Source organism: Suncus etruscus, chromosome 14, assembly GCF_024139225.1.
Source record: "Suncus etruscus isolate mSunEtr1 chromosome 14, mSunEtr1.pri.cur, whole genome shotgun sequence".
NCBI classification, from domain to species: Eukaryota; Metazoa; Chordata; class Mammalia; order Eulipotyphla; family Soricidae; genus Suncus; species Suncus etruscus.
The window spans coordinates 47,104,691-47,603,811 of NC_064861.1; the positions used below are offsets into that span (position 1 = coordinate 47,104,691).

Genomic DNA, 499,121 nt, shown 5'->3' on the forward strand with positions numbered 1-499,121 from the left:
AGGACACAGAAATAGTAGAACCTTGACACTAACACCTGCAAACATCTGGATTTCACTTTTAGTCTATTATGAATCTATTATGAAAGTGTCATTCAAGATTTTTCCTCTGTATTTTTGATACTATGACTGGGTATGCTAAGGAGGAAGCATAGTCTTGGACCCAAAAGCTTGACACAAGACCCAAATCTACTCCTCTTTCATGGATTAATAGGGTCAACTTTACCAAACCTTTCTGAAACTGATAACCCTCTATATACTTTGGTTTTGGTGCTGCTCAGGGATTATTCCTGGCTCTGTGCTAAGAGATCACACACCTGGTGGGACACAGGTGACAATATGTGGTGCTGGAGATAGAATCTAATATGGCAGTGTCAAGGAAAGTGCCCTGCCCACTGTACTCTTAGCCCCAACCCTTATCAATATCAACAAATAATCAGCTGTGGGAGTGGGGGCATAAGGGATAAATAAAGTCACTGTACTGGACACAGAACTGGCATTCAATAAATTTGATTCCAGTTTTCCCCTCTACTTCTTGAGATACTATAGTGTTGGTCCCCAGGTGACTTTGTAAGGTAAAGAGAAAAGAGACAGGTTTAAGAAGGAAATCTGTCATCTCTCTGTTCAACTCCGTCAACCCAGAAAGTGGCTGGGAAATCTTGAGACTACAAGTCTACAATAAGTGCCAACGTGGCACAGCACAAACTTCACATCTCACCAGCCCCACAAGGCAGCTGTCAAGCTGCACCTGATATCCACTTCTCATGCATGGTGTTGAAATGACCCCTCCAACCTGATTTCTCAGAGAGCCATGGACTCTGGCTGGAGTGAGGAATTGCTCTTTTTTAGGAAAGTAAATCAGTCATAGACCTTACCCAGGCCAATTGGGCCTTGCAAAGAAATAATTTCAATAGGAGACAAAGAGTTAAGTGCAACAAATTGGTGAAGTAAAGAGAGAGGTAAGGTTAGATACATGGTCGAGAAAGAATACAATTTCTTCGAAGTGGTGATAGCCCAAAGTACACATATTAAGAGGCAAGATGCCGGGCCGGTGAGATAGCACAGCGGTGTTTGCCTTGCAAGCAGCCAATCCAGGACCTAAGGTGGTTGGTTCGAATCTCGGTGTCCCATATGGTGGCCCGTGCCTGTCAAGAGCTATTTCTGAGCAGATAGCCAGGAGTAACCCCTGAGCGCTGCTGGGAATATTGGAGCCTCTACTTTCAGATCTAGCCACCACTTCTTCAGGAAGCAGAAAGTATAGAATTCTGCATCTCAATGGCTTTACAGGTGATGAGTCATTTGAGTCAAAGACTTTCATGCCTTAGGGCTTATTCAGGTTTAACATGCTGTTTTGGGGGGCCAGAGAGATGGCATGGATGCAGGGCATTTGCCTTGCATGCAGAAGGACAGTGGTTAGAATTCCGGCATCCCATATGGTCCCCAGAGCCTGCCAGGAGCGATTTCTGAGCATAGAGCCAGGTGTAATCCAAAAACAAACAAACAAAAAAAAATGCTGGTTTCTCCAAAACGCACATTCTAGGGACCTCTATCTTTCTATTTGCAACAGGTGCTTATTTCATTAAAATTCAATATTTAGATCATTCTGAAGAAAATTGCTTAAAACTAACAACAGAGATTAAATTGTTCTGTACCAGGAATGGATCTCCTTATTCTTTTCACAACTGCTCAGGATTGTTCACACCCAGAATAATAAAATTAATAATAACAACCTATTATTGAGGACACTGCACAACAAGCACTCAAGAATTCTTTTAGACATTTTGGTTTTATATTTATCAAAAATGTAAATGTGCCTATTTAGTCAAAAGAGTTATAAAGGTTTGTGCAAAACTCAGCAATTCCACTTTTTTTCCATTTTTGTCTTCCTAGAAGTTACACTCTGAAGAGATGATTTGGGTATTTAAGTCCCAGTCACTAAACACACTTATGAATTTTGTTTTGTTTTGTTTTTTGATTTTTGTTGGGTTTTTTGTTTGTTTTGGTTTTTGGGTCACACCCAGCAGTGCTCAGGAATAACTCCTGGCTCTATGCTCAGAAATTGCTCCTGGCAGGCTCAGGGGACCATATGGGATGCTGGGATTCAAACCACCGACCTTCTGCATGAAAGGCAAACGCACTACCTCCATGCTATCTCTCCAGCCCCTATGATGTATTTTTTTAATCTTGACCTCCTTCTATGAATACTGAAGGACTCCTATTCCTCACCACACTTTCCTATGTAACTGTCCAGTCCATCAACTTCCCGATATAACTATTTTGTAATTTTTCCAAATGAATATTCAGTGTTGACATTATCACTATATAAATGCTACTCAAAGATGATTCATGAACACATTAATGGTTATTTTGTTTCCTGTACAAATTTTAGTTTTCCTAGAGATAATTGTCCGGTTTTCTTATGTATTTTTAAATGTGGTTTGTTTTCATGAGCTTACTATTAATCAACTCTAAACTCTGTCTTTTTTTGTTTTGGGGCCACACCCAGAAGTGCTCAAGGATTACTCCTAGCTCTGCACTCAGGAATTACTGCTGGGGTTTCTGGGGGACCATCTGGGGTTCCAAGAATTGAACCCATGTCAGCCTCAGGCAAGGTAAAAGTCTTACAGCTGTACTATCTCTCTAGCCCTAACTCTGTCTTTTTTTTTTTTTTTTTTTTTTGGTTTTTGGGCCAAACCTGGTAATACTCAGGGGTTACTCCTGGCTATTCACTCAGAAATTGCTCCTGGCTTGAGGGACCATATGGGATGCTGGGATATCAAGCCTCGGTCCATCCTAGGCTAGCGCCACTGCTCCGGCCCCATAAACTCTGTCTTTTATCTAAATGTCTTTTGACAATATTTAAGTGGTTGCTATTCTATCCATTTTGGGAAATATTTTTCCTGGAACCCTCTGATACATTCCAATTTAAATTTGTTTTCCTCTCAATTTGCTGCATAGCTGTTATCCCAAGATTTCCCTTCAACATCTTTCCATGAATTTCTTTGCCTCTCTTTGGTTGAATCTCCTCTTTCCAGAATCATATGTCTTCCTCTGTAGTGATTTATCCCTTCTTTTGAGTGAAATATATCGTTCAGCAGATTCTTAAGAAAAAAATATATGGAAAGTGAAAAATGACTGAGCATTGCTTATCAAAAACCATCTTTATGCCAGTATCAAGTGATAGTTTGACTAGATAGATACAGGGAAATCCAGATGAGAATAATTTGCCTCCAATTAACAAAAGCATTTCTCTATTGACTCACTTCAGAGGTCAATTCAGAGTAAAAGAAAATTAAACCTCTTCAATGAACATTTTGATCAAAGAGACAATGCCAGCGATTAAATGCATATGTGCTGAGTGTAAGGCAAGCCTTGTACCTGCTGTACTATCATTTTAGCCCTTCCATTTGTTTATCTATTTCTCTTCTTAAAAACAAGCATCCTGTTCTTGATTTATAGGGGCATTAACATGTTTTTTCTTAACTTCTTTTCCCCACATGATCCATTGTTGGTTTGTTTACCTTATTATCTTTTTGCTAGTTGTCATTCTACTTCTATTTCTCAATGTTTAAACTGTCTCTGAATCCAATAGTCCAGTTACCTATGATAATTAAGAATCAAGAGTAAGAGGAGAAATAAAAATGTAAGAATTAATTAGTGTCCCATATTGCAGAAAAGTGTACTAGGTGATATGACTGGACTGTTCTTTTATTAAATGTACATAACCCAGATCGTATTCCTCAGAAAAGACATTTATTTATCTCCTAGGAAAGAGGAAAGTCTGAATGTGCTTCCAGAAGCTGAGTGAAGAGACAATTGAGGGTCACAACAGAGTTCACTCCTTTAAAATACTTAAACCCTATGTGTTCAGTAGAGGAGTCCCACCTTCAGGAATGAGTTAGGTACCCCCTGTAAAAAGATCTCCTGTTATACATCTTCAAAGAATATACTTCTGGTCCTGGGTTGAAGGAGGGCCGGTTGTCTAGTTGGATGTCATGAGAGGAGATTTGAGGTTTGAACTATTCTTAAACAGGATTTCAATCAATCTTCCTGGACTATGAGTCCCTGCTTTACCCCCATCTTGTATTAATGATTCCTAAGCCTCTGAGTCTGTGGTTTAAATCAGGTTGAATTTGACTTCCATATTGCATATTTACGAGTCCATTTTCACCAGTGTGCTAAATCACTTACCATTCTATTTATCTGTTAATGGCCTCCAAAGTTACCTTGTCTTTTTCTCCTTTTCCATACATTCATTCAAAACAAAACAAAGAACATTAAAAAATTCTTTTTAACAATCATTTCAGTTACATTTCAGGGGAGAATGAGAATATGTAAAATACAGTTTCCAAATGTTTCTTTACTCAAGTATCTCACAAAGCACTTCACATTTATTTGTTCACTTACTCCTCACAGCCTCCCTTGAAACAACATACAATCATCATCCCCATTTCACAGATGTGAGAATCACAGCTCAGAGATACATTGACCCAAGGACACATAACTAATAGCAATCTTGAATAGGATTTAAAAGCAGCTCCATCTGACTCCACAGCCTTGTTTTTTAATCACCATACTGATGTCCAACGCACAGAAATAATAGAGACCTAAAGAGCAAAACATATGGATGTGACTGGAGACCCTGTAATCTGCAGTTTCCTATAGTCAACAGATGTTCTATGAAAACTAGACAGGATTTGAATTAAAATGCATTGCACAAGGATTTGTAGCATGCTGTTTCGGGTTTAGTTAAATAATTGCTTGAAAGTTTGGATTACAGTTGGCATCTTACTAGACTGTAATATAATGGGTAACATTCTAACTCAAATAGTTCAGAGTGAAGGAAGAAGACTTTGAAATTTGAATCTCTTCAATGAGCATTTTGATCAAAGGCAATAATGTCTTCAGGGCTACAGGCAGCTGATAAAATAAGGCAGATCACATTCAAATTTTTTATCATTTGAGTATGTGAAACTAAGTTTTATCTCATTGTTCTGATCACTTTGTTTTTTACACAGATGTTTGAGGAAGTGAGAAAAGACTCATAATGTTTCTTTTAAAAGGAAATGACCTACTTTTAGCAGAATATTCCTGACCTCTCCTTGGTCCTCTGTCACCCAGCTGGGGGAGGGGGAGTGGATAGTTAGTAAATAAAAGTTCATAGGTCTCATTCTTCCTCTCCCTTTTATTTTCTCCTGGTTGTCAGTAAAAATTTTTTCTTATTGCTCAGATTCCAGGATTGCCTGTGCAACCTCAGGGTTCCACAAGAATGACATTGATACGGGTGAAGGGTGGTCTACATTGCAAACTGAAATTCAATCGTGAACAACTTTTTAATCATGGTGTTTAAATAAACATGGAAAAAAAGAAAATGACATTGATGATAAAGAATTGGCTTATGCAATATTTAGGGTGCTGGCTAGGCAGGCCCAAAATTTGTAGGACAAGCCATATCTAGACCTGATGGACACTTGGGCAGGAGCTGATTCAAGAGTCTATAAGCTTATTCCTTCTTCGAGAATCCTGAGTTTTGTTCTTAGGGCCTTTCAACTGATTGAATGATATATATCCAGGATAATCTCTAAATAAATCCAATTGATTAAAGATGTTAATCATATCTGCAAGGTACCTTCATAGCAATACCTCACTCAGAAGTCAATTGATAAACTTATATAATAACCAAGTCAGTAGACACATAAAACTGATCACCCACAGTATGTAGGTTCATGTTGACTCAGACTTAAGTCATATTTTCAGTGCTGAAGAAGTATTTATTTGAATGAATACATGAATATTTTTCATCTGCGTCCTTTCTTCAATTTATTTGCAATTTAGGAAGCAAGAAATGGCCTGATTTATTGTAGGCCTTCAAAATCATCCTTATCTTCCCCTTTTCAAGTGGAATCCAGAAGTCTCAAGGAATGGCAAATCTCAAAATGGACACTCAACAAATAAAAATATGTGCATGGGACAAATAAAGCTCCCAAAAGGGTTTCTCATAGTCCAAACTATGTACAATAAAAGTAGTGTTTAACTTCTACGAGACCTTTGACAAATCTATCAAGTTGTCCTTGAGTTTAGAGTAGAACCAGAGAATAATCAAATGATATTCATAATATCAAATGGGGCACAGAAATAGCTAAGACATAGCAAAGCTAGAGAAGTTGTATTTCTCACAGCCTAAAATAATGACCACTAAATGAACTATTTTAGCAAATACTAAGAGTTAACTTTGAGAGACCAGGACTTGACACAGCACCTCTTAAAACTGTAACCTCAGATGACTTATAGGTAACAGTGCCTAGATTTCATTCCAGATGATCTTGTGTTCATGCTCTAATATTCTCACAATGTGTATGCATTCGTGTATATTTGTATGTATAAAATATGTGATATACTTGTGCATGCTCACATCAAATAAATCAACTGTAAAATATTGTAACTTAAGTCAGGAACCCAGAAACCTGATACCCCCCCCCCAGGAACAGCTTGCAGTGCCAAGCAAAACAGACCCTGAATGGATTCAGAGTTTATCTCATTTAATACCATTCCTAGAGGAATAGAAGTTCAACAAGAAAATTAAGTTTGATAGTGGATTAATGGCTTTACATTTCCTTAAGCATGAGTTTGTAGACAATTCTTGATGTTTGGCTAAATGTTTGATTAACAGTTCTTCATCCTAATCAAAGATGAACTCTTCTTTACATATATTTATCCCACTTGGGCAGGAAGAACCTTTGGATGGGCAATCTGTCCCAAACTGTTCTACAGCAATGGGGATGGTCCTACTCTTCCCAATAAAGACTGCGGTGGCTCTGACTGATCTCCACTCCTCATAGTGGAAGGATCTCCAGACCTATTTCATCTCTCCAAACATAATATATATATACATATATGTATGCATGTATGTATGTATATAATTTGGGTCCAGAAACAAGATCACTGGAGGAAATAATCCAAATCAAAATGGAGAGATGAAATGGTGTGGGGGAGTGATAGGAAACGGTCATACCCAGTGGTGCTCAGGATTTACTTCTGGCTCTGTGATCAGGGTCATTTCTGGCAGTGCTTAGAGGACCATATGGCAGATATTAAATCAGTTTCTACTGCATACAAGGCAATCAGTCTCTACTGCATGCAATGTACTCTTTCTCCAATCCTCCATTTCCTTTCTTTTTAAAACAATTAAAACTTTTCTGTTTTTCATAGACTGTACCTAGGCTTTTTTTTTTTTTTTTTTTTTTTGGTTTTTGGTTTTTGGTCATACCTGGCAGTGTTCAGATGTTAACCTTCTCTGTGTACTTTCCATTCTGCACTCAGGAATCACTCCAGGGAACCATATGAAGCACCAGGTATCAAACCTAAGTCAGTCACATACAAGGCAAACATCCTACCTACTGTACTATCTAGCCAGCACACTTAACTTAGGCTAAATGAATAGCCTACAGTGTCTTTTAGAGAGGTTAAAAGATAATAATGCTTATTAATAAAATAAATAAATGTGAAAATGTGTCCAAATTAGAAGAGAAGTATAAACATTTTAAAAATAAAGTTTAAATATGTATAGAGGGTGGAACCATAGTACAGTGGATAGAGTGCTTACCTTGCATGTAGTGAACTGAATTCAATCCAAAGCACCACATATGACCCCTCAAGCCCAGGAGTGATCTCTACATGAAGTCAAGAGTAACCATTGAGTAGATATCCTAGGGAGGTTGTATAAATATGAGGCAAACTAAAACATTATAATTTGTCATCTTCCTATCTTTTTTTTATTTTAAACTTTATTGATTGATTGATTGTCTGTTGGGCCACACCAGTGACGCTTAGGGGTTACTTCTAGCTCTGCACTCAGAAATCACCCCTGGCAGGCTAGGGGACCATATGGAATGCCAGGAATCAATCCCAGGTAGGCCACATGAAAGGCAAACATCCTACTGCTGTCCTGCTGTGCTATCTCTCTGGCCCCTATCTTCCTATCCTTGAATGAGCTCTATGATAAATATCTATGCTAAGAATTCAAATTATCCAATCACCACTCATTAGGTAACTATTAGGACCTGAATTGGATGCAAATCAGTGACTGATAGATCTCCTCATGAAACAGATGAACTCTTAAGCTGTTCTCAGTGAACTTACAATCTAATAGAGTGTACTTCAATTTCTTCCAAAACAGGGAGTTCATTATTTCACAAGAAAGCCTATGTCATTCCCAGGAATATTGTTAGAATTAGTTTCCTTCTTTCAAGCCAACCTCTCTCATTCTGTGGCTTTCAGTCTCTGAAGTAATGAAACAAGCTTCCAATGGTCTCTTGAGCCCCTTTTCTCTGGATTCAACAGCCTTGGATCCTTTCACTGTGTCTTGTTTGATAATGTTTCAAATATTCCTCCCACTTACTGATCATCCTTCTGGACAAATTCCAGATTGGCAAGATTTCTAATAAAGCACTAAACTCAGAACCAGATACAATATTCCAGGTGAGACTTGAGCTAGAGCAGGGCTTTTCAACAGCCACAGCAATGACATTCAGAGGATAAGTTTTTGTTGTGAGAGTCTGTTCTGAATGATCGAATTGGTTACAGCACCCCTGGCATCTATCCCCACCTCCTCTGTAAAAAGGGTGCAAGTAGCAAATTCATCATGGTCATGACAATCAAACATGTCTCAGGCAGTACTAAAAGTGCCATGAGGACCAAAATTGTCTTCTGCTCCAAATTTCATAGTTGGAAATCTCTGACCTTCAAAACTCAATGGCCAGATTTTAGTCTAAATGAAAATTCTAAATCCTTTATTCACTAATCTGGCACTAACTACAAGTTTGTTCTTGCTTTCTTTTAACTATATTACCCAACATAAATGCATGCATAAAGCATAATGTAGTGAAAAGGCTCTTGTACAAAGAAGGTTACTTCATATATCCACCAACCCAAAGTAGAAACGCTTTCTACTTTCCATAAAATACATAAAGCTATTAACTTTATTTTACATGCATGTTCCTTTTAGAAGAATTGTCAGAGCAGAATTAAACAGATAAAATTTCCAGATAAAAAGAACTGTGTTTAGAAACAAAGTATGTCTGTATACATTTAATTCCTATCAGCTCCCTTTCCCAACTCATTATAGTAGGGCAAGGGGGAAAAAAGCAGTTGAAAGAAAGGAGAGCAATCCAATAGGCCATCAGGTTCTTATACGCTCTGAGAGTAATAATACAAGTCAAAATTAAAAACCTGGTCTCTGTCCTATGCTCAATAAGCAGATCTCACAATAGCCTAGTGTGTAGAAAGTAGACACTGAGGAATTAGGCAAGAGGTGTGGTTTTTCCCGCTTGATGACTTTGTAAACTATAGAAATCCAAGTTTGTTGCTGTTGTCAGCTTCTCAGGAGGTACATACTAGAATTCTTTTTATAGCACGAGATCAACCAAATTATACTTCTGGGGTATAACGGTGCCTGCTCTTGACACAAGAAGATAAACAAAGTGGTTTGCAACCCCCTACTTTTTTTTCTATGCTAAATGCACTTTGACTTTTCCTACTTACTTAAGGAGCAAGGGACATACTATTTTTGATGCATAACTAGAGGTATTTCTTGAAGCTTGTGGTGGGAATCAGACCCTGAAAGAATGATGGTTGATTCTTTTGTTTGATTTTTATTGTGCATGACTAAATGTATTAGACATGTTGGATCACAGAGAATATGCATCTGTGAATCACAGCGCTGTTGAATTTGTATGTGTTTTGCCTACTAATATTAGTTGCCCTCTTCAGCTACAAAAAGCCTCCATGCTAACATGATAGCTGAATTACTTTAATAAAATTAGAGACAGAAACAAGAAAGCCTTCCTGAAGCCTTTCTAGAGACTGATTTTCTGTGGTTTGTGTTTTTTACAGAAACAAAAGAGTAAAAGGCCAGGGATGAGACATAGTAAGAATAGCCCAGGGATGGGAGTGAAGACTATAATAGCTGTTAACAGCTACGCTTTATAGTCTACAACAAACTAGAAGAAAAAAACACATTTCTTAAATTTAATCTTTTCAGCACAAATGCATTGAACCCCTACTAGGTGAAGGAGTTTAGCTTGTCAAGGTCATGCTCTAAGGATCTTTGGAAGCTGATTTAAAGAACAAACTCTTCATTAAATACATGGATTGGTTTTGATTCCTTTATGGGTGGAATAGTGATAGAATATTGCTCTAAGGGAGAAATCAGAGTATCATAATGTTTATTGTCAGCTTTATAACATTTCTTGGGAAGAGGAAAATGATATTTGCTTAAATTGTGAAAGTATGACAAGTTTCTTCAAATTTCAAAATGTTTATTATTGAAAATTTTTGTTTGTTTTGGGGCCACACCTAACAATACTCAGTGGTTACTCCTAACTCTGCACTCAGGAATCACTCCAGGCAAGCTCAGGGGACTGTATAGGATGCCAGGGAAATAACCCAATCAGCCATGTGCAAAGCAAGTGATTTACCCACTATACTATCTTTCTGGGTGGGGCCTAAATTCTTGAAAACATTTTTGCTCCATATTTGACAAATCTCTCTTCAGAAGGATTACCTCTAGCTTTATTGCATTAACAACAAGCCAGGTGCTTTATATTTAAAACAAAGGTTATGAATGATGTCTATTAACTAATAAGACCAGCAAGCCAAGAGTAAGGCCTGATAGTGACTCAGGCTTCCTTTACTCTGTGACCTTGAATAAGTCATTTCATCCCTGCCTTGGTTTCCCCCAAGAGGAAGGCATTGGGATAGATTTTCTTTAAGTTCCTTACAGCTCAAAGAAATCTTAAAATTAAATTTGTTCCTGCATACCCATCAGACTGCATCCTCAGCAAATATATTTGTTCCGCTGAATGACTGTTTCCCCACATATATAATTGAAGATATTTTATACCTGAAGTTACAATTTCATCACTTACCTACCCCACATCATTTAAGGTCCCCTCATTTTGCTTTGAAGTTCAAAGAAAGAGAAGACTCTGTATAATGAGAATGGCCCCTTTGAAAGGCTCCCTTCGCAGCTGCAAGCTTGGCTGCAGATCCTGCACTGTACAAGGGAGGAGGCTATTGTGATGCAGATGTGCTCTGAAGTGCGTCTGCAGCAAGAACATTTCCATGGGTCTTTACTGTATTTCTTCTATTATTCATAGAACACAATGTAAATGAAGCCATAAATTTTACCCCCCCCACTAGATGTAGAAAGAAGATAATGGAAATTGTGAATTATGAATGAATCACTGTTATTGTAATTCCTTAAGGATTCTGATGGAGATGATTAAACTCATGCAAAGGCACAGATTCTAAACTTTTGTGCCTGAGTCCTTAGTAAAGCAGTTCGGAATTTCACAAGGAATGGAATAGAGATGATCTTGGTTTTCTTTTTTCCGTTTACCTGCTAAATAATCTCAGATAATCTACTTAGGTCTGGACAGATTGCTTTATTGAATAGGAAGATGTCATTCCTGGGGGAGAGGGAAGTGTGGTAAAATATGTGTCTTTTAACAATTCAGTTATAGCTCATAAGATCCTAACTACAAAATAGCTGAAACCTTTAACACTGAATTCTTGGAATTTATTCTTTCTTTTGAAACACTGGAGGGACAAAGAACAAAATAATTAGGAGCTAATTAGGTCTGGATAAGGTCAAGGATGTATTTTTTTTCTTCCAAATTAATCTTGATAACAAGTATTTTGGTCAGCAACTATTCCATCAACTGTGGTCACAGTTCTTCTAAATGGCCTGCTGGACCATGAGATTCAGAAGCCATTCTGGTTTTGATAACAATAAAAAGTGATTAGAAGTCCTTCACTGATCTGAGACAAGCCTCTGGAAAATCCTAACTTTAATCACTTTGGTCTATGCCAAGCTTTTCATAGGTTAAAGCCCCCAATATAAGATTTGAAATGATATTTAACAGTTCAAGTGTCATTTTAAATTTTTGTTGCTGAACCCTAAAATCATTTTTTGACATTTATTACACTACCAATATACATAAATATAAGTGTATTGAACTACAGGGATAGCACTTTAGGGTAGGGCATTTGCCTTGCATGCAGTCAACCTCGGTTTGAGCCCCAGCATCCCATATAGTTCCCCTAGCCTGCATAAGTTTTTTCTGGACATTAGAGCCAGAAGTAACCCCTGCTTGGTGTGGCCCCCAAAACAAAACAAACAAAAGACAGAAGTGTATATAGACTTGTATTCGGTAGCTACTTTCTACTCTCAAGCACAAAAAAATCTAAAATTCAGAGCATAGGTAATTATGCCGGTACAAAATATCTGAGTGAAAATTCTTTATAAAAGATGCTAGTGTCGGCCCGGAGAGAGAGCACAATGGCATTTGCCTTGCAAGCAGCCAATTTAGGACCAAAGGTGGTTGGTTCGAATCCCGGTGTCCCATATAGTCCCCCGTGCCTGCCAGGAGCTATTTCTGAGCAGACAGCCAGGAGTAACCCCTGAGCACCGCCGGGTGTGACCCAAAAACAAAAAAACAAAACAAAACAAAAAGATGCTGTGTCCACCAAAATATAGTAAGAGTTAGTTAGTTAGTTAGTTAGTTAGTTAGTTAGTTAGTTAGTTAGTTAGTTAGTTAGTTAGTTCTTGGGCCACCAAAATGTCTTCCCTGAGCTTTAACATATGTGAAATGAAAAAATTTGGTCTAGATAGCTTCTAAGGTAATTTCAAGCTCTAGGTTCCTCAGTTCTTATCCAAAAAGAAAAAAAAGAAAAAAAAGAAAAGAAGGGAACAGGAATGGGTTGTGAGTGCAAATACTTACTTAAAAGTATTTGTATTAAAAGTGTTAAGTAAGTTTTACTTAAAAATAATTACCTTAAAATCCTGGATTATGCTGTCTATTAGAATTGGGAACCCTGTCATATCTTAAGGACTTATAAGGTTATGGGCAATCTTGAACCAAACTGTCTACAAAAGGCCACATATGTGAGTGCAAACAAGATCTTTGAAGTTACTAGTCAAGAGAAATCTTTATCAGTTGAAAAGGATAAAGACAGCTAACTAGAAGTGTGAGGATGCCTATTCCCACTACTCCTAAGTACTACCAACATGGTGCTCTGTGCAACGAGTTATCAGATGGAGGCCTGCAATTTAAGGTCCTGCCTAGACTAAATGCACACTTCCAATCTGCATCCTATCCTCAGGTTTGTCTCTCCTTCTCATGGGCCTTCTTGGTGCCTATGTGTATTCATTAGCATCCAATTAAGAAAATACAACTTAGCCACAGGAGGGTATTTAATATAGAGGCCCAGATACAAAAGTGTTTGAAGTTATAGAGCAATCAGGAGACATTAGCCAAGATAGAGAGCTGCCAGGCCATATGGGCCAGAGGAGGAGGTAGTTTGCACAGAGTAGGTGATACCATCCTAGGTGGTGCTGTAATGATTCAAGAGAGTAGTAGTAAACTCTGATGCAGTTAGGAGATGGGGTGCTTTCTGTTTTTTCTCTTAAAGAAGGTAGATTGGGGCGGGGGAGACAGCACTGACTGTTTTTTTCTGAAACGGTGGCAGTAGATGAAATTAGTTTGGGTATTTCAACAACAAATTCACCTGGTGGCAAGATGGGCAGCAAAGTAAAACAGTGAAAGGGTGAGAAACAGATTCGTGAACAAGCCAGTAAGGACCAGTGCACTTGGGAAGTCTATTCTATCTAGAATTAAGGAAGAGTCAAAATTTTTCCTCCTGAGCAACTCAAATTCTTCCTATTTCTCTAAAGTCTAGATTTGAAATTCAAAACCAAAATGAGACACTTTTTTCTGAGTTCCTGCAAGGACATGAAGATGGAGTGGCTGACTCATTGGAGAGACAAGAACTAAGAAATAGAGAAATATACATGGTCTAGAGTTTCATAATATCCCATCACATTCCTTTCCATGCTAACTGTCACTTTTCTAAGACAAAGTCTCAGCTGCCTGTCAAGTAGTCAGTGCCCTGAGATTTTCATTGCTACCTCCCAAGGCTTTTTATAACCTATGGACAAATTCATATCAATACTACTAATACCACAATACCTATATAATCAATCAATGTCTTAATAAACGAGCAAGTTCTTTCTCCTCAGACAACAATGCTCTCCCACCTAGTAGTATTAGTATCATAAACACAGCACCTATTAATTATTTATATATTTCAAGTTGAACAGGAGACAAATGGCAGTGTCCCATTACTCAAAAATCACCAAGTAGCAGTTCTTTCCTGTCTTATTTTTTACTGGGTCAAACTGCTATAGTGTTCACTGCCTCTCTTTTTGTAACATGATTCCACTTACAATAATTACTCCTACAAAGTTGAACTTTCCCTGAAATATTGGACTATAACTTCGTAAACATTACGTCCATGTGATTGATCAATATATCCAGAACTCCAGAGTGCCTGAACACAGCAGGCTACGTATAAATATTTATGGAATGATTAGGTGACTGAAAGAATAAAGTCAACTCACAGAACTGCATTCAAATATGCTAGAGATAGCTTTCTATTCAGAAAGACTTTTTTTTTATTGTGATCAGAATGGCTTACATATCTTTCACAGTAGTATTTTAGGTACATATGAACATTGAATCAGGGGAATACCCATCACCAAATTTGTCCTCCCCCCATCCCAGTTCCCTTTCTGCAACCCATATACCCCACCATCACCCCCCAGGCTGTTAGAGTAGGTGGACCCCTCTTTGTCTAGCTTACTATTAGTGGTCATATATCTGTTTGGTCCTGGTACCCTCTCTTGTTTCCCTCTCTATTTAAGAGGTGGAGCTAAATAAATCAAGTTATGTGGTTTTGTTTTAAGGAAAGAAAAGCAATAGAATGGGGTACAAAATAAGAATAAATAAATAAATAAATAAATAAATAAATAAATAAATAAAAGAAGTCAAATACTTTGAAAATGGGTGGAGACCTTCTAGAGGCTTTCAACCTCAGTTTGAGAGAGGACATGAAAAAGGTAATTGAAACACCACATCAATACAGAATGAAATATCAAATTAAATATCCAGTGAGCACTACAGCAATAAAGACAAGCAGCACACAATAGTCTCGGTTCTGAAATCAAATCATGCCAGAGTGCAAAAAGAAAGAGAGAGATAGATAAAATAAAATAAAATGAAATAAAATAAAATTGGAGAAATCAACTTCAATATCTACACCAAAATAAAGACGTCAAAAAATTGATCAATCAATAAATAAATCTGTGGAAAGATGATTATTTTGTGGGTTTTTTTTTTTCAGAAAGGAAGTCTTTTATACAAAGAAGGAAATTCCATATTTTACAGGACCTGGGATAATCTGCTCACTGACCTGTTCTGATCATCAGGTTTTCTGCATTGAATTATCTCTCAGAGTTCATATATATATAATGTATATATATATAAGTACATATATGTATATATACATATATAGTCCTATTAAGTAATTATTACTTAAGCTGTATATTTAGGCCATATTATAGAAGAAAGTTGACAAGAATGAACTGAACAGTCTGAGGTCATAGAAACATATGGGATTTAAGCCTGGGAATAGTTTCTCCAATTAAAATAATTCTTTCCAAGTACAATTTGCTAAATGTAATTTTTATGTCTGACTCTCTTTGAAAATCTCTCACCTTTTTATGACATTTCTATAATTACTTTTTATCAGTAAAGTCTCCTTTTCTGAAATCTATGGGGTTTTTTTGAAACATTAGTGAATACTTTCTCAATTCTTAGCTCTTAAGCTAAAGCAGGAGGTAGAGTCATGGTACAGTAAGTGGGTGTAGTCTTGCACAAGATTTAATCCCTACGACCCATATGGCCACATAAGCCCACCAAGAATGATTTCTAACTTCATAACCAGGAGTAATCCCTGAGCACTACCAGGTCAGGTCCCCCAAAAACAAAAGAAAAGAAAAAGAGGGCCAGGGAGATAGCACAGCGGCTGACCCAGGACAGACCAGGGTTTGATCCCCAGCATCCCATGTGGTCCCCCAAGTCAGGAGTGATTTCTGAGCACAGAGCCAGGAGTAATCCCTGAATGTCACAGGTGAGGCCCAAAAACCAAAAGAAGAAGAAGAAGAAGAAGAAGAAGAAGAAGAAGAAGAAGAAGAAGAAGAAGAAGAAGAAGAAGAAGAAGAAGAAGAAGAAGAAGAAGAAGAAGAAGAAGAAGAAGAAGAAGAAGAAATAAAAAAGGAAAGGAAAAGATAAAATGCCCAGTTTATACAGAAATGTTAAATTGGTACAACTTTTAGAGAAAAAAAAAGTACTAGAAATCTGGTGAGGGAGCAATGGAGAGTCTGTTTAATAGCTACAAGATTTTTGTTGAATCATGAAACAGTTCTAGAAGTGGTTGCAAACCATGATGGATATCCTAAATGCTACTAAATTTTACATTTAAATGTAAATTTAACTATATTAAAATCATTGTTAAGAGCTGGAATGATAGTACAGCCGTTAAGATTCTTGCCTTGAATGTGACCAACCTGGATTGATCCCTGGCATTCCATATGGTCCTCTGAGCATCGCCAGAAATAATTTCTGAGTGCAGAGCCAAGAGTAAGCCCTGCACAAAGTCAGGTATGACCCAAAACCAGAGAGATAGCCGAAGAGATAGCATGGAGGTAAGGTGTTTGCCTTGCATGCACAAGGACAGTGGTTCGAATTCTGGCATCCCATATGGTCCCCCGAGCCTGCCAAGAGCGATTTCTGAGCATAGAGCCAAGAGTAACCCCTGAGCACTGCTGGTTGCGACCCAAAAACAAAAACAAAAAATTTAAAGCATGACCAAGCTAGAAAATCCCAAAGTACAAAAATTGTCTAATAGCAGACAATCCATAAAGGGTTGGTGTCAGGACTATAGCAAACAAACCTGCCCTCTAAGTACTCCATAAATCACCTATAAATTACAGGAAACCACAACAATTCATAACCCAAATACATGTGAAATCCATGCAGCTGAAATCCATGTACAGAGAATGGATGAGGGGAGAAGAAGTGCATCACAACCTTTACCATTGTTCAACCAAATTGAAGGAAAGCAGAGATTAGGGAGATATAAAGATCAAAACATCACTGAGATCCTAAATGGGGGAGAAATGCTACACTGCTAGCAGAGATGGGAGAGGGGGGGTAGGAACCAAATACTAAGTTCTGGGGAAATATGGTAGTAATAGCAACAGCAGCTCTGAAGCAGATATTTTTGTATAGACAGGGACATAGTCTGGACATACAGACAAAGCAGCATTTAGCCTGTGAATCTCTGTCTCTGGGTTCACCTTCCTTCCCTATCCCACATGCAAGACTGTGATCAAGGTTGTAGATCAATCTGATCCCCAACCCCCATCACGACTACAGCCTTATAATCAAAAGAGAATTGCAACATTAAATCTATAGTGCTGCCTAGGCAAAACACAAAAGAAGACAACCCAGATGTGGAGACATAAAACTTTAAGAGATAGCTTTTTTTTAATGCAACAAAATGGAAATCCTTAGAGAGAGTGATGAATATCCAGAGAGCAAAGTTAAAGACACAAATGTGGAGGTTATAAAAATCAAGGGTTTTGGAAGACTATCATGACAAAGTCAGAGTCCTGATAATACAGAAAACAGGTTCTTTCTACTACAAAAGAGACACAGGAACAGAAAGAGTTCCTAACTCTCTCTGCCCCTAATAGGGCAGATAGGGCATTTGCCTTGCACATGGTTGACCCTGGTTCGACCCTTAGCAACCTGAAATACTAAAGCTATTTTGAAACTACTATGAACATCAAACTAAGATACTTTCATAGCACAAAAGAAACAACCACTAAAGCAAAAAGGAAACTTACTGATTCAGAAAAGGTATTTGCACATTTATACATATGAGCCATTAAAATCTGTTGGATGCCCTCTATGATGCTGTTCCCAAAGGAACCTCTGTAGAGTTATATGTTCCAGGGGCCTTCTAGAGTTATTGCTTCAGGGTTTGTCCTTCAGGGTTTGTCCTGAACACTTCGGAGACACCACTGAACCAGAGTTGGGAATGCACGAAGAGGAGTGACATCATCCCGTAATCACCATCCCTCTACCCCATGCTATGTTCTGTTACCCTTCATATAGTCCAGTTCCTCTTTTGGTTCTACTGTAAGGGACAAAATTGTATTGTAAGCAATATTGTAAAGAAATAAACTGTCTCTGGTCATCAGCCTGGTACCCATTCTTTTCCAGTCATGAGTTGGAGGAACATCCTTAGTTCCTGAATGCACTGGGAGTTAACCTTTCTCAAACAGTGATGGCACAAATATCCAAAACACATAACTGAGCAAGAAAGCAAAATATCACCAAAAAAATGGGCAGAAAATATAAACAGATGCTTCTCCAAAAAAACATACTGAATACTCACCAGAACATGATAAAAAATGTAGCACCAGCTATGTTGTTTATATGTAAATGCAAGTCAAGACCTCTCAAAGGTCAGAGAGATGCTCAAAGGACAGAATGCATGCTTTACAAGTAAGAGATAAGTTTTGATCCATGGCACCACGTGATGGTTGCACACAACTGAGGATAACTCCTGATTACAGAGCCAAAATAACCCCTAACACTACCAAGTGTGGCCCTAAATTAAAACAAAATAACTGCCACATCTGAGAATGACTGATATCACCAAAAAAAAAAAAATGGAAAGTTGTGGAAAAAGAAAGCTTATACACTTCTAGCTGAAATGTAAATTGGTACAACCTTTAGAGAAAACATTATGGACATTTCTTTAAAAACTAAAAATGGAAATATCACATGATCCAGCGATTCCAGTTTTAAGTATGTGTCTGAATACTATAAAATACTAATTAAAATATGTCTGCACCCCAATATTCATTCAATAAAGCATATACACAATAGCCAACACCTGGGAACAAACTAAATGGTCTTCAATAGATGACTGGATAAAGTAACTTAGCACATATAAACAGTAGAATATGACTTGTATTTTAATTAAAATTAAATTATATTAATGAACTTTAATGTCTTTATGACTTTATGAATGGAACTTGAAGTGATTGTGCTAAACAAAAGTAAGTCCATACAAAAAGAAAATTACCATTTTTCTCCTTTGTAAAATCTCAATAATCAAATTAACAGGCAAAAGACACAAAACTTGGGCACAAAACTAAAGTATCTCGTTTTTTTTTTCTTTTAATTTTTATTGAAACTATTGTGAATTACAAGTCCTTCAGAGTTGGATTTCAAGCACAGTGGAAGTAAATTAGGGCCATTCCCACCACCAGTGTTGGCCTCCTTCCACCAAAGTTCTCAGCATGTGTCTCATACCTCCACACTTAGCCCCTGGCATGCCAGTGCAAAAGGTCCATTTTAAGTTTAGATTGTGATAGTTTGATTCCCTTGATTCTATTGTCGTTGACTTTGGCTTGGGTATTTAGTTCTGATCTTTTTTTTTTCCTCCACCAATGCATCTGAGACCACTAAAACCAAAATAATCTCTTATATTCAATGAACAGTATGATAGCTAGCAGAGAAGAAGGGGAAGAAAAGGAGGAGGAATAGAGGAGTTTGCTTGATAGTGTGATAGCATAAAAACGTTGGAGGTGTGCAGGTGAAACATAGTCACATCTAAAAGTCTGAAGTATATCTTTAAGCATCTATCATCCTCCTAAAGTATACGTTTTCTGTTCCAGCAGCAGTTCCACCAAATTCCCTCAGCAGTATCCCCAAGTTCATTTCCACCCCCTCCTCTAATTCACAGTCTGCCCCCTTGACAAGCATGTTTCTGAGTTTGGTTATTGTGATTTGGATCTGCTTTGGTATTAACTCTGCAGTTCAAATATATAGATACACCACTTCTTCACACTGCCAATATACTTGAAGCTCTTTAGCTCCTGTTCCCCCTTTTTTCCCATCCTCCTCATCTTGCTCTCCCCCTCAATTTCTTTCCCTCTCTGTTTTCCTTTCTATATTCTGGACTAAAAGGTAATCAAATTATCTCCCTTTGTAAACTTGCATTCCCCCTCCAGTTATTCTACAGACCACAGATAAGTGAGATCATCCTGATTGACTTTCTAGCTTACTTCACTTCAAGAGATACTCTCCAGTTCAAAAAGATTTTTTAAAACATTTTTAATCCTGCTGTAATGGTTAAGTCCAAAGTTATATTTTTATGCTAATAATTTCTGTTAAATCAGCTTGAAATTTTTAACCAGGCCACAAAGTGAGGTGTTGACAGAATGTTATTGTAGAAATGGCACCAGATGAGGGGCATTTGTGGAATTTTTCTGTTATTTCATTTTGCATTTTCTTCCATTTGTCCATAGACTTCAATTTGGTAAACATATGGCCTGTCTTTTAAAATGTGATTTATGGGGCTACTTAAGTCTCTTCCCTGATGGTTCTTTCCCACCCCTTCCCAGCTCCTCCAGTTTCCATTTTCCTCAGAACTAAAGTTGTAAATGTTTAAGCCAATTTAGCTTTCTAACATACAATAGATTTCAATTTTTCCCCATTGCTGAGAGTATGAGTGATATCATGAGTCTATGAACATTATCCAAACTGTAGATGTTAATATAAACTTATTGCAAAAGCTTTGGCTAAGTTTGCAAATGACATTTTCATTCTGTATTCTTAAATAAATGATCAATAATTATTATCTATGTATGATTTAAATTTGATTAACTTAGAATGAATAATCTTGAGAGTTTGCAGTATTGATGAGTCATTTGCCACTGTCTCCCAGAGAAGTATAATAATAAGGGACTAATTAGGTTAAGTTGTGAATCACACAGCAATAATGAGTCTCAGCTTGAAAAAAAATCTATCAATCTGATTATAATACATGCAAATGTTGATACTTGCACTGAAAACCAATTGAAAAATCTTTCAGTCTAACCATAGTACTTCCAAATTTTGGTGCCCTTGCCAAAGAGAGTTTTGTCCTACATCCACATTCTTCATGCTCTAACCTTACCCTGACCTACCCTGAGTCTATCAAACTGTGCATCTCCTTTCTAGCTGGGGTCTTTGTAAATGCCCCCTCCATCTGAATGAGTTCCTAGAGAATGCTCAATATGTATAATAAAACATCTTTCAGAAACTGGATAAAATATTCCTTAGGTTCCTTTCCTATACCCCCCTATACACAACCTGTAACAGTCCAATCATAGACCTCCTCACAATTGGAATTAACTGCTCATGTCATTAGTTTTCCTCTGCCTCTCCTACTAAACTCCGGGGGAGTAAAAATGCCTGGGTACTTATCAGGATTTTGTAGGGCTCAGTGCAAAATGGAAATATGGAAGCTTTTGTTGGAAAATTATAGATAATATCAAGATGGATACAATGGAACTTACTTCCTTATTCCTTTATTTAAAACCATGATTTATAATAGTGTTTACACAATGTTACTGTATCACACACACCAACAGACTGTCAACATTCTGTCACCTCTGCCTCTCATCCAATATAACTTTAAACAAAATAAGGAGCCTTTCAAAGTGTGAAGTCTTGGAAGTTGCGAAGGTCACATGCCAATGAATTTGGCTCTAGATTTTATTTTGTTTTGGTTTGGTATTTTTTTTAGCTCTTGATTTTGTTCACCACTGTGTCACAAGACTCCTTGCACAGCTTCTGTCCAATACATATTTGTTTATTTATAAGTAGATAAAGTACAGAAATTCTCCTCTTCCTTTGTTCCATCGATCCCACATCATTTCAAGCCAAGAAACATGATTCCTGATATAGTTGCCTTTTTTTTACAACAAGCTTTGCACAGCTTTCTTTATAGGCTAGAAACTTCTCCAACTGCCTCATCCAGATCCTCTAAGACTGAGATTTCTCAGAAGTTGAAGCTGAAAAATGTATTTTTATGTTTCCTTAAAGGAGACTCCAGTGCATCTTTCAGCGAACTGTTCTTCAAGAGGAAAAAAAAAATCAATGCCTTCAGATAGCATTACCTTGCCCTGAATAATCCTGAAGCTGCCCATGACTTACTGTAGAGGGTATAATTGAAGTAAGGATAAACTGCACCATTTCAAAGTCTACTAAATTGAAACCGTTCTTTTTGTTGACACATGCTAGGGAAGCTGTAGATAATGTGATTTAAAATAAATACACTGGCTGGGTATACTTATATAATTGAAATAAATATGAAATAACCCTTCAAGTCCATGGGCAGAGGGGCAAATTAACCCCTTGGGTACCAGGCGAGAAGGCACCTGCACAAAGAAATTCTGACACTGAGTTAATTTCCAGGCAAGAAGAAGGCTGACACTCTCAAGTGAGATGGACACTTGCAAATACAGAGCTTTTCGAGACTTGGCCTAAGTTTGTGTAGAAAAATTCTGCCAGGTGATGAATCCCCCGGACTCTCCTGCCAGCCAGGCTGTTGAGTCAATAATATTAAGGGCTCCTGTGCCCCAAGGCAACAGCTGCAGTAAATTTAAAATAAGAGAAAGAGAGTAAAGAATCTGTTTTCCTGCCTCTGATGGTTTCCAGGGAACAATAAAGAGAAAAACACCAAAAGTTGTATTAAGATGATTTTATCAGAGTCCTTTTGAGCAATTTTTGAATGTGCCATTTCTCAGTCCAGATGTAGCTGAAGAGTCAAGGAGCTGGCACCTACTCCTTCACTTTCATATAATGGCAGAGCGGCAGCGGGTGGGACAAGGGCTGCTGTAATTGAGCTGAGGTCAGGTGAGGTCGGAAGGTGATGAGCAAGCTGTGAAGGTCTGTGGCCCAAATCTCATCCCAAAACCAGCAAAGAAGGCAGCAAAGCACTCCTAATATGGAACCAGAAGAACCTCTGGCTCCATGAAGCAGAATCATTAACAGGTGGCTGCCTCTTATCATCTCCACAGCACCACTGATATAGGTAGGTAATCAGCTGCATAAAAGCCTGATTCAGGAGTCAGAGAAGAGAGGGAGCAGCTAGCAGGAGCTGAAATTATTCATTCAGGAGCCCTGCAATGAGGCTGCCACAATATTAAGCTTTTAGTCTGAGGTGTAAAGATGCTTGAATCTCCAAGTTCCGCCCTTGAAGCAAGACGACCTTTTTACTCTCAGCTTCCTCAAATCACACAGGTGTCACTCAAGTTTAAGGCAGTAGGCCCTCCAGGAATTCTGGGAAATGTAGTTCCAATTTAGCAAAACGTACTAGGAAACTCAGGAAATTGTAATTATCATCTCAAAAACCCCCAAAACTATGTTTGATCAGAGTTCTTTTGAATAATATTTTGAAATGTAACTTTTCTCTTTAGTACCAAGCCCCAAAAAAAAAAAAACTGTGATTGTAACAGGACACAATCCTAGATAATTGAACAAGTAGGACACAAGTGGTCTGAACTAGGTATCATTTCGTCGCCCCCAATGCAACATTTAGAAATTTAGAAAACCTTTTTTTGGGATATCACAACTTGAAGTGTAACCAAAAGACAAAAGTAGTCAGTAAAGACCTACAATGTTCCTAAACATCTCAGAATATGCAAGAAAATCGCCCATAGCAAAGCAGAATGAAGACAAAATATCTATTACTCTAAATCTGAGATATAGTAGAAGGAATACATGCTAGTCTATAGTCATTGTGGGTTCCAATAAAATTCAAAAAACAAATTCACATATGAATATGAAGTAAAAAATATCTTATTATTGACAAAAAGAATTTACTGTGTATTGGCACAAATGACTAATTTTGTTTAAAAATGAAATTACATAACAAAATAACATGAATCTTTTAAAAAATATTTTGCTAACAGGAAAGCACACATATATTTTATTTGCATTGCCCCAGAATCAAAATCTTCCCTCTAAGAGAAGGATGCAAGTTCAATATATTTGTAGAGAGATCAATCATCTCAGGAAATACAGATATAGGAGTGGAAAGTGACACAAGTAAAATAATATGGCTACCACTTTGGGGAAACAGAGTCCATCCCTGTTGAAGATTCAAAAGCAGAATACATTGGCTCAACATAAATAAACATAAAACACCACTTTTAGCATGGGTTTATGAAGAGGGTTAACAAGGGAAATGTGTCATTTTCTAGTTTCTTAAGTTGTACAGTCAGGTTATTTATGTAGATCCTTTCTTTCTTCCTGATAAATACTAAAACTTTCTCTTAACACTGCTTTTGAGGTGTCCCACAAGTTCTGGTAAGTCTTCTGTTTCCAGTAATCTTTTGATTTCCTCTTTAATTTCCTTTCTGACCTATTGGTTTTTCAGTAATGAGCTATTTCGTTTCCAAGTGTTTGAGTTGTTTCTCTGTTTCTGTTTTCAATTAATTTCTGTTATGCACTGTGTTCTGAGAAGATAGGTGGTATAATTTCTATTTTCTTAACTTTATGGAGGTATGTTTTGTGTCCCAGCAGGTGTTTATTATAAAGAATGCCCCATGTGCACTAGAAAAGAATGTTTATTTGATTGAGGGTGTGAAACACCATATGTATCTATTAAGTCTGTCTCATTCATTTCTTCCTTCAAAGAAGTATTTTTCTTACTGATAGTCTAGTTGGTCTATCAAGAGGTGAGGGAGGAGTGTTGAATTTTCCTACTACTACTGTGTTTCTATCAATGCCTTCCTTTAAGTTTATTAGCAGTTCTTTTAAGTATTTTTGTTGGTCCTTCATTAAGTATATATATTGTTTAGGAGTGAGAGTTCTTTGTGGTGTACATGTTTCTTGATCATTACAAAATGACTTTTATGCTTCCTATAACCTTTTGAACATGATATTGATGTCATTTGGTACTATTAGTATGAATACCCCAGCCTTTTTTAGAGGATTGTTTGCTTCAAGAATTGTCTTCCAAACTTTGACTTTCAGCCTGTATTTTTTGCAGGCAGTAGAATGTTGAATTCCATTTTCTAATTCATTCTATCACTCTGTGTTTCTTAATTGGTCCATATTTTCCTTTGACATTGAAAGAGTTTTGTGCCATCTTTATGTAGAAAGTTAGTGTGTTTGTGAGATTCATCATGTTTTAAAGTAACTCCTAGTTCTTCTTGTAAAGGTGGTTTTGAGTCTATCAAGTCCCTGAGCTGTTGTTTACCCAAGAAATTGTGATACCAAGGCATTCAGATAAAAATGCAAGAAGTTAAGTTCTCACTATTTGTGGATGACATGATACAATATTTAGAAAATTCTAAAGACTTTACCAAAAAAAGCTTTTAGAAAGAGATCAATTTTATACTAAAGTGGCAGGCTAGAAAATTAATATGCATAGCTCCATGGCTTTCCTATAAACAAATCAGAAAAGAGATGTTTAAAAAAATTCCTTTCACAATTGTACATCAAAAAAATCAAGTACCTCTGAATCAAGTTAACTAAAGATGTGAAATACCTATATAAAGAAAGATCAAATCAGTACTTCAAGAAGTAAAATAGGACACAGAAAAATGAAAATGCATCCATCCATATGTGTGGATTTGTAAGATTAAAATCATAAAGTGGACATACTCCCCAAGAATTGTACAAATTTAATGTAGTCCATATAAAAATATCCAAGACATTTTTCAAATAAATAAATAAAATTCATATGAAATTCATATGGGATAATAAGTTCCCCATCCCCAAATAACACAATATTTGAGAAAATAATATGGGAGGCATCACTTTCACCCAACTTCAAACTGTACTACATAGTGGCAGTAATTAAAACAGCATGGTATTGAAGTGAATATAGAGCCCCAGGAAAAAAATAGAATTGAATATTCTGAGACAGATTCTCAGGTATATAATTGTTGAATAACAGCCCTGGATGGGGCTGGATTGTGATGGGATGAATGGAGGGTGAGGCCTTTCTCCTCCCGCTTGGACCACACACCTGCAACTCTCTCCAGCCTGCGGGTCTGAGGGTTCAGGATAGCAGCGAGGAAATGATCCACAGACAGGTTTTAGGAGACATCCAGCTTTATTCAGGCCCTAGCCAACAGATGTGGCTTCTATCATAACCTCTTCAGCTTGCCCTGCATCTTAACTTCTCTCTGCCATGTCTTCTCCTGCTGCTGCTTCTTCCATCCCTCTTGCAGAATCTCTCAATCTCCCTTCCAAAAATCCCTTCCTGCCCATAGGTAAACCTTTTGTTACCTTCCAAAGACCCCTCCCAGAAATGGGCTGGTCTTACTAGCAGGCAGAAGATGGGAGTAGGGTGACATCAAGCCCCAGGTGAAAAAAATAGAATTAAATATTCTGAGACAGATTCTCAGGTATATGATCAGTTAATCATCTAAAAAGGAGCAAAAACTAAGAAGTAGAGCAAGGAAATTTTGTTCAACGAGTAGTGTTGGAAAAAATGGTTAGCTAAATGCAAAAAAAAAAAGTAACTGAGCCAGAGCAATAGCATGCAGTAGGACATTTGCCTTGCATGCATCTGAACCAGGACAGACCTGGGTTTGATCCCGGCATTATATGGCCCCCCAAGCCAGGAGCGATTTCTGAGTGCATAGCCAAGAGTAACCCCTGAGCGTCACCAGGTGTGGCCCAAAAACCAAAAAATAAATAAATAAATAACTCAGAGCTCTTTACAAAGGCAAGCACAAAGTCAAATTAAAATGGATTAAAGACCTTAGTAACATATCTGAAACCATAAGGTACACAGCATAAAATGTAGAAAGAGCTCTCCATTAAAGCTAAAGTCATTTTCTTTAAGGATAAAATACTATTAATAAAGCAAGTGGAAGCAAAGATAAACAAATGAAATTACATTAAGCTAAGAAACTTCTGTACCTCAAAGGAAAGATGACCAGGATACAAAGACTGCACATAGAATGGTAGAAATTATTGACCCAATAACTATCTGATAAGGGATTAATATTCAAGGCACTGGTAGAGATTAACATAAAAAAGCATCCAAACCATCAAAATAATGAAGAGAATCAACGAACAGAAACTTTCTCAAATCATAAATACAGATGGCCAAAAGACATGTGATAAAATGTACCACATCATTAATCATCAAGGAGATGCAAATCAAAACAACAATGAAATATTATCTTAGATAACAGAGACTGGTACACATTGAAAAGAACAAAAACAAGTGCTAGTGCAGATGTGACTCTCATTCATTGCTAGTAGGAATGTAGACTGTTCATCCTCTTTGGAAAACAGCGTGGACATTTCCATTAAAATAGAAATTTAATTTCCATATGATGCAGCAATACTAATACTGGGAATATACCCTGGGGTTTGAAAATGCCATGCAGAAAAGGCATCTGCACTCTTATGTTCAATTTAGCACCAGTCACAATAGCCAAAATATGGAAATAACCCAACTGCCCAAGAACAGATGAGTTGGCAAAGAAACTATGAAGTACTTACACAATTGAATACTATGCTGCCATTAGAAAAAAATAACAAAGTCAAGAAATGTGCTTATGGGCCAGAGAGATAGTACAACTGTAGGGCATTTGTCTTGCATGCACCCAAACCAGGACAGACTGTGGTTCAAATCCTGGCAACCCATATGGTCCCCTGTGCCTGCCAGGAGCTACTTCTGAGTGCAAAAACTAGGAGTAACCCCTGACCTAAACATAAAAAGAAAAGAAAAGAAAAGAAATTTGCTTATACCTGGATAGATATGGCAAGTATCATGCTGAGTGAAATGATTCAGAGAGGGACAGATATAGATTGATCACACTCATTTGTGGGATATGAAAAAAAAACTCATAGTATAAGAATACCCAATGGCGGGGCCGGCACAGTGGCGCTAGAGGTAAGGTGTCTGCCTTGCCAGTGCTAGCCTAGGACAGACCACGGTTAGATCCCCCGGCGTCCCATATGGTCCCCCAAGCCAGGAGCGACTTCTGAGCAAATAGCCAGAAGTAACCCCTGAGCGTCACTGGGTGTGACCCAAAAAAAAACAAAACAAAACAAAAAAAGAATACCCAATAACAATAGAATATGGTCAGGAGGACAGGTCCCTGGTAGGAAGCTTGCCACAAAGTGGAGAGGAGGGATGTGTTAGGGGCAGGGGGATTTCCACTTAGAACAAAAAAGGGACCACTATGAATGTCAGGTGGAAATGAACACTCAGAACAGGATTCTGAACGAAGTTAAAGATGTACCTTTAGGCATGATACATTTTCAGCAACAATTTCACAAATCATGGTGCCTAAAAGGGAAAAAGGGGAGAGGAGAGTGATAGAAAACAAGTATCTGCTGTAAAAGCAGTCTGGGGTACACAAAGTAAAACTGGGGAGATTGGTGGTGGGAAGCTTATACTGGTGAAGGCATGCTGGTTGGAACATTGTATGGTTAAAACTCAATCATGAACAACATTTTAACTCAATTTCACAGTGATTAAGTGAATTTAAAAATTAAAATTAAAAAAATATAAAGAAACATGTAGACCTTTTAGGAAAAGTAAAGACCAAGTAAATGAAGGAAGGTAGCTTGAAGTTCAAAGTCAGGTAGTAAGTAATTGGGAACCTGAATGGCCTACTTCAGATTTAAGCTTGACATTGGGTACCAAAGGAGCCCTCTAGCTGAAGAGAGGATACTAACAGGAGCCTCATCCTTGGCAAATAACCAGCCCCTCCCCTGTGCCACATAGCCTCTGGGCTGCCAACAAACATTCATTGTTAGATTTTTAATGTTTTGCTAAATGTGTCACCAAAAAAGACTCATTTCATTCAAAGCAGCATTTACAGTCACTTTACAGCTGGTGGCTGCTAATTGTCATCTGTTAGATTGGGCATCAGAATGTGGCATCAGAAAGTCTGTCCATCTGTCCTGGGCTCTATCTGGCTTCCGTATGCTTCTCATCCACAAACTGCCTTCTTGTCACTTTCTACAGAGCTAGTTGCCATGTCTCCTGGCTTAACCTCCTTAGGAAGGGAAGACACATTCTAATTCATGGGATTTCATTAGTTGGAGTAGTGAAAACAGTCACATAAATTCAAAATTAGAGTCTGAAGAAGTAAATCCCGGTATGAGTTTGGTCACTCACTGGCTGTGTTATCAGTCAAACACTTCAAATCCCTTTTGTGCAGAGGTTATTAAGAAATACAAGAATAAAAGGGGAAATGGTATATATCCACTCCCCCTCCCTGAGTCTTGTCTTCACTTATAAAGTGTGAATGCTAAATATTCACAGGAAAAGATCAAGAAATACATACATCAATGTGTTGGCAGTTTCTATCTCTGAGTGATAAAATATTTTTTCTTTTTGTTTATCTCTGCTGAGATTTCTATCAGAAATACCATTTTTACTATATAAAATAAAAATAAAAGCTAGAGTTCCACTTCGCATGCAGAATCCCCAACTTCAAGTCCCAGCCCCTGAGCAATTCTAGAAGGGCCTCAGAGATTCATGGACTTGGCTTCACAAACACACACACACACACACACACACACAGCTATTTAAATAAAGACTATAACTACTCTTTAGTCTACAACAAATTGTAGAAAGAAGAAAAGGAAATTAAATCTGTGAACACATTTCATGAACAGTGAAGCCCATACAAGTACAAGTAATGAATGAGCATAATGCCTGTTAACCAGCAGAAAGCCTGACTCCTTTTCATTAACCTTCATCACATTTGCATCTTATTTTTTTCCATCTCTCCTCCTATTTCTTTCTTTTTCTTAATTCTTCTTCCTTGTCTCTTTGCCAAGCACTTGGACAGGGTCAAACTGCCCAAAGGTCTTGCTTGACTCCACTGAGACTCAGAACAAGAGAGCTTCAGAGCAGAGAGAGTTCCCCATTCATCTCAACAAGTGCCTGATAAATTTGGTCCCCACTCCTTAAAGTACACTCTCATTGTCCTCACCGAAAATTCAGCTATTAATCTGCATGAACTCACCTAAAATCTACCCAGTTTTTTATTCTCCCCAAAATGCTTTTATACCACCTTCCCACCTCTCTCTTTCTTTGTCAGGCCCAGCCAATATTCTTTAAGGGTCTTCTTTGTGACAACCTGTGTTGCTGGTGTGTGTTGGGAGATGGGGAAAAGGAGGTTTTAGGATTTCTGTGTTGGGTATGGTGGACCCCAGTGTTTCCTATCCTCAAGGCCGATGTTCTGACCAAAAGGACAATATTAACTATTAAGCTTTCAAATTAAAAATTTAGTTAACCAGGAAAGTAAGTGTCCATTGAGGGGGATGAACAACACATAAAATAAAATACTTGTCAATTGAATAGTAAAGGATAGGAGTCAATCTTTTTTTTTTCTTTTTGGTTTTTCGGGTCACACCCGTTTGATGCTCAGGGGTTACTCCTGGCTAAGCACTCAGAAATTGCCCCTGGCTTGGGGGGGACCATATGGGACACCGGGGGATGGAATCGCAGTCGCGATCTTTCCTTGGCTTGCGCTTGCAAGGCAGACACCTTACCTCTAGCACCACCTCGCCGGCCCCAAGTTGATCTTTTTCAATGAAGTTCACGCAGCTTATATAGATGTTGTTTTGTTATGGTGCACATCTGGACCATTTAATGATATAAAATTTTATTTTCATTAATATATGCTAAAATTAATTAGGAAAAATAAAAACAAATGCTTGTAAATTATTGTTTTAGATAAATAGATAATGTCATAGATATCACTTATACAAATTATATAACAAATATTAAGATGGCAGAAAGTAAAACAAGGTGTGTGGGAAATATGTATTTTTTTTTTTTGGTTTTTGGGTCACACCCAGCAGCACTCAGGGGTTACTCCTGGCTCCATGCTCAGAAATCACTCCTGGCAGGCTCTGAGGACTATATGAAATGACAGGATTCGAACCACCATCCTTCTGCATGCAAGGCAAACACCTTACCTCCATCTATCTCTCCGGCCCTGGAAATATGTATTTTTTTTTTTTTTGGTTTTTCAGGCCACACCTGTTTGATGCTCAGGGGTTACTCCTGGCTAAGCGCTCAGAAATTGCCCCTGGCTTGGGAGGACCATATGGGATGCCAGGGGGTCATACCGCGGTCTTCCTTGCTAGCGCTTGCAAGGCAGACACCTTACCTCTAGCACCACCTCGCCTGCCCCAGAAATATGTATTTTTAAGATATAAAAATAACTCCATTGGTAACAGAGAAATAATACAAGGCTTAAGGCCCTCACTTTGTATGTAGCTGACTTGTATGTTTGAACCTCAGCATCACATATGGTCCTGTGAACCACCAAGAGTGACCTGTGAGCACAGAGCCAGAGTTAAATCCTAAGCATTGCCAGGTGTGCCCCAAACAAACAAAACCCCACTCCATTGAGTTTTGTCTTTAGCACAATAAAGAGAAATCATAAACTCAGACTAAAAGAAGTCAATCTGAAAAACTACATACTGATGATTCATTATATGACATTTTAGAAATGCATTTTAGGAAAGAAGACTTTAGGAGGTGTAGGGATAAGAAGATTCCTGGGATGAAGGAGGAAGTACAGGGAATTTGGGGCAGTGAAATTATCTTTCTATTCAATGCTGTAATGGTAAATTTATGTTATTATAAACTAATCAAAACCCATGAGGTGTACAACAAAAAAGAATGAATTTGAATTCCTAGTCCTAATTCTATAAATTTGAGTTGTTACATCAGTGTTGCTTTATCAATTATAGCAAATCTACCATACTAACGAAGGATAAAGGCATATAATCTAACTTCTATAAGAATCTAAATATTACAAAGAAGACTTTAAATAGCTTGTACTTTAAATAGTAATTTTAAATATGTCAATGAGCTAAATTTTCTTTCTTCCATTTCCTTTGTGTTATTGTTGTTGGTTATGGAGGTTAGTTGCACTTGGTAGAGATACTTGTACCCTTTTAGTGGTTATGTTCACAGGGATCAGACATGTTGTGGTATTCACATATACTTCGGTTTGGTGTAACATAGTACACTTGGACTGCATACTTTGACTACAAAGCAATAAAAACAGAAATTAATACAAATGTGCTGTTATAAACACACTACAGCTGAAAAAGGCACTAAAACTCAGTTTTAATAGAGACTAAAGAATAAATATAAATCAAAAAAAATTTTTTTGGTTTTTGGACCACACCCGGTGACGCTCAGGGGTTACTCCTGGCTATGCACTCAGAAATCGCTCCTGGCTTGGGGGACCATATAGGATGCCAAAGATGAATCCAGGTTCTTCCTGGGTCAGCCACGTGCAAGGCAAACACCCCACCACTGCACTATCGTTCCGGCCCCAAATACAAATCAATTTTAAAAACTGCCTACAGGGGCTGGAGAGGTAGCATAGTGGTAGCGCGTTTGCCTTGCAAGCACTGACCCAGGACCAATGGTGGTTAGAATCCCTGCATCCCATATGGTCCTCCGTGCCTGCCGGGAGTGATTTCTGAGTAGAGAGCCAGGAGTAACCCCTGAACATCGCCGGGTGTGTTAAAAAAAAAAAGTCTACAATGATAAAAAAGATTGTATTACAATATAAGCAACATTCAAGAAATGAGAGACAGAGAGAGAAATGAAGAAAAGAAAAATGTCTGCCTCATAGGAAGGCTAGGTGAGGGACTGTAGGGTAACAGGGCATTAGTAGTGTGATGAAAGGTGTTGTTCATTACATAACTGAAACTCAATCATAAATAGCTTTGTATCTAGGATAAAAATAATCAACTGTATTGTGAACAACTTTGTAACCATGGTGTTTAAATAAGTAATTTTTAGAAAGAAATATTCAAATCGGAATCAAAGCTTAAAATATAAATATTACTAAACAAGGAAGGATAAAATTAAGGATAAAAATTAAGATCTTAGGAAACAATTTCAAGAAGTAGAAAATGAATAATAAGTAAATATTAAAGCAAATAATTTATAAACAAATTTATGACTATAGAAAAATAGTACAATGTGTAGCACTGAAGGACCACAAGGCCCTGGATGCACTTGAGAGAGGAAGGTTCCCAAAAAACACTATTATAGACTTGTGGCTAATGAATGAGTACAAAAATGTATGTATTCTTTGTAGAAGTCATATATATTTTAGCTACTATAACAAACAAGAAAAGGATTATATAATATATGATGCATGATAAACAAAAAATGTAATTAAAATGACAATAAAACATTTATTTCATGTAAAACTGAAGACAGAGATAAAATAGAAAATTTCCTAGAAATATATCACAGCTAACTTAGTCTAACTACAATACTTTCAGAGTCAATCATAAAGAAACTAAAGAGCTAACAACCCAAAATTTAGAAGGTACAGATGGTTTCACAAAGAAAAATAATAAAAGCCTTCACAGAATGAATAATTTTAGTGCCATTTCAACTGTTCAGATTCTTAAAAGACTATTTCCAATTTAATTTTACAAGGCAGCAAAACTTTGCTACCAAAATCTGACAAAGATAACATAATTTTTAAAAATATAGAGTAAATCTTACTTATGAATAGTAATGGAAAATTCCTGAATAAAATATCAGCACTTAGGATCTGGCAGCACACTAAAAGAATAATATACTAAGATTTAAAATGCAAAGATAGTTCAGCATTAGGGACTTGCTAGAGTCACCATATTAATAGAGAAAAAGGATATAATCACCTTCAAAGATGCTAATTAAAGTATTTAGATTTTTTAAAAAAGCATCAGGGGCCAAGTGGTCTCAGGTGCATTGATGGAGTAAAAAGGACAGAACTAAATGTCCGAGACGAGAGAGATAGCATGGAGGTAAGACGTTTGCCTTGCAGGCAGAAGGACGGTGGTTCAAATCCCGGCGTCCCATATGGTCTCTCAAGCCTGCCAGGGGTGACTTCTGAGCGTAGAGCCAGGAGTAACCCCTGAGCACTGCCGAGTGTGACCAAAAAAATAAATAAATAACTATTAAAAAAAAATAAAAAGAACTAAATGTCCAAGCCAAAGTCAACAACAATAGAATCAAGAGACTCAAAATTTAACAATCTATACTTAAATGGGCCTGTTATACTGGCAGGCCAGGGGGCAAAGGATGGTGGTATATGATGCACTCTGGGAACATTGATGGAGGGAGGTGGACACTAGTGGTGGGAATAACCCTGATTCACTGTATATCTGAAATTCAACTATGAAGGACTTTGTAAATCACAATAGTTTTAATAAAATAAAAAAATTTTGGTATTTGGGTCACACCCGGCAGCGTTCAGGGGTTACTCCTGGCTCTATGCTCAGCTATCACTCCTGGCAGGTTTGGGGAACCATATGGGATGCCGGGATTCGAACCACCATCCTTCTGCATACAAGGCCAATGCCCTACCTTCATACTATCTCTCCGGCCCCCAAAATAAATTTTTTTAAAATAAAATTAAATGGAAACAATGAGAATGTTCTAAAATAAGATGCTGATTAAAATTTTTATGGTATCTTCATGAAGCAATTATGCAAATATTATGCAATAATTATCATTTTGTTAGGGGCAATACCCAATGTATTCAAGGCTCACTCCTATCTCTGCCTTTAGGGATCTCCTGGTGGAGTTTGAGGAACCATACTTGATGCTGAGGATCAAACTTAAGATCACCACCTGCAAGACAAATGCCCTATCTGTTGTTTTATCTCTTTGTCTAGATATTAAATAATTATTAAAGAAAAATTATAGGACCTATTAAGTGCCATTCTATTATGTGTCATAATAGACTGAAAATTGTTGAAACTGTTTTTATTGTTTATCATAAACTTATATAGTGACACAGAAAATACTCGGAAGGCATACATAGATAATATTAGCAATTATATCATGGTAAGAAAAAAAAGCATCATGGGGCCGGAGAGATAGCATGGAGGTAAGGCGTTTGCCTTTCATGCAGGAGGTCATCGGTTTGAATCCCGGCGCCCCATATGGTCCCCCGTGCCTGCCAGGAGCAATTTCTGAGCCTGGAGCCAGGAATAACCTCTGAGCACTGCCGGGTGTGACCCAAAATAAAAAAAAAAAAAAAAAAAAAGAAAAAAAAGCATCAATCTTGGTTTTAAAAAAATTTATGATAAGATAAAGAGATAGATGCATCTTTAGTACTATATTTTAAATATATATACATATGTGTATGTGTGGCAAAAGCTATCATAATGTATACTGGTGAATTCCAAAGTATTTCCATTAAAGAAATGAAATAAAATATTACCACCACAATCATGTAACATTGTCAGGGGTCTCAAACTCCGCGGGCCATTTGCGGCCCTTCATACAACATTTTGTGGCCCTGCCCTAGAGGAATCTTTTTTTTTTTTTTTTTTTTTTGGTTTTTGGGTCACACCCGGCAGTGCTCAGGGGTTATTCCTGGCTCCAGACTCAGAAATTGCTCCTGGCAGGCACGGGGGACCATATGGGACACCGGGATTCGAACCGATGACCTCCTGCATGAAAGGCAAACACCTTACCTCCATGCTATCTCTCCGGCCCCGAGGAATCTTTTTTTGTTTTGTTTTGTTTTAGTTGTTTGGGTCACACCCCCCAATGTTCAAGGCTTTCTGCTGACTTTGCACTCAAGGATCACCCCGTCTTTGCCTCCTGCAGCCCCCAGGTAAATTGAGTTTGAGACCCTAAATCTAAATGCTTTAGCAAGTTCCAAAAATGTGATAGTTAAATTGGAAGAAAGCATAAGAGATTATTTGTACAAACAATGATTGTTTATCTATGGAATCCAAGAGGTCAACTAAAAATGTATTAGAAAAAAGAAATCTTGATAGGTATTTAAATTTTATAAGCAAATAATAACTTTCTAAATATACATTTTCTAATTTGAATACCAAATGAAAGTCACCAAATGTAGGAATTTAAATATCTATGAATAAATTTTAAAAAGTGCACAAGTGATAAAGAAAAATGTTAAGATGGACATTAAAGGAAAAGTTCAAATGAATGACAAGCAGCTCTGATTTGAAAGGAATGCTGAGTAATATAAAAATGTTATTTTATCTTGAATCAATCTATAAATTTTATATAACTCAATAATAAGGCAACAGAACCTATCATGAAAGGTAGAAGAAAAGCAGCAGTAATTAAAATAATTTGGTTTAGGTGCATTGTTAGATAAGGAAAGAAGAGCAAGTCTGTGGATCATCTGAGCCCTGATAGGACAGTTTTCAGGAGATGCTATATCTCCTCCATCAGGAATAGAAGGCCCTTAGGGTACAAGACTGAAAAATAGAGGGAGCAGAGGATCTTTGGATGTGGATGTAGGCCTGCAGAGATGGCCAAAGGGTCTTCTTTGAGCATAGAACCAGGAATATTCCTTGAGCATTTCAGTCCCAACACCCTAAAAGCTAGTATACTTGAACAATCTTAAAGGGAAATTGAGTAAACAGTTAAATTTATATTAACATTTATAATAATGGAATAAAATAGTATCAAAATAAAACCCAATTTATAGTAATAGAACAAAATAAAGTTAAAGGAATAAAGTTAGCTAAAGTGGTAAAAGTTTTATACACTGAAAATGTTCCTGAAATAAATCAAAGACACAAATAAATAGAAAGATAATTTGTATTCACAGACTGAAATTATTAGGATATCAATACTATACAATACAATCTACAAGTTTAATGGAAAATATTTCAAAATACCAATAATGCTTTGCATAAATAGAAAAATCTAATCCATAATTCATATGTGATTAAAAGAAACCCTTAGTTACCTAAAATAATATCTTGAAAGAGAAAGCCAAGTTGGAAGTCTCACATACACAAGTACGGCAATAAAGATATGGTACTTTCATAAAGACAGTCATAAAAAAAAAACAATGCTTCTTTAACATAATTACTACTCCTCAGAAAAAATAAACTACACTCTTCAAGAAAGTAAACATTATTAAATGTGTTAGGAGCCACAAAGAACCTTGAATATGCAATACAGTTCTGAGTTAAAAAAAAAATGGAAATATCACATTCCCTGGCTTCTCAGTATGCTACAAGCTATAGAACTCAAAACAGTATGATACTGAAATAAAAATCAGTAAATAGTTCAGTGGAATAAAATTGATTCACATATCAATTGACTAAAGTTGAGAGCTCAGATATAAAACATTTAATTTACAGGAAGGACTCAAGAGCATGCAGTGCATAAAGGGAAAGGCTCTTAAATAAATTGTGCCAGAAAAACTGCCACATACAAAAGAATTAGACTGGACCATTGTCTCACACTACACACAAAATTTAACTCAAAGATGTATTAAATACTTTAATGTGAAGCAGAAGAAATAGTACAGTGGATAGGGTTCTTGCTTTGCACACAGTTGGCCTGGGTTTGATCCCCACATTTCATATGAACCCCAAGCATTGCCAGGGTTATTCCTGAGTGCAGAGCTAGGTGTGGCTAGTCGCTGAGTGTAGCTGGCTGTGGCCCATAACAAAACAAAAAGATTTTAATTTAATGTGTTTCTGGGACTGCCTCTTGTTAGCAAAAAAAAAGCTGAATACTTTAATAAAATGTCTTCCAACTCCAACCATGCTATAGTGAACTGCATGATTTCACCTTTTCTAACATAATAGCATTCCATTGTCTATATATACCACAGCTTCTTTATCCATTCTTCTATTTATCGCAGCACTCAGTATAATAGCCAAGTCTTGGAACCAACCTCGATGTCCAACAACAGATGAGTGGATCATTAAGATGTGGTATCTATACACAATGGAATACTACATGGCAGTCAGAAATGATACAATCACAGACTTTACAGCAACGTGGATAGACCTAGAACATATTATGTTAAACAAAGCAAGCCAGAAGATGAAAGATAAACACAGAATGATAGCACTATTCTGAAGTATCTAGAATAGGCACCAGATATATAACCAAAACCCCATGATTAAATAACAGGGTGTAACAGAACAGAAATCTCAAACACTGTAATAATCACCATATACTGGGAAGTAGAACCCAAAACAAAGGGAAGAGAAACAACACGAAGCCAGACTACACATTATATCATAAAGAAACCAGCAATAGCAGAAACAGCAGCGTAGAGAGAACAGGTATGTAATTATCGTTTTACTACAAAGGCCCATAATAATTTACTAGGAATCTTATACAGGAATTCAGGTAAAGATTATGATGGAAGGGGCCGGGCGGTGGTGCTGGAGGTAAGGTGCCTGCCTTGCCTGCGCTAGCCTAGGACGGACCGCGGTTCGATCCCCCGGCGTCCCATATGGTCCCCCAAGAAGCCAGGAGCAACTTCTGAGCGCATAGCCAGGAGTAACCCCTGAGAGTCACAGGGTGTGGCCCAAAAACCAAAAAAAAAAAAAGATTATGATGGAAAATTATTGACTCCAATGGAATCATTTCAAAACATTATGGTTGAATGCCTTAACCTTACCACATTTAAAATAACCTCTCAGTTTTTCTGCCCATAGGGGTTCCTACAGACAAAGGGTGAACATCCTATGGTGGTACCTCAGTGCTGAGTCACATGAGGCACCATACTCAGCTTGCATCGTGAAAATGTCGGGATATAACTCTTTATCTCTAGATTATGCCTTCTTTTAGGACCTGAAGGCATGACCAGCCAGACCACCGAAGCAACAGCCGTGACCTACAGATTTTTACTACAGGGACTAAGCATTGAACACGTCCAAGCAAACTAACATGCCCTTGCTCTTTTACCCTCTCTTCTCATTACTTCATATTTTTGTTGTTGTTGTTTAATTGTTGGTTTGTTTTGTTCTGTTTTGTTTTCCCTTTTCTCTCTTCTTGTCTCCCTCTTCCTCCACCTTCTTCTCCTCATTACCTTCAATTCAACCCAGGTCAAATAAAAAGCACACGGTTACCTCCTCTATAGGAAAGGAAAGAAAGCTGATATAAAGGGTGCTACAGACAATACTGCAAAGGGTAAACACCTATATAGATAGACCTCACTAACACAATGGTTAGTACTCGAGACACAAAACCTATACATATCCAAAAGTTTATCTATTAGTTTCCTTTCCTTACAAGTACTATGCCTACCTATCTTTCTGTACTCAGCGTATCTCTTGCCCTCCCCACCTCTCTACATTAATATATACCAAAGCTAACTTCTATATGTTTATATGTGGGCAGGAGCACACAGAGATAGGAATTCTCCTTAAGAGACAAATCTAAACCACAAAAAAATCCATACCTATACCCTATATAACCCCCTCCCATGTACTACCCTCCTCCCCCCTCAGAAGCCTGACTATCCCTTCATGTTGGGGACTGACTTGTTTGAGGCCATTTTGCTATTCTTTCTGCCATAATCCAGCCTTTCACCTAAAGGCTACATGCAGTCTTGCTGTAAGTTCTTGGGCCAAAGAGAAAGGAAAATGCAGCTGCAAAGTATAATTAATCTTTTAGCCCGGAGGAGAGCAACACAGCCCAGTACCATTCCCAGAAAAGAGGCCTTACTCCCTTAACCATATCCCTGAGTTTACAAGACATTCATTATTGTGTATATGCTACATTGTCTGTTCAAGATCACTGAGGCAAGCACATCTTGCACCACCTCCTGATAGTCAAGCAATTAGGAATGCAGCTAGAAGGTCACAAGATGTTTCCATGGATACTGCAAGAAGTATTGCCCACTTGCCTTATTTGGAATAATGAAGTAATTTTCATGCCAAAAGTGTGATTGACATCACCCTTGTACTGCCCCCTTCTCCTTCTCTATATAAGAAGGAGCTGTAGCCAAATAAAGTTGCCCTTGAGCAGTGAGACATTGCCTTGGGTCTTTATTATTAACCTCTCTCAGATTTTTACAGGTGTGGTTGTTCTTCTACCTAGCAAAATAGGAGTGCGGTTGTCTGAGAAGTCTTCCCAGCTAATTCCTGCTGGCCGGGCCCCCCTGGGGGGCTTCAGGACCCCGCATTTTGGCGCCCAACGCTGGGCTCGAAGACCACCGCCACACTCCGAACGACTACGGGTCGGCGAGTCCGGAGCTGTTTCGTAAATCGCAGGATATACCCCATCCGGGTAGGCGTTGAAACGAGTTAGCCTTAATCAAATATTTAAACTGCAGTTTTTTCAGTCGTTCTGATCACCGCCCCTGATTGGCTCTTGGGGCTTCGCCCGTTGGCTTCACTTCCATGGGTGTTTCGTTGAGTACTGAACTTAAATTCATTAAATATATACAGTCTGAGTTGAAAGCCAGACATATAGAGGTTACCAAAAAAGAATATTTGTAATTTTCTTATGTTTATTCATAATGTATGTCATTGGTTTATTATTACCTGTCCAGAAATTGTTGCGTCCACTTGGGACAAAGTAGGACATGAAATGAGTGATTATTTTGTAAATAATGATGATTCACAGAAGGAAAAAATTATGTTCCAATATTGGAGCCTGTTAAGAGATATCATTGTAACTAAAAATGCCGGAACCGCCAAAGACATCATCCATGCCGTTGAATCTCATGTACAACAAGTCTCCCGTGAGTGTTCCAGGACTCCCTCTCGTTCTAATTCTGTCTCTCATCTCCCTTCTCCCTCTGAGAATACTTCCCCTTGTCCTCCCTCCACCACTGATTCTTCTACCTTTGTCTCCAAAGTAACTAATGCTCTTAAAGATCTCTCTAATGCTTCTCATTTATATCCCTCCCTTACTTCTGTCCATGCTTCTGCTCTATGCACCCAGACCCCTACAGAAGAGGCCGCTGCACCCTCTGTGCAAAATCCTAAACAGCCCTTCACTTCCCTAGCCTCAGCTCCGTCCCTGTTCCACCAAAACCTTTACTCCCCTCACCACCCTCCCCTCCTTAGCCAGCAATTGCAACAATACAAAGCCTTTAATTGGAAAAGCCTCAAAGAGCCGTTTCAAGCCGTAACCTCCTATGGCCCCCAAGCCCCTTACACGCTCTCCTGCTTAGAATCTAAAAGCTGAACTCTTTGTCTCTTGAGAAGTTAACTTTTTTTTTTTCCATTGCAAAGCCCCTGCAAATAGGCAGGAATCCTAATCTCTAAGCTCTTATAGCTGGCCTCGCCTCTTTTCATACCTTAAAGGTACAGCACACACTTTCCAGGTCCCAGCTTGCCAACATGGCTCTTGCTGCCCTCCGTGCCTGGAAGTCGCTCCCCAAAGCCAGCATTCCAGCAGCTCCCCCACACCGGCAACAAACTGTTGCTGCTTTCTTCCCCCTCCCCCCCTTTTCTGACTTGAGTTCCCAACTCACCACAATTACATCCATGGTCTCTCACCTCTCTAACAAACTTGATAATGCTCTTAGCTCAAAAACCAGTGCTACTACCTTTCCTGTCTTTCTCCCTAATGGAGAAAGTCTTCCCACCCCCCCCCCCCCCTGCTCAGCAGCCTCCGCAGCTACCTTCTCAAACGCCTCCCACTGATCCCCCGCACCCCAGGGGAAAAATTCTAAATGCCCAAGACGCTCAGTCCCTAACCATGGCAGATTCCCTCCTCTCACCGCTCCCCCTCTTAAAGCTATAGAAATGAAACTACTTGGCCAAATTAAAAATCTTAAACAAATCTTAAGCCTTCAAAAACAGGCTGCTTCTCTTAATTCACAGGTTTCTGCCCTTCAGGCGTTTCCCCCCCCCCTCCTAAATCTATAGTTGTCTGTCCTCTGCCCACTAAATTCCACGGCCAAGCCCCCCCTCTTGAGAATTCAAAGGAACAAACTAATAAAAGTCAGGCTGAGTGCCATAAAACAGAAACTGCTGCAGTGCCTACAAAAAATTCTAAGGGCACAGTGAGCAGGATAATTACAAAGTATCATCTGCTAAGCCATAAAACCTTGCAATATCTACACTTTGCTGTTAAAACTTCTGAGCCTAATGTACCCTTTACTAAGTACATTTTGTTCAAACCAGCCCTCAGCCTCCTTCAGCCTCTTTCCTGCCAGCCTTGGGAAACAGCCAGCTCAAGCCCTGCCACTCCCACCTTAAGCCTTCCAATTCACCTTGAAATACCCAATCTTTGTTATTCAAAAAAAATCTGAAAAGTAGCATCTCTTGCATATTCTCAAATCAATTAATAAAACCATGATCCCCATGGTGCTTTTGCAACCCAGACTCCCCTCTTCAGTTGCCATTCCCTCTAATTCCAATAAATTAGTAATTAATCTTAAAAGATTGCTTTTTTTTTCCTATATATCATTACACCCTGCTAACTGTAAATAATTTGCCTCTAACCTTCCTGCTGTTAACTGTGCTAGCCCCTCCCCGAGTTATCAGTAAAAGACTCTGCTTCACCTTGTCAGCCCTACACTTTGTCAAATATGTGTTATTAGGTTTAGTGCATTAAGTGGTGTAAAGTAATTATTAAAACATTAAAAAGCAACATGAAAATAAGGGCAATAAACTTTTTTTTTTTGCCTCTCAGAAAATTTTAGAGCAAGGTCATGATTCTGTCACTTTACAAATAACAAAATGTTGGTAAAAGAAAAACTTCTTTGTGTTTTAAAATCCAACCGAACACAAAAGTGTTAAATTTAAGTCTTATATTTCTATTAAAAGTTTTATTTTAATTTTTAAAGTATTTACAAAATTATGTGAAAAATAATGTGGTTAGCCTTTTTAAACAATATAGTTAATTTAATGCACAGTGAACACCTAGGTGTGCTTTATAGTACCCTTAGTTTTAACTTTGTGCTACAGCAATGGTTGTTCTTTATTTCTGCATTGAAAAAACTATTATTTTAAGTGCATTCAAAATATCAGCACATTATACAAATCTGTATATTTGTGTCGCAGTGAAAAAATAATATTAATAAAAAATATATTATATATAATTTTATAAGTAATATATAAAAGTAACTAAACTTTATAAGCAAATTAACTAGTATTAAATATAATTTTAGTCTTAAGTTCTAGGTGTGTAAATGCATCAGATGTCTTTAACTATATTTTATAATAATCTAAGCATTTAGTTAATTTGGTATATAATATTTTTTACAAATTATTCACTTAAAGTCTTCATAGTAAAAACAGTTGTTTGTTTTTTAAAATCAGTTTTTATACCTTTAATAATCATAGTTCATGCTATTGTGTTTAATCATAAAAATTTTAACACTTTATTGCAGCTGTCTTACTGTTCTACTGCAAAACCAATTTAAAGAAAACCTATTCATTTACAGCAAATCATTTCATACTTCCAAGTAGAGACTCCTTCTACAGTGCTCATTAACCATTTTACTTAATGTTTTAAACTTCAAATTAAAATTGTTTTAAAAATGTTTTGTGTTAAATCTAAACCTTAAAATTTATTTTCAGCAAAGTTCCACTCCATCTACATTAAGTACTTCTCAAAACTAAAAAAAATTTTTCTACAAAAATTTTTTTTTCTTCTCACAAACATGCTAGCTAAATATTTAAAAGCGCTTGTCAATTTTTTATAAATCAGTCTTAAATCAATCCTTTTGTCTGTTTATGTGTCTGTTGTGATGAATGAAAGTGGCCACAAGTGTAAAATGTTGTGTTTAGTGTTGTTTTGTTTTGTCTGTTTATTTGTTATCTCTACATTTTATAATAATACAATTTTTAAAGCCTTATCCATTTTTCAAATTTCAATTAATTTTTTCAACCTGGTTCAGTCTGGTCAGTTCACAGACTGGCATCTTGCAACTAAAAATCATGTGTTAAAAATTATGTATTAAGCTAGCTTTGTCCTTCTAAGAACATGGCGGAAGGTGTGGGAGATGGCAAACCCCAGATTTCTCAATGGCCATCGGGGATAACTTTTCCCTGGAGAATTTCTGAACTTTGCAGTCACCCGGCTTTCCTGTTATGTGTAAGTTCAGGCCTATAGAATATGTATTTATGGCTAAAAAATAGCATCCAGCTTTAACATAATAACTAAAAGTTTAAGAAAAATCCTTTATATTCAGTTAAAAAAATTTTTTTTTAATTAGCAATTGTTAATTATAAATTTTCTTTTATGCCAAAGTCTAACAAAGGTCAAATAACATTCCCGTGGTATTCAAAAATAACTAGTGTAATGTAAATTGCTAATGTTTTCTGCAAATTCTTAATTTTTATATGAAGTAACCATTTTGCCTTCTGCCAAGCTGTTTTCTTATAAACCTCCTGCTAGCCGCCATTCCTGCAAACCTGTTTCTAACTGACTCCACCTTTAACAATGCTGAATTGAGCACTCTGCCTAGCTGCCTTGGATGCCCACCACTGCCACCAACAACCTCCATGGCAAACAAGTCACGGTCGTGGAACTTTGCTTACTCGAACCATATATGTGCCCGCCTGTTCAACAATCACACATTTGCAATCAAACCATTATTGTTAACAACTCTTCCATCTTCATTGAAGCCCCCAACTCCACTTATTTTGTTTACTCCACTGCATTTTCTCCCCATATTGTTACTGAAATGTTTCTTGCTTATCATAATTATTATGTTTTAGCTTTGTTAAAGCCTACATTAACCATCAAACCTGTTGGTCCGGTTTCCACCTTGAACCTCATCCTGCAAATGGTCAATGCCTCTGCCCAAGCGCTCTCCAACACCAGCTATAAACACTGTTAAATCTGCAATTCACCGGTTTCGCCGTTTTATAAAAGCATCACAACGTTTAAATCTCCTATCTACACCAATAACTCTAAACTTCTTCTCTGGAAAGTTCAGCCTCAGCGTCATCAACTCACTATTAAGCAAGTTGTAAGCTACGAACTCTGCCTTCTAGCCCATCCTTCTCCTCTCAAGTTATTTTAAATATTATAAATGCCTCTGCTCTAGCCCTCACAGAACCATATTATAAACGCTGTTAGCTTAGCTTCTCTCCTCAACCCCTACGATACTGTTAGTTCCCTTGCTGATGTAGTTCTTCAAAATCGTCGTACTTTATATTTTGCCCTTATATAGGAAGGGGGAGTCTGTGTGGCCCTTAAAGAACTATGCTGTGTATTTAAAGACAAATCTGGATTAGTTAGGGATAGTGTTCTACGTATTGGTAACGGTATGAAGGAGTTCCAGAAACGTTTTGACCAAAAACAAAGTTGGTAACAGGGTTGGTTTTCTCTTCTCCTTGGATACATACATTACTGTCCACTATTTTGGGCCCTCTTATTAGCCTCATGCTGCTCTTTTCTCTTGGCCCATGGATTTTCCGCAAAATTACTGCCTTTATTAAAAACCAGGTAGATGAAAAGGCAAAAACCTCTATTCAGGTCAACTACCAACAGTTAACCCAACGTGACTCCTGTGAAAACTTGGCTATTGTCACCAAGCCGCCCTTCCAGCCACTAAGTTTTCAGGAGATAAAGCGCATAGCTAACAAACGGAGCTCGCTCCGGTACTTGTGCTCTCGGCTGTGGAGATACCTACGACGGGATTAGCAAGGTCCCAGTTAGGACACGGCCCTAAAAGGCTACAACACATAATTCGGATCTCTGTGCACACCCACGGCGCTTGTAGCCACCTTTTAAATGCGGCTTTGGCCGTGTCCAACCTGGTCAAACCTTGTAGCCTAAGACACGGTTCTTCCACCCGCTCACGACTTTCCTTCTTTTATTAGAAGAGAAAGGGGGAGATGTTGGGGACTGACTTGTTTGAGGCCATTTTGCTATTCTTTCTGCCATAATCCAGCCTTTCACCTAAAGGCTACATGCAGTCTTGCTGTAAGTTCTTGGGCCAAAGAGAAAGGAAAATGCAGCTGCAAAGTATAATTAATCTTTTAGCCCGGAGGAGAGCAACACAGCCCAGTACCATTCCCAGAAAAGAGGCCTTACTCCCTTAACCATATCCCTGAGTTTACAAGACATTCATTATTGTGTATATGCTACATTGTCTGTTCAAGATCACTGAGGCAAGCACATCTTGCACCACCTCCTGATAGTCAAGCAATTAGGAATGCAGCTAGAAGGTCACAAGATGTTTCCATGGATACTGCAAGAAGTATTGCCCACTTGCCTTATTTGGAATAATGAAGTAATTTTCATGCCAAAAGTGTGATTGACATCACCCTTGTACTGCCCCCTTCTCCTTCTCTATATAAGAAGGAGCTGTAGCCAAATAAAGTTGCCCTTGAGCAGTGAGACATTGCCTTGGGTCTTTATTATTAACCTCTCTCAGATTTTTACAGGTGTGGTTGTTCTTCTACCTAGCAAAATAGGAGTGCGGTTGTCTGAGAAGTCTTCCCAGCTAATTCCTGCTGGCCGGGCCCCCCTGGGGGGCTTCAGGACCCCGCACCTTCACACCTTAATCCAATCCCAGATATCCCCACCATGTTATAACTCTTCACCCTCAGTTTTTAACTCACTAGGCATCAAGACCAACCTCCTACACCAACGAAGCAGTACCCAGTTCCCAAGTGAAGAGACACGCACTCAAGCTCACATCTCATTCCTGGCAAAAAAAAAATATATAACCAACTCCCCGACTGACTCATGCAGTACCCTCCTAATCACCTTTTCCTATTGTGGACTGTGGCTTAATACTGGATAAGCTCCAAAAGGACTCCCATTGCAAGAACTCTACCCAGGACCTCCCAGCGTGGAGGCCACACCTCATGAGGAAATCTCAAAAGACAATGGGGAAGCCTATACTATCATCATAAGTATAGACCTATATAACACTGTCTCTTATACTGTTTCACCCCAAATGTAAATCTCCTGTATCACTTTCTCCTTTTTTCTTTGTTTTTTTTCTCCCCCCCCTTGTTCGTTTTTTCTTTCTTTTTTTTTTTTTGTTTTCGTTTTTGATTTTGTTTTGTTTTATTCTACTTTTTGGTTTTTGATTTGATTTGTTTAGTGCTTCTTTTGGGGTCACAGCTGGCGGAGCTCGGAGGGTGCTCCTGGCTCTGTGCTTGGAAGTTGCCCCTGGTGGGCATGGGGGACCCTGTGAGATGCCAGGATGTGAGCCACCATCCTTCTCCAGGAAGGACAGACGCCTTGCCTCCATCCTATCCCTCCCGGCCCCACTTTATTCCTTTAATTATGTCTTTTATTTAATCCTTTTTTTTTATTTTAAGAAACTCTTTTTTTCTTTAGATATGTCTGACCATATATATTTTTAGTTTTTGTCACGAGTCGTTTTCTTCTCTCTTCACCCCCAAATCCACCAGCAATATAATGTAGCACCACTTCTTCCTGCAAAGGCATATTAAAAATAGGGGAAATTTTACCTGTAAAATCAAGCTCTTATCTACTAGGGATAAGAACTTATACTTTTTTACAACACAGGGACATCTCCCACCCTAAATGTATGTCATGGGGAACCAACTTAGACTCTAGGGAAATAGGCACTGACCATCCAGCCTTGACTCCTGGATCCCAGACATAGAAATGACAGAGTTCTCCACAACAGCTCCAGGAACCAGGTCCCCTCCAGGGCACTCATAATACTGCTCTGACGCCAACATACACCAGTTCTAAATTGATAACCTGACAATGAGGAAATGGGAACAACCAGATCTAAGAGCAAGTTATCCTTCCTCACCAGCCAACAATAAGACAAAATCAGAAGACATGTCACCCTTTGATCTGTGCAAAAACCAAGATTGCTATATACAGATGACTGGTTGTTACAACCAGGACTAGACACTACGCATCCCGGGACCAACAACAACAGCAACAAAAATCTCTAACCTAGTTTTTGGTCTACAATCTGTTCAACAAACAAGATATCCAATTCCAGAGGTCTAACTGAAACAACCACAAGTGAATGGATCTTCCAGAAACATAATGAAAGACTCTGTCCCATGCTCCATCCTAGGAGCAACATAATGACCAAGAACACCAACTACAGAAGATGAATTAAAATGACACTGAAGAAGCAGAACTGCTAGAACCACAAAGAAAGCCTTCGTCATAAGCTCCATTCCTTGAGCTGGACAGCCACCAAGATCTCTAGATACAGAGGACTTATTTTACCATCCATGATGAAGCAGAAGTCTTCCATACACCACGAAAGCACCGAGGGGAGAGTAAATGATCATGCAAGGAGTCTATAGTTAATCCCATGACAGTATACTTCAGGGATGGAGAAACCCTGTATCTCCTAGGCCAAGGGAATTTCCTCTATAATATCCCCAATAATTACTTTGCCTATGCAGGGGGAAAAAGAAAAAAAAAGCACAAAATAATCATTTTTCTGCATATATATTTATTGATTGATTGATTGTTTTTTAATGTCTTTATTTTGGTATAGATATTAAAGTTAATGTCTCCTTTTCTATTTTTTTTTTTTTTTTGGTTTTTGGGCCACACCCGGCGTTGCTCAGGGGTTACTCCTGGCTGTCTGATCAGAAATAGCTCCTGGCAGGCACTGCAGGCATGGGGGTGGGGGGACCATATGGGACACCGGGATTCGAACCAACCACCTTTGGTCCTGGATCGGCTGCTTGCAAGGCAAACACCACTGTGCTATCTCTACGGGCCCTCCTTTTCTATTTTTATATTATTTTATCTTATCTTTCTCCTTCTTTTTGCACTCCAGCATGATTTGAATTCAAAACCAAGACTATTGTGTGGTGCTTCACTTTGTTGCTGTAGGGCTCACTGGATATTTTAATTTGGCATTTATTTTTGTATTGTTATGGTGTTTCAATTACCTTTTTCATGTCCTCTCTCAAACTGAGGCAGATAGACACTAAAAGGACTCCACCCATTTTCAGCATATTTTAATTAATTAATTAATTTTTTTTGCTTAATCTTTACCCCATTCTATTGCCTTTCTTTTCCTCAAACAAAACCACATAATTCGATTTATCTAGGTTAGCCTCTCAAATAGAGGGAGAAACAAGGGAGGGCACCAGGACCAAACAGATGTATGATCACTGATAGTAAACTAGACAAAGAGGGGACCACCTACTCTAGCAGCCTGGGGGATGATTGTGGGGGATATGGGTTTCAGAAAGGGAATGGGGAAGGGGGAAGGACAAATTTGGTGGTGGGTATTCCCCTGATTCAATGTTAATATGTACCTAAAGTACTAATGTGAAAAATATGTAAGCCACTATGATCAAAATAAAAATTAAAAAAAAAAGAATATTTGTGAAAATCGTATCTCACACTGGGGTCATCATGCTATTGTCTGAAGGTTTACTATGCTATTTATTGCTAATTGAGCATCCTATTGTTGGCTTTGTTTGGGAGGCTTATGCTGTTTTTATGATAACCTCACATCTTAGTGAGGTGTTAATGTGTTCCTATTGGTAAATCAGTATTAAAATCATAGAGGTGTTGCACAGCAACATAAATGACCACACTATTCAGGACTTCAATGATCTGTGGAGCTGGGCCGATGAACTCATATGGCGACACCAGTGATTCATGGGCATGGCTGTGGGAAATGAGGTTTTGTACAGAGGCTCCAAAGACCCTGAAAATGTCAACCACAAAACCAGCAGTTTCAGGCTGTTAGTAGTCTCTGCAGAGATTAGTGGAAAAGGACTGAAGCTTGGCTATTTCTTGGCTTGGCATCAGTTTTAGGGTGGGTCTGTGTATGCAGCTGCTGAGACTTCATTTGGGGTCCAGCCCCAAAGAGCCCAAATGCACATATCTTTTCAAATTAAGGTTTTTTTTTCCTGTTTGGGGGATAGATGCCAAGAAATGGAATTTCTTGTGATGTGAATTTTTCTCTTACCTTTTAGAAGAATCTTCATACTGTTTTCTATAAAGTCTGAAGTAGGTGATACCAACAGTGAATTAAGGTTCACTTCTCACCATATTCCCATCAGCACTTGTTGTTTATAGTTGTTTTTATGTATGCCATTTTCACTGGTAAGAGATGATATCTCACTGTTTTGATTTTCATTTTCCTAATAACAAGTAATGCAAAGTTTCTCATACACCTACTCACCATCTATGCATCTTTTTCTTTGGAAAAGGGTGCATTCATCTCTTCTTTCCATGTTGATGATGTATGTTGTTGTTGAACTTTGAGAGTGCTTTGTATATCTTGGGCATTAGCCTAACATGAACCCAAATTTAAAAAATAAAAAACAGAAAATAGCGATTAATAATTGTTGATAAGGGTGCTGAAAAATTGGAGCTCTTGTGTCTTGCAGAGCTGCATAGTGCAGCTAGAATGGAAGAGTATGGTATGTCTTCAAATTAGAAATACCTCTGGATTGATATCCAAACAAACTATAAGCTGAAATAGTCTTAAAGACATGTCCACAAACTCATGTTCATTACTGCACTGTTCACATGAACCAAGAGGTCAAAATAATCCAATTGTTCATCAACATGTAGATAAACAAAATGTGGAATATATATAGCATATGTACAATGGAGTATTATTCATTGAAAAGTAAGAAAAGCTTGACACATGCTACAATATGGATGAATGCTAAAGACATTATACTAAGTGAAAATAAGCCATTCACAAAAAGACAAACACCATAAGAGTCATGAGTTATCTGAAATACTCATACTCATATAAACAGAAAGTAGAATGGTGATTGCAAATGGCTGGAGAAAGGAAACGAGAGTTACTTTTATGAGCATTGCACTGCAGATTTATAAGATTTATAAGAAAGTTCTGGAAATCTGTTTTGAATAGTATATTCAGAAATAGTTGAATTTCTGGTCAATTTCATGTATTTTTACCACAATAAAACAAATTTCAAATACAAAAATTTTTAGAAAGTCCTTCTGTTTCTAGTCCAGAAAGATATCATTGTTGCCATCATAATCATCACCATTGTTCACTGAACACTGTGTATGCATTTTGTTATTTAATTCTCAAAATTTCCCCCTGAGGTCATTGAGTTACAGGAAACCAAAACTCAAAAGAGTTAAATAACTTGGCCAAGATCAATAATTGGCAAAGCTTAAACCTGGACCTGAGTTTGTCTTTACCCAAAATGTAATGCATTCATTAATGTACTATTGAATGTAGAAATGAAGTGGGGGTGATGTGGGGGTGATGTAGAGGTGTTGTGGAAGAGGAAACAGGAAAAACAGGCAGGAAATATCCAGCTAGTTTTGTTTTTCAATGACTTTCACTTTCATAGGCCTACTACAACTCTACTCTGCCCATCCATGGGCGGTTTCAGGTGAATTGAATCAGACACGTGTAGCAGGCCCAGAGAACTAAATGAAGGTCTTATTATATTAGTCATTTTCCTGTCATCTTGAATTAGTGTCATATTAGCTTAATGCAATACTAACATGATACAGAAATGTTAGCATATTACAGACTACTCAGTGTGTCAAGTAACAACCTTATCATATTACTCTGTCACTGATATTTCACAGAAGGGGTAGAAAGATGGGTACGCACATAAAACAACCAGATCAGGCAATTGAAACCACACCCTTCAAATGCAGTCACCATTTCTGCATCCAGTCAGCTCCATACGTTCAATCTATTCTTGAAAGAGATGTAAACCATGCTGTAGAAAAATGATAGGAATACCAATCATGCACATGAAAGCTGGCAATCTCGGGAAGAGACGGTAGGTCAAGTCACTGCCCTGCCAAAGTCACACCTGCTGATCACCCATAATCGCCACTTTAACAATAACTCTGCTTCACTACTCCTCTATGGTTCTCTGCAAAGACACCAATCTGACCAAAACTTCAATTATTCCAGTATTTGGAATGACATCTACAGGACTTTTTTTGTTAGTTTGTTTTGTTTTTGATTTGTTTGGAAGCCTCACCTAATGCTGCTCAGGGGTTACTCCTGTCTCTGAGTTCAGAAATTATTCCTGGCAGGTTTGAGGGACCATATAGAATATCGAAGATCAAACCCAGATAGGCTGTGTGCAAGGCAGATACCCTGCCCGATGAGCTATCATTCTGGCCCTCAAGGACATCTTTTGGGATCAATGGGCACACACACACACACACACACACACACACACACACACACACACACCACTTTCACATAATTTTGGAAGGCCTGAAAGTTGAAAACATGATTCACAAAAGCCAGTATCAGTAGTAGTGCTTGGAATTCCTGGAACATGCAGCCACATGAACAACTTCATTTAAAAAAAAAAAACTGTCATCCCCATAGGAACACACCAATTGAGATGCCAACATGTATTTGAATGATTAACTAGCAAAGAGAGGCTTATTAAACCTTCTGACAATGACTTCATTACAAGATACAATAATTTTTACAAATTTCCTTATTTTTTTCCTTCTTTCCATTTTTCCTAATTTCACTTTCACTTACCTGGAAACAAATGCATTATGACCAAGCATGTTATACCTGGTCTTTGGCTAAAGTGATTTATGTAAAAAATAAAATAAAACAAGTATCTCCTGCCAAATAGAAGCAAGTATCCCCACACTGAACCTTGAATTGAAGATATGAGTGAGAGAATGTATTGGGTTACCTGAAATATTTACTCACCAATATATTAAAAAGGAAATTAACGCAGATGCCTTCTGATATCACAGCAAAAAGGATGAATTCAAACAATGCTGTTTTGATTTCTGCTTAGAACCCCAGAAGTTGGATCTTCAGTTCTCATGTGAGTCTAAATCTCAGCTTATTATTGGTGAAATGGAAAAGGTTTTCATGGGATAAGATCTTTTGGGGAGGGAGATAAGGTCTTATTGTTTTAGGATAAATGCAACAATAAATTTTCAGGGTTATGAAATTACTTATATTTTGTACATAAAATTATACATATGCAAATATCTTTTGTGAAAGAATAGCTGTAGATTTTTTTAAAGATGAGCCTCAAATTATCAGAAAGGGATGCAGGGGGAAGATTCCCCTCTTTACATGAACCACAGCAGCCTCAAATCACACCTGAAAAAAGGCAGACTAGGGGCCAGAGTGGTAGCATAGCAAGTAGGAAGTTTGCCTTGCATATGGCTGATCCAGAAGATCCCCAGCATCCCATATGGTCCCTAAAGTCTGCCCAGCATAATTTCTGAACACTGAGCCAAGAATAAACCCTGAAGAGGTGTGCCCAAAAACAAACAGGCCAAAACAGCTTAGCTCTGCAATTTAACCATATCAAACTTCCAAGTCAAGTCACCAAATTTATTTCAAATATATATATCCTGGACCCCACAGCTGCATATAGTAATGTGATACCTCAACATTTTATAATAGTATCAGTTTATAAGTATCACAAGATGGGATATCATAGATGAAAAAATGACAAATAATCTTGAACAGTAACACCGTAGTGGTAGGTGGAAAATTGGGGACATTTGTGAGAGGAAGATTCCACTGATGATGAAATTGATGTATGAACATTTAATGCCTGAAATGCCTGCATTATGAACAATTTGGTAAAGCACTATGTTGTAATAAAAATTAGCTTAAATAGTAACACAGAAGTTTCGATTAGCACCGACCACAAACCAGTGAATATCCATAGACACTGTCTTTAGAAACACCATGGTGAGATATAGCAATCATTTCAAACTGACCTATGCTAACCTAAATTTTGATACATTAATTTGCTTCTATGTTGTAACAAACAATATAAAGACAATTAGTTTTGCCTGCACAGAGACAGGCCATAGTGGTAGGTGGAAAATTGGGGGCATTTGTGAGAAGATTCCACTGTTGATAACATTGATGTATGAACATTTAATGCCTGAAACGTCTGCATTATGAACAATATGGTAAAGCACTATGTTGTAATAAAAATTAGCAAAAAATGAGAGCCTCAAGTAACAAAGCACATATACATAAAATGAAGATCAGAAAACATCAGTGGAATGAAGTCGGTGGATGGTAGAAACCTAGGTACAATGCAACTGTATCCTTGACTTGTGAAGGGAACTTGATCACGTCTGCTACCACTATTACACTCAGTTAATGACAAAAATCATGTCTTTGTGATGTGTCTATAATAGTTGGATGAGAATGAATGATATAAGGTATTTAGAGAAATTTCAAAAATAATACTTTAAGATTATCTATGAATACACCTGTAAAAATTATTGACCTCTTATGGCAACATAATTATCTGAGTAGCCTTGTATTACAAATCAATCAGACTTCTCTGACAACAGTATCAACCACATTTCTGTAAAAACTTTATTTCTCTCATGGTTTGAACTTTAGACTCTTCCACCTCCATATGGAGACTTCATTGAACTAGCTCCAGATAAATTAATCTAATCTATGCTTTAAAATATATAGTTTTATATATATTCATATATGTTGGCCTAAGGAATAAAATATGTAGTAACTGAAGAGTCAAAAATTGATAATTTATTATGAAATTTACATTGTAAAGACAAACAAGCAATCAACAACTTTGGACAACAGAGTAAGCCAATTTTGTAGTCTCAGAATCCAAGGTTCTACATCTAAAGACAGGGAAGAGTTCTGAACTTAAGGCAGTACAGTTCTTCCACAAATGTACAACTCCCTTTAATTAAAAATCTATTAGCAAATTTCCTGATAGGCTGATGGTATTTACAAATATAAACTAATAGCTACTTATTAGAATGTTTATTCTAAGCCCTTAAAATGAGTTTTTCCTTGTAGTGTGATAATTGTTCAGATTGCTTCCTGCTGATTTAATTACTTCAATTAACAAGGATTCTCAGAAACAAATTTCCCTCAGTTTGGGGTTTTCTCTGTTATTATCACTAGGGCCTCATTTTTTGTTGTTGCTTGAGGGCCAAGCTTGTATCTTTGCCACCCACCACCAACCATCAATGTTAAAAAACTGAAGTTGATTTGAAGAAAAAGAAAAATGTCGAGGCTATGCGTGTGTTTCCTAAGCCCTTTCTCTGAAACAAAGATGCTGCCAATCATACATCATGAGGATGAGCTTCTTGGTTCAAAAATGATGTTAGTTGTACTTAACCAACCGTATTAAAACCTCCTGCTGTCCTGCTGCCAACGACTATCCTTCAAGGGTTATACCAGTATTTTCAAAAGTAGGAGATACTATCCTGCCTGGAGTATTGAGTTGATCCAGGAGGGTACAAGGAGCCTACACTAAAGGACACTTTTGCTTAGTAATTTTGTTTTGAGGTCATACCTAGCAGTGCTTATGTCTTACTCGTTGTGCTGTGTCCAGGGATCACTTCTGACTCTGGTGACCATATGGGGTGCCAAAGATCTAATAGGCTGAATGCATGAGCCCTGTCAGCTGTATTATCTCCCCAGCCCCTAGAGGGCACTTTTGTTTGGTCGTTTAATGAAGGTAGATTTCCCATAAGGTGGGAAGAGGTTGAGTAATTGGTTTTTCTAAAAGGGAGGGGTGGACCAAATAAATTGGCAGATGAGATCTGGTGAAGAAGTATGAGTGTTAGTGAGAGAATTAGGCACAGTGCTTCATGATCCGAGTGTGGCTAATTAAACTATGTCTACATATTTGTGCATAATTGTGCTCCACAAATATCCTCCCCCAGGGGCTGAAAATAGAGCTCAACAGTTTAAAGTACAGGCTTTGCATGTGGGAAACTCAGGCTTGGTTCTCAATACTGCATGGTCCCTAGAGCACTACTGATGTGATCCTTGAACACAGAGCTGAGAAGTCTGAGCACTATTAGATATGGCCCAAATCCTTTTTCTCAAAAAAAAAAAAAAAATCTGGTATCATTTCAGAAAATGGTGAGCATTTTACAGTTAACTAGGATAATTGAATGGAAAAAAGGTCTCAGAGGACTGGCCAACCTTTGCAGTTATGTCCAAATTGAGAATTAAAAAGGTAAGAGCTGAAAAAGTCTTCTGGATTGAGCAAATAGCAAGTCTAAAGTTTAGCTAAGTCAGGAAAGGGTGTGGTTCTTCTAAAGCCAGAACCAACACAAGCATATAGGTTTCAGCATGGAGACAGGATTTGGTAATCAGATCAAACAGTTGTTAAGAGACCAGAGAACATATGAGGTGTGAAAAGCAAAGAGGCCCCCAAGAGATAGATCTGAGTAGTAGGGACAGTCTTTGGGTGCATATTCAATATCAGTGGGGTGGCTACATAGAGGAAAGTCTTATGGGGATATGTGTGGAAGTCTAGAGGCCCATTAGCCTCACAAGTTTACTTAGGAGGCTACATAATCCTTGCAGATTTTATGACAAATTCCTTTAAATCATACCCCTATTACATGAGGTGGGACAATTTTGCAATGACAAGTACACAATAAAATACAACAAGAAAGATTAAGATACAGATTTAAGCAATATAGAAAGGTTAGGAATGGACTTTGGGAGAGAAGAAAAGAAAGAAGTAAAGAAAGACTCAACGATGATTTGGGCTTGAGTCACTTGGAAAGGAGTAGAATAAGAGAGTGAGGTATAGGATTGAGGTATAGGACATACAGATGTGACTCAAGGCTCTGCTTATTACTCCTGGAGAATACTGAATTTCCCCCCATGGACCGAGGCAGGCTGCTCTTCCTTATTATGCTTTTTGATTTGTTAAAAGTACATTAACTTGGGTGACTTATTTAAAACCCACAATTCTGTGAAGCAGACCTAAGACAAATACTTAAATAGTCACTTTACAGATTAGGATAACTGTTGCTGAGAGAAAATTATGTGGCTAGTTAACATCATCAACTAGGAAGAAGCCTTGAAGGTCTTCCTAAAGGGAGATAAAATAGTATTTTGCACAGGATAATTTTTATAGTTGGACTATCTCCTGCTGGAACCTGCTTCCTGCCCACTAAATGCTAGTGAGAATCCCTCTCTCCTTATCCACTCAACATTGTTGACAGTGATTAATGAAGAGTATACAATTACATGCCCCACACACATCAGGTTAATTAATGATGTTTCTTTTCTGCACACATGTGTACATGCAGGCATGTGTGCATACACGAACACACACTTAAAATTTGAAAAAGAAAATGTAATCTCATCCAACTGCTCCTTCCCTGAATAGATCTGTTTCTGCAGCTCTTCCTTGCTGCCAGGCTCTTCCTTTCTGCTGGGTGCTAAGGACAGAGATAGGAAACCTGTACCTCAGTGCAGTGAAGTTTTGACAAGGTAAGAAGTTCATGATCCCTACTACATCTTGAGGAAATTTTAAGAAGGATTCCCAGGCCTGATCTGATGCAAAATCTCCAATATGTAACATGAATTCCTTCCTACTGCTGATAGACAAATATCAGGATTCTGAATATATAAATACACAACACAGAAGCGGATTCTGAAACCTCGAGCAAAATATTATAATATTTTCATGGGCTGCCCAAATTCCAAGCATTAGATTTGATGAACAGCTTTATTGAATTTTTTGGATAAATATTTAAAGCCTTCAAGGGCTCCTGTAAATCACACCTAGACAGTCGCATTTGCTCACAGCGCCATCTGCTGTTCTACTTTGGTATTGTACAGGGAAATGAACAGAGCGGCTTCATCCAGCACTGAAAGGCAAAATGCAGGCGGGAGGCTAGCCCAGACCCAGACCTTGTTCATAACAACACCATCGCACCAAGTCTCCAGAGGTTCGAGGTTTCCGACAGCAAAAAGTTTCCAAAGGCGGCTTAAGATGAAGGAAGCAGCAGAAAGGAGGGTGTATAAAAAGATGTCATAACAATTCTTTGTTTTCAGAAGAATTTTGGAAACATAGTGCCCTCCAGAGGTCATTATGCCCTTCCCCGCAAATAGTAGAAGTGAATCTTAGAACCAAAAGGGAGTGAAAGAAGAGTAACCCAGGGTAGACCCTCCCAGAATCCTTTGTTCCATTACTTCCTTCACACCCTATAAAGGCAAATCACGGTGCTTTTTGTAAATCACATGCTCTAGATGCCATGGGAAGTGTTCATGCGGGTTCTCTCCCTCTCCCTCCCTCCTCTCTTCCTCTCTCTCCCTTTCTCTCCCTTTCTCTCTCCCTTCCTCTCTATCTCTCTTCCCCCTCTCCCTTCCTCCTTCCCTTTCTTTTTCTCCCTCCATCTCCCTCCCTCTTTTCCTCCCTCTCCCTCTCTCTTTTTTTCCATCTCCCTCTTTCCTCCTTCTCCCTCCCTCCCCCTTCCTCCCTCTCCCCCTCTTTCTGTTTCCCTGTCCTCCCTCTTCCTCTGTCCCTCTCCCTCTCTCTCCTCTCCCTTCCTCTCCCTCACTCCTCTCCTTCCCTCTCCCTCTCCCTCCTTCTCTTTCTCCTTCTCTCTCCCTACCTCCCTTTCTCCCTCTCTCCTCTCTTACTGTCTCTCTCACTCATATTCACATGAACATAATTTTTTAATTTTTTTCTATACATTTTTTTCTTTTACAGATGTTCTGTGATAAAGATGCATCACTTTGTTAAGAAGAAAACACAAGGGGCCGAAGCGATAGCACAACGAGTAGGGTGCTGTTTCCCTGGCATTTTTTATGGTTCCCCAAGCTTGCCAAGAGTGGTATTTCTGAGCACAGAGCCACGAGTAACCTCTCAGGGGTCCTCAAACTTTTTAAACAGGGGGCCAGTTCACTGTCTCTCAGACCATTGGAGGGTCTGACTATAGTAAAAACAAAACTTATGAACGAATTCTTATGCACATTGCATATATCTTATTTTGCAATGAAGAAACAAAACAGATACAAATACAATATGTGGCCCGCGGGCCATAGTTTGAGGACCACTGAAAGCCACCGAGTGTAGCCCAAAAGGGGAGGAGAAGAAAACATAATTATAAGGGGAAAAATACAATCCCAAAAATAAATTCTTCCACTGTTTTCAGGAGGCAGCATGCCACTTGGAGATGGGGATGGAAGAAAAGGTCAGGATATGGGCTACAGCAATGGTGGAGGGAAGTGTTTGACCCCATCAACCCCAAAGGAGGCGCAGCTAAAAGATAGTAAATTGTTATGCATGAAACCATCAGCTATAGTACTATAAACCACTGTACCAAATATTTTTTAAAAAATCTCTCAAAAAGGAAGAGGCAGGGGCCGGTGAGGTGGCGCTAGAGGTTAGGTGTCTGCCTTGCAAGCGCTAGCCAAGGAAGGACCACGGTTCGATCCCCCGGCATTCCATATGGTCCCCCCAAGCCAGGAGCAATTTCTGAGCGCTTAGCCAGGAGTAACCCCTGAGCATCAGACGGGTGTGGCCCCAAAAACAAACAAAAAACAAACAAACAAACAAAAAACAAAAAGGAAGAGGCAAATGGGAACAAAGGACGAAGGAAAGTTCAACCATGGGGAGCTGGGAACTCTCTCCTCCCACTTTTTCCTGTTGGAAGTTGAAGGGTGGGTAATTGGTGAAGGAAGGAGACACTGGTGAAGGGATTGTCGTTGAAATACTGCACTCCTGAAATCCAATCATGCACAACTTTGCAACACAGTGTGACTAAATAAAATTTAAAATTTTGAAAGAATAAATTCTTCTCCCTCCAATTCTATTACAGGTTTATTTTCCCCATTTTCATTTTCAAGGTAAGTAAATTAAGGTAATTACGAATAATGCTAATGATAACAATTCACAACTGAGCATTTACTACTGAAGATAGTGTGTGGAAAGCACCTGGTTCAGTATCTGGCATGTAGTAAAAGCTGAGTTAATGGGAGTTATTATTAGCATTATTATTGCTGTTAGCATTACATTAGCTTTCCTGAAATACACCAAATGCTGACCTCAGAAAATTCACGACTTACAGAGGAAATAGAAAAGTAAAGAGTATTTAATGAAAGAAAAGAAAGAAAATGGGCAGATAAGTCAGACAAGAAATGATGCCAAACTTCAACCGGAGACAGATTCTTTTTCCAGAGAAAGATTCACTCAATCTAGCTCAGCAGAGGGATATTTTCAGTCCTCTCTTGGGACAAAAGGTGAGAACCCAATCACAGGGAGGCCTTACAAGCACAGAAAATGTGAAGTCAGGAAGAATAAAAGTTCCTTTTTCTCTTCCTTCTCGTCCCTTTTGTAACCTCAATTACTTTCCATCCCCGATGAGACTCTCTTATGAAATTGTTATCTTCTACAGAGCTTGGCAACATTCACTCTCCCAAATATCTGTACTACATACACTTTTCATCTCTACTGCACAGTAGATACTAACCAGTTCAGCTTCTATAAGTCTCCCTTTCAATCAAATTTCTAAGTTCAAAATTTAATAGAACTGGCTTGTCTCATCTTGTTTTCACGCTAGAACACCTAGAACCATGTATCACAGGTCAACCAGTGAAAATATTACCCATAGATCAGGTTGTCTAGGAGTGGAATCAACTTGGGAAGAGGAATTGAATCATCTTTTATAAAACAGCCATTGTCTACATATATTTGTGACTCAATTTAGGGAAGAGTACAGGCACAGAAAGCATGATTGACATTTCTAGAACAGTACTCCTGCTTCCACTTGTTTTGCGATGTGTCTTTCCTATCTGTCCTCGTAGAACTACTCTTTGAGGTCTGATACTTAAATACTTTGACACAGATTGAGTCTCTAGGAAACAGATTCTGAGCAGGAGTCTGATTAGGAAACACTCTTCAGATCAACACCAGAGAAGTTAAGGGAAGAAGTAACTTTGATAGCTGAAGAGATCACACTGTAATGAGATCACAAAAGATCTCATGGGGTTTCTAAAGATGGGTGCCCCCTTCAAAGTTGTCCCTATTTGAAAAAATGAGTCCAACCCCTAGACAAGTTGACCCCTTTGAAATACATTGACATAACAGCACCTTAGATCTTTTTAGATTCTTTGCTCTCACCAACTGAATACATTTGTCACCAAGGCCTACAACATACTGGCCTTCAACATACTCTTCCTGTTTATTTAGTGTGATTAGCATGATATTACCAATATAATGGACCCATGTGATATTCTATGGAATTTTTAAACTGCTCAACTCTATACAGTGTGCTATGAAAGAAGGCAAAAAGGTAGCATAGGCCCGAGACAATATTGTAAGTGAATATTATTGACTATCCAGGTGAACACAAGCTGTTTTTAATCTTCTCTGCCTGGCAATGTAAAGAATAGTGTGATCAGGGCCGGAGAGATAGCACAGCGGTGTTTGCCTTGCAAGCAGCTAACCCAGAACCTAAGGTGGTTGGTTTGAATCCCAGCGTCCCACATGGTCCCCTGTGCCTGCCAGGAGCTATTTCTAAGCAGATAGCCAAGAGTAACCCCTGAGCATAGCCGGGTGTGGCCCAAAAACCAAAAAAAAAAAAAAAGAATAGTGTGATCAATGATCAGAAATGATGAGCCTATACATATCAACTGTGCCTTTTATTTTTTGTGCTTTGACATCAGAGGCCCTTCTAACTCTAGAAGCACTGCCTTTCCCGGGCATCACTACTTCCCAGAAATAGCAAATAACTTGCCCAAATGCTTCTTAAATGCAAACCAACCAATCCCATTCTTCTACCTCTACCATCTACTTTATAGAGCTCTCACACTCTGGGCCACAACCCTCCTGTCGTCTTCACTGTAGGATCAGTGGAACAGCCCCAATGCCTCAATAACTCTGAGATAAGTCAAATGAGTCTAGCCTCAGTCTATTTACCCTGCCTTGTTCATTCCTTCCCTTTCACCCCCATCCCCACTCTCCTGGCCTTTTCTGATGCTTCTTCTATGGCCCCTATTGTGGTGGAGCATGATCCTCATCTTAGAAATGGTAATTTACAGTACTTTTTTTATTATAATCATCCCATAGTCTGTTGAGTTTCCTCAACTTTTCCATTAGTGTACCATATTATAGATCTATCCTTGTTAAATGCTCTAGAATGGACCCCATAGATGTCAATGTAACTGAGACGGGGCTACTACTTAGTTGAGGTTTCAGTGGTTTGTAGTCATGTTCCAGAATCTATTTAAATTTTTGCAGGGACCAGACTAAAGAATCAAATTAAGATACAATAATGACTGCCAACTATTTATTCTTTTTGTCTTAGATTAGCACTTATTTCTGCTTCATTCTCTCTATGATAAAATATTGTTTTCAATCAACAACTATCCTTGCCTGGATGGGAAGTGAGAGGCAGTTGCAGGGTCTTCACTGCCCTCTGAACTATGATAACTCCTACCCTACAGAACAGGGACTAACTATAAATTATCTTTGAAAGAAGTTTTCTTATCTCAATACATTTGAAAACCTGAGCAAGGTAACTATGTAAGTTCATAGATATTGGGGGTTATGAATTGGGCTATAGCTAGGACTTCAAATCTGGTCACCTATGCCCCCTCTAATAATGGGGTCATGAAGACATTTTTACCTGCAAGTGTCAATATCTATAGGAGTCTTGTGTCCATGAGTTCTTAAACTATTTGAGCATTTTCTTTCCAGACCACCACCTCCATCCCACTGTACTCAAATAGAAAATTATAAATCCTTTTTCTCCAGGAAATCCTGGAAGAGTCAGTTAGAAATATTTGATGTTAGTGTTTAGAGTCCTTCTGCTTAGAGATTTAGCTTCTTGCTGGGTTTCAGTTTCCAGAACTGGCTTAGATTTAGCAAAACTGGGCAAGAGGTTGTGCCTATTTATTCTCTCAGTCTACTATTATCTGTCCTGGATTTCTTTTAATTCTACAGCACTAAGAGTGTTTTGATTGGTTGTTTACCTCTTCTGCTCTAAAGGAGTTATTTTTCTTTAAACACTCACTGAACTGTCCACACATTGGCTTTTTCTGATTATTCCCCTGACCTGTCAGTTCCTATCAATTAGTATGTCTACCTCCCAACCTCTACTTTCTCAGAGGCCCTGATTCCCCATTTGCTCTTCCATAAATTCCATCCTATCATGACAACTTTTGCACTTAGCCTCGATCTGACAGAAGCCACCTCAGACTGCCGGGAATGCCAATGACTCTACTAAATAGCATGTCTTTCCAGACTTTCCACAGCATACCATCATTCTACAGCTTTTTCTATCCCTACTATGAGCCCTTTAATCCTATGTCCAGTATCTTCCATGGCAATTCTTGCACTTCCCCCTCATTAGTCATGAGGCATTTCTTTTTCAGACCTCTAAAGGTTATCCTAGTAGCAGGTATGCATGATCTCCCATGTTTGTACATCACAACATACATACAAGTTCCTCAATTTAAATACTTAGAGGTGCTTTCGTATCTCTGATATTTCAGCAGGTCTCTGTAGATAATCTTATTAATTTATTAGACAATAGTTACATAGAGGATCATTTCTCCAGTTAAAACTTCTGCTGTGGGGCCAGGAAGGTGGCGCTAGAGGTAAGGTGTCTGCCTTGCAAGCGCTAGCCAAGGAACGGACCTCGGTTTGATCCCCCGGCGTCCCATATGGTCCCCCCAAGCCAGGGGCGATTTCTGAACACATAGCCAGGAGTAACCCCTGAGCGTCAAACGGGTGTGGCCCAAAAACCAAAAAAAAAAAAAATAAAAAATAAAAAAAATAATAAAACTTCTGCTGTGTTGGGGCCGGAGTGCTAGAACAGAGATAGGGTGTTTGCCTTGCACATGGCTGATCCAGGAAGAAACTCAGTTTGATCCCCAGCATCCCATATTGGTCCCACCAAGCCATGAGTGACTTCTGAACACATAGTCAGGAGTAACCCCTGAGCATTACCAGGTGTGGCCCAAAATGAAAACAAAAACAAGCTAGGATAATGACAAGGCAAAATCTTAGGTGTTCTAATATATTTTCCCCTACCCCACCCCATTCTGGAATAACCCATTATTATAGGTCAGTGAGACACCAAAGAACCAAGATGATGGAAGTCCAATTTTGATGGTGGAACTCTGAGAAAGAACTCCTATCTGCTCAACATGTGTTTGTGGAAAGACTTCAATGGCCAGACATTTTGGTAGAACAGTAGATATAGAATGATAAAGGAATATGTCTAAATAATTTTAATAGTAGAAAGTAAATGGAGGAAGAAGAAAGGGGAAATTAGACGAAGAGGAGGAAGAGGAAAAGAAGAAGTAGGAAGAGGAGATGATTTAGGAGGGGGAAGAGGGAAGATAAAGGGGAGGAAATGTAGGGGAGAAAAAGGAGGAAGTAGAAGATGGGAGGAGGAGAGGAAAAGCAAAAGGAGAAGGGAGGAGATGGAGGGATTTTATAGTTAATTTTAAAACATTCAGCTATAAAATAGTACAGGGGGTAAGGTATGCATTCTACTGACTCCGATTCACTACCTAGCACTGTATTTGGCTCCCTGGGAATCACCAGATACAGCCCTGAGATATGTGATTCTAGTTACTAGCTGTAACTAGACAGCCCAAGCAGTTCCTCATCCTTGTTCTCTTACATTGAATCTTGTCTTCTTGGTCAGAAGTGGAGCTTCCAGGCCTCTAGCACCTCATGAGCAAGGAGGGGGCAGAGAAAAAGAAAAAAAAGAATTCAACCAAATCTGGATTTAGCTGGATCATCCCCAGGATTTAAATACTGCTGCAAATTACTGTGAAATGGGAACACTTCTAAAGTTTTGATTTAGTACTCTAAGTCTTATTATCTCTCATGTAATGTAGCAGCACTTGCATTTCAGCATTTCAGCAATCACATCCTATTTCCTCTCCTGGGAATCCATTCTGTTGCCTGGTGTTTTTACCACCAGAAATTTTTCATCATCTGGAACAAGATTATACCCTTTTTAATTTCATGCAACTCGAGAAAGTTAAAACTGGAAAAATTCTTAGCAACCATCAAAAGCTGTGTCTCCTAAATTATGAGACCCAGAACACCAAAGTTTCTCAACAGTTTCAGACTATGCAATAATGGCATTAAATATTTCTGAGGTGAGTCTTATAAAAGTTATATTCCCTTCTCAATTTTCTTTCACTCTTCTGAAGATTGAAAAAAGAAAAATTTTCAGCTGGTGTTTATAATATCTCAGTGGTTTGCAGTCAGTGTTTATATTTTAGTGGTTCTCTATACTTATTAATCTCCTGTTCCAGAGGGCCAACCTCTGGCTCAGTCTTTAATAAGCCTCAGTGTTCAGCTGAAACTTACAGCATTGTTTTATTTCTAAATAATTACTTTTATACATACCTTCTACATACTCAGAAAATATTAAATTTCCAGTTACAGTAGTGATATAAAAGTCCTTTTTAAATAAACTTTATTTTAAATGAGTCCACTTAAAGAATACATTAAGTACAATCTAGAATGGTCCTCAAACTACGGCCCACGGCCCACATATTGTATTTATTCCCATTTTGTTTCTTCACTTCTTTTTTTTTTTTTTTTTTTGGATTTTGGGCCACACCCAGTGGTGCTCAGGGGTAACTCCTGGCTGTCTGCTCAGAAATAGCTCCTGGCAAGCACGGGGGACCATATGGGACACAGGGATTCGAACCAACCACCTTAGGTCCTGGATCGGCTGCTTGCAAGGCAAATGCCGCTGTGCTATTTCTCCGAGCCCGTTTCTTCACTTCTAAATAAGATATATGCAATGTGCATAGAAATTTGTTCATAATTTTTGTTTTTACTATAATCTGGCCCTCCAACAGTTTGAAGGACAGTGAACTGGCCCCCTGTTTAAAAAGTTTGAGGACCCCTGGTAGATGTTCTACCAATATGACAAAAATCGTAACATGAATGAATTGGGATTTAGCATCACTAATGCGATGCAACTTCTCTCTTGAGTTGAGTTAATCAACCTCCTTGATATCCCTCAATCATTATAGGCACATCAAATTCTTGTCTTGTTTAATTTCATTTCATTACATTTTGCTTTTTATTGTGATTCCCTCTTCCATTTTCTTCCACCCCAGAGGAGCAACCACTTAAAGTGTTTAATGTGTTCAGATTTATATGTGTCTTTATAAAATATGTAGTATTGTTTTGTATAGCAATTGTTTTTGGTTTTTAGGTGGTTGGTTGTTGTTTTTTTTTTCCCCACATCCCATTCTGCTGATTTTCTGCTTCACTCAGTGCTATGGCAGTTTATTTGCTTTCATTGTTTCAAACTGCTTCTTATATTCTACAGTACATCTTCTACTGGGTTTCTTTACTTTAGTCCCTTTGATAGGCATGCAGGTTGATTCCATGTCCTTCACACCTTTAAAAGAGGCAATAATGAACATTTTTCCAATGCACCTCAATTCCAGCATTTCAACATTTTACCCAATGATGAGACTGTTGGATTGTGTGATAATTAATTTAACTAAATATGGTAAATCTTTGCTTATGAACAGCTGTCTATGTTTAAACAAATACTAGGACAATTTGACCCATTCTCCTCTTCTTTGTCAATATTTGGCAAATAAATTACCCAAATAAATGTTTTAATGTTTACAACCTCATGGTTATTAAGTGATTTCTTTTCAGTGCCTTCACCTGAATTTTGCTAAAAACAAGTGAGGATGAGCATTAGTGAAAATACTTGTTAGTTATTGGAAATTACATCAGCCTCTGTGGTTGTTCTTTTGTCTCCATTATCTCATTCAATATACTATACATTGATATTACGATTATTAATTCTATAATATATACTATGTATAACTTCCCAACAAAGAAAAAAATAAAATAATAAACTACCAATTCAAAAGCATAGGAGGTGTAAAAAAGCATAGAACTTCTAAAATTAGGAAAAGGGGCTGGTGCGGTGGCGCTAGAGGTAAGGCATCTGCCTTGCTTGCACTAGCCTAGGATGTCGATCCCCCGACATCCCATCTGGTCCCTCCAAGCCAGGAGCGATTTCTGAGAGCACAGTCAGGAGCAACCCCTGAGTGTCAAACGGGTGTGGCCCAAAAACAAACAAACAAACAAACAAAAATAAAAAGAAGCCATAAAATAAGAATACAGATTTAAACTCAAATATATATGTCAATATTTACCTTAAGTTAGATAGACAAATTATTCGAATTAAAAGATAAACAATTGAGATGGAATTTTATATTGTTTGTTTGGGGGCCACACCGAGCTGAGCTCAGGTATTACTCCTGGCTCTGTGCTCAGAAATCACTCCTGGCCAGCTCAGGGGGACATATGGGATTCTGAGATTGAACCCAGATCAGCCACATGCAAGGCAAACATCTTACCTGCTGTGCTATTGCTCCAGCCCCAGCAATTGAGCTGAAAGATAGTACAGTAGGTAAGTGCTTGCCTTGCACACAGTTGACCCTTAAGACTAAAGGATCCTAAGACCATAAAGAGGCAAAATATATATAATATGATATGTGATATATTATGTTGTATATGTATAAAATATTATATGATATGATATATAATTATATATAACTTTTTAAGCTAGTACATGCATGAACCACAACTAGAACAGCAACACTTGGTAAGCAACATGTCAAAACGAGTAAACACCAAACTAACATGGAGCTCCTGACAACCACCACAGCTGAAAAATATGTGTACATCAGTACCAGGCATGTGTGCAACCCTGGGGAATTACAACCACTTCAAAAAGAAAATCAAGGTGGAGAAGGGAAGTGTAGAAGAGTAAATAATAAAATTAAGGAATAATACCTTTTCCTATTGAAAAATTTTTAATTCAAGGGAGACTATTCAAATGATAGAGCACATGTCTAACATATCTAAGTCCATGTGTTTGATCAGAAGACCGCAAGCACGCTGGGTATGGCCCTGGTGACTTCCCTATCACCACTAGGCCTAAATATTCCCACCAGATATGACCCAAAGGAAAGAACATATAAAGGGCCAAGGTTCTACAGTATAATATTGCCTTGCATGTGTCAGGCACTGGGCTTGATCCCTGATGTTGCAAATAAAAAATTAAGATAATAATTAACAATTAGTAGAATTAGCTATAATTATGATCACCATAATTGTAAATAACTGATAAAGTCGGATCCTGAGATGCAGAAGTCCCGGGCAAATAAAGCATTCACAAAGGAGCATCCACCAGCCTCTTCGTGAGAGTAACTTGATTTATTTTAAGTAGGAAAGGGGTATTTATTTTTTTTTTTTGTTTTTGTTTTTGTTTTTGGGTCACACCCGGCAGTGCTCAGGGGTTACTCCTGGCTCCATGCTCAGAAATTGCTCCTGGCAGGCACGGGGGACCATATGGGACGCCGGGATTTGAACCGATGACCTTCTGCATGAAAGGCAAAGGCCTTACCTCCATGCTATCTCTCCGGCCCGGAAAGGGGTATTTATATGAGCGGGAGTAGGATGTGAATTCTGTGTCAGGCAATCAGGTAGGATGTGAGAAGGTATAAAAACAGGGTGTTTTCTGTTGTGTTTAGGGAAAACAGGGTAAGGGGATTAGGAAAAGCAAGATGTGTGCTCTGTGTGTTAAAACATGGGGTGTGTGCTTAAGATGATTAGCTACACAAAATAAATAAATTTAAAGTTATAAAAATTCATTTAAATAAATTATTTTTGGAACCCAGAGAATAGCTTAGTGACTAAACCTGGCTGTCCTACAAACCTAAATATAATCCCCAGTGCTGCTGCTTGCATGCATCAAAGGCAGTGTGGCTTTGTTGCAAGAGAACCCTCATACTGGGGCCAGAAAGATAGCATGGAGGTAAGGCGTTTCCCTTTTATGCAGAAGGACGATGGTTCGAATTCTGGCATCCCATATGGTCCCCTGTGCCTGCCAGGGGCGATTTTTGAGCAGAGAGAGAGAGAGAGAGAGAGAGAGAGAGAGAGAGAGAGAGAGAGAGAGAGACCCTCAGGGAGCACACCTAAGAGATGTTCAAGCACACAGCCAGGCATGCAAACCCCTGAAAGCAACATGTGCATAAGCACTTCCACTAAATAAGTGTAACCCCAATGAGCACATATTCCAGCACTACCACTGAAGGACTGAGACCTCCAACAAGCACCAGGGCCATAAAGAAGCCCTTGGGATCCCTGGTCATCACAGCCACAAGGAAAGGGAAAATAGAATAAATAATTTTTCAGTTCATGCTGAAGATGCAGTACATAGAAATTTGTGCATACCTAATAACTTTTATTTCATACATATATATGTAACAAAATTTGATAAGATATATGAGAAACTCAGTCACAGTGAGAAATTTCAGTGGCAGCTTACAGGAGAAAAAAAGCAATAATCAATAACTCTTGGTTGCAGTGTCCTGTAACAGCCCATTAAGTCTACTTTGTCATTGCATTGTTCAAATCAGATTTAATGACAGTTAAGGAACACTGCACCCAATAACTACAGAAAATATGCCTATTTTTCCAAGACCTTGTATTTACAAATATTGCTAGTCCATAAGAGCCAGTCTCAAAATTTCTAATGATTGAAACTATCATAAGAATAATTTCTCACAAACACAAACTTGAAAAATTATACAGTTTAAAATATACTCCTAATGATGAAATATTGTGATGGAAATTCATGTTTTTAAAATGAATGATAAAACTAATGGATAATAAGCCATTTAGATATAAATATAATCAGGCATAAATTGCATTACCTGCAAGTTGTCATTGTTGTGTTTGTAAATATTTTAGGGGATTATTATGTCACTGACCCTACCCTGATCGGTGATTGTGCCCTACCCTAGGGTGTGACCTGGCATTCTGCCCCCACCCTAGGGTGGTACCTGATTCTGCTTCCACCTTTGGGTTGTATCTGATCCCACCATTGGGTGGTACCTGATTCTGGGGGATAAAAATTGGTTATGGGAATGTTGCACTGGTGAAGGGAGTATTCTTTACATGACTGAAACCTAATCACAATCATTTATGTAATCAAGATGTTCAAATAAAGAAGAAAAAATTAAAAAAAATAAAATAAAAGCCTAATTCTTTCCAGTACTTGGATATGCATGAATTTGAACATGCTAAATTGGAAGAACTTTTAAATAAACATCCCAATTTCCACAAAGTAAATGTTGCTATTAACATTTAGTGTACTTCCTCAGCCAAATTCTATATACCTCTGTCCACATATCAATAAATTTATGTTATTTTCTACTCACAGTTTAAACAACAACAAGGGTCTGTGGAAGGCGAGAGGCTTTTGGCTGGAACTTATGCTGAGTCTTTGGACTTTAGTCTTGTCCACCGAATAAAGCTAATATTTCCACAAGCCTGACTGTGTGCGAGCTATTTACCCGCCGTTTCACCTCAGAACCGTCGGCTGGACAGGGTGGCAGACACGTGCTCTGAGCTGGAGAGGAAAGACCTCATCCTCCATCCCTCCATCAGTCAACCTCTTCAGGGGCTGACTTGCAACAGTCATCATGCAACAAATCATTGAGCATTATTTATCACCAATAATGAAAATAGAACAGGCCCAAAGTACAGGTGGCAAGGTGCTTGCCTTGCTAGATGTGGCCCAAATCCTCCGAAATAGATAAATTATCATTTTTATTGGTTTTTGTCTTTCTCTTTTAAGAATTTTTTTGTTTGTTTTTTGCCACACCTGGTGATGCTCAGGGGTTACTCCTGCTATATGCTCATAAATCGCTCCTGGCTTGGAGGACCATATGAGACGCCGGGTGATTGAACCGAGGTCCGTCCTAGGCTAGCGCATGCAAGACCAATGCCTTATGACTTGCGCCACCGCTCCAGCCCCTCTTTTAAGATATTTTAATTAACAATATAATTTCTGTATTAATAAATGAAAAAAGGAGATGTTAAAATATACAGGAATCAAATTTACAAATATGTAAATATGTACTAGCAAAGAAAAGCAACAAAGACAAAGTTCATTTTTGGAGTTTAATAGTTTAATAGTGATTAAACTTAATAAATATAAAATACTATAGAAAAGTAAAGGACACAGACTTAGAGATTTTTAATGGTTTTCTTTTAAGGACCAGGGAGTGACCAGCAATAGAGCATTTGATGTGCCTGTGTGAGGTCCTGATTTCATTCCCAAGGAAGAAAAAAATTTTTAAACTAAACACTGATACAGAGTCAATAAACATTCAGAGAATCAAAAGAATATTATAACAAACTTTATGCTGATAAATTTTAACTAACTGCACAAATTCCAATGAAAGCATGCTTAAAAAGAGATGGAAATAAAAATTTTAGTCTTACAAAAAATGCTATTTGTAACTAGAATTTTCATCCCAAATTGGGAATGGGGAGAGTAAACTGGTGGTCTCAAGCTGTAGCACATATATTTTACAGTCCTTTACAGTGTTTCAAATATGTTGACTTTGATTGCCATTAGACTAGAAAAACATTCCTCTGTTCACCACAGTTTTCCCTACTTCTTCCCTTGCTCAGGTGACCTGCCTGTGCCTCTGAAGTATTTAAGTTTGCAGTATCAAGAATCATTCGGGCCTGGAGAGATAGCACAGCGGTGTTTGCCTTGCAAGCAGCCAATCCAGGATCAAAGGTGGTTGGTTCGAATCCCGGTGTCCCATATGGTCCCCCGTGCCTGCCAGGAGATATTTCTGAGCAGACAGCCAGGAGTATCCCCTGAACAACGCCAGGTGTGGCCAAAAAACTAAAAAAAAAAAAAAAAAAAAAAAAAAGAATCATTCAACATAGGGAGCCGGAGAGATAGCATGGAGGTAAGACGTTTGCCTTACATGCATAAGGACAGTGGTTCGAATCCTGGCATCCCATATGGTTCCCCGAGCCTGCCAAGAGCGATTTCTGAGCACAGAGCCAGGAATAACCCCTGAGCGCTACTGGGTGTGACCCAAAAAAGAACAAAAACAAACAAGCAAACAAAAGAATCATTCAACATCATTCAAATCAGCCATTAAAATTGTCTTCTTTTCAAGTGGTTGTATTACAAAAAGAGGTGGTCTGTCCAGTGCTGACTTTTGTAACTTAATTAATTTAGACTATTTTACAACTAACTCCAGGAGGAGTTAGGAGACAGGGAGGAGACAGGGAGGATGTTGAGGCATATTATCATTAGTATGCTTAACTGCACACATAATCATGTCAATAGACTCCTTTAAAACAGTGCTTAAACATAACTAGGCTACCATGATTAACCAACAATGCTGAAAGGAACAGTCCCTAAAATATCTTTCATATCTATCATCAATTTCAAATTGGGGTATCCAGGAGCCACATTCAGTAATGAGAACTCACAAGAAAGGATTTAGCTAACTGTAATTATACTTATAATCGTGGTTTATTACAAGGAACATATATAAATTGAAACCAAAGCATAAAGAAGAATTTGAAAAGGTTGCAAGTGTGAAGCTCTTTCATTTTCTCTTTTAGAGTCAAAATTAATTACCCTCCCAGTATTGACATGAGGCAACATGCACATAGTATAACCAACCAGGAGAACTCATCAGAGTTTTGTGTTCAGAGTTTTTATTAGGATTTTATCACATGGATTGCTCGATTTGATGAGCCCAATTTCCAAGCTTTCTAATATCCCGCATAACCACATTAAGGTAGGTCTTTCTACTGGGTGCTGAAAGAAGATAAATTCATATGCATGATGTCCTTTCATTAACAATTACAAGCAGCAACTTCTTTTCTTTTTTTCTTTTTGGTTTTTGGGCCACACTCGGTAACGCTCAGGGGTTACTACTGGCTATGCGCTCAGAAGTTGCTCCTGGCATGGGGGACCATATGGGACGCGGGGGATCAAACCGTGGTCCATCCAAGGCTAAAGCAGGCCAGGCAGGCACCTTACCTCTAGCGCAACCGTCCGGCCCCGCAAGTAGCAATTTCTAAAGGGAAAAAAGTAAGAGAGAAAGAGACAGAGAAAAAAGAGAAAAGAAAATGTCTGCCATAGGAGCAGGCAGGGGGTAGGCTGGAGAAAAACTGAGGACATTCGTGATGGAAACTAAGCATTGGTGAAGAGATGAGTATTGGACATTGTGTGACTGAAACTCAGTCATTAACAACTGTGTGACTGTATCTCACAGTGATTCAATTGAAGCATTTATCTATTAAATATAATAAAAAAATTTTAAATAAATTTTGAAAAGTTTGTTTTTTTCTAGCATAACCTATTAGATTTGTCTAGTCTCACTTAAGATCTGGTGTGACCAGCCCCAACCCTAAACAAAGACACTCCAATAAGAATATGACTTACCTCCCAGAAGTTGAGAGCAAAGCCAGATCTATGTTTGAGCAAGGGCCAAGTTCTTTCGTTCACAGTAACAGACAAATAAACGATGGTCCTTAATTCAAATTCTCTGGAGTCAGATCTATCAATCCATTTATACAGAGAAAGCAACATATGCAAAGGGAGCTGTTTCAATAAAGGGACTATAAAAACACAGAGTAACCAAAATGCAAAGTAATATCCTCTTACTATATTCTTTCCACGAGAGATCTTGTCTCATGATTCTTAATGTTATAGCCCTAGATAACTCACTTTTGATCCTAGCTGGTTTTCAAAGGCAATTTCAGAGAACTTAAAAGGTTACAGCACACTGAAAATTCATCCTTCCACTTTCTATTTAAATTGAGTTTTAGTTTCCTTTCTTCCCCAACAACCTATATTGAGAACTGAAGAAATGTTTACTAAAGAATGAGCAGCACTATACCTTTATTTTGTGGCTGACACTTTTCAAAAGAAAAAAAAATAATAATTTAACCTGTCTCTACTATTTAAGTTGCTTGACAACCAGATTACCCCACCACATAGAGATCATGGCTGTCATAGAAACAAGTCTATGAATTTTTTTCATAGTACTAGAAACTAAATATCACTCAAGAAGTAGCCACTCACACTTTTAAATGACAAGCTTAAAAATTCTTATTTGTCAGGATTATATATTCTTCAGATACATTATTTTTTTAATTATTTCAACAGAGATCTCTTTATGCCCTTAAAATCTGCTTTACATGTCAATTTTCAGGTCCGAGCATAATTTATCATGAGATACACCTTGCTGATTTACAAAGCCCACTTAATTTTTTATAAATGGCATAAAGATGATATTGAGCCTAGGCAATTTAAATTATCCCTTATTGTGAGCTAATGGATTCTGTTTGGCATATTATCACCTTCATTGTCAATGCTAAATAAATATTTTTATTGAAATAGATTTATTTGGGCATGTTTTATTAGACATTCATGTTAAAACACTAAGAACTTGAGATCAGAGGCAAATGGACCTGAAAGAATGAAATGAGTTCAATTGTTTGATATCCTGAAATCTTTGTGAAAAGATATCAATTCCTCTGCCATGTGTTTTCTTGAGGGAAAGCACATTTGATCAGCACTGATAAGACAATAGAACAAATCATAGAGCCTGTGTCACTTTTTTTCCAAATCCACAGTAACATATATATTCATCTTGTCAGATTGCTGTATAAATAGATGAGGTAAAACAACATGGCATTTGTTGTACTTCAATTACTTTCTTGTATAATGTCAAGAAGTAAAAGCTAACAAACCATAACTTTTCTTGACATTTCCTCCCTCAAGTGACCAATGATGGATTTTCCTTAAAAAAGCATTCATCATTTTAAAGAAGGGTAGAGACAGTAGATTTCTTTGTGTTATTTTTTTTTCCATTTTTAAAGCCAGTGGTTAAATTGAAAAGCCCAGATCTCCTGCAGACAAAAACCAAACCTGGTTGATAAGATTACATGTTCCTAATCCTGGGGGATGTTTGAAGTCATCCAAGTAGAGAGGGCATTTGCTGTCATAAATGGTCCAGAGATGGAACTGAATTCCCAGAGAGACCAAGAGGCCACTTTCACCCTCCTAGCCCCCACCATCTCACTCCACCTCTCTCCCACCCCTATTCCCATTAAACAGCATATACTTTGCAGACAAATCCTTTTATGTAGCTAGATCTGACAGCCCAGCATGATTGCTCAGAACACTGGCATTTGAGTTTGAGGGACATGGTTTCAAATACTATCTATACCATTGACTGACTTTGTGGCCTTGCACAAATCATTTAAGTGCTCTTCTTGCCTGGTCTATAAAACAAAGAATAATATTTACCTTCACAAATTATTACACAATAGTAAAATTGGATAATCTGCAAAAAGTGCTCACAATAAGGAAACTTCTCAAAAGAAAAAACATCTATTCACAAAGTCACTGTTAACTCCATGAGGACAGAGCCTATGTCTGGCTCATTTGCCACTTATATACGCATATCTTAAAACAGAATTTGGCTCTCAGAAACTCAATATCTGATGAGTTACTTAATCATAAATATGAGTATGATTTTGGGTGTGGGAGGCCATGCCCACAGTACTTCAGGGCTTACTCCTGGTTCTCTTCAATAATCCTGCTAGGTGGGCTCAAAGGACCAGATGCAATGCTCAGAATCAAAACCAATTTGCTGCTTTCAAGGCAAGCTATCTCTCCAGACCAAATAACAAGGATGATTTTTTTCTTTGTTTTTTTGGCCACACCCAGTGACATTCAGGGGTTACTCCTGGCTATACACTCAGAAATCGCTCCTGGCTTGGGGGACCATATGGGAGGCCAGGGGATCGAACCATGATTTGTCCTAGGCTAGCATGCACAAGGCAGATGCCTTGCCACTTGCGACATTGCTTGGGCCCCAACAAGGATGAGTTTTAATTGTTAGAATCCCCCTGGTGTTCCAGGCACCCAAACAATAATAATACATTCTATTATATTTAGCATTATTAGGTCCAATAACCTTGCTATTTCATGTAATAAATTACTGAATCATAACAACAATCCTAAGAACTAAGTACGATAGTTGTTATAATTTTATAATTGAGGGATATTGAGACCGAGAAATTCAATAATACACTGAGAAGTGAAACTGAAGCAATAAACCACCATTAAATTATAATCTACTAAGAAGCAGGGTAAATTTAGAAATAATCATGATAAAAGCTACTGTTGATCAAACACTTTTGAAGTGATCATCATCATCACTTTTACTTAATTTTTATTGTGAATCCAGGAGCTAAGTTTACAGGTGAGAAGACTAAAATACAGATTGGCTAATAGCAAAAATTATGTAAAGATACAGTGCAAGAAAATAACCCAGCTAAGATTTAAACTCAAATCTAATTGCAGTCATTTTTTCTGAACCCTATATTGGACAAAATATAGTTGTGTGATGTTGCACTTGAATTTTATGGTCATAGATTTTGTGTGCTATATGTGGCAAAGATTACCACCTATTTGTTGATATGCTTCTTTTTCTGTGCACACACTTAGACTACACTTCCCTAATTTCCTAGCATTAGGAGTTACTTGGCATCTAGTCAATGGAAGAAAGCAGATATATTTTTCCTCAAAGCCTTCCATACTTGTTTCTCCACATTTCTTTCCTTTCTCTCCTGGAAATTACTAATGTTTGGAGGCAGTCAATTATGCCCTGAAAGCCAAATACCATCCAAATACAGGTTGCCTTCTCGTTTTGTAAATCCTATTTTCAGTAATAGCTAAAGCAAGCCTAAAATATTCACTATCTGGTTCTTTGCCCTCTCAACATGTGTTATTTGAGGAATAACAGAGCCATAGATGGAAAGAGTATGGGTTCCTGAGTAAATGAGTCAAAGAGAACTACTCTCGCAACATAGACATGCATTCTAGTCCATTACTGAGCAAGAAATAAACTGCTGTGATAAGCCATTACATTCCCAGGTCTGTTTATTATAGAGCTATCCTACCATAACCTAGTTTGCAGGACAAATTCTAGTTAGAAAAAATAACTGACTTGCACATTCAGACAAAATAACCTCCCTGGGTTTCCAAAAATGAACCAAATCCCATCTCATTGCTTCTGCATTTCACTCAGTCTTCACACTCAGCAGCCACGTTCAGAAAAGGACACACCTCTCCTTTTTGTGAGAATACATTACACAAGCACCCTCTCAGCCCCCCATGGAGACCTGCCAGCATCAGAGTTCTATCTGTTATCCCTTCTTATGGGCAATTTTTTTTTAATTTGGGGTTTCAGCATTCGAAAGAGAAACAAAATTACACCACTTATCCAATAATTCTGTCTATGTGGAGAAATAGGATTCTGACAAGCATAGAAAAAAAATTGTATTAGTATGTCCAAAACTAGAATGTAATAAAACATAGACCTTTCAAAAGAGAAATTTAAAAAGAAAAAAAAAAACTCAGTAAAGGAAAGAAAAGCCAAGAGCAGATTACTTACTGCTACAGAATCTAATATTGTAAAGTGCTTTTTTTCCTTTTCCTATGCCACATTTTTAATGTCTCCGTGAGCTCAGTGTGCTGTGACTATCAATCACCGGAAACTACTGACATTATAAAACTGCTTTTAAGATATACAGAGTTTTCAAAGCCAAAGTTATCTGAAGAATAAAAATCTTCAAAGCTTATATATTTTCAAAAATACCTATTTGATACACCAAGCTGAGTAATGGCCAGCTGTCTCTACTCGGTAACAGTTTGACAGAAGGTATGAATATTGTTTTGTGGATACCATTAAATACAAGAAACAAAGGCAGTTCCTAAGGAGTCCCAATTCTACCATGGTCACCTCTTCCTTCTGTTGACCACAGGGATCACATCAATGTCTGGGTATTGAAAGTAGACAGATCAGAGTCAAATTAATTTAGAAATAGAATAAGCTCTACAATCTTTGACTAAAAAAGAATTGCATATGAATAATAGATATAATAGGAATGTTTTATATATGTATGCATTGTAAAATGCTACTGTGGTCAAGTCAATTAGCACATCCATCAACTTCCCTAACATGAGTGGGCTGGGGCACTGGAATACTTAAGATGTCTTGGGCCCAGGGATGTAACTTAGTGGTAGAGCTTCTTTCTGACTTGCCTGTATGAGGCTACAATTCATGGCCACACATAACTCTGAGTGTAAGGTCTGGCTCTGCCGATGTGGCCCTCTATGCTATTGCATAGCAATAGAATTTGTATGACTTTCAGCAATAACAATGAAATGTTTGAGTACTACAATCAAGTGTATATAAACTCTAATGAACAGCAAAAATGAAGGAAAGGAAGTGAGAATACTGGTTAAATATATACATATATATATATATATCCTCTTAGAAATATTCAAGTATACAATTTAGTATGGTGATTTCTTGTAACTATAGTCTCAATATGGCCACATTAAGTCTCCAGAGAAGGAAGAAAGGGAGAAAAAAAATTAAAGAAAGAAAACAAAGGTGCCTATTGCTTCTTATTGTGTACCAGATATTCTACTCAATGCAATACAGAAATACATAAATGTACCAGTAAGTAGATCAAGGGAGTATACAAAACTTTCCAACAAAGGAAAGTATATTTTATTAAGTAAAACCTTCAGCAGAAGACAGATTATAGATAGGTAGAGAGAAGGGGAAAGAGATATAAATATAGATATTATGCTTAAAAATACTTGTATAGTTATCTCAGAATAAAAAGAAGAGAAGAAGATAAGTATCAGCTGAGCAAAATATTTGCAAAAGATATATCTGGTAAGTATTATCCAAAATATGTCAAGAATCCTTAAATTGTGGCACTTAAAAATGAACAACCTGCTTTGGGAAAGATTGTCTTGTTTGGGTAGACAGGATTTTGGTTCACATCTGCAGTATTCAGGGGGTATTCTGCTTTCTGTGCTCACAAATAACTTCAGATAGCTCTCGGAATCAAATGAGGTACCAGAGTCTGGAACCAGGATTCACAGCAGGAAAGGCAAGTAGAAACCTCCTGTATTACCTGTATTATCACTAAAAGCCTCTTGAACCAGTATCATTGGCCCTGACCCTCAGAGTCCAGTTGCAAAGAATGAAACAAATACATGACTTGTCCAGGTTACAAGCTAACCTCAACAGTACTGAACAAGGGGATAAGCTGGCCACTTACTGAATATGATTTATGGACACACACACACCCATCTTAGCTCCAGATTTTGTTTGCATTTAACAGGTATAAAGAACAGTTAATTAATACTTAAAAGCAAAAACTTGGATATTTACAAATTTATAAATATTTACATATTTCTGTCCCTATGGTGATAAACAATCAACATTACCTCTTATGTAGAGAGTTGAAGACATGAACATTTTTATACTCATTCCTAGGTGTACATTTATAGCCCTGGTTGTCTAAACTAAACTGATATTAAAGTCGTGGAAATCTCATTTTCTATTTTTGCCTGGGCACACATTTTTTCCTTTGCAAAAATCTAAATTAAACTTGTTTTATTCAGATTATCACAATTTTGAGATTATTGTTAAAGTGAGAATTTCCCACACTATCTCCTGATTTTTAAAGATCCAAAGGGACAGTTTACCAAAAGATGTGTACATATGGCAAATAAGGACTTAAAAAATGCCTCATGATTCATGTTATTGAAAAATAAAACTAGCGGGCCAGGAGAGATAGCACAGCGGTGTTTGCCTTGCAAGCAGCCGATCCAGGACCAAAGGTGATTGGTTCGAATCCCGGTGTCCCATATGGTCCCCCGTGCCTACCAGGAGCTATTTCTGAGCAGACAGCCAGGAGTAACCCCTGATCACCACCAGGTGTGGCCCAAAAACCAAAAAAAAAAAAAGAAAAACTAGCAATGCAATACCACTATCATTTATCAGACTGTTCAAAGTCTGAAGCAATGATAACACTAAATGCTGATTGAGGATGTATTGTAAAACATCATTGTCAATGGGTTGAAAATAGTGGAATGGAACCAAGTTAGGTGCTATTCGGGTAGATTCTTCAAAGATTAAAAACTCTTATATAATACAGAAATCACAATAACCAAGAGAGTTGAATAATTTGTGTCCATACAAAGCCCTGTGCCTGGGTAGATAAAGCAGCTTGACTCACAATTGGCAAAATATAAGACTCAACCAGCATGTCCTTTAGAAGGGAAATGAATAAACTAAGTTACATTCATATAATAAAGCATTACTCAGTGCTCTTTTTAAACAGAAAATAAGTTATTAAGTCATAAAAAGATATGACGAGGCCTTAAATGTGCATTACAAAACGAAAGAAACTTATCTGAAAAGGTCACCTAATATATGATGTCAAGTATATAGCATCCTAAAAATGACAAAACTATAGAGACAGTAAAAAACATCAGTGTTTTTCCTATGGTTATGGAGGAAGATGAGAAACTAATCTATACAATACTATAAAGATGAATATATGCCATAATACATTTGTTAAATCCCATACAATATACTGTCAGGTCACAGGGAAAATCCCTCTCTCCTGCAGTTTCTTCGTGGGATGCACAAGCAATCAAAACTGCATCAGACAGATAAGCAAAGGAAAAATCAATTTACTTACATTTCTGGATAATTTACATGGCTGTAAATTTTAAAATTGAATAGGGCAAATGAGGGAGCATGATCCTGGTTAAGAGACCAGAAACATTAGGATTGGAGACATAGGACTACAGGCAGGGTACTTGTCTTGCACATAACTGTCCTGAGTTTGAGCACCAGCACCCCCTATGGTCTCTAGATTACTTCTAGGAGTAATTTCTGGTAGAGCCAGGAGTAACACCTGAGCTTCACTAGATGCCCCCCGCCAAAAGAAGAGAGAGGCATCAAGGAAAGAGTGGTACTTTCACAACAAGGAAGATATTGTTTCATATTTTACTCTGAAAGTAAAAAGTTAGGGTCTCAAGTAGGGAAGACATACTCACTGATAAAACTACACCTGAATGCTACCCCTCCACAAAATTACATACTTCTTCTAAGTCAGAAGCTCCCAAACTTATTTGACCTACTGCCCTTTATAGAAAAAAAAAAATCACTCGATGTTCTCCTGAAAATCTACTTTCTTTAAATGAGGGAGCAAACAGAAAACACCCTCAGTTGCACCCAAGGCTATTATCACATCTATTTTGAGAGAAGGAGGTTGAGCCATACCTGGTGGCACTCAGGGTTTACTCCTGGCTCTGTGCTCAAAAATCTCTCCTAGCAGGCTCAGGGGACAATATGGGATGCCAGAGATCAAACCCAGATTGGCAGTGTGCAAGGCAAATGCCCTACCCACTGTGTTATCACTCCAGCCCCTATTCCCACCCCTCTGGATCCTTTTAGAACCCCATTCTGGTGAGAACTACTGTCTAGGTCATTAAAATGATTTAAAAAGATTGCTTCTTTTTAAAGAAAATTAATCTCACAATATAACTCCAATATTGACTCCTAAAGTAAACTATCAAGGTGAACATTGATAAAGATGCAGGATTATGGGGGCTAGAGTGATATTACAGTGGGTAGGGCCAATCCAGATTGGATCACCAGCATCACATGCAGTCCCCTGAACACTCTCGGGAATAATTCCTGAGAGTAGAGCCAGGAGTAAGCCCTGAGCATTTCTGGGTGGCCCAAAAATGAAAAATGCAAGTTTGTATATCATGACAAATGTTTTACTCTGCTGAGGAACATTGATTGTGACAGGAGTTGTGGGTGAAAAGAAAGGTGAACTCAATTACAAAATGGTTTGTAACAATGGTGCTTAAATAAAGAAACTATTAATAAAAAAAAAAGAAAGGTGAGCAAGATGTATGTGGAAATACTGTTCTTTCTACACAATATTTCTGTGAACATAAAATTTCACTACAAATAAAACTATTTAAAATATATAAGTATAACACATTAATGAAAAATATAAACAATAGATAGAATTAGTCATATAGAAACACCTAAAATATATAAACTACAAAAACTAAAGGAATTTCAGGCCAAAGCGATAGAACAGCAGATAGGGCTTTTTGCCTTGCACATGGCCAACTCATATTTGATTCCCCTCTCTGGCATCCCATATGACCCCCTGAGTCTGCTAATAATAATTTCTGAGTGCAGAGTCAGGAGTAACCCCTGAGCACCACCAGGTTTGACCCCAAAATAAAAAAAAATTTCCAAGAATACTTGATGCCAGGTCAATACAACAAAAAATTATTAATAATACATTCATTATAAAACCAAAAAATAGGCAAGAAGATTGTTATGAAGATTGTCAAGGAGATAATACAATAGAAAAATGTTCAAACTTGGGCCGGGCGGTGGCGCTGGAGGTAAGGTGCCTGCCTTGCCTGCGCTAGCCTAGGACGGACCGCGGTTCGAGCCCCCGGCGTCCCATATGGTCCCCCAAGAAGCCAGGAGCAACTTCTGAGCACATAGCCAGGAGTAACCCCTGAGCGTCACAGGGTGTGGCCCAAAAACCGAAAAAAAAAAAAATGTTCAAACTGTGTGCTTAGGAAGTTGTGTTTGGCGTGAAAACAACTTGAGTTGGAAAGATTGTTCTATAACCACAAGCACCATAGCAAGCTTCGAACAGAGTGGGAATGTGGTTTCATGCCCAGCAGAGACAGGGTGGCATGTATAGTTTATACATATTCTAGTGGCTTGTCCTGAAACTCAACATATTCATGAGGAAGAATGGTGAATATGTGTAGTAAAGAAACATGTAATGAACATGGATATTATGTACATTATGAAAATAGTAGAGTGTTTCATTGAGTCCTTTGGATAGGCTTTGATGGTGGTGGATGGTGATAGAGGCTTTTCTCCTCCCGCCCAGGACCACATGTATCCAACTCCTCCAGCCAGCAGGTCCGAAAGTTCTGGATAATGGCAGGTATAAAACTCACAGGCAGGCTTCTTTAGGAAATATCATCTTTATTCAGGCCCTGGCCAACATCTGTGGCCTACCATAACCATTTACGCTGGATCTTTATTCAGCCCTGCATTCTACCTTGTCTTTCAGCCATCTCTCCTCCGGCTACTTCTCCATCCTCCATCCATGCAAGTCCCCCTTGCCTTTCAGGCCAAACCTTTTTGCTACCTACTAAAGACCCCTCCCAGAAATGGGAGGTCTTTCTTGTAGGTAAGGTTACACAGGAAGAATGGGTGGTGGGGTTACAATCTCCCCCTCCCTGGATATAAATGAAGGGTAGTAAGCTTTTTTTAATCCTGACTTCACCTTTAGCCAAAGGCGGGTAATATTCCCATAGCAACAAAGTTTAAAATGAAAATTAACATATCAGCCCTTTCCATAAACATAACTTTTCTGCAAAATACACCTATAACTTAAAATTTTCTTAATGCTTATTTACCCAAGCACTATCCTGGAACTTTCTAGTTCCTATTTCTTAATACTATATAACCTTTTTCCTGGAATTTCATGTTCCTACATAACCTTTCCTACACACAATTACAAGATTATTTATACAGAACATACATTTTAAAAACAGGCTAATACATCAAAATACACAGTAAAACATTATGTAATTGGGATCATTAACTATGGAAAACTATAAAGCACATTTAAATCAGCAAGAAAATGACTTAGATCAAGAGATACACCTGGAGCAAAGTTAGATACAGGCGGTTTTAAATCAAACTTTTAGTTGGACTTTACTGTTACTCCCTCCTCTTTTTTTTAGGAAATATCATCTTTATTCAGGCCCTGGCCAACATGTGTGGCCTATATCATAAACCTATTTAAGCACATGCTATCCTCAGCTTGCCCTGCGTCTTAGCTTCTTTCAGCCATCTCTCCTCCTGCCTTTCTCCAACCCCCATCCATGCAAATCTCCTCTGCCCCTGAGGCCAAACCTTTTTGTTGCCTACTAAAGACCCCGCCCAGAAATGGGAGGTCTTTCTTGTAGGTAAGGTTACACGGGAAGAATGGGGGGGGTAATAAGTGAGTGATCAAGAAAATTGTTATGAAGATTGTCAAGAAGACAATGCAATAGAAAAATGTTCAAACTGTGTGCTTAGGAAGTTGTGTTTGGCATGAAAACAACTTGAGTTGGAAAGATTGTCCTACAACCACAAACACCATAGTAAGCTTTGAACAGAGGAGTGGGAATGTGGTTTCATGCCCAGTAGAGACAGGGTGGCATGTATAGTTTATATATATTCTAGTGGCTTGTCCAGAAACTCAACATATTCATGAGGAAGAATGGTGAATATGTGTAGTAAAGAAACATGTAATGGACATGGATTTTATGTACATTATGAAAATGGTAGAAGTGGGGGCCGGGCGGTGGCGCTGGAGGTAAGGTGCCTGCCTTACCTGCGCTAGCCTAAGGAGACGGACCGCGGTTCGATCCCCCGGCGTCCCATATGGTCCCCCAAGCCAGGAGCGACTTCTGAGCGCATAGCCAGGAGTAACCCCTGAGCGTTACCGGGTGTGGCCCAAAAACCAAAAAAAAAAAAAAAAAAAAAAAAAGAAAATGGTAGAAGTATGTGGTTTCAATATGGAAATGAAGAGAAGGGTATCTGGAGAATGAAGAGGATTACATTACACAGTTGCCACTGATCAGTACTGTGTAGCCAGAGACCTAGAGTCTTAAACCAGTAAACAAGTATTCTTAAAGTTCTATCTTGATCCAATCAGAGTCAACAGAACATGAAAGTGGGTTCTTCGAGAAAAAAGTTGTCATACCTTTTATACTATAGGCCAGGGGTCAATCTGTTTTAGCTTTTCTTTTTTTTCCAATTTTTTTTACTTTTTTATTTTTGTCTTTATTTAAACACCATGATTACAAACATATTTGTAGATGGGCCTCAGTCATAGAAAGAATACCCCCCTTCACCAGTGCAAATTCCCACCACCAATGCCTCCCTTCTCCCTCCTCCTCACCCTCTGTCTGTATTTAAGACAGGCATTCTACTTCTCTCACTCATCAACATTGTCATTGTAGTACTTAGTGTAGTCATTTCTCTAACTGCATTCTCCACTTTTTGTGGTGAGCTTCATGTGGTGAGCCAGTCCTTCTGGCCCTCATCTCTATTGTCTCTGGGCATTATTACAATAATGACTTTTTTTTCCCTCCATTTTTTCCAGGATCTCATGTTTTGTGGCATAGAGTTTCTCAAAGTAGTCTCTGATTACCCTTTGGATCTCATATTATCTGTAGTGATCTCCCCTTTAACCTGTCTACTTTTTTTGTTGTTTTTTTGAGCCACACCCGGTAACACTCAGGAATTATTCCTGGCTATGTGCTCAGAAATAGCTCCAGGCTCAGGGGACTATATGGGATACCAGGGATTGTACCAAGGTTTGTTCTGGGTCAGTCGTGTGCAAGACAAATGCCCTACCATTGTGCTATTGCTCCGCCCTTTCTTTAATTTCTAATCTGGTCTATTAAGTGTCTTTCTCTCCCTTTCTTTGTGAGTTTTGCTAGTGGTTTATCTATCTTGTTTATTTTTTTTAAAGAACTTTTCTTGATCTTACAGATTTTTTTTATTTCCACTTCATTAATTTTTGTTCTAAGCTTTGTTATTTCCTGCTGCCTACTTATGTTGGGTTCATTTGGTTGATTGTTTTTTAATTTTATAAGCTGTGTCATTAAGCTATTTATGTAGGCCCCTTAGTCCTTCCTGATGTGTGCTTGCAACTTTGATTTTGAGTCTATGTTTGTTCTGAAACTCAGATGTGTTTCTTGTAGGCAGCAGAATGTTGAATTCAGCATTTTGATACATTTTGCCACTCCGTGTCTCTTAACTGGTGCATTTGACCCATTGACGTGAAGAGAGATAATTGTCATGGGATATAGAGTCATCTTTGTGTAGAAGTTTGGTGTGTCTTTAGACCTGTCTTGTCTTAAAGTAGACCTTTCAGTTTTTCTTTTAAGGCTGGTTTTAGTCTGTAAAGTTTCTGAGCTGTTGTTTATTCATGAAGCTATGTATACTTCCTTCAAATCTGAACATGAGTCTGGCTAGGTGCAATATTCTAGGTGAAGCATTCATTTCGTGAAGTTTGACACTATATCCCACCACTGCCTTCTGGCCTTGGGATTTCTTGTGACAGATCTGCTGTAAATCTTAAGGAAGCTCCTTTGAATGTAATGTTTTCTTTTTGATCTTGCTGCTTTCAGTATTCTATTCCTATCTGTGGGATTTGTCACTGTGACTAAGATGTGTCTTGGGGTGCTTTTCTTTGGGTCTCTTTTAGCTAGTATTCTTCGGGCATGCAGAATTTAGTTGCACACACTCTTAAGCTCTGGGAGTTTCTATGCAATGGTTTCCAGGGATTTTCTTCCTGGGTCTCTGGGACTCCAATGATTCTTATGTTGTTTCTGCTGAGTTTATCAAATACTTCTATTTTTTTCATCTGTTTTCATTCCTTGAGTATTTTTTCCATTGTCTGATCATTTGCTTTAAGGTTCTTTTCTAATCTATTCTGCTGTATGGAGTTGTTCTGCATCTCATCTTCCAGCTCACTGATTCTGTCCTCAGTTGATGTTATTCTGTTAGAGAGGTTTTCTAGTGAGGTTTTCATTTCATTTACCGAGTTTTTCAGTCCTGTTATTTCAATTTGGAGTTCTCTGATTTCTACCTTTGTGGTCTGTTCAACTCGATTTTTGCTTTCTTTGAGTTCTCTGAACATCCTCCATATTTCTACTCTAAACTCCTTATCTGAGGGGCTGGTTGGTACTTTTTGGGTCATCAGAGCTGCCATCTTCATTCTCTATGCATGCTGTTGACCTGTGTTTTTTCTTCATTGCTACACTTATAGTGTGATTTTTACTATGTGTTGTGGTGGGGTTCATGGACTAGCAGATGTGTGCAGCTGCAGAGCAAAACAGAGTGGCCGTGTTTCTCTGGCTCCACCCTTATTGAGCAGAGACAGCTTACTCTGTGCTGGGCCATGAAGAGATTACGTTTGCTGTCATCTTCTTGGCTGCCTCACGCAGAAAAGCAGGCAAAGAATGAGGCGGCAGCCATTTATAATGACTTCTTGTGCCCAAACACAGCAGGAATCAGCCTCCACCATTATTGTGCAGAGACTGCTTACCCTGCGCTCAGTCCTGAAGAGATTATGTTCACTGTCATCTTCTTGGGTGCCTCATGCAGGAAAACAAGAAAGCAAACAGGAAGTGAGGCTGAAGCCTTTATAAAGGTTCTTTTGTGCCTTTTAGCCTTTCTTAATCCCACAATCTAAATTCATTAGGAATTGGGTGAGGTAAAGTAGGGTCAGAGTTTCAAAACACATTTTTGTTAAGTCTCATTAGTAAAAAGGCATATAAAAATAAAAATGGGTGGCAAAGTGATAGCACAGTGGATAAGACATTTGTCTTTTCCTTCTCTTTATTTTTCCTACCTTTCCTAGGCCTATTTGCAGTTATTGAATATCAGAGATTTTTCAAAATTTTGAAGTTAATAGATGCTATTAAGTATAGTAGTATTTTTTTTTACAAATGACCTTTTGATTTCTCTGTATTTGAAAAATCTGCAACCTTTGAGTGATCTGGATAACCACTTGATAAGAACTTGGTTCATAAAGAATTGAAATGCATTACCTCAATTTTAAAAAGTAAATAAATAAATGAAAGGTTTCTAATCTTACTTGGGAAAACCACAATTGTGCTTTTGGGAAGTTGTGTCTACTTGAAAAAAGTCCGTATTCCTATTCTGCAAAGGTATGTCAAGGAATTTATATTAAAGTGATGAAAGAGAAGTTTTTTTATAAAAATAAAAAGGCCATAATGATTCCTAAAGTGAAAAAGCACCACACAACTACATGTATTCTATGATCTCATTTTTAAGAATAGTTTTATTGATTTTTAAGTTTCTATCCTCATAAAAAATTTAACAGGTGTATCTGTATTGTGAGTACTGAGAGATATTACAATAAACATATTACTTATGCTTTAATGGTACATTTTCAAAAAACTTGTAAGATCATAAAGTTTATAGACATTATAAATGAACATGCAGTAAAAGTTTACTTTTAATGTGAGGTCCAGGAAGGTGTCATATTTATCAAAGCAAAGAATAAAACTAAAAGCAGGAATTTATATGGAGCAAAGAAATAATGAAAGAAAATAAGCAAATAGAGGGGCCAGCATGATAGTACACTGGGGAGAGCACTTGTCTTGCATGCAGCCAACCAAAGTTTAATCCTCAGCAACACATATGGTACCCAGCAGGAGTGATTCCTAAGCACAAAGCCAGGAGTTAGCCCTGAGCACCACCAAGTGTAACACCATCATGAAAAATAAATGAGCAAGTGGTGGGCCTGAGTGATAGCACAGCAGTAGGGTGTTTGCCTTGCATGCAGCTGCCCAGGACGGACCTGGATTTGATCCCTGGTGTGCCATATAGTCCCCCGAGTCAGGAGCGATTCCTGACCACATAACCAGGAGTAACTCCTGAGCGTCACCAGGTATGGCCCAAAACCAAAAAAATAAGAAGAAAAAAATGAGCAAGTAGAGTCAAACTCCATTAAAAAAAAGTTAATTCAAACTATTAGATAAAGCAATCTGCAGATTTATCATTAGTTACGACTTTTATATATTATAAAATGTACAATATTGTAAGAGTTAAAAATTTTAGAGAAAATGATGGCAGCACATATATTTATCTTAAGGAAGATGTTTTCAAAAAGACAATTCTAAAAACAAGGACTTTAGACAAGTTAGGTCCAATTTTCAATGCTGTAACTTTTTTCTAAAATTGTCCTATTAAGGTTGTGTGACGTATAATACTGTTAATGATGGTTTCCCATGAACACAATTCTTACCCCACACCCCACTGTGTACCTACCTACCTCCCACAAGGACCCCAACAATTCTTCCTCCCTTTTACTCTGCCACTTTTGAGTTATAAAGTTATTTATTTTGTCTTTGCTATTGGCTCAGTTTGATCCTTATATATTGGATTATATTATGCATCACACAGCCTCTTATGATGATTCAATATAATTATTGGGGTATCACACTGTGAGCACCAAAACACCAGTTGTAAAATTCACTGATGCATAATGCCTGTAATATAATAAGTTTTCTATAAAAATGTGTTAATAGAGAAATAAAAACTCCAGTCAGGAGATTCCTGTTTTGCAAAAGGTAGACTAATGAGAACAGATTCTTGGGACCTCACTATTTCGTCAACTCATTCCCATCTGGAAACATTCTTCCCAGAACATCCTTGTCTATTCTACAAGCAAGTTCTTCATGATCATTTTGAGAAATAATAAACAGAGCATTCCATGCATGAAATTCCATGCATTTCATTATCTACTGGTGCTCATAAGAAGACAATTCTTTTTTTTTCAAGGTTAATATAATTATTTTCATTGAGAGACCATGATTTACTGTATGATTACTATTTATAATTTAGGCATACTATGTTGCTGAACCACACCCACCACCAAAGTGCCAATACCCTTCCACTACACATCCTCTCATCCTCTCATCCTCACTTCCCCCACCACACCCTCTTGGCATATTCAGAACTATGGCAGAATCTCAGGTTCTGTTTTTACTGAGCATTATCTAATCCCTTGCACTACTTCTTTATAATCCACATAAGAATAAGATAATCTGGTATTTGTCTTTCTTCTGAAAGCATATCCAAATACCTCTTCAATGAAACTAGATCATCTTTAGTAAGATTATTAATCTGAGAAAAAGGGAGGCCCAATTTAAAGTGAATTTCATGTCCCTCATCTAATTTTTTTGGTTCCCCCCTCCCCAGAAGACACTATTCATACACCATTCAAATTAACTGCAACTTCACAAAAAAATAAACATAAAATACTTTCTGAAAACTTAAGAGATTGTGAACACAAAAAAAGATATCTGACCAGGAAGTCTGACCCTTGTTCCCCCATGGAAACAGTAAGTTTCGTTAGTAGAGATAAACTGTGATCTTTACAGGACCTCTGGGAAACATTCAGAAAGCTATAGCAACCCAGAAAGTGCACAGTTAATAAAGAGCCACATTTAAAATGGTAAGATTGAGACTGGAGAGAGTGTTGTGGGTAGGGTGCTTGCCTTGCACAAAGCTGACCTGGGTTTGATCCCTCTTATCTCATATGGTCCCCCAGAGCACTGCCAGGAGTGATCCCTAACTAGAGAGCCAAAGGGACCCCAGAGCAGCACCAGAAGTTGATAAGATTGGTAAGAAATGGTAAGAAATGTCATGTCATTTTACTTACTATTACCTTACTTGTTTTCTCACATGGTATGATGTGGTTTTAAAGAAAGTGGCCAGTTTCAGTTCTCTTCTTCAGGTCAGAAAGACATACTGGGAACTGTTTGCCACTTGGCCTATTGATAGGCTACCTGTGTAACAGATATCTATGTCCCCTGGCTTGGAGTTCATATGGGAATTATAGCACAATTTGGATCTCAAGATGGACATGGTAAGAAAGCAGTGGGGGAAAAGTAATGAAATGAAAACTGTAGGAGGATTTCAGAGCTGAAGATACTTTATTGCAGATAATTACAGGAAAAGGAACACAATAGAGGATCATAGGTTAGGGGTGAAGTCTTGAGAAATCAACGCATCAAAAAGCAGTCAGAACAAATAGGGGTTGGAGGAGGCAGGGATGTTTAAATTACACATGGCCCAGACAATATGCATGCTCAGAAAATACCAGAGAAGATTAAGCTTTGAGCTGATCTCAAAGCTCAATAAGAGTCGCAAGAGTTTCACACAAGCCTACAAGACAGTAGAGTTGGTTTGTTTTTTATATACCCACTTTTCACTGAAAATTCACATTGCATACAAAGAGCTAGAAACATGATCTACTTGAAGGGAGTGAGGGGAATAGCAGAAGTATTTGCTGAAAAAACTCACATAGAAGGTTTATTATAAAAAACATTTTAAAGTAACTGTCTTCAGTCCGCTCAAATTAAGTAGACTATCATATGTGAAACAAAATAGACTTTAAGTCAAAACTGATACTAGAGCTCCCATAGGATCCAGCAATTCTACTTCTTGCAGGGACCCTAAAGCTCTATTCAGAAAATACATCAGCACTCTTATGTAAGTTGAAACACTATTCACAACAGCCAAAAATCAAGAAACAATCCAACCGTCCAAAAACAGATGATTGGAAAAAGAAACTGTGGTCTGGATACACAATTGAGTACTACTCAGCTCTAAGTAGTGTAATTTGTTGTTACATGGAAGAAACAGAAGCTTTATACTGTTAAGTAAGTCAGAAGGAAAAGGAGAGAGACAGAATAACGTCTCTCATATATGGGATATAGAGGTACAAAGGGATATAATAAACACTCAAAGACAACAAAAACTGAACTGATCTTCAGTAGGAAGTTAATCAGATGAGAGGGAAATGAAGGGGAGAGGATGGGAAGAGATACCAGGACAATGGTGGAGGGAAGTGAGCATTTGGGGAGAATGTAGTGCTGGCTAATATTATGCATGAAAACCTATCATTAACATTATTGTAAACCAGGGTACCTAAAATAATTTTTTATTTCTCTTTTTTAAAAAATTATTGCAGGGGCCAGAGAGTGGCGCAACCAATAGGGCGTCTGTCTTGCACGCGCTAACCTAGGACGGACCACAGTTCAATCCCCCGGTGTCCCATATGGTCCCCCAAGCCATGGGCAATTTCTGAGCTCACAGCCATCTCTCTCTCTCTTTATTTCTCTCCCTCTATCTCTTCCCCCCTATTTCTATCACTTTTTGTCACGTTTTTCCTTTTAGGTATTGTGGTCAAACACTATTAAAATCATATCACCTAAACTATAACTTTAATATTTATGAATAAAATATCAATAAATTATATAACAATTATAAACATATATGCAACAAACAACAGAACTCCAAAGTATCTTAAAGAAGTATTGACTACATGGGGCCAGAGAGATAGCATGGAGGTAGGGCATTTGCCTTGCATGCAGAAGGACTGTGGTTCCAATCCCGGCATCCCATATAGTCCCCTGTGCCTGCCTGCCAGGAGTGATTTCTGAGCGCAGAACCAGGAGTAACCCCTGAACACTGCCGGGTCTGACCCAAAAACCAAAAAAAAAAAAAAAAAATGAAGTATTGACTGACTACAGACAGAGAAATAATATACCAATAAGGCATTTGCCTAACACATTACCAACCCAGGTTCTATCCCCCATACCACATATGATCCCTGGAGTACCTCCAGGAGTAAACCTTAAGCACAGAGTCAGGCATAAATCGTAAGTACATCTAGATCTGTCTTAAAAACAAAAAGGAAATCATAATAAAAATCTGTATATTTAAAAACAAAAAATAAATATATTGAATTGAAAGAAGAAATAGACACTTTATAATAGTAAACTTTAATGCTTTTTTAAAATTTTAATATCTTTATTTAAGCACCTTGATTACAGGCATGATTGTAGTTCGGTTTCAGTCATATAAAGAACTCCCCCCTTCACCAGAATGCACCACTTTTCATAATGAATATACTAGGTATTTACAATAACTCCAAAATAACATAATACTTCATAATTAAACCACAAAATAAGTTTTCATATACTTAAAGAGACTGAAAGTATACAAGTATATTTTATGATCAAAATTAGATGCAAGTAAAAATCACTAGCAGTAAAAAAAACTGAGTCACCAATATTTGGAAATTAAATATTTTAAGCAAACAATAAAACTAAGAACAAAGAATAAGGAAAATTATGAAATCTTTTCAAATGAATGAAAAAAATTGCACCATCTGTCAAAACTTAACAAAAACATCAAAAGATGAGATATAACTGTAAATATAGATACCATAAGTTTATAATATGTAAACACACTTAAAATCATGTGAGTTTTATCGTGGTGTACTTATAATAAATTCTTCTTTATTGTTAATGAAAGTTACATATTTAAAAAACAACTTAATGATCTATAATGCAATGATTTTTCTTTTTTTTCTCTCATTCCTATCATTTTATTTTCAGTTTACATCAATCCCCCCAAATATTCATCATGTTTATAATCACATGACCAGCAAATTCTTTAGTTTTGACTCGAAGCACTTCTCAACCTAGAATCTTTTTTTAGTTTACATGCTACTACTTTCTATTTTATGTTATCATAAACATTTATCATAAATGTTATCATAAACATTTCTGTTTGATATTCCTTACATTCCTTATATGATATTCCTTACATTATTTTCAGTTTACAAACTACTATTTTCTTTTTTTTTTATTTAAACACCTTGATTACATACATGATTGTGTTTGGGCAATGACTTTTCAATAAACAAATTTTAAAATAAATTGATCCTAAGGAAATTAAAATAATCCAACTTGGAAAGGGAGAAGTAAAACCATTTTAAATATAAAAAACTAAGAATTCCATATCCACTTTAAAAGAAACCCTATTAAGAGCTGGAGTGATAATAAAGTGGGTAGGGCACTTGTCTTACACACAGCTAACCAGTATTTAATTCTCAACACAATGTGTTCTCTCAATCCTCGCCAGAAGTTATCCCTGAGAATGTTGAGCCAGAAGTAAGCATAAAACCCTATTATACTAAGTAAAAATTTAGACTTTAAAATTAGCACATATGGAGCCAGAGAGATAGTACATCAGATAAGCCACTTGCCTTGCATGTGGCTGACCCAGGTTTGATCCCCAGGGTCTTATATGATCACCTGAAAATGCCAGAAATGATTCCTGATTATGGGGCCATGAGTAATCCCTGAGTACTACCAGGTATAGTCCAAAAACCAAAAACCAAAAGAATAAAAATGAATAAAAAAAATCATTATAGAAAAATTAATTGCATTTCTATACAATAATAAAAATACCCCATTAGTGGTGAGAATGTTGCACTGGTGAAGGGAGGTGTTCTGTTAATGACTGAAACCCAACTACAATCGTGTTTGTAATCATGGTGTTTAGTTTATATTAAAAAATAATAATAAAATAAAAATAAAAATACCCTAAAAATATAACCAATTTTATAACATCATGGTTTTAAAAATTAGTAATGATTTAACCAAACATGCAAAAGACCTGAACACTAAAAAAAATTCTGAAATAAAATATAGGTTTCACAAATAAATTAAAAAGACATCTCATGTTTATGATTTGGAAGATCTGATATTGCAAGATGTCCATTTCTTCCAATGCAATCTATATATTCATTATAATCTCAATAAAATATTAACAAAATGTTTTTGCACAAATAGAAAAATCTACCCTAAAAATCATAAAGAATCTAAACAAACTCTCAATATCCAAAATAAGCTTAAAAGTCGCATACTTTCTAAGTTTAAAACCTACTAAATTGGGAGCCTGAGAAGGAATATTCAGGTTAAACTGATCTCAGTTTCATCCCTTGTACTCCATATAGTCCCCTGAGCATTGCCAAGTGTGATTCCTAAGCACAGAGTCAGGAGTAGATTCTGAGCTTTTGGGGGCATGTCTAACACACACACACACACACACACACACACACAAACACACACATACATACACACATACACATCTACTAAACAAGTCTGAGGGAGGGATAACTCAGTAGGCTGAATATATTCTTTACATATGGAAAATGTGGCTTAAAAACCTAACCTGTGTTGTACCCAGAATAATGATGCCTGGTATAGCCTGAACACAAACAACAGCAACAATAACAACAAAACTTCCTACACAGACATGACAACCAGGCATCTCAGCCAATGAGAGAAAATAAAAAGTTCAAAAATAAACTCACAGAGTGATCAAATAATTCTAGCAAAGAACACCAAGACCATTAAACGAGGAATATGCCATCTTTTTTTAAAAAATAATTATGTCAGGGTGGATCCGGAGCAATAGCATAGCATAGGGCATTTGCCTAGCATGCTGCTGACCTGAGACAGACCCAGGTTTGATCCACAGCATCCCATATGGCCCCCCGAGCCTGCCAGAGGAAACCCCTGAGCACCACTAGGTATGGCCAAAAAAAAATAATTATGTCTGGGAAACTAAAAAAAAACTAAACGTGCCTGTCCTGGAATCCCTGATAGAGGGAAGTAGACAGGGTTGTGGGATTGATACTGGAACATATAATGTCTAAAGCCCAAATATAAATAACTTTTAAATAATGGTGCTTTTGTTTAAAATAATTAAACACCTTTATTTGGGGCCTGAACAGGTAAATTGCTTGACTATTTTGTGGCCTGGATTCAATATTTGGCATTCCCAAGCACAGCCGGGAGTGATTCTTCAATGCAGAACCAGGGTAACCCCTGAGCATATATGGACATGGCAATAAAAAATTAAAAAAAGAACAAACAAAAACCCAGATTGGTTATCTCAAAGGAGACACTAAACATGAAATTCCAAGTACATGGGTCTTCAGACTGAAAAATCTGAGGCCTTCTCTGGAGGGGTTTGAAGCCAAATCTTCACCCTGCTGAAGACCCAGATGCACATCCACACTGCACAGCCTCCATCATACACAGTCAGCTTCTGGGTTTGACAGCTTATCTCAGAGACTCCAAGCCAAAGAGTTGTCTCAGTTCTATAAATCCTGGAGCACATGGATATATATACATAGTTGTTCAACACCTCCAAATTCCACAATACTGACTGCCCAGTAGGAGCACACAGCAAATTAGAGGGAAAAGTAGAATAGAAGCCCATTAAGTTCAATAAGCAAAAGCAACACAGAAGGCTCAACTAATACAGCATCTCAATAAATCCTCAATTACTTTAATAATGTCACTGTGAGATATAGCAATTTTCACAAATTTGTTTTTATTGAGCTATTTTTGATGATTCCATTTACCATTTTGTTCTACCACGCAATACAAAAAAATTATTTTTGACTGTTAAGGGACAGGTTGGAAGTGAGTAGGAAACTGAGGACAATGGTGGAGGAAAGGTTACACTGGAGTGGGATTAGTGTTGAAATATTGATGCTTGAAAGAACTCTATTATGAGCAACTTTGTGATACCATATTGCTTAAATAAAGTTATAAAAAAAAATACTTAAAGTGGTCCTTACTTAATCCTGGCCCTGAAACTTTTTAAACAGGGGGCCAGTTCACTAACTCTAACCCTCAGACTGTTGGAGCGCTGGACTATAATTACAAAAAAAAACTATGAACAAAGTTGTATGCAAATACCTTATTTTGAAGAAAAAAAATAGAAATAAATACAATATTTAAAATGAAGAACAAGCCCATTTTAAGTTTAGGTTGTTTGAATCTCTTGATTCCATGGGGATCACTTGGGGAACATTGGTGGAAGGAGGGCAACTCTGGTGGTGGAATTGGCCCTGATTCATTGTATGTCTGAGCCCCAACTGTGAGGACTTTGTAAATCACAATGGTTTTAATCAAATTGAAATTAAATAAAATAATGTGAAGGACAAAAAAAATGAAGAACAAGTAAAGTTAAATCAACAAACTTTTCAGTATTTCAGTGGTAACTATTGGCCTTCTTTTCGTGGGCCATAGTTTGAGGACCCCTGCCTGAAACTAAGAGGAGTCAAGAGACAGAGAGATGGAGGAGAGTTGGAGAATGGGGCATATATCCCACACATGTGCCCTGTGGGCATGGATCAGTTGGCTGCTAAGTAGGACAGGCAGCAGTAGCAACAACACCCGGCAGGCCAGAAACATGTCCTTGGTGGGCCTCATGTGGCCTATGGCTCATAGTTTGAGAACCCCTGACTATTATATACATAAAGTAATTCAAATTGAGTCAAATACATAAATCTAAAAACTAGAATTATAAAACTGTTAGAAAATAGCAAACTGTTAGAAGATAGCACAAAAGCGAAGAAAAATTGCCTTGCATTTGACAATTGGTTATGACACCAAAAACACAAAGACAAAAAATATTGAAGCTAAGTTGGGCTCCATCAAAATTTTAAAACTTTGGATACAGAGGGATAGTACAGCAGGTCAAGTACAATTCTTAGCACCAGAATGATTGGCCAAGACCCTCCAGGAGTGATCTCTGAGTGCAGAAACAGAAATAAGCCCTCAGATATGGCCAAGAAAAATAAATAAGTAGCAAAAATACAGGCCTGAGAGATAGTAAAACCTTAAGGAGCTTTCATTGCACATGGTCAACCCACATTCCATCTCTAGAACCCTGTAAAAATCACCTAAACCCCATCAGGGATGATTGTTGAATGCAGAGCAAGGAGAAAGCTCAAAGCAAGGTGAGAATGGCAGAAACTAAAACATAAGAAAAAAAAATTTTAAAGCAGAAACCCAGTGCCCATTTGTGTGTATATAATGAATTTTCAACGTATTGTGTTTTTACTGGAATATTCATCCCTCAAAAAGAAACCAATTTTGATATATGTTACATGAAGGAACTTTGAAGACATTATGCTTAGTGAAATAAGCCAGTCACACAGGAACAAATATTTATTATTTCACCTAAATGAGTTTCCTAGCAAGTTTATAGAGACAGGAAAGTAGAAATACTTGCTAGAGGCTGAGGAGAGGGGGATAATATGCTCATTTAACATGACAGAGTTTCTGTTGGGGAAGATGGAAATTTCTGCAGAGGGATAGTTGGTGATTGTTACAGTACAATGTGGTTGTACTTTATTGCAGAGAATTGAGCACTTAAAAACAATAAATTTTATATTGGTAGTACTGCAATACCATTGTTGTAATGGGTGTTTGCTTAATCTAGCATGCAAGACAATTCATGACATGAGAACAAGAAATTTTATTCACTGGTGGGTTGCATCCAGACAGCCAGGGTGACTGGTAATATCAACAGAAAGTAGTGGCATTTCTGCAAGGTCATCCTTCTGACTCATGCTCAGTATTGACGTGTTAGCATCATGGGTGCTCATGCACAGCAAGAACATTGGGACTCCGTTATAGCAAGGACATCAATAAGATAAGGAGTAGACCATGGCTACATTAAGGGAAGTTCAGTACTTCAAGTACATGTACATCATGATATCTTATCAGTATGGCAATAGGGAGTTTTGGCATTTTTTGTTTATTTATTTATTTTTGTACCACACCCGACAGTGCTAGTGCTCAGAGGTTACTCCTGGAAGGCTCAGAGGACCATATGGGATGCATGGTCCTGTGCATCGAACCCAGGTCAGCCGTGTGGAAAGAAAATAACCTATTGCTCTGCTATCACTCCAACCTTAAAATCAACAGTTTATTGGCGTGGATGAAAAAGGAAATTCTTCTTAAGTGCAGACAGGGTAGGAATCTTCTAAAACTTTCCACCCAGAAGCAAAATTATCTCTTTAGATCACTTTATAAATCAATTATAAAATCAAAGATACATATCATAAATTTCCATCATAACATTTCCCCCTTTTTTTCAGTGGATAGCACATCATTGATTCCTTAGTATCTTCAATCAGCAAGTCAGGACTATAATGACTGCATTAACATCAAATTGAGGATTGTGTTTTAAGGAAAGAAACTGTATGTTCAAACTGGTTTGTTATAAGGAAATCTTATGTGCAGAATTGTTCTAATGCTTTTGTTTGGAAGAATCTATTAAAAAAAAAAAGAGTTTAGATGCTCCAGACTCACATTACAGCTCATCTTCATCTCTGCCAGCATCCTTCCACCTTCATCCCTTCCATCCCTTCCCCACCATTCCTTTAGCATCTTCAGATTTCAGTTCTATTGACCTTATTTCAGATTTATTTCCATTGGGAATTGTCTAATCCCTTGCTTAGTCTCTTTATATTTGGCATAGGAGTGAGATCATCCGGCTTTGTTTTTTTCTTTCTGACTCACTTCACTTACCCTGACTTCCTCTAAATTCCATTCAAGTTGTAGCAAACTGCAAGACATCATCTTTTCTCATAGCTAAGTAGTATTGCAGCCTAAGCATTTGTAGACCAATAGACATTCCTAAGAAAAATACTTGAAGCTTAAAGACATTGACATTTAATTTATTTGTATGTAATTGCTTGTGCTGTGCTATTTTAATAAGAATTAAAAGGAACTGGAGTGCTAGTTCAAGGATTAGGTACTTGTCTTATATACAGTTGACCTTGATTTGACCCCTACCATTACTACATGTTCCCTTGAGCATCAAGCACTGCCAGTATGGCTCAAGAGAAAACCATCCCCTAAAAAAGCAATTAGACTTTGCTTTTATTCTTTAAAAAAATAATGATAATCTTTGTGTTATAGATACTTTACCACAAAAAAATTAATTCTTCTTAAAACATTTCTGGTCATTCAAACAGTTATTGTTTTGTTTTGTTTTTGTTGGTTTGGGGGCATATCCAGCACTATTCAGGGCTTATTCCTGGGTCTACACTCAGAGATCACTCCTGGAAGACAGAGGAGAACATATGGAATGCTAGATCACCCTACCCACTATACTATTGCTCCGACCAATTATAGTTTAATACACAGAGCCCATTTTTTTTTTCTTGTTTTGTTTTTGGGTCACACCCAGCAGTGCTCAGGAATCAGTCCTGGCTCTATGCTCAGAAATCACTCCTGGCAGGCTCGGGGGACCATATGGGATGCCAGGATACAAACTACCATCCTTCTGCATGCAAAGCAAATGCCTTACCTCCATGCTATCTCTCCAGCCCCACACAGTGGCCATTTTTCTATTTTTCTCACTGTATAGCCTGATGAGTCATATTGTTACATTTTATTTCACTTCCATTAAAAATTAATTAAAAAATTAATTCCATTAAAAAATTTCTTTTGGGTTTTTTGGCATTTGGGGGAGGGGCACACCTGTTGTATTTAAGGCTTACTGGTGACTCTTCTGCTGGAGATAGCTTCTAAATGATGCCAGAGACTAAAGCCTAGTCAGCCTCATTAAAGTCTTAATCTTTATCTACTGAACTCTTTCTTGGGCCCCAAGGTAAATATTTCTTAAACAATGGTCAGTCATCTTCAGAAGATGATTATATTTAGCATTTAAATTATTCTCTGTTATCATTTTCCCGTTTTCTTTGTTTTTATTGTGATTGTGATGACTGGAGATGATATACATAGTTGGGGGGTTGCCGGAGCCATTATCTGGTTGTAGGGCTCACCCAGCAATGATGTTCACAGAGGGTTGCACACTAGCTTCAGTACTCCCAATGAGCTTGCCTGGGACTACACTCCTTATGTTGTGTTGCTCTCATGAACTCTGTTTTAATACTCTGCAGGGGTCACTGAGAAGTTCACACACATGCTGGACAGAACTCACTCTTCTGGCCACAGTGCTTAAATATCTCTCATGCGGTGCTCACCAGTGATTACACACTTTAGTTGTGGCCACAATATGCCAGAAACAACACTCTATCATGGCACTGGAGGTGCAGAGAAGTCAGGATCACAGTCTGGGCATGTGAGTGACACCGAAGATTGAGTGTGTGTCCTCACACTTACATAAATTAGTCTCTAACCCTTTGCATGCTGTTTCAAGTTGTGATTTACAGGCATTGTAAACAGTAAGCATTTTCTCTCTGAATCTCCTGAATAAGCCACCTTTCACCTAACCATCCCCACATAATTTCTTTGTCTATCTTGACATTTGGATATTTACTAGTGATATATTAATAGTGATCTATCAAGTCAAGAGTGAGACAGATGTCATTTGAATAAAGATGCTTTCAAAGACAAAGCAAACTGTGGCATGGAGGTTCCACAGTGATCAGAATGAAGATATTAGATGTGAAAACGAAGTCTTTACTCAGCTTACAAGAAGGAAAGCCCCCCCCACTTCAAAAAGGCTTGACTAATCATTGTATGAATGGTAATGTATTCTCTGAAAAACCATGTTTTCTATAACTTACATTAATGTTGTCATCACAATGCCTTTTAAGTTATAGTTTTTTAATTAATATGAACATTTATCATGGTTTTTATCTGAACAAAATTTACAAGCGTAAGGAGTATATAAAACTAAATGCAGTAAAAAGTATATTAAAATCATTTTAAATTTCCTTAAATGAAGAGAAAGACCATATGAAGATTTTGTTCCTTGCATGGAAATCAGCAGGCAGTTAGTAATTCAAGTACAATATTTATAATTTGAAACTCCTTTAAATTTGAAGAGTCTGGATTTAACTGACAAGGAAACATGTGAGAAGCAATGAAAATGGATTGTAAATGTCAGCATCATGTTTGATCATACCAAGGTGACCTTAAAATGCCATCTTATCCACTTTAATTTAACAAGACTGATTTCCTAAAATATCAAATATTTGATATAACCAAGAATATATATTGAACTACTGGAACAAATAGCTAGAAGATATTTCAGTTGTCCCACTTGTAAAAAGCAAGATGTAGGTAAAGGCTTCTCAACATGGATTGGGGGTGGGGTGAGGATGTTGGAAAGCAGGAGTGGACCATCCTCTTTAAGTGGAAAATTTTATCTTTCCTCGTTATTGAACACTCAGAAAGTCAAGCTTATCCCTCAGATGCCTACCCCAGCATGCCCTCACTTGATTCATACATTACAGCTCCTCCTTATTTTAAAATGCAATGTCCCTGAGAATAACTGCCCCCATTAAATTATGAAAATCTTAATGAGCAAGCATTAGTAAAATGACTTTCTTCCCTGAAATGATAAAATGAACATGTAAGAATGAAATAAGGGGGGCCGGAGAGATAGCATGGAGGTAAAGCGTTTGCCTTTCATGCAGGAGGTCATCGGTTCGAATCCCGGCGTCCCATATGGTCCCCCGTGCCTGCCAGGAGCAATTTCTGAGCCTGGAGCCAGGAATAACCCCTGAGCACTGCCGGGTGTGACCCAAAAATCACAAAAAAAAAAAAAAAAAAAAAAAAAAAGAATGAAATAAGGAAGCTAAAAATAAATAAGAATGTTAAATTCTCATTTGTTGTCAATACCTTGCCAGATTTATCTGCTCTCTCATTCCACAACTCTTTAAGGAGGAGTTCCGGCCCATTTTATAAATAAGGAATCTAAGGCAAGAAATAAAGTAACTTGCCCAGTCACACAACTACAAAGAGAAAAAAAATCAAGATTTGAATCCCATCTGAATGCAAAGCCTACATTCTCTCTCTGCAATGGCTGGGATTATACAGAGAATCAAATGGAGTCAGAGCAGCTAGTGAAGACTAAACATCAATTTATTTCATCATAGTGTTATCCTGAGAAAAATCCAGTTGCATTGTCAATCCAATAAGCTTGACCTCTTCTCAAAACTTTTTTTCCGCTATAGAAGTCAATAATGAAAAAAAATTCTCTAGTTTGTTATCCCAGGATCTTCAAACATTGGTTATTTGTTTTGTTTTACTTGATTTTTTTCTTGCTTTGGTTTGGGAGGCACACCCAGCAGTGTTCAGAGTTTGCTCCTGGTCTACACTCAGAGATCACTCCTGATGGACTCTGAGTACCATATGAGGTGCCAGGGATGGAACCCATATTCAGCATCATGCAAGCTAAGTTTCCTCTCCACTGTATTATCACTCTAGTTCCCAAACATTGGCTAATTGGACAGTGCAATGCAGACACATCAAAAATTAAGCCAACACCATCAGGAGATTGGAACAGATATGGCCCATCCTACTGATCCCATTGTGAGTTGAAATGTTTTGTCATTTTATAAGACTGCCTAGAATGGGCTAGGCAGCTCTCTGCAGTTAAGGAAACCCTTGAGGGGGCTGATAGCTTAAGGATTTTTGCTGAGAATGCTCTCCACAGCTGGAAAAACATGCCCTTTTCTAAAACTATGACCTAAGTAGTAAACAGCAGTATTCACCACAACCCACTCTGGGTACAATCTATATTTATTTTTCCCATTCTGTTCAAGAAGCTATTCTTAGAAATACCAGTGGATCTTTCTGGACAATCCTTAGAGATGAAGGTCAGCTCTGCAACTAGAGCTACCTGGACACCCATCATCTCCCTTTTGCACTATACATTCTAGAGAGGCCTACATTCAACATCACCTGAGTTGGTCTCAATGGCGAACCTAATAGGAAGACACAGACAAATTTCCCAATTCTCTACTCCACTCCTGAGCACCACCCCCAGCCCTGATATTCACAGAGAGGTTAACCATACCCAGTTGGTACTTAAAACAGTCACTGCAAGAACCAGAGAAGATAATACAGCAGGTAGAGTATTGACACTGCACACAGCCAATCAAGGTTCAATACCTGACATCCCACATGGTCCTCTGAGCATTGCCAGGAGTAATTCCTGGTGCAAAGTAACCCGTGAGCATCCCTTGGTGTGCTAATTAACTAACTGGGTGTAGCTAAAACCAAAACAACAAAACTTAGTCACTGCAAAAGAAAAAGAGCTAATGGTCTGCATGTCATTGTAAGTATTAATGCATTTGTTCATTTGGAATCACAGTTGAGTAAGATAGTAACATGAGACAGTCAGAAGTATTACCTAGGCACCATATATATTTCTCTCTGACCCTAAACCACCTGAGAATAGTCTGGCCTCTTTCTGGTATCATTCCAGTTTAATTATTCCTGCCATGATGAGGATTTCCACTCCTTGGCTCATATTCTCTGGAAATCAAGTAGTTTTAGAAACTCACATGGCAGCACTGCACATTTCAGTATACACATTCTTTCCCTCCACCAGCAAGAGGTCCTGCCAAGTAATCTGGTAGTAAGGCTTCTTGCTGAAAACCATTTCCTGTCTTAGCACTGCTTTGAATAGGAAGCTTTGTGTGATACTAGTTACATAGGACACAGTAGGATTTCCAGATGTGGAATAAATCTTCTTCAGTGTCTTGTCTGCAAGGTCTAACATGCATTGGGCTTCCCCCTTCATGATAGGGGTAACCATTTGTTTTTACTCTAGAGAAGATTTTCTGATATTTTCCTGAGCTCGGAATCCCCTAAAAAAAAGTCAGTGGCAGGTAAGTCACTGACTCTTTTTTTTTGGGGGGGGGGGGGGGGGAATCACACCAGGCAGTGCTTAAGGGTTACTCCTGACTCTGCACTCAGAAGTTGCTCCTGACAGGCTCGAAGAACCATATGGGATGCCAGGATTCGAACTGGGTTCCGTCCTGTGTTGGCCGCATGCAAGGCAAACACCTTACCACCGTGCTACAGCTCCAGCCCCTCTCCCTATATTTTATCTCATGTTTGGAAATTCATCTTCCAACCAGCATTCCAGTCCGTTCTTTCTCTGACCCAAATATTATGTGCAAATAGTCTAGAGCTTTCCATATCACATTATGACAGAAGGCAAGAGAGCTAAATAGCCCAAGGCACAATTCTAGATGTGTGGTTTTGCCTGGTGTTCATTAATATAAACTATTTCTGATCCTATTTTCTACTTTTGAGAGAAAAATCACATTATCAAATTAACTGTTGCATAGTGCATTTCTGAAAGCTTAATATTTGACTTTGGCAAAGACAGACATTTGGCATTTGGCTCAAATGCTGTCTGCATTTGAGCTAGTATTTGGTTTGGCTTGTAGAAATCTGCAACATCCTCCATTCATCTTGTTTCTATACAGACCAGGCTAATTAACTAACTGGAAAATTATCCATTTTAGATCCATCTTCCCTCCATTTAAAGATGAGCTATTACCTCTTATTGTTATTATTAAATATTAAGGCACCATGATTTATATAGTTATTCATAGCTAAATTTTAGTAGTACAATGTTGCAATACCAGCCCTACCACCAGTGTTGACTTCCCTCTACTAATGTCTCCAGGGTCCTTCCCACCCCCTATCCTGCCTATTTGACAAGCACACTTTTAAGTTTGAATGTTGTAATTTGGATCTCATGCTTGCTGTATCATTGGCTCTCTAATTTATGAATATGCATAGACCACACCTCTGTGCCAGAGAAGAGCTTAAGGTCCTTGACCCCGATCCTGTTATCTCCCATTCCTTTCTTCTAGTTCCCCACCTCAGCTTCTTTTCTTGCTTGCCCTCCTCTTTTCTACAATCTTCTGATTCTTTTCATTCTCCTTCTGATTCATATTTATGTTTCATCTTAGCTGGAAGTGGAAAGGGGGCCTGTTTCCACTTAGTCTTTCCCATTTTTGTAGCTTATATCCCACTGATTAGGAACTAGGTGCTGGGGCCAGAGAGTTAGCATGGAGGTAAGGCATTTGCAGTAGGACAGTGGTTCGAATCCTGGCATCCCATATGGTCCCCTGAGCCTACCAGGAGCGATTTCTGAGCATAGAGCCAGAAGTAACTCCTGAGTGCTGTCCGGTGTGACCCAAAAACAAAAACAAAAAACAAAAAAAAAGGAACTAGGTGCTATGTATATATACTTATACTTCCTGGGATAAAGAAATTACCAGAGTCTGCAAATGCTTTGGATTCCAGTTACCTGCCTCACTGATACCCCTATTCATATATATATATATATATATATATATATATATATATATATATATATATATATATATATATATATATATATATATATATTTAAGCACCATAATTACAAACATATTTGAAGTTGGGTTTTAGTTATAAAAAAAGAACACCTATTCTAAGGAAGGACCAAGATGATTTTAATTGATCTCATAACTAACCCACCCTTTCTCCAAATATGTGTATTCTCTCCTTCCCCCAATATATTAACATTCTACTTAGTGGCTCAGTCATAGGTTTATTTGGAGAACAAATAAAACCAGATTCTGAATCTAAAACAACTTGTTAAACTCTGGAAATGAGAACAGAGATCAGCAGGTGTTTTGTTTTGTTTTCCATTGGGGTCATTTCCTACAGCCTCCTCTTGGACATCCATCCATGATTCCTTAAGGTAGTATAAGCCAATACTATAGATTTTTTGCTGCATTGTTTTGTCTTGGCAATGTTTGATTCTATTAACCATCTCCCTATTTCTCACTCTTCCCTCTCTGACACCGTACTGTGAGGAAAACTGAGGGGGAAATGGGGAGTGGGGAAATCAAAGCTGACAAAGCTGTGTGGACATGGAAGTGCCTAAATCTTTATAGCACCTGGAGCTTATTAGATTTGTGTAGAACACTGTGTCTCTCAAGCCAGCCACATCACCATCAACTGTAACTTAGTTTGTGTAAGAGTGTCTTGTTCTTCAAGGCCACATCAGCTTTGACTGCAACTTAGGTTGTTTAAGTTACTTGCTTGCTTGCTTGCTTGCTTGCTTGCCTGCTTGCTTATTAGAATGTATAAAAAACAGTGTAAGTCCTTGTTTGGGGCCTAGAGTTGCCAGAGCTTGGTCCATGTGAATAAGCTCCTTTCCCTTTCATTCACTTTAGCTTCAATCTTTATTCTTTAATTATTCGCTGCTACTCACTATAATTACAACTACCTGCCATTCAGAGTAGCTGCCTAACTTCTTTCTCTTACAGATTCAATTTTTCCCAGGCTTCCAATACCTGATTTATGATTCTCAATAATGCATTCCTGGACCAGAGGAATAGTACACAGTGTGGGGTATTTGCAATGCATGGGCCAATCAGGAGTTATTCCTGAGCATCATATATGGTTCTCCAAACCCTCCAGGAATGATCCCTGAGTGCAGAGCCAGAAGTAAGCCTTGAGCACACTCCTCCATGTGGCCTCAAAATAAAATAATTAAACTGAGATGGTTTAAAATTGTCAACCCATATATTCTTCCACATTTGTCATTGACTATTGGCTGCCTCAGGAAGAGTGTGTTCTCAAGAGTAAAGGTCTCTGCAGTTGAGAACCCCTTGGAAGAAGCCAAGAGCTTAAGACATTTCTAACTTCTCCAGCAATAGTTTTATTTTTACTTCAAGAAAAAACTTATTGGTGTATTTCCAAGTTCATTTCAAACAGGCTGGAAAGAAAGACACTCCTAGACATAACACAGTTAACTATAACACTGAAAGAAAAAGGCCCCAAAAGTATGCAGATATACTCAAGGTTTCTATTTGCATAAGTTCAGAACATGACTAGTCTAAACTGACCCATAACTCAAAACAGCATTTTCTTTCAGAATGTTGACCTGACTACATGGTACTTAAAGTAGTTATTAAAAAATAAAAATACAATATAAATGTTTTAAGAAATAATAGTATTAGCAGGGTGTAGACATTAGATAAAACATGATTGTTGTCCTTGAATGATTACAGTTGATGTGACTTATTGACTTTAAAGAATTCTCCCTTAAAGTAGTAGATATTTCCAAAATGCAGCAATGACCTGTTTTTTGGAAAGATTTTCAGGTTAGTGGGGATATATCTGCTTGATTTCTCACTTCTATTTCCTACTTAGGAATTGGAGTTGTGCCATCTCAGGTCATCTCTTTTGTGGGAGACATAAAAACTAAAATATCAGGACTGGCATATCAGTTGGTTGAATTTTCTTTTCCTTTTATCATTTGATTTTTGAAAGCCCTGATAACGAAGTGTCTTTTTAATCCTTGTATATTTTCATTTCTCTGTCACTGTCTGAAAGCCATGAAGAGATGTACAAAAAGGAAAAGAAAAACACACTTTAAACAGTCAATATTATTTTGACTACCTGTGGAGAAATGTATTTAGATGATACATAAAGAGAAGACAGACCCATAAATTACATAATCAGTCAAAATCCTCAACAACGTATATATCCCAACCCCTAAGTCCTTGGTCACTGCTATTCTTTCATTTCTCTTTAAAATGTGACTCCAGTCCATGCCACATTACCATAGCATTCTTTTCTGTGACTCTTTTTTAAATGTATTTATTTTTTATTGAGTTCACTGTGAAGTACAACATTACAAAGATATTTGTGATTAATCTTCAAGCATGCAGTGTTCCAACACCAATCACTTCACAAGTGTCCACCACCCCCCACCAATATCCCCAGTTTTCGTCTTGACCTCCAGCCTGCCTCTCCCCTCCACAATTGTCCCATCTCTAACTTAACCCTCCCCAAACCCCATTCCAGTGGCAAGCTTCCTATTCTCTTGCTCTTCATTTCTATTGCCTTTGGGCATTTGATATTCCCCTACGACATTTCTTTATATCTCACATATGAAAGAGATCATTCTGAGTCTATTCCTCTCCCTCTGACTGATATCCTAAACATACTTTCCAGATCTGTCCATGTAGCAGCTAATTGCATAACCTCCTATTTTTTATAGCTGTCACCGAAGATCATTTCCATGAAGTCTTCTCTTCCTTTTTAAGTCCTGGCATTATCCCTTCTCTTTGCTTCCCTACAGAATGCATTGTTGATCACTGATAAGGACTGTTAAAAAAAAAAAAAAACAGTTATATTATAACAATAGAATAGTAGTCATAATAATTATAGCAGACATTTGTCATTTGGATGTTGAATTATATCCTCCTCACCCCCCATTTTTTTAGTCCTAAAGTTTCCCTGGGGAAACATTCCCAATCTGTTTTTGAGTCTTTGTGGGAAGATAACCCCTGATAATTTTGTAAAACAAATAGTCAAATTCCTCCTTCTCCACACTCCAAAACAGAGGGGATAAAGAAAAAGAGCATGCAAGCAACTTGAACTCAAATACATCCCTAAATCCCATCTGGAATTTTGAGTCTTGAAAGATTTAAACAAGGATGAAAGAAAGGGTTCAAGGTCACTTGCTACTGTTGCAAATTTCTATGCCTGCTGCAGATTTTATATACTTCACTGAGGCAACATATTAGTTTCCTATGATAACAGATTACCAATTTTTTTGCTGCTTAAAGCAATAGATGCTTTATTCTTTTACAGCTTTTGGACTAAAAATCTAAAATAAATATTACTGGACCAAAATCAAGATGTCTTCATTATTCTGGAGGAATCAGAGCTTATGATACAATTTTTACAGTCAGAACCTCTTTATCAAATTCTAACATTCACAAACTACTTTATTTTTTGGGGGGAGTTTTGTTTGGGGGGGGTCGCACCCAGCAGCACTCAGGGGTTACTCTTGGTTCTACGCTCAGAAATAGTTCCTGGCAGGCTCAGGGAACCATATGGGATGCCGGGATTCAAACCACCATCCTTCTGCATGCAAGGCAAATGCCCTACCTCCATGCTATCTCTTCAGCCCCTAATTATTTTTAGTATCTTTTTTTGGGGGGTGTCAGAATCCCAAACCCACCTGTGCTTAAAAGCTGTTCTCAGGGCCGGAAACATAGCACAGCAGTAGGGCATTTGCCTTGCATGTGGCCAACCCCTCCAAGGGACCCACCTCGCTGTCTTGCCCAGCCATGTGGCCAGGAAAAGCCCTGGAGCACCGGAGGAAGGAGGTAGACGGGTGCTGGGGTGACCCATGTCCCGCACCCCTTTCTAGGCACAGTTAAAGAGGCCATTGGCATGGCGGAGGGCTGCCAAACGCCAAGCTGGCCGAACCTCCCGGCTCCCAGGAAGGAAGGAGATCCTTTTCAAGCTAGAAGTCCGGAAGGTCAGAGCCCCCACCCCCAGACCCTCCCTTTGGAGCCGGGAGGGAAATGGGGAAAGCCTAGGAAAACCAATAAACTCCTCCAAGGGACCCACCCACCTCGCTGGCTTTCCCAGCCATGTGGCCAGGAAAAGCCCTGGAGCGCCGGAAGAAGGAGGTAGGGGGGTGCTGGGGTGAGGAGCAAAGATTTCTAAGCAAAGCTCCAAATCAGTGAGCAATCTCCCCAGTCCTATACTTCTAAATTTTTTTCCAATATGGAATATTTCCTATACCCTGCACAATACATAATTTAATTTATATAATTTTGATAATTTTATATTTTAACTTAAATACAACTCAAAAGAAATATTGTAGTACTTAAAAAGTGAAAGTACAGGAGCCAGAGAGATAGCATGGAGGTAAAGCATTTGCTTTTCATGCAGAAGGACGGTGGTTCAAATCCCGGCATCCCCCCTGAGCCTGCCAAGAGCTATTTCTGAGCCTAGAGCCAAGAGTAACCCCTGAGTGCTGCTGGGTGTGACCCCCAAAAAACAAAACCTAAATAAATAAATAAATAAATAAATAAATAAATAAATAAATAAATAAATAAATAAATAAATAAAGTAGTAAACCCCTGAGCTCTGCTAGCTGTGACCGAAAAACCAAAAAAAGTGTAAGTACAATTAAACTACAAATTAAAATACAATTCAAATATCATTTTAAAAGTTTAAAACAATTAAATGTGGGGCTAGAGTTATAGCACAGAGGTCAGGCATTTGTGTTACATGAAGCCAAACTAGGACAGACCTGGATTCAATCCCCGGCATCTCATATGGTCCCCCAAGCCTTTCAAGAACAATTTTTTAATATAGAATATTTCACGAATTTGCATGTCATCCTTGAGCAAGGACCATGCTAATCTTCTCTGTATCACTCCAATTTTAGTATATGTGCCGCGGAAGCAAGCACTCAGGAGTGACTTGTGAGGGAAAAGCCAGGAGTAATTCCCGAGCGCTGCCAGGTGTGGCCCCAAAACAACAACAACAACAAAAACCTCCAACAGATAAAATTACCTGGAAGATTGAACCTAAAGCCTGCTGTCTTTGCAAAAGGAAAGAAATGGCAGGATGCCCATCTGAGATGTTTTCCCTAGTATATATAGAACTAAGAGGCCAGAGAAATGGTTCTATGACCAAGGCCCAGGAAGCTGAGGTCAAACTCATGAACTATGTGGTCCTTCAATCACCATCAGATATGTTCCTAGTGATCTCTAGCACCACAAGATCCAAACAGCTCTGTAGCCTCATGTCCTAGCATCGATTTGCCTGATGTGACTGGTCAGTTATCACAAGCAGTGTCCCTTAGATGCCTTAGTATTGTTTGGTAGCCAAACATTCCCTACGCTCGTGTGGGCACACACACACACACACACACACACACACACACACACACACACAACCGATTGAGAGCTCAAAAAGAGTGTCTACATCAGACCAGTCACTGAAACTTCATGCCTGTACATCACCTAAAATGCTTATGTGGGGCCGAAGAGATAGCATGGAGGTAGGGTGTTTTCCTTGCATGCAGAAGGATGGTGGATCTAATACCAGCATCCCTTATAGGCCCCCAAGCCTGCCAGGAGCTATTTCTGAGCCAGCAGTAAGCCCTAAGCACTGCTGGGTGTAACCCAAAAACCAAAAAAAAAAAAAAGCTTATGTGAAGCTTAGGTGCCCCTGACACCCCACCATTACCACCACCACCACAAAATAATAATAATAATAATAATAATAATAACAACAACAACAACTTTTAAAAAAGAGGATCTTCTAAATCTAAACACTACCCAGCTCTTCTCCCTCTGATTTCTGTTTTGTTTTGTCTTGTTTTGTGGCCACATCCAGTGGTAGTCTGGGTTTACTGTGCTTCTGACTCTACTCTCAAGAATCACTCCTGGGGCCGGAGAGATAGCATGGAGGTAAGGTGTTTGCCTTGCATGCAGAAGGTCGGTTTTTCGAATCCCGGCATCCCATATGATCCCCTGTGCCTGCCAGGGGTGATTTCTGAGCATAGAGCCAAGAGTAACCCCTGATCATCAGCGGGTGTGGCCCAAAAATAAAAAAATAAAAAGCCAGTTGTGAGACCAGAGAGTAGAATAACACATATGACATATGCCTTACTGCAACCAACCCAGGTCAGCTGCAATCCTCAAAGCCCAATATGGTTCCTTGAGCACTTTGAGTGCATAGCTAGGAATAAGCCTTGAACACCCTGGATGTAGCCTTTTAAAAACAAAAACTAAAACTAAAAAGTTGTGGAGCCATTTTTGCAGCACTCTGCTTTTTCCACTTTCTTTGGTGTTGTGATGATAAACAGTCAAACATACGCCCAGTTATAAAAATCACACATTTCTTATTTGTGGTTCTGGCTAGTTTTGGGGCTCAGCCTCTGTTCTCCAAGGTAGCAGTCATGTGGCTGGAAGTCTAGCACCCAGGTTTATTGAAGAGGTCACTTTGTAGATGTGGGTTATCCTCCTTGGCAGTAGTTGTAGTAGGAGAGGGAGTTGTTTGTTTTGTTTTGTGTGTGGTTTGGGTTTTTTAATTAAATTTCTTTATTTTAGACACTGTATTTACAGACTTGTTCATAATACAGTTATTTCTAGACAACACCAGTCTACAGTAGTGTAACATTCCCTGTACCCTTGTAGTCAGTTTTCCAAACTCCCTTAATATTTCTTGGTACAACTAAATGGTAATAAAATTATTTTAAAAATCATTAAAAGAAAATTTATGAAAAGTTTCATATTCGCCATATAGTCATTATAATAATTTTTGAAGGTGTACTAGGTTGTATATTGCTAATTGAATATTCTATAATTGACTTTGTTGAGCTTTATATGACTTCTATGGTAATTTCACATATAATTTGGTATATTCCTACTAGGAAATTATGGGGTGTCTTACAGTCCCTAGCACAGCCACATGGTCCACAAATTTGAGGATCTGTGGAGCTGGACTGCTGAATATATATGGTAACAGCAGTGGTCCCAATGAAGGGCCTCAGTGAAGTTAGCTGCAAGGTCAGTATGTCCAGGAGTTATTCCTACTAGTTGGGCCTCTCCTTCAAGAGTTACATGAGTCTATGGCATTGACCATTTGTGCAGACATGGTAGAAGGCTCCAGCTCATGGGTATGGCTGCCAGGAATTCTGCAAGTACAAAGGCACAGGGGATGGGGGGTGGGGAGGAAGCAGCCCAACCTGGCTCCAAACTATCCCTGGAGTAGTCAGCCACAAACCATGTTTTTGGTAGCTAAGAGCTTCTGCAGAGATTAGTAGAAAAGCAGTAAAACTGGGCGACAGTAAAACTGGTGTGGCGACAGTTGTGGGGCAGCTCTGTATGTGCAGTCCTCAGGGTTTCAGCATGGAAGAGGACTTAATCAATACCTGTTGGTTTGGGTTTGTTTAGTCTTTTAGGGGGGAGGTACACCAACGAAACTCAAGATTGACTCTCAGCTCTGCACTCAGAGATCACTCTTGTGGTAGGCTCTGGGGACCATTTGGGATGCAGGGGATTGAACCTAGATTTGGCCTTATTCAAGGAAAGTGCACTACCCAATGTATTATCTCTCTGGCCCCTTGTAGTGTTGACTGGGAATGACTACCATGTTCACACATGTGCTTGCTGAAGGTCTCACTCCTGGCCACAGAGCTTGCCCTTCTCAATATTTGCAGTTTCCATCACTCCCAATCACAGAGTTCAGCCTTTTAGTAGCAGTACTTGCAAGCAGCTAGAAATACCTTGCATACAGCAGAGCTGCCAGTTTATGCTCATACAAGCAGCAGCACTGAGATCCAACTAGCACTCTCCTGCTTTAGCCAGTAAGCAGCTCCTAGGCCTGCTCTAGCAAATTCCTAAAAATCCCTGCTAAAAACCAAAGCCAAAAACACATTAAAGGTAGATCAAAGGTAATGGCTGATTGCTCTTATTTCTATTTCCCTCTGAAGATCTGTTCTTTGACTTTCTCACTGACTCCACATTTCCCAGGAGCTGATTCCTAGGTTTGTATCACCCCTTCCTTTGTCCTTTAGTTTTCGGTTAGAGGAAGAGCAGTGCTTCTGACTTGCCTCTGTGATCCCAACTTCCCCCTTGACATGTTACTTGCTTTCCTCCTCTTGCCTTTTTAGGCTTCCCATTATTGCTGGTCTCTCAAAGACTTAACCTCCTTTATTGATCCTCTGACTCTACTCACATTTCTATACACAGTTGCTTCTAGAACTCTCTTCTGGTAAATTCTTATCCTTTTCAGCTTGGCTGGTCAAATTGCGATCCAGTTCATAATCATGTGTGTGCTTTGTTGTTATGTCATTTAAGTCAAAAGAGCCTGGGAAACGGGGTGGGGGGGATTGTGTTTATGCCCTGCTGTGAATAAAACCCAGAACTGCACATATGCAAGGCAAGTACTCTACCACTGAGTAACCTGACTTCTAGGTTAAATTCTTTGGGAGGTAAGTTCATTTTCCTGCTAAGAGTATGAATGATCAGCCCTGATCCATTAACTAGAATTAGCTATTCTCCCAACAACTAAAAAAATGATATTACAGAAAAAAAACAATAAGAGGGATCAGAGAGATAGTACAGGGCATAGGCACTTGCCTTGATACAACTGACTCCAATCAATCCTGCCACTATATGGTCCCCTGAGCATTGGCAAGAACAACCCTGAATGCAGAGCCAGGAATAACCCTGGTTACTAAAAAAAAATAAATTCTACTTAAAAATAAGTTGGGGCCGGAGAGATAGCATGGAGGTAGGGTGTATGCCTTGCATGCAGAACGACAGTCCTGGCATCCCATATGGTCCCCTGAGCCTGCCTGAGTGTAGAGCCAGGAGTAAACCCTGAGTGCTCCTGGGTGTGACCCACCCCCCCAAAAAAGTTAAGAATTTAAGTAGGAAATTTAAGTAGGAAATAAGTGAATGATCCATGGGACTGTAACAATATAGTACAGTGGGTGGGGCGTTTGCTTTACATGAGGCTGAACCCAGATTTGATTTCTGGCAGCCCAAAAACACCAAAAGTGATTCCTGAGTACAGAGCCAGGAGTAACCCCTGAGCAGCCTGGGATGTGGGAAAAATAGAGTAATCTATATTCTCTTTATTAATTAAATTATACTGTGCAGTATAATAATACCATCACATTTGAGCATTCACTGCATGTAGGCTCTTCGCTAAATCATTTTCAAATCTCAACACATTTAACCTTCCCAAAGCCAATGAGTCTATTAATTCAAACTTAACAACAAAAATACTGAGCTAGTAGAGATTAAAAAGCCTTCCCAAAGAGGGACAGGGTCAGGGGATAAACCAGGCTCTACCTGCTGTATACTGGCCCTGCCCCTGGGATTGCACAGCATCCCTCCTGCAGACTTACTCTCCGGGAAACAGCAGAGCTCTCTGCGCCCACTGCCTTCCAGTCTAAAGCATATGCTTACCTGTTCTTTCTTTATGTGTATTTCTAACGAGTTATTTGTATTATTTGCCAAATTTCTCAGGCTTGTTTACTCTCACTTATTTTTGAAGATGTGGGCTAAAACAAATGGACAGAGGAAAGAAATGCATATATATTTCTCCTAGTTTGTAAAAATTATATCACTTAAAATTACATCATTTGGCTCAAATTACTGCTATCATTACCCAGTTACATTATTCTATGCAGCCTCGAGTTAGCCATCTTTCCTGACAGAAATATCTTTCTCTCTCTTTATATCTCGGTCTTTCTCCTAATATGTCTGTATCTCCATCTCTGTCTCCCTGTCTCTCCTTTTGTGTTCCCTCCTTCCATTGAAGCATCCTGATTTCTACTTCCATCTACTTACTTTCCCCTTAAACTACAATTTTCCTACCTGTTTTTTCAATTACAGGAAAAGCTTTCAAGTTTAAGAAAACAATACTGTTTTTTTCCCCAAAGCCAGCTGTTCCCTGACACAAAGCAACAGTGATACTAAACACTGCTAGCAATTGTTATGAAAATGCATTTCTCTGTACCCTGTTGTCATGGCAGCTAAAGATCAAGACATGCCTGCCACATGCAGCAATTTATACTGATTTGAAAGACTGTTTGGGGGAAACATTACAATGTATAATCGAATACATTTGAAAATGTAGCCCAACAAAGGATAATATCAGCTTATTCAAATAACATTTCTTAAGCAAAGTACATCATTTATTTCAATCAATGTTGTGTTCATTATTTATGCTCGTGGAGTTACATTAATTTTCAACATGCTGGCAGTTATATTATTTTTCTCTGCATTCAAAATCTTCTTATTACCTTTATTCAGACACTGGCCTACCTAATACAGACAACAGCACTTCAGTCACATTGTGTGACACACCACACACACACACACACACACACACACAGCTGCTCTGTTTTTTTCTTTCTTTGCTTGCTTCTTTGTTTGCAGATCTGCCGACATCCTTAGGTGATTTTCTTCCTTGGATAGCAGCTACTTGAAATGTCACAGCAGTATGGCCAGTTCCTCTTCATCCGGATTGTCATTTCAGTGTAAAATACTACCATGTATATCATGTTTTAATCTAGGGGAGGGGTAACAATAAGAAAGACAGAAGGTAGGGAACGCAAAGGGAGAATGTAAAGGCTTTAGAGGCAAACAATTGAATACAAAATGGCACCTTTATTAACAATTTGGATAGTAGGTCTTGGCCTTAATCCTTTTTATTGGTTATCCTTCCAAATCACCCAGGGAGACCACTGGCATTTTGCAGAAGGGAAGTCGAGGCATGAGAGGATTAAGGGAGCAAGATCACAGAACAGATCAGCAGCTGAGCTGGGATGAGAACTCAGAATTCTGACATTCCTCAGCCATTGTTCAGCCCTAGCCTGCTGGACAGAGGCCTGAGGAATTTTATTGAGATTGTCTAAAGCTTAACTGACTGCCACTCCTCCAAGGATAATTAGTTCCACTGCTTTTCCCACAGCTAGTAATGTGCACTAACATTTTGGCCTTGACTTTATGAAACTGATTTTCATCCTACTTGAGGATAGTGACTGATTTCATCCTCTCAAATTCTACCCCTTCAAAAATTTGGTATTTGCATGCAAAAAGCAGCTAGCAGTCTCCCTTCAGATCCAGCTTTCTCTCTGAGATTGTGTACTCCATTCAAATGTATATATCTGCACTTAGTATGGGAGAGTGCATTCATGTAAAATCACTGTGTTACTGTGTCTCCACTTCTAGCTTTACCCAAAAATTACAGGCATCTGGGAAAACTTGGTCCTGTCATTGCCAAAGGAAGCTGCAAAAAAGCTGCCACAGATTGTCTGTGCAATTGTCTGATCTAGTCTAAGTGTTTTTGCACAGTATAACATTACAATAACACATTGAAGCAAGTAAGTAATTACTGAGTCTCAGTTCTGCAAGTAGGAAACTGAAGCATGTGGAGGTTAAGTAGCTTGACAAATGTAACACAACTAGAAAGTAGCAGAACCAACGTGTGAACACAATTGTTCCATTCTCAACATTTTAGAACTGCGATAACTCAAAATCATACTAAATCACATAACCCAAAGTGGATACGCATATCCACAACAAAAAATGCATAACCCAAGTTGTGACCCAAAATGGCTAAAAACATAGGCTTCGAATCTAACCATCAGGGTCCATATTACAACTAGGCATGTGATTTTTGGATGAATGACTCCACTAAGCTCTCAGTTCCTGTGCAATGATCACTCCTAACTATGTGGAAATTATTATTTTTATACTTGGCCCTCCAAGAATGTTAGCTGGTCATTCCTGTTAAGGAACATAAGGGATAGAGACATTTTGTCCATCACATCTGGCCTACTGTAGAATAGTCCCAAAAGAAAGGAAGGTAGGGAAAGAATCCTTCCCTACATACAGACCTGTCCCTTCCACTCTAAGACTCATTGAGGAAAAGAGCAAAATGAGAAGAAAAAATTCCATAGCCAAGAATCAGAGGGAGCTTTTAAAGAGAGAGGAGGTAAGTTGTGTTTTGAACAAATTAAAATAAAGAAGAGAAACAACACAAGGCAAACTGGGGTAGAAAGACTAACAAGGAGCTAGATTGAGACAGTGGCTTCCCAGGGTGATTGAATTAAACACCATTCAGCCAAACAACTTGTGTAACTGATTTTTTTATTTACTAAGTTTAGCTGCCTAAATTAGTAAATCCTGTGTATTCTGTGATCACTTTTTCTTTCTCTTTTTATATATGCCAAGTCACAAGAGTTTAAATTTCTCGTCACACAAAGAAATATTGTCCCATAGGAAACCATGAAACCAGAACAGTCTTCCATTTTCTGAATGGACAACCTCCTGATACTGGAAGGCATAGCATGAAAACCCTACTAAGATCTTCTAGTCCAATAGTGAATATCTCATAGTCCCCCAGAGTCTGGACATTTTCCCATGGTTCTTGAGAACCATAGAGGGGCTGAGCCTTGCCCCTCTATTTCCTTAGAGTCTCATTCTTGAAAGGCACTGGCACCAAAATCATCTAGAAATCAAAGACCTAAGGACTAAGAGTCAAAGACCTAGAGCTAAATGCAGATGATGGCACTCACAACACAAAGAAGGTACTTCCTGTTCCCCCACAAACATATTTTATGTCTGGTTTCTCACTTGTAAAAACAAGAGCCTCTTATCAACTTTAAGATTCTATGGATTTTGTAAATATACTCTAAGATATTCTTTGATCAGTAGATACTATCCATAGTATGATTTATTATTGGGAGGGGGAGCATCATTTTCATGGTTGGTGGTTTTATATGATAATCACCCATCCCCAGGGACTTAGAATAATTTCACCATCAAAATTTCCCATTATAGTGGCATTATAGCTCTGTTTCAACAAGCTTCCTCAAGTAACTTTTCCATTGCAAATTCACATGATAATAGCATTATAAATGGCATCTCCAAAGACTTCAATTAAAATTGATTTGTCATTGTAATCTTAGCTAATAATGGTATGGTAATGGCATTATAATGAGGAGATCAAAGACTTGCACTGAAATTATTTTGGCATTGTTAGCCTATATTCTGAATGGCTTTCGAAAGGCTGCTCTATACATAGATTTGAAACTGTTGTCTCAGAGCAATATTAAAAGCTAAGAGTATAGGTAATGGAGTCATCCATTCCTTTCCACTAGCCTGGACTTTTTTCCATTCTTTTCATTTCCCGTTAAGGAATCCAAACAGACTGGGGTTCAAATTCTCCCTACCCTGGCACATAGGGAAAAGGGGGGTGACTGAAAGATGCTGAGCCCCTCAGAATACTATTCTCAGAAGAGGTTGGAGGAAGCCCAACCCCAGACCTTAAGTGAATGCTGTGGCATGAGAATTTCTCTGCTCTGAGCTGGGGCTGAACCAAGCTGACCAGAGAGAAACACCATCTCTGAACCTCGGTGGCACCCGTACTCCTTCACTGGTGAGCACTCTCCATACGTAACAAGGAATTATGCAACTTCACCCTTCCCCACCCTGAAAATTTCTATGAAGTCAAGAAAAGCAAAAACACAATGATCTGAAGCCTGTAGTTTGGAGAGTAGGACAACCACTCAACCTCCTTATATTTTTGGGTTCTGATGGGGCCAGGACAGAGCCATTAGAACACATAGGTATTGATAAAGATCCCTGATGGAGGAGGCTGTGTCATGGAACCCTCTTCGACCTCCTTTACCATTTTCTGTACATGGTATGTGATCCACTGTATTCATCAGCTGCACATGCTCACATATTTTCCCCCATAAATATGCACGAATTTCTGAGAAGCTACTAGATTGTGCTTAAGGTGTTATATCCCCCTACCTTTGCCCAACATAAAACCGAACCTATGCCTTCTCTCTTCAAAGTTTGCTCTCCAGTTTGTTTGTGGACACACTTCCCAGCAGACTTGATTTTCAATAAATGCCTCTTCTGTTCATTTGTTCCTGTGCTTTTCCAGAGGATGGTTGCAAGCAGGCCTGTACAGCTTTTGAAGTTTCTGTCACTTTTCTATAATCTCTGATGTCTGTGTAGTTGTTGTCTTGTGGATTTGGGAGGGAATTCAGTCCTCTATCTCCTGGCTCTCTGACTGTGAAACAAGCTGTGCAAGGGAATATTTTGTGCTTATTTATTTACTTTGACAGGGATTCAAATGAAGTGGAATAAAATATAGACTCAATTCATATTTACTTCAGAGAATATTACAAGGCTCTGTTATTAGAAAATATTATTATTTTATGGGTTGACATTAAACCAGCTATCTTTTAGTTCTTATTACAGAAGCTATCCTAAATGCTTAGTATGTGATTGTTATTCATAGTATTTATGCCCCAGAAGGTCACCATAAACACTCAATAAAAGACTATTGAGTGAGAATCTCTAATCACATTTTTGCCAAAGATTCATAAAGAATGTTATTTTCTGAGTACTTTTGTTAGTCTTTAAACATTCAGACACTATTTTATTCATGTTGTGTATCATTCAAACTCAACACACACCAACATTATGATTCATACCTAAATAAATTTTATCTAGCACATGTGTTTTTTTTCGATAAGGTGCATTATAGCCTTTGTGTGTGTATGTCTGTGTGTGTTTGCCTATTTATTGTTTGTTTTTATTTTTATTTGTTTTATTTGGGGGGCTATACATGGCAATGCTCCTACACAGAGCAATATTCCTGGCTCTGTGCTCAAGGGTCATTTTTGGGAAGACTCAGGATACCAAATTGGATGCTGGGGTTCAAGTTCAGATTGGCTATGTGCAAAACAGAAAAAGTACTCACTGACTGTACTATTGCTCCAGCCCTTGCCTATTTTTAATTTATTTTTAAACTTTTATTAATCATTAGGAATTACAAAGTTATTCATAATTGAATTTTTCAGGCATACAATGTTCCAACGCCCGTTCCTTTACCAATTTCCACTTCCCTCCACCTATGTCCCTAGTAACCTTCCCAGCCCTTCAGCCTGCCTCTGTGGCAGACATTTCTTTTCCTTTAGGCATTGTGGTTTACAGTACTGTTACTTGTAGAGTATCATGTATATTATTTTACTTCCTTTCACCACTTCCTCCCCCCCCCCCAGAATGACTACTTCAACCTGTCTTAGTCATAATGATCCCCTTCCTGGTTTAATCCTACCCTCCTCCAACAAAACTGAAGGCCAGTTTTCACACTCTTTGTTTCTATTGCCATTGGACATTAGTTATTTCCTTACTTCAGTTCTTTATATCCCACATATGAAAGAGATCTCTATGTCTGTCCCTCTCCTTCTGAATAAATTCACTCATTTTCTTTTTCATCGAGGCATAGTAGTTTACAATACTGTTACTAATGAAGTATTATTATGCATATCACTTTACCTCCTTTCAGTACTCATTCCTCTTCCAGAGTGACCACTTCCCTCCATCACTGTTGAATAGTGGCTCAGACCTATTCCCAGACCTATTCTACTTCCCTGCTGCCACCCCCAGTGGCAAACTTTCTAGTTAAGACCAGTTCTCTTGCTCTTTGTTTCTACTGCCTTTGAACATTAAATATTCCCCTACTACTTTTCTTTATATTCCTCATATAAGTAAAATCATTCTGTGTCTAATCTTCTTGCTCTGACTCAACATGATACTCTCCATGTCCATCCATGAATTTCATGCATTTGCAATCTATGTAACTTCATCAAATTGCATAACTTTGTCTTTTCTTGCAGCTAAGTAGTATTCCGTTGTATATATGTACTATAGCTTCTTTATCCAGTCATCTATTCTTGGGCATTTGGGTTGTTTCCAGATACTGGCTATTGCGAAAACTACTGCAATGTAGATAAGGGTGCAATTGTATTTCTTGCATTGTGTTTTTGAGCCCTTGGGGTATATTCCCAGGAATGAAATTGTGTGCATTATATGGAAGGTTAATTTCTAATTCTTTGAGTTATGTACATCTTGTCTTCCATAAAAGCAAGACCAGTCGACATTCCCACCAGCAGCGAATGAGGGTCCATTCCTGCCATTCCACTTTTCTGGTTGTTGTGTTTTTCTTTTTTTTTGGGGGGGGTCACACCCGGCAGTGCTCATGGGTTATTCCTGGCTCCAGGCTCAGAAATTGCTCCTGGCAGGCACAGGGAACCATATGGGACGCCAGGATTCGAACCGATGACCTCCTGCATGAAAGGCAAACGCCTTACCTCCATGCTATCTCTCTGGCCCTGGTTGTTGTGTTTTTCAATGGCTATAGTCTCTCTGGTATGAGGTGATAAATAATTATTGTTTTTATTTGCATTTCTCTGATGATTAGTGATACAATTCATTTTAATATGGTCTTTAATCATTTTTATGTCTTCTTTGAAAAAGTTTTTTTTCATCTCTTCTCCCTATTTTGGGATGGGTTTAAGTGGGGATTTTTTATTGTAAAGTTCTATTAGTGAATTGTGTATTTTGATATTAACTTTTAATCAGATGAGTAGTGGGCACATAATTCTCTGTCTTTGTATTCTAGTAATCATTTCTACTGAAGTGCAAAGGCTTCTTCATTTAATGTAATTCCATTTGTTTACCTTTGCTTCTACTTGCTTAATCAATGGCATTGAGTCTGTGACCAGAGGATGTGTTTCCATTACCTTCTATTGTCTTTTATTTCCTTTAGCAGTATTTTGTTATTTACTTTTGTTGTTGTTATTTTATTGGTTTGATTTGGTTTTGGTTCTGGGCTACACCCGTTGGCCCTCAGGGGTTACTCCTGGCTCTGCACTCAGAAATCGCTCCTGGCAGGCTTGGGATGCCCAGGATCTAACCCTGGTCCCCCAAGGGTTGTCCACATGCAAAGCAAATGCCCTACCACTGTGCTATTACTCCCAACCCCTGTCTTTTTAAAGGTCTTTCACTTCTTTCAGTAAGCTGATTCCTAAGGTATTTGGTTTTCTGAGGCACAATTATGAATGGCATTTTTTTAAGTTCTGTCCTCTATTGTTTTGTTTTTGTTTAGAGAGCATACAAATTATGCTTTAGGCTTATACCAGGCTCTGAGTTCAGGAATCACTCCTTGTGGTGCTCAGGGAATTATATCAGATGCCAGGGATCAAGCATGGGTCAACCATATGAAGGCAAGCACCTTACCTACTGTATCATCACTCCAGTCCTAGTTCTCTCTCTTCTATTTCATTATTTGCATATAGAAAAGTCATGGACGGGGCCGGCAAGGTGGTGCTAGAGGTAAGGTGTCTGCCTTGCAAGCACTAGCCAAGGAAAGATCGTGACCACGGTTCGATCCCCCAGCATCCCATATAGTCCCCCCAAGCCAGGGGCAATTTCTGAGTGCTTAGCCAGGAGTAACCCCTGAGCATCAAAAGGGGGTGGCCCAGGGCCCGGAGAGATAGCACAGTGGCGTTTGCCTTGCAAGCAGCCGATCCAGGACCAAAGGTGGTTGGTTCGAATCCCGGTGTCCCATATGGTCCCCCGTGCCTGCCAGGAGCTATTTCTGAGCAGACAGCCAGGAGTCACCCCTGAGCAACGCCGGGTATGGCCCAAAAAAAAAAAAAAAAAAAAAGGGTGGCCCAAAAAAAAAGAAAGAAAAAAAAGTCATGGACTTTTTGCATGTTAATTTCATAGCCTGTCATTTTACTATACAAGTATATTATTTAAAACCAAGTGTTAAAGAATAGATGAATGAATAAAGAAACTATGCTATATCAACAAAATGGAACACTATGCATCTGTTAGAAAAAATAGTCATAAAATGTGCTTATACATGGATGGAGAGTATTAAGCTAAGCAAAATAAGTCAGAGTAAAAGAGATAAACATAGAATGACCATACTCATTTGTGGGATATAAAAAAAAAACAGTAGGGTATAAATATCCAGAGATGAGGACTAAGAGGAGAGTCCATGGAAGGATGCTTGCCACAAATAGTTGGGGTGTGCAGTTAGGGCAGAGAAGGAACCACTAAGACTATGATAGTTGGAAATGATCACTCTGGAAAAAATGTGTGCTGAAAGAAGATAAAGTGATATGCAAGATACCTCTTCAGCAAACCAATGTCTAAAATAAAAGAGAGAGAGAGAGAAGAAAATGTCTGTCATAGAGGCAAGTATTAGAGAGGGCAGAGGAGGAAGAAAGGAAACTGGGGACATAGGTGGTGGGAAATGTGCACTGGTGAAGGATGTTGTACATTCTTCCAGAAACATTCTTATTATTTTATTGTAACCTGATTTTTAAAAAGTCACTATGAATACTTTCTCATGTTATTTATCACTAAAACATGACTTTATTGCCTCTTCTAAAAGTAGAGGATTGAACTATAATTTATTTAATCAATGTTCCATTGTTGGACATTTCTTATTATTTTTATCAAATCTTTATTTAAGCATCATGATTAAAACATGTTCATAGTTGGGTTTCAGTTATAAAAAAAAGAACACGCACCCTTCACCAGTGCAATCTTCTCACTACCAATGCCCCCAACTACCTCTTCCCCCACCCCTTGCCTGTATTCAAGACAGGCATTCTATTGCTCTCACTCACTACCATTGTCATGATAGTTGTTAGTGTAGTTATTTCTCTATCAGCACTCCCCACTCTTTATATTGAGCTTCATATCATCAGCCAATCCTTCCAGCCCTCATTTTTATTGTCTCTGGGTATTATTACAATACTGTCTTTTCTTTTTCTTAAATCCCACAGATGAATGAGACTATTCTGTGCCTATCTCTCTTCCTCTGACTTATTTCACTCAGCATAATAGTTTAAAGACATAAATATCTATGTATAGGAAAATTTCATGACTTCATTTTTTCCTGATGTCTGCATGTGATCCAGCGCCCATGTGATCCAGCTAGACCACTCCTAGGGATATACCCTAGGAACACAAAAACACAATACAAAAATGCCTTCTGCACACCTATATTTATTGCAGTACTATTTACAATAGCCAGAATTTGAAACAACCCAGATGCCCGGCAATAAATGAGTAACTAAAGAAACTGGTACATATACACAATGGAATGCTATACAGGCATCAGAAAAAATGAAATCATAAAATTTTCCCATACATGAATGGACATGGGAACTATTATGCTGAGTGAAATAAGTCAGAGGAAGATAGACGCAGAATAGTCTCACTTATCTATGAAATTTAATAAAAAATAAAAGACATTATTGTAATAATACATAGAGACAATAGAAATGAGGATTAGAAGGACCGGCCCATGATATGAAGCTTACCTCAAAGAGTGGGGAGAGCAGTTAGAGAAATAACTACACTAATATCTATTAAGACAATGATAATGAGTGAGAGAAGGTAGAATACCTGTCTTGAAGACAGGCAGTGGGTAGGGAAGGAGGAAGAAGGGGGCATTGGTGGTGAGAATGTTGCACTGGTGAAAGGGGGTGTTATTTTTATGACTGATACCCAACTACAAACATTTTTGTAATCATGGTGCTTAAATAAAGATATTATTTAAAAAATAAAAGTGAAATCAGAATATTCCTTATTAAAAAAAAATAAACAAGAGAACAAGCGGTCATCTTGTTCAGCCTCATGTGGCACTTAAGTGGCTTATACTTTTCTCCATGTTGGCATGAGCAAACACAAAATTGGTGTAGATTTGAGACTTACATTTGGACTTACTCTAGGTGTCAACAATTCACAAATACCAATGAATAATGAGGATAAATTGTTTAATTATTTATCTCATCTTTGCATCAAGCCCCTTAGTTAGGTATCAATATCCCCTTTCATGAGGAAAGGAAGAATGAGGAAACTGGGCCACCAAGAGACTAAGCATCTTGTTCATTTTTTTATTCCAACTAATTGACCTGGTTTTGTTTCTTTTTAAAATTAAGCAAACTGTACACTTGATGTTTGGAGTTATTTTTTAAATCATTTGTTTAGGTGACAGATTCAGAAAAAAGAAGTGCTAGTTTTTGAATGGGAAGAGATATTCTTGGGTCTCTGATTTCTCAGGTCTTTGAACCATGCCAGATGGAAGTTTAGCAAGTACAAGACAAAGCATACTCTCATTGACCCAGATCCTTGCCTGCTTGCCTGCCTGCCTGCCTTGCCTTTCTGGCTATTAGAACACCAACCTTTCATGTGGCTCTGCCTTGAGGACTAGGCTCTGCCACAGAGCCAAAGGGTGCATCTCAGTAAATGTAAGTCCATATAAAATGATACAAATGATATAGAACAGAGTATATGTTGCAACTATAGCCAATAAGAAGTGATATAGCCATATATAAGAAGATACTATAGCCAAGTAGAAGTAATGAAGTAGACTGTAGGGCCCAGGAAAATAGGTCTCCTTCATTAAAAAGAGAATTTGATGGAGATGCCACTATTTGAGCATGTGATACAGCAGTCATCCATGACCATCTTGCATTGCAGCAAGATGCCACTTGAAGGCTGCTGTGAAGGCACAGAAGCAAACATTCCCAAACCTGGCTACCTTCAGCCCCTTGACATCGGAGATAATAAACCCTTCCTTGTGTAAACTGCTTTTAATTCACTTTTGATTAGTAGAAACTCAAAGCATCCTTACAGTAGGTTAGGCAACTATTCTATTGGAGAGCACATTGAGCACAAAAAATTTTATAGACAGAAACACATAGAGATTGAGCCCTATTTAAGAAAGACAATGTGTTGGTTGCTAAGAGATACTGAGCGGATATAAGTGGTCAGGAAAAACTTCCCCGAGTAAGAGGCAAGTATGTCTCAAGTCAGTTAAGAAAACCAAACACAGACCGTTGAAGAATTCTTATGCAAATAAATAGTAAATTCCTTTCCATTCTGCCAGCATTAATTCTGAAATACATGTGACAGGAGTCTGAGGGAAAAATTGACATACTCGCTGTGCTCTCCAATCTAGCAGATTGTTTTTAATTCAAAGAATATTGTGGAAAGAAATTTAAACCAGCAGGTGATTTTAATTCAAGGATTATTTTTGAAAGAAGTCTAGGGAAAATGTGAATGAGAGACATTTCTTTAACAGACTACAGAAAGACTCACATCTCTCCTGCTTCAAATTCTTCAGTGGTTTCCAGTTGTCCTTTATCATCATACAACAAATATGTATTAAGCTTTTATTTCTTCCATCCCTTTGCCGGTATTCCTTTCCTAACACCAATTTCACAACACCAACTTCCCTAGTTTTCCCACACCTGACTGTGCTCAGTGATCACTCCCAGCAGTACTTAAGGAACTTTATGCAGTGCTAGGGATAGACCAGGTGAAGCCATGTGTAAGACCTTACCCCTCCACTATTGCTCCTGAGCACCACCAGGTATGTCCCAAACCTCACACACACACACACACACACAAAGAAAAGAAAGAAAAATCTCCAATATTAAATTGCTCTAGTGAAACATAAAATTATATATAATAATATATAATTTGCACTATGGTTTAAAGAAAAGAGCCTGAAGAAATGGTTCAGTGAATTGGGCAGATGCTTCACATTCAGGAAACTCTGGTTCCATCCCAAGCATTGCATGTTCCCCTGAGCACCACCAGGAATGTCCCCTGAGCACTATGCCAGGAGTAGGGAAGGAAGGAAGGAAGGAAGGAAGGAAGAAGGAAGGAAGGAAGGAAGGAAGGAAGGAAGGAAGGAAGGAAGGAAGGAAGGAAGGAAGGAAGGAAGGAAGGAAGGAAGGAAGGAAGGATAGGAAGAAGGAAGGAAGGAAGGAAGGAAGGAAGGAAGGAAGGAAGGAAGGAAGGAAGGAAGGAAGGAAGGAAGGAAGGAAGGAAGGGAGGGAGGGAGGGAGGGAGGGAGGGAGGGAGAAAGAGGGAAAGGAGGGGAGGAAGGGAGGGAGGAAGAAAGGAAGGAAAGAAGGGAGGGAGGAAGGAGGGGAGAAAGGGAGGGAGGAAGGAGGGAAGGAAGGGAGGAAGGAAGGAAGGAAGGAAGGAAGGAAGGAAGGAAGGAAGGAAGGAAGGAAGGGAGGGAGGGAGGGAGGGAGGGAGGGAGGGAGGAAGGAAGGAAGGGAGAAGAGAAGGAGGGGAGGAAGGGAGGGAGGAAGAAAGGAAGGAAAGAAGGGAGGGAGGAAGGAGGGGAGAAAGGGAGGGAGGTAGGAAGGAAGGAAGGAAGGAAGGGAGAAAAGAAGGGAGAAATGAAGGAAGGAAGGAAGGAAAGAAGGGAGGAAGGGAGGAAGGAACAGAAAGAGGAAGGGAGGGAGGGAAAGAAAAAAAGGGAGGGGAGAAGAAAAAAGGGAGGGGAGGGGGAAAGAAAGGAGGGAGGGAAGGGAGTGAGGGAAGGGGAGGGAGGGAGAGAAGAAAGGAGGAAGGAAATGTAGGGAAGGAAGGGAGGGAGGGGAAGAAAGGGAAGAGAGGGAGTGAAGAAAGGAGGGAAGGAAAGAAGAGAGGGAGGGAAGGAAGGGAGGAGAGAGAAGGAAGGGAGGGAGGGAAAGAAGGGAGGGAGGGAGGGAAAGAATGGAGGGAGGGAAGGAATGGAGGGAGGGAAAGAAGGGAGGAAGGAAGGGAGGGAGGGAAAGAAGGGAGGGAGGGAGGGAAAGAATGGAGGGAGGGAAGGAATGGAGGGAGGGAAAGAAGGGAGGGAGGGAGGGAAAGAATGGAGGGAGGGAAGGAATGGAGGGAGGGAAAGAAGGGAGGAAGGGAGGGAGGGAGGGAAAGAAGGGAGGAAGGAAGGGAGGGAGGGAAAGAAGGGAGGGAGGAAGGGAGGGAGGGAGGGAAGAAAGGAAGGGAGGGAAGGAAGAGAGGGAGGGAAAGAAGAAAGGGAGGGAGGGAGGAAGGGAAAGAGAGGGAGAAGGGAGGGAGGAAGGAAAAGAAAATGCAAAGATGTACAATAAGCTATTCAAATAGATTCTTATTTCTGGAGAGTGTTTCTTTTTTTCTGTTTTTTTTCTAGTGTTTTTTTTCCTGTTTTTTAGTTTTTGGGTCACACCCAGTGACGCTCAGGTGTTACTTCTGGCTATGCACTCAGAAATAGCTCCTGTCACCAATGTCCCAAATCTACCTCCTCCCACCCCACCCCTGCCTGTACTCTAGACAGGCTTCCTACTTCCCTCATTCATTGGTGATGGGAGTGTTGCACTGGTGAAGGGGGGTGTTCTTTACATGACTGAAACCCAACTACAATCATATTTGTAATCAAAGTGTTTAAATAAATATATTTTTAAAAGAGGCCGGCGAGGTGGCACTAGAGGTTAGGTCTCTCTGCCTTGCAAGCACTAGCCAAGGAAGGACCCACCGCGGTTCAATCCCCCAGCGTCCCATAAGGTCCCCCCAAGCCAGGGGCAATTTCTGAGCACTTAGCCAGGAATAACCCCTGAGCATCAAACAGGTGTGACCGAAAAACCAAAAAAAAAAAGATATTTAAAAAAAAAAAAAAAGAAATCGTGCTCGCTTCGGCAGCACATATACTAAAATTGGAACGATACAGAGAAGATTAGCATGGCCCCTGCACAAGGATGACACGCAAATTCGTGAAGCGTTCCATATTTTAAAAAAAAAGAAAAAGAAAAAGAAATCGCTTCTGGCTTAGGAGACCATATGGGATGTCAGGGGATTGAACTGTGGTCCATCCTAGGCTATCTCATGCAAGGCAAATGCCTTACCACTTGCGGCACTGCTCCAGGCCTTGGAGAGTTTTTCTTGAAGAAATATAAACTGTGGAGGCAGTGATATTTTAGTAAAGTTCTTCTGTTTATTTTGAGGCCAAACCTAGAAATGCTAGAGGTTTTATGCCTGGTTCTGTGCTCAGGGATCACTTCGGGTGGCCTCGGGGGTGGGGGTGGGGCACATATAGTATCAGAGATAGAACCCAAATTGGTCAACATGCAGGGCAAGTGCCTTACCCACTGTACAAGGTCTCTGGATCATAGTTTGAGATTTTTGTTTGTTTTCATTTGATTTAGTTTTAGTTTGCACCTACTAGAACATTTTCTGTAGGCTACACTTGGCAGATTTCAAGGTTTACTTGTGGTTCTGCACTGAAGAAATCACTCCTGGCAATGCTCAGCAAAACTGGGATGCTTAGGACTGAACCTGGGTTGACCACATGCAAGACAAGTGCCCTACCATCTAGCTGTCTATCCTATCCCTGCTAGAACATTGTAAAATAACTACATCTCGGGGCCGGGGCGGTGGCGCTAGAGGCAAGATGCCTGCCTTGCCTCGCTAGCCTTGAACGAACCACGGTTCGATCCCCCGGCGTCCCATATGGTCCCACAAGCCAGGAGCAACTTCTGAGCATAGCCAGGAGTAACCCCTGAGCATTACTGGGTGTGGCCCAAAAACCAAAAAAAAAAAAAAAAATATATATATATATATATATATATATATATATATATATACATCTCCTGTCTATTACTCCCACTATTTCCATCAGAGATTGCTGACCGTTGTCCTCAATTCTGCAATTCACACACAAAAGGAAACTTCCTATGTTTGCTCAGAGAATGAATGAATAATTATCCCCTGAAAATCTCATCACAAATTGCAAAAGTCAGGCTCTCAAACTGAATCTTTAGGTGAAAAGCATGAAAACAAAAGAAACTCTGTTTGGCATTACCACCAGCTGCTGCCATTGTGGGCACATATGTTTGTCTGCCATATAACCAGGAACAAGCTATCAAACTTCTCCTTCATGATAAAAAAAAATCTTCTTATTTCCATATTTCATTGATCCTAACACATAAAATACTGCTAGCAACTAAAATCTGCCACAAATGTGTAAATGCACAATAGATCCTCCAGAGATGCATGTATTTTCACAGAAATCAAATCAGAGTCTGTGAAACTGGAGCCAATGAGAAAAAAAAAAAGAGCCAGGAAGCCAATAAGGCCACGGTGGTCTTCAGTTTTCTGAGATATCAAGAAAATCGATGATGATTATACTCTGTCAGAGTACCTCAATGAAGTCCCTTTATAGACATCCTTCATTTCATATTCACATATATATTGAAAAAAAAAAGAAGATAAAAGGGGGCCAAAGAGATAGCACAGTGGTAGGGTATTTGCCTTAAAAGCAACCAATCCAGGGCCGGAGTAGCTTGGAGGTAAGGCATTTGCCTTTCATGCAGAAGGACTGTGGTTCAAATCCCGGCATCCCATATGGTCCCCTGTGCCTGCCAGGGGCGATTTCTGAGCAGAGAGCCAGGAGTAACCCCTGAGTGCTGCCGGGTATGACCCAAAAAACAAAAATAAAAAAATAAAAAAAAAGCAACCAATCCAGGACAGATGGTGGTTTGAAATTTGGCATCCTATATGGTCCCCCATGCCTGCCAGGAGCGATTTTTGAGTGCAGAGCCAGGAGTAACCCCTCAGCACTGCCGGGTGTGGCCCAAAAAGCCAAACAAATGAATGAAAAAAAACTTCCAAATCAGCTAGTATGCTCCATTTTCCAAATATAGGAACACCTCAGCATGCAGAGCTAAAGAACTGGGATCTCACATGAGGTCATTCTAACGACTGAGAGCAATTAACCTCCCTAAACATTTCCGGTATTGCTCCTGCCTCCCCTACAAGGAATGGGACATCCTAAAAAAAAAAAAAAAATAGCAAATGATCTATACATGTAGATATCTTTATGAAATGACAAGCACATGTCTCCAACTATTACTTGCCACCTATTGGAACTGGTAACCCTGGGTCTCTCTAGGCCTGGAACACAATAACTCTATAGTCATAAAGGATAGAGCTATAAAGGAAAATGCTCTGACTTATTTAATTCTGCCCAGGAAGTTTTTACTGTAGAAACAATGACTTCACTAATAGAAGGGGTGTATTGACTTCTGTAATAAAAGTCTGTAATGCAGGAGAGTTTATCTAGATCTCAAGAAACTTACCGTCATCTACACCATATTGGGGGGGGGGGGGGAGACCAAGGAAGGGTTCACATTAGCAGTGGTTGGGGGCTAACCCCAGTGATGCTAGGAAATATGTATGGTTCTCGTGATTGAATTCATGGATCCTGCATGTGTTCCAGCCCTTTAAACGATCTCCCTTGGACCAGTTCAACATCTTTTTTATTTGGAATGGAAGGATTGCCAAACCCAGCAGTGCTCAAGATTACTCCTGAGATTCATTCAATAGATCAGGGGGTCTCAAACTCACAGCCCAGGGGCTGTTTGCAGCCCTCCGTACAACATTTTGTGGCCCGCGGCCAGCCTTCAAATCACATAAAAATCACATTAGTAAGAAAAAACTCGCATTAAACATTTGCATACCCCGAGCAGTTCCGTTCAGGGTATGCAAATGTTTAATGTGATTTTTTGCGATTTTTTTTCTTACTAATACGATTTTTTTATTGCGAATATTTGGTAAGCAAATAATCGCGAGTACTTTGTGCCTAGCACAGGTGTCATTTCTGCTGCTCCTGCCTACTGTCCCTTGCTTTATCGGAGGCCTAAGGAAGAGAAGGGAGAGAAGTTTATTACAGAATTAGATTTTGTCATACCTTCATCATGACTTCATCAAAGCCTGCAGTGAAGAGAAAGATTGATGATGAGCACAGACAATTTCAGGAAAAGTGGGAGACACAGTATTTCTTTGTTGAGCACAGGGGCATCCCCACATGTTTTATTTGCTCAGAGAAAGTTGCAGTGCACAAGGAATACAACTTGAAATGCCATTATTCAACTAAACATGCTGAGGAATGTGCAAAATATCAAGGAAATGAGAGAGCCAAGCAGGTTGCCAGTCTTAAAGCATGTCTAATGAGGCAACAAGATTTCTTCAAGAAAGCAACCAAAGAGAATGTTGCATCAGTCAAAGCTAGTTACATGGTTAGTGAGATGATTGCTAAGGCAGGGAAACCATTCACAGAAGGAGAGTTTGTTTAAAAAAAAAAATGCATGTTACAGGCTGCAAGTATTATCTGTCTGAAAAAGAAAGGTCAGTTTAGCAAAATCAGCCTTTCTACCAACACTGTGGCAGAGCGCATTTCTGACATGGCAAGTGACATTTATCATCAACTGTGACAAAGCCAAATGTTTTGATGCATACTCAGTTGCTCTTGATGAGGGCACAGATATAACAAGCACTGCGCAGCTCACAATTTATGTCCGTGGTGTTGATTGCAATTTTGAATTGACAGAGGAGCTGCTCACAATAATTCCAATGCTTGGCCAGACCACCGCTAATGAGATATTTTGGCATCTGTGTGATGCCATTGAGAATGCAGGTTTGCCATGGAAAAGGTTTGTTGGAATAATAACCAATGGAGCGCCATCGATGGCAGGGAGGAAAAATGGACTGGTGGCACTTGTTCAAAAAAAACTTGAAGAGGAGGGTGTAAAGAAGGCCATTGCTCTTCACTGCATTATCCATCAGCAGGCCCTTTGCAGTAAATGCCTGCCGTGTGACAATGTGATGTGTGTTGTTGTGAAATGCATCAACCAAATCAGATCCAGGGGCTTAAAGTACAGGAGATTCCGTGATTTTTTAGAAGAAATGGAGTCAGAATATGGAGATGTGCTCTATTTCACCAAGGTATGTTGGCTCAGCAGGGGAAATGTCCTGAAAAGATTTTTTGAGTTGAGAGAAGAGGTGAAAGCCTTCATGGAGAAGGATGGGAATGCTGTTTCTGAGTTGAGTGATCACAAATGTCTCATGGACTTAGCTTTTCTTGTTGACATCACACATAAGCTGAATGTACTAAACAAGATGTTACAAGGCCCAGGGCAGCTGATCAGTGCTGCCTATGGCAGCTGATCAGTGCTGCCTATGACAACGTGAGAGCATTTTCCACAAAACTTGTGTTATTGAAATCCCAGCTCTCTCAGATAAACCTTTGCCATTTCCCAGCATGCAAGGAACTTGTGGATGCAGGCATATCATTCAATAATGAGAAATATGTTGATGCTATTTTTAAGCTAGAGAAGAAATTTGATCACAGATTTGCAGACTTCAAAAAGCACAGAGCCACTTTCCAAATCTTTGTGGACCCCTTTTCCTTTGATGTGCAAGATGCCCCTCCTGTGCTTCAAATGGAGCTCATTGACCTGCAATGCAACTCTGATCTCAAAGCCAAGTTCAGGGAGAGAATTGTCCCCCAGCTTCCTGAGCTTTCCCAAATGTTCAAGCGCACCATGTGCCTTTTGGGGAGCACATATTTGTGTGAAAAGTTATTCTCCACATTGAACTTCAATAAGTCAAAGTACAGGTCTAGACTTAATGACGATCATCTTCAAGCCATACTGAGGGTCTCAACTGCTTCCTCTCTAAAGCCAAATGTGGTTCAGATTTGTGAGAAGAAGCGCTGTCAAGTCTCTGGCAGCAAGGAATAGGCAAAAGATACCATGTTCAGAAGAACTGTTCATGATCTTCACTCAATGGTCTATTCATGTTCAGAAGAAATAATTAAAACTGTTAATAATGACGTTTGAGGACTTTTTTTGTGAAATCCCTTATGCGGCCCTGCCTCACCCCGACTTTGCCTCCTGCGGCCCCCAGGTAAATTGAGTTTGAGGCCCCTGCTATAGATCATCCTCACTGTAGTCAGAGGATGAAATTGCAATAGTTGACTTAGGAGATAATCTCTTATATTCCTGGTACCCAAAAAAAAAAAGAGTCTTACTTCAAACTAGAGGGATTCCCCAACCAAAATTTAGGACTGTTGTAAAATGAGATGGAAAAGCAGCGAGAGAATATTCAGTGTATTTTGTAGCCTTTTTAGTCTTTCCTGTTTTTAATGCCTAATTTGGCAACTAGTTTGACACTTCCAGAACACTCTGATCCAGCCCCTAATTAGCTGGATAGCACCAGATTTTCTCATCCACATTTCTGCTCACTGAGCACATCAAGCCTCCATTTACTCATTTTATAATTCAAATTAGTGAGACTCTTTCAATAGCTTAACTCTCTCCACTGAACAAGCTTGTCTGTTATCTGAAAATATATGGTCACATGAACTTATTCAAAACACAACATTTTCTCATTATAATGAGACATGATTATTAATGGCAGAGTGCCCATCAGAAATGAAACTAATCCTTCATTTCGTTCAAAATAAATGTGCTTTAAAAAGTACAGAGATGGTAAAATTAATTTTAGAGTAATCAATTGCTGCATTTTAAATGAACATAATTATGTAATCATTAAGTTATTTAATGGGCTTCATTAGGCCTATTTCTGGTGTGGGTGTCATATTTTTTTATCCCAATTAGTTCAAGTGCTAAAATTAATTTCTTATTATCGGTAAGAGCAGTAATCTGCATCAGGAGCAACATAACTGGGAACAGCCCAACTCTACTTGCAGGCTAAGGTGGGCCTTCCTTCCCAAACAGGGGGATTCACTTTATCAGAACAAATACTCATCAATAGTCAAAGTAGTACTGGGTCTTAATTGATAGAACAGCAGATACAGTTCTTTCTTTGTATAGGCCCAATCCAAGTTCAATCCTGGGTGTCTCCTATGGCTGACCAAGCACCACCAAGAGTAATTCCTGAGTGAAGTTTCAGGAGTAACCCCTGAGCATTGGTGGCTGTGGTCCCAAAACAAAAACAAGCAAAAAAAAAAAGAATCTAAGTACTAGCTTGAGCAGTTCCATGAGAAAAGTCTGATCTGATTCCATCTGGACAGAGTACTCTGTCAGATGTCTCTGGGAATTCCAAAGAAAACCTTATAAGGAAGGTATCTTCCCAAGGAAATGAACATGGAGGCATATGCCAACACCATACTATCACCAAGAATGGTTTGAGACCACAAGCGCAGGAGATGCTTGGGCTTCTCATGACTTATGGGCAAATCCCAGTTTTGCTAATAATAGACTGTCTATTCCAAAGCAGTTTTATATAAGCCTGTGAGTCTCAGTTTATTCATCTGTCAATGGGATGAACTAATAATTGCTTAGAGCTACTTATGATAATTAGTGATAATGTATACAGATGTTTGGTCTAAAGTATTTTTTTTTGTTCAAGGGCTAGGGAGAGAGAGCTCAAATTGGTGTTCATATCTTGCATATTTAAGATCCAGAGTTATATTTTTGGCACCTTATGGGCATCCTGAACATTGCCAGTTGTCTTTCAGGTGGCTCCCAGAACCCTTGGACTAAATTGAGTTACCACCTCCTGGATCCTACCTAGCATTGAACAATCAAGCCTGTACTACAAATTTCCCCTAAGCCCCCAGAACTGCCAGAAAGGTCCCTTCCAAAACATAAGATATTCATTAATAAAGTGGTAGTTGTTATTATTATAAGCATATATCCATAGATTTAAGCTTCAGGGATGTTAAGGTTAAGGCACAGACCATTTCAATCTGAACACTAATGATAATATGATTAAAAAGGACCCTATTGAAATGTAGTGGTGGGAATGTTGCACCGATGAACAGGGGTGGGTGATCTTTTTTATAACTGAAACCCAACTACAAATATTTTTCTAATCATGGTGCTTAAATAAAGATATTAATAAAAAATTGAAATGTAGGGCCCGGAGAGATAGCACAGCGGCGTTTGCCTTGCAAGCAGCCGATCCAGGACCAAAGGTGGTTGGTTCGAATCCCGGTGTCCCATATGGTCCCCCATGCCTGCCAGGAGTGATTTCTGAGCAGACAGCCAGGAGTAACCCCTGAGTACCGCCGGGTGTGGCCCAAAAAAAAAATTGAAATGTAGGTTAGAAAGAAAGAAATACCCAAATATTATTCCTTTAAAAATAAACATTATAGGAACAAATGCAGTCACCATGTGTGCATTTGGCTAGTTCCATAGACTCACTCTATTCTTTTTTTTTTTTTTTTTTTTTTAATGAGAAGGATTTTATTTTATTTTATTTATTTTTTGGTTTTTGGGTCACACCCGGCATTGCTCAGGGGTTACTCCTGGCTGTCTGCTCAGAAATAGCTCCTGGCAGGCACGGGGGACCATATGGGACACCGGGATTCGAACCAACCACCTTTGGTCCTGGATCAGCCGTTTGCAAGGCAAATGCCGCTGTGCTATCTCTCCGGGCCCAGACTCACTCTATTCTTGAAAGAGGTATAAACCAAGCTATGAAAAATCATGGGTATACCAGCTGAGTATCTAAAAAAGGCAATTTTGGGAGGAGAGGGGGAACCAAGTTCTCGCCCTTCTAAAGCCATGCCTGCTGCACCATCACCCACAACTGTAGCACTGATAATGACCCAAATTATTAATAATGACCCACTCATCTATAGCCCTCTGCAAAGACACCAATCTGACCAAAATTCCAGTTACTGCAGTAATTGGGATGATATCACCAAGACATTTTTGGAGTGAGTGTAGAAACTTCCTCACCACCTCCCTGGGTCCACCTTCTCTCACTCTTTTAAGGGCTGGTAGCTGAAACACACCCCCACAAAAGCCACAGTATCAGTAATAGAGCTTGGAATTCCTGGACTACACAGCCATAAGACAACTCCAATATTTTTAATACTGTCATCCCTACAGGAACACACCAATTTAGACACCAATGTGTATCTGAAGCCACCTAATGTTTAGAAACAAAAGAAATGACAAAATGATCAACTAGCGACAAGAGCTCACTAAATATTCTGACAATGTCTTAACAACCTCATTGTAAGATACAATAATTTTCACAAATTTTCTGGTAGCTGAACTTTTATTCCTTGTTCGTTTTTTTATTTCTTTCTTTACTTTTTCCTTTTTTAATAATTTCACTCCCACTAATCTAGAAATAAATTTATTATGATCAACTATTATAATTACTTTAAATAAAGTAATTTATATTTTTTTAAAAAGGGAAACATTATAGAGGCCAGAGAAATAGATAGAGCTGTCTCTAATGCATCTAAGGGAGGTTGCTTGCTTTGAATACAGTGGACCCGGGTTAAATCTCAGGTATCCCATATAGGTTTCCTGAGTGCAGAACCAGATGTGAGCTGTGAGCAGGTCCGGGCATGACCAATGAAAAGAAAAAAAAAGAAGAGAAAAGAAAAGAAAAGAAAAGAAAAGAAAAGAAGAGAAAAGAAAAGAAATTAAATTAAAGAAATAATGGAGGAGTTTTTAATACAACACACATGTGAAACCTTAGACATAGTATTTGAGGCAAGATACTTAACCTTTTAAAATCTTATTTTCCTCACTTAAAATTGAAAGTTAACTTGAATAGAAGCAAGTTGTTTGAGAGTTAAGTTGTATACTGTATAGAAAACTATATACACAAGGAGGAACACGAAAATTGTCAAGCTTATTATTCCAATCTGTCTGGCCTTTCATACCAGCCAAGTGAGACAACTTTTCCCTGCATCTTCTCAGGAGGAGGTGACAGAGAAAGGGCAGGACTGTGCCATTTGGAAAGTCACCGTCTCTGTTCATACACCAGACTGGCCCTTAGGTCACAGTTAGAAATGCAGATGAGGAGCTCAGTGTCACCCACAGCCTGGCCTTTCAGTAACTTGACATAGCCCCGCCAGGGACCAAGAGCCTCTTGTTCCAGAACAGGCTCTCTTTGTTTGTCTTGCCACATAACATCTATTATGGATGTCTACATTGAAGGGAATCCATCAAAGTTTAAATTACACACAGAAGCCTGAAGAAGCAATAATCCAACCCCCCTCTCTCTCCTTTCCTTCCCCCTCCCCCTTACTTTCTCTCCCTGTCTCTTTCTCTCTCTGTTTTTAATTTATTTTTCTTTCTTTAAGTTTAAAGAACCAGAACTGCACTCTGGACTCAGTTTTCTCTAAGTTAAGCCAGATGCAGCTCTTGGATAGCTGAATGGCCATCATGTTTGGGAGAAGAGAGATGGCTAACAGACATTGCCCATCAGAAGCTAAGCCTGCTCTGATTCCCTGTGATCTCTGATTTTAGAGGAAAATCCTGGCACTGTCCTGCTGAGCTGGGTCACCAGCATTAACTAAGTGCTCATTAACAAAGCAGATATGCAGCAGTTCACATTGCTAGTTCTGGGGGTTGATTAAGTCCCAGCTTTCTAATGTTTCATATGCTTGGGCCCTTTCCCTGTGTAAAAGGTTTCACTCAGAGGAGACTAGGGCAATATTCTACATTCACTGATTAGACATATCACCAAAAATCTTCCTAAACCACTGACCATGCATAAGCCTGATTAAGAATGGAATTTAAAATGTTTGTGGCTGGAGCAGAAATGTAGCTCAGTGATAGAACATTTGTCTACCTGGTCTGAGGCCCTGAGTTTGATTTCCAGGTCTATAAATACACACACACACACACACACACACACACACACACACACACACTTTAGCACTGGACATAATGGGATTTATACATATATAGACATATGAAGCTACATTCTTGAAATCTTATAGTACAGGGGTGGTGAACAAGCGTCTCTCAAGCCAAATGAATGCGGCTCTTTGCCTCTTATCATTCTTTTGTATATTGTGGCTCTTTGCCAAGTTTGGATTTTGTTCTGCTGCTTCTGAGGAGGGACCTCTTGAGGAGAGATCTCCGAGCGTGTAGTCCTGCCCCCAGGCTGTGTCATACCATCTCCCATCCCTCGGGAACAACTGCACTGGCCAGCAAGCGGGGGGACCCGAGTGTCACATGTTGGGTCACATCTGGCCGTTAGTTCTTAGTGTGGAGGACGCAGCATCACCATCACTGCAGGATTTTTACCTTCACTCAAAATGGCAAAATGCAATATGTGTTTCATAGATTATTGTTAAAATTAGATGCTTTTGTGGGAGTGTTTGTCTGTTTTGACAGGTCACTGCATGGTGTGGCTCTCTGACTCTCATAGTTTAAAATTTTCTCCAACCCTGTTACAGTATATTCTAAGCCAATGGCAAATGAATAATTTTTTTTAAAGAATAGAAGCCCAAATCAAAAGTATAGTAGGTAGGCACCTTACCTTGCAAGCAAACTCAGTTAAAACCTTGGCTCTCCATATTATCTCCCAAGTTTCACCACAAGTGACCCCTGAGCACAAAGCTAGGAGTAAGTCCTGAGAAACACTGAGCATACCCTTCAGAAAAAAATTAAACCAGCTCAGTTATCATTTTTAAGGTGCAGACTACAAGCCTTGCTAAGTTCATACAAGAAATAAGATCTTTAAGCCACACATTCTAACACAAACTGCATATATGAAATCTATGTCAGAAAGCCATAAAATTAACAGTTCTTTTTATTTGTCAATGAAAATTCATTTTTAGGGGTTGTCAAGATAATAAAGTGCTTGCCTTGCATGTGCCCAACCCAAGTTCGATCTCCAAGACCCTAAACGTCCAAGCACTGCTGTGATCCCTGAGTGCAGATTCAGGAGTAAGCTCTGAGCACTGCCAGATATAATCTATTAAACAAAAATAAATAAATAAGATAAAAATTTATTTTATCACTGTGCTAATCAGCAAATATGTTATTGGTGATCTAAAAAGAGAACTTGCAGAGATCACTCAGAAGCCTGAATCATTGTGATAGAATGATAGCTAGCTAACTTAGACTGTGCACACCATCATAGCAACTGACCTCCAGGCTCATCCTACTATCCCAGTATTATGCTAAATTATGTACAAAGTAGTCTTACAGACATTGTAACATGCTGTAGAGACGACTACCTACTATTGTAAGTTAGCAGCTTACAGGTAGAGAGCTAAAAATCTCATTATTAACTTTGTTCTAGGAAACTGAGAACATCAAGCTGAAAAGGCAGAGAAGAAAAGTTCCTGTCTCCTCCAAAGAGCTCTAAGATCTAATGCAAATATGGTAGGGACACAAACTTCTTTCTACTAATCAGACATGATATTCTCTGCCCTACTGTAGAATTCCATGAAATGTACCAAGCTTAAGGATCAACTTCTTAGGTCCATTCCCAATGGACTTACGTCTCCAAGTTAACAAAAGAAACCATTTGGGTTAGAGAGGGATGGTGCAGAGAGATAATGCAAGGGTTAAGGCTTTTGCCTTACATACAAACAACCCCAGTTTGAACCCTTGCACCAGCTGGTCCCCTGAACACCACTCAGGTAACCTTCAATACAAGTACAAAGCTGAGAGTAGCCTCTGGGCACTGCTTTCTTTGCCCAACGGCCCCCTCTTCTTAATTTTGTTTTATTTTGTTTTGGTTTTGGTTTTGGGGTCACATCCAGCAGCACTCAGGGGTTACTCCTGGCTCTATGCTCAGAAATCACTCCTGGCAGGCTCAAGAGATGATATGGGATGCCAGGATTCAAACCACCGTCCTTCTGTATGCAAGGCCATACCTCCATGCCATCTCTCCAGCCCTCTCTCTTCCTAATTTTAAGTAAGTTAAATTAACTATTTATTAAAGACGAAGAAAAATCAGTGAGGCCCGGAGAGATAGCACAGCGGTGTTTGCCTTGCAAGCAGCCAATCCAGGACCAAAGGTGGTTGGTTCGAATCCCGGTGTCCCATATGGTCCCCCATGCCTGCCAGGAGCTATTTCTGAGCAGACAGCCAGGAGTAACCCCTGAACCAGGTGTGGCCCAAAAACCAAAAAAAATCAGTGGTCAGGAATCTAAGCATCAGTATCTTCAGGACAAGCGTTAGCCATTAGGGTACTTCTACTGGTTCTGTGGATGTTCTCAGTGACCTGAAGCCACTGTTCAGAAGTTAGAAAACATGGGTAGTGGATCATACTCAATCTAAACACTCTACACTTTCTTATGCATCAGTACTTTGGATTATTTTAATTCTGTTCATACTTCTGCATCCTTTATTTTTTTAAGGAAAATTGTCTTTATTAAAAATGCTGAATAGTGGAGCCAAAGAGATAGCACAGCAGTAGGGCATTTGCCTTGCAAGCAGCTGATCCAGGACAGAGGGTGGTTTAAAATTTGGCATCCCCTATGGTCCCCCATGCCTGCCAGGAGCAATTTCTGAGCACAGAGCCAGGAGTAACCCCTGAGCATCACCGGGTGTGACCCAAAAATAAACAAAAAATGCTGAATAGTGGGGCCAGAGCAATAGGGTGTTTGCCTTGCACACAGCTGACCCAGGACAGACCCCAATTTAAGCCCCAGTATCCCATATGGTCTCCCAAGCCAGGAGCGATATATATATATATGCTGAATAGTCCATTAACTAGGAAGCTTTGTAAATTGTCACATCTTAAAGTTTGAGAGGCTAATAAATTACAAATGACACTAAATCTCTGATCAAGATTTTGATCAAGATTTTACCCATCCATTAGAAAAATTTTAATAAATATTTGGTGTGATTCAGATTTCAATGGAGCTGATAGATGTGTCAAAAATCACATCAACATACAATGTCATACAATTGACATACAATGAAGCCACTTTCTGATAGCTCCACTATTGTTAAAAAGAAGCTAAATTGAAAATGCATTTATTCTACATATGAGATGATCTACTGATCATCACAGACAGCCTCACTGACCATATATGTGTTATAAAACATGTACAATATGAGAGGAAGAAGCAGCTCTTGCCTTGCATCCTACCTGTCCCACTTACATATGGTTCTGCAAGGACTGCCAGGAAAGGCTCATGAGTACAGTGCCAGGAGTAGCCCCTGAGCACCACTGATTGGCTGAGAAAGGAACATATTAGTCTATGTTGGAGGGAAAATGGTCTAAAAAAAACCTATTTTACATAAAGTAGTGAACAATTGATATAAAATGGAGAATATTAGACAAAAGGTGAAAACTATAAAGTGTGGGTTATTTTTTGTTCATTTTCGGAGCAAAGCCAAAGGTGCTCATGGCTTTCTCCTGGCTCTGCACTCAAGATCTTGATAGAAACTCAAGGAGCCATACAGGATGCCAGGGATCAACCCCAGGTTGGTTATGTACAAGGCAAGCACCCTACCCTATGTACTATCTCTCCAGTGCAAGTATTGGTTGGTTTTTCTCATAATGTTGATTTTAATTTTTTTAATTTAATTTAATTTTTTATGATTTTCTTTTTGGTTTTTCGGGCCACACCCATTTGATGCTCAGGGGTTACTCCTGGCTAAGTGCTCAGAAATTACCCCTGGCTTGGGGGGACCATATGGGACACCAGGGGATCGAATCGTGGTCCGTCCTTGGCTAGCGCTTGCAAGGCAGACACCTTACTTCTAGTGCCACCTCACCAGCCCCTAATTTAATTTTTTTAATCTGGAGGCCAGAAAGATTGTACTGTATGTAAGCCACTTGCTTTACAAGTTGTTGACCTGAGTTTAATCTCCCACACCCCATATGTTTTTCCCTCCAGACCCACCAGGAGTTAGCTAACCAGGAGTTAGCCCTGAACAACGAGCTAGAAGTAAACTCTGAGCAAAGCCATGTGTGTCACCCCTCAAAAAAAATCTAAGGGGTCCGGAGAGATAGCACAGCGGTGTTTGCCTTGCAAGCAGCCGATCCAGGACCAAAGGTGGTTGGTTCGAATCCCGGTGTCCCATATGGTCCCCCGTGCCTGCCAGGAGCTATTTCTGAGCAGACAGCCAGGAGTAACCCCTGAGCACCGCCGGGTGTGACCCAAAAACCAAAAAAAAAAAAAAAATCTAAGATAAAGATTCTACTAAACACAAATACTTTCACACTGGAGGAAAGTAAAAACTTCTTCAGTCAGATTCCACTGACAAGGTTAAAAGATACTTTGGAAATATATAAACTTGGGGGAGGAGGAAAAAAGAGTTTATATCCTTTAATTGAATAAATTCACATCTTTGGATTACTGTCAATGCTTCCACATTGTGATAGGCCCAAGGATAACTCAGTGACAGAGCATTCACCTTGTTGATGACTTTGATCCCCAGCATCACTCCACCAACTCCAAGAGGCACTGTCCTTTGGAGCAAACCACAGAGAGGGAATACTACAACCAAATATGCTGACCACTGACTGGCCTATTCTGAAACCTCACAGCAAAAAGGAAAGGAAAAGACTTCTTTCATTTTAAGAACCTTATAAAGACATATTTAAAGACAGAAGCAAAGATTTGTTATGAATACCATCCTCCCAATTTTATTAGTAAGTATAACAAGTTAGAAACATGAGAAGCTAGTGACAAAATTATAAAACCCTTCTATTTTATAAAATCATTCAGTTGATTCTAATTATGCTTTGTGCAAAAACTTAAAACATAAGAAAGGTACTGTGAAATAATACTATATCTAAACATTAAACTATAAATATTTCATAATTATTTATTTTTAATATTTGTGAATATACTACATTCATCATTATTTAATATTAAAAGAAAATACCCCAAACTTTTAATGATCTTTTTGGAAATTTTTGCAATTTTGTCTCTTTTTCTTCTTTATGTTTCTCTGTATTTTTCAGGCTTTCTCTATGAACATGCATTTTACTGTGTGTGTGTATTATATCATGCTTAAATGTTCATCCCTTTTGATGAAATAATTCTATGTCTAAGAACATATCATAAAAAAGAGATACAGACAAAGCTCTATGCTTCCCATGGTCATATCCTGCATTACTATGAACAAAGGTTATTGTGCTGAGGATATATTGTATAGATATTTTTATTAACAGGGGATTCTGGTTAAACAGAAAACCAGATGATAGAAGGTAAGTGATTCCTTCATAAGACTGTTGAATTTGCTGAAAAGTACAAAAATTACTCACCTTAGAACTGACTGATGCCCTGGAGAGCAGCAACTCTCATGGTTTCAAGTATTTTTTAATCAGAGAATCTTCCTTTTAAATCAACTCCCAGAAGAATATATAACATATAAACCCAACATCAGAAATGCTGCCCAGGGAAAAGTAAAGGACTCAGATCTAGGATTCCACCTATTTTTTTCTGTTAGTTTCTGGACCATACCTGACACTCAGGATCAGTGCTTGGGGATCATTCCTAAAGGTGCTGAGGAAACTACATCAAGCGTAGGCCTCCTGATGCAAAGCATCATTCCAGCACATTGAGCATCTCTCCAACCCAAATTCCACTCATCTGATCTCTCTAAGGAAGCTTGGGACTCTATGGAAACCAGGTGAAGACAATTTAAGAGCCAGATAGTTTACAGTTAACAAATTTGTACTTGTTTCATTTTTTTTCCCCAGGGAACTAAGCAGATGTCTTAGTCCATTTGGTCTGCTATTAACAGAAGTTCATAGCCCTGGTGACTTAAAATTTTCTGTTGGTTGGAGCTGAAGTGATAGTACAGTGAGTAGGGTGTTTGCCTTGCATGCAGCCAACCCATGTGGTCCTTCAAGCACAGCTAGGAGTGATTCTTGAGGACAAAGACAGAAATTACACCTGAGCATTGCTAGGTGTTTCCAAAAAACATACAAAAATTTCTCATGGGTCTGGCTGCCAGTAAGCCCAAGAAAGAATAAATTCAGGTAAGGAATTACTTTCTTGGGCATAACAAAGTAACCTTTTTTGGAGGGGATATGGGGAGATACTGAAGCTCTACTGAGAATTACTCGAGGTTTACTCCTGGCTTTGCACTCAGGTTATTTCTAGTGGTGCTCAGGGATCAAGCCTAGATTGGCAACGTGCAAGACAAGTACCCTGCCCACTATATCTCTCTAGGCTCAGATGGTAGTCTTTTTGCTGTGTCCTCCATGATAAAAGGGTCAAAAGCACTCTTTGAGGAAGAACTGGGCTTTTATTTATGGTAATATTGTAAGTACCTGCCATAGCAATCAGGCAATAAAAGGATATTAAAGGCATCCAGGAAAGAAAAGAAATAGTCAAGCTCTCACTATTTGTGGATAATACACTATACTTAGAAAACCCTTAACTAAAGAGGTAGAAGACCCATATATAAAGAAAACTCCACAACACTACTTCAAGAAATAAAAGAGAACATGAGTAAATAAAAACACATATTCTGCTCAGAGATTGGGATGCTTACTATCAAAATGGCAATACTTCCCCAAAAATTGTACATATTTAATGCAGTCTCTGTAAGAATATCCAGGACATTTTCCCAAGAAACAAATTTTAAAAAACCTCCTTAAATTCATATAGTACAATAAATTTCCCCCAAATAGTTGAAATATTTCTTCAGGGGGAAAAAATATGGGTGGCACCATTTTCTCCAACTTTAAACTGTATTACAAAGTGGTAATAATTAAAACAGCATGGTGCTGGAATAAAAACAAATTAATGGAATAAAGTTAAAAATACAGAGATGGGCCCAGAGAGATAGCACAGCGGTGTTTGCCTTGCAAGCAGCCGATCCAGGACCAAAGGTGGTTGGTTCGAATCCTGGTGTCCCATAGGGTCCCCCGTGCCTACCAGGAGCTATTTCTGAGCAGACAGCCAAGAGTAACCCCTGAGCACCACCAGATGTGGCCCAAAAAACCAAAAAAAAGTAAAATAAAATAAAAATAAATAAAAATCCAGAGACAAGTGGACAGTGTACAGACAGATACAAGAATCAGCTAATCTTCTATAATGGATCAATAGTATGAAATGGGACAAGAAACCAGTGATCTTGGGAAAACTTGTTGGCTACATACAAAAGAAATGAACTCAGACCTCTTTCTAATGGCTTGCACAAATGTCAAAACAAAATAAATTAAATCTAAGATATTTAATATCAGACCTAAATCTTAAGCCACATAAAGTAAAACATACACAGAACTCTTCATGAAACTAAAGCTTCTGGGGCCGGAGAGATAGCATGGGGCATGGCATTTGCCTTGCATGCAGAAGGACGGTGGTTCGAATCCGGTTGTCCCATATGGTAGGTACCCTGAGCCTGCCAGGAGCGATTTCATTTTTTTTTTTTTTTTTTTTTTTTGGTTTTTGGGCCACACCCAGCGGCGCTGAGGGTTTACTCCTGGCTGTCTGCTCAGAAATAGCTCCTGGCAGGCACGAGGGACCATATGGGACACTGGGATTCGAACCAACCACCTTAGGTCCTGGATCTTCTGCTTGCAAGGCAAACACCGCTGTGCTATCTCTCCAGCCTCCAGGAGCAATTTCTGAGCATAGAGCCAGGAGTAACACCTGAGCAGCACCGGGTGTGACCCAAAAACCAAAAAAAATAAAAGCAAACAACAACAAAAAAACCTAAAGCTTCTCCATTGAAGCTTAAGGCATCTTTAAGGATGAACCACCACTGACTAAATAAGTGGGACAAAGATAAATAAATGGGAATACATTAAATTAAGAATCTTCTGCATCTCAAAGAAAATGAAGACAGTATACAAAATTAGCCCACAGACTGGGATAAATTATTTTTTCACCACTCTTCTGATAAGGGACTAACATCAAAGATATATAAGGCATTGGTAGAACTTGATGAGAAAAATAACCAAATTTGTCAAAAAATTAGAACAAATTAATAGAAATTTTCTCAAAAACAAAAAAAGAAGTCAAAAAATGTCTATGCCACTAAACATAAGGGAAAAACAAATCAAATAACAATTAGATACCATATCATATCACAGAGACTGACACATATTAAATAATACAAAAAATAACCAATGTTGGATGTGTGCATAAAAAAGGAAACTTTATTCATCGTTGGTAGAAATGTCAACTAATTCAGCCTTTTTGAAAAACAAATGGGCATTCCTTTATTTTTTTTATTTTGATACAAATTGAGAACACAGTAGATCATTGTGAATTACAAGTTCTTAATAGCTGTATTTCAGGCATATAGTGATAGTGAGTTAGGGTCATTCCCTCTACCAGCGTTGATCTCCCTCCACCATAGTTCCCAGCATGCATCCCATACTTCCACCCTTTGCTCCCTGGCCTATCAGTGTAACAGGTCCATTTTAAGTTTAGATTGTTATAGCTTGGGTCTCTTGATTCTATTGTCATTGACTTTGACTTGGGTATTTAGTTCTGACCTTCTTCCTCTATCAATGCACCTGAGACCATTTGGCCCCATCCACTTTTTTTTCTGTTCTCAATTTGTAGGAAGACAAAAAAAATATGAGATAAAACAAAGTAACTAATGTCCCAAGGCTCTATGAAAAAGGCCAGGGCCCTATCTAGAAGATGCAAACAAAATTTTATAAAGAAAGGCAGGGTTTTTGTTTTTGTTTTTTTTTTTACATAGGCACAGCAAACATTGGGGAAAATTAGAAAGAAAATACCATTGGCTTAAAGAAACAGGATGTCTCTACCCATAAAGCATACTGTCATAAGACTGACTAAAGGCTCTGGGCATGCTAATTGTCCAACCCCAAGTTGGACAAAGAAAATTTCTCCTCAATGGCAGTTGTTGCAGTCAGGTTCTGTAATTAAGGATCTTGGTTTTTGCACAGATCTCATATAAAAGCTGGGATGTCATGGAGCATTTCTTATTTCATCTGTTAGGTGGCTAGGCAGGGAAACCTGCCCTTAGAGCAAGTTGTTCACGTTTCCTGGTCATTGGGGTGTCATATGAATCTACCCTGGAGCAAGTCGGTGCCAGGGCAGCATTAGGGCCTCCCCTGAGGGGAGTTTAATTCCTGGTGCTGGTGCAAAAAACTGTGCCAGTTCCAAGAATGGGATCCAAGGTTCAGGATTGGATGGTTGATGTCCAATTAACTGAGGCCTAAGTCAAGTCTTATATCAAATGTTCAGGGTGATGGACATTCCTTTAAAAGCTAGTAAGTGAACTTCTATCCATTTTATTCATTTTTGAGAATATAACCTCAGGGCCTAAAATCAAAGTGGAGAAAAGACATTTACATCTATATGTTCCTGGCAACACTATCCATGATAGTCAAAATCTGGATGCAATTGTCCAAGGATAAATGACTAGATAAAGAAACTAATATATATAAATATATATAATATGTGTATACTCAGTATTTATATATTGTATATTACATAATATACACTCAGTGGAATAGTATTTGGCCATAAGAAAAGATAAAATCAGGCAATTTCCTGCAACATGGATGGATCTGGAGAGTATCATGCTGTGTGAAATTAGTCAGAGGAAAAGAGAAATATACAGAATTATTTCTCTCCTGTGCAGATTTAAAGACAAGGGAAAAAACATGATAATTGTTTCTTTAGAGGAAACATGCACCTTGTGGGGAGAAGGATGTGGATATGACAGTGAGAAGGTATCGACTATGGTAGAGGGAAGATTTTACCCAGGAGAAGAAAATGGTGCTGAAAGCTGGTAAAGTGCTAGGCATGAAATCTATCAGTAGCAGTACTATAAACCACAGTGAAGAACCATATATATTAAAAAATAAATAAATAAAAGCTCCTCTTGTAGGTGGGAGGGAGGCAAACAGTACAGAGAGTGGGATAGGGGAGGATGGGTGGAGGGAAGTAGACACTGGTGAAGGGATTGGGTTGAAACACTATACACCTGAAACTTAATTATATAATTTGTTATTTCACAGTAACTAAAATTTTTTTCATTTTAAAAGTGTTTCTTGAGGGGCCGGAGCAATCACGCAGTGGTAGGGCATTTGCCTTGCACTTGGCTGACCCAGGATGGACCTCAGTTCGATCCCTGGCATCCCATATAGTTCCCCAAGCCAGGAGAGTTTTCTGAGTGCATAGCCAAGAGTAACCCCTGAGCGTCACTGGGTGTGGCCCATAAAACCAATAATAATAATAATAATAATAATAATAATAATAATAATAATAGAGGCCGGAGAGATAGCATGGAAGTAAGGCATTTGCCTTGCATACAGAAAGTCGGTGGTTCGAATCCCGGCATCCTATATGGTCCCCTGTGCCTTCCAGGAGCGATTTCTGAGCATAGAGCCAGGAGTAACTCTTGAGCACTGCCAGGTGTGACCTAAAAACCAAAAAATAAAAAATAAAATAATAATAATAATAATAAATGTTTCTTTATATTAAAGAAGAAAAATGTTGCTTGATGTTGGCTGTGGCCCAAAAAAACAGAAAGAGGGGCCGGGCGGTGGCGCTAAAGGTAAGGTGCCTGCCTTGCCTGCGCTAGCCTTGGACGGACCGCGGTTCGATCCCCCGGTGTCCCATATGGTCCCCCAAGCCAGGAGCAACTTCTGAGCACATAGCCAGGAGTAACCCCTGAGCATTACCGGGTGTGGCCCAAAAATAAAAATAATAATAATAATAAAAAAAAAACAGAAAGAATGTTTCTTAAAGCCAGAAAGATAATAAAGTGGCCGAGGCACTTGCCTTACATGTGGCTGACCCAGATTTGATTTATGTTCCCCTAAGCCTGCCAAGAGTGATCCAGGAGTAAGCCTTGAATACAGCCTTGTGTAGCTCCCCAGAAAAATCTCAACTTTTTCCCAATTATGGCCCCCCTCCAATCTTGTTTCCTTTTTGTTGCCCCCATCCTACCATGCTTTGGCTTCTTTAATGTGGTTCTTCTAGGCTCCTTTAATATGGTTTTCATCATAGCCCCCTTGAAATATCCTTTGATTATCTTACCAAATGACTTTTCACAAGAATCCAAGAGGAGAAGGTATTCCTATTGAAAAACTCTGGTCTTCCAAAAATTTCTCTTCTTGGATTTTTGTGAAAAGTCCTCTGGTAAAATAATACCAAGTGCAATAAGAATGAAACAACGGAGCAGAATACCTAGAGTGGGGATAAGATGATGATCAGGGAGTCCAAGAAACCCTGTTTCCTAGGAGATTTAAGTCTCAAGGAAAATAGGAGACAGAGTAAATGCAGGATAGCTGTGAATGGGCTTGGAACTCATCAAGACCACTGAAGTTTTCTGCATTCATGTATAGCACACAAGGAACTATATAGGCTGGAAAAATAAACATGTTAAAGGTGATATTTTAGCCCACAGTAGAAAAATATGAGCAGCTTGCATGATATAGATGACTCAGGTGCGATGAGCAAGAGTATATCAACAAGCATGGCCTATTTCCCACCAAGCAATAAAATAAGGACTAAGCAAAATCAGAATCAGAAGAAAATCAAGGAAGTTGTGCTTCTCCACCTCTAAACATAAGCACTGCATGACAAATTAGTGGCAATGTGAGTATTCAACATTATTTCTGACTTTGTTTGTAAAGGTACTTCAGGATATGAGTAGCATATGGTGATGCACTACACTGGTGAACTCAGTAGATTGTCCTCCACAATGTGGGTGGGCATCTAATAATACATTGAGGACCTGAAGAGAATAAAAGCAGAAGGCAGGAATCCTTCCTGCTCTTGAGCTGATATTGATACATGCTATTAGCTCTTCTGTTCAGGCCTCCTGCTGACTCAAATTGAATTATAGCATTTCCTGGTTTTCCTGCCTGTAGGTGAAAGTTATAGGGTTTGTTTTTTTTTTTTTACCTCCCTAATCACTGGAGTCAATTCTTCATGGCATTATATCCTTTAGTATGAATGAAGATCTCCTCTTGCTTCTGTTTCTCCAGATAAACTTGACTTATCTATTCATTCTACCCTTTGTACTACAGAAATGAGTGGTTATACCCAAGATCATGTGGAAGTAAGTTGTTGAGCTAGACTCCAGCATTTCTAAAGCTTCACATTGGATCAAGGGAAGTTTTTTAATAGGACATTTTATGCAAATTTTAATTGAATCACCATGACATACACAGTTACAATGTTGTTCGTGATTGAGTTTTAGTTACACAATGTTTGAATGCTCATTCCTTTACCAACATGCCACCAATATCCCCAGTTTTCCTCCTACCTGACCCCCAGCCTGCCTCTATGACTGACATTTTTCTTCTCTCTCTCTCTCTTCCTTTTAGGCAATACTGTTTACTGGAGAAGTATAATGCATGTCCTTTTACATCCTTTTAGCATCCAGTTCTTATCTAGAATGATCATTTCCAATTATCATTGTATAGTAAGGATAAGCATTTTTTTAAAGGAGGAAAGAGGGCTGGGGATATAGCTTAATGAACTGAGCAGATTTGCACGAGGATACCTCTATTCTGCCTCTCGAATCACACTATCACTCTGAACAACAGAGCCAGCAGTAGAACCTTGAGATGTGACCCCAAAAAATAAAACATAAAAGGAAGAAGAAAAAATAGTTACAAACGTACAGTCCCCAAAAGCCTATGTCCTAATCCTAGATCCTGGAACTGTATCAGTTTATACAACACAAAGGTCTCTGCGGGCATGATGAAATCAAGGATTTTGAGTTGGATTGATATCTTGTTTTTCAAGTGCACTAAAGATAATCATAAATTTCCTTTTCTGGAAAAATGGAGCAGGCATACTCAGAGAAGTTATGATAAGAAAACATAAGTCAGTGTAGGCAAATGGGGGTCACAAGTTAAGGAATGAATCTGCCTCCAAAAGCTGGAAAAGATAAGAAAACCAATTTTCCTCTACAACCACTAGAAAATACATAACAAGGAAAGAAGGATGGGAGAAAAGGAAGGAAGGAAGGAAGGAGGGAAGGAAGGAAGAAAGGAAGGAAGGAAGGAAGGAAGGAAGGAAGGAAGGAAGGAAGGAAGGAAGGAAGGAAGGAAGGAAGGAAGGAAGGAAGGAAGGAAGGAAGGAAAGAATCCTGTTGCTTGAAGCTAGTAATTTTGTGATGATTTGTTGACACAGAACAGGAAACTAATACAGAAATGAAGATGATGAGGGGAGGAAGCATAAGAAGAGATGATCCCAGGGAAATGCTTTACTGTTTCCCTGGTATCCTAGTAATCAAACTCTGTAGTGTTTTGGCCAACCACACACCACATGGTTCATAGTTGGATATTCTAAGGTTCTGAAAGTCAGGTAATTAGCTAGCATGTAGGTGGCCACATGACAGGCCAGGCACTTCTAAAGTTCCCTTCACACATAGCCCAGTTTGGTCCTCACACCAACAATATGAAGCAAAACTTTATTATTCCTATTTTACAGACAAGGTGACTGAGGTAATTGAGATGCTTAGAAACTTGACCAAGATTACACAGCTGGATTCCAACTCAAGCCATTTAGCTCTAGCTTGTGAATTCTTTCTTTTTTAAGTTTATTATTTATTTTAAGGAGTTTGGAATACACCTGGTGGTGCTCAGATGTTACTCCTGGCTCTGCACTCAGCAATCATTCCTGGCAAGCTCAGGGGACCATATGGGATGCTAGGGATAAAAACTGGGTTGGTGGTATGCAATTAAAATGCCCTATCAGCTATTGCTCCAGTCCCCTAGTTTCTAAGTTTTAGTGGATGAGAGGCTGGAAGTCACACACAACAGTTACTTAGATGCTTGGGGCCTACTCCTGGCTCTATGTTAATCTGTGAGATTAACCAGTTGCTCCCAGATGCAAAGCATGTGGTATCTTTAAGTAATCTCTGCAGTCTCTCTTTTCTAGCATTTCATATTTCAATGTAAGTAGAAAATAGGGAAGAGAAATTGGGAAGAGAAAAAATGCTGAGTTCTTCAGCTTTCCATGTTTCTAGAATCTGCCTGGTTTCAAGGGTTAAATGCAGCCCACTTCTGCCCAGGTCAGGCCAGGCATGGAGCTAGCTACTCAACTACATATCTGCCAGAATCTACTACCCAGTCCAGCTGCCAGAAGGGACTGGAGAGACCCAGCACCCAACTCTAACAAGCATGCGGAAATGGATGGGTCACATATAAGCCAATTACAGCTGGCAGCTAGGTTTGGGGAAATCACTTTCCCTGGAACCAATTGGGAGCCCATTCTGGAGATAAAGGGGACAGCACATTAGTCTCTGTGGCCAGAAGCAGCTTTCATGCATTTCATGGAGCAAAGAAAACCTGAAACATTTTGAAATGAGAAAATGGGGTACGGCCAAATTGCTCAGTCAAGGCATTTAAAGGGTCCTTGGTATGACAAACCATGCAGGACCTCATAACTTGTTCAAGCATGCAAGGTAGAAACTAACATCTGTCCATCCACAACATGTGTATGCTTCCCTCATGCCTCCGTGTCATCTGATATGTTTGTCATTAAGATGTCCCATCACATATGCACAGAAATGGAGGATTGGGAAAGCCTGAACAATTGAAATTCCCAGATAAAATTATAACTGATTATTTTCAGTTAGTTAAATCTGCTTTCCCTCCATCCAAGTTATTTAATCAGCATCAATTCAGTAAGTTAAATTGAACACCTTAGATATGGCATAGGTCACAGAGTCATACGTATTGGAGAAGCTACTATTAGGGAGGAGTTAAAGAGCATTGAAACCTAGCAGTATAATTGGATTGAAATGTTTGTGCTTCAGAGAAAATTTGTTATGGGAATGATATTTTTAATTTTAGAGCCAGAGAGAGAGCTCAAAGAGCTCTGATACTCTGCATACCAGAGACTTGCTTGGGCTTAATCTTCAGCATCACATGGTCTCCAAACACTGGGAGTGACCCCAAGCATCAAACCAGAAGTGTCCCCTGAAGAGCAAGCATATCAAACAAAATTTTGTGTTTGTTTTCAAAATCAAACAAAGTGAGGACCAGAGCAAAAGCACAGCAATAAGGCATTTACCTTGCATGCAGCTGATCCAGGATAGGACTGGGATCGATTTCCAGCATCCAATATGGTTCCCCGACCCTGCCTGGAGCTATTTCTGAACCCAGATCCAGGAGTATCCCTGAGCACCATGAGGTGTAATCCAAGTCCTCCCCCAAATCAAGCAAAAGGTTAATTTAGACATGATTGTTTTTGTCTGGAAACACTCTAGCATTTATCCTCTGCTTAAATGCAACAGTAACAGGCAACTTACTATTTAAAGTAACTCAGTAGTCGGACCAGAGCCATAGTACAGCAGGTAGAACTTTTGTCTTGCATGTTGCCTACTCATATTCAATACCCAGCATTCCATATATTACCCTGAGCATTCCCAGGAGTAATTCCTGAGTGTGAATCAAGGAGTAACCCCTGAGCATGGCTGTGTGTGGCCCAGAAAATAGGGGGAAAAAAGATAACTCGGTACAATTCTATGTACTTGTAACCTATAGAAGAGAAAAACCTTTCTAATATTAGAGCCTTGTCTATCACTTTGAATACCTCCAATCAGGTCAGGACTTGCGAAGAACAGATTGATCTTCAGACACTGCCTTCAAGATGAGCCTTTAGTGCCTCAGAAAGATCAAAGTTAGCTACATAACGATCACCACGTATGTGTACACACAAACACAAACACAATGTATTTCCTGACTGACATGTTTAATGACAATCTCAAGTCAATTCTAATTATAATATCCAAAGGAAGGAAAAGGAAGAGGACATAATAAAGAAGATAGTAAAAGGAAAGAGTACTGAGATTCAATCAACAACAACCAGACTTAAAAATGTTCCTGTTCGGGGCCGGGCAGTGGCGCTAAAGGTAAGGTGCCTGCCTTGCCTGCGCTAGCCTAGGACGGACCGCGGTTCGATCCCCCAGCATCCCATGTGGTCCCCCAAGCCAGGAGCGACTTCTGAGCGCATAGCCAGGAGTAACCCCTGAGCGTCATCGGGTGTGACCCAAAAAAAAAAAATGTTCCTGTTCAGGGCTAGAGAAATAGCATGGAGGTAAGGCATTTGCCTTGCATCCAGAAGGACAGTGGTTCAAATCCCGGCATATCATATGGTCCCCCGAGCCTGCCAGGAGCGATTTCTGAACATAGAGCCAGGAGTATCCCCTGAGCACTGCTGAGTGTGACCCAAAGATCAAAAAAAAGTTCCTGTTCACTGCTATTCAACATAGTACTAGAAGTTCTTGCCATAGCAATTAGGCAAGAAAAATATATCCAGGGCATCCAGATAGGAAAGGAAGAAGTCAAGCTCTTATCAAACCAAACACCAACGACTTCACTTCATTGATTTACTACTGATCTCTGCAAGAGACTTAACTGACCAAAACTCCAGGTATGGCAGTTTTGGGGTTTAGAACTCTGGTGTTTTCTCAGAGTGAATGCAGGCAACCTCCCTGCCCTACCTGACCCTTCCCTTCTGTATTTCTGGAAGCTCTGCCAGCCACAGACATCCTACAGTTGCTGCCATGTCAGCCACAGCATTTGGAATTCTTGGAAACCCCTCCAAATTTTTTAGTACTGACACCCCTAGTGGAAACACATCAAATTAGATGCCACAGTAGCATAGAAGCCACGTAAAGCTAATAAGCAAAACTAATAATGCAGAATAATCAACTAGGGTTAGGGTTAGGGTTAGCTTAGTACATTTTCAGACAATGACTTAATGACCCCATTGTAAGATATAACAATTTCATGAATTTCCTTTTACTAAAATATTTTTGATAATTCCATAACCACCTAGTTGTAAACAAGCAATATAAAGTAAATAATTTTGTGCTAGTCAAGGGGACATGGTTGGGATGGGTAAAAAGCAATGGTGGAGAAAATGTTAGACTGGTGATGGGATTGGTGTTGAAACATGCCAGAAACAACTGTATTATGAGTAACTATGTAAACCACTGTGTAATGACATTTTTAAAAGAATAGGGTTGTACAGATTGATGATAAACCAGTCAGTACACTTGACATAAAAAATCTATATGATGATTTCCAAAATTAATTCTATCATTCAAGAATATAGGTCTGTGCCAGAGCAATGATACAGAAGGGAGGGCAATTAATTTGCACATAGGCAACCTGAGTTTGATCTCTAGCACATATGGTCCCCCCAAGTACCACCAAGAGTGACCCAAAAACAAAAATTGAGGTTTACATTCATTACATCTCAGACAAAATAAATATTCATTCATTAATTCAACACATACTCTATGTACATTCATTACATACAAGATATTGTTTTAGGAACTAGCCATATTTTTAGGGAACCTCAATCAGATTATATATGAGTTACTTTTACCTTTTTATGATTTTAAGGCTACACCTGATGATTTCTCCTGAATCCACTGTCAGGAATTGCATCTGGAAGTGCCTGGGGAATCATATGGGATGCAAAGGATCAAAATCCAGTTGGCTGCATGTAAAGCAAGTACACCAACCACTGTACTATCATCACTGCAGCCCCTTCTATTTTCAAGTTTTTAACTCATAAATGTTAATCTATAACATATTACATTTATAAATTTTAAAACCTTTAAGGAGAACTGAAGAGGCTCTGAGTCTCCTGAGAACTGCTCTGGAGGCTCCCAAATAAGTCATTAAAGAATCGTTGTGGAGTGAGTGAGAAATGGCTGCATGTGCGGGTTTCCAGGCAGAGTGCTGATTGCTCTACCTGCAGAGTCTCCACCCGGCTGTGCTTCTTCTGAGGAACTGAGCACCGGAAGGGAGCCCTGTCCTACCCTTCTCTGTCTTTCCTGAACTCTGGAAGCTCTCCTCAGAGCCCTGGGAAGCGAACCCCAAAGAAACTACATTCGGGAGCTACCCAGCGAGCCAGTGAGTGAGTGAGAAATGGCTGCATGTGGGAGTTTTCAGGCAGAGTGCTGATTGCTCTACCTGCAGAGTCTCCACTGGGCTGTGTTTCTTCTGAGGAACTGAGCACCGGAAGGGAGCCCTGTCCTACCCTTCTCTGTCTTTCCTGAACTCTGGAAGCTCTCCTCAGAGCCCTGGGAAGCGAACCCCAAAGAAACTACATTCGGAAGCTACCCAGCGAGCCAGTGAGTGAGTGAGAAATGGCTGCATGTGGGGGTTTCCAGGCAGAGTGCTGATTGCTCTACCTGCAGAGTCTCCACCCGGCTGTGCTTCTTCTGAGGAACTGAGCACCAGAAGGGAGCCCTGTCCTACCCTTCTCTGTCTTTCCTGAACTCTGGAAGCTCTCCTCAGAGCCCTGGGAAGCGAACCCCAAAGAAACTACATTTGGAAGCTACCCAGCGAACCAGAAACTGAGCACCTGAAGGGAGCCCTGTCCTACTCTTCTCTGTCTTTCCTGAACTCTGGAAGCTCTCCTCAGAGCCCTGGGAAGCGAACCCCAAAGAAACTACATTCGGGAGCTACCCAGCGAGCCAGTGAGTGAGTAAGAAATGGCTGGATGTGGGGGTTTCCAGGCAGAGTGCTGATTGCTCTACCTGCAGAGTCTCCACCCGGCTGTGCTTCTTCTGAGGAACTGAGCACTGGAAGGGAGTCCTGTCCTACCCTTCTCTGTCTTTCCTGAACTCTGGAAGCTCTCCTCAGAGCCCTGGGAAGCGAACCCCAAAGAAACTACATTCAGAAGCTACCCAGCGAGCCAGTGACTCTCCTCAGAGTCCTGGGAAGTGAACCCCAAAAATACAGCATTCTGAAGCTGCCCAGCGAGCGAGTGAAAACTACGCCTGACCAGTGGGGCCCGACTGTGAAAAACTGTGAGTGCTGCCTGTGTGTGTCTCTCTGCTATCCTGTTGCGTGAACCTCCTGAGAGTGGGCTGAAAAGAGGCTCCAGAAGGCACTTAGCTCCACTTCGCTACGCAGCCGTGCGCTCTTTCTAAAAAAAGAACACCATCACAAGAAGAAAAAAACCACACTAAGAACTGTGCTGGATCACAGAAGCAAGAATTTCTCTCCAGACTGTCTTCTCTGCTGTGTGCTTGGGCCTAAGATTTGATCCTGTGTGAGGCTTCATCCACGGAGGACTCCCCTACCTTGGAGGCAAGTCGGCCCATCCAGAAAGGGCGGAGCCAGAGAAGTGTGTTGCCTGCATCATATAACCAATGAATACCACCACAACACGTAGAAAAACCCACAATACAAGTGTGACAATGGGGAAACAACGCAGGCCAGCATCAGACATAGAGAATGAAGATGACAATTCTGATGACCAGTTAACGACCAACCAACTAATCAATCTCTCAGATAAGGACTTTAGAGGAGCAATATGGAATATACTCAAAGAACTCAAAGAAACCATGAATAGAATAGAACAGAACACTAATCAGAATCAAGAAAATATGAAGACAGAAATCACAAAACTCCAAACTGAAATAACAGGTCAAATAACAGGCCTGAAAAAATCAGTAAACGAAGTGAATGACAAAATGGATAAGCTCTGGGACAGGGTATCAGAAGCTGAGAATAGACTTGGTGCTGTGGAAGATGAGATACATTACAATTCCATACAACAGGAGAGATTGGAAAAAAAACTTAAAACAAATGAACACACAATGGAAAAATTAGTCAAAAAATGAGAACAGATGAAAATAGAGGTCTATGATAAGATCAACAGAAACAACTTAAGAATCATTGGAGTCCCAGAGACCCAGGAAGAAAATTTCCAGGAAGAATCAATGGTCAAGAACATCATTAAAGAGAAACTCCCAGAGCTAAAGAATATATGTGATCAAATCCTGCATGCTCGAAGAGTACCAACCAAAAGAGACCCAAGAAAAACCACCCCAAGACACATCCTAGTCACAATGACAAATCCCACAGATAGAGACAGAATTCTGAAAACAGCAAGATCAAAAGGAGAAATTACATTCAAGCAAGCATCCTTGAGATTTACAGCAGACCTGTCACCAGAAACACTCAAGGCCAGAAAGCAGTGGTGGGATATTGTGACAAGACTGAATGAAATGAATGCTTCACCTAGAATACTGTACCCAGCAAAACTCACTTTCCGGTTTGACGGAAGAATACATGGTTTCACAGACAAAAAACAGCTCAGAAACTTTACAGACTCAAAACCAGTCTTAAGAGAAAAACTGAAAGACCTAATCTAAGACAAGACTGACCAAAAGACACACCAGATTTCGATATAAAGATGGCATTAAATCCCAGGACAATTCTTTCTCTCAATGTCAATGGACTGAATGCACCTGATAAGAGACACAGAGTGGCTAAATGGATCAAAAAACTCAATCCAACCTTCTGCTGCCTACAAGAAATGCACCTGAATAGTCAGAACAAACATAGACTCAAAATAAAAGGCTGGAGAAAAGTTATCCAAGCAAACAACACCCATAAAAAAGCTGGAGTGGCCATACTAATATCAGATAATGCAAACTTTATACTCAGGAAGGTTGTAAGGGACAAAGATGGACATTTTATATTAATCAAGGGGTATGTAGAGCAGGAAGAAATAACTCTCCTAAACATATATGCACCAAATGAGGGGCCAGCAAAATATTTAAAACAACTGTTGACAAATCTGAAAAACAATATCAATAACAACACAATAATTGTGGGGGACCTCAACACTGCTTTGTCAACACTGGATAGGTCAACCAGACTGAAACCCAACAAGAATATACTAGACCTGAGGAGAGAAATGGAAGAAAGAGGCCTAGTGGATATATATAGGACACTCCATCCCCAGAAACCTGGATACACATTCTTCTCCAATGTACATGGGACATTCTCCAGGATAGACTACATGCTGGCACATAAAACATACCTCCATAATATCAAGAGGATAGAAATTTTGCAGACTACCTTCGCTGACCACAAGGCTCTGAAATTATTTGTGAATTCCAAAGGGACTCAGAAGAAAAACTTTAACACCTGGAAATTAAACAGCCTCATGCTCAATAACCAGTGGGTCCGAGATGAAATCAAGAAGGAAATCAAAAGGTTCCTGGAAACAAATGACAATAAAGACACAAACTATCAGAACTTATGGGACACAGCAAAAGCAGTACTGAGAGGAAAATTTATAGCTTTGCAAGCACACATCAGGAAGGAAGAAGGAGCTTACCTGAGTAGCTTAATGGCACAGCTAATAGAACTAGAAAGTACTCAACAAAAGGACCCAAAAATAGGAAGACAGAAGGAAATAACAAAGCTGAGAGCAGAAATCAACGAAGTGGAAACCCAAAAAACAATCCAAAAGATCAACGAAAGCAGAAGTTGGTTCTTCGAAAAAATAAACAAGATTGATAGACCACTGGCAAACCTAACAAAGAAAGAGAGAGAGAGAAACTTGATAACTCGTATTAGGAATGAAAAAGGAGAGATCACTACTGATATGACAGAGATTCAAAGGGTAATCAGAAACTACTTTGAAAAACTCTATGCCACTAAAAATGAGAACCTGGAAGAAATGGATAAATTCTTGGACTCTTATAATCTTCCACGGTTGAAAGAAGAGGATGTAGCATATCTAAACACCCCCATCACCATTGATGAAATAAAAATGGTAATCAAAAGTCTGCCCAAAAACAAAAGCCCAGGCCCAGATGGATTCACTAATGAATTCTATCAAACTTTCCAAGAGGAACTACTACCAATCCTGGCAAGACTCTTTCATGAAATTGAACAAGTGGAAACACTCCCAAATAGCTTTTATGAAGCCAACATCACCTTGATACCTAAACCAGACAGAGATGCTACGAAAAAAAAAAATTACAGACCAATATCGCTGATGAATGCAGATGCAAAGATCCTCAACAAAATCCTGGCAAATAGGATTCAATACCTCATTAAGAAGATCATCCACTACGATCAAGTAGGTATCATCCCAGGAATGCAAGGATGGTTTAACATCCGTAAGTCTATCAACATAATACACAACATCAACAACAAGAAAAATAAAAACCACATGATTATATCAATAGATGCAGAGAAAGCATTTGACAAGGTCCAACACCCATTCTTGATCAAAACTCTCAGCAAGATGGGAATGGAAGGAACCTTTCTCAATATAGTTAAGGCCATCTACCACAAGCCAGTGGCAAATATTATCCTCAATGGAGAAAAACTAAAAGCCTTCCCTCTAAATTCTGGCACAAGACAAGGCTGTCCTCTCTCACCACTCCTATTCAACATAGCACTGGAAGTACTTGCTATAGCGATTAGGCAAGAAAAAGATATCAAGGGAATCCAGATAGGAAAGGAAGAAGTCAAGCTCTCACTGTTTGCAGATGACATGATGCTCTACTTAGAAAACCCTAAAGACTCTACCAAAAAGCTTCTAGAAACAATAGACTCATATAGCAAGGTGGCAGGCTACAAAATTAACACACAAAAATCAATGGCCTTTCTATACACCAATAGTAATAAGGAAGAAATAGACATTAAGAAAACAACCCCATTCACAATAGTGCCACACAAACTCAAATATCTTGGAATCAACTTGACTAAAAATGTGAAAGACCTATACAAAGAAAACTATAAAACTCTGCTCCAAGAAATAAGAGAGGACACGCGGAAATGGAAACACATACCCTGCTCATGGATTGGCAGGATTAACATCATCAAAATGGCAATACTCCCCAAGGCATTATACAGATTCAACGCTATCCCTCTAAAGATACCTATGACATTCTTCAAAGAGGTAGATCAGGCACTTTCGAAATTTGTTTGGAACAATAAACACCCTAGAATAGCTAAAGCAATCTTTGGGAAAAAGAATATGGGAGGAATTACTTTCCCCAACTTTAAACTTTACTACAAAGCAATAGTTATCAAAACAGCATGGTATTGGAATAAGGACAGACCCTCAGATCAGTGGAATAGGCTTGAATACTCAGAAAATGTTCCCCAGACATACAATCACCTAATTTTTGATAAAGGAGCAGGAAATCCTAAATGGAGCAAGGAAAGCCTCTTCAACAAGTGGTGTTGGCACAACTGGCTAGCCACTTGCAAAAAATTGAACTTAGACCCCCAGCTAACATCATGTACGAAGGTAAAATCCAAATGGATTAAAGACCTCGATATCCGACCCCAAACCATAAGATATATAGAACAACACATAGGCAAAACTCTCCAGGACATTGAGACTTCAGGCATCTTCAAGGAGGAAACTGCACTCTACAAGCAAGTGAAAACAGAGATTAACAGATGGGAATATATTAAGTTGAGAAGCTTCTGCACCTCAAAGGAAATAGTGCCCAGGATACAAGAGCCACCCACTGAGTGGGAGAATCTATTCACCCAATACCCATCAGACAAAGGGCTAATCTCCAAAATATACAAGGCACTGACAGAAATTTACAAGAAAAAAACATCTAATCCCATCAAAAAATGGGGAGAAGAAATGAACAGACACTTTGACAAAGAAGAAATACAAATGGCCAAAAGACACATGAAGAAATGCTCCACATCACTAATCATCAGAGAGATGCAAATCAAAACAACAATGAGATACCACCTCACACCACAGAGAATGGCACACATCACAGAGAATGAGAACAAACAGTGCTGGCGGGGATGTGGAGAGAAAGAAACCCTTGTCTACTGCTGGTGGGAATGCCGTCTAGTTCAACCTTTATGGAAAGCAATATGGAGATTCCTCCAAAAACTGGAAATCGAGCTCCCACACGATCCAGCTATACCACTCCTAGGAATATACCCTAAGAACACAAAAATACAATACAAAAATCCCTTCCTTACACCTATATTCATTGCAGCACTATTTACCATAGCAAGACTCTGGAAACAACCAAGATGCCCTTCAACAGATGAATGGCTAAAGAAACTGTGGTACATATACACAATGGAATATTATGCAGCTGTCAGGAGGGATGAAGTCATGAAATTTTCCTATACATGGATGTACACAGAATCTATTATGCTGAGTGAAATAAGTCAGAGAGAGAGAGAAAAGCGCAGAATGGTCTCACTCATCTATGGGTTTTAAGAAAAATGAAAGACATTCTTGCAATAATAAATTTCAGACACAAAAGAGAAAAGAGCTGGAAGTTCCAGCTCACCTCAGGAAGCTCACCACAAAGAGTGATGAGTTTAGTTAGAGAAATAACTACATTTTGAACTGTCCTAATATTGAGAATGTATGAGAGAAATGTAGAGCCTGTTTAGGGTACAGGCGGGGGTTGGGTGGGGAGGGGGGAGATTTGGGACTTGGGTGATGGGAATGTTGCACTGGTGATGGGTGGTGTTCCTTTTATGACTGAAACCCAAACACAATCATGTATGTAATCAAGGTGTTTAAATTAAAAAAAAGAAAGAAAGAAAAAAAAAAAAAGAATCGTTGTAAAATACATTCCATATGGGCCCGGAGAGATAGCACAGCAGTGTTTTCCTTGCAAGCAGCCGATCCAGGACCAAAGGTGGTTGGTTCGAATACTGGTGTCCCATATGGTCCCCCATGCCTGCCAGGAGCTATTTCTGAGCAGATAGCTAGGAGTAACCCCTGAGCATCACCAGGTGTGGCCCAGAAAAAAGAAACTGAGAGTAAGCATCACTAAAGACAATATTTATTGCCAGTCAAGGGGACATGGTTGGGGTGGGTAAAAAGCAATAAAAATGGTGGAGAAAATGTTGGACTGGTGATGGGATTGGTGTTGAAACATGCCAGAAACAACTGTATTGTGAGCAACTATGTAAACCACTGTGTAATGACATTTTTAAAAGAATAGGGTTGTGTTTTGGGTGTGGCCGAAAAACCAAAAAAAAAAAATTCCATATGTTCTGAGATTTCTTTTGTTGTTGTTATTTTTAGGTTTGTTTGTTTGTTTATTTGGGCCAAAGCAAGTGGTTCTCTGCCCTTATATCTAACCTAGACTCCTCATTCCTGGAGGGCTGGGGGACCATATGAAGTTTTGGGTTGAACCCAGTCAGCCACATGCAAAACAAGTGACCTACCCACAATACTATTGCTCCAGCTCTGTTTTAAGATTTCTTTTTTTTTAGGGGAATTTGTTTTAATATTTCTTAAAGTTTCTTCAATTGACATAGTAATGGTAAAACTTATTTTTGTCTGATTTAAATATGGAAAATGAGTCATAATATTTTGAGTGCACACTCCAGCAACAAAAATTTTGTTTTATACTTAATACCAGATCTTCCTAATTCCTTAGAAAGTACTTTTATCAGAAAAATGCTTGCCAGAAACCAGTTACATGTAGATGGTAAGAACTAAAGAAGGAGTATCATGGGGGCAGAGCAATAACACAGTGCTTGCCTTGAATGCAGCAAACCTGAGTTCAATCCTCATCACCTCATATGATCCTCAGAGTCTACCAAAAATGATTCCTGAGTGCAGAGCCCTTGGTACCACAGTTGTACCTCACCACCAAAAAAAAAAAAAAAGAGAGAGAGAGAGAGAGAGAGAAAGAGGGGCCCGAAATAGTGCAGTAGTAGAGTGTTTGCCTTGCACGTGGTGACAGACCTTGGTTTGATCCTCAACATCTCATATGGTCCCCCAAGCCAGGATCGATTTCTGAGCGCATAGCCAGGAGTAACCCCTGAGCATCACCAGGTGTGGCCCAGAAGAAGAAAAAAGAACTGAGAGTAAGCATCACTAAAGACAATATTTATTGCCACTGACTCCAAGCAATGACAGTCATTCTTGCCTAAATATCTCCTTGATTAGAGATATTTACAACTAAAGTCTTGAATACTAAACAAGGAACAAATAAGTAGGCAAGTATATTTCTAGGAGGGAAATGTGGTTGAAGAATGCTGGAGAGTTCTTCTAAACATTTGGGTTTTGTTGGTTTGGGGTGGAGTGTTGTTATTTTAGTTTATGGGAAACATCTGGAAATGATCAGAAGTTACCCCTGGCTCTGTACTCATGAATTAGCCCTGACACAGTGGTTGGGAACCACATAGGAATCAAAACTACAATCAACACATGCAAGACAAATGCCCTACCCACTGTACTATCACTAAGGACCCTCTTCTGACCATTTGAATTTCCCAGATATCTTAATTAAAACATCTCTCCCTTTGGTTTTTCCTTGACACCTGAGATTCCACAATTTATAGGTACATTGTCTAATAACAGATATTAACTATTACAGTCCATAAGCCAAGGGGCAGGAGAGCAAATAAGGCATTTGTCTTGCATGTGGCAGATCTACATTCAATCCCTGGTACCAATATGATAACAAAAGTCATGCCATAAACAGTGCCTGAGCACAGAATCAGTAGTTTTTGAGTCAGGTATAGCCCCCAAGAAAAACAAAGAATGAAACAAAACTACAGGGGCCAGAGAAATAGCACAGCAGGTAAGGCCTTGCATGTGACTGACCTGGGTTCTACCTCCGGCATCCTATGTAATCTTCTGAGACTGCCAGGAGAGATTTCTGAGCACACAGCCTGAGTGCTGCCAGGTGTAGCTCAAAAACCAAAAACTAAAAACTAAAAAAAATCAATTTTAAAAAACTACACACACACACACACACACACATGCCAAAGTCAGCTCACTGCATGCTTTGTAAATAAAGCCTAATTGACACACAGTCACACACTTTGTTTATTGTCATATGAGTTTAATGGAATGCTGCCCATCGAGGATCTTTGGGCAGCAGAGCTAAAAAACATTTTTCATCTGACCTTTACAGAAGGGTGTGCAGACTCCTGCCTTAGATCAGACACTTATAAAATATCATTGCAATAGTAACACTTTTAGCCCATCAGAGACTTCTATCTCAGTGTGAATTAAGTTTACCCCAAGGGCACTGAGCTGTTTTGGTAGGTGAAAAAGTACAGAGAACTTGAGGAAAGTGGGCTTTTTGTGTGTCTAAAAACAATCTCAAAGCAGAAAATGAGCACAGAAAGAAAAAGCTGGGAGCAGTGGTAAACAATCTTCATCTATTTTGCAGCTCTGCTTGCCCTGAGATGAAAATGGAGATGAGGCAAAGAAAGGAGGCCAATCAGGTTGTGAATAGGAAAGAGCACTGGACTTCAGAATCAAACCCAAATAATTCTCATTTTCAATTAAAAGGAAACAATATTCTGATTTTGTTCCTTCTATACAGCAGGTCTCTCGGCTTTCAAACATGGCACTTTGCTTCCATTTCTCTAAAGAGTTAGAGAAATTGTTTTAGATTCCACCCATCCTGAGTTGTACACTTCTGATTTTTTTTTTCTCAGCTGACCTCATTTAGCAGGGTGGAAGGCAGCTTTTCCCAGTCTATTAAGACTTCAATAAAATCATCTATTTCTAGTTAACTGGAATAGTATTCACATTTAGACCTGCATATTAATTGGCTGATAACGAGATGATAAAGCTGCTTTTCTCTGCAGGTGTACCAATCAATTTCAATGAAACTGAAAAAATGAGTTCTTTTCTAGTTGCATCTGAAATTAAAAAGTGATTTATATTTTCTAATAAAGTGCTTTTCATTGATCTCCTTGTGAAAATGTATGGTTTCATTTGCAGCCTTTTAAATTATAATAGTTTCCGTTTGTAAAAGAATGATTTTCCAATATCATTACTGGCTTTCAATTGATGATTAACTTTAATATAGATTTGAAGGAGAATATTGGAGAAGTGCATATAATATTGAGGGTCTCCATCCCCTAAACACCCCCCAAAAAAACCCTGTTACTTTTAATGACCTTAAAATCCTCAAACTACAGAATTCTTTTACTAAATATAATGTTGTCAGAGAGAGTTATGTTTCTCCCTCCAAGTAATCCATTTTTTTATTTTACAAGTTTCCTTTTGTCATAGAATTTTATGTTGGAGCCAATTGTTTTCCATTTTTGTTGTGTCAGCCTGGCCGCAGGGCAAATGTGGAAGGGAGAAATTTTTTTTCCTTTCTCCTGTCACCAAGTGCTCACAGAATTCTGTCATTATTGGTTGCATTCTGGAAGATGTGAAAAATGAAAGAACAATTGCATTTCACTTTAATCTGGTATTATGGTCTTCTGAGCATAATAATTAAGCATTTATGAAAAGATGCTATATTTTTAATACACGATGACAGCAAAGTCCAGGGCTAGACTGAGGAATCAGGAGGAATCAGTCTGATTCCTAGACCAAGGAATCATCTCACTTCTTTCTCTTTTTTTAACATTTTAAATTCATTTTATTGAAACAGTTGTGGCCTACAAAGTCACTCATAGTTGAATTTCAGATATGCAGTAGGTCAGGACCATTTCCACCACCAGTGTTGGCCTCCCTTCACCAATGAACCTGGAGTTCTCCCTATATCACCACCTTTCGGCCCTGGCCTGCCCATATAACAGACCCATTTAAGTTTAGATTGTTAAATTTTAGGCCCCTTGATTATATTGTCCTTGACTTTGGCTTTGATATTTAGTTCTCTCCTTATTTTTCCCCCACCAATGTATCTGAGACCTCTTAGTCCCTACCCCCCCCCCAGACTTTCTTTTTTCCTTTCTTCTTAGTTTTATAGAAAAATGCAAAAATATGTGGTAAAACAACGTAATCTATGTCCCAAGATTCTATGAAAAAAGCAGGAGCCACTTTAGATAAGAACTAAAAAAAAAAGAAAAAAGAAAAAAACTAAATGTGTTTAACAGCTTGTTTTTTTTTTTTTTTTTTTTTTGTCTGTTTATTGTCCATAGACACAGCAAAAAATAAAGAAAACAAAAAGTAAAAACCTTTGGTCTGGGACCGGAGAGATAGCATGGAGGTAAGGCGTTTGATTTTCATGCAGAAGGATGGTGGTTCGAATCCCAGCATCCCATCTGGTCCCCTGTGCCTGCTAGGGGTGATTTCTGAGCCTAGAACCAGGAGTAACCCCTGAGCACTACCGGGTGTGACCCAAAAAACAAACAACAACAACAACAAAAAAAAAAAAACCTTTGGTCTACAATCAGGGAGACCTTACCCATGAGGCATTTTTATGTGCCTATTATCTATCTGTTAGTCTTCCTCAGAGAGATCTCTATTCTTTTTTTTTTTCTTTGCATTTTTACTGAGATTTTTAGATTTTGCAGGATTAACCTTTGAGGGTACTTTGTATATCCTAAATACCATCCCTTTATCTCATGTATTGAGTGAAAGTATTTTCTCCCACTTAGTCAGCTGTCTTTTAGTTTATTTAATAATACCTGTGTTTTTTTAATAATACAGAAACTTTTTATTTTGATGTAGTTTAGTTTATTCAGATTTTACTTTCTAGCCTTTGCCATCGGCATCATACCATTGAAGATTCCTTTGAGGTCTAGCCCTTGAAGTGTTCAGCCTATGTTTTCTTCAGTCTCTACCAGCTAGAGTCACCTGAATCCATATCCAGGTCAGAGATTCCTTGCAACAGGTGTGAAGAGGAGTCAAGAGAACATGTGGACATTAGACCTCATTTAAAACAGATGGGGGGAGGGATGGAGAGATCCTACACAGGTAAGATATTTGGCTTGCACATGGCCAAGAAGAATTCAATCCCCAGTATCCAATATGGTCCCCTGAGCCTCACCAGGTGTAATTCCTGAGCATGCCGGATGTGGTCCCAAACAAACAAAACAAAACAAAACAAAAAAACAAATACCAGGATGTCACATATATATTTACATAGGAGATACATGTTGATGGATGGTTGGATTTATTTATGTAAAGAAATCTGCAGCTCTTAGGCAAAGCTCATCTTTCTGGTCTTTATAATATTTGAATGTATTCTACATAGCAAATATTTCCCCTCGTGCAAATTTCACTGTGCCTGAAAAGTTCCCATTAGTTCTAATGTTTCTTTGTCTAAATTAAATGTTATTCTTCCCTAAACTCCTGTTTACAATTTTCTTGAAAAATTGTAGATAGATAGTACAGCAGGTATGGCACTTGCATGTCAACCTGAATCAATCTCTGACACCATACTGTCAGGAATGAGCCCTGAGCACTGCCAGGTGTGTCTGCAAATTCAAGACAATTAAAAATAAATAAACTCAAGTAGTGACAGGGAGATAACTGAAAGGATGTTAGTATGTTTTGCTTGTAGAAGGCATGGATTCAAACTTCAGCATAGTTTCCCAAGCACCATTGGAAGGAACTCCTGAGCACAAAGTAGATAGTGGCACCTAAACAAACAAAACACAAGCTTGCAAATATGATCAGATATATAGCTACTGGTAGTTATATATCAATAATTGAGATTAGTATATTAATGATTATTGCAATTATGTGATGTAGGGATTATCTATGCATAAAACTGTCATTAACAAATACACAATACCTCAATAAAAATGGAAAAGTGCTTGCCTTGCATGCACTGAGATTGGTCTCTGTTCATCATTTCTGGAGCTTGGTGTTGAGAATCAGGAATTTCATCTACTACACTTCCAACTTTTAAATGATTTTGAAATTTTTTTTTGGTTTTTGGGCCGCACCCAGAGGTGCTCAGAGGTTACTCCTGGCTATCTGCTCAGAAATAGCCCCTGGCAGGCACAGGGGACATATGGGACGCCCGCCCAGATTCGAACCAACCACCTTAGGTCCTGGATCGGCTGCTTGCAAGGCAAACACCGCTGTGCTAGCTCTCCGGCCCCTGAATTTTTTTTAATAACAAATAGTTTGTTTAGTGGCCGGAGCGATAGCACAGCGGTATGGTGTTTGCCTTGCACACAGCAGATCCAAGACGGACCTGAGTTCTATCCCCGGCATCCCATATGGTCCCCCACGCCAGGAGTGACTTCTGAGTGCATAATTAGGAGTAACCCTTGAGTGTCACAGAGTGTGGCCCAAAAAGCAAAATAAATAAATAAATAAATAAATAAATAAATAAATAAATAAATAAATAAATAAATAGTTTGTTTAAAATAATGGGGCTAGAGTGATTAAATAGTGGGTAGGAAGCTTTCCTTGCAGGCTGCCAACCTGGATTCAATCCTCAGCAGCTCACCTGTACTGCCAAGAATGCACACTGAGTACAGAGCCAGAAGTAAACCCTCAGTACACTCTGAGCCAAAAACAAAAAATAAATAATAATAAATATTTTTAAAAAATTAAATGAATAGATGGTCAACTTATGAACATACTAAACTCCACCTAATGGAATGCTTTAAGAGTAGGCATTATGATTTATTAATCAAGCTCCAGTAAAAAAATTTTTTTTTGGTTTTTGGGCCAGGGCTCAGGGCAGTGGTCTGCTCAGAAATAGCTCCTGGCAGGCACGGGGGACCATATGGGATGCCGGGATTCGAACCAACCACCTTAGGTCCTGGATCGGCTGCTTGCAAGGCAAACACCGCTGTGCTATCTCTCCGGCCCCTCCAGTAAAAATTTTAATGAAATAAAATATTGAGTAGATTTACATACAATCACTCATTTTTTCATCATTCACCTAATTATCATCTAATAAGTCACTTTTCTAAATTTTTCACCCCCTCCCCCTTGTCATTATTGTTGGTTGTTGTTGCAATTTGGGGGGAGTTGCACACATGCTTGGCTGTGGTGCTCACACATTTTAGTTGTGGTGTCCATTGGGTGCTTCTCACCAAGTTGTAGTGCCATGTGCTTGCTCAACTCTTACTTGAGTCCCATACATTTTACTGTAGTACTCATTAAGGGCAACAGCAGTGTTCAGTCATGTAGTATTCACTTAGTGTTTACTCAGCAGTGTTCACTCATGTTCACTCATGTTCTCTCTAGAGAACCTGGCACTTCCCATAGTGGGATTCAGTTGCACATGACTTTCCTTTCAGTGCTCACAGGGATCATGCCCCTTTTTGTGGTGCTCACATACAATTGTGATGGCAGTGTGGGTCCCCTGGTGACTTATCTAAAGTGAGGAGGAGAGAGCCAGCAATCAGAGAAGACTTTTTCCTCTCTCCACCTCTGCCACCAGGAAACAGCTGAGAGATCTAGGACCAATAAAGTCTGCAATTGGCCCCTTTCTGGCACAGACCTCAAGTCCCACAAGTCCCACTAGGCAGTCATCAAGCCTCACCACTTGGTCTGCTCAGTATGGAAATTGATCCCTGCCACTCAATTTCTTGGGAAGCCTTGGACTCAGGGTGGAAAGAAGAATTGCTCTGCAGGAAAGGAGTCAGTCCTAACCCTTATCCAGGCCTTTCAGGTTTATCAACTTTTTTCATTGAAAAGAATGTCAGGAGGGCCCGGAGAGATAGCACAGCAGTGTTTGCCTTGCAAGCAGCCGATCCAGGACCAAAGGTGGTTGGTTCGAATCCCGGTGTCCCATATGGTCCCCCGTGCCTGCCAGGAGCTATTTCTGAGCAGACAGCCAGGAGTAACCCCTGAGCACTGCCAGGTGTGGCCCAAAAACCAAAAAAAAAAAAAAAAAAAAAAAAAAAAGAATGTCAGGGGAAGTTGAGTAGTGACATAAAAACAGGCTTTATTCAAAGGTACTGAAGGAAAGAAAGGAAGAGGGAATACACTCAAGAGAGAACATAGGCTTCCCCTACGATGCAAAGAATCTTGAACGGCTTTTAGGACTAGGGTTTTTTGTTGTTGTTGTTTTGTTTTGTTTTGTTTTGTTGTTGTTTTTAGGACTAGTTTTTAGGTGGATACTCTTCAGGTGGGAAGAGCTGGGGCAGTAGATCTATTTACACTTCTTTTCTGGCCTTTGTTCCTGCTGAGGCTTCACTTCCCAGACCTTGGAAGACCCATAGGATGGGTCTGAAGTCTTAGGGCTAATGTGATTCTGAAGTTCATTGTCATGGGTGAAGGTGGTACAACGGGTAAGGCACTTGACCTGCACACAGCCAAATTAGGTTCACTCGTATATGTCTCCTGAACACTGCCAGGAGTAAACCCTGAGCACAGCATGGCCAAAAAATAATTATACATTGTTAGTTTAACTTGTGTTCCAAGTACACTCAAAGCCCCATGAATAATGAAACTGTTTTTGTTGCTATTCATTCCTGGCTCCCTAGTGACCCCATAAGACCTGGCATATGATAAATACAGAATATATCCATCAAGTTTTAGAAGGAATTAGAGAAATAAGAATAATAAAGGAACGAAGCAATGGAACATTGCCAGCACTGATTCCTGTATCACTGTTTGCTAAGAACTTACACAACCTCCAGGAAAGTGTATCTTCTAGCAATTTAAGTTTTTTCTTGAGGCACCTCAAAGAAATTTTAAATCCACCTCCAAAACCACCCACTTAAGAACTCATAAGTGGCCTTTTTCTCTGGCACAAATCCATTTCATGGAAAGAATTTTTAGTACTTTAATGATGCCTTCTGCCCTACAGCATATGACAATAAGGAGCAATTAGCTCTACAACTATAATATGAAAAGGTTAGAATGCATTTAAATTGGAATTGATTTTTGTTTAATCTGTGTTTTCATGGGCAGAAATCAGGTTTTTCTGAGCCAGCTTGTTAGAATGGACAAATTTGTAAAGCTTTGGAGTATTGAAATCCCTCCAATGAAAGCCAGAATTCCTCCTCATTGTAGCTTGACTTTCTCTAAAATTATTGTTCCTTCTGCAGGTGGGTCCTGATCTGGACCTCAACTTATCTCAGATGTCACTGCTTGGTCTCAGATGTGTAAGCCCTTCTGTCATTGTATGTCCTGGCCTTGACTTTCTTCCTACTCAGGGTCATTGGCCTCAGAGAATATATATTACTCGCAAACTCCAGAGCAGAAATCCTAACATAGTTGAAGACCTTTACATTGATTTGTTTCCATCAAGAATGATGAGTAAGAGGCCCGGAGAGATAGCACAGCGGTGTTTGCCTTGCAAGCAGCTGATCCAGGACCAAAGGTGGTTGGTTCGAATCCCAGTGTCCCATATGGTCCCCCGTGCCTGCCAGGAGCTATTTCTGAGCAGACAGTCAGGAGTAACCCCTGAGCACCGCCGGGTGTGACCCAAAAACAAAAAAAAAAAAAAAAGAAAGAAAGAATGATGAGTAAGAATAGTTGAGTTACAAGAATTATGGTCTCAACTCTGCAGTTTCTCTTTGTCCATCGTAAAAAAAAAATAACTTTTTGAGGAGTCCACACCCAGCAATGCTCAGGGATTTACTCCTGGCTCTGCACTCAGAAATCAATACTGGCAGTCTTGAGGGACCATATGGGATGCTGGAGATCAAACACAGGTCTGTCCCGGGTCATGTAAGTCAAATGCCCTACCACTGTGCTATCTATCACTCCAGCCTACCAAAAAATAACTGTTTTAAATCTCTCTTTGGGGAATGAAGCAATAGTACAATGAGTAGAACAGTGTATAGAACAGTGAGTAGCCTTGCACATGGCCAACCCAGGTTCAATCCTCAGCATCCTATATGGTCCCCTGAATACCACTAGGAATAACCACCAAATATGGCCCAAACACAAAAATAAATAAATAAATAAACAAACATCTCTCTTTGGTAAAATGTAAGGTTTCTTAACTCAGCCAGTGTTATATCATTTATGGGAAATTTTGTAATACTATGATTGAGAATCACTGATCCAATTTCCAAAGGCCTAATGTTTACCAAAATGTCTCACTCTAAACCAGAAGAATTAGCCATGTAGAATAATGATCAGCCCCATTAAACAGATATGGAAACTAAGTCTCTAATATATTAAGTGATTTTTGCCTGAGGAAACAAGTTCGCAAATAGCTTACTCTAGACTTAAAAACTGGTGTTGAGGGGCGGAGAGATAGCACGGAGGTAAGGCGGTTGCTTTTCATGCAGGAGGTCATTGGTTCGATTCCCTGCGTCCCATATGGTCCCCCGTACCTACCAGGAGCAATTTCTGAGCCTGGAGCCAGGAATAATCCCTGAGCACTGCCAGGTGTGACCCAAAAACACACACACACACACACACACACAAAAAAAAATAACTGGTGTTGAGGGCCCAGATAGATAGCACAGCGGTGTTTGCCTTGCAAGCAGCCGATCCAGAACCAAAGGTGGTTGATTCGAATCCCAGTGTCCCATATGGTCCCCTGTGCCTGCCAGGAGCTATTTCTGAGCAGACAGCCAGGAGTCACCCCTGAACAACGCCAGGTATAGCCCAAAAACAAAAACAAAAACAAAAAGCTGGTGTTGACCTCAAAGTCCTTTGATTAAGAATGAGTGGAGTGAGGGGGGAGGCGAAGAGATAGAATTGAGGTAGGGCATTTGCTTTGCATGCAGAAGAACAGTGGTTCGAATCCCAGCATTCCATATGGTCCCCTGTGACTGCCAGAGGTGATTTCTGAGCGTAGAGCCAGGAGTAACCCCTGAGCACTGCTGGGTGTGACCCAAAAACCAAACGAAAAAAGAAAAAGAAAAAGAATGAGTGGAGCATGATGTACATTGATAGGCAATAAAAATAATAAGAATAATGTATTCTCCATCTATTTTAGCTCAGCTACCAATAAACTAATAATACTAATCTAGTGCTATTAATCCTTATCTGAAAAGGACGACAAAGGATTTTGCCAATAAAGAAAATTGCAGGGCAGAAGAGATAGTACACTGGAGAGTGCTCCCCTTGCATGTGGTCAGCCTGGTTTTAATTCTCAACATTCAATATGGTTCCCAACACTGCCAGGAACCATTCTTTAGTTCAGAGCCAGGAAAAACTCCTGAGCATCTCTGGATGTAGCTCATAAAACAAACAAATAGAAAAGGTAATTGCAGTTAGTAATGTATGATCTTGCTAGTCTATCCACACTGTTGATTTAGCAGGTGAATACAAGGTCACTTATAACCTGATAGATAGTGGGCTGTTTTTTATCACAACCTGATCACTACCATGTAGCAGTTTAAAACAGACTTTGGTGTAAGATACTGAAGGATAGAGTATTAGAGAAAAGCTGCTGAAGTCAAAAGGCAGTTGCTGGCTAAAGAGATAACACGACAGGTAGAACACTTGCTTACACACAGCCAATCTGGATTTGGTCCCCAGTATTTCTGAACAACTGCCAAGTATAATTCCTGAGTGCAGAACCAGGAAGTGCTGAGCATCACTGGGTGCAGACAAAAGAACTGAAAGGGTGGGAGGCAGTTGCTATGAATTTATTGAAAAGGAGACAGACAGCAAGATCAGAAATATAGCAGCATCATAAGATCAAGGAGAAAATGCCCACTTTGGGGGGGGGGTAAAGAGAAGAGTGGACCACACCCGGTAGTCAGGGCCACCTGGAGATTCTCAAGGAACCATGCAATGCAGGGAACATAGCCAGGCCTTTTGCAGGCAAAGCATACTTAGCACATTCATGTATCTCTATGACCCTGGTGTCCACTTTCAAGGGACAATGAAATGGCCAGGTCATTACTGTCACTGTTGCATCCCCAATATCTATTCTCTGAGATACTATGCAATTACTGGAAAAGATTTCTTTCTATACATTTTTTCTAAGATTATCTACTTACATTGTTCTCTTTATACTACAAATACTGGCCAGCATAGTTAGGGACAGCAATATTATGGCATCTTCTAACTTGCCTGGAGGTTGTTTTGGCTTCCATGACTGGGTCGCCATGGAATTTCCCAGAATCCTGTGCACCTACCTCTGAGAAACTAGAGGCCTTCTGCTATTCTGGGCTACTGCGAACTGCAACTACGTCCTCATTCCTTTGCCTCTATTGCCCTCTAGTGCTCACTTATATAGCTATCATTCGAAGCCATTTCTCTTTATAAAGTTTTAAATTTAAAAACCTGAGAAGAAACTTAATGGCAGCTTATCTATCACGTCTTGGGATGTCATTGAACTCATGCAATATGTTCACTTCTTATATGTATATCAAACCTCTTTTTTAAGTATTTTAAAAGTGAATGTGGGTGTCTATCTCTTGTATATTTGTGTGACCACAAGACAGACCCTCTCTTGGGTGATAGAAAACACACCTTTTTTTGGAAGACCAAATTATAGAACTCATGAATTAACATAAAATTAAAACTACAAAGGAAAAAATCTATAAAGAATCAAAAAAAAAGAAGAAAGATCTCCCTGGGGGATGCTAAGTTCACCCATGATCCTGAAGTATAGAGAGGACAGAGGAGGAAAGAAATTATGGTGGGAAGAAAAATGAGAAAAGAAAGGGAAAAAGAACAGGAACAGGTTCCTCAGATATATATACTGGTAGTATTGAAAAGTGATATAACTATATATTCAAAACACAGAATCAACAACACTTTGAAAATACAAGATCCAAACTACAACTGTCAAGGCGGTAAACTGAGTGGGTGGGTGGGAGAGAACATGGAACACCCTTTGAAGCTCAGGAGTTATTTCTGGCTATGAGCTCAGAAATCTCTCCTCCTGGCTCGGAGGACCAAATGGGACACCAGGAGATCAACCTGCAGTCCGTCCTAAGTCAGTGCATGCAAGGCAAACTCCTTACCGCTGTGGCACCGCTCCAACCCTGTAAATCACAATTCTATTAATTTCTTTTTTTTTTTTTTTTGAAAGAAAGGCCTTCCTGGGTAAGTGATAAGAGAAAAGAGGAAAGGGCCAGAGTTGTAGCATCTAAAAGAACAGAAGAGTAGCAAGATAGAAGTAGTAGATGTAAGAGACTAAAAATAATAGTTAGAGGCTTGTGTAGTGGAATGTGAAAGAAGTAGGAAGATGTGGCATCATAGTCAATAGAACACCCCAGAGGAAAAACAAAGGAAATTTTTATAAATGGCCTTGTTGACCACATAGAATTCTAACATTGGGACTAGAGCAATAGTGCAGCAGGTAGGAGGCAAGCATTTCATGCTGCCGACCTGAATTCAATATCCAGCACCCCGTACGGTCCCTAAGCCTGTCAAAAATCCCTGAGTGCAGAATAGGAGTAAGCCCTGAATACTGATAGGTATGGCCAAAAACTAAAAACAATCCCCCTCAAAGAATTCTTGTCTTTTTAAAAACAAATTAGAGAACTATTTTTTTCTTTTGTTGAAATAGAGCATGCAAAAGTAATCATGTCGGGCCCGAAGAGATAGCACACCAGCATTTGCCTTGCAAGCAGCCGATCCAGGACCAAAAGTGGTTGGTTCGAATCCCCGGTGTCCCATATGGTCCCCTGTGCCTGCCAGGAGCTATTTCTGAGCAGACAGCCAGGAGTAACCCCTGAGCACTGCCAGGTGTGGCTCAAAAACCAAAAAAAAAAAAAAAAAGTAATCATGTCAGTGCTTTTCAAACTTTTTCCAACCATGGGTTTTGGGTGTTTTTTTTTTTGGAGGGGGGGGCTTTGTGTTTATGTTTTTATTTTTGTACCACATTAGGCAGTACTCAGGGGTTGCTACTGGCTCTGTGCTGAGAAATTATTGTAGGTGCTCCAGGGACCATACGGGATACCAGAAATCAAAACTGGGTCAATCGCTCACACACCGTACACTCTGTACTATTGTTCTGGTTTTGAGAAATATTTCCTTAGGACATTCAAGTAGATATGAGTTCAGTCATTTATTTAATAAATTTTTACAGGTGAGGGAGAGAAAAAATACTTATTGGGCAGGCCTTTTGTTCTCTAAAACTCATAAAGCTATTCTCTTGCTGTTGTGAAGGTCTTTGCCCACCAGTCCCAATGAAGGACTTTATATTACATTCCCAAATAAGCCACAAAAGAATTATTATGAGAGGCCAGAGAGAGAGCACAGTAGTAGGGCATTTTCCTTACAAGCAGCCGACCCAGGACCAACAGTTGTTCGAATCCTGGCATCCCATATGATCCCCCGTGCCTGCCAGGAGCGATTTCTGAGCACAGAGCTAGGAGTAACCCCTGAAAAAAAAAAAGTGAGGAGCTCTTTGTATTTTCCTTATCCCACAAAAGCAAAACATCAATTCCCCTTGTAAGGGACCAGAGCCAACAGTATAGTAGATAGGTCACTTGCCTTGCATACAGCTGACCTGGATTCAATCCTTGGCAACTCTATGTTCCCCTGAGCACCGCCAGGAGTGATTCCTGAATGCAGAAGCAGGAGTAACCTCTGAACATCATCAAGTGTGGCCTTCCTTGCTGTTAGATCACTCTGGTCCTGTTTCTCATCCCTTGTTTTCAGTCTTAGCTACTTGAGGACAAGAACCTGAATGACTGCAACTATTCTTAACAATACATAGATTTTAGGTGCTTGCCTTGCATGCAGGTGACCCCCACTCAATACCTGGAATCCAAGCTTCACTAGGAGTGACCTCTAACCCAGATCCTGAGCACAACACTCAGTAGCCCCTAAATACTATTGGGTGTAACTCAAAAAAAGAAAACATTAAATGATAATTTGGAAAACTAAGGCTTAACATAGATAACTCCTATAGGATCACAAAGAAGTGGTCAAAAGTGTTTTGAATGCAGCCTCTTAACCACTACTCTATATTGTTTCTTATCAAGTCCAAATCCTATCTTATACTAGAGTAGATCCATACAATCATGGTAAAGAATTAGCCAATCATGTTCTAAGTATCCCTAAGAACAAGAAACCCACCATTTCTAAGAAAACACATTTTATATTGAATATCTTTAAATTTATCATTTGAATTGAATATATGCTTGTATGTAATTTCAGCTCATTTCTGGCTTTTACTACAAATTATATAACTAAGTCTCCATATTTACATAAACATCTATATTTGTCTGCTATCAAAAGATAACAAAATTATAATTGTACTTTTATTTACTTTTTTAAATATTTACACTTGTAACAAATTGGGAAGATTAACCTGGTGATGCTCAAGATTTGCTCTTGGTTGGCCCGGAGAGATAGCACAGCGGTGTTTGCCTTGCAAGCAGCCGATCCAGGACCAAAGGTGGTTGGTTCAAATCCCGGTGTCCCATATGGTCCCCCGTGCCTGCCAGGAGCTATTTATGAGCAGACAGTCAGGAGTCACCCCTGAGCACTGCCGGGTGTGGACCAAAAACCAAAAAAAAAAAAAAAAAAAAAAAAGATTTGCTCTTGGTGACACTCAGGAGCTTAGTGGGGTTCTGGGAACCAAATGGGGAGTGCTGGAGATTAAAACAGGTAAACCAGAAGCAAGGCAAGAACCCTACCACTCTACTATCACTCTGGCCCAAATTTTTTTATTTTTTAGTTAAAGAACCATGATTTACAAAGTTACTGATAGTTGAGTTTTAAGCACATAATATTTATTTTGTTGTTGTTGTTGTTGTTGTTTTGTTGTTGTGGGACCATACCCAACTGTGTTCAGGTTTTATTCCTGTCTCTGTGCTTAGGGCCACATGCAAGGCAAATGCCCTGCCTACTGTATTATCATTTCATCCCATAGGCATATGACATTTCATCTTCAATCCCACCTCCAGTGTCAGCTCCCAATAACACCCCTACCCAACCTGCAAGCCACCTTTGACAAGCACTTCAGTGGTTGCATCTTAGATCTCATGTTTTCAGTGTTGTTGAGTCTGTGCTTTGGATATACAGCTATACCGCTCTCCCACATCACCAGTATAATCAAAGCCCCAACCCCTGTGCCCCCTTATTTCTCTTCCTCATTTTCTTCTTTTTGCTTTTGATCTCTTTTCTTCTCTGTCCTTCTCCCTAAATCTAAGGAGGGTCAAGTGTAAAATAAGTATCCCCCCCTTATTACATTATATTTCCTCATTTTGTTATTCTATACACCACAGATAAGTGAGATTTGAATTTAAAACAGGTCTTCTTGGCTCTGGTGATAATAGAACAGATAGAGTACTTGCCAACAAGGGTTTGATCCTGACATCTCATATGGTCCTTGAGTGCTGTCAACAGTAATTACTGAGTGCAGAGTCAGGAGTAACCCCTGAGCATGGACAGGAATACGCCCCCCAAAAAATTAAGTTTTCTAAATATTTTGTCTCATGTGCCCTCTCTAGAATCTCTAATTTCACATTGGGACAGATTGTTTTTTAATATCACTAGGGATCCAGAAAGACAGAGAGAGAAAAAGACATTGAAAGTAGTTATGTGGTGTGTGCGCATTCAAATGCATGTTGAAATGATTGTATATGATTTCAGAAAAGAAATCTTGAAATAAAAAGGAAATTGTACAATTGCATGATTGTGTGTAACAGAATTCATCAAAGTGTATCATTTCTCCCAACGTTGTCCCACTGAAAAAAATTTTCTTTGTCTACAAGTTCTAGGGGATTTATCTTTTTCTTTTTACTTTTTAGTAATATTGTCATAAAGATGATTCTGCAAGGGAGAAGGGAGAACAGAGCTTCTAACTCGTTTAATTCCGGGGCTCCTTTTTGTTATGGAAAGTTTAGGTAATGAGTCAAGCAGAAAAGAAACTTAAAAAAAAAATTCCAGCAAACTTGATCTACATAATAAAGAACTAGGAGGAAAATGGAGTGGGGCTAGAAATAGAAAAGCCAAGGAGCTGAAAGTCTGGGAGGAATTTGTGGGGATTTGATTAGAAACTCTCTTGGAGTGTGGGAGAATTGGATAGAAGGAAAGGAATTTTGACAAGTATTGCTGTAGATTTTGAAGTGGATCTTCTTTAATGTTCTTGAAAAGAGGCAATAATGATTGAATTCCTTTTTAATTAATTTCTGTTTGCAAGCTATGTGGATTTTTTTTTTATTATTATTCTCTTGAAATGTCACTAAAACTGGGCTTGAGAGCCTGGAATTTAGAATGATTACACTTGCTTTTGAAAGTCTTCTCTTGTCAAGAAGAGACAATATCTACTAATATCTATAGATATTAGTCCTTAGCATTTTTTTAACTGCATTGAAATGAGATTTTAACTGCAAAATAATGCAGATTTGGCCTAAGAGCTATTTTAAATGGAAGACATTTGAATTCCTGAATCCCTTTTCTGTCAAAAGGTTAAAATCTGCCCCCAAAAAACCAATTATCTTATATTCTGAAATCTTCCCCTTGTGGGACCATATCCAAACAGACCTTGTCACACACAACTAACATCTTTTATCTTTTCTCCTAAGACTGTTACCATGAAAGTGGATTTATTCCTGAGCTCGTGGTTCTTTAAAATTGTATGCAAGATTCATGTACAAAATTCAGATGCTTAAAAAGTTCGAGTTTCTTGGACAGCTTAAGTAGATGAGTCCTGGATCCTTCCCCAATGTTCAGGTCTCTCCTTTTATCAGTGTATGATATCCACCTGCCCTGTCTGTCTGTCCCCTGCTGCCCTTTCAAATTATGATGCCCTGGTTCCATCTCCAGTGTGCAGTGACCTGGTCTTGTCCCTACTCCATTCTCCATCCAGAGTCTGCTTTCTTACTCTGAAATCTGTATCTGGAACCCTGTTACCTGTGTCTCTTGCTGGGGCTGCTGCCTGTAACCTGTCACTGGACCTCTCTAGGTCTGTACCCCAGTACCTCCCTGTCCCTTTGGCTTTCCTTAGGCTCCATCTACAATTGGGTAAGTATGGGTGGAAACCTCTGCTGTCTTACAAGGAGAGCTGCCCGTATGGGGATATTCTTTGGGTGAAATTTATTTTTTGTTGTTATTTTATTTTGTTTTTGTTTTTGGGTCACACTCGGCAGCACTCACGGGTTACTCCTGGCTCTATGCTCAGAAATCGCTCCTGGCAGGCTCAGGCACCCTATGGGATGCCGGAATTCAAACCACTGACTTTCTGCGTGCAAGGCAAACTTTTTACCTCCATGTTATCTCTACGGCCCGGGTGAAATTTATTTTAAATGACCAATTAAAATAATTAGTTTGCTGGTGCCTACCCTGCTACTCTTACCTCCCATCTCCTGAGCCCAAAAGACTTTGTAAAGTTTGTGGGGGTGGGGAGGATCAGGTAGTCCACACCCCCACAAGGAGAAGACCTGAAGACATCAGATGTTAGCACATACTGTTAGGGTCTGGAGTCGATTATTTAGGTCCAAAGTCAAAGGACTAGACCAGGGGTCTGCAATCTTTAAGACATAAAGAGCCACTTGGACTGATTTCCGAAAGGAAAAAAAAAATCCTGGGAGTCGCAAAACCATTGCGACATTTAAAACAAAAACAGTACTACATACATTGTTTCTTATCTAAATGCTATATACAGGATCGTGCAAAAAAATTTTTTCACTTAATGTAAAATATATTCGTGTAAATTAATAGCTAAAATATTTAATTTATCTGTTTAATGAGGTTTTTGCTCCTGAACCTCAGTGCACAATGTCTGCACATCAGGGCTGTAAGACGTTACCTTCATTTTCACACAGGTTTGTAAGGTATCATCTGTGAGGTCTGATCGATGTTTGTTTTTTCGGGTTGGTTTTTGTTGTTGTTGTTGTTGTTGTTGTTGTTGTTTTTTGGTTTTGGGGTCACACCCGGCAGCGTTCAGGGGTTACTCCTGGCAGGCTCGGGGGTCCATATAAGATGCAGAAATTCGAACCACCGTATTTTGCATGCAAGGCAAATGCCTTGCCTCCATGCTATCTCTCCGGCCCCCTGATGTTTGTTTTTAATATAGTTAATGTTAGAAAAGACCTGCTCATAGGGGGGCAGAGAGATAGCATGGAGGTAGGGCATTTGCCTCGCATGCGGAAGGACAGTGGTTTGAATCCTGGCATTCCATTTGATCCCCCGAGCATGCCAGGAGTGATTTCTGAGTCTAGAACCAGGAGTCACCCCTGAGTGCTGCTGGGTGTGACCCAAAAACCAAATACAAAAAAAGACCTGCTCACATACATCTATGAATATAAAATGTAAATAATAATTTAATTTATTTAAAAAATATTTTTATGAAAAAAATATATTTTTATGGGCCAGAGAGATAGCATGGAGGTAAGGTGTTTGCCTTGCATGCAGAAGGTCATTGATTCGAATCCCTGCTTTCCATATAGTCCCCTGAGCCTGCCAGAGGTTATTTCTAAACCTAGAGCCAGGAATAACCCCTGAGCACTGCTGGGTGTGACCCAAAAACAAAAAACAAAAAAAGATCTGCTCACATACATATATGAATATAAAATGTTAATAATAATTTAATTTATTTATTTAAAAATATTTTTATAGGCCGGAGAGATAGCATAAAGGTAAGGTGTTTGCCTTGCATGCAGAAGGTCGTTGATTCGAATCCCAGCATCCCATATAGTCCCCTGAGCCTGCCAGGGGTGATTTCTAAGCCTAGAGCCAGGAATAACCCCTGAGCACTGCTGGGTGTGACCCAAAAACCAAAAAAAAAAAAAAAAAAAATTTATATAATAGCCACAACTTTCCTACAGTGTCACCTTACAAAAAGACCTGTCTCCCATACTTAACCAACAACAAAAATTAGTATCTGTTATTTTTTTTTTAACCTAGCTGCTGTTTTTGTCTTTCAGACTCTTGTTCTCAGCTCACTATACTGGCCCTACTCCCAGTAACAGTCACACTTCCAGCCCTCTTTGTCTTACTCTTACTCTTTTTTTTTTTATAATTATCTTTATTTAAACACCATGATTACAAACATGCTTATAGTTGTATGATTACAGTCATGTAAAGAACACCCCCCCTTCACCAGTGCAACATTCCCACCACCAATTTCCCAGATCTCCCTCCTCCCCACCCCCCTACACCTGTACTCTTAACTTTTACTCTTTCCTTTCTGTCCTCTCTCTGTCTTCTTTTTCCTTCTCCCTTTTTTCTCTTATTTGCTTTTTTATTATTATTTTTCAGTGTCCCCTCTGTCAGCACTTCTCTTGTCCCTCACAGCAGTCTCCCCCTCTCCAGCCTACGCTAAGCGTACCCTGTGTGTCCTCAGTGACATCACATGCTGTGATGTGAGGGAGGAGGCTAGGCCAGGACAGGGATGCTCTGGTTGCCTAGCGATGCCAAGTCAACAGCAACCTGCCACACAGAGCTTATGGAGGCAGCGGAGGTAAGTGATACCACTCCCTAACCCCCTGCTATTGGCCCTGCTGTCCGAGCAATGGCAAAGCTTCAAAAGAGCTGCATGTGGCTCTGGAGCCGCAGGTTTCCGTCACCTGGACTAGACTATACAATTGGAGTAAAGCAAAACAAAACTTTATTTTGTCAGCCACAAGTCTCAAACTAACTGGTCAGGGCCATCTCCCAGAAGAGATGATCCCTGCTAAGGTCACAAACCAGTTTATATATGGAGGGGTCTGGGAAGGTTCTAGCTTCTGATGATCTTTAAGATGATTGGCTGTTGTCTAGAGTACCTTCCTACTGCTCCTTGGTGTCATTTCTTCTTGAGAAAGATGTCTACAACATGTGGCCCTTTACAAAATGGCATCCCTCTGTTCAGAATCCAGGGTCCCACAATACCATAATTGATAACAAAAACCCACCTGGCATGCTTGTAAAGGTGGGAATTTTTGATTTTTGGTTTGGGGGCCACACTCGGCAGCCCTCAGGGGTTACTCCTGGCTCTGCATCCTGGCATTCATTCCTGTCTGGCTCGGGAAACCATATGGGATGCCAGGAATCGAACCCAGGTTGACTGAGTGCAAAGCAAATTACCTACCCCCTATGCTATATGACTCTGGCCCCGAGATGGGAACTTTTAGGCTGACTAAGAAGGTTTCACCTCTTCCAACACTCCGTCCGGCCAGATGTGAGCACTATAATCCTACTATTGGCTGCTGGCTAGTGCAATTCTGGCAGCATCTGTGGAGACAGTCATACCTTGCCAGGAAACTCACACCCCACACCCTGCAATAAAGACCCCAGTTGATGGGCCACAAATAGCACAGCAGTAGGGTGTTTGCCTTGCAAGAAGCTGATTCAGGACAAACGGTGGTTCAAATCCCAGCATCCCATATGGTCCCCCAAGCCTGCCAGGAGCGATTTCTGATCACAGAGCCAGGAGTAACCCCTGAGCGCCACCGGGTGTGACAAAAAAAAAAAAAAGACTCCAGTTGATTAAATCTATCTCTTCCTCTGCCTCTTCTATGTCATCACCTTTCACACTCTTTTTGCTTCCATATAAGCCTTTTCCCTCCCATTGCCCCTTTTTCATTCCAGGAAATCATTTGTCCTCCAAGAAAGGCCTGTCCATTTTGCTTACTAAGATGGTATATAAGTCTCAAATTCCAACCTTTTGTGTGGACTCTCACATAACCAGAAATGTCTCTTTTGAACACTAACCCCCAAATATTAGACATACTCAAAATGTACGTTTCAGGAGCTGAGAAAAAAAAAAAAAGCAGGAAGTTCCGACATGCCTGACCCATCATCTCCATTATAAACTCTCCTAATGTAATTCCTTCAGGTTATAAATTTTTCTGAAATAAGGGTGCTTGCTTTTGACTGGGTTGACTGGGTTCCTGGCACCCCATATGGTCTCCTAAGCACCACAAGGAGTAATTTCTTTTTCTTTTTTTTTTTTTTTTTTTTTTTTTTGGTTTTTGGGCCACACCCATCGATGCTCAGGGGTTACTCCTGGCTGTCTGCTCAGAGATAGCTCCTGGCAGGCACAGGGGGACCATATGGGACACCGGGATTTGAACCAACCACCTTTGGTCCTGGATCGGCTGCTTGCAAGGCAAACGCCGCTGTGCTATCTCTCCGGGCCCAGTAATTTCTGAGTACAGCACCAGGAGTCACCCCTGAGTATTGCCAGGTGTGGCCCCCAAACCAAAAAATAAATTAAAAAAAAACTCTCTTGATATAACTCTCTCATTATAAATTTTCCTGATGTTGTAATGCACACAGGTTCTTGTCCTCAGGCAGAGGCCCAGAGAGGAAATGCCAAAGTTCAATAGACACTTAATTGAAAAAATGAAAGCTAAGGGTTGACAGGTGCTGAAGTATGGATTTTCCTTAAGTTGCTTAGGAAATGTAAAAATCCTCCTTCCAGCATCTCTTCTTAACTAGAAGGATGGGTGATGACTTTACATTGCATTTAAGGCAAGATAAGTGATCTAACAAAGGGGCTAGGAAAGAGCAGAATATTGAAGAGGATTAGCTTTTGCACATTATGGATGCATATCCTGAGTACATTCTCCTGACATTCCAAGGCAGGAATTTTTCGCTTTGTTTTGCTTTTCTTTATTTATTTTGGAGCCATACCCAATTGTACTCAGGATTTTACTCCTAGTTCTCCACTCAGGAATCACTTCAGGTAATGCTCAGTACTTGGGGAACACGATAGGGTTAGAACCTGGATCAGATGACTGGGTCAGATGAATGCAAAGCAAGTGCCTTATCCATTGAACTATCTTTCTGATCAGGATTTTTTTTTCTGGGCTATCATCTCACTAATCTCTCCTACTTCTTCTTTACTAGACTTTTACACTATCATATTGGGGAAAGTGTCCTGTCCAAATCTTTCACCTCCAGCATTTCCTTTGTGTTTCCATCACCTGTCTTTTATTTGTCAGCTGTCTTTTTTGTTTTTGTTTTTGTTTTGGGGCCACAACCAGCAGCACTCAGAAGTTACTTCTGGCTCTGAACTCAGAAATCACTCAGGAAAAATTACTCAGAAAATGCTCAGGAGATTCATACGGATGCAGGGAATCAAACCCAGGTTTGCTGCGTGCACTGCAAACACCCTACCTCTTGTGCTATTACTCTGGCCCCAGCACTAAAGCTCTTTCTATAGTAATCATAATTATTTTAAATGTTTGACCTGATGAGTCCAATATCACAACATTGTTGGGTTTCTGATGTTTACTCTATCTCTCCAAATTGTGGGTACAAGGTATCACAGGCGGGGAGAAGGTCTCTCTCTCCAGTTCAAAGGTGCCTAAAAAAGGAGAAATTATCTTAAACAATAGAAGTACTGACCAAGACAAAAAAAAATATTAGAGAGAGGGGTGTGAAGAGAGACACTAGAGTGGAAAGAAGTTGAACAAAAGGAGGCCCAGAAGTATGCCTGTATTCCATGTCTACCAGCTTTAAATTTTTTTATTTATTTATATTTTTGGTTTTTGGGTCACACGCGGCAGTGCTCAGGGGTTACTCCTGGCAATCTGCTCAAAAATAGCTCCTATAGCTCCTGGTAGGCACAAGGGGACCATATGGGGTGCCGAGATTCGAACCAAGCACTTTAGGTCCTGGATCAGCTGCTTGCAAGGCAAATACCGCTGTGCTATCTTTCCAGCCCCAATCTACCAGTTTTAAGCAGGCATGTTGACTCTGCAAAATCAACTCCACTCCATTAAGAATGAAAGCACCCATTTGAACTCTTTCCTAGGTTGTCATGCTTTTCTTTGACAGACTGACAGGGTGTTGATGCTTCCTCTTCTGAACCCTTCTGCTTCCCACCTGTAGTTCCTGTCGTTTGAGCAGCAGAAGATTTTTGGAAGACTCACTAGACTAGAGAGTCATCAGGTCTTTCCTGAAAAACCCTGGCAAGTGTTTCAGTTCTTGGCTGGCCTATTGGCACAGCAGCTACAGTAGCCAGTAGCACCCAGTGCAGCCACAGTGAAAGCCAAGACAACCTCATCTAAGAAGAAGAAGTAGGAGGAGGAAAAAGAGGAAGAGGAAGGAGGAGGAGGAAGAAGAAGAAGAAAAAGAAAAGAAGAAGAGAAGAAGAAGAAGAAGAAGAAGAAGAAGAAGAAGAAGAAGAAGAAGAAGAAGAAGAAGAAGAAGAAGAAGAAGAAGAAGAAGAAGAAGAAGAAGAAGAAGAAGAAGAAGAAGAAGAAGAGAAGGATGAGAAGAAGAAAAGAAGAGAAGAGAAGAAATCTCATTTGCAGACACATGGATGTGTCCTCCGGAGTGAATGTATCCATTACTCTGAGGCTGTAACCCACCTCCATCAAATCTTGTTTTCCTGTTTTCTTATTAAAATCTCTTCTTGGGGGTCTGGAGTGGAGGTAAGGCGTTTGCCTTGCGTCCAGAAGGACGGTGGTTTGAATCCGGCATCCCATATGGTCCCCCGTGCCTGCCAGGGGCAATTCCTGAGCGTAGAGCCAGGAGTGACCCCTGAGCTCTACCGGGTGTGACCCAAAAACCAAAAAACAAAAAACAAAAAAAAAATCTCTTCTTGGGGTTAGACAGTCCAGAGGTTAAGGCACTTACTTTGCAGGTTGATGACCCAGGTTTGATCCTTAGCACCACATGCAGTCCCCCAAGAAGTTCTACGAATGATCCCTGAGCACATAGCTAGGAATAAGCCCTGAGCACCTGCTAGGTATGACTCACACATACACCTAAATCCCTTCTTATGATCATATAGACAAGATGGTCTACATGAGCTTTGAAGACATGAGTCTGCCATCTTCCAACCTACCTGATGGTTTCTAATAAAGCTCTTTATCTCTACCAGTCACCATGTCTCTCATTTGAAGGGAATTCAAGCAGCAAAAGAATCAAACCTTCACTGTTACAATAGGGCCCAACAATGCATCCAGGATTACCCTCTGCCTGCTGATGCCCCACTCAGTCCCTGCTAGGTGAGTTCTGGGCTATCCCAGGAATGTGGTTTCAACCATGAGATAAAAGCCTGATGCGGCAATGGCAGGGGCCTAAGGAGGTATTCCTCAGAAAGGGCTGTTATTTAAGATCGTAATTTTTCTTAGAAGCAACCTCGACAGGTTAAGTGAAGGTTCTGTGCAAACAGACTTTTTGTTTTCTTGAATTTAGAGTTTTAGAATAGAACATAGAATTTTAGAAATTTAGATTTTGTTTTTGCTTTTGGGTCACACAGGCAGCACACAGGGGTTACGCCTGGCTCTATGCTCAGAAATCACTCCTGGCAGGCTCGGGGACAATATGGGATGCTGGGATTCGAACCATCGTCCTTCTGCATGAGAGGCAAAGGCCCTACCTCCATGCTATCTCTCCGGCCTTAGAATTTAGAAGTTTAGAATAGAATTTAGAATTTTAGAATGGGATTTAGAATTTAAAATTTTAGAATTTAGAATTATTGAATTTTGGAATAAAATTTAGAATCTGGGCTCGGAGAGATAGCACAGCAACGTTTGCCTTACAAGCAGCCGATCCAGGACCAAAGGTGGTGGATTCAAATCCCGGTGTCCCATATGGTCCCCCGTGCCTGCCAGGAGCTATTTCTGAGCAGACAGCCAGGAGTAACCCCTGAGCACCGCCGGGTGTGACTCAAAAACCAAAAAAAAAAAAAAAAAAAAAAAAAGAATTTAGAATCTTTGAATTTTAGAATTTAGAAATTTAGAATTTTAGAATAGAATTTAGAATTTTAGAAATTTAGAATTTTAGAATGGGATTTAGAATTTTATAAACTTAGAATTTCAGAATTTCAAATTTTAGAATTTTGGAATAGACTTTAGAATCTTAGGGGCTGGAGAGGTGGTGCTGGAGAGGTAAGGTGTCTGCCTTGCAAGTGCTAGCCAAAGAAGGACCGTGGTTTGATCCCCGGTGTTCCATATGGTCCCCCCCAAGCCAGGGGCAATTTCTGAGCGCTTAGCCAGGAATAACCCCTGAGCATCAAACAAATGTGGCCCAAAAAAAAAAAAACTAAGCCAATGTCAACAATAATAGAATCAAGTGACCTAAACTTTAATGATCTAAACTTAAAGGAGACTGTTCTACTGGCAGGCCAGGGGGCAAAGGATGGTGGTATAGGATGCACTCTGAAGTCATTGGTGGAGGGGAGTTGAAACTGATGGTGGGAAGGACCCTGACTCATTGTATATCTCAAATTCAACTATGCAGAATTCTGTTGATCACAATTGTTTTTAATAAAATAAAAATAATTATAAATTAAATAAAGTGATTGACTATTGTCCATACCTGATATGGCCAGGTAGCTTGGAGCAGTGTTAATGGAAATAGGCTTGAAGAAACCTAGCATTAGGCTTACACCATGGGGTCCTTACAAAATAGCGTCGCTCCTTGTTCAGAACCTAAGAGAAGCCTGTCATGTGGCCTTTACAAAATGGTGTGTCTCCTTGTTCAGAACCCAGGACCCCACATTATGCAGTTCCAGAATACAAATCAGAGTCTTAGCAGCTGCAGCCACATTTTAAGTGACTTAACTTTGTACTCCAACTCCTAACTTTCTTTGCTATTAAAAACTCTGGGATATGGCCCGGAGAGATAGCACAGCGGCTTTTGCCTCGCAAGCAGCTGATCCAGGACCAAAGGTGGTTGGTTCAAATCCCGGTGTCCCATATGATCCCCCGTGCCTGCCAGGAGCTATTTCTGAGCAGACAGCCAGGAGTAACCCCTGAGCACCGCCGGGTGTGACCCAAAAACCAAAAATAAATAAATAAATAAATAAACTCTGGGATCAGGAAATAACTCACATTTTGTGCATATTGGAGCCCAGGGTTTAATACCTGGCATTGGCCCCTGAGCATTATTGCTGGTGACTCTGGAACACTGAGCTAGGAATCATCCCTGCTCACCTTCAGATGTGCTGACAAAAGTAAACCAAAGGGGGCCGGAGAGATAGCATGGAGGTAAGGCATTTGCCTTTCATGCAGGAGGTCATCGGTTCGAATCCCAGCGCCCCATATGGTCCCCCGTGCCTGCCAGGAGCAATTTCTGAGCCTGGAGCCAGGAATAACCCCTGAGCACTGCTGGGTGTGACCCAAAAACCACAAAAAAAAAAAAAAAAAGTAAACCAAAGAACCCTGTCTGGTGGAGAAATGGGGATGTCCCAAGTCCTGGGTTTGGGCCTTGGTACTTCATAACCAGGTGGCAGACCAGCAACAGAGGCAGCCCCAGTGGGAGTGACTCAAAAAAAAAAAAAAAAAAAAAAAAAAAAAACAAACACCAAACCCAAAATAGCTAGTTGGAGAGAGGTGTGGGGGATGGTGGTGGTGCCTAAGGAGTTCCCAGACCCACAGTCTGAGGCTTAAAGCCTAGTTAGATCCCAGCCTGCCCTTTATCTGGTGCTTAACACCTTAAAAGGAAGAAGCCCAACTAATCTTGAGCAATTTATCTCAAAAGAATGTGGAGGCAGGATTAATACTGGAGAAGGAAGGGGTGGGGAGACTTTGACTGGACAAACTTCACCAAGTCAGTATGTGCCCAGATAATCACTAAAACAGACTTCCAAGAGGCCTTAGCCTTCACTTGAGTACTAAAAGTCACACCTGGGTAAACATGCTAATGAAACATGCCACCCATGGACAGGTCTGAGACCTCCCTAAACAGGTAGTGAAGCTGTGTGCCTTCACCTGCACTCATTGGTTTGGGTGGTTGGAGCAGAAGGAGTCTACCAGTTGCTGTGCTTAAAAGTGAGAACCCAGGACTGAAGCAATAGTACAGCAGGTAGGGCATTTGCCTTGCCTTTGGCTGGCCTGGGTTTGACCCTTTACGGTCCCCTGAACAACTGTCATGAGTAATTCCTGTGTTCAAAGCCAGGAATAAGCCCTGAACACCACTGTGTATGGCCCCAAAACAAAAACAAATAAAAAAGTAAGACCCCTGCAAGATCAAGAGGAATAGTTTCTTTCCTGGCTGTCTCTCATTCTGCTAGAGCACAGAGGATAAAGTAGCTAAAACTCACTACATAAATACCTAATTTTATTTATTAATTTTCTTGATGTAACAAATGTTTAAAATACTGCACATTGTATGTTCAAAGTTCTTCAAACATATTTCTATTTCACATTCCCCACTATAGACTACACCTACCACCACAACCTATTCTACTAAATTTAATTCTGCTTTCAGAATCCAAGGCTTGTCTTTCTTTCTCTCTTTCATTCACTCTTTTTCCCCTCTCTTTCTTTTGACCAAAGTGCTAATACAGCAGGTAAGACACTTTACTTGTATATGGTCAACCCAGATTCGATCCCTAGAACCCCATATGTTCCCCTGAGTACCACCAGTTATGGCCCCAAAACAGAAACAATTCACTCAATTTTATCATACCACATGAGATTAAATAACATTTCTTTTTTTAATAATACCTTTATTTAAGTGCCATTGTTACAAATATGTTCGTAGTTGGTTTAAGTCATAAAATATACAACCCCCTTCACAAGTGCAACTTTCCTGCCACCAATGTCCCCCATTTCCCTCATTCCCCACCCACTTGCCTGTCTTCTCTCTCTCTCTCTCACACTCTCTCACACAAACACACACACACACACACATCGATGTCTCAAAAATGGCTCAATGGCAAAAAAGTGTTATCACTCCTGCCCCAGGTAACACAGTGGGTAAGGTGTTTGCCTTGCATATGGCAGACCTAGGTTCTTTCCCCAGCATCATATATGGACCCCCAAAGCTGCCAGGAGTAATTTCTAAGCATTGAGCCAGGAGTAATACCTAAGTGTCACTAGGTGTGGTCTAAAAACGAATAAAAAGGCATCTATCTTACAAGCATGAGACCACACAAATCTGATTCCCATTACTCTATAATCACAGCAGCTAGAGTGTGAATCCCTGGGCCCGGAGAGATAGCACAGCGGCGTTTGCCTTGCAAGCAGCCGATCCAGGACCTAAGGTGGTTGGTTCGAATCTCGGTGTCCCATATGGTCTCCCGTGCCTGCCAGGAGCTATTTCTGAGCAGACAGCCAGGAGTAACCCCTGAGAACCGCCGGGTGTGACCCAAAAATCAAAAAAATAAAATAAAATAAAATAGAGTGTGAATCCAAGCTTACAATTCACCTACCACTGAGCTATTGCTCCAACCCCTCTCTTTCTCATTCTAAACCAACTTGAAAACACCCTCTGAATAACTGCCTTAGGAAAAAAATGCTCCATTTTTATTAATAATCTATAATTCATATCATTTCTATCAAAATACATCTTCCTTTCCTTGTATATGGCGCAAGTTTTTCCTTCACTCTATTTTTCTAGTAGTTCTGTTTATGTATACTGATTAATAATTTTTGACCATTAGTAACCTGTTAGATAAAACAATTATGAACTGTCACATACCAGCATCCTATTTTAGAAAAGCAAACTTATGAATAAAACATTTAAAATTTTTAGAGTCGCATGCTTTCTCAACTTGATAATGTTAGCAAAAGAACATGTTTATTAAGCTACCTAAATATCTTTAGTTTCTATATAAAAATATGCTAAAAATAACAGCTTATGTTCAGTAAATAATGTTTCAATATTTTGTTTTTCAGAAATGAGCTATATATTTAATGAATAGTTGTCATTAAACTTGGTATAATTTTCTTTTTCTTTTTTTTTAATTTTTATTTTGATCATAGTGGCTTACATATTGTTGACAATAATATTTTAGGTACATATTTACATAAAATCAGGGGGGATTCCCATCACCAAATTGTCCTCCCTACACCTCCGTTTCTGTCCTACCTCCCATTTCCTTTTCCCTCACCCCAGGGCGGCTAGAATATGTGGTCCCCTCTGTATCCAACCCACTACTTAGTAGTCTTGCACCTGTTTGGTCTTGATGCCTCCCTTATTTCCCCCTCTAACTGGAGGCAGGACTAGCTAGTTCAAGTTGCGTGGTTTTGTTTGAAAAAGAGAAAAGTGATAAACTGGGGTAAGAGTCTAATACCCCGAAAATGGGCGGAGTCCTTCTAAAGGCTCTCATCATCAATTTGGGAGATGGAGAAAAAGAAGGTGAAACACTCCACTAGTACCAAAAGAAGTATCAAATATCCAGTGAGGGCTCCAGCTATATCGATAAGCACCTCAAAGAACAGGCAAAACAAACAAACCAACAAAAACAAAAACAAAAACAGACAAACAAAAATCACGCCATGGTCTTGAATTGAGAAACATGGCATAGCACATAACGAAAGAGAAGAAAGGAAGAGAGAAAAAAAAGTAAGTATAATTGGGGACAACACTTTCTTTTTTTTTTTTTTGGTTTTTGGGCCACACCCGTTTGACGCTCAGGGGTTACTCCTGGCTAAGCGCTCAGAAATCGCCCCTGGCTTGGGGGGACCATATGGGATGCCGGGGGATCGAACCGCGGTCCTTCCTTGGCTAGCGCTTGCAAGGCAGACACCTTACCTCCAGCGCCACCTACCCAGCCCCGGGGACAACACTTTCAATAATCGCACCCAAACAGAGAAATTGACCAAAATAGATAGGTAAATCAAAAATAATAATAACAATAATAAATGAAGGTAATATATATATTTATATAAAAAATAACCAAGGTTTTGTGCTTTTTTGTATTTGTTTTTTTTTCCCTCCTACCCTGGCACAGTAAATATTGGGGTCATTCGAAAAGGAATTCACTTGGCCTAAGTGATATGGGGTTTCTCCGTCCTTGGAGCATACTGTCATGGGATCAACTCTAGACTTTGCTCAGGATCAGGGTCCTTTACTTTCCCGGTGGTGTTTTTTTTTTTTTTAAACTTTTTTAAACTTGGTATAATTTTAAGGCTGCAAATGAGTAAAATGATCCAGGAAACTATTTTTAGACAGACTTACTATGTCTTAATTTTATTATGTCAAAATAAAATTTCATAGATAAAGTCAAATCTAAGGTCTGTAGAAATAGTAACAGATATAAGGAACTGGTCTTGAATGTGCTGATTGAGATTTAATTCCCAACACCGTATATAATCTTTTTGCAATACCATGAATAACCCTTGAGCACGACCTGGTCTGGCATCCAAACTGAAAAACAAAATAAATTTATAAATAACATCTGTATTTGATCACTTTTTTTATTTGGAACTGGTGCGATAGAGTCACACAACATGGTGCTAACAGTCTATTTTTCCCCCCTTCTCTGTTTCCTTTTTCCTCTAATTTTTATTATAGCACCATGATTTACCAAGTTGATCATAATACAGTTGTTACATGCATTAAGTATTCAAACGCCAATTCTACCACCAGTGTGACCTTTCCTCCACCAGTGTCCACAATCTCCCACCCATCACCAAGCCTGCCTCCATACAGGCACAAACAATTTTACTTAATATCACTTGTTACAACATAAAGGCAAATGGAATTATCAAAATGTAGATTAACGGGCCTGGCGGTGGCGCTAAAGGTAAGGTGCCTGCCTTGCCTGCGCTAGCCTTGGATGGACCGCGGTTCGATCCCCCGGTGTCCCATATGGTCCCCCAAGCCAGGAGCAACTTCTGAGCACATAGCCAGGAGTAACCCCTGAGTGTTACCGGGTGTGACCCAAAAACCAAAAAAAATAAAAATGTAGATTAACACAGGGCATTTTAAAATGATTGTTATATCTCTCCATGTTGTTACTAAAGTCAATGTCTAAGGATTTACTGTGCTACTGTGGTGTTAGTTGAACCTTCTATTACTGTTTAGGCTAACTGAGCTTGGTAGATTACTAGATAACTTTTCATATCAGATTTTTTGTGATACTACTTAGCTACACTACTATGAGATATTAAGGTGTTGTGCAGTCTCCTGCAGCTGTGCAGTCCAACATTTATAGTTCTAAAACAAATTTGGTGGCTTGGAAGTTTGAGAAAGTTAAGTGAAAGAGCTGGGACCTTCCTGTCAGAGGGTGTAGGTTATGGGATTGTCAGCTGCAGTCCATGCAGTAAGTCCATGCTGCCCACTTTCTTATCTGAGAATGCCAGAGAATACCTGAGTAGTATTGGGCCATTATTTCCTTTTGTAGCTTGGTGGAGGAGTCAGGTCATTATTTCTGCTGAATAGATGACAGGCTGCTGAGTTTTTCTGTGGTGTGTTAGGTGCAGGGCACTCAGCCCAATTCCATTTCACAAGGAGAAAAGACCCAGAGTTTTCAACCCTGTAGCTGATCTCACCTAAGAAGAATAAGTTGCTCCGATTATTTTTTTTATTTCACTTGCTGCTCTGGGCTATTTTTGTTAGAGAGTGTAGGGAGTGGTGTTCAACTGTTGTAGTTCATGCAATAAAGGGATAATGGTCTACTCTTCACTGTGTCCACATACTTAATGAGATGACAAGGATGAAAAAGAGAATTTGGCTCCATGTACCTTCACCCTGTACTATCTCTACAATATATCCTCTCATTTCATTTGTTTTGTTTGTTTGTTTGTTTTGAAGGGGCACACACCCAGTGTGTAATATGGGCTTATTTCTGGCTCTCTGCTTAGAGCTCACTCTTGTCAGTGCTCAGAGGACCATCAACCTCCAGGTATGATGGTATTTGGGCTGATATCACCAGGACATTTTTTTCCAAGTTCTATGGTTCTATGGAAAAGCTAATCCCCTATCTAGAATATAAGTAAAATTAAAAGAAGAAAAAAAAAATGAGGGGTGTGTGTGGCTTTTTTTTTTTTTGCATAAGTACAACAAACATTGGGGAAATTAGAAAGAAAATTCTTTTGGCCTAAGAGATACAGAGTGTCTCCACCCATGAAGCATATACTGTCAAAGACCAACTACAGTCTCCGGGCATGTTGGTTGTCCAATCCCAATGTCTCTCTTTATGGTCCCAGAAAAAATTCTGCTCAGTCATGATTGACAAAGTCAGTCTTCTATAGTTAGAGATATTAGTTTATTTTGGGTTTTTTTGTTTTGTTTTGGTTTTGGTTTTTGGTTTCATTTTGTTTTTGTTTTTGTTTTGTACCAGTGATGCTCAAGAGTTACTAATGGCTCTACACTCAGAAATCGCTCCTGGCTTGGAGGACCATTTGGGACGCCAGGGGATTGAAACAGAGATCTTAATTTTGTACAGATCCTAGGATGAAGACTAGAATAAAGTCTTTCTTTGTGGTCACAGGAAAAGTTCTGCTTAGTCGCAGTTGTTGTAGACAGTCTTTTGTAGAGATACTGGTTCTTGTACAGATCCTAGGACAGAGCATCTTCTGATTGGGTGGTGGGGTAGGGCAACCTGCCCTTAGATCAAGTTGTTACTGTTTCCTCATCACCAGGTGTCTTTTTTTATTTTTTATTTAGGCTCCAGGCAAACTAGTTTATTCAATCCAAATCATTGTCTGTAGTGCCAATACAGTTTTATTTTTTACGCAGTCTCTATTGTTGGCATCAGGTTTCTGTATTAAAGATCCTGGAATCTGCACATCCTACATTGAAGTCAGGCTGGTGTGGAGTATCCTCTAGTTTCACCACACAATTAAGGGGCAATACAGAAAGCCCTGTCCCGTAAGCAGGTCATTGTTGTTGTTAAGTCTTCTCAGTGTTAAGGGAAGTCTCTTTTGAGTAGGTTGATGTCAGAGCAGTGGTAGGGTCTTCCCTGGTAGAGGATTGCCTCCAGGTGATGTTATGGACAACCTTGGATGTTTCGTAGATGTCTTCCCTAGATCAGGGATGGATGGAGAATGCACATTCTTCTGAGGCCTGTACCAGGTCTTTATGTCAATGTTCAGGGTGTAAGGTTCCATTGCACTACAAAATTTTTGTGTTCCCATCTCTATTAGATAAAAACTTATTTGTATGTATAGTATTTTCCCATTTTATTGTGCCTATGCAAACAAAAAATAAAGCCATGTGGCATATCAGAGTATATGGGGGCATAAGAACACGTCCAACAATACCCATGACTTGGTTCAAACATAAGCATTAAATTGAGGGACTCTTTCACCAAATTCCCTATTGAATAGTTGACAAAGAGAAGGAAAGATAAAAAAAAAAGGGGGGGGGGGAGAATCATCACTGTATAAGAAAATATTCAGCAAGAGTTATAGCCATAAAAAAAACATGCATAAAATGCTGAAAAGACATATGTGTCCTTTTTATACCTTTTGGAATAGTTGGGGGAGGCTGTTAAATCCAGGGCACCACTTATCACCAGGTGTCTTATAGGCCTACCCTGGAGCAGGTTGGTGCCAGAGAGGCATTCGGACATCCCTCAGAAACATTTTACTTTTTTTTGGGGGGGGGTCACACCCAGCAGTGCTCAGGGGTTACTCTTGGCTCTATGCTCAGAAATCTTGCCTGACAGGCTCGGGGGACCATATGGGATTCGAACTACCGTCCTTTTGCATGCAAGGCAAATGCACCACCTCCATGCTATCTCTCCAGCCCCCCAGGAGACATTTTGAATCTTTCACCAGGACTTTTTTGGAGTGAATAAGGGCATCCTTCTCTGACATCTTATACTTCCTGGAGACCTGGCAACAGGCACTACACCCATAAAAGATACAGTATCAGCAACAGTGGTTTAAATTCCTGGACAAGGTCATTTGTTGTTAATACTGTCATTCCCATAGGGTCACACCAGATCAGATGCCAATGTATAGTTGAAATCACTTAATGTTCAGAAACAAATGAAGTAACAGAATGGTCAGCAAGCAGGAAGAGCTTAGAAAAACCTTCTGACAGTGACTTAATTACCTCATTGGAGATACAATATTTTTCACAAATTTACTTGTCATTGTACCTTTCCTCTCCTTTTTCTTCTTTTATTTTTTTCTATATTTCTTCTTTTTTTGGTTTTTAGGTCACACCCAGCAGGGCTCAGGGGTTACTCCTGGCAGGCTCAGGGGACCATATGGGATGCCGGGATTCGAACCACCAACCTTCTGATGCAAGGCAAACGCCTTACCTCCATGCTATCTTTCCGGCCCCCCCCCCATTTACCACTTTTTAAACTTCAAAACATGAATGACTGAAGAAATAGTACAAGGAGTAAGACACTTGCCTTACACACAAGTAACCTAGTTCAATCTCCAGCATTTCATATCGTCCCCCAGTCACTGCTAGGAGTAATTTATGAGTACTGAGGACACAGAAGTAATCCCTGAGTATTGCTAGGTTTTGAATTCAATCCCAAAACAAAAACAAAAAATATTTTGAAACATGGGCAAAAGTAATTTATCTCAAAATAATAAAGGCCATTTGTGATAGCCCCATAGTTAACATCATACTCAATAGTGGAAAGCTTTTCCCCTAAAATAGGAAACAAAATCATTCCCAATACTTATTAGTAGTTGAGTCCTCAGCATATTATTGGAAGTTTAACCAAGAGCAATTACTATGCTGAAAGACATTCAAATTAGAAAGGAAGTGAAATTCACCATTTGCAAGTGACTGGCTTTATGCATAGAAAATCTATTAAAATAATGAATGACTACAGTAAGGTGGCAGGTTATAAAATCTATATACAAAATTATGTTGCTTTTCTATATGCAAGCAAGAATTGAGCAGAAAGAAACATCATTTAGAAGCACATCAAAGCATATAAAATACCCAGAAATAAATTTAACGATAGTGGTTTCATTTTATTAGTCAATAAATTAAAACTATATGCTTAACACTATAAATTAATGTTGAAATAAATAAACTAAGATTAGGGAGATAGTACTAAGGTTAAGGCACAAGCACTCCATGTAGCAGACCATATTTAATCCCCAGTACTATACAGTACCCCCAAGAAACTCTAGGTATAGTTCAGTGGATTTCAAGCATTTTTTTGTATGACCAAGAAAACTCCATTGTACTGTCAGGGTGGTCCAGTGGTCCAGAAGCACCACATCCTCGGGTCCTCATGTTGAACATCTCATTGATTGGCCAAATAACTGAATTGCTAGGAAGGGTGTTTTGTTTGTTTGTTTTTGGTCACACCTGGCAGCGCTCAGTGTTACTCCTGGCTCTGAGCTCAGAAATCACTCCTGCCCGGCTGGGGACCATATGGGATGCTGGGATTGCCCTACCTGCTGTGCTATTGCTCCAGCCTCCAGCTAGGAGAGGTTTTGACCTCCTAATCACCACTTCCCACTCCCAATCCTCAAAAAATTTGAAGAAAAAAGACATAGAAGATTCAAGAGCATAGAAAGCTATTCTATGGTCATGGATGGGAAGAATTAAATTGTTAACCCAACCATCTGGCATTCAAACGAGCATAATAAGTACAAGCAACTAGAAAAGAGAACTTTATTGGCAAAGAAATAATTTAAGGCTTAGAGAGATTAGCCACAAGAGTTCAAGGACATTCTTTCTATAGAGGAAGCATGGGTTTCATTCCAGGCATCCTATGGTCCCCCAATCAATGTTGGGAGTGATCACTAATAAGATAGCATTATTTAGTGTGTGAGCATTGTGTAGTGGATAGCCCCCCAAAAATAAAATAAAAAAGAAAGAAGCAATTGAAGCTGGCAAGCATGTCTATTCCACAGATTGTAGAAAAGGCAACGAAAAGAGGAAGTGAGTATTTGATGTGAAGCCACACCTGGTAATAACCAGTATCTATTTCTGGCTCTGAATTTAGGAATTACCCCAGCAGTATATAGGGGATTATGTGAAGTATTGGGAATTGAACCAGAAAGAGCAAGTGCCTTAACTCCTATACTATCTCTCTCCTTAGAGGTCTGATTAGTGGAAATGAAATAGTTTCTACATACCTAGCAGTCTTTTAGGAAACTTGTGCATATTTACAAAAGGAAATAGTGGGCACATTCAACAGAGAAACATGCAATGTACATATAGGTCATCTACGGTAAATGGGGGAGCAGCGCCACAGGGTTGTGTTTTTAGTATATCATGAAGAGAAAAGAACAAAGAGAGTGAGGAGGGCTCCACTGAGAACTGGCCACTCAAGGGTCTGGAGTCTTTTGTTTGTTTGTTTTTGTTTTTGTTTTTGTTTTGGGTCACACCAGGCAGTGCTCAGGGGTTACTCCTGGCTCTATGCTCAGAAATCGCTCCTGGCAGGCTCGGAGGACCATATGGGATGCCGGGATTTGAATCATCATCCCTCTGCCTGCAAGGCAAACACTTTACCTCCATGCTATCTCTCCGGCCCCAGGTCTGGAGTCTTCAGAGTACAAACACATTTTGCTTCTGAAATATGGACAGTAGACTGTGACCCCCATGTTACCAGTAGGGAAGGGCAGGAAGGCCCCTGGGGATGGAGAAATCTTGGCACCCTGGTGATGGTCCTGACACGGCAGCTTTGCAAGTACAAAACAAGCAAAAGGAGAGTGGTAGAGGGCCCTGGACACTTTGACAGTAATAAGGGTGTACTGATTTTGTACATCAAAATTATCAACATTATAAATGTGTTATACTTTTCTAAAAATTAATACTATTGTAACTGTGTCACCTAAATTATAATAAAAATTTTTAAATGCATATATAAATTAAGGGCTGATACAATAATATGTCAGGTCACTTGCCTTGCATGCAGCCAAAGCAAATTAATCCCTGGCACCACATATGGTCTCCCAAGGTCCTCCAAGAGTGATCCCTGGACAGAGTCAAGAGTTAGCCATGAGTGATAGGAGCAATAAAACAGCAGGTAGGGCTCTTGCCTGCAGGTGGCTAATCTGGTTTTACTCCCTTCTCTCCATATGCTTCCTTGTTCACTTTTAAGAGTGATTACTGAGTGCAGAGCCACTGAGCATCTATGGGTGTGGCTTCAAAACAAACAAAATACATATACAGGGGCTAGAGTGATAGCACATTGGGGAGGGCATTTGCCTTGCATGGGGCCAACAAGGGTTCAATCCCCAGCATTCCATATGGTTCCCAGAGCCTGCCAGGAGTAATTTCTGAGCACAGAGCCAGAACCCACCCCTGAGCACCACTGTGTGTGGACCAAAATTAAATACATACATACATACATACATACATACATACATACATACATACATACATACAAATTATTCTCTCATAAGGTTCTGTCTTGACCCAAAGTTAAAAGAATGTAAGAAAAATTGTAGGTTCCCAAAAATAGACGACCTACCCAAAGTGCTATTCAAATTCATCTTCAGGGGCCCGAGCAGTGGCGCAGCAATAAAGCGTTTGCCTTGCATGCGCTGACCTAGGACAGACGCATTTCAATCCCCGGCATTTCATATGGTCCCCCAAGCCAGGAGCAGTTTCTGAGCGCATAGCCAGAAGTAACCCCTGAGTGTCACCAGATGTGGCAAAAAAAATAAAAAAAAATTCATCGTCAATATTTTCATGGCATTCCTCAAGGACATGGAACAAATATTGCCAAATTTGTACAGAGTTATAAGACTCCCTGAGTAACCAAAGCAATTCTAATTTTTATTTATTTATTTCTTTTTTTTTTTTTGTATTCTTTTTCTGTTTCTGTTTGTTTGCTTTTTTTGTGGGGGTCACACCCGGCGGCGCTCAGGGATTACTCCTGGCTCTATGCTCGGAAATCGCTCCTGGCGGGCTCGGGGAACTATATGGGATGCCAGGATTTGAAACACCGTCTGTCCTGGGTCGGCTGCATGCAAGACAAACACTCTACTGCTGTGCTATCTCTCTGGCCCCTTGTTTCTTAAAGTCAAGGGAATTTTCATTTGTTTCAGTTGGTGTGTTTTTGGGGTCACACTGGGTGGTGCTCATAGCTTGCTCCTGGTCTGTCATTGGAAATCATTCATAACCATGCTGTGGGACCATATAGGGTGTTGGAAGTTGGACCCAGGTTAGTCATAAGAATGATAAATGTTTTCTGCTGTACTGTCTCTCAGACCCTCTGCAATTCTGATTTTAAAACAAAACAAAATGAAAACTGTAGAGATAGTATAGCAGGTAAAGTGCTTACAAGGTTTGATCCCCAGTACTGCATATAGTCTCTAGCATCACCAGGAGTGATCCATGAATACAGAGCCAGGAACAAGCCCTGAGCATACCCAAATGTTGGGGGTGAGGGAAATGGGAGCTTTATATTCCCAGATTTTTGTGACAGTTCACATCTGGCAGCGCTCAGGGGTTACTCCTGGTTCTGCGCTCAGAAGTCGCTCCTGGCAGGTTTGGGGGGACCATATGGGATGCCAGGATTCAAACTGCAGTCTGTCCTGTGTTGGCTGAGTGCAAGGCAAATGCCTTACCGCTGTGCTATCGCTCTGGCCCTATATTCCCTGATTTTTTAATATTATTATAAAGTTATTGTAATCAAAAGTGTGTGATATTGTAACAAAGACATTCTCTCTGACCAATGTAATATAATTGAGAACTGGAGATAAATCCCTAAAATGAAGAAAAGTTGAGACTTGAGTGATTTTACAGCAGGCAGGGCATTGGCTTTGCACTTGGCCAGCCTGGGTTCAATCCTCATTATCCCATATGGTCCCCTGAACACTGTCAGGAGAAATTCCTAAGCACAGAGCCAGGAGTAATCCCTGAGCACTGCAAGATGTGGCCCAAAAACTAAACAAAGTTAAAAAAAATAACAAGGCAATGATGAACAGTTATGACAACGAACTAGGTGCATGAAATGGAATAAGAAACTCTCTTCCTGGGGCAGGCCACAGAGACTGCACAGTGGGTAGGGTATTCGGCTTGCATGCAGCCAATCCAGGTTTAATCCGTGGCATTTCATATGGTTCCCCAAACTTATCGGAAGTGATGTCTGAGCTCAGAGCCAGGAGTAACCCATCAGCATTGCCAGGTGTGGCCGAAAAACAAAAAAAAAAAACAAACAAAAATATCTTCAAAAAATTATTGGGGCACAAAGGGAGCTGGAGAGTCTTACACTGGGTAAGATTCTTACCCTGAACAAACCCACTGGTGTTGGATCCTTGGCACCCTAAATGGTCCCTGATCCTGCTAGGAGTAATATCTGAGCCAAGAGTCAGGCGTAAGCACTGAGCATAGCTAGGTGTGGACCAAAAAATATATATATAAAGTTAACTAAAAAATCAATAAAAGACCAATGATATTAGTCCCAAATCCATTCAATACATCAAGGAAAATATAAGCAGAACTCTATGATACTAGGCCGGACAGATAGCACAGTGTCGGGGCATTTGCCTTGCACAGGGCCAACCCATGACTGACAGTAGTTCAATTTCCAGCATCTCATATGGTCCCCTGAGCCTGCCAGGAGAATTTCTGAGCATAGAGAGCTAGGAGTAACCCTTGAGCACCACTGGGTGTGCCGCAAAAACCAAAAAGAAGGAAGAAGAAAGAAAGAAAGAAGAAAAGAAAGAAAGAAAGAAAGAAAGAAAGAAAGAAAGAAAGAAAGAAAGAAAGAAAGAAAGAAAGAAAGAAAGAAAGAAAGAAAGAAAGAAAGAAAGAAAGAAAGAAAGAAAGAAAGAGAGAAAGAAAGAGAGAAAGAGAGAAAGAGGGAGGGAGGGAGGAAGGAAGGAAGGGAGGGAGGGAAGGAAGGAAGGGAGGGAGGGACGGAGGAGGGAGGAAGGAAGGAAGGAAGGAAGGAAGGAAGGAAGGAAGGAAGGAAGGGAGGGAGGGAGGGAGGGAGGGAGGGAGGGAGGAAGGACGAAAGGAAGGGGAAGGGGAAGGGAAGGAAGAAAGAAAGAAAGAAAGAAAGAAAGAAAGAAAGAAAGAAAGAAAGAAAGAAAGAAAGAAAGAAAGAAAGAAAGAAAGAAAGAAAGAAAGAAAGAAAGAAAGAAAGAAAGAAAGAGAGAGAGAGAGAGAAAGAGAGAAAGAGAGAAAGAGGGAGGGAGGGAGGGAGGAAGGAAGGAAGGGAGGAAGGAAGGGAGGGAGGGAGGGAGGGAGGGAGGAAGGACGAAAGGAAGGGGAAGGGGAAGGGAAGGAAGAAAGAAAGAAAGAAAGAAAGAAAGAAAGAAAGAAAGAAAGAAAGAAAGAAAGAAAGAAAGAAAGAAAGAAAGAAAGAAAGAAAGAGAGAGAGAGAGAGAGAGAGAGAGAGAGAGAGAAAGAAAGAAAGAAAGAAAGAAAGAAAGAAAGAAAGAAAGAAAGAAAGAAAGAAAGAAAGAAAGAAAGAAAGAAAGAAAGAAAGAAAGAAAGAAAGAAAGAAAGAAAGAAAGAAACAAAGAAACAAAGAAACAAAGAAACAAAGAAAGAAAGAAAGAAACAAAGAAACAAAGAAACAAAGAAAGAAACAAAGAAACAAAGAAAGAAACAAAGAAAGAAACAAAGAAACAAAGAAAGAAACAAAGAAACAAAGAAAGAAACAAAGAAACAAAGAAACAAAGAAAGAAAGATCAAACAGTTTGATCCCCAGCATCCCATATGTTCCCTTCACACACCTCCAGGAGTAATTTCTGAGTGCAGAGCAAGGAGTTCAAGGAGTAACCCCTGAACATTATTTGGGTATAGCTCCAAAACAAGAGAGAAACCAGTGGGTAGGGCATTTGCCTTATATACAGCCATCCCAGGTTTAATCCCAGCATTCCATATGATCTCCTGAGCCTACAGAAGTGACTCCTGAGTGCAGAGCCAGAAAAAACCCTTGAGCATAGCTGGGTGTGGCCCACTCTCCCACAAGAAACAAAAAATAAATAAAACAAGCAACCTCATAAAAAAAAAGTGGGGAGATTTTCTGAACAGATGTTTCCCCAAAGGAACTGTGGAATCTATGGAGTGGTCCACGATAGAATGCAACTGAGATACTAGAAAAGGTGAAATCTTACAATTTGATGCACCTTGAATGGAACTGAAGTAGCATGCTAAATGAAATGAGTCAGAAAGGAAAACAAAAAATAATATTTTCACTCATACACAGGCTATAAAGGAACAATTAAGGGAAGCCAGTGATATATTATTACAGCAGGTAAAGCTCTTACCTTGCATGCATCCAACCTGGATTGCTCAGAAATAGCTCCTGGCAGGCACGGGGGACCATATAGGACACCAGGATTCGAACCTGGATTTGGTCCTCAGCACAACATTCAGTCCTCTGAATCTAGCCAGGAGTGGTCCTTGCCTGAGGATGAACCTAGGCAAGGTCAGTGAGCTCCAAAAACAAAATTAAAAAAGCAAATTAAGGAAATATATCAGCAGTTCCCGAATTCATTTGGTCTACTGACTCCTTTTTTAGGAAAAAAAATGCTCAGCATCGCACTGTATATTTACATACATTAAGCACACAAATACAAAGTGCCCCCTTGTTGCATCCAAGACTTAGACTATTAGCCTGAATCTCTCCAGAGCCCTGTTGGAGGATGGTATCATCCACTTTAAGAGAAACACTAGAAATGAACAATGACTAAGGGAAACAAACTCTGGGGTTCTGTCTATAGAACTGAATTAGTTGAGGGTGGTGTGGGTGACAAGGGAGATGAGATGGCATCTAGGGACAATGGTGTGGGGATACTGGCACTTTGGTGGTGAGTATGATGCGATAACATTGTATGACTGAAACATTAATATTAACTTTATTGTAAATTACAGTACCTCGGGCCCGGAGAGATAGCACAGTGGTGTTTGCCTTGCAAGCAGCCGATCCAGGACCAAAGGTGGTTGGTTCGAATCCCGGTGTCCTATATGGTCCCCCGTGCCTGCCAGGAGCTATTTCTGAGCAAACAGCCAGGAGTAACCCCTGAGCACTGCCGGGTGTGGCCCAAAAACCAAAAACAAAAAAAAAAAAAAAAAAAGAAAAATTACAGTACCTCAATGAACAAAGATAGATTTCTCTAATTTGAGAAAAAGAGATAAAGAAAGAGAGATGGCCAGGAATTATCTAGTTCAGTGGTGTCAAATATGTAAGGTATTGGGTTCAATCTCTGGCACCATAAACACACACCCAAAAGTATAAAAGATTTTCAGTTAAGGATCCAGGAATAGTAGAGTGGTTAGGGCATGTGCTCATCATGGGCTCTATTCCCAGTACCAAATGGTCTCCCACATATTACCAAGTGCAGCCCTGAAGGCCTCCCAAGCCCCCCATGGATGGATGATCCTTGGCACTGCAGGGCCCAAGCAACATGATATCCTTAGGCCTTTGTTTTTCACCTCCAGACAGATCAACCAAAACTTGCCAATGCCTGAGCACTGTTTGGAGACACCCCCTAAAATCATAAAATACTTCAAAGAAAAAATAATCAATAAGTTAGTCTATAGCAGTCTTAATGATATCTTGTGAGGGCGATAGCTCAAAGGCTGTAGCATATGTATAGAATGTAGGGACTATGAGTCTGATCACCAGAAAGACATGCTCCATGCCAGTCACCACTCAATATAGCCCTAGTAGCTGCCAGCATCATTCAGATGTGTTTCTTATAAACAGAAGAGTGTTGGATTCAGCTTTTTGATCCATTCTGCTACTCCATGTCTCTTAACTGGTGCATTTAGTCCATTGACATTGAGAGAGATAATTGTCCTGGGATTTAGTGTCATCTTTGTGTAGGAGTTTAGTGTGTCTTTTGGTCTGTCTTGTCTTAGAGTAGACCTTGAAGTTTGTCTTTTAAGACTGGTTTTGATGGGACTGGAGTGATAGCATAGGAGTAGGGCATTTGCCTTACATGTAGAAGTCCTGGAATGGATTCTGGTTTAATACCCGGCATCCCATATGGTCCCCTTAGCCTGCCAGAAGCAATTTCTGAGTGCAGAACCAGGAGTAACCCCTGAGTGCTGCGGGGTGTGCCCCCTCAAAAAATACTGGTTTTGAGTCTACAAAGTTTCTGAGCTGTTGTTTATCCATAAAGCTATGTATACTTTCTTCAAATCTGAATGTGAGTCTGGCTGGGTGCAATATTCTAGACAAAGCATCTATTTCATTGTGTTTTGTCACTATATCCCACCACTGCCTTCTGACCTTGAGGATCTCTTGTGTTAGGTCTGCTGTAAATCTTAAGGATGCCCTCTTTTTGGAGGGGTCACACCCAGCAGCGCTCAGGGTTTAATCCTGGCTCTATACTCAGAAATCGCTCCTGGCAGGCTCGGGGGACCATATGGGATGCCGGGATTTGAACCACCAACCTTCTGCATGCAAGGCAAATGCCTCACCTCCATGTTATCTCTCCGGCCCCAAGGATGCTCCTTTGAATGTAACTTTTCTTTTTGATCTTGCTGCTTTCAGTATTTTATTCCTATCTGTGGGATTTATCATTGTGACTAGGATGTGTCTTGGGGTGCCTTTTCCCAGATTTCTTTTAGCTTGTACTCTGGGCATACAGGATTTGGTTGCATGCACTCTTTAGATCTGGGAGTTTCTCTGCAATGATTTCCTTGACTGTTGATTCTTTCTGAGGATTTTCTTCCTGTGTCTCTGGAACTCCAATGATTCTTATATTGTTTCTGTTGAGTTTAACAAAGACTTTTATTTTCATCTGTTCACATTCTTTGATTTATTCCATTGTCTGATCATTTGTTTTAAGGTTCTTTTCCAATCTCTTTTGTTGTATGAAGTTGTTATGCATCTCATCTTCCAGCTCACTGATTTGGTCAGCTCAGCAGCTGTTACTCTGTTTGAGAGACTTTCCAGTGAAGTTTTCATTGTGTCTACCATGTTTTTCAGTCTTGTTATTTTAGTTTGGAGTTTTCTGATTTCTATTTTTTTTATTCAATTGATTCTTATTTGTGCTTTGTTCAATCTATGCTTTCCTTGAGTTCTATGAATATCCTCCATATTTCTTCACCAAACTCCTTATGTGAGAAGCTAAATAGGTGATTGTTATTTTTCGGGTCATCAGCTGCCATATTAATTCTCTATGCATGGTGTTGGCCTGCACTGTTTCCCCATGGTTGACCCTATAATGTGGAGTTTTCTGTGTGTTGTACTAGGGTTCATTGACTAGGAGATGTGCGCAGCCAAGGAGCGGTCAGGCTCTTCTCTCTGGCTCCACCCTTCCTGGGTGATTCCAGCTCACCTCCAATCATGTAGCTTCCACAGACGCTTCTAGGTGAGGTTGGTCCCAAAACCTGCAGCAGCGGGTCAGGACAGCAGCAGCCACTTATAAGGTGTTCAGCAGCAATCAGGCTCCACCCTTCCTGCCCCTATCATCATTAAACACAAATAGCCATGCACTGACAAGCAGGAGTTTGCAATAAGTATCTCAAGAGAGGCCTTAGGGTCCCTCTATCCCTCAAAACTGATGTCGCTGTGGATTTGTCTCCAATAATAGGAAAACAAATGCAAAAATAAACATGGGACTATCCAACTAAAGGCTTTCCTTCACAGCAAAAGAAAGCATCATTAAAATGTAAAGAAATCCACTAACTGGGAGAAATTATTTACAATTTGCATGTTAACAAGGACCTAAAATCCAAAATATTCCAATATAATATGTACCACAACAGCAACAGCCAACTCAGAGTCTAGGGAGGTGGCTGGGATGCATGCTTTCTATTCAGGAGTCCCATGCTCAATCCCTGGCACCATATGGTCTAGCAGTATATGGTATGGTCACCTGAATACCACCTGGAGTGGCTCCCAATTGTAAATCACAATACCTCAATGAATATAGATAGGTTTCTCTAATTTGAGAAAAAGAGAGAAATAAAAAGAGAGGTGACCAGAATGAAGTAGTCCTGTGGTACTCAAATATGTAAGGTGCTGGGTTCAATTTCTGGCACCATAAATACACACCCTAAGACTATAAAAGATTTTAAATATTAGGGGACCTGCCTAGATTTGGTAGACTAGGGAGCTTGTTCAAGTAATAGAGCACAAGTCTTGCATATGCAATACCACTGATTTGATCCTAGCACCACATAGTCCCCTGGGGGCCTTCAGGTGCAGGTCTTGAGTGAGGCCCATCTTCAGTAGTATGATGGGAAAACTCTGGTGGCCTTTGAGTACAACTCACCCAAATATGGCTAGCCTCTGCCAGACAAAAACTTCTGCTTGCAATGGACGCCTTCCCCCACATAGTACAATGTGCCCCTATTATAAATTAATTTAGGTCCGTAGAAATAGTACAGTGTGTAGGGCACTTGCCTTGCACTTGGCAAACCCATATTTGATCCCTAACATCCCATATGATCCTCCAAACACCACCAGGAATAATTCCTGAGTAACAAAGCCAGGAGTAAACACTGAGTTTTCCAATGTTGTTGGAATAAATTGGTCTTCATGCTATTCAGAATAATTCTTCTTTACTGGTGTGAATCAATCATTGGATTGAAGCACTTTTGTATTTAAGGACCTTTCGGATTAGTCTCTTACCCTATCTGTTCTCCATCCCATGGTGTGATCTTTCACTTCTCCCCAAGTTTCAGGGAGAAACTGTTTGCAGTTTCAGTTTTTCATAACTGAGCTAACTGAGCTATCTACCTACTGGCCTTAGTATAAACAGCAAAAAGCTTGTAGGGAAATTTTCCTGAAACTGTACCACCCCCTTCAACTTTGTGTGGATTATTTTCTGTATCAGTGTTTGTTCCCAGATCTGTATCTCCCCAATACCTTGGGATTGGGCCCTGAGGCTTCTGCTTCACCTGGTCCCCAGAAAAGGGACACTGTCTATGTCTGATAAAATGTTCCCTGGGGTGATTTTGGGTTGCCCAGTGAGTAATTCTGCCATGGATTTTGCAGTTAGCTTTTATTTGGTTTAATATTATGACAATGACTTGGTTTTGGGTCAAGGGACCCTGCCTCTCCTCACATATATTGCGACCTTCTGTATTCAAACAGTCAAGATAAAACATACAGACATAGTAGTTTATTTACTGGTTATTCTGGTAGTGATTCTTTTTGTTTGTTTGTTGGTTGGTTGGTTGGTTGGTTTGGTTTTGGTTTTTAGGTCACTCCTGGCAGGCTCAGGGGACCATATGGGATGCAGGATTTGAACTACTGTCCTTCTGCATGCAAGGCAAACACCCTACCTCTATCTATGCTATCTCTTCCTTTTAAGAAAGTGTTTATTAGGGCCAGAGCGGTGGAACAGCAGTAGGGCGTTTGCCTTGCATGGGGCTGACCTAGGATGGAACCTGGTCCCATCCCTTGGTGTCCCATATGGTCCCTAAGCCAGGAGCGATTTCTGAACCCTTGAGCATCACAGGGTGTGACCCAAAAACCAAAAAAAAAGTGTTTATTTTTATAAGAGTTTAGGGCATCCTGATTTACAGAACTATTTATTCTTAGTTATTAGTTTTCAGGCATAGAATATTCTAATATCAGTTCCACCACTAGGTTCATCTTGCTTTCACCAATATCCCCAGGATCCCTCACAACAGTCTGCTTTCTAGCCGGGCACATTTTTGTTTGATTTTTGTTGCTTGGTTTTTATACTTACAGTATTGTTGGCTCTGTAGTTTAGACATCTATATTTCCAGGGCTGAATAGATGGTACAGCAAGTAGGGCATTTGCCTCCCATGCAGCGGTTCTGAGTTCAATCCCTGGCATCCCAAATAGTTCCCTTGAGCCTTGCCAGGACTGATCCCTGAGCTCAGAGCCAGGATTGATCACTGAGCCAGGATTAAACCCTGAACACCACTGCATGTGGCCCAAAACAAAACAAAAAAAGATATCTACACACCTATATTTCTGCCCCATTCATTGCAAAAGTTCTAGAACCTCTAGCCTGACTGACTGTGAGGTCATAGGTTCTGAACAGATGGGCACATCATTTTGGTTTTTGTGGGCTTTTTTTTTGGGGGGGGTCACACCTGGCAGCATTCAGGGGCTATTCCTGGCTCTACACTCAGAAATCCCTCCTGGCAGGCTCGCAGGACCATATGGGATGCCGGGATTCGAATCATCATCCTTCTGCATGCAAGGCAAACACCTTACCTCCATGCTATCTCTCTGGCCCCAAGGGCACACCATTTTGTAAAGGACCAAGTATTGTGGATATTTTAGGCTTCTCTTTCTCAAGCCTAAATTTCCATTAACACTGCCTCGAGATACCTGGCCATACCAGGTAGCCTATCTGGAAAGGACACAAGAAAAGTGTCTTAGACAGCAGCCAATTGTCTTAAAAATTAGAAGCTAGAGCTTCCTCATCCCCTCCCTATATTAACTGGCTTGTGATCTTGAAGGAGGTTGCCTCCTCCAGGAGACAAACTGGCTAGCCAGTTTGGGGCTTGTGGCTGAAGGAATAAGTCTTGGTTTGCTTTATTTCAATTGTGTGGTCTAGTCCTCAGGACTCTAACTTTAATTAGGAGAGGCCCGCAAGCAAACAAAAAGCAAAAACCTCAGGAAGCAGAACACTTGTAAGTTAGAACACCAAAGAGCAAGCAGGATGAGGAACAGAAGCACCAGTGACAGGAGTCACTGTGACAGGAGTCATCATTTTCAAAGGAAGAACTGTAACTGGAAGCTTTACCTCTAAACTTAAAATTGGACCATCCTTTTAGAAAAGACCAGGACCTCTCAATCAGCAGGACCAAACCTAGGGCCAGGAGTCTGACAGTCTTATCTATAGGCCTGTGGATTATCGCTCTCCATGGCCAGCTCCAGGGGCAGCAGGGAGCCCCAACTATGCCATTCTCTCTGCCAGGACTGTTGGGAGGAAGACATTGCTCCTCTAGCTCTGGTCCAGGAACCTGTCATTTTCACTAAGAAGATAGATTAACCAAAGAAAAGACAAGGTTTGTTTTCACACATGCAAGCTAGAGCTTCCAGTAATGGAAAATTCTTAGACTATAGCTTTTGTGGGAAAATATAGAAGGTTCTATTAGGCTTTTTTGATGATAATCTGAACAGGCAGTCCATCTTCTTGGCAGGTAAATGCAACTATTTTCAGGAAGCACTGATTTAGGGTGACAGGAAATTCAGACCAAATTTCTTTTGTTGGATTCCAAGGGGTGGAATACATGCTTTGCATGCAGGAGTCCTGGATTTGTTTTTGTTTGGGGGGGGCTTAAAAGCCAAACCCAGCTGTGTTCAGGTCTTACACCTGGAACTGTGTTCAAGGAGCACTCTGGGAGGTGTTAGGGAGGGACCATATGGGTTTCTGGGGATGGGTTTGATGTCCAGCATTAAATGGTTTCCTGAACACCATCAGAAGTGAATTCTAAACACTAATACATTTGAAAAAAAAATTTTTTTTTTGTTTTTTGGGTCATACCCACCAGCACTCAGGGGTTACTCCTGGCTCCACACTCAGAAATCGCTCCTCGCAGGCTCAGGGGACCATATGGGATTCCAGGATTTGAACAAATGACCTTCTGCATGAAAGACAAATGCCTTACCTCCATGCTCTCTCCGGCTATCTCTCTCTCTCTCTCTCTCTCTCTGGTATCTTCTTTTACTTAAATATTTAAAATAAAATTTATACCAACTTTGGGGCTCTAAGAGGGACCCCACATCTTCTAAATGAATTCCCTAAGAATCTGCATCTAATATCAAACTACCTAGATCTCATCCCTGTTCTTTGAAAGTTGCCACACTTGGGTCTAAATTCCTTAATTCTCTGAGCTTTCATAGCAATGATAAGTGCTTGGGTTAAATGAATGCCTGAACATCATAACAATCATTATCATAGCCACATATTATATGGTTGTTATTATTTGGTTTTGGTAACATCATAACAATCATTATTATCATAGCCACATATTATATGGTTATTATTATTTGGTTTTGGTTTAGGGCTGTGAGTTCAGGGATTACCCCTACCTTAATGCTTGGTGTGCCAGGAATGAAAACGGGCTTGGCTACATGCAAGGCAAGTTCCATAATCTCTGTGTCAGAGATGCTGGTTGTTGTTGTTGTTGTTGTTTCTTGTCAGAAGAGCATTTCTAATTCAACCTTTCTAAAACTCGAGTCATCATCATCTTTTCTCTCCACCTGGTCTTTCCTGTTCACCTGTTCCCAGTAACCCTGCTTCAAATGCTGGAATGAGGACCGCCACCCTAGTAGAAAGCTTGCCTCTGCTTCCTCCATAATTTGTTAATAAAATCAGTCACTAAAACAGGCTGCTTTTACTTAATTACCAATTGTCATTTTTAGAGTCCTTTTTACTTTATTATTTTGTGTCAAGTTTATTTATGTCAAAAAAATTTATTTATGTCAAGGTAGTTTGTTTTTGGGCTACATCGGGCTGTGCTCAGAGGTTATTCCTGGTTCTTTTACCAGGGATGGTGTTCAGGAAACCATTCAGTGCTGGGGTTCAAACCCATCCCCAGCATCCCATATGATCCCTCCCTAGCGTCTCCCAGACTGTTCCCTGAAATAACAAACATAATATGTGGCTATGATAAAAATGATTGCTACGATGCTCAGACACTGTTCCTAAGGCTTTGTATTTTGGACTCATTTAACCCAAGCTCAGAAAATTAAGAAATTTAGCCCAATTCAGAGATCACTCCAGGCAAAGCTCAGGAAACCATTTAGGGTGTTGGGATTGAACCCAGGTTGGCCACATGAAAACACCCTACCTGCTGTATTATCACTCCAGCCCCACAGTAGATTAACTCATAAATTTCCACTTTATTTTTTCCTGATGTTGTTGTTATTGTTGTTGTTGTTGTTTTGCCTTTGGTTTTTGGATCATACCAAGCAGTACTCAAGACTTACTGGGATCACTGGCTCTGGGATCACTTCTGGAAGTGCTCAGGACAACCAGATTGTCCACCTGCACGGCAAGAACTGTGCAAGAGCTCTCCAGCAGTGTTTTCCACTTTCAATCCCTTTTTCTAATAGAAATGTTTATGTGACCCTAGCTATTGATATACATAAAATAGGTACATAAATCAAACATTGCTGATAAACATAATTAACATAGGGCCCGGAGAGATAGCACAGTGGCGTTTGCCTTGCAAGCAGCCGATCCAGGACCAAAGGTGGTTGGTTCGAATCCCGGTGTCCCATATGGTCCCCCGTGCCTGCCAGGATGCCAGGAGCTATTTCTGAGAAGACAGCCAGGAGTAACCCCTGAGCATCGCTGAGTGTGGCCCAAAAACCAAAAAAACAAACAAACAAACAAAAAAGTAAGTAATATTTCTATAGCATGTGTGGTTTTCTCTCTCCCCCTTTTTATAATTGTTTTGGGGATATGTTCAACAATGCTCAGGGTTTATTTCTGGCTCTGCACTCAGGAATTATAGTCCTCAGTGCTCAGAGAACTATATGGGATGCCAGGGATTGAACCCAGGTAGGTTGTATGCAAGGCAAGTGACCTACCCACTGTACTCTCTCTCCAGTCCCTAAAACACGTTTTTAAAAGTTTCCTAACTCCGGGGGTGGGGGGGTGTAAAAAATGTTTACTAACTCCTGCATTCACTTACCCACAGTTTAAGAAGCTGGGCTCAAGCAGGTCATCACCAGAAATGAAGATTCTCTAATTTGGTTTTCGGTTTTGTTTGGGGGCCACACCTGGCAGTGCTCAGGAGTCCCTCCTGGCTCTGCATTCAGGAATTACTCCTGGTGGTTTTGGTGAGACCATACGGGATGCTGTGGTTCAAATCCAAGTCCACCAAGTGCAAGGCAAATGCCATATCCACAAAACTAATCTCCAATGTCCATCTTGGGAGGTGCCAGTATTTCAGCCTGAGATGTGTACTTTCAGCCTGAGATGTATCCTCTCAGCTCTTTCCCTCTGTAACTCCACCCTGGATTTAGGTGTACCTACCTGAGACCCGCCCTTTTCTGGGAGGGGTCTTGGGAACTGGATATTAGGTGTAACCTTACCTGCAAGACCCCTCCCATTCCAGGGAGTGGTCTTGGAAGGTTATATAAAACCTTTGACCCAGGGGATTAGGGTCTTGGCCCTTTTGGCCTTTGGCGGGCTCTCCCCTTTTGGTCTTTGACCAGCATGGAGGTCAAAGGAAGATGGCTGAAAGGAGTTAAGATACAGGGCTAAGAATAACTAGTGCTTGAAAGGTTATGATGTAGGCCACACACACACATGTGGTGGATAGGGCACGAATAAAGTTGATGCTTCCTGATGCCTTCCTGTGAGTGAGTTCAATACCCGTCGCTTTCCTGAACCCCAGACCCACCGGTTGATGGGGGCTGAAGCCACGTGGCCTGGGATGGCATCCACCTTCATCCATCTTCATCCAGCCACCATCGTTAATTATTTGATTCAACATCCCTCCTCTCCCAGATAGACTGTATTCTCTATTAAATGCATCTCTTTCTTCGTATTTGTCTAAGAAAACTACTTTATTTCAAAATAGGAAGAAAGTACTTGGTGGGAGAGTGGTGAGTGAAGATAGTACAGGTGACTGGCACATGCTTTGTTGTGCAACCACCTCCGATTCAATCCATGACATCACATGGTCCCCTGAGCACCATCAAGAGTCCATCCCTCAGTCCAGAGGCAGGAATAAGCCCTGAGCACCACTGGATATGACCCAGAAAATAAAAGGAAAAAAAATTAGGTGAAGAATGTGGTTCAGTGTGAGAGTGTTCGTCTTGCATGCGGAATGCCCTGAATTCAGTCTGTGACACCTGGGGGGGGGGGTTAATTTAAAAGGGGGAATTCATGTCCTCATATAAATGAAAAATCTGTGCACTGAATAGAGAGAAAGGTGAATAGTTAGGAAGATTGATGAATGGATAGATGAATATTGATGGATGGGTGAGTGGATGCATAGGGAGACAGATAGTTGATTAATAAGAGCCAGGGATAGCTTGGCGGCTAAATTTAGCGCTTCCTTGCAAGCTCAGTCTCTGGTGCCACCACAAGCACATTGCACGGTTCTGTCAGCTCTGCTCTTTGGTTAAACCTCAACACACACACAAGCCTTCCTGGCCACATCATACAGAGCCAGGTGTGGGCAAAACACCACAGTTACAGGAATGTGCCCATGGCAAGCATCACAACCAAAGCTATGAACAACTGCAGTCAACACAACAACATGAACAAAGGGAAGGGGAAATGGGAGGCAGGGAAGAAACCAGTATGTTCCTCTTCTTACAGCATGCTGGAAGTGGGCTAGAGCAATGACAGTCCACGTCTGTCTTTCAAAAGGTGTTAGTAATGGGCCGGGAGAGAGAGAGCACAGCGGTGTTTGCCTTGCAAGCAGCCGATCCAGGACCAAAGGTGGTTGGTTTGAATCCCGGTGTCCCATATGGTCCCCCGTGCCTGCCAGGGGCTATTTCCAAGCAGACAGCCAGGAGTAACCCCTGAGCAATGCTGGGTGTGGCCCAAAAACCAAAAACAAAAACAAAAAAAGGTGTTAGTGGGGCAGGAGTGACAGCACAGCAGTAGGGAGTTTGCCTTGCACACAGTCCATCTGGGACAGACTCAGGTTCCATCCCGGGCATCCCATATGGTTTCCCTAGCCAGGAGCAATTTCTGAACTCAGTCAGGAGTAACCCTGAGTGTCATCGGGTGTGTCCAAAACAAACAAACAAACAAACAAACAAAATAAGTAAATAAATAAATAAATAAAATAAAAAGGTGTGCTAGAGGATATAAGGACATAATTCTGCGATTGTGACCAGGCATTTGAGACTTGGAAGGAGCAGCTGCATGCTGCTGAGTCTGGCTGGAACAAAGGAATGTCCTTGAGAAGAAACTGGGTGCTTTTTCCGGTTGCAGATTAAAGTCCTTGAGAATTGCAGCATGCCTGGCCACAGCTGGGGGTGGATGAAGTAGTGTGTTGTTTTGTTTTGTTTTTTTAAAATCCTCAGAGACTTTGGATTTAATTAAATGAGCTTTCTGCCCTGTCCCCGAAGGAAACTAAACAAACCACTTGGTTTCTGAACTTTTGAAGACCTGAAGCCTCCTTCCTTTGATTTGTTAAGAAGCTGAGTGAGTTCCATCCATCCTCAGGAGCAAGTGGGATGAGCTGGGGGACCTTGCATCAAAGCCTCCCCACCCTTTCAGAACTTTTTCTAGGAGTCCTCAGGATGAACCCAGTTGGCAACTTCCTACCAGACACAAGGCTGTTTTGCTGGGTGAATTTCCATATGGAGAGGGGAGGGAGGGAGAGAAACGGGAATTGTCTTTTTAAAAGAAAGAGAGAGAGAGAAACTGGCCAATCCCCAGGAAGCTGGAGAGAGAGCCTCCAAACTTCCTGATCCGCAGCTGCAAGTCCAGGCCTGTTTCCTGACCCATGGAACATTCCGCGCCAGGGGACAGGGTAGGGCTTGAACAAGCTGATGAGGCCCCTCTCGCCTGCCCCTTCCTGGGAAGCCTAAAGCAAAAGGAACCTTTTGTCCTCCCTCTCAGGCTGAATTGCTTTACTTCCTTCGCTCCTTCTCTTTACCAGGCTTGTGTTGTCATCTCAAAAGAATCCTATTCAGCTTCTGAAATGTGTATGGCCACCAAGAAAGGTCATTCCTGGCAATTTGCTGTTCTTTCTTCTCCCCTCCCCAACTACCTCCCCTCTCTTCTTTATCTCCTTCACCTCCTCCCTACCCACCCCTTAGCCCCCAGAACCAAAGTTCAAATAATGGACCTTTTATGCATTGCCTGCCAGGGGCTGGGAGGCAGAAGGGGGACACATCTAGCTGACTTAGATGCCCTTCCCTCACAGGACACAAAAAAGAACCTGTTCCGTGCTCAGCCCCTCCACAGTTGTCTTAGGATTGGGACCCCCTCGGCTCCTAGGAAGGACCCTCCACTTGAAGCAGAACTCTAGGGGTAGTTCCCAGCATAAATCCAGGGCCACGTTGCTAGGCTTCAAATCTGAGTTTTGCACCATGTGGGAGAGGATGCCATAGCCAGACAAGCCCCTTAACTACCAACCCAACTTCTTCTTCCTGTAACATGGGAATGGCTGCAACAAATCATTAAACCACCCATGGAAAGTTCTCCATGGGATACCAGGCCCCACAGTTCCCCACTTCCCTTCCCCAATCGTCCCCAAACTTCCCTGCTGATCAGATCATCTCCGTCTTCCAAATGTGTGTGTCATCATTTATTTGCAAACATGTCTATTTGATTTCAAATTAAGACACTTTTGAGTCCAATTCAAAACAAAACACATGCAGGGGGAGGGGCAGAAAGTAAAGCTGGCAGGCGTGTTAGTAAACAGCACACTATTTTTGAAGGCTGGGTACAGTTAGCTCAGATGCTAAAAAGTTCCCATTGACAGACTTTTGAAAATGGAAAAAACATATGCATATTAGTAGAGGGACATTTTTTTTCTGGGGATTAAAAGCCCAGGACCCATGTCCCTCCTCCTTCCTCCTCACCAGCTCCTGCCCCACTTACAGGATGATCAAGGCCATGTTGCTTTCCATTTACACGATCACAGTCTGATGCTGATTATTGTTCCCTTATTCATTAACAATTCTCCAAGCTAAATATTAAATAATTCATACAGACAGTGTGGTGTGAGCCAAATGCAAAGCCTTTCTGTTTTGGATGTTGGCTATTCAGCCAGCTATAGAGTGGGGAGAAGAAGAAAGAGAATATGTCTTGAGAGTCACCTTAATCGCTGAGAACCCCACACCTCAATTTATTATATGGCCACAGTGCTTTGAGAGTTCAGAAAGAGGCAGGTGGGTGGGGGTCTATGAACTGTTGCAGTTCTGCAGCCAATCTTCTCTGCAGCCAGGAGAGTCATCTAAGAGCTTGGCCATTTCCAGAAGCTATGAGAAAGTCCAAGAAGATCTGAAGACTTTTGCCCTTTGTTCACAGAGCTGAGGAAATGAGTTCTCCTTCTGAAGAAGGTAACTTCTGAAGCCTGAATCTCAAAGGCCAGTCTCTCTCTCTCTCTCTCTCCACTCAGAGTTTCTTAGGATGGGATCATGTTAGATTTCTTCAGCCCAAGACAGTTTCAGGAATGAGGTGAGGGTGTCCGTCCTCTGGGAGAGACAAGTGTCTCAGCTCTTGAGCTCAGGGGCTCCATCCTTCAAAGAGGTGGTGTCTTGGCCATCTGCTACCTTGGTGACAGCTTCTAGATTGGGCTCTTCTTCCTCCGACCGTTCTCCAGGCTTCTTGGACTCCCCCACCACCTGGGTGCTCTTGCTGGCATGGCACCCCATCTCACTGGATGCAGAGGGCCTGGGGCCTTAGAGTATTCCAAGAAAAGGAAATTCTAGATGCTACAGACTGACTGGGCTAGAGTTAAATAACCCTCCCACAGTGCTTGTGGAACGAGTCCTGGTCGTGTCTCCATGGTCACAGAAACACACCAGGTCTGATCTGCATAACCAGCCCCTCAGTCCCATCTACAGGCTGGGCAGGACCTGGAGGCCACCCCTCTTGCTAACCCTACCAGTTCTAAGCACAAAGGGAAAATAATTCTTAGTTCTGCTGAAAGAAATCCCCTTTGTTTAGCTTTTACCTTTCTTACAGACCACAATCCCCCACCTAGTTACCTGTAAACACCAGCCAGGATCCTCACATGTCAGGAGAGCCCTGTTACCAGGCAACAAGCAGAGACCGCCTTCATGTCCTGGCCTGTTCCAGGACTCACAGGCAATCCACCCCACAAAAGAGTCTATATTCCTCTACCCTAGAAAGCCAGCTCCACCCAAGATGGAATAATAGACTCCTGACTGCAGACCAAAAATTTACCCAAACATGCCCATAGTGACCAGGACTAGTCGACCATGCACCCTCCTTACTGCTGAGCACAATTTATCATTCAGCAGCTTGTATGTGTTTGGCACAGCAGCCTGAAGTAGGAGGCACTATTGAATTCTCATTTAACAGATGGAGATACTGAGGCACACACTGGTTTATATAAGGGGGTTAGCTAGGGAAATACCAGGTCAGAATGGAACTGGATTTGTATCCAAGACATCTGGATTTCATTGTCTATCAGTACAATCAACTTCTTTATCTGTTTAGAGTTGGTTGTATTTTTTTTGGGGGGGTATGCATTGGGAAACACCTGGTGTTGCTAACAGCTTATTCCTGGCTCTGTGTTCAGGGATCACTCCAGGTGGGTCTGGGGGGCCATATGTAATGCTGGGTACTGAGCCCAGATTGGCACTTGTAGGGCAAGCACCACCTATTGCTCCTTTCCCCTGCCTCTCCCACATCTTAAAGATCCTGGCAGCTGCCAACATCTTCACACCCATCGTGGCTATCAGTATTACCAGTTTGATAGGTCTGTCATGAACCTTTTAATTCAAGATCCGTAGGCAACATTTTCCGAAGCTGGGGAAGAATGACTTCTTCTATAAATGCTTCTGAATAGCCAGGGAAATAAGTTAGCTGCTCCTGGACTCTCTTTGTCCTGATCACTAGGCATCCCTTCCTTCCCTCACTCTATAAATAACCTGATTCTCTCCTAGGATAATGGCAATAAGTCCAAACTTGGAGCTGAAGACATAGCATGGAGGTAAGGCATTTGCGTTGCATGTAGAAGGACCGTGGTTCGAATCCATGCATCCCATATGGTCCCCGGTGCCTGCCAGGAGTGATTTCTGAGCATAGAGCCAGGAGTAACCCCCGAGCGCTGCCAGATGTGACCCAAAAACAAACAAAACTCCAAATTGGCAAGAGAAGTAGCTTTTCTGAGAAGCATAAATGTATTCTTACCCAGGTCTCCTATGGCCTAGATGACAGGATCTCCTATTGTGAGGGTGGGTATCAGCCAGTGATGGTCACCTTACTAAAGCCTTCTCATTTCCTCTTCACAGCCAAAAGAGGTATCCCTCATTCCACTTCAGGGCTGAAATATGTGAGGTGCCTAGGAAATGGTTCACAGGGTTGCTGTGTGTGCTTGCATGCTGGAACCCCAGTTTAATGGGTGTGGGCCCAAACACCAAGGTAGAAACAGCCTTATGAACACTTCAAATATTGCCTTCAAATGGGCAAAATAAAAAAAATACATAAAGCAGAGTTGAAATATGTGACTTTAGGGGCTGAAATCATAGTAAGATAGTTGTCTTGTGCGGAAGGTAAGTAGGTAGATAGGAAAGAAGGAAGGAAGGAAGGAAGGAAGGAAGGAAGGAAGGAAGGAAGGAAGGAAGGAAGGAAGGAAGGAAGGAAGGAAGGAAGGAAGGAAGGAAGGAAGGAAGGAAGGAAGGAAATATATAATGGCAGAGTTAGTTATTGAAAGTAGTCAAAGCAACAGGAAGAAAGATAAATAATGCTGTTGCTTTACCTCTCCCATGTGACTCCCAGCACAATTTAGGGAAGCCAGCATAAAGGGGAGAAGCTGATTGGCCTTTTAATCAAGATCCTAGTAAGGTAACTCTTCATTTGAATATTGTGATCTAAGCCAGTGAATTATCTATGCTGTTTCCCTATTTATCATACTTGGGTCCTGTAAAAGCAGGAGGCAGGTGCAGGGGCACCTGGATGCTGGGTGAGAAACAATCAGTTGGGCCTGGGCTGGTGTTTACAGGAAGGATCTGGCTGAATAGTGAGGAACTTCACTATTCCCAAAACTAATTACATCATTTGTGAGACCCAATGCAAAATTAAAATATGGACCCCTTATTCAAAAATGTTAAGAGCAAGGCGCGGGAACAGGGTGGCACAAGCCATAGGGCATTTGCCTTGCATGCGCTAACCTAGGACTGACTGCGGTTGGATCCCCAGCGTCCCATATGATCTCCAAGCCAGGGGCGATTTCTGAGCGCATAGCCAGGAGTAACCCCTGAGTGTCACCCAGGGTGTGGGTGTGGCCAAAACAAACAAACAAACAAACAAACAAAAATTTTCCGGACAAGATTAAGGCAGGAATGATAGTTCAATAGATTGACTGCGGGCCGGGTAGGTGGCGCTGGAGGTAAGGTGTCTGCCTTGCAAGCGCTAGCCAAGGAAGGACCGCGGTTCGATCCCCCGGTGTCCCATATGGTCCCCCCAAGCCAGGGGCGATTTCTGAGCACATAGCCAGGAGTAACCCCTGAGCGTCAAACGGGTGTGGCCCAAAAACCAAAAAAAAAAAAAAAAAATAGATTGACTGCATGCTTTGCAAACAAGAGCTCGATTTGGGGGCCAGAGCAATAGCACAGAGATAGGGCATTTGCCTTGCATGCAACCAACCCTAGATGGACCCTGGTTCGATTCTGGCATCCCATATGGTCCCTGAGACCACCAGGAGGGATTTCTGTGCATAGTCAGGAGTAACCTCTGAGCACTGCTGAGTGTGACCCAAATAACCACCCCCCCCCCCAAAAAAAAAGAGCTAGATTTAATACACAGCACTTCATGGTCTCTTGAGTAGCCCAAAACAGCAGAAAACCATACCAAATACCGGTTATTTTGGGCCAGCGCCATAACACAATAGGCAGGGCACTTGCCTTGATTGAGGCAGACCTGGGTGCAATCCCCAGGTCCCCATATGGTCCCTAGAACCCTCCAGGCATAACCCCTGAGTGCAAAACCAGGAATAAGCCCTGAGCAATGTTAGGTGTGTCTCTCCAAATAATAATTTTAAAAGAATGGCAATATAGTGACAGGATAACTATTTATCTAGTGCTCATTTATTTTTAAAAATGCAGAAAACTTTGAAACACAGGCTTATGCAGCTGGCCCAGTCCTTACCTCAACTTTCCCTGAGTTCTCTTAATAGATTTGCCACTGATGAAAAGTGGAATTTGCCAAATCACTAGCTGGCTCAGCCTATGAGACATCGCCCTAGAAAGAGAATGAGGCCAGAAGAAAGAGAAGAGAAACTAGAAAGCAGAGTAGAAAAGTTCAATAGGAGACAGTAAAGAAAATTCTAACTTTAAACTGATTCCTTAGTTAGAAATTATGTGCTCTAATACCTATCATGTACACACACAAATACCAACAGAAAACAAACAAACACATAAAAACTACTTGGAAAAATGTCTGATAATACTGTATGTTAGCAAAGCAACTTCTATGTAATGGGTGTGAATGCAGAATGGTTTCCTCACCCAGGAGAGTTTGGCAATTTCCTGTAAAGTTAACTATGCATTTTGGTGTGGAATGCTTTCCGGTGTCAGTTTGCTCACTGCATAACAAAGCCACAGATTGGGGACTGGAGAGATGATACAATAGGAAAGGCATTCCTCTTGTATGTGCCAGGCCTGGATTTGATCCCCAGGACCCTATATGGCCCCTTGAGCACCTCCAGAAAAAATTCCTAAGTGCAGAGCCAGGAGGAAATTTTGAGCATCACTGGGCCAAACCAACCCCCCCCCCACACACACACACACAGATTGAATATTTTAGTGCCCACAAGCCCAGGATCAGGACACTGGCAAATGTGGCTTATATTTTGTTTATTTTTGTTTTCTTTTGGGGCCACACCCAGCTGCACTCGAGGGCTACTCCTGGCAGGTTCAGGGGACCATATGGGATGCTAGGTTTCGAACCAGCGTCCATCCTGGGTCGACAGCATGCAAGGGAAACACCCTACCGCTGTGCTATCACTCCGGCCTCAAATGTGGCTTCTGAGGGGATCTATCCACCTATTATCCACTCTACACATCTCTTGTGGCCCTTCCTCTGTGCTGAGACTGAGTGAGGAGAGAGGAGAGAGAGAGGAGAGAGAGAGGAGAGAGAGAGAGGGGGGGGGGAGAGAGAGAGAGGGGGGGGAAGAGAGAGAGAGAGAGCGCGCGCTCTGCTGGTGTCCCTTTCTGTCCTTACCAGTTCCCACTTGTAGGACTTCATAGCCTTCATTTAAGTTCCAGGGGTCTTCAAACTACAGCCCGCGGGCCACATATTGTATTTATTCTCATTTTCTTCTTCACTTCTAAATAAGATATATGCAGTTGCATAGAAATTTGTTCATAATTTTTGTTTTTACTATAATCTGGCCCTCCAACAGTCTGAAGGACAGTGAACTGGCCCCCTGTTTAAAAAGTTTGAGGACCCCTGATACACTCTACCTTCAAGAGCCAGAGAGACATTACAGCTGGAAAGGGGCTTACGTTGTACATGGTTGGATCCCTGGCATCTAATATGGTCTTACGGTCCCCCACACTCCAGCCTACTAGAGTTAAGCCCAGAGGCAGCTGGTGTGTCCCCGACAAAACTGACACAAAGTGAAACAAAACCCAAATACAAATAACCACTACTAAATACACCCCAACTGGTCAATGGAAAGAATGTGGAAGTCGGAAGTCTATTGCAATGCCTGAGGATAATGGAAGCCTAACCTCCCACAATACACTGTCATGAATACGTAGAGTAGCTCTATTAACAGTCAAAAACTAAAAACAACCTTTGTGAGAACAAACAAACAAACAAAAAAACCTAGAATACTCAAAGAATGGAGTACTATTGGGATTTGACATGAAAGGCACTTACCTTGAACCAGCCAACTCAGTTTCTATACACCTTCCTTCCTTCCTTCCTTCCTTCCTTCCTTCCTTCCTTCCTTCCTTCCTTCCTTCCTTCCTTCCTTCCTTCCTTCCTTCCTCCCTTTCTTCTCCCTCCCTCCCTCCCTCCCTCCCTCCCTCCCTCCCTCCCTCCCTCCCTCCCTCCCTCCCTCCCTCCCATACCTGGTGGTGCTCAAGTTTTACTCCTGAATCTACTCAGACATCATTCCTGGTGATGGTAGGGGGACCATAAATGTGCCAGGCATCAAACCCTGGTTGACCATGTACACAGCAAAATGTCCTACCTACTACTTGCTGTTCTATCACTCCAGGCCCTCAATTTCTTTTTTTTAGGGAGAAGGGTAGTTATTTGTTTATTTTTGGGCCACACCGAACTGTGCTCAGGGCTATTCCTGGCTCTGCACTTAGGAATTACTCCTGGAGGGCTTGGGGGACCTTATGGGATGCTGGAGATCAAACCTGGGTTGACTGTGTGCAAAGCAAACCCACTATCCACTGTTCTATTGTACCAGCCCCCGACTTGGATTTGGTCCCCAGGACTACAATTGATCTGATCTTTGAGCACAGAGTCAGGAGTAACCCCTGAGCACCAATGGGTGTGACTTCAAAACAAAGCCAGAAAAGAATAGTATATTATTCAAAACAAAACAAAAAAAATATTATTCAGAACAAAAATGCAGTGAGTTGGAAAGACATTATATCGTTATCTCAAAATGTAACCTACTGTTTGTTAATGGGACCAAACTGTAATCCCATTTAGAAAGACAAAACTTTAAGGATGGTGACCAGCTCTCTGGTGTCATGACAAAAGACTGCCAAAAGTGACAGAATAGTTCTGCATCCTAATTGTGATGGTTGCCACACAAACCTGTACATATGTTAAAATGCATAGAGCTAGATATAAAATCTTTGAAACTTCAAGTTCACTATCTGCTCAATTACAAATCTTTTTTTAATTGTAAAGATCATCAAAAGAAAAAAATAAATAAAAACTTTTGCCAGGAGCCTGGGGTACCTCTTTGCCATCTGGTTCTAGTTCTCAAGATCATTTACAATCCTTTTTCCTGCCTCAAAAACAAACAAACACACCTGCCCCTCATTTAACTCAACAGCCGCTTGAGTGGGCCACATGGTTAAGGTTCCATTTTAGATGCTGAGAGTTTTCCAGAATCCTGAGTTGCAATGAAGCAGCCTAGAGTTGAGTGGAGGCCATATCTCTGGATCCACTAGAAATAGAACAGAGTGGCTGACTTAAGACATCTTGTATGTACATCCAGATGTACTCTGGATGAATAACTCCCTCACTTTCTCCACCCTTCCCCTGTTCTCTTCCAGGATGGCTACTGGATGTCTCCATTGGAAGGCAGTATGCATAAAAGCCTCTGGTCTTGCCCCTTGAAGTCACCACCCCAAGAGTTGGAGCAAAGTAGCCGGAGTAGCACAGTGGTAGGGCATTTGCCTTGCAAGCAGCTGACCCAGGACAGACCTAGGTTCGATCATTGGCATCCCATATGGTTCCCCAAGCCAGGAGCGATTTCTGAGCAGATAGCCAGGAGTAACCTCTGAGCGTCACAGGGTGTGGCCCAAAAAAAAAAACAAAAACGAAATAAAAAAAATTGGGGGCCCAGAGTGACAGCACAGAAGTAGGATATTTGCCTTGCAGGCATCCAGCCCTAGTTCTATACCTGGCATTCCATATGGTCCCCTGAGTCTGCCAGGAGCGATTTCTGAGTGTAGAGTCAAGAGTAACCCATGAGCACTGCTGGGTGTGACCCCCACCACCACCAAAATACAGAGTTGGAGCCAAATAAAGAAGAATAAGGGAATTTGTGAGGAGGCAAAGACAACCAGCCCAACCTGCACAGGCTCTGAGCTCAAGGGTCAGGAGGTCTGATGGGTAGGACATCTTCTTCTTAGGGCAATACACTGAGGTAAAAAAGTGGAGACAGAGGAAAGGTCACATTGAAAAGAGGGAAGATTGTCTCCAGCTAAATGAGAAGGATATGAGAGTATTAGTGGGTAGTGAAGGGAAAGGCATGAGGCCCAGTTTCATCCCACATGTCTCCTGGTGAGATCCACTTTGGTCTTTGACCTGAGAGAAAGCTGGGACTGCAGACAACCTAGCTGTGCAGGACACTAGCTGTGCAGCCTGCAACAAGCTGCTTCAGTGCTTCTGGGAAAGCTCAATGAAGCAGCATTGCCATGTCCTGCTGTGACACCTTACAACATCTAGCAGGATAAGTCAGTTATGCATAGAAAGTGTCCAGACAGGCTCCAGACAATCACAAACACTGTTAGACCCAAAGTGCAGCTGCTGTTGAGTCCTCAAGGCCAGATCCACCCAACCAAGCACACCATCTAACCCCTTTCCTTATTTCTTTGGCCTTGCTGCCTCCTTTCTTTTCTATCCTGCCTTCTGTGAGGTTTCTAATATCAACCTACCCATGTCTCCAACACCCCCATTTCTACCTCTATCCACTGGGACAACAGAAAGTTATCAGCCACTTATGGGGCCGGAGCAATAGTACAATGGGTAGGGAGTTTGCCTTGCATGCAGCTGACCTGAGTTTGATCTTCGGCACCCATCTGGTCCCCTGAGCAACAAGGAGTGATTGCAGAGCATGGAGCCAGGAGTAACCCCAGAGCACTTTCAAATATGAACCAAAACCAAACAGCAGCCTGCACAAAAGCAAACAAACGTAAAAGTGAAAGGGCTAGAGAGATAGTAGAGTGGATAAGGTCCTTGCCTTGCACACAGCCAACCTAGATTCAATCCCCAGTAACACTAATGGTCTCCCAAACTTGGTCAAGAGTGACTTCTGACATAAAGCCAGGAGTTAAGTCCTAAGCACTGCCATGTGTGACCCCCCCCCCCCCCACACACACACAAAAAACCCAACAACAATAAATTTGTAAAATGAGAGCTGGAGAAATAGTACAATAGTACAAGAGTTATGGCATGTCTCTTGCATATGGCAGACCCAGTTCAAATCTTAGTGATCACCATTTGGGGTTAGAGAATGACAAAGAGAATAGCACAGAGAATGGCCAACCATTCACCCAGAAATTCCATTAACAGGAAGGATGGGTAGAATAAAGGGATGAAAATTAAAGTTCCTCAGTCTAAGGAGACAGTTCAGGTGGTAGAGCACATATCTAGCATGTATCTGAACCCTGGCACTTTAGAATTCCGCAAGTACAGCCTTATATAACTCTAGTAACTCCTCACAGGACTAGGAGCTACAGGCAGAACATCCTAGAATGTTCCCAGGACCCCTGTTCATCTGGGTGTGGCCCCTATAATAAAACTGAGCTTCCTGTTCATTCAGTCTAGGATCTGAATAATAGTACAGAGGGTAGTGTACCTCCCTTGCATTGCAGTGGACCCTGGTTCAATCCCTGGCACCTCATATAGTCCCCCAAACCCTGCCAGTAGTAAGCCCTGAGCACTGCTGAGTTCTGCCCAAAACAGAAACATCATGTTTCCAGTCTAAGACCCAGCACCCAGCACACAGTAGGTGCCAAGAAAGGTTATAGAAATCCATTCAAAGCCTTTTCACATGCTCACTGCTTATCCCACTTTGGGCAAACTACAGAAGCCTCATTCCCTTCTCTATAAAATGGGAAGAGGAAGCAACTGAGAGATACTACAGCAGGTACAGCACTTGCCTTGTCAATGACTGGGTTTTGAGCCCGGCATCCCATATGGTCCCTGAGGTACCTCCAGAAGTTATTTCCTAAGGGCAGAGCCAGAAGTAACCCCTGAACACGGTCAGGTGTGCAAACAAAACAAATAAAATAATGCTATTATTTTTTTGAGAAATAATGCGAAATTCACAAGCTTGCTGTGAGGGTGAAATAAAATAGGTTAAAAAAAATTCTTAGTCCTGATACATTACAAATAAGAACCATCATGATTATTGACATTGCTTCTCCCTGACAAACACCATGCTGCCTGGGCCACAACCTTGAAGAAAACACCCGCTGGCTACTCCACAGACTCCAAATGCTGTGATTAGTGGAATGAGAAAAACCCCAGGAGACCTCTGCACAGGTCACTAGGAAGCCCATCAGGTGATGCCAGATGTCAAAATCTGGGAGGTTGCCCTCTGGGACTTTGCCCAGTCATGCTCTGGGGCTCTGAAGGAAGGGGCGGGGGTTCAAGAGCAGTGTGGACGTGTGTAAAAAAGCAAAATGGGACTCATCCATTTTGGGACTATTCACATTTCCCTGTCCCTCACCTTCCTGAGACACAAACCTGTCATGGAGGGGCTGTGCTGGCTGGTCAGTGACATCCCTTCCCTCTTTCCCCTTCCCCCACTCCCACCCCTGGTTCTACCTCTAGTATTGGTATTGCCTGCAGGTGATACCCCCATCTCTGACCTCACTGATGACAGTTACACCTAAACAGAGACCAAATATTAAGCAAGTTCATGCACACGCTTCCCTGGCCCCCACAGACTGGGAGGGGGGGGTAATACAATGCTTGCTCCTTCCTTCCTTCCTTCCTTCCTTCCTTCCTTCCTTCCTTCCTTCCTTCCTTCCTTCCTTCCTTCCTTCCTTCCTTCCTTCCTTCTCTTATGGATTAATCCTTCCTTCCCTTCTTCCTTCCCTCCCTCCTTCTCTCCCTCCTTCCCTCCTTCTTTCCTTCCTTCTCTCCCTCCCTCCCACCCTCTTTCCTTTCTTCCTTTCTTTCCTCCCTTCTGTCAGGGATTAAAATAGGGATTATCTGTGTGTATGGCAAGTGCCCTGGACTATGACTCTGGTTCAGGCCTCTTGTTCACGAAGTGTCTCTCTAATACTTTCACTGGTGACATCTCCAAATGTCATCACAGAGATAAGCTACCAGGGTTACAAGAAAACATTTTGCATGTAACTTTTTATATTTTTTTGCCATTATCAGGCCATTACTCTGCCATGGTACCCTCTTAGTTAATCTTTTTATATATATTTTAATCAAGTACAGGAGAGATTGGAGCGCTTCCCCGTGTGGGCCACTCCAGATGATGTAGTCAGTGTCTCTCTGCCCACTAGGCCCAAGGGTTGCTGGAAGTTGGGAATGGGGTCATTCATGCAGTTCCAGAGATCAGCTCAGGACCACACACATATTAGAATTTGCACTGAGTCATCTCTCTGACCTGTGCACTGATTTTTTTAAAATTGCATTTCTACATGCCCAATTCGTGTAAGCCAGAAAGATAGGACAGCAAGTAAGATGACTGCCTTCCACGCAGCTGACTGGGTTCAATCACCAGCACTCCATATGGTCCCATGACGCATGCCAGGAGTGATCCCTGAGCACAGAGCCAGGAGTAAGTCCACTGCCAGGTGTGGCTCAAAACAAAACACGAAGATTCCAGTTGTGTGCAGGAAACATGGAGTCAAGGGTGGAGCCTGGTGTGATAGGTGTGCACTGGCCCCAGATTCCATGCCTGGTACCACATGACCACCTGAACATCATTGCCAGATGCAGCTTAGGTATACTCCAGCATCATTGGGGAGTCCCCCCAAAGTGCTCGTTTGTGGCTTCAGTAAGCGACTCTGGTGAACCCCAACATTAAAATTATGGCTCTGGTGTCACAGTTTGACCCCCACAACAACTATGTGTGGGAAGATAAGTGTCCATTAGTTACAAATAAATATGAGTTAACCGGGGGCACTCAGGTGGTAGGACTGGGGGTGTCCTTTACCTCCTGCTTATAGACCTTGTCCCAAAGTAGATGATCAACCAGTTGAAAGAACTGAATGAAAAGTAAACAGGCGCCATAGTCGGATATTGACATAAATACACTGTAAGTCTCAGGGTAGGACCCTGACTCATGACACACCGTGACCCCATGGCCCAATCCCCACTGGAAAAATGAAGGGAAGGTTTGGTTGTCATAACTAACGGGTGGTGATCGACCTTGTGCCAGGAAATGCTTCAGTGTCCCCAAGAGCCAGCACAGCGGCAAAGAGTCCACCACTCCCGGGCTAGAAACAATCCCCAGGGTGCCATCTCTAAAAGACCTGACCTCAGGGCTGGACACAAGGCGGCTTAATAAAGTGCCGCCAATGGAGAAAGAAAGGAATGGCATCAGGAGGACAAGATTAGGAGGGTAGGGAGGAGGTGGTCAGAAGAAAAGAATGCAGGTAAGGGGAGGGCCTCCCTGGACAGGTGTGCAACCGGTCCTTTTGCATTGCTGAGAGTTGGGCATATTAAAAAAAAAAAAAAAAAGCCCGAGAAATAGCATGTAAGTAGAGACTTTGCCTTGCATGCAGAAGGACGGTGGTTCGAATCCCAGCATCCCATATGGTCCCCCAAGCCTGCCAGGAGCGATTTCTGAGCATAGAGCCAGGTGTAACCCCTGAGCGCTGCCGGGTGTGACCCCCCCCCCAAAAAAAAATCTATACCAAACGGGGGGCGAACTGAAAGCTTTTGCATGCAAAGAAAGACTACATGTAGCACCCAGCCAGTGAACCATCAAACAAAAACCCAACCCAGGATGCAAGCCAGGCAAGGAGCCAGGGCAGGCTTGCCCCTCCGTGCCCCAGAGAGAAAGTTCAGCAAGTTCAGGCCCCAGAGCCCTCCTGTAGGGAGTGACAGCAGGGGTTCCCACCCAACTGGGACCTGCGCCCGGGGTTCGTGGCGGGGTGGAAACCCGCCCACGTGGGAAGCCGGGGTTGCATTTCCTTCCGCCCGGGACTGAGCCCGCACCTCCCCGCCGGGTGCTGTGCACGGCCGGCCCGCGCCCACTAGGTGGTGCCTGCGTCCTAGCGGGAGCCTCCCCGGAGCCGGCGGAGAGCGGCGGCGGTGGAGCTCGGGCGACACTGCACAGCCAACCTGCGCCCCAGGATTCCGGGGGAGCGGAGGGCAGCGCCCGCAGCCACGGTAGGATTCCTGCGTCCCGGCGTTTCCCTGGCACCTCGCTGGCTGGGGAGTGGTGGGGTGGGTCGCGTGGCGGGGCCCGATCCCTGCGTGCGTGGTGCGGGGGAGAAGTCGGAGCGGCCACACGTGTTGTTGCCTTGGGGGACCCGGAGACTCGCAGTCTCCAAGCTGGGCCTAAGGGCAGGCGGGCTCTCTGACCTCCTTCGCTCTCTTCGGGGTTCTCTTGAAAGCAGCAAGGCCCGAACCTCCAGGAGTGGAGCCTTGACTTTGGAGCTGAGCTGAGGGCTGCTAAAAAATCCCAAGCACCATTCCCCCCCCCCAAACTTGGTTGCACATTGGAATCATTTCGGGGCGGGGGGAGAAGCATTAAAAACGTGCTCATGCCCCTCTCCTCCAGTTCCAGTTCCGTAGAGACTCACATGGAAGTGAGTTTGGGATCTGGGCATCTAGATACTTAAAAAAGTCCCCCCCACCCCTAGGAGATTCCACCTAGCGGCCAAGTTTGAAGACCCCCCCCCCGCCCCCGATCTAAGGTTTTGCAGAAAACCGGAGGTGGTTGGTTACTGCGCACCATGCTGCTGCTTCTTCCTTTCTTCCTTGTCTTCCTGCTCCTTGCCTCCCTGCTCCTGTTTTCTTCTGCTTTCTTCATTCTTCGTGTCTTCTGAAGCGGCGTCACCGCTTTGGAGTTGTCAAAACCCAAGATAACAAACGCGCAATCCTGTGTTCCGGGAGGGCTGGTTGTGAATGTACTGAACATGTATGTATTCTATGAGAAAACTCCTGGGGGCCTGAGGAGGTTTCATTCTTACCCTGATCCGCACCAGCGTTGGGCCACCCCCCCCCCCCGCGCCCCATTCCCCCCAAGAGCTGCCTTCATCTCTGGTCAGTTTAATTGAGCAGATGGAGAAAATATCCCTCATCGCTTATTTTAATAAAGAAAGAAAGATGAGTTTAGAAAGATAGCCCAAAGGGTAAGAAGCTTGCATCTCATACTGCAGACTGGCTTAGATCCCTGGTACTCCATATGGTCTCCCGAACCCACCAGGAGTGATGTCTGAGAGCAGAGCCATGAGCTCTGCTAGGTATGGGAAGAGAAATCTGCAAAATGGGTATGAGAGAACAAACTTCTTCGTTTTACCATGGGAATGACTCACAGTGAAAGGTAATGTTTCTGAATAACATCTCTCTCTGTCAAACCTATGCTTTCTGGTCATTGCCATATATCTCGATGGAAGCCAGTAGGTGATACTATATAATCCCATTTAACCAATAAGAGAGTTGCAGCTCAGAGAAGCCCAGGGACTTACGTTGTATCATGACAGAGGCCGAAAGGCTGGAGAGGCATGAACGAAGTCCAGTTGGATTCCTGATATCTCAAGACACCCTTCCCTAAGCTCTGCTGGGCATCAAACTGGCATCACCAGGATGGCCCTGGAGCGGGCGGCCCCCAGCACCTCGAGGCCCTAGCATTCTCAGCACAGAAGGCTCAGTGGGCTGAACATATGCTATATATGCAGGACCCTTTGGTTTTCTTTTTGTTTTGTTTTGGGGCCACACCCAGCAGTTCTCAGGGATTACTACTGACTCTGCACTCAAAAATTACTCCTGACAGGCTCGGGGAACCATATGGGATACTGGGGATTGAATCCTGGTGGCTGCATGCAAGGCAGATGCCCTATCTGCTGTGCTATCTATCGCTCAGGACCCAGGAGCCCTGATTCTGGCACCGCATAGCTGCCTTCACCCCTAGATGTCAGGGGCAGCCCCTGTACACTTAATAGACAGTAGCCCCTGAGCATGTTGGGTATTACCCCTAAAGTTTTTAAATGAATAAAATTAAAATTGTAGTTTTGTTAATTACACAAATAAATAAGCGATTAAGTCCTTGGGAGGCCCAGAGTTGATGTGCACGAAAAAGTTCTCTAAGTTCAGATGGCCGCCGCATGCTTGGGAGAGGGGAAGAGTGTGGGCAGTGCAGCCAGTTCACCTCACAGCTTACCCAACATGCCAGTAGATGAGAGAAACAGGAAGAAAGCCGCCAGGATCCCCAATATTATTGGACTCTGTGGCTACCAAATTCATTTGTAGTCAGGAAGGCAAAGTTTGTCTGAGCTCCAGCTGGAGGGAAATAGACTCACAGCACTTTCACCTTTTTGGAAAAACAAGATGGACATTCCTCAAAAACTAGCAGTTGAGCTTCCTTAAGACCCCACAATTCTGCTCTTTGGAAAATACCCCAAGGGCCCAAAAATACAATTGTAGAAAAGAAAAGATGTCTGCACTCAGCTGCTCTTTGCAGCACTCTTCACTATAGCCAAAATTGGAAACACCATGTGGAGTAGACAAGACCCCTGGTAGGTGCTCTTCAGTCTTACAGATTTGGGCTTTATGTTTCTGATTTCACTGCTTAAAATGCTGTTTCCAGCCGCCACCCCACCCCCCACCCCAAGGGCAGAGAGATGATGCTAAGGTCTGACACCAAGTTTTGCTTGGGAAGCCCCAGGTGTTATTAGCCAAGCTGGGATAGACTCTGGGAATGGCCAAAATATAAATATAAAAATAAAAATAAATCAAGGCAGGATAGTTCAGGGGTTAGCCAACCCCTGTGTTCTCCCCAGTACCACACAATGCCCCCACTCCAGCATTGCTGAGTGCAGCCCTGTGGATCCCCAAGCACAGCTGGAGTGGCCCAAGTGATCTGTGGCATGACTGAGCCTCAGTTACCCCACACCCCACAGCCTGATTGGCCTGGTTGGCTGAGATCATCAGGAAGCTCCAAGTACTGAAGATGAACAAAGAGACTAATGAATGAGCTAATAAAGAAAAAAACATCCCTACCCTTATCCCTCCGCTCCCTAAGGCCCAGCCCTGCGGTGCTGTCCAGTGTTCCTGAGAACTGGAAAACAGTAATATTCCTCAAGGAAAGAAAATGTGCGTGTTAGGTAAACTTTGGGTGTGAATTGCAGTAATTCAAACAGTGCCTGTTCCTATGTGTATGTATTCTTGTGTCTTAAATATGGTGTCTTTAGATAGAAATGCAGAAAACAAAGATAATCTCTTGTGACCAGAAGATCACCAAAAAAAAAAAAAAAACAAAACAACCTGTTTCCTTCTGAGAACAAGGATACATCATTTGCTAAATCTGTGCTCACAATAACTTTGAGAACATAAATACTGCACATAAGGGGACTCAACTAAAAATAGATATTCTTGCATGTGCAGTGAAGGAATCAAGCACTGAAAGGGAGAGGAAAACAGAAGGAGCTGACCTTGGATTTCAGGGGTCGAAAAAGAAAGGCCAAGGAACAAACCATCTGAGTTGGGGACAAGATGAGAAAAAATTATTTGGGAGCAGCAAACTAAGCATATGCAAAGGCCCAGGGGGTAGGCCACTGCTTGGCAGGATCTGGGAACTCAAGGAGTGTGGGGTCAAAGGGCACAAAGGAACAATTACACATAATGTGCAGCAGAAAGAGACTGCCAGGTGGCAGTTTTGTGGGGATCTCTCATTTCATCCGATTAGCATCACAACCCTTCAGGTCCAGCAGGATCATTTCCGCCTTTGACAAATGACCTAATTGACACCCCATGTACTTGAGTGCCCCCCCCACTGGTCCACTGCTAAGAAGTTGCAGCTCCACACCCATCTTTTCTAATATGTTGGCTAGTTTGGGGGCCACACCCTGTTGTATCAGGAGCCACTTCCAACTCAAGTGCTCGGAGGACTTTGCAGTTACCAGCACTGAACAAAGACCTTCTATTTGCAAAGCAGGTGCACCCAGCCTTAACTGTTCTCTCCAGCCCCCCCCTTATCTAAGGCTGGACAGACATTTGAGAGTTCTGTGTACACTGTTTGCAATAATTCTGATCAGAGCTATCAGAACATGATCCTAGGCTGGTGGTTTGATTTGCTTTAGGGAGCAATCAGTAACTAAGTGGCAGAAGTCAGCAAGTGTTACAGAAACCCCGAGGGATGAGGGGCAGAGAATGAAAAAGGGAAGGTCTTGGTTATTTTTGCTGGGTTGGTTCTTGTTTTATAAGAGTATAATTGCTATACAATGTTCTACTAGTTGCAGATAGAACAAACACAAAGGTTCATTACATCTGCATATTGCAAAATTATCATCACCACAAGGTCTCATAAACATCCATCTCCACCCTCACTTCCTGGGCCGAGGGCACAGCCCAGCGGTCAGGGTTGCCCAGCAGTCAGGGTTGCATGAATTGGGTGCGTCACACACACACACACACACACACACACAGTCTTGAATTCACTTCCCAGCACTTTGCTGACCCTGATGCCTGTAGCAAGGTCTCATAAACATCCATCTCCACCCTCACTTCCTGGGCCGAGGGCACAGCCCAGCAGTCAGGGTTGCCCAGCAGTCAGGGTTGCATGAATTGGGTGCGTCACACACACACACACACACACACACATACACACACCCTGCCTTGAATTCACTTCCCAGCACTTTGCTGACCCTGATGCCTGTAGCACCACTGGGCTAACCAGTCCCACAGTGCTGGGCCCTAGACTTGACTGGCTCCTTGACTGCCCAACTCAGTTAAGTCAAGTATCACCAGGAGTGCTTGCAATTCCACCTGCAGTCCTCGCAATTCCACCTGCAGTCCTCTGAGAATTTGGGAGATTCTCAAATAAAAATATTTCCTGAGATAGGAACTAGAGAGATAACAGTGATAGGGCACTTAACTTGTATGAGGCTGGCTCAGGTTTAATGCCCGGCACCTCATATAGTCCCCCAAGCCTGATCAGGAGTAATCTTTAAGCATAAAGCCAGGAGTAGCCCTGAGCACCCCTGGATGTGACCCCCCCAAACAAATATTCCTGATCTAAAAATATTGATGTGTCTGTGAAAGAGTTCCAATCTATGTAGGTCAGGAGTGAGGCTGCTCTGGAAGATGTTGATAAAAGGCATGGCCAGGATTAGAGCAGTAGTATATCACTTGCCTTCATGTGGCCATCCTGGGTTCAATCTCTGGAACCCTTTATGCCCTCTGAGCCCACTCAGAGGGTGGTCCCCAAGCCAGGAGTCAGCCTGAGCACCACTGGGTGTGGTAAAATAAAAACAATAACAAGAAAAAGCGGGGCCGGTGAGGAGGCGCTAAAGGTAAGGTGTCTGTCTTGCAAGCGCTAGCCAAGGAAGGACCTCGGTTCGATCCCCCCATATGGTCCCCCCAAGCCAGGGGCAATTTCTGAGCGTTTAGCCAGGAGTAAGCCCTGAGCATCAAACGGGTGTGACCCGAAAAACCAAAAACAATCAAACAAACAAGAAAAAAGAGACCTGAAGATGTGATCCAAAGTATCCCTAGATACTTAGTCTGCTTCTTGCCCTCCCTCTCTCCAAACATCCAGGCTCCAGTGTGCCTCTGGTCACCATAGGATAAATAATCTTGAAATAAAAGCGCACATTTTCCAGGGAAGATAAAAATATTTGGAGCTTTGTTGATCATAGACTTCTGAGAAGCTCCTTCTAGAGAGGAAAACTACCTTAGACAGCCTAAAGAAAGGAATAAATATGGCTATGCTCCCATAAAACTTTATTTAAACACTGAAACTTGGGTTCAATAGGTCACAAAAAGTTATTACTTTGATTTTTTCTTTTTCTTTTTTTTCTTTTTGGGCCACACCCGGTGGTGCTCGGGTTACTCCTGGCACTGCGTTCAGAAATCACTTCTGGCAGGCTCAAGGAACCATATGGGATGCTGGAGATTGAGCCTAGGTCTGCCTCATGCAGAACAAATGCCCTGCCTACTTACTGCACTATCACTCTGGCCCCCTCATTTTGTTTTTTAAACCATATGAGATGTAAAAGCTATTTTTGGCTAGGGACCTGAAAGATCTTCCACATGACCTTGTACACGACCGACTTGGATTTTTTTTTTTGTTTGTTTGTTTTTTTTTGGTTTTTGGGCCACACCTGTTTGATGCTCAGGGGTTACTCCAAGCTATGTGCTCAGAAATCGCTCCTGTCTTGGGGGGACCATATGGGACGCCGGGGGATTGAACCACTAGCGTCCTACGCTAGCACTTGCAAGGCAGACACCTTACCTCTAGCACCACCTCTCTGGCCCCGACCAACTTGGATTTGATCTCCAGCATCCTATATGGTATGCTGAGTCTGCCAGGAGTGTTTGCTGCGTGCAGAGCCAGGAGTAAGTGTTGCATACTGCCAAGTGTGACTCCAAAATGAAAAACCATTCTTGGCTTACAGGCTGTTCAAGAGCAGAAGTAGGCTACCTGGACCCATGAGCTTGAGTGCAGACTCAACCTAGAATCATGGGAGTTGAGAGTCAGGACGATTCTAAGTGGCCATCCAAATGAATATTTAGTGCCATGGAGATAGTACAGAGCTTAAAGCACCATCACATATTGTCCCCTGAGCTCAGAGTTAGGCGTAATCCCTGAACACCATTGGGTGTGGCCCAATAAATCAAAAACGAAAGCAAACCCAGATGAATCCTTCTATGACCCATACATCTCTACTCAACATTCCCACTTGTTTGTAATTAGATTTTTCTTTATTTAACTTAAAAATTGAGAGGCTACGACCTCTATGTTTAGGGTCATCACTCCAGCTCTGCTGTTTTTGTTTATTTGTTCATTTTTATTTTAGAGTCTCAACCAGTGCACAGAGGAATCACTCCTAGCTGTACTCTGGGGACCATAAGGGCTGCTAGGAATGAATCAGGGTTGGCCACATGCATGGCAAACACCCTTCTCTCTGTTCTATTGCTCCAGCTCCTGCACAGCTTTCTTTATTAAACTATTCTTTCTATTTCAAGCACATTATGTCTTTTATTTATTTATTTTTTAATTGTGTTCTTTTCTTTTTCTGTCACACCCACCAATGCTCAGGGATTACTACTGGCATTGTTCGGGGGATCATATGGAATGATAGAAATCCAACCTGGGTTGGTTTTGTACAAGGCAAGTGCCCTATCTCTGTACTCTTTCTGTGCCCTCCTGTTATTTTTTGTTTGTTTGTTTTAGATTATACCTGAGGGCTTACTCATGGCTCTGCAATCAGATCACTCCAGGTAGGTGTGGGGGATCTTCTATAGTGCTGGAGATTGAACCCAGATCTGCTATATGCAAGACAAGTCCCTTACCTTTGTACTATCTCTCTCCAACCCTCTCACCTGTTTAAAGTAGAGGTCTCTACTGTGATGGTTAGGCATGGGTAGGTTTGGGTGGGTCCTAATGGGCAGTGCTTGGGGGAAGGTTCAGGGAACCATGCATTACTGGGGATTGAACAATTGGCGATTGGAAGGTACATGCACTGCTCCTTGAGCTTTCATGTTCTCCCAGCATGTTCTCAAGTGTCCCCCTAACATAGAACTTCCTTACTGGGCAGTTCATCCTTGGTCTAAATTGTGCCAGAGTCAGGATTTCTTTGCAAAGCACATCACAAGACAAGAATTCGAATATAAAGTAGTGATTTGGAAGGATATCCAGGAAAGTGAAGCAGATCAGGGAAGGACGTGTGAAGAGTGAGAGCCCATGGGGCAGCGGGCTTAGCCCTTCTTAGTACCTTTGGAAAATTGTGGGAAACACATGTTGGAAGTGGTGAAAAGAACATAGTACATTTGCCTTGAACATGGCCTACCCAGGTCCTATACCCATTATCCTATGTGGTCCCCCAGCACTGCCAGAGTAACCCTTGAACATCACTGCTTATCTCCCCCTCAAAAAAAAAAAGTGGCAATGAAACTGGGATGTTTCTATCATCCTCCCCTGGCCCTCCACTCCTAATTGGTGGAGTTGCTCCTTAAATCTACTTTTATTAAGCCTGGTATTTCAGCCTGCTGTTTGCCAAGATGCCCTGTGGCCTGAAACTTTTGCCTTGTTGAAAGAAGGGGCATCATTGCCAGTGAGACCTGCCACAAGTGGCCTCAGTGAGCTGAGTGGGGTGGGATGGACTACTGAGGTTGGGTCAGACTCGGCTCCTCATTCCACTGGGTCTTGTGCAATGATTTGATGTGACACAAGTGATGATGCTAAAGAAGTCTTGGGGGGCAGCAAGGTGTCTGCCTTGCATGTGAAGACCCAAGTTTGACCCCTGGCACCCCAAATGGTCCCCTGAGTCTGCAAGGTGATCCCTGAGAGCAAAGTCAGGAGTAAGCCCTGAGTACTAAGAGTTGTGATACATCAAAAAAATAGAAGAAGGTAAAGGCTCTGGTACTCCCTTTTCAGTGCTCTGATTCCAGCCTGTCTCCTTCAGCCTTTGCTGCTTGCTCCCCAGAGCAGAGCCTGATCCTTTTATTTCTTTGAACTTGTTGGGCTCTTCCTCCATACTGCAGTAAACAAAGATGTCTCCGCAAACTCTGGGGTGTTTTGAAATACTGTTACTGCCTCTTTTTTTTTTTTTTTTTGGTGCCATATGTGGGGGCGCGCAGGGATTACTCCTGGCTTTGTGCTCAGAAATCACTCCTGGCAGGCTGGGGGGACCATATGGGATCCCGGATAGGTCCAGGGTCGGCAGAATGTAAGACAAATACCCTGCCGCTGTGCTATCTCGCTCCAGCCCCTGCCTCTCCTTTCTATGAAAAGATAACAGTGCTCAGGCACGGGCCAGTGATCCCAGCAGTAGCAACCAAATTATGATGTTTTTTTCTTTATTTTTTTTTTTATTTTGGGTCATACCCGGCAGCACTTAGGGGTTACTTCTGGCTCTACGGCTCAGAAATCGCTCCTGGCAGGCTCAGAGGATCATATGGGATGCTGGGATTCGAACCACGAACCTGTTGCATGCAAGGCAAATGCCTTACCTCCATGCTATCTCTCCGGCCCCAAATTATGATGTTGTTTTGTTTCTTTTCACATTTCTATCTCGTACACAGCAAGTGTTACTGGCTTAGTTTTGTGACTAATACCATTAAGATTCCTTTAAAATAAAGGTAGAGCAGTGATATGTTTGCTTCAAGAAAAACAATACATACTAGCATTGGGTGGTATGAGAATATAACTTGTTTTGTATTTTTTTAGTTTTATTTGTTTATTTATTTTGGTTTTTGGATCTCACCTGGTGATGCTCAGGGATTACTCCTGGCTTTGTGCACAGAAGTCACTCCTAGCAGGCACAGGGATCATATGGGATGCTGGGAATCAAACCACCTTCGGTCCTGGGTTGGCTGCGTGTAAGGAAAATGCCCTACTGCTGTGCTATCTCTCATCTCTCTGGCCCCAGTTGTATTTTGTTTTGGGGCCACATCTCTTGTGCTCAAGGCTTACTCCTGGCTCTGCACTCAGGTATTATTCCTGGCAAACTTAGGAGAACCATATAGGGTGCTGGGGATGGAACCTGGGTTGGCCACTTGCATGGCACATGCCCTACCCATTGTATTTTCACTCTGGCTTCTAAGAATGTAATTTTGTAAAAATCATGTTAAAGAAATTTAAAAATTATATTGGGGGCCAGAGAGAGATATAGATAGATAGGTAGATAGATAGATAGATAGATAGATAGTATACAGTGGGTAAGGCATTTGCCTTGCACATAGCTGACCTGAGTTCAGTCCCCATATTCCAGATGATGCCCTGATATTCCAGATGATAGATAGATAGATAGATAGATAGATAGATAGATAGATAGATAGATAGATAGATAGATAGAGAGTATACAGTGGGTAAGGCATTTGCCTTGCACATAGCTGACCTGAGTTCAGTCCCCATATCCCAGATGATGCCCTGAGCCCATCAGGAGTGATAGATCCCTGAGCACAGAGCCAAAACTAACCCTGAGCATGCCAGGTATGGTCCAAAAACACCTCCCCCCAAAATTATACTGAGCCATTTCTCTGTGCTAAGTGCTATTCTCAGCATTTAGCATATCTCACTTAATAAGTTTCTCTCCCCAACTGCCTGATTTAAAGACTATTTAAGGGAGAAAACAGTATTGGTTGCATAGTGATTGAGAAAATAGGTTTAAAGAAGTTAAGTAACTTCGAATTTAATGCTAGCAGGTGTTGTACCTGGAAGATGACCCAGCAGTCCTACTCCAGTCTGTGACTATCATTGGACAATTTTGCTGCTTCTCACAAGGGCAAAGTGAAGATGCTATTGTAGCTATGATATAGAAAATAGTTTCCTTGAATAACTTTTTTTATCTAATCAGAATCTGCCTCCCTTTATCTGTTGCCCTTGCTCGTTGTCATACTCTCCTCTGGAACCCAGGAGAACCATCTCCCCCCCATTTTTTTTAATCACTCCAGGCCTTCAGTTCTGGTTAAGAAAATGTTGGTGGGCCCTCTGGGGTCTCCTCTCGATTCAGTGGTTCCTCCTGCTGCTGCATCTCTGTTCTGTGTTCTTGGCATTTCCCTTAGGAAAGTCTTTCTTCTTTGTTCTTCTATATCCAATATCAAGTTGTTTTCATTGGTATAACACTTCTTTACTGACCTGCCAGTCACAACTCAACGTTGTAGAATAGTTAACATGGCCAGGGGTGACTTGCTAGTGTTCAGAGGGGAGATGGTCTCAGTGACCATTGTCTTCCTGCACTCTGGGTCAGCATGACAGGGACTGGAGGCTTGCAAAAATAATAAATAAATAAATAAATAAATAAATAAATAAATAAATAAATAAATAAAAGCAAGCCAGAGATGGAGTGTCTTTTCTGCACGTGGAGACCATCAGGCTGCCAGGGTCTGATTAACCAAATTGACAGGAGCCTGGTGAGGAAGCCAGACCACAAATATATTAAATCACAATGGGACAAGCCCTGCAAACCAGCGGGAAAACTTTATGTCAGCTTGTCAGCACATTCTTTCCTCTGTTGGAAAGGCCACATGGAAAGCAGATTTGAGTGAGAAGGCTTGTTCTTCATGGAATCAAAACAAGGTGAGTAAGATAAATGACTGCAATTGCCTGGAGAGGCTTGGCTGTTTTCAGCTGTTGAGGGTAGCGAGGGTCTGGAATGACAGCGTTGCTGAGCTGAGTCCTATTTTTTAGTATTAACAAATCTGCTACAGTGCGTTTGTTATAATTAATAGATATTAATATATCATTAGGAATTACATTCTGTAGTGGATTCCAAATTCCTTGTTTGTTTGTTTTTTTTTTGTTTTTGTTTTTGTCTTCTTTTTCTGGACCAGGAGCCTACATTTAGTTAGCATGTCCTCTTAAGCTCCTATTTTTTTTGTTTTTGTTTTTGGGTCACACCCGGCCTCACTCAGGGGTTACTCCTGGCTCTATGCTCAGAAATCGCTCCTGGCAGGCTCGGGGACCATATGGGATCTCAGGATTTGAACCACCGTTCTGCATGCAAGGCAAACGTCCTACCACTGTGCTATCTCTCCAGCCCCTTAAGCTCCCCTTGTGCTCATAGTAGAGCTAATCAATTATTGCACCTTTGCCCTCCTACTTCCTGGACCCACCTAAAGATCTTCTCAATGAAGTATTCCAGAAAGCTGCAGAAGAACTGGATTGCTAATAGAGGAGGTAGGGCATTTGCCTTGCACACATCGATCAGGGTTTGGCCCGCCATATCCCAGATTGTCTCCCAAGCACCACCAGGAATGATCCCTGAATGCAGAACCAGGACTAATTCCTGAGCATCACCTGTGTGGCCCCCAAACGAAAAAGCAAACAAACAGACACAAAGCTGCAGCCAGATCTCTGAACTCTAATGTGCAGAGAGTTTCCCAGAATTTTCCCACTGCTCTGGACAATGTGGAGAACAAGATAGAATCTGAAAGACATGCTCGTTAGAATTTTTTTTCTTTGCATCTTTGTTTTTCTCTCCCTACCTAATAATATTCCTTTAGTTCATGTTAAGACAATTAGCTCACCCCAGTCCCCCATCCCCACACCATTGTCAAGTCTTGATATGATTTCCAGGCCTTGTTCTTCCTGCCTTTTTCCAGAAGTACATCCTGTCCTCTCCTTAAGAACTTTAGCAGTTCAATGATCACAGATATTATGTGTTCATTCTTCTGTAATGCTCATCCCATGTTTGGGGGTGGGGGTTGCTCTGTACTTGTTAGAAGCAAATTCTTGCAATCAAGGAGCTATTTGCCGGGGTGCAGGGCTTTGTTTCTGTAAAGGAAATACAATCTCGGGGCCGGAGCAGTAGGATGTTTACCTTGCACATGACTGATCTAGGATGGACCGTGGTTTGCTCCCCCAGCATCCATATGGTCCCCCAAGCCAGGAGTAAGCCCTGAGCACCACCGGGTGTGACCCCCCAAACAAAACAAAACAAAACAAAAGGATATACAATCTCACAATTTTGAACTGTTGATCTAGAGGATAGTACAGTGGATGGTAAGGTGCTTGCCTTGCACATGGCCAATCTGGGTTCACTCCCCATGACCAGGTGTGGTCCCCAAAACAAAACAAAACATTAACTCCATCCCCAATTTTGAACTGTTATCCTCATTATGTTTCTGCCTGGAATCTGCGTGGGGTGCTGGAGAGGGATGGGGCAGAAGAGGAAGTCTAAGGCGCTCAAGTGAATCAAATTGAGAAAATGGTATGAAAGTTCCCGTTTACTTCACACCCTGTTCCCCCTATTTTTAGTCTTAACTACTGGTACATTAGTTAATAAATGGTACATTTATCATAGTAAACACAGCAATATTGATACATTTTAGGGATTACATTTCATAGTTGGTTCAGAATGCCTTTGTGTTTACCACATGTTCTTTTTCTTGTTGTTGTTGTTGTTATTCCTTTTTTTTTTATTTGGTGGTGGAGGTTTGGGCCACATCTTGCAATGCTCAGCGGTTACTCCTGACTCTGTACTCAGAAATCACTCCTGGATGTGCTTGAGAAAACATGAGATGCCAGGGATTGAACTTAGGTCAGCTGCCCGAAAGTACAACCCTACCTGCTGTACCTGCTCCAGGCCCCAGATGTTCTTTTTCTGACCAGGATCCCATGTTTAGTAAGCATGTTGGCTTAGACTCCTATTATCTATAATAGCAGGGCAGAATTTCCTTGATTTTGATGAGCTCAGCAGTCTGCTCCAGTTTATTGGAGAATACCCCTCCATTAGAATTGGTTTGACATTTTTCATATGCAGTTAAGGGTTTTAGAGAGGGAAACAATAGAGGTAAGGTCCCATCTTACTCACATGTCAAGCACACATAACATAAACATTACCCTCTGCTGAATTTAACCTTATGACTACGATTATGTATCTAGGTTCCTCCTGTATCCTATTCTGTAACCTTTCTGTACTGTAATCTTTGAAGGAAGTCACCTGGTGGCCCCTGGAATTTTACTCTCTTGACAGCATAGTATCTCTATCTGGAGCTCTTTAGCATGGGACACTTGTTTTTTTCTCACGGATTTCTTAAATGCTGTTGTCACTGTTCTAGGAGATGCTGGAGGCCCAGGACCACACCCAGCGTATTTTGGGTGCCTGCCATACACTACCAGGGATGAAATACCGGACTTAACACAACTCAGCACATATTCTTCCACTTGAGTTACTTTGCTTTTAGAGTAGACTAGCCCTAACTCTTCTTTGTCTTTAGAATAGACTTAAGAATTGTTTTTTGACTCATGGGTTTCTTTCTTTAAAAAAAAGCCAACAACTCTGATTTGTATATTCGAATTGTTTTTGTTACTGCTACTCAGATCATTCCATCTTTAGCCTTTGGAAATGAGATTTATGTTTTAAAACTACCCATCGAGGCCTTTCTCATGTGTTCGAGTTTGAGAATCATGTCAGCCCAGGGTCAGACTCCAGATCTGCTGCATATCATCTCTGTGTGATCTTGTCAAGTTGCTTAACCTTTCAGACTTAATATTCTCACATGAAAAATGGAGTGAATATTGCTTCAATACTACTGCAAGGTATTGAGAAAGTCACACACTGTAAGTGTTGTGCCAATAGACATCAATTCATTACCAGTTAGTCTCATACTCTCCTTCCAAGAAAGCAGGTTTATGGGGACAAATATTTCCACATGGAGTCCCCTTTCTCCCTGGTCTTTCTTCTTCTTGTCTACATCCCCAGCATGTTCTCCAGCTTGTGCCTGCCACACAAAGTGTCCTCCACCAGTTCCATCCTCATTCTTTCAACGCTCCACTGAATCCTGTGCCACTGGTCTCATGACAAGCAATCACCTGCTCTGGATTGTCATAGCACCTGCTGTACCCATCTCGCCTTCTTTTTTTTTTTTTTTGGTTTTTGGGTCACACCCGGCGGTGCTCAGGGGTTACTCCTGGCTGTCTGCTCAGAAATAGCTCCTGGCAGGCACGGGGGACCATATGGGACACCGGGATTCGAACTAACCACCTTTGGTCCTGGATCGGCTGCTTGCAAGGCAAACACCGCTGTGCTATCTCTCCGGGCCCCCATCTCGACTTCTAACCCTCATTGCCTTAAATACTCTGTGCATCTTTTTGTTGTTGTTGTTGTTGTTGTTGTTTTTCAGGCCTGATGGTCAGGGGTTACTTCTGGCTCTGCACTCAGGAATGACTTTTGGTGGGGCTCGGGGGAATCTTATAAGATAATAGTGATTGAACCCAGGTCAGCTGTGAGCCAGGCAGGTGCCCTTCTTGCTGTACCATTGTTCCAACCCCTCTGTGCATCTTTCTAGCCAGCCTGCACACCCCACTCTCCCCACCCCAGTCTGTGGTCTTTTTTGTAGCTGTGGTCAGCTTTGACAAGACCACGGAAGTGGAGGGAAAAGCCATATCCTGGGTGTTGACTGAACCGAAATGGACAGATGGCAAGGGTAGAACTTTTCAGAGGTCAAGAAGCTAGGCTTGCATTACGTGTGTGTGTGTGTGTGTGTGTGTGTGTGTGTGTGTGTGTGTAGTAATATATACAGGACCAGGTTAGGGAAATGGCTCAAGTAATAGAGCACATACCAAGCATGGGCAGAGCCCCAAATTCATCCCCAGCACCATGCAGACCCCTGAGGGTTGAGATGAGGCCTTGCATAAAGCCATCCTGGGTTCATTCCCTGGCACTGTTTATGTTCCCCTGAGCACTGCCAGGAATGATCAGTGGAGCACATAGCTAGGAGTAGGACCAGAGAACTGTCAAGTTTGGCCTCAAAACATACAAACAAATAAGCAAACAAACATTAAGGGGTCAGAATTATAGTACAGCGGGTAAAGAGTAAAGTTGTCTTATACTTGGCTAACTAAGGTTCCATTCTTGGCACCCTTTATGGTTCCCCGAGCCTACCAGGAATAGAGCAGAATCAGGAGTAACACTGAGCATTGCTGGGTGTGGTCCCAAAACCAAAACACAACAAAAAACCAAATAACCGTTATGTAATCATCTCCAGAAAAGTTTTATCTTTTTAAACTGAAACTCCATACTCACTTAACAGTGGATTTAATTGCTTAATGTGTATTGCTGTCTCCCCTGCCCTCCAATTTCCCTGTTCGTCCAGCCCCTGACAAGCAATATTCTACTTTCTGTCTCTATGATTTTACTAGTTACATAAGTGGGTTGTGCAATGTTTGTCCTTTTGTGACTGGCTTATTTCTCTTAACATAATGTCTTCAGGGCTTATCCGTTTTATAGCTTATGCCAGAATTGGTCTTTTTTGAGCTGAGGAATATCTTCATGCATACCAACAGGAGGATTTTGTATGTGTGCATTTTGTATATCCTTCATCTGGTGAAACTAGGGTTGCTTTTACCTCCTGGCTTTTATAAATGATGCTCTTATGAACATGGGTGCACACTTATCTTCCCTGCTTTCATTCAATTTTACTCAACTCAGAGTAGAATTGCAAGATTCTGAGGTCATTTCATTATAGTATTTGGGGGGGACATGATGTACCACAGTAAGAAACAGCGTTTCTTTACATCCTAACAGCAATGCACAAAGGTTCCTATTTCTCCACAGTTTTGCCAACCCTTATTATTTTCTCCTTTCTTCCTTTCTTCTTTCTATCCTTACTTCCTTTTCTTCCTTCCCTCTTCCTCCTTTTCATCCTATAATCACCTAGTGGATATGACCTGTTAGAATCTTATTGTGGTTTTGATTTTCTAAGGCAAATGCCCTACTGCTGTGCTATATCTCTCCAGTTCTCCAATTGCATTTTTCTTGTCTAGGGTTGCTAGGTCTATCTGGGATTCCTTTGAGATTCTCTATACATTTAGTATGAACTTTTCTATTTCTTCAAAAACAAAAAGCCATCACAATTTTGATTGTATTGAATCTATAGAGTGCTTTAATTAGCACTGTTGTTTGTTTGTTTTGTTTTTAGTGCCACACCCAGTAGAGCTCTGGGGTTACTCCTGGCTTTATGCCCAGAAATTATACCTGGCTGGCTCAGGGGACCATATGGGATACCAGGTATCAAACCCAGATCAGCTACATGCAAGGCAAATAACATCCCTGCTGTGCTAGCACTCCTGCCCAGTACTATTTTCCTTATTGTCTTTCCATCCATGAATATGGGATGTCTTAATTTGTAGCTTCTTTAATATCTTTTAGCAGTATTTTGCATTTTATACTTTAAACTTCTTGGGTAAATTTTAACTAAGAATTTATTTTTTCTTTTGTTTATTTTGTTTTGGGGCCACGTCCAGTGATGATAAAAGATTACTTCTGGATCTCAGAGACTCAGGAATCATTCCTGGGATGCTGAGGTTCAAACCTAGGTCAGCCATGTACAATGCAAGTGCCCTATCTGCCATACTATTGCTCCAGCCCTAGTATTTGATCATTTTTTGATGTTTGCTTCTACTCTTTGAGACATTTAAATTATTGAAATTGAAGAAATGCAAAACATGATGACAAAATAATTGATTTTAGACTTTTGTTCTTGGGGCGGAAGAAATAGTACAGTGGGTTAGGTGCTTATCTTGCAAGTGGCTGACCTGGTTCAATCTCTTGTACCCCTATATGGTCCCCTGAGCCCTGCCAGGCGTGATGCCTGAAGACGGGAGTAAACCTCAGGCACTTCTGGGGGTGGCCCATAAACAAGAAAAGAGAAAAGTAAGCTGTTTGAAAACAGTAGAAGGAAGAAATGAAGAAAACAGAAGAAAAGTAAGAGTTATTTCTTTGGGGGGGGACTACTTGTTTATTTTATTTGTTTGTTTTTGTGCTACATCCAGTGGCGCTTTAGGAGTTACTTATGACTCTTTGCTCAGGAATCATTCTTGGCAGGCTGGGGAGATTATACCAGATGACAGGGATCAAACCTAGGTCAGCCATATACAAGGCAAACGCCCTACCCACTGTGCTATAGCTCCAGCCCCTATCTAATTCTTTTTTTTTTTTTTTTTTTTGGTTTTGGGTCACACTCGGCAGTGCTCAGGGGTTATTCCTGGCTCCACGCTCAGAAATCGCTCCTGGCAGTCTTAGTTGACCAACCAGAATTCTAACCAATAACCTTCTGCATAAAAGGCAAACGCCTTACCTCCATGCTATCTCTCCAGCCCAGCCCCTCTCTAATTCTAATGAACAACCTATAAGCAGTGATACATACATAGTGTCAGAGGCCTAGCTCTGAGCTTTCTTATTTTTTTTTGGGGGGGGCCACACCCTGTGACGCTCAGGGGTTACTCCTGGCTATGCGCTCAGAAGTTGCTCCTGGCTTCTTGGGGGACCATATGGGACGCCGGGGGATCGAACCGCTGTCCATCCTAGGCTAGCGCAGGCAAGGCAGGCACCTTACCTCCAGCGCCACCGCCCGGCCCCTGAGCTTTCTTATTACATGTGTGATTTCCCCCCTTCCACTCACCCTTGAATAGTTCCCTTTCCTAGGATAGATGAGGGAACAATATAATATTCCCTTGGGTGGGCCCTGCAGAGGGATCTAGCAAAGGCCTGAAGTTATCAGAGATTGCATCAAAGCATCTCTGTAGAATGTGATGCTGAGAACATTCAGACACCAAACACTCTACCTGAAGCAAAAACAGTCACTCAGAGGTGCTGCTGAAATACAACCAGCTTGCCCACCCCCACAGTATTGCTAATAACCCTCTGAGAATTTTGTCTGCTGCTTTTCTGGCCCACATCAGTTTTGATTCCAGGAGCTGTGAGGACAGAAGATGAGGAAGCACTAAAGGATCTTAATTAAGATGGGGTTAGGGGCATTCCCTGCTCAGGCATTTCCTCTGGGCCTCCTGGAAGGCTGCTTGGTAAATGACTCAACTCTCCTCTCTGTAATTCAACTGTCTTAGAACTGTTTTGGCCTTGGGCTTGTCAGGTGAAACTCTGATCATCTTAGATTTATTTGCTTTTTGTTGATGGGGTCTGTGAGGATGTATATGGAACACAGAGCCAAACAGAATCACACTTATTCTGTGTCACTCCAGAAGCCAGCAGAGCTCATAGGCTGTAATGTCAGTCTTTGTTTCTCTCCTCTGTCCTCCTCCTCTGTCCTGCTGAGGCTTCTTGTTGTCTTATGCCTGCCGGAAGCCCCCTCTGTCACAGGGCCAGGTTCCTGGGCCACTTGTCCTACTCCAGCTGCTGCTCTTGTAGACCCTGGCCAAGTCCAATTTCCATAGCAACAGAAACTGATTTTTCCATCCCTGCCTTTCCACTTTGGAAGGGAACCTATGATCATCTTTTAAAAGAAGCAAGATTTTGAGCTACATCTGGCAGTGTCAACTTGGACTATGCAGAATCCCCACTCCTCCTCCCCAATTCCTTAGGTTCCCTAAACGCCCTCTCCCTTCCCTCTGCCAGGCTCCATCCTTCTAGCTCTCTATGACTTCTGATTCAAATGCAGGTTTTAGAAGTTTGTGTGGGTCTTTTCTTCTTTAAATGAATGCAAGATGGCTTTGTGTTTTGCCAAGCCAAGTAGAGGCAGCGTCAGTGGCTCTATAACATTACATCAGGTGATGGGAACCTGCGTCACCAGGAGCCTCTTGTTTTTTTTTTTACCCTCCTTCTGGCTGGAGAGGTCAGAGGTTGCCTGAGTCTGTCATCTCTGAAGATGAGGCTTTTTCTCTCTAGCTCTGGGCAGCATGATCCCTAGGTCACTTGAGTAAGAGTTGATGGCGACACTCCAAGTATAGCAGTTTGGCAGGCAATATACAGATAGGAGCCCAGAAATATGATGTAAAGGGGCCTGGGAAAGCTCTCCTCTCTCATTCCTCCAAAGACTTTTCCTACTGACTGAATGCATCCCCGGTGCCTAAAATCCCACACTGACTGTGCATGCCTTTATGGTCTGTGCATGCTCACAGATAGTCTGTGCAGGCTCACTCACCATTTTCTAGATGAAAAGTGTCAAGTGCGTGTAAAGTTAAGCTCTGGTAAGCTTGGATGCCTCCACCCCTAGCACTGAGTCTTGTACACAATAAGTACTCAGTTAATGTTTGCTGGATTGAATTAATGTCTTAGTGTACAGTAGTTCAGCAGATGGCTTTCTAATCTGACATCTGGAACTTTCTAAACTCTTCTGGAACTGAACTCTGTACTTTGAGGGCAAGAAGGATTTTCTTTTTATTAGTTGCACCCCCATTATCTCTCCTCCCATTTCTTGCACTCTACCAAGACTTCTAGGATCGATACCTAGGAGACATGCAAAATGTAGGAAATCAGTTTCTAGCTATGCACTTTGCTTTTATAAGAAGGAAGGAAGGAAGGAAGGAAGGAAGGAAGGAAGGAAGGAAGGAAGGAAGGAAGGAAGGAAGGAAGGAAGGAAGGAAGGAAGGAAGGAAGGAAGGGAAGAAGGGAGGGAGGGAGGGAGGGAGGGAGGGAGGGAGGGGGGGGGCAGTGGGAAGGAAGAAGAGAGAGAGGGAGGGAAATGAGAGGGAGGGAGGGACTGTGGGAAGGAGGGAAAGAGGGAGGGAGGGGCTGTGGGAAAGAGGGAGAGAAGGAGGAGAGGGAGGGAGGAAAAGGAAAGGAAAAAGGAAGATCTTGGGGCTGGAGCAATAGCACAGCGGGTAAGGCATTTGCCTTGTACTCTGGGTTTGATCCCTGACATCCCATATGGTCCCCTGAGCCTGCCAGGAGTGATTTTTGAGCATAGGGCCAGAGGTAACCCCTGAGTGCCACTAGGTGTGGCCTCAACACTAAACAAAATAAAAAAATAAAGAAAGTTCTTAAGAGAGAAGGTAGAAAGAAAGAAAAAAATAAGCAAGTTGGGAAATTTAAATACCTCCAATGGAGAGACACTTTGTCTAAACACAGGCCTTTATCTCTCCAGCTTGCCACCCCCACCCACTCCTGCTGCCCATGTGAGCTGGGCTTTTTGAGTCACTCATGATATGTTTTTTTAACACAACGTGGGGGAAGAACCTCCACGGTCTGCTCAGCTCTGGCAATGAAAAATACAAGCTGCGTTTGACTGAATGACAAAAAGAAATCTGTTGAGCCAGGAAGCGTAGTAAATACCGTGACTCTCTGCAAATGTGCACAGCCCAGGCAGCTTTTTCCAGTCTGGAAAAATGAAGAGATTTGTCTGTGCAAAACCAGCCAAGTCTCTACCCCTCCTCCCTTTCTACCGCTCCACCCCACCTCCTGGCAGGGCCTCCCACCCAGCCCCAGACATTCAGTCATCAGCTTTCATCCTCTGTGACTTGCTTTGCCCCAGGAAATAACATTGCCCAGGCTCTGGGGAGAGACTGCAGCCTCTCCCTAGCATCTTTGAGGGATGTCTGTCTGCTTGGGTTTTGCTTGTCATCTCTGACCTTGGTCAGATTTGGCTCACAGCAGGATTGTTCAGGAGACAAGTGGGTCTGATCTCTTCTTGCTCACTCCCTGCTTTCTCATACTTCATCCCTTTCCCCATTATTCTCCTTTTGCCTTGAAAAAAAACCTTTATTTTACCTTTTATAAAAGGTGAAAGTTTAAAAGCTAAAGCAGGGGCCAGAATGATAGCATAGCAGGCAGGGTATTTGCCTTGCATGTGACCAACCCATTTTCGATATAGACATCCCATATGGTCCCCCAAGCCTGCTAGAAGTGACTACTGAATGCAGAGTTAGGAGTAACCTCTGAGTGCTGCTAGGTGTGGTCCCAAACCAAATAATAATAATAATAACAACAACAACAACAACAATTATTAATAATAATAATAGCTAGGACAGGGCATGGGGGTGGAATAAGATTATTTCTCTGTGATTCTCAAGACAAACCAGTCCTAGATAGCCTTGAAAGGAATGGTTCCTGTATAGAAGGGACTTCCAGAAAATTCTGGGGCTGCATACTTTTTGCTATCTATTTGTCAAATCCATATAGATATCTGTGTATAATGCCTTAGAGATAATTTACAGGGATTGAAGACATAGCTCAGTGGTAGAGCACTTGCCTGGCGTCTCTTTGATCCTAGAATGACTTTTTAAAATTGATAAAACTAGCTGAGATAGTACAGTGGGCAGGGCACTTGCCATGAACTTGCCAAATCTGGGTTTAACTCTTGGTATCTTATATGGTCCCCAAGCATTGCCAAAAGTGATTCCTGAGTGCAGTTAGGACTTAGCCCTGAGTATGGCCAGGTGTGACCCAAATATTTAAAAAGAGGGGAGATATGCTATGATATGCCTGAGTTGTGTCCAGGCTTTTTTCTTCCAGCAGTGCTAGGAGGACCCTACAATACTGAAGGTGAAACCAGGGCTCTTGCCTGCAAAGGATGTGCTACAGCCTTTTGAGCCAATTTCCTGGCCACAACTCTACTGTTTTTCCTTTGATGGCATCTTTTGAGTGGGTTGCTACTGCAGCAAACAGTAGGGGTGTAAATACTCACCCACCAAAGCCTGCTCTGGAGACTACAAATTCAGCCACAGTCCATCATGTTGGAAAAGGACTTGGGGTCACCTTCATATCCTTGTACCCAGCTCAAGCCTGCCAACTACAGGTGCTTTCTTAATGTATCAGTGAATGAATGAATGAATGAATATAGTAATCTGGGATACCTTTGTACCTCAATTTCCTTCTGTGCATAAAACAGTGAAAAAGTCTAAAACTCTGCCTACTTCACTAGGGTGTGTGTGTGTTGTGTGTGTGTGTGTGTTGTGTGTGTGAGAGAGAGAGAGAGAAAGAAAGAAAGAGAAATAGAGACAGAAAGAGAGACAGAGACAGAGAGACAGAGAGACAGAATAAGAGAATAAAAGTATGGACATTCTTTGTTCTCTATAAGCTGGAATTTCAAAGAAAATTTGTCTCAGATTCTCTGCTTGACCCTGAATGTGTGTGTCCTTTACTGTTGAGAGGGACCATATTCTAAAGTGCCCTGAACATTTAGTTCTCTATCCTATGTTCAAAGTACTTAAGGACAGGACAACAATTTGTCTGAGGATAAAGATAGATTGGTCTGTGGCCATGTTGGATTCATACTTGACTTCAGAATTCCCTAAAACTTCCTGGAGCAGAAACAGTTCTTTGCTCATATAGCATCACTTGAATTGGAGAGAAAGCTCAAAGTGCTGAATGCATACTTTGCTTGCAGAACAGGTTGGATTCCCAGCCTCACATGATCAGCTGAGCACAGTAGGGATTAGCTCCTGAGCATCACTGGGTGTGGTCCCCAAACTAGAACCAAAATAAAAACAAATGAACAGCTGCTCTATGGGCCTGGATGGGACTCAGCTAGCCTATCTCCCTGCTTTCCTTTTCTGTGTATACTTCCAGTTAGACCATCAGATCTCAGCTTACACCTCCCCACTTCCAGGAAGTAGATTCCAAGTCTTTCCCTCTGCTTCTCAAGTTAAACTTCCTCTTTGATTCTCCCCCCACGTTTACTTCCATCAGAGCACTTCCTCCACTGAATTGTAATTTCTCTTTCACTTTTCTGTCTCCTTTAACCATGGACAGCCCCAGGACCAGGGTAGTGGTTTTCTTGCTTTTGGCGTAGCCTTGGGACATATCACCAAGCCAGTTACAAAGAAAGGTGTTCAATAAATAAATGTTGATTGAATTTTGAAATCAACAATGACCTTTAGTAGATAATGAGAGAGGAGTTATTGGAGTACAGAAGGTCCTCTTAGAGACCTATTTATTTACTGAAGTATGAAGATCAACACTTCTACCAGAATGGTGTGCATACCATTGCAATGTGCAGACATCCACACATCCACACCTAGACATCCTCATGCATATCTGCTTGAGGCAGTTGCTTGTGCAACACACTTTTCCTTGCTCTGAAATGTCTCCTCTTGTCATTTCCTCCCACTCTTTTTTTTCTTGATCTGAATATGCATACAGGGAATTGCAAGAAGAAGAGTCTAACCAGCAGAGTAAAAATAATGCCAAGTAAAGAAATTTGATGAGAAATCATAAAGGATAGCCAATAAGGCACTTGCCTTTTGTATGGCTGACCTAAATTAAATCCCGGGCACCACACAGAGTCCCTCTTGGAATAAACCCAGATTACCACTAGAGAAGAGATTCAAAGATTACCCCTTGGCCTGAAGTCTTTTCTTGGCTACTTGCACTATAGATTATAGCTTCAACCCATTGAAAGGAAATTCTACTTGTTTTTCAACACTGAATGTTTAGATCTGCAACTCTTTAGAGATCTATTAGATGTATCTTTTGGCAAAGAGCACCAATTCTATGCCTCAATTTCACTCTTGCTCTGTTCTAGAGATCAGGAACAGAAAGTTGTCTTCAAAGCATGGCTTGTTTGTCTGGTGTTTTATTTTTTAGAGGTAGGAGAAGAGCTTTCCTGTATAGAGTAACTAACTAGTGATGATTTTTTTTTTGAGTAAAGAAAAGGAAAAAGTCCCTTGAGTTTTCTGTTGAAAAATGAATCATAAATTGTTATTATTATTATTATCATTTGGTTTTGTGGGGGTCATACTCAGCTGAGAGTTAATTCCTGCTTCTGCACTCAGGGATCATTCTTGGTGTGCTGGGGAACCATATGGGGTGCCAGGTATTAAATCCAGAGTGATCAAATATGAAACAAGTGCCCTAATCGCTATAATATGGCTCCAGTCCCTATGTTTGTGTTTAGAGGTACTAGGGCCAGAAATGTTCAGGGAGTCATGTAGTGCCAGAGTCATGTGGAATTCAGGGCCACATGCCTGCCCGACATGTGCTCCAACCTTGGAGCTATCTCCCTGGTTCTATAAGTTGTTTCGAAGGTTGACTTGACAGTGTCAGGGGTTACTGTGACGACTTGATGCATGACCTAGCTTGTGAGGAGAAGATGGGACCATGCGATGGAATGGTGGTTGGGAAGGACCCAACCAGCAGGCTGAGCAGGATGCGGCCTGGCTGCTGTCCTGGAACAGCAGGTAGCTCTGCCTTCTTGGATGCTGGCACATCCTTCTGGGCCATGGCTTCTCTGCTCTCTCATCTTTGTTCTGCCAGTCTTGCTACAGAAGAAAGAGAAGAGCCCATTGGTGACTGGAAATGTGCATTGGTAAAAAGGGTGTGAGATATTGTTTGACTGAAACTCAATCATGAATAACTTTGTAACTTTATCTTAAGGTGTTTCAATGAGGTAATTTATTAAAAAAATAAAATAAATGCAGGGGCCGGAGTGATAGCACAGCGGTAGGGAATTTGTCTTGCACACAGCCAACCTGGGATGGATCCAGGCTCAACTCCCGGCATCCTATATGGTCCCCCGAGCCTGCCAGGAGCGATTTCTGAGCACAGAACCAGGAGTAACCAACCCCTGAGCACCACCGAGTGTGGCCCCAAAACCAAATTAAAACAAAGCAAAAATATAAGTGCAAAAGACAGAAAGAGAAGGGCCCCATTCCTAGGTAGGGGTGCCCCTGGAGTTGAGCAGGTGCACTCAAACTGCTCCAAAGATTTTTGGTTGACTCTTAAAAATGACCTTGTCATGATTTTTACTTAAATCAGTTCCCAGATTGGGGAAATCCAGATCTGAGTGCTTACCTCTACAATTTAGATTAGGTACCCAGTGTCCTAAAGCTAAGAGGACCTAGTGGTTCCTGAGGTGGAAGGAATGGAAGCTCTGTGGGAGAAGGTGGGGTGGATCACATTCTTTCCATAAGGGTAACAGCCCTAGGAACATCACTGCTGCCCCTTTCACAGCCTCCAGACTCCCTGTTTCTGCAGGCTGAGACCTGAGTTAGTACCTTGGTGTGGTGACCACTCTTTAACCCCCAGACTGTTGTGTTACTCACTGGAGGTCCTGCTGCTGTCCTGTGACCTATTGGAAATCCCACAGCTCTGCAGGGCTCAGGTCTGCAGGGCTGAGGCCTTCTGTTCAGGCTGTAGCACCTTTCCTTCCTGCCTTTGAGGCTGTTGTGCCTGGTGAGAATGGTGAGGTCTGACCTTACTGCTGCCTTCCAAGGAGAAGTTGCCATTGTCATGAAGAAATACGAGGCCACTGACTGAGGAGCAAGTAGAGGCCTGTTCCTCCCTTCCCAGATTCCCCATTCCCACTCCTGCACTAACCTCTGGGAATCATGCCCAGGACTTTTCTTTTTTCTTTTCCATTAGTGACTTTCAAAGAGGAAATTTCAGCCAGCTCCAAGGAGCAGATGGCACTGTATCAGGATGGCCTTCTGCAGGATGACAGTTGGGGGGGACAGAATGAGGGCTTTCCTGTGATTTGATTTCCTGTGATAGGATTTCTCATACCTCGTAAGCTTTGATCTCCCAGGTTATTGAGGTGTGTGTTCTGAGGGAGGAATCAGGCCTTGCTTGCCCTTGATCATGGAAATCACTGTTTTCCTTGCTCTTCTTTCATAAACAAGGAAATTGGAACAGCACTGAGAGGCTTTTTCACGCATGCACTTTAGGAAAGAATGAGCAATGGAAAAAGGAAATTGAGAGCTTTGGGGAGTTTATAGCAGAGGAGCGTTTTTGAGTTTGAAATAGGAGCTGGGAATCCATATGTTTGGGAAGAAAGGAAAGAAAAGAACCAGCCACACGCACAGCGCTTCAAGGGTACGTGCGGAAATAGTTAAGGGAGCGGGGGCAGGGCAGCCCACATGGGGCTCCCTTTATCAGACCCAGATGTTCAGGCAGCAGTTCTCAGGATGCCCCTGAAAGGGTCCAGAGTTTGCTGCATTCCCTGTTTTCTTAACTACCGAGGAGCACGTGAAATTGGTGGCAGGGAGCTTTCCAATGTGTGCTCAATGACTCCCCAAGGCCCTGCCTGGCAGGGGATCCATGCCACACCAGTTATGCCCAGGCCCTTCTGCCTCCAGGCAAGGCTCTGAAGTCAACTGGATGGCTCACCTGGTCCCCATCCTTGTCTGCCTGCCCCATCAGAAGGGACTGCCGGTAACCCGCCTCTGCTCCCACATTGTCTTGGAAGGTTTAATCTTGGAAGGCCTAAGTTCAACTCTCAAACCCTCTGTGACTCAGCCTCTTTGAGCCTGGATTTCATCATTAAAATGGGGGGTGGGAATGGATCATTGTGAGGTATGAACAAAATTTGGGGAAAGGGTTTTGCAAAGAATAAAGCATACACTATGATTGTGTTTTTTTTATAGTATCTTTATTTAAGCACTATGATTACAGACATGTTCATAGTTGGGTTTCAGTTATAAAAAAAAAAACACCCCTTTCCCCAGTGCAACCTTCCCACCACCAATGCTCCCATCTCCCTCTTCCCCCACCCCCTGCCTATATTCAAGACAGCATTCTATTTCTCTCACTCACTACCATTGCCATGATAGTTGTTAGTGTTATTATTTCTCTAACTGCACTCACCACTCTTTGTAGTAAGCTTCATATCTTGGGATGGTCCTTCTAGCCCTCATCTCTATTGCTCTAAGTATTATGACAATAATGTCTTTTATTTTTCTTAAATCCCATTGACCCATTGATGAGTGAGACTATTCTGTGTCTATCTCTCTCTGACTTATTTCACTCAGCATAATAGTTCCCATGTCCATCCATATATAGGAAAATTTCATGACTTAATTTTTTTCTAATAGCTGCATAGTATTCCATTGAGTATATATACCACAGTTCCTTTAGCCACTCATCTGTTGTCAGGCATTTGAGGTGTTTCCAGATTTTGGCTATTGTAAATAGCACTGCAATGAGCATAGGTGTGCAGAAGGCATTTTTGTACTGAGTTTTTTTGTGTTCTTAGGGTATATCCCTAGGAGTGGTATAGCTAGATCATATGGGAACTCAATTTCCAGTTTTTTTTGAGGGATCTCCATATTGTTTTCCATAAAGTTTGGACTAGACAGCATTCCCACCAACAATGTTTAGATGATTGTTTTTGAAATAAAATTTCAAAAATTACCATGGCAGGCCGGAGATAGGGCTCAGCAGTAGAGCAGAGCACTTTTTTTTGTTTGTTTGTTTTTTTGTTTTTTTGTTTTTGGGCCACACCCGTTTGACGCTCAGGGGTTACTCCTGACTATGTGCTCAGGAATCACCCCTGGCTTGGGGGGACCATATGGGACGCCGGGGGATCGAACCGCGGTCCGTTCCTTGGCTAGCGCTTGTAAGGCAGACACCTTACCTCTAGCGCCACCTTCCCGGCCCCAGCAGAGCACTTCTTAACCTTGCATGTATGAGACCCTGGATTCAATCCTTGGCACTGTAAAAGAAAGAAGAAAATAACAGAACAATAACAACAACAACAAAACGAACTGCAGTGGAAAATATAATGAACAACTAGAAAAACATTTTTTATTATTATTCTTTATTTAACTGAATATATCCCCAAATTTAAACATTTTTTAAAAAATATCTTTATTTAAGCACCTTGATTAGAGACATGATTGTAGTTGGGTTTTAGTGATATAAAGAACACCCCCTTCACCAGTGCAACATTCCCATCACCAATGCCCCAAATCTCCCTCCTCCCCATTCCTCCCTACCTTCCCACCCCTGTCTGAGACAGGCTTTCTGCTTTCTACTTCCCTCATTCATTCACATTGTTGTGATAGTTGTCAGTGTAGTTATTTCTCTAACTGCACTCACCACTCTTTGTGTGAGCTTCATATCGTGAGCTAGACCCTCCAGCCCTCATCTCTGTTGTCTCTGAGAATTATTGCAATAATGTCTCTTTATTTTTCTTAAAACCCATAGATAAGTGAAACTATTCTGTGTCTATCTCTCTCCCTCTGACTTATTTCACTCAGCATAACAGATTCCATGTACATCCATGTATAGGAAAATTTCATGACTTCATCTCTCCTGATGGCTGCATAATATTCCATTGTGTATATGTACCACAGTTTCTTTAGCCACTCATCTGTTGAAGGGCATCTTGATTGTTTCCAGAGTGCTGCAATGAATATAAGTGTGAGGAAGGGATTTTTCTTTTTTTTTTTTTTTTTTTATTTTATTTATTTTTTTTTTTTTTTGGTTTTTGGGCCACACCCGTTTGATGCTCAGGGGTTACTCCTGGCTATGTGCTCAGAAATCGCCCCTGGCTTGGGGGGACCATATGGGACGCCGGGGGATCGAACCGAGGTCCTTCCTTGGCTAGCGCTTGCAAGGCAGACACCTTACCTCCAGCGCCACCTACCCGGCCCCAGGAAGGGATTTTTCAATTGTATTTTTGTGTTCGTAGGGTATATCCCTAGGAGTGGTATAGCTGGATCGTAATGGAGTTTAATTTTCAGATATTTGAGGAATTTCCATATTGTTTTTCATAAAGGCTGGACTAGAAGGTATTCCTACCAGCAGTGAATGAGAGTTCCTTTCTCTCCACATCCCTGCCAGCACTGATTGTTCTTGTTCTTTGTGATGTGTGCCAGTCTCTGTGGTGTGAGATGGTACCTCATCGTTGTTTTGATTTGCATCTCCCTGATGATGAGTGATGTGGAACATTTTCCATGTGCCTTTTGGCCATTTGTAAGAAAAAAATGTTTTAAAAGAAAGAAGAAAAAAGTGATTGAAAATGTCAAGCATATGCTTAGTGCACATTATAAATACTCATGTAGCTATAATGTAGCTTCAGTGATGGCCATTTAATGGCTGGTGTTATTTTTTCATGCCACTCTATTCTATCCCTGAATTATCATATATAGCATAGTTTCATCTATGGAATTGGTTGGATGGGGGGAGGGATGACAAGCCAGCTAAATTTACATGGTTGTCTTATCACCCAACCACTTGAAACTAGCCCTGTCCTCATATCCTGTAACCTTTTAACCTCAAAGAATACCGCTCTCCTTTTCCTCTTTCTCCTCTTTTCCTCTTGCTTCTTCTTCTATCCTCTCTCCTTCATTCTGAGACCACACTCCATAATGCTCAGGGCTATTCCTACTTCTGTGCTCAGAGGTGCTGGGGATTGAAGTTGGGTCAGTCCTGTGCAAAAACAAGTACCCTACCCTATGTACTATCTCTCTGTTCCCAGAATCCCACCTTTTTTGTCACTATTAGGTACCATTAAACCCCTCTCAAAATTTTTATTTAAAAAAAAAAAAGCTGGCTATATTTCAGCTGTTAGGGTGCATATAAGGCATGCCTCCAACCTGTGTTCAATCCCTGCTACAACATAACTTCCAAAGCATATCTGAGTGTGACCCTGGATACACCCAAGGCCCAAACATCAATGTGTCCTCATTCCTACCTGATCAGGGGACCCATTGAGTCCCATTGAATGCTCTTTTCCTTTGAGCATTCTTCCAGGTCCTGTATGTGCGTTTTCCTTGACTCTAGTATCCTTAGAGGAGAGGAACTCTAGAAGATTGGTTCTCAAGCACTTAGCCTTTGAACAAGGAAAAGTATGGGGTAATTTTGAATCTCCAGGCCCTTGATTTCAAGCAAAAGCTGGAGGAATTGATAGCAGTCCTCTGCCTAGTGGTACCTTTCTTCCAGGAAGAGGGCGCAAGGGGGAAAACATTAGTGAATTATGTCTTCCCTTCCTCTGGCTGCCCATAACTCAAAACTCTCCTCACCCAGGTACTTGACTGAGATAGGAGTATGAGACTTTTTTGTTGTGGAATTTGTTTTGCTTGTTTTGTGGCCTCACCTGCTGTGCTTAAGGGGCTACTCTTGGCTTGGTGCTAGTGGGTGGAGCTCACTCCCAGCTGTGCTCAGGGCACCACAAAGCACCAGAGGTCCAACCTGGGGATCTCTCAGGGACTGTGCACTCCAGCCCTTTGAGCCATCTCCCTAGCCCCGTGTCCTAGTGCTACATATGGAATGCAGGTGTTGGAGTTTAGGAGATCTGGTTCAAACACTGCCTCCATTACTAACATCACAGAGCTCTTATGCCTTACTTTCTGTTCATCATCTTAGTGGATGTTATAATACTTAATTCAGAGTTGAAAAGATTTTAAATGAGAAAATGATGTACTCATTAAGATTCTTTTAGCAACAGGGGACAGAAAATCCAATCCTATATGGTCCCCAGAACCTTGCCAGGAATGATTCTTCAGTGGCCCGAATGAAATATAGTGGGTAGGATGCTTGCCTTACATATGTCTAACCCAGGTTGAAGCCCCACTACCTCATATGGTTTCCTGAACTGCCTTCTAGGAGTGATTACTGAGCAGAGAGCAAAGAGGAAGCACTGAGTACTGCTGGGTGTGGCCTCAACACAAAACAAAACAAAGTTCTGGGATACACAGGGCTAAGTTTAGAGTTTAAAAAAAAATGGTTTTTAAGGATTGCTGTAGGGTACCTGAGCCATAGCACAGCTCCATACATCTTCAGGTATATTATCCAAGTATTAAAATATCCCTTCTGTTTCAGGGAACATTTTTTATTTATTTTTTTAATTTGTTTTTTTTTGGTATTTTTTGTTTGTTTTTTTATATTTTATTGGTTATAGCAATACATCCTCAAGGGGGTGGGAATTATACAAAGCTATAAATAACAGATGAAATGAATAAGTGTTGTTTTTTTTCTGAAGTCTGCTGAAGCCAACTTAAATTTTAAAACCGTTATTTATAAATAGCATGTTAATAGTTTTGAGCCATTTAAAACGTATTTTTAATATATTTTGTTTTATTTAAACACCTTGATTACATATATGATTGTGTTTGGGTTTCAGTCATGTAAAGAACACCACCCATTACCAGTACAACATTGCCATCACCAATGTCCCAAATCTCCCTCCTCCCCACCCAACCCTCGCCTGTACTCTAGACAGGCTTTCCATTTCCCTCATACATTCTCATTATTAGGACAGTTCAGAATGTAGTTATTTCTCTAACTAAACTCATCATTCTATGTGGTGAGCTTCATGAGGTAAGCTGGAACTTCCAGCTCTTTTCTCTTTTGTGTCTGAAAATTATTATTGCAAGAATGTCTTTCATTTTTCTTAAAACCCATAGATGAGTGAGACCATTCTGCGCCTTTCTCTCTCTCTCTCTCTCTCTCTCTCTCTCTCTCTCTCTCTCTCTCTCTCTGACTTATTTCACTCAGCATAATAGATTCCATGTACATCCATGTATAGGAAAATTTCATGACTTCATCTCTCCTGACAGCTGCATAATATTCCATTGTGTATGTACCGCAGTTTCTTTAGCCATTTGTCTGTTGAAGGGCATCTTGGTTGTTTCCAGAGTCTTGCTATGGTAAATAGTGCTGCGATGAATATAGGTGTAAGGAAGGGATTTTTGTATTGTATTTTTGTGTTCCTAGGGTATATTCCTAGGAGTGGTATAGCTGGATCGTATGGGAGCTCGATTTCCAGTTTTTGGAGGAATCTCCATATCACTTCCCATAAAGGTTGAACTCGGCGGCATTCCCACCAGCAGTGGATAAGAGTTCCTTTCTCTCCACATCCCCGCCAACACTGTTTGTTCTCATTCTTTGTGATGTGTGCCAATCTCTGTGGTGTGAGATGGTAGAAGTGGATCAGGCACTTTTGAAATTCATTTGGAACAATAAACACCCTAGAATAGGTAAAGCAATCATTCGGCAAAAAAATATGGGAGGAATTACTTTCCCCAACTTTAAACTTTACCACAAAGCAATAGTTATCAAAACAGCATGGTATTGGAATAAGGACAGGCCCTCAGATCAGTGGAATAGGCTTGAATACTCAGAAAATGTTCCCCAGACATACAATCACCTAATTTTTGATAAAGGAGCAGGAAATCCTAAATGGAGCAGGGAAAGCCTCTTCAACAAGTGGTGTTGGCACAACTGGCTAGCCACTTGCAAAAAATTGAACTTAGACCCCCAGCTAACATCATGTATGAAGGTAAAATCCAAATGGATGAAAGACCTCGATATCAGACCCGAAACCATAAGATATATAGAACAACACGTAGTCAAAACATTCCAGAACATTGAGACTACAGGCATAATCAAGGAGGAAACTGCACTCGCCAAGCAAATGAAAGCAGAGATTAACAGATGGGAATATATTAAGCTGAGAAGCTTTTGCACCTCAAAGGAAATAGTGCCCAGGATACAAGAGCCACCCACTGAGTGGGAGAAACTATTCACCCACTACTCATCAGATAAGGGGCTAATCTCCAAAATATACAAGGCATTGACAGAACTTTACAAGAAAAAAACATTAAATCCCATCAAAAAATGGGGAGAAGAAATGAACAGACACTTTGACAAAGAAGAAATACAAATGGCCAAAAGACACATGAAAAATGCTCCACATCACTAATCATCAGGGAGATGCAAATTTTTATTTCTTTTCAAATAAATGCCACATATGTGATCTCACTATACTTCGTGCCAGTTCTGCAAGACAGAGAGGACTCTGAGTTTGGATTTTAGGAATTTGTCTGCGTCATACCCAGAGTATCTGGAGGCCCATGCAGTGAGAGGATGGAATCTGGGGTTCCCGCCTGGGAAGCATATACCCCATCCCTGCTGGGTGGAAGGTTCAAAGTGTGGACTCTGCCCTGTAGTCACTCAGTCAGGTTGTTTTCACTCGGCCTAGAGCCCCAAAGAGACACAACCGACTCTGAATTCCTTGGCAGACCCACTGGAACCAGAAACGGGGATATCCAGGGTATGGGTTAATCCGGCCTCTCATGAGATCTGGATCAGCTGCCTGGGTTGATCCTAAGTAAGCAGTCTAGACTGGCAGCAATCTGCGGTGGGTCAAGTACCCATTGTTGATGCCCTGGCAGGTGGCAAAGGAAATAGCTGGTAAAAGGCCAAGACAAGGCCACCCCAGAAGCCACCCCTTCATGATTCCTGTCACACCAAGAAACTGGGGGCAGTACTTGGTTTTCCTCACCCCAGAAAACAAATGCTTGTTCAATAAAAGAAAGAGGGGGGGGCAGTGTTTATTGCAGGGCTGGCTCTCCCAAGAGAAATTAGTCCCAGAGCCAAGGGTGTTATTTGCTAAGATGGAGAAAGAGAAAGAGAGAGGGGAAGGGAGAGGGAGGGGGTGGGAGAAGAAAACAGATTAAATGGGAACACTTTGGCTAGAGCCTTCAGGATCCATTCCTTAAGTGTTAGTGGGATCTCATAAGAGCTTCTCAGAAGATCAGGGCCCCTCTTTTATATCCAGGTTCTGACACATTGAATAAAAGACAGAGGAAAGGAAGAAAGAACTCAAAACAGCACCTTCCTGGGCCAGCCTGGAGGTTGCACTCAGATTTGGAACAAAACTGGCTTCCTATTTGCACCTGGAAGAAAGCCGGAGCCAAGCTGGATAATCCAGATAGTGTTCCCAGAGTTTCCCAATCAGACCAACCCTTCCCATCACCTTGGGCAGTGAGGGTCAGGCCCTGAAGTATGTTTGGGGGAATTCCCTCTTTGTGGCTACCCCAAGTAGAGAAAATTCGAACATGTGACCGGGAGAAAAGCTCTTCACCTCTCTGTGTCATCGCTTCTTGGTTTTAAAAGGGACAGGATACTGGGCTTCCTCACCAGGAGATGCTGTGAATTCCATGGGCAACTAACTGCCAGGGCCTGAAGTAGTCACTCAGTAAACACAGGCTGCTTCTGTGTGCGGCCTCGGTGCTCTGCAGGTGGCCTTGCACTCTTCCCCATATCCTGCAGTATTTGCCTATCGCCTTCTCCCCAGCTGTAAAAATTCATGAGACTGTGGGTGTGCAGGGGCTCCCCCAGTTCTTGGCGCCTTCCCAGGCTTGTATTCCCCCGCTGAGGAGAGGAGGGGGTCAGCGGCATGGTAGACATCCTCTCCTCCTTGCAGAGTCGCCCCCACCCCCATTGCCCTCTCTGCCAGAGTCTGGCTCAAAGTTCAAAGCCAGGGTGGCTTGGTTGAGTAATTCAGTGACCCGCCTGCCATCTCAGGCTAAGTTTCACTCCCACACACTCATTTGTTGAGCATCTGCTGCCCTGTGTTTTGTGGTGTGGAGGCTGGGAACAAGCTCACCGCCCTGACTGACCACGGTGGGCCTGAGCTTCCTTCCTCTGCTGCTGCCCTGGAACTCTCTGTCTCACAGCCCCACTCAGCGAGGTTTCAGATCCGCTCCCAGGCTGCTTGGCAGGGCTTGTAGCTGGATTCACACCAACCTCTTCCCTCCAGGGGGTTCAGAGTGTTCTTGGAAGGAAGCCTGGGAAGGGAAAGGCCTTCCCCAGCATTCCCTGTCCAGAGGTTGGCTGACAGCGGTGCTCCAAGCTGCCAAGAGCTCTGGAGTTAGACAGACCTGAGTTCAAATCCCTGGGTGACCTTGGGCAAGCTGTGCTCTCTGCTTCAGTTTCTTCATCTGTAAAAAATGTGACAGGAACTGGAGCTGCCTCATGAGAGTATTGCAGGACTGACGAAGAGACCTGACTGTGGGACACATACAAGCCACATCAGGCATGAAGGAACTGCTCAAGAGATGGTAGCCTTGACTCCGTGTGTGTGTGTGTGTGTGTGTGTGTGTGTGTGTGTGTAGAGGACTTTCCTAGTGAGCATTGTTTCACTGGAGATATCTCATGCCACCTCAGTCCCCTGTCATGGAGATTCTGTGGTGATTGCACACTCCGATGCAAGACCTTCGTCTTTCTTGTCTTATGACTGTTCCTCATGTGGTGTCTGGCACTTGAAAAGCACTGAATGTTTGGAGTAAATTAGTGGAGGGTAAAGGAGCAAGGGAGTGTCTGGCAGGCAGCATCTGTTTCAGCACTGTTTTCTGAACTCGGGGCTGCTCTTTTTGCCCCTCACTTGCTTCCTTCCCCCACCCTCTTGCCCTTCTTTTGGTCCTTTTTCTTTCCCAGTTTTTTTTTCCTTTTCCCTTTGCTTCTTTTTGACCCTCATTCTGTTTTCCTTTTACCCTTTTGACCTTCTTCTCCAGACCATTCTTTCTTTTCTTAATGGCAGTTGACTCCTTCTTTTATAAGACAAGAGAGGAGGGAGGTAGGGAGAGGGGGGGAGGGAGGGAGAGAGAGAGAGAAGGAGGGAGGGAGGGAGGGAGGGAGAGAATATGGGTGTATATGGAAGAGAGAAAGCATATGTATGAGAGAGAGAGAGAAAGAGAAAGAGAGAACATCAAGCATCCCTTGAGAGCCCTTCACCCAGCAGAGAGCAGCTATTCCTCTTTCAAATTGAGTCTATCCCTTGACTCATTCATTAAAATGCACAGGGCATGTGACCAAACTGCATAATGAGTCTCTCATGAGGAAGACTCAGAGGCTGGGAGATGCTGCCAACTGCAAAGGCAAATACTCACACTCCCCCCTCAAGCTGTGGATCAGGCTCATTGGCCCTGGTGCCCTGGGAAGGCTGGGGGCTGCCGTTCATCTCCAGTAAATCAGCCAAGCCTGGAGAGCAGCAGCCTGGCAAGCTCTCCAGCTCTCCAGCTCTATAGCTCTAGTCTTGGAAGCTGAGTTGCTGTGGAGATACCAACCCGCAACCTTTTCTCAACCTTTCCTCCCCCATTCCTCATGTCGTTTTCCATTTATTTAAGTATATTTTTGGTGGTGCTAGTAATATGTGTGTATATTTTTTCCTTTGGGAAATTCAGACCCCCATAGCAAAGCCCCCTTTGATAACTCCCCAGTTCTGCTCCTGGTCTCTCCTGGAATTATTTTTTGCTTGTTCTTTTTAGGACCTTTTGGCTGCTGGATAATAGCTGCCCCATGAGAATGACCTGGGGACCCAAATATCCACTTACCCTCCTGGTGGCCTTGACCATTTCAAAACAGTCAACCTTAGGCCAAAGGTTGACTTTCAGCTCCAGAGCTGAAAGGACTAGAGTGCCTGCTTTGTATGCAGGAGGCCTGGATTTCAGTTCTGGCACCCCATGGTCCTAAACTCTGCTGGGAATGATTCTGAGCACAGTGCCAGAAGTAGCCCCTGAGTGCTGCCAAGTGTGGCTTCAAACAAAAGTGGAAACAAACAAACAAAAATGTCAGCCTTGATCTGTCCCTTTCCAGCCTGTCTGCCATGTGTAACCCACACTCATACAGACCCACCTCCTCACCCCTCGTGAATCCAGTTCCTGTAAAAGAGCCTTATTGTCTGCACTTCAGAAAGCAAAGTGATAAATCAGATTATTCCCTGATTGGAGCTTTAGGTTTAGCTGTTTCCCAGAGATATCTGCACTTGAAATTTAGACACGGGTCATGGAAGGACTAGGGCACATTTTGAGAAAAGTGTCATATGTGACTATCACATGGTCCTTAAATAGCCTGTTGGGACCCCCACCATGCAAAAGGTCACCTGCCAATGGAAGAGTTGTCATTTCACAGGTGGCTTTTGGAATCTTGAAGAGTAGGAGCACTGCCAGTATGGTTGACATGGTGGCCTTTTGGATACACAGACCACCTGGGATCCACATTTGGGGTGGGAGGGTTTGGGTCACACCGGTGATGCTCAGGGCACTTTGCATAGGGATCACTTCTGGCAGGGCTCAGGGAAAAATATGAGGCTCTGGGGGTTGAATCTATGTTGACTGCATGCAAGGCAAGTGTCCTACCCACTATCTTTCCAGTCCACATTTGAGGAAGCAAGGGTCTCAGATCATCCATGCAACCCCATTCAGACAGCTATGGAGCCTCTAACTTTACGTGGATTTACTTGTACTATAGGAATAACTCCAGTCAGCTTCTTTATCCGTATGTGTGAGGTACAGTACATGGAATTATCTACATAGCTGAAACATGCTACCTCGCACCTGGAGCTCCCTGCTAGAAAGAGCTCTCTGGATATACCCTCTTAGGGCATAGCAGCCCCACAAGGGCTGGTCCATCTGAACACAGGAACCTGAAGTCTGTCTGTGGGCAGTGATCAGGGCAGGCCTGACAATGGCCTCAGGGAGAGAGCATTGGGGCCCAGCCTCCTCATTCCCAGAACAGTGACAACTCACTGTTACCCTATAGCTATATATGACCTTTCTATGTGTGTATAGCAGCCTGTGATTGCTGAAGGCTCCAAGTCAGTGGATGATCTCCAAAGTCCATTGCTCATCTCCTGAAAGACACTTCTCTGCCCTTCAGAGTCTATTACCTTCCCCCAGTCTTCAAAGGATACCTTTCCAAGGTTGCTTTAGACTAGCCCCAGGAGCAGTTTTGTTTTTTTGAGAAACCACCTAATCAGGATTTTCATAATCTTTGATTTATGACATTCCTTCCTCTTTGGCTGGGCCTCACATAACAAGCACCTGGTTACTTATCACTTATGCTTACTTAATCCGTAAGTACCTATGAACCTCCTGCCATGCCCATCCTTTTATCCTCCCTTACCCCATGCTTGATCTTGAGTTTACTACTCTTTTTCCTTTAGAGAAAAGATAGTTTTGTTCACTATGTTTCTTTTTTATTCACCCCTCACACCCTACCTTTCATTATTTTGCATGTTATAATAGCTGTCTGTTTCTCCCTGTCTGTCTCTTTTACATACATACATACATACATACATACACACACACACACCTCTGCCTGTGATTATCTCTCATTTGCTATGGTGCTCTTCTGGGTCACATCAGGTTGCTGTGCTCACTGAGGGTTTTCTCTTTTAGTGGTGGTGAGCTGGGGTCCCATCTTTAGTTGTGGTTCTCATGTCCATGCTACTTGTAATTTTTCAAGGGCAGTTGCTATAATGTTAAATACTTGTTCATCAGGAATCTGCACTTATTGGCCAGTGCTGGAACATCTTTTTTTTGTTTGTTTTTTGTTTTTTGGGCCATACCCGGTGACACTTAGGAGTTTCTCCTGGCTATGTGCTCAGAAATTGCTCCTGGCTTGGGGACCATATGGGACTCCAGGGGATCAAATTGAAGTCCATCCTGGGTCAGCCACATGCAAAGTAAATGCCCTACCACTGCGCCACCATTCCGGCGCCTGGAACATCTTTTTTTTTCAAACCCAGATGACCCCATGCAAAATAGAAAGAAGCTCTATCGCTGTTCTATTGTTCCTGCCCCATGGAACATCTTTTTATGTTGCAGTGCTCACCAGATCACATGACAAAGGGGGTTAAGCACACCCATTTGTTGTGGTACTCATACACACCTGGCTGTGTGGTACAGCAGGAAATAGCTTGCAGGGGATCACAAGCAGCAAAGCCGGGGATCTCAAAGCTGTTAGGAGTATGCTTGGTGGATGTCCACATTGGGCACTGAATTTTTCACCTTGTGTCTACAATGTAGACATTATCAGCCACATTCCTTTGAGACCTACAGTGTTTTCTAAATGGCATATTGTTTGGATTATATTGATTTATTATTGTTGGCTTTATTTTTTTGGCTTTTGGGCCATACCCAGTGGTGCTAAGGGGTTATTCCTGGCTCCGCGCTCAGAAATCACTCCTAGGGGCCAGAGCAGTGGCACAAATGGTAAGGTGTCTGCCTTGTACGCGCTAGCCAAAGACGACCATGGTTTAGTCCCCTGGTGTCTTATATGGTCCCCTAAGCCAGGAGTGATTTCTGAGTGTCAATGGGTATGGCCGAAAAACCAAAAATAAATAAATAAATAAATAAATAAATAAATAAATAAATAAATAAATAAATAAGAAATCACTCCTAGCAGGCCCAATGGATATATGGGATGCTAGGGATCAAACCTGAGTTGGCCATGTGCAAGGTAAATGCACATTACTCTGGCCCCTGAATTATATTGTTTTTAATCTTGTCCAAGAGAATATCCTGCTTAATGTAACCTTCTGGAATGTACTTCTTTTTTTTTTTTTTTTTTAATAGTAGGTTGCTAAGATTCATCTATACTGCAGCACATATAAGCTGGCACATTTGTTTTTAGTATAATATTGTAATGTTCTCTATTGTGTTCCACACATATGTATGAATTGTCTTGGTATGCACCTTTGGATTGTTATCAGCATTCTACATTGAATATATATATTGAATGAGGGTAGGAGGCTATAGCTGACAAGGCGCAAGGATTATTCTTGGCTCTGCAGTCAGGAATTACTCCTGGTAGTGTTCAGAGGACCCTACAAAATGCTGGAGATTGAACCTGGTCAGCTGCATACAAGGCACATGCCCTACCCATTGTACTATCACTCTGGCTCTACATTGAATATGCTAAGCTAAGCATTTTTGCACAGATCTCCTGGGAAGTAGTTTTCATGTAGCTATTTATTATCCCACCGTCAAGGAACATATTAGTAGCTTATTGATTCACATCCTCTCCAACACTTGACATTATAAGACTTTTAAATGTTTTCCCATTGGTTATTTTTTCAATAACCAAAGTTATTAAAGTGTTTTGTTATAGTCTGATCCTTTTTATTAGCTGTGCAGGTACAGTTTATGAAGGTCAGTAGTGCAGTACATGAGTAGAGAGGTCTCCCTACAAGGAAGTTGTGAGGACTTACTACTTGCAGTCTCTCCCAATTGGGGCGATACCACTTTTCTTTTTCAACTACCCAACTCAGTGCCTGGTACCTGGTATTCTCATTATTGTCATCATCATAACAAGAGCAATAATAATAGATGACATTTATTGAGTGCTTGCTAAGTGTCGGGTACTATGCTAACTAACACCTTTATTTTAATGATCTCATTTAATTATTTCAGAAACCCTAGAAGGTAGGTTATATATTATCCTATATAAAAGATGGGGAACTGAAATGAAGTATCTTTCCCAGAATCATGCAAGTAGTAAATGATGGAGTTCAGATTTGAACCCTGGCATTGATCCTCAGGCTTAAAAAAAAAAACACAACCTAATATTATAGATGACCAGTTAATACTTGAATGAAGTACCTTTACATATCCAAATAAGATGCCATGGTACTTGGCACACTATCAAATATATTTATACTATCAAATATACTTGTACTTGGCAAATTATCAAATATATTTAACTGGCACTTACATTTTTGGTTACAAAGAAAACTTAAATTTTTTTATAATATCACACTAGTCAAATGCAACACATTGGATTTATGGATTGGCTATAATTTTTATTCTGGTGTATTTATTTATTTTTGGGCTATACCTGGCAGCACTAAGAGGTTACTCCTGGCTCTGCACTCAGAAGTTGCTCCTGGCAGACTTGGGGGACCATATGGGATGCCGGGAATGGAATTGGATTGGCCACGTGCAAGGCAAACGCCCTACTGCTGTGCTATCACTCTGGCCTCTGGCTATAATTTTTAGCATCATTATTAGTGTTGAGAACTCATTTGAGAAAGGTCTGACCTATAGATTGTTCTTAAAAGTCATGAGATGCTTATGAATTTCTCTTTTATCAATGATTCTCCAAACTGCTCTATTTTTTCTCTTATCACTTATCTGGACTTATTATCTATAATAGGCCATATGACTGAATTATCTTATCCTTGAACCATCAGGATAGGAATATTTGTCTTAGTTCTTGAGTGTGAGTGTCTTGAATTGGTTTAGCTTCTTTCTTTCTTTTTTTTTTTTTTTTTGGTTTTTGGGCCACACCCGTTTGACGCTCAGGGGTTACTCCTGGCTATGCGCTCAGAAATCGCCCCTGGCTTGGGGGGACCATATGGGACACCGGGGGATCGAACCGTGGTCCGTCCTACACTAGCACTTGCAAGGCAGACACCTTACCTCTAGCGCCACCTTCCCGGCCCCTTGGTTTAGCTTCTTATCCCTGGTGACAAACCTAGGTCTGGTGCAAAGGAGCAGCAAACATTTAATGAATGAATAGAATTCATACTTTTGGATTGAATGGGTGAATGAGTGAATGAATCAGTGAGTGAGGGAACAAACCAATAAATATTAAATTGAATATTTAATGAAGATTATATTATTTTGATGTTGTGGGTTTTTTATTTTACTTTGGCACCCTTTATTTATTTCAGACTTTAGATTTTAAACACTGCTGTAAGGCTAGGAAAACTGTGATTTTTGTCTCCATATGCCAAAAGGAAAAGTTCTAAAACTGCAAAATGATATTAGTTGCCCTTTATTCCTTATTTTTTTGGACCACACCCAGCAGTGATCTGGACATCTGGCTTTGTCCTCAAGGATCACACTTGATGGGGCCTTCGAAACTATATATGATGCCAGGAATCCAACTTGCTTGCAAGGCAAGTGCCCCACCTGCTTTACCATTGCTAGGCCCCTTAGTTGCCTTTTTTGCCTTTTATCACTTACAAACCAACATCAATAATGAACAGTCTACCACAGATAAGACTGGCAATAAGGCAGGAAGCATTTTGAAAGAAAACAAGGGCTGGAAAGATAATATAGGGGTTAAGGTGTTTGCCTTTCATGCAGTTGGCTCTGGTTTGATCTCCCAGGACAGCATGGTCCCCTCCCCCAAGCACCTCCCTGAGCTGCAGGTGCAGATTATAGTAGCCCTCAAGGACCACCAAGTGCGTCCCAAACTCCTCCCCATTCCCCAATAATAAAAAAGAAAGGAAAAAGACTAATTTAAAAAAACAAACAAAAAACCTACCATTAGATGGTACAGCCTTCTTCCCTCCCCCTTTTAGCATCTATATTGGTAGCCAGGTCAAATGCAATCTATGCAGACATCTGACATAGCTGTCACAGGTCTGAACTGTTATTCTCATATCCCAACTGGGATGCACTCGATATAAGCAGGAATCGGGACCCATCCCTCCAAGTTAAGCGTCTGTGGCTCGATTCTCAGAGCCAGGCCAAAGGAGTAATTATAGCTTTGCTCTGTGGTGTACAGGGCAGGAGGCTGATTTAATAAAGGAAGCCTGCTGTCTGTCTCCAGCCTGGCTCTGACTCATGGAACCAGGGAGTCCCAGAAGCGCTACCCACAGAGGGTGGTAAGCAGCTGGGAGGTGGGAGGTGAGGGTGGCTGCCTCACAAAGCCCAGAGCCTTGAGAATGAGGAAACTCCCTGCTTGGCCTGGAGGAACCTGCAGCTGGAGCCAGAGGAAGTGAGGCTCAGACAGAGCAGCTGCTGTTCCAGCAACTGCAGCGGCGGCTGCCTCCACCACCACCACCACCGCACCCTTGCAAAGGAGGCCCCTGCATGCCGAGATGTAAAATAAAATGGGTTAGTGATTTTCATATTCGACACAAATGGGGGGGAGTGCTGGGGAGGGCGCGTGGAAGCCGACTTGCCAACGTGTGTGGGGCTTGGGTGGCTTTTAGGAGGCCAGGGCGGATGGAGTCAGGCGTCTGGAGCCTTCTGTTCTCTCTCCCTCGGTCTTCCACTTTGGCAGGAGAGGCAGCTAATTAGGTCTGTGCAGCCACAGAGGCAGTTTGACCTGGGAGTGACTTCAGCTCCAGCGAGGAGGGCTGTTGCTGGGAGTGCATTTGGATTTGGCTTGAGAGAGGTCACTAGAGGTCCTTTGCTCCTGCCCTCGGTCTTCAGCGGCTCCTCCCTCCCGCAGCCAGCTCGAGACAACTTGACCTCCTCTGCCAGCCCTTGCGGGCCAGGAGATTCCGGCTCCCACCCCTTCGCTTCCCGCTGAGTCACCACCGGCCCGGTCAGGTGATCCTCCCCTGGGCCCTGCTGAGAGCACCTTGACCTATATTCCAAACTCTCCATTACAGCAGCTTCTGCCAATCCTGGGAGCGGGCCTGCCCAGCCTTGCTACCAGGAGCAACCCTGGGCTGCAGACAGGCGCCTCAGGCTGTGTGGGGGGAGAGTGAGAAAAGGGAGACCAGACCAGCCTGAAAATGGAAAGTTAGGAGGCAGAAGACTGTGCGGGGCAGGGAGGAGGGGTGGCGGGTTGAGTCATCTGGGAAAGCTGACCGCACTGGGTGGCTTCCTCCCCTCCTGCTCTGGGGCTGGGTGGCTCCTTGCCAGGCCCTGACTGAGCAAGACTGCTGGGGACAAGCGGTGAAGGACAGATGCAAGCTGGGCTCCAGGGCTGGGAGCTGTTGCTGCCCACGGAAAGGGGAGAAGTGAGAAACTGCAGATCCTGGGATGAACCTCCATGAGTCATCACCAAGATCTAGCTGAGGAAAAAAAAAAAAAAGTAAAACAACTACCCCCCCCCTTCCCACCCTGCCTAGGAACACGTTCCCATCCCCAAATGATCCACAAAATGGCCTCTGCTCATTTTGTCTATGGGGCCTTTGTGCGGTCGCTGCCTGTGCACTCTTTGTGTCCTCTGGATAATGGGGGTGCTGTGGGAACGGGGAATTAAAAGAGAAGTGTTCAGAATTGCACTTGAAGCCTCATCCTCGGGCATTGAGCCTGGAAAAAGGGATATTTACTGAAGATTACAGTTCCTGTTGAGTTAGAAAGGGCACCGCACTTGGAGTCATTCCTCAAAGTGGAGCTTTTCCAGTTAGGAGCTCCGTGACCTTGGCTGGCACCAAGTTAAACTCTCCCCCCACCTCCTGGGGGGTTGAGGGGGGAGATAACTAAAACCACATTACATCAGATGGTGTGACCATTAGGTCAGGTGGTATGTGTACAAATACATTAATTATATACAGGGATGCAGTAACTGTGTGATATTCTTTACTTAGATTGTTAAATTACCCTCCCCTCCTAACCAAGAGGATTATTTTATTTGTTGAATAGCCAGACCTAGAAGAGCTTGCATCTGGGTGTGTTTCTCCTGTAATAGGAAACTGTAGCCTCTGGCTACATTATGGTCTAGCACATCCTATAGGCTGTCCCACAGGGCATGTTTGCACACCACCCACCAGTATTGTGCATCATTTTCTTCTTCCTCTAGATTAAGAGGGGCGGGGACTGTGAATTTATCACAACTTAGATCTTAAAAATGTGCAGATTGATGTCAAGTCCCATTGTTTAATCAGAGTGTAAATTTTCAAAGTTCCTGCGCAGTGGATGCTGGATGGCAGGGCAGGTGCAAGTGAGCCATCTGGGAGGAAGGGAGGGAGGAAAGAGGAAGGAAATTAGGTAGTAGGAGAAGAGTAAGATTTACCAGGAGCTAATTAGACTTCAATTTAGGGACCGTCATTTGCATACTTCACTCCCAAGACTTGGTACCTAATATTTGATTTGTGTATTTCCTAAGGAAAGCCCCCAGCATTCTAGATTCCTCAGGTCCCAACACACCTGGATCTGCCCTTGCTAGGCCTCAGAGAGACCTAGCCCTGTTCCTATTTAAGATTCATAAGCACAGAAGAAATGTAAGTGATGTGGGGGATGTGGGAGATGTGGTATATTCATGCTGTCTCCACCATGAATTTCAAGTCTGAAATTTTCAGCATGATCCACCTGGGCCAGGCAAGAGCTATGATCAGGTTTGGGACTTAATAGCAGGGTGAGGAGAGACAGAAAGATAGTACAAGGAATAAGGTACTTAGCTTACACATGACCAACTCTAGAACTATCCCCAGCCTCATATACTGTCCCCTGACAACCACTAGGTTGTCTGTAATCACAGCCCCAAGACACAATAAATAAATAAAAAAGAGGGTGGGAAATGTTGGATGTTCAAAAATCTTGAGTCATTTCCTATAAACTTATGTTTGTTTACTTTTTATTTTGGGGCCACATCTGGCAATGCTCAGGGGTTACTCCTGGCTTTGTAGTCAAGGATCACTCTTGGCAGTGCTGGGAGGACCATAATGTGATTAGACCTAGGTTGGCCACGTGCAAAGCAAGTGCCCTACCCACAGTACTATCTCCCTATAGATTTATGACTCCTAGAAGTTTAGTTCCAGAACTGAGTGCTGGGATCCAGGATGTTTTTTTAGACTGCCTCTTCCAGGTTTGAGCTTGAACAATGCTTGGGTGCACAGCACTGGGTGTTGGCACCACTGCTTGCAATCTGGGACTCTCCCACAGTCCTTGCTGCTCTCACTACTCAACTAGTTGTGTAGCCTTGGAGGAGTTACTGTACTCTTTGAATATAATATCTCAAATTTTAGGATAATGGAAGGTGATTTTAGAGTCTTTTATTCACTGTTCCATTGTTGATTACAATGTCTAGTAGTATACATCATTATCACTTTATATTATTAATAAACGTTTTTTATATTTTTTATTTTTATCAATGAAGAAATGGAATTATAGAATATTTTGTCATAATCATAATTATAATAAAAATTATTTTGGTTTTGGGGCCACTATGGGCTGTGCTCAGGGATTGCTCCTGGATGGGAACATATGAGCTACCCAGTATCAAATGCAATTTGGCTGCATGTAGCGCAAGGTCCAACTGCAACTTCTTTCTGGCCCACTACAGAGCATTTTAATACATTTTCCAGGTCATTAAACTGAAAAGAATTGAAAGAATTGGTATTCTCATCCAAGTGGTCTGACTCCAGAGTCCTCTTTCTCAGTCTTCATACTCTTAAGCTTTTACCAGACATTATCAGTATTATTATTTTTAGTGATTTCAGGTTTAGAAACAGTAGGGCTGCCAGCCTCAAATGGCTAAGCTGCCAGGATTGTACCCAGTGCAGATGAGACACTGGAAACTTGGACACAATGACCAGGTTTGCAAGGTTGCAAGGCAAGCTCTTGAAGCCAGAGTTTCTCAATTGGGAGGCATGTGGTTCCCCGTCTGTGGGTCTCCAGGATATCCTAAAGGGGCCAGAGGTGAAAATTTTATAAGTGATGGGTCATGAAAATAGACTTGGGGGCCAAACTAATAGGCTGTGGAAGGGGGTTACAGTTGGGAAAAGTTTTGAGAAGCTATAAGCCACTGCACTATTCTTCCAGGTCCTAGACTTTAGTTTTAGAAGTTTTGTATTTGTCGAAAAAGTAAACAAGTAGTATATATAGACTAGAGCATTAATAAACAAACCAACAAGTCCCTTGAGGCCATGATTCCATTATCTAAGGTATATAGAAAATTAGTATGGGCTCAGCATTTTGTTTCTTTTCCCCCCTCCCTTCCTTTTGCTATATTATTTCTTTGATAACAGGTGTCCCATGCATTAGTTGTGATGTTCTCACATTTGGCTGCAGTGTACCAGAGATTGCACACACACTAAAGAGTGCACAGAGTCCCTGAGATCACATTCTAGTATGTGTCAAAACCAGGGATTGAACTAATGGCCTCACTAGCCTCACTTTTGCAAAGCAGATACTATACAACCCCTACCTTTGTGCCTAGCATTGTATCTAGGTTACTTTCTTATAGCCCCACATTTTTGCTTGTTTTTATTTTTTGGGTCATAACCAGCAGCACTCAACTTACTCCTGGCTCTTCACTCAGGAATCACTTTTGGTGGTGCTCAGGTGACTATAGAATGCTGGGGATCGAACCCAGGTTGACTGTTTACAAGGCAAGCTTCCTATTTGTTGTACTTTCTCTTTAGCCCCTAGTCCTACCTTTGGCTTTTTTGTTGTTGTTGTTGTGGTTTTTGGGTCACACCTGGCTTTGCTCAGGGGATACTCCTGGCTCCATGCTCAGAAATTGCTCCTGGCAGGCATGGGGAACCATATCGGACGCCAGGATTCGAACTGATGACCTTCTGCCTGAAAGGCAAGCACCTTACCTCCATGCTATTTCTCCGGCCCCTAAAAGCTTTTGTTACATGAAAAATCTCCATCATCATGTCTCTTTTTTTGGTTTTTGGGCCACAATCTGCTGTGCTCAGGGGGTTACTCCTGGCTATCTGCTCAGAAATAGCTCCTGGCAGGCATGGGGGACCATATGGGACGCTGAACCAACCACCTTAGGTCCTGGATCTGCTGCTTGCAAGGCAAACACCACTGTGCTATCTCTCCGTCCCAGCCTACCTTTTATAGTAACATTAACCACATTTTCAGTGAGTAAACCAAGGCTTAATGAGTCTGGGTACTTTGCTTAGGCCACAGAGCAAATGAAGGGTTAGGACTAGAAAGCTCTGATATGTCTGATTCTCAAAAATCACATTTGCCCCTCCAAGTAATGTTTTTGTTTTGTTTGGGGGTCATACCCAGTGGTGCTCAGAAACTACACTTGACAGTGCTCGGGGGTTTTTATGGGACTTTGGGGATCGATTCCAGGTTAGTCACACACAAGGCAAAAACCCCACTATTGCTCTAGCCCTATTTATCAAAAATTTGATAATTAGTAGCAACTATTTACTTTCCATTGATAAGACATATTTTTATCTGTAGTGTCTTATTTGAAAAAACTACTGGGGGAAGAGCATTCTGGATACTTTTAAAGGCCTCTCTCAGCCTAGGTTCAATTTCTGGCACCCCACAGTCTTCCATTTTTACTGGGGTTACCTTGAGTATGAATTGAAGAGTAGCCAGGGCTCTAATAGGTGTGACTCCAGAAAAAAAATAGAATGAAAGATGCTTTGTACTTATTATCATTTTATTCTCATGATAACTCAGGAAGAAGATGAAGCACTGGTGGTGATTCCATTTTGAAGTAGAGGCCACTCATTCCTAAAAAATGGACATATAACAGGGCCAGAAAAATCACTCAATACACAGAGTTCATGCTTCACATGCAGGATGCACAGGTTTGATTCCTGGAACTGCATGATCCTTGAGCCCAGAGCCTGGAGTAGCTTCTAAGCACTGAAACCAAAATAAATTAGATCACACTCAAGTGTTAAGATAGAGTTAATCCTAAAGCACCACCAATTTGCCCACTCTTCTCACTGCTTCTCCTTTCTGACCAAGTTATCCTTCTATACTCCTTTCTTGCACATTCATTCTAACTAACACCACACAGAGAAAATACCTTGACTGTTCCAAGTCTCAAAAGATGCCCTGTTTTCCCCAAAAAGCAGATATTTGAGTGCATTTTATTTTATTTTAAAAATAGATCTCTTTATTTTATTTGGGGAGTTTTGAGCCATACCCGATGGCGCTCAGGGCTCACTCCTGGTTCTTCGCTCAGAAAATCACTTCTGGCAGGCTTGGGGGACCAAATGGGATGCCAGGGATTGAACCCAGGTCAATCCTCGGTTGGTGAGGCAAATGCCCTACCCACTGTGCTTTCGATTTGGCCCCTCTTACTTTATTTTTAATTAGAGGCTGGGTTGGGCTACACCCAACTGTGCTCAGTCCTTACTCTTTCTGATTTCTGATTGTTCCTGGTAGTGTTCAGAGACTAAGTGGTGCTGGTTATTGAACCTGGGTTGGATTGCTTGCAAGGCATGTTTCTTTCTTGCTGTAATATGTATCTGGTCCTTGACTGAATTTTAGTTTTTATTTTTTTAAACAGGTTTGATATTTTATCAGCACTGCTGACAAAGCATGACAAATAAGTGTTAATAATAACATTGTTCTTTCTACCCCATGAATTTAAGGAACATGGAGATTTAAATTAGAGAAGGATTGGTTAGAGTTGGCTGATTTAAATTAGAGAGGAGTTTTGTTTTTTGTTTCTGTATGGGGCCATTACCCAAAGGTGCTTAGGGTTTACAGCTGGCTCTGAGCTGATTACTCTGGGTGGATTCTGGGCATTGTATTCATTGCCAGGAATTAAATCCAAGTCAGTTGTATGCAAGGCAAGTGCCTTAACCCCTATATTCTCTGACCCTTGAATTTGACTTGATAGCAGAGTCAGGCTCTGCTTTTCCAATCTTAGAAAGTTATTTCATGATGGCAGCAAATGAAGAGTTTCTTCTTTCTTTAACCATTCTGGTCAATAAAAGTATTCTTCTGAAGCAACCAAATTATCTTGGGGCACTTCCTCTTCCTTGACAGCCTTTTGCTGGAAGCACTCAATTTACTACCTTGAGCAGAACTTCTTTTTGGTTAATACACTCAGTTAAAAAAGTACAAAGAACGTTACATGGAATTCTCTTTTCTAAACTCCCCTAGATTAAGAGGAGTTTAATTCATTTTAAATCTTCCTTAGTAAAGTTGTTTTCACTTTAAAATATTTTTGGGGTGCTAGGTATGAAATCAAGTCCTCAAACTTTATCAGTGAGCTACAGTGGTGGCCCCTCTCTTTAAAATATTAATTTTGTTTATTTTGAAAAGTAGCAGTTGCTTGATTCAAAATCAAAAAGAGGACCTGCCAGAGTGTTCCCTGAGCAATACTGGACGTGACCCCAAAACAAAAAAAAAAATTTAAAAATTATATAGTGAACAAGTCTCTCCTAAAGGTCATTATTATCCAGTATCTAGTGCCTTTATTTAATTTTGTATTTTGTTTTTGGATTACAGTCGGCAATGTTCAGTGGTTATTCCTGGCTCATACTCAGCAGTCTTAGTGGTGCTTGGGGGACTATATGAGAATCCAGAAATGGATGAAAAGAAATGTCTCATACGTTCTATTGAGCTCACTCTGTGGGCCTTCTTTGGTAGAACCAATGAGTCTGTATATCATGTACTCTTTTGTTTGTTTGTTTGTTTGTTTGTTTGTTTGTGTTTGGACCACACCTGGCAATGTTCAGATGACTCCTGGCTCTACACACAGGAATCAGTTCTGGCAGGCTTGGGGGACCATAAGGAATGCAGAGGATCAAATCCAAGATGGGTGTGTGCAAGGCAAATGCCCTATCCACTATACTATTATATACTCTTTCACAGCTATTTCATGGGCATAAGAAAATATACTTGTATATAGGGATTATTGTCTTGGCTTTTGGGGGGAGTGGTTTGGGCCACATTCTGAGGTGCTCAGGGGTTACTCCTGGCTCTGCACTGAAAATTGCTCCTGGCAGGCTTGGATGACTATTTGGGATCCTGGAAATCAAACCCAGGTTTGTACTGGATCGACCTTATGCAAGTGAAATGCCCTACTGCTGTGCTATCACTCCAGCCCCTATCTTAGCTTTTTTCTCCTATAGTAACATGCCCTTTAATTTCACACCTTGGTTTTTTATTTGAAATAATTCCAAGACAGTTCATAAAGAGTGTTCTCGTTTTGCAAATTTTTTTTGTTTTGTTTTGTTTTTGTTTTTGGGCCACACCCGGCGGTGCTCAGGAGTTACTCCTGGCTGTCTGCTCAGAAATAGCTCCTGGCAGGCACGGGGGACCATATGGGACACCGGGATTTGAACCAACCACCTTTGGTCCTGGATCGGCTGCTTGCAAGGCAAATGCCGCTGTGCTATCTCTCCGGGCTGTTTTGCAAATTTTTTAATATATTCTGTAGTATGGTATTTTATAATATGGGTAACAGGAACCTCCATTTTGATCATTTCAGTTGTTTGCAACCTTTTGCCATTGGGGAGTCACTGTACATTTGTTATGTTATTCTTTAAGATTGCAACATTTATTTATTTATTTTTGGTTTTTGGGCCACACCCGGGCGGTGCTCAGGGGTTATTCCTGGCTGTCTGCTCAGAAATAGCTCCTGGCAGGCACGAGGGACCATATGGGACATCGGGATTCGAACCAACCACCTTTGGTCCTGGATCGGCTGCTTGCAAGGCAAACGCCGCTGTGCTATCTCTCTGGGCCCAGATTGCAACATTTAATAGGTACTGGAATTGAGATGCTTCTATGACATTTTGCATAGTTATTTAAGTCATAAATTCATATTCTTAGAAAGCAGGTCATTTCTTATCTCTGTTCTCTACTCTTTTGACCCTTGGGGTTGGCAACTTAATCTTACATGCCTGAGGTCTTGTATTTTCACTGGTGATATCTCTCTGATCTTATTGGTGGTAAGATCTTTATTTAACAGGTTATTTTCTTGGGCTGAAATGGTACCTTTCTCACTGTACCCACCTATGTTCAGCATAGTTTTGACAATACAAATAGCACCAATTTGGGCCAGTTTTGACAATACAAATAGCACCTGTGTTGCTACCATGAATCTATAGGGACCTGAGATTCATTGTTTTGTAGTCTAACTATAAGATCAGGTTAGAGGACTTGAACCAGACATTTGAGCTTCATGAATGCAAGCATTTGGGAAATGAAATACAACGTTTCCTATTATGCTATATGAAGAATTTATTATCGTTATTTAAGAGGGGCACAGCCAGTGGTGGTTAGGGCATACTCTGCATTCAAGGATCACTTCTGCCAGGCTTGGGAGGGGACTACATGGGGTACCAAGGATCCAACCCACACTGGCCATGTGCAACACAAGTGCCCTACCTGCTGCACTATCATTCTGGCCCTTAGTTGAAGAATTTAAAGCATAGTAAGAAGATATAAACATCAATCAGTTAAAAAAAAAAAAAAAGGAAGGAAAAAACCCCAAAGCACTGGAAATTAGGTAGCCGAGGAACAACCTCTGAGCTTCCCTACAACTTTGAAATATGCAGTTACATTCATAGTCAAGAAGTTTTTGCTTCACTTAACTGTTGAGAAAATCATACTTATTCAACATGTCTTTATTGAGTAGCTTTTTTGTTACAACATTGGAGATGTAGTGGATAGATAAAATCTTTATTGATGGAGCAGATGCTCTTGGGGAGAGAGTGAGCGAGAGCACAAATAAGTAAAAATAGTGTATCCTATATCATATGATATTAAGTGGTATGGGAAAAAACCAAGTAGGGACTGTAATATTGTCTGAGGGCAGATGGAATGTTATACCATTTTTTTTGGGGGGGGTGGAGGTCACACTCAGTGTTGCTCAGGATGTGCTCCTAACTCTGTACTCCTCATGGGGGCATCTGAGATTCTTGAGATCAGTCATGGGTTGGTTGTATGCATGGCAAGTACCCTAACCACTGTACTATTACTTAGTCCCAGAAGGTCATAACTTTAGAATAGTTGGAGAAGATCTCACTAAGAAAGTCACATTTGAGCCTAGTCCTGGAGGAGGGTAGGGGTGTGATAGTGGGCCTCTTGGTAAAATAAACATCCTCTTTTGTGTTATAATTTGAGGGTAAGGCCTTATCATGTCCAAATATTCTTTTAATCAGCTAATTGTAATGCCTAAAAGTATGTTATTAGTAATACACTTAATACTACTTTTATTCCAGTTTTAATAACAGGAGAGAAAGGTGACTGAAGAGGTGATAACAAATCTTGGTCCAGGGAGGAAGAAAGTGGTCTTGTTTGTTGTTTTGACAATACCTGGCAGTACTCAGGACTTATTTTTAGCTCTGTACACAGTATTCATTCCTGGTGGTGCTCAGGTATCATTTGGGGTGTGGGGGATTGAGCCTGGAATGACCAAGTGCAAGGCCAGCACCTTACCTGTTGTATTTTCACAGAAACTAAGAATGTGATCTAAAAGACTAGCTGTCACTGCTGGAGAGCAGAACTTCACTTCCCAGGGAGGTTGTTCTCATTTCTCCAACTATGCCTACATTTTTCAGCCATAGAGATGATCCTGGGACTCTGAGCCAGTTCCTTCTAGCCATAGTGCTGAGTGAGGTCCTTGAGATGCAGGAAACAGACTGATGTGTGGTTTAATAATGCATCTCCTGAGGGGCTTGGAGTGTCTGGAGTTGTGTTGTAGATAGTGGTATCAATGGAGCCACACACACAAGCAATTCTGTAACTTGTAGTTCTATTAGACTATGGTTAATTTAACAGTCCTCAGAGAAATAAATGAGTCAAAAACTCTGAATTTTTTCTTCTTAAACAATGCAGGGAAGTAGCATGATTTATGATGCACTTTCTTTATCTTCTTTTATATTATATCCATGCTGCATAGGGCTTTTCCCTGGCTCTTTGCTCAAGGGTCACTCAAGGTGGTGCTCACTGAACCACATTGGTGCCAGGGATTGAATCTGGGTTGGCTGCATGCACCTTACCTGTGGTATTATGTCTTTGACCCTGCTGTATCTTTTGAAATGAGATTTGTCCTTTATATCTGCTTTCTAGGCTTTCATTTGTTCTTAGAAGTTTAATTCTCAAAAACTCTTCTCGACAAGATGACTCTTCTAGCTAAGCTTAGACTATGAAAACTCTGCTCTTTATAGGGAACAACTAGTATGGACACAAGAAGGTGGGATCATTGGCTCTCTGAACTGTGCATTTTCCGTAGCCCCTAGTATCATTATCCACTGGAAATGAGAGTTTAATGCTGCTAGGATTTTTATTGTTTTTGTAGAAGGTGGAAATCCTGATGTTTTGGGACTATAGCCCTCAACTATGCTCAGGGCTTGCCTTTGGATCTGTATACAGACAGGGATTACTCCTGACAGGGTTCAGGGACCATTTGTGATAGTGGGGATGAATCTGGGTCATGCAAGACAAGTGGCTTGCTTACCTTCCTATCCAGAGCTAAATATCTCAAATATATGACAAAGTCTAAATTTTAGGTATTGGCAACTAATTCAGAATTGTTGGATATACTGTACAGACCAGTTTATAATAACAGATATAGGTAGATAATCTTGGCCTGAGAGAAAAGATGGACAAAGGAGGGACATCTATCTGGTTAAGTTGACAGTTTGAGAAGGGAATGTTTTTAAGGAGTTGACTTCTGCCAAGTTGACTGCCTCCTGCCAATATTTTATATAACTAATGAGTTTAAAAAATTTTGTTTTTGCCATACTTACACTTACTCTAGACTCTGTGCTCAGGGATCATCCCTGGTCATGATTGGGGGACCATATAGGGTGCTAGGAATAGAGCCTGGGTTGGTTGTATGCAAGGCAGGTGCCCCTCCTCTGTACTATCTCTCCAGCCCAAACCAATGAGTTATTTGACTGTTTGTTTGTTTATTTATTTATTTTTGGTTTTTGGGTCACACCCGGCATCGCTCAGGAGTTACTCCTGGCTCTATGCTCAGAAATCACTCCCAGCAGGCTCGGGGACCATATGGGATGCCGGGATTCGAACCACTCTCTTTCTGCATGCAACGCAAGCAGCCTATCTCCATGCTATCTCTCTGGTCCCGACTATTTATTTATTTATTTATTTTGGTTTTTGGGCCACACCCGGCATTGCTCAGGGGTTACTCCTGGCTGTCTGCTCAGAAATAGCTCCTGGCAGGCACGGGGGACCATATGGGACACCGGGATTTGAACCAACCACCTTTGGTCTTGGATCGGCTGCTTGCAAGGCAAATGCCGCTGTGCTATCTCTCCGGGCCCCGACTATTTATTTTTATTATTCTCTCCCACCTCCCCTTTCCCTTTGTTGGTGTTGATGATTTGCCATGACTGGTGGGCACACATATGCCTGTCACTAGGGCTCATATAGAGTTACAGATGTGCGTCTGTTGGATTGCAGATTAGGTTGTAGTCTTTGCACACTCATCTGTGGTACTTACTGAGATTATGTTCCTTTAGTCAAGGTGCTTGTGCGTGTGCACACCAGGATTCCCCTTCTCAGTTCAGGAACACAAATTATGATGCTGGCGGTGATTACTTGCCAGTGATCCTACACAGTAGAGCTGCTAGGATTGTGCTCAGTGCATGTGGGACACTGGAGATTTTAATTTGTGACTATATGCTTGCAAGACAGGCATTCTGTGCAACGGTTATATTTGAGTAATACGATAGAGTGGAAAATAATTTTAAGTGTCATTTGCATACAATAATTGTGTTGCTTCAGATGGATCTCTTGGCCTTTCTAAGTTTAATATCCTTATATTCAGAGCGAGGGGCTGGACTTCAAGATTTTCAGAATGTACCTCTCTCCAAGTCCAGATCTTTAGAGATGCCTTTGACATGCGTAGAGCAGGGTAGCAGGGCCAGGGCCCACGGGTTTGCAGAAAGGCTGCTCAGCTTTTTTTCCTGTTTCTCTTTGGGACTTCTGCTTTTCTGTTTTAGACCTTGAACCTCTGCCAATTTCTTTATTCTTTTTTGAATAAAGAGTTTTCCCAGCTTTCAAGAAAATTTCCAAATCCTTGAATTAGGTTGTCAGCTCTCGCATAAGGTGTTATTAGTAGAGGTTTGCAAACTCTGAGGCCTGCAGCGAATCCGAATAACAGGTCTTTCCTTCTTTTGCCTCCACTTGTCTGGTTACAATTGTTAGCGTTGACTTGAGGCATAAATCAAATCAAGTGGCCAACAAATATTAGGGGGAAATTTTGACACATTGTCTAGTTCAATAGCTTATTTATGGATATTTCTTTCTTCATTTTGGTGAACAAATATTCTGTTTTTGATAGTATAGTGATATATTGCATAGACATTTACTACTAATTTTTTGTTTATATATGTATATTGGCTTTGATAAAACTTGTCAAAATTTCACAGTGATCTGCAAACTCCACATGTTCTGCTACTCCAGAAAGTCTGAAATCATTGTACTGATTTAAAATTAGCTATAATTTGTTTTCTATAACTTAATAAGCATGGGTTTTTATCATCTTTACATTTCAGGTTATTAATCTTGCAAAGAACAAGGTTTATTTCCTTTTCTGTCTACTAATAAATGAGTGAAATCAGGCTAAGTGAGATTAAAAAGGTACCCAAACCACATAGGATTCCAACTTATCCCAGAAGCTTCAAAGGTTTTTCTCATCTTGCAGGAGGCTGGACTTTTCCTGTTTTAAGGCTGTCCTAGGATTGCCTGAAAAACTGTTTTCAATTTTCAGTTTTCCAGATTTCCTTATCTGCTGAAAGCCTGGAATGGAAGCTTGTTAATTCAGAACAGTTCAAATTTGTTGCTCTCATCTTGACTGATAAGAGGGTCACTAAATTTAAATAGTTTCTTCCATGGCCTGGATATCTTCAGTAAGAAATAAAAGAACTTTAGATTTGGGGGTAGAAGCACACTTCAGAAGAGGAACACATAGGTTTTTCAGTGTTGCTTCTGCACTTGGCTGAACTGAGTTTCTCCTGCTGCAAAGGAAATTGCTTTCCCTGTTGATCTCCCTCCTGTTCTGGACCAATGGATTTGGTTTATCTAGCTGTGGAAGGTGAGAGTGTATCACAAAGCAAATATTGATTGTGGACTATTTTTTTTACTCAGCATTTTGCTGTGCATATATTATATCCTAGGTCAATATATCTACTGTAAGCACGAGAGAGCGAGAAATAAAGTGTGTATATGAATGTGTATGTGTGTGTGTGTGTGTGTGTGTGTGTGTGTGTGTGTGTGTGTATTAAAGGCAGATAAGGAGCCAGAGAAATAGCATAGCAGTAGGGCATTTGCCTTGCATGGAGTCAACCCAGGACAGACTCAGGTTCGATTCCTGACATCCCATATGATCCCCTGAGTCTGCCAGGATTTTTGAGCTCAGAGCCAGGAGTAACTCCTGAGCACTGCCAGGTGTGGCCCTAAAACAAAAACAAAATAAATAAATAAAGGCAGAAAAAATATTTCACCTATGAAACAGAACAATCATTTCTCATTTGTGCACTTACCTGAAGCCAGTATCGTTAGAGAATGCATATTCAAAGAATGTTTGTGAACACTTTCTTTAAGAAACAGCAACGTGAGGCAGCTTGTGTTATGATTCACATTTATAGGCTAGAAAATTCGTGAAACATTTATTTATTTGCCAAGTAGTAGAATCTAGATTACCTAGTTTCCAGATACTAACACTGCTAATTTGGGATACTCTTTATTTTACTGTAGCCCTTTGGTTTTTCTAAGGTGAGACCACTTGACTTTCATAATTAACCTAGTTTGTGTTGACATTTATAATGTAGAGTTTGAAGAATGAAGAAAAAGTTTTAGTAATTGCTTTGTTTAAGGAAAGAATCAGTAACCATTGTTTTTCCTTTAAGGGGATAGGAGAGAAAATATAGGAGTTGAGGTGTTTGCTTTGTATACAGTCAACCTCTGTTCTATCCCCAGCACTTTCTATGGTCCCCAAGCACTGCTAGGAGTATCCCCTGAGCACTGCTGGGAATGGCTCCAAATCCTTCCTGCTAAAAGTAGATGTTCTGGGGCCAGAAAGAGCACAGCAGTAGGGCATTTGCCTTGCAAGAGGCTGACCCAGGACCAACGGTGGTTTGAATCCTGGCATCTCATATGGTCCCCCGTGCCTGCCATAGCGATTTCTGAGCAGAGAGCCAGGAGTAAACCCTGAGTGTCAATGGGTGTGGCCCACAACCCAAATAAATAAATAAATAAATAAAATAAAAATAAATAAAAGTAGAATGTTCTAATTAAAGACTTAAAGTTTAGAGTTTACCATAACAAGAAATACAACAATATTGCTGAATCTACCACTACTTGGTCTGTTTTTTTTTTGTTTTTTTTTTTTAAGGAAATGGATGAACTTTGGAGATTTCCCTCTTCTGAGAGCATTGGTTTCTGTTTTCATTGCAGCTCAAATGATTGATAGACCAATCAATTGTTTATCTCTCGTTTCTACAACTAAGTAGAGCGATTTGTTGTTGACTTGATCTTACGTAAGAAATACGCTGGAGTCAGATGAGAATAATTTTTCATCTGGTGTGTAACTCTGCCCCTTGTGAAATGAGGGTTAGTGTGATACAAATCGCCAGTACTTGGGTTGCCATAGATAGAGGGAACTCACCTAAAGACTAAGAATAAGAACATGTGGGGCTGGAGAGATAGCGTGGAGGTAGGGTGTTTGCCTTACATGCAGAAGGACGGTGGGTTGAATCCTGGCATCCCTTATGATTCCCCAAGTCTGCCAGGAGTGATCTCTGAGCGTAGAGCCAGGAGTAACCCCTGAGTGCTGCTGGGTGTGACCTAAAAACAAAACAAAACAAAACAAAAAAGAACTTGTAGTCTGATTCAATTCAGTTCTGTGTCATTTAGAAGTTTTTTTTTTAATATCTTAGCTATAATAAGTTACTTTACACAGGAGCTTTTAAAACCCAGTGGTGCCTAAGACCTATCACCCCTACGTCTCTGCATGGTAAAGGTAGGTGGCCTATGTGTGTTTGTGCGTACCCAGTGGTATTCAGGGTTTACACCTGACTTTATACTTAGAGATCACTCCTGGATGTGCTGCAGAGATTATATGCAATACCAGGGATCAAACCAGGTATGCAAGGCAAGCATCTTAATGACTGTGCTACCTCTCTGTTAAGGTAGTGTATGTATTCCAGATGACTTTAATAGGCTGTAAAATTTGAAATGTCTGCTAGAGAATTCCAGTGTCACTCTAATCCAAGTAGGATAATCCTTAAAAGCTCTTTCTGCTTGCACGTAGTGCTCTGAGACTACAGTTCATTCAGGGTAATGCAAGCATTTATTGAGTGCCTCTGTTTCAGGTGTTAGGGAAACTTACAGGACCAAGACTGGGCCAGTTTCTGTCTTCAGAAATTTTCTTTCTAATGTACAGGAACAGCGAATAAATAATAAGCACTCAGGGGACAGTGAAGAGTTAAGGAGGAAACAGCCTGAGTAATTAGGGGGGTTCAGGAAGGCCTCTTTGAGAGGCCTTTTTTTTTTTTCTCTTATCTTTTGGCCATTGCCTGCTGATGCTCAGGACATAGTCCTATCTCTAGTCCTATCTCTGCACTCAAGGATCTGGCCTGGCAGTACTTAGGGGATTAAATATGGGGATAGAATCCAGTTTGGCCATCCAGCAAAGCAGTTTCCTGCCCTTTATGCTATCTTTCCTGTCTCTCTAGGAGTCTTTAAAAAATTATTTTTTTCTGGGCCCGGAGAGATAGCACAGCGGCGTTTGCCTTGCAAACAGCCAATCCTGGACCAAAGGTGGTTGGTTCGAATCCCGGTGTCCCATATGGTCCCCCGTGCCTGCCAGGAGCTATTTCTGAGCAGACAGCCAGGAGTAACTCCTGAGCACTGCCGGGTGTGGCCCAAAAACAAAAAACAAAAAAAAAAAAATATTTTTTTCTAAACACCATGGTTACAAAGATTGTTCATATTATAGTTGTGTTTTGTTTTGTTTTTCAGTTACAGTTGTTCATGATTGAGTTTCATTCTTACAATGTACAACACCCTTCACTAGTTCACCAGTGTCCTCAGTTTCCCTATGCCTTCCCTCTGCCTACCTCTAGGGAAGACCTTTTACTTCTCTCTTTCTCTCTTCCCCTCTTTTTTTTCCTTTTAGACACTGTGCTTTGCAGTATTATTAATGAAGGGGTACCATGGATATCACTTTATCATCTTTCAGCACCCAGTTGCAGTCCAAAGTCTTTTTGCAAGAATAGAAGGAGAAGAAGCTTTGCCTAGATCCAGTGATAAGGTAGAGGGACCAGAAGGGGAAAGGTCTATAGAAAAATGGTGTTTGAGCAATGCAAGACTAGTCACTTCTGTTTATTTAGAAGAGTAGTACTGGGGCCGGTGAGGTGGCACTAGAGGTAAGGTGTCTGTCTTGCAAGCGTTAGCGAAGGAAGGACCATGGTTTGATCCCACGGCGTCCCATATGGTCCCCCCCAAGCCAGGGGCGATTTCTGAGCACATAGCCAGGAGTAACCCCTGAGCATCAAACAGGTGTGGCTCCAAAAAACAAACAAACAACAAAAAAAAGAAGAGTAGTACTGGCTGATAGTGAATAGGCTACAATGTGACATATCTTAGATTTCATTCAAATCACTTAGTATCTTCTGGCCAAATAGCACATACTTTAAAAAGAAAACCTGGTGAGAAATATCTTATGGGAAAGAGGGCATTTTTGTTTGTTTGTTTGTTTGTTCATTTGTTTTGGGACCACACCTGGCAATGCTCAAAGATTACTCCTGACTCTACTCAAGAATCAAGAGTTACTCCTGGTGGTATTTGGGGAACCATATGGAATGCCAGGGATTGAACCTGGGTCAGATATGTGCAAAGCAAATGTCCTGCCCACTGTAATATCATTTTGGCCCAATCAAGGGCATTTGTCTTTGTTCTAGATCATTTGTTGGGGGAAAATGTTGATTATGAAACAAATAACAAAAAAAAGTCCTAAGCAATCCTACTTATCACTGACAAAATATGAAAAAATGTCACCTAGATATTTGATATACACAGGATTTGTCCTAATTCATCAGTCATTTATCTAGTTGCTAATTTATCCAAGTACAGCTCATAGTGTGGCAAAACTGACCTCATTTTAAATACATAGTTTTCTGATGTACTGTTTTTGAGATCTCAGCAACCAAACTTTGTAAATGATTATAAGTTTATTCAAATTTGCATATTATTAATCAAATTTGTCTATGAATTTTTGGTTTAAAGAAGTACAGGCTCTCATGACAATGTTAATAAGTGAGAGAAGTAGAATGCCTGTCTAATACAGGCAGGGAGTCGGAGAGGAGGGAGTTGGGGGACATTGGTAATGGGAATGTTGCACTGGTAAAGGGAGTTGTTCTTTACATGACTAAAACCTAACTACAAGCATTTGTAATCATGGTGCTTAAATAAAGATATTAAGAAAAAAAAGTGGGGCCGGCGAGGTGGCGCTAGAAGTAAGGTGTCTGCCTTGCAAGCGCTAGCCAAGGAAAGATCGCGACCGCGGTTCGATCCCCCGGTGTCCCATATGGTTCCCCCAAGCCAGGGGCAATTTCTGAGCGCTTAGCCAGGAGTAACCCCTGAGCATCAAACAGGTGTGGCCCGAAAAACCAAAAAAAAAAAAAAAAAAGTATAGGCCCAGGTCTGGAGAGTGGATTGGACACTTGCCTTGCATACAGCAGACCCTTGCTCATTCTCCAGCACTCCTTAGGGTCCCCTAAACTAGAGCCAGGAGTCAACCCTGAGTACTGCTGAGTGGAGCCCCAAGACTAAAGCAAGATGTGCAGGACCACAGAAAACTAGTACATAGAGAAAGTTATGGGTAAGGTACTTGCATAAAGCCAAATCAGGTTTGGTTCCCTATATGATATATAATCCCCAGAGCCCACAGGAGTGATTGAGTGCAGGGCTTAGAATTAATCCTGTTCATAGCCAGATATGGCTCAAGAAAGGGACAGCATGGTTAGATATAGAGTATCATGCTGAGTAAAATGAGTTGGAGGGAAAGGAACAGATACAGAATGATCACACTCATTTGCAGGATATTAAACAAGCTTAGCATGAAAGTGATACTCAAAGACAATAGAAATGGCGTGGGACCACAATGACAAGAAAGGGAGAAAAGAAGAATAGGGGCCCGGAGAGATAGCACAGAGGCGCTTGCCTTGCAAGCAGCCGATCCAGGACCAAAGGTGGTTGGTTCAAATCCCGGTGACCCATATGGTCCCCCGTGCCTGCCAGGAGTTATTTCTGAGCAGACAGCCAGGAGTAATCCCTGAGCAACGCTGGGTGTGGGGAAAAACCAAAAAAAAAAAAAAAAAAAAAAAATAGACTGGGGTGGGGGACTGAGGACAAGAGGGAAACTGGTGACAATGATGGGAAGAAATGAACATTGGTGAAGGGTTTAGTGTTGGAGCATTTTATGACTGAATCTCAACCATCACCAAACTTCTGAACTATCTCATGGAGATTCAATAACTTTTTTTTAAAGATGTATCAGGTGTGTAAGAGGAAGCAAAACCATTTTGGACTGGAATTCACAGGGAGGGTGCTTACCTTGCATAATTTATCACTTTATCTGGATTCTCAGCATCTGATATGGTCCCCCAAGTTCTGCCAGGAGTGATCTCTGAACACACAGCCAGGAATAAGCCCTGAGTACCACCCAAGTATGGCCCAAAAGCAAAATAAAATTAGGGGGCTGTAGAGATCATACACAGCAAAGTAGGTCTTTTGTGTTGTACTTGGGCTTAATCCCTGGCATCTTATATGATCCCCTGAGCCACAAGGAGTAGCCTCTGAACATATAGTCAGGCGTAAATCCTGAGTACCACTGGGTATAGTTCATAAACCAAAACCAAACCAAAACAAACTCAAAGTGCAGGCTCAACTCCCATCCTGTTTTAACACAAGACTACTTAAATTGCACAAGGTTTAACTGTTTAATTTCAAAGTTTTAACTAATAAACAAAGCTATACTGATTTATTTTCAGCAACGTGTTCAAATGATCTCTGTCCTGACCTTAAATTAATTTGTTTTAATGAACCTGAAAGTTTTTTGCAAACAATATGGAATTTGTTTTCTTGCTAGGCATGTTGTTCCCCTCATTAAAGCAAACCGTGGAACTCCTTGCAAAGAAAACAACCATAGTGTGTGTATGTGTTGTGTGTGTGTATGTGTGTGTGTGTGTACACATATATGTCTAAAAAGTCTAATAATACCCAAATACTTTTACATAAGAGATGATAAAGATGTCTTGACAAATTAAGACCATCTTAAAAGATGGTCTTATCTGATAGATAAGGTACTTGGTTGCCTTGTGTGCAGCCAAACCAGTTCAATATCCAGCTCTGAATCTGGTTCCCTGACACCACCAGGAGTGATTTCTAAGCACAGAACTAGAAGTAGCCCTCAACACTGCTGCTGGCTGTTTCTTAAATTCCTCTATTTTCAAGTACCAAGGAGATGGCTCAAATAGGCTTTAAGTGTGGAGGTTCTGGCTTAGATCCTTGATACCATATGATCTCTCAGCACTGTCAGAAACAACTCTGATCACCAAACCAGGAGTAGCCCACAAGTACTACTGAGTGGCCCCAAACCAAAAGCTAGAAATAAATAAAAGATGATCTTAATAAGAAAAATAACACATCATAAGAAATATATCTGGGACTGGAGTGGTAGGGTGCTTGCCTTGCATACAGCTGACCCAGGACGAACCTCGGTTCGATCCCTGGTGTCCCATATGGTTCCCCCAAGCAAGGAGCGATTTCTGAGCACATAGCCAGGAGTATCTCAAGTGTCACCGGGTGGGACCCAAAAACCAAAAAAGAAAAAAAGAAAAAAGAAATATATCTAAGGAAAGAAAACTCACTCAGTTATAAGAAACACATTCAATATTGAAGTCATTATGAACAAAAATAAATTAGTTTTATAAACTTTCTCCATGCTTAAGGAGAATAAAAGTTGACCAATAGAATCATGGAAAGCCATATATAGCTTTGACTTTAACTATAGGCTGTTATAGTTGAATTAAAAACTCAAGAAATATCTAAGGGGGAAGGCAGAGCAACAGCACAGGGTACAGTATTTTCCTTGCCCACCAGGGACAGACCCAGTTTCAAACCACCACCTCCCCAATATCCCGGTGTCCCTTATGGTCCCCAAGCCTGCCAGAGCAATTTCTTTTTTTTAATTCATTTTATTGAAACAATTGTGATCTACAGAGTCCTTCATAGCTGAATTTCAGATATACAGTGAGGGACATTTCCATCACCAGTGTCAATCTCTCCCTCCACCAATGAACCCAGAGTGCATCCTATACCACCACAGAGTGCATCCTATACCACCACCCTTTGCCCTCTGGCTTGCCAATATAACAGGCCCATTTAAGTTTAGATTGTTAAAGTTTAGGTCTCTTGATTCTACTGTCATTGACTTTGGCTTGTATATTTGGTTCTGTCCTTATTTTTTCCCACCAATATATCTGAGACCAGTTGGCCCTTCCAGGAGCAATTTCTGAGTGCAGAGCCTGTAGTAATCCCTTAGCACTGCTGGGTGTGGCCCCACCCTCCCCAAAGGAAAAAAAGAAAGAAAAATCCAGGAGCTGGTAGTGTACCTTGCCTTGCATACAGCAGACCTGGGTTTGATCCAGGCCAGGGCATCCCATATCCCAGCACTGGCAGGAGTGATTACTGGTTGCAGAGCCAGGAGTAATTACCTCTGAGCATTATTGGAAATGGGGGGGAAATATTCTAGAGAGGATTAAAATGTAATTTAGTAGTCAAGTGTATGCTTATGTGTAAGAGGCTCTTGGATCAATTCCAGCACTAAAACCTAAAAATATACACATATATGCACAGGCAGTAAATGTACTTTAAAAATTCTGGTACAGTTTTCTCTCTCTTTTTTAAAGTGTCAGTAAGACAAAATGGACTTAAATTTAAATTCATTTGTTTCAGGATGGATTTCTTACTTGAACTAAAATGCCTATAGACAAGGGAATGTAGGGTATTAAGAGCTTTCTATTACCCTGACCCTAGGAAAGAAATTGAGGAAGCGGGCCCGGAGAGATAGCACAGAGGTGTTTGCCTTGCAAGTTAGCCGATCCAGGACCAAAGGTGGTTGGTTCGAATCCCGGTGTCCCATATGGTCCCCCGTGCCTGCCAGGAGCTATTTCTGAGCAGACAGCCAGGAGTAACCCCTGAGCATCGGCAGGTGTGGCCCAAAAACCAAAAAAAAAAAAAAAAAAAGAAATTGAGGAAATGGGTGGAATGGAGTGGGGGTGGGGAGTAATAAGAGGTAAATGGGAGTGGCAGGGGCAGATACACAGGTAAAGTTGAGGTAAGGTGTGTATGTTAATATATGTATATAAATACATATGTATATATATATATGTAAATTGCAGAGCCAACAACACTCTAAGCAAGGGGCTCAAAACTTTAAATTATGTCTGTTAAAGAGGCATACAGGGGATTGGGACGGACCCCTGAAAACACTGATGAAAGGAAGGTGGCACTAGTAGTAGGCATGGCATTATGTATTGTATGCTTGAACAACTTTGTTAATCTTTGGGCCTAAAGAAAATGATGCCTATAAAATAAATGGATAATTAGAAAAAATATGTATGTAATTTCAAACTCTAGACCTGGTGATACACATTGGTTTTAAGGAGCAGGGAATTTGGACCACACCCCGTGGTACTTACAGGTGTCTATGTGTGCTAAGAATCACACCCAAGGGCCGGAGAGATGCATGGAGGTAAGGCATTTGCCTCTCATGCAGAAGGTCATTGGTTTGAATCCCAGCAATCCCCTGAGTCTGCCTGGAGGGATTTCTGAGCATGTAGCCAGGAGTAACCCCTGAAGGCTGCTGGTTGTGACCCAAAAACCAAAAAAAAAAAAAAAAGAAAAGAAAAAAGAATCACACCCAGATTCTCCTATATGTGAGGCAAATGCTCAGTCATTGAGTCCCAGCCCTCAGCCCCTGATACATGGATTTATTTTGCGGAGAAAGGGTGGAGGAGTTTGTACTCTATTTGCCAGTGATAGGGGAACCATATGCAGTGCCAGGGATTGAACCAGGCTTGACTGCATGCAAGCCAAATGACTTTGCCCTATACTATCTTTCTGGCTTTTGATGCATGGACTTTAAGCACATCAATGACTGTATCTGTATTAACAAAAATAGATAAAAAATAACCAGTGGGTATTTATTTACTTCACAAAATTGTCATAAGGTGAAAGGACCCATCTATCTTGTTCATTCTCAGTATCTTACACTACTGAACACTTCATACACTTTTTAAATATTTGTTCAATGAATTTTTGTTTTTAAAACAGCAGGCACATTTCATGCTTTTGATCTCTCCAAACTTGATTTAGATGCAGCTTCTCCAGGAGTGCTTATAATACCCAAAGGAGTCAGATGCACAAAGAGTGGGAGTGAGATGCTCAGGGGTATATTATCAAGGAAAACAGCAAATCCTCTTTTTCCTGAAGACCTTTTAAGATTACGACAAGCAACTGTTTATAAAAGTAGAACAGTAGAAGATTTGAACTGTCAAGTAGGCTCATGCTTTGAAGTATATTCCTGGCTAAAAGCAGGGAATAAACTAGATAAAAGTTATAGACTCTTAAGATCTGTCCCTGATTAAACAGGCCTAAGAGTAAGTGTCTGAAGAATGACTGCCTGGCTTACCCATCCTTTGGATGTTGTTTCTATCCATGCCTCTAGATTTGAAAACAGTGCAGAACATCTTTTCAAATGGTCTTTGAGGTACTCTAAGCACCAGCTAAAAGCTTACCTAACCTCTTTTCTGTGTGCTTGGACAAGAACCTGAAGAAGGTTAAGGCACTTGATGGTGATATCTTTCATTCCTATTCTGAATAGAACCTGTATTCTTCATGGAGTTAGGGAAATTCGACAACACCCAGGAACAAATGTGAAGGTTACCATTAATATAAAAATACGGAAATCATGTTATTTCCTATAATATAATGGAGCATAAAACACTCAAGTGATTAGTGGATATAAAATGCATAAAAGAGAGAAAGGCTTACATAAGATCAGACTGAGAGAGAGACACACACAGAGGGGAGAGAGAGAAAACATGAGAAAGAGAGAAAGAGAAAGCTCTTGCTTTTCATGTGGGAGGTTTAATCTCTAGCACCTAGGAACAAATCCCAACCCCATGCACTGGCAGGTCTGGCCCCAAACCAAAACAATAATAATCATAAATTTAAAAGCATACCTTAATATCTATAAATATTTAGCCATTGGGCTGTGAAAGAATATTTATTTATGATAAATATATGTCAATAAATGTGACTGAAAATATTTTGTAAACACATTTTCAATATTTACTATTAATTTACCATTATTTATACACAAATAGTAGCCCTTTTTCTGTAACTGGCACAGTACTAGTCCAGTAAATATAAGTGATCTATAGGTTTTTTATGTTTTTTAACTTTTTTAAAATTTGAATCATGATTACAAAGTTATTCATGTTTGGGTTTCAGGTATAAAGTGTTCCAACACCAGTCTCTTCACCATTATTGTTCCCTTCCTTTTACCAGTATCCCAAGTTCCCTTCCTAATAGTATGTTTTTAATTTTTGTTTGGTTGTTTTTTTGGGTCCACCCAATGATACTCAAGGGTTTTTCATGGTTGTGTGCTCAGGAATCACTCCTGGTAGGCTTGAGGGAGTGAATGGGGTGCCAGGCGTCTAACCCTGGTTGACTACATGCAAGGCAAAAACCCTACCTGTTGTACTATTGCTTCAGGTTCAGTGTGTGTGTGTGTTTTATAACTGGGTCAGTTTTTCTTGCATACAGTGGTCTCCTAGGAAGCATTTTTCTTATTAAGATCATGTGTAGATGAATATAAGTGAGTTAAATATACCAAAGTCCTGAAACTGCTGAGCCCAATGTGAGAAATAGCAGCGAAACTACATACAGCAACATGTCTTCATATTTCATGTTTCTTGTTGGAGAAGTGTTTTTGGTCTGGAGGTGTTCAGGAGCTACACCTGGTCCCTCCTGATAGTGCCTGGGGACCAGTACAGTGTTAGGAATTGAACTGGGGTTAAGCTTTATTGCAATACCAATGCAGTCACACCTGTATTAGCTCTCCAGCACCTATCTTCAGATTTAAAGAACTTATTTGCTTCTTAACTAATACCCGTCTCCAAATATCTCTTAGTAATAATTTTCCATTCTTCATCCCCTATGTCCTACCTCGGCAAATTCTAATCTACTTTCTAATTTCTAAATTTTCTAGTCTACTTTCACCTATGCTGATTATAGTGTGTATCTGTATTTTTCTTATGGGTATATAATAGTTCATCACATGAACCTTTGGGTTGTATCTATTTGGGTGCTGCTATGAATAATGCTGCTATGAACATTTGTATGAACATATATTTTTCTTTTATTCAGGGTTACTCAGTCATATAGTTGCTATATTTAACTCTTTGACGATCTACTTTCCAAAATGGTCATACCATTTTACACTTTAATTTGCAATGTATGAAAGTTCCAATTTCTTCACATTCTTAACATTACATGTAAACTACCTGTCTTGGTTGGAACAGTGGGTAGAGCATTTACTTGCCTTGCATAAGGCTGACCAGATTCAATTCCCAGTACCCTGTATGGTCCCTAAGTGATCCCTGGGTACAGAGCTAGGAGTAAGCCCCGAGAATTATCAGCTGTAGCCCAAATGCCTCAGCCCCAAAATAAATTGTCTGTCTTTTTTATAACCATCCTAATGGAAGTGAAGAAATATTTCATTGTGGTTTTGATTTGCATTCCCTAACAACTGAAGATGTTGTGTCCTATTTGTATTTAATAGCTATTTGAATGGCTACTTTGGAAAAAGTCTATTTAAAAATACTTTGCCCGTTTTACTTTAATTTGGTTTGGGGGCTGTACCTGGTGATACTTAGAGAGTATTCCTGGCTCTACAGTCAGGAACTATTCTTTTTTGTGTGTGATTTTTGGGTCACACCCGGCAGTGCTTAGGGGTTACTCCTGGCTCCATGCTCAGAAATTGCTCCTGGCAGTCACGAGGGACCATATAGGAACCCGGGATTCGAACTGATGACCTTCTGCATGAAAGGCAAACACCTTACCTCCATGCTATCTCTCCAGCCCCTCAGGAATTGTTCTTGACAGTTTTCAGGGGACCATATGGGATGCCAGGAATTGAAAGCAGATTGGGCTCATGCAAGGCAAGCGCCCTGCCTACTCTATTATCTCTCCTGCTCCCCATACTTGGCCCATTTTAAACTTTAATTTTTTTGTCATTGGGGGGGGCTTTCTAATAATATTTGGAACCTGGGAGATTGTTCCCTGCAATAATTGGTACAATGGTTCAGATCTGATAGCTCTATGATATGCCCTGTGAAAGAATGTTATTTAGGCTTGTCATCACTGTGGGCTACTAGAGTTACACTCAGTGGTGCCGGGGGCAGTGGAGAGCAGAGATATCAAACTTGAAGACTCAATCATGCAATGCTTGTACTACAGCCTTTTAAGCAATCTTCCTGATCTTTATTTGTCTATTTTTTTTTCTTGACTTCTAAGAGGTTTTTTGTTTTTTGTTTTTATTTGCTTTGGGCCACACCACACCTGGTGGCTTTCAGGAGTTACTCTTGGCTCTGCACTCAGAAATCACTCCTGGCAGGGTTGGGGGACCATACGGGATGCTGAGGAGATGCTGGGGATTGAATCCGGTCGGCTGTGTGCAAGGTAAATGCCCTACCTGCTGTGCTGTCACTCCGGCCCCTCCTTTATACATTTTTGATACTAGATTCTTATCAGGTGTGTAATTTGAAGGTATTTTCAGTCATTTATTCATTCTTTCATTCCATGGTGTATTACTTTGTACTCTCCATTTTCTGCCTTTGGTAAGAAATAAAATCCAGATTATGTAAAAATATTTCCTCTACATGCAAAATATGCAGATATGCAGCAGGGTTTTGGATTCCTTTTATGTATTAAATGGGGAAATAATCCCATCCTCATAGTTGAGAAAGTAAAATGAAAATAAATATAAACCCTTGGCTAGAGATTTAGCTCAAAGAGTAAATACTTTGTAAGTATGAGCTCCTGGGTTTGAGCCCTAGTATCAAAACAACCACAGAAACAAAACAAACCCCTCACACTCAGATCACGTATATGGGCTGAGGTGCTAGCTTGCACATGGCCAACTCTGGTTGGATCCTCAACATCACATATGGTCCCCTGAGCATCATCAGACATGATCCCTGAGCACAAAGCCAGGAGTAGCACCTGAAATGCTTGTCACTATCCCCCCCAACCAACAAAAACCTTCACTCAACACATTTCCTGGGATTTGATAATTTGCAGAGAATGGTACCTATTGAATACATTTATTATGTTCAGAGTGTGGGAAAGCATTCTCAGTTGTGGCAAGGACATTCTGATGACCAAAATCATTGTGTTTGCAGATACAGAGCTTTGTTGTTTGAAGGACACTGAGAAGAAATGGAATAATTTTTTTACTTTAGAATGGAATAGAGGGACCAGAAGAGTATTGGCACCACTTGGCTTGGAACACTCCATTGCTTTATGGAGTGGTTGACCAGTGTTGGTGGTTGACCAGTGTTGGTGGTGACAATTCTGGTTAAATCTGGTTAAATGGCAGAGGTAGAGTTGACTGGTCTAGCTCTACATTTGAGATTTAGAGATATCCTGTGTAATAACTTCTCCATAATCCATGTCTCCAAAACTTCAATTACTAAGATCACCTTAAATTTAAAAAATAGTGGAAACCCATTATTAAGCTATCAACATAGATGTCATATAAATTGATGTTATGTATGTTTTCAGAAGAAGCCGGGGTGCAGGGGGAGTGTATTTACAGAAGGCCTGAGAATTGAAATTAAGCACTTGTGCTCATAAGAGAAAAACAAAAAGGCTGGGAATGTGCCTAAGTGGTAGAAACCCAGGATCTAGGCTTGTACACTGGGTTTGATTCCTGTACAACATTGGTCCTTCCCCAGCATCACCAGCTTTAGCTTAGTGTCTCCCACCTGAGCACTGGCAGCCTGAATAACTAACTTCTCCAACTACTGCTGTGTGTAGCTCCTAAAATATTTGGGGAAAAATTAAGACCTGGGAGAGAATTCAATAGACTCTAAACTTAATCTCTGGCACCCCATTTTCCCAATATTACTTACTAGCTATAGCTCTGATGACCCTCAGGCACAGCTGGACATGACCTCCATAGCAGGGATGGGGGACAGGAAAGAAGGTTACTAGATTAATGGGGTAGTGCAGGCTTATAATGAGGAGACATAAAAAAATAAATTTGGGCCAAAGTGATAGTATAGCAAGTAGAACATTTGTCTTGCATGTAGCCAACCTATGTTTGATCCCTGGCACCCCATATAGTCCCCTATGCACTGCCAGGAATGATTCCTCAGAGTAAAAACCAGGAGTAAGCCTTGAGCACCTTCAAAAACTAAACAAAACTAGATTTAAGTTTAAAACAGCATGCTGGGCCCGGAGAGATAGCACAGCGGTGTTTGCCTTGCAAGCAGCCGATCCAGGACCTAAGGTGGTTGGTTCAAATCCCGATGTCCCATATGGTCCCCCGTGCCTGCCAGGAGCTATTTCTGAGCAGACAGCCAGGAGTAACCCCTGAGCAATGCCGGGTGTGGCCCAAAAACCAAAACCAAAACCAAAACAAAAACAAAAACAAAAAAAACAGCATGCTTTAGTGTAGAGTAAAGCTGTAGTGAGGGCATTCATTTATTAAAGAAGATGCAATAATAATATTAATAATAATAATGTTGTTAAGTGTAAGAAATTTAGGAGGAGTGTTTCCCTAGCAGTATATAGGAATTCCCAGGATTTCGCCTCAGTCAACTGGACCATTGCAAGGGCCAGAGGATGTGGTATTGCTCCGTCCTTGAGGTTTAAGAGATTACCTAGGAGCCTCTAGGGCTGCACCCTGGGAAGTTAATGGGACTTTGGGTACTGGGAATTGTACCTGGATCAAACACTTAATCTACTGTACATTCTCCTGGCATCAAGTATAAGTAATTTAAAAATAATAGTAGTCAGATATACTTGAAATTTCTTGGGGACAAAATTATGGTCAAAAGTAAAGCTGTGGGCCCGGAGAGATAGCACAGCGGCGTTTGCCTTGCAAGCAGCCGATCCAGGACCAAAGGTGGTTGGTTCGAATCCCGGTGTCCCATATGGTCCCCCGTGCCTGCCAGGAGCTATTTCTGAGCTGACAGCCAGGAGTAACCCCTGAGCACCGCCGGGTATGGCCCAAAAACAAAACAAAAAAGTAAAGGTGTGTGTGTGTGTGTGTGTGTGTGTGTGTGTGTGTGTGTGTGTGTGTGTGTGAGAGAGAGAGAGAGAGAGAGGGGGGGGGAGAGGGGGAGGGGGAGAGGGAGAGGGAGAGGGAGAGAGGGAGAGGGAGAGGGAGAGAGGGAGAGGGAGAGGGAGAGAGAGAGAGAGAGAGAGAGAGAGAGAGAGAGAGAGAGAGAGAGAGAGAGAGAGAGAGAGAGAGAATGTTTTCCTTGATGCCATGTAAATATTTTGGTTTTTTGTTTTGGAGGCACACCTGGCAGTGTTTAGGTGTTATTCCTGGCCCTGCACGCAGGGACCCATATGTGGTGCCAGGGATTAAATCCAGGTCAGCCACAAGCAAGAACCTTACCTGCTATACTATCTCTCCAGCCCCTGATGCCAGATAAATGGGTGTCACTGGCCATAAGTTCTGCTTACCAGGTTAAATTCGCAAACTAACGTAGTATTCACATCAGTAGTGGTATAGCAATCTCAGAGGTGAAATTTCTGTGCATTCTTATCTTAGTATGTGTTTATTAAGTATCCTTGAAAGGGATGAAAATTACAACTAGTTCTCAGCAGCGGACCTTTCCGTTTAGACTCTTACCATCTCCCCTGACTTGCTACAGTTGTGTTAATCTGTTTTGGAGGGCCTTGAGCGGAATAGAAAGACTAGAAAAGACTAGGCATCTGCTCTCTGCATTAAGCGGCTCCTTTCAGGTTATAAACAGGCTCAGTGACATTGCTCCTGCTTCTTTGTGGAGGCTGCAGATTACCTGTGTCACTGTCCTGTGTATTGCTAGATTCACCCACGCTGGCTGGAAACCATGAACGGTTCTGAACCAACCTAAGGGAGGCTACATGAAGCCCTAATATTCATTGTTTCCTCTCTCTCTCGCCTCATTCCAATAAGGAATTGCAAAGTGAAAATTCGGTATTAAAGCCTAGGCAGGGCCTGCGAGACCCACAGCAGTTAGAAGAAGGGCTTTTTATAAAGAAAACGTGCCCAGCCATTTCTTTCAGTTTTACAGAAAAGGGAAAACCGAGGCCCTGGGACACCAGTGATTTAATGTAGGTCACTCGGTTAATAAGTGACCCAACCCGCAGCAGGCAGCCTTGGTGTCCCCATGCCTTCAAGGTAGATTCGAGGCTCTTCTTCCAGAACGACCCCCTTCCTCCCACCTCCAGCTTGTAGGACTGTGCGCTCCTCTCCCCCTCCTGCCCTTCCTTGTTAGTGGCTCTGCAATCTCAAAGATGGGCCTTGCATGTCAGCCCCAATAGAGGGGCGCGCCCGTGCTCGATCTTGGGGTCTCTGCAAGAGCCCGGTGGCCCGCTGACAGGTGCTTTATTAGCACCTGGACGGAATCGCTGCATCATCATGCTTCCCATTTTCTATGTGACCCACGCGGGTGGGTCCTAGACACGGCATGGCTGGCACCTTGCTAGTTGTGCGGGTTGGGATGGCCCAGTGCGTGCATTGAGTGAGTGAGTGACCTCGGCGCCGACCCCGCCGCCGCCGCCGCCCGCGGGCCGGTCATTCAGTCCCGGGTAAGCCAGGCCGGGCCGGGGCGTGCCTGCGGGGCCTGACGTGGCGGCTGGGCCGTAGGGAGGAAGGAGAGAAGCGCTTCGGCCGCGAGGGCGCGGCATGACGTGGCGCCGCGGCGGGAGCCCGGTCACTCCGCTGCACTGCACTGCACTGCCCCGCGGCTCCGTCCAGAGGGCGCCCGGCCCCAACACTTGCCCGCCCTCCCCCGAGGAGTAACCACCGCGGCGATTGGGTCGGCGGCGTGGCGGGGCCATGTTGGAGCAGGGCGGCAACCCCGCCTTCCGTCCTCCCTCCCTCTTTTCCCTCCCTCCGCCCTAGGTCGGGTCGGGCCGTGAGGAAAGGAGAGGCGAGGAAGGGGGATCCTCCCTCTCGGGTCGCCCGACGCGGCAGGAGTGGCGGCGGGAGCTGCCGCGGTCAGCGCCGCCCTTCGAAGCGCGAGCCAATGGGAGGCGCGGGCACAAATATGCAAATAGAGCTTCGGGTGCGGTCGGAGTGTCGCTCGCGGGGATTGGCGGAGGGGCGCTGAGGGAGCAGAGCGGGCCAATCGGGAGGGTGCGTGGCGGCGCGGAGGAGGCGGGGCTTTTCCCACTCCGCCCGCCTCTCCCTCCCGGCCCCGCGCTGACAGGGGGGCCTGGCCGCGCCGCCGGTAAGTGCCGCCGCCGCCGCCCGCCGCTGCCACCGCTTTGCCTCCTCAGGCGTGTGGGGAGGAGGAAACCCGGGGAGTGTGTGTGTGTGGGGTGGGGGGGGCTGGAGCGGCGGCCGCGGCTCAACTAGTGGGGAGAGGCGGGTCCCGGGTGGTGTCAGCCGGGGGTGGGCGCCCGAGGCCGCGCGTCCCCCGCCCGGCCCAGCCGTGCGGTGCGTGTCAGTGTCGGGCGAGGCGGGGGGCGGCGGGGGCGCCTCAGTCATGGCGAAGCCCGAGCGAGACCCAGCGAGCGGCGGTGAGTACGTGCCGCCGCCGCCGCTCGGCCTGGGTGCGGGGGGGGGGGGGAGGAGGCGGGGGTCGGGCCGAGGTGAAGGAAGGGCCCCGGGTGGGGGTGGGGGTGCTGCCCGCACGTGCGGCCGCGGCCCGCCCCGCGCCTGTCATGGCTGCGGGCTGCTGCTGCCGCTGCTGCCGCCCTCGCCCCCTCCCACCCCTTAACCCGGGGGTCGGGACCCGGCCGCGCCGCCGCGCCGGTGCCTGTTGCGTCGCGTCGCTCGGAGGTGGAGGGCGTGGGTGGGTGGGTGGGCAGGGCCCGGCCCCATCCGCCACCCCCCCCCCCCGCGTGAGGTGAGATCGCCCCCCCCCCCCAGCCTCACTCGCCTCAGTGACTCATGACAGGCAGGGCGTCCCGCGCGGGACGGGACGGGACGGGACGACACGACCCCACCCCACCCCAGGCTTTTCCCAGGCCTCGCTCGCTCCCAGGCAGACGGGCCGCCCCGGAGGTCTTGGAGCGCCACCGCCACCGCCACCTCCCCACCCCACGGCTCCCGCAATGGGGCTGGGCTGGGCTGGGCGGACGGTCCGCGTGCTCCCAGCCAGGTCGCTCGAGCAGAGCGGCCGCTGGCTTTCTCTCTCTCTCTCTTTCTCGGGTTCCCCGGGTGTGTGTGTGGGGGACGTGCCAGGGTGGTGCTTCCCGGGTTCTCCTCCTCCTCCTGGAGGACATCCTTCCCGAGCCCTTTGCAAAGATGACCCGACCCCAGGAAGCTTAGGGGGGGCGTCTGTGTGTCTGTCTCACTTGGCCTGTGGAAGTCGCCAGTCAGGAAGGAGTGGTGGTGCTTTGCTTTGCCTTTTCTTTTTTCCTTTTTTGGTTTGCTTTTGCACCCCCTTACCTCCCACCTTTTTTTTTTTTTAAAGCTTAAAAAGAAAACTTTTTTTTTTTTTTTAAAGAAACCAAGTAGACAAGCTATTTTGGTTTTCCTTTTGAATGGTGACGTTGGCAAGGGTTGCACAGTGAACTTTCCTGGATGGAGGTCTCTTGGGGTTGGATACCTTTGTGATCATCCATTTGTGTCAAGTAGCCGTCCAGACAGACCTCTGACTCTCCCCCCCATTAAATAAAGTTATCTTCCTTATATAATAAAAAAATCACCATCGCAATTTACTTTCTCCGTTTGGGCATGCTACAAAATTTTCACCTTTTCCTCCCCCCCCCTTTTTTTTTCTGATTCACACAGATCTCCAAGTTCTACTTAATCAGCTATGATCTTGAACAGAAAAGAAAGCTAATCTTGCCATGTTCCTCTACCTAAACACACTGCATTCTTGTATTTTTTCATAACCACTAAGTCTACAAACACTTGCATATACCTGAAGGTGAACTTAAGAGGGAACTACACGTGTGGAGAGATGGATGGATGGATGTGGAGTGCATAGTTTTGTCTGAAACTCCAAAGGATGATTATAGTGTACTGGATTCACAGGATTTGTATTTAAAAGTGAGTTTTTGGCTCATAGGAGGCAGCACAGAGCCTTCCATATTGGCTAAGGGAAGAGGCAGCACAGATCCTTCTATATACTTGACAAACATCTGTCAAATGAAAAACATCTATGGCTTCAAGGAAGTTAAACTTGTGTCATATATTTTCCAAAGCTCTCTCTTGTTTTGAAAAACCCACATATACTACTACAAAGTATTGACATACTTTAGTCCTGGGAAATTTTTCTATAAACTAATAGTCATAAAATGCTGTATTTCCTGGCTGTCTCCAGGGAAATGTAGGAGGGTGTAAGACCCTAAAGAGAGTCTTTTTCTCAGATTAAGGTATTGTCATCCCTGAACATTTTCAGGAGAATGGGTATTGTAGAATTAAAAAACAAAGCCTTACCACTTATTAACTAGGAGAAGATGTTGTCCTAAGGATATGGAAATAACATTGAGAGAGAAAGACATTGGTGCTGGTGTCACCACTAAAACCTTGACTTGGAAGGAGTCAGTGCTGCTAGGAGATAATAGGACTCTTGTCATTCTAACTGTAGATTATATTATAGTCAGCTTGCTCAATCTCTGTGTGAACCTTGATTTTCTTGATTTTACAGGTCTGTGATTCTAAGTATCCCATGAGGTCAGTTCTTGAAATTCAAAAAAAAATTTCACTTGGATTTAAGCATAAGAAAAGGAGAAGGTTTGAAACAATTTGTGGTATAGTTAGCATTTTACTGAGAACTGTATAAAAAGTAAACTTCAAGTAGGCAGCTATGACAGAAAGATAAAGCAACTTAATTCATATGTAAAAAAAAAAAAGCCATGACAGTAAGACACTGAAACCATAAATTTTTTTTCAACTTGGAAGTAACTTAATTTCTAGCCCCTTATCTCCTGTAATAATGTGTCCTATAATGGCATTTAAAGAAACTTTGGAAGTCTAACCTATGGTAACAAGATAGAACTGAGAGAGGAGCTTAATATATACATTTTAAGAGGCCAGAACTGAAGTAGCATTGCTCTTTTGGAAGTAAAATTCTATTGAGTTTTCTATCAATCTAAATTATAGTTACTGGTTCACATGAGCATTTTAGGTTTTGTTTTATTTTATTTTGTCTTTTTGAGTCACACGCGGATGCACTCAGGTTACTCCTGGTTCTGAGTTCAGAAATCACTCCTGGCTGACTCCAGGGACCATAGAGGATAGACCATAGAAAGTCACGGATCGAACCAGGATAGGCTGCATGCAAGGCAAATGCACTCTCCACTGTTATCTCTCTGGTCTCTAGATTTTTTTTTTTTTTGAGGGCACACCCTGCACTGCTCGAGATCACTTTGGGCTTAGTCTTTATGGGTCACTCCTGGTGGTGCTTGGGATAGCAGGTAGGGCCAAGGATTGAACCTGGGGTCCCAGCTTGAAAATCATGAACTCCAGTCTTTTGATCTATCTCTCTGGTCTATTTTAGATCTTGTTTGGTTTTGGTTTGGGAGTCACACCTGATAATGTTCAGGTGTAACTCCTGGCATGACACTCAGAAATCATTTCTGACTGTGCTCAGTGACCACATGGGATGCCAGAGATTGAGCCTGATCAGCGGTGTGCAAGGGGTTAATCAGTTCTTGTTTTGTATTGTTTTGGGGCCACAAGCACGCTCAGGCTTACTCCTGACTTTGCTCAGGAATCTTTCCTGGAGGGGTTGAGAGAAGGGCAACGCACATGTGATGCTGGAAATCTAATCTGGCTTGGCTAAAGGGTTTTTGATGTAAAAGAAGAAAAAGTCAAATGATATTCTCTGGCAGAGAAGTAAGAAAAAAGTCCTACAAGTTAAGGATTGTAAAACAAATGTATGACCCAAAGAGTGTATCTACTGGGACACTTCTTATGCATCAGTACATTGAATAAAGAACATAGGTAAGAATATAAAAAAAAAAAACTGAGTGAAAATGCATTATGAAAATTATGAGGATATGTTACATATTTTGACTGACATGTGTCTGCACTCAGGAATTACTGTAAGGGCTTCGTAGACCCAATGAAGTGCCTTGGATCAAAACCAAGTCAACCATGTGTGAGACAAACATCTTGCCAACTGTATTATCATTCTGGCCCAAAAGTTTACAAAACTAAAAACCAGAAAGCAGAGTCAAAGATTTATGGATGGTAAGATGGAATGATTTAGCTAATAACTTTTAGAGGTGGAATGGAAATCATTCCTCTGCTGTTGGGAGCTACTTAAGGCTTTGCTAGGGAGTTAATCACTATGACGTTGCTTAAGAGTGGGGACCATAGGTGCTAGGAATGGAACTGGAATCAGCCTCTGCCAAGGCAAAACACCTTAGCTCCAGAACTATTTCTTTGACCCATATATAATGTTTAAAATAATGCCTAGCACTTGTAGTTCTAACATAATATGTTTTTAAGGTAATATACACTTTTCACATGATAGATTTAGCTTTTTCATTGAGGCCACTCCCCCATCATTTGTGTTGCTTATATAATAGCATGCTATTTAGTTAAAACTAGGTAGGCCAGAACAATAGTACAGTGGGTAGGCGCCTTATTTGCCTTTGGCTGACTGTTTTGATCCCCAGCAGTCCATATGGTCCTGTCAAGAGTGATTCCTGAGTTACCCAGGAGTAACTACTTAACATCATTGGGTGTGGCCACAAAATAGGACCTAATAAAGTTACAAGTGTGGGATATAGCTAAAAGGGCTAAGTCACATTTTACATGCAAGAGACTTAGGTTCAAACTCTGTTCCACCTGTTTCCCTCACCATTACCCCCCCACATTATTGCAAGGTGTGGGCCCCCCCAACCAAACTAAAATTGGTAAAAGAATAAAAAAAAGATTCACCCTTTTTAGTTACTTTTAAACATGAGTTGCTACACTATGCATCTCTGTTCTTCCTTTAGGCACCATTTACTTACATCCAGCTCTAAGAAATTTAGGTGTGTGTGTGTGTGTGTGTGTGTGTGTGTGTGTGTTAGGCACCATTTTTTTACATCCAGCTCTAAGAAATTTAGAGGTAGGTGTGTGTGTGTGTGTGTGTGTGTGTGTGTGTGTGTGTGTGTGTGTAAGTAAACCCTGAGCATGGCAATGTGAAGAACAAAACAAATTTACCATTTTGTGAATACTTATGAAAAAAAATATCATTGTCTTTAGAAATTAGGCCCTTCCATTATAATTCAATAGCAGTGTGTTGTGTCACTTATTTGACAACTTATTAACATACCTTCTATGTTGCCTTCCTGTTTGTAGAAACTTCTTGCTTTCCCCTTTTAGAAGTAGAAAACTGATCAAATAATTGACAGTAGGGACTCAGAGAAGAGGAAGCCACTTTGAACTATAATTTATTCTCTGAATTACAGGCTATTCTTATAAAGTAGATTTATTAAATGCATTATATAGTCCCTTAATTTATTTTATATATCAGTTTATATATATTCCTATGTTTGTAGAATCTATAATAATGAACAATAAACAAATGTAAAGTTACATGTTGTGATGAATTCAATAAACAGGATAGTATACTATGAGAGAAAGGACTTTTGGTTGTGGGCAGGGAAAGCTGTGATTAGGTGGTAATAATTTAAGTCAAGACAATAAGAAACCATAAAGGATGAAGTTTTCTGGAAGAGAAAATTACTCATCAAGACTAGAAAGTTAATATTTTGGGAAAAAGGACCAAGTCAAGTGATAGAATAAATTGGGTAGGGTACTTGTCTTACACTCTGAGCCAACTTTGATCCTCCATACCACACGAGGTCTGCTGAATACTGCTACAGGTGATACCTGAGCTCAGAGCTAGGAGTAAGCCTGGAGCATTGCTAGGAGTGACCCCAAACGTCCCCAGGCCCCAGAATATTGAAAGAAATCTAAGTTTATGGTGGCAGTGGCAAAGATGAAAACTCTTTGAAGATAAAAAGAGCAGATCAGATGGGACCTTGGAAAGCATGTTAAAGGCTTTCTGAATTTTATTATGGGCATTTGGGATCAAAGATTTCCAGTTGAAAATCTTTATTAAGTTGAAATTTAATAAAACTGAAATACTACAATTGAAAATAAACTGAAGGCAAAAATAAAAGCAGAGATGTTTAAATACATTTGTTCAGTAAGGCATGGTAGTGAGCTGAGTAATAGTATAGCAGGTAGACATTTGGCTTACATGCACCTGATTCTTGCAACTTGGTTTGGATCCCCTGAGCCTGCCAGGAATGATACTTGAACACAGCCAGATGTGTTCAAAAAAGAACATTATGGTAACTTAAACTAGGGTAACAGCATAGAGGTGCAAAGAAAAAGGGATACACACACATACATATAGCACTATAGGTTATGAAAGAAAAAGAGGAGCTAGAATGGCAAGAAAATAGCACAATGGACTTAATTTTAAATCAGAAAGAATAAAATGTGCTCCAGATTCCTAGCTTGAGGAACTAGATACATTGAGAATTCACCAGATGAAGAAGAAATCTGAGTAGTCGTAGGTGAGTTTTTGTCATTTGCATATGATGAGAGTATGAAAGTCTTGCTTTAGGGCCACACCTATTGATGCTCAGGGTGTATTCCTATTCTGCATTCAAGAATCGCTCCTGGCAGTGTTCCAGTCTATATGGAAGGCCAGAGATTGGACCAGGGTCATTTGTGTGCAGAGCAATTGCCTTACTCAGATAGCACTCTTTAATTTTTTTTTTCTCTTTGTTTTCTGTTTTGTTTTTGTTTTGTTTTGGGCCACACCTGGTGGTGGTTCAGATTTTTCAGATATTTGTACCATTTAGGCCTACACTGTTCCAACATCAATCCTTCCACTTGCCCCAGTTTCCCTCCCACTCCCAGCCTGCCTCTGTGGCAGGCAAATCCCTTCCCCATTGTCTTAGTATTCCCTTCACTAATTTATCCCACACTTTCTCCCCAGTGGCAAGCTTCTTACTGAAGACCAGTACTCCTGTTTTTTTGTTTCTGTTGCCATTGGGCAGTTGATATATATGTATATCATAAGTATCTTTATCCAGTTATCTGTTCCATGAGCATAAATGCAATGAACAGAGGAGTGCATTGTATTTTTGAGCCTTTGGGGTATACCCAGGAGTGCTATTGTTGGATCTTCTGTAGGCTCAATTCCTAGTGGGTTTTTTTTTGGGGGGGGGGGTTAAGAGGGTCACACACAGCAGTGCTCAGGGGTTACTCCTGGCTCTGTGCTCAGAAATTGCTAATGGCCAGCTCGGGGCACCATATGGGATGCCGGGATTTGAACCACCATCCTTCTGCATGCAAGGCAAATGCCCAACCTCCACGCTATCTCTCCGGCCCCCTTAATTCCTTGTCTTTAAAGGAATGTTCATATTATCTTCCCAAAGGCTGGCCCAATAAACGTTATCAACAGTAGTGAATGAGGTTCCTTTTTCCCCACATCCTCACCAAAACTGCTTATTTTGTTTGATGAGTGCCCGTCTCTGTGGTATGAAGTGATATCTCATTGGTTTTGATTTGCAGTTTTCTGATGATTAGTGATATAGAATTTTCATATGCTTTTAAATCATTTGTTTTTCTTCTATGAGAAGGTTCTTGTTCATTTCTTTTCCTCAGTTTTGGATAGGGTTGGATGTTACTGTTTCTCCTAGAGTTCCACCAGTGCTTTATGTATCTTTGATATTAACCCTTTGTTGAATGAGAGGTGGGCAAACAATTCTTCCCAATCTGTGTCTGTCTTTGTATCTTGGGCATCATTTTCTTTGAGGTGCAGAAGCTTCTGAGCTTAATGTCCCTTTTTTTTTTTTTTAATCTTTGATTCTACTTGCTTGGTTAGTGATGTTTCATCAGAAAGATGCCTCTTGCTTCAGTATCATGTAGAGCAGGGGCCTCAAATTTGTGGCCCGCGGCCGGCCTTCAAATATCGCAGTATTCGTGATTATTCGCTTACTGAATAATTGCAATGAAAATCGCATTAGTAAGAAAAAATCGCATTAAACACTCGCATACCCCGAGCAGTTCCATTCGGGGTATGCAAATGTTTAGTGCGATTTTTTGCGATTATTTTTCTTACTAATGCGATTTTTTTATTGCGAATATTCGGTAAGCTAATAATCGCGAATACTTTGCGCCTAGCGCAGACGTCATTTCTGCTGCTCCTGCCTGTTGTCCCTTGCATTATCGGAGGCCTAAGGGAGAAGGGAGAGAAGTTTATTACAGAATTAGATTTTGTCATACCTTCATCATGACTTCATCAAAGCCTGCAGTGAAGAGAAAGATTGATGACGAGCACAGACAATTTCAGGAAAAGTGGGAGACGCAGTATTTCTTTGTTGAGCACAGGGGCATCCTTTATCTTTATCCAGTTATCTGTTCCATGAGCATACAATGCAATGAACAGAGGAGTGCATTGTATTTTTGATCAGAGAAAGTTGCAGTGCACAAGGAATACAACTTGAAACACCATTATTCACTAAACATGCTGAGGAATGTGCAAAATATCAAGGAAATGAGGGAGCCAAGCGGGTTGCTAGTCTTAAAGCATGTCTAATGAGGCAACAAGATTTCTTCAAGAAAGCAACCAAAGAGAATGTTGCATCAGTCAAAGCTAGTTACATGGTTAGTGAAATGATTGCTAAGGCAGGGAAACCATTCACAGAAGGAGAGTTTGTTAAAAAAAAAAATGCATGTTACAGGCTGCAAATATTATCTGTCTGAAAAAGAAAGGTCAGTTTAGCAAAATCAGCCTTTCTACCAACACTGTGGCAGAGCGCATTTCTGACATGTCAAGTGACATTTATCATCAACTGTGACAAAGCCAAATGTTTTGATGCATACTCAGTTGCTCTTGATGAGGGCACAGATATAACAAGCACTGCGCAGCTCACAATTTATGTCCGTGGTGTTGATTGCAATTTTGAATTGACAGAGGAGCTGCTCACAATAATTCCAATGCATGGCCAGACCACCGCTAATGAGATATTTTGGCACCTGTATGATGCCATTGAGAATGCAGGTTGCCATGGAAGAGGTTTATTGGAATAATAACCGATGGAGCGCCATCGATGGCAGGGAGGAAAAATGGACTGGTGGCACTTGTTCAAAAAAAAAAACTTGAAGAGAAGGGTGTAGAGAAGGCCATTTCTCTTCACTGCATTATCCATCAGCAGGCCCTTTGCAGTAAATGCCTGCCGTGTGAGAGTGTGATGTCTGTTGTTGTGAAATGCATCAACCAAATCAGATCCAGGGGCGTAAAGCACAGGAGGTTCCATGGTTTTTTTTTTAGAGGAAATGGAGTCAAAATATGGAGATGTGCTCTATTTCACTGAGGTTCATTGGCTCAGCAGGGGAAATGTCCTGAAAAGATTTTTTTGAGTTGAGAGAAGAAGTGAAAGCCTTTATGGAGAAGGATGGGAATGCTGTTTCTGAGTTGAGTGATCACAAATGGCTCATGGACTTAGCTTTTCTTGTTGACATCACACATAAGCTGAATGTACTAAATAAGATGTTACAAGGCCCGGGGCAGCTTATCAGTGCTGCCTATGACAACGTGAGAGCATTCTCCACAAAACTTGTGTTATGGAAATCTCAGCTCTCTCAGACAAACCTTTGCCATTTCCCAGCATGCAAGGAACTTGTGGGTGCATGCATACCATTCAGTGGTGAGAAATATGTTGATGCTATTTTTAAGTTAGAGAAAGAATTTGATCACAGATTTGCAGACTTCAAAAAGCACAGAGCCACTTTCCAAATTTTTGTGGACCCCTTTTCCTTTGATGTGCAAGATGCCCCTCCTGTGCTTCAAATGGAGCTCATTGACCTGCAATGCAACTCTGATCTCAAAGCCAAGTTCAGGGAGATTAGTGGAAAAGCAGACATGCATGGGTAGCTTTGGAGAGAATTGCCCCTCAGCTTCCCTGAGCTTTCCCGAATGTTTCAAGAGCACATATTTGTGTGAAAAGTTATTCTCCACATTGAACTTCAATAAGTCAAAGTACAGGTCTAGACTTAATGATGATCATCTTCGAGCCATACTGAGAGTCTCAACTGCTTCTTCTCTAAAGCCAAATGTAGTTCAGATTTGTGAGAAGTGCTGTCAAGTCTCTGGCAGCAAGGAATAGGCAAAAGATGCCATGTTCAAAAGAACTGTTCATGATCTTCACTCAATGGTCTATTCATGTTCAGAAGAAATAATTAAAACTGTTAATAATGACGTTTGAGGACTTTTTTTTTTTTTTTTTTTGTGAAATCCTTTATGCGGCCCTGCCTCACCCTGACTTTACCTCCTGCGGCCCCCAGGTAAATTGAGTTTGAGACCCCTGATGTAGAATCTCCCTAAAATGTATCATTTTTAATGATGTCTTTACTTATAAGTAAAAAGTTATAGTTTAGGTCATAAGTGGTTATAATTTACCAAATAGCTATTGATAATGTTGTTTATGTTATTTGGCATTAAATATAAAGTTAACTAATTAAATATTACTTGTTTAGTATACCTAGAACTCTGAACCACTCATTTTAATATTACTACAAGAGCACATGGTTTGAAGCCTGAGGGTAGAAAGATTATTTTTCTTGCCCATGGATAATTTCAGTTTAATTTACCTGAGTAAGGAGCAGCAATATAAATATATTAAATTTCATTTTATTGGAAATCAATAACTTTGCTCTTGAAAGATAACTGCTAATATATCTTGTTTTAGTTCGTATAAGTTCTTATAAGATGTTGGTTAGTTTCATATATATTTTTATCTTGTAGTCACACCTGTAATGCTTAGGGATTATTCCCAGTTAGAGTTGCCTTAAAGTACGCCGTAAGTTTATAGCTCTAAGACATACTGCAAAGTAATACACCTCTGAAGTCACTTCTCATGTGAAGGAATAATGTATTATTGGCACCTCAGTTGGCCCCTTCCAATTATCACTTACTTTCAACCTCAGCCTTCCATTATGATGACTTTTGAAACCATAGATTAATTTTGCCTTTTTTTTTAAATCTTCATAAATTATAAGAAAAATTGTGTATAGAATTCATTATTTTCTCTTTTTTTTTGGTTTTTGGTTTTTGGGTCATACCCGGCAGCTCTCAGGGGGACCATTTGGGATGCTGGAGATCGAACCTGGGTCGCCCATGTGCAAGGCAAATGTCCTACTTATGTGCTATCACTTCAGCCCTGGAAATTCTTTTATTTTTTGGACCACACCCCACAGTTCTTAGAGCCTACTCCCACCTGTGTGTTCAGGAATCAGGAGTTACTTTCGGTAGTCCTCTGGAATGACTGCCAGGGAACCCAAGCCTCCAGCATGCAAAGCCTGTTGATTCACTACTTTAACATGGAGATTTGATTTCCTGCACTGAATCAAGTGCAGATTTCACAAGTACCACCAGGAGTGAGCCTGAGTAAACGATTTCTCATTCAGTCAATTGCCTCCATAAAACTAAAAGATTTATCTTTGGACAAGAGTAGCATTATAAAGGAGCAAAGAATAATTGTTGAATTGACTGATGTTTTGAACATAAAATTTAAGTAGTGATGGGGCTGGAGACTGCCTTGCATGCAGTCAACCCAGTTTTTCATATGGTCAACACAGCATCCTTTATGGTCCCTGAAGCATTGCCGGAAGTAACCCTTGCATCTCACTGGAGTGGCCCCAAAACAAAACAAAACAATATTATTGGTGACGTGAACACAATGTAGGGGAGTGAGTGTGTCTGAAAAAGGTTGTTAGATAATTAGAAGTGATAGAGAATAGGGGTTTGAGTGATAGTACAGTGCAGTGGAGAGGGTGCTGACTTTGTGGCTAACTGGGGTAAGATCTCCTATAGGAGATATTACAGTAGTAATTATTACCACCAGTAGTAATTCCTGAGGACAGAGTCAGGAGTAGCCTTGGAACACAGTTTCATGTGACCAAAATTAAAAGCAAACAAAACAAGTAAACAAAAAGTAATAGAGGACAGTTTAGCAGATTAGGAAATTATTCTGATGAGGCCTGAGAAGCCCACAGTCTCTGGGTAGGTTGCATGCGTAAATTATTGGAAAATTTTATAGTGATCATAAATGAAAGGAAAGTTACCTTTATTAAGTACTTACTGTATGCTTTGGTATTTTTCCTAAACACTGCAAGTTAAATATGAATAATCTGTCTTAGTTTTTGTTTTGTTTTGGTTTGGTTTTCGAGGCACACCCAGCAGCGCCCAGGAGTTCCTCCTGGCTCCACGCTCAGAAATTGTCCCCGGCAGTAGGGGGACCATATGGGATGCCAGGATTCGAATCATCGTCCTTCTGCATGCAAGGCAAATGCCCTATCATTGTGCTATCTCTCTGGCCCCTGTTTTTTGTTTGTTTGTTTTTTGTTTTTTGGGTTGCACCTGGTGATGCTCAATGGTTGCTCCTGGCTTGGGGGACCATCTGGGACGCCCAGGGATCAAACCACAGTCCATCCTAGGCTAGCACGGGCAAGGCAGATACCTTACCACTTGTGCCACTGCTCTGGCCCGTTTCAGATTTTTTTTTTTTTTTTTTTTGGTTTTTGGTTTTTGGGTCACACCTAGCAGCGCTCAGGGATTACTCCTGGCTCTAAGCTCAGAAATCGCTCCTGGCCTGCTCGGGGACCAAATGGGATGCCGGAATTTGAACCACCATCCTTCTGCATGCAAGGCATACACCCTACCTTCATGCTATCTCTCCGGCCCCTCTGTTTCAGTTTTTAGTATATTTTATACTTTGGGAACTTGTGCTCTAAATAAGCTTCCTTTGTAATATTCATTGATACGTATTTATCCTTGATTATGGTTATGATTGCTAATCAGGGCTATTTCAATAATAGTCAACAATTTGACCTGACTTTGTAGCTACTAGAAAATTTGTCATCTGTTTTTTGTTTTAGCCCCAAATTAGACTAGTCAACTCAGCCCCCAAGCAAACAAAACAAAAAAATATTTTTTCTCTTTCTTTGAGATGCAAAGACTGAATTAAGTGTAAATGCATACAAAACAATTGCATTTACTCAATGGCTATGTGCAGAGAGATGCTAATAAATCCTTTTAAAGCAAGGAATTTTTTTTTTAATTCCTTCTTTAAGCCTCAATCTAAACATAAACAATACTATTCAAGGTAAGATCTTTATTGGGGAGGAAATGGGAAAAAGGGAAATCTAAAGCCCTCTTCTTTTTAAATAGCTGAAGATTACCCAGCACTTTGAGAAGCACAGCTTGAAAACACAGTACTTTACTTGGATTATTACATTAGTGTTATGAGATCAGTACTGTGATAATCCCCATTTTACAGATGAGGTAACTGAATGAAAATGTTTGAATGAGATGCCTAAGATCACATAGCTAATAAGTGATGAAGGGTTTTAGGGTTTCAACCTTTTAACAGTATATTTTCAGAGTTTCTTTAGGAAGTGCTGTAGATCTTTGTATAGGATTGAATAAAGTGTTCTTTGGGGATGATTGAGAATTAAACTTCAGATTACTGAGGCATTTTTTAATTTTCAGTTTGTTGTGCCACATTATTATTTACCAAGTTTATAATATAGTTGCTTCAGGCATCAAATATTCAAAAACTATTCCTACCACCAGTGTGACCTCCCCTTCACCAGGGTTCCCAATCTCACACACACCACCACAGCCTGCCTCATTACAGGCACAAATTTATGTGGAGCTGGGCTGTTTCTGTCAGAGTGGTAGTCATGGTATTGGGCTGCTGTTCACGCAAAAAGAGATGAGGCATTCTTTCTGTGTGGAAAATAAACTTGAAATTTACTACTATACTACTACTTTGTTGTTATTATATTTTGAGCTCTGTCCAGCAATGCTATCGCCTACTTCTGACTCTATATTTGGGGATCATTGCTGACAATAATTGGGAAACCATGCATTGCTGGGGAACACATCTGTAGTTCTCACATGCAGAGCATGTGCTCCAGCCCTTTAAACTATCTTTCTGGTCCTATTTTATTTTTAGTTTTTGTTTGCTTGGAGCCATCCCCAGCAATGTTCAGGGCTTATTCCTGGCCCTGTTCTCAGGGTCACTTCAGGGAGTGTTGGGGAGCCATACTCAATGGGATCAAATCAAAACGCTGAGCAGCAAGCAAAGAAGTACTTTATATACTTTATATTGTCTCTCTTTTCTGTCAGACCCTATTTTAATAATATTTAAGGATGAAGTTCACTTGAAGCATTCTTAAAGTTATGAAAAATACGTATTTTTGATTAAAAGAAGTTCTTGAATTATTTTATCACAATATTCAATTGTTGAAAACTTTTAAAAATACTATACTAGGAATTATGCTAGTAAATGTTTAGAATATGCAAATTTATAAGAATGGTATCTGTCCATCTTATGTACTAGGGAAGAAAGGCAAGTTGACCAAGAATGATGATGTAGTATTTAAGTTATGAACTATAAAAAATTAATGCCTAAGAGTTGGAAGGTGTTGTGTGTGTGCGTAGGCATGTGGTTGTGCACACACACAGGTCTCCTGGAAATGGTGGAACTTGAGTTTACTCTCAGAAACATTACTTATTAAATGGGGTGGGGGAGAGAAATGTTTTAGGCATAGAGAATTCCTTATACATATTAATGGAGGTAGGAAAAGCTTTCAAAAATTTAGGCAGCATTTCAAAGTAAGCAACTTAAACAGTCACTTAAGGCATTGTTCTTCAGCCTTTATACACCTCTGCTCATGCACCTACCTATCTTTCATACTGGTCCTTGGAAAACCAATGCAGTAGATCCCAGTTTTCAATGTATCTATTTATATCTATGAATAAGTATTTGTTTTTGGATTGGTGGTTTAATGCAGCTGATCTAGGGGGGAATCAAAGCAAATAATGGTAGAGGAGCATTGATAATTTTAGCCACATAAAATAAGTAAAATGAGCAAGTTCATTGGGAGGTCAGATATAAATTTAAGCAGTTGATAATACTATTGAACCCTGGCAACATATTTTTAAATATGTCAGAAGCTAAGTACCTTTATATAGGAGATGAATCTTACTAGTTTTTGTATATACCAACATTGAATCTATGTTTTCAGTTCTACAGATCAATCAGACGGAAATAATGTTATAATTATTATATTTTAGAGCTTTTAGTGTTTTCTTTAGTGGGGGGGCACACTTGGTGGTACTTAGGGCTTACTCTAGCTCTGTGTTCAAGGATCTCTTGGCAGACCATATGGAGTGTCAGGGAATAAGCTGAGGTTGGCTGCATGCAAGGCCAGCACCCTACCTTCAATACTATTACTCCATTCTCACTTGTAGAGTTTTCTTCTAAAATCTGCAACCTGTCAGCATAAATAGTCAAATAAGGAAACAGACTAAAAGAATCTAAGAACTGGTCTTGCATAAAGACATAAAACAAAGCATAAAGATGACAGAAGTTGAATACACAAAGCAGTATTAATTAAAATATTTGTACCTGCTAATAGGAAGTTTTGGGGGGAGAGTAACTGGGAACAATGATAGAGGGACTGTTAACATTGGTGGTGGGATTGGTATTGGGATCTCAAATGCCAGAAATAACTATTATGAACAACTATATAAACTACCGTGTTTGGATACAGACATTTATTTGGGGGAGGGGTGTTGGCCACACCCAGCCACACTCAGGTTACTCCTGTCTCCTGGCTCTGTGCTCAAAAATCACTCCTGGCAGACTGGGGGACCATATGAAATGCTGGGGATCAGATCCTGGTCTTTCCTGAGTGGCTGAGTGCAAGTCCTTACTGCTGTACTATCTCCAGCCCCTGGATACAGAAATTTATTTTAAAAATTTTGAATACACACCTGAACTCCTTCAGATATGCCAGTATTTGCCTAGATATATTTCTAGTTGACTAATTGTCTCTTTTACTCTATCTATTCCCTTCTCTTATTGTTTATGCTGCAATACACAGAGTTACATATACCTAGTTGTGGTACTCCTGGGGGTCCTACACTTTACTGCATCGCTAGCACATTTATTTGCATGACTTGTCAGTTGCAACTCTTCAGTTGTAGTGCTCAGACACTTGGGCTACAACATACAACTTTGTTGTTGTTCCAAATGGAATGCAGGCGTCCAACGTGGGTCAGCCATATGCAGGCAAGCATTCTATCCACTGTAGTATCTTTCTGGCCCCATAATATTTTCCCTTTTGTACTTACTGTTAATAGTGTTTTCAGCATTAATCCAAATTGTGTGTCAGAGCTTCATTCTCAGATTCCACTTTATGTACAGACCATATTTTATTTATTCCTCTGTTGATAGAAACTTGGATTGCTTTTAACTTTGGACATTGTCAATAACATAATAATATTCAACTACAATATTATGTTCCTGTTTTCATTTCTTCTAGGTATATAGTATATATCTATGAACATCTGATATAAAACTTATTAGTAGAATTGATGGAATACAGTCATTCTATAAATCTCTCAGAAATCCTGGCTCCTGGCTCAGGGATATATGGAATGTCAGGGATCATTGAACTGAGTTCATCCCAGGTCAGCCACATGCAAGGCAAATGCTCCACTGCTGTGATATCGCTCCAGCCCCTATAGTAACTATATATATAAAAACAATTTTTTGGGTTTTTTTGGGCGGCCAACACCCAGTGACGCTCAGAGGTTATTCCTCTGAGTACAGGGCTATGCACTCAAAAATTACTCCTGGCTGGGGGGGGGGGGCGACCATATGGGACGCTGGGGGATCGAACTACGGTCTGTCCTAGGCTAGCCCCAGCAAAGCATATGCCTTATCTCTAACACCACCTCTCCAGCCCAGTAACTACATTTTTTTATATTCTAATTCTCCACATTCTCTCCTAGATGCCGTTTTTTAAAATAAAGCTTTCCTATTAATATGAAGTGTTTTCTTATAGACATTTTTGTTTGTTTGTTTTTGAGTCACACCTAGCAGCATTCAGGGGTTACTCCTGGCTCTATGCTCAGAATTGCTCCTGGCAAGCTTGGGGGACCACATGGGATGCTGGAATTGGAACCATCATCCTTCGGCAAACACCCTACCTCCATGCTATCTCTCCGGCCCCTCTTGTAGACATTTTGATATAGACTAACCTAGTGATGATGCTATTTATTCTTGTATTTACTGACTACTTCTGTATCTTTGAAGAAATGTTGGTTTGAATTCTTTTGCCCATTTTAAACTGAGAATGTTTGACTATTCATATTATATTTATGCGTTATTAATATGAGTGTTAGACAAACATTTAATTTAAAAATGGACAAAAGAGTTCTTTATAAATTCTATATAAAATCTTTTTAAGATATATTATTTGCACTGATTGGGGACATTTAAGCCAGAGTTGAGGGCTTATCCCTAGTTCTCTGAACAAGGATCACTCCTAGTGGTGCATGTGTGTTACCAGGGATCAAACTGTTTTTATGTGCAAAGCAAATGTCTTAACTTATGTACTTTCCCACTGGTCCCTGATTTGCAATTACTTTTCCCCCCTTTATTTGTTTTTTCTCTTTTGATGCTATCCTTTGATGTAAGTTTTTTTTTAAAACAGTTGTTTTTCAAAATTGTTTTTTGAAAAGTATTTTCCTTTCTTCTGTGGATGTCATTGAATGACTTCAGCCTGAATCTTTCAGATTGTGAATATGCCTTTTTTCCAAATACAGGGAATTTTGTATTTGAATTACTTTGAAATCTCATCTAAGTAAATATTTTTTTAATCTCACTATATATGTACATAATGTCCATGTATATAAACAATCTTAATTGCTTAAAGTCAAGTGTGGGGGACCATATGAGGTGCTAGGGATCAAACCTTTGTTGACTGCAAGAAAACACCAGGTGTATTGTCACTCTCAGATATATGCCATTCTTACTGCTGTTAGATGGTATCTCATTGTTGTCATGAGTTGTCTTTATTTTAGCTTTAGTTTCTTTTGTTTGCAGAAATGTTTTAATAATTAGATGCAATCCCATTTGTTTATTTTGTTGTTGTTGCTGTCTTTGTCTTTATAGTCAGCTTGTTGGAGACACCTCTAAGATCCATTTCTTGGAAAGTTATACCAATGTTCTTTTAGTGTAATTTTGGATTGTAGTCTAATCTCAGGTTACTTAATCCACTTTGAATTATCTCTTGTAAATGCAATTGCAGGTTTATTTTTTCTTAACATGTGTCTATTTAGTTTTCTTAACAGTTTGTTTCTTTGCTCTACTTCATGTACTTAGAAGCTTATAATATTCTTAGATAAAGTTATTTCAAAATTTTTAGACTGAGTTAAACTGTTTTTCCAGATAGTTTTCTGGTCCAATCAGAGTAAACCAGCCTCTTGGGTCCTACAAATAGATGAATAATGGCTTGGAAAGTGAACTGTAGGGTATTTTAGATTAGTAGTCTTTAATCACCAATCCATGGATTAATACTAATCATCAGGTATAGAAAGGTTGAAAATCAGTGGTTTACTACTATGGTTATAAATGCCAGTCTGTGGACTAATATACAAGACAGGTATAAAAATGTTGAAGAATCCTGTTAGGTAACAAGTAGATTGTTGTGATTAGATTGCAAAGGATATGGAGAGATAGTTAGCTGATGACCAGAGATGATAAGAGTTTTGAAGTTTTGCCTGACTATTCTGTCAGACATTTTTATGATTAACATTAGGAAACTATGGAAAGATTTTCATTAGAAAGTAATATTATCATTTGGTCCCAGTGCATATGAAAAATTCAACTGGGGAAATACTTAACGACAGAAAGGTCAGTTTTACAATGCCATTAACCAAATAAATTGTGTAGGAGAAAGGCAAAACTTAGAAGATTCTTGATAATTAGTTTGACCTAAGACTTGCTGAGTTTATACCTCTGAAGAGATTCAAGAGCCAGTTAAGCATAAATATTTAAAAGTTGTAATATAAAGATGTTAGTAGGTGAGATAGAATACATTATGAAAAGAGAAGAGGGATGAGGATAGAGGAATTCTGAAAAAAGCAAGGTTTTCAGATCACTTTACCAAATCAGAATGCTATCCTATGATATATCATATTTTCTAGGGATCAAACCCAGGGATTCAGAAATATAATGCAAATCAAGGTGGGAAGAAGATGAGAGAGGGAAATAATGGGGAAACAGGTTGGGCTTTGGTTATATTGGTCTTGTGAGAGTATAGTATAACTTTAAATCCAAAGCACAGACTGAGCAACACTGAAAACACAAAATCATAGCTGTAACCCCCAAACTCTGTAGAATTCCTATCAAGGTGGTTGGCAGTGGGGTGGAGACTAGGAATTATGTACGGAGTGTAGAATGACAGTCTGGGAACACTAATGAATTACCATATTTTTCGCTCTATAAGACACACCTGATCATAAGACACACATAGTTTTTAGATGCTCTCCTCCTCTGCACACTGGCTTCAGCTCCAGGCAGCATTCTCTCCATAAGACGCACTTTTTGGGGGAAAAGTGCATCTTAGGGTACGAAAAATAAGATAAATAGTGGAAGTAGGGTTAGTGTTGAAATATATACCTTAAACTCAACTATCAATACCTTTGCAAATCATAGTTCTGTAATTAAATTTAAAAAATAAACTAAAAAAAAAGAACATAAACAGAAAACAAAACCAAAGGGCCAGAGTGCTAGCACAGCGGGAAGGGTGTTTGCCTTGCATCCTGCTGACCCAGAATGGTCCCGGATTTGATTCCTGGCATCCCATATAGTCCCCTGAGCCTGCTAGGAGTGATTTTTGAGTGCAGAGCCAGGAATAACCCCTGAGAACCGTGGGATATGGCCCCAAAACAACAAAATAAGATAAAATAAAAAACAAGAAAAGATAAACTCCTGCATCCCATATACTCCCCCATACCTGCCAGGAGTGATATCTGAGTGCAGAACCAAGAGTGATTCCTGAGTGCTGCTGGGTGTGGCCCAAAAGCAGGGGGGGGGCGGGGGATAAAACAGGTGTAAAGTCTATAATAAATTGTAAATTTAGAATGTCTTATGTTTATGTTTTATGCCTACCATTCCCACAATAAACATGAATGTGTGACCTACTGTCATATTTTTCAGATGGCTTACTTTCAACATTATTTTGGCAGTACTTTAAAAAAAACTGTCTAGGTGCTGAAATGATATATTTCAGTTATCTGAGAAATTATTTTGGGGTGGAGCACAAAGCTTGTATGTATAATGCCTGGATTTGATCTTTAGTGGCTTTTGCCTACCTCAAGTACAAACCCCAGATGTGTCTCTGATACCTTCTTCTGTAGCCTGGCCTCCTATGACCACCAAGCACCTTTAATAAAAAACAAAAACCATTCTAAGTTGTATAGTTTTCTGCTTTTAATATCTCAGATATTAGAATGTGTTTTTGTCACTATCTGCTAGGTTGCTGGCATAAAGTAGTTGTCATTGCCTATGCCAAATTAACTTAATCATATTTATATTTTTATCACTGCTATGCTATTAATGGGCTCTGTATATAGTTAGTATTATACATGTGATGGTCATTTTAAATGCATTTAACCAAAATGTTAATTCTGCAAAGAAATTACAACAATAGTGGAACATAAATTTCATTTTAATAAAGCAAATATTGTGGGTCCTTTTTGCCCACACCTTTGTACACTGAGGTCTCTTGGCTTTGTGCTTACTCCTTACAGGGCTCAGGAGACCACATATTGTGCCAGGAATCAAACCTAGATTTGCCACATGCAAAACGAACACCTTACCTGCTGTACTTTCTCTTTAGTTTTGCAAATATTTGTTGTTAAAGAAATATCAGCAATTCCACTTTGTCTGGTAATAACCAAGCTATTTTATGAAGCAAGTAGTATAGCTGAGAGCAGAAGAATAACTGGGATAACTAGGTGAGTCTATAAACACTAATTATTAAAGAAAAGTTTGAAGTGGTATAGTGCCATAGTTCAATTGGCAGCATTTTTTCTTTATGTTATATTAAAAAACCTAAAATTGATGGCATAATAATGTATTTTCATAGTATTTTATGTTCCTTTTGATAGTCTTTCTTTTATATAAAAACATAAGACATTGCTTTCTTGAATAATGACTTAGATATACCTAGCTGTTTCCTAGTCTAGAGTCTAAAGCTGAATACAAGTTCTTTTATAGAAATTGGTTTAACCTACAAACCTGTTTGTGTAGTTCCCATATGAAGGTAATTTTTAAATTTGGAAATAAAGGTCATTTATCATATGTACTTTTTCTAAATTGTATAGCATATATCATTGTACATTGTGACAGATGATAGGTGAACTTCTAGCTAAAATTTGTATGGATTTCAGAAGTTTTTTCTTACCAGAATATTTCAAAATTATTTTAAAATAGAGAACAGACATCTTGTTTAGGAAAAACTAATTATGTAAAGTAGTAAGAACCTCTGTGAGAGAGGTGGAGAACTATAACTTGTGGGCTTTATGTTTTGGACCACACCTACTTGTGCTCAGGGATTTTTCATGGTTGTGCTCAAGGGACTGTAAGAGGTGCCAGGAATCACACTCAGGCTGATCAAGTCAGGCTCATATTCTAAAGTCGGGAAGGTGTTTGCCTTATACATGGTAGACCCAGGTTTAACCTTCAACAACTGGTAGGATTAGATGAGCCACATGGTTTGCCAGTGAAAAAAACCAGGTCAGAGGTATGCAAGGCAAGTGCTTAACATGCTGTACTATTTCTCTAGTTTCTACTCTTGATGGCTTCTATGTATTTAGAAATAATGGGTTTTACATCTAGCCAAAATATATCCCAGCTTATTTGAGATTTGATGTGTTATTTTAGTAAAATCTAATATCTTGGAGATCAGAGAGATAGTACAGTAGGTAAGGCACTGTCTTGCATGTGGCCACCCCAGGTTTGACCACACACACCCATCTCATATTGTACCCCAAGCCCTTCCATGATTGACCACACACACATACCCAGCATGACCACACACACACACATACACACACACACCCATCTCATATTGCACCCCAAGCCCTTCCATGATTATTTCCTAAGTACAGATCGAGGAGTAACCCCTGAGCATAACCAGGTGTGGCCCAAAAACCAAACAAAAATGTAACTGTGGAATGAGTCTAGTAGATATATTTTATACATGCTAGAGCTGTTTGTTAGCCATTTCTTAGTATGGGAACATGCTCTACACACTATGTTCTTTTTCCTCCCATTTTAGCCAAGTACCATGATTTGTATAGCTGCAACACATTGATTTTATTAGAACACCTAACAGTAGTGCCTGCTTCCCTCTCCCGGTATTCTAACAACTCCCTTCTGTCACCTGCTAATCTCAGTTCTGTTGACTGATTTCTAGTTCTATTGCCTTTGGCAATTTGTTGCTCCTTATTTACATAGGAGTTCCCACATATGATCTTATACAGATGATTCTGTATCTTTTCCTTCCCTGACTGATTTCATAACATATAATATCCCATAGTTCCATCTATGTAGTGGCTCATTGCATGATTTCATCTTTACATACAACTGTATAGTATCCCACTGTGTGGGATACTATAGTTTCTAGATTCATTCATTTATAGTTGGACATTTGGATTGTTTCCATATTTTGGCTATTGTATTAAGCACTACAGTGCATATAGGTATACACATGTCTATTCAAATTAATGTTTTTCTGTTTGGGAGTTAGATGCCAAGATGTGATGTTGCTAGGAACTTCTGTTCTTATTTCTTCAAAATGCTAATTTTTTAGTTTACTTTATGTGCTCTAATCATAGGAACTTCAAACTGAGGTAATATACATTGTAACTTAAATGTGTCTAGTCATATACTCTGTAGGAGCCTTTTTCCTTGTAAGAATTTTGTTTTGGGGCCACACTCAGTGGTGCTTAGAGATGAATTCTGACTCTGAGGTCAGGAATCATTCCTGGCAGAGCTTGGGAACCACATACTACTTGCTGTACTATTGCTCTTGCCCACTTTTAGGAAATGTTAATGATCTATTTGCAATGAATTATTCTACATAAAGGTATATTGCTGTGCATTCTATAGAAAAAATACTACTGAGATTTTTTTTTTAATTTGGGGCCACACCTGCTTGTGCTTACTGCTTGTTCTGTGCTCTCAGATCATACGTAGTGCTGGGCATAATACCCAGATCAGCCCCATGCAAGGCAAAGTAACCTCTGAGCATAACAGACACCTACTGTCTCTCTGATTCCCAAGATTTTATTTTTAATTTGTATATAAACTTAAAAAACTTTTTTTTTTTTTTTTTGGTTTTTGGGCTACACCTGGCGGTGCTCAGGGGTTTCTCCTGGCTGTCTGCTCAGAAATAGCTGCTGGCAGGCACGGGAGACCATATGGGACACCAGGATTCGAACCAACCACCTTTGGTCCTGGATCGGCTGCTTGCAAGGCAAACGCCGCTGTGCTATCTCTCCGGGCCCAACTTAAAAAACTTTAATGGACACTAAATTGTTACTAAAATTTAATTGTTTTATTTATTTACTTATTTATTTATTTATTTATTTTCAGGATTCTGACACTTCTTGACATGTCATTGTCTAGAGCAAAAATGAGCATCGACCTGCTTCGGATCAGTTGATAACCTTCTGAAATGATCCAGTAATATCTACTACAAAGAACCTGATTATACTCTATTTGGAGTGAACTATTCAAATTGTTACTGAAGTTTTCAAGATGACAGATCCAATGATGGACTTTTTTGATGATGCCAATCTTTTTGGTGAGACCTTAGAAGGCTTGTCAGATGATGCATTTGTACAACCAGGACCTGTTTCACTAGTTGATGAATTGAACTTGGGTGCAGAATTTGAACCTTTGCATATAGATCCACTGAACCATGTTCAAGGTACTCCAACACATCAGAAGATGACTGATTATGAACAGTTAAATCAATTTGATTCCATGAAATTCCACCAAGTTAATCAGTCTTTTGGTAGCCCAGCTGAACACGTGTTATCTCCACACTCTCAGTTTAATTGTTCTCCAATTCACCCTCAAAACCAACCCAATGGTTTGTTTCCAGATGTAACAGATGGCAGTCCAATGTGGGGTCATCAAACAGCTACTAGCATTTCAAATCAAAATGGGTCTCCTTTTCATCAACAAGGACATTCTCACTCTATGCATCAGAATAAAAGCTTTGTGTCACACCATGAATTTGCCTTATTTCAGGCCAATGAACAGCAAACACAGTGCACTTCACTACGCTCCCAACAAAACAGAAGTAATCTTAACCCAGGGCAAAATTCTCTTAGCCAGACTAAAAATTTTATGGATGTTAATGTTTCTGGTCCTCACAGAGTCAGTGTTAATCACCCATCACAAATTACTAATGCATCTACTTCACAACAGTCTCTTTCAATGCAGCAATTTTCTCAGACATCAAATCCTTCAGTACATTTCCTCAAGTGTAGTAGTCATCAAGATGCAAGTTTTAATGGACCTTCTCCAAATATGACTTCTTGTTCTGTCAGTAATTCTCAACAGTTTTCTTCACATTATTCCTTTTCCAGTAATCACGTATCACCAAACAATCTTCTTCAGTCCTCTGCAGTTCTTGCACCTAATCATACAAATCAGAGTTTATCTGATTTTACTGGAAACAATTCCTTTTCGCCTCATAGAGGACTCAAGCAAGAATCCACTCAGCATATGTTAAATCCCAATACATCATTGAATTCAAATTTCCAAATGTTGCATTCATCACATCCTCAGGGTAATTATAGCAATTCAAAATTATCACCTGTGCACATGAACTTTCCAGATCCTGTTGACTCAGGAACTCAAATGGGCCATTTCAATGATCATGTAGAAACTAATGGCTTTTCATCTTTAGAAGAGAATTTACTTCATCAAGTGGAATCTCAGACTGAGCCATTCCCAGGACTTGACCCAGATGACCTCCTTCAGGAGGGTCTCCTTCCCCAATTTGATGAGTCAACATTTGGGCAAGATAATGCAAATCATGTTTTAGATCATGACCTTGACCGGCACTTTACTTCACATCTTATAACACGGCCTTCTGATATGACTCAAATTCAGTTGCATGGTCAGTCTCGGAGCTGGCATTCATCACTTTCTAATCATCAGCATTTACATGACAGAAGTCGCCTGTGTTTACAGCGACAGGTATGGAACTATTCTCTGTTTGATCATTTGAATAGAATGAGCTTTAATTCTTTGAGTTAATTTTAAATTAAACATTTAGTGTCTCTTAAACTTTTAACATATGCTTATTTTTATCAAAGTTTATATTTTAACAGCTTTATATTTGTGTGCTCAAAGCATTAGACTAACTTTTAGAAAATGGCAAAGTTTCATTATCTCTTTCAATTATGATTGTCTTAATTGGACATTGGTCATTTTACTGAAAAATTAATGGGTATAGAACTAAACTTAAAAAATTTGTATACAGAGATAAAAAAAATTGAAACTCTCAGTTGATTACTGAATTATCTATAGTAGCTGGCATTCACAATTCAATATACAAATAATATACAAATTTACTAATTTAATTTGGCATGTTTAATGTTATTTTCTATTTTAATGTTTGAGCCTTCAAATTTATGATGAAAGTGTAACTTACATAAATTTATTGATTCATGCAAATATATTGGAAAGCAATTTGGTATTATGAGTGCTTTATTACAGGGCCAAAGAGATAATACAACTTTAAGATACTTACCTTTCTTGTGACTGACCTGGTTTGACCCTGGCACCACATATGGCCCTCCAGTTTCCACCAGGAGCCACTTCTGAGCATAAAGCCAGAAGTCATGAGCATAGCTAAGAGTGACTCAAATACCACCCCCCACCTCCCACACAAGAAAACAAAATACCTATTATATTCCAACTATTGCAAAACAAGAAGCATAAGGTATTTTATATTATCTCTAAGAGAAAACTAGAAACAATATTATGGTATCACTATTGAATTGATTATCTAAATAGGCATTAAAAGGATTTTGATGATTAACATAGAATATGTTAATGACTAGGACAAAGCATAATTCAAAATAAAGATAATACTGTGATAGTACAGGCTTTGCTATCAGATTACTTGGGTTCAAATCTTGGCTTTTGTTATTAGCTGCATGGCTTTTAGCTGGTTATATAATTTCTGTCTCATTTGCTCATTCTTAAAATGTGAGTAATATGAACCTACCTAGGAATTTACTCAGGATTAAAATTATAATTTAAAATGCTTCAAATTGTGACTTGTATATGATAAACACTAAATGTTGGAAGAAAATAGATTGTTTCAGTGTCATATAATTGAACTTTACTTTCTATAGCTTTATTATCATGTAAAAATATAATGTAACCTAGCACTTCTTAAAGTGCTATTGTTGAATTTAGAATTTATAAAATGCTTTAATACCTGGTTATTTATCAAATTCAGTAAATGAGGAAATAGTTCACAATTCTTGTTAAGGACAGTTTATTTTATTTAAGTGAAAATGTAACAGTGTTAACAGTCTTAAAGTGTAAAAATCAATACCTCTCTCATTGGATTGACTTTAGTTCTTTTCAGATGGTAATTTCAGTCCAAATTGATTTTAAGATATTTAAAGATATGCATAAGACTTTCCTACTGCTCCCTCTACTGGAAGAGAACGAGGTGTCTTAAAAGGGCTTTGGAAAAAACCTCCACTGATTAAACTGAGCCATCTATTTGTTGCTGCTGTTGATATATGTTGTTGTTATTGCTGTTGTTGCTGTTGTTATATGTATCTATTTATTTTGGTTTTGGGACCATACCTGGTGATACTACTGGATCTACTCTCAGGAATTGCTCCTAAGGGAACCATATGTTTCATGTCAGGGATAGAACCTGGGTCTGCTGTGTGGAAGGTGAACGCCTTACCCACTGTACTTTTGCACTGGCTCTCATCTATTACTAACTGTAGCTTTCTGAGTACTTTTTTACTGACATTTTTTTACTGAATGATTAATATTATAAAACTTAGTATTAATTTAGCTTGTATTTTATAAACTTATTCTGGTTTAACAAAAAGATTTGAATGATTGGAGAGCAATTAAAGTAGTTCATGTTTTAAGCATATAGATTGCTGTGTATACTATTATAGTAATACTTTTAAATACCATATAAGTAGTCTATTATATATCATCTTATTCTATATTAATCAATACTTAAATCTATTTATCTTTTCCTTTGAGAGGCTTTTGTTTTTCAGATTTTTTGTTCCTTATACTTCGTTTTCAAATTTTATTTCCTTTTATTTAATTTTCAATTTTAAGTTAGAAGGTAATTTGAAACACTTTTTCTTTTTTGTCTTACTGAGAGTATTTTTAAATTTCCTGTTTTTATTAAAAGTGTTTTGGAGCTGCTGATTGTGGGTGTTAAGAGAAGAGAGATAAGTTAGTTGGAAAGGTAGGGTATTGCAATTACTATTATTTGCATGTAAGTTTTATGTGTTTTGAATTATAAGTTCTGAAAACACAAATTAAAATCATTTAATATTTGAATTTAAGATAAAATTTGACAGACCATGAAAGATTTTTAGCCTGAATTATTTTTGTCATGTTGTAAGTAATTATGAATAGTAAATTGCCAAAACGTTGTATTAATCAACATTTCTCATTTGGGGGGGCACATCCATTGGTGCTCAAGGATTATGCCTGTCTTTATGCACAGAAATCACTTCTGGCAGGGTTGGGGGAATCATATGGGATGCCAGAATCAAACTTGGGTCAACTGTATGCCAGGCAAGTGCCCCATCTGCTGTATTCTCTCTCCTTCTGGCCCCCTCATTGGTGTTTTATGGCAAATATTTTTTTTTGTAGTTTAAAGTGTTTATGTCTTGTAAAGAGAAAGAAAACAGCATGATATAAAAATCTTTCAGTTTGAAAATTAAATTTAATGCAGGGGGGTTTGTATGGAGGATGAGGGTTGTTCATGCCCAGCGATGCTCAGAACTTATTCCTGACTCTGCGTTTCGAAAGTATTCCTGGAAGTGTTCAGGGAACCATATGGGATGCTGGGAATTGAACCCAGATTGGCTGCATGCAAAGCAAGTGCCCTACCTGTTGTATTACTTTACCCCCCAATTACAAAAGTTTTATAACAGTGAAAATGTTATGTTATAGCTGAAGTAGCAAGCAAACATGAAATAGTATTTTAGGATTTCCATAATTATTCATAAATCTTTGTTGGCATTTGTATTCTGATGAATTTCTTATTTTATTTATCACTTTGTATTTTTATAATTTATCCCTGAAGATAGAAGAACTTATATTTATCATTTATCTTCTTTATTTGGGATGGGTGAGTACAATCAGTGTTGCTCAGGATTATGTACATTTTAGGGATCACTTTTTTATTTAAAGCATTATGAGTTACTAAATTATTCATAGACATACAATGTTTCAGCACCAATCCCATCACCCATGTCAACCTCCCTCTCTACCAGTTTTTCCAGAGTCTATCCCGCAAATACAACCTACCACTGCAGCCTGCCATCATAATAGACAGCTTTCTTAGTTTGGTTATTAAAATTTGAGTTTCATGATTTCATTGTTCTGTCCTTTAAGAAATTTTTTTTAATTGAAACCATTGTGATGAACAAATTTCTTCATAGTTGGGCTTCAGGCATACAGTGTTTCAGGACCAGTGTTTACATGTTGATCTTTTACTCTACCAGTATCATCCTCCCTCCACCAATGTTTTCAGAGTACATCCCATGCCACCAAACCCTACCTTCCAGCCTGCCAGCATAAATTTTGATTTTAATTTTGGTTGTTTAAGTTTGGGTATCATGATTCATTGTTTTGGACTCTGACTTGGTTATTCAGTTCTGTCCTTTTTCTTTTTTTTTTTTTTTTTTTTTTTTTTTTTTTTTGTTTTTGTTTTTGGGCCACACCTGGCGGTGCTTAGGGGTTACTCCTGGCTGTCTGCTCAGAAATACCTCCTGGCAGGCATGGGGGACCATATGGGACACCGGGATTCGAACCAACCACCTTTGGTCCTGGATCGGCTGCTTGCAAGGCAAACACCGCTGTGCTATCTCTCCGGGCCCTGTCCTTTTTCTAATGCACCTGAGATTGCTTGTTCCTTGTCCCCAAGGTATTACTTCTGACTATACTTTGGGGACCATTTATGGTACTGGGAACCAAACCAGGGTCACTGAAAGGCAAACACCATATTTCCTGGACTTTGTTTTCTAGCCACTAGCTCAAATACTTTAAAAAGATATCTAAAGGAGTTGGAAATAGTACAGTAGATAAAGTGCTTGTTTTGCATGCTACCAACCCATTTGATTCCAGATATTGCATATGGTCCTTAGAACTTTTAGGCATTGCTCCTGAGTATAGAACCTGAATAGCTCCTGAATACCCCAAGATATAACTCAAAGACACAAAAGAGAAGGCCAAAGCAATAATACAGCAGGTAGACCATTTGCCTTGCACGTTGCTGACCATGTTTAATCTTTGGCATCCCATATAGTCAACCGAGCACCAGTAGGTTTAATTCCTAAACTCAGAGCCAGGAATAACCTGTGAGCACTGCTGAGTGTGGCCCCAAACCAAAATGAAAACACACACACACACACACACACACACACAGGAATAACCTGTGAGCACTGCTGGGTGTGGCCCCAAACCAAAATGAAAACACACACACACACACACACACACACACACACACACACACATACACACACACACCAAAGAAAGAAATCTGAGGAGTATTTTAAATAACCTATGTGAGGCACATTTTAAGTTTTTTCTGATAAAAAGTTTAATATTGGGCTGGAGAGGGAACACAAACAAAAGGGCATTTGCCTTTCACGAGGCCTACCAGGGTTTGATTCCCAGCATCTTATATGGTCTCATCAGCCTGCCAGGAGTAATTGCTGAGTGCAGAAGTAATCAGATCAGTCAAAAGAAGCTGTCAAATCCCTGCACCAGGTATGGCCTCCCACCAAAAAAAAAAAAAAAAAAAAACAAAGTTTAGGGACCGGAGTGGTGGTAGGGCATTTGCCTTACACGCACTAACCTAGGATGGACCATGGTTTGATCCTCCGGCATCCCATATGGTCCCCCAAGCCAGGAGCAATTTCTGAGCTTATAACCAGATGTAACCCCTGAGTGTCACCGGGTGTGACCCCCCAAAAAACAGTTTGATGTATTATGAAATGGTGTTGGAAAGAGTTGTAGGTAGAGAAGGAAGAGACTGACTACAAATAATAACATGAAGACTGTAGTGAAAAGACTTGGGCATTTTCATGGTAGTGAAGTTGCACTAACCTTGTATATCAAAATCTTTAACACTGATACCTGAATGTCAACAATTTTTTAAACTTAAGAGATGTTTATTTAAAAATAAAAACTTGAACCATATATACATCTTACAGAACAATGAGCTTCTTATAGTATCTCCAGCAAAAGTACTATTGTTGACATTTTATTATGTAAGTTTTCATTGCCATCCACTGTCTATGTGTTCTCTCTCTCTCTCTCTCTCTCTCTCTCTCTCACACACACACACACACACACACACACACACACACACACACACACACACACACACACGCACACACGCCCCACACCTGATGATAGTACTCGGGTAATTCCTGGCTCTGCACTCAGGAATCACTGACCAGGTGGACCACAAGGCAAGGCAAACACCTAACCTGCTATACTATCTCTCTGGCTCCAGACAAAGAATTTTAAGATCTTACTTGTTCTTCATGTTAGAGATTTCCTTGCTGTCACATAAGTAGCAAGTCAAACTCTATAGTGCTTAAGGGTGATTAGAAATAAATAACATTGGGCCCGGAGAGATAGCACAGCGTTTGCCTTGCAAGCAGCCGATCCAGGACCAAAGGTGGTTGGTTCGAATCCTGGTGTCCCATATGGTCCCCCGTGCCTGCCAGGAGCTATTTCTGAGCAGACAGCCAGGAGTAACCCCTGAGCACTGCCAGGTGTGGCCCAAAAACCAAAAAGAAAACAAAAAAAGAAAGAAATAACATTGATTTCTAAAATTTTCTCTTCAGGGTCATAGAGATAGTACATTCCTGGTTCTATGTACAAAGGATACTTCTTGTGGGACTAAAGAGACCATATGGGTGCCAGGGATCAAACCCTGATCTATGCAAGCACTCTATCTGTTGTACTATCTCTTTGGCCTTTGACCATTTAAAGAAGAAATTCCTTGGGTCCAGGGAGATAGCTCAAAGAACTGGTAGTGCTGGAAGCACTACTCAACTAAAAACCAACAACAAATTTTTTAATTAAGAATTAGTAATTGGGGGCCGGTGAGGTGGCGCTAGAAGAGGTAAGGTGTCTGCCTTGCAAGCGCTAGCCAAGGAAGGACCACGGTTTGATCCCCCGGCATCCCATATGGTCCCCCGAAGCCAAGGGCAATTTCTGAGCGCTTAGCCAGGAATGACCCCTGAACATCAAACAGGTGTGGCCCGAAAAACCAAAAAAAAAAAAATTTAGTAATTTAGGGAGCTGGAGAGATAGCATGGAGATAAAGTGGAACGATGGTGGTTCGAATCCTGGCATCCCATATGGTCCCCTGAGCCTGCCAGGAGCGATTTCTTGAGTGTAGAGCCAGGAGTAATCCCTGAGCGCAGCCTGGTGTGACCCAAAAACAAAAAACCAAAAATTAGTAATTGAGGCCAAATGGCATCCCATATGATCCCTTGGCACAACCAGGAATAATTATTGATACCAGAGCCAACAATAACCTCTGAACATTGCTGAGTAGTTGCCACAAAACAAAACTAAACAAAAAATTAGAGATCAGAGATAGTATAGCCATTTAAGGCACATATTAAAGGCCCCCAGTATTGCTAGGATTGCCATGGATGTTCTTGGCACTACAGGACCCAAACAAACAGGATCATATACTCATATTCTTTAACTCCTTAGCTGAGTAGCCTCTGGACCTCTAGACCACCATTTGGGAGGCCAACAAATAAGCAAATATTAAAGAAACTAATATTGTTTCTAGATTAACTCTTTGTTTCTTGATATTTTGCAATTTGTAAATATTTTATTTTTTAAAATAATAAACATTTTGTAATATAGCATACAAAAACTATCCAAGGCCTAATTGCTTTTTTAAACGACAAATTCACAAAAACTGGAACTTTTCATTTTAGTGTCTACGTCTACTTAGTTATAATAGAAATTATTGCAAAATGCTTATAAAACTGCTATGTGATTTTGAGTGTTATTTTCTACAAAAAGAAATGTTGCCAAAAGACATACTTACAAGATTATATTGCTAAATAAATTTTATTTTCCTAAGTGCATAAAATGAAAATAAGTCTTTTAGAAGTAACTTTAAGAAAATTAATGTGGTAAATATTGAAAGCATAATTAGAGGTATTAAATTATATTGGTAAATAAATTTTATTTCCCTAAGTTCATAAAATGAAAGTAAGTCTTTTAGAAGTAACCTAAAAAAATTAACGTGGTAAATATGGAAAGCATACTTAGCAGTAGTAATACTATCGACATAGTATTTTCCAGGAGAATGCCTTCTAGGTGGTACTCAGGGGTCTTGGGGTACTGGTGATAACATGACATGACATGACAGCTCATGACATTGTAGGCATGGCAGTTCAATACTTGGGCCCATTAAAGCTATGCTCATAGGGGACCAAAGCAGTGGCGTGGAGCAGTAAGGCTTTTCTGCCTTGCTGGCGCTAGCCTAGGATGGACTGCGGTTCAATTCCCCAGCGTTCCATATGGTCCTCCAAGCCAGGAGCAATTTCTGAGCATATAGCCAGGAATAACCCCTGAACGTCACCGGGTATGGCCCCAAAAAACAAACAACAACAAAAAGCCTGTGCTCATAGGCCACTATGGCCACACTTACTAGTTCTTAGGAGCACCAGGTACGGCAGTGCTGGGAATCATGTAATTATAAGAATCGGGGCCTCAAACACATCCATTAGCCCACCCTTCGTATAGTTTATTTTAAAGGTGATCTTATTTACATTGTCTGGTCTTTTTAGTAATATGTTGGTATATATTATTTTTGTATATTTGATATCTTGAAATTTACATATAAATATTTAAGGTATCAAGAATTCAGGGTGTCAGAAATCAGCTAGTTACTCAGTACTTCTCAGACATTCTAAATTCACTATTTTCCACTTTACTGAATTACCTTTCTCCCATAGTAAATATACAAGAAACAGTCTGAGTTTCTTCTATTTATATTTCAGGTACTGTGTTAGTACTAGAAGTCCTTAGCATTGTGTACAATCCTAGCACCCTACATGCTGCAGTTACAGAGCCCCTTTTTAAGTTATTTTTATTCCTTTTATTCTGTTTGTTGATGTAACTGTTTTTTTTTTATCATAATTAAGGTGATTTCTTCTTTGCATGTGCTTGACCCACCTGAGCAGGAAGAACCTCTGAATTGGCCCCCATGTCCCAACCTATTCTCTACCCATGGGGTGGTCCTACTCTTCCCAATAAAGACCTCGGTTCAGAAAGACTTACACAGTTTTGGTTCCACAGCTTGTCTGTTTGCCTGCCAGTGCCCTTTTGCCTGCTTGCTGCTAGCTTATGGTGGAAGTTCCTGAACTTGTTTTATCTTCATAACCTGATATGGGTTATTTCTTGTTGCTTGCAGATCTTCCTGGGATTGGGGTATGAGGAGGGTCATACCTCTACAGTCGTTAACGTTGACTATTGTAGTGACAATAAGGCCTGGTATACTGTGGTATTCACAAACTTGAGGCTGCCACTCTGTTTTGTTGGGTGAGGCTAGGGGACTGGTTCCCAAGTGGGCTCTGGAGGCCCCAAGGTCTCTTTTGGCTAGGATGTGGTACTGTTTAGACCTTGTAGTTTTGGGGATTACACAGGTCACCTAGCAGTGTTTGGGATACCATGTGTTGCCAGGGAAATTGAACTGAGTTTAGCTACATGCAAGGCATGTACCTCAATCCTTTTACTATTTCTCTAACCTCTGAACTCACATTCCTTTAAAAACTTTGCTATCATTTCTGCTGTTTGGCTGTGGAAAGCTTTTCTTTTTCTTTTTCTTTTATTTTTTTTTTTTTTTTGTTTTTGGGCCCCACCCGTTTGATGCTCAGGGGTTACTCCTGGCTAAGCGCTCAGAAATGGCCCCTGGCTTGGGGGGACCATATGGGACGCCGGGGATCGAACCGTCCTACGCAAGCGCTTGCAAGGTAGACACCTTACCTCTAGCACCACCTTCCCGGCCGATGTGGAAATCTTTTCAATCAAACCCTTTTATCATGTTCTCACTCATCTCTAAGTACCTTTCTATGTTACAGTTCAAAAAGGATTTCCTAGGAGAGATAGCCCAGCAGCGTTTGCCTTGCAAGCAGCTGATCCAGGACCAAAGGTGGTTGGTTCGAATCCCGGTGTCCCATATGGTCCCCCGTGCCTGCCAGGAGCTATATCTGAGCAGACAGCCAGGAGAAACCCCTGAGCACCGCCGGGTGTGGCCCAAAAACCAAAAACCAAAAACAAACAAACAAAAAAAGGATTTCCTTTGTTGATTGAGCAAAATATTTTATTTTTATAAAATTCTACTTGAATCGTTGTGAGATAGTTACAAGGTTATCCATGATTTATTTTTAGTTACACAATGCCCAACACCCTTCCTAATCCCAGTGTCCCCAGTTTGCTTCTCACCCTCCCTCCTGCCTCCCACCTGCCCATCTCTGGCAGATACTTCTCCCTTCCTTCCTCTCACTAATTCCCTCCCTCTCCCTTCCCTTTACCCCCTCCCTCTCCCTCTCCCTTATCCTCTCCCTTTCTCTCTATAGTCTCCTCTCCCTCCCCCTCTTTCCCTTTACATGTGGTTACTGTCAAGAGGATGTTTTGATTTTCTTTGCTGGAGACCTAGAATCAGCTATTTCTCCATAGAACTCACTTACTTTAATCTTGTGTAATGCAAAAGGAACTAAGAGTACTCTGGTATAATTTCTTACTAGTGTATGATTACATGAAAAAAATTCCAGAAATTTCTTATTCAGTTTTACCTGTTCTTTGTCAACATCTATAATTCTACATAATGCTTTGTTGTATATGAATTAAGTGGAATTTTTTGGTATTTTATTTCAGTTAAAATTTTATTAGAAATAGGGACTTACATTTCTGTTTTGTTGGTTTTTTGTTTATTTGTTTTTGTTTTTGTTTTTGGTCAAATGCTACCTACCTTCAGGGCTATTTCTGGCTCTGTGCTCAAGAGTGCCCCCTCGTGGTGCATGAGGAACTGAATGTGGTGTTAGAGATGCCTTAAAATAAGCACCTTAAAATAAATATACTATTTCTCTGGCCCTAAGTTTTTTTAAAAGATGAATACAGATTTTTGATGCCATGATATACACTAAGCATTAGTGTAATTGTGATTTATTGAATCAACATATATATTTTGAATACTGTCATGTGTGAGACTTTTTAAAATGAGGAGGGATAAAGGACCCACAAAACAAATACGTAGACAATATATAGTGGACAATATATAAGATATCTAAAGTGGAGGCCGGAGCTATAGTAGTGTGGCCAAGGTGCCTGCATTGTATGTGACTTACCTAGGTTTGATCCCTGGAGATCCATTAAGGTCCCCTGAGCCTGAGAGGAGTGATCCCTCAGCATAGAGCCAGGAGTAAGCCCCGAGTACAGCTGGATATGGCCCCAAAATAAAACAGAACAACAATAAAAATAAAGATCTAAAAAGGTAGGTAATACTAAAATAACAGTTTTGCCTAAATTTTGTTTGTTTGTTTGTTCCTCATCAGATTTTTAAAAGTAAGAAACAGAGACGAGGGGCCCGGATGGATAGCACAGCGGCGTTTGCCTTGCAAGCAGCCGATCCAGGACCAAAGGTGGTTGGTTCGAATCCCGATGTCCCATATGGTCCCCCGTGCCTGCCAGGAGCTATTTCTGAGCAGACAGCCAGGAGTAACCCCTGAGCAACACCGGGTGTGGCCCAAAAACCAAAAAAAAAAAAAAAAAAAAAGAAACAGAGACGAAAACTCATTCATTACCATATAAATGGAAGTAACCACTTTTTTGGTTTGTTTTAGGGCCACAGCCCAGTGGTGCTCAGGGCTTACTACTTGCTCTGCACTCTGGAGTCACTCCTGGTGGGGTTTGGGACTACAGGAGGTACTGGTGATTGAACTTAGTTTGGATACTTGAAAAGCAAGTGCCCTACACATGGTACTATGCCTCCAGTCCCCAAAATAACTGCTTTCTGTATTTTTTTAATCAAATAAACTGATTTCCAGAGTATTGCTTTATTTCTAAAATCATGATTGCTGATATTCCTTTATAATGTGTTTCCAGTACTTTAAAAAGTTTTTTTGTTTTGTTTTGTTTTTGTACTACAGCTGGTGATACTCACGGATCTATCTCTGTACTCTGGACCATTATTGGTGGGTTCAGAGGACCATATTAGGTGCCAGGATTGAACCTAGTTGGCCATGTACAAGACAAGCCCTCAACCCATTGTCACATCTCTGGCTACTCAGTATTTTTTAAATTAAATTTAATTTAGTTGTGGGTTTACAGTCACACCCAGTGATTCTCAGGAGTTATTCCTGGCTCTGCACTCAGGAATTATTCTTGATAGTACTCCAGGGACGACAATATGAGATGACAGGGATCGAACCACAGTTGACCACTTGCAAGGCAGACACCCTACTTCCTACACTATTGCTCTGGATCCTCCTCAATACTTTTTTTCTAAATTTTTATTTATTGATTGATTGGTTGGTTTTGGGGCCACAGTTAGTTGTGCTCAGGGGCTACTCCTGGCTCTACACTCAGAAATCACACCTTGCAGGCTGGAGGACCATATGGGATGCCGGGAATACAAATGGGCCCCTCCTGCTCTCCTCCTGGGTTGGCTACATGCAAGGCAAATGCCCTACCACTTTGCTATCTCTCCGGTCCCTCCTCAATACTTTTTTTTTTGGTTTTTGGATCACACCCGGCAGCATTCAGGGGTGGTTCCACGCTCAGAAATCGCTCCTGCCAGGCTGGAGGACCATATGGGATGCCGGGATTCGAACCACCGTCCTTCTGCATGAAAGGCAAACGCCTTACCTCCATGCTATCTCTCCAACCCCTCCTCAGTACTTTTTTAATGTTACATGTTTGGTTCTATCAGTTAGTAAATTAATCCACAATGGCTTAGCAAACTGAATTATGAAGTTTTGTCATTAAACAGCTCTTTTACAAAGTTATTCATTGGACAGGAATTAACATTTTTTTCTTCTTTGTTCTTGGCATTAGTCATTGTTTTCAGTTCCAGGGATGAAAAAAAAGCTAATTTTGGAGGTGAATTTTCACATGCAAATTTCTTTAATAAAGTGGGAAAACACTGGATTTGATGCCAAAATTATGTTTAAGCCCTACCATCAGCAAGACAAATTTTCTTGTCTGTAATATGTCTTTTTGGCCCCGGGAATATTTTATACTAAAGTACAGTATAAGTTCAATTCTAGTAACTGATCGGAACTTTTGAGCATTAAATTGGACATTTTGTAGCCAAGGCAAATAGATTTTTTTTGGGGGGGTTTGGTTTTTGGGCCACACCCAGTGGTGCTCAGGGGTTACTCCTGGCTGTCTGCTCAGAAATAGCTGCTGGCAGGCACGGGGGACCATGTGGGACAACCGGATTCGAACCAACCATCTTAGGTCCTGGATCGGCTACTTGCAAGGCAAACACCGCTGTGCTATCTCTCCGGGCCCAAATCAAGCAAATAGCTTTTAAAACTTTTTTCTATATGTAAAACAAGCTAATATTCAGGATAATTTGGAGCAATGGCATCTAAAAGCACTGTATAATTCTTTTAATTTATAGTAAAAAAATTATTTTAGAATGTGTTGATAACTGATAGTAGAAAGGGCAGAGGTTTGGAGGCACCAGAGCTACACCACCAGGTACTCAGAGAGCCATGTAGTGCTAGGGTGGAACCTACAATGCAGTATATGTGGTCAAGCAATTGAGATGCATCCCCCTGCTCTACATCATATTTTGTTTTTAGTCCATTTCTCTCCCTTTCTAGAACAAACCATTATTTTGGCTCTGTAATACATATTTTCAGTATGTATACCTGTAATTTCATGATGGTATGTTTCTTAGTACATGATAAAGAAGGTATTGTCTTGTCTGTGGACACTCTGGCTGGGTTCAATCCTCTGGACCACATATGGTCTCCGAGCTCCAGTAGTAAACCCAGAGCATAGCCAAGTGTGGTCCTACCCTCCAATATTTAGACCTGAAACTTTGTAAAATTCCTTAGTCTGTAGAGATACTTTAGGAAAAGTTTATAAGAAACAATTTCTTTCTTTCTTTTTTTTATTTGGTTTTTGGATTTTGGTTTTTGGGTCATACCTGGCAGCGCCCAGTGGTTACTCCTGGCTCTATGCTCAGAAATCGCTCCTGGCAGGGTCAGGGGACCATATGGGATGCCGGGATTTGAACCACCGACCTTCTGCAAACGCCCAACCTCCATGCTATCTCTCTGGCCCCATAAGAAACAATTTCTAACAAAATATGTTGAAAAGGATAAATGATAATGAGTAGGTATGAAAAGAAACTGGCAGTCTTGAAAAAAAGATCTTTTATACATTGTTATAGAAGAACAAGAAGCAAATCAGAAAAAATATTTAAGTGGCAATAAAATTGGGAAAAACTTTGTATCCCACTTTTGATATGTCCAGGTGAAAAAGAAATAGGAAAATATTCTTTTTGTGTTTGTAGGGAACATATGTAGTGGTTCTGAGAGGACCACCGAGTGCTAGACATTTAGCCTACACTCCCACATACAAAGTATGCATTTCATCTCTAGGAAATGTTTCTCTGGAGCATTAAAAATTATTTAATTGTGATAAACAGTTACAAAGTTAACTTTGTTCATGCTTGACTTTCACTCACACCATGTCCAACATCCTCCACCAGTGTGCATTTCCCACCACCATTGTCCCCAGTTTCCCTCCTGACTGCCTCTATGGTAGATATTTCTCTCCCTCCCTCCTTCTATCCCCCCTCTTTATCCCTCCCTCTCCTCTCTTTCTCTTTTTCTCCTCCCTTCCCCCTCTCTCTCCTCCCTTCCTTCATCCCCTCTCTCCCTACTTCTACCCTCCCTTGACCTATGGTTGCAACATTGTTACTAAAAGGGTATCATGCATATCACTTAATCTCCTTTCAGCACCCACTTCTTGATCATTTCCAACTATCATTACAGTGCTTCCTTCTCTCCCCTAATTGCATTCTGAGAGTATTCTTGGAAGCTGAAAACTTCATATTTATTAACAGTCACTGCCTATTTTCTTCTAAAACTTGATAATATAGACACTAATCTATTTTTTTCTATGGTTTTACTGTTTCTGGTTTCAAACATTTATTTATTTGGGTTTTTGGGTACCCGGTGGCGCTCAGTGGTTACTCCTGACTCTGTGCTCAGAAATCATTTCTGGCATGCTCGGGATCATGTGGGATGCCAGAAATCGAACCTGGATATGTCCTGGGTAGGCCACATGCAAGGCAAATGCCTCACTGCTGTGCTGTCTGTTGCTCTGGCCCCTGTTTCTGGACATTTCAAATAGATGGAGTCATAAAATACATGGTCCTTTATGACAGAATTCTTTTATTTTACTATTATATCTTCAGGGGTGTCTGTTATAGAATGAGTTGATGTTTCATTTATTATCAAATAGACATTGTTGTGCAAAATAAACACTTGTTCATTTGTTATTGATGGATATTTGTATTTTAAAATATTTAGGCTATTATGAATACTATTCTACCGACGTGTGCAAAAAATGTGTAAATTTTCATTTTCTTCCTAGGGGATATATGTAGGAATAGAATTGCTTGATAATATGACAATTCATTTTAACTTGTAAGCTATTTTCTGGTGTAAGTGCAACATTTTACTTTGCCACTAGCAGTATCTCCAAACTTGCCAACACATACTGTGTAATATCTTATAAAAATATTTATTTTAGAGGCTGGAAGCTAATACAGTGGGTAAGACACTTACTTGCCTTGCATGAATCAACTTGGGTTCAATCCCTAGCAACCCATATGATCCCCTGAGTTTTACCAGCAATGATTTTGTACTCTCTCTGGCCCCAAGTGTTTTTATTTTTTAATGTGTTATAGGGCTATATATTAATATTACATTTTTATTCCCTCAACTCTTTAAAGACCTTGTAGCGATTCTTCAAGTGTCCTATTTAATTATCATTTTTAATCCCTTCTTCCTGAAAGCACTCACAGAATACAATACACTACTAGCACACACTAGAAGCTAACAAACTTCTAGTTAATATACATTGATTTCTAAACTCTTTTTCTGTTTGTTTTTGGAAATATGCCTACTAGCTCTAGAAGTGCTCAGAAGATGCTTTCCAGCTCTTTGAGATCTCTCCCCTATCTCCCAAACTCATTCTATGTTTTTGTTTTAGGCCCATACCTGGCAGTGCTCAAGACTTATTCCTGGCTCCTCACTTAGCAATTAATCCTGGAAATGCTAAGGAGACCATATGGGATTCCGGGTATTGGACCTGGGTTGGCTACATGCAAGACAAATGCCCTATTGCTGTATTGTCACTCTGGCCCCTCTAAAACTCATTCTGAAGGCAATCTTCCTTCATAGAGGGATTAAACCCATCTGTTGCTGTTAAAGATTATGTCGGTTTATGTGACTATCTACAGGATAGACATTGAATGCAGACAAACCTGATTTCTTTCCCAACTTTTTAAAAAATATTGTAATTAAAAAATAATAAATTTGGGGGATTAGGAATGTATGGCAGTTGTTGGGTATGTACTTTGAATATATATAAGACTATGGGTTGATTTCCTCACAGTACTCCATCTTCAATGGCTTTTTAAAAATACAAAAAAGTTATAGTCAGTTTACTGAGGATCAGTGGTGGTTGTTTTTTTTTTTTTTAAATCATTTTGCCCCCTCAAGTCAAGCTCAATTACTACTAGTTCTCTATGAAATTCTTAGAGTAAACATTTAATAAAAACTTTGTAATGCTTCAAATCAAATACAAAGTAACATCTCAGAATTTGATTGAACAGAATGTTTTCTGTAATGTTTCTGTAATGATCTATATAAATCTTCATTTGTTAGGCATTTTCTTATACTTTTACTTTAGAATATCTTTGTTTTGTTGTTGCTGTTGTTGCTTTTTTGTTTTGTTTTATTTGGGGGCCCATACAAAGCTATACTCAGTGCTTATTCCTGACTCTACTCGGTGGTCACTTCTGAAGGTGTTCATAGGACAATATATGGATGTGGTACAAGGATTAAATGTGGGGTCAGTATCTTATAGGCAAGCCAAGCCACCTTACCTGCTGCTTTATCTCTCTGCCCCATTCCAATAAATATCTTTATCTCTTCATTATAAAAAATGAATTTATTCCTACACAGCATAGTTCCAAGTATCCGTTATATTAATTTATTATTGTTCTAGTTCATTTCCTGATGTATTAAGTGTTACCTAAATTTATATACATGAAATATCTACAATAAGAGTTTCAAGATTTTGTAAATAACTTTGTATTGAATCTACTGTTTTCCAAAACATTTATTGTTGAATGTATTACTTAAGTATAATATAGTCTTTTCAAAAATTAGATTTTGTGGGGTCGGAGCAATAGCACAGCAATAGGGCATTTTGCCTCGCTCATGGCTAACTCTGGACGGACCTCAATGATTTCTGATTGCAGAACCAGGAGTAACCCCTGAGCGCCACCGGGTGTGATTACCCCCACCCCAAAATTAGTTTTTATGTTTTTGTTTTTTTTTTGTGTGTGTGTGTGTGGTTTTTGGGTCACACCCGGCAGTGCTCAGGGGTTACTCCTGGCTCCATGCTCAGAAATTGCTCCTGGCAGGCACGGGGACCATATGGGACACCGGGATTCTAACCGATGACCTTCTGCATGAAAGGCAAACGCCTTACCTCCATGCTATCTCTCTGGCCAGTTTTTATATGTTTTATATGTTTAAGGAATTATCTTGTTGACATATAAACAAGTTACTTCACCGAGGTTCCCAAGACATCATCCATGCCTCTGTGTCAATCTAGTCTACTACTTCCCTATATAGTCTCATATTTGAATTCTAGTACCCAGAATTTGTTATCAATTGGCATTATCTATATTCTTGTTTTGTTTCCCTGTGAACCACAGTCACAGCCAGTGAGATAATCCAATTCTTGCCCTCGATTGGCTTATTTTGCTTAGCATGATAATTTCCAGTTCCATCAAGTTGTAGCAAAATGTCTGGTTTCATCTTTTCTTGTACCTACATGTTACTTTATTGCCATAACTTCATCCACTCTTCTAAGTTCTGAACATTTGAGTTGTTTCCATATTCTGGTCTATTGCACTAAGCACTGCAATGAACATAGGTGCACACTTATCTTTTTTAATTAGTGCTTTTGTGTTTTGGGGTAGATTCTTACCAAATGTTTTCTACCAATAGGGTCTAGGCTAGCATAAATTATCAAAATTAGAATACTGCTTTAGTTTGTGGTGGTATAATTCAAACTAATGAAAAAATAAATTATAAAATAGAGAAGAATGAAATTAATCCTGCTGCTTTTATGTTCACTTGGGAAGTACGTTAAAATTATTTTTGGATGTCTGCTACAAAAACAGTCAGGGGAGAGGATTGGTGGTAGGGTGAGGTGGAAGCTGAGGACATTGGTAGCAGGAAATGTGTACTCGTGAGTGGTATTGTACATTGTATGACTGAACAACTTTGTAATTCTGCATCATGGTGTTCAATTAAATGATTTATATATACATATATATATAAACTCAAAATATAAAATTATTTTTGGTTCTGGGGCCAGAGAGATAGCATGGAGATAAAGTGTTTGCCTTGCATGCATAAGGACAGCAGTTCAAATCCCAGCATCCCGTATGGTCCCCCGAGCCTGCCAGGTGCAATTTCTGAGTGTAGAACCTGAAGTAACTCCTGAGTGCTGCCGGGTGTGACCCAAAAACCAAAAACCAAAAACCAAAAAAAAAAAAAAGTAGCATTTGATGAATGTTTATTTTACGTCAAATACTGTCAATACTTTATTGAAGTGTCTTATTTAAATTCATAGCATTCTTCTTAGTTTAGTTACCATTATAATTCTCATCCTACAATGAAACTGTGCCATACACCGAAGAGGTTTTTTTTTTTTTTTGTTCCCCTTCCTCTCCCCCACCGAAGAGGTTTTAAAGATACAAGTTTTGATTACAAACTTGTCTTGTAAATAGCTACTGTATATTGTAACAAATATACTAGCAAGAATTTTTAAAACGTGATAATACAAACTGAGTTCCAAATAGATAATTACTAGGATATCTTTTAGAGAAAGGGTCTACTACTATCAAAATACAAAAATTGTAAGTGAACAATATGATAAGTTTCATAGTCATTCATGTATGTAACCAATATCCAGACCAAGAAATAAATTGTAGTTATTTGTATATCTTTAAAAATAAATGAGAGTATTTCAGTATTGTTAGAATTGAACCAAGTTTTTGAGAATTAATATTAAGAGAGAACAACCATGCTATTAAGAGAGATCTAAAATAAATACAGGCTTTATTTCTGAACAAAAGCTCAACACCAGTGAATGAAGAAAAATAGAATCCTGGGATAGCTCAGTGGATTAAAATGCCCTCAGTAAGAAAAAGGCCAAACGTTCAATCTTGGTAGCTCTGCAGTCTGTGATTCCTGGTGTCACTATACTATAGCCAGGTGTGTGTGTGAATACAACTAAATGAGCATGATCACCATTATCAAGCATGACTTTTTGATGATATGCTAGCTGGCACTGTTTCCAGGAAGTGCAGTGCATGATGAGCAAATGTGTGAGCACCACAGCAAACCGTGGGCCAACACTACAACCAAAATGTTCATGAGCTTCACAGTCTAAGAGTGCAAATCCTATCAAGCTTGTATATAAGTTCTGTAGTGAAGGTATGTTCGATTCTTAGCACCACATACAACCTTCTTGAGCCCCACTAGGAATGAACCCAGAACTCAGAGCTAGGATTAAGCCTCAGCACTGTTTTATCTAAGCCCCCCAAAATCTACAAAAACAAACCTCCAAATTTGTGTCTCAGTCGGTAACATAGTAAAGTAGTGTAGAAGCATCAAAACTAAAATTTGCTGGCACCACAGCCAATTATAAAAGATAGGGAGGAAAAACTAAGTTTTTAGTGTTGAATTAATCACTGCACTAGAAAACAGCTTGTCTTTTCCTTACATCTGAATGAAATGACTTCTTTACCCAGGAAGGACAATAACAAGATGAATAATAGCCTTTAGTTTTAAAATTATAATATTTAATATGCATTTTCCTGAAGTACAATATCTAGAAACTATAAGGAAATACAAAAAAAACCACAAAACTACAAAAGAGATACAGAAAAATACAAAAATTAAAAATGAACAATTTGATAAGTTTTAGTCATTCATGTATATAACCAATATCCAGATCAAGAAATGAAGTATTCTAATTATAGACGGCTCTATGGATCTCCTACTAGTTAATACTTGCTCTCACTCCAAAGCTTACCACCATTCTAATTTATAACCTCATATATTAGTTTTCTTTTTAGTTTTGTGTTTTACCAAAAATAGTTATTGGTATTATTGGAATTATTTAGTCATATATATAAAAATATATTTTGTTATTCATTATACTGATAACCATACATTAATGTTTTTAAACCATACACATTTATTATCATAATTTTATAGTGTCAAATGTGTAGATAAAACAAAGGTTTTTTTCCTTAAGAGTCTCACAAAATTGCTACCTGTTTGATGGGGCTGTGGTCTCCTTTAAAGCTCAAAAATTCTAGTCTACCAGAGTTGTTGGTTGAAATCATATCTTTGTAGCTCTTAAACTCAGGAACAATTCATTGATTCAGGGCTAGATGATGTTTCTTGAGCTTAAGAAAAAGCAGTGCTAGCGGCGTTTGCCTTGCAAGCAGCCGATCCAGGACCAAAGGTGGTTGGTTCGAATCCCGGTGTCCCATATGGTCCCCCGTGCTGAGCAGACAGCCAGGAGTAACCCCTGAGCATCCCTGGGTGTGGCCCAGAAACCAAAAAAAAAAAGAAAAAGAAAAAGCAGTGCTTTCTTGCTCTTTTTTTGAAATAGGCTTTTAAATTTTTAAGATAATTAGATGTTTATATCAGTTTTTTTTTAAATCCAATGTGGTTACATATAAATGTTCCATATAATAAATGTTGCCATTTATAAAGATTAGAAAAGAAATACTTTAGCATAGATTTAGGGAAATAGTTTTTCAGACCAGATTTCCTATAGATAAGCCAGGGTAAAATGGAATCATTGCTAATCCTAGTTTTTATTCCTTTACTAGGTTTTTTTTTTGTGGTTTTTGGGTCACAACCGGCAGTGCTCAGGGTTTTTTCCTGGCTCCGTGCTCAGAAATTGCTCCTGGCAGTCACGGGGGACCATATGGGACGCTGGGATTCTAACTGATGACCTTCTGCATGAAAGGTAAACGCCTTACCTCCATGCTATCTCTCCGGCTCCTCCTTTACTAGTTTTTTTTAAAAATTTGAAAACATTAATTGGAGCCAACATATGAGGATTGTTATCAGATCAAAATTTGTTTCTTTTCCCATCAATTTTTTTTCATTGCAGAATATTACTAAGAGTTAGCAAAACTGCAAGGTTAGCATAATCCCAAGACTTCTCTTATTTCTGCCACTATTCTGGAGTTTTCCAAGAGAAACCTTTTTGTTGTTGTTGTTGTTGTTGTTGTTGTTTTGTTGTTGTTGTTGTTTTGGGGCTAAACCTAACATGTTCAGAGTATACTCCTGGCTTTCTGCGCAGGGATCTCTCCTTTCTGGCAGTGCTCTGGAGACTATATGGAGTGGCAGGGATTGAATCTAGTCCAGCCATGTACAATGCAAGCACCTGTCCACTGGTATCATCCCAAAATAACTTATTTTTAATCATACATGGTGATGCTCAAGGGTTACTCCTGTTTCTGCACTAAGTAGTCACTTCTGACAGTGTTTAGGGGTTTCTGAAGATCTAGGCCAGGTCAACCATATGCAAGGCAAGTGCTTTACCTGCTGTACTATCTCTTTGGCCCCTAGAACAATACTGAAAATTCTTAAAATTGTGATTTGTTTTTGTTTTTGGCAGGGAGGACACACCTTACTAGGTTGGCCTCTTGGCAAGGAGGCCATTATTTGCTATCCTCTATTGTTGTGTATGTATGCATTATAGGGAATAAATAAGGTTGTGTTTTAGGGTTTAAACACATGACTTTCTGTAGAAATAAGATTCTAGCATTCGTGTATGTTACAAATACATCCTGGTTGGAGTATAGCCAGCTAGGGAAGCTCACTCACCAGAGCTTCATATCAGAGTTTTATTGGAGCCCTATTACATAGATATGATTGATTAATTAATAGCCCATGAGTTTGATCTCAACCTCCTGGTTAACTGACACTGGGTAACTCAAAGTTCACACTCCAGATATGATTGATTTAAGCAGTCTAAATCTTGTAGTCAATTCCTACTAAACAAAAGCTCTCCTGTCAGGTAATTCCTGTCCAGAAGCTGAAGGACAAAGGTCAAACCTTTTTCTTATTGGTTTGTTCTTATTCTTTATTCTTATTGGTTAGAATAATAGAGCCTATGTCCCAAGTGATGGGAATGTTGTACTGGTGAAGGGAGGTGTTCTTTACATGACTGAAACCCAACTACAGTAATATTTGTAATCAAGGTGTTTAAATAAAAATATTTTTAAAAAAAAGAATAGAGCCATCTCAAACTTTGCTCAATTTCGTTCTACATTTATCCAGTTTTTTTTTAAATTCTTTGTGACATAGTGTATTGGGCTGCAGGTATGCAAATGTATAGTTCCTTTGAACTGATTTTAAGTTTGAAATTTTGTGTTCTTTGATTTTGTGGTTGCCTATTATTTAACAATTCAGGATATACTGAAACCTGACTTGAATAATATTGAAACTGCCCTGAAAGAGAAGCTTTCATTGATCTTTTAGAATCACGTTCTTCATACTTTTAAAGTGAAATCCAATACACATAAGTATCTGTTTGTAAGGACTGTGTATTTCTGTGTCTTTTGAGATATGACACAAAATACTGGCAGTTTATAAAGAATGTCAGTGCCTATCCATCAAACTTTTCAGCTCATAATATTTCAGCTAACTGTTCAAAAGCGCTATCTTCAACTATTAGTCTATCAAGAATAAAGATAAACCATTACTAGATAGAATGATCGTTCTCAGGGGCCCATATGCTGCTCTGAGGATTAAACTAGGGCTAATATTTTTCTTTTTGTTTTGGGCTGCACCTGGCAGTGCTCAGGGTTCATTTCTGGTTCTGTGCTTAGAGATCACTCCTGGTGGTGCTCAGAGGACCATATAGAGTGCTGGGGATTGAACCCAAGTCGGCCATGTGCAAGGCAAATTTTCTTGGACCTGATATACTCTTTTTGACCTGGTAATATTTTTCTTATTGCAGATGTATTTATGCAAACTTTCCCTAGGCATGATTTATGTATCTGTCTGTAACCTCTTGAGCGTTCAAATAATTTAGAAATTACCACAGAATTTTGAAAATTAAACATTGATTTTTGTAATACATTATAAATTAAAAAATAAGTTTTTTTCAACACAACCAAGTCCAAATGTCCCCACTGGAAGACTTGACTTTTCCCTTTGTATTTACCATATTAAGACATTTAAAAACATAGTTAAAAGAATCGAGAGCACATTGGTTAGTGTTATAAGCTAGTTAGGCTGCCATTTGATCACAGCTTAAGTAGTTCTACTTTATTAGGGTCTACTAGCACAAGTGCACGAGTTATACTTAGATCTATTTTGCGAGACGGCCACTAGCGCACTCCAATCTGTGTTTTTGTCTGGAGAAAAATAGATGATGGCAACTTGATACACTACTTTGGAAAAATTATTCATTCTAATAAATTTTCATGGATTTATTGCTTTATGAACTTTGGATCAACAGTCATCTATGTGGGAATATTGGGCAATCACAATATTCACAACATATTTTTTTGTTTTTGTTTTAGAAAGACTTGTTACCAGTACTCTTTAGAAATGTTTTTCTTAGACGCAAAATGGTTTCACTCATCTATGGGCTTTAAGAAAAATGAAAGACATTTTTAACAGTATCTCAGAGACAAGAGAGATGAGGGCTGGTAGGTGCAGCTCAGGACATGAAGCTCATCACATAGAGTGATGAGTGCAGTTGGAGAGATGACTACACTGAAAACTATCATAACAATGTGAATGAATGAGGGAAGTAGAAAGCCTGTCTCGAGTACAGGTGTAGGGGGGTGGGGAGGAGGGAGATCTGGGAAATTGGTGGTGGGAATGTTGCACTGGTGAAGGGGGGTGTTCTTTACATGACTGTAATCATACAACTATAATCATGTTTGTAATCACGGTGTTTAAATAAAGATAAAAAATAACTGCTTTTTGAGAAAAAAAAGAATTAAAGCTTTGTAGAAATAAAGATGATGAAAAGAAAAAAAAAGAAATGTTTTTCTTTTTAATGTCTGTTTTGTAGGGTACATTGGTTTTTAGTTTTGGGGCCACACCAACAGTGTTCACAGGTTATATCTGGCTCTGCACTAAAGAACCACCCCTGGTGGTATTCAGGGGATCACGTTAGATGCAAGGGATTGAACCTGGGTCAGTTGTGTGCAAGGCAAGTTCCCTACCTACTGTACTACTCTATAGCCCCTCCTTTTAGTGTTTTTTTTTTTTAACTATGACTGAATATTGTGAATTCAAGTAAGAAAATATACCAGAAATTGTGAACGCTTCTAAGTAGGGAAATTACTTCTGAGGTGTCTTATTATTTATTTTATTATTTATTCAATGCTTCAATGCAGTATGTGTGTGCTACACCAGCAATGGTCAGGGGCGGCTCTCTGAGCAGGAGCCCATGTATGGTTCCAGGGTCATGGCTAGCCTCCAGTGCAAGGCAAATGTCCTAGCTCTGTACTATTTCTTCAGTTCCAAGATGTTTTCTAAAATGTTTTATTCTTTAAGTGACATTTTTATATTTTTTAAATTTGTTTTGTGGCCAAATGTAGCAGTGTTCAGGGACTATATATTTTTAAATAACTGCATTTAAAGCATGAGCATTAATCCTCAGAGCTATCTCCTCATCTGGGTCCCCAAATCTGCCAGGAATGATTTCTGAGCAAAGAGCCAGGTGTAACCCTTGAATGCCTCTGGGTATGCCTCCCCCCCAAAAGAGAATTACTATCTGGGTAGTGCTTTAAAATTTTCTACTTATACTATACTAAAACTCTTCGGATTTCTTCCTCTTTTCACACGTATATTTAAACATCCTATAGGCTTCTGTAACCAATAAATATTCTCAAATTTCCAACTCTGTTATAATTTGCTGTTTTCTTTTCATTTATTCAGGAAGAGTATTTAACACTGAATTTTCATATTGATTTATTGTAGTATGTCTTCTACCTCAACCACTCTATTAAAGTAATCTTACCATGAATCTGGATTATATTAAGTTGTCAATAAGTACAGCATAGAGGTACACAGGGCTAAGGGGCCACTTGAAGGAACTCTAAATAACTAATCAGGCATAATTTGAACAATGAATAAATTATCACAGTAGCAGATAACTCAGAATAAAATAAATAGATATAAATGAAACAATTTTACAAAGGCAGAGAAAGAAAAATTTACTTTGTATATAGTAGAATTCTAAATTAAATATAGAAGGAATAGTGAAAATTGAGAACTTTTATTAAGCAAACACCACAATATTACTTGTTTTCATATTACATATGGCCCTTTTTTTTTTTTAATATGGAATGCTTCACGAATTTGTGTGTCATCATTGCGCAGGGGCCATGCTAATCTTCTCTGTATCGTTCCAATTTTAGTATATGTGCTGCCAAAGCGAGCACATATGTGGCCCTTTTTAAATTAAAATAATTTTCTGAAGAATTTTCATTAAAACCACTTATCCTATCTTACTTAGCCTATACTTTAAATTTAAAACTCTGATCCTGCTACATCTCCATATTGCATCGTATTTTTAAAAATTTTGGGCATATATTTCTTCCTATTAGATAGATAGAGATGATAGGTAGGTAGGTAGGTAGGTAGGTAGGTGGGTGGGTGGGTGGGTGGGTGGGTGGGTGGATGGATGGATGGATGGATGGATAGATGGATGGATAGATAGATAGATAGATAGATAGATAGATAGATAGATAGATAGATAGATAGATAGATAGATAGATAGATAGATAGATAGATAGAATTTTTGGGCATATATTTCTTCCTATTAGATAGAGATAGATAGATAGATAGATAGATAGATAGATAGATAGATAGATAGATAGATAGATAGATAGATAGATAGATAGATAGATAGATAGATAGGTAGGTAGGTAGGTAGGTAGGTAGATAGATAGATGATTGATAGATATTTCATCTAACACAGGTTTTGGGAGATAGATAGATAGATAGATAGATAGATAGATAGATAGATAGATAGATAGATAGATAGATAGATAGATAGATAGATAGATGATAGATATTTCATCTAACACAGGTTTTGGGAGAGTAATATCCTTGCCTTTATTTTCTATCTTTAAGCAGCTTTTATTTTGAATTTATGACAAATGGAAAATCACCAGTGAATTACAAGGAAATTAATTTTAGGAATTAAAATAAGATATACTAAAGATTTAAATTATAAATATTTCTTATTTGTTTTTATTGGTTTGGTTTGATATTTGGAGGTCACACCCAATGATGCTCAGGGATTTTACTCCTGGCTCTGCACTCAGAAATTACTCTTGGTACTGCTCAAGGGACCATATGGATGCTGGGGGTTGAACCTGGGTCTCTGCATGCAAAGCAAAGACCCTCCCTGCTGTGCTATCACTCGTGCCCCTGTCGTTTATATTTTTGCTTTTATTTCTATTATAATATGCTATTTATTACTTTTCTAGTAAATTATTTTTTCATCATGTCCTTTCCCTTTCCTTTATTGCTCTATTTATCAATGATCTCACTTGTGTAGTGCTCACTGTGGGATCATGCACTTAACCTCACTGTTTCAGAGATTGTATGCTGGGAATTGTGGTGCTGGGAATCCCAAGCAGCGGTGCTCCAGGATTGTTGCTGGCATGTTCATAGTTGTCAGGCACTGACTGTGATTTATGCCTATGGACAAGTACTCTACAACTGAGTTCTCTCTCCCTAAACCCCAAAGAACATTTTTTTTTTTTTTGGTTTTGGTTTTGGTTTTTCGGCCACACTCGTTTGACGCTCAGGGTTTACTCCTGCCTAAGCGCTCAGAAATTTCCCTTGGCTTGAGGGGACCATAGGGGACGCTGGGTGATGGAACCGCGGTCCTTCCTTGGCTAGCGCTTGCAAGGCAGACACCTTACCTCTAGCGCCAAAGAACTTCTTTTACTAAATCATAGGAGGGTTGATTGCCTACTTTATGTTCTGTCACACTCAAAAACAATATATTTCCTTCTTACAAATAACAATGTTTTCCTGTATAACCAAATGTAAATGCAGTTAGTACAAAAAAAGGAGGAGGAAAACTTTAAAAAGTAAACCCCAAATAAATTTAACAGAATTTGATGACTGCCTGAATTAGGGAAAAGGAAAAATCATACTGTTGAGAAACATTTATCAGCTACGTATTTCCTACTCCCAGGATTGCACATATGGGAAACATGGACTCTGTCCCTTCTACTGTTGTATCTCTGTCTATGGATGGATTTAGAAATAAAAATACATAAAAATATTTATGCACTTAACTCCTATTGTTGCTCTTTGGAAAATAGTTTTAAAAATATGTGTGTGTGTATGTCTCTGTGTGTGTGTGTGTGTGTGTCTGTGTCTGTGTCTGTGTCTGTGTTTTTTAACTTTACCTGTATCTATTATAGCTGAGAGGACTTAGACACTCCCAGTGATATCTGCCCTGTCTCTGTGGACCTAGTTTTTCAGTTCCACCTGGCAATATGCTGTGTAGCAGTGAGGTGTTGCTTGGGTTCAGCAATAATACTAAGAGACCACTAGAGCCACATTTGGAGTGTGTATGATGTATTTGATCCCTAGAAGGGATGTTATTTAGTGTCTGAGATCAAGCCAGAAGTTATGAGCTATCACTCTTAAAAATAACAGAATTCTGATCTCAGGTTCTCTGTTTTGTTTTTGTCTGTTTTTGTTTGGTGGCCACACCAGGCAGTTTACTTAGGGTCCTGGCTCTGCATTCAAAAATTACTCGTGGTAGGCTTAGGAACAGATGGGACGCCAGGGATTGAAAATGGGTTGACTGCATACAAGGCTAAATTCCCTACCCACTCTGCTATCGCTCCAATCCCAGATTCTCTGTTTTTTACTATTAATCTTTATGGTTAAATAATTGAGTTTTTGTTTTATTTTTATTTTTACTATATCAAGCAATAGAATCTATTGAAGATATGATAAAAGTGAGATCTTTTGGAAGGTATCTTAGACTTTGTGGTAGTTATTGAATAAAAAATAATTGAATGAAAACATCAAGGGAAGGCACATCTTATATTAAAGCCCTGAACTCTCTCTATTGATTGTCCTAAATTTTTAGTTGAACAAAACTCAATGTGAACAGAATTAAACTTATCACACATGACATCAACACCCTTTCTCAACAAGATTTACTTTTATTTTCTGCTGTAGTCTATGAAGTTTGATAGACTAGCTAATAAAATTTTAATCCTCCCTATTTATTAGTTATCAATGTTTACTTCAGCAGTTTGCTTACTGTTGACTCTAAAATTAGTTAACAATAATATATGTCTCATGGTTATTTTGAAGATTCAGTCAATATATATGAAGAATGTTACCTAGTATATTATAGACTGAAAAAAAATGTTTACTATTATGATTTTTTTTAACCATTTGCTCTCTCCATTCTGTTCTATAATGCAGTATCACTATGAGAATTTCTCTAATTCTCTTCTCAGTTTTATCACCATTATCTTGTTACCAGTTTAGAATTAAATTACTCATGAAATTCTTAATCTAGTCCTTGGCACTTAGTGATTATAGCTTTTAGTATTGTTTATTGTGACATTTATGTTTTTACCTCAGGCAATTAGATTCCTTTCTTTGCTATTAGTGATCTTATGCATTTACTTTCATTTCCTAATCTACCAATTGTTCATATGTTGCTGTCTAAAGACCTTATCTTAAAAGGGGTTAAAACAAAACTTCTTTTATTGAAGTATTAACAGATTTACCAGATCCACTTTAAAAAATGGTGTTAGTCAAAGAAAAAAACCTTCAAGCAGCATTTTTTTTATTTTTAAGGACATTGCTATAAAATAGTCTTCATTATTTTATAGAAAAGGAAAAATTGTATTGCTAAGAAAATTCTGGTGGTTTTGAGATTTTTTTTGATGAGGAATTAATAAAGTGAAATTTTATCTGAAAAACTCAGTAGTGCAGATAAAATAGGATGTTGAGTAAAGATCAAGAAAGATTTTACTGTTAAGAAAATAAATGTATTCAAGTCTTCATATAAAAATTTTGCAGTTCCTTTAGACAGCTTTTATTGTTTCATATTGTTGAACTTTCTAGATTTAAATTCTAAATAAAAGTCGCTTCATTCCTCTTTAAAAATAACACAGCTTTTAAAAGTTAAAAAAATTGTAAGAAATCTTATCTAATTTTCTAAAGAGAAGTCACTTGTTAGATTTCTTTGCATGACTTACTCATTAACCCTTTGATCTCCTTCAACTACTTTTATATTTTAAACATGAAGAAACTATGAAGAAAAATATTTTCCAATAAAATTTATACTTGACTTTGTTTTTTAATATCAGTAGCACCTACAGCCATTTCATTTGGCTTTAAGATGGTATTTTAAGAATCAGGTTCTTTATGTGCGCATTTTAAAACTTTCCTGCAGGAAATGGCAGAGTGAGAGTTAATGTATTACATGGAGGGAACAGTCCATTGGGGGTTAAATTGCAGAGTCTAATGGAATAATAACTGGTAGCACCATCTGCTGGCCTACTTCCGCAGAAGGAGTCAGTATTTTTAACGACATCTCTAATATTCATGCTGATGCATTTTGATGCTTTGTGCATTCATTTCTTTCTGTGCTTTGTTGGAATCTGGCTATCTGCTTACTGCTATTGAGGAAATTCAGCTTTTTAGGAGGGGTTTACTGCCTTTTTCTTATCTAAATAGGATGAAGAGTGGATATAAACTTGTCAAGGCAGAAATGTGTTGTTAAATCACAATGTGTATTTGTGGAGGGTTGTGCATCTCTTGGTTGCAGCTTGCTAAATAGGCCATTTAGGAATCTTCTTTCAATGCTTTTTTCTTGAGCACTGCCTGGGGTGGTGAAAAAGCAGAGGGCAAGCCTTTGTCTGACGCCAAAAATGTCTTCAGTGAAGAGGCCAAGAGGAAGGGTAAGTGAAAGCCTGAATGAGTGGGAGGAGGAGGGGTTCTTTGGGCTAAAAGGCTAATGGGATTGAATAACCTTCCTTATTACTGGCTGCTGCTGCGGGAGTCGTACTGCATCGCCATCTTGAGCTTGTTGCTGTTTTCTCGAGTCTTGGTTATTTGTTACAGCCTGTAGGCCTTGAGGTGGCATTTTAGTGAGCGATTCTAAACCCTCTTTCCTTTCCCAGTGCTGCAGCACTGCTATGAAACCTTTGATGAGGCAGGTATAGAAAAAAGATATCCAGTGAAGCACTGGAATCAGCATGAAAATGTGTTTGGAAATTCCTGGTGTTTTTTTCCTTTGCTATAGTCAGAGGCATGTTTACGGGTAAGAACATAACAAAACTGTGATCTAAGTATATGTGAATGAATGTGTGTTTGAAAACATATATTCTTTCTAAAATGCTGTTTATCTGCTTTTAGTAATATTGCTAAAACATTAATAATTTTAACGTAGTACTATAAACGTGTTTTTTCTCTAGAATTGCCTGAGCAAAATGATGATATAGAAAGGGGGAATCCATATTTAACTCTTCCACGGAAAGACTAAAACTTTTTCTAATTTTAAGTATGGGAATGTCTGTTTACTAACTAGCTATGTTGCTGCATAGATTGTATATTAAAATGATTTAAATTATTTTAGTTTAGGTACTGGTTTCTGGTAAAGTAGAAGCTTATTCTCTAAATATCATAATAAGCAGTAAGAACTAGTCATTACAAAATAAAATTGCTATTTAGAAATTTTAATTTTACTACTGTAATGAATAGGAAAGAAAGAACTATTTCGAATAAACAGCCTCTTTACAGGATAAAATATTAAATCAATTAATCAAGAATGCCATGAAATAAATATCACTGATTTTGAATCATCCTTATTTAAATACATTTTTAATATAGTAGTTGATCTTCCAAAAAATATATGCATACACTAATTTCTAGATCAGTAAAAATGTTTTAATTTGAAATTTGTGGCACTCACATATTTGCCTACATATTTTGCCTTTTTAAGTATAATTTTTTCAGATATTTATTTTGCTTTTTCTATATTTTGGTATATTGTATAAAAATATTCTGGTTTTTCTAGCCTCCATCTTCCAAGAAGAACGATGGTTCTGGGACATATACTAAGTTGCAGAATACCCAGGTGAGGATCATGTCTGAGAAGAAGCAGAGAAAAAAGGTGGAATCAGAAAGCAAGCAAGAAAAGGCTAATCGAATAATATCAGAAGCCATAGCAAAAGCAAAGGAGCGTGGGGAACGCAATATTCCACGAGTAATGAGCCCTGAAAACTTTCCTAGTGCTTCAGTTGAAGGAAAAGAGGAAAAGAAAGGCAGAAGGATGAAATCCAAGCCAAAGGACAAAGAGAGTAAAAAACCAAAAACTTGTTCTAAGTTAAAAGAGAAGACAAAAATTGGGTAAGTTGGCTAAGAATTAAGTTTCTTTGAAATGTTTGGATTAAGTGTGTTCCGTTTAATCTTTTGCTTTGGATTTGTGTGAAATATTTATTTCCCACCTTGGAGTTTGAAGTTGTTAGGTGCTTAGATTGCCATATTTTCATTGTGAATGTATTAGATGTTTTTCCAGGATCAACTAACTTGTGCTCTTCTATATTGAGATGATTAGAAGGAATTGAAAATGGAAAGCTATTTAATAAACAAAAGAGAAAGTGGGGGTGAACAAAACCTATATTGATGTGCCAGTTCAAAATGTACCTCTATAGAAAATGAATCGAAATTCTGTTAGATATATCAACATCTTAGTTGTATTTTATTGAGTCCCTTACATTAAAATAATATCTTTTCATAAACCTAAATTTTGAATGTCAAAAACTAAACCATTTAAATAAACAATAAGCATATCTTTAATTCTTGCTGATATGTTTCCTTATGATCTTTTTTGATTCTTTAAGCAATAAAGAGGCTAGATGAGGGATTAATGCTTCAAGAAAATAATTGGGATGAAGAATTACTCAAAAAGAGTATTTTATTTGATGATTTAATATAGTAAATATAGCATTTGTTGTGTATGCATGGATTGTTTTGCTTTTACATGCAAGCATAAAAATTTCCTAATGCCAGCAGAGTTGGTAATTTTTTTTTCAGGAATATTTGACCTATTTTTTAAGTCTTAATATACAGATTTAGGTGGTGTATTTTATGCCTTCATTTTTCACATAAAAGTAGACAATAAAAAATTCTTTGAGACTTTATTGCTTAAGAAATTATTGATTCCTGGAAAGTAACACAATTTGCAAACCAAATTTTTAAGATTTTAAATGCAGCCACCAAAATGAATTATAGCATTAGTTTCTGATATCTTTCAGTACGAACCAGTAAATGAAATAAACTCAACTGACAATGTTTATCAATGGTTTATTTGTGTTTATTTTGACAAATACAAAATTAGTGATTTTTGTATTTTATTTGAAAATACTCTAATGAAATTTAAAGGTTAAATTTCTTTTGTATTTAAAGATTTCATTACTAAATCACATTTTCCAATTCTTTAATTTATAAAAATTGATAAACTTTTTAAATTTGAATGTACAGAAATATAGGCTAGACAAAGTATCCCATCCATTTGGAAGAGATTGAAAAATAAGAATAAATAATAAATAAATAGAGGAGCTTAAAGTTAAAATTTAAGTTAAAATTTGGAGAAATAGCAAAGGAAGAAATGAATCTGGCTTAAGAGAAATTGTATATAAGGACAATAAATTATCACTGTCATGTGGACTTTTGAAAAATATGAAATGCTTTGCTAGGAGATAGTGAAATATATTACAGGAAGGTATTTTGATTCATTCTGTAATACTTGTATTTTTGTTAGAAATATGTAGATGATTTTAATAATGCACAATATTGATCAGTACTCATTTTTAGAGACTTTTAGAAAGCAGTGTATGAGAATTATAGTGGAAAGATATATATGATGAGCTTATTGAATAGTTGTTAGAAAATACTTGCCGAAGAATATAGAGGAATTTTTACAGAAGAATTTATAAGTTGCAAGGAGGAACATTTATGTATCACTAAACTAAAGAGTAAAACAATGACTTGATTATGTTGGAGAAAAAGGCGTAGAAATGAAATTTATAAAAATTATTCCTATTGAAATATTTTATTGTTGTGCTTTGCAATAAGCTCATTCATTTTATAATTTTTATTTGCTAAGTTCACTTGAATAGGTATGTTTAGTATTATCATTTAATTAATATTTTAATAATATACTAAATATTTTATTTTTATTTAAGAAAAATTAATCTGTTACTAATAATAAGTGACTAATAGAGGATAAAATTGAAGTGATTGCATGCTGGAACTTTATGCTCAGTAAATAAAAGTACAAATTTTAACTAAATTTGTGAGAAATAAATTAAGTGTTGGTTGAGAAAGAGTAGGAGTTGTTATATATTTAACCCACATTTGTATCTTGATATAGTTTAGGAAGACAAAGCTGAAAGGTTAACAATATTCCTTCTGCTTACTGGAGTGCTTGAGCTCTTTTCTTTATTTCAGAGTGTGCTTTTGTAAAATTTTTAGAAATGTACAAAATATAAAATACATCAGGCTAGAGAGATAGAGTAGGTAGGTCATCAGATAGGTCACTTGCCTTACATTCAGCTGACCTGGTTTCTATCCCTGTATTCTGTGATCCCCTGAGCAGAACCAGGAGTAAGCCTTTAGTATCAATGTCACTTTCTTCAATCTTATACTCTCTTTTTTTATGCAAGCTATCTTTCCATTAAGGCTCTGTTCCTAAGTCAGTTAAATAAACAGACAAAAAACAGAGAAGATTAGGCTTGCCTTTTTAAAGGCTTGTTTAATACATGTATACCTCTTCTGTTAGCTAGATAGCTCTTTAATTTGAAGGAGTTGTCTCTAGTTTTGTGGAGAAGTGTAAAATTAAATATAAATGGAAGGTATAAAATAAAGAGTGAAGTAGTATTGGAAACAGCTTCTTTAGATATTTTTCACAGTTTTGGCCATCAGATTCTTAAAAGTTGACTTTCAAATAGAAAAGCATGTATTAAGTAATAGTAGGTAGGTAATAGGTGCTATATGAATGAATGGAGGAATAGAGGGTTAAATTTTAAATTATACTAAATGTTTGGATCTAATCTTTTAAATTAAAAACAAAGGGCAAGCTAATCCTTAAAAAAAAAGAATAGGCACATAACTAATAGCTTAGTAATAGTAGAGATTTAAGTTCTATAATAGCTTCAGTCAAACTCTTCCAGTAGCATTTTTCTTATGACTGTTCTGTTTTAGATTACGTCTAATAGTACCACAATATGCTAAAGCATTTTTTAATTTTATGATTTATAGCTGACATTTAAATTTGCAGCTTATTGGTTCACATTCACTTTGTTTGGGGCTGGTACAGTGGGTAAAATGCTTACTGTGCATGCTGCTGACCTGAATTCAATTCCTGGCCACCCCCCACATAGTCTCCCAAATGCTGCTAGAAGTGATCTCTGAGTATCACCAGGTGTGACCCAACCTCCCCCCCAAATTATTTTCTTAGAGAGGAAGCATCTGACATAGTAAAATTTTTTTGCTACTTAAAAATATTCTTGTGGCCCTATCAATTAGTAGTACTTGATGGTTAAACTTCACTTTCTTGAATTATGTAATTATTATGTTTGTTACAGAAATGTTGATCATCAGTTGCTAGAAGCAGTTTTCCTCTTTGTTTAAAGCGAAATCATCTAAATTTGAATATAGGTATCAATCTAAAGTAGAAATTAGATAGCAGTTTAAAAGAAATACAGTGAAACACTGAATCAGATCTGTACAGTATATGCTGTATTGTGTATGTAGTTTGGGGTACTGTAGTAGAATCTAGGACCTCACACAAGATAATCCTGATCCTGATCTACAGCCTAGCTTTCCTTTTTTTTTTTTTTTTTCTATACCAGCCCCTTTGAAGAAAGAAGGAAAATAGTGTATATAATCTACCATCAAATGTATGTGAATATTGGTACTTCTTTTGTAAATAAAAGTAATGCATATGTACAGGTATGTTTATAGAGCTGCATTTATATTTACATAATAACATACAAAGGAAATCTACATAATGAAATATAAAGGAAAAATAATATAAATCAATAATATCTGAGGGAAAATAGGAGATTGAGACTCTTATTAGCTAACAGTATATCTGTCTTGTTTTTTATTTTTGGGCCATACCCAAATGTGTTCATGGGTTACTCCTGGCTCTGCACTCGGAAATTACTGCTGGTAGGCTCAAGGGACAATATGGGCTGCCAAGAATTGAACCCGAGTCTGCCATGTTCAAGATAAATGCCTTATCTCTGTGTTATCACTCCAGCCCCCAATTTATAGTATATCTTAATGACAAACAAGACCAGATTGACAGTATTTTTTAATATATGAACTGGTGCTTGATTTATATGAACTTAAAGTAGTGATTTATAAATTTATTGTTTTAAATTATTATATACAGCATTAGAATGAATTCTTGATATCTAAGTTTTATTGTAGTTTATATCTTATGCACAGGAGAGACCAGAAGGTTGTTCTCAGAGGAATAGCCACTATTTTAAACTATATTCGACTCTACAGTTCCTATCTCCTTGGTCTTTAGTTCCTATTCCTTACCCGTTGGTATATTTTGATATTAGGGATGGAAGCTAGGCCACACCTGTAATACGCAAAATGTTTTATTGATTTTATTTTTTCCATTAAACTTGAACTCAATGAAATTAAAAAACATATAACTAAAGAAAAAATTCTGGAGATAGGGTTCATCAGTAGCTCGTGCTTTGAATGACTAATACTCTGGGTTCAGCTCCCCACACTGTCCCTTCCAAAAGAATATGTGATGTATCCATTATTTATTCTTATAAGTCTATTAGATTTTTAGGTCTGTATTTTATATAGAATATGTTAGGAATACCAATAGCAAAATAGTGTGTCTGATTTATTAATTCTGAGGTCATTGACACAATAATTAGAGTCAGTAATAAAAGGAAAATCTTGGGGCCGGCGAGGTGGCACTAGAGGTAAGGTGTCTGCCTTGCAAGCGCTAGCCTAGGAAGGACTGCGGTTCGATCCCCCCAAGCCAGGGGCAATTTCTGAGCGCTTAGCCAGGAGTAACCCCTGAGCATCAAATAGGTATGGCCGAAAAACAAAAACAAAAGAAAATCTTTCCACTTTAAAGTCTTTCATTTCTTTGATTACTAGATAAATCCTAATTTTGATGTTAGTTTTGGAGGGTACTGTGTATTTAGGACTATGAAATATTTGATATAATATTTTTAATATACTTACTTTGTCAGTTTTCTGACCATAAACACCATTTTCATTTTTATAAAGAAATAAAGTTAGGTGGAGAAATAGTACAGATGTCAAGGTGTTTGCCAATATTGGTTCAATCCCAGGCACATAATAGTGCCAAAGCACTCCCAGAAGTGATCCCTGAGCAGAGCCATGACTACCCTGAGTACCTTTGTGTGTGCCTCCCAAAGCAAAAACCAAATAATAAAAATAAATAAAACTGAGACCTGGGACCTGGGGAGATAATATTAAGGGTTAAAGTGTTCACTTTACTTGGAGATGACCCTGGTTTTATCCCTGATACTGCATTTAGCACTGACTGCACTGAGTACAGTTAAGAATAGCCCCACAAGAAAGAGCATTAAGCCCTGTTTATGGATTAAATCCTCTCACCCCAAATAAAAAAATAAAATAATAAATCATATAAAGTTGATTAGTAATAATTATATTGAGTATGTTAAATAGTTACATAAATGATATATTCAACTTTTTGAAAAAATTGTATCTAAGCTAAAATAAGAATTTGTGGTATAAATGAGCAAACTCTTAAAATACAATGTTATTTTCAGAAACAAAGATTTTAACAAAAATGAGAAACTTCTAAAACTTTACTACTCATGATTTTTCTCTGTAAGATTGAATAGAACTAAATTGGACTAATTTCACTAAGTTATTTTTCTTTTAAAATGTTTGTATTTGTGACTTTAAATAGTTCCTGTATCTTTCAGTTAGTGGCAAAAAAATGTGATATAAAATAATGCATTTTCTATATTCTTCACTTAAGATGATTCTGCTATATTAATTAAACAAATGAAGTAGATAGTCATTGTCCAATTATTGCAATGAGAGAATCTGCAAGGGGCAATTATAGATTGACACTGCATAAAATGATGCTTTTCACACAGCCTCTACTAATAACATGTGGGCAAGATTTGGATGACTGCATAAATTGCATCTGAAAATCAAATATAGATGTTAAGTATAAACACAGGTTTTCTAGTGCCTATACTTAATCAAAAGAATTAACATTTCAGAAATTCATTTCATATTTATTTTGGAGTTGGAATTGCCTTTTGCTGCCTAAAACAAGTTATATTTATATATATGTATATATACATATTGGTATGTGTGTGTGATTTGTTGTTTGAGGGCCACTCCAAGCTGTGCTCAGGGCTTACACAGGGTTCTACTTTTACAGATTACAGGGCGTGGTCCTCAAACTATGGCCTGTGGGCCACATATTGTATTTGTTCCCATTTTGTTTCTTTAATTCAAAATAAGATATAAGCATTGTGCATAAGAATTTGTTCATAGTTATTGCTTTAACTATAGTCCAGCCCTCCAACGGTCTGAGGGACAGTAAACTGGCCCCTGTTTAAAAAGTTTGAGGAGGTGGGGGCCGGGCAGTGGCGCTGGAGGTAAAGTGCCTGCCTTGCCTGCGCTAGCCTAGGACGGACCGAGGTTCGATCCCCCGGCGCCCCATATGGTCCCCCAAGAAGCCAGGAGCAACTTCTGAGCGCATAGCCAGGAGTAACCCCTGAGCGTCACAGGGTGTGGCCCAAAAACCAAAAAAAAAAAAAAAAAAAAAAAAAGTTTGAGGAGGAGCTGGAGAAATAGCATGTAGATAGGGCATTTGCCTCTCTTGCAGAAGGACAGTGGTTTGAATCCTGGAATCCCATATGGTTCCCCGAGCCTGCCAGGAGGGATTTCTGAGCATAGAGCCAGGAGTAACCCCTGAGTGCTGCCGGGTGTGACCCAGAAACCAAAAATAAAAAAAAAAAAGTTTGAGAACCACTGGATTACACTGTTAAACTGGGCAGAGCACATGTAACTTTATGGGCATACACGGATCAAACCTGGGTTGGCTGTGGGTAAGGCAAACAACCTACCCTCTATACTATCACTCCAGCCTATATATATTATATATTATATATATATAATATATATATTTTTTTTTTTTGGCCCCTACCTGGCAGCGCTCAGGTCACTCCTGGCTCTGTGCTCAGATATCACTCCTGGCAGGCTCGGGGGACCATATGGGATGCCACAGATCAAATCCAGGTCCATCTGGAGTGCTCTCACTCTGGCTCCAATATATATATATACATATTTAATAATTGTTTTGTTTTGGGGCCACACTGATAGTATTCAGAAGCCATTTTTGGCTTGTTGCTTGGAGTCACTCAAAAAGGTGCTCAAGGGACCTGTGACAGGCATCAAACCTGGATCTACTGCATGAACTCTAGAACACTGAACTAACTACTCTGGCCTGAAAATTATATTTTGATATTTCATTCTTTTGCTTGCCTGAATATTCTGTTACTTCAGTTTGCTGACACTGATAATAGCTTTGATTTTAATTTGCATATTGTTATTAATATAGTCTGTATTACTTTATTCTAGTTAGTGATATTTCTAATAGCAGTTAATTTGAAAAGTTTTATCTACTGAAATTTTATTTTACAATTAACACAAACTAATTCACTATAGAAAAGTGATTTCAGGGGCCGGAGAGATAGCATGGAGGTAAGGCATTTGCCTTGCATGCAGAAGGATGGTGGTTTGAATCCCAGCATCCCATATGGTCCCCTGTGCCTACCAAGGGTGATTTCTGACCATAGAGCCAGGAGTAACCCTTGAACGCTGCTGGGTTTGACCCAAAAACCAAAAAAGTTAAAAGAAAAAGAAAAGAGGGGGCCGGGCGGTGGCGCTGGAGGTAAGGTGCCTGCCTTGCCTGCCTGCGCTAGTCTAGGACGGACCGCGGTTCGATCCCCCGGCGTCCCATATGGTCCCCCAAGAAGCCAGGAGCAACTTCTGAGCGCATAGCCAGGAGTAACCCCTGAGCGTCACAGGGTGTGGCCCAAAAACCAAAAAAAAAAAAAGAAAAAGAAAAAGAAAAGAGATTTCATCTTATTTTTTTCTACGTTAGAGCATTTGATTTCTTTCAAATAATATTTTTGAGGATTAGTTTGGGTTTGTTTTGTTTATGGGCCACACCAAGTGGCACTCAGAGCTTACTTGCAGTTCTGTGTGCAAGAATGACTCCTGGCAGGGCTCAGGAGACCATAATGGTACTGAGCATGCAAAGCCAAGTGCCCTATTCACTATACTATTACTTCAGCTACACAGTTTTTTAGTTGTGTCTGTATGAGAAAGAGATGCTAGGAATCCAAACCAGTTCTTCACACATGCGAGGCCAATGCTCTGTCATCCAAAGGAGAATATTTTGGTTTTGTTTTTAGGGTTACATCCAATAACCAGAACCTCTTGGACTGTTGCTGTTTGGGAGATCCTTTCTGCTGGTGCTCAGGGAACTGTATGTTTGTGATTGAATCTGTGTCTCTTGTGTGCAAACCATGAATTTGACCTCTGGAAAGTTCTTATCAGCACTTTTTTGAAAATATTTTTGGCATTTAATTGCTATTATTATGTAATTGAGATTGCTAGTTGCTTGAAAGTCTATTTCAGCTTCATAATTTAAGAAATAATAATGTAATTTTATCTTCCCTATTGGCTGGAATGCTAGAAATAAGGAAAGAACAGAGAAATCTTTATTGTCTTATAAATATTTTGTCTTAGAATATTTTCTTAGGAGCCTCTCTGAACTAGTTGACTTTTAAACCTGGCCAAAGACCTAATAGTCTCAGGAGCATTGAGTGGAAATTAAAAAATGGCCAGATCTAAATACTCAACCCAAAGTCAACGACAGTAGAATCAAGAGATCCAAACTACAACAAGCTATACACAAAATAGACCTTTAACAGTTGCAGTCCAGGGAGCAAAGTGTGGGTATGGAATGCATGCTGGGAACAGTGGCAGAGGGAGGTCAACACTGGTGGTGGGAATTGCTATAATTCACTGTCACTATGTACCTTATATCTAACTGTGAAAGACTTGTAAATAAAAAAAAAAATGACATAATTTTCTTAAAAGAGGGAGGAAAAAAAAAAAAAACCCTGGTGGAGCTTTAGTAACTCTTAAATGTTGGACTGAGTTTCTAATTCCTATATCAAAATCCTGTAGTTCATGCCTATAGATCCATATTTTGGGCTTTTTTTTTTTTTTTAAGTATTTTGTAACAATTTTAAACTAAAAATGTTAGCATTTGCCAGAAGATCTTCACTCAACTTGCTCAGATTTCGATATCATTATAAGTAAATCAGTTTTCAGGAACTAAATGTTATCACATTATACTCATTTTTATTTTCAAACACACCAACTGTTTTATAGAATCTCAGTGTAGGGTGTGTTTCAGAGAATCTGAGTGTGGGTTTGTCTGTTGTTTCTTTTAGGTATCTCTGCTTTTAATAGACAGCCTTCTAAATGAAACTTGCATCTTACATTTAGAAATTACTGATAAGGGGCCAGAGCAGTAGCACACTGGTAAGGCATTTCTTGCATATGGCCTACACCAAAAAGACCCTGGGTTTAAGTCTGCCAGGAATGATTTATGAGGAAAGATCCAGGAGTAACCCCTGAGTGATGCCACGTGTGACTCCAAAAACAAAACAAAACAAAACACACAGAAATTACTGATCATGTTATTATATTTGTTTTTTAAACTAGGGCTTTTACTTGGCTCTATACTTAGGGATCATTCCTCAGAGTTCTTGGGGGACCATATGGGGTGCGAGCTGCTGACCAAAGATGTGCTGTGTACAAGTCTGTGTGCTCACTGTACTCTCTCTTTGACCCCAAAGTCCTATATATAGAGTTAATTGTTTTGTTTTTGCCAATTTTTATTTATGAGTAATTTCTTTTTATTTATTTTTTATTCATTTTCCATTAGTAACAATGGAAAATTACAAAGAGGACAAAGGTGTATAGAAATTGGAATTCCTGTATAATGCAAAGTGGTATTGTTTCTGTCTGTGGATAGCAATTAGGCATTTTCTTTTTTTTTTTATTGTGACTGAAGTTCATTTACATAGAATTATTTACGATACATAGTGACAATGAATGAAGGGCATTCCCACCACCAATGTTATCCTCCCTCCACTCGTTCCCAGCATGTCTCCCACATCTCACTCCTTACCCCCCAGAATCCTACTGCAAATGGTCGCTGCCTTACAGCTTGTTATAGGTTGGGTATCTATTCTGTTTGGTATTCCACTCTGGTCATTTTTTTATTTACACTACATGTTCATATGACTGCTCCTGGTATCATTTTCCCCCCCTCAATTTATGAGGCTGAATGATTCAAATTATGCTATTCTGTTGGAGGTTAAAAGGTTAAGGAAAAGAGGAGAAAGAATTTGGAATCAACTACTAAAAAAAAACAAAAAACAAAAAAAAATCACCTAATAATATCCACAAAAGTGGAAAAGAAAAAAAAAGTGGAAGAAAAAGGAGAAGGAAGATAATATCAAAAAACAAACAAAAAAATAAAACAAAACAACACCAAAAAAGGTGCTGCAGTGGCAGGGTTTGTGTTATCCCACCTTTTTTTTTTTTTTTTTTTTTTGGATAGGCACAGCAAGTATTGGGGAAGGAAGGAAATTCCCATGGCCTAAGAGATTCAGGGTTTCTCCATTCTTGAAGCATATTGTCATGGGAACAACCACTGGCTCCATACCTTCTCATTGCCATATCCCAGGGTTTGTTTGTTTGTTTTGTTGTTGATTTTTGTTTTTGTGGTGTCAGGAACCTTTCTTCTCTGTTGTGGATGAGAAAATAAGGCCACTATAGCAAGCAATCTTGGTATTTGCACAGGTCCGAGGACAGGACCTAGGAGAGTCTTAAGGTTCTAGAGGTACTGTTCCACCATTGTTGGTGTGTTCAGTTTTCTGTATCATGTGCTCCATGTTTTTGCTCGTTCCCTAAGCTGAAGTCTAGGAAATTATGGTTCCAATGGTTCTGCTCAGTCTCTGTTGTCAGAATTGGGCCTCTGTACTAAGAAGTCTTGATTTTTGTAAAAGACCTGGGCTATAGCCTAGGGTAGGGTTTTCCTTAATGGTCTCCTGGTAGGTTCTGTTCAGTCACAGTTGTCAAAGTCAGTTTTCTGTAGTTAGTGCTCTTATTTTCCATAGTTCAAAGGACGATACTTCTTCTAATTTCCATTTAGTGTTTGGTGATGTGATAGGACCTCCTGGTCTTAGGTCAAGTTTTCATTTCCATTTATGAGTAATTTCAATTACTTTTCTCCTTGATAAGTCTTTATCTGATTTCTGTTTTACTCGGAAAGAACTGTATAGCTGTTATATAGTCATTCATAAATATAAATATAAAAACCTTCTTCCACTGAAGTTTTATTTAGTGATATTGAAGCCCTTAAGCAATTATTATATAAGTATCAGAATTTGTCTTTACCTAGTTTCTTAGAAGTTGCTTTGTTTTTGTTCTGGTTTGGAGGCAGCTCAAGACTCAAGTCCTATCTTAGTGCTCCAGTGTCACTCCTGGCAGTGCTTGGGCTATCAGGGCTGATGCTGGCATCAAACTGAGGTCTACTGTCTAAAAGACAAATGGCTTACCTACTGTACTACTTTCCTGGCCTGAGGAGTTGCTTTTCATTCTATTAATTATGCAAATTAGCAGGCCATGCTTGTAACTAACTAAACTTTCTTTTTACTAACCTTGATCATATTTGGGGATGGATAATAAATGAGGGAGAATAAGTATATCAACTGTCCAGTTTTACCTAGATATTCCTTGCCATTGGAAGTCATCTACATAAGTGTTTTGGTTGCATTTTGAACATCATAAATAGCATTAGTCATTAACTTCAGGAGTAGGTTTTTTTGTGCAAATAGATGACTTAAAAAGATTTTTCAGAAATGTTTGGGGAAAACTTAAAAAAAATGTTTGATTTGGCTGTTCCTTGGTCTAGTGCCTGATTTCATGTTATGTTCTTTTTGAGAAAATTCATTCAAGTATACCCATTTGGTGTTTGTGCTTTCTTTAATATATATTTAACACTAGTAGCCTATTAGATTTAGGAAAAATGAGGGATTACGATTGATTCCACTCATGTATATGAGTGAGGCTATATATTTTACATGGATAATAATTTGAGATTGTAATATTTGTATGTTATGTGTTTTTAAAAGTTGATTATGTGAATCCGAAGCTTGGAGAAATGAATTTGGTCTCTATATGCAAGGATAGTGTATAGAGAAAAGAAGGCTTAAAACAGAATATTAAGGGCCGGAGAGATAGCATGGAGGTAGGGCATTTGCCTTTCATGCAGAAGGTCATGGTTCAAATCCTGGCATCCCATATGGTCCCCCGAGCCTTCTAGGAGCGATTTCTGAGCATGAAACCAGGAGTAACCCCTGAGCACTGCTTGGTGTGACCCAAAAACCAAAAAAAAAAAACAAAAAACAAAAACCCAGAATATTAACAGAATATTAAGAAATTCTTTAGAAGAGTTATGAAGGACTGAATCCTATGGAAATGAACATTCTAAATATAGATGGACAAAGCTGAACTAAAGAATTTTAGGGAGAATCAATGTGAAGTGGAGCCAAGGGCATAGAATGGGAACAGTGACTGTGGGTTGAAAGATACCTTTTTTTTTTTTTTTTTTTTTTTTTGGTTTTTGGGCTACACCCGGCGATGCTCAGGGGTTACTCCTGGCTGTCTGCTCAGAAATAGCTCCTGGCAGGCACAGGGGACCATATGGGACACCGGGATTCGAACCAACCACCTTTGTTCCTGGATCGGCTGCTTGCAAGGCAAACGCCGCTATGCTATCTCTCCAGGCCCAAGATACCATTTTTTAATGTTACTTTGTTTGGGGGCCTATACCTAGTGATTACTCCTGACTCACCATGTATGAATTACTCCTGGTAGCTCTCAGGTGACCACATTGGATGCTGGGGATCCATGGAATGGAATGGAAGCCATATGCAAAGCAAATGCTTTACTATACTATTGCTCTGTCCCTGGTAGATAAATGTTTAAATTTTCCATTGGCATTGACATTACAAATAACATTTTTAGCCTTAGATATAAGTAGTTTAGACTGTTGAGTGATGCAGCCTTAACTTTTACCACTTTTATTACCAACTCTGACTTTGAACAAGTTGGCTTCTCTAAACCGTTTCCTTTTCTTATAATATAGAATTTGCTCCTCAGCAGTTTGACATCAATAAAATAATGCATGTAAAGTCCATCAAGATTGACTCATGGGACCGCAAAAGGTGGCGCTAGAGGTAAGGTGTCTGCCTTGCAAGCGCTAGCCAAGGAAGGACCGCGATTCGATCCCCCGTCGTCCCATATGGTCCCCCCAAGCCAGGGGCAATTTCTGAGCACTTAGCCAGGAGTAACCACCGAGCATCAAACGAGTGGCCCGAAAAACCAAAAAAAAAAAAAAAAAAAAAAGATTGACTCATAATAAATAAAGTGGCAGCTCTAAATATATAAAGTAATTTCAAGAATTCAGTGTTCAGAGAGTTAGTAGAGAGGTAAAGTGCATACCCTGCATGTGACTGATCTCAGTTTGATCATTGGTACCACTTGTCTTTTGAGTGTCACTGGGTGCAACCCTGGAGAGTTTTTCACTCAGGTCACTGCAGGACTGGCTGGGATAAACCCCAACTCACCTGAAGCAAGCATTGTTCTTGTTAAACAAAAATCTCCAAAAGGGTGCTAGGCACAGTGGATAGGGCGTTTGCATTTATAAGGTCAATCCAGGTTCAATATCTGGCATTTGACACGGTCCCCCAAACCTGCCAGGAGTAATTTCCCTGCTGGTTGTGGCCCAAACCCCCCATTCCCATAAGTTGCCCCTGATCCTTCTGAATACATGTCTTGTGAGCATCCCTATAAAAGAAAAATAAGCACAGATTGTAGTGGATTAAATGAAACTCAGACAGCATAGACTTTGAATTGAAAATTCTGTAAAACACGTGATATGTGATAATAAAAGTGACTTCAAGGGAGATTTTCTTTAAGGTGAGAAGGGAGTGTATTAAAGGCAGAAGGAGGAAGGAAATGACCGATTAAAGTTGGGAAGGGAATGGAGAACACCATGATTGATTCCTTAATACTAATAAGAATATCATTTACACTTCCTATAATTTCCTAATTCCACCATAAGCTTGTCTCTGTTGTTTTTTGATTGTTTGATGGTTTTTTGGATCACACCTGGTGGTGCTCAGAGGTTTCTCCTGGTTTTGTACTCAGGAATCAGTCCTGACAATCTTGAGGGAACCATATGCGATGCCAGGTATTGAATGCCAGGTATTGAACTCGGGTTGTTGTGCATAAAGCAGGCACCCTACCCTCTGTAATCTCTCAGGCTCCACAAGCTTTGCCTTTTTTGTTTGTTTTTGTTTTTGAGCCACGCCCATTGATGCTCAGAAATTGCTCCTGGCTTGGGGGAAGTATATGGGACACCGGGGATCAAACTTTGGTAGGTCCTAGGCTAGCACCTGGAGGCAGATGCCTTACCTCTAGCACCACCGCTCCAGCCCCGTTTTGCCTTTTTTGTCTTAAATATTTTCTTTACATACACAGAAGAGTGCAATGAGATACTAAGGAAAACTTAACTGTTATATTGTTTGCTTAGGGGACCATATGAGATGGTGGCCCAGTTGGCCATGTGCAAGACAAGTACCTTACTTACTATGCTAGATCCATCACACTATTTTAGCTTTTTAAATGAGAATATACTGACTATAATTCTTTAAGGTTAGTAAACATGTTCACTTTATCTAAATATTTTAACATTTTAGAAAATGCTTTGGATATAAATAATGGAGAAATAACATGCTGAAGCATAATGTATATTATCCCAATTAATTCTCACAATAATAGGGTTCAATCTTGTTCCTGCAAGCCTCCATCACCCCCAGGAGTGATCCCTGAGCACAGACCCAGGAGTAAGTCCTGAGCACTGCTGGGTATAGCCCAAAGTCAAATAAAAGTCAAATAAATAAAATCCTTGATCTTCAGAAATATAATTAGGTATAACAAATAAAATACAATGTTAAAACACTTTAAAAGGCATAGAAATTAATGAGGGTAAAAAGAATTTAAAGATTTTTTTTATTTAGGAAATAGGTAGAATTCACAAACAGTAGTAGGATTTGTATTTAGCACATTGGTTCAGGTGCTACAGTATTTGCTAATTAAGACATCAAAACCGGAGTCACTTGGTGGAGGGTGACATCAATGTTTGGGTTTTTTTTGTTTTGTTTGGTTTGGTTTGGGGCCCATACCTGGTGGTACTTTGGGGTCACTCATGGCGCTGTACTCAGGAATCACACCTGGCAGGCTTGGTGACCATATGGGGTGCCAGAGATTGAACCCTGGTTGGCCGCATGCAAGGCAAATGTCCTACCCTTGGTACTATCACTCCAGCCCCATCAATGTGTTTTAATAAAGAGATTAAGGAGCTGGAGAGATAGCACAGCAGTGTTTGCCTTGCAAGCAGCCGACCCAGGACCTGAGGTGGTTAGTTCAAATCCCGGCGTCCCATATGGTCCCCCATACCTGCCAGGAGCTCTTCCTGAGCAGATAGCCAGGAGTAACCCCTGAGCACCACTGGGTGTGGCCCAAAACCAAAAAAATAAATAGATTAAAGCATGAAATTTCTATTTCATTATCTTTAATACAATAAATGAATCATTTCAATTATACTTATATCATCTTACAATTTTCCCATGAAAACTAATATTGAGCCTAAAATACTGTTCAGAACTTAATTTTCTAGCTCAGGAATATGTTAATTATATTGTTTATGCGTTTATTTTTGTTACCTTGCAATTTATTCTATTCAAAATATAAATTTGGAAGTGTTGGGAACCAACCAGGGAGGTAGTACAGGAGGTAAGTTGCTTGTCTTGCATGCAGTTGACCCTAGTTTGATCTTTGGCACATTCTATGAGCACCACTAAGGGTCACTTTGAAGCATATGTACTGGAATAGCCCTTGAGCACTCCTGGATTTTGCCTACAATAAAACTAAAACAGATAAATTGTTATTAAATTTTGTGATGTTTGGTTGGACATTCAAGTGAATGTTTCATCCTGGCAATTTTACTATGATAAAAAATGGGAAAATGCTGAAGAGTGCTTATTGTTTGCTCTTTTCTCTTAAAACAGCAAACTCATTATTACATTGGGTAAAAAACAAAAAAGAAAGAATGATTCTACAGATGATATATCTGATGTGGAGCAGATGACACAGCACACACTCAAAGGGGAAGACTCTCAAGTAAGTATTAAAGTATTTTATGAGAAGTGAAAAATTGGTAGAATTATTTAGATAGCATAATGTTATTTGATAGATAAGTATATATATACTATAGTGTAGATATAAAAATTTAGTTTACTGTTTAGTAATTATAATTACATGATAGCATTATTACAGTATGCCCCTAATAATGCTGCAGAATGTCAGACCTTAAAGGATACTTAAATATCTTCTCCAGTCTCTTTTACTTTCCAAAGATAAAAGTAAAGATTAGAGAGATAAGTAATATTCCAAAGTCCCTCTGGCTGCTAGTAATGGAGAAGTATATAGTTATATGTTGTTCTTTTAAATGAACTTAATGTAGATAATTTTTTAATCACATGCAAATGACAAAGCAAATGAATCATTCTTAGAGATAATTTGTTTGATCTGCTTTTGTCAAGGATAGCCAATTATAGGTTTAAACACTCATAGACAAAAATCTGTGCATTTTGCCTTTTAAAAAAAAAAACCAAGATTTTGATATTCAATCTAACTTTGTGAAGTTAAAAAATATAGTGAAGGTCATAAAAATTCAGGCCACCCTCTGCTCTCTAATAATTAAAGTACAACTCTAGGCCGTAGGGGTGGTGGCAGTTGTTGAATTATGGGGCCAGAAAGCCCCTGAATGGCCTTTCTTCTTCCTTATGCAGCTTCTTATCCAATGGGAGAGTAGTGGCTCAAGGCTCCTGGGCTGCTGCAAGAGTTGAGGTAAGGGCAGTGACTGAAGCTCCTAATATTATATGGCCTGACTTTTTCTTCATTTGTTATCCTTAACTGAGGCAAACTTCTAATTCACTTATTCAACTTGAAAGATTTTAGTTTAGTTTTTACTAGAATACTGCAGGCCATTTTTTATTATGTAGTAAACAATGAACTGGTAGATAGATTAACATGTACAATTCTTCTATATCTTTTACCATGTTACTAGGTTGCTTTAATACAAAAGTTAAAATGAAGGTAGAAAATATTTCTGATATAAAACATTCTGATAAATATAAATCCTTATTATTCAAATATTGAAATGTGACATATTTATGATGGAGAGGTACATGTAAGCTTTAACAACTAGGCTGGCTAACTGTTTTATTTAGATGAGTAGTAGAATTCATGCTTTGTATATATGAGGCCCTGGGTTTAATCTCTGGCATCTAAAATAGCCACAGTGATGTATCTAGATTTTAATACTTGAAACTATTAAGCTTAAGATTTGGAGTCAGGTAGGAATCTAAAAATGTGAATGTACTTCAATGTTTTATGTCTAAATTTTAATAGAAATACTCCAGTAGTCTTTTATATTTAAAAACTTAAAAGTTTATTTAAACCATTGAAGTAAATTAGATAATTGGAAACAAAAATACATTATCCAGGGATCATATTCATAGCACAGTGGGTAAAGTGCCTTGCATGCAGCCAATCTGGGTTTGATCCCCAGAATTTCATATGATCCCCCAGTCCTGCCAGGAGTGATTTCTGAACTCTGAGCCAAGAGTTCTGAGCCTGAGTACTATCAGGCGTGGCCTAAATCTCCAGCCCCAAATATTTATTATCCAGAAGTCTTAGCCATTTAAAATAATACTTACCTCTTTTATAAAATGAGATAAAATGATCTTATTGATGTCTTCAAAACATTCTAATGAAAATGATAAAAAAAAAGAAAGCCAAATTAATTTTTCATGGTCTTAAATTGTGCTCTGAAAACATTATGGAGAAAAAAGCCAGAAATTGGCAAAATGTCAGACAAGTCCTTATATTTTAAAATCTTAGAGATCTTATATGATGGAAATAGAGTTGGTGAGAGTGAAGCCTTTTTGGAGTTGCTTCATATATAATTTATTATAATTTTAAACTATTTTACTTATATTTTAAATTAATCTTTTTGATAATCTTCATAGGCAAGGGAACAATTTACAATAGTGAACTTGGTTTCTTTGGATAAGAACTAATCAAAAGTTTACTATGTGAGCAGCAAGGAAACATCAATGCTGAAAACATCCAACAGACTTGTCTAAAGGTGTATAGAGTTATTATCAACCTTACATTATTTATGCCTAATGATATACAACACTGGTAATGCATATTATTTATTATTAGAATAAAAAATATTACAGTTTCCAACTTAGAGTAGTCTCGAACAAATAAGAACTATGCAATACCCAGAATAGAACTCTAAAGCCCTGTAGCCTAATATCAGATTAGAGATTTATAAACTCTCCCTACTCAAGAAATAATATTTTATGAGAAAATTGGTTTCTAGTTGTCTTTTATTATAATTTTTACTTGCAATCTTTTTATTTCCCTTATTAACAAAATTTTTATAATTAATTATGAAAATGCAAATGTAAGAAATAATGACCCTCCTGAATAAGTCTGGGAGTTGGTTACTAAAATTAGTCCCAATTTTTTCATCTTTTTATTGCCTTTCTCACTTTCTACTAAATCACAGTAAAAACCTGTAACCTTTTTGGAGGAAATGGTAGTCTTTTCCCACAGTGTCTTTTCCACAGTGCATGTGTTTGTTGTTTTTGTTATACCTTAAAAGTTTTGAAAGACCTACAAGTTTGAAGATTCTAGCAGAAACTAAAGATTATAGTGGCTGTTTTGTGGTTACAATTTGAGGAAATGATATGGAAATTATTAAATACAGAGAAGAATATGAAATTGGAAAATGAAGATATAGATTTACCAAGTATTGGCCAATAGAACTATAGACTAAGATCTCTTCACACACAAGATTTTGAGGAAGTTGAAGAGTACAAATCTAAATGATTTGAGATTTTTTTTCTAAGCCAGGATGAGGTAGAATTTTGTTGTTGTTTTTGTTTATTTGTTTAAATGGGAATATCAGATATTAGCTAATTAGGGAGGTAAGTAAAGCCATGTATGTTTGCTACCTACTTAAAAATTACTTCTATTATTAAAAATATATTACTATGTGCAATACATTTTAAAAGCCTTACTTCTGCTTTTATGGTAGTGATTATGGTCATATGTTTAGAGAAACTAGTATAGTGAAACATTGATTCCTTCTTCATTCACATATTGGAAGATTTAGTGCTTAATTACTTTGGATGTATGTTTTAAAACAAGTTATTTTGCTTTGCTCTGTTTTAAACACAGGATCATTAATTTAATGGCTAATATTTAATTTCTTATGGTTTTGTCTAACCAGTTTTAATCTGCACATTTTAAGATTTTGGGCAAAAATTTAAAATTTAATAATTTGCCTTAAGGTCTGATAGAAATAAAACAGGTACATTTATTCTTAATAATTTTTAAATAAATAAAATAAAAATATTGTCACAGGTTAGCTGCACAGTATAATGAAATACATTTTGGCCCATCAATGAAATATTTTTATTCTTAAATAAAAGTATTGAATTGATTATGGTTTGAAATTTTAAGAAGTAAAACTAAAGACTGTTGAAACAAATTGTAAGCTTTAAAAAGAAAATTGAGGAAGAATATTTAATGTGAGTTTGAAAATTAAATGTTTGAAATTGAAACACTAGGAAGTATTTTTTCAGTATTTTTAAATTAATCATATAAACATGATTATTGTGGTTCATTACAGAAAAGAAGATCAAATCGACAAATTAAAAGGAAAAAATATGCAGAAGATGCTGAAGGAAAGCAATCTGAAGAAGAGGTTAAAGGCTCAATAAGAATAAAAAAGAATTCAGCTCCTTTACCTGGAGAACAGCCTTTACAATTATTTGTGGTAAGACATATTTAGTATTTGGAAAAAAAAATTGTTTTTGGTTCTTTGGGGGCCACACACATCAGTGCACAGGGCTAACTACTGAAAATGCACTCAGAGATTATTCCTGGCAGTGCTTTAAGGACCATATGGAGTTCAAGAGGTTGAATTTGTGTCAGGCAAGCACCCTACCCACTATACTATTACTGTGCCCCCCAACCAAATCATTTTAAAGCAAAGTAAATTCTTTAAAATAATCTCACTATATTTCACTCGTTTCTTTAACTTTTTCTTCAAAATTTTAAATTATGTTTAACGGAACCATTAATCTTCATTTAGAAACATTTTTTTTGTCTATCCAGTGGTACTTGGTTCATTTCTGTTTGGTCAGGTGGCCATTGGTGTCAAGAATCAAATCTAGGGCTCCTATATGCAAAACATTCACTCCATTTTGTTGAACCATCTCTGTCCCCAGGAACTAAATTTTTAGTTTTACCTATGCATTTAATTTGTAACTGCATTTTTTATCTATAAATATATATAAATTGAAATACCTTCAAATTATCATTTCAGTAGAATAGTTTTAAATTAGAAGCTTTATCTCAGTTTTTCATTGTGAAATTTTCTCTAAATTTCCAGTCTTATCAACATAATGATATTTTATGCCCTTGATATGAATTACATGAACTTGTCTCCTTCCACTTCTTTACTCAGTCCTCTTGCCTTATATACCAGGGTTTAGCACCTTTCTATAATGATTTTTGATCTTCTTTATCTGTATTATGAATTTACCAATTTTCTGTTAGCTATTTGATCTAAGGCCTTGCATAAGTACTTGTCTTTCCTATGCTTAAATTTTCTAATTTACTGTCAAATAGAAATGATAGTACCAACTTTGGTTCTAAGGATTAAGTCAGTTAATTTATGTGCAATGTTTAGGCTAATGTTTCCCATTTAGAAGCTCATTGTATACTATAAATGATGCAGATGATGACAGCATAGCAGTAACTACATGACTGCTTTTACTGTAATGTAGGGATATTGGGTTACACCCAGCAGTGTTCAAGGGCTGTTCTAATTCTTGGCTCTATGCTCAGGGATCATTCCAGGCACGGAGTAGGGATCTGAGATTCCAGACTGAACTGAGAACAACCATATGCAAGAAAAAAACCTTACCCCCATTCTCTGTTATACCTTCAGCTCACGCATTTTTGTGTTCTTAAAATTCAACTTGGTATCTAGCACATATGCTAAATAAAAATGGTACTTTATTGACTTCATTAACATACAAAGGACATCTTAGAGAAATTTTAAGTATCATGTTTCCTTCTTTAAATAGGAGAATCCCAGTGAAGAAGATGCTGCAATTGTAGACAAAATTCTATCTTCCAGAATTGTAAAAAAGGAAGTAAGTAATGCTTTGTAACGTTTTATACTGTATGTTTAATGGACTGATTATAAAATTTATGATTAATTGATTTTATTCTTTTAGATATCACTTGGAGTGATGATTGACACAGAAGAATATTTTGTAAAATATAAAAATTAGTAAGTATTTGCATTAGAAAAATAATAGGTTATATAAATATATTTAGATAGTTTACATATAAGTATTTTACATTTTAATAATCACTATTATGTCATGAACATAAAAGCAATTAAAACATAACATCAAAATGTAAAATTGAAACTTCGCAAACACATTAATATCAAAATTAGGACTCCAAGAACTATAGATACCATTTGTTTTGTTGAGCATTTCAGATTTTATTAAACATTCTATAGTTTGGCAAAACCTTTCTTTAAAATAATTACACTCATTTCAAAATAAGATAGCTGTCTGATCATGACAAGATTATTATAATAAAGCAATAAATAATAAGCCACATCTTGTTTCCCTTGTAGTTTAGTTTATTATATTTTAATATGGCAAATTTCAGACATTTAGAAAGCAGTCTTAGAATGTAAGAGTCACCCTGAATTTATTTTTTAAATTATGTGGAGTTTGCTCACACTAAGTTACTTGATGAATTTGCTAAGATTTATAAAGTCAAAGACAGTATTTTTGTATTGAGTGTCATAATTAAAAATCTAATATATTGTTCTTATACATATTTTAGCTCCTATCTTCACTGTGAATGGGCCACAGAGCAGCAGCTTTTGAAAGATAAAAGGATACAGCAGAAGATCAAAAGATTCAAACTGAGACAAGCACAAAGAGCACATTTTTTTGCAGATGTAAGAACAAAATTAATGGGACTATTATTAATTTAACTCTGAACATAAAGTTAAATTTTTTAATAATTATTTTAATCCTTTGATTTATATTTTCTGATTTTATTTATTTATTCATGTTTGGTTTTTTGGGCTATACCCAGTGATGCTCAAGGGTTACTTCTGGCTATGCGCTCAGAAATCACTCCAGGCTTGGGGGACAATATGGGATGCTGGGGGATCAAACCGTGGTCCGTCCTAGGTTAGTGCATTTAAAGCAAATGCCCTACTGCTTATGCCACCGCTCCGGCAATATATTTTTTTATTTTAAAATGAAATGTTAGCTACATAAAGCACTTTTCTTATCTCTGAATATATTTTGAAACTAGTTAAAGTGGAACACATACATATCTGAATTAGATATAACAACATTTTTTTTAATGTGTATATTTTAAAGTTAATATCTCAGAATTTTATCATTAAAAGTTTTTCAATTAATGGAAATGGTAATTTTTCAGTTAATTTTCAAATATGATTTTGAATACATAAATCATTTCATATTTTCTATGCCAGTTCTGTGCATGCATATAAGCATCAATGCAAATCTTTCTATTCTTTACTAAAGGGCCTGATATTTTTTGCCCTAATTTTTTTTACATTTAATCTTAAAGCAGTTTTCATTTTAAGTACCTTTATTAAATTTATTGGAATGAATTTTATTTTTATTTTTGTTTGGTTTTTGGGCCACACTTAACCATACTTAGCCATTAATCCTGCCTCTGTGCTCAGATTCACTCCTGGTAGTGCTTAGGGATTATATGGAGACCAATGATCAAGACCTGGTTCATTTCTTGCAAGGCCACTGCCTGACTCACTATACTGTCTCTCTGGCTCTGAAAAAAAAAATGTACTTTTAATTTTGTACAATGAAATTATAAAAGTGGTACTGCAAATTCTCTTATGTTCACTAGGTTTCTAAATGTTACTTAATATTGAACTATATTTGCCTTATTTTTTATATTCATTCTTCCTCTGTAGCTTTCCCTCTCTTTCACTCTCTTCATTCTATGCCTGCTCCCTCTTTTTCATGCTCTTTGCAAACACACATCTATTTTTTAAACTGTTAGAAAGTTATAAATACTTCAGTACTTTTTTGAAAATATTCTTTTACCTGATGAGTATAATTAACATCCATATAGTACCACTTTTCATCTGCAAACTTTACAGATATTTCAGTTAATCTTTCTGTTATTTATTTATTTATTTATTTTTGGTTTTTGGGCCACAACCGGCAGTGCTCAGGGGTTACTCCTAGCTGTCTGCTCAGAAATAGCTCCTGCCAGGCATGGGGGACCTTATGGGACACCGGGATTCGAACCAACCACCTTTGGTCCTGGATTGGCTGCTTGCAAGGCAAACGCTGCTGTGCTATCTCTCCGGGCCCCTCTGTTAGTTATTTTTATTGCAGAAATGATGTGTGTTTAGAATTGGTGTTTAGAATTAGAATGTGGTTTAGGCATGTTTATATGTGAAAAAATTGTATGTTGTGTTTAGTTGAAAGTACCCTTTGTTCATAATTCAGCATTTTAATAGTATAATTTACTGTCTTATATAATGACCTAAAACTTGAAGTTCTATAATGTTTCTTCAAGATTTTGGTCATGTACTTTTAAAAGAACACAGAAGTGATACTGTATTCTCAATGATCATAGGACACTTCATTCTTATTGGTCGATTTTTGGAGGGTCAGCTTTAATGGTTCCATTTTTAATCACTATGTCAAGGTTTTTCCACCATAGCTGTGTCCTACTTACTTTAAATGATTCAATGTTTCTGGGCCAGAGAGCTAAATCATCCACTGGGCTGAAGCATATGATTTTTTTTTTTTTTTTGTCTTTTGGGCCACACCCGGCGATGCTCAGGGGTTACTCCTGGCTGTCTGCTCAGAAATAGCTCCTGGCAGGCACGGGGACCATATGGGACACCGGGATTCGAACCAACCACCTTTGGTCCTGGATCTGCTGCTTGCAAGGCAAACGCCACTGTGCTATCTCTCCGGGCCCAAGCATATGATTTTTATGCTGAGAACCCTGGTTATGTCTCTGCCACATGGATACCTGACCACTACCAGGAATGACTCCTGAGCACTGATACAGGAATAAATTATAAGTATAAGGATGCTGAATTTATGGATTTATCTAACTCATAGATGCTGAAAAATTCTCAAAATTTTCTGGCCTCATTCTGCAGTAGAGATTTCTAATGAGTTGAAGATCTTAGAAGTACTAAAGTATTTTGATTATTTTTTTATGATGTCCAACATTTCCTTAAGTAAAATTTTAGTAAGTTGGAGCTATATAGATTTTCTTAAAGTACATTTCCTTTCTGTTGTACTTTTTAAAAAAAAATTGTATCATCTATAAGAACATGTAAATTATTCTAAATACTCGGGAAAGGTTTATTATAATTAGTCAACTAAAGCTAAATTACTGGATATTATATTTAGAGACTTAAGCAGAAAAGAGGAAACAAAGATAATTGGCCAGAGTGCTTCAAAAGTAAGACTTTAGGAATTTGATGGGATTGGCCATATCAGTGAAAAGGAATAGAAATCTTCAGAAGAGAGCGGGGACATGTATAAAAACATAGAGATATGATAAAACGTGATGCTTGAAAAGTGATATTTTGTTTCTGGAACATAAAATTTGGGGTATATGGGGCCGGAGAGATAGCATGGAGGTAGGGCATTTGCCTTGCATGCAGAAGGACGGTGGTTCAAATTCAAGCATCCCATATGTTCCCCTTAGCCTGCCAAGAGCGATTTCTGAGCGTAGAGCCAGGAGTAACCCCTGAGCAGCACCAGGTGTGACCCAAAAAACGAAAAACAAAAAACAAAAAAAAAGTTTGGGGTATAGCTCTGTCAAACAATGTTAGGTAAGATGGTGTGAAGTATAGCTTCTGTTTACTTCATAAAAACTGTTGTGGACATGACTCAAATGGAATTAGCTAAGGATTTGACATAAGAGAACATTAAGATTTATATTTGAGGGCCCGGAGAGATAGCACAGTGGCGTTTGCCTTGCAAGCAGCCGATCCAGGACCAAAGGTGGTTGGTTCGAATCCCAGTGTCCCATATGGTTCCCTGTGCCTGCCAGGAGCTATTTCTGAGCAGATAGCCAGGAGTAACCCCTGAGCACCGCCAGGTGTGACCCAAAAACAAAACAAAATAAAAAAGATTTATATTTGAGAAAGATTGCTGTGGAAACAGTGATAAAATGGAATAAAGGAAGGCAAGATAGTAGTGAAGACTAGTTAGTTTATGCGTATATGTAAAGCTTTAAGTAAAAAGCAGTGAATCATTTGTTTTTTGGCCTTTCTCTAAGATCAGGTATAGCAAGAAGCAGTGAAACAGGAAGAAGTAGGAAGGAAAGAAGGTTTGGATTAGGGATCAGTGGTAGAGAGCATATTTCATGGGAATTTTCCCAATTTTGAGCATCAAAAAAGGAAAAGAGCTGGTCCACAGGAATGAGTAGTGTTCCATCCCCAGTGTCCAATATAATCTCCCTACCCCATCAGGAGTGACTTTTTTCTCATATGCTGCTGTGTGTGCCCTCCCAAATAGTTTTTTTGTTTGTTTGTTTGTTTGTTTTTAAGGAAAGGAAATTTTCTCTGCACATTTTAAACTTGGGAATGTAGCTTGGAGAATTTGTAATGTCATCATTAAGCCTCTTTAAGTAGTACAGTAGTGGGGCCGGCAAGGTGGCGCTAGAGGTAAGGTGTCTGCCTTGCAAGAGCTAGCCAAGGAAGGACCTTGCTTAGATCCCCTGGCGTCCCATATGGTCCCCCAAAGCCAGGGGCAATTTCTGAGCGCTTAGCCAGGAGTAACCCGAGCATCAAACAGGTAGGACCCAAAAAACAAACGAACAAAAAAAAAAGTTAAGTAGTACAGTAGAGCCTGAAGAATTAAATTAGTTTATTTGAGTTTGAGGTAGCTCAGATAGTTTTGCAATTAACTAAATGAATATGCCTTAAAAACACCATTTTTAAAAAATAAATACAAAAAAAGAATGGGAACCATGGCAAAAAGTGTTTGGGTGGCCAGCGATGTGCTCAGTGGAAATATACCTCAGACATATATATCCTCTTGGATTTGATCCCTTTCACAGCAAAAAGAAAGATGAGATACCAGTTACATGATTGGTCTTTAGACCTCAGGAAAGATAGGAAGAATGATAAAAGGGCTGCTTTTGGACAGTTTTTTAAAAAGTTATCTTTCAGAATAATGTCTGGTGGAGTACCTTATTTTTAGCTGTTTTACTTATTTGGTTGATGTTGCTGTACAACATGGTAATTATAAAATAGACAACATGGATTTATTTGAAAATTAAAATACAAATATTTTTGTTTCCCTTTGGTAATTTAATTTGAAATGCAACTTATTTATTCTTTAGTGAATGGTGAGTTACTTGTAATTTTCATCTTTCTGTTTTGCCAAGTATTGTTTACTTTTTATTTTAACTATTAATTTTAGATGGAAGAAGAACCATTCAACCCAGACTATGTTGAAGTAGACAGAGTTTTAGAAGTCTCTTTTTGTGAAGATAAAGATACTGGTGAGGTAAATATTTGGAAAAGTCATTATTGAAAAAAAATCTAAAACTTTTGGAAATAATCAAGCTACCTTTTAAAAGTTAAGACCTAAAAACACAAAAATGTTTTAATTTGTTTTTAATTGTTCTATATTGATGTATTTACACTTTATTCTCATTTTATACAACATCTAAGCTTTGCAAAAAATGGTAAAATTGTAAATAAAAATCTTTTTTACAGCCTATTATTTACTACTTAGTAAAGTGGTGTTCATTACCATATGAAGATAGTACTTGGGAATTAAAAGAAGATGTAGATCTTGCAAAAATAGAGGAGTTTGAACAATTGCAAGCTGCAAGGCCTGACACAAGACATTTGGTAAAAATATATTTTATTTTCATAATCTATTTGCAACTAACATTTAAAAATGTTTTTACTTTAGTCTTTGGTAGAGTATTGAAATTTTGATATTGCTATATCATATTATCTATATTTAAATTTATTTAGTGAATATTCCTCTTTTTTGTTTTGTTTTGGTTTTAATTATGGTTTTTGGGCAACACCTGGTAGTGCTCAGGCATTATTCCTGGTTCTACACTCAGGAATTATTCCTGACAGGTTCAGGGGAGCATATAGGATGCCCAGGATAGGACCTGGGTCAGTCATATGTCAGACAAGTGCCCTACCCACTGTTCTATTGTTCCAGCTCCAATATTCCTTTTTTTTAAAACTATTATAAATGATGCTGAATGTTGAGCTTCTTTGTACACTTCTTTAAGATAAAATGGAAGTAATGATGCTTGATGAGAGCATATGTGCATTCAAGATTTTAATATGTATTTTATTTCAAATTTCCCCTCCAAAGTATTGCATATTTTCTTGGGGTGTGGGTTGAAAGTAGTTGGGTCATGCCTACAATGTTTAGGGCTATTCAGGGCTTATTTAAGTTATCACTCATGCCACTACTCAGGAACCATAATATGGTGTTGGGAAACAAAACCTGGTCAGCACTTCTTTCTGTACTGTCTCTTAACTCTCTCTAGCCTTATAGGCATTCCTGTCTCATCTCTGAATTTAAAAGATTTTTTAGGAGTCCGAGTGATAATATAGTGAGTAGGACATTTGCCTTGCATGTGTCCAACCCGGGTTCAATCTCTAGCATCACTCCAAGCATTGTCAGGAGTAATTCCTGAGAGCAGAGCCAGAAGTAATACCTGAGCCTTGCTGTATGTGGCCCCCAAACAAACAGAAATAAAGAGGTTTTCTTTTCTGTGTTTCTGAAGCATTTTTTAAGAACATTAGTTTTAGCTTTTAAATAACTAATCTTCTATAAAAAGTCCCTTTATATAAACCACTTTATTTTTCCATAACTAGTTTATGAGAATATTTTTTTAGAGATTATCGTTTGAAACATAAATTAGGTAAAACACTGTTCTTATATTTTCTTATATTTGAATATCTTGCCTAAGAAAAAGGAACCTACTCAAGATGTTTTTAGTACAAAAGCTAGATTTTATAAAGGCTATGACAAATTCATTTATCATATTGCTAATAAGTATATCATCTTTTTAAACTTAAATATTTTTAAGACAAGATTATTGTCATGTGAATATAGATTTGGGAGCCAATGAAAAGAAATTCACATTAAATAGATATATTATGATTTTATTAAACATTCAGGCCCGTCCTTTTTCAAATATAATTTGGTCATAGAAATTTCTTACTTCACTACAGAAGGAGTTTATACATGAAGACCGGAACAGACCACTTTGGGATTAGCACCAGAGTGAGGAAGGCTGCCATGAAAAATGTAGAGATGTGATGTAAGAGGAGGAAATGGATCCCTTCCATGGAAGCGATCATATTGTTTTTATAAAAAATTTTTTATCTTTTTGTATTCTAAACTTGATCTTTACTAATATCTTTACTTGTTACCAAGAATACACTTTACTTCCATTCTTTTGACTTCAAATTTCATTCTTTGATACAGTTAGGGAGAAGTTGATCAAGGGATATTATGAAAGAAAAATATTTTCTTATGGATGTGGCCATTAGACTAATTAATCAGAGGTTTTCAATTGGAGATGCCTATCATCATTTGTGCAACCTTTTTTTTTTTGGGGGGGGGTCACACCCAGCAGTGCTCAGGGGTTACTCCTGGCTCTATGCTCAGAAGTCGCTCCTGGCAGGCTCGGGGAACCATATGGGACGCCAGGATTCGAACCACCGACCTTCTGTGTGAAAGGCAAACGCTTTACCTCCATGCTATCTCTCTGGGCCCCATTTGTGCAACTTTTTAAAAATTATAGCTGCATGATTTCTATTTTCTTGCTGCACAATGAGCACAGACCCTAGGCATATATAATTTGGTTGTGTTTTAAACATATGGTAATTTTGATGACCACTATTAGGAAAAACCTCTTTAAAACAATATAGTAAAAGGGGGCTCAGCTGACTTTTAACTACCTTAAGATAAAAGTCTTGAGGCCAGAACGGATAGCACAGCGGTAGGGCATTTTCCTTACATGCTGCTGATCCAAGATGGGCCTGGGTTTGATACCCGGCATCCCATATGATCCCCTGAGCCTGCCAGGAGAGATTTCTGAGCACAGAGCTAAGATTAACCCCTAAACATCACTGAGTATGGTGCAAAAAACAAGAAACAAACTTGCAAAAAATAGAAAGATATAATTCATTAGCTAGCTCAAGTTGCATTAAATAACAAAAGATCTTTAATTACCAATTGTGTTTTCATTATACTAATAACCTGTCTGGTTTTCAGTCATAATTATCAAGTATAGTTGTTGTTTTGTAATATTTAATATCAGTTATCATGATCAAAGCTTTTAGTTTTTGGTTTACCACCCTATGATGCTCAGTATTTACTTCTGGCTCTGTGCTACAGAATCACTCCTACTGGGGATTGGCACCATATGGATTGCAGGAATCGAATCTGGATCAGTTTGCCTACAAGGCATGTACCCTACCTGCTGTTCTATCACTCCAGCCCCTGAAATAATGTTTTTTTTGTTTTAATGTTTTTAATGTTTTAATTGCTGAGGGAAAATTTATTTGAATAAACTTAGCTATATATGTAAATGATGTTTCATATATTTATACACATGTATAAACACAATAAATATAATGTTTAGAGGTGCGGTGAGGATCCTCCCTAGCAATACTTAGAGGCCTACAAGTCACTACCAACAATGTTGGACATGGCTCTGTGTTCTGAGGGTTTGTGTTCCAGCCCAAAGTTACTCAGGCACCAGAGCTATATCAAATACAGTGCTGGGAATTGAACTTCAGTGTATGAACAAAGACCTAATATATGTCAGAGGGGCCAGAGTGATAGTACAAACAGGTAGGACATTTCTCTTGCAAGCAGCCAACCGGCTTCAATTCCTAGCATCCCATATGGTATCCCATCAGCACCAGAATAATTCCTTAGTATCACCTGGAGTAGCCCCCAAACAAAACAAACATCTCACTGTTTAGCCAAACACACAAGGTCCTGATAGGTAGCCAACTGAACTCCGGTTGAGCTCTTTAAGAACTATTTCTCAGGCCCAGTGAGGCAACTCCCATGTGAGAGGCCTTAGGTTAAAAAACATCACTGTTTTTAGTCGAAACAGATCAACAACAAAAACCCACTTTCTTCCATAATGCCAAGCTTTATGGAAGTAGCGATGGTCTTTGTAGGCATCACTGGGTATAGATTCTATTTAAAAAAAACAAAAACACTGTTTCTCAGTTTGCTATGACCTTGTGGTTGTTTTGTACAGAAAACTGCTGAACTGCAAAATCAGATATTTTGAGGACTCTTTATCTTAGGTGTAGTGCAGATGTTAAAAACTGACCTGTCAGATTTAGGATTAAAATTCTTCACTCAGGTTAAGTTCCCTCGGTCCTCAGTTGTGCGTCACCATTCATGATACATGAATATGGCAAAGTTCTTCTAGCCTCATCTACCTATTTGAAGTGTTTTTCAAATTCATTCATATATAGGTGTCCTTCAGCTTGTTTTGGGTGGTTTTCACAAAAAAAAAATATTTTTCTATGCATAGTTTGGAGGCTGTGTATTCATGAAATGGGGTGAGTGACTGTTAAAGCAGACCCAGGGGTTAGATTTATAGTGTAGCAAGCTATTTACTATAACTACTACAGTGCAGTGTTGAATAAAAGTAGTTAAATTAAATAGTTTGGAATTTTCCTGATCTTAAGAAAAGATAGTTCAGTTTTTTCATCTTAATCCTAATATTAATTTTGGCTTTTTCATATATGTATCAGATTGAAAAATTCCCTTTGAAAGTTTAATGAGATTTTATACCAGATTCTTAATTTTACCATTTCTTTTTCTGCATCTCTTGAGATTTATTTTTGTTATTGATAATCTGGTTAGTTACCACATTTAAACTTATTGTTCCTACAAAGTACCCTACTTGTGAGCCAGGGATGTAGCTCAAAGAGTTGGAGCAAATGCTTCAAATGATGGTTTAATTCCCAACAATGGTTGGTTTCCCAGTTAAAACTAGTGGTACTGCCTAGTACCACTGGGAAGGTCCAAAAGGAAAAAAACGCATGTTATTTTTTACAAAAGACAAAAACCTTTAGGTATTCTTAAATTTCATGTGCAAGAATTTTCTGTGAATTTTGTATTCCTCTGTTTATGCGGGATTATTGATAAGTATTTTTTAGACCTCAAAGCTGTTTTTTTAGACCTCAAAGCTGTTTTGTTTTGTTTTGTTTTTGGGGGGGTTTGGTTTTTGGGTCACACCTGGCGGCACTCAGGGATTACTCCTCGCACTGCACTCAGAAGTTGCTCCTGGCAGGCTCGGGGGACCAGATGGGATGCCGTATTTGAGCCCGGGTCCATCCTATGTTGGCCGCATTCAAGGCAAACGCCTTACCTGGCTTGGGGGGACCATATGGGACACCGGGGGATCAACTGCGGTCCTTCCTTGGACACCTTACCTCTAGCGCCACCTCACCGGCCCATTGTTTATTTGTTTGTTTTTATTGACAGCATTGTCATTTACAAAGTCCTTCATAGTTGGGATTTAGACATATAATGAATCAGGCCCAATCCCACCACTATTGCCAACCTGCCTCCACCAATTTTCCAAGTGCATCCAATATCACCTTCCCTTGCTCCCTGCCAGTATAACAGGCCCATTTTAAGTCTAGATGGTTAAAGTTTGGGTTTGTTGATTCTATTAATGTTGACTTTGGCTGGGATATTTAGTTTTGTCCTTTTTTAACACCACCAATGCACCTGAGATCACTTGACCCCTGGCTCCCATCCTTTTATATTATTCTCCCCTTTCACTCAGTTTCTTTCCTTCTCCTTCCTATACTCTGGGGTCAAGGTTGTTCGAGACAACACCCATTTAAACCATTGCATTTCTTCCTGCAGATATTATGTCATTCTATATTTATCCTTCTGGCTTACTTCATTTAATATAATATCTTCCAGTTCTATCTGTGTTCCAGCAAATTGCGTGATTGCATCGCTCTTTACAGCTGTGTAGTATTCCATTTTACGTATGTACCACATCTTTATGATCCACTCATCTATTGTTGGACATATAAGTTAATTCTAAGGCTTAGCTATTATACTGAGTGCTGCAATAAATAGCAGTGTGCACACATCCTTTTAGATTAATGTTTTTCTGCCTGGGCATAGATACCCAAAAATGAGATTACTGGGTCATATGGCAGCTCAATTTTGAGTTTACTGAGACCCCTCCATAGTGTTTTTCATCAGGTTGGATCACGCAGCATTCCTACCAGCAGTAGTTTCGTGCATAATTGTCTAATTTGGTATCACAACTTTATAAAGTAATTTGTAATATTCCTCTTCATTTTCTGGAAATGTTTATAATACAGAATTAGTTTGAGCTCTCAATGTTAAAATAATTTTATTATACCATATGATGTTTTGTTTCTATGGTTATTTTAAAGCAATGATTTTACTATGTATGAGAAGAATAAAAAAAACCTAAAACACATCATGCTTTACTTTTCCACAAAGGATCGTCCTCCCTCTAATATTTGGAAAAAAATAGAACAATCCAGGGAGTATAAAAATGGCAATCAACTCAGGGAATACCAACTGGAAGGACTCAACTGGCTCTTGTTCAATTGGTATAATAGGTATGTCATTTCTTAATAGAAGAAAACTTTACTGTGCTACTTTTATATGTTAAGATATAGGAAAATTACGTTACTACTTCTTCAATCATGGAATTTTCATGTTATAAGTGTGGTTATTCAGGAAAAGACTTAACTTTTTAAATTAGGGTTTTATTAGTTACTTCCTTTAAATATATGCCAGTCTGAAAAGAAAAAAGTAAGTACATCAAAATGAATTAACTTCTTTATTATTTACCAAGTTGTTTTAAATGCTTTATGGACATTTTTATATAGATACAAATAATTTTAAAGGAATAATTTGTATCATGATTAAGAAATTATTGTAATATATATGAACAAGAAAATATAAGCTGTTATATAGCAATAATAACAAAAGCAAGTGGACTATAGGAACCTATTAACTCATTGCTCTTCACTTTGATTTATATTTTGTAATTATTGATTTTTTTTTCCAAAAGAATATTTCATGGCTAGAAAGGGGGCAGATTGTTTTCCTTTCATATAGCTAATCCTAGTCTAATCCCTGGCACCACATATGGTCCCTCAAACACAGCCAGGGGGTACTCCTAAGTGCAAAATCAGGAATAACCCCTGCTCAACACTGGTTGTACTCCAAAAATCAATATGAAAAAAAAGTGCCATGAAAACGGTTTGACAAATTTATTTTGGTCTTTATTAATCAATGTTTCTATTACCCTGTAGCACTCGGGCTACTCCTGGCTCTATGCTCAGAAATCGCCCCCAGCAGGCTCGGGGGACCATATGGGATGTTAGGATTCGAACCACTGTCCTTCTGCATGCAATGCAAATGCCTTATCTCCATGCTAGCTCTCTGGCCCCTATTTACCATACCTTTACTTCTTCCCTTGCACCTTTTCTTTGACTTTAGGTTGTTTAATTTTAAACTTTTGGATGCTTTGCTGAGGTGGATTTTTTTTGGAGTGGGGATTATGAGATATGAAGAACCATGCCTTGTGATATTCAGGAACTCCACAACAGCCTCCTTTCTTGGAATCGGGTCTTCCAGTCCAATATTTCAATCCAATCCAATTTAATAAATGCCTTGTAACTATGTAGTTTGCCTGGGTCTTACTATTTAATTCTTTAAAAATAAGGCCACAGGAGGTAAGACATTTGCCTTAACATGTGACTCTGGATGACTGCAATCCTAGTTCATATCTCGCATATGATCCCATGAGCATTGCCAGTGGTAACTCCTGAGTACCTCCAAACATAATAATTCACTCTTAATCAGCCATCTGGGCTATTGAGAAGGTTTAAGGGAATGAGTTTATGTCAGAGGCCTAAGTTCAATCCCTGGCATCTCATGGTTCTCCAAGAACTAAGAAGTATGGCCCCAATATGAACAAAATTAGTTACATCTTTATTTGGGAAATCAAAAATAGAATTTTTCCTTTGCAGAAGTTTAATGAAATTGTAATGTTTAGTCTGTTCTTCAACTTGTGATCTTTGATCGTGTTTGTGGATTTATCTTTAAAAACAATATATTAATATAATGAAAAAAAGCCAGTGTTTACATGAATCTGTTTATTTGTTTCAGACGAAACTGCATTTTAGCAGATGAAATGGGTCTTGGCAAAACCATTCAGTCAATTACATTCCTTTACGAAATCCTTCTGACTGGTATAAGAGGACCTTTCCTAATTATTGCTCCACTTTCTACTATTGCAAACTGGGAAAGAGAATTTCGTACGTGGACAGATATTAATGTTGTGGTTTATCATGGGAGCATGATTAGCAGGCAGATGATACAGCAATATGAGATGTATTTCAGGGATTCACAGGTATGTTGGTGATAATTTGTTCATTGTTTCAAAAGTCAGGTTTGAACGGAATAAGCAATGCATATTGATACCTTTCAAATGAAAGTATAGATATTAATTGCTTAGATCTTAGTTCATCTCTTTGCTATCCTTATTTAACAATAAACTTTAGTAGCTTATTGACAAGTATAAGATTTATTTTCTATTCACTATAATAAAATACTTTGATTCATGGACAGGCACAAATTTGTATTATTTTAGCTCATTTTTAAATATAAGTTAAATTTATTCTGATAATAATCATACCTCTACTATCCTCCAGTCATTTTTATTTATCTTTCTAAATAATTCGTATGTCTATTTATTTTTAAATTTTGTGTTGTTTGTTTTGGGACCACACCCGGTGCCACTCCTGGGTATGTGCTCAGAAATCACTCCTGGCTTGGGGGACCATATGGGATGCTGGGGATTGAACCGGGTCCAACTGGGTCAGTCACATGCAAGGCAAATGCCCTAACACTGTGCTATCATTCCGGCCCTGTGTCTTTTTATTTATTTATTTTTTGGTTTTGGGTCACACCTGGCAGCGCTCATGAGTTACTCCTGGCTCTATGCTCAGAAATCACTCCTGGCAGGCTCAGGGGACCATATAGGATGCCGGGATTCGAACAACCGTCCTTCTGCATGCAAGGGAAACACCTTACCTCCATGCTATCTCTCCAGCCTGTGTCTTTTTATTTAAAAAATACTTACGGTGCCATAAATTCCTAAGAGTGTATTCCAGGGGCCGGAGAGATAGCATGGAGGTAAGGCGTTTGCCTTTCATGCAGAAGGTCATCGGTTCAAATCCCGGCGTCCCATATGGTCCCCCGTGCCTGCCAGGAGCAATTTCTGAGCATGGAGCCAGGAGTAACCCATGAGCACTGCCGGGTGTGACCCAAAAAAAAAAAAAAGAGTGTATTCCAGTAGCTTAGGCTTCTTTCTATTGGTTCTCACAAAGTGTGTTTCACTGGATGGAGCAGCTGACTCTTCAATTGAACCGAAGTCACTTTCTCTTTGGCTTCCTTCTTCCCTTCCCCCTTTGGTTTTTGGTCACGCCCGGCAGCGCTCAGGGTTTACTCCTGGCTATGCACTCAGAAATCACTCCTGGCAGGCTCGGGGGACCATATGGGATGCCAGGATTCGAACCACTGTCCTGCATGCAAGGCAAATGACTTACCTCCATGCTACCTCTCCGGCCCCCTCCATATTTTTTTCATCATTTTCTTCATCTGCTTTAGAAAGCTGTCTCGACTCAAAGTGCTTAATATGCTCAATATGAATATTCTCTTGGCAAGAATCTTGTCCTGGGGCCGGGCGGTGGCGCTGGAGGTAAGGTGCCTGCCTTACCTGCGCTAGCCTAGGAGACGGACCCCGGTTCGATCCCCCGGCGTCCCATATGGTCCCCCAAGCCAGGAGCGACTTCTGAGCGCATAGCCAGGAGTAACCCCTGAGCGTCACCGGGTGTGGCCCAAAAACCAAAAAAAAAAAAAAAAAAAAAGAATCTTGTCCTTTACTTTTTTTGTTTATGACAATGGCAACAGCGTGCTGGGTAATGTAATAGACTTCCAGTTTTTCCATGGTAACATTTGTGGGGTATTCCTTTTTGAATAATACCCACTCTTTTCATGTCTACAGATCATGTTTTTTAAAAGTTCTAGTGCTGGTGCCCCTCCTCTTCCCTTATGTTGGTTTTGTTTGTGGATTTAATGGAAAAAACTGAAAGATGGTGGTTTCAGCATAAAGGAAGCCTTCCAATCACTTTATGCTCCATTTAACAAATTAAAAATTTTAGCAAATGCTAAATTTTAATGTTTTTGAAGTGAAAGCATAGGTATAAGAAAAAATTTTAGCAGAATGTTAACACTAAACAACAAAGTGCTAAGTTGCAGTTTTGAATAGAAGTAGCATGACTATTTTTAGGCTAAAAATAATATATCAAGAAATATGGAGGGCCAGAGAGATAGCACAGGGATTAAAGTAGTTGCCTCACATTTGATCAACGTAAGTTTGATATTTGGCACTGCACATGTTCGTCTGAACAGGAACAAAAATTGTTCATCCTTTCCCTCCCTGCAAAAACGAGGAGGTAGGCCAAGTAGTAGAGCACATGTTTAAGATTATGTGGTTTTGAGTTTACTGTTTGGTATCAAATGGCCCCCAAGTACCACCAAGAATGGATGTGATGGATTCTTAACAGCCTGTTATGTTTCTTGGGATAAAAAAATAAACAAAATTTCTGGCTGGAGCACAGCACTATGGTTAGGGCTTTTGCCTTGCACACAGCCAACCCAGGTTTAATCCCCAGCATCCTAATGGTCCCCTGAGCCTGCTAGAAGTAACTTCTGAGCACAGAGCCAGCTGTAACCCCTGAGCATGGCCCAGATCTGTGTGGCCCAAAAAAAAAAAAAAAAAAAAAAATGAGGTGGTATTCCTTTAACTGTGTTAACAGAGCTACCATTCTGGTTAAAAATAATGTTTATGATATTAAGTTTTAAGCTTTTTATTAGTCCTATATTTAATATACATTATTAAATTCTATTGGAAATTACCACTTTTGAACCTCTGAATCCTATGGTAATTAGTTTATAATCTCATTTCCTTCTATGGTGTTTTATTATTAAATTTATATCTGTAGAATTTTACAAATACAGGGTATCATAAAAAGATATGCTTAAGAAAAATGGGTTGGGGCTGGAGAGATAGCATGGAGGTAATGTATTTGCCTTACATGCAGAAGGAAGGCTGTTCTAATCCCGGCATCCCATATGGTCCCCCGTGCCTTCCAGGAGCGATTTCTGGGGCCAGGAGTGGCCCCTGAGCACTGCCGGTTGTGACCAAAAAAAAAAAAAAGAAAAAGAAAAAGAAAAATGGATTGGGGGCCAGAGAGATAGCCTGGAGGTATGGTGTATGCCTTTTATACAGAAGGATGGTGGTTCTAATCCTGGCATCCCATTTGGTCCCCCAAACCTGCCAAGAGCGATTTCTGAGCATGGAGCCAGGTGTGGCCCCTGAGCGCTGCCAGGAGTAACCCCTGAGCAGTGACGGGTGTGACCCAAAAACCAATAATAATAATAATAATAATCTTGCTATATAGAGTATTCTTGATGAGATATTCATTTCATTGACTTTTTTTGTACCATATGCTCCCATATTCTGGCTCAGAGAGTCTCATTTCATCAATTTGCTGAACATCTTATGAGCTTTCCTTTGTGTGCAAATTCCTCTTTTCATTTAGCTGCTTTCAGTATTTATCTTTGGATTTTGTCTTTTTGATTATGATGTCTCTTGGGGTTTTTCTAATTGGGTTATTTTCACTGGGACCTTTTAGACCTCTTGGGTCTGTAATCTTCAACATGCCAAAGTACATAATTACGATTTCTGTAACTATTGTTTCTTCATCACATTTGCCTTTTTGTTTTTTAGGGACTCATAATTCTTATGGTTCTCTTAAACTGTTTCTTTCTCTCTCTCTCCCCTCCTTCTCTCTCTCTCTCTCTCTCTCTCTCTCTCCCCCTCTCTCTCCCCCCCTCTCTCTCCTCCCTCCTCTCTCTCTCTCTCTCTCTCTCACTCTCTCTCTCTCTCTCTCTCTCACCACTCTCTCTCTCTCTCTCTCTCTCTCTCTCTCTCCCTCTCTCCCTCTCTCCCTCCTCATTTTTGGGCCATATCCAGCAGCAGTCTGGGTTTACTCCTGGCTCTGCACTCAGGAATTATTCCCAATAGGTTCAGGAACCATGTGGGAAGCTGAAGATAAAATCTGAGTCAACTACGTGCAAGGCAGTCACCCTACTCAGTGTGCTATCTCTTCAGCCCCACTGTTCATTTCTTTTTAGACTATATTACACCTGCTGCAGTTTTCTAATAGTTTCCTCCTTATGTTGGAGCTCCTTGAGCTCCATCTTTTGCTCAGTTTCTGTTACTCTGCTATTCAGAGCTTCTAATGACTTTTTAATCACTGACCATGTTCTTCAATTCTTACTATAGAAGATTTTACATTTCAGCTCTCATACTTTCTTGTGCTTTGTTGACTACCTATGCTGTGCTATCCTTTCTTTGAATTCATTGAATATCCTCATCATATAATCACTAACAACACTCAGGATTTTCTGGTGGTATTTATATCTTTGGTGATTAAAGTTTTGCTCATTAAACTTGTTTGAGTTCTGCTTAATTTCCCTATTGGTTTTCTAGTGTTTTTGCTGTTCTAGGGTGAGTGTTTTTATATAGACCCCCGGGACCCCCTGGAAGATGCTGAGGGATTAAGGTAGAGATTGTTCTGTCTTCTCTGCCCATCCTCACAGAATGAGAGGAGGAATATCTATGAACAGCATGTAATTTGTTGAGTAGATTTGTTGCATAAGGTTAGGAAGGAACTCTGGTGTGGGCCTTAGTATGAGTCAGGGACCTGCCGGGTTCCACCAAAAGAGAGGTATTCTGCCTCCAGTACTGGATTAGTCCTGGTGATGTCAACTGGAGGTAGGCCTCAACGGAGATGGTAGAGCATCAAGCAGAAGGTCAGGGAAAATTACAAAATTTTAAGTATACATTTCAAATATAAAAATGTGAGTATTATTTAAGAAAATGTCTTAAGTTTTATACTTTTTTGGGGGGCCACATTCAGTGGTGCTCAGGGGTTACTCCTGGCTCTGAGCACAGAAATCTCTCTTGGTAGGCTCAGGAGACTGACCATATGGGATGCCAAGAATTGAACTGGGTCTGTCCCTGGTTGGCTGCATGCAGGGCAAATGCCCTACCACTGTGCTATCTCTCTAGCCCCAAGATTTTTATACTTTTTGACAAGAATTTGAATTTTTAAAAATTAATTCACTAATTAACTAATTATGGTTTCTGAGCCACACCCGGCAGCGCTTGTGTTACTCCTGTAACCCTGTGCTCAGAAATGGCTCCTGGCAGGCACGAAGGGACTATATGGGATGCCAGGATTCGAATCACCGTTGGTCCTGGGTCAGCTGCTTGCCAGGCAAACACCCTACCACTGTGCTATCTCTCCGGCCCCATAATTAATTTATTTTTAATCAGTTGTTTAACTGAATCACCATGAGACCATGAGATAAATGTTGCAAAGTTGTTCATGATTAAGTTTCAGTTATACACTTTCCAACACCCTTCACTATTGCACATTTCCTGCCACCAATGTCCCTAATCCTCCCTCTGCCTGCCTCTATGGTAAACATTCTCTCTCTCTCTCTCTCTCTCTTTCTCTCTCTCTCTCTCTCTCTCTCTCTCTCTCTCTCTCTCTCTTCCTTTTAGACACTGGTTTGTAAATTTTTTTAAAGGATTATCATACTTATCACTTCATTTCCTTGCAGCACCTAGTTCTTATCATTTCCAACTATTATTGTCATAATAGTAGTCCCTTCACTGTCCTAACTGCATTCCCCCACTGTTCGTGGCAAACTTCCTACTATGGAATGGTCCTTCTGGCCCTCATTTTTATTGTCTTTGGATATTATAACCATAGTGCCTTAAATATTCCACAAAGAAGTACAATCATTCTTTGTCCCCTCTGACTCCTTTTGTTCAGCATAATAATTGCCATTACCATCCATGAATAAGCAGATTTTATGACTCCATTTTTTCTAACAGATATGTAGTGTTCCACAGTTTCTTTATCCACTTATTTTTTTGAACACTTGAGTTGTTTCCAGATTCTGGCTATTGTGAATAGTGTTGCAGTAAACATAGGAGTGCAGAGGGCTTTTCAGCATTGTTTTGGGATGCCTTGGGTATATTCCTAGGAGCGATATTGCTCAACACAAGAATTTAACCTAAATTATAATATTCTAGCAAATTATTATTTTGTAATAAATTTCTAGGGGCATATAATTCGCGGAGCTTACAGATTCCAGGCTATCATAACCACATTTGAAATGATTCTTGGAGGCTGTGGAGAACTTAATGCAATTGAATGGAGATGTGTGATTATTGATGAAGCACATAGATTAAAAAATAAAAATTGTAAACTTCTAGAAGGTCTAAAACTCATGAACTTGGTAAGTACCTTCATCATTATGACTTAATTTTTCTGAACTTTAGTAAAAAATTAAGAGAGCTAAAATAAAAGTTGGGGTTTTTTTTTAAGTATCTCTTTTGTATCCTTTAATAAAGATTTTTTGCTTTTATTAAGGAGGAAAGTACATCTCATTTGTCTTCTAAACACTTAAAATTTTGTTTTGTTTTGTGCTGAGTTCTGGTGCCTGGGCATTTGTCCTGCCATGCTCTGGAGGACAGACAGTGCTAGAAATTGATGTAATGTTTCATGCAGTTAAAGCAGGGCAGACACTCTGACCTAGCCCATTCAGCTGTTTCAGATGCCCGAGGCTTAAAAGTTTTTTGCATTCCAAAGAGTTTGAGTAATTAGAATAAAATTAAAAGAAACTCCAGTGAAGTGTACTGTTTACAAGAAAATGGTAAGTTTTTTTTTTTTCTAGCATTGACTGTTCTTTTAAAGCACTGGAAAACATGTCTTAATGCATGAAGGCCCAAGTTTGATCCTCAGTACTGCTTGGTAGGCTCCTGCCCCAGAACTGCTAAATGTAGCCCCTATTGCTCACATTCACTGCTTCACAAGTCCATAGTCTCCTGGAGCCAAACATTGCATTGTTGGACCCATTATCAATGAAAATGGACTTAGAAACACCTGAGTGTTGTGAAGGAGACCTTAGCCTCAATAAACACCCTTTCTTTAAAGTTAAATTATTCAGCTCATTTATGATAGTAAAGTTGTAATTAATATGTGGAATTTAAACTTATTTATATTTGTGAGCTCAATCAGCTGTGCTTAGGGCCAAACTTCTATCTGCACACAGACATCATTTCTGGTGGGTTTGGGCTGCCATAAGGGGTTCAGGGATCAAACCTGAATTGGCCAAATGCATGTTATTTGATTTGAATTATTTTTTTGCTCTCTATAGGAACACAAAGTGCTTTTGACTGGTACACCTCTCCAAAACACAGTTGAAGAACTGTTCAGTCTTCTACACTTTCTAGAGCCCTTGAGGTTTCCTTCTGAATCAACATTTATGCAAGAATTTGGAGATCTGAAAACAGAGGAACAGGTATCCTGCTGATTTTTTTAAATAGTACATCCTATCTCATATTGTTATAATGTGCGTATGTGTGTAACCGACTTCCCATTTATTTTATGTATCTTTTCGTCTCTTTTTATGTAGGTGCAAAAACTTCAGGCTATTCTGAAACCGATGATGTTGCGTCGATTGAAAGAAGATGTGGAAAAGAAGTTAGCACCAAAGGAAGAAACCATTATTGAAGTGGAACTTACTAACATTCAAAAGAAATACTACCGGGCTATATTGGAGAAGAACTTTTCATTTTTGTCCAAAGGAGCAGGGCAGACTAATGTACCAAATTTAGTAAATACCATGATGGAGCTCAGAAAATGCTGTAATCATCCATATCTTATCAAAGGTAGCTAAGAAAAAATGGGGGAGGGGGTCTTTTCAAAATGTTTTCTCACTAATATAAAAACAATAGAAGTATACAGCTTGTAACTTCCACACCAGTGACCTTACAATTTTTCATTCTGGTGTTACAAATCCTTCAGGTTCCAGGCCAAGGAGAATGCGCAAGTGGTACAGTATCTTCCTCATGATGCATGAGATTCTGCATTCTATTTCCAGTTCTTTATTTGCAGATATATCCCTGGTGGCTACCAATCACTGCCAGGCCTACACTGCATCAGTCTGACAAAGTAGTAAAAAAATCAGAGCATTAGTGAGAAAAGTGGCCTCACTTTTAGAAAGAAACAAAAAACTAAGAGCATTATAAACCCTATGATAGTGTCTCATTTTAGTATATCAGGCTCTAAGAGTATGTGTTGTATTTTTAACTTGAACTGGAATTACATCTCCAGTTTATTTAATGCCAAAAAACTAGGAATGCTTACCTTCGGGCCTCCAAATTTGTATTTTATTTCTTTCCAATGCATGTTCCCCCTGTTAATGTCTTTTTTTCTGTTGTAATATTAACTTCTAAGGTCTTGCTGGGTTCTCTAGATGTTTATTTTTGCAGAGCATGTGTCTTTCCACTTATTCCTGGGAATATACTTCCCACTTTAATTTATCTGAAACAAGTCAGTATTTAGCCTCATTGTTTACTCACTTGTAGACTTTCTTTTTAATTTTTTCTGGTTACCTGGTTTTGATAAACAACATTATACTGTATGTGTAGAATATTTATGATTATTCTCAGTGAGATCATGAGAGCATTCATTTAACATTCAACTTACAAAAATTTATATTGAATGTTAGGTATAAAGATAAATAATCCCATTTTTTTTTTTTTTTTTTTTTTTTTTTTTTTTTTTTTTTGGTTTTTGGGTCACACCCGGCAGTGCTCAGGGATTATTCCTGGCTCCAGGCTCAGAAATTGCTCCTGGCAGGCACGGGGGACCATATGGGGCGCCGGGATTTGAACCAATGACCTCCTGCATGAAAGGCAAACGCCTTACCTCCATGCTATCTCTCCGGCCCCAAATAATCCCATTTTTTAAAGTGTACTTTCCATTTGACAGTTCTAATTTGTAATGAGGTAGAGGGGAGCACTAATTTAAAAAATTATTTTTCACTAAAGGAACTGGGGGTTGCTATCTTATATTTCTATGGCAGGTGCTGAGGAGAAAATACTTGGAGAATTTAGAGACACATATAATCCAGCTGCTTCTGATTTTCATCTTCAAGCAATGATTCAATCTGCTGGTAAATTGGTCCTGATTGATAAATTACTTCCCAAAATGAAAGCAGGGGGTCATAAAGTGCTCATCTTCTCTCAAATGGTACGCTGTCTTGACATTCTGGAGGACTATCTTATTCATAAAAGGTAAGACATATAATTTACCCACTGAGTTGTGCTCTATTATACATAAGATAGAGAATAAATCTTGTGTAAATTGTAATTAACTTCATCTTAGTAACACTACTGTAATCCAAATTAACTCATGCTCTTTACTTTTCCTAAATTTAAATCGATGGGTAGAAATTACTTAAGAGCTTGTGTCAGATGTTGAAGTAATAAGCTGGGTTAAGTATGTAGATTAAGAAAACTGGTACTTGATACCATCAGTTTTCAAATTGGTATTGGGAATTTGTTTATTTGGGTACACATTGCTTGATTTGTACACATTAGTGATGATGACACTTGAATAAGGTTTATAACCATACTTAGAGTTGGGAAAAGTGAATCAAGATCCTTTTTTGGATATATTTTAATGTTTTTTATGCTGGTAAAACTTAGCGTTGTACCCCTAAAACTTAGAAACATTCACACTCTTATAAGCCAATGTTAAATGTAAATGTTAAAGTAAGACAAAATAAAAGATATTTAAAAATAAATAAAATACGTTCATACAATTTTTTTGCCTTATATAATGTGGAATTTTACTTTATAGCACATACATCAATATATATTTAAATATTATGTTTTAAGATATTGCAGTTATGTTAAAATATTATCTGGTATGTAGATGAGTAGGATAATATACAGAGGTTATTTTATAAGATTATTAGTGATCAATCAGATACCAACATTTTTTTAGTAAAGTCTGGAGATTTGTCTGTAGAATATATTTTAGTGAATTTAAACCTTTATGTAAAAGTACATATTTTGGGTCAGAGCAATAATAAAATACATAGGGAGTTTGTCTTGCAAGTTGCTGACCCAGCTTCATTCTTGGCATCCCATCTGATCCCCCAAGCACTGCCAGGAGTAATTCCTGAATGCAGAGCCAGGCATAACCCCTGATCGTTGCCTGGTCTGGCCCAAAAACAAAATGAAAAGTAAATATTTCTACCAATTTTTCTTTCAATGATGATGTTCATTTTCACTTTTTATTTTTTACTTCCATTTTTAGGATCAGTATTCTTATCCTTTAGCTTCAATCCAAAAAATGCTTATGTTCAACTTCATAGCCTAGAAATAGAAGCTGAAACTGCAGTATTTCTTAAGATGACTATTTGACTTTATCTAAATCTCCTTTTATTTATTGAATTTTTTGGATTTTGGGTCACACCTGGTGGCCCTCAGGGCTTACTCCTGGCTCTGCATTCGCTCCTGGCACACACGGGGGACCATATGGGATATCGGGATTCAAATTACTGTCCATCCTAAATCGGCTGCATGCAAAGCAAACACCCTACCACAGTGCTATTTCTCCGGACCCTCTAAGTCTCCTTATACTAAAAACTTTATTAGATTATTGTATATGGAAAGACAATTTTTATTGTGATAAATTTTATAGAAAACCTGATTTTGGGCTAGAGTTATAGCTCAAAAGGCTGAGTTCATGCTTTGCATGTGAGAGGCCTGTGTTTGAACCCCACCATTATCTGGTCTTCCTGACCCCCATCACAGAGCTGGAAATAGACTCTGAATACTGCCAGGTGTGCTACAAAATTAGACAAAAACCTTCAAATTTCTCTTTTGTCTAAAGTAAATTTTATTTAGTCATACCTCATTTCAAAGGGATTAGAGATAGCAGCAGAACTGCTGCTCAGAGTAGTAAGTAATTATATATGGGAAGAAATATCTTGAACCAAAAAGTTGTTTGACAAATACCACATGAATTCCTCTTTCAGTTTTTTAAATTTTTTTGTATTCTGCTTTTTATTGATGTCTAGCCATTTGTTATTTTCTATTTTAAAAAATAAAAAAAGTTGAAAATTGTTCGACAGTCTTACTATAAAGAATTAGGATATTAGTTTGCCCTTCATAGATTATAGTTTATAAGTAAGTATATTAGTTTAAAAAGCAACATGACTTATATAAAGAAATACTTGTAGGTGTTTGGAGTTTTATGAAAGATTCTGCTTGCAAAAAGCAGGTCTTACAATAGGATCAGTAAAATAGTTTCTATAGATTATGTTTTATTATTCCAATCTATGAAAATTGTATTGTTTTACTAGTAGTTTACTTGCATATCCAGAAAACTAGAGCTGTTGTAGCTTTATTTTACTTTGGTTTCCTCCTTAGCATCAACTTTGAAAACTATAAAGCCACAAAAACTAGTTGGAATTATGCTGTTCTTACATTTATAGAAAACATAGTATTTTAGGGGAAATGACTTTACTTTGAGAGACTGTCTTCATTTTCTTTATATTTATCTATGTGAATTTATTGCATTTCGTTTGATAGATATTTATATGAGCGAATTGATGGAAGAGTCAGAGGGAATCTTCGACAAGCTGCTATAGATAGATTTAGTAAACCTGATTCAGATCGATTTGTTTTCCTTCTATGTACCCGAGCTGGTGGGTTGGGCATCAACTTAACTGCAGCTGATACATGTATAATTTTTGATTCTGATTGGAATCCTCAAAATGACCTTCAGGTAAATAAATTTCTTGAATAAAAAAATAAATATTTTAAAATTCCTATTACTATTTTTGATAATCTACATCTTTCATATTTTTCTTGATATTTTTATTTTCCTAAGAAATATCTGTGCCAAATAGAGTAAATGAAATTAATTTAATTCAGTGAAAATTAAATAGGTTTTATTTGATTAACTAATAAAATAGTCTTATATTTTACTAACTTTTAAAAGGCTTTATTTGCTTGATTATAGTACTTGGGTAAAGCAAATTATGTAAATTTAGAGAGAGATAAGCTTTAAGAACAGTTTGTAATAAAATTTTCAAAATTTTACTTCCTTATAAATATTTGATTGTACACAATCTTCTCAATCATCATAAGGTATAGCAAGTAGAACAGAAGCTTAATACAATGTGCCTTTTAATAAAATGCAATAGAAAGTTGGTTATGTATGTAGACCATAGATATGTTTACTTGGTCTTAGTAGAAATATAAGAATATTAGAAATAATCAGAGTTGCAAATTGATTTGTATGTAGGAAAGATTTGGAAAGAATACAAAATGTAAGAAAAGTGCGGGTTTTATTGTTAATTTTATGTGATTAATATTACCTTAGAAGGTAAAATAGCAAATGTAATTTTTGTTTATTTTTGGGCCACACCAAGCACTGCTCAAGGTCTTTTTCTGGCAGGGCTCTGGGGACCATATGGGTGCGTGCCATGGATTGAACCCAGGTTGTCTATATGCAAGGCAAGCACACTACTCACTGTACTACTGCTCCAGCTCATATATAAATTATTTTTGATAATCAAACTTTTTTTTTTTTTTTTTTTTTGGTTTTTGGGTCACACCTGGCAGTGCTCAGGGGTTATTCCTGGCTCCAGGCTCAGAAATTGCTCCTGGCAGGCACAGGGGACCATATGGGGCGCCGGGATTCGAACCGATGACCTCCTGCATGAAAGGCAAACGCCTTACCTCCATGCTATCTCTCCGGCCCCGATAATCAAACTTTTAATGAAATACAAGTTTTATTGGGACAGAGAGAGATAGCTCTACAAGCTGGAAGCACATGCTTTGCTTGGTGGATGCCAGGATTCAGTCCTTAGTGCTGCATGGGTCTCTAATGGGAGCTACTCTAATGGGAGCTACTCCCGAGCACTTAGCTAGAAATCCAGAATTATAGAGAACCCCAATAAAAGATAAAGCTTAAATTTGTCATTTTTGAACTTCATAGTCTATATTAAATAATGAATTTTGCCCTGGACTCTGGAGATGGCTACACAGATGATTATTACAGGGAAATTCTTCTTGTAAAATGCCAATTAGTAAATATTTTAGACATTATGGACCAGATAAATTCTGTTTATACCATAATTTTAGTTTTGTTTCAGTTTGGTTTTTGTTTTGGGACTGTGTACAGGGCTTACTCCTGTACATTCCAGGGGACCAGAGGTGATGCTAGAGATACAAACTTAACTTGACAACACCACAGGCAAGGCAAACCCCCTACCCCTGTACTATAACTTTAGCCCCCTGTAATAGTAGTTTTTGATCATTGGTGATCATTTCGATCATTGGTATACTCTTTGAGTATACCAGGAGTTTCTTTGTATTAGAGTTAAATCACTAGTTTCATATGGTCTTTGCTCATTGGGAATGATGGTTCTCACTTAGTTGGCTACATTTAGTTCAAAGCTATTGTTTCTCAATTTTTAGGCTAAACCCAAATAACAATATTTTTCATTTGGAATGGAAATTTGTCTTCCCAGACTGCATGTGATATGTAAAAATTGGTCTAAAATAAATAGTAAAGTGACATATAGAACATGAGGAGGAAGTAGCTAGCCTCATATTTATATTCCCCAACTTTTCTCTCTAAGTTTTTTCTTCCTTTTTACTGCTAATGTGGATCTTGTCCTATGAGACAACATTTTTTCTGTTTCATTCTTTTTTTTAATTAATTTTTAAATATTTAATTAAAGAACCATGGTTTACAAAGTTATTGATAATTTAATTATAGGCATATAATATTTCAATACTAATCTATCACCAGTATCAACTCTTATCACTAGTATTCCCATTCTCCATCAAACCCCCCCACCACCACCATTAACCACCCCCTCTCCTATCCCCTGCCTGCAGCTTGGCAGGCACATCATAACATTTGGCTGTGTGGCTTAGATCTCATGTTTTCAGTGTTGTTGAATCTGTGCTTTGGATGTATAGTGTTGAGACAGACTTTTTTATACTTTTCCTGAAACAAAGTTATTTATTCAGAAATCTGATTTCTAAAGGGCACAAATTAAATGTGGGATGGGCCCGGAGAGATAGCACAGCGGCGATTGCCTTGCAAGCAGCCAATCCAGGACCAAAGGTGGTTGGTTCGAATCCCGGTGTCCCATATGGTCCTCCGTGCCTGCCAAGAGCTATTTCTGAGCAGACAGCCAGGAGTAACCCCTGAGCAATGCTGGGTGTGGCCCAAAAACAAACAAACAAAAAAAAATTAAATGTGGGATACCTAATGATCTTAAGGAAGGATCAGGGAAAGGGTCTGGACATATGCTTTTCTTCACCAGAAGCCACCCCTATGCACTGAGTCCATTGTAGTCCCCTAAATTCCATAATGTGTCCCTCTACCAAAAGAAAAATAAAGAATAAAAAAGTTAAGAGGTAGAGCATCAAATGTCATCTTATCAGTTTTAGAGCTGAAATTTATTTAATCATCTGGAGATAATTGAGATTGTAGTTAATAGTTTGGGAGAAAAACTATTGAGAGAGAGTATCCAGACAAACAAGTAAAGTATGAAGTGTATGTGTTCAGGCATTGAACATTGGGTCTTACGTATATGGAGCATGCACTCGTTAGTATAAAACTTAAATTTCTAATGTCTATTATCTAACATGTTTGGAGAATTAGTTCTGTTTATATAAAATTTAGGTTATCTTGAATTTTTATCTCCTGTAAAAATTCCCTGTAAAATTAAATAAAATACATATAAAATTTAGGCATTTGGGTAAGTGGGGTTTTTTTGGTTTATTTGGTTTTTTGTTTTTGTTTTGATTTTTGTTCCTGAGGGACTATGTTGTGCTAGAGATTGAGCAAAGCATACACTCCAGCCAATTAAGCTCTCTCTCTAACTCAGGTTAGATTTTAAATGTAAAAAAATCAGGATTGTTAAAATGACAACTAAAAATAATCTTTATATTTGTCACTCCTTTAAATAAATGATAATCCTTTATAGAGTTACTTCTCTAAAATAAGAGGTAAAAATTTTAACTTACTATTGAGTTTGGATTTTTTTAGCATGCTTTATCTTTATTTCCTCACAAAAGTTACTTCTGATTTAGTAGCAAGAGTGCCTCAAAATAATTTTTGTCTAATTTTAATAACTTAAGGTAATTCATTATTGAGTGCCTTTTGTATTTTGCTTTTGTGTGTTACTTTGTAAAATAAATTGAATCTATGACTTCTCATTTTTTATAGGCTCAAGCTCGTTGCCACAGAATTGGCCAGAATAAAGCAGTTAAAGTCTACCGACTAGTAACTCGTAACTCATACGAGAGAGAAATGTTTGACCGAGCCAGTCTGAAACTGGGCTTAGATAAGGCTGTGTTACAGAGCATGAGTGGACGAGAAGGCAGTGTTGGTGGTGTATGTATATTTTCCTTTTTACATGGAGCTTTTATCTTAATTTTGTTGGCATTTAATACTCAGCATATTTCATTCGTCTTTACTGAACACCAGTTAATTCGTTTTATGTGACATGTGTCAGAATAGAGCTATGTTTTAATTAATACTTTTGAAACCATTTTTCTTTATTTTTCACATATTTAATATATTTATATAAATTTTAAATATTTTTATATTTACTTTATATTTTTATGGTTTAGTTTGTTTTGGTTTGAGCCACACCCAGTGGTGATCGGGTTATTCCTGGCTCAGCACTCAGAAATCACTCCTGGCAGGGGGACCATATGAGATGCCGGGAATCAAACCTGGGTCCATCTTTAATCAGCTGCATGCAAGGCAAAAAGCCCTACTGCTGAGCTATCTCTCTGGCACCCTATTTTTATGTTCTTTGTTTTTATATTCTTACACATGTTTATATTTTCTCTTTTATATTTCTAAGAATAGGATTTTTATAAAACACTAGTTTGGCTAAACCAGACTAGTAGTCCAATGCATAGGCCCAAGGCTTCTATGCTGAATAGGAACTGCAATTCTTGGAATTATCTGGGCTACTCCCAGTAAAGCTCTCAGTAGTGATCAGATGATTTTGTAGTGATGTGAAGTGAACCTCTATAGTATGCTGCTTTCATGCTGTGCTATCTTTTAGCCTTATTTGCTTTTAAGACATCTTTATCATGGTAAAATAGAAATTTCTAGATTCTCTGAATTATTTCAGTAAATACTTTATGTTTTTATTTGTTTTATTTTTAATGTCAGACTACTATGATTGACTTTTATCTTGTTTTTGATATTGGAGCTACACTGCTGATGCTGAGGAATCATTCCTGGCAGGACTTGGGAAACCAAATGGGTGGGGATCAAATGTAGATGTGTATGGCATGTGCAAGGCATGTGTCTGGCCTGCTGTACTATCTCTCCAACCCCTCTTTTTTCCTTATTATTTTTTTTGAAATGATGTCTTTTATCTTTGCTTATGACTTCATTGGAATCATAATATAATACTAAAGAACTTTCTGAAGTAATCTATTCTTCATTTGGTTATGTATTAACAGACCATTTAGCCAAATAGTGGAACTTTTTTCTGGTTGCTACACCTGTTGGTGCTGGAGACTACTCCCAGCTCAGCGTTCAGGGATTATTTCCTTTGGTGCCAGGGATTGAGTCCAGCCTCCTACATGCAAAATAATGTACTACAGTAAGCTATCTCCCTGGCCTGCATATCTTATTTTTTGTTAGTTAGAAGTACTCAATAACTTTTTTGTGTTGCTTGAGAGAATTCTCTTCCTATGTTTGTCCATTCCCATTCCTCAATACAATTAAAACATAACTTCTGTGGGGTTTTTTTTTTTTATATAATTTAAGAATGCATTCTCATTTTATGAACTTTAGAGGGTATGCTGTTGCCAATACTTAATAATGACCTTTTTTTTTTTTAGATTCAGCAACTTTCCAAAAAGGAAATAGAAGATCTGCTTCGAAGAGGTGCCTATGGTGCCATTATGGAAGAAGAAGATGAAGGTTCAAAGTTCTGTGAGGAGGACATTGATCAGATCTTACTACGTCGCACTAAAACCATTACTATTGAGTCTGAAGGACGTGGGTCAACATTTGCCAAGGTAACATTGAATGTTGTTTTATAAGTACATCAAGTAATGTTCCCTTATTCTACTATATTTTTGTTGAGCTTCTACCTTAACTTTCAATAAAGTGATTTAGCCCCAAAATACGTAGATAATACTTTTCCTTCCTATTTTCTTAACTCATGTCAACATTCATTTATATTCTCCTGGTCCTAATGAAATGGACAAATATAAGAAGAACATATAAAATCAAATGTAGAGGGTCCGGAGCTATAGTACAGTGGTAAGGCGTTTGTTTGCCTTGCATGCAGCCAACACAGAATGGACCCCGGTTTGAATCCCGGCATCCCATATGGTCCCTGCCTGCCAGGGATAACCCCTGAGCACCACTGGGTATGACCCAAAAACCAAAGAAAAGAAAAAAATTAAATGCCGATACTGTTAAATATATATACCAAAATTTGAGTAAAGTATATGTAACATTGTAAAGAGATTAAATCATATTTTAGTAATGTGATCTTTTATTGAGTAATGTGATCTTTTAAAGCAAAGGAAAGAAAGGCTGAAGCAATAATATGGTGAGTAGGGCATTTGCTTTGTATAAAGCCAATCCACCTTCAATCCTTGCCACCTCACCTGGTCCTCCAAGCCTGCCAATAATGATCCCTGAGCACAGAGCCAAGAGTAAGCTCTGAGCACTGGTGTGTCTAATATATTTTTTTTCCAATTTTATTTTAAATATTTAGACCTAATTTAGAAAGGGCAAAGTGAAAATTCTTAAAAGTAAGATTCTAAGTTTACAGACTGTCTTGTTTTTTCCTTCTCCCCCCCTCACCCCCATTTGTTGAAAACAGAAATATAGTTTATGCCTTACCTTTGTCTAAAGTTTTTCTATTATCAATTCCATCTGGACTTATTCATATAGGTTTTCTACTTTGCTTTCTACATTTCCTTCTCTCTCCCTCTCTAATTTTAAACTGGAAGTTTTTCTTTTTTTTTTTTTTTTTTTTTTTTTGGTTTTTGGGCCACACCCGTTTGACGCTCAGGGGTTACTCCTGGCTATGCACTCAGAAGTCGCTCCTGGCTTGCCAGAAGTTTTTCTTTATTATTTATGTAAAACACTTAACAGCAATTAGTGCCAAGTGCTGTATCAAATATAATGATATGCCTTCAAATGAAAATTCTTTATTTTATGCTTATTCAACAAACTTAAGAATTTAGTATTTTGCATATAGTACTTTACTGGAACATTAAAAGGAGTTTTGTTGGGGGGAAAGTAAAGGAGAAAATTGAGTAATGTAAGGCAAGTGTACTTAACCACTGTACTATCTCTCCAGGCACAGAGCACCCATCTTTCAGTATGAGGGCTCTGGGTTCAATCCCCAACCTTCATTCCCACCAAAAACCATGACATGGAGACAGATGACCTTGCATGTTTAGAGTGCTTTGTTCAAACCCCAAATGTCATGACCCTTTCATGAAAACCACTGGAGATATTCCTGGAGGCCCTGAATACTGCTGGGCTTGTCCCTATAGCCCCCAGCACCCTGGGACCAAAACAGCCCCACATCTCTAGACCAGAGATTTGAAATACCCAACCCATTTGTCTTAAAACTATAAAAATTTTTGTCATAGTTCTAAATGTTAGAAATACAAAATGAGTTTTATAAGCCTAAATTTAGATAACAACAGGGCTCCTTATTACAGAGGAGAATCTGTTTCTTATCTATTCTAATACCTATGAATACCTCCCTTTCTTGTCTTTTGAGCACATTAATCTCTACTGTATTGTCCTCTGTTTTTTCACTCTGTTGAGTGAAATTTCCCTATCCTTTCTTCTTCCAAAGACAGGCTGATAACACAGCCTGATTCATTTTTTGTTGTTGTTTTGTTTTTGGGCCAGAGTTTATTCCTGGCACTGTGCTCAGGAATCATGCCTAGTAGGCTCAGGGACCAAATGGGATGCAGGGGATCAAACCCTGGATGACCATGTGCAAGGCAAACACCCTACCCTCTGTACTATCCATTTAGGCCCATATACAGTCTAATTTTAACACTTTGCCATTTAAATTCATATCCACAGTTAGGACTCACTGTCTTTAAAACCAGTATTCTGCCTATTATATTCATTTCAAATTTAAAAAATTAACTATTTTCAGAAGATTCAAAAAAATTTGTTTTAGAGCAACATAAAAGGAATTTTTTACAGCCCTTTTCTCCACTCCTTTTTCCCTTCTATGATGTTCCAGTGCCTACAAAGTTGCCTACAGGGCCATGGTTTGCAGTTATTTAGTTGTGGTGCTCACAATACACACGACTACTAGAGGTTGACCTATTTGTTGATAGTTGAGGACCACTATCTGGTGATCGCTGTAGTGGTCACACATGTGCTTGTGCATCCTGGCCATTATGCTTGCTTATCTGGTTGTAGTGCTTGTTCCGAAGATCACACCCCCCCTTTTTTTTTTATTGTAAGAATTTATTCAAGAGACAAAATTGATTAACATAATGAGGTAAACTAACATAACATAATATAGTAACATAACATAACATATAATTAATATAATACATGTAAGTCAAAGAAAGTTTCTGATTAAAACAAATTTTTTTTCATAATGGCTTACATATCTTTCACAGTAGTATTTTAGGTACATATTAACATTGAATCAGGGGAATACCCATTACCAAATATGTCCTCCCCCCATCCCAATTCCCTTTCCATATACCCCACCATCACCCCCCGGGCTGCTAGAGTAGGTGGACCTCTCTTTGTCTGGCTTACTATTAGTGATCATATATCTGTTTGGTCCTGGAACCCTCCGTTGTTTCCCCCTCTATTTTAGAGGCAGAGCTAGATAAATTGAGGTATATGGTTTTGTTTGAAGGAAAGAAAAGCAATAGATTGGGGTACAAAATAAGAGAAAAAAAAAGTCAAATACGCTGAAAATGGGCAGAGTCCTTCTAGAGGCTTTTAACCTCAGTTTGAGAGAGGATGTGGAAAAGGTAATTAAAACACCACAACAATACAGAAAGAATTATCAAATTAAATAACCAGTGAGTACTACAGCAATAAAGACACGCACCACACAATAGTCTCAGTTCTGAAATCAAATCATGTTCGAGTGCAAAAAGAAAGAGAAAGATCTGTCCCGTCCTGCAGGACTCCGTTATTCCGTGGGTGTATAGAGGGGATCCAGCCTGTAAAGAGAATGGAGAAAAGGAAGAGACAGGGAGACCAAGTAAAGTGTCTTATCAAGGTCTCTCTTTATTGATGGGTACAGGCTCTTTTAATTAGGATTAAAACGGGGTGGAGAAGAACCAAAATGGAACAGCCAGCATTACAGACAGTCTTAACAGGGTGTATCCCTGTAATTAAACTTTACATATTGTCTTTACACAGGAACCAATTTTCACCTTAAGATAATAAAACTTCTAAGATATCTCAAAGCTTCCTGGAATATATGCCTGATAGGAAACTGGTATTTCTTAGGGCTCTGGGCTAGTCAGTGCCTTAGGTTATGCATTCTTGCCACACAGACTGGTTTGTCCTGCTGAATTCCATATCAGAGTTTGATCTCTGGCTGTCTCTGACAGATATCATCTTCAATCTCTACACCAAAATAAAGATGTCAAAAAAAATCGATCAATTGATTAATAAATATGTGGAAAAATGATTGTTTTGTGCTTTTTTTTTCCTTTTTCCCCCTGCATAGGCACAGTAACTATTGGGGATATTATAGAGAGAATTCCCTTGGCCTAGGAGATATAGGGTTTCTCCACCCCTGAAGTATACTGTCATGGAATTAACTATAGACTCCTTGCATGGTCATTTACTCTCCCCTTGATGCTTTCGTGGTGTATGGAAGACTTCTGCTTTGTCTTGGATGGTAAAATCAGACCTCTGTATCTAAAAAATCTTGGTGGCTGTGAGATCACACCCCTTTTAATGGTGTTTTTGTACACCTGTTTATAGTGTTGTGAGAATGAACTTGTGACACCAGGGATCTTAGAGTACAGGATCACAATTGGAGTGGTATATTTTGGATTTGAACTTGTGATTATACACTTGTAAAACATGCAAATCCTAACCCCTTTGCTTAAAAGAAGTATTAATTCATAAATTAATTCATATTATAATTAATTCATAAAGCATTTATGTCTGTTACTTTTATCTAATAAGCCTGCCTTCAGGAAGAACCATTTTTGTCTTTTAAAATGCCTGCGGCATTCTGTTATTGAAGTTTTACATTATGCTCTCAGAATGCATTTTTATGAAAATTTTTTTTCATTTGAATCTTCACTGCATCTAAGGATTTTAACAGTTGAGATGAATGCACCTTTTGCTTTGTAAGCAAAATGAACAGGTTAAGGGTGAGCAGTGACTCTTTTTTTTTTTTATTCCTAAAAGTTTTATATATCATTAGGAGATATCTCTCAAAATATGAATTAAAGTAGATTGTGTCAGAAAAAAAATGTATGTATGGAGCAAGAAAAGTGGAAAAAAATTTGGGGATAGTAGGGATTTGGGCCACACCCAGCAGCACACAGGAGACTACTGGTTCTGTGTGCTGGGATTATTCCTGGCAGACTCTGGAGATGCCAGGGATCAAATTCAGGTTGGCCACATGCAAGCAAGCACCCTACCCACTGTGCTATTACTCCAGCCCCTTGAAAGTTGTTTTAATCTAATTCTTAATAGTCATGCATTGTATGTAGTATCTTGACTAAAAGATTGACCTTTATTCTGTATAAAGGTTTGAATTAAATAGTAATAACTTATTTAGCTCTTCTCTAAAACTCGATCTTGTGTTAACTTTAAAGTTTCAAATACATTTAATGGATTTTTCTTCTAAGTTCATTACTTTTTTAATAATAATTTATATCATTACATTTTTAATTTATTTATTATGCACTGGACTTGAACAACAGTAAAGAGGTCTTAAATATCCTATACTTATAGTATATATAATACATATCATACACATAAAGTACAAATAGTACAAAAGTACACTTGCCTTATATAAGTCTAACCCAGGTTTGATCCTGGCATCTCATATCGTTCCCTGACCTACTGGGAGTGATTGTAGAGCCAGGAATAACCCTGGAGTACCACCACCAGGTATAGACCACCCCAAAAGAAATAAAAATATGGGCCCGGAGAGATAGCACAGCGGCGTTTGCCTTGCAAGCAGCCGATCCAGGACCAAAGGTGGTTGGTTCGAATCCCGGTGTCCCATATGGTCCCCGTGCCTGCCAGGAGCTATTTCTGAGCAGATAGCCAGGAGTAACCCCTGAGCAACACCGGGTGTGGCCCAAAAACCAAAAAAAAAAAAAAAGAGAAATAAAAAATAAAAATACAACTTTTTGTACTTCATGTTCTTTAGGTGTACAACTCAATATCAGTTTATTCACTGATTAATCATTAGCACAGTTGTTTTCATAATATATATTTTCTTGTTTTCAAGCGAAAACAAAGCTCAACATTATTTAGCAATTACTTTCTATCTCTATCACACCCCCATGCCCTCAGCCCTGAATATCCTTAATCTAATGTCTGCTTCCTAGATTTCCCTATGTTGGACATTCCGTAGGAATTGAAGCAGACATGGTCCTATGTAGACATTGGGACTAGCTTTTTTCCTCTTGGCATAAAGTCTTCCAGATTCTTCCATGTTGTTGCATGTCTCAGAACTTGATTTTCTTTTTACAGCAAAATAGCATTCCATTGTCTGGATCCACCACATTTTGTTTATCCATTCATCTGTGAGGGACATTTGGATTGCTTCCACCTTCTAACTTTCAAAACAAAGCTACTATAAACATTCATGCACAAGTCTTTGTATGATAGTTCATTACATTTTTTAAACTATTATTATTTTCAGGCAAGTTTTGTGGCATCTGGAAACCGAACGGATATTTCTTTAGATGATCCCAACTTCTGGCAGAAATGGGCTAAAAAGGCAGAAATAGATATTGATGCCCTCAGTTGCAGAGTAAGTATTTCTTTTCCTTTTTAAAAAGGTTTATGTTGGATATTTTATTTATACTTACACACACATACACACAACTTGTTTTATTGTTAGGATAGTTGTATATTAAATCCAGGTCACATGTTGTATACATTGGGATACTTTTTATATTTATACATATACTAGAATACTTCATTTATATTTATGCAAACATTTTATTGTTAATAATTTATGTCCTTAAATCCAATGCACTGTGTACTTACTGTGGCATCATAGGACCTTCATAGTCTAGTCTTTGCTTCCTCTAGCCATTAGTTCTCTCCTGCTCTTGTACTTGAACCTATATATATATATAATGGCGACCATTGTGAATTACGAGTCCTTCATAATTGGAAATCAGACAGAGTTAATTAGGGCTATTCCCACCACCAGTGTTGGCCTCCTTCCACCAAAATTTCCAGTGTGCATCCTGTACCTCCACTTTTAGCCCCCTGACCTCCCAGTGACCTCCAGTGTAACAGGCCCATTTTAAGTTTAGATTGTTTGGGTCTCTTGATTCTATTGTCATTGACTTTGGCTTGGGTATTTAGATCTGACCTTTTTTTTTTTTTCTCCACCAATGCACTTGAGATTACTTGGTCCCTGAGCCCCGTATCCCCTCTTTTTTTTTTCTCAATTTTTAGAAAAAATGCAGAAGTATGAGGTAAAACAAAGTAATTCATGACCCAAGTTGAATCTACATTTCTTTTTGTTTTGTTTTGGTTTTTTTTGGGGGGGGGCATACCTGGTGGTGCTCAGGGGTTACTCCTGGCTGTCTGCTCAGAAATAGCTCCTGGCAGGCACGGGGGACTATATGGGACACCGGGATTTGAACCAATCACCTTTGGTCCTGGATTGGCTGCTTGCAAGGCAAACGCTGCTGTGCAATCTCTCCGGGCCCTGAACCTACATTTCTAATGGCACAGCTCACCCCTGGCTCTTTCATCTGTTTATAAATGCCTGGATACATGTATCTGCTTAAAATTTCTTTAGATACCTATTAGGTAATTCTCTGACTTTCTCTCCAGTATACTACATGAAGCTTTCTCTGACTTCATTTATATATATTTTGTTGTGAAATATTTATTCTTGAATAGTATTTTTTTACTTACATGTTCATCTGATCTTTAAAACTCTTGATTCCCTATTGGTAGAGAGTGGTCTTATTTCCACAACCAGTTACATATTGCTTAATTTAATTAAATTCCTCAATAAAGATAAAAAGCATGTCAACTTAGGTGTCTAGAACAGGGGTCTCAAACTCAATTTACCTTGGGGCAAAGTCGGGGTGATCCTTGAGTGCAAAGTCAGTAGTAAGCCTTGAACATTGAGGGGTATGACCTAAACAAAACAAAACAAAACAAAACAAAAAAAGATTCTTCTAGGGCAGGGCCACAAAATGTTGTAAGGAGGGCTGTTTGCGGCCCTTGGCCGCGAGTTTGAGACCCCAGGTCTAGAACAAATGAAATTGTTCTTATTGTTGAACATAAACTGAACACAGATGACTGGTTAAAGATACTACGGTGTCTATTTTATATATACATATATATATATATGTATATATATACACACAGTGAAATACTACTCGGCTATTAAAATGATGATATATAATTTACTTCCAGATATGAATCTGGAGATATCGTGCAGAGTGAAGTTAGCCAGAAGGAGGACAGACACAGAATGATCTCCCATGTGAGATATAAAGAAACATCATGGGAATAGTAGATGCGCAGACGAAACAATCTGAGAACTGATTTTCAATAGAAAGGTTACCACAGGGAAGAAGGGTAGATGGGGTGATGACACTGGGACAGAGGTGGGAAGTGAGTGGACACTGGCGGGTAATGTGGTGCTTAAATATGTATGTTTGAAACCAAAACAGTGACAGTTTTATGAAGCACAATTCTTAAAGTAAAATGTAGAATTAAAAAGAAAAACCTGTTATGAGTAAATTCACTTTTACTAAAATTATAGATATACATAAATTCAGTTAACATATAATTACTACAGAGGTACTATTTTTATATTAATAAATCCAAATATAAATTAATTTTGATAGCCTAGAATCAAATTATATGTAAATGGTAATATATTTTCAAGCATAAAATAATTTGGTGGGTTGGTAGTAATTTCTTTATTTCTGGGTTTCTTTGTGAAAATAAAAAACCTTGTTTTGGGCAAAACAGTCAAGGGACCTTCAAATAACATCTGTTAACTTTTATAGAACAGTTTGGTTATTGACACACCAAGAATTAGGAAGCAAACCAGACCCTTCAGTGCCACAAAAGATGAGTTGGCAGAGTTATCTGAACCAGAGAGTGAAGGTGAAGAAAAGCCCAAACTCAGGAGACCCTGTGACCGCTCCAACGGCTATGGTAGAACTGAATGCTTTCGAGTAGAGAAAAACCTGCTAGTCTATGGGTAAGGAAAAGGATTTTGACCTTTATTAGTGATCTCGTATGTAAAGTTAAGAAATCATACTGTCTTTTAGTACATTTTTGTACTTGTTGGATTCAGTACACTTTTTTTTCTGTACCTTGTTATGTTTACCATATATTCAATCGCAAAACAATGGGATAACCTTAAGCTTTATTGGGTTTTTTTGGGGGGGGGTTTGAGTTTTTTGGTCATGCTGAGGATCTCATACATGCAAGGCAGGAACTCATCTCTGACCCACCCTTATATTACTTGATTATAAATGTTATAATTGAAGTCACACCCTTATTGCTGTAACTTGTTGGATATTGGTGGTTTCCATTGTTGAATAAAATTTAATAGAAATCTTATACCATGATTCTACATTTTAATCATAGGGGGTTATTAGACATTCATTAGTGACAAGTTTTTGCAGTTACCAGATCTTTTAATCCAAGAATGAATTAAGTTTTCCTCTAGAATGTGACTCAATATTATTTTAACTATACCTTTTTTAACCAGGTGGGGCCGATGGAGAGAGATTCTCTCTCATGGCCGTTTTAAAAGGCAACTAAATGAGCATGATGTCGAGATAATTTGCCGTGCCCTCTTAGCATATTGCCTTGTTCATTACCGAGGAGATGAGAAAATTAAAGGCTTTATATGGGATCTTATCACTCCAACTGAAGATGGGCAGACACGAGAGCTACAAAACCATCTAGGTAAGGACGTTATTTTGTTTCCTTATTTGGGATATTTTGGAAGCACCACTTCATGATGGGGACAGTATTTGTAGCCACAATAAATGGTGTTTGGGGCTGCTCTCCAGTTCTGTTTGAGAGTCACTACCTACAGTGCTTAGGAGGACCATATATTGCTAAGATTTGAATTGGGATTGGCCAGATGCAAGGTTAGCACTTTAATCCCTATGCTAACTTTCTGGCTTCTCAGATAGTACCCTATTTGGGGGACTGGAAAGATAAATATGAGGTAAAATGAGATAAAAATGAAGTAAGATACTTGCCTTGTACCATTTCAATCTCTGGTGGTACCTGTGTTCCCCTAAACACCTCTAAGAGTGATCCTTGAACACAGAGCCTGAAAGAAGCCCTAATCACCACTGGGTATGCAAACAAAGTCAGTGTTTTTAGTTTGGTGGGGTTTTTAATACTATTATCAAATATGTATTATTTTTTTAATTTTTTTAAATATATTTTTATTTAAGTAATATGATCATAGTTGGGTTAGTCATAACCAGAACACCCCCCCTTCACCAGTGTAACATTACCCCCTTCCCCCTTCCCATCCCCTGCCTGTATTCGAGACAGGCATTCTACTACAGTTATTTGTTTTTAAGTTCAGTAAGTTGTATTTTTTCTCCTTAAAGGATAAGAGTAAAAAAATATAGTAAAGGTGTGATAGTGGCAATCGCCGTTGTTTGCATAGGTTCAGAAAAATGGGGAAAATGGAAAAAAATCCTTGACCTGATTACAAAAAGGCCTCACCCCAGAAGTTTATTGGCATAATACTGACTCTGGGTTCCAGGCATACCAGTCTGTCCAACCCAAGTCATTCTCCTGGTCCTGCTGAAACTTTTTCACACTTTAGCTATTGTTGGTATTAGATTCTTAAAATATGTATTGTTTTATAAGTTTTAGTTCAGCTGTATATCAGAAAGGTCTTTGGGACTTCTACTATGTTGTCTATGGACTACTACTTTTGTCATAGTCCATAGTATGAATATCATAATTTATTAATGGATATTCAGGAAGTTGTCAATCACCTGAAAACAAGTTTCTGTAAGTTTTTTTTTTTTTGTTTTTTTTTTTTTGTGGTTTTTGGGTCACACCCGGCAGTGCTCAGGGGTCATTCCTGGCTCCATGCTCAGAAATTGCTCCTGGCAGGCACGGGGGACCATATGGGACGCCGGGATTCGAACTGATGACCTCCTGCATGAAAGGCAAACGCCTTACCTCCATGCTATCTCTCCGGCCCCTCTGTAAGGTTTTTGTACATTATTTCATATGAAAAAATACTTTACTAGAGTAAATATTTAGAAATGAAATTATAGAGGCTGGAGCGGTGGCACAAGCCATAAAGCCTCTACCTTGCATGTAGCCTAGGAAAGACCGCGGTTTGATCCCCCAGCATCCCATATGGTCCCCAAGCCTGGAGCAATTTCTGAGCACATAGCCAGGAGTAACCCCTGAGTGTCACTAGGTGTGGTAGCTGAAAAAAAAAAGAAATTATAGCTTATAATTTCTTATACCTGGTTTATGGTTCACAGATTAATAGCATCTCCTTGTTGCTTCTCAGAAAGGCAAGATCATTTGCCTCCATATTTATTGACTCAAAACAGTATTTAACAAGTGCCTCAGGAATTATACTTATTTTGAGAAACATTGATAAAAAGTTCTTATTGTTAAAAGTAACTTAAATTTGGTGCCATAGTGGTGGCGCTAGCGGTAGGGCATTTGCCTTACTTGAGCTACCTAGGACAGACCGCCCCCGGCATCTCATTTGGCCCCCAAGCCAGGAGCGATTCCTGAGCGCATAGCCAGGAGTAACCCCTTAGCATCACCAGGTGTGGCCTGAAAACAAACAAAAAAAAGTAGCTTAAATTTGCTTTTCCTTTGGGCTGTAAGTTACAGTTCTTTCAGACTAGCATTTTATATCTCCATCGCCTTACTAATTGAATGTTCTTTTCTGCGTAGAGTAATTATGGTTAAAGTATTTAATTCTCTATAAAAATAAAGGATTACTAAACATATTACAATTTTGTTCTATTTAATTAGCAAATACCTGTAAAATACCTATGTGTTTCTCATCAAGGTACTAGCAATACAAGAAGCAGCAAGATAAATTGGATCCCTGAGCAAATAGGCCAAATAGACATAATAGCAATAGATAATTTAATCAAATAATTACATATTGTGGTTGTTGCCATGAATATTACTAAATTTAAGATATTAAAGATGGCTATTTTACGTCCAAGTTGTCATTGGAGCTTAATCTTAGGAGGCAGTGAGGGCTAAGTAAATGACTCAAAGCTTGGAGCATAGAGCTTGAAGGCTAGTGCCTAAGGTTTGATTGCCAGTATCACATATCCCCAAGCACTGCTAGAAGTGATCCCAAAGCACTTCACAGAGAGTAATTTACATACTAACTTGTTCAGCTCCAAAATAACAAAAAATAGTGGGTAAAGTTAAACCTCTGGTTAAATTGGAAGATTCACATACCAGTTGAACCATTTATTAAAACCTCATTTATTTGTTAATAAAGAGAAAAATTATTATAACATTAATCTTTTTTTGTTTTTTTTGTTTTGGGGCCACACCCCTTTGATGCTCAGGGGTTACTCCTGGCTAAGCGCTCAGAAATTGCCTCTGGCTTGAGGGAACCATATGGGACACCGGGGAATCGAACTGCGGTCCTTCCTTGGCTAGCGCTTGCAAGGCAGACACCTTACCTCTCGCGCCACCTCACCGGCCCCAAGCATTAATCTTAATAAAATCTTCTGGGCCCAGATTCTTATACAAGACCTAGATCTTATACAAATAGTGAAATCTAAGAAAATGGAGAAGCTACATAAAATGTACTCATTTTAAAGTGATAGGAACAGATACTACACTTGATCTTAGCCAAAAGGTCGAGAAGTGATAAAAAAAATTTAATTGTTTTAATTATTTATTAGTTTTGGGGTCACATCCGGTGGTGCTCAGGGGTTATTCCTGGCTCTGCACTCAGAAATTGCCCCTGGCAGGCACGGGGGACCATATAGGATGCTGGGATTTGAACCACTGTCCTCCCAGATCGGCTGCATGCAAGGAAAAAGCCCTACCGCTGTGCTATCTCTCCGGCCCCAAAATTTACTCATTTTAACTGAACATAATTTTGTATTTTAATCACTTCCAGCCAGGTTATCAGGAATTACTGGTATCTAGTGAGTAGAGGCCAAAATCTCAAAGAGCCCCCAACAATGAAAATAATATAGTAGTAGCAAGATTAAAATGATACTGTATCTTAACAGAGATTAGACACTACAACTACACATCCCATGAAGTGACCCATGAAGACAGCTAGGAATAAACTGAGCACTACAGGTGTGACCACAAACAAAAAACTCTTGATTTACAATCTTGCAAATATATTGATCATGAGTTCATATCCCCTATGTCCTGTGTGTGCTGAGAATGATTCTGGCAGCTCTGTGTTTCTGAGTCTGGCAGCCCTACTGTATGCTTTTTCTAGTGCCACCAAGAAAGAGAAGAAAGAAAGCACCTATTTAACAGACCTGCTACCAAGGTTTACACTACAGATGGAAGAAAAAAGACCTTGTGCTCTCTGCCTTTCTGATTGTTGCAGTCTAGATTGAATAAGGGAATCCAGGAGAAAAAGAAGAAAGAGCCAGAGAGCTAGTACAAGGGTTAAAGTGCTTGCCTTGCATGTGACTGACCCTGGCTCAACATTGAATAGTCCACTGAGCACTCATGGAAGCAGCCTTATGCACTACCCACCGGACTTGGCCCCAAAGTCCTTCCAATAAAGAAAGAAACAAGAAATTATAGAATTTGGGCCTTATTTTGATCCTGACTGGAAACAAACACCTCAAAAGGATTACTCTTTTGTTTTTGTTTTGGAGCTATACTCAGCTGTGCTCAGGGCTTACTCCTGGCTTTGCCCAGGGATCACTCCTAAAAAGGCACAGGGAACCATACATAATGGGGTGCTGGAGATCGAATACAGGTCCTTGGATTGCTAAGCAAGTGCCCTACCTGCTGTACTCTCTCCAGCCACCAGGGGGATTTTTCTTGAATCATCTTGATTAGATAATTTGTAAGTCTGCATTACATGCATTAAATAATTAAATTAAATAATGCATTAAATATGCATTATCTTTTATACATTGCTATAAGTACTTAGATATTAATGAAATAATGTCAAATTTATTACAAAATAATTTGGGAGACTGTTAAGTAAACTGAGTATAAATGAAACAAAATTGACTTTGAAATGATCATTGCTGTATTTGGATAAAGGTGGTGTCTCATTTTATTCCTGTTTTTGTTTTTGTTTTTTGTATTTTTGTTTGTTTTTGGGTCACACCCAGCAGCACTCAGGGCTTTCTCCTGGCTCTCTACGCTCAGAAATCACTCCTGGCAGGCTGGGGGACCATATGAGATGTCGGGATTCAAACCATCACCCTTCTGCATGCAAGGCAAATGCTATCTCTCCGGCTCCTATTCTGCATATTTTTATATACATTGAATCATATAATTTAAAAACCATGCCTAAATCTCCAGCAGAATTTTGGAAATTAGAAACGAATATATTAAACCAACTAGAAAGAACTGTATCTTTCTTTGGCAGCAATGGCAAAGTTACCCATTCTTTTGCTTTAGAGATTGCCTAAAAGTTTCAGGAATTTGTGATTTAAAATAGATAGTAAATGGGGCCAGAGCAGTAGCTCAAGGGCATTTGCCTTGCGTGCAGCTAACTTAGGATGAACCACAGTTCGGTCCCCTGGTGTCCTATATGGTTCCCCAAGCCAGGCATAACCCCTGAGCGTCACTGGGTGTGGCCCCAAAGAAAAACAATAGATAGTAAAGAACAGGGCTTTGTTTAGAGAGGTTAAAATCCTCTAAATATATTATTAAAATGTAACCAGGATGAAAGTTGATTGGAGAAGTTATTTCACATTTTAATGAGTAAATCTTTAATATGTCAAGATTGAAAATACTTTTTTATATTTGTAAAGTATTTTATAACAAAAATGTCTAATAAAATGAACTTGTCTCTTTTGGAAAAGTTGAGAATGTCAAAGGAAGGACACACACTAAAATCATTAGGATGATTTACACACACACATACACACACACCCTAAAAAGATTAGAATGATTTACTTTAATCGAAATCATTGATCTTTGGCTATTTGGGGGAAAGTGTATTGATAAATGGATGGAAAATTCATGTTTACTCATTATGAGATTAATTCAGTATTTTGACACTAATATTTTAAAGATCAAAACTGGACAGATTGTTTGGGGGCAAGGTGCTTGCCTTGCATGAGGCTGACCACATTTCGAATCCCTTACGCCAACATAAATTCTTTCAAGCATTGTCATAGTGGCCCCCAAACAAACAAAAAACAATATTTTAAACATTTCTTTATAATCTATACAGACTTGAATGTCTCCAGGAATAGCTTGTACTGAATGTTTTAAATTGTAGCTCTTCATACACATTATCACTGATTTCACATGTCCACATTTTTTTATTGTTTTATTGTACCATGGCTACAAAATTGTTCATTGTTGGGTTCACGTGTTCACATTTTGACAGGTTTATCCGCACCTGTACCTCGAGGTCGAAAAGGGAAGAAAGTAAAGACTCAAACAAGTTCATTTGATATACAGAAAGCAGAATGGCTTCGGAAATATAATCCTGAGCAGTTACTTCAAGATGAGGGCTACAAAAAACATATAAAACACCACTGCAACAAGTAAGTAGTAGGGTATTTTAAACAGAAATTGATTTTCTTTTTAAATTACTATTATCAAAGCATGCTGATTTTGAGTGGTGACAGTGTGGTCTAGGACTAGGCCTAATCTTACTCTTTTTGGGGGAGTGGAGTTTGAGTTTTTTTATTTTGGCTTGGATTTTTTGGGGGGAGGGTTTGATTTTGAGTCATGACTGGTAGTGCTCAGGGCTCACTCCTAATGTGCTGGGGTCGCCATATGAGGTACTGAGGACCAAATATAGGAAAGCACCTTACCCACTCTACTAATACTCTGGCCCACCTAATTTTAGTCTACAGGATATTTAACCTTCAACAAATTATGGTACTGCTCTGTTACTTTGAATGTCAACAGAGAGAAATAAAACTGACCTTCAAAAGATACTTTATTTTACTTGGATTTCTCAGAAACCTATTTATATGTGTATATATATAATTACACATAGATTTGTCTAATCAGAAATAAATGGCATTATAAAATCCTATATACATATTATTATATATTATATATATTAATATAGATAATATAATAATATTATATATTTAACTTCCAGGGTTTTTGTAATGACAGAAACTTTTTTTTATGTCTTTTGCTCTCCCTGACTTTTAGGGTTTTGCTTCGTGTAAGAATGCTGTATTATCTAAAGCAAGAAGTTATTGGAAATGAATGGCAGAAAGTATTTGATGGAGTTGATGCAAGGTAAATTAAGAGGCATGTTAGTGTTTATATTTCAGTAGCATTATAGAGGAAAAATACAATTTCAGAAAAATTGTGTATTAAGTGGTTCTTTATTCTGTGAAATTCACAAGAAATAAAATCTACACAAATTAAAGAATAATTAAATTATTAATAATTAATTTAAGAGTAATTCTGTGCCAAATGTTGCATTCTTATGTTAATCTCATCTCTAATTCTGTCACTAACAAGTATAGATAATGATAGCAATAATAAACAGTGATTATTAGATGTTACCAAATTGCATACAAATAATTTATTCAGTCATTCCTGCCAAAATATTCTTGAACTCTCATATAGGTGCTGTGAAACTCTAAATGATACAAAAACAATACAGTCCTCAGCCTAAAGGAAAATTTGGCTTCAATGAGAAGTAAACAGACAAACCTATTAATTAGCTTGCAGTATGATGAATGTTTTAATGCATACTAGCATTAAATTAATTAACTAATTCTTATTCTTCTCAGCCCCACTGTCTGTAGCCAGTTTTTTAAAACCTCTCAGTCTTCATACCCCTGTTTTGTGAGTTAAAAGTAGGTGTACACCATCAAACAGAAATTAACTCAGAAACAAAAAGGAACAAGAATTTCCTGGCTCCAGATCTAAAGCTTACCTGTTTTTTGTTTGTTTTATTTGGGTTTTGTTATTTTCTAGTTTTTTGTATCTTTCCTTTTGTGTCTACATGTGACCATCCAACACCCTGCCTGATCTCTCAGTTCCTGTCCTTTATCTTCCATGATCTTTTTATTTCTCTCCTCTATAATTGTGTATTAAACTTGCTATCATCAGTACCACTGAAATCTGAACTTCAGCCCTCCTTCCAGCTTACTTAACTTGGATCTCTAACATGAGCATACTGCTCCCCAAAATACTATACCTTACTGGAGTCACTGCATTTGTGTTTCCACTTGCCTCATTATTCAGTCTGTATTCTTTATATCCCTATAGTTGTCACACTAATTGAAGTCCTTTGCCTTTCTTTCTCTCTTTTCTATTTACTTCTTGCTTACTCCCAAACAGTTGAACATTGCTGGAGAAAATCAAGCAAATCCTGCTATACCAAGGCACTTCAAATTATGAGCATTGTCCTCAAGTGAGATTAAACACGAGCTGTTTAACCCTGGTAACTGGTAAATTTTGCTTACCTACTCTTGAAAGAACCATTCCACCCTCTCTGTGCAAATCATCTTCCCACCCTACCATCAGCTTCCAGTAATTTTATATTTAATAAATTCCTTTTATTTGGGGGTTGGGGTCCCTTCCAGCTGTGGTGCTCTGGGACTCTGGGGCCTGCCTACTCCTAGCTACTGAGCTGGCAGTCCAATGCTACCTTTTTCATTTCTGCCCACATATTGCATAGCTGTTCTTTCCTTGGGTTAAAAATTAGACATGTTCCCTTTTCCTAGAGCAGTCCTTCTCTGACTTTGTTTTTTAAGGTTACCTAGAGGTGGTCAGTGAGAACAATATTGTGTCAAGTACTGAATTAAATCCAGGACTCTTCCTGCATGCAAAGCTTTCACAGCCTTCCTTTGAGTTATTTCCCTGGCCCCCTCTTTTAACTTTTAAGGACTTTTTCTCTTTCCTGAAGCATTTTTAAATTTTCTTTATTGAATTATACTGGTATGATTTATGCCCTTACTATTCACTTTTTTTTTTTTTTTTAAGGAAGAAGCTCCTATAATGTCTGTCCTACTACTCCATCTTTCTGCCTTTTTAAATCATTGTCTGTTAACTGTCACCCAGCAGTGTTTTGGGGTAGTGGAGGATGCCAGGGACCACTCATAGCAGAACACAAGCCTGCCACTAGCTAGCCATTAGTGCTCAGAAGCTACCAGGGTCCAACAAGCAATGTGGTGCCAGGGACTCCATTCACTTGAGCTTTCCCCTGATTCCTCTCTCTACTTTGTCATATATTTTCTCTCCAATCTATTCCAGTTCATCTTTCTTCCCTAATAATACCCTACTGAATATGGTTTTTAAAGCCACCATTAATGACCTATAGTGTGATCAGTTCTATAAATTTATTTTCTTTCTCCTTCCTAAAATTCTATCTTATATTGGCATTCATTCCCCATGTCTACCTGACACAGCTCTCTTTTCACATCTTCCCCTTCAGTGAGTTAATATTGTCTTGTCATACCAAATATGATCTATAAGTAAATTATTCCTAAATTTACATATTTATTCTAGACCTCTCTGAGCTCTAAGCTCTAAAAATACACTTGATGGGGCCAGAGTGATAGCACAGGAGTAGAGCTTTGTCTTGCATGCAGCCAACACAAAATGAACCTCGGTTTGAATCCCAGCATCCCATATGGACCCCCGAGCCTGCTAGGAGTAACACCTGAGCGCCACAGGGTGTGCCCCAAAAAATCCAGTTGATACATTAAAATTTCCCTGGTTCTCAAAATTTTCTGATGTCAGGAATCAAGGCAATTGTTCTGCATTCCCAGTCAGTGGTGTTATTCTTGTTTCTTCTCTTCCCCCTTAAACCTTGTGAGAAAAGCTCTTAAGCATATGCAAAATCTGAACCCTTTTCATTATATATATATTTTTTGCTAACTTCCTAGTCCAAACCACTATTATCTTATATTTGGACTTTAGCTTATTTAGTCTCTCAACCTCAACTTTTACCTCTCTGGCATCTAACATGATTTTTCTAAAGCCAAAATCAAGCCATAGTACTTAAATATATTCCAGGTGCTTCTCAGAGTAAAACCAAACCTCCCTACAAAACCCTACACAACTTTGTGAGCTCATCATTCATTCTCTTACTTACTCACAGTGCTGTAGTCAGTGATGTTTCTTTTCTTCGACGTGTCAAACTTATTCTATGTGGTACCAAGCCCCTAGTGTGAAATACTTGGTCCACTGATAGAACCACCTCTTTTGTTTTTGTTTTTTTTTTATTTAATCACTCTGGGTACAAGGTTGTTCATTCTGCAGGGTTTTTTTTTTCCCCACAGATAAAATTGTTCATGATTGTTCATACAGTGTATAAGCATTACTAGTGCGCATTTCCCGCCACCAATGTCAACAGTTTCCCTCTCACCCTCCCTGATGCCTTCTTCCCTCCCACCCACTCTCCCTTGCCTGCCTCTGGGGCAGACATTTTACTTCTCTCTCTCACTTTCTCTTTTATTTTTCTCTTCTTTTTTTGACCCTGTGGTTTGCACTACTGTTAATAAAGGGGTACAATTTTTGTCCCTGTCATCGTAGACCATTCTCTATTCTAACTGCATTCTTCACTCTTAGTGGCAACCTTTCTACCATAAGACTGGTCGTCTAATCCTCCTCACTAATGTCTCTGGATATCATCCCCACCCTTTCTTTTATTTTCCTTATATCCCACAGATGAATGAGATTCTTATTTATTCCTCTTCCTCTGACTTCTTTCACTCAGCATAATAATCTCCATCCATGTATAAGCAAATTTGATGACTTCATTTTTCCTAATGGCTGCATAATATTTTATTTTGTAGATATAGCACAGTTTCTTTAACCACTCATCTGTTGTCGGGCACCTTGGTTGCTTACAGAATCTGGCTATTATAAATAGTGCTGCAATGAACATGGGAATACAAAGGGTATTTTTGTATTGTGTTTTTGTGTTACTAGGGTATGTCCCTAAGAGTGGTATTGCTGAATCATAAGGAAGCTCAATTTCCAGTTCCTTAAGAAATAGCCATATTGTTTTCCTGAAAGGCTGAGCTAGTGATTCAACAGCAGTGAATGAGTGACCCTTTCTCCCCACATCCATACCAGTGCTGGTTGTTCTTTAGAACCTCCTCTTAAAATCATTCTTAAAATATCTCATCTCTTTAGATGTATTCTCTGTCCACCTTAAAGCAGCCCATTTGTCATTCTATACTACTTAATTTTATCTTATTCATGATATATTTTAATATTAAAATATGTGTACTTTATACATATTAAGTATATATTAATATTAAATACATGTATTTTAATATATTCCCATTATAATGTAAGCTGCTGAAAGGTAATTTGGCTTCCTTCTGATCTAGTTTTTTGAACCTGGATTATAGTTAAAACTTAGCAAATATCTGTTCACTAACCCTTTAACTTGGCTTTATTTAATCTAATATGCTTTTGATTTCATAGAACTGCTCTTTGTGAGTTGTTCCTTTATTATCTTTGATTTATCTCCCCCCTTTCCAGCTTTAAATGAATTTTGACTTCTCCCTCAATATGCACAAGCACTCAGGTAACACTTTTGGACCCACTATCTCTTCACACTACCATAATGTTGCTCTCTTTGATTTCACAGCCAGTCTTCTACAAATAATCTGTGTTTTCCCTCTCCTTTTCTCTATTCATTATGCATTCTTCACAACTCTGCTTCTACCATTTCTGCTAGACACTTACAGCTGCTTAACAAATTCATCCTAAATATGCTATCTTGATGTTTACCTTAATTTTCCTTATTTAACAACTTTCCATTTTTAATTGTATTCTTTTATTATTATTATTACTGTTGTTTAACATGGTTACAATATTGCTAACACTTATTGGTGTGATATACAAAGTTTCTTCACCTCAGTCCACCAAAGTACCTCTATCACTGTCCTTAACATTACTTCTAGTTGGCATCATCCTCCACCCATTCCTGTATTTTTTGGTAATCTCAATATTATAATCCAAGGTCATAGGTTTGTCATCATTTGGCACTGGTGGTTCTCTTTTTGTTTTACTGTGTATACTAGAGATGAGTGAAATTACTAATATGATATCGTCTAGCTCCAAATTGTACTGAACTGCAAGATTTCATTTTTTTTCTTAGAACTATGTTGTATATTATATTGTGTATATATACCACTTTCTTTTTCCACTCATCTGTCATTAAACATTTGGATTGCTTCCATATCCTAGCTTTAATGTTTCTGTGATACCATTCTTTTAGAGATTTTTCTTTTAGTTTAATACTTGCTGCTTTAACAAGCTGCTTTTCTGCTACCCTCTTTCTTCTTTAAATTTCTCTAAAATATCACATATTTTTATTTTTTATTTTCTTTTTACTTTCTTGGCTATTCTCATTTTTTTCCTACAGTTAATTTGTAAACTATTGAGTTCAAGCTCACCTCTCTTCGAAACCTTAGATCCACATGCCAAATGTACCAAAATTTCTGTTGCTTCTTACGAAGTGGGTAGAGGGAGGCACACCAGTGGTACCCAGGGTTCCTGGCTGTATTCATAGTTCACTCCTGGCTTTGCTCAAGGTACCATGCATAATGCCAGGGATTAAACTGATGTCTGCTGAATGCATGACAAGCTGCCTTAGCCCCTTGTATTATCTCTGATCCTATAGCATTCTATTTCCTTATTGTTCCATCTGGCTTCAACTTGATCTTGAGATAGGCACATGCCTGTTTCATGTGAATTTATCACACAGTATTGCAGACACCTTCAAAATGTCAGGATAGCTCTGTTTTATTATTTCCATAATTAGTGCTTAGTGGGCCCACTTTATAATTTGACTTATAACCTGTACTTGCTAAAGCAGAATTTATGCAGATAACAGCAGATGTACTAAATTTTAAAACAAACAACTAGAACACATGTTCTTATTATATTTCATTCCCCAACAGTTAATGGAGACTTAATATGCATAGAACACTCAACTTTGAACCCTGAGAAATAAACAGAGCCTTTTGCTTTCGAACAGAACCAACTACCTCAGGTGATAATCAACATTTTAAACTTGAGTGACACCTGTTGGTGATTAAAGGAACTACCTGACACACATCCTTTTACCCCCCCCCTTAGGGCTCCCACCATCTCCTATGTTCTTCCCTCATTATCACAGTTCTTAGGCTTCATTTTATCCTGACTAGGAAGGCAATAAAAAATAAAAATTGGAAAAATAATGGAAATAAAGAGCTGGAAGAATAGTACTGAGGTTAATACACTTGACTCCAGTAGCACCACATATGTTCCCCTAAGCACCACCAGGAGTAAATCTCTATATAGAGCCTGAAATAGTCCCTGAGTACTAACAAGTGTGATCCAAATATTAATTTAAATACATATTTTAACTTCATTTTTCCACTTCTATAATCACAAGGATATTTCCTTTTAGGGGGGAGTGGGAGGCACACCTAGTGAGACTCAGGAGTTACTCCTGGCTATGCACTCAGAAATCGCTCCTGGCTTGGGAGACCATGTGGGATGCTGGGGGATCGAACCGTGGTTCGTCCTAGGTTAGCGCATGCAAGGCAAAGCCCTACCGCTTGCACCATCGCTCTAGCCCCAAGGATATTTCCTTGTTAACTTTTATTCAATAAGCTAGAAAATTTTGAATTTAAAAACTTTAATTTCTAAGCAAATTTGATAAAGGGTGTTTGTTTTTTAAAAATTTGAACAATCTAGAAAAATCTTCAATCTAGATTTGAAAAATCTAGCAAAATTTGATATAGGGTTAAAAATTTGAACAGTCTAGAAATCTAGGTCTTTAGTCATTTCTTTATATTCTTTTGAATTAGGAAATTCACCTACTTCAAACCTGTAACTTTGTTAGTTCAATGGCCTTATGACACCAAGACTTAGAGATATAAATCCTACTCAGTATAATTGGTGTGTAATATATATATTCTTGAAAATTAGTAATTTCTGTATATTGTTGGGGAAATTTTCAGCTAGAATATTTTATTTCCTGAGGTTATTTGCCCTAGTTCCCTCTTTGAATAAAATGTAAAAAGTGGTATGTATGGGCCCGGAGAGATAGCACAGCGGCGTTTGCCTTGCAAGCAGCCGATCCAGAACCAAAGGTGATTGGTTCGAATCCCGGTGTCCCATATGGTCCCCCGTGCCTGCCAGGAGCTATTTCTGAGCAGACAGCCAGGAGTAACCCCTGAGCAATGCTGGGTATGGCCCAAAAACCAAAAATAAAACACACACACAAAAAAAAAAAAATTGGTATGTATCTATATTATTCTCCTTATTAGCTAAATCTTGTCAAACATTCCCCTCATGCCAGACTAAAGGTGTCCATGGTTTGAATCACTATGGGAAAGAAGTCCTTAAACACACATATGTATATGTTATATGTATATATATGTATACATGCATTTTTTATTTAGTGTACTTGTAGAAGATTTCTGGAGATAATTTTAGATGAAAAGCAAAATAGAAGAAAGTTAGGTTTGCAAAATTGTAAATTTTACAGTTGTTTCTTACTTATGAAATTGCCAAATTACTGAAAATTAATTATGAAATTGCCAAATTACCAAAGTACCATAGTTTTTAGTACTTTATTATATTGTCTTTTTGTGGCATGATCTTATTTATTAAAATTGTACTTTGAGTGTTTTAACTTTACTTTGAGTGTTTTAATCAAGTTATAAGCTAGAGACTTTTCATTTTCCTCTACATTATCTGCAGCCTAAAGTAATTTGTTTACCTTCTTTGGATATCAAGCTTATACAAGATGATTTTTTTTTTTTTTTTTTTTTTTTTTTTTGGTTTTTGGGTTACACCCGGCAGCGCTCAGGGATTACTCCTGGCTCGATGCTCAGAAATCGCCCCTGACAGGCACAGGGGACCATATGGAATGCCGGGATTCGAACCAATGACCTTCTGCATGCAGGGCAAATGCCTTACCTCCATGCTATTTCTCCGGCCCCATACAAGATGATACAAGATGATTTCGAGCCAGATGATTTTTATTGGGGTGTGGCCCGAAAACCCAATATCCCAAGAAAAAAAGCCAGATGATTTTTATCAAATTGTCTTATTCATAATTGATTGACTTCCCAAAGGGAAGTATTGTATTGTCTAAAGGAAATCAGTGGAAATGATATGGTTCCTTTAAAGTAAAAATAAGCCTTATTAAAACTTTTTTTGTTCCACTCAGTAGTGCTAATTCATTTTATGATAGCTTTGTGATGTAAATAAATTACGTAGTTTTAATTTTTTATTTTGGTAATTATAGAAAGTAAAATAAACCTCTAATTAAAAATTGTAATGCTTTATTTACTCTATAAAGTTCTGCCTCCTCTTTGACTTCTTTGCAATAATTCATTATACCATTTTGTGATTTGTTTTTTCAAGTGATATTGATGTTTGGGTCCCAGAACCAGACCATTCAGAAGTTCCTGCCGAATGGTGGGATTTTGATGCTGATAAGTCACTCCTAATAGGAGTGTTTAAACATGGTAAGTGAGAGACATGAGGTAGTTAATATCTTTTGTGCATAGTATATTTCTTCTAGTTCTATTCATTTCTATTTACATCTTTATTACAGTAAACATTTTATTATCAAATCCATGGTGCCAGGCATATACTATCAATTTATCAGTCACTGTTTCCTCATGACATATGTGATCTAATGGGCTTAGACATAGTCTCACATTGCTTTTCCTCTCAGGAGTAGTTTCTATCTGAAATGTGTTTTATATGTGCTTATATGTTATTGTTTTTTCTCTTTTTTCATTTTGACTGATGAAGTTTAATTTAAACTTGAATTCTAATTTTTATTTAATTTTAATATTTAATCTAGACATGTTCAGATTATGTAATATTTATTATGTCTAGAAAAGATTCTCCACCTATATTATTTTAACATGCAGCTTTTCTATTCCAAGATTCATCTTCCAAAACCTGAGGAATTCTTATTTTTTAATTTCATTTCACTTTTATCATTGATGGTCTCCCCAGGTTATGAAAAATACAACACTATCCGAGCAGACCCAGCATTATGCTTCTTGGAAAGAGTGGGAAAACCTGATGAGAAGGCAGTTGCAGCAGAACAGAGGGCGAATGATTTTATGGATGGGTGTGTGCATTTCAGATTCTTGAATTCTCCATGTCCCTATTGGCATCAACATATTCTCCACCAATAATGATTGCTTTTAAATAATGTATAGTAGTAAGAGAACAAGAGTTTATAGTCTGAAAAAGATGCTGTTACTCAAATAACTTAGCACTTGTCTATGATCAGTTACAAAATTAGACCTGTCCTGCCATACAGCTACTGTTTTTGAGGATTCTGATTTCTCCATTCTTAATGCCATAAAATTCTAGGGATACAAGGGGAAATCAGACTTAAGGATATACAGTTGAAAACTAAAAATTCTATATATTAAATACAATAGTGTATATTATATTTATTATAAGATCTTTCCTTACCAAAAGAGAGAAGTAAATCTGTGATATGGCTAATTAACAATAATACATTTGAAGTTTGAAGAAGGGACTAGAAAGAAGAGAGGTTATAGTGCTTGCCTTACATGTAACTGACCCTGGCTTGATCTCTAGCAGCACACATGGTCCTCTGAAACTTTACTAGAAGTAAGCCCTGAGCACAGATTAAATATAGCATACACACACCAAAAAGGGGGCGGGGGATCGAATGTTGGATTAGGTGTAAGTTAGAGCTATCTGATTTCTCCATGAATTTTTTTGATCAGATGCATTATCAAATATGACTTGCGCCCTTGTTATTTGAGAACAGACTTAATTGGACCTTTGTAACAGCCCAAAAAAGTTCTTAGCTCAGGTTCTCTTTGTTCTCTTGAGAACAAAGTTGTCTTAAGTCCAGTACAAATAATTTTGGCATTTGTTTGGTATTTTAACAGAGATGTGGAAGATCCAGAATATAAGCCTGCCCCAGCTCTCTTTAAAGATGATATAGAGGTATGCATTAGATATAACTTTGAAGCAACATCCTAGCTTAGTCTAATGATTTTTTTATTTGTTTGATTTTCTTTGCATTTTTTCCTATACACAGCTATATTTTACATACACAGCTATGTCCTACTATACACAGCTCTCATGTTTATTAGCTAAACTCATAGGCTTAGGGTAACACATCACCAATAATCATTCTGAAATTTGCTTGATCTCTCCTTTCTAGACAAACTGAAGACTGGTTTGAACATATGGGTGAAATGGAGCTTGCCCATGTATTACTTTAATAGAAACTAGAAGAAACAGTGTCCAGATTTAAATTCCCAAGCTAAATGAGAACTAGATACTAATATTACACATTCATAGAATTTTAGGAGGTTTGTCTTTTCAAATTTCTTCCCTTGATGCTGTCATTTGAAACCCCTTCTTCCAGGGCTTCATACATATTTGCAAAGCGGTTTTTGTTCTGTGCTCTTATCTGTATCTACAACCCAGAAGGTTTGAAGTAGAAGAATAGAGGAATTCTGACCTTTTTAAAGTATAGTTCAAGTACTTTAAAAATTCAAAGGGAGGGGCCGGGCGGTGGCGCTAAAGGTAAGGTGCCTGCCTTACCTGCGCTAGCCTAGGACGGACCGCAGTTCGATCCCCCGGCGTCCCATATGGTCCCCCAAGCCAGGAGCGACTTCTGAGCGCATAGCCAGGAGTAACCCCTGAGCGTCACCGGGTGTGGCCCAAAAAAAAAAAAAAAAACCAAAAAAAAAAAATTCAAAGGGAAGGGGCTGGAGAGATATCTTGGAGGTAGGACATTTGCCTTGCATGCAGAAGGAGGTTGGTTGGAATCCCAGCATCCCATATGGTCCCCAAGCCTGCCAGGAGCGATTTCTGAGCATCAAGCCAAGAGTAACCCCTGAGTGCTGCCAGGTGTAACCTGAAAACAAAAACAAAAAAAATTCAAAGGGAAGTTTGTGAAGATACATAGAAAATAATCTGGAGTGAAAGCAATTATATTAAGAAATAAATAACTTCTGGGGGCCGGAGAGATAGCATGGAAGTAGGGTGTTTGCCTTTTATGAAGAAGGACAGTGGTTCAAATTCTGGCATCGCATATGGTCCCCTGAGCCTGCCAAGAACGATTTCTGAGCGTAGAGCCAGGAGTAACCCCTGAGTGCTGTTGGGTGTGACCCAAAAACCAAAAGAAAAAAGAAAAGAAAGAAATAACTTCTGTAGTATTTCTTGTGAAATTATCCTAGATGATGGCAAAAGAACTTAGATATTGATACTTAATATTGTGCAAAAAAAATAAGTCTTTTTTTTTTTTGCAAGTATTGATGGTAAAACCTGATATATAAACTCAGATCCTTAGTGGACAATTTGTTATCTCAAGATGAGCTCTGGATAAGAGTGATCTCTCCTGGGAACTCAAAGCCTTAGGGCTGCCTTCTCTTAAGATTATAGAATCATCCTTATGTTCTTATCTGTATAGCCCATTAGATGAACCATGAGCCATTAAGCCAAAAATTTATATACGAAGGTGTTCTGGGGGCTGGAGCAATGTAGGTCATTTGCTTTGCAGGTGGCCAACCCAGGACAGACTCCAGTTTGATTCCTGACATCCCACATGGTCCCCTGAGCCTGTCAGGAGCAATTTCTGAGCACAGAGTCAGGAGAAATCCCTGTTCACCACTGGGTGACTCATACACCCCACTCCTAAATAAAAAGATGTCTGACCAGGACTGGAGAGATATGTAGTCAGTATACAGCACTTGTCTTGCACACGGTCAAACCAGATTCAATCCCTGGCATCTCATATGGTCCCCTGAACACTGCCAGTTGTAATTCCTGAGCCCAGAGCTAGTAGTAAGTCTTGCAAGTATTGTCCAAACAAAAAATCAAGAGATCTTGATGATGGTGTAGCTCAGTGATGATTATATGTATGAAGCCCTGGATTTAAACATTAATACTATATATATAAAATAAACAGAAGAGACCACTTAGCACTACCAGGGTAGACTCAAGACTCCTGTCACTGCCCTGCCCAAACAATATCCCAGCATTAAACCTAAAGTATGGAACCATTGAACCCAGTTGACTTGAGTTGTCCATGGATCCCCTCACCACTACTGTATATCCTTACAAATAAAGTTATTAGAATTTAAAACTCAGCAAACAGGCTCAACATTAATGCTAGATTAAATAATACCTTATGAGAAAAGAAATTCAAAAGATAAAGAAGAGGTAGGGAAGTAATGAACAGAGGTCAGGGCTTGAGTTATATTAGTGCTTTGGGAGAGTGGTATAGCTATATATCCAAAGCAGACTTAACTACACTGAAAACATGAGATCTTAACTCCCACTGAACTTTGCAATTTGCCTTAAAAGGTGGCAGGCAGGGGAGGGAGATGGGAGCATTGATGATGGGAATTGACACTGGTGGTGGGATTGGTGTTGAAGTATTATATGCCTAAAATTCAGTTGTCAATGACTTTGTAAACCATGTTTAAATAAAAAATAAAATGCTGGGGCCAGAGTGATAGTACAGCAGGAAGGGCGTTTTGCCTTACATGTGACTGACTTAGGTTCCATCCCTAGGATCCCATGTGGTCCCCTAAACCTCCCAGGAGTAACCCCTGGTTACTCAGGTGTGTCCCCAAAACAAAAGTGAAATAAAATAAAATTCACAGTTGAGGAGATCTCTTCTAGTTTTAACAAGTTCAATTCTACTAATGTTGCTATTAGAGTGGGTAATTAAACTGAATGCAGTTTATGCATCACAAAGTAAGTATGAATAGTGGGAAAGGATAAGCTGGAGGACCATTGTAGAAGCCAAGCAATTTGTGAATCTCCCACATGCTCGGTTTGATGATCCAAATTGTAGGTGTATGTACAGTTCCTTTAGTTAGTAAATAACATTATTTATATAGTTCATAGTGTATCTTTATATTCTCAAGGATAAGAACTTTTTGATACTCACATATAGTTTATATAAAATGTTCCCATGCTGAATTTTGAAAATTTGCTTAGAATATCAGTAAAGAAGCCCCTCTTAAAGAAAAAGAAATTCATTAGATATCAGGAAATCATACCTAATGTAGAATGATGAATTAGTTTGTACAATTTAAGAGAGAAATCTTTAAAAGCAGGAAAAGTTTAATCAGCTGTGATAAGTGAATTAAAATAAATAGAAGTGGGGCCGGCATGGTGATGCTAGAGGTAAGGTGCCTGCCTTGCCTGCGCTAGCCTAGGACGACCTAGGTTCGATCCCCCGGCATCCCATATGTTCCCCCAAGCCAGGCGTGATTTCTGAGCTCATAGCCAGGAGAAACCCCTGAGCATCACCGGATGTTGCCCCAAAATTATTTATTAATTAATTAATTAAAAAATAGAAGTTTGCTGGTAAATTACAAAGTCAAGTGTACAATATAGGATTAGCCATTACTTCCAAGACTGTGATACCTGCCAAGTAATCTGCCTATTACTAGTGCTGAGAACCTGACCTTTGTAAATTGGATAGCAACTGCCTGCTGGATGGCAAAAGAGTTGCTTGTGCCACACCAGTTTAGTTTGCTATTTAGCTTCATCCTCTATCATTTTTTCAGAAATATTTCCAGAGAAATGTCTCACTGGCATTTGACTTTATTAACAGATTCCACTCTTAAAGCCCCCAGAGGAAAGGTTGTTGAAGAAGGAGGATAGCCAGTGGGTGCTAAAGAAGCTGCCTACCCTGCAAGAGCAGCAGAAGTTCTCACAGAAGTCAGATACTCTGCCACTTGACTTTGATCAAGTGTAACTTCAACCTATAACACCACAGCAAAAAGAATGTAATTCCTAGCACATACTACAACTATGTGCCCCCCGGTATCACAACAAGGGAGGAAAAATAAATATAAAAGACAGCAAAATTCTTTTGTCCTACAGTCTGTGTTTACACAGTTCAGTTCCTTCTACTGACCAGCTATGAAAAATTACATTAAACTCGACATCCATTTTCATATATCCATAAGACAATTAGAGATGTGGTAAATCTTTAACCAGCATAATGGAATATATGTAAAACTATTTTAGAGACAGGATAGCATAATGTCTAAAAAGAGTCTGGAAAGCATAAGGGAAAAGACACAAATTCTCAGACTCAAAAAGTAAAGGAAACCCTGACAGAATAAATAAAACTAAATCAATCCCCTCTAAATCATTCTGGTGGGACTGCAGATAAACCAAACAGAAGGACCATGTGGAATGCAGCCAGAGGAGAAATAGACACCTACAAAAGAATGATGATTATTCTAAATGTAAGTCCTAGAACAACAGAAACTAGTTGTCACTGAAATAAATCAACAATTTCATGAATTTGTGAAATTTACGGTAATAATGGAGTTCTTCCATTGACAGATTAGAAAATATATGTCATCTAATAGGCAGATATCTAAGAGTTCATATAGAGAAAAGAATTAAAATAACAGCAATAAAGCCTAGGAGATATTTATAATTTAAACAAGGATTGTGGGAGGGAGAAATTGGCCCAAGGATAATCATAATAAACAAATGGTTTTAGTAATAATGACTAGTCTGAGTATAAAAGGGATGAGAATCTAGACTAAACTTTTGTTATTGTTAAATTGAATTACTAACCTTATAATATGTAAAATTATATTATTAAAAAGTTTCTATTATCAAAAACTTGATTCTCCTATCTATATCTTTTTTTTTTCCCTATCTATATCTTAAGCCAATTGAGATAAGTTTCTGTTTTCTTTTAAAAGGATGATGTTTCTTCACCTGGAGATCTTGTTATAGCAGATGGAGGTAAAAAAAAATGCTCGTTCCTTTCCTTATTATTACTATAAATTAACGTTCCCAGGAAATCAGAAAGCAATAAACTATTATGCTTTTATAATTCAAATGTATGTGAAATTTTTATGGAAAAAATGTAATGGTAATGGTTGTAATGGTAGCATTCAGACTAATAGAGAATTTAACATTTTTAAGATACTTGCTGAATTTTATAGATGCCTTAATTGTAAGGCACGGTTATTAAACTTATGTCATTAAAGTATAATAATACATGTAGTTTTTTTATAAGTTCTCTATATATTTTTGGAAACATTATTTTTGTTTTTTTTAAGGGCTATGCCCAGTGGTGCTTACAGGCTGTTCCCAGCTTTGTTTTGAAAATTTGCTCCTGGCAATATTTTGGAGACTATGCAATGCAGGGGGTTCTTACATGCAGAGCATATATTCTCGCTCATTGAGCTATCTCTAGAGCCATAACTACTTTTGAAATGTTTGATTTCTATTAAATTGGAATAAATTAATGTAAAAGGATTTTGTTAGGAATTTTTAACTTCTCGTGAATTTCTATTTATCTTGTAATTTATGTAAGATAGTATTACCAACGAGTAACATATATTTGACTTGGAAATACCATAGTGGTATTTTCTATACAAGTGAATCTCTCTTTAAATATATAATGTGGTGACCTGAGAGATAGACTAGCAGGTTAGGTACTTGCCTTACATGTTAGCAACCCAGGTTCAATTTCTGCACCACATATGGTCCCCCCAAGCCCTTCCAGCAGTATTCCCTGAGCACAAAAGTAAGTACTTAGCACAAGGTAAAGCCACATAACAACAACAAGAACCAAGAAAGCAATAGATAACGTAGTGAACCTTTGTTTTCTGTTACCTTCTTTGAGCTGCTTATAGTGTTCTTGGATGTTTTCAGGAAAACTTTTGTTAAAGGATTTTGGTCTTTTTTTCTTTACAATCCATTTAAAAAGAAAAATTATTTGTTTTAGGACCATACCTGGGTGCTCAGGGGCTATTCCTGGTGTTTGCTCAGGGGACCATATGCTGTGCCAGGGATTAAACATGGGATCACTGCAAGTAAGGCAAGCTCCTTAACTGCTCTGTTATCCCATTGATAAACCTGCTTGCATACCTATTCCATTTGCAGTTTTAGAAAAAAACAATCTTAAACAGGGAATTTTTGCCATTCATATAAGCTTCATGACAATATCTGATTAACTAGTTTGTTTTTGTGTCTTTGTAAACTAACGTGAGTTTCTTTAAATGTAGATGGTCAGCTGATGGAGGGGGATAAAGTTTATTGGCCTACTCAGTCAGCTTTAACCACACGTTTAAGGCGTCTCATCACAGCTTATCAACGTACTAATAAAAACAGACAAATCCAGCAAATACAACCTAGTTTCTCAGTGCCTGCCAGTGTAATGCAGCCTCTTTATGAAGAAGCTACTCTTAATCCTAAAATGGCAGCCAAGATAGAAAGACAGCAAAGGTAAGACAGTGGCACTGATTTTTAATATGAAACATCTAAATTTCATTGTTCATTCTATAGTATGTTAAAATGAGATTATTTCAGTTGCATAAAATATATGTATAGGTATATAATCACATTAAAGTGTTCTATGTTCCTACACATGCATAAGTGAATGCTTGTACATATATATACATATTTGTGTGTATATACATATATACATACAGATACATGGTAAATCAAATAAAGGTTCCTGACTCTTAGAATTATTTATCGTACTTTGTGCTTAATTATTCTGGTCATGTTTCTGAACTGAGAAATGAAGGTGTCAAGAAAACTCAATAATTAATAAGGGAAAGTGAATTAAATTATTTGAAATGTGTTTCTTATTTTTTATTGTAAAAGTTATAAAGTAAAATTATGGAAGACAATTCTATGCATGCTTTATACACGCTTTATACCTTTGAGTTGAACTTTTTGCAAGAATATTAAGAAGATAGGCAAGCTTCTCTCCTCCCTAAAGCCTTAACTTCTTAAAAAAGATAGTATATAGGGGCCGGGTAGGTGGCGCTGGAGGTAAGGTGTCTGCCTTGCAAGCGCTAGCCAAGGAAGGACCGCGGTTTGATCCCCCGGCATCCCATATGGTCCACCCAAGCCAGGGGCGATTTCTGAGCACATAGCCAGGAGTAACCCCTGAGCGTCAAACGGGTGTGGCCCAAAAACCAAAAAAAAAAAAAAAAAGATAGTATACATGGATGCAAATGACTAGCAATAACTTTGCCTCATGTTTAGCCTGAGTCCTTAGATGTTCTCTGGAAGATAAATCTTCTTTGTTTTATTTGCAGCCCATTCATTATAATAGGAATTTAAACTGAAACTGAGATTTTTAGCTATCTTAGAAATAAATATATAATACTGCCTACTTAAGTTATCATTGCATAACAACACATACCCAACATTTCATCATCAGTATTTTATTTCTCCTAATTCAGTATTGTACTTCTGTTTCTCTCTTGTTGACTAGAAAGTCCAATTTGGCCTACTAATTTGTAGGTAAGAGTTAGAGTCTAAGGAGCATTTGGAAAGCAAAAGCAAATGTTTCTGATTGCTCATTTGTCCTCAGCATTTACAAAGATTCACTTCTACCATCTATTGTTAGTAAAAAAAAAAAAATATGTATGGGTCAATCACTAAATCAAGATTTAAAGGAAAGAGAAATAGATTGCAACTCAATAGGAAGGATAACTGAATTTTTGCCTATTCTGTCACATAGGTCTTTCAGATCTGTATCAGTCTTCCTAAAATACTAGTTTTACCTTGGTACTCAGTGAATCTTTAGTACAGTATAAAGTTTAAGTTCTTTTTTTTTTTTTTGATTTTTGGGCCACACCCGGTAACACTCAGGGGTTATTCCTGGCTATGTGCTCAGAAGTTGCTCCTGGCTTGGGGGACCATATGGGACACCGGGGGATCGAACCGCGGTCCGTCCAAGGCTAGCGCAGGCAAGGCAGGCACCTTACCTTTAGCGCCACCGCCCGGCCCTAAAGTTTAAGTTCTTACACCTCAGTTCAAATTCTCTTCAATTTAGGTTTCTCATAAATTTCTCACATTGTAAATGTGCAAAAAAGAAAAAAAATTACTACTGTTTGGCAGAAAAGAAGCATAAGTCAACTCACAATTTTAATATTCTTACAAGCCTGCCATAGATTTAATTAATCCTTTAAAAGGCTTGAAATATTTCAGGTTTACTATAGTCATTATGCTCAACATTATTTTAGTGAAAGATATATCATTTTTCAGTGTTGCCTTTTTTTTTAATTTGATTCAATACAGATGGACAAGAAGAGAAGAAGCTGACTTTTATAGAGTTGTCTCTACATTTGGAGTGGTATTTGATCCCAACAGAGGGCAATTTGATTGGACAAAATTTAGAGCTATGGCTAGACTGCATAAGAAAACTGATGATAGTTTGGAGAAGTATTTGTATGCGTTCATGTCTATGTGTCGGAGAGTCTGTCGTCTTCCTTCCAAAGAAGGTATTTATGTAATTTTTCCCCTTGTTTTTGTCAAGCAAAACTATTAAAATCAGAAACTTCATAATTTCGATGTATAATTTTTTTATAATACTAAATCACTATATTAATTTTGCTTTAAAAATGGGCTCTGATGGTGCTGGAGAGATAGCACAGTATTTGCCTTGCAAGTGGCCAACCAAGACTAGACAGTGGTTCAGATCCCGGCATCCCATATGATCCTCACAGAGCCAAGAGTAATTAAGCCTGTGCGCCGCTGGGTGTGGCCAAAAATAAAAAATAAAAAAGAGATCTAAAAAGAATGCTGGTTAATTGTTCAATTCTGAGAAGATAGCCAGTGTGGGTTTTTTGGTTTGGTTTGGTTTGGCTTGGTTTGGTGGGTTTTTGTTCTTTTGTTTTTTTAGTATTAAACTGATTAAGGGCAGGTAGAAAATACAGGATAGCTTTTGATATAAGAAATGTGCTAGGGGGCCAGAGAGATAGGATGGAGGTAAGGCGTTTGCCTTTCATGCAGAAGGTTGGTAGTTCGAATCCTGGCATCCTACATGGTCCCCTGAGCCTGCCAGCAGCGATTTCTGAGTGTAGAGCCAGGAGTAACCCTGGAGTGCTGCTTGGTGTGACCCAAAAAAAAAAAAGAAAAAAAAAAAAAAAGAAATGTACTAAATGTCTTATTCACCTGAATATTACAAAGAATGAAGCTTCCAGTAAAAACCCATTATAAAGTACTTTAATGTGGGGAGATTACTCGGGACTTTTAAAAACAGCAAACCTCACCTTCCCACCCCCCAAAAAATAAGCAAATAAAACAAGCTATGGCACTGGGGTGATTCCAAAGCCTATATTGAAATAACTCCTATTATCAGTGCTCTTAGTAACGTTAGGCTGCAAGCAGTTATTTTTGTTATTTGTTGAAAGCTCAGCTTCCTGCTCTGATTTCATAGTAAAATATATATACATATGACATATTTTAATATATTAATGACTTATTAAGGTATATGGGTGGCTTATTAAATTACAGTAGATTTATTGTTTGGTGTTTTGGGTTTGTTTTTTGTTTTTGCTTTGTTTTGTTTTGTTTTTGCTTATAGTCCATATCAAGCTATGGTCTGGGGCTTACTCCTGGCTCTGCGACTTAGGGATCACTCCTAGCAGGGCTCAGCCCCTAGTAAGGGCTTATATATGTGCTGGCTAATGAACCTGGATCACCTATATGCAAACAAGCACCTTACCCACTATGCTATCTCTAGCTCCTTGTTTGCTTATTTTAATTTCATTTCCTAGGTTTTGTTGTTAGTCCACTAGACATGATTGCCCAAATACTAGCTGGTATCAGAGTAGATTTTAGCTTTATTTGAAGTCTATTGTTAGACCATTAATGAGTATTAAATAGCAGATAAGGCAGAATACAGTATTTATGATTTCACAGCGGTCCTTGCTGCTTTTTCATTGTTTGCTTAATTTCCATCAGCAATATAAAATTATGAATGAAATTAACACTTTTGATTCTAGGGTTTTATGGGAGCCACACCCAACAGTGTCCAGAGCTTTCTTAGGGATCACTTCTGGCGGGGTCTGGGGGACCATATGAGATTCGAGGAATCAAACATGGATCAGCCCCGTGCAAGGCTGTACTATTTTTCCACCCTTAAATCCCAGTCTTCTTGGAGCCCAGAAGGCCTAAAAAGTTCTATTTGAATATAACAACCACACCTGTATTTATTCCCCTTGATTAGACCATGGTCCCCTTCTGACCTGTTTCCTTTCTGTGGATCCCTATTACTTCGTGCCCCCTACTATTCACCATGGCCCCCTATTTCCACAATTCTATGTGGTGCCCTCAAGATATCCTGGAGGCCCACTAAGGACTCACTTAGTCTCCTGTTTAGAAGCATTGATCTAAACAACTGTAATAATTAGGATCTAGCAATCTGGTAATTTTTTGAAAATGTAATAAATTGAAAGGAATACTTCCAGTATGCTTGTTGGGCACAATATAGCCTTTTACATCTTGAATGCTTCCACTTTCTTCTTCCACATTTTTTTAACTTTTTATTTCGAACTATTTTAGAAAAATTGCAGAATACAGCGAGTTACCATATAACTGTCTCTCTCTCTCTTGCTGCATCACCTAAGGTTAAAATTGACCGTAGCCTGGGGCCGGAGTGATGGCACAGCAGTAGGCAATTTGCCTTGCATGTCGCTGACCCGGGATGGACCACGGTTCAATCCCCCGGCGTCCCATTTTGTCTTATGAGTCAGGAGCGATTTCTGAGCACATAGCCAGGAGTAACCCCTGAGCGTCACCGGGTGTGGCCCAAAAACCAAAACAAATTTTTTTTACCATAGCCAAATTATAGGTTAATTATTATATTAGGAAAGTCTACTAACATTTGTACAATACTATCAACTAAACTAAATAAGTCTTACCAGTTTTTCCACAGATAACCTTTTTGTGCCAACATTTCATATTGTATTTGGCTTCCTTTTTTCTTTAGCCTCCTTTTATCAATTTGTGACTATTCAATAAAATTTTTTATCATAAATGATATCCTTGAAAGCATTGATTTATGTTTCCATATATCTCTTATTTGTACATGACTTATATTTACCATGACTGGATTGAGGTTATGCATTTTTGGAAGAGTACCACAAAGACAATGTTCTATCTTAATATCTTGGTGTTTTGTGACACATATATTGTGTCAATATATGACTACTGTTTTTTGGTTTTGTTTTTTTGGTTTTGTTTTTTTTTTTGTTTTTTTTTTTTCTGGTTTTTCGGGCCACACCCATTTGATGCTCAGGGGTTACTCCTGGCTAAGTGTTCAGACCATATGGAACGCCGGAGAATCGAACCGCAGTCCTTGGCTAGCGCTTGCAAGGCAGACACCTTACCTCTAGTGCCACCTCGCCTGCCCTGTATATATGACTACTGTTTGATGTTGCCTTTATTGCATGATTAAAGTATTTTAAGCTGATTCTTCAGTATAAACTATATTTTATATATAACATATTTACATGTAATATATATCTCCTGCAGATAACTGTTAATATTGAGATATCCTTTTAGTCATCAAACTTTTTTAATTCATTGACTATTGTCCATGACAGTTTAGGGGGTACTTTTTTGTGGGGGGGGGGGGAACCACTTCTGGTTATGCTCAGTAATTACTCCTGGCTCTCCACTCAGGAATCCTGGCAGTGCTTACTGGACTATATGGGATGCTGGGTATTGAACAATGGATAAGTCCACCATTGTGCTACCACTCTGGCCCCTGTCCACAAGTTGAATTTTTACTATAGAATTCTCTATAAGAAAGAACCATTACTTCTCCCTTGTGTACTTAATCAGTTATTACTGTCAGTATCAACTCATAGGAACCCAATGCTATATCTGTCATTTTTTTTTTGATGCTCAAATTGTTTCAAAATTAGCAATTAAGTGCTCCCTTAGATGGCTATGTTCAGGTTTTTTTTTTTTCTCGCTGTTTTAGTACTTCTCAACTGTGGGCATTTCTCCTCAAGCTAGAACCTCAGTATATAGTATCTGACAGTTATCCCTTCTAAGTACACTGTAGTTCCCTGAGCTACCTTGGTATGGTTAGAGAGAAGTGGACTTATATTTATGGATATTATTTAATAGTTTTAATTCTTTTTTTTTTTTTTTTTTTTTTTTGGTTTTTGGTTTTTGGGTCACACCAGGCAGTGCTCAGGGGTTATTCCTGGCTCCAGGCTCAGAAATTGCTCCTGGCAGGCACGGGGGACCATATGGGACGCCGGGATTCGAACCGATGACCTCCTGCATGAAAGGCAAACGCTTTACCTCCATGCTATCTCTCCGGCCCAATAGTTTTAATTCTTTAATATATACATTAGTAAAGACACATGGTGTAGAGAACATTTTTAAGAGTAAATTCTCTATGATATTTCCTTTTTTTTTTTTTTTTGGTTTTTGGTTTTTAGTTTTTGGGCCACACCCGGCAGTGCTCACGGGTTTCTCCTGGCTGTCTGCTCAGAAATAGCTCCAGGCAGGCACGGGGGACCATATGGGACACCAGGATTCGAACCAACCACCTTTGGTCCTGGATCGGCTGCTTGCAAGGCAAACACCGCTGTGCTATCTCTCCGGGCCCAATATTTACTTTTTATATAAAATTTTATTTTATTGAAACCATTGTGATTTACAAAGCCCTTCATAATTGGTAATATTTGCTTTTGTTTTTTTAAAATGTTAATGTTTTTAAAATATTTCCAAACATATTACTTGGTTTATTTTCAAAAGATTCAGTTATTGTATGATGTAATCTGATTTTTACTACTTTTTGTTTGTTTGTTTGTTTTTGGTTTTTGGGTCCCTCCCGGCAGCGCTCAGGGGTTACTCCTGGTTCTATTCTCAGAAATAGCCCCTGGCAGGCACGGGGGACCATATGGCATGCTGAGATTCGAACTACCGTCCTTCCGCATGTAAGGCAAACTCCTTACCTCCATGCTATCTCTCCGGCCCCTGATTTTTACTGCTTTTAAAATCTTTTATGTGTCTCCTTGTTTAACAATATTAAATAAAGAAATTCTGGAAATTATACACTGATATTGAGTATCAATATTTTTTGTTTTAATTTGTAAAAACAATAATTCTGAGATTAATATTTTTTTCTTCTCCCAATGTAGAATTGGTAGACCCAAATATTTTAATCCAGCCAATTACAGAAGAACGGGCATCTAGGACTTTGTATCGCATTGAACTTCTAAGAAAAGTAAGGGAACAGGCCCTCAGACATCCACAATTGTTTGAACGCTTAAAGCTTTGCCATCCAAATCCAGACTTACCGGTTTGGTGGGAATGTGGCCCTCATGACAGGGACTTGCTCATTGGAGCTGCTAAACACGGGGTAAGCCGAACAGACTATCACATTCTTCGTGATCCTGAACTCTCATTTATGGCAGCTCAAAGGAACTACAGTCAAAGTAAGATGGCTCATTCAAGGACTTCTACCCCACTTTTACAGCAATATCAAGTAGCACTTTCTGCTTCTCCTCTTACCTCTCTACCTAGGCTCCTAGATGCCAAAGGTATTCTAGAGGACATGAAAGTTAAAAGTGAAAACCTTAAAGAGGAGCCTCCATCTTCTGAAGAAGAATCTATGTCTTCTGAGGAAACCAGGACATTAATAAAGTCTGAGCCTGTAAGTCCAAAGAATGGTGTTTTGCCACCGGCTACTGGCGACCAGAAATCTGGTGGAAAAGGTGAAACAGACAGGCACATGGTGGCAGCCAGAACAGAACCCCTAACTCCAAACCCAACCTCTAAGAAGCAGCAAACCCACAAAAGATCCGAATCTAGTTCGGAATCTGATTCTGATTCTGAAAGATCATCCTGTTCTTCCAGATCATCGTCATCTTCATCTTCTTCCTCTTCTTGTTCCCACTCACGGTCAGGCTCTAGTTCCTCTTCATCCTCCTCTTGTTCTTCAGCCTCCTCTTCATCCTCGTCCTCGTCCTCATCCTCGTCCTCATCGTCTTCATCTACATCAGAAGAGAGTGACAGTGAAGAAGAGGAAGCCCAAAAGCGAGGTATATGCTTAAAGTACCTTTGCTACTTTTCAGACACCGTTTCAAGCAAGGAATGAAAACAGTATCTTCAGATATTTAAACATGTTTAAAATTTTTCTATCTACAAATTTTCTTAGAGAAGCACTGTTGAATTGCTAATAGAATTTTGGTATACAGTAGCTAGAATATAGAATATATGGTTCAGTGTGAATAAATGTACTTACCATAAATCCTTGGGGAAGGAAGAAGCAAGTCTGGATCAGGACCACTGCAGGAAACAAACCAAACCAAGCAGGAGAGAGATGAAAGAGTAGCTGGGATCGTAGTATTTACTGGGAAGACAGGACCACCACCATGGGTGGGAAGTAGAGTAAGGTAAAGAGCCTGTCTAGAAGTTCTTCCTGCGAAGATGGGTCTTTGACATGTAAAAGAGGAAGCTGTCATATTTAAGGGTGAAGGCTGATTAATCCAACAATTCAGTATTAAAACTAGACATAAAATAAACACAAATTTACTTCTTTGTGATCAGTTTAAATTCAGAATTTTTCCTGTAACAATTTTGTCAGTGAACAAATATATATTCTGTAACAGCCACCAAGATTCTTAAGTAGTCTGATCTTCAGGATATCATAGGCTCTTAGTAGGAGATACCTACTTCAATGATATGAACTACAGTTTGTCAGCAAAATGATATTAGGAAGTCCTCTACTATAGTCCAACAGGTTAAGTAAAAGACAAAAATTGACCCAAGTATACACTGGAGTCACCATGACTTAGATACGGGGTATAACTTGAAGATAATACATGAATCGTGCCCACTTAAAAGTATTATTCTTGCGGCCAGAGTGGTGGCACAGTGGTATGGTGTTTGCCTTGCACACAGCTGACCTAGAACAGACCACGGTTCCATGACCGGCATCCCATATGGTCCCCCAAGCCAGGAGCGATTTCTGAGTACATAGTCAGGAGTAGCTTCTGAGAATCACCAGGTGTGGCCCAAACACAAACAAAAAAAATTGTTTTGTTCTTAAGAGAATTACTGGTAAGTCCCTATCAGGTACTTATTTTTTCTCCCTGTCCAGATTGCCTGTCAGTTAGTTTATTTCCTGCATACTCAAAATAACTCTGTAGGTCAAATTTTCATACATAAAGAGATGTTTGGTTTATTCTTTTACCCTTAGAATCTTTAATATCACTGTTTTGGCTTTTATGCTAAGTGAATTTCAGAGCTATGAAAAATCTTTAAATTTAAAGTAGTTTTTTTTTTAACTGCTACAATTTATCTTAGCAGAAGGTACCCCTCATATAAAAGCTTATGATGAAGAAAGTGTTGCGTCTCTGAGCACTACCCAGGATGAGACCCAGGACAGTTTTCAGATGAACAATGGGACACCAGAGTCAGCTTATATCTTACAAGGTGGATACATGTTGGCAGCTTCCTATTGGCCAAAGGTAAGTGAATAATATCTTACTGAAATAATCCATTTTTTAACTTTTGTCATATCACTTTAATAATAATAGATATCATATAGAAAACAAGTCATTTTGAAATGTAGGATAATATCTTGGTATTAGCATTAAAAGTATCAGTTTTACTGCAAGTAAATTGTCTGGTTAAATGTGTTTGTTTCTCAGTGTATTACCTTAGAATATTTAGAATAAAGGGTTATGTTAACATAAAGTTAATATTTAGGAGCTAGAATGATAGCACAGTGGTTAGGGCAGTTTGCCTTTCATATGGCTGACCTGGGTGGGTTTGAGCTCCATCATCCCATATAGTCCTCCAAGCCCACCAGGAGAGATTCCTGAGCAGTGAGACAGGAGTAACTCGAGTATCACTGGGTCTTACCCAAAAGCCAAAAATAGGGTCGGAGAGATAGCACAACCGTAGGGCATTTGCCTTGCATGCAGAAGGATGGTGGTTTAAATCCCGGCATCCCATATGGTTCCCCGAGCCTGCCAGGAGTGATTTCTGAGCGTAGAGCCAGGAGGAACCCCTGATTGCCACCGGGTGTGACCCAAAAACTAAAAAAAAAATAAATAAATAAATATTCAAGTACTTTATAAATAAGGGATAGGGATTAGTTCAGTGGTAGAGCATTTGTCTTGCATGTTTGAGACCTTGAGTTTGATCCTTGACAATAAAAAGAAGAAAAGGAGTGCCGGAGCGATAGCATAGTAAGTAGTAGGGCATTTGCCTTGCACGCGGCCAACTTAGGACAGACTCTGGGTCAGATCCCAGCATCCCATATGGTCCCCCAAGCCTGCCAGGAATGATTTTTGAGCGCAGAACCAGGAGTAACCCCTGAGCACCACAGAGTGTGACCTCCCCCAAAAAAAGAATAGAAATAAAGAAATGTACCATAGTCAGTTGTGGGGGGAGAAAGGTTTTGTTTAAGTACTTGTACATGTGGAAATTAAGACTCTATTAACACAATGCTTCCAAAGTTAGACTAGTACCAGAGGACTTAGCATTTAAAAGAGAGATTGAGAAATGAGGGAGTTCTGAACTCTTTCAGGGGTCTCAAATTCAATTTACCTGGGGGCCGCAGGAGGCAAAGTCGGGGTGATCCTTGAGTGCAAAGTCAGTAGTAAGCCTTGAACATTGGGGGGTGTGACCCAAACAACTAAAACAAAACAAAACAAAAAAAAGATTCCTCTAGGGCAGGGCCACAAAATGTTGTACGGAGTGCCGCAAACGGCCCACTGGCTGCGAGTTTGAGACCCCTGCTTTATATATTCCTAAATTGTCTTGTTTGTAGGGGTCACTTCTAGTAGTGCTTGGGCCCAGTGGAAGTTTGCTGGTGGTATGTGGGAAGCGAGAAAATGAGGGGCAAGTAGTGCCAGGAATTGAATTCAGTGCCTTAAACATGCTAATCATGCATTCTATCTCTTAAACTATCTTCCTTGCCCTAATTCGAATTTTTAAAGAAGGCATCTATATTACTACTATATTTATAAAAAAAATTAACAACCAAAATTATAATGAGGTTGGAGAGATAGTATAATGGTTAGCATGCTTGCCTTGATATGGCTGAGTTGAATGTAATCCTTGCCACTCCATTTGATCTCTGAGCACTTCCAGGACTGATTTTTGAGTACAGAGCCAAGAGTAAGCACTCAACACCACCATATCTGGCCCCCCCCCAAAAAAAAATAATTATAGAAATGTATGATGCATTTTTCTAAAATTTCATCAGTGAGAATGTATACTTGAATAACTTCTTAAAGAATTATATTATTTTTTGAGAGTATGTTTGCTTACCAAATGCACCTTTAGCTGTACCAACATTTTACTAGCATCACACTCTAACCAACTGAGCTAACTGACCACTGCTTCTACCAACATTTTAATCAGTTTGAGCCATTTGGTCTCCAGAAGTGTAACTTAATTATGACTATTCTTTGATGTTGCATGCTATTCCAGGATCGTGTGATGATCAACCGGTTGGACAGTATTTGTCAAACAGTTCTGAAAGGGAAGTGGCCTGCAGCTCGAAGAAGTTACGATGCCAACACAGTTGCTTCTTTCTATACCACAAAACTGCTGGACAGCCCTGGAGCAGCCACAGAATATAGTGAACCCAGTGTCCCAACTCCTCCAGGCGCCGGGGTTAAAGAAGAGCATGACCAGTCAACACAGATGTCAAAGGTGAAGAAGCATGTACGAGAAAAGGAGTTTACAGTGAAAATCAAAGACGTATGTTTATTTTTATTGCCCTAGGACCTGATTGCGATTGCGGTGTGCAGCATGCTTTTCCTGCAAATGGCTGCCTGCTCTTAACTCTTACTTCCTTCACATACTTGTTTTCTGGTATTTGGATCGGTTTCTTTTTGATATCCAGGTTATTAAACTTGAAAAATCTACTAGAAGGATCACCATTAAATGTGTCTCTACTTATACCTCTGAAAATAGTCCCTCTGCTGGTCAAGACGCTTTTATAAACAATCTGAAAATTTCTAATTGTTTTGGTTCTTTTAAATAATATGTAAATGGTATGTCAGTATACTTTTTGTTTAAATATTCAGCATGCCTTATTACACAGTAACATTTTATTTCTCAGTATTTCTTTTGAGCTTTGGTCAGTGACTAGAGCATAGATTGCATCCTCTAAACCATTATGCAAATATGAGATGTGTCTAAATTTGTAAGTATAGAGATGTGACATGAAAAAAAGCAAACTTCGTTTAGCTTAGAAAAGTATATGTAGTGCTTTTATTTTTCAAAGACCTAGATAGAGATTTCAATATCTATTACTGGAAAAACATGTTTTCTTCAGTTATGAACAAGAACAGAATATTTTACTTCTTTTTTCTAAGTAAAAATTTTCTCTATCCTGCAGCAAGATTTTTTTTTCATCATTTTTTTTTTTTTTAGTAATAGTGTTTGTTTCACAGGAAGGTGGCTTGAAGCTGACATTTCAGAAGCAAGGACTTGCTCAGAAAAGACCACTCGGCAGTGAAGACAGTGCTCCAGGGCAGCAGCAGTACCTCACTCGCCTTCGGGAGCTACAGAGCGCTTCGGAGACAAGCCTCACCAATTTTCCAAAGTCCTTGGCAGTATCAGGTGAATATGCTCATGCATGTCACTTATCCATTTTCAGCATCCAGTTCTTGTCCAGAGTGATATGTTCCAACTGTCAATGTCATAATGTACCTTTCTCTATTCTAACTGAACTCACCACTTTTTTTTTTTTTTTTTTTTTTTGGTTTTTGGGCCACACCCTGTGACGCTCAGGGGTTACTCCTGGCTATGCGCTCAGAAGTTGCTCCTGGCTTCTTGGGGGACCATATGGGACGCCGGGGGATCGAACCGCGGTCCGTCCTAGGCTAGCGCAGGCAAGGCAGGCACCTTACCTCCAGCGCCACCGCCCGGCCCCCGAACTCACCACTTTTTATGGCAAGTTTCTTATCATGGACTAGTCCTCCTGTCCCTCATCTCTATTTTCTCTAGATATTATTACCATATTGCCATTTATTATTATTATATGCCACAAATGATCTATGTCTACACCTCTCCTTCTGACTCATTTCACTCAGAATAATAATCTGATGTGTTGATGTATGTACAGATGATGCACTGTGCATGGCTCAGTGTTTTTGTGTAGTCACAAGAAACAGAAGTTGCACACCCATACATTGTATCCACTCATTGTATGATAGACTGGATTCAAAACAACTCCCTGCTGAACTAAACTCTGTGACAGATGACACAGTAAAGATAATTTGTGAAATTCACAATTGTGATCAAATCCAGGTATTCACCACCCTGGGTGAGAGTATGGATGCCCCCTTCTAGCATCTTCTCCATGAAGAAGTGAAGTGGCTGTTCTCCCAGGAGAAGGGTGCTCTCTCGCCTTGTTGGCAAGAGGGAAGAAGTAGTGCAGTTCCTGTGAGAGCAAAACTCTGACTTTGTACAGCCTCAGTTGGACAAGGAATGGGTAGCTAAGCTTGTGTACTTGGAAGACATTGTTCATTTTTTTCTATGAATTTAATATTTCTCTGCAGGGAAGTTTCACAAGTAGTTTTTACAGTGAGAGATAAGATGGATGTGTTCAAAAAAGAATCTGATTCTGGGAAAGAGATATTGAAATGTTTCCACTCTTGCAAAAAATTTCTGAATGGCACTTATATTATGCAGAAAGTCATAATCAATATGAAAAACAGCATTTAAGGGCAATAGCTCACAACTTTAATCATGAGTACTCTGAACATGAGAATCCACGGAAAAGAAAACTCTGGGTTGAGAATCCCTTCATGGAAGATGCCCACTCTTGTGTAAAATAATATATGTGTTTTAAGATCACTCCAGGCACTGTATTTCTAAACCACACCCAACCTGGTCTGAAGAAGCAGGGTAGCAGGAAAGAAATAATAAACCAAAAAAAAAAAAGAAAAAAAGAAATAATAAACCAAGCTAGCCAGGAAAGGATGATCATGGAGTGCATGGCCTTTTACCTTGTACTCTCTGCGTGGAGCCCAAAAAGCTAGAACACCTCTTTCTTTATTAAAACCAATTTCCAATACCAGGAGGCTTCAGGTCAAGAGAGAGAGACAAAAGTACATATTCAGTGGACTTTTACATATCAAAGGAAGAGGTTTAAGAAAGGATGACATTGGGGGAACACCTTTGTTTAGGGTTGATACTGGGTATGGTCTTACACTCTTGGAGCCGGCTGGGGCTGCACACAGGGCGCACACTGACAGAGGCTAGGAGCAGAGTCCTGACTCCTGGAGCTGCCACCTGGCACACAGAAGAGCCAAATTAAAAGTGTAAAGAGCCACATGTGGTTCGGGAGCCACAGGTTTCTGACCACTGCCTTAGGGTAAAATGTCTTTTCACTTTTTAGTCCTCTTTTTTTCTTTTTTAATGGAAAAACATTTAGCACATACACTAATCAGTGTAATTTTAAATCTGAATGTTACTGGGAGTGCATGCTTTGAATATGAAAACCCCAGGTTTGGTCCCCAGCACTACATTTCGCTAGCACAGTATCAGAGAATTGACCTCAGCAACACTAAGTACAAACTCTCCTCCCACCACAATAAAAAAATCATTGAAATTTCTTGGTTTTGTTTTTTTGAGGGGCCACATCCGTGGCACTCAGGTTACTCCTGTGCATAGTAATTACCTATACACTCGAGTATAAGCCAACCCCCCCCCCCCCAATTTTACTTTTACTCTAAAAACTGGGAAAATTTAGTGACTCAAGCGAGTATCAGCTGAGGTATAAAATGCAGCAGTTATTGGTAAATTTCAAAAATAAAATATATACCCAAAACAATTAATAATTGAGGAATCACTAGGTTAAATGTTAAATTTATTGTTAAAGAAAAACTGTAAACTAGCAACAATAACTTTAAATAAAGTGCAGAAACAGTAGCTTAACAGGTTATCAAGCCAAATCACAAAGGTTAAAATCCTTCAAAACTGGATTCCTCCTCCTCATCATCTGTATGTCCAAACAGCTTCAGCTGTATCTGATGTGAAGGTATCAGCATAGACATTGTCATCATCACTGCTGTCGGTCTCATACAAAGCGCAGAATATTGTGAGTTACATAGTTCAATGGCATATAGTTCAGCCGTCTATCTCTTCAGCTCAGCCTCGACTTGTGGATTGAGCTGAAGCACCACCCCTCCAGCAGACAGCAGAAGACTGGAGACTATGTGCATTTGATATGATATCCTGTATGACCCAACTATAAGCCAAGTTCGGGATTTTCAGCACAAAAACTTGCCTTATATACGGTACTCTTGGCAGGCTCAGGAGCCATATGGGATGACAGTGATTGAAGCTGGGTTAGCTGCACACAAGGCAACCACCCTGCCTACTGTGTGCTATCACTCTAGCCCCTGTTGAATTTTTTTTTTTTTTTGGTTTTTGGGTCACACCCGGCGGTGCTCAGGGGTTACTCCTGGCTGTCTGCTCAGAAATAGCTCCTGGCAGGCATGGGGGACCATATGGGACACCGGGATTCGAACCAACCACCTTTGGTCCTGGATTGGCTGTTTGCAAGGCAAACGCCACTGTGCTATCTCTCCGGGCCCCCCTGTTGAAAATTTTAATATGCATTTTAAAGCATTTGTAACTTCATTTAAATATTTGGGAAATATTTTATCAATTTTAACATTAAAGTTCAAGCAGCATTTCTTTTCCTATTGTCTCTTCCCTTAACTCATTCCAGAATAGCAAAAAATGAATAGTAGGACTAAATTTGCTATTAAAATCTTTTCTTGGTCCTTTTGTCTTGTTTTACTGCTTTAAACCTCTCTCCTTTTACTTTACTGACTCTATTTCTTCCCTAGATTCTAGTGTAAAAATCAATAATTTTTATGAACATAATTCACTAGTAAGTATGGGTAGCTGGGTATTTTTTAAGTCAATGTAAGGACCAGAGAGATAAGTCAACAGCAGGTAAGGCACTTGCCTTGTAGTGTAGTTAACCAAGAGAATGCAACTTAGTTGTTCCCTACAAAATTTTTAAGGTGTCTTTGAAATTAAGATATGAGAAAGGTCAGCAACTTTGATACAGTCACACAGGCAGCCATAGGACAGGGCTAAATTCAGCTCACCTAGGTTTTATCCCCAACACCCAATGTGGTCTCTGAAGCATCACCAGGAGTAAACACACTGACTATAGCCTAAGATCTCACCCCTTCCCCACCTCCAAGATAAAGCACTCCTTAAAAGATTGAAAATGTTGGGTCAGAGTGTTAGTGCAACAGAATAGGGTGCTAGCCTTGTATGAAACTGTCCTAGTTTCAATCCCCAGCATCCCACATGGTCCCCTGAGCCCACCAGCAGTGATTTGATTGCCTGAGCACAGAAGCAAGAGTAACCTCTGAGCACTACTGGGTATGGCTCAAAAACAAAACAAAGTAAAAGATGAAAATACATTCCTTACTGTCAATTGCTATTTTAAATAAGCAGTTTATCCTTGTTTTGTTTTCAGGCTGTACACAGCAGAGTGGTCAGGGCTTACCCCCAGGATCATTCCTGGCAGCCTGTTAGGACCATTTGAAGTGCCAGGGATTAAAACCCAGGTCAAATACCTTACTTGTACTATCTCTTTAGCCCTAGTTAGTATTTTGCTTAATAAGGAAGTTAAAGATTATATACTCAAAGATAGGCATTAACCCATCATACTGCCTTATATAGAATTATTTGATGAATATGTATATGAAGATTGAGTATATATGAAAATTGTTGACTGCATATAGCTATTTCACTCAAATACAAATATTTGTATTGGCTGCCTGCTGAAATAAGGAATGAGAAAGTTCTGTTTAATTTGACAAGTATATAGTGTTCGTTTTATTAATAATATATTTAGGCACCATGATTACAAACATGTTTGTAGTTGGGTTTCAGTCATAAAAACGTATACCCTCCTTCAGTGCAACCTTCGAACCACCAATGCCCACCAATGCCCACCCTCCTTCCCCACCCCCTGCCTGTATTTGAGACAGGCATTCTACTTCTTTCACTCACTATCATTATCATGATAGTTGTTGGTGTAGTTATTTCTCTAACTGTGCTCACCAATCTTTGTGATAAGCTTCATATCTAGGGCTTGTCTTTTCAAACCTCATCTTTATTTTCTCTGGGTATTGTTATCATATTATCTTTTATTTTTCTTAAATCCCACAGATGAGTGAGACTATTCTGTGTCTATCTCTCTCCCTCTGACTTATTTTACTCAGCATAATAGTTTCCATGTCCATCCATGTATAGGAAAATTTTATGATTTTGTTTCTCCTGACAGCTGCATAGTGTTCCATTGTGTATATGTACCACAGTTTCGTTAGCCACTCATTTGTTGTTAGGCATCTGTGTTGTTTGTAGTTTTTGGCTATTGTAAATAGAACTTCAATGAAATTTTTAACACTTGGGACAGAAATGGGGTTTGAGAAATTGAGGTATTGTATATAAAAAAGAGGAACATAATTGAATCTGATGTTTCAATGTGGTAGGGGAGGGGAGGGAAGAGTCATCAAGAGCCCACAGAAGAAAGGTCATTATACAGAATTGCTTTGTGTGGTATGGGGGAGGGGTGGAGAAGAAGTGAAAGACAAAAGAAACATGTGGTCCATCACAACAGCAATGAAGGGAGACAGGAGAAAAGTCAAAGATGCAAGAGCCATATAGCTGGTAGGTAGGGCTCTTGCCTTACATGCAGCTGACCTGGGTTTGATCTGTACTGTTTAATGAATTGTCTGCTGCACCCTATTAGGAATGATCCTAAAAAACTGAGCCATAAGTTAGGAGAAACACCAGTCTTTTTCATGGTATGTATATAAGAACTAATGTTTAAATATATTTAGGAAGGTATGGTCTGTAAATAAGAACTGTAATCTAAGAACTATTATGCATTTTTAACTTCATTAGGTACTTCCATTCAGTCAAACCTCGGTGCCAATGGAGTTATATTAGACAACCAGCCTATAGTCAAAAAACGGCGAGGGAGAAGAAAGAATGTAGAAGGTGTTGACATCCTCTTTTTTAACAGAAATAAACCACCTAATCATGTAAGTAATGCAATATTTAAAAGCTACTAATCCAGGGGCTGGACCAATAGTACAAGCGGGTACTTGCCTTGCATGCAGCCAACCAACATCCCTGAGCATTACTAGGAGTGGTTCCTGAGCAGAGTCAGGAATAACTCCTGAGCATCATCAAATGTGACCCAAAAAATACTACTAGTTCTGGGGCAGAGAGATTGCTCAAGGAATTTGCCTTGTATGAATGAATACCTGAGATTGATTTTCAGCATTAAATTTATTTATTTATTCATTTATTTTTGGTTTTTGGGCCACACCCGGCGGTGCTCAGAGGTTACTCCTGGCTATCTGCTCAGAAATAGCTCCTGGCAGGCACGGGGGACCATATGGGACACTGGGATTTGAACCAACCACCTTAGGTCCTGGATCGGCTGCTTGCAAGGCAAACACCGCTGGTATCTGGCCCCCTAGGACTTTTGGATCCAAAAGCAGCTTACTTTTCGGGGATTGTCATTGAACTACTGCCCAATTAGCTAGTATTTCAAGGAATTGCCACTTGGACTTCTGAGCTCTTCTTGAGAGTCCCAGAAAGGGAAAAAATATTCACAGATCTGGGGCCAGGAAGATTGCCCAGAGGACTTGTATACATCCCCAGTACCACCTGGTCCTTGATGCACTCTCTACTGGGGGTGGTATAAAAACAAAGGCAACTACTAATTCTCGATTACTACATGGTTTAAATATACCTATATCTTGGTAGATTCTAATACTGGTTATAGTCCATGAAAAGTTGTATTTTATAGATTTGGCAGAATTTTCAACAGTTAATTGCATCAAAAGATAAATTAAGGGCTGGAGTGATAACACAGTGGTAGAGTGTTTGCCTTGCATGCAGCTGACCTGGGACAAGCCTGAGTTCGATTCCCATCATCCCTTATGCCCCCCCCCCCAAGCCTGCCAGAAGCAATTTCTGAGTGCAGAGCCAAGAGTAACCACTGAGCGCTGCCAAGTGTGGCCCATTTAAATAAAAAGATAAATTAAAAGGTATATGGGAATAGGGGCCAGAGAGATAGCATGAAGGCAAGGCGTTTGCCTTGCAATCAGAAGGTCAGTGGTTCGAATCCTGGCATCCCATATGGTCCCCCGTGCCTGCCAAGAGTGATTTCTGAGCATAGAGCCAGGAGTAACCCCTGAGCTGCCAGTTGTGATCAAAAAAAAAAAAAAAAAAAAAACTATGGGAATAAAAAATGTATGTGGTTTTTCTACAGGTTAATTTGGGATTAGCCACCTCACAGATTTCTGCAGGGATAAATCCAGCACTATCCTTTACTCGGTCTCAAGGAATTCCTTATGCAGAAAATCCCGTTCCAGTTATTAATCTTAAAGATGGCACAAGACTTGCAGGTGATGATGCACCAAAGAGAAAAGATTTGGAAAAATGGCTTAAGGAACACCCAGGTTATGTAGAAGATTTGGGAGCTTTTATTCCTGTAAGTGAAATACAAATATTAGTATATTTTATTTTCATAGTGTATCAAACATAATGGTACAGCATAAGATATCTCTCACTCACCTAAAGTTAGATAAATGTTCTGCCCAAGATCTAGAAAAATTTGTGGAAAGAAAAATCATTACCATCTTTCACAGGATACAGGACTCGTTCTATTCTGATTCTTCATTCAGTTAACTGTTAACACTAAAAATTTCCTTCTGGGGCTTACAGTACAATGGGTACTTGCCTTATGTAAGGCTGACCCAGATTCAATCCCTGGCATCCTATATGGTCCCCCAAATTGTGTGAGAAGTATTGCTCAAAACCAGAAATTTTGGGGCCAGAGAGATAGCATGGATGTAGGGCATTTGCCTTGCATGCAGAAGGATGGTGGTTCGAATCCCGGCATCCCAAATGTTCCCCGAACCTGCCAGCAGTAGTCCCTGAGCGATGCCGGGTGTGACCAAAAAAAAAGAAAGAAAGAAAAAAACAGAATTTTTTTTTTTTTTTTTTGGTTTTTGGTTTTTGGGTCACACCCGGCGGTGCTCAGGTGTTACTCCTGGCTGTCTGCTCAGAAATAGCTCCTGGCAGGCACAGAGGACCATATGGGACACCGGAATTCGAACCAACCACCTTTGGTCCTGGATTGGCTGCTTGCAAGGCAAACACCGCTGTGCTATCTCTCCGGGCCATTTTTTTTAAAAGATAATAAAAGTATTTCAGAGGATGATGGAAAAGTAAATGAAAGTTTAATGATTCTCATTTGGGGGTACTATTTCTCCAGCCATAACCTCATTATTAGTAAACATACAATTTCTATCAAAATTAAATCTTCTTGGGCTGGTGCAATAGTACAGTGGGTCATGTGTTTGCCTTGCACATGGCCACCCAGATTTGATCCTGGTATCCCATAGAGTCTTCTGAGCCCATCAGGAGTGATTCCTGAGCACAGGGCTAGGAATAACCCTTGAGCATTATTGGATATGGCTCAAAAGGGGGAAAAATGATATCTTCTTGCTCTGTTGATGTCTTAACCTTTAGGTAATGTCCATCTCTATCTCATACTTACTGAAACTTGAAAGTTTTTTAGTCTGATATGAGTGTAACTGTCCCTGCTTTTATTTGTCTACTTTTATTATTATATTGCCTTAAATAACAGAAACAAAAATAACAAAAAGTCTCTACATGGCAAAGGGACACTTGCTAAAGTATAAAGACAACCTACCAAATGATAGACTCTATCTGTATGTGGTACATCAGATAAAGGACTAATATTCAGAGTATAAAAGGTATTCATTCACAGGGTTAGAACAGTAGCACAGCAATAGAGTGTTTGTCAACTCGGGTTCTATCCGCAGCATCCCAGGTGGTCCCCAAGCTTGCCAGGGGTAAACTCTGAGCTCAGATTCAGAAGTAACCACTGTGTGGCCCAAAACAAAAAGAAACAAAAAAATGTATTCACAAAGTTCAGCATTGTAAAATAAATGTGACAAGACTAGTAAGAATAGAACTGTAAAACATAGTCATAAAGCAGTAACTAGTCTGATATACTCCAGAGTTATATGCAGGGATGAGTGGAATAATATTAATGACACTAAAAATTTAATTGAGGGGCCGGAGCAATAGCTGATATAGGACAGACCTCGGTTCGATCCCTGGTGTTCTATATGGTCCCCCAAGCCAGGAGCGATTTCTGAACGCATAGCCAGGAGTAACCCCTGAGCGTCACCGGGTATGGCCCAAAAACCAAAAACAATAATAAAAATGTAAATTGGGATCAGGCTCCGAGGGGATTGTAGAGGTTGGGCTTTATTCTTGTAGCATGTTTTTACCGGCTAGAAATGGCTGCTGATAGCAAGTCCTACTATGTTAACAGTTGTAGAGCATTCAGCATGTTTTATGGAAGGAATTTTTACTGCCACTTGCCAGCTGTATGACCTTGAGGAAGTTAATCTCTCTGAGCCTTGTTCCTATTTGTGAAATAATATATAGCCAGTATGTAGCTAACAAGGTATTTATTGTTAGTATTATTTTGTTATTGTAATCAGGGGCAAATGGATACTGGACATAAAGTTCAAACCCAGAGCCACATGCTCTTCCATGCCAGAGCACCATAAGGTGGCTCTAGCGGTCCTTGGAATCCTTGAACCTACTGTCGAACTACCCAGTCTGACTGGCTGTCATCAAGAATAACCCCATTGTGCTCGCTTCGGCAGCACATATATTAAAATTGGAACGATACAGAGAAGATTATCATGGCCCCTGTGCAAGGATGACACGCAAATTTGTGAAGCGTTCCATATTAAAAAAAAAATAATAAATAACCCCATTATCACTTCTCGGCCTTTTGGCTAAGATCAAGTGTAGTATCTGTTCATATCAGTTTAATATCTGATACATCCTCTATCCGAGGACAATATATTAAATGGATTTTTGGAGCTGGGAGTCGGAAGAGGAGCTTGCTCCATCCGCTCCACGCATCAACCTGGTATTGCAGTACCTCCAGGAACGGTGCACAAAAAAAAAAAAAAGAATAACCCCATGGACGATTTATTGAGCACTACCTAGAAGGAACCCTCCCAAATTAAATATAGTTTAAAGAAAATCATCTTTAGGGGCTGAAGCAATAGCACAACAGGTAGGGCATTTATTTGCCTTGAACATGGCCAACCCAAGTTCAATCCCTGGCATTCCATATGGTCTCCTGAGCCTGCCAGGAGTGATTTCTGAGCACAAAGCCCGGAGTAACCCCTGAGCGTTGCTAGGTGTGGCCCAAAGACAAAAAACAAATAACATCTTAATAGTATTTAAGGAATATATGAGGGAGAAGATAAGAACAATCTTTTTAAATTTTTTATTGAGATTATTGAGAATAACAAGTCTTTAACAGTTGTATTTCAGGCATATAGTGACAATAAATTCGAACCATTCCCAGCACCAGTGTTGACCTCCCTCCACACTAGTTCCCCGCATGCATCTCATACCTCTACCTTTAGTCCTCTGGACTACTAGCTTAACAGGTTCATTTTGTGTTTAACTTGTTAAAGTTTGGGTCTCTTGATTCTGTTTTCATTATCTTTGGCTTGGGCATTTAGATCGGACCTTTTTTTTTTTTTCCATTCAAGGCTCCTGAGACCACTTGGCCCCTGGGTTTCATCCACGTTTTTTTTTCTTCAATTTGTAGGAAGACAGAAATATGAGGCAGAACAAAATGAATTCAAGTTCTAAGGTTCTATGAAAAAGGCGGGAGCCCCTATCTAGAAGATATAATAAAATTAAAAGAAAAAAAAAGGAAAAAGTTAAAAGAATAAAAGGGGGCAGATGTGGCAAGTTTTCATGTGGTGTTTTTGGTTTTGGGTTTGTTTTTTTTTTTGTTTTGTTTTGTTTTGTTTTGTTTTGGTTTTTTTTGCACAGATACAGTGAACATTGGGGAAATTAGAAGGAGGGGCCAGAGTGGTCGCACGGAGCATTATGGCATCTACCTTGCCAGCACTAGTTTAGGACAGACCTCGGTTCGATTCCCCAGCGTCCCATATGGTCCCCCAAGCCAGGAGCGATTTCTGAGCACATAGCTAGGAGTAACTCCTAAGCATCACTGGGTATGGCCAAAAGAAAGAAATTAGAAAGGAAATACCCTTGGCCTAAGAGATACAGGGTGTCTCCATCCATAAAGCATACTGTTATAAGACCAACTACAGGCTCAAGGCATGTGGAGGAACAGTTATTTAAATGCAGAAGAAGTGCAAGCTATTAACACAACTGGCATAACTATAGATTGTCTCAGAACACAGAATATCTGATGTTTCTGATAAATTTATCATGAAAAATAAAGAAATGTACAACTTAGAGAAGTTAATCCATTATTTAGGTAACTCTTCGGGGAGCATTAAGGAAGGATACAGTTCTTTGAGAATATTTAAAGAAAGAACTGTCATGCTCATCTCATCCTTTCTCTGATAAGAATTATTCCTTAGGCACTTAACTTGCATACAACTGAGCAGGTTCAATCCCTAGTACCCTAGCTCCCTGAACCTCCAGGAGTGATCTCTAAAAACAGCCAGAAGGCCTGGGCACTACTGAATATGGCCTGACACCAACACAAAAAAAAAAAAAAAAAAAAATTTTTAGAGGAGAGTGATAGTATGAGGGTAAGATACTTGCAAGTGCTCAGTCCTGCCAGAAGTAATCCCAGAGTGCAGAGCCAAGAGTGCAGAGCCAGATGCTGCTAAGGATGCCTCCTTTCTCCCAACAAAAAGTTTTCTTGAGGAATAATTTGGTCATTATGATGGTCTTGAATGAATTAGCTAAATCATGTCATATTTACTAAAGTCATAGTATTTTTTTTTTGTGGTTTTTGGGTCACACCCGGCAGTGCTCAGGGGTTACTCCTGGCTCCATGCTCAGAAATTGCTCCTGGCAGGCACGGGGGACCATATGGGACGCTGGGATTCGAACCGATGACCTCTTGCATGAAAGGCAAACGCCTTACCTCCATGCTATCTCTCCAGCCCCTAAAGTCATAGTATTTTTATTAAACTTTTTAAAATTGGCTTGAGTGTAAAATTTTTTCAAGTTTTATCTTCATATAATACACATTTTCTATATTAAAAATTAAAATATACAAGATTTTAATTTCCTTTAATACTGTATAAAATGATGCTTTCACTATTATAAGATTAAATTACTTGGAACTTATTTGTGCTGTTTGTATAGGTAAATATTTACTTATTTATTTGTCTGTTTTAGAGAGTGCAACTTCATGAGGGAAGACCCAAACAAAAAAGACATCGTTGTAGAAATCCCAATAAACTAGATGTTAACAGTCTCACAGGAGAAGAACGTGTTCAACTGATAAACAGAAGAAATGCCAGAAAGGTATTTATACATGTGTTGTCTTTTATATTGATTCAGTACTTACAATTTCTCCAAAACAGTACTTCATTCTGTAATAGTTAATAGTTTTTAAGATTTTGAATAATTTTTTTCTCATCTGTTACTTTTTTGTTCTTTTCTTGTTTTGTTTTGTTTTGTTTTGTTTTGTTTTTCGGGCCACACCCATTGATGCTTAGGGGTTACTCCTGGCTAAGCGCTCAGAAATTGCCCCTGGCTTGGGGGGACTATATGGGACGCTGGGGGATCAAACCAGTCTTTCCTTGGCTAGCGCTTGCAAGGCAGACACCTTACCTCTAGCGCCACCTTGCCTGCCCCATCTGTTACTTATTTTTTAAATGTGGGGGTCAACTTTGTGCTTTGATGACCACATGGTACCAGGAATCAGACAAGAAGCTGAAAATTTGGTGGGAATGGGAGTTATTTTGTTTTTGTTTCTGTTGTTTTAGTTTGTTGGGGGCTCTTGATTTGTTTTAGCGTCACACCTGGAGGTGCTTAGGGATTAGTCCTTGCTCTGCACTCAGGAATCACTTCTGACATGATTGGTACTAAACCTGGGTCAACTACATGCAAGGCAAGCACAGTTCCTGCTGTACTATCTCTTTGGCACCAAATGCAGATGACTTTGAAGCCCTTCTCAATTTTTTCCTTTCCTCTTTTGTTGCTGTTTCTGCAGTGACCTTAGTCACACCCTTTAGTTGCAATGCTCAACAGAAGTTACAAAGTTTTATGATGTGAGGACAGGAATCATAAAGCAGCAGCACTACTGGGACCATTTAAGGATACAGTGAGAATTAAATTAATGTAGGAATTCAGCCCCATGTCTTTTTGCCATAAGCTTCTCTTTCTCCTTTAACTGAACTCCAACAGTTAATGGATTTCCCCTAACTGTGAACTGCTGCCTTGGGGCAGTTGAACCAAGCCTATATAAAGCCTCTTGTAAAGATCTCAGGGGAGCTTTCCTACTGGTCTGGGGGAGCCTGCTGGTTGGGGCCCCAGTCATCCTACCTGTCTACCTGCTAACCTGATGATACAGTGAATCAATAATTAGTAAATAGTAAACCATAAAGAACCTATCTCCTTTATTACCTGACTGCTTATGCTGTTGCTCCTGTGCCCCAGGGTTGTCTAAAGTCTCATTTGTTTTCATTTACTTTCTGGCTATCTGTGTGTCTCTTGTTCCAATCTCTCCTCCCCTCCCCTCCCCTCCCCTCCCCTCTCCTCTCCTCCCCTCCCCTCTCCTCTCCTCCCCTCTCCTCCCCTCCCCTCTCCTCTCCTCCCCTCCCCTCCCCTCCCCTCCCCTCCCCTCCCCTCCCCTCTCCTCCCCTCCCCTCCCCTCTCCTCCCCTCCCCTCCCCTCCCCTCCCCTCCCCTCCCCTCTCCTCCCCTCCCCTCCCCTCTCCTCTCCTCTCCTCTCCCCTCCCCTCCCCTCCCCTCCCCTCCCCTCCCCTCCCCTCCCCTCCCCTCTCCTCTCCTCTCCTCTCCTCTCCTGCCAGCCTGATGATACAGTAAATCAATAAATAGTAAATAGTAAACCATAGAGAACCTATCTCCTTTATTACCTGACTGTTGCTCCTGTGCCCCAGGGTTGTCTAATGTCTCATTTGTTTTCATTTACTTTCTGGCTATCTGTGTGTCTCTTGTTCCAATCTCTCCTCTCCCCTCCTCTCCTCTCCTCTCCCCTCCCCTCCCCTCCCCTCTTTCTTTCTCCCTCTCCTCTCTCCTCTCTTTCTCTGTCTCTCTATCTCCCCTCACTTTTGCTCACTCCCTCGTGCTCTCATTAAATATTAAGATGTAGATAACCCTCCCTTTTACCCAGGGATTGCTTAGCTCCAATATTTGTTGGGGGTAGAGTCAGCCCCCCGACAAATTTTATACTTAAAAGTCCTTGGTGCCGGATAGATAATAGAGTGAGAGGGTGTTTGCCTTACATAAATTCCGTTTTCAGCACCTCATATAGTCCCGTGCTCTGTCTTAAGTTATTCTTTTTTTTTTTCTTTTTTTTTTTTTTTTTTAGTTTTTGGGCCACACCCAGTGGTGCTCAGGGGTTACTCCTGGCTGTCTGCTCAGAAATAGCTCCTGGCAGGCACGGGGGACCATATGGGACACCGAGATTTGAACCAACCACCTTTGGTCCTGGATCGGCTGCTTGCAAGGCAAACGCCACTATGCTGTCTCTCCGGGCCCTTAAGTTATTCTTTTGGTTTGGTTTGGTTTGGTTTTTTGGGGTCACACTCAGCAACTCTCAGGGGTTACTCCTGGCTCTACATTTAGAAATCGCTCCTTACAGGCTCGGGGACCATATGGGATGCCGGGATTCGAACCACTGTCCTGCAAATCCATGCTATCTCTCCGGCTCTTTAAGTCATTCTTAAGAGCACTATTGGGTGTGCTCCCACAAACAATAAGTAATAAATTAAGTCCTTCACATACTGGATAAATAATAGCAACTATTGTACTTACTGTATACTATATATATGTTAGTTTAGGACCATGAAATAAAGCTGGCTGATTCCTAGAACCTCATCTAACTGCTTTTTGACTCTCTCCGCCTTCACCCTGCAACCTTCAGACCCACCAGGCCATAGGAGTTGCGGGAGCCGAGACTAGCTGAAAAAGACTTCAGCATCCTCCTACCAACTCTAGGACTCTTTAATTTACATTAAAACAACACTTAAATGCACTTAAATTGTCTCATTTTATCATAAAAACCTATATAGAAAGTGTTGCTGTTGCTCCATTATACAGAGCAGAAAACTAGGGTTCAAATGGACAATGATTTGTTTGAGTTAATGTACCTGATAAGTTTGACTCCAAAGGTTCTACTCTTGAATATGCTCTCTTACCTTTTCAACTTAGTAAATGAATAGTAAATGGAAGTTATTCTCTTTACTTTATAAAATATTTAAATTTTACATTGCCATATGTTTGTTATTTATTAGTATTCCTGATAGATTGTGATAAGGCCTGTTCAACATAAAAGAGATTGCCCACAGGGGTTCAAACAACATGTGGTGTTGTTAATGGTGGTGGTAGTGGTGTTTTTTGTTGTTGTTGTTGTTGTTGTTGTTTGTTTTGGGTCACACCCAGCAGCGCTCAGGGGTTACTCCTGGCTGTACGCTCAGAAATCGCTCCTGGCAGGCTTGGGGGACCATATGGGATGCCGGGATTCGAACCACCGTCCTTCTGCATGCAAGGCAAACACCTTTCCTCCATGCTATCTCTCCGGCCCCAAACACCATGTGTTTTAAGAAAAGAAACTACAACACAAAATAGAAACAAGAAAAGTATCCATGTTTAATAGTTTTAAAATGGCTGACCATCTGTTTTTTATTTATAGGTTGGAGGTGCGTTCGCTCCCCCTTTGAAAGATCTCTGTAGATTTCTCAAAGAAAATTCAGAATATGGAGTGGCTCCTGAGTGGGGAGATGTTGTTAAGCAATCTGTAAGTATTTATAAATACCAATTTAGATATCAGTTTGAAAATTAAATGCCTTTTAATTAATTAAAATTTAATTTTCAGTTAAAAACTTAACAGGAAGCATCTGTTCTGCAGGAGAGAATCCTCACCACCACACAAATCCTAAGCATGGAGCTAGTAGCCCGTTTCCATGTATTACCTAGAAAACAAAACAAAGCCTAGGAAAATAAACATGGTTGGGCCGGGCATGTAGCTCAGTAGCAGAATACTTGTTTTATGTGTGAGACCCTGGACTTGATCTTTGGCACTGCAAAAAGTAAAAACATAATCCATCAATATGTGATACTTTCAGTCCATGATTTTTTTTTTTTTGTATTAAAATTTTTCAGAAGCTTATTGAATTAGAGAGCAGGATATGCTTCTGGGTTTAATTTAACCTGCCACAAAAAAGAATCCAAGTTGTAAGGAGAAACATGTGTAAGGATATTTACAGAATAATGTAGTAGGGAAAATTAGGATATACTAATAGTCTAATTCTAATATGTCTAATCACATATTGGACAAGAGCATCGAGAGGGCCTGCTTTGAGATTTTGAAGGCTTCATTTCAGGGGAAAATGCATATAAAATATTTTATATAAGTTACATATTGAAACAAGAATATTTTGCTTATGTTACGTTGATAAAATATATTACTAAAATTAATGTAAGTAACTTGTTTCTTTATTTCCTTAAGTATGATGACTAAAAGTTTAAATTGGGGGCCAGCACAATAGCACAGCAGTAGGGCATTCACTTTGCACACGGCTGACCCAAGACAGACCTGAGTTCGATACTCGGCGTCCCATATGGTTCCCAAGCCAGGAGCGATTTCTGAGCACATAGCCAGGAGTAACCCTTGAGCGTCACCAGGTGTGGCCCAAACACAAACAAAAAAATGTGTTTTAAATTGCTATGGCTTCTGTTATAGACTGAACAACAGTATTGGTCTTTAGCCCTACAGTCTACCAGCCAGTCATTAAAAGGGTCCACCCGTTTGAATAAGGTCCTAGTAGTGATTGTTGGCTGCTGAGTCTCTAAACCCTCCCCAGGGTTGGCAATTGGAAGAGACAGTTGAAGAGTTTGTTGGCAATTGGCCTTAACCTCTGTATGTCTGTGTGGCTAGAGGGGTTTTGTTTTGGTTTTTGTTCAGTTGGCTTTTAGGAGCCACACCTAGCTGTGCTTACTCCTGGCTCGGCACTCAGGGTTTAGTCCTGGTGCTTGATGAGGCCATATGAGGTGTTAGGAATTGAACCTAGGTCTACTGCATGCCAGACAAGTGTCTTACACCAGGCCCCCTTCCTACGAATTTTAAGGATTTAAACTTCTTGCTGAGCTATCAAAGTATCAAAGTATAGACCCAGTAGTAAGCCCTGGCACCACTGGTTAAGGCTTGAAACCAAAAAGAAACAAAAATGTGTAGGGAAATTACAAGAGAATTACAAGAGAAGATCATAATTTGTTCTTCATTCTGCTGGATTTGTTTCCTTCCAAGCTGTTCTGAGCCTGTTCTCTCCCCCATCCCCATAGGTGGGGTCTTTTTCAGCATAGCTCTGAATTCCTTTTTTCTAAAGGAGTAGTAAACAGATTCTATGAAGCCTTTCTTTATGACCATTTATTTACTGCCTTTGTTATTGTTTTTCCATATGAGAATGCAGCCACATTTTAGTATCCAGGAGTAGTAGTAATGTGAAATATCTAAGGGTATAAAAGTAACCTTCATGGAAAAAAATTTTCTTCAAACCTTCTCTTCTCTATAGCTATTACACAAAAATTATGCTTCATAGTGTGAGAGAAGAATAAAAGCCTCTGTCTACTTTTTTGTCCAATGATGAAATGAGAAGTTGAGAAGCTATTTCAAAACCACCCCTTACTTTAATGTTAATTGTATCAATGCAGAATAGCTTATGAATAATTACTTGTTTTTAACAGAACATTTGTATAGCAAGCTAGTGCCTACAGATACCATTTTAATAATGTGGCTATTATTAATAAATACATTTTCCCCTAGGGATTTCTTCCAGAAAATATGTATGAACGTATTCTCACTGGTCCTGTCGTAAGAGAAGAAGTAAGCAGGCGAGGGAGACGGCCTAAGAGTGGAATTGCAAAGGCAACAGCAGCAGCGGCAGCAGCAGCTGCAACAGCCTCTAGTGTTTCCAGTAGTCCTTTGTTAGCCAATGGCTTGCTTCCAGGTGTGGATCTCACAACTCTTCAGGCCTTACAACAAAACCTGCAGAACTTGCAGTCGCTGCAAGTAACCGCGGGGCTGATGGGAATGCCTGCCAGCCTTTCTTCTGGAGGAGAAGCTAAAAACATTGCTGCAATGTTCCCCATGCTATTGTCAGGAATGGCCGGATTACCAAATCTTTTGGGCATGGGAGGACTCTTGACAAAGCCTACAGAGTCTGGAACAGAAGACAAGAAGGGAAATGACTCTAAGGAGCTAGAGGGGAAAAAAGACAGGACAGAAAGTCAAAATGCAGAGAATGGTGGAGAAAACTCGGTGTCAGGTTCTCCTGCAACATCCTCTACTGCTGCATTAAATACAGCTGCAGCTGCCAACCCGTTAGCTCTTAACCCGCTGTTACTATCTAATATACTTTATCCAGGGATGCTTCTCACTCCAGGCCTTAATCTTCATATTCCAACATTGTCCCAGTCCAATACTTTTGATGTACAGAAAAACAAAAACGATGACTTGGGCTCATCTAAGACTGTAGAAGTAAAAGAAGAAGATTCCAGAGTCAGAGATCAGGAAGACAAAAGGGGAACTGAACCAAGTCCTCTCAATGAAAACAGCACAGATGAGGGTTCAGAGAAAGCCGATGCTTCGTCTGGGTCTGATAGTACATCGTCGTCATCATCTGAGGATTCAGATTCTAGTAACGAAGACTGAATCCCCAGCTGCACTTAAATTATGAACTGATTTTGGATTTTTTTCTTTTAATTATTAATTGTAAATACCCAGTGTTGAGTGCATCAATAACTTACTGACCGAACATTTCAGTTATTTGTTTAGAAGTGCAAACTGCTTTCAGAGACGTTTTGCATGTAATATTTCTTAAGATTCCTAAGTTTCTGAACTCGTATGTACTATCAAATACATAAAGGTGTAAAATTACAACAAAAGGCATTATAATTTTGTTGGGGGTTAATTTTATGAAAATTATCTCAATAAGAGTTGTATATTTAATATATTTGCAGTGAACACAGAATACTTTATGCATATTACTGATTTGATTTGAATATAGTTTTACAGCCTCCTTGACACCTATAATTTACAGATCAAAACTCAGCAATAATTTGGGCAGCTAATGAATGTCATGAAAGCTGTAGAATCTACATCACCATCCATTGCTTTAATTACATGAAAATGCTCTAGTGTTGTGATGCACTGCTGATGTTTCCAATTCAGGTACAAGTGTGTTTTAAAGAAGAAATAAGTTTCCCAATCAGCCAATTTGGCTACCTGTTACCTCAGCTGAGTTAGTTTAGGAAGTTTACATTCATTTCTAATTCTATACTTGTTTTCAGGGGTTTTTTAAACACATCCTATATATCATGTTAATCTGGCAAGAACTATGACTTGCTTTTTTTGCTGAGCCTAACTGATAGCAGTAAAATCAAGTCATAAAATAACCCTGTGTCATGTAACTTTGGCACCCTCTAAACATACTTAGTTTTCACTTTTAAAAGTTTGGCCTCATATTAAAATAATTATGTCTCAGATGAGTAATGTCTGTTTCCAGGGTTCAGAAAAGGCAAACTCATGAAAAGCCACTGAAAAAGAACTTTACACATAGCATACTTCATGTAAAAAAAAATTGTTTGTTTGCTTTATTTGTGTAGATTTCTATTTGTGTTTTATGTCATGGAAATAAATTCAAAATTAACAGAATAGTGATTAAACGATATGCAGAAAGTCTAAATTCATTTTCAGTTACTAGGTATAAGCAGACTAAATGTTTCCCAGAATCAGTGTTGGGTGAATTCAGTATATATTAAACATGCTGAGTTGCCCATTTTGAAAATGCACTTTGAATAATCATTAAAAAGTACACAAGTTGTATGTATAAACACAGAAATGAAGTCCAGAGCTTCTGATCAATTTCTTAGAACCCTTTGCCATGTAAAATTTGTTTGATATTTGATTTGTGATACAATTTCTCCTGCTAAAGCTGCTATTATTCTGACAAGGTAGAGGTCCAGGTTCATCTTCATCTATATTTAAAAATTAGAAATGAATTTGATGTAAAATATCATTTACATCCTAAGGAGAGACAAGTGTTAACATTTCACTAGTGGTACTGTAATAAGCCAGTGTTATATTTGTGAGGGGATCAACAGAGGAATAATGTGCCCCACTTCTCTCCACAGGTGGAAAAAAAATAATTTTCAGTATGTTTTCATAAAACTGTTACTTTGTCTTGAATTAAGCAATTGCATTGGATTTTCTAAGACCCTTACCAATAAATTATGTTTCTGTATGTAAAAATAACTCTTTATTAGAGAGACAGTGTTATATGTATTTACAAAATTATGGAAGTTTCATTGGAATTGTATTGATTTTTTGTAATTTTCCAAACTAGTACTTTGATGAATTGATAGTCCTTTATGCAATGTCTTAGCAATAGTCACTCTAATACCCATCCAGGAGAAGTGGGTAGTAATTCTTCATCATGAAAATTATATATTTAATATTTAGTATCTTCCCTTTGCAGTATTGCACTTTTGTTTAACTAGAACACCTATGAGATAGCCAAAGTTTTTCAAACACAGTTAACTTAGTTTGCCAGTGAAGTATTTCAATACCATCTATATTTTCCTTCCCTCCCTCTGGTTCTACCCACATGATCTTTATTCCTTTCCTTCCCCAAATTAAAAAATAATAAAGAGGGAGAAAATATCCCTTTTTTGGTGTTGTCACTAAAATCTAATTTATATCAAATGTATGAAATAAAGTATTTTCCTAATTATGGTCAAATGAATTTGGTTACATCTTAGTGATTCTCTTTCTATGTAATAAGGCAATTGCATTTTTTCAAAGCATTAAGAATATTAACTTTAAACATTCTCTTGGGTTTCAAGACACTTCTATTTAGTATTGATTGGGGGAAAGTTGTCCAGCTATCAGCTATATAAAAAACATGCAGATATGGTTATGTAAAGTTAAGGGTTATAAGGAAAAAAATCAGTAGAATTACATAATACTAAAGTTGCAGTTGAAAGGATATCCAAGTATGTGTTGGTAGTTACTAAAAGAATTATAGCTGTATTGCCTTGTATTTATAGCCCTTGTTTCAGGTTTCATGATTCAAGTCTTAGTCCAATTTTCCTTTTGGACATTTGCAATATTTACCAGTTGTGTTTTGTGTAGTCTGAATTTGCTTTCTGTAGTTGAGCAAACGTCTTAAAAAGTCATTTGTAATTTATTAAATTACTTTCTATGATGTTCTATAGAGCAAATGGAAGTTTAATTATTTTTTATTAAACATATTCTTTGACTACCCATGATGTCAGCCTCTGTACATGATAATACTTATTTTTTGGTTTTTGGGCTACACCTGGCATTGGTCAGGGGTTACTCCTGGCTCTCTACTCAGGAATCACTCCTGCTGGGTTCAGGGAACTATATGGGATGCCAGGGATAGAACCTGGGTCAGCTGCATGCAAGGCAAGCGCCCTACCAGCTGTGCTATTGCCTCAGCCCTTATACACGATGATACATTTTTATTTTGGGGTCACACCCGGCAGCGCTCAGAGGTTACTCCTGGCTCTACGCTCAGAAATAGCTCCTGGCAGGTTCGGGGGTCCATATGGGATGCTGGGGTTCAAACCACCATCCTTCGGCATGCAAGGCAAAAACCCTACCTCCAGGCTCTCTCTCCGGCCCCATGATAGTACATTTTTATAAATTGTATATATTTTAATTTTAGTTATAAATTAAATAATTTTTAGAAAGCAAGTATATTTTGGAGGATTTTTTTTTGTAGAGGGGTCACAGGGTAGAAAGGATGGGGGCTTAGAGCTCACCATATAGTGCCAGCGATCTAACTCAGGGCTAACACACGTGCTAGTCTTGAGCTGTCTCCTCAACCCCAAGTTAGAAATTTTTTTTAAATTTGGTTTTGGGCCATGTTCATCTTTGCTTAGGGGTCACTTGGTGCTACCCACTGTACTATCTCTTCAGCCCCTGGAATAATTTCAGAGTATAATTAAAAATAGCATGTGTTATTATTACATTTTTACCTCAGCTTGGGTGAGAGGGGTATGGGCCACAGCCAGCAGTGCTCACGGCCTGCTCCTGGGTCTGTGCTCAGAGTTTCTGGTGGACTCAGGAAGCCATATGGAGTGCTAGTGATCAATCCCAGGATGGCTGTGTGCAAGCCAAGTGCCTTTGCTGCTGGGCTGTCCAGCCCCTCAACATTGTTCTACCTTAATCAATTAAAAAAAAAATCCAGAGACTCAAAAAATACCTAACCTAAATCCATTTTGAAAATAACCACTTTTTAGAGTTTCCTAATCCATTACTAACTTTAGTAGAGTTTGGGGACTTTTTTTTTAAACGAAGGTGTTTGTTTTTTTTTTGTTTTGTTTTTTGTTTGTTTGTTTTGGGGGGGCCACACCCGGTAACGCTTGGGTTACTCCTGGCTATGCACTCAGAAGTCGCTCCTGGCTTGGGGGACCATATGGGACGCCTGGGGATGAAACACGGTTCATCCTAGGCCTGCGCTGGCAAGGCAGACACCTTACCTCTAGTGCCAACACACCCGCCTGAAGGTGTTTTTTTCTGATTACAAAAGTGAAACTGATGTCTGCACAATCATTTACCGTATTTTCTGGCTATAAGACGACTTTTGAAACAAAAAGTCAACCGAAAATCGGGAGTCGTCTTATACGCCGAGTATATCCTGAAAAATGTTTCAATATGCCGCTAAACGAAAATTGTCTGAATATTGCCACAAAACGAATTTTCCAACTCGATCCTGTACCAATCACTGCCAGACTGCTCGGACCGCCTCTCTAAATCAGCCAATCCAAGCAGCTTTTTATGCATGCAAATTATACAATGTTCTGGACCCAAATCTACACTGTAAAAAGCCTGCTCAGATTGGCCAGAGTCAGAGAGGAAGTCTATTCCAGTATAACCTTTGAACCTTTGCTTGTTGTGATTGGCTCACTGTGGAAGATACAGTTGCAGCACAGGAACATTCTGTCTTATACAGCAAATATAGGCCTAAACCTATGTTTTAACTGTAAAATTAGGGGGTCGTCTTATATGCCGGAAAATACGGTAATTTAAACATATTCGAATGTATTTTCATCAAAAATAAAATTTTGGTTTTGGTTTTTGGGGCACACTGGCAGCACGCAGGAGTTACTCCTGACTATGTTCAGAAATTCTCCTGGCAGATTCGGGGGACTATCTGGGATTCAGGAATTGAACCTGGGTTCATCCCCTGTCGTCCACATACAATGCAAATGCCCTACTGCTGTGATATCAGCTACCCTCAAAAAATTTTGTACATTAGTATAGAAGCATAAACCAGCTCTAACTGCACACCCAGAGGGACTTACTCCAATACTGGAGGGAAAAATAGCTGTTCCAGAATTTTTCTGAGGGTGGTTGGAAGGAGCAGATCCAGTGGAGCTCATGGACCAAATAGGTTGCCAGAAATCAAACCCAGGTCAGCCACATGCAAAGCTGTTTGTTGTATATGTCTTCTATGCTTGGCTATGTTCATAAAATTTGTAATTATCTATTTTGTGCTATAGGAGGAAATACCTTTTGAGGGTGGGACGAGCCACTTCGTAAGCACTCAGGTCATTTCTGGTTCTGGATGTCACTCCTGGCAGGCTCTAGGATCTTATGGAATGCTGTGGATTGAATCAAGGTCTGCTGCATGAAAGGCAAACACCCTACCCATTGTGCTATCACTCAGGCTCCAAGAAATGCTTATTTTTAAAGCCCAGTAAAACCACTGGATTTTACCACATCCAGTGGTTCTTAGACCTTACTCATGGCTCTGCTCATGGATCACTCCTGGTGGATTCAGGTGGGACCATATGAAATGCTGAGATTGAACCCAGGTCAACTGTGTAGGTTCACAGGTACACACCTACTCACTGTACTATTGCTTGAGTCATAGAAATCCTTTTTTTTTTTAAACTGGAAATTATCTTTACCTTATAGAACTTAATTACTAAAGAAATGCAACCATAGTATATAAACCTTAATTTTAATAGTGTCACAAAGCAGTCAAGCCCAAGCACAGTTAATACAATTATCTAGTCTATTATAAGTATATGTAATAGAGTCATACTGTGTTGGATCATGTCCTACAAAAATTCATGTCAACCTCAATGTGACCTTACTGGTCTCATTGTTATGACAAGATAAAAGTCTCTGTTTCAGAAATATGCCCTTTTGCTGAGTCTCTACAAGAAAGCCATAAAGACTTTGATTTGCAGTATGCTGAGTGGCTCGTTTTTGCTTAGCTCTCCATGGATGCTACAAGACTGGATGATGCAGTTAAAGTAAACCAATACTCTATAATGTAGATTATCAGCAAACAAGGCAAACAAGCTAAGACTTAGATAAGAGATGGCACTTAACAGCTTCCAGAGACCCAGCCTTATCAACCCCTTTATTTGCAGCTTTTTCCTGGATTGTAGGAAAAGTGTTTTGGCCAACCAAGTTCATGGTAACATATTAGACCTAAGAAATTAATATCATGGGGCCGGTGAAGTGTCGCTAGAGGTAAGGTGTCTGCCTTGCAAGCGCTAGCCAAGGAAAACCTCGGTTCGGTGTCCCATATGGTCCCCCCAAGCCAGGGGCAATTTCTGAGTGCTTAGCCAGGAGTAACCCCTGAGCATCAAACGGGTGTGGCCCAAAAAAACAACTACAACAAAAAAAGAAATTAATATCCCATTAAATAGCAGTTGAAAGATCAGACGAGGACCAATGGCTTTAAAATGACAGAGACTAGAGAACTCAATGGGCTGAGAACAGATTATGCATGCAGAAGCCTTGAGTTTGATCTACATGGCCCAGGCATCTTAAGAGTGCCCCGCCCAAGCACTGAGCAGAGAGTATCCCTCCAATTTCTACCAACTATGACCCATCCCTGCTCCACAAATGACAAATTAGATAAAGTGGATTTATTAGATATTTGTACAACAGTCTACCTCAAAACACCAAAATACACATTCTGGTTGCATTTTCACAGAACCAATCTTAAAGGATAAGTCAAAAGTCATAATTTTTTTGTTTGTTTTTGGGTCACACCCGGCAGTGCTCAGGGGTTACTCCTAGCTCTAGGCTCAGAAATCACTCCTGGCAGGCACAGGGGACCAGATGGGATGCCGGGATTCGAACCACCGTCCTTCTGCATGAAAGGCAAACACCTTACCTCCATGCTATCTCTCCGGCCCAAAGGTCATAAATTTATGGAAATTAAAAATATCAAGGGGCTGGGCCCGGAGAGATAGCACAGCGGTGTTTGCCTTGCAAGCAGCCGATCCGGACCAAAGGTGGTTGGTTCGAATCCCGGTGTCCCATATGGTCCCCCGTGCCTGCCAGGAGCTATTTCTGAGCAGACAGCCAGGAGTAACCCCTGAGCACCGCCGGGTGTGGCCCAAAAACCAAAAAAAAAATATATATATCAAGGGGCTAAAGCAATAGTATAGTGAGTAGAGTATTTGCCTTGTACACAGCCACCAGGTTCAATTCTTGGTATCCCCTAGGGTTCTCCCAGTACAGTAATTCCTGAGCATAGAGCTAGGAGTAACCCCTGAGCACCATTCCAGCACAGAGGAAGACCATTTTTTTTTTTTTTTTTGGTTTTTGGGCCACACCCAGCAGTGCTCAGGGGTTACTCCTGGCTGTCTGCTCAGAAATAGCTCCTGGCAGGCATGGGGGACCATATGGGACACCAGGATTCGAACCAACCACCTTTGGTCCTTGATCGGCTGCTTGCAAGGCAAACGCCACTGTGCTATCTCTCCGGGCCCGGAAGACCATTTTTTAAAAAGCTACATGGGTCTTCATTGAGGAGACCCACACTCATTCTTAGGTTCTATAGTTTCAATAAAACTCTACACTTAAAAAAGATATACTTCAAGAGAAATAAAATCTATTCCGCTAATTTGAATTTTAAAACTACAAGTAGGGGCCGGAGCGGTGGCGCTGTAGTAGGGCGTTTGCCTTGCACGCAGCTGGCCTAGGACGAACCACAGTTAGATCCCCTGGCATCCCAGATGGTCCCCTGAGTCAGGAGTGGTTTCTGAGCACATAGCCAGGAGTAACCTCTGAGCGCCCCTGGGTGTGCCCCCCCCAAAAAAAAAAGACACCTAAAGTAAACTGACTTCCCCTAAAAAACAAAAACAAAAAAAGTACGTTAATTCTGTTTCTTGAAAACATATTCTAATCTAGGACTGGAGAGACAGTAGAGCAGGTAAGGTATTTACCTGGGTTCAATCCCTGTAATCCCATGTGCTCCCCAAAACACCAGCAGGTGTTACAATCAGTAATTCCTGAGTGCAGAATCAGTTGTAACCCCTAAGCATTACCCAGTGTGACCCCAAAACCAAAAAGTGAATATCATGCATTTTCTCAGATTTTAATAGTGTGAAACTAGAAGTCCCAAGAAAAGAAATCCATATCGTTGAGAATAAGCATGCTATCTATTGGATTGATGAAGAGCCAAGTTTAAAGATGCCTAGAGATGAATAAAAATTAAGATTTTTTTCATAACCTATGGGATGTAGCAAAAGCAGTACTAAAAGGAAATTTGTTAGCAATACAGTCTACTCAGGTAATAAGAATCACTATAAATAATCTAAGTTCATACCTAAAAGCTTTAGTAGTTTGAAATTAGTATAAAAAATTAGTAGTTTGAATAATAAAAATTAGAGCAGAAATGAATAAAACACGAAAAAGACAATCCAGAAACAAGGAGTCGTCTCTTTTAACAGATTAACAAAATAGACAATTTTACACATCACAAATCAAGAACAAGAAGTTACAACGTGAAGTATGAAATACAAAGGATCATAAGGGTATGCATTATTTTTAAGCTATGGTAACAATTGGAGCCGAATGGTGGCGCTAGAGGTAAGGTGCCTGCCTTGCCTGCGCTAGCCTAGGATGGACCACGGTTCGATCCCCCGACGTCCCATATGGTCCCCCAAGCCAGGAGCGATTTCTGAACGCATAGCCAGGAGTAACCCCTGAGCGGTTACCGGGTGTGGCCCAAAAATAAAACAAAACAAACAACAACAACAGATATGGTAACAAATTGTGACTAAGTGTAACTAATTGTAACTAACCCTGAAGAAATGGACACATTATAGAAACATTCCAAGACAGAATCAGGGACTGGAGAGAACGCAGCATAAATCCACTGGCTTTGCACACAAGTTGACCTAGGGTTTGACCCCTGCTCCCACATTTGGTCCTTCAGAACCCTAGGAGTAGTGACTCCTGAGCATAGCGGGGGTGTAGCTAAAAAAAGGTGGGAGGCGCAAAACAAAAAACAATACAGAATCACAAATTTAAAACATCGAGCACATGGCTGACCTTGTTTTGAACCCGAACCATCCCCTATGGTTCCTTGAGCCTGCCAGGAATAATTCCTGAGTGCAGAGCCAGGATTAACTCCTGAGCTTTGCCAGGTTTGATCCCTAAACCAAAATAAATAAATAAATAAATAAATAAATAAATAAATAAATAAATAATGAATAGCTTCACTAGTGAGTTCTACTACACTTTTGAAGAATAGATACCTATTCCCAACAGGCCCAGAATTGAAAAAGGAGGACCACTTGCAGACATTGTGTGAAGCTAACATTACCTATTCCAAAACTGAAGAAAACTGTAGCCAGGATATCTGATGAATATAAATGAGAAAAAATAAGTCAATAAAATGCCAGAGCAGTGGTACAAGCGGTAAGGCATCTGCCTTGCATGAGCTATCCTTGGACGCATCGCAGTTTGAGCACCTGGCGTCCTATATGGTCCCCCAAGCCAGGAGTGATTTCTGAGCACATAGCCAGGAGTAACCCTGAGTGTCACCAGATGTGGCTCAAAAACAAAACAAAACAACAACAAAAAAGCTACTAAATCAAATTCAACAACACGTTAAAAGATATAATACTTTATATAGGCTTTTGAAATAAATTGCCAAATAGGTAAAAGATATCATCATGGGTTTTCCATTATTCCCCTTTTTCTTTATAGAAAATGAAATGTGACAGCGGCGTTTGCCTTGCAAGCAGCCGATCCAGGACCAAAGGTGGTTGGTTCGAATCCCGGTGTCCCATATGGTCCCCAGTGCCTGCCAGGAGCTATTTCTGAGCAGACAGCCAGGAGTGACCCCTGAGCACTGCCGGGTGTGACCCAAAAAAAAAAAAAACTGTTAAAATTATGGGCCCGGAGAGATAGCACAGCGGCGTTTGCCTTGCAAGCAGCCGATCCAGGACCAAAAGTGGTTGGTTTGAATCCTGGTGTCCCATATGGTCCCCCATGCCTGCCAGGAGCTATTTCTGAGCAGACAGCCAGGAGTAACCCCTGAGCACCGCCGGGTGTGGCCCAAAAACCAAAAGAAAAAAAAAAAAAAAGAAAATGAAATGTGGACAGAAGGAAGGTCGAGCAGACACAAAAGCCGGCTTGGGGGAGGGAATGAAAAAAGAAAAAAGAAAATGAAATGTGGAGACAGAGAGTTAACTCAACGTAAAGCACATGTGCAAAGTTGAGGTTCACTCACTGGCACCTGATGGCCCGTACCACCAGTATAGCCCTAGTAACCCTTATCATTGCTAGGCCACATGCTAAACATTCAGGTAGCAATTGTAAGGCTGAGCAATGCTGGAACTGGCCCTGGCCGTCAGCCCCAGCCCCAGCACAGCGGGCATGGCCCCTTAAAAGTATAAGATGTTAAGTATAAAAGATATGGTGAGGGACTGGAGCAGTGGCACAAGGGTAAAGCATCTGCCTCACCTGCGCTAGCCTAGGATGGACCTCAGTTCAAGCACCTGGTGTCCCATATGGCCCCTCAAGCCAGAAGTAATTTTTGAGCAGATAGTCAGGAATAACCCCTGAGCATCACAGGGTGTGGCTCAAAATCAAAAAAGAAAAAGGGTGGGACACAAAGTAGGAAAAACTCATTAATACAGAATGCAAATAATTGTTCTTTCTTTACAAATATATATATATATTAATGACTGTAGTTACACTGTTTGCCATTCTATAGCCCCCTTTTCACAGAGGATATCATGATGATCTTTTCTTGTCATCTAACAGCGTTTTTCAATCACTGTGCCGCAGCACACTAGTGTGCCATGAGATATTGTCTGGTGTGCAGTGGAAAAAATTCCAATTTCATCCATAACCTGCAGCTTTGGCTCACAAATAGACCACTCATTAGATTCTAATTATATTCTAATGATTAGATTCTAATGATTGGTCTATTTGTGAGCTGAAGCACATGTTACAGACTATAAATGGCTCCAGTGTCACTGTGACACTGACAGGAGAAGACATCACGGTAGATCCCTGATGAATCTGGAATTTGGAGAATTATTATGGATGAAGGACAGAAGAGCTCTGAGTAAAGGATCTGGAGGAGACATAAGCAGAAGAGCGCTGACTGATGGATCTGAATGGAGACATACAGAGAAGAGTGCTGAGTGTGACGGACAGCAGCTTCCTGGAGAAGACAAGCACAGTAAGTACTGAGTGGCAGTGAGACAGGAGCAGATACTGCAGTAATGAACAAGTTTTTGAAAAGGAAAGAACTGGAATCTGAACAAAATTTGAAGCCAGATGAGAGCCCAAGTATAAGTGGGGATCAAAAGAAAGCAAAGATGGTTAGCTCAAGCAAATTCTCTGGCACAAGGCAATATAGCGAAAGCTATATTTCATTTGGATTTACTTTCAGCGGAGATGCAAAGAAACCAACTCTGTTATGCGTGGTGTATGGTGATAAGCTATCTAACAGTGCTATGGTCCCAAGTGAACTTAAACGCCAACTCCAAACGAAACATGTTTCACTTCAAAACAAGAACGCAGACTTTTTTGTTCGCCTGCATGAAAACACGGAGAAATGGGCAACTTTCAGGAGAAAAACCACAAAGGAAAATGAAAGCTCTTAAAGCTAGCTATCAAGTTGCTGAACTTATAGCCAAGTCAAAAAAGTCGCACACTGTGGCAGAGACATTCATACTTCCCACCTGCAAAGCTATTGTAGAGGAGATGCTCGGACCTGAAGCAGTTAAGGAAATAGTCAAAGTCCCTCTCTCAGACAACACAATTTCCAGACGTATTAATGGCATGCCTGCAGACATCGAAAGTGTGGTTTTGGAAAAGATCCGTATCAGTGAGAAATTTGCATTGCAACTTGACGAGTCTACTGATATCAGTGGACATGCTCAACTCTTGGCCAATGTGCATATTATGGATGGTGATGCAATTAGAGAAAGTTTTTTTTTCACAAGGCATTGCCAGAAAAAACAACAGGAGAAATTTTTCAGGTCACATCAGAATACCTTGAACAAGGAGGACTTAATTGGGATAACTGCACAAGTGTCTGCGCATGGAGCTGCAAGCCATGGTTGGATGCACCAAAGGCTTCGTAAGCAGAGTGAAGGAAAGAAATCCAGATATGATTGTTACGCATTGTTGTTGTTTTTTTTACACCACGAGGCCCTCGTAGCCAAGACTTTACCAGCAAACCTGGTTCCTGTGTTGGATGATGTTGTACACATGGTAAACATTGTAAAGTCACGACTTGTAAAAAGTTACATATTTGCCTCTCTCTTCCTCCCTCCTCTCTCTCCCCCTCTCTCCCTCCTTCCTTCTGACTCCCGCCTCTCTCTTTCTCTCTCCCTCCCTGCTTCTCTCCCTCAATCTCCCCCCCTTTTTTTCTGTTTTCTCTTTATTTCCTCTCCTCTCTCCCTCCCTCTTTCCCTTCTTCTCTCTTCCTCCCTCTTTCTCTTTCTCTCTCTCCCTCCCTTCTCTTCCTCAATCTCCCCCCTCTTTTTCTGTTTTCTCTTTCTTTTCTCTCCTCTCTCTTTTTTAAAAAAAAGAAAAAAAAAAGGAAAAAAGTTGCACGTTTGCAGCTCTGTCTGAGGAGATGGGAGTGAATCATAAAACCTTGCCGTTTCATACAGAGGTCTGGTGGTTGTCTCGTGGCAAGGTCTTGGTTCGTGTGTATGAGCTGTGGAAGGAACTTAAAGTGTTTCTGACAAATGAGAGGGTCAGATTATGCAAAGCTGCTTGCAAGTGATGAGTGGTGTGCAAGGCTGGCATACCTGGAAGATGTTTCCAATCATCTGAATGAACTTAGCACAAGGCAGAAATGAGAACCTGCTTACAAGTACAGATAAAATAAACGGATTCCGTTCAAAGGTGCAACTCTGGCATCAACATGTGGAAAGTGGCCATCTTGAAATGTTCACACTCACCAAGCAATGGCAAGGTGTTCACACTGTTGCACTGTGTGAGATAATAGTTAAATATTTAAAAACTCTCGAGGAGAAGTTGTCATTTGATTTCTCTTCAGTCACCACTGAATGCCTTGACTGGTTTAGGGACCTTTATAGCTCAGCATCAGTTGGTGGAAAGGACATGACTTTACAGGAGCAGGAGGAACTAACTGAACTGAGACACAATCGTGGTTTCAAGCTAAGATTTGCTGATCTACCTTTGGACAGTTTTGGGTTCGATACTGCCAAGGAGTTCCCCATTCTGGCAAACAAAGCTATTTTGACTTTGCTCCCATTTTCCACTACATATCTGTGTGAGATGCGTTTTTCAATCCTGATTGCTATAAAAACTAAAGACAGAGACATTGAGAGCTGTTGACAAAGACGTGTGTGTCTTTCTTTGATTCCTGCCAGAATATCAGCTTTGTGTTCAGCCAAACAGGCCCAGGTTTTGCATTGAGTAAGTGAACAGAAATATGAATAATTAATTATAAAATACTTTATTGTCTCATAATAAAATAATTATAAGATAAGTTTTGTGTTTATTTGATTCCTGTTCAAGAGAATTACTTTATATATAGTCAATTAGGCATAGAATTAAATTTTTTTTCCTCAGGGGAGAGCATGAACGCAGTCCCCCACTACCACAAATTATGCAGTCGAGTTTCCCACATTTGGGGAAATCGCAGGGGTCAGCACATTCGGAGTGCAATGGATAAGCCTCGCCCTGGGGAAACCACCTTCGTGATCATGTTATCTCCCCTGCCAGGTAAGTATGAGAATTAAATTTTTTAACATTTTCTAATGGTGGTGTGCCTTGTGGGTTTTTTTCCCCATGAAAAAAGTGTGCCTATGCACAAAAATGGTTGAAAAACAATGATCTAACATATTGATGCTGGTGAGTACAAGCAGTGGCTCACACTTTGATATGACTTTACACCTTGGAGCAGAAACCCGGTAGTAGCCTTTGATATCACTGAGAATGCTCCTCCTCCTCCTCCCCCCAAAAAAAGTATTCAAGGGCTAACGCACTTGCCTTGCAGATGGAAGACCTTGAGCTTAATTCCTGACATTACTTCACATTGCTGAGTGATCGCCAGCAACACTGGATACAATTTTTGCAGCCACACCCCAATAGAGATTGTGTGACCCACAAATAGTAACAAGTGCAAGTGTATGATCTCCTTGTACAGCTACAATTATGATCCACAACTCAGACACTGTAACAAAACAACACAATAGGGGCTGGAGAGATAGCATGGAGGTAAGGCGTTTGCCTTTCATGCAAGAGGTCATCGGTTCGAATCCCAGCGTCCCATATGGTCCCCCGTGCCTGCCAGGAGCAATTTCTGAGCATGGAGCCAGGAGTAGCCCCTGAGCACTGCCGGGTGTGACCCAAAAAAACCACAAAAAAAAAAAAAAAAAAAAAAAACAAAACAACACAATAGCAGAAGGGGACAGCAGTGCTACCAACTTCACAGAAAAAGATTTCACAAGGAAAGATTATGGGCAAAAGTGCTTGCCGACAAGTTATATAACCTAGAGGAGATGAACAAATTCCAATAAAGACTGAATGTAAACAAGTCAAGAACAAACAGAAGCATAATAGAACCTAGCAAGAGATCAGAATAGGGGCCGGAGAGATAGCATGGAGGGTAAGGTGTTAAAAAAATAAGAATAAGAATAATTGAAGAGATAACACAAGTAGGGCACTTGTCTTACAGACAGCCAATGTCCCCAATATCCCTTATAGTCCCCGAAGTACCACCAGTAATGATTCCTGAATGCAGAGTCAGAAATAACTCCTGAGCACTGCCAGGTGTGTTCCCAAAACAACCGAGAATAAAAAGAAAAAGGAAGGATGTGGGGAAGAAACAAGAGAGAAAAAAGGAGTAAGAGGAGAAGGAGAGGGCCCGGAGAGATAGCACAGCGGCTTTTGCCTTGCAAGCAGCCGATCCAGAACCAAAGGTGGTTGGTTCAAATCCCGGTGTCCCATATGGTCCTCTGTGCCTGCCAGGAGCTATTTCTGAGCAGACAACCAGGAGTCACCCCTAAGCACCGCTGGGTGTGGCCCAAAAAAAACAAAAAACAAAAAACAAAAAAAAGAGGAGAAGGAGAAGGTAGAGAAAGAGGAAGAGAGAAGAGGTGGGGAAGAAAAATGAGAGAAGGAGAAGAGATGGAGAAGGAGGAAGAGGAGAGGAGGAGAAAAAGAACCTTTTAATGATTATCCAGAGACAGCTTAACAGATTGAGTTCTTGTTTTTCATTTCAGAGGACTGATGGAAGTGTCCCAAAAAACCAACCAACAAACAACACTAAAACAAAATTTCATTTATAATAACTTCATAAAGAATAAAATATTTAATAAATGTAGAAAAAGAGTGGAAATATGGTACAGGGGTTAAGGCATTAGTCTTGTATCCAGCTGAGCTTGGTTCAATATCGAGCTTCACATCAGGAGCAACCACCAAGCACAGAACCAGTATTCCCTGAGCACCACTAGGTATGAGCCACCCTATACCCCAAAGAAAAATAAAGGAAATAATTCATTAGAAAAAGGCGTATGCCCTGCCAGAATTTGATCCAGGGTTGGTTGTATTGTAAAACAAGTGCCTAAAACCCAGTACTATCTCTCCAACCTGTGTCTATTGGTTTTTAAAAGAATGCCAAGACAACCCAATCCAATGTGGCAAGAGGATTATTTTGAATCTCTAACACTAGAATGGAGTTGGAGGGTCCAAGGAGAGAGAGAGAGAGAGAGAGAGAGAGAGAGAGAGAGAGAGAGAGAGAGAGAGAGAGAGAGAGAGAGAGAGAGAGCTCTCAAAGAACTGGAGCCTATATTGTCTTGTTTCAAGGCTTTCAGTTCAACCCCCAGCACTACAGCACCATGAAAGTCTAGATCTGCTGTGTATAGCCTGGTGGCCCTCAAGCACATTTGGTTTTGGCCTTAATGACACCTAGAACTACTTGACCTGAGCACCACTTCATCAGGCAATAGCACTGATTAGTCAGACCTGTAGTACAGGTCAAATATTCCCCAGAGTGGTTTCCAGTCCCCTGAGCTAAGGAGGCCAAAAATTGAGAGACAGAGAGAGAGAGAGAGAGAGACAGAGAGAGACAGAGAGAGAGACAGAGAGAGACAGAGAGAGAGACAGAGAGAGACAGAGACAGAAACAGAGACAGAGACAGAGAAAGACAGAGAGAATAAATTACATACTACCCATATGCCACAGAAACAAATCATTCAGAATAGAGCAAATGGAGTGGGAGTTAATATATTTTTGTTTTGTTTTGTTTTGTTTTTGTTTTTGGGCCACACCCGGCAGTGCTCAGGGGTTACTCCTGGCTGTCTGCTCAGAAATAGCTCCTGGCAGGCACAGGGGACCATATGGGACACCGGGATTCGAACCAACTACCTTTGGTCCTGGATCGGCTGCTTGCAAGACAAACGCCGCTGTGCTATCTCTCCGGGCCCGGGAGTTAATATCTTAACACAGATTAAGATATTGATCAGGTTTGACTCCCGGCACCACATGAGCTACCAAGCATCACTGGGTATATCCCTTGAGGCTCCTGAATCCTCTGCAGCAGCCCAGCTAATTCTAAACAGCACCATATTCTCAGGCCCACACATTGAACCACTGACAGGAATGGTTGGGGATCAACAGGAGTGACCCACCTCTCAAAAATGTTAGAAAAAGATGTTTAGATGCAGAGAAATCGAACTCTCACATATTGCTGGAGGGGATGTATATTGGTGCAGACACTTTGGACTAAATCTTCATGGCATTAGCTTATGTCAGCAATTCTTTTATTTTTTATTTTATTTTATTTTATTTATTTATTTTTTTGGTTTTTGGGCCACACCCGGCAGTGCTCAGGGGTTACTCCTGGCTGTCTGTTCAGAAATAGCTCCTGGCAGGCACGGTGGACCATATGGGACACTGGGATTCGAACCAACCACCTTAGGTCCTAGATTGGCTGCTTGCACCGCTGTGCTATCTCTCCGGGCCCTTGATTTGATTTTTGGGTCACACCCAGCAGTGCTCAGGGGTTACTCCTGGCTCCACGATCAGAAACCGCTCCTGGCAGGCTCAGGGGGCCATTGACTTTCTGCATGCAAGGTAAATGCCTTACCTCCGTGCTATCTCTCCAGCCCCTTATGTCAGCAATTCTAATCTAATTCAACTTTATCCTTTTCTCAAATAAATGAAAATACATATCTGCATGAAAATATTTCACTCAGCATAATAGTCTCCATATTCATTCATGTAAAGGCACATTTCATGAATTCATTTTTTCCTAACAGTTGCATAGTATTCTATTGTATAGCTGTAGCACAGTTTCCTTAGCCACTCATCTGTTGTTGGGCATCTCGGTTGTTTCCAGATTTTGGCTATTGTAAATAGCGCTGCTATCAACATAGGAGTACAGAGAGCATTATTGTATTGTGTTTTTGTGATCCTAGGGTATAACTGTAGGAGTGGTTTAGCTGGATCTTATGGGAGTACAATTTCCAGTTTTTTTGTTTTTTTTTTGGTCACACCCAGCAGCGCTCTGGGGTTACTCCTGGCTCTACACTCAGAAAACGTTCTTGGCAGGCTCGGGGGACTATATGAGATGCTGGGATTTGAACCACCATCCTTCTGCATGCAAGGTAAATGCCCTACCTCCATGCTTTCTCTCTGGCCTCTCAATTTTCAGGTTTTTTTTTTTTTTTTCAGAATCTTCATATTGTTTTACATAAAGGCTAGACTAGATGGCATTCCCTTCAGAAGTGAATGAGAGTTCCTTTCTCCCCACATCCCTGCCAGCACTGATTGTTCTTGTTCTTTGTGATGTGGGCCAGTCTCCGTGGCATGAAATGGTACCTCATAGTTGTTTTGATCTGCATCTCCCTGATGATTAGTGATGTGGAGCATTTTTTCATGTGCCTTTTGGCAATTTATATTTCTTCTTTGAGAAAGTATCTGTTCATTTCTTCTCCCCATCTTTGATGGGGTTAAATGTTTTTTCTTGTTAAATTCTGTCAGTAACTTGTATATCTTAGATATTAGCCCCTTATCTGATGGGTATTGGGTGGCTTTTGTATCCTAGTCAATATTTCCTTTGAGTCGTAGAAATTTCTCAGCTTAATATAATTCCATCTGTTTATCTCTACTTCCACTTGTTTGGAGAGTGATGTTTCCTCCTTAAAGATGCCATTAGTCTCAGCGTCATGGAGTGTTTTACCTACATGTTGTCCTAAAAAGGGACTCTCATTCCCTGTTAGTGGATCTGTTGTTCTGTTTAACTTTTATGAAAAATGATGTGAAGACTACTCAAAATTAAGAACATAGGAGTCAGAGTGACAGTATAGTAGGTAAGACTTTGCCTTGCTTATGGCTAATCTTGTTGAGATCTAAGCACTGATCCCCAAAGTACCACCAGGAATGATTCCTGAGTGCAGAGCCAGGAATAGCCATGAGCAGAGCCGTATGGCACTCTCCACCCCTAAATAAAGAATACCACCTCTATATAACCCGGAAATTTCTCTCCTGCATATTCATTTCAAGAACACAAAAACAGGGACCAGAGCAATACAGTGAGTGGATAGATTGCTTATCTTGCATACAGCCAAATTGGGTTCAATCCCTAGCACCCCATATGGTTCCCCAAGCCCACCAGGAGTGAGTGCTGAGCACAGTGCCAGGAGTAAGCCTTGAGCACTGCTTCATGTGACCTCCAAACAAAAACAACAATGAAAAAGAACACACACACACAATACTAAGTTGGTAAAGTAAATGCACATTAGTAACAATAACTAGGATCTACCTGAAAACAACCCAAGTGCCCATCAACAGATGAGTGGACAGTGAAATTGTGTTATAAGTACATAATGAAAAATTGAAATCTTTTTTGGGGGAACACACTCAAAAGTGTTCAGGATTTATTGTTGGGTCTCTTTTTGGTGATCACTTCTGGCTGGACTCAAGGACTTTATGTGGTATCAGAAGTCTAATCTTGGGGGGGGGGCAAAAAAAAAAAAAGAAGGCCAACCTTGATTGTTTGATGCTCTACTCACTGTACTATTATTCTGAAATAAAAACAAACAAACCACCACCACCAACAACAACAAAATCCAACCTTATAGTTTACTGAAACTTTTTTTTTTAATTTGGGGCCACACCCAGTGGTGTTCAGGGATGATTCCTGGCTCTGCACTCAGAAATAGCTCCTGACAGGCTTGGGGGACCATATAAGATGCCGAGGATTGAATCTGGGTCTGTCCCGGGTTGGCAGAGTGTAAGACAAACACCCCACTGCTATGCTATCACTCAAGCTTCCAGTATACTGCAACCTGAATGGAATTAAATAAACTGTGCTGAGTGAACTAAAAAGAAAAAAGACAAAAACCAGATGATATTATTTATAAAGAAGCAAAGCCAGGAAAGAGACAATAACCAATGGAATATACCCTGAGGTATTGCCAAAGAAACAGTGAACTAGAGCTTCAGAGGTTGTGTATGGGGAAGGGCCTTGGGAAAGCACGGAGGGTTGTTGACATTCTGGTAGTAAGAGCAGTAAAGTAACATTGCAGTAAAGTGGTACTGCAAATAAAAGGACAAAAATACTGTAAATCATAAAAATCTCAATAAGTTGCTGGAGAGATAGCATGGAGGTAGGACGTTTGCCTTGCATGCAGAAGGACGGTGGTTCAAATATTGGCATCCCATATGGTCCCCTGAGCCAGCCAGGAGTGATTTCTGAGCGTAGAGCCAGTAGTCCCTGAGCACTGCTGGGTCTGACCCCAAAAAACTAAAATAAATAAATAAAATATCAATAAGATTTTTTTAATTTTTTTTCAGAAGGACAAATATTGGGTGATATGTCATTTGTTTTAATTAGATAAACAAAAGAAGAAAATAGGTAATATAGAACAACAAGTTCTTGGGCTGGTATCACAAAAAAGAATTTACTATATGGGAAGGAGGGTAGGAGAGGGGGAGAATGAATTGGACTAGAATAGGAGAATATTAGTGAAAGGCCTTGGGCACATCATTGGCAATTAGGTCAGAATCAAAAAGAGAACACTATTGTATTTGTATTGCCTTAACTACAAAAATAATCTAATTTTTTTTGGGGGGGGCCACACCCGGTGTTGCTCAGTGGTTAATCCTGGCTGTCTGCTCAGAAATAGATCCTGGCAGGCACGGGGGAACATATGGGACACCAGGATTCGAACCAACCACCTTTGGTCCTGGATCGGCTGCTTGCAAGGCAAACGCCGCTGTGCTATCTCTCCGGGCCTAAAATATTTCTAATTAAAATAAAAAGTAAATCTCAATTAAATTTGAACAGTCCTCCTACCTTCAATCTCTAGACAAACAAATGAAACTAGAAATACTGCTCTGGTTATTCTGGAACAAACAGAAGTTTGAAAATATTGCCAAAAACAAAGCATATTTTAATAAAATATATCTTTAATGGCACATTACCAACCCTGTATTTAGATTTCTCTTCTTTATGGGTTTGTGAGGTTTTTTTTGGAGAGCACATCCAGTGGTGCTCAGGGGCTATAAGCAGTGTGGTACACAGGAGCCAGTCCTAGAGCTGCTGGGGGACCATGGGTACTAGTGATGGAACTGAGGTCTCCCAATTAGCCTCCTGCCTAGCCTTGGATTACATTTTTTCAGCACCTACAATCAAACTCTGGGGACTACACATGCCAAGCATGAGCACTATCAGTGAATCACATCCTGGGCACTGACTTTTACAGAAAGATTTAAGAAAAAAATTATCTCTATAAATAGCAATACGTTCTTCTAATAAAGTGTTGATAATGGCATCCCAAAACAGTAAAAGAAATGATTTTCATTGACAGGAGTCAGATTCAGGTCTCTGCAGTACAAGGAAAATACCATATCCCTCCTTCTGTGTCATTGTTTTAAATCTTAGTTTCTCTCCAGGATAAACACAAGGAAAGTACTAGTTTTTCTGTTAGACTTGCAAATCTTCCATGTAACCTCTCTACTGTCCCTCTGATCAAGATTAAGATTCACTGCTTTAAAAAGTCATACAAAAGGACCAGAACAGAAGGACAGTAAGCAGGTGCTTGTCTTGCCTGAGATGGACTTGAGTTTGATTCCCCTATGTCCCATATGGTACCCTGATATCTGCCAGGAGTAATTCTCTCTACACCCCTGAGCATCGCGTGATGTAGTCCCCAAACCAAAATAATAGCATTATTTATTATTATTATTATTATTATTTATTATTATTATTACTACTACTACTACCATCATCATCATCATTATTACTCAGCGCTGCTTGAGAGTAACTGTTCACCTCAACCACAATTGTTCTGGAGAGATCCTTTGACTTGTCTATAGGCCCTTCTCCAGGTTTCTCCTCTTCACCTCACCCTTTAAGTCATCACTTAACTCATCAAAGTCCTTTCATTGCTTTGCTTCTTTCCTTAGTTGTCAATGGACAACACCGAGGAAAGCAAAAAGCAAAATCAGCAGTGCCTTACGGATTCGCGAGTTTATTTATAAACTAACTTATTTAATTTATAAATTTATATTATACTTTCAATTTTATTTGATACTTTATTTTATACATTTATTTTATACTTTTAATTTTATTTGATACTTTATTTTATACATTTATTGTATACTTTCCACCATTTATAAGATAAAGAGGACTAAAAAGTGATGGACATCTAAAAAAAAAAGGCAAAATAAAAGTGGCAAAGTTAAGCCAATTGAGTGGTTGAGAAAAGTATGAGTATGTCCCCCGCTCACGTGAGTTTTTTTGTTTTTGTTTTGGTTTGGGGGCCACATCCAGCTGCGCTCAGGAGTTACTCCTGGCTCTTATGTCCAGAAATTACTCCAGGCTAGCTCGGGAGACCAGAGGGAATGCCGGGGATTGAACCCAGGTTGACCAAGTGCAAGACAAACCTATAGCTTCGGCCCTCGGGTAAACTTTCTTGGAGGAAAAAACCCAAAACCGAAAACAAGTATTATTTACAAAAAAAAACCCTAGAAATTAGGAGCAATGGCAAAATTTGAAGTCAGGTCTATTAATTAATTAATATATTTATTGTTTTGTATGTATTTATTTTTTGTTATTATTATTATTGTTTTTGCAGCGCTCAGGGCTTACTCCTGGCTCTGTGCTCAGAAATCACTCCTGACAGGCAGGTGGGGGGACCCATACGGGATGCCGTGATTCCAACCACCGTTGTTGGTCCTGGGTCCGCTTGCAAGGCAAAACGCCCTGCCGCTGTGCTATCCGTATATTATAGCGACAGGTTGGATTCTGATCCTAGTTGGACAATGCCTCTGAGGCATTCTCGTCCCTATAGCCACGCAGGCAGTGAGTGCTACTCAAGGTCCTTTTTTTTTTTTTTTTTTTTTTTTTGGTTTTTGGGCCACACCCGGCGGTGCTCAGGGGTTACTCCTGGCTGTCTGCTCAGAAATAGCTCCTGGCAGGCATGGGGGACCGTATGGGACACCGGGATTCGAACCAACCACCTTTGGTCCTGGATCGGCTGCTTGCAAGGCAAACACCGCTGTGCTATCTCTCCGGGCCCTCAAGGTCCTTTTGATGACAGAAAAACACGCGAGATAATGTGGTTTGGAATGAATTTTTTTTTTGGCCTTCCGAGAGCCTCCGGCAAGGACTACATTTCCTAGCAAGCTCAGCACAAAAACCACGGAAAAAAAGGACTCCATTTCCCGGCATGCCCTGCGTAGCACTAGGGAAAAAGACTATATTTCCCAGAGGGCCAAGGTATAATTACAGAAAAGACTACATTTCCCAGAAAGCCCCGCGTCGAACTACGGTGGCTTTAGGGGCGAGGTCTGTTAGTGACGGCGCAGTCGCCGGACGAGCGTCGGACGGGCGGGCGGGCGGGAGGGCGGTTTGCGGTTTGAATGGCTGCGGGCCCGCTCCCTCGGTTCACCTGAGAAGCCGCTGGCCGGGGCCTCCGCTATGCCGTCGGGAGGCGATCAGTCACCGCCGCCGCCTCCTCCACCTCCTCCTCCGGTGGCAGCCGCCTCGGAGGAGGAGGAAGAGGACGACGACGCCAACGGCGAGGCGGAGGACAGCGGGCAGCCCAGCCGCTCGCCGGCCCCTCAGCTCCAGCAGCGGTTCGACGAGCTGTGCAGCCGCCTCAACATGGACGAGACGGCGCGGGCCGAGGCCTGGGACAGCTACCGGGCCATGCGCGAGAGCTACACGCTGGAGGTGTGTCCGGGCCTAGTTGGGGAGGGATCGGGGTGCGGGTCCCCCACCTGCCAGGGCCTCCGAGGGGCACCGCCGCCCCCAAACAGAGCCCGGGGTCTCGGGGTGTCGGAGAATCCTCTTTGCACACGCACGCCCCCGCCCCCGCCCGGGGCTTTTAAACGGCCGGGGAGGCACGCCCCATTCTTCCTGCTCTCTGGGCTTCCGCCTGGGGAGCCCGATCGGAGCCGAACGGAGCGTGGCGAGGCGGAGGGAGGCCTGGGGGGAATCTCTGTCTTCCCAAGCCCGGACATCCATCCAGGGGGCGGCCTCGGGAACAGGTGCGGTGGCCCCGATCCCCCGGAGAACGGGATGGTTTGCATCCTCCAGTGTCCCCCCTTCCCCATGCCTCCCCGGGACTTGGCGTTGTTGGGGTCGATCGGTTCGTCCTGCTGCTTTTTCTCGGGGCCGCTTTTGCCCTCGCCCAGACTGCACGTCTCCCGGGGGGCACTTGTTTTTGTTTTTGGGTCACACACGGTGACGATCAGGGGTTCCTCTTGGCTCTAGGCTCAGAAATCTTGCTTCTGGCAGGCTCGGGGGACCATATGGGATGCTGAGATTCATATCACCGTCCTTCTGCATGCAGTGCAAACTCCCCACCTCCATGCTATCTCTTCGGCCTCCCGGGGGACACTTGTTTGTTTTGGACCTGTCAACAAAGACGTGCGGGCTCTAGGGACACGGATCCTAGCTAGGGATAGACCTCTTCTTCCCCCCACACACCCATCTGTCACTAGGAAGTCAGCCCCGCGGCCGGCCACCTGCAGGCCTTGTGGATCTCGTCCTCCCCGGACACTCGCAGGGGGCTGCAGGGCGCCCCGTGTTGACACTCACTAGTGGCCCTTCTTTCTGGTGCGGGGACCCGGGACGGGCCGAAGAGGAAGTCGGACAACGAGCCGGCCAATGAGGCTCCGCGCTGCAGGCACCGCCCCCCTGGCAGACCAATCGGGAGGGACGCGGAAGTCCGCGTGTTGACGCCCGCTCGCCTGTGCGGGAAAGTCCGAGCTGGGGGCGGCGGCTGCTGTCCGGCTGTAAATATCAAAAATCTCAAAGCCCGGCTAGGCTTGCCCGGGCGATTGCAGCGCGACGCTGTGCTGGTTCAACTGTCGCACTCACAGAGGCTGTTTTTTGTTTGTTTGTTTGTTTTTCGTTTTGTTTTTACTGATCCTTGCAGTAGTAGAGTCTTTCATTCAATTCCTTCTTATTGTGATTGTCGGTAGGAAAAATAAAAAATAAAAAGAAAGATAGTATGATAGTGGCTTTTAGAACCCGACCAGCCCAAATGACTCTGAACAATATTACCACCTTCAAAATTCGCTTTTGTGATATGGAAACTGGAAATATATGTGTCTCTGCCTCTCAGAGGTGTGCGGAAGGTATACTAGGATAAAGTGTAGTGACACACTAGTAGAAAAGCACTTTCTAATTTACCCAGCTCTTTCATTTCTTAGGTGACCAGGCTGAAAAAGAGTATTCTTGTTTATCTGTCATTTCTGTGATCAGACAAAAACACAGACCTTTTTTTGTTGTTGTTGTTGTGGATGCTGGAAGGACACCCCCCCCCCCCAAATAGATTCTTTTTTCTTTCTTTCTTCCAAATAAATTTTTTTTTGTTTGTTTTTTGGGTCACACCTGGCAGTGCTCAGAGGCTACTCCTGGCTCCATGCTTCAGAAATCGCTCCTGGCAGGCTCAGGGACCGACCATATGGGATGCCGGGATTCAAACCACCGTCCTTCTGCATGCAAGGCAAACGCTCTACCTCCATGCTATCTCTCCGGCTCCTAGTCCAAATAAATTATCTTTATTTATTATTATTATTATTATTAATTATTATTATTATTATTTGGTTTTTGGGTCACACCCGGCAGCGTTCAGGGATTACTCCTGGTTCCACGCTCAGAAATCGCTCCTGGCAGGCTCTGGGGACAATATGGGATGCCGGGGTTCGAACCAATGACCTTCTGCACAAAAGGCAAATGCCAAAAAAAAAAAAAAAAAGGCAAATGCCTTACCTCCATGCTATCTCTCCGGCCCCATCCAAACAAATTCTTTTTTTTTTTCCAAATAAATTCTTAAAAAAACAAACAAACATTATCACTATAGAGTTGAGGTGTTTTTGATCATATGAGATCCAGTATAACGTTCTTATATGCATAAGGATGTAAGCAGGTGATGAATTACAGATAATTGATTAATTCTTGTTTTCAGTAAATTTTTATTATTTGTTTATTTGATCCATACTCATCAGTGCTTAAGGGTGCTGCTTAGGGTCTACTCCTGGCTCTCAGGGATCCTTTCAAAACCACAGAGTTTTCTGGGGAACTGAACTTGGGTTGACTTTGTGCAAGGCAAGGCAAGCACCCTAACAACTTTTGTAGCTTTCTGACTCTTAGTAAGTTATTTTTAAAACATGTTTGATTGCTCAATAATTTTAGGATGTAAATCTCATATTCTTAGTCCAGATTACCCAATGAATGTTCATATATCAGATAAGTTATGATCATTGGTTCTCAACCAGACACTGTTCTTTTTACATGTTGGAGATGGAGCGGTGAACACAACAAAAAAATCCCTACCCTTTTGGAGCTTGTGGTTCCTGAATGTTGTAAGATATTCTGGGGTGTTCATGGAAATGTATGGTGTGAAATAAGGTTCACTTAGTACTACAGTGATTCTCTGTGAGAGTTCATTGTCCTCAGGTATTCTCTTCTTGTGTTGGGACTTTCAAGGCACATGTTCTGATAGCCAGAGAGAATATCTTTTTCTGGTATTATCTTGCAAGTTATATAGCAGCACTATTATCTGTGTGATTGGTTGAGCAAATCTGACAGTAAGAGGGAACATAGATTCCTACTTCAGTTTAAAGTGAGGGAACATAGATCCCTTCCTCAGTTTAAAGTGAGGGAACAGAGATCTTATACCTTCCTCTAGGTATCAGAATGTCAGTGATCTCCCTGGATAGTGTGGTTCCCCAGAAAAAAGAAAAAAGAAAGAATGATCGCATGGCATGGTGTCATTGTTGAAAATAGTTTCTCAAAAATATGACACTTTCCACTTAAACGCAAGAAGTGTTTTATTGAAATATATGTGTACATATAGTTAATTACCTAAAAATCAATTTTCTTTTTTTTACAGGGAAATGATCTTCATTGGTTAGCATGTGCCTTATATGTGGCTTGCAGAAAATCTGTTCCAACTGTAAGCAAAGGAACAGTTGAAGGAAACTACGTATCTTTGACTAGAATCCTTCGGTGTTCAGAGCAGAGGTAATTTTTTTTTTTATTGTTGAGCTTTACCCCTCGATAAAGCTCTCCAAAAATTAGCTGTGTGCTAAAGCCTGAAACTAAAAATTAGCTGTGTACTAAAGCCTGAAGCTTCTTAGAGGTAACTCTTTTTTTTTTTTTTAGAGGTAACTCTTGAGTTTAAAAAGTAAAATGTAACTCTAATTTAAAACCTCATAAATCACAGTGACAGTAAGGATACTTTTCATCGTTTTTTCTAAGCATTAGTATCTGTGAAGTGACTATTTACAAGTTAGGTCAAGGCTTTTCTATACTATATCTAAGTTAGCTTCTATTATATTTTACTTACATGGTGAAAAATACGTGCATTTGAATGTGTTAGTCACTTATGAATTTTTCTATTATGTTTATGATTCATTGTGTAATAGTGACAGTTTCAATAAGGATATTGGGAAACTTACAGGGAGTCAGACTTAGTTCAGAATGGTGGTTTATCTATGAAGAAGAGTAGAATGGAGAAGAGTGCAACTAGGAAAATGGACAGTTTCTGTTACAGTCTTCCAAAATTTATTCAGTATGTTAATATTTGTTAAATTTGGCAGTTAGGAGCATGAGTGTTGATTAAATTGATCTTGATATATTTATATATTTTATATTGTTTTTTTTTATATTGTTTTATAAGTTCTATTCCCAGTGGTTCTGGGGCATGTCAAGGGGCTGATCTCAGGAATGCTTATACAATTCCCTGATGGTATAAATTTGATGTTACCAGTGCTATATCTGGGAGCCACCAGTGATTACCTAGTTTTTCTCAGGTTGTACAGCACTAAGGGTTAAACTCAAAATCTCACACTTAAGTTTGTGTTCTGCCCCTAGTTAGTGCTATATTTCATAATATAGTCTCAGAAGAATAGAGTAGTAAACAAGAGAAATAAATCACATTAAGAGGTTAAGCTACTCTAAGACATGAGTTACAATTTATTATTGTTAAATGAATTTTGATGTAATTATGTTTATGTACTTTACCTTTATATAAGTCATGCAAATATAATACATTTTTATATCAGCTTAATTGAATTTTTTAACAAAATGAAGAAGTGGGAAGATATGGCAGATCTACCCTCACATTTCAGAGAGCGCACTGAAAGATTAGAAAGAAACTTCACTGTTTCTGCTGTCATTTTTAAAAAGTATGAGCCAATTTTTCAAGATATTTTTAAATATCCTCAAGAAGAACAGCCTCGTCAACAAAGAGGAAGAAAACAAAGGTATGTTTCTATAGTTGTTAGTGTTACAGTCTCTGTTACAGTTTTGACTGAGGATCCAATCTAGGTCCTTTTACATGCAAAGCATATACTCTACCACTAAGCAACATCCCTTATGCTACAGTTTCTTTTTTATTTTTTATTTTTGGTTTTTGGGTCACACCTGGCAGCGCTCAGGGGTTACTCCTGGCTCTACACTCGGAAATCGACCCTGGCAGGCACAGGGGACCATATGGGATGCCGGGATTTGAACCACTGTTCTTCTGGATGCAAGGCAAACACCCTACCTCTATGCTATCTCTCCGGCCCCATGCTCAGT

The 499,121-nt window shown here is 39.8% G+C and overlaps 2 protein-coding genes, 7 non-coding genes and 1 pseudogene across 12 annotated transcripts in view; 6 read left to right on the forward strand and 4 right to left on the reverse strand.

Moving 5' to 3' along the window:
• Positions 1-42,383: 42,383 nt before the first annotated feature.
• LOC126029343 (small nucleolar RNA SNORA22) lies at positions 42,384-42,513 on the forward strand. Its single transcript, XR_007502958.1, has one exon. It is a non-coding gene; the product is annotated as a small nucleolar RNA SNORA22 (small nucleolar RNA).
• Positions 42,514-109,136: 66,623 nt separating this feature from the next.
• LOC126029144 (U6 spliceosomal RNA) lies at positions 109,137-109,243 on the reverse strand. Its single transcript, XR_007502797.1, has one exon. It is a non-coding gene; the product is annotated as a U6 spliceosomal RNA (small nuclear RNA).
• An 18,393-nt stretch (positions 109,244-127,636) lies between these two features.
• Positions 127,637-127,743, forward strand: LOC126028970 (U6 spliceosomal RNA). The gene has a single exon (XR_007502636.1). It is a non-coding gene; the product is annotated as a U6 spliceosomal RNA (small nuclear RNA).
• Positions 127,744-229,486: 101,743 nt separating this feature from the next.
• CHD9 (chromodomain helicase DNA binding protein 9) lies at positions 229,487-474,047 on the forward strand. 3 transcript variants are annotated; one of them, XM_049786049.1, is made up of 39 exons: positions 229,487-229,545; positions 325,913-327,532; positions 358,019-358,350; positions 374,286-374,397; positions 377,990-378,136; positions 379,455-379,523; positions 379,608-379,663; positions 380,236-380,353; positions 384,861-384,947; positions 385,160-385,297; positions 390,954-391,075; positions 392,637-392,880; positions 398,736-398,912; positions 399,834-399,977; positions 400,092-400,347; positions 401,547-401,757; positions 404,068-404,263; positions 407,732-407,899; positions 409,375-409,554; positions 415,401-415,511; positions 417,751-417,947; positions 418,464-418,663; positions 424,284-424,443; positions 425,069-425,158; positions 433,262-433,365; positions 433,868-433,985; positions 434,788-434,845; positions 439,597-439,639; positions 440,911-441,130; positions 442,943-443,145; positions 447,811-448,713; positions 449,981-450,144; positions 452,120-452,392; positions 453,091-453,259; positions 458,585-458,724; positions 459,966-460,187; positions 464,936-465,064; positions 468,419-468,523; positions 470,549-474,047. In XM_049786049.1, exons 2-39 carry the CDS (start codon positions 326,078-326,080, stop codon positions 471,434-471,436), a joined length of 8,709 nt encoding a protein of 2,902 aa, XP_049642006.1. In that variant the 5' UTR covers positions 229,487-229,545; positions 325,913-326,077; the 3' UTR covers positions 471,437-474,047. The 3 variants fall into 3 exon arrangements, with proteins under 3 accessions (XP_049642006.1, XP_049642007.1, XP_049642008.1); XM_049786050.1 differs by lacking the exons at positions 229,487-229,545; positions 325,913-327,532 and adding an exon at positions 356,730-356,900; XM_049786051.1 differs by lacking the exons at positions 229,487-229,545; positions 325,913-327,532 and adding an exon at positions 356,730-356,900 and having other exon boundaries at positions 452,120-452,344.
• Positions 352,276-352,382, reverse strand: LOC126029069 (U6 spliceosomal RNA). The gene has a single exon (XR_007502726.1). It is a non-coding gene; the product is annotated as a U6 spliceosomal RNA (small nuclear RNA).
• Positions 421,451-421,602, reverse strand: LOC126028914 (uncharacterized; annotated as a pseudogene).
• Positions 462,390-462,496, forward strand: LOC126029084 (U6 spliceosomal RNA). Its single transcript, XR_007502740.1, has one exon. It is a non-coding gene; the product is annotated as a U6 spliceosomal RNA (small nuclear RNA).
• Positions 462,521-462,711, forward strand: LOC126028899 (U2 spliceosomal RNA). The gene has a single exon (XR_007502584.1). It is a non-coding gene; the product is annotated as a U2 spliceosomal RNA (small nuclear RNA).
• Positions 474,048-484,639: 10,592 nt separating the features above from the next.
• LOC126029274 (U1 spliceosomal RNA) lies at positions 484,640-484,803 on the reverse strand. The gene has a single exon (XR_007502902.1). It is a non-coding gene; the product is annotated as a U1 spliceosomal RNA (small nuclear RNA).
• Positions 484,804-493,909: 9,106 nt separating this feature from the next.
• Positions 493,910-499,121, forward strand: part of RBL2 (RB transcriptional corepressor like 2) — a 58,054-nt gene continuing 52,842 nt past the window's right edge. For both annotated transcript variants that reach the window (XM_049786058.1, XM_049786059.1), the window contains exons 1-3: positions 493,910-494,258; positions 497,431-497,561; positions 498,605-498,805. In XM_049786058.1, the coding sequence (XP_049642015.1) occupies positions 494,004-494,258; positions 497,431-497,561; positions 498,605-498,805 (587 nt within the window). In that variant the 5' untranslated portion in view covers positions 493,910-494,003. The remainder of the gene's footprint in view (positions 494,259-497,430; positions 497,562-498,604; positions 498,806-499,121) is intronic.

Bases quoted from the DNA above. Each gene is read 5' to 3' on its own strand.
- CHD9 (XM_049786049.1), top strand. From the start codon at position 326,078: ATGACAGATCCAATGATGGACTTTTTTGATGATGCCAATCTTTTTGGT. The intron at 358,351-374,285 runs GTAAGTTGGCTA...CTCTTAAAACAG, and splicing joins AAAGAGAAGACAAAAATTGG to CAAACTCATTATTACATTGG. The intron at 404,264-407,731 runs GTAAATAAATTT...CATTTTTTATAG, and splicing joins ATCCTCAAAATGACCTTCAG to GCTCAAGCTCGTTGCCACAG.